Source organism: Aquila chrysaetos, chromosome 16 (assembly GCF_900496995.4).
Source record: "Aquila chrysaetos chrysaetos chromosome 16, bAquChr1.4, whole genome shotgun sequence".
Lineage (NCBI taxonomy): Eukaryota > Metazoa > Chordata > Aves > Accipitriformes > Accipitridae > Aquila > Aquila chrysaetos.
In genome coordinates, this window is record NC_044019.1 from 14370679 (window position 1) to 14857006 (window position 486328).

Consider the following 486328-nt stretch of genomic DNA (forward strand, 5'->3'; position numbering starts at 1 on the left):
GGCCCTGTGGAAAGCTTTGAGCCTCATGGCCTGAGGTCTCCTGGTATTGGTCTTTGAGTCTGAGTGGTGTGGTCAGGCTGTACAGGTGCAGGTCTGAAGAAGAGAGGCTTGTGGTCAGCCTCAGGGTGTGGTGGCTGTTTCTTCTGTTCCTCAGCAAGTTTGGGTTCCCTTATGCTCCGGTTCTTACCTGTAAGAGTCAGCCCTCTGTCTCTGAAGCAACTTGATTTAAGGACAGAGAAGGAAGAAAGATGCTTTTCCATGCACTAAAATTTTCGTAAAGGAAGATTATCTAAAAAGCTAAACCCAAACATGACCAGTGCAGAACAAAGGGTGGAGGAGATTTGGAGAAGTAAACAAATAAGAATTCCCCTCAAGTGGAATGGCAATGAGGAACTCCTTATGGAGGATTTAGCTAGATCAAAGGTTACAGTAAAGCATACAAGTTTAATAGATTAGCTTTCCCAAGAGTCATGCATATCAGTGCAGTGTGAATGTGTTTATCTTCTATGAATTTGCTTAACTCACTGAAAGAATATTAAAACTTAACACCCTTCAAGGTCTGGAAAAGCCCTTCTTTCTCAACCGAAATGGGAGTCCAGTTTTCAAGTTGCTTTGGACATGGTTTGTGTATGACTTCACTGGAGTATGATGAGGAAAATGCCATAAGGTCTCTGTCCAGATAAAAAGCCACCTCTCAAAGTGTGTGGTCATGACAGCCTCTTGGCCAGCTTTGGGGACTGCTGAAGTCAGGTGAAGGTTTCTGGTGTGCAGTAGCTATAGCACACCCTGGTCCTCTGGGATGGGACCAGCTCTCGTTGGAAGAAGAGGAGGTGGCGTAGCATTTCACAGAAGGTGCTTAGTGAGTGTCTTGGTCGTAAACTATACCAACAGGTCCTCTCCTTTAAATGGCATTTGGTCAAACTATGATCAGAGTTGCTTAAAGCAACATTAACATTAAAGATGTTATTGCAGGTATCTGTTGGGTTTGTTCTTGTGCCTTCGACTGGAGTTTGCCAACTGGTTTTTTGTAAGGTGAAGGCTAGGAAAATAAAGTGGCATTGTCTTCAATCTGAGGCTTTTATTGCCCTTTGTATCCTTCAGTTCCTTCAGGAACAGCTACCACTTGTAGGAAACTAATGCAGGGCTCTGGCTTAATACACAGAGGTCTCCAAGCAAAGCCCTGTTTCAGTGGGATTTGTGTTATATGTCCCTTGTAACAACTGGTACTTCCTAAGGGAGCTGCTATATCTCAGAATAACTCTGTGGATCAAGTTTTGGCCTCTCCCTCATCTTAAAGTTCATGCTTTTGATTGTCCTGCTTAGAAATAGGGTTGCCAAAAGAGAAGGAGGGGCAATGAACAAGAGCTGATAGAATATCCATTTCTTCTTATTAAAAATAGTTCTTATGAAAGTAGTTCTTGTCCCAACTCTTGTGGAGAAACTCTTTCCTTGGTGCTTGTTGCTGATCTATGTTCTTGTCTGTTTGATTTCCGCCCTGGAAAACAGGTGTAGAGATGCTATAAGTAGCAAGAAGTCTAATGCATGCAGTGAGTTCTTGCAGACTCTAAATTACAGTTTTCCTTCCTGTGCTGCAACCTCAGGTCCCTGACCTGCAACTGCAGCATATTTTCTGTGACTAACAGCTGTAATTCCCTAATTATCATGCTCTGTTCTCCTGCTGTGCTGTAGATTTTGTTACCAAGGAAGCAAACTAAGTTTCCTCATTCCTACCCTTCCCCTGTATACTTCCAACTGTCTTAAATCCACCATTTGATGCAGCCCATAAAGACAAATTACTATCTCTTGTTTCAAATATTCCAAGTCTCCAGAACATATTATATATCTACATGCTGGGGAGGAAGAGGGCAAAATGTCTTTCTGGCCCTTCTTTTAGTGAAGGCAGCTGGTCCAAAGCTATTGCTAGGTTAGAAAAAGTACCTTTATTAGCTGTAACCATCCTGTGCAGAGTGCTGCACTAAAAGTGGTCTCAGACAGTGGGCCCAAGTAAATGGTACTTCTGTAAAGTGACTGACGAAACTTGTGTAAAACCCTGGAAAATGAAGGTGTGCATTTAAACTCTGACAGCCCGCTGTATGTCTGTGGTGCAATTGGCATACAAGCTTCATTGTTTGAGGATGACTGACATGGTAATGGGGCCAATGGGTCATTTTCTTTTTGCCCTCTCTGTTTTTGAGGTTGGGGACAAACGATTGTGTGCCAGATAGCACAGGTTTATTCTCATTTCTAATCTAGATGATTACAGCAATATAGCCAGACTGGATTGTGACAGATAAGCAACTGATTAAAATATCACGGAAACATGTTAAGCAGCAGGAAAACCTTCTAGTTGCTACAAAAAGCACAACTAAATATTAACTAAGTGCCCCGAACTATACTTGTCTGCTGCATGCACCTTAGGCTTTATTGGATGATACCCGTCATCCTCCTGAAGGATGCTTATAGGTAAGTCTAATGCTCTAGACAATTGTCAGTTTGGACTTGATAAGTCTAACGTGGCTGTGTCCAAGATGCTTGCATAAAGCCCTCGTTGCACTTGGTAGGAGTCGGTGATAAACAGGAATGCTTTCCATGGGCCCAGCCTCCAGGATGATATTTCTGGAGCAAGATGTGAAATATTAATTACAAGTTTTGCAACATGAATGATGTCTCCTAGGTCACAGGATAAAAATTACTGACTCCAGGGGGATTTGCTGCTTCACTCTTCTGGCCATTAAGCTAAGATGGAGGAGGCTGCTCCTTCCTCTGGATCACTGGAGTTAAATCCACAACTGGGTCTAGAAAATATGACACCCAAGGGGGACAATAAAGGAAATTACCTGTTTGGCCTCAATCAAGAGGGGAAGAAAAGATGAAATACAGCTGCTAAAGAGAAGGAGTAAGTTTAGACAATACAACAGATCTCCCTAGAAGTAAGATTGCCCAACACTACTTTATCTACAGACTTCACAAGGAGCTTTATAGAGTGCATTTTATAGCTGGCAAGCATGGGTCAAGTATGGATGCCCATAAATCTATGGGGCCTCTTGTAGATGTATCTCTCTGCACTACAGAATAATGGTGAGAAGAACTAGATGACCTCTGAAGATGCTTTTGTTCAGTTTCTGTGACTCTGGTCTTGTGCATAAGTGTTTATGCTAAGGTGTACAAGACTTAACATTTATACTTGTCAGAATATATTAATGTAACATGGAAACTTGTTTTTAAGATGCACTAAACTCAAGGTTAGAGTTTAACTCAAGTTAAACTTTTGTACTTCATAGAAACTCAAGTTATGGTGGTGGTAGCTCAGCAGATGTTTTGACTTCATGGCACCATGACATCGTGTTATGCTATAATGTGCTGTGCTAGATTGGAACTGTAACAATGCCTAATCTGTGCTAGCATGTAAAGTCTGAATAAAATTTGAAGTTTTTTGGTGAGAACTGTAGAAAACCACTGGGTTTGCAAACTGTTTTGGATTAACTCAGTTTTACTTTGATCACTCTAAATCTTTGAATAAGAGGAGTGCCACTTGCATGAGCTCTGTGCAACGGAGGCATGTAATGAGCTTGGAAGAAAAATTCTTAGTCTCGGTGCCTATGGTATAATCTGTCTATGCCTCTGCCTTATAAGAAGATATGTTGAATAAGGGTGCCAAGAGCTCATGTCTTTGATAGATGCAACGGTTGTATTAATGTTTTACCTGTACAGAACTTACTGTTTGTGATGATTGTAACTGGTTTAGGTTTCTCTGGCTGCTTGCTGAGTGTACCTGTCCACATCTGTGAGGCTTCATGGGATGGTCAGCAGGTTGCAGTGGGTTTGCCTGAGTCTTAGGATGGGGAGAGTCACCAGTGTGTGTTGTTACTTGTCACACATTGTGTGACCCTTCACCAGCAAGGTGTGCAGGTCCCCCTCACCCCTACCAGCAACAGCATTCTTTCTCAGTGGTACAAAATCCCTTCTAAAACAGGAGTTGGATGTGTAATTTAAAACCTTTTTTCAGGCATAAGAGGATCCAAGTCTTTTCCCTTCAGCATGGCCTCAGAGAAACTACCTTGTCCCACTCTATTGCTAATTAATACTCATTAAAATGGTAACAGTGCCTCAGAGATGTGTAGTTGGAAGTAGTCTCATGCACTGAAGACCTGTACTCCTTATGTGGCAATTCTGAGCTGTTCAGTGTGTCCAGGTTTCATAAAGCCTGCAGGTAAAGCTGTTGTCTTCCCCTCCACTGAGCTCTCATGGACATGTACTGCCGGTGGCCTCAAGCAACTGAGCAACTTCTGGTGGATAGCTGTTAGTGAACAGAGTGGCTCTCGGATCCTGAAGGACTCCAGAGGGGAGGAAACTGCATTTGCCTGTCTCTGACTCAATGAATAAAAAAATAATTTTAAAAAACCCAAACCAAGGGGGTATTTACCTGCATAGGACAATGAGTGAGTAACCTGATGAATGATTCTAATAACATAACTAATGGAGTTGCTCATTTGGAAACTGCTTGTCTTAACATAAGCTTTATGGACTGGAATGGGTGTGATAGACTTGACTGGTATCTTACAGTAGCGCTTATGTTGCATAAGTGTTAACTGTCAAGTGCTATGGCTGGCACATGGGTACCTTCTCTTCAAACTTTAAGTATTGTAACAAATTCATTCTAGATAAGCAAAATGTAATGGTTTTGTGAATCTTTTTATAATGTGAGTCTCAAACAGGGATGCTGGAGGAAGAAATTGGCTGAGCACAGAGAGAGGGAAGCATCCAGATGTACTGCTCTTAACCTCAGGAGGTCTCTAGTGATGGAGTCCTGCAGTGCTGACTGGGAGGCAGCTCATGGGGTGGTTGGCTATGCACAGTGCGTGATTGCAAAAAGACAGACTGGGTCCTGGTCTCCTCAGCCCCAGCATGGCAGTGCTCAGGCCTGCACCCTAATGCAGAACATGCAGCAACTTAGTGCTCAACAGCTTTGGTTTTTTAAAGTGCAAGCTTCCACCACAGCAATCCTGGTGCTTTATCCAGGCTCAATAAAAATATGACTCTTGCTCCAGGCTTTGTTTGTTAACACTACCAGGAGGGGTTAAGATGTGAGAAAACCGGGTGTACAGAGCATCTGCCTGCTAGGCATGCATGTGCCCACAGGGAGCAGGAAGATGTTGTGTGACTAGACTCTGAATCAAAGCTACGCTTAGCAGCCAGCAGCACTGTCCTGCAGCATTCCTGCTAAGGCACACTCACAGCTGAAACACTTGAGCTGTGGCACTGGGTTGCATAGAGAAGCAAGCTGACTCTTTCATGGCTGAGCATCTGCTGTGCCACAGTGCAAACACAGACTGAGTTGCTTGGGGGCTACCTCCAACTTCCTTCTGTGGAGGTAATGTTAGCTGAGGGCATTGGTGTGTATCTTGTTCTCCTGAAAGCAGGGATAGGGCGTGTGATGATAACTAGCTTGCTTAGATGAAATGCTTTACTTGCGTAAGAGTACTCATACTTCGCAAATAAAATGAAGCTTTGACCAGAGAGTTGTGACTTCAGTCAGCCAAACTGAAGCCTGAACTGCAGAGGGATGGTTGCTGTACCATAATGCTAAGGTATAAAAGCTTCTGGGTTTTGTTGGTTTTGGTTATTTTCTTCAAACAAGTGAAGCAGAGCAGTTACTTTATGGTCATTGAAATTAACCATTGTTATTAAATAGTTGGAGGGGGAAATTACGAATGTCACTCTCCAGCTTCTACAGCATTACATTGCAGTGCTATCTAGCTGCATCTTTAGCACTGTGCATGGCTTACATACTGGTATACCAGCTACAGCATTGCCTCATCATTTGAAAGCATGCTGGTATGGCTGAGGGTCACAGGGATAAAGGCCTTGGGAAAGGTAAAAGACTGAGATGGTCAAAGACAAATGTTATGGCTATTACTTGGTTGTGTAGTTAAAGTTGAGGGGCAGAGGAAAGGACTATACAGCTGGATGGATGCTGCCTTCTCCTTGGCTCTACTACCAGGGGGTGATGTGCTTTGTTTTTGCTTCCTGTTAATCCCACTAGTGTAAGAAAGCAAGTAGCTGCGAAACCTGAACTGTAAAAGTATCCCCTAAAGTAAAGTGGGGTTTGATGGGCAAGTGGGGGGGGGGGGGGGGGGCTGCTGTTGGGACAGACTGAGAGTGTCTGTACAATGTGTGGGCATGTTGTTAAAGTCAAGTATCTGACGCAAGTAAAGGGTCCAATAATATAATAAACATCTAAAAAAAAATTACTGTGGTTGTGTTGCAAGACTTTATTGAACTTGAGTTATGGAACAGCATCTTTCTCGCACAGTACCGATGGAAGGGGACATGACAATGACAAGGGGGGACCATGTGGTAGAAGGGGGTGTGTGTGAGTTATGGCATGTGTGGGGCACAGGAGTGCTGTGTGTATGTTGGGTGAGCATGCAATGGGCATGTGTTGTGGCCATTTGGCACACGTTCAGGGGACTGGCTGTCATGGTTTCAGCCCAGCCGGTAACAAAGGACGACGCAGCCGCTCGCTCACTCCTCCCGCCCCCCTCCGGTGGGATAGGGAGGAGACGGAGGAGAGAAAAGGGAAAAAACCGAGAACCTCGAGGGTTGAGATAAGGGCAGTTTACTGGGACAACACAAAAAAAAAGGTTACAACAACAACGGTACTAATGAAAGAGTATACAGAAAAGAGTGATGCACAGTGCAACTGCTCACCACCCGGGACCCGACGCTCCGCCACTTCGCCCACCGACAGTCCAGAGCACCCCCCCCCCCCCCCAACACCCCCCCAGCCCGCTCCCCATTTATATACTGGGCATGATGTCACATGGTACGGAATAGCTCCTTGGCTAGTTCAGGTCAGCTGCCCCGGCTGTGCCCCCCCACCTCCCAGGTTCCTGTAGAAATTAACTCTATCCCAGCTGAACCCAGGACACTGGCATAGTGTGGTTTGTCATCAGTAGTGTGTATGTTGGCATGTGTAGTGTCATGTGTGGTATATGACATGCATTTGTGGTGTCATGTCTGCAAGGACATGTGTATGGTATGTCATGCATGTGCAGCATCACATGTGCAGTGCATCATGTGTGGCATAACAGATGGGGTGTTTCATGGCTGTGGGCACACATGGTGTCATGCATGTTGGGTCTGATGTGTGCAGCATCATACATGTGGGGTATAATGTGTATGGTATGTCAGAGCACTATGTGTGTGGCAAATGTGTGGTGTTACACGTGCAGTGTGTCCTGATGTGCAGCTCACTGTACATCACACGTGCAGCATCGTGGGTGTTGTGTAGCATGTGCTGTTTCATGTGTACAGCAAATGTGGAGCATAAGTGTGCGGTGCTTGAGTGTCTTGTGGTGCAAGTGTTTTGTCAGGTATGGCACACAAGTGTCATGTGTAGAGGTGGTGTGTGGCACACACTTGTGCTACCCCACTGTTTTGTACTCACCTGTGTATTGCACAACTAGCACACAGGTCCTGTCTCCACTGTGTGTCACTGGTGTGGTTTGTATCCCAGGAGTGTGCAGCGTACAGCTATTCTGTTTTTCACTTGTGCAATGCACTAGTGTTTTGTCTCCGGTGGTGCGTGTGTTTTGTGTCAAGTGTGGTGTGCATGAGTGGTTGGTGTCTCCTATCTGCAGTGTGAGTGGTTTGTGTGGTGCATGAAGATGTGCCTCTAAGTGCCACTGAGGTTTCCCCCTCACAGCTGCCCTCAGGCCTGCTCAGCATGGGTGTTGTCAGACCTGGCTGCAGCTGTCTGGGGATGAAGTGCCCTGTTGGGGTGCCAGCCAGTCTGGCTGCTGTGCAACAGGAGCCTGCCTGCAGCCCCGCTGATGTTTTTCAAGGCTGGAAGGGTTTTGTGTGTCCTCCCCTCACTGCACAGCCCCCTGCTTTGTCAAGGGAGGTGGTGGGGTAACACTCCCTCTGCACACCTCAGCAGGTTTCTGCTACAGAAAGACCACAGTCCTGAAGGTGCAGGCGCAGGCAAGGTGGACTGCTCCCATGCAGCAGGGGAGATGCTGAGGGTGCAGGAACATGTCCAGGTGTGGTGGGGCAGAAGTGTAGCTCCTGGGAACAAGCCTTCTGCTTTTTGTCCTCATGGCAGCACACCTGCAAAAACCTAAACCCAAAGCAAGGTTAATGGTTGGAGACATTCCTCAGAGCAGCGATGTGGTGTTGTAACTCTTTGTCTAAGGGTAGTGTCAGTCTGCTAGCCTGCTGGGGGAGAAGTTGTGAAACCATCTACACTAATCGGGAACCAAAACCTCACTGGGGGCTTTGGCTCTAGAGCTGCAAGGATGCTTTTGACTGTTTGTTTTTTACCCTGTGTTCTTATACAATAAGAGTTGACCCAAACACAGAGGAACATTGCTGGGAAACATTAAGTGCTTGTTTTCAGCCCACTCACCTTAGTGATTTATACCACCTCATCAACTGGACCACAACTTTTCTCCGTTTTCACTATTTTTACTTAGCTGAAAGTCACTATTTTAACTTAGCTGAAAGAAAACCATATATATGTCCTGTGATGCTGAATGTTAGAAGTATTTGGTTTTGATTTGCAAAGCAGCTCTTTCAATTTGTTACTAGTAATGCATATTTAAAATGCACAATAATAAATAAATAAATAAAGGAGTATTCATACCTCACTTACCCCATGGTAACAATTTCTTTCAAAGGTCTTCCAGTGTTTCACCATCCACCAGAAAAGGCTGATCTGGGCTGCTGGGCCTGTGCAGAGGGGATTTCTTCAGTGAAACTCCTTGCAGAGAGGCTGTGGGCTCAGCTGCTGCTTGAAACAAGCATCACACATTAGAAAAGCTGCAAAGCTTTGACCCAATGGCTGCTGCATCTTCTGCACCACGTTAAAGCACTGGCAAGAAAGTCAGGTATTTGATTCTTTTGTTTTTTAATAGGTGCATGTACATAAATGCTATACATATTACACACACAGCCACACATAAGTACATATATATTTATATGTATATATAAGGGTAGATAGACAGGTAAAGGTGGAGATATGCTTGACTAAAAAAGACAGTTGGAGTGGCCAATTAACAACCAAGCGCTTCATTATCCAATTCCACAATGGGCTGCAATCCTGTGCACCTCACAGTCCTAGCTAGTAAGCTGAAATGCAACTTTTTCTGTTTTAGTCCATGTGACAAACGGCATGAGTGCTCAAGCTAAGGGACAGCAGCAGGTAACCTGCCACCACGGGCCATTCAGAGATCTGTTTCCATCTCAGCAGCTAAAACTGTGGCCAGTGGCATTTCAAAGCCCCCATGTCACAATTTTTAAACAGGGAACAAAATGAGGCTGGGAGGGAAGAGACAGCAGGAGTGGGGAAAGCCGCATTTCCAAAATGCAGCTCCTAGTGACAGACATGAGGTTTCCAGCCCTTGCTCTAGGGCAAGGATTCCAGGTGCCAGGCTCCATTGCCTCCAGGGACATGAGAGATGGCTCATGTCTCTCAGCTGAAGCCTGGGTCAATGGCCCATCATTTCTTCCTGTGGTTTGTCCCATCCCAACTTCTTCCTTCCCCTGACCCAGCCTCGGGTACTCAGCTTCTGGTTGAGACACAAGCATTAGGTCACCTGCTGTGCATGTGTAGTTGGAAGTGTATTCAGCACCTACTGAAACAGTTACAGCCCTTTATATATGTAAAAATATATACATAATATTTTTATATATTGAAATAATAAAATATAATATACTGATACAGGTAGACATACCAAAAAATATATAAAAGATCTAAAAGATCTTTTCTATACACACATGTATTTTTTCCTGGCCTGTACAAAGACATCTAGCATAACCAACTGACCAGCCAAGACTGCCCAAACAATCCTGTCACTCACCAATGAGTGCAGCAACATGTCACCAAAAAAAACCAAGGCAACTGACAAACCAGATGCAAGTGGTGCAGAGTATGGTCCTGCATACACAGCAAATACATGCACACCACAGCTATGCTTGTTAGCCTGATTCTTAGAATTGAAAGCATAGGGGTAAGTTACTCTGTAACATGCGTTTTGTTTTTTTCATGAGAGGAAAGCATTCAAAATTTACAAGACAATTCTATAACTGTAACAGGAGCTTGTACTGTATGTGCTTCTTACAGTGCCGTGTTACTAGGCTCAATGCTATAGAGACCTCACTGTTATCTGCAGAAGACACTGTCTCACTGGGCATTTTCTGCACCAAACTTTGCATTCCTCCCTTTTTCTCCAACCATCCTTCCCCAACAAAGGCTCTTTTTTTCAGGGGAATTAAGGCACAAATCATCGTATCTGTTCCAAGGGCAGAGTGTCGGTTTTATTTACTTTGCGAGGAGCACTGGCATTCATGGGACGCCAACAGCTGGATCAGAGCATTTCCTTTAATTGAACAGGTTTGCAGTCTTTCTGTGCTAAAGCAATTCTCCACATCACACAAGCCTGCATACCAGAATAAAATGAAAATTTAAGAGCGCTGGCTAACAAGACCGAGAAGCTCATTGTTTAAACAAGAGGCCAATTGTCTGGGTACTCAAGTGCCCCATTCCTCCAACATTAAACCCACACGAGGGACAGCAGCCTAATCCACAGCTTGCCGCCAGGTGGTATAGAAATTAATCTTCTACTTACCCAGACTATTAGTTGCGGTATTCATAAAGGGTTGCAACCCAATGAGGCGAGTGACTGAAATTTTCTCCTTGTCATGGAGGGTTGTGGCAACGTGGCAATATGAAATATCAGCCTCTGGGAGTGTCCCCTGTGGTGAGGAAAGTGTGGATGATGCACACCACGGGGAGACTGGCCCCCAGGACCTTCTGGTTCAACACATGCAGCCCCAGGCTGACTAACTGCACAGCAAATATGTTGGAGGACAGGGGATGGACTGGGAAAGCCGAGGCTCACCAAGGTCCTGAGCATAGTCTACCATAACATGCAGGGCTGAGCAAGTTTGGTGTTTATGAGGAAAGGAACTAAATACTGATTTTTCTCACCTTTTAGCAACACCAAAACTCCCATTTCTCTGCTGCCATGACCCCTGGACACACAACACAGCGACCCTCACTAGGTCTCCCAAAAGCTCAGGGCCATGCTTCAGATCTGCTTGCCAGGACATTTAACTCATCTTCCTAATGGGGTATTAGAAGAACAGAGGAGAAAAAGAAATCCAGTCTTTTATTAGGCTGCTGCTCCATTAAAGGCCAAGGAGGAAAGGGAAGATACTCAGCAGCAAAAGCAGGCAATCAAAACAGGGACAACACAAGCTGGCCTACATAAACATTTGGAAAGGTAAAGCGTCACAAGTGTTTAGCACTATCACTTCCAGTTTTTATCTGCTCCCATTTCACTGCAGACCTAATTCTTCACAAAGCACTGTGAAAGCTTTTCACAACACCAAGATACACATAGTTTGATGCAGGTAATATTTACAAATATTACAAGTGTTTTCCCAGCAGTTTACAATCCCATCTGGCTACAGCTTTTCTTACTGCCCTCTCAATGACTTTCCTAGCCCCAAGAGCTCACGCTCATGCCACACAAAGATGGCAGCCTCTTAATTGCCTGCATGGTGACTGACCTACTTGCTCTGGAAATGGAAAAGCCAACGATCAGGGCCAAGTGCAAGTCAGTCCCTTGCCACGTGTTTGCGCATGACTCTGGCTTGATGCTTAGGTATGTCTCCAGGGCATCCCAGGTCATTCCCCATCCTGGAGAAACGCTCTGCAAAACACAACAGCTTTTTCCAAACAGTAATGCCACAGTCCCCCTTTGCTCCATATGTTCCTCCCGTCCATGTCCTCACATGGCAGCAATTTAACAGTTTAAGCACCATCTTCTTCCATGTCTGCTATCAAATTTCCAGCTACACCAAATTCTTATTTTTCCAGGGTTTAATTAGGCTAAAGGTCCATATTCTGCAAGATAATAGAAGAACTGAACAAATCTGAAAGGCTTTAATGCAGATTTTTATGGATCCCATGAATAGCAGCAGACCTAATGCAGAGCTTGGGCTTAGACGAATTTGAATCCAAATTATTTTTGTTCCTCGTTTGGCTTGCTTTATAAAACATACAGCCAATAATTCCACAGCCTCTGTCAAACTCCTTGCTATAAATAACAATTTACCATTGAAAAGAAATGTAAAGGGTCAGAGCTGTGCTCGGAGATTCACATATCACCCACAAAAGGAGCTTCCGAGCGAGTTGGACACAGACTGAAAAGTAAATTTCCCAAAATGGGAAACAATGGGAAGAACTGAACAAAAAAGGTGTTTAATTCCTTCTGGTCCCTTTCCTTACTTAATCCGTGTTAATCCCATCTGCAAGCACTGCCCCAGGCTGAGTCACTAGACAACCACACACACAGACCCAGCCTCCAGCCTAAACCTGAAGGGCAGGGCAAAGAGCAGAAGCAAGTCTGCAGTCCCACTGCTAACCTCCATCCTTAGCTTTCACTAGATCCAGCCTTTGGCAACTCATTCTTGAATCAAAACTAGCAAAGCAGCTATGGAGACCAGCTGGGGTCCTGGTAGTGGAAGCTGCAAGGCTGGCTCCACGTAGCAAGACGGTGTAACACTGGACATGATAAAGCAGCATTCTCCTTTTCCTTGTCCAGCTTTGACTAAAGCGCAAGGATCCATGAAACAACAGACTTGGCTTTCCTGAGCTGGAGTCTCCCTTAATACTACAGAAGTGTTTAGTTTAGTTTATGAAATCTAAAACTTAACCCTGCTCCAAAAAGTAGCAGGTTCCTGCAAGTGCCAGCTCTCAGCCTACCTATGCAGGACTATGTACCCACAATCAATGTGTGTTTGAAGGCCCTGTCTTGACAGCCATAAAGCTAGCTCCAATTCTACTCATAAATAAAGCCACAATCGGGACACCTAGTCACAATCATCATGGGTATTTCTGGCAAATGCTGAACAGAAATGTGTGTCTGCTAAAGCTGGCATTTATCCTGTAGCTGCAAACAGGAAGAGATCCACTGGTCTTTCCTCCTGGCTGAAAATGTGGGAAATGGTACTCAGCTCTGCTGTCCCATCTTGCTGTGATTAACATGAATAAAGCTTCTCTGTTTCTCAAATCAGACCTAAGCAAAGCTTGAAGTCTAGACTTAACCTTAGCAAAAGCAACACTAAGCATCAACGATTATTGCTTCATAAGGTGAAGAAGGTATTACATTAAAACAATACCAGTGTTCACTCTAAAAGAATTAATATTACCAAATATACAAGTACACCTACCTTTTGGCCCAAGGAGAGCTCTTGTCCTAAACCCCGATCTAAAGCAAATTCAAGAATTACCTTGGAAAAACTTTTCTCACTCTTACCAGATTAAAATGCAGAAAAAAGTAACCACCACCACCCTTATAGCTAGACACTTCCAACCCTCTCTTTAAGACTAATTTAAATTGTTACTATTCACTCACTTGAACTGTAGTTACAAATATCACAGTGTGTCCCAGACCATTGCTCAAAGTCTTAGTTTACAATAAGACTAGCACAGACTCCCAGTTTGGAACAGCCATCATCTTAAGCAGGTACCCATTCCCCCAGATGAACCACCTCCTAATTGCAGTCTCTAATATTTTGCATCACTATTTTAATAGACACTGACTACCTAAGGTAGGATGACAGTTTCTTTGAAATAACAGTCCCTAATACTGTTACCATTTGAGAGGGTACTGATATTTCTCTTATATAGACTACTGAAGACTGGGGCTATAACATCACTACAAGCTGTTTGCTCCTAGAAAAGTTTGTTACTCAGTATGAGAAAACCATTTAATTTGATACTAAACTTACTTGAAAGTATCTTTGTGTTTTACAAGCACTGAGAAGTTAAATAAGTTGTCTCTCTATGTATCAGAAATGTATGATTACTAACTGAAATTTTACAGCCAGGTCCACTGTCTGGTAAAAGAAAGTCACCTCTGCTACTTTCTCTTGAAACACATAACCGAGTTGCATTTCCCACCAGTGATTTTCTAATCTTTATATATAATGCCTACTTTCTAGGAGCACTTTAAAATATTTGTACACCTCCATCACAGTCCTAAATTAGCCATGTGCTACTCTGTGCAGATGGAAATTAGGGTGGAAGTGTGTGCAATCATTTACAGGAGTGATGATCTTTATGAAAACAAAAAAAAAATCAGCCACTCAGGCTTTGCACAGTCATTGCTATCAAATACAAGTGGGCAAAGGACTATTTACTTCATACATACAGCCTTTTTCACACTGTGGTTAACACACAGCCCCATGACTGCTGCAGGCACCACAACCTCAAGGAAATACTTTGAGCCAAATTCTGCCTGTTTAGAAATCCCCTTCGACAAGAGTGGAACTTTTGCGGCCATCTGTTCTGCACAAAACCAGCGTGATTTGCTGGGTACACCATCTCAATGCCCTGGAAGTCCCAGCCTGGCAAGCATCTCCCTTCTTGCACCCTGCTATCACCCATTGAGGGCCATTATGATCTTTTTGGTTTTGATGTTACACAGCTCTCACTTTCACACTGGCACTTCTGGCTCTATCTTCTAAACATGGTTCCAGTCTTGCAAATGTGAACTCCTGTCCACACACACTTGGTCCGCATGTGACGAGCTCAGCAAGAGCTCTTGACAGAGGACTACCCTGCTGCCACGCCAGCCAGAGCCTCCCCTTCTCCCTAAACCAATTTTGAAAATGCAACAGCATCTCCCAGGTAAGGTCTCCTCTGGCCAGGACAAATCAGAAAAATGTCTCAAATCAGCACCGTTACCTTTTTGTTCAAAGGGAACAAGGAACTCTACGTGGCCCACAACCAAACAGCTATCCAAAGACACAAGTTCATCTGCCACTGATCCATTTACAGACTCTGCAACACATTGTACAACAGGGACCAAGGGCATTAGGGGACCATGAGGTAAAGGCTCAGAACACTGAGGAGCAGGTCCATCTACTCCCCCACAGCTCAGCTCCTGATCCATAACATGGGGCTCTTCCCTTGGGATGGGTATTCATGCGGTACGCTTACAGGCTGCAAGACACTCAGCAACTTTGAGGATCAGGGACATACAATGTAAACATCTGCAGCTCTCCCTTTACAATCAGGGAAAAGAAGTGGCCAGCTGAGGGCAGGATTCATCCAGCCTAGTTGAGATGCCTATTTCAGGAAGAGCTGCATTGTTATTTCCGTCCACTGAGCATCAAAGAGGAGCAGCTCCAATGTGAGTATCTCAGTGGTTTAGGAGAGTCCATCTCCCCCCTCCCCAAACGGGAAGCGATGCTTCAGTGGGACCTTTTCTTTTTTTAGCTAAATACCTATTAACAATTACCAAAAGTTGACTATACCCAAGTACTAAGGCATTTGTGGAAGTGGACAGGTGAAATATTTACCATTGCTCATTCTTTGTGTGAGAAAGAGGAAGCTCTTTATGCCCAGTATCTAGCACTTCATTTCTACATTTGTCACATTCAGTGGGGATTGCTGGGGTAAAGCAGAAGTAGGAGTCTTGGTTTTCTCATAACACATATAAGTTTGGGTATACCAGAAAAGCAATCAAATTTGGAAGAGCCTGTTCAGTCCTGCAGGAAGGAGGGGTATAGGAAGCACATCATAACTGACCCATCTTTGACATTTCACCCAACAACATACACAATGCATTTTCATGGGAACGTTACAAAGTCAACCACTAAATGGAAATGTTTTGTCTTAAAGTGCAGAAGAGCTATGAAATTCTCTCTGGGGAATCTGTCTGCTCATAGCTGCTTTGGGCTGTTTAAGGCACACTCTTCTAGAAAAGAATAACATTCTTTTTCAGGGCAATACAAATTATAATGAGAGAAATAAACAAAAATGAAATGCAATTTTTTTTTTTTTTTTTTGGACTGGGGATTTCTTCTTCCAGTCATTCTCCATTGCAGAATATTCTTTATGTCCTTCATCAGTCTTGTACTTGGTTACAGATGGAAAATATTAGCTCTGGTTTACAAAACATGGCCCCGTTTCCTGTAACACGGCACAGGTTGGACAAATCTGTCATTTGAGTAGTGTGTCTATTCTGTGGCCAATTCTGTAATCTACAAGCAATGTAATCCTAAACAAGGAATCTCATGTTAGCAGCCAAGATTGGAAAATCCCTGGTTTAAGTGCAATTGCTGCCAACACTTGCTAAGGACAAACTAATTTTCAATCTGCAGTTTGGGGGCTGTCTCTTTTCCTTTTTAGCTCTTTTTTTTTAATAAATAAAACATACCTAACTTTCTAAGATGACACAAATGCACACTTGATTTTAAAAAGTGGAAAACAGATTTAGAAAAAAAGTTTAAGGTTATGAAAAATATCACACTGTCTATAAAAAAGATTATTCTATTTTTTAATACAATTTGAACAAATGTCATTTTGCAAATTTGAAGAGTTGTATTTCAGAACAAACAGCAACAAGATTGTTGTGTACAAATAAGAGGAGAAGAGCAAGGGAGAAAGACAAGGGGGGGCGTGTTATAGAAGACAGATAGGAAGATTGAGGATGATCTAGATACAGCTTTAAATGAGAACTTGACCTCAGTTTTCAAGATGGATCAGGGCGGTATAAATAATGGCAATGAGGATATGAGATGATGACAACTAAGACAGAAGCAAAACTCAAGAAATTTAATATATCCAGATTGGCAGACACAGAAGTGAAAGAAAGGCAGAAGAAGCTACAGTAAGTAGTTATGGTAAGTTTTCCAGGTCACAGATGCTTCCAGCTGATCAGAAAGAATACAGTACAAGAATATAGTGCTGATATTTAAAGACAGAGCTCAGAGAAATTACTCCAAAGAATTAGATTTACATATTTAATGCTTTTGAAGAAATCTTGAAAGGAAGGAGAGAGAAGGTTGATGAGACAAAGGGGAAAGCGAGTGTATAACATAGACCAACTTGCCAAGTATTGTGTGTACCCTATTAAATTACTTTTTTCTTCTAGAATACTTATCAAAGAAAGCTGATGTAAGAGATCGCTCATGTTTGGACATTAATAAACCATTTGACATGGTGACACAGGAGAAACATTACTCAAAAGAAGATTAAAGATTAGCAGAGAAACTATAAATTGCAGGAGAAGTTGAGCCAAGACAAAACGGAAATTAGTGTTTTTGAGAAGTGAAGTTATCAGGTTGGAGAAAAATTACTAGCAGAAATTGTCAAGAACAGCTATGGGACAGATCTTTAAGTATTTTCATTCACTATCTTGAGACAAAAATACAAAATCTTTCAATGAATTAAGTTGAAAAGCATTGCCAGCAGAAAGGAATTTGGGGGCTGCTGTATATAAGGAACTGCCTAAACTTAAGAAAAAAATGCAAGTGAGGGTGACCTTTCCATAACGTAAAACGCAATGTTAAATGCACGAGACTAATTGTAAGGGTTTATTTTTACAATCTGATAGCTCATTAAAAGCTGCAAAGGACTGAGAAGCAGTTGTGTGCCTGAGCTGGTCCTGCAATAACTATGAGCATCAACGTGATGCACCTACCAAAACAGTGAATACGATCTTACACTATATCACAAGAGGAGTCCTCGGCAGACACAAGGAAGTATTCATGCCGCTACGCAAGTGTCAACAGTATCTCCTTCAGTATATTGGGTATGGTTCAACTGAGTATTTAAGAAAGAGGAATTTCATCTGGAATATGTGCAGAGAAGGGTCCCAAAAAATCATCCTGAGCCAGACCTAGCCTCATTTGTTATCACATGTACCTTTTCCAGGGTTTGAATTCTTCTCTCTTTGCCCTTCTAAAAGCTCCTTCTGCAGTTTCCTACATGAAGAGCTTCTTTCTGTTTTAAGAAAGTTGGGATGAGAGGTTGTGGGGGGTTTGTTCTGTTTGTTTGGGGTTTTAAGTTAAATATTACTAATGTTCATTTTTCTTGCCTTTTCACTCCTCGCAGAAATTTGAGTCTGTACACATTACAGCATCTCACACTTTGCCAGCCTACTGATCTCAGGGGGTTGATGGCTCATCTTAGGAGGTGGACCATCAAATAGGAGGAGGAGGTTGCACTGTCAGAGCAATCAATGTCTGCAGTGGTTTCTCACTGAGACATGTGTGAGCAAGATTCAAGGCTCTAAGGGTGAGTTTGGTAAGGTTAGGACAGGGACTGCCCCATGTTTCCCATGACAGAGGGCTGTACAGGACAGGAACAGGAATCCCAATTTTCAATGTGTTACTGACATGGCATCCTCTGAGCATTTCAGTCAAGGTGCAATTGTCAATGTCTGCCCAGAAGGTCTGCCAGAAGGTCACCCTGGTCCTGCTCAGTTGGATAATGCAACACCCATAAAGCTCAGTTTGAATTCCCCAAGCTGCCTCAATTCATGACATTTTTATCTCTTAAATAAAAATAAGCCCAGTACACTTAATTACACTGAAGAAATCCCTTTTAGCAAAAATACACGGCAAGCGTTGGACTCAGCTGTGCTATCTCCCAGCACCTCTCTGCATCTATCGCCCTTCATCTCTGTTGTGGCACAGCCTCGTCCAGACCAGTTCCCTCTGGGAAACACCAGTCCTGAAAGCTGGTGTGTGGGAGATGGGTATGGGAGTCTTGGGAAAAATTTCCTGGCCTCCTAAAGAGCTTCTCTCATCCCATGGATCTTCTCTAGCAGAGTGCAGGAGCTAATAATATCCCTCTGCTTCTGTTATATAGCATTTCCTCCTCTTTATTTTAACTTTTACTGGTTGCATTACCAGCTGCTCCTTTGCCTCTGCCACATGACCAAGTGTCAAAAGAAGACATAAATCAGCTTATGATATTCATTGAATGGTGAAATTGGCACTTTCTCCCCTTCTGAAGGACTAGAATTTTAAATGCAGCTTCTAAATATACTTCAAGATTTGATAATTTTAGTTAACATTAAAAAGATTTTTTAGAGACAACACAAATCCAGCTTTCCTTGGAGAAAGCATGTACTATGATTTCCTCAAGAGAGTCACAGCCACCAGTCGGCACGAGCAGGACAAACCCACAGATCCCGACCGGGGATCCACTGGGGACCACAGCCCCGGCCACAACAGGCAAAACCCTTCCCCAGCACTGTTGCACTCATGAAGACAAGCTCTTTGGGGAGCTGGAGCTAAAGAATAGGATGGGCACAGGCATACTGGGACCAAAACCCCGAGACAAATCCTCCATGTATCTCACGTATCTCACCCTGACATCCCCACCCTTTTTTTTTTTTTTTTTTTTTTTTTTTAAGAGACAAAAACCAGCACAGCTCTCAGATATGGGAAGCAACCTCCTGTGTCCAGTGCATCCCTGTCTGACCACGAAGACTGGAGCCAAGAAGCCTCAAGAAGAGACAACAACCGTCAGGGAAACGAGGAACTTCCAAACAACTCTATTGTGATCTGCTGTATGTTTTTCTTTCAAGACTATTTCTAATAAAACACATAAAGTATCAATATAGGTATTTATTGCTTCCTAATACAAGTGCAGCAATTGCACATTAAATCTGAACAAAGTGTATGATTATAAGTGTATGATATACAACTTACCAAATTGACACACAGCTGTTCTCTTAATTTTTATACTAAAATGCTTTGGCTAGATAGTTTCCTGAAGTATTTTCTCAGCAACAGTGATTACATTTCAAACATTAGATTGAAATAATGAATGATTGACCAGGACCAGGGGTGGGCAATAGATCTAAACTACTTTTTTAATTCAACAACTAATTTTGAACAACTGAAATTTAAGCTGCTTGCGTTCATCTAGGAAATACTAACAGGAGTAACTATTTGCTCTCTACTAGCACTCCGTCTCTAGTTTCACATGAATGATAATCCAGGCTGCTTTTGCCTTAGAAGCTGGGGGTTATGTTTCCCACTGACCTTCTACAGAGGCTTCCAAAAATAGGGAACCAGGAGAATGATGGCACCAAGCACCCGTGAAGCGCAGGCGGCTCTTCCTGCTTTGCACCAGGGATACAAAGGATTTCAGCTTTCGTTTTCTTAAATAATGCTTTTTTGCCCTTTCTCTAACAAAGATGACCATGAAAACACAAAATAATGAAAGTAAAATGCCTTTTTTTTTTTTTTTTTTTTTTTTTTTTATAATATACTTCCACAAACACTCTGGAGTGAGATTTGGAGCTGTCAACTAAAAGATCCTTCCTTTTTGAGTATTCACTTTCTCAGGGTACATATAAAATTTTTTAAATGTAACAACTAAAATCTAATTACATTCAGGGAATATGCAAGTGTAAAAGTGAAGTGATGTGACTGATACACTACAGTCTTTTTTTCCCACCTTTGAAGAAATAGAGAGTGAACACCTACACAGCAAGGACAGGACAAAATGAACTAATATTTAATATAAAAACTTGTGTGGTATCCCCTCTTCTACAGTTCCTTTCAGCTAGAAGGTAAGTAGGAATACAGACAAGTTGTTCATTTTTAAGATTACTTTTAACCCCATACTACTTGTTTTTGGTTCTCAATCAAAAGACCAAATGGCACTGTACCTTCTTTTGTTTTGTTTTGTCTTTAAAAAACCAAGCAAACCCACAAAACTCCTTGTTACCATTCTTGAAAAGCAAAAGCCTTTCACAAGGAACACTATAATAAAATTAGCTTTCCAAGTGACACTTGCTTACAAAGTTATTCCATACTTAATTTTAGGAATGAAAAGATGTGTCAAAATCTTTGACAGTACATTTTCCATTTATGACACATTCTGCTTTACCACATTTGTTTTCACTCCTGCAATATGCTTTTTGCTAAGGCACAATGGACTTCTTCTCAGGAGGAAATATTAATTGTTTTAATTGTTTGGAATTTCATACCCCTTGCAGGTGTGACAGGCTCTGGTGAATATTCCTCCAAGTGGTGTACATTTCAGTGGTAAAACACCACTAATTATCTAGGCATAAATTACACTTTTCTCATACTCTTTAAAAAAAAAAAAAAAACCAAAAAACAACAACAAAAAGACCCCAACCAAACCAAAAAAATAATAGTCCTGCAGGGGTTTTATGTAGCAGTGCCATTTCTGACATTTTATACAGCAAGTTTCATATTTTTAGTTCCACAAAGAAAACTCCACAGGCGATTTTATTCAGATACCTGCTTCTTTAACACATTTTCAGATTATAGACCCATTCCACCCAACAAATAATGGATTTAAATAACAGCCATTAAAAGCTTGAAAATAAGATTCAAGGCACTAAGAACTACTTAGAATCATAGTTCAGCTACAGCACAGCAGTCTGTCAAAAACTCAGCGAATGCATATGTTACTCAAAACTCTCTTTCTTGGAGCCTCATTAAACTGCACTTATGTCTTACCCTACAGACTTGCATAATAAAGCTATAAACAATGTTGAAATCATCCCCATTGCAGGTTGGCTTGGCACAACAGATGAGCTACCTAAAAGAAACCTTGTCTGGAGATAGGGAGGCACATTCCCATACCAAATGGGGGGACATTTTTACCCTGCTGCCTATCACAAAACTCCTGGAGTTGAATTTACATTACAGTGTTGGATTTCCCCGCAGAGGCGCACACCAATCTACAGCTGATGAACTACTCATTTATTCCTCTGGGTAAGGAAAAACAATGTCCTGAATACTGAAGGTCTAAATGCCACCCAAGGATACTGGATCTTAGTAACATGTGGGAGCTTTACCGAGAACCCCACAGGAGCCGCAAACCCAACAAGAACAAAATATTTCTTTGCACTGACAAGCCAGAAAGAGGAAAGCTGACAAAAAAACTTCCTCTGGGGCTCACTTGAGCAATGTCTCCATTCCCCCTTTGCAAATGCAGATATCAGGATTTCCTTTGTATTAGATGGCATTGGGTATTTACTTTACTATTGCTATACTAGTCTCTTGGGTGCTCATGAGCAAAAAGAATCAGATGAACATGGTCTGCAGCACTTTTTATTTCCCCCCTCAAACTGTGAACACAGAAAATTGGAAAGATCTACTAGATCAAGCTGATTTTATATATAATATGATATATAACATAGCCAGTTTCCATCCTTCTCACCTACTCCAAAAAATGTTGGAACCTCTTTATTTTATAGAAGAATTGAAACGAAACAATTTGCAATTTTCTTCCTCAAATACACAAACATTTTGGGTAACTAAAGTCACACTATTGATCATTTTTATACAATTTTCCTTTAAAATCCCCCTAAAACTATTGCTACTTTTGAGGGTACAGGAAATACAGTTTTCCTATCGTTTATGGAAATTATTTCTCAGCTATCTCTATCAAACTTGTGTGTGCTACCAATGTACAAGTTTTCCCAATAAAAATGTATACGCTAAATATCAGCTGCCTCTGAATTGTACCATGAGATACTGATTAGACACAAGGCAAAATGTACCAGCCTGGGTATGCAATAGAGGCTGGCACTAGGAAAAAATGACAGCATTGCAAAGATGACAAGAAAGGCCTGACTCTTTGCTAATTCATTTACAAACACATGCATAGATCCATATTACAGATAAATTTGCATTTAAATCACTACATCCATTTCAAGATAATGTGAATATACTTTCTTACCTAGTGTTTATCACAATTTTACAGAAAACTTTGCTTTTCACCTGAGAGAAAAAAAAAAACAAAAACAAAGGCTATTTGGATTCAAATTATTTTCAAAATATTTTGGCAAAGCAATTTTCTGCATTTGGCTGAGACTTGTTGGATGTTGGGGTTGTACCAATTCCAATCTGTTATCCAGATGTGGAAAGTATTGGTACCAAGAAGTTGCATATAAACACCACTATGTGCAAAGGTATTTTAAGGTGATGAAAAAAGCATTGCTTCAAAATTGAAACTAACTGCAAATTTAATTAAATTAATTTTCTGTCTAAAATAAATCTGAACATACAATATTGGGGCATGCAAGAATGCAGCTTTGGAAGAACCTTAATCCAAGCAGACGATGAGAATCCCAGGGGATTTCTGCATGAAAGTAATTGGCAGCGTGCAAGGGATAACTTCATGTATACATTATCTCCACAAGTCAGTGAAGTACTTGGCCTTGATATCATGAAGACAACAGACCTTGATTCAAAAATAGTCTAACTGGCAGCATCTCACAAATAATGTAGTCTATATGTGTAGACAATGTCAAGAAATTATGAATTTTGTCATATTTTTATATAAGCAATCATCTGTAACTTTCTAAAAATAAAGCACCCAGACCACCCTGTTTCCCAAGAAGCTGCGAGGGACCTCCTGTCACACTCTTGCACAGCTCCTGTGACAGTGTTTGATGAGAGGATGCTCTTAAACTTAAAAAGAGCAAACAACAAGTTGCTGTCAATTTGTTAGTGTTACTAGTACTACCTAACAGGACTCAATGAAGGTCTTCTCTAAAAAAAGTTGCATAGTTTTAATTATGTATGTAAAGTTAACAGAAGTGCAGCTCCTATCTACCCACTAGGAATGATTCCACCAACCTAAGTCACCTTTTCAATCCCCCAAGATCACTGCAATAGGCTGAGTTTCCACCACCATCTTACGCTTTCACAGATTTTCACCACCTTATGTCTTCCCATTACAGTGTTATAAAAGCAGGTGCTGGTAGTGACATTATTTTTTTTAAAAAGTCACTCCTTTTGCATAAATAGGTGCAGCAACATAAGAAAACCCTGCAATGACAGTCTGGGTTCAGACGAGGTCTAAAGCATTCGTCAGTTTTTCTTCCAGGTCTCCTCAAACCCTTCACCCAACAGCCATGCTGGGCCAAACCCTGCCCTGTGCCACCAGTCATGTATCCAGTGCATTGGTCATGGGGCAGGGGGACCTCGCAAGCTGCAAACCATCACGAGCTGTCAACAGTCTCAGCAAATCTCACAGACATCTGTGGCTTATCAAGCCAGCAGCATTTTTCCTACATTAATCTCCGCTAGGCCTGCCCCAGCTTTCATTTCAAAAGACTTGGCATGGTATCTTCAAAAAAAAAAAAAAAAAAAAATTAAAAAAATTGCTCGATTTCTTCAGATGCAGCTGGTTGGGAGGACTGCCTTTGAAATCTGAGCACATGCTCATTGCAGGCAGCTTGCAGCACAGGGGACAGCACTAATGACTGCAAAAGGCTTTTACATGCTGCCCTTGGGTGAGCCCTCCCCGTCCTTTAGGGGAGTTTGGGGAGCGCTTTAAGTAGCTATTGTGTTGGGGGGCTCATCCAGATACAGTGCACTCACGTTGAACGCCCTCCTCCAGCCATCGATTCTCCCAGCGGCCATCAAAAACCAGCTGGGAGGGTTGCAGCACCCTCCCGCTGGTCACCAGCTATGTCAGTGCACACGTTCTCCAACGCTGGCATTGGGGATGGTGGCCAAAGTAAGGCAACAGCCCTCACTGCTCCTGTGATGAAAGCCCAGAAGACTGCTCTACCATGCTGCATGTGTCCACCTGCGAGCCCGTACCCCACCGGTCATCCCCCTTCCCACAGCCCTGCCCACGACATGGTCCCCATTCCCCTGGCTGTGCCCTGATGCTCGGGGACATCCCAGGCTCTGCAAACAGGCTCCTGAAGGCACATCTCCTCCTTGCTGCCCTGGAGATGCTCGTGTTATCATTACATGTCAGCTCATGTAACGTCACATTTTAGAAGGCAAAAAACCCCATCGCACCAATCTTGCTAGACACTGGAATTCATCTTCAGTCAACAGAGATTAATTACTAGAAGTCTTGTTAGGACCAGACAGCACCAACCTGACCACCTGCGTAGTAAAGCCCACAGACTTTTCTCATAGCTTCATGAAACAATTTTTGTTAGATCCAAAGGACAGCAACTAGGTCTTACTTTTTTCTTGCCATTTTTTCAATAATAACCTGAAGGATCTCTTAGGACCTCTTCATAAAAATCTTACAGCATAAGCAGTAATTAACATTCATTTTTAATTAATATTTGCACAGCCAAGAAACATTAACACAACCATATACACACAAGTCTAGCTGCCAGTATCTCAGTATACCTGGCACGTTTCAACGCCCCTATGGTGTGCAGGTGGGGCAGGTAGACTGCAGTCCTTATGGGTCTAAAAGCACAAGAGGAGGGATGGCTGTGCTCCACAGAGACAAAAAAAAAAAAAAAAAAGACTGTGTTTATAGTTACAGCCTGTCTTCAGCTCCAGCTGTCTCAAAGCAGAGTGACATAAAACACGTAAGTTGGTTGTATTTCACAAGAGGATATCCATATGCTTTCATACCACATTAAAAATGTCAAAATATCTTTCTGTCTAGAGCGTGCATGGCAGGAAAGGGTCAGAACAGCATTTTCAACGCTAAGCCTCTGGTGCCCATCACCAGGCCAACTCGTCTCTACCATGAGCATCTCAAACTGAGTTATCAACTCAGATATCCTTCCCTCTACAGCAAAGTGATGAATTTAAAAGCAGAAAGCTTAACAAAGACAGTGTGTGTGTACGTGTGTATACACACACACACACACACACACACGAGAGTACAACTTAAACTGAATCAAAATACATTTAAAAATGTAACCCAAACTTCAGATCAATCTTAACACACATCATCTTCTCTGGTGAAGAGAATGTTAAAAAATTAATTTCTAATTGCTCCAGAAATTCAACTAAGCAAGTACATCATTAGTATGTTCGAGTAAAGAACTGGTAGCTCACTTATCTCTTTATAACGGTCCACGTACGTTCAAGGAAAGATTTATTGCATTGTGGATTTAAAGTTACTCACATTGAAGCAGCTTGGAAACAGCTTGCAGTATCACCAAAAGTCCAATGGCTCCATTAAATGAACCGGACACCAAGATGCTTGGGTCTTCACACAGGCAGGAATAATTGTGACTAAAAATGGACTAACTTAAGATGTCTTTTTATATGAAACTTTTCAGCTGATTCATCCTAGTCCTGAAGTAGCTGAACATTTATAGATCACTTACTGCCTCAAGGCAGGGTTGTAGTGAGGAGAGGCTGGAGTCCCATCAGCTTTGACATAGGAATTTGTTACATTCAGAGACCAGGAATTTAATAAAAACGGGGTTTTATTAAGAGGACTGCCAGAAACAACCAACTGATATCTCAGGGGAACTCTGGTCTAGGCTTAACTCAGCAGCAGTCAGAAAAATATAACTGCACCAATTATCTAAGAATTAATCAGAAACAAAACAAATCTTCCCACCAGTCACATTTCTTTAAAAATTAGATTTTGATGTAACTAATGTGATGAGGACTCAGAAAGACAAGGAACTTCAGGCCTCTACACTGAGTTTACACAGTGTCCCATCTCCTCTGGGTAACATTTCCAAAGCAGAACAAAGCCTTGGGACACTGGGATGAGCGTCCCAGGGATCATGCACTTCTCCAAATTCCATAATGCAAACCCAAGTCTTCAAATCTGATGATAACTCTTCCATTTCATTTTCAGTCATAGGAAAAAAGAAAAAAAAAGTGTTTCTAAATTAAAGACTTCCTTCCCTCAGCTAAATAGGTAGTTCCCCCACTGATAAACCCCACCAGACAGTCTATTCTTTAGAGATAAATTTGAAACAATGACACCAAAATCAGTAGAGTTACATTAATGGAAACACTAAGCTCAACTATAATTAATTCTTCACTCTACTCTTAACATTTGTCTTTCTCTGAGCTACTGTAAATCTTTACGGAGATATGGAGACCCAGATCTTGATATCCAGACTACCAGCTGGTATAAACTGACATACCACTGAGGTCACCTTTACAATTCCAGGACCAAAACCATGAACCATCAATTGCTTCTTGCTGGTTTTATCTTTAAAGGAAGTTGTGAACATCAAAGAACATATAGTTTCCCATTTAATGCAAAGTGAAATGCAACTCCATAGGAAGACACTTGACTGCTCTTAACAGACAGATATTTTTCTTTTCTCTTATACGTTTCACCCATGCTACCTCATCTTGACCTATTTCTTTATCTCAAGCACTGTCATTCCTAGTCTTTTGGTCTACTAGAGACTAGACTGCCATTTTTTCCAATGTCCATACATGTCCAACCATAGCAATCCATCAGCTGTTTGCCATGAACTGGAGCCATTTCTATTTCTCGTTTAAAATAGTCTTATCAATGCAGAAAGGGGATGTTGCTTGGCTTGCCCTTCTTACAGTAAGATTTTGTGTATGTGTATATATATATATAATCTTATATATCCTATATATATAAAGTACATATTCGGATGACATGTTATTTAGATTTTATTTCATCAAGTCCTCATGTAACTTGAGGATTTCAAACTGAAATGGTATTTACTGTTAGGGTTTAAAAACCTTCCCACTTACTAGCAGCTTCTGTCTCTCAGTGCTCCGGCCACTGAGCACTGGCACAGCTATGACCTTGTCAGCTTTCCCTGGTGCTGGGTTTGCCTGCCACCAACTAAACCATAGAAAAAATAAACATGTTTAGTTTACATCTCGTCTGTTCTCAAGCTTGGTTTTAGGACATGTTTTAGTAGCTCTGCTTCTTGTTCATAATAGCTTTTCCATATAAATCAGTAGTGTTGTTAAGCTGTTAGGCTCATGCTTCCTCCAGGCTTTGAGTCAACTGATAACAGTTTTGGGCTTAATACAAGTGTCTGCTTTTGTAGCAGTAACTTAGAGCCCTCCTCACTATATCCAATAACGCTCTTCGACCCTAATGCACTCTCAGTACTCAGGAGTGTTTTATTGACATCATTGCTGTAAGCCTGATGTCACCAAACCACCACTCCCATACAAAAACAATAGTTTCACATTTTCTTTAGTTCTCTGAGGCCCCTTAAAGCCTCTTTGCTATTCTTATCAGTCTCAAGTCTATAATTCTTCTGTCTGCTTTTACTTTTTGTGTCTCCTATATGTCCCATCTATTTTTATGAAGGCTTTTAATTAATTAAAAACAGTAAAGAACAACAGTTTTATTATTAGTTGTTTCCCCCCCCCCCGCCAACGATCTCTTTCCCCACACTATATCTCAAGAGACTGGGTATGCCCAGCACCTCCAAGAACAGTATGGGTCAACTTCAAAGCAGGCTCCTATTGACATACTAATTCCCTATCACCTCAGAGATTTCACGTGCCAATTTCTTCAATAATTAGGCTCTGCTAGCAAAGAGGTGAAATTATTATTTTAATATTAGCCTTCCTTTTATCTTTGAAAAAGAGCATTTGTTTTGGCACTATCAAGACAAACCTTAATAAACTGACTGGCAAACAGTATGTTTAGCAATGAAAATGATACCCAGGCAGGGATTATAATGTAAGCAATAAGAAGGAATAGAGAGATTTAGGAAAGGATGTGATTTATAATGACTTTAAGGAGGATAAGCTTCTACATCTGTGATTGCTTGATTCTATAATATTTTAATTGATTATCAGAGCTAACAGGTTTATTTTTTCATGTGAATAAAAGCTCTTTTACTTTAGCTTTCGTTTGCATTTATTTTACAGCCTATATTAGCATGGATATTTTTTCATAAATTTTGGCTCCATCATGTTGTACTCATTCCATAGGCTTAGAAACCTAAATTAGCTTGGGCTGGGGGAGGGAGCGGGGAAAGCCTGTGGTTACACCTGTTACTCCACACAGTAGTGGAGGGGGTTTTCGGGATTTTAAACCAAAAACAGTATCACTCTGCACTGACTCACCTTCCTTTTCTTTACTCTCTGCTGACAGGTTCCCCAGCAATTACTGCTCTCCCTTTCAGGCTGGTTGTCAGCCCTGTTGACAAATTCACTGAAAAAAACAACACAAAACCAAACCAAAAACCACATTCTCCCTGCAATTCAGGGAGGCATCTGAAGCCATCCAACGTACATTTTTTGCACCCCGCTGAAGGTAATAGGTCCTAAGCTGGTAACTTACCCTCCACACCTTTTGCTGAAATGAGGTAGGGTTGGTTGTTATTTATTTCTCTATATGCTAATCATTCTCTCACCAACTCAAAATTCGGGGAAGACTTTAGGTGCTGGTAAAAATGAACAGAAATGCACAGTGCTACTCAGATTGGACTGCTCTCTTATAAGTGGCTTTTTACTCACATTTATGAAAAAGGTGGGATTTGGAAATATTTTCATGAAAATTCTATTATTTATAGAACATATTGTTTGTAATTATTTACAAACAGGCTGCAGAAATGAGGAGGGGAGTACACCCTGAGCTGTACCTTCTCCCCTTTGCAACTTGCATGGGGTGGCCAGAAGTGCCTATGTCAGAGCTGTACATTTACAATATAAACATATGCACCAGAGGGAGACATCTGTGCCTGCTTTTTATTCAGCACAGATCAGGCCCCCAGGAACATCTAAGGCAGGCAACTAACACATGCCATCTGAACTGCACCCAAAAAGTGCCTTTTTCCCTCCACTGACTACAAGCTAGCTTACATACATTTGGTAGGTATCTAGTGTTAGGCAAGATGAATGCCATGCTATATTCTCAAAGTCAATTAAAAAGCTTAGGAATTCACAATTTTTAGATCAAATAATTCAAATTAAGTTCAGAATTAAGGACTTTTTTCCCAGCTGCACATTTCCCCAAGCTCTGTCACTACCCCACAAGACGAAGCAATGATAAGGAGCAGCTACTAGATATGGCCAGAGGGCTGCTCAGCTCCAGCCTCTGCCTGGCAGATCAGCAACATGAATATTAGGCACCTATTTCTGAGGCTTACAAGAAAATTTTTAGCTTTTGTACACTCCCCCAACCTCATTCAGCGTTTGGGGACAGGGGCAATACATGAGTACAGTTACAGTTGGACTCAGTGATCTTAAAGGTCTTTTCCAACCTAAACGATTCTATGCTTCTACAAAGTTTTGGGGTTCCTGAAGGTACCAGTCAGGATAGGATAAAACAAGTCCTTGGGCAGCCCCTGGAAGGGGGCAGAAGCAGGAAAAAGCACAATGGCTTTAAGTAAAAATACTAGAAGAAACCATTTACATATTTTCTGCCAGCCAGCTAAAAAAAAAAAAAAAACAAAACAAACAACAAAAAAAACCACAAACCAAAAAAAACCTGTCAGCAATGGCTTTTAAATCTAAACAGCAATGACATTTTGAAGACCTGACGTTTAAGAGCTCTTACCTCCTTTTTAAAAAATGCAATTCTTCATAGCACTGCATTTGCATGAAAATCAGGTCATATTAAAGTTATTCCTGTGCATTTCCTAGTTGGCTTTTCCAACCAAGATTTTTATACATTTTTTTAATCACTGAAGGGTTTTCAGAAACTTTTCAGCATAGTTTCTCAACAGAAAGCCCTAGAAGTGAAGAACTTTAGGAAAAATCTACTTCACTTAAGTCAAGTAGCTATGTGAGAGTGGACTCATTGGGGAGGGGGGGGTGTGTTAAAAAAAAAAAAAAAAAATCAAGGCCTACACATAGATGCTAAACTTTTTCTAAGCAGTGAGCAACACAGATATCCTAAATGAATAAGTAAATAAGTAAAATATAGGTTCAGGTCAGGAGGGTTCTGATTTCCATGGTAAAAGCAAGAAAGCCTGCCATACCTAAGCCAACAAGTTATTTCAGTGACATTTGTACATGTAGACCAGCCTTTATATCTGTGAACATTTAACAAAATAATACACTCTTAAAATTCAAGATTAAATGACTGCTTACTTTTCTCTCCCTACAAATCTTACAACTCTTATTGTACAATTTCAAAGGAAAGCAAGTAACTTTACTTTTAAAGTCTGCAGTTGAATGTGATTTACATACGTGCAAAACATTTGCTTTTATTAGAACTGTTGGGGAAGAAAAAAAGAGATCAGCCTGTAACTAGCCACTGCAGTGGATTTTTTTTTTGAGGGTGTAAACATCAAATGAAAATGAAAGCCATCCCTTAAAATGTTATGCAGCTCAGAGTGAAACCTGTCCCTACGACGATGAGTAGGGATTTTGAATGTTTCACCTATATGAGACACTTGCAGAGTCCCTTGCTTCTGGCCCAACGAAGACCTGTATTTTTAGCGCCCTGCAGTGCCAGTTTTACCTTTCAACACTTGATGGAGCAGTTTCCCTGGATTTCCGCTTTGCCTGGGTCCCACTCCAGCCTACCTTCATGCTACCTCACTCCACCAGGAGCGTTTCCTACCAGCTTGCTCCCTGGGTGCTATTAACAAAACAAGCCCAGACTGAGAGCCTTGTGGAAAAGCATCCTACCGAGTGTAACCTTACACAAAAAGGAAGGTCAGGAGCTTAACATTCAATTCCTTGCATTCATATTGCTAATTTTTAAAAATGCTGAATTCCTCTGTTGTTTAAGTAGAGGCATTACAATATATTCTGACTTGGGGGAATAAAAGACATTAAGCAGGGATTTGGAGAACAAGCCTTAGGGCTCAGTTGTGGAACATCTTCCAGAAAAGAAATTGGATGACAGGCAGGCAGTGTCAGGTACAGCCAGTATCCTCTGGAGGAGACTGAAGTTTGCTCTTGCCCCAGTATAAGAACAGACTTCAGCACGGGTTTTCCTACACATATTAACACTGTCAAAAATCTGGTTCTCTCTTACAGCAGACTTCATAGGAAAACACGAAAAGAACCAGATTCACATACAGCTAGAGAAGTGGACCAAACTAATTGATTACATCTCAGCAATAGGAGGCCTCACATTTCTTATGAAATAAGATCTCAATTTTATTAAATATATACAGTTACAAGCTAACATAGAAATAAGGATACAGAATGTTGTTCTGAAGGCTTAAAAAAAATCCTCTGTAATCAATACAGTGGCAAATTACAACTTCAGCAGCAGCAGTTTGGTATCTGGCTTACTTCCTAATCCTTTAATCTTGTCTGCTACAACCAAGCCGATACTGCCAACACATGCCATGCCATAAAAGGTGGGTATTCTCACATACTTTCCTATGCTTTGCATGATTAGAGCTTAAATCTACTCATCACGAACTTCCTGAATGATAATGGGATTTGGGCAAACAGTCAAGATTTCATAGTGACACTTGTGAACTGTAGTCTTTGGCTGAGAAGCATCCCTTTAAGAATATTAAGAATCCAAGTTCCTTCTTCCCTTTTCCGTTTACAAATTTTAGCAGTCTTACTTTGTGAAAAGTGGTTCTTATTTCATAATTTTAATGTAAGGCTTTGTACAGCCCCAACAGTAACCACTAATAGAGCTGATGCCATGGGTGACCCATGGCTTGCAACCAAGCAGTCCAAGACCTGGGGAGACCCACATACAAGACTTCTGACTGCTTGCCTGGATCTATTTTAAAGTAAGCTGCTGTAAGTTTCTTGTAGTCTTGTGCTGCAAGGTATCTATTACATATTTTGGTTGAGAGAAAGACATCCTAGGAACAGGCTACTGTCAGTTCACACCTCAGGAGTTGAGCCAAAACTTCTTGTATTTCCACTGGAGCTGACATTCAAAAGGAAAACAAAGTCAGGGACAAAAAAACCCAAACCAAACCAAAAACAAACCAAAAAACCAAAACCACAAAAAACACACCACCAAAACCCAAAACCTCTGCTTTGATTTAATTTGATGCAATTCCAAAGGACAAACTAAAAGGTACAAAAGCAGCAGGAGAGGAGGAAGGGGAAAAGAGAAAGAGGCAGCCCTAACATGGATGCAGAGCTGCTGAACTTAAGAGTCTTTGAAAATAAAAGTCAGAGAGACTTCCTCCTATCAATGTTTTAGCCTGACATCGGGCCAAGTCCCCGACCAGCATAAATCACAGTAGCTTTGCTGAAGTTGCCTCTATTTATAACAGATGGGGACCTGGCACTGCAGTCATGCAGAAGTGAAGAGCTGGTTTGTACGTGTGCAGTTCCTACCAACTTTGCAGCCGAGAAGGGTACAGATGCAAACATCACACACTATCACAATGTCAAAAATCACTCCCTACTTCTTCCTAAACCACTGTAGTAAACTGTCCAGGCTAGTCTGAAGAAAACATATCACTTCTTCCTCTACCTATTTCTCCCACAGCCCTGGCACTGCAGGTTTGCAAGGACACCTTCTAAACAACTTCTCTGTCTGAATGAAGGTTAGAAATTACTCTTGCTCAGGAAGATAGATAGGTCTCCTTTTCCTCTGACACATGGTGTGACTAAGACAACTGGAGCATTTGTCCCCCATCACTCCAGGGCTTGGCTGGGCACAATATGATCTACCCCACTTTTATTAAACTGGAAAGCACCCTATAAACTTGCTTAGCTCATTTGCTTTGTTATTCAGCTTAAAAAAAAAGAACAAAACACCCAAACAAAAAACCGCCCTGTGTGGGCACAACAGACCAGTGAAGATTAAAGCAAACAAAAGCTAATTTTTTCCTCCACAACTCTCCATACCCCATCAGGACAGCAGCAAACTCAGATCCTTTAAAATCCTTGGCTTAAAGGGTTGTAGTGAAACTAAAACCTAAGAACGCAATCTGGGAGCGCACCCTCTCCCACCCTGCGGCAGGAGCGCAGCAATGCACAGGCTCCCCACAGACTATACATCCAACCATCCTAAAATTCCTGCTCTCACAACTCAAACTGAATTGTTCCCAGCTTTACATCCTAACTTTTTATGGTAGTTTTCCTGTGTTGTTAATGGATTTCCCTTTTCCAAGCAGAAACAGCTCACTATTGAGCAGACCTTATCTTAAAGTTGCTGCTGTCCCTCAGGAACGTAGTGGAAAATATGAAATCACAATGAAAGTTATATCTGGAAACTTCACATGTGATGAACTGAAACTTTGTTATGGGAAATATGCTGCTTCTGTTCAGCAACAACCTTGGCAGAGTAAATTTTTTTTCCCAGAAATCAAGTCCCGCATTGCTATGTGATAAAAGTAAATAATGACTCATTAAATGATCCTAAGAAGAAAAACCAAAGGCTTGCTCCTCTCAAAGGTATTTGCACTGGGAAATTTGATAATGTCACCAACCACAGCAGCAAACATTACTTGAAGATTTTCTCTCTTCGTTGAGCCAGCCAGCAGCATACTGAAACCACTGCTCTACGTGGTTGTTGTGAAGGTGACTGCACAAAGCTTTGTTTTTCCATCTTCAGACAAAGATCAATACAGAAAAAGTTACACATCAAAAAGGCTGTGTAAAGAATTAGACAGAAGCACTGCTGCAGCTGGTCTTCTCAGTGCCAGGCACACTGCGCTTAAGAGACCAACTCTCTCACTGGAAGGCTTATTTTAATTCTACTTGAGTTTGACTAAATACTACAAAAACAATTCCTTTAACACCCATTACCATAGTACTCACAGCCGTTGTACCAAACTAAAAACTCATGCAAGACTCTCAAAGACAAAAGGAAGATTCATTTAACAAAAATAGGAAAGCACAATACAGAAAGTGTGATATGGAAAGTCTATGTGAAATATCTAATACTACACAGCAAACACACCACGGAGCAGGGACTTGAAGCCAACTCCAAAGGCATATTTAAAATTAAATAAATTATTCTTCCCCTCCATTTCACAGCAGTTAAGGCATCAGCACTGGCACAGGTTAAGCAGGCAATTTGTTTACTCCTTCTGTTACCTCATCCATAGTAAGTTGTCTTGGTTGGGGGTTTGGTGGGATAGAGGGGAGGGTGGGTTGTCTTTCATTTGCAACCACCACTTTGACATGGTAAGGCCTCTGCAATAATATTTTCCTTAGCAACTTCTTTAGCACCTACATGAATGGTGCCCTGACCTTTGATAGATACTACAGTAGCAAAAAGTCATATATATTAGATTGAAAACTAGGTTAAGTTCTATTTAAGAACAAATTAAACCCTTTAATGCATTTCTACAGCTAGAATTTGTGTCATATTCAGACCTGGAACTTTAGTCAAGTCATTAAAATGCAAAAAAATCAGATGTAGCTGTCTACAGTAATGAGGGTATTCATATTTGCAGCTTGACTCTCAAGTCTATTGATATTTACATATTTTTTTAATAAACTTTCATCCAACTAAGTATATATAATTAAATCAGACACAATCTTTCTACAGTGATTTCTTCACACTGTAGGTTTATCGCCATATTCCTTTTTCTTTTAATGGTCTTATCTTTCTGCATGCACTCCTTGGGTATGCATTGGCATGGCAAGGTGCTCCCTGTCACTGCCTGCCGCTGCCAGGAGCGAGAGCCAGGAGCTCCCCACACAATCCTGGCCATGCCCAGCCACAAGCCCAGTTGCTATTTGAGCCCCAACCTGCTCGCCTGAAATAAGCCTTGAATGCACTTACTTTGAGGCAGTGCTCATCATCCTCTTGAGTCTTCATCTGACAATAAGATGAGGGTGTGTCTGTCTGAGGAGAAAAAAGTTCGATACCCACTGAAGAGGAGGATATATCCACCAAGAGAGGGATGGTGCTTCATGTGCAACACTGGCCTAGTGGTCATCTTGAAATCACGAGAGGCAGGTTGATCCTTTCTAACTGCTTGCCATGCATTGCTCTGGGCCTGGATAACATTTGCCAAATGCAAAACCTTTGCCTTTATCCAACTTTCACAAAAAGTGAGCTTTTTATATTTAGGACTGATAATCCTTCTTAAGAAGGATTTTTTACATTCATGTGCTTTAAGTTTCCAAAACTGTCTGGAAGCCTTCAGTTCCCATGCCCAAAAGTGATGTTGGACTGGGACTCTATTTTCTTTTCGGTACCAAACTGCTTGACTTATCTTCCCCCACAATGCATGACTGCCTTGCAGGCATTTGACATGTGTTTGTATACTGTGTTTATTGCAAGAGGCAGAGTGGTGGAGTTTTCCTTACTTTATAAATACGGACATGCTCCTTAAGCCTTCCCTGATAATTCTAGAGATACAGAGAGAGGAGGTTTTGTATCTACCTGTAAAGCCTTAGGTCTGCCATTTCTAAATGGTTCCAGCAAGGAAAAAGCTATTGAATTTTAACAGTTTCTGTTCAGCAAGCACCACGTTGTCACACAGAAACACGTTTTCACCTTCGGGACTCTAGCTCAACCAAGCGACTGCTTGTCATTCCTACAAGTGGCTGCAGTTTATTGCAACTTTTTCCTTAAGCCTGCTCTTCTTTACAGTCTCTAGATTGCAAAAATCCTTCTGATAATTAAACTCACTAAATTCTGAATGTTGCCAATGACATGATCTTACGTATAAACCAAGTTGCTGCTCTTTTATAGCTCCCTGGCTTTTTTACAAGCTGTCTTTGTCACCACTGCAACTTCTTACACATATAGGCTGGAATCAACTACTGTCAGTACTGTAGACAATAGTAACTGCTTCTTTACATGTAAAATGCTTTGTTGCTATCCTCTGTTTAGTGTGTAGACAGTCATTTACATAGTGGAAATGCTTTACCATTATCAGTGGGTTTGAAGCAGTTCATTTTGTGGCAGTTCCACAGCCTCAGTAAATATTTTTTAAAAAAATCTGCACAAGAAATATTTAGATATTTTAGTCCCCTTTAAGTTGGATAAAACCACCACCTTTTTCCTCATCAGTAACATGCACAGGGTTTAAATACAATATTGTGGGCACTGCTCAGCTCTGATTTTCTCTAAATTCTCTTTCATTTTCTCTTTTCTACTCCCCACCTTCTTCCCCATGATCCGCCTCCTGCTTTCTCACATCTGTCTGACAATACTCAGAATATTTTGGTAGGTAAAAAAAAAAACCAAGCAGTAAAATTTTAAGATGCACTGAAAGTCAGAGCAGCATTCTCTTGATGTACAAGAGTCTTGTCTCCAAAGTCAGTATTTCTTGTGAATAGCATACGCATGTCAAAATTAACAGCTTGTGCCCACATCCACATTCATGTCTCATTTCTAACTCAGCCCTTCCACCCAGGTTAGCACAAGCTGGAGAATGCTGTGCTTCCACCCCAGCACATGGAAAGTGATGCGAAGTACCTCCAGCTTGCTCTCTTCACTGCAGTCATTTCAGACCCAATGCCTAAAACAATCCATACTTGTTAGAGGACAACCTCTCCAGGGGAAAGGAACGGCTCTCGCTTGCAAGAACAGGCACGGCCACCCACACCTAGTAGATACCACGTACAGCATACCTTCCTAAAACAACACCCAGCAACATTAAAGCAGAGTCTCTGACCACAGAAATTACTTGAGTTCTGCTGAGGTGCATGAACTGGTACAATTACCAACCTGCTCCGGAGGACATCCTGCTGTACTAAGTTACATTTGAACCATTGTGGACTATTTAAGGAAAAAAGCTAAAAGGAACAACTCAAATTCTTATCAGGGGCTGCTTTGGCTAGAAATACCTAGTCAGGAAAGGTTAGCAGAAAGCATGGGGCTATCTCTGACAAAGACCCTACCAGAGGTGCTATTAAAGGTTAAGCAACTGATCCTTTCCATGAGTAATCCCTAACTTTCATCTGCACATGGCTGTTTCAGTGGATTTTTCCTGAGTAGCTCAGGCGTGCCCCTGCACTGCCCTTCTCCCGGCGAGCTGCTGTCCGCTGCGGCATAAGGGAAACCAGCTCAGCCCACAGCGGGGTGGAACTATTTTAAGTAATAGTGTCTGATACTAGAGGAGCATGAAATTCAGCCCTGTCATAGCTGAAATACCTAAACCCCCTAAAAAACCACTGTTGCAAAAACCCTCCCAGAGGCTTATAAACTGAACTCTGGAAATTGCTCTCAAGCTGTAAGCCAGTAAAAGCTAAGTTTTGTATCTTACAACTTACTCTTAAAAAAATTAAGCAAAATATATCTATCCACAGCAACAGCCACACAGAGTTTTATCTGTTGCTCGAGGATTGAGTTGTAGAGATGAGTTTTATGAGTTTTATTGCCTCAGTTACTGTGTATACAAAAGCAGCCGATGTACCAACATGTAATCAGCAGTACTGCTGGCTGATTCATACAAGGCAGCAGAATACACAGGGGAGAAAGTGTACTGTCACAGTAAATACCTGTAGACATATAGCCCTTCACTTTCTAATACAAAAACTAGGACCAAAGAATCCCATTGATTTGGTTTTAGTCAAGCCCTAAAACATACAGGATTCCATCTAGAGAAATTAAACTCAACTAAAACAATAGAGAAAGGAAGAATAAGATCCATAACTATTCTTGATATTATCTTCATGATCCCACATAAGCAATGAAAAAACCTCTACCAAGAAATGCTTAAAGCTGATGTCTACTGAGTTTCCCACTAATAATTTTCCCCTCTCCAGAAAAGCTACAGACAGTGCAATCATGGGCAGCCCCAGTTAGCCACATTCTGGTGTATTACTCTTTTTTTTTTTTTTCAAACCATTGCAGAACTGGAAAACCAAACTAAAATGTTAGTTGAAAAGATTACCAAGAAGAAAAAAGTGATTTGCTTAATCATGACAAACCCAGCACCCAAGTGCCCCAAAACAATAGGCTTCTAACTCCTTATCAATAGCATTTCCACAAAGCCAGGAAAGCAGGGTGTCTCCTGTCTGCCTGAAGGCAGAGACAGACAGCCAAAAAGGAGGTGACCAGGGCCCCAGCACCCCAAAGGACCCCTTTGCCCTGGGGTGAGGCCAGACGGGCAGGTCCTGCCCCCCCAGCACTTGGGCACCTCTGCCCTAAGCTCCTGTGTGCTTTGCCCATGTCGGAAGCCCTGGGCTATGAGCTTTTGGAATAGACCACCTCAAGGCCAAGGCAGGCACAAAATCAGGTTGTTTTTAAAAATTTTTTTTACACCTGGTCCTTTTCTCCAGCTTCTTGCATCATTCTTCCTGATTCAATACACAATTCTAGCTCCCTGTGTCATGGATTATTGGCACACTCAGCCCTTGCTTAATAGCGTAAGCAATCTTTACACTCTTTCATAGCCTACTAATTTCCTTAACAGACATACTAAAATATCTGATTAAATGCATTTCTTATTCACTGTAAATAAGTCATGTAACAATATAACCGAAGCTCTTTCCAGAACTGGTATTCAGCTGATGTTACTAATCATAATTTGCTGCACTTTTCTGTTGCAAGCAGAATGCTTGGTCAGTGTAATTTGATAGTTGTGGAGGAAAGGGCAGGACCTTCACTGGGGTAAGTTGTCAGAAATCCACTGAAAAACACAAAACCGTAGCGAGACACCAGCTGAGCGCTTGCCCTTAAACACAGCCCCAGCAATAAGATGAAAAAATCATTTCACTGAATTGTGTTTTTGCATGATACCATTCCCAGTCTTAAAAATAATAATAATACAAAAAAAGAAGAGGACCAGGCAAATTTTGGCACATCACGAAGAAGCAGAGACACTGCCATGGCTCAACAGATATTCAGCAAACAAGTTAAAAGTGCAATTCAGAATAGAAGGGAAAGCTAATCCTATCTATCAGTCCAGAGTAGCCTTTTACTCCCATTTACCCCCAGAGTTATCAGTTAGTGGAAGAACAGACCCAAAAATTATACAACCACTTCAGAAGTGAGGAACGCCACTTCCTAGGATGCTTATTCCTCTTCTGAAAAGCTTGGATGGCGTCTATCACTCTGAACAGAGTCAGGAGACCTGTTCATAAAGGCAGCGGCAGAAAACAAAAGCACTGTTACAACTCCAGGTTGCTGAAACGCTCATATACCAATACGAAGATGTGAAAATGTTGTTACACATACGTAACACTGCCTGTCTTATTCAAATCTAAAATATCTCAGTTTAAAACTTGTATTCCTCTTGGGGATGATACAGAAAGGCAGAAATGCAAGCAATAACCCATGGGAGAGGGGTTTTCTAAGTATTACTTATTGTCATGAGTTGGGGTATTTTGCTATTCCACTCATGAAAATAGCAGCACGTGTCACTATTACTGACTACAGCTGAGGTACAAATCAAAGCCAGGTTAAGGTAGTGACACACCATGATGAGATTTTAAAAACTTTTTGGCTTATTTGCCATTTTGTCCCATTTCTCTCTTGTAAGTGCTCGAAGCCTGAACCTGCGAACAGCTTGTTCCTCTAATGCCTGGCATTTAGTCTCCCCACCCCATTCAGGTGTCAAAGGCAAATGCAAATATGTTGCCAGTGGAAAAGCTGAGTGCACAGCTCCAAAGGCAAGTATTTAGCACAATAGTAAACGGTCATTTTGCTGTCCATGTGCTGTGTGTATTATTTTGGGACTTTAAAACTTCCATGTTTAATGGAGGAACAATGAATATGTACACTTCAAAAGATCATGAAGAAGAAAGCCCTTCTTCAAAGCATAAAACAAGCTTCAAAGTATACCTAAATATTGGTGGCACCTACCTATCCAGTAAGGGATCAGGGGACTATTTTGCCAGATGCTACACAGACACGCTTTCCTTATATTTCTTATGAATGAAGAAGCCCTGTTTAAAAAAAGCAAGAGCAGCTGTTAAGCTGAACACTGGGCTCTTTGAAAGGTATGTGACATCTTTAGAAGGAAAAAACTGTAACTATCCACAGAAATGTGTTGCTTATATAAATGATGAAATAGAGAAAAGAATTGAAGGATATTTTTTTTTTTTTTTTTTTTTTTTTTTCAAACTGCTTACACCATGAGTAACCCAAGTCCTCTTTGGTTACTTCCACTGAAACATCAGAGTGTAAAAATATTACCCACCTATTTGGTGTCTGTTGGAGTAAGTCACTTTGCCTGCGCTGCACTATAAATAATGATATTAGTGGCAGGGAGTCAACTGCTCGAATACTAGCAGATCCCCAGCACTTTACTTGTCTGGGCAAGCAAATGCTTCAACTCCACACGAGCAACTGTCGGCCAGTAAATCTTATACTTTTGGGTTGTGTTTGGTTTGGGGGATTTTGTTTGTTTTTTAAGTTTCTGCTTTTCAAGAATGCAGAGGGAAATACAATCTCCCATAAGAGGTAGGGGGTTTTTAACCATCTCCTTTTCCTTCTGAAGGCTACTCCCAGCTTTCTACTTGTGTTTTGTTTCATAACACACTTGCAACTGGATCACAGGTAGAAATAATTTATTATGCCAACTCTCTAATAAGAAGCCCTCTAGAGGCTTACCACTGTAAGCACAAACAGGTCAAGTCCTACGAAACCAGGAAATGTTCAAAAATCTGTTTTAGAAACTGCCTCTATTGCTCACCAGTTCTCTGATAATGGGAATAAGAAAAAGATTTTAAAGGTGTCCCGCACAGCCTAGCATTCAACTTGGCTGCACACTTAACTAAGAAACTACCTGAATTAAAACAAATAACGTTTTACTCATTTGCAAAGTTAACTTTACAGTGGTTTTGCCAAAAACCGCAATACAATCCTCCTCTCTACCTGGGAAGATCAGTGAGGGCTTTTAGGCCCCTTAGGGCATTGCTGTACTTCTGCTCTGAAACACATAAGACATCCAGAAACTGCAGAACACTTGGCAGCACTAACAGCATGCGCAGTTGTAAGTGACCCATTTTAATGGCACACTACAGCAACCCTTGGGTAAAGCTGGATTGTCATGAGCCAGAAGAGCACTCTGCAGCCAAGTGCATTTAACAGAGTTTCTCCGCTGGTCCTGCAAGGGTTTTTTTTCTAACCAAGCATGTAGTACAGGCCCCATAAAACCAGGACCTTTGCTACTTTTTGAGTTTGTATTTTATCTTACCTGCATCTGTGCCAAGCAGCTGTACGAGATAAGCTACACAGAGCCACCGCTTTAGTTATGGCTGGCATCTGTTAACTCGACCCACTTTTCCTGGGGAGATGTAACTCAGTACCATTTTCCCCCACAGCATTCACAAACCAGAATTTCGTTAACAGGGATGTAGTTCTTTACAAATGGATGATTTGCCAGGTCTAACAGAGGGACATAGTTTAAATGTCATTATACGCCCCTGACCAGGCGCTTCACCACCAGCCAGCACTGTTCATCTTCCCTACTCGTGCTTGCAAACATTGCCAATTTCAGAAGTTAAAAAAACAACAACCCTAAAACCCACACACCACAAACACCAAAACACATTTTCACTGTGTTGTGTGTTAACTGCTCCTCAAGTTGCTAAATCTGGCACAATAGCCTTTCTTTGAGATCTGTTTAGAAGGGCTAATACATGTAATTAAAGTTTCTCCATCTGAAGTTTAAGTAATTCTCTTCTATCCCAGTTGTCAAGAAAACCTAATAACTTCTCACTCTTGTTTTGTGTCTTCCTTTAAGGGGGGAAGTTGCCGTGAAGTGTCTTCAGCCCTGTCCTTATATTCCAGGTTTCACTGTAAAGCCTTGCTCCAGGACAAGGACTCGACTTCTCACAATCCACAGCTCCTTGTGCAGCACCACTGCTGCTTTCCACTTGCTCAGACCTTCAGAAATGCTTTGTTCTATACCGCTGGCTGGAAGTAGCACTTTATGGAGCATGTAATATGGAAGTACAGGAGGGATTTAAGGATCTAACAAATATGGCATTTGCTAGGAATCATTTCTGGGTTCATACCACGGGCTGTTTTCTGATTCGACCAAGCCAAGAGTGCACGATGTGTTACTTCAAGTGTTAGTTCTTGCAGAAAGCATCACCACAGCAACAAATATTATTATTTCACATAAACCACACAGAAATGCCAGATACTCTATTATTAGGGGCAGGTAGTCTTAGAACCAGTGTTAAATACAGCCTATAGGCTATGATCAGGATCGCTGCTAGAAACACAGAGGTTGCCCTTGCTTCTGCCATAGGACAGAAGGCAGAAAAGCAGCATGAGGAAATGGGGGAAGTCATCAAGTATTAGGTACTTTTACCACAGGAAATGATGCAAGCCCCTGCTGGCAATTAGAATAAAAACCACAGGCTACTTGTATTTAATTAGCAATACTTAGTAGGGATCTATAGGTATTTTATGCTGTAATTAAAATTGTAATTCCAAATGAAGCCCTTTGTCCTACTGAAATGCAGTGTTTCTAATACAACTTTTTAAATTTTATATTATTTATTTAGAGTAAGCTTTGATTTACCTAAACCATTTTGGATTAAAAGTTGCTAAACTCTGCACAGAACAGGAGGTGCCAGATTTGACTAGTCTAATTTATAGTCTTCCCTCTGTTGGGGAAGAGTGTTTTAGTCTTTCAGAAAGGAAAAAAAAAAAAAAAAAAAAAAGAAAGAAAGAAACAAACATTCATTTTCTCTCTCAAATTGAAGAAAGTGAATTTGGGAACAGATTAAAAAGTGATCTGAGTAAGACTGCCCAGTTTCAGTTTTCATATTGAACTCAAACTGCTGTTTTTGTTGTCTAAGCATCATTTATGAAAATTCGAGAACTCCTCTCAAAGACAGACAGACTTAAGGTGAAGTTACCACTATTGCACACATTTCCAGTAAGTTTCACAAGCGTACACTCATTTTTCCACTACCAAACATATTTTAGATATGTCGCTATCTGATGTCCTTAACAATGTATCAATAATTATAAACAAGTCTAATGGATTTTTTTTAATCAGAGATTGCTTTAGATAGCTAAAGGATCATGAAAAAAGTTTTGAAAGATAGGATAAGAAAATCAATGAGGTTCCTTTTGCCTACTACTAGTTAACATGGTAATCTGAAGTGTCTCCATGCCTGCAGGATAAATCGAAAATAAATCCATTGGTTTCAGCCTACAGCCATACATCTCGTGCATTTCAGAAGTGATTCCCCCTAGTTAAGAGGCATTAAACATTTTTGTGAAAAAAATAATAAATAAAAGTCAGGCTCAGCCCCATCTATCTAGCAAAGTGCAACACCAGTCCATGTCAACTTCTGGAAAAGTAACCAGATATTTTTCCTAGGGCAACGAGAGATCATATTTCATGGTCCATGACTTGTGAAAGTACTGATCTTTCCTTACAGCTGAAGGAGGCTGGCTAATATTGAATGCCTTGTTAAACACAGATGTTTCCTTCCTGACCCATGTGGACCCACAGCAGTCACCCAGCTCTACATCTGCTCCAAAGCTGCAGCTCCCTCACAAGGCTGATGTTGAGACGGGGTAAGGACAAGGTTTTCCCCATGACTGGTGCTGCTTCCCAAGAAGAGCAATCCAAGAACATTATTTCAGCTCCTCTTTTTTCCTCCCAAATATACCTCTCCCCACTACTCAGATGAGCTATGGCAGTTCAGACTGCAGTCAGGACCATAGCATCTTCCGTGGCTTGGTGTCACTGCAAGAAAATTTACTCTTCTCTGTTGCTACAGGACCAGGGAGATGTAACACTACAGATAAATAATAACGAATGAGACCATATAACACATTCCCCACTATCAATTTCCTCTGCATATTGCCATCATATGCTTTGGGCAGAGTCACTGGAAGAGTTGCAGCCCCATTTACGCAACGCAAAGTTGTAAGACATCTTGTTAGGGAGACCAGTGATAGCTGTGAACTCTCTAGTCACTCACAAATCATTTCCACCCTGCCACACTACCCGTAAGCCCCTGGCTGTGAGATTCTGCCGCCCATGAAACAGCGTGGGCATTAATTAGTTCTGCCCCATACCTGGTGAGCACTGATAGCACAGCCTGGCTTCCTGCAACTGGGACCACCAACTGCTTTTTATTCAGTGCTCATCAGGGGCCCACTGGGCTACGCTGTATCTTCATATCCATCATGCTCTGTCCTCCAGGGGAGGGTGCAACATGCCGCCCACACAGCCAAAACAACTCTGCCATGACCTGACCTCCACTATCCCACTTGGCAGGTGGCCCCATGTAATCCTCAAAGATATCAGGGCACGGTCTGCTGAAGAAGGCCACTCCTGTGCCCTGCAAGGCTGGTTGTGCCACAGCCGAGGCAGTCACCTCCGTCCCTGGGAACACGTGACAAATACGACCGAGTTCTTCCAGCAGCAAACATCTTCCCAAAACCCAAACCAAGAAGGTCAATCTGAGGACCTACACTGAAACTGATTCTTTTCTCTCAGAGCTGTCACTTGTACTGGAGCAAAACGAAAGCCAAGAAATATCCATACAATATCCAAATTTGCCATGATGTGGGTATATAAACGTTTTGGGTGTAAGCTCTATGCACAATGTAGAAGATAACACAGATGTAAAACCAGTGCTCTTGTTCATAGGAAAAAGTAAATTAAACAGGAGCAAAATCCTTGGCATTTAGCAAACATTTACAAAATAAACAAACAGTATTATAAGCTTCAGGTAAAATTAATTTATTTTTTTCATCCCTGAGTTTCTGAAAAATTTAGTTTGGCACAAAGTTTGTAACATAGCCCTGGAGACCATGTGTTAGGTGACATATGGAAGGATAGCCAACTCAGACCCAAGAGCATCTAACATAGCTCTAAGAGGTAAAAGTTTTTTAATTAAAAAAGTGTTATCTCCACAGACTAGCTGCAAGGGTAGTAAATCCTTTACCCAAGTCTAAGTTACTTAACTGGACATGCAGACACAAATAACAACAGACTTAAAAATATTCCACACCATTTTTTCCATTTTACTTTTTATACTTGAGTCAACTAAGTAAAGGTTGTCTCTTTCCACAAAGTATTTTTTAAATTTCTGCCATTTACCAGTGGAAGTTCCAGTAAAGAACTCAAGGTGTGGATGGCTTGCTTTTTTTATATACCCATCAGGCAGACCATGAACTATCACATATTCAAGTTCTTCCATGCATTCATGAGTTTGATATTTCCACTGTACAGCAAATATCTGGAATGCCAGCTCTCACATAGCTGGAGTCATATAAAGGGAGCAGTGATCAAATACGTGAATATAAAAAAAATGTTTGAAGAGTTTGAATTTTAGTCTTGAACACAATAGGAGCCTGACACATGTATGTGTGTACATCGTATAACTTTCTGTGCATTACTTTTCACATCTTTTAATCCTGCTGAACAAAATTCTGACAGGGACACGTATATATGTATTCCAGCAGGTAAAGGGATATGGTGCCAATATGCCTCTGTGTGCTTTTTGGCAAGTGAAGAGTGCACTAGTACTTCTGCATAAATAGTCAAGGAAAGAAGGTACAGATTTTTAAAATTAATAAACTGATTTTAACAGGTGGAAAATGTTAACATTACGTTATGACATCTGTTGACAGACTAACCATAAGTCCAAAGGGAACAGAGTTCAACAACATAGGCTTTCACTTATGCAGGAAGGTGTAAACAGTTACTTTCAACCTACCTGAACATTTCTAAATGAGTGTTGAGCTACTTCACACCCCATTTGGGCATAGGAACAGTAATAACTTAATTCTACAACATAAAAATAAACACTTACTATTTCAGCAATTACCGGGAATAGTATAGAAGAAAGAATTGCAGCTGATGTGAAGGTGTAGGAGATTATTACCGACTTTGGTTAAAAATATTGCAGGCAGGCAAGCCCAGCACCAATCCCAAGTCACCACTGTGTGGTAAAGGTGGGACAGCAAAGAGGTCTCGTGCCAGGTCCTGGCACAAGCTGCCAAGGACTCTGCTAAAGTTACCCTGTCCATAGACCACCCCCAGCACCCTTTGGGCAGCCACAGACCCTGGACAATGATCATCTGCCACAGAGCTTAAACTGGCATTTGTAGGGGAGAAAAACACTGGGGCTCTGCAGGCACCACAGCAGGTAAGAGGACCCGAGCTCCTGAGATTTCTTCTGGTGGCTGAAGTAAGAGAGGACTTGTTAACAAGGGATTAAGCATCACTGCTCAGGGAAAGTACTATGACATATGTGAGAAGTTTTAGGAGTATCCGGAAGGGCCAGCAGTGATTGTATTCACATAAAGCATTATTAGATGTTGCCCGATTTCAAGCTATGAGCAAACCAAGAGCTGCCACATAACTTCTGTGGTCACGCTGCCAGACCCAAGTGCAGGTAATAGCTAAACGTGACAGCATAAGCAGCATCCAGAAGAATAACCAAGAATAATTTCCAAGAAGCCAGTGAGTATATCACTTCTACAATTTCCGACATTTTTAACAAAAACAGAGATAAAGAACTCAATAACAAAGAAAAAACTATTACTTCTCAGTATTTGCTAACACACAGTATTACAATAGTCATCCATCCTTATTTAAACATGGAATAAGAGGGTACTTACATCTCAAATTAACATCACTGACTTGCAACATCAGCTTAATTTTACTTATACATGTGCATCTTATTCCCAAGAGTAAGCGAAGCTAGGCAAGTACAGAGGAAAAAAACCCACCCAAAACTTAAACCCCATACCCCAAATCTAGAGCACAGATAAAAGTCAAGAACATCAGTACAGCATTGCCTGATCCAAAAAGCATCAACTGACCTGAAATAATGAAAAAGCCAAAAGGCATTACATTATTCCCCCCCCCCCCCCCCAATTTGTTACTCAAGCCTATCAGGGATGGAGAGAGGGAAAGGAATAGCTTTACCAAGTACAGTGCACCTCTAGTTATTCCTCTAACTTGTGTGTTATAAAGAATTAGATTTGTTCCTCTATTGATGTTAATCCTTATAATATTGACTATCATGTATTAATTAAAAATTAAGAAAGGATATTAAATATTAGTTGTGTTAATTTTCCAACATTAAAATCTTTATTATCCTTAATTTAATTTAGCCAAAATAATAAAATCCAGAGAGCCTTACTTTGGCAGTACATCATACTTTGGAATAATTTAATTAATCTGGTCTTAGTAAAACTTGGAATTAAAGTACAGCTGTTGAGCCATAATGATTCTTGAATCCCTGGTATCATGCTGAAAATTTTTCCTTTCTCGCATTACTGCAAGATGGTCTGATATTTGGAAAAGTTTAGAAAAATAGCATTGCAGTAAATTAGTATTTGTCAAAAGTCTCATTGCTCTTTAAAGTATTGATAATCGGGACTGAAATATGCTGCCTTCCCTGGTCACACCTTTCAGTGATTGAAGCAGTCCCTGATTTGCATGCCTTTTCTTTTAGTGAAAGCCCAGATGGCAATTACTAGTGCAAAAATAAGCGTTGAAGGGGCATTTCAGTCAACAGTCTGAGGTTGTTTTTCCCTCCTATTCAACATACCCAATATCCACCTTTTTGTTGCTGTTTGCTTGTGGCTGATGAAGTTTGACCCCACCAATAACAATCCACACTGGAAGCTAAAAATCACCCAACACACATTCCACCACCACCCACCTTCGCTTTACACTTTAATTCTCTCTGCACAACCCCTGCATTACAACTGCAGGCAGAAATGCATTTCCTTTACAGCAGCTTTGAAACAGCCTTCACAGTTTATCTTTATGCTTAATTCCCTGCAGCTGTCGGGGATGGTGGCAGGCACCGGCCGCACGCGGGACCCCACTGCAGTGCCCCAGCGCCGCAGAAGCATTTTGTCATTTCTGCCTTTCTCCCCCTAATCCCCTTTGCTGGCCGCAATCCGACCAACGCCTCATGAAAAAACAGATGGCAGTAACCGATATGGTCCGTAATTGTGGCCAGTTAATAGCAGAGGATAAGAGTGAGATAAGGACCAAGCTCTGGTGGCCAGCTGCTGCCGAGTTAACCCTTCCCAGCATCACCTCAGCGGGGCTCAGCTGCTTGCAAAATCCCAAGGATGAATTATGGTTATTTCCAGTTCCCCCTCTCTGCTTTTTGCCATTTCATTCATTTCAGGGCTTTTGTGCCTATCAGGATAATGAATTTAAAGCCTGATTCCTCCCTTCCACCTTCCAGTCAAGGACCTCAACAGCCCTTGCCATTACTGAATTTCTCAGTGGAGCAGGTAACCCTCCCTCCATTTTAAAGAGGGGTCAAAGAGGAGGAGAGAAGCTAAGTGACTTCTCTAAAAGCTCAGGACCAGATTTATGCTGGTATATACCCAGCATAACCCAGTTTAAACAAAGGAGTTGTTCTGTGTCTCAATCAAATTCAGCCCTCTAAGTAAACATAAACAGAAATTCCTTATCCCAAGCTATGAATGCCAGACTGGAAAAAAAACAAACCAAACTGAAAAATAAACTTCAAAACAAAGCTAAGATACATGAAGCACAACATTTAATGCAAAAGCAAGCTCTATCTCAAATTAAGTGATTGAGATATTGCAGCTTTATTTTCTAGTCATGTATTCCCACTCAATTAAAAAAAAAAAACAAAAAAAAAACCAAACCAAAAACCACAAAAACCATACATCACTTCATGAGGTACTCATCATGCACTGCTCGTGTTGTCAGCTTCCCACTTCAGGAAAAATAACCCAACTATTGCTAAAATTTATTCCAAATCCCTTCATCTTGTCTATCTCCCATTCGAACTCATAGGTAGCAGCAAGAAGTCACGGTGGGATTGCGCTGTGTGCGTCAAATGCAGAGCAACGTAGAGAGCGCGCACTACTGTAAAAAGCATCAACTACAATTTTATCCACCATGTAACTACTCTAATATTCTACCAAACATTTTCATCCACCTTATGGAAAAACCTCTGAATCTATTTTAGAGACTTTGGCCTCTCCTGCCTAAAGACAATTCCTTGAGGGTTTCTCTCCATTGTGTCTGCTTGGGAGGCAGAAATGTGATTTGTGCTAATGTAGACCTCTGTATAACATTTGGGCATTCTGTGCAAAGAGAGTCAAACAGATTCAAAGTTTATCCTGCAAGACAAGTGGAACTGCAGAAATCTAAACCATTACATTTAGGGCAACACATAACACAAATACAGAAGCAGTTTTGCATTTCTTAAGAGGTGTTCAAAAAATGCAGCAGACTTGGGTGACTCAATTGTTTAGTTTGTCGATTAGTAAGGAATTGAAGGTGTGGTTGCATATACTATTTCCCCCTCAACCCTCTTCAAGCCACTCAGACTTCTGTAAAACACAGCTTTTTCCTACAGCTCAGACCAGAAGCGAGTTTGGCATCCAGCTGTTAATGACATTCTTTTCTATTTTTAATTTTACTTCTTTTTGGATAAAAGATATCTTTCAGGGAATTGAATTTTTCTTCTATTGATTAGTTAGATTTTTGTTAATAATTTTATTGAGAATCAGTTCCCAGATAGTAATTTTTAAACTTGCCACTTGCATCGTGGTGGGTCTCTGCAGCCACACAACAGAAGAAGTATCTCCTTAAAACTACTGAGCTAAATTCTGCAGTGCCCTAGAAGTATTTCTTGGGTAAAACATCCCGGTGACTATGGCTTGAACCACATGGAGCAAACGAAAATTTCGCCCAAGTACAGACTGGGGTGGGATTAAGCCAAGTATGAGCCACACCAGCAATGGGAGTGCAATTGTCACTTGATGCTGTATAGTGCAGGGATTGTAATGATTATACATTTTCTAATCCTGCTTCCTTCTGGCGAAACAATAGATTTACTATGACTTTATAGCCACCGTATGTCAATCAGTCGGGTTTCCATCACCAGAATTCCTCCCTCACCACTGACACGTTGCTTCCACTTGGCCATAAGCCGCACACTAAACCCTTTCGTGCCATGGAGTTTGATTCAGGCAGGAGGAACAGCCCAGCTCACGTGCCCCTCTTGCAAGTGCAGAAGGCTGTGGTTGAACATCTTGTTTTTTCATTTGCTATAGACATTTGTTCTTGCAGCTGACCATGTGCAGGAGAATTTGCTCATGTTCCAGAAAAGGACAGCTGCACCACAAATTACCTTAAACCTCCTTGCTCCAGGGATTATCTGGGTACAGTGAAGTGTGTGTATCCTAGGGCAGGGGTCTTTTCTTACTGCAAACAGAGTTATTAACCTCTTATTTACTAGAAGTATTTATAAACTCAGTAATGGAGACTGTTTTGATATCACCAGTCACTTCTTTCTAGTACTAATTTTTTTGGATGGTCCATCAGTCTACACTCACAGGCTGGTTTCCTTGACTACTGCTTTTATAGTTTTCCCTCATGAATTATGTCTGCTACTAGCTACCTGTACTCAGGGGACAACATACACCTCTTGGGGCTGTGGGCACACGAAACTGGGGACTCTAGCCCCTCTTTGTCACATTCCCCTTTTTGGATTCCGCTACAGTAACTTCTCACAGGTCTTCCACCACCCTTATTGAACAATCTCTGTAGTAATTATGCCAAGCATCAGTCTTGGCTCTCGGTGTACTTAATCCTGGCATTTACAAGAGGAACTACAGGAGCAGAAGGAGCATCATTAAAGCCAAAGGCAATCCAAATAAACATTTCCAACTCTAAACTTGTAAGCATCACTTCAGCAACACAACTACAGAAATAAATCTAAATGCAGGCAGTGAACACGGTCATCAGCTGACTGCTGTTCAGCATCAGGTGAGGAACCAGTCAAGGGACAGGCAAAGACAAAGCCATTGATACAGGTCCAATGAGACTACTAGCTTTTCACGAATCTAAGTAATAATGAAAACATAACTAGATGGACCTTCAAGACATAACAGCATTCTGGCTATTTAAAATTCATTCTTTTAGTCTTCTATTTTTCTCCTTTTATGCTTTCCATTAATGCAAACATTTTCAATATGAAGAGGCTTTTTACATGTGCTTCACATAAAAACGTTAACCTCCCTCTGGCTGAGATCAGTGTACTACCTCTTGACTCCTGCTCTAAAGCCAATACCTGCACTTTGACACTACAGCAAATTCTCTGCTACTGCAAATAGCCTCAGAGAAGCCCTATCCATTTCCAGCAGCAGAGGTCTTGGCTCACCCCCCTCAAAGTTCTTCTCCTCTCTATTTAAAGCATCACAATAGATGAGAGGTTGACATATTTAACACACACAAACACATTTGTTTTATGAAACATCTATGCAAGTAATGAAGCTAAAACAAGAATGAAAAAAATAGAAAGGGAGCTTAATGGGACCCCTCATAGAGAGTTCTCTGTTTTAACATCAATGATGCAAACATTTGTGCACCTAAAAATGTGTGTTCAGTCTAACTTCAGGTAGGACTCAAGTAGAAATTTCATGCATTCTTCAACTCTTCATTTGTAACTGGATGCCAGTTAAGAAGTTTGGAAACACATGTCAATCAAAAACCTGGACCATAAGAGACAACATGCAAGTGAAAAAATACTAAAAAACACTGTGACCAATAACTGTTTCCTCAAAATCATTTTTAAGAGTTACTTCTTTGTTAAGCCCAGCTGTCCTGCTGCTGCAGTGCTCCAGTAGACATGCCGTCCAGCATGTTTAATAGGCCTGATGGCAGTATACTCTTGCCACTAGCAGTTAAATGGCTACCTTGTGGCTTCAGCGCACAGCTTTGGACTAGGCAAGGTGCAGCACTACCTTTCACTGCAGTTCCCAGGTACTAAACCAATCTGTATCAGGCAGGGAACCTGCCCAAATGGCAGAAGGCACCATGAACGCAGAGGCCCTGACTCATGTGGCAGTGCTGGATTGATGGCAATTCTCAAAATTTTTTAGAGTTTACCCCTGAGTTGATCCAAAATGAAGTCTTTCAAAATTTCTACAAGCTGTAAAATTGAACATAAGTTCATATGAGGCATCCCTCTTAGTGTGCATATTAACAAGTCAGATTTTTTTAAGACAGCTAGGATCTCATGTGTAGATCCAACAAATACAGAATATATTTAGGGAGACATTTTTTACATGCAGAAAAACCACCAGCAATATCCTCAGCAAACTCAGCAATCAGATTCCAGCTGTCAAGGCAAAAATTAATAACAGCTTGCTTTTTTTTTTTTTAAAAAAAAAAAAAGACACTCAGCTTCTTACCAATGGAAAAAGCCCTCAAGTGATTTTCAACATTCTTAATCATAAGCTGCCCTGATAAAAGTACTATGACCCTCCACGTTCAATGGCATGATGTGGTTTGGCAATACGTTGGCTGTTACGTCTAGAGCCAAACACTTCCTAGATCCAGATAATCCTGTATTTAATTTTTAGGCCACCCTTCAGTTCACAATACTTGGTACCAACAACTTTGAGCTATTTACATATATCTCATAGTTTCAAGATCTTATCTAATAGAAGTAAGGATATCACTACATATATTAATTCATCAAAGCTTTTGCACGTACAAGCTGTAGCATCTTTCTAAGAAGTGTTTCCATTTGTTCCAAAACTTTCACTCTGATTCCAAGTAGCATTACCACTGTGATGCTTTTATCTGGGATGTATATTGTATTACAGTTCTAGAAGTAAGTCAAGGGTTAGATATTGCTGGGAAAACTATGCAACACAAATTCCTGAAGTGTACTGGCAGCCCACAGCCACATCAAGACCAGTCTAAAAATAAGTCAATTTGCTCTGGTCCAGAAAGCAAAGTACCAACACCAGCTCCTTGAAACAATCTTCCTTCCACTTTTACCAAACAAGCCAGAATCATTATCTGTCAAAGAAAGAAATCCTGGAAAGAAGAACAAACCACCACTCTTTGTTATAGTAGTAAGTTACGAGCTTCAAGGCATATTTGAAAATAAAATGTCAGTGATGCCTCTGAAATTAGATTCTCAACCTGTTTTCATTTCATCACAGTCCTCCCTCTCAGCATCTGAGGGCTGTCTGTAGGCTATATATGTCTCAGTCTTAAGAGATCACAAAAAACAATCTGGCAACCAAGGAGAAAATAGACCAGATATTTTTTGTTGTTGTTTTGTTTTTTTAAAGAGACAAAGAAATGAACACATTTGTACTAGTATTCTTCACATATTCATATGAGCTAGAGAAAAATCTCCAACTTTTCTCATCACTGCTTTCTGCTACAGCATTTAGAGAAGTCCAAGACACTGGGAGCTGCCAGCCCTGCTAGCATTTCTTTGTAACAGTTTCTTTTACTGGAAAGTATGGAACACCAGTATCTTCTGACCTGGTGCACACATACCCACCACCCTTGCCAAAACTGCCAACTCCTTTCTTCTACCAGCAGAGGAGGACACACCTACAGGGAAAAGAAGCTGTATCCTATTCTGGCTTTTACCTTTTTAAGACTTTTTCTCCTCAGTGAAGTTTCAGTGATCTAACATGGATCAGCCATTGTTTGTCCACCAAAAAAAGTCTAATCCTTACTGATTTAGTACAAACCAGCATCTGAGGATGGGGAGGAGAGTACCTGCAACCTGGCAATCCTTTCCTGGTGGGTCAGGAGATTAGGAAAAAAGAAAAGTAGTATCTTATGCTAGAATGGATACATTTGAACTGGAATCAATAGGGACACCCAAACAAAGTCTGCTTTGTACCATACGTTTTCAGCCTAAGTTTTTCCGAATACTACACTTCTAAAAAGACATGGTTCCACTAGTGCTAGAAATATTAATTGATCAGTCAACAGCTTTCCACAAGCCTGTGTGCTAGAAAAAACATGCATCTGAGGAAACAAGAGCATATAATCCTGTCAGCTGGAACACGTGAAAGCATACTCTCAGTTTTCCCTGTCCTCCTGCACAAGAAAGGGCCCCCCAAACAGCTGGCACAGACTCCCCTGTCCAGATATCTGTGTGTCCTTATGGGGTCCCAAAAGAAGGGAGAGGGCCAGAATGCCCTCCTGCAGGATGGGAAAAAGGCTGTATTTTGGCAGGGAACACAGCATTTCCTCCACCTGAGCCAGAAAGGGACACAAGAGCTCAGTGGCTGTGGGGAAATCACTGTGCCTGAATGAGACTGGAAACCTATAATGGGAAGGGTTTGGCTTCCTCAGAAAGTCTTGTGGGGTGGGGAAGAGGGAGGAGATGGAGATTAATTTTTTTTCCTTTCCTAGAGACTTTGGAGGTAAGAAGAAAACAGAGTTGTTCAACTGGGATGCCAAAGAGCCTGAAGTTCATCCTTCAGGTGCATTTATTTCATTAATAGGCAGTTTCATATTTAGGGAGAAGCAGCTATAGGACATATGACTTTTATTCCCAGGAAGGAGCCACACAGCATCAGGATGTTTATGACCTGCACAGGCAGCTCTGGTGGAAAGCAGTGGTAGAGGCTCTTCATGTGGGCTCACAGGGAGCAGAGCCCCCCCAGTGTCCCCCACACTCCAACTGGGGAAGCCAAAGGCAGAATTCACCCTTCTGCTTTCCCCATGGTTATAGCAACGGCATGATGCAGCAGAGCAGAGAAGGTGGCACTTATCACTTCCAGAAAAGCCATTTGAAGACAGCCTGAAGCATACCCTGAAGCCCATTTCGAAACATTCACCTTTTGAGACGCAGTCACACCACTGCTACGAACATCAGTCAGGACCCTCTTAACCACGGGCCCTTTGTGCAAAGCATGCGAGATGCTGCCAGGCTGTTCAATGACAACAGGGCATCCCAAACTTTCACAGCACATCCAGTACATTTCAACAAGACAGATCAACTGGGGCTTCTTTTACACAGCTCTCAAAGAGTTAAAAAAATCAAAGCTCACACTTCCATAGTGTTAATTATATTGTTTTATGTTAAAACAATAAAATATGCCCCACTTGCTTTTTATGTCCTTTCAGTCTTACTTAACGTCCATTAGTTAAGGAAAGAAGATAGCATTACTAAACTGAGCAATTGCAGTTTTTAGAAATATAAGGAACAAAACCATGCCAACTTGGATGCTTTTTCACCTACAGATATCAAAGAAAGTGTTGGAGTTTTCTAAAACATCCTTATTTTTTGTGTGGCAAATATAAAATGACAGTCAAGCATCAGGAAAGGTGCGCAGAGTAGATCATGGTTTTCCTGGCATCTTGTGTCAAGCTCCACATTGTCCAGCGACTGACCCACCACAAAGCATTTAAAACCACAAAAAATATTTCTATCTAAATAGCATCTCTCAGCTTATATCTCATTGCCATCATTAGGTCTCAAAGATCCATTTTTAAGTGTTTAGACCCTCTGAAGAGAAAAAAAAGAATAGGGCTGAAGGAGTTAAAGAGTTTATTGTGCTTTTACACATTTTAAGAGATCATCTTTCAACAATGGCAGTAAAATCAGCATGTAGCCTTAATTTTCTATGGTTGAACCTTGAACGTGAATCATTATATTACAATGTACTTATTGATTTCAACAGGAAGAGGATTAAGCCCAGAAAATCAGGTTAGGAACCTGAAACTGGACTGAGGAAAATGGAATTTTTCTGGTACTAAAACCCTCTTATGTTATGTAAAATACATTAGAATTTTAAATATGAGATTTGGCCATTTGGAAAATATTCCTAACATCTCGAAAATCAGCAGAGAAGTGACAAGGTCAGTGAACTGAAAATCTGATTAGTAACCAGTGCTTTGAATAAAAAACCCTACTACTACACATATTATACAGTAATATCTGATTTTACCCACTTTCACAAACAGACATATATAAAATTAAAGGTGGTTTAATGGAATATTCAACAGGTATAAAGACAAAACATCTGTGACCACTGAGTTTGTTGGCCACCAATACCACATTACCACATTTCCATTGTATACATATATAATATACACACACAGAGTATACAGAGTATATACACACTTCAAGTACGACCAGAACATCAAATAAGTGAAACCATTTTCAGTTACCTGTTTACTGGAAGTACCAGGCTAACTTAGCCACAGGTGCTGGCACTTGCTCCTGCTGCTCCCTTCCACCACTACTTAACTTGCTGGAGAGCAAGTAACACATTTCAGCTGCACAGCCATTAACCCTCCATGCATTATTATTATTTCCTAGAGCTGGTAGCAGCAACCCACCCCCAATAATTTACCCAGAACTCTTACTTGTAAAAATCCTAATTTTGGAAGTTTATGGTTTTGACAAGCAAATAATTTGGACAGAAGTTTTCTGTAATGGACATATTCCTCTTCAAGTTTGCTATGTGTGCTATTGAAGATCTCAGCTGAAACAGTTATTTGCTTGTACCTATAACTAAAAGATATATATGTCTGTGGAGTCATTTGCCTGGGAGTTTCTAGTACTTACAGGCTTTGGAACAGAAACATGGCAAGGACCAGCCTGAGCACAAAGATAGTCCCTTTAGCCTGTAAAAATTCACCTAGTTTGCCCAGATATAGTTGTTTCCCCACACCCCAGTTCAGGCAATCCCAGGTCTGCCACACTCCACCATCCTGTACCTCAGACATGCCAGCTGGACCATGAAGAAAACAAACCACCTGAGAGGAAGAAGAGGGAAAGAGGCAGGTTTGGGGCAGACAGAAGCAGAGAAAGCTGGCAGTGACAAGGCAGGCTGCTCTGATTACTGGGGGCTTTTTCATTACCATCTGTATTGCCACAGCTTTGAGACAACCCACAAAAGAGATTAAATAAAAAATTAAAATAGAAAATATACCCCTTTTTTATATGTGTATGTGATGCCCCAACGTGGCACTCTGCCTTGTCTGTGCTTTTCTAACCTCTGCTGACAATGGCAGTCCAGCCACCTGGGGACATGGCACATGGTTTATGCAAACCCACTGCTTGCAGCAAGACAACTGGGAAGTGGCTTGAATATTGGCACAGGCTGGCACCCTGGAAGTCCCCAGGCACCTTTTATTCAAATTATTTAGAAGAAATTTTGCCCAAATTCCACATCCAACAAACACTTCTTAAAATGCTCTGTATAAGGATTTTCTTACACAGCAAATAGCCATATCTTAATTTAAAGAGTATGCTGCAAACATCTTCAACTACTTTGAACTTCAGATGACATGTTAACAAAAACAGATTCTGTAAGCAATGAGCACATCGCATATTTCAGCAAGTAAGAGCACAACTCATTGAAATTTCCAACTTATTACAAATACTTAAATCAGAATTAGCTGTGTCAGAGGAGAGCAAAATTACTTCATTAAACTTTAGCAGGAGGCCAGGGATGCTGGTAACATATGGGTGCAAATCACTCCTGTGGCACTGTCTCATTATTACTTGAAGCAGTTTTGGGCAAACATAAAAGGCTGATAAAAATATTTTGGTCTGTGCAAGGTGGCTTGAACTAGAATATGGAAGTACTAGAAGTGACAAATCTTTCATCAAGCAAAAGAAACAAATGCGGCAAGGATGAGAAATTAATCCAAATTCACAGTCACAAGGCATCTCTCTCTCTCCATCCCATCCCCTGCCCCCTCTGCAGCAGCCCCAGCTACCTGCACACTGGTGCTGTTTGCTACCACCAGTGCTTCAATCTGCCCTCCATGGGTCACGGGCTCATCTTTGTCACGACCATGACTTGTAACCAGCTAACTGGCTCTCCACCAGTCCTCACACAATGGTAGAAACAATTCTATTCAATTCCACTCCAGTAGTGCTTCACTGAAGCTACAGATCAAGAGAAATGGATCTATGGGATACCTACTGCCTTAAAAAACAGTGGGGGATGGTGCAAGCCCAGAGAAAGCGATACTACCAGAGCACTCCAAGTCACAAGACAAAAGGAAGGCTTCTTGTTAAGCTGCAAATTGTCTCTCATAAAAAGACCAGATGGCACTAAGTTGGCACAGATGGCATGAAGTTGTTTAGGGTAAATTGCAGTCTAAGTTAAATCTGGACAAATACTTCAATTCTGTTTTTAATCATTCCATTGTTAATGGAGTTAATTGCATGGTCACTTGGGAATAAGCCCTTTGCACTGAATTCAAAGGTAAAAAATGGCCCTAGGGAAATAAGCAAGAACTTCCACTAGCCACTTCCACCAAGTAACTTTCTAAGTCTTCCCAAAGTTAAATTAATAATGTAACAAACAAAAATGCAAATTTTTTTTTTTTTTTTGGCTCTCCAAGTGTAACATGGCATGTTTCCAAAGGTCTAAGGCACCCTGTCTCTCTTGGGAGCTGACACAGGGTACTGCTGGAGGAACATCAGAGGCGGCAAGAGCTGTGAGCACCCCAGCACCTCCGTGCTAGCTCCAACATGGCCAGAATGGAGCAGGGAAATGGTTGTGGATCAGGAGCGTTGATACCCAACTTAGGACACGCGTTGGCAAAATGAAGCTTGGTGTAGAGAGCAGAATATTCAAGCTCCACAAAGGCATGGACAGGTTACGCCCAGGGCATCTTGTCTTTGAGCACAACTAGCATGCACTACCTACTGGTGGCATAGCTTCCACTCAAGGTAAAAGAAGGCAATAATGGAGTTTGCCACCAATTATTCAGTCATGCATGAAGTGGAGCATCTGAAAAATGTTGCTGCATTCTGGAAACACACTGCTCTTATTTGATATTGCTGTATAAGCACCAAACTATTTTGTTTTAAAAGCCATGGTAAATTTATGAATGAAACTGTGCAAGAGGGATTTAATAAGAGATCCATAGCAAGTGTTCAGTGGTCTGGACGTTGCCTGCCACCAGGGTAGCATGAAATCATTTGATAATTAGACCATGGCCACGCAGGATTAACATACCATAAAAATATAGGGCTGCATTATTTTTATTTATATAACAGATGGATGTTTAAAAAGGTCGTGCATTTTTAATGAATGCAACGTCACGCCAGTGTTGACAGAAGATTTAGGAGTGCTACAATACGGCCAAATCTAAACCCCAAAAACGCTAACTTCCCTTCCCCCCTTCTCCTCCAGTCATGGAGCCAAGAAACAAATGTGCAATAGTGCTGTGAATTTCATTCCAGAGATCAGCTTAAGTACTGTATTTATAGGGCAGTAGGTTATATTTTCTTTCATTTCATGCCTATTGTACAAAATTACAAGACTCCCATTACTAGAGCTACCTGAAGGCCCCATACTCCTTCTTTAGCCCCACAACACATGGATAAGATAGAAGAGCAACTACTACTAAAAAAATATGGTAAACTGCTAAAACTGTATTTTTTAAGCAGAACAGTATTTGCAAAATTTTCCTTTAAGTACGGGTTTGCAGAGTATTTCTTCTTAAAAAAAACCAAAAAAACAGGAGAGAGACCTGGTAATGAAATACCAGTTCCTGATACTGTAACATCACAGAAATTGCATCCTTGCATTAACTGTGATCTACAACTCTTTATTTTGGTGGGCAGCCCAAAGCTTCACAGCCAAGCTGTAACAGGTAACGAACTTTGTGGCCCTGTGCAGCCGCTATGTCTCCATCACTGCCTTCAGACAAGGCGAAACTGCAGCCCTGAGAGAGCATGGACACATCCACATCCGAAATAATTCACAGAGCCAGAAACCTTCATCAAAAATCCCACAGGCATTTGCTAGGGAAAACAGCAGCAGTCTTCAGCCCTTGCCTTTTTGGCTTGCTCTGACCCTCTCCTGGCATCACCAGCAAAACGCACAGGCAGTGGGGTCTGGAGACACGTGGCAAACCTATATTGATACTACACCAAGGGCTGCACTCAAGCCCATTGCTATCAACATAACCACAGAATACATCATTTTAACTCCATTATCAAGAGAGGGTTTTTTTTTTCCCCTCCCCTCTAATACTGAAACTCACAATAGGCCCTTTAGGTACTGATTCCCACTTTCCCCTGAAAAACAACTTCATGAGAATTGGGCTTGCCAGTCCAATTTGAAGAGATAAAATTCTAAAAGTTTTCCTCAAAAATCTCATCCCTCATGTCCTTTCTCCCCCTCTTCCAGAGGGGAAGAGAAAAGGATGAGGGACAGGATCGAAAATGCTGATATTCCAATAAAATACTTGAAAATAAGAAGGTTGCCAGAAAACTGCTTTTAACATTTTAGGGATTTTAACTAAAAGTGAAGGGGTTTTTCCACTTAAAGTTATACCAAGCAGATACAATAAGGATTTATTTGTTTTTTAAGCCAGCCCTTTTGTCAGGCCCCAGTTTTCTTCTAAAAAGTTTTCATCTGGAGAACTTGGAGTTCCAGGAAAATACATAAGCAGGAGTGCAATATGAACTCATCCTCCATTCTCCACAAGGTTGGTCCTGCCCCAGGTGGTACTACTGCAATCCTGTCAGACTGCCAGTGGAAAAATGCTTTTAAACAACCGCTATTTTAAACAATAACACTGGAAGAGGCCAAGGGGATTTCCAGGTGTGGAGCCTGAAAAAAGTAGAGGTGAGGGGAAACTATTTACCAAACTGAGCATAAACACTGCATCAGCAAAATCTGCTTCCAGTGCGCTCTAGCTGCGTGCATACAACATGGCCTTAAAGAGGGTTATGGTGAACCCGCATGTAACAATAAATGGTACCAACAGACAGGGCCTATTCCTCTCCCATAAACTGAAAACCACCGAACTGTGAAGCCATGTGTTTCCTCACAGCATCCAATTGGCCTGTGCAATTAATTGCAAGCAAATAATCATTGAAAGTTTTTTTTATGATTCATAAGAGATGGGGGACTTTGCTATTAGTGTTGGACAGCCTGTCGGTATATTTGCCTAAAAATGCCAGTTTTGCACGCAAAATTCTAAATCGCCTTTTTTATTCTGAAAACACTAATCTAAAACTTCCCCCTTCTTGCAGTTTCCTCAGGAGCAAGAGGTTGGAAACGGAATGCTGGGCTATACAAGCTACAATTCCAATACAAAATGATCTTCATGTGCTACTGACTGTGTTATCTAGTATCTAATCACTCCAGCAATATTTAACAAGAACACTTGGCTTTAGTGATTAGTTGTCATACAGCTAACTTTTGCCACTTGTGGAAATAGCTTTGCTTGGGCAGGGTGGGGTTCTTTGAGGAGGAAAAAAAAAAAAAAAAAGGAAATATAGCAGCTATCTTCTACAGATAGGAAGTAGAGGACCACATTATTAGTGACGCTCCTGTTTTACAATCAAAGGACACCACCCTGCATACAGCCAGGTTAGAGATCAGGCCTATTAGGCACCTTGATGCCCTCGTCTCAGAAGGTCCTTCTCTGCTTTTCCCCCTATTTAGTAAAATAAAACATCAATGTGGAGCTCAACATGGAATATGGTCCAGAAAAGACAGTTGGGGGATTAAGAACAGAGATCAAGAACAGGCATGCTCTCAACATTAGGCAATACTCCAGCTATTCCGCCTTTGATATTTCATGCTTAAGATCAGACTTCTGCATTATTAATCAAAAAGAAATTTTATTAAAGTGCTCTGCTATATTTTTTTTTCTTTCCAACCTTCTACTACACAAGGCACATATTGGACAAATCTCACATACTCAATTCATGAACTAATATCAGTCTTGAGAAAAACCAAACACCAAATCTGATGTTCCTTTCAAGTATATTAACTGAGGTCAGAATCTGCTCCTGGGCAATCGTATAAAAAAATCAAACAGTTGGGAAAGGCCTGTGTGTTTAAAAGCCTCTCTGCTGCCTTGAACTCAACTCCAGACACTCTAAAGAGCTAAAGCACAAAGATATTTCATAGGTGGGTATCATAACATTCTGAAGAACTGCATTACCTTAAAGATCTTGGAAGCCAAAAGCTTAGAAAGCAAGATCGCAAATCACCTGCAAGACTTGAGCCAACACTTACACAATAAAAGGTCTATAAAATAGAAGTACTTCAAAATTCACTCACCTTATAAATCTTTTCCCACTAATATAACACCTTGTCATGGCAATAAACGCATTGTATCTTCCCAAATTCAGTTGCGCTTTTCTATCTTGAAGAGTTGCCTGATGACAACGTCTTTCTTCAGCTCTAGAGATACAGGGATAGTTTAGCTGTCATACGAAATGAGTATACTTTAAGACATACAGGAAAAACTGTACAAGACACATTACATTCAGCTTCATGCAAATCAAATATTACCATTAATCACCTCATATGAGGAGGTCGGATAAGATGCAATATACACTATCAGACTAGCTGACTTTTGAGCCTGTTGACATATCTTTAACCATTAAGGGTGAATTTCATTCCAACTAATTTTAACAACCTAAAAACGAGGTGCCTAACCACATCTTGCTATCCAGGTTCTCTCTACAGTGAAAAGGAAAGATGATACATCTGGAGGATGATTCATCACATCTATCTTAGACACTTATTTTAGGATGGGATGAGTCACTCTCTGGATGCACCTCTCTTTCTTTGGTGATGGATGGAGCCTCGACACCCGAGTTAATTCGGATATCTGTTTTAAATGGCTAAAGTGAGTTGACATCATCAAAGCCTTGGTCAAAAGTCCATACAGAAAGCAGACCTGAGGGGATGGCTGTCTGTCAGGTGCTATTTCTAAAGAGGTTATATGTCTTCATCAAACTGAGAGGGGATTTTTCCAAAAAATCACCATCTGCATAGCAGCTGTTACTTCATTTTAATTATTCATGGCTAGCCAGTTGCACTGGGGAGAAAGATGATGGTGTGGGCAGAGATAAGAATGAGGACAACATTTTTTTAATTATTTTGGTCTGACTTCATGGACTGCATACTTGAGAGGCCATCTGAGGAGATGCAAGTTATTTAACTTGTGACTAATAGTTTGCATTAAGCTGCAGACCAACAGATGCCAATATTTCAGATTAATTTACCAAACCACCAGGCAGCACTATCGCTAATTAGAGGAAGAATTATTTGAGAGGCTGTTATCCCAAGACCAGATCATGTACTAATAACCAGACAGTGAGAGTTTTGATAGCGCAATTGATATTACTATATTTCTTTTTAAAGGCCTTTCTTAATGGCCAATACCCATCACACTGAGGGCTCCAGCTGCCAAATCATTTCTATTTTCCTGTGAATCGTGGCTGGCTAAGCTTGCTTGAGGTAACACAAGTAAAGTGTTTTTTTTAAAGGAGATAACAATGAGCAATCAGCACCATAACAAATTAGCAATGTTTCCGTACTCAAATTGCTAAATATTTTATTCAAAGATGGAAAACAATCCAGCATTGGGAAGATTTTTAAATCCTAGTTTTAACAAGATACAAGCCTATGATGTTTCTGTACCTACATTAAGAATCACTTTTGTGGAGAAACTCCACACGTGCAAACAAATGTAAGGAGAACGTGACCTTCGGGCGTGGAGTAAAGTTTCAGGACTTGTGAAGAGGCCTTGAAACAGGCCTCAGTTTCAAGAAGGTCAGGGTTTTACTCCCACAGCATTTTCATTCACATTAAACAAAAAAAGTTATTTACTGTGATGTTAGACATCAAGGAGAAAACTATTCCTGCCCACTTTTATCATATACCTATTCCCCCAACTCCCCGAATTACTCAGTCTCTCTACCTTCTGAAGAGAATTTTTCAAATCTGGTTTCTTTTATCCAGGATAAACAACTTTACAACACACTCAGCCCTGCAGAGCAGCAGTCACAAGATGTCTGCCAGAAGAGCACCAACAGCATTTGTTTAGATGAATCACCTAAGCACAATTTTTGAGTTTGATCTCAATTAATCAGCCTCTAGCAGTCCATTTCTACAGATAGCCTTGAAGGCAACAAAACCCCAAAAAACTAGAGGACATTAGTAGGTGTGTTTTCCCCTAGTGATCACCATAGTTTCAGATTTACAGAAGTGAGGCAGGTCTGCTTTCCACCCAAGAGCCACCTCTCCCAGCAGAGCCTGAAGAGCTCATTCAACATGGTTGTACGAGCACCAAGTGTTCCACCACCACCACCAGTATTTTTATTTATTTCTTTGCTGCTTTCACCACCCAGAAAACAGCTTTTACAGAGTAAAAGATTACCTTTACAAATCTCTCACAGCCACACTGAGATAGGCACAAGGGAAAGATTAAAGACCTCTACCAGAGCCTCTAAGGCCCCTCATTTTACAGCCCACAGACCCCATATCAACTGGCCATTCCTCTCTTCTAAAATAAGGAGCTAGTTCAGGGAAACAGCACTCACCACACACACTGTCTGTCTGTCTGTCTGTCCGTCCGTCCGTCCCCCCCCCCCCCCCCCCCCCCCGCCATGCTGCTTGTAGGCCCAGACACCCCACCCAGCACCAGCACCGCCACTTCTACCTTCATTGCCCCACAGAAACAGGCTTCAGCTGGTGCAAATTGGCTTTTTAGCTGGAGGGAGGGGAGGAGGCCTCTCCTTAACCCCTTCAGGCTTCCCCTCCGAGGGGCAGCAGGAGCACAGGTGTTTTCTCCTGCCCTATCCCTGTGCTTGTGTGGGAGCAAAGTCTCCCTGCTCCGGCCTTCGTGCTGGTTGCTGCTCCAGCAGTCACCCAGCTGAGGTGGCTCTCCAAAAGACTACCTAGAAGCTGCCAAATAGGCAGCTTTTTTGTTCTCTTGGGCTTCTAAAACCAGGTTTTTCTTTTCTTTTTTTTTTTTTCCTAGGAAGCACTCTTCTTCCACAAAATACTGCAAGAAATCTTCAGTGAAGGATCCAGTCATGGTTTTGTCTCTGAACCATGCACAGTGCGCTGCTGCAACAGGAGCAACCATAACAACAGAGCGTGTCATGGCAGCAATGCTTTTAGAAAGCTAGTTTCCCTCCAGTGACTAGTTTTATGTGCTGAATGCAGGATTTAACTTTTGCCACTATGAGAACTTACATAAAGGCTCTGGTATTCCATTAGCTCCAAGTGCACATATGCCTTTATGGGTAATAAAGACACAAACAAGGTTGCAATAGTAAAATGCATGGATTATAAAGAGCATAGCTTCAGTGCTGTACACCCTTTGTATTAGACCTATATAATCAAGCAAAAGACAACTTCCTAGTAATGAAGTAAAGCTGTATTGACTCAGATATTTTTACAGTCCAAGTGTCTCCCGCATGGGAGGGTCGGATGAAACCCACAGCTCATTGAGGTCCCTTTGGTTTCCAAAGATGTGGAAGTACAAATACGGCAAAATCTTTTTCCAGCTGAGCTGCTTTGTGCGAACACAGTGCAAGGTAAATACATTGTAAGGGCCCAGGTTTCTTTGACCTAACCACAGGCAGACAGGCTAAGCATCCGTGAAGGAATTTAACACAGAGGCAGAGATAAAAGTAGCTTCCCGTGTCAAGCCATAGGCAGTTTGGATCTTTCCCCTTGTTTCTCTCAGCATAAGCCTAATGTTTATAAAATCAGAAGTAGGGACTTAACACAATGTTTATTATTTTACTCCTGAAGTAGAAGCAGCAGCAGTGTTTAATTATGGTTACTGGATACACTACAGTCTGCTTTCTACTCTTACTGCCAGTACTAACTTTGCTCTTCAACCAAGAGCTGAAAGTTTGGATCTCGACTGGTTTTCAGAGTAACTGCCTCGTGTTGCTGGAAGCAATGAGTGCTTTGCCATTAGCTCAAGTGGCAAGAGGAGGGATCACACCGCAGCCGATGGAAACATGGCGGCTGGCCTAATTCCTGCTCTAATCCTGTCCCTCATGGTGGTAGCTGGCACTTCACAGCAAATGCATCTTGCTTGAGAGCAAAAGAAACAGCTCTTCTTATTAATTCCTACCCTCTAGGATAGCATCTGCCAGCTGGTACTCAGGGAGGGTTAACTTCACCTTTGCAAATGCCAAAGCTTGAATTTTAGGCTTCAAGGACTTACGTCTGCTTAATGTCTTGTAAACAGCTTTTTTTTTCTGCTCCTCAATCCATGGTTTTCCAAAGGATGCACTCCTCCCAGACTCTGTGCTTTCTCATGATTTAGAAGATGTCTTTGAACAAGGAACATGTCTTACTAAATGGGTAGGGACTGCACATATCACAGTTAGATCTTAACGACTTTTCTGGCCCTAAGTACTGAAGGGTAATCATCACTACACAACAACTGTATTATAACAAAATGTCTACACTTAATCAAAACACAGTCTACTCATTGCAGTCAATCCTGAGGGCCAGTTTAGGAAAAAGCTGTGAAAAGGAAATGTGCAGAAATTTACCCTTCTTTTTTCCTGTTTTTCCAGAACAAACAGCCTCTCTGACAGTGTCAGAAATTTGTTGTTATACTTTGATGAGCAACAGTTTTCCAATTTCTGTTTTGAATAAAATGACATAATTGAATTTTGCATTTCTAAGGATGAAAGTAAACTCTGATAGAATCAAAAAGATGCAGATTTTCAAAAACCCATATGCAGGTCTTCCTTGATTTAGTATTAGATCATTAGTACTAGTGATAGCAGCAAACACTAAAATTAACCATGTGCACTGCTGAAAAACAAATTAGTAAACACCGTGTTGAATCACAACAGTAAGCTGCTTTAACAATGACAGCAAAATTATTTGTAACAAAATTCCTGTTGTTTATTAGATATTGTAAGAATGAAATATACAGTATACAAAATTAATATAAAAAATGTTCACGACTGATTTTAACAACACATTTTTCTTTGGATTAACTGCAGACAAGCAGCTTTTTAAGAAGTTATGGTGAAATCTATTTTCTATTATAGGATCTCAAGCGTATCACTATCTGCTATCTACAATTTTAATCTACAAAATGAAAGCTACCGAATGTTTGCTGAATCTTGGTGGCATTTGTTGGAAAATAATAGAACAGCCACATTATCTTAGAGGAGAAAAAAAATTAATTCATTACAACAAAATGTTAACTGTTCAAGTTCATAAGCAAAACTGCTTTTGAAATTTCAAACCTTAAAATGGTACATTTTCAATATCAAACACTTGCCATAAGAAGTTACATTCTACTACACTGATGACAAAGATTTTCAACTTTGTTTTTCCTTTAGACAGATACATATACATTTTCTTTTGCCTAATGAATTTTCACATCTTTAAAATTAGTGTTAAACAAAGTTCATTCTCCTAAAGAAACAGCTGAAGTATGGTGCATTTCATAAGCTGAATGTTTTAATTTAAGGTGTATCTATATAAAGGAATGTAAAATGGTTTTCATTTGTTAAATCTGTGTATTTTCTGTTTATGTCATCTTGTTTAGCAGAAAGATGAACGAACTACTAATGACTAATCTAGATAGCCTAAAAACAGTCTATCTGTTCCATACATTACATGTTTGCCATAATGCTTATCACTACAATATAAAATACACTAGAAAAACTGAAATTATTACCAGGGAGTATTACATACAGTTATCAGTACTGACAGTTTCCCTGATTAAAAAAAAAAAAAAACAAAAACCACCTTTAATTGAATTTTTCATACATGCTCTACTTTGCAATAGGAATATGATTTAAAGTGAAAATTCTTCTCATGTTGTCCAAAAAATTTTTCTTAATAGACACTGAATATATTTGCACAATTGCAATGCATTCAAAATAGAGAACTGCTGCCAGATAAGCCAGTCAATGATTGAAAACAGGAATGGGTGCATGGCAAAGAGTGGTCCAGCCTTCCAGAACAAAATAGATGGTGTTCTTTCTCTTGAGGGGTCTCTAATGTAAATCACTTCACCTTTTAAGTTGGCACATATCACAAGAACTCTGAAAACAATCCCTGTGAATGAACATGAAGACAAATCACAATACAAACGATGCAAAGCCATTCTTCAGATATTTAGAAGAGTCCAAAAACATTTTTGTCCTTTTATCTTTTAGCATTAAACTGGTAAAATGCAGTGGATTGGGTACTGTATTTTTAATAGATAAACAATTCAAATTATCTTAAGCTGGGAACAGCTGGGCTTGCCATTTTCTTTCCTTTTATGCTCTTTTTAAGACCATTGGCAAGAACAATCTGTAGGCTCTTGGATTGAATAGCTGACCCAGGTTGAATTACTGGTGCAATACAATTGCACAGTTCGTCTCTGTAGTCTGAGCTCCCTGCAGCATTTGCAGAATCTTGCATATGTGTTGATGTTGTAGTTGTAAATGCTTGCAGACGGGCACTTTCCATCACATGAAACAATGTTCACCTGGTAACAAACATGAAGAATAATCAGCAAATTGAAGCAGCTAGGAAATAAAGTTAGGAGTTCCAAGGGGAATCATTACTAATGATACCAAAACTGTAATAAAGACTGTAACAGAAACAGTCAAATAAACCGGTAATTTTTTCAAGTTTTATAGTCAGGATTTGCATTTCTGTTCAATGAGACACTGAAACTAAATTTTCTGGCTGCTCAACAGTTTACTCTACAAAACGTACTCTCAGAGTCATTTTAGAGGTTACAGCTGTTTCACTATACTCTTTTATTACAGCTTTTCCAGGCGCTCTTACACATCTCACATGAAACGTCTGTCTACACCCTTGCTGCTGCTCACACTGCCTTACTGTCCAACAGAACATGGTTGGTGTCCTCCTACAGTAAATCCTTCGGCAGACACACAAATAGTGCCTCATTCTTCCTACACATTTCACAGTATGCTCACACTGCCATCTAAAAAAAACCCTTCAGGATCCAAGATTCCTTCCTTCATAAAGTTGGCATTTACTTTCCCTAGACAGACAGAAAATTAAACACATCTGCAGCCGTTTTAACTGTAGTATATCACAGGCAAGATTCTGTTATATCAATTTGCATATAATAATTGCATTATAGGTTGAACTGAGACCTTGGATTTGCACTAAATCAACATGCACCTAAATGCATACAAAAGCAGAAGTCCCATCCCCCTTTTTCTTATTATTTGAGGAGATGATTGCTGAGAATGCAGGGAAACATTAAAACAGCTCTATGAAACATAGAAACCTGACTCTGTGAGAGAGATGCAGGCAATAGCCTTGTGGAATTTGTGTTCCCTTTCTTCCTTCTTTTTCTTTCTTTTTTTTCTTTTTTTCCTCTTCTATTAAAAATAAATTGTGATAGTTATTTACTTACTGGTGTGTTACTCCTGCAGTCATTCTTGCGGATAGTCATCCTAACAGTCACCTTTTTACAGAATTTTCCATCTTCCTTACCTGCAAAATGGGCATTGATTGAAAAATATCAGCTCAAAATTCTAAACATTTCAGAGACAAGAGCATTCCTGAACATTTTATGGGGTCAAGAGACACAAGGAACAAAACACCCAATACATCACTGCACATACCAAACTTTGGCAAAATGATATTAGCTATACATTGTATCATTTTTAAAACTATTCTATTTCATGCATTAATCTGTGTCCTTGTAACTTCAATAATAATTATAAAAGGTTCATTCTTCACTCAGAAGTCTTTTATTTAAGAGTAAGTCCACTGTCTTTCAAAAAATTTTGTAAAATTGATCATCCACTCCTGCGAGAAGGCTTGTCAATAATGCATAAAATGCATTTTCTATGAAATAACTGTAACAAACTTTCATAGCAGCAATTGCATTCCAGTGGCATAAACAAAGTTTAAAATGAACACTTAACAGCAGAACCTGGTGAAGAAAATTTCTGTATGTTTTTATTAAATAAGAAAAAGAACACCAGTCAACAAATGAATTTTTTAATTTACATTTTCATTGGCATTATTTCCACAATTTTTCTCAAAGAAGTAGGTACGAAGTATATGGATGAATAAAGAAGATAAAATGAAATCATGAAATGAAATGAAGAGTTAATTCAAGAAGGGAATCCTGAACGTTTGAAGAAAAGCAAAGTAGTTCAGTAAAAAGTTCAGTTGTTAGAGATCAGAAGGCACAGTATCTTCTTACGATGATCCTCTCCGTGCTGAAGAAACCACATCACATTGCAGATCTGTAAGAGAAATTAATAGTCCATTCCATTATAATAGCTTCCACAGTTTCACAGCAGATTTTACACACCATGATACAGTCCCACATGACCCTCCACTTACAGAGCTGCATTTTCTTTCAGCCAAGAAATCCAAAGATGTTGACAAAAGGTGAATACTGTTAGCTCCAGAAAAGCAAGGGCAATGAAAGACTCACTGGTTTGAACAATACCTAGTACTGAACTGTGACAGAGGTTTATTATATCTTGATGTGCGATGTCCAGTTCCCTGCTCTAATCACTGTCAAACCAGGTTAATACTGCTTCTCAAAGAGAAGTACTTTTTGTGGTGGTTTTGTTTTGTTTGTTTTTTTTTTTTTTAAACATAAAAGTCTGCTACTGTTTCTAGACATAGCAGAGGTTTCTGAAATGTGAAAGAAAGGACAGCAGTGAATCTTCTTGGAAGCAAATAAAAATCTACAATCAGAAATGGCTGGCTACTGCTCGACTATCATTGAATTATATTTGCTTAGGGAAAAAGTAAACTAAGAAATGAAGAAAAAAATAAATTGTTTTTGAAAATAAAGAACTCACCATTATTTCATGTTTCTCATAGTCCTATTCATGACTTTTCTTCTTTTATATTATACATGGTGTGTAGGATGGAAAATTCAGTGCAGCTGTGGCTATGAATTCATCCAAGCTATAGTGAAAGTATATCATATCTCAAAGAAATAAATATATAATGTATTTCCATGCATGTACTTTAATGTCCAGTGGCTTTTAATGAGCTCTACAACAAAATATACTTTTCCACGAACAACCTTACAAAACATGTGAGCTTCTTATACATGTCATGTTATGATGAGATTCTTTTTCAGTCTGTATGGTTGAAAATCCTTGCTTACGTTTTGAGTTGACTCATAACACCTTTGTCTTAAAGTAGTGTCAATATGAAAGAGTAACATAGATTTCAGTGTAGTACTCCTAGTGTCACAAGTGTAATTTAAGAAAGGATGTATCACTCAGTGACGTACAAAATTACAGTCAACATAATTTCTCCTACAGAAATAGAGAGATGTTTTTACAAAATAAATGCCAAAACAATTGCATTCATACCATGTGACAATTCAAATAATTATCACGCTCTACTAAAAAGAGCAAAGATAATCTCAATTTTCATGGAATAAACATAGACTTGCTATTTTCAGTACACTGTCCTAACTATGGATGGGAAAGAAATGACCTGCTTCTACTGTGTATGCCACTGGAAGCAAAACTGTATGATACATCATCTGCAAAAATGTTGTTTTAAATTTTTTACAATGTTTAACAAGCAAAGCCATTAGTCTCTATGTTCTACAGCACTGTAAACATAATGGAATTAGCTTTCATTTTTAAACACAGCAATTTTACACATGCAGCAAGCTAAAGACTATGCAAGTGCATACTACCAACAGTACATTGTTGGCTAACAACAATGCACTGCCCACACAGTGCAAAATGAAAAACAAAACCAAAATGTGAGCCACTCTGAACCATGAGCAGTTATACTACACTGCAGCTTTTGGCATAATTGGGTAATGTGAGGCCTGATGCTCCTGTCAGGGAGTACATTGTTGGAAATCAACAATGATGCTGTTTGGGTTGGTCCTACTTATTTCCAGGAAAATGTACCTGTGTTACAGCTAGCATAGGCTGTAGGAGTGACTGGGCTAACAGGGAATGGGAGGAACACTGACACTGAAGAACCTGGTAAGAATATTGCATATTGAACACAGTACATGTTACAAAGGATCCCCTACCAGTATGAAACATTCTAGAGTTATTAGATTTTGGCATATTTGAGAAAAGAATTCAACCTTAAAATGTCTGTATATTACATGATCACAGAATGGCTGAGGTTGGAAGGGACCTCTGGAGGTCATCTAGTCCTACCTCCCTGCTCAAGCAGGGATCACTGTGCCAGCAGCTCAGGACCGTGTCCAGGTATTACTTGCATTGCTAAGCCTAATGTCAAAACCAGGAAGCATCTGATCTATGCTGGTATAACTAAAACAATCTGGTACCCCAAATTTAAGTTGTCCTTTGGGGCTACAAGCAAGCAATAGTATAATTTCCTCAGAGCAGAGTTTGTAAAAACTGTCTAGGTTTTGATGGAACTCCTGGCACTTAATTTTCAAATACCACTTAAAAGTGAAAGCAAAAATCACAATGGTTTCTAATGGTAAAGTACATCAAAAGAAAACAACCTGATAACCCTTCTCATAAAATGATTCACACAATTACAATTGACTAACAGTTCTCATGGCAGATTTGTTTGGAGTCAGAAGTAACTACACGATTCATAGAGGTACTATGTTGTCTATAAAAAAGTGTGAAATCAAAACTATTAATCTACTTGTAAATGCATGTCAGAAGTCACTGGATTTTTCAAGGGTTTAATTTTACTTTGTGATGCACCCCCCAGTTTAATAACTTTACTTTTGCCTTAATTATTTAAGACTGTGGTTATGATTTTTCTCTAAGTATAGTAGCAGGATCTTCTGTCTTGCTGAAAAGTAGCTTAATGGATTTTTAACGGTCTTAAATTGTTTGTTCAAAAGCTGGCTTATATGGCTGCTAAGGCATTGAAGGGTAATGTCAGATAATCAAAAACTAATCTCAAAGAGCCTATGGAGAATTGTCTGCAGAACTAGGACAAACGCAGGTCCATCAGAGTGAAAAAACATGAAGAGAGATTACCATTCCCTTACAGTGATCAGGAGCAGAAAAAAAGTGGGTAAATCTTACAGTTTCAATAACCTTTGTACAACAAAATGCAATACATCAGGAATAACACCAAAAGGTACCTCCCAGTTGGTGACACATATCCCACTGCAGTAACTGTGCATGTGGTACCGTATCTGGCAGTCATGATTGTTCAAGTCCCATCCCACACAGCAGGAAATACCTGCATTTTTCTCCAGCTCTCTCCCACACTTTATCTCCTACTATCTTTAGCTTTTAGGTCACTATTCCAGCCACTTATACAAATGAAGTGAGATTTTTGCACCTTTTAGAAGATAATCTGATACTTTCCAGTATAAAATCTCTTTTTCAATTGCCTTTAACATTGTCAACTTCAAGTATCTGACCTTAGATTCTTCAGGTTAGGTGTCTGTCTCAGGCTAATTTCTTCATAAAATCAGCCAAAATGTTCCAGCTATATACCAGTGTGTTAAGAAAAAATGTACTTTGGTCTTGATTTATATTAAGAATTAGCATATTTAGAACGTATTCTGCAGAGAATTATTTTATTTACTTTATTTAAATAAATTATTTATTTTTTCCAGAGAACCTTTATTAGCTCTCATAGATGTCAAAACATATCTTGGTAATCAAGTAAGGGGGATTTTTTAATTGTAAGTTCTTTTAAAAGGTATTGCCTGAAAGCTTCTGAACTATGTCTATTAATGGAACCTAAGACTATATTACAATCCATTAATTACTTACAGCATTAACTTACAAACTGCATAGATCAATCTTCATTTTTACCAAGTATGAAGATATGAATGCATGTTTTAAGGTGCCTTCCAAAACACAGAACCTTTTATTATACTAAATGCAGTAACTAATATTTTGAGGAGTTTTACATGAGAACTACAAAATACTCAAGGTAGCAATTTTAGTGACTTGGCCAGCCACAGTCACTATCAGTAGAGGAAGCCCTTCAATGTTAAACTACTTTCTTCTGATTTAACTCCACTAGTTTCACTGGTATTCACATGAGTAAAACTGGGAAAAGCACAGCCTTTGAGATCAGTGAATGAAGCTTTCATGCAGGAAAGAATCAACCTTATTTCTAAGGTAACAACAAATCAGTCAGGCTTGTGAGGCAGGAAGTGTCATTAATCACTTACACGTTTTGCAGCATCCTTCTAAGAATGGTACAACATAGCCTCCAACCTGACCAAGACAGAAATGAAGAAAAAAAAAAAACTTGAATTCTTCAAACATTTATTCCCATATATCTATACTATTAGAAATATCTTCCAGATAAAGCTCTGCAACATTATTCAGGCAAATGCAGCACTCTGGTGAGTGGATGAAGGTTTGGCTGTAAATGATCTAACTTGACTGTTATAACACAAGTGAATATTAAGTGGTTGTCACTGAATGCCACTATACATCACCAGCTATCAAAATGCCACATTTGGAGAGGAAATGTGGCATTAAGTCTGCTTCCATCCTCTGTTACTTAGAGTAAACCTCTGACTTCTTGTAGAGGCCATACTGACAATCACAAAAAACTGATTCTGAAATCAAAGCAGGAAGAAATCTCATTTATATGAGAAGCCACTCATTCCCCATAGTGGAGAGTCATGGCTGTCTTCAGTGCTGTAGCATGAAGCACTCTCCAGAGTACTGCGGGAAGAATAGCTGCAGCTTCTTAAAAAGCTCTCTCAGGATTACCTTGAAGTTCAATTTTTGATGTCCACCTCAGTATCTCAAGCCATGATGATCTATCTCTCTGCTTTAACTTTTTAGTTTGCCTAGAACAGCAAAAGGCCTTTCACCAGCTGTGAAACTGTGACTCACTCTGAAGAACCAATTCATTGTTATCTGCAAGGAAGAACTACAGCCACCTAATTCCTTTAGGACTGTTCCCTGCTTGTGTACCATCATTCATTAAGGAAAGTATCCTCCCATCCACATGTAAATGTAGAACTACAGAGAGCAATGTGAGATTGCTCCCAGCATACATTTCCTGGCACTTAGACTAACCTCATTTTGCAAATTCAAATAGAGCTTTTGCTTCTCCTGCAAAACTAGTCCGCAAAACCTTAGGTCTCACTGTGGAAAAGATTTTCCTGATATTCAGACAATCTTTCCACTTCTTCAATATTTTTGACCGCTGTGATGAATCAAATTGTTATATGCAGAAAATCAGTTAGAAAGGGTAAGTCCAACCCAGAAAAGCATCCAAGTTCAGACAGCTGTATGAGGACTAGTTTGATATTACAAGCCTCTATGAAAAAAAAAATTTTTTTTTGAGCAGAGGTCTCTCCACCTGTGTAACTGGGCAGTCTGGTGGCACACTCTATGTGTATAGTTAGAGATTTTCACCTTCAAATGTCTGGACAAAATGCAGGCATTGCAAGAATTTATAATTTCTCCCTTCTAGAGGTAAAAACGTCTTTTGTCAGTGTTAATCTTTTCATGCAAACATAAATCATAGCTGGAATGCAAACAATGTATTGAACACTGACCTTCACACATTCAGTTTCATTAAAGGGTGGGCAGCCAACTGAAGAGGAAACCAGAACTGGTCCTATTGCTGTGTTAGTGCATTCATATCTGATGCAGTTTGAAATCCAAACAGTACCAGGCTGTTAAAAATTGTAAGCCAGAATTCTTACTCAGCAACTCAGCAAAAACAGTATTATAAGTATTTATAATACAATTCCATTGAATGTGGTCTTGTCTGAATCAAAAGTAATCCTTATAGCAAAATATAATTTAGATGCATGTTAAAGTTTTGTTTAAGTACAGAACTTGAAAGTCCACTAAACATATAATGTTAAGCAGGTTCTAAAATAGTCAGGTTGACAATAATTCTCTGATATATCAAATCCCTTAATCTTTGTAGACAGCTACATGATTGACACTCCAAGAAATTAATGTTGTGTGCATGCAAAACTATTCCTAGTATTTGGCCAAATAAAGCTGTTCTTTGCACATTTTATATGACAATGTATGTACAGTAGCTTATTTTTTTTGTTTACTGCTCAGTATTTTGAGGGAGTAAGACATGTATAAACTCACCTTAAAATTGGAAACTGTGCCATTGCTGAAGGTATGGAGACAAGACAAGTTCTTACAGCTACCACAGCAAGTTGTTAAATCTTTTGGAGGCTGATAGACTTGGTTCTGCCAAAATAAAATAGATTATTCCTTGTATGAGACCATCTTGCAGCTCAACATTTTACTACAGTAACGGGCAGATTTTTTTCAGGTATCTGATTTTAGGGAAGGTTTTTAAATAACTTTCAAAACCACATAGCTTACATTTGTACACACTGTACATTCATGAAGCTTTTATAAAATACCTTAGACCTTAACTGAAGTAAATGGGGAGAAGTTCCAACTCTTGTGAGAATGAACTGGTCTTTCTACCATTTTCAAATGTAAGTCTGACAGCTTACTTCAAGAACCACTGAAATTTTGACTTTTTACACATTAGACATCAAGTAAGTACATAATTAGAAGAAGTAATCTATATAATATTCCCATGGTAATGTATCATACTTTGTAAAAAGACGAGGTATCATTTCCTTATTTTACAAAGCTGTTTTCACCACATTTAGAATTATTCTTCTATTTATAATTATTGTCTTCCCAATTCTTATTGAGCTAATGTCTGCCAGGAATTTGTACCAGTTTGCACATAATGCAGCTAAAGTTATACAGGGATGCAAGGTGGCAGTATGCTATATACATTAGTTTGTGTAAGATTTACGTGGGGGAGAAAACAGTGAAGGGAGTGAGACTTCTATAAACTTCTATCAGAAGTGCGGTAGCACGTCATTAGAGGGAGATCTCATAGTTACTCTTTTGATCTTGTTCCTATGACTAATCTACTCAACAAAACCCAGGGAAATGTAATTAAGACCACCAGTCACAATATACTGTCTCAAATTCTGAATTTCTTACAGCTTTGCACTTGACAGTACAGTCTATTGAAGATGTGTTTATTCGGTAGTATTTAGTGGAGGGATCAATCACATTTGTACAATAAGAAATATGGCAAATGCCATCTGCACTGTGTTCCACGACCGTTTGTCCAGGAAGCAGCACACCTCTCTCATTACTCAGGCAAACTTTGTCTCTCACTACAAGAAAACAAAAAAATAAACAGCATGCTCAGGACAATCAGCTTGGTATCAAAACTCTGTTAAAAAATGTTTCAAACAGTAAAAAGGAATGGAAAAAGCTACTCTACCTCTTTAAGAATTATGGGTCAGATTTTCAAATATAAACTGTTAATACTAGTCTAATGCTTCACTATAATTGCCAAATTATTTTAGATATAACCATGCATGGAATCTAAATAAATATATCATATTCTATTAGCTGCACCACCAAAATGACAGTGCAGGCTTCTTCAACTAATCTGTTTTACAAGTCTACTTCAGTATAAGAATATACCTGAGAAATTTTGGTTTCTCCCCACTGATTACTGAGGGTGCAGAGGATAATTAGCTCAGAAGTATACAACTTTGATGTAGAAATCTAGGCAAGAACAATCCCAACTCTATTGGCCAACTGGGTGCCCCACAGGAATTATTTTCTCCTGAGTTTTCCCAGATGCTATTGGGCATGCTCTAAGATGAGTTTGCATGGTGCTGAATGCTATCCTTGATCTTGCAAAGCACATAAGCATATCTACCAGCTCCTGAGTAGTTCCCATAATGGGTTAGTGGGACTTTTCTATATGTGGACATTGAGCGTGTGTTTCAGCTTCTTGCTGGAGTCCTTACTCCAGCTCAGCAATATGCAGCTGCTTAGTCAACACCATCCAACTTTCCCAAAACTCTGTCTGCTATTTCCCTGCACAGACCTCCTGCTGCAGGAACTAACAGAATACAGGGACAGGCCATAAACAAACCAAGTACTTAGGGAGGGGTCCTATTTCCTTGCCTTTTCTTACACTGTTTGTGAATTATGTCAGTCAATTCTTTCCTCCTCAGTACCACGTTAGAAGTGAACATCTGATTTATAATTCCTAATTTACCTTAGCACTTGAAAGGTATTTCTATGAATTAAATTCTTTTCTGACTTACCACATTTGTACTTAACACAGTTACAGATATTTTCTGTACTGTTCTGAAACTGTTCATCTATCTGAAGTTTCTGCCCCTAAGTGTATAAAAGGAGAAAAAAAAGAGAAGTGAAACGACAGTGTTTTCTTATTTGTATGATCTTTTTCTTCTAAACACCTTTCCTTCAGGATTTGAGTAGCGGTATCTCTTGCCCCTAGAAACCTATTTTGAATCCACTTTCATCACCCACAGGGACATTTAATTTAGTAATGATACCAAATGGGAATTTTTTTTACACCTGAAAAATGGGAATGATTGTTGGTGTCAGTACAGCAGCCATTTAGGACAGAAAAGACTAAGGCAGGCCAATCAGGAGACGCAATGGCTTGCCTTTGCACAGAAATCTCCGTGCAATGTGAAGTGTATTCTTTCATGGAATAACTTAATGGATATAAATAGTATTACAATAGTACAGATGTACTTTTTAATTTTGCCTTTTATTGTTTATACGTATGCATATTAAGATTCTTCTCACAGTTTTCTGCCAGTCCTGATTGCTTATAACCAAGTTTCTTCATCTATGAAATGAAAGTACTAACACCACCCTCACTTACAAAGCATTTTAATTTCCTCTATAAAAAATGAGCACTATTTCCAATTCCTTCCTAGGACTCCAAACTATAATTTTTATAAATTATTCCCATCACAGTATTATTTTCTGGATAAAATAATGACAAGCAAAATCAAAGCATACCCAGTACTGACTGAGAACCTAACCAAGCAATGCTAATAAGCATTTTTGTAATGCAGGACAAGTCACAATGAAATACAGTTTATAAGTTCTGCATAGTCAGCGGTCTGAGAGCATGATATATGTTAACATATTCACTATAACAAATAATACTGACAAAACACTGTTGCTTTAAAGCATTTAGTTCTACCAATTTAAAAACAAAATTTTATCCCTGGGTACATGAAAGCAGTTCCATTCTACAAATACTGCAGGGCAGGATATGGTCATAAAAAAATATAGAAATATCAATGCTATACAGACGTATTATTCTGCAAGATATTTAAACTTAGCTGGCTTCTTAAAAATGGATATATCTTCTTGTAAAGCAATTTAAAAAAAAGAGAATGACACGGCATTTCATATTTCACTAACAAAACTATTAGTAAGATACAGATAAATAGATTTATTAATAAATTAATAAAAGAATACTGACAAAGAAGATTAATTTCATACCAGCTTGCACTGAGGTTTGGGGACCGTTTCGCATGCACATTCTAAAACAAAATATGATAACAGAAAGAATAGTTATAGAAAGTTATACACCATTTGCTTAAAACAGAACATCGGAGAATAGAAATTGCAGTTTTACAAGTCACCACTGAAGAAGTTGTGCTGGTTTTTGCAATATACCCATCTGGGGAGTCCAGAATTATGTTTGATTTCTATTCCATCCTGAAAACTAATACCAGCTGCTATGACCACCTTCACTTATTAAAACAATTTACATTGTAATGTTTACTGCATTGTATCAACTGCAGTCCACCTGAACACATTAAAAGAACAGATTATCATTCCAGCCGCTAGCCTCCTTGCAGCGATGACAATCATTACAATCTATATAAAACAATGGAGAATTGTGTTTAAGGCATCACAAAGAGATGTATGATATACTACCGTCTTTGTAAACTGGCAAATTGCTGACCTCTGAACCTAACTTTTTTTTTTCCATAAATAATTTGCTAACTCTTAACAAAATTTTCAAGATGGTAAGTCACCCAGTTTGGACAGGCAAATTCTACAGTATGCTATCACCCTTGTGAAGCAAAAAAACCCCAAACAGGCAGATTAAGAATTTCAGTACCATGAGATGACTTTTCTATATCATTTGTTCATGAGCAGAGCACAATGGTATAACTGGCTTAAACTGGACTTAAACCCAAGAGGCCAAAGCTCTTGTCAGCATCTTATTGTCTAAGGCAACTAAAATGAAAATCAGTCATTTTACCACAGGTCTGAAAGGGGCAGCACTTCTCTGGGCTCCATACCTCCACCAAGGACATGCCTAGCATACATTTGAATTCAGGACAACGATGTATTTCACAAACTAAAATTAAGGAAAACAAAGTCCAATAAACAAAGGTTGTCATATTTTGATGAACAGAAATATGAATCAAGAGATAGTAAATTACTTATTCATAATAAATACCTTTAGAAAACATCTTACTTGAAAAGATTAATAATCAAAATTTAATTGTTGCCATCAGGTAATAGTAGCGTGAAGTACAACTACTCTAGGCAAATATTTAAAACAGTTTTAAATCTCCAGAATTTGGCGTCTGAAATTACTCATTTGTCTCCATGATACAGATATTCAGATAATGCTTTAGGCACATCTGAAGTTTTAAAAACAAAGATTATTTGTTTAGGACTACAGATGATAGCTTGCTTATATGTACAAGTGGAGCTGTATCTCTAATCCATCATTTTTGGCACTGAACATCCACACTACAGAATTTGACGTTTTCTATTACTTAAAATATCAAAACCAAGTCAAACTTACTACACTGGTAGGTAGGGCAACACCTCTCTGTAGTGTTGGTATCCACAATAAGAACTTCTCCTTCTTGACATTTGGGTATTTGATCAGAGCAAGCCCCGCATGCTGGAGAAAACAATTATTTAAATCTAAAACATAGGAAGAAATTTTACTACTGCCTAGGAAACATGCCCGTAAGTTTGTCACAGACACATATGAAAGAGAACAGAGATACTCTGCATTCATTCTATATAGTCCCTATACAAGAGGCTAATTTTCAGCGCAGATTGCCTATTCTTTGTCCCCTGATATAAAGAATGAATACATTGTTGATGAGTCAGATCACAAAACAGGATTTTCTCTCCCTTTCTGTTATGAAAAATTTTGCTAGATTTTCTCTCCTACCAAGTCACCCTGTTGTTTTCAGGAACGCTCCTCTGCTCTAATTATAGGATCTTTGATCCCAAACAGAGGGCATCTCCTGTGATCCCAGTGCTATTCTCCCACTTGAACACATATGAAAACCTCAATAGGTACTTTTTTATATGTACAGTGCAAAGACTCATTACATCAAAAAAGAGACAGAAGGATGCTATGTGGACAGCGAGAAGAGCCAAACACAGCACATCTCCATCACATGATCAAAGTGACGCCCTGATTACTGTAAATAACAGAAGTGTAATTCAAGTTTTCTATTAACACTTAATTTTTTGCACATGGAAGAGCTAATCAAGATGAATCGACCTTTGATTCACAGATATCTATGTGCAAAAGTAAATTCAATAGGACCTCATTATCACATTATTATCATAAAGAAAACAACCATATGGTAACATCAGAGCTCCTACGCTGATGCCAAAAGTGCAATTTTATTATTGAATTAAGTCATTAAAGACCAAGCCCCAAAATAACTGAACGAATTTACATAATAGTCTCATATGGGATATTTACCATTGACTAAGATGGGCCATAGCTGATACAACAGAACATAAGGAACAAGAGCATATATTACTTCGGACTTCTTTCAGATAAAATATTCATGCAGCTGGTCCCACAGACTGTACATGGACAGTCTCTCAAAAGCCGTCAACTCCCTCATCCATGGACTCCACCACCACTCCTCTACATGACCCAAGAATATTACTCAGTCGCACAAAGCTGTTTTGAGACTCTTGATGAGTTGTTGCCATTTCTCATGTTTTGTAAAATGAATGCCCATTTGTTTAACCACTTTCAAGCCTTACTATGTTGGGAGAGCTAAAGGAAGTACAAGGAGCCTTAATTGGCAAGATAATAGTAGGTATCATTGCAAAGGCAAAAACACTTATAGTCTCAACCAGCCAGATACTCTACCACATATATAGGAAATGCAGCAGGTACTCTCCACCCGAGCAGCAATTAGTGTTTGATCATCTTGACAGCTTGGCATCTGCTCCACTGGTTCACATTTTGCTGGGTCACATTCTGAAAAAAGTACAACAGATGTATTTCTTTATACAAAGTATAGCATTCCTCCTTTGTTATGCTATAACCCTAAGAAATGGCAGTGCAGAGCAGAGAAATACTACAAGACACTTTAGAAAAACTTTTACCTTGTATCGCAAGAAAGCAAAGACACATTCTTGCCTGATGTTAAACACAAAACTCCTTCATGATTATATCTGCTCAAATTGAGGCACAGACCAACCCTGAGCTTTTAGATGAAAGAATTCTGTAAATGGCCATGCTAACCATGATGTTTATACTAACTACCCTTTTGCTTCTAAGTTGATCTATTTAGTTTACTGAATGTCTTTTACAGGGTGAACTTTTTTACCTTTTCAAAAGAAACCTACCGCAAACATAGTTGGGACAACAGGATTCTTCACTGTAGTAAGTGACCAGCTTTTCCAAACCATTACACTCAGGGATTAGGGGTTCACAGAGGCTCTGATTACAAACTGTTACATAAAGGGAAAGAAAAAAAAACCCCTTCTAAACTATTTTACACATTTATAAGTTGAGTAGAGCAGTGGCAAGCAGTATTTACAGTTTGATACCCTGAATCTCCAAATAACAACATGCATATGAAAACCACAACAAACTAGCAAAAAAACCTGAGGCAATATTCAGAAGTGTCCAGCATTTGCAACACTCTCCATGGAGGCAAAGTTAAGCTAGAGCTGAGTGCTTGTGAGAATTTAAAAAAAAAAAAAAAAAAAAAAAAAAAAAAAAAAAAAAAAAATTCCTGTGGAAAACTCACTGCAACGTCATCCCAGGTGGTCAAAACATGAAAACTGCTTACAATTTCTTTTTGAAGATGGACTTTCTAAGGTAAATAAGGATTAAAGAAAAAAGCTTTTAGATCCTTTTTTTACTGCTCACTTTGTAAATTAGATGAACAATAATCTGATCTTTTTTCCTAGTAACTAGTTATATCATTTATTTGTATTTGGATATTAAAAATAAATCAGTAGCCTGTACAGCTGAGAGGAACACAATTCATATCCAAATAAACACACAGCTATTTCACAGTCCTTATAACTCTTGTCCCCTCCCCTCTATCTCTCCCCCCAAACCTACTGGATATTGAGCCAAATAGTACAAAGTTTCTACAGTTTTCTACATAATCTGTAAATTCAAACCAAAGTAATTTCCATTCACCTAAAAAATAGGATGTGTAACAGGAAAACAATCCACAGAGAAAGGATATCTGCATATTCCAGTGGGCAGTATTCATAATCATTAAGGAATACTTACTACAGATCTTCTGAGGACAACATGTCTGATCACCAGGAACAAGCAAGGCCACTTCTGCAAATCGCAGACAGTCTAAATCGTGGATATCTGAACAGTCATACTCCACTGGAATAATGGTCTCACTGTCAACACATTTTTGCATACAGCATCCGCTCAAAGAAGTTTTCCAGATCTCACCTACTGCATGAGGTGCTCCTGAGCTGTCTGTACAAGCTAGATCAGGACAACAGAAAATGGAAGTAAGTCCTTTTTACTTCAAATTTTGACCACCATTTTCTTCCACAGTGGGTATGGAACTATGAAGTGTAAAAATCCCAGAGTTTTAAAGGTATCACCTATCCCCATCACCCCACAAAAAAGGGAAAAAGGAGACAGTCTGAGACTGAGTTGGTATGGGAAAGCAAGCCACTCAATACTCTCCAGAGGATCAGGGCCTCCACTTTGTTTTGTGTCTCCACTGCAAGGCTAGTCACTTAAAATCCCAATCCAATCCTTTGTTTTTAAAGCAGTGATCTGAAAAGTTACTTTTGTATTTCACACACAGCAAAACTATTATTAATTTACAGTGCTTTATGTAATCTGATTTATAATAAACTGCATCTTTCAGGTTTGTGTTGTTAGTGTTAAGTATTGGTCCAAAATTTGGTGTGCTCAGGCAGAATTGTAATGTAAAAAAATATCAATGCTGGCAGGAAGAACATAAGACATATACATGTATTATTCAAAATGTGTAATTAACTATTGTTGCATGTCTTTCGAATGCCATTTAGTATCAATAGGTTCAAGCCCTTGGCAAGGGCTAGGTGAAAAGGAGGCCAAGACTAACATACTTAGAATACTAGGATGCATGAACATGAGCAAACCCTTCCGTTTTGAAGAGCATCCTCCAGCTGAGAGAAGGTGAGCAAAATTGTATGTCACAAGGACATTCCCTGCTTGCTCACCTGTACAGTTAATGTTTACTGAGTACCTAGAGTCCTCAAGTGAATGACACAAGCAGAACCCACACAACATCAGGCCAGAACTCAACTTACTACTGATGAAGTATCTGACCACCAACCTGCAGATTATAAAGAAGAAAATCACATCCAAACATACCACATTTTTCTTCAGGAATACAGACAGCAGTGTGAGCTCGGTGAAGGATGGTCCCTCCAGCACAGACACAGCCTTCTGTCAACACCGAGCAGGAGTCTGAGTCTAGAGAGGCAACCTCATTATTCTGACAACTATCTGCAACCTCACAGGCAGCTATACAAGCCTGATAGGAGAAGTTTTCAGAGCAGGGGAAGGCTAGGACAGAAATAAAAAAATCACTCATTCTGAAGTTGTAATCACATGAGGCAGTACCTAAGAGAAGACATTATTGTCTTCTTGTCAACCTCCTGTGATTGCCAATTTAGTAGGATCTACCAACCTATAACACCAACACAGACTAGTTACCTTCTACATGACAAAATCAAACAAAAGGAAGTTCCGAGCACTTCTACTTTTCTTCTTGTAACATCTTCATCAGGCTTTGGTTTGCATTTTGGCAGCAGAGATATCAAACCATGCAACAGTGCTGACATTAAGTAATTTAAACTTCAAAAGCATTTGCCAATACTACACGGATTAACAATACACTGTTCTGGATCATGCCGAATACTTTGCAGTGGCTAAAGAAAATACAGTGATTACTAAAAGGGCAAAGCTTTCTTAATTACAAAAATATATAAGTAAAGGCAAATTCAGCATCGTTTTACGTGGAGTAATAAAGAATGGGATGAACTCATTACTATATTTAATAGATTTCCACACTAATTACTCTCTTGTATGTGTGTGTGATTTTTAAGTCAACGAACACAGTTAAATTTAACATTCTTTATACTACTAATGTAAATTCATTGACATGTTACGGGTGCATGCAGAAATAGACCAAAAAAGCATCTCATTTTGATTTAACTTTTGCTGTTGAAAACTTAACATGATCTTTCATTGGTTCAAAATAGTGATTAAAGCTGCATAAATATGGCAAACAGAGAATGACTACAAATGCCAACAATGTGGTTCTGTGAACTACCAAAATATATGATCCTCATCATGTAATGATACCTAAATCATACAGCAACACCATATGGAATCATGGTAATGAGACAAAATCCAGTGCACAAAGGGACTGCCTGCTCAAAAATGAAGAAGGTTCCAGTTTAGACTTTAAAGATTAACTGGGAGAGGAGGTTGATTTTATTCAGCTCCTCACTACTAAAAATGGCGATAATGCCCTACAGGAAATATCTATTAGAGCTCTGTAAATAGAGGAACTCAGGCTTTTAAAAATCAGTCTACAGCATATCAACACTTAGTGACCACAAAATCCAGATGCAACTTCATGGTTCTTCTGTGCTGGGCACGCACCATCAGAGGTCACTGTGGTATAAAAATAAGAGTGATGTGTCCCTTCAAGACAGATGGAGTACCTAACTATATTTACAGATACACTTTGTAAGATCTCTTTTTAAACAGTTATTTGCTAGTAAAATCCATACAAACCAAAGAGTTTAAAAAAAAAAATTACTGTTTTTAAGGTTTAGACTCCATGGCTATTATTTGCAGGGCATTACGACATGCCTGCATGAAGCCTGTACACATGTACACACCTTAAATCACTTTAAAAAAGACATCACTTATGATTTCTATGTACAGTGAGTTCTCTTATTTTTGTAGATCACGCATCATCAATAAGTCTTTCCCTTTTCAAGCAGTGAAACCACAGATCTCCCTATGTTATCGCTGCATAGGGCTTTTCCTAGGCAATCGTTGACAGCATAAACAGATGCTGTAATCCAAATTTTCTATTTACGCTACTGACAACTACAGATCCCATTTGGCCTTACATTTTAGTATGTTTCTATGGGAGATGTCTTCTGCCAGGATACTCTAGCTCTCAGGCTTTACTCCTTACTTTCCGCCTAACCTCAAAGGAGTTTTCACTTCTCTAACCCCTTCTCCAAAGACACAGCTTTCTGGAGCAGCATCAAGCAGATATCGCCAATTCACAATACCACAGAACTTTCTGTGGCTTCCTCCCTTCCACAGCCAATTCTGTTGTGTTTTGGTTTTATCAGTGGAAATTGGCTAAGAGAAATGAACGCTACATTGCAAGTGAGAAGATTTGACTTCTACAGTCAAGTATGTTATAAGCCAGAGGCAGACTTCTGAGCAAGGTCCTTTAGCTTCTGTCTCCCATCTGTGAAATGGCTATAATGATCCTGATCCCTTTTGCACACTGCTTTGAATTGTATCATAAAAAAATGCTGAATTTATTATCTTAATAATGACTTCCAAAGTATGTGAGGACTCAAGGAGCATTGGTACTTTCAACTTACAGTAACACTTACATTAAGCAAATTTTGTATCTGTGAACACTAGAGGTACACATACATGCAGAATACTTACGGCAGTAATCAGAACTCCTCCATTCTATACAAATATTAAATTTGTTGCACATTGCCACATAGACAGCTAGCGAAATGCATGGATTTCGAATGTACTCAGCATCTTGAACCCATATATTACAGAATAGCTCAGGTGAAACCTAATAAAGAAAAAATAAAAAATAAAAAATATTGCACCTTCATAGAGACCCTGCTAGGTAGGAAACAGACTGACCTTTTTAAATATCAGCTACAAACAATGAAGCCAAAAGTTCTTGGTTCACAGTAAGCAAGAGGCCACCAGCCTTCACTAGTGTACAAAAAGACTCTACTAGTGTTTAAAAGTAAGGCTTCCTGAATGTTGAAAAAATATAAGAAATCCTTATATTCCTCGGTTTCATCTCTTCTAAGTGCCAAGGCAAGAGCTAATACAGTTTTTCCAACAGAAGGCATAATTACTGATTGGTCCTTGTTTTTCCTTACCTCTAGATTTTGTCTATTTTTGGCCTCCTCTTCATCAAACTCAACAATATACAAAAGGTGAAATGGTAAATGTACTCATATGAGCACAAATACATACGTTACTTGCACACTGTGAGGTTGTTACTTGCTGTAGGTTTGCTTTAAATGATCTGTTCTACCCTCTCATCTCTCTAAGCTGGAACTCCTTGTCTCTAGAGCCTCTGAGAATGCAGGCTCTCAGATCACCTACTGCCATTTGGAACTTGTTAAATTACTGAGCACTTACGGATTAATTAAATCCTAAAACTGTCTTGTTTTACTTTGCTCTACATCATATTGTTACACTTGAATTAGCTGGGACCTATTTATAAATTAGATGGTATTGTCAAAACTAACAGATATATTATGAATTCTGAAAGCGTTAGTTGCTTATTGCAACTCTCCTATCAAGCTGCCACACTCTTCAATTATTTTTACCTTGCAACTGTAGATACAAAAAGGTGTATATCTCATTCCACAGATGTGGCTACATATAGCTTCACATTAATGAAGTTATCAAGTATACAAAATTATATCAGAACTGCATTCTCTCTCAAAATGTAAGCTTCTGAAATAGTTAACATACATAAGGATGACAGCTGCTGAAGGTCTGGTTCAACACCAGTCTTAAGCACTCTGAGCAGTCCATGACTGAGCAATTAGCTTCCCGATGCCTGTCTTCTCCAACATACTTTAACGTGTCTGGCACTTGCCAGCTGTCTATAAAAGTCGACGGAGCATCACTTTTGCTTAAAAATGTCCTGTTGGGTAGCATCAGGTCATTTTCCACGCTTCTATCACAAAACCCTGTGTATTACCAGAAGAAAAAAGCAGGTAAACACCGCATGGTTCATTCTGAAGTATGTTTGAAGTGGCATATTCAAACAAGTGAATAGCTTTTAAAAAACTTATACGACATGACAGTATCACAACCCACAACAGATGTGGAAAGTCTCTGGCACATCAAAATACACAAAATTCAGACAAATTAAGCAAAGCAAAAGTAAAGATGCATCTATGAATTCAGATAGATGAAAGGAAATCTACTGCATATCAAAGAGCTGTTCACAGAGCCCAGCTATGGCACACAAGCTTCATCCCTCAGTTGCACGAGCACTAAAAATGTATTTTAAAAAAGGTTACAAAGCACCTCCATGTATAGCAACAAATGAAAACTGTGAATGTTATAAGAAGAGGGACCTCCCATAAAATGCCAAGATGCTTACCTGATACTGTACTTCAGAAATACTGTACTATTCTACTTATGCTTCTGAGCTGTCTTAAGCATCTATTGACTTAAGCTGCACCATGGAAGTGCAGCTTTTGGCACTTCCAGGTATGCTTATATTACAGGAAAAAAAAAAATCAAACTTTTCTGTATTCACTTCTCAGAAGGCAGCATCACATTTTGTTTCTGTTTAAGGTAGCTGGCAATTCTGAAACACTTTGGAGCAAAAGAAGCAATGTAACATATGGAGAGTGACTTGGGTCAACACAGAACATCCAAGTATTACAGTAGTCTCCTCTGGAAGGTCCTTTAAGAGCCAGCTGGTACAAAAAAGCAAAATGATGGATCAGTCCCCCATTCTTTTGTCCTAATCACAATTTCTGAGACTTTTGTATTAGACTTCTAGAAATGTTTTCTTCTGATGTCTCCACAAACTTGCATGGCAATTCCAAATCTTTATCTGTTCAAAAACCATTTGTAGATTTAACCCTTTTCTAGAGAACTGGTCCGTTTTACCGTTTTTCACCAATTCTTGACGACAAGAGCAAGCCATTGACAATCAGTGATACAGCAACAGGGATTCAGAGAAAAAAACAGCTTTTGAAACTGTAACAATTATTGGACCAAAAATGTTTCTGGTTGACGTTTTTGAGGTTGTGAGTCTATGCAACACAAATAGGAAGTACTTGATGGTTCCAAGAGACTTCAAAGGATTGCTATCATGTCTGGGCTATCTTTTTCCACTTCTTCTCTTACACAATGACAAGGAGATTTAACACAGCAAAACTAAGGCTTCACATTTGGCTTTGTGGGATCTGTTTGCAGCTGAAACTGACATGCTTGTACTCTTCTTCACCAGTTTTTCTATAGAGATGTCCATGTTCCCTTCCCACATTCCTCTCATCTCCCACACCAGCTCTTCACCTGTTGCCACGTTCGTGTGATCCTTCTACTGTAAAAGACACTGTTGTCTCTGACACAGATCCTTCCAAGGAATGCTCATGCTGCAAAACTGTAATGGTGCCTTCAGTTTTATCATCTCCATGAAGCTGAGAAATTAGGATCTACCAATACTGCAGTTCAGCTAAAAGACATCTGAGAAAGCTCAAATACAAGAAGCAGCAGGCTAACACAGGAAGCACAGGAGATCAGGGTAGACTAATTTACCCTGAAAAGATGCAGTACAGTCAGCTCATTTAAAGCAGGCTCTGGTAAGTCGCACCAGACAGCACTGTGCAGGCAGACTTATGCAGAGAATCCCAATCAGAGATGAATACCAGAAAAATACAGCACATTCTCTGAAGAAGTTGCACTTGGAACACCATCCACAGAAATGTGCTGTCCTCTAGTTAAAGTGCCTTGTAAACCAGGAACATAATGTTCCCCATTCTCCCTATCACAGTAGTCAAACAGGTAAAGGCAAAACAGACTTTCAGGATAACTTGAATCGGGCTTACTAAAAAATAGTCTTTACTTTCTTGTTTCTGTTTAATCTAATTACAGTAACAATTAGCCAAACAGAGCCAGAATGATGTTGAAAACAAAAGTTAGGGCAAATTACAGACAATAATCCAATTTCAAAATGGCAGTAAATTCTAACTCTCTTCCTTTGTGAGAAGCACATTACTGTCTGCAGGACTTGGAACTGGACTGAGCTATCACTGGTATTCGATACTGAGCTACAAGCATTTGCCCTTTCTGAAACTGGAAAGATATCCACTGTAATTATATGAACTCTGTAACCCTGGTTTCCAGCTCCAATTTACAACAGATAAATTTAGGGAATCAGGCGTCACAGTAGGGATTTGCATCAACAAATACACGCTTGCAAAAGCTACAGCACCAACAGCTTATTCAAGGCTATGTTTTTAGAAAGAAAGAAACTACGTGAAACTATTGAGAAGACCTAACAGAGTGCAACATTATGGTTATTTAACCCATTACTATTAAAAAATTCCCTCTGAACTATTTCCTCCAACAGATAAATTAAGATTAGTTCTCTCAAATTAACATTTCCTGTGAATTCTGACCTTTAGAAACTGAAAATAGCACATATTACTTCCTATCAGATGGATATCAAACACTAAATCTGTAAGTGACCTTATTTGACATTATGGATTTATGCCTGACTTACTTATTTGGGTTTGGTTACAGCAATCATGGCTGCGATTCAAACAAATTACAGTCAGAAGCAACACTACAGGTAAAAAGCAATTACATGGATAGGTATCAAATATAACTTCAACAATTAACAAAATAATAATTTAATTTTAATAGTACCTTAAACTTTGCAAAGATCTGCAATAACTCTTTCAGGACCAGATCTTGCAAAAGATAATTTATGTCATTAGGAAAACGTGCCTCCCTAGCAAAGCATCTGAATGCCTTTATTTCTTGCACTACTCTATACTTACCACATAGTCCCAAAGCTCTTGGTTCTCTGGTACTATTAAACTCAATAATCATCACACCTGTGCTGTGAAACCACTGAATTCTGATTTTTGTTGGGGTCTCAACTGCATACTTGAAGCCTGAATCCTCGACTTTGTATCCGTATTTTCTAACAGTAGGCCAAGCAAATCTTGAATTTACTGTTATCTAAAATACACACAGAAGAGGTTAAATGTCAGGTACCAAGTGCTGTAGGTAGAAGAACTAAGGCCAGATTCTTGACAGCTTAGGAATCTAACTCATAACTAATTTCAAAAGAAGTCAGGCTCACCTCTACAGTGATAATATAGATACTAAAAAGACTAACAGTTTACGTGCCTTGCTCTGTGACTTACCTCATTAACTGTCCTTGTATCACAGTTTGACTCTGAATTTACAAGCAGTTTACTAAATTACAAAGTTGGAACAATGAATTGTATTACCTATTGTGTCCTACTCTAATCTTCAGTATCCACATGAGGAGGCAGTTGATTACAGAACTAAGATGCTATCTAAAAGCCAAAGAAAAACTAACCCTCAAAATACTTACTTTTCTACTTAAACGATTGATAATAATTTGGTTTGATACATAGGTTAAATTCAACGTTGCCAGGCACAAAGAAGGTGAATCTGAATTACTCTGTGGAGAAAGCAAAAATACATCAACCATGGTCATGATATGCAAAATATTCATACATTATCTACTTATTGTTTTTAGGTACTGGGACATTAAGGATTTTTGCGGGGGGTATGTTTTTAAGAGAGGAAAACTGCTGCTGATTGTAGTTTCAAGTCTGGACTACAAAGTTCATCTGGATAGCATTCTTGCAAAATAAACAAACAAAATATTATGATCTCGTGTTCAGCAACTATGTTCTATCACCTGATCTTAAAATTACAACAGAAATAAAGGTTTTCAGGAAAAAAAAATACAGTGGACTAGCTGTTTGGACACCAAAAAATATGAACTACAGATCTGAAGGCAAGCAAGAACAAGACTGGGAACGATGACTCTGTATGATATATGAACAGTAGAGAAGTAATGGATCAGAAATACACCCATACTGCCCAAGCTATACAGTGCTGAACAAAACAGAAAGCACTGAATACAACAGAAAAACAAATCTGAAAGTCATAAACAGATCTCTTTTTTCATATCAATCATATCAAACTTCTGGAATTAACTTCCATAAGGTACTACTTGGGACCAAACTTTGTGATGGACATTTATATGGACATCAAAATTACCTAGCTTTCATAGAAGAGACTGGAGTTTAAAGAGTTTTGTAAAGGCTCATGAGAAATTAACTCTTCATGACATAAAGCCAATCTACACTACCCATTAGGCAGGATGCCCACTAGGGTTTCTCTCTTCCCTCTCTGAAACAACAAGTATTTGCTCCTGTCGAAGACTTGGAATGCACAGGGTGGTCTAATTTAGTCTGACAATCCTACAGTCTTTTACAGCTCTGAAGATTGGCATTTCCAGTGCAAATTTCTTGGAAGGAACTATGCATACACAGTCAGGTGATAAAGCGCTATACAATTTGTAAGTGTTGTAAAGTGTAAGTACAATTCATAGATATTGCACAGAAATGAATAATTAACCACAACTATGTCATACTACTATGCCCTTCCTTTTAAGATACATCTTATTAGCAGTACGGAACACAATTTGTTAGCTGACAAATGTTAGTTACCATTCTACAGTCAAGGACATGGATGGTTATAGTTTCATCTCGAGTTTGACTAACAACATAGGATGCTTCTTTGAATAAAGCCAAATGATTTCCATCATAGGTTACAATGCTCAGATCAGAGAAAATTGTGCAACGACCTAAGAAAAATAAAAAAAAAGTTTTTTCTAACTTATTTTAGAATTTCTGTAAATATTACAAAATATGAAGATAAAATAATAAATTTTGTAAGATTAACTAGCTTATTAGAGTTTCATATATGCACATATATTTTCAGCTACATTTGATATTGTTGCACCTCTGTAAATGGACAGCAGAGTCAAATCCTGCATATTTCAGTAGGACAATTTGCAGGCCTCTGCAATTAATTAATTTCTTACAGTTCTTGCCAGCAAAGGTTTGTAATTTTTACAACCCCCAAACTAGCAAAAACATGAATGACAGTGGATCATGCCAGATCTTTAGTTCCCTTCTAGTCTTGCTCCTAAAGTGGGAGCTCACGTGGAAGGTTTCCTTCTTCCCAGTCTTATCGTTAAAGCTTTTGTGTTTCAAAGGGCTTGGAGTTCTATTATTTCAAACTCTAGAGCATAAGCAGAAATTTGCATTGCTTGACTCTGCATCCTTTCTTTGCTATTATGGACTACATTGAATTTACATCAAGGTTTGGATTCTTCCTGCCCAATTCTAGGTAATTGATGGGAGTGACTACAGTACAGCTGTAGTCCCCAAACTGTTAACAGAGCTAGTTAACAGTCTAGGGAATCTTCTCATCCTGAAGTAGATATAAGCTGAACCAAAAAATCCACTGACTATATTGACTAGGTGTCCTCTGATTAGACAGAAGACAAGATGGGTCTAAGTCAGACCTAGACATGTCCGCTGCAGATACCTAAATTTGGGTAAAATTAATATCCTATATTAAAGGAGCATTTTGATTTCATTTCCCTGGATGTAGAACTAGAATTAGAAATTGCATTAGACAATGAGTAAGCCGTACAATATGCATCTTCTATTTCGACGCCATGGTATAGAAGTGTCAGTTCTTAGCCTTCTTACATATGTATTAAATTGTTACCTAAATTAACTTCAAAAGTACTGCATAATTAAAACTTACATGCACATTCCCACTTTGGGCAGCATTTGTCACCATTCATTTGAGTAGCAAATCCTAAAACTCCACAGCTGGGTTGAGTTGCATTGTATGGGCAGTTTTGCGACTTATTAACTTGGATCAGTTGTCCATCCAAGCAAACATGTTTTATGCACTCATTTTCTGTGATTGGCTAAGGCACATTTAATAAAAGACATAGGTTACCATTCTTACCAAGGTAGTATCACAATATTGCAGAGTATTTGCTCAAAAACGGGGCTTACATTCTTCAGGTACAGAATACTTATGAATCCCTATGACACTGATGGAAGCTACAAGTGAAAAGCACCTTTGAAAAGCCAACCATTCTGAGGACAGTTTAAAATTGCTGTCCTGTTGTAAAGTGGAGAACAGCATTATTGAATTTTTAACTTTAAAAGAAGTTGAGAAGGAAAAGTATAGAAAAGCACAAGAGGAATAATAACAGGGATCTCTGGAAAGATGTACTTTAAAGAGGGCAACATAACAAAAAACTGCCATTGAACAATATGAAGCACCATATTTTGCCAAAACCCCATTCTTCTAACAGTCACACTCAGGAAACTGAGGCCCAAAACAGTGTATTATAGCACTTATGAAAACCGTTATGCACAATGAAATCATCCAAAGTTAGATACAATTGAGAAAGTAATAGGGCTCCCTGTTTGATACAGATATTTCAAATCCTAAAGATCAAAGTATCGCTCACAATTTTTTTTTATCAGTGTGTAAAAGTAACTAAGACTTATTCAAAACCAAACAGATTAATATTTATAGTTACTCACTGTACAAGTTTGAAGAGCTGGTGTTTCTCTAGGCAGCATAAAAGCTGATGCTGTGACTCCTGAAATGGCTTCAGCTGTTGCCAGTCCATCAGAAAGCGTTGTAGTCAAGTCATAAAGTGGTTTGGTAGACAAATAGGCAAATGAAGAAACTGATGGAGCTGTTGTGTCATTTGGATGGTCAGATATCATTAGCAGTGAACTCACAGAAGGCATTTGCACCTCAGATGATATCTCAAGTTTTGAAGTTTGAGTAGTACTGACTGATGACGCAGCTATAGAAGAAAAAGGTTTTGGTTCAGAGGATGAGCGTAGAATGGACAGTACTGATACACTTACATTAGAAGGAACTGCAGTTGTGTTTGTGAAATAGGGAGAGTAAAACGTCTGAGGTGTTTCTGGGGTAACAGTAGCACCCTGAGTATGGACAGCTTGGACTTCTGTTGGTAATTCTGGCTCTTCAGATTTTACTGTATCAAAGGACATGGCTCCTTTTGCTCCTAAAGTAAGAGAAAAATAGGTGGGCTTCACAGAGCTTGTGATGGATTCTGTTACTGCTTCTGCTTTGTCTGAAGTTGCTGTTACAATACTAATGTTTTGCCCAGTACTGCTTATTGTTGAAGAGGCTGAAGCTGCAGCTGACAAACGGGGCAGAGCTGACAACATTGTACTTGCTGGAAACGTGGAACTGTAGGTGGTGGTTGAAAGTGTGACTTGCTTAGGCAACACTGCTGTTTCCTCCGTACCGCTTCTGCCCATTGATGTGGATGGCCCACTCCCCATCATGATGGGAATTTCTGTTGTTTCTGGTAACAAAACTGATGAAGAGGTTGACTTAGATTCTGGTGAAGCTGTAGCCATTTCAAGTGTTTGACTTGATTGAAGTGATTCAGTAAATGAGGCCTGCCATGTGAATTTTAGATCAGTACTTGCCTTTTGTGTGGAAAGTGAAGGAAATGCTTCTTTTTTAACTGTAGCTAAAGAAGAGGAAGCTGTAAGCACTTCTGGTGAGGAAGGGAGAATTCTGGTGCCAAAAATCAAGTCAGCTGTCGTTCTAGTTGAGATCGTAGACTGCAAAACAGAAGTTCTTGATACAAATGGCTGCATGACTGAATCAGTTAAATGCAACTCTTTTTCAGTTGGTAAAATAACTTTTGTAGGACCTGCTGAGGTAGGTAATATACTTGAACGAATGCCTTCAGGTAGTGAGGTGATTAAGGGATATGAAGAAGTCAATTCTACTGTAGCTTCAGTTGTCCTAAAGACACGTTGTGGCTGACCAGTGGACTTTGTTAGAGTTTCTGCAGGATACTGGTAAATTGGGGCACTGCTTTGGCTTGTCAACAAAGGCTCAGAAGTCTGATGACCAAGTTCCATAGCCTTCTGAGTAGAAAAGTGTGGTATAGCCATGGTCTTTGTGGTCTGTACTGAAAGTTTATCTGCTGAAGATGTCTGCCAAGAGAAGGGGCCTACTGAAGATGGAGGAAAGGATGGCTGAGCTGTAACTGCTTTAAGTTTTACTGTATCTGTTATACTTTGGACTGTAGATTTCAATGCTGTAGAAACTATTTTAGTTCCTACTGGATATTTTAGTGTGGTTGTTACTTCTGGTATCATTTGTGTTAAAGAAGGTGAAGAAACCAATCTACCTGCTAGATACTGAGAGGTGGAGAAAGTGTAAGAAGACTTTGTTACTGGAAGTACAACAGAAGGGGACAGCGTTGATTTTTCTTCGGCTGTCATTACTTTTTTGGTTGTTATGAGCTGATTGCTGAATTCAGAGGATGGGGAGAATGTGGCAAAAGTGATATTTAAAATGGCTTTGCCTGGCGATTTGTCGTGTGATACTGTTGTTGTACTTGATTGTTCTGTTATAGCGGATAAAGCAGAGAAAGTCAGGACTGGAGAGGTCTTTTCTGTTGGTAACATAGACTTTGCTATAGTTGTTCTTGGATATAAAGAGATTGTTTCATGGGACGCATGCACAGGACTGAGAGTTGTCAGTGATGCTTCTTTTCCATATGAGGGTAGTGAAGGAAGAGAAACGTTTAAAGAGATTAGAGAACTTGATGGTGAAGAAGGGAAAGCAGATGGCTTTCTAGTAGAGATGCTAGTAATTCTTTCCACTTGTGATTTATCAGGCTTTGTTGTCAACAGTGTGGTTTCAGTTGCACTAAGGAGAGTAAGTGGAGATCCAGTGACAGATACTCTTTGAGCCGACTCTCTTTCTGTAGCTATGAAAGGAACTGTGGTGGTTTCTTTTGATGAGATAGAGGTTTTCATTGCTGGTGTGGTAACACTACCTGAATATCCTGAAGTGCTTGTCTTCACCGTACTTGAAACTCGAGTTGACTTGTACTTGGTAGATGTTTTTCCAGAAAACAAAGTTGACTTTGCTGCTAATTCAAAAGGGGATGTTATTTTGGATGTTACCTCAACAGACAAAGGTGTCACTCTCATAGTCTCAGCCACAACAGGATATTTAGTATATAATGTAGTCAGGAACTCTGTTGTGTTTAGAACCATGTATGAGGGATATCCGGTAGTTGAAACAGTTTTAAATGTTTTTTTTAATTCACCTGAAGCTGGAGAAACAGAAGTAGGAACAGACAGTGAAGGTCTTTTTGTATAAAGGGTGATGGATTTTTCAGTTGTAGAACTAGGATGTAGTGAATATGGAGGGAAATAAGAACTTGACGTATGCTCCACACGAGGTGTTGTTTGGGGAGTTTCCTTTTTAAGAGTTGTAAATGATAACAAACTTGTTTCTGAAGATCTTTCTTGAGTTTGCAGAGTTGTTGTCTTCAGACCTAGAGTTGTAGTGAAAGGTACCTCTGCAGTACCAGTCAGGTGTTGAACCATTTCAATAGGAGGTTCTGTAATTGCCTTTCCTAATGAAATAGGTGGTGCGGATGTTGGTGAAAATGTAGTCTTCATGCTTTGTTTGGTTAAAACAATTGCTGCTTTTGTTGTTGCTGAAGACACTGGTTTTAACAAAGACAAAGTAGTGATCACAGGAGAAAATGATGCTAATGTAACATTAGGCACTGTGCTAAAAGACTGTCCTATACTTATTTTCGTCCCTTCTGAAGTTCCCGTTAGGTTTACTGGTGGTGTATATGAAGGCATGCCCAGAGGTGGTGATGTGGAAAACCGGGGCAGATACACAGTAGTTTTTTCTCTTATTGATTCAAATGAACTGGGTGTATATGTTGTAAGTTCTTCTGGTTTTACTTGTGCTTCTTTTGTGGGGAGTGTTCTTGTGGCTATTTCTGGTATTTCCATTATTTTAGTTTTGACTGGAAATGTTGTTGTTCTAAGTATAAGAGGTGTCCCATTAAAAATAAGTGTAGAAACTGGTTTGCCTTCTGATTCTGTGCTTGTAGTCACTGCATGTGTAGCAGTTACTGCCTGAGGTTCTGTAGTCCTCAATAATTTAGTGAAAGCGCTAATGATCGGTTGTATCTTTGTGGAAGTTTCTGAACTGACAGTAGACGGAAACAATGGAGAAATGTCAACAGGAGAAGACAAGCTTACATTAGATTTAGTTGTCCCAGACATTGCTGTAGTGCTTCTCCCAGATGTCATTTCTGTTGACTGTAAAGAAATATTTGATGATAAAGTTATGGCTGGAAGTGTCGTATTAAATGTAATAGCTGAAAATGCAGTTTTCCCTGTAGTTGCAGTGAGTTGCAATTTTGAAGCAAGTGTTGTTTCCGTGTCCTTTGCTTCAGGTACAGGAAATGAAGTTACTGCTTCACTGATCACTGCCCAACTTGTACTTGATGTTATGTGTGAAACTGCTGGTGTTTGAATACTGGGTGGCAAAGGTGGACTATCATCTGCAGGTTCAATGCCTGAAATCAGACACAAGTAAATAGTAGTCTGAAATTTATGAATAAACACAGTCATGAAGGCAGCAGGGCTAGAAGGAAGTTACGTTAACTCACATATAACTCTGATCTTTTAAATTCCCTTTAAACTTCGAAAATTCATAGACAAATTACAAAATAAATTAATTAAATCATTTGCTGCGCACCTAATGTTACTAAAATGTTTTATGAAGAAAGAGCATCCTTCTTAGTTTAAAATTTGTCTCAAATTTTTGAGGAGTGAAATTATTTTAACCAAGACTTATGTTCAGTGAGCTCAAGATTCATTTAACTAAGGTCATAGTTACACAAATTTAAGCACCGATATTTGAAAATTTGACTAGAGACCTAAGAAATTAATAAGGTAAGTATCATACATAATATATATAATTTTTCAAACATACAGTCTTCAAAATACACGCATCTTTGAGTGACTTCATCCAGCAACATATTGAGAGGACAGGCAGGCATGCATCCTTCCACTCTAAAAGAAAAACAGTAAGTATTAACTAGTTGAACAGTATCTTCTGTATTGAGCATTTAATTTTAGGAAAACACAATTTATTTATAAAGTATTTTTAAGCAGACAGTCTTGTTCTATCTAAATCTCATCACCTGAGTGTACTCCTTCAAAATGTCATTGCCACAGCTTCCATTCTCACTCAGATCTATGCTAAAACATGAACTCCGTGATACTCAGCCTTTGAAATGAACGGTCGCAAGTTCAACAGTGAATGCTATCACTTAAGCAATGCCAAACATTTTTGCACACCAAAATCCAAATGCCACTTTTACCAGACTTAGCACAAATTCCAATTGGAAGGAAAAGTCAAGGAAGGACAGATGTGGCTGTTGCAATGCCATAATGAAAAAGTAGAGGCACAACTATTTGAAACAAACTTGTAATCACCTCTCTTTATTAATACTCTATAATACCCCCCAGCTTAAAAGTTAATACTTACCTAACTACTGAAATGTTACTTTCATGTAGCTGCTGCAGCAGGTTTTACTCCATTTCTTTTCTCCTTCACTTACCTCCTTATACAAGAACACAGTCCCGCTATACTGAGCCTACCTCTGATCTCTCATATTCTTACTATGCTGCAAAAGTATTTTACCCAAATTACATACTTTTCCATAAAAATACAGATACTTACTTTGGTACTGCCTGACAGGTTTTTCCCAAAGGGTCCCTGCATGTCTTGAAACAAGGGCTTGTACAGGCATCGTAATGCCATTCACATGCAGAATGGGATAGAAATTTAAATTTGACATCTGAAAAACAATCAAGATATGTTATTCTCGTAATATTTCTAGAAACACACACAGATACATATCACTAAGAGGCATGCTTTGAGTTCACTCTAAATCACTTACTGTTTCTACCTGTATTCTCTACAAACAAAACTGGTAGTATTTTTTTAACTGCTAAGGTCTTTAAAACATAGACAAACAGTTTATTTTTATGCCAAGTATATTAAAGAGTGCTGGCTCCACAGCCTGTTTTACTCTTTGTAGTATAAAACGTGACATCAAATTAGCCACGTTTACTGCATATTACAATCACTTGAAAATAAAGCCAAGCAAGTTAGAGCTGCTGTTTTTAAGTTTTTACAACTGTATCAACAAGGAAACTATATGTTTGGTTATTCAAGGAAAATGCAAAATTAAGATTATGTTGATTCAGTACAATTATTGCTATTAGAATAAAAGTAAAAAGCACCAGTTCGATACACTGATACTCTTCATAACAATGTATCATATCAGTTGTTTACTTCATGTGTAAAATTTGCTGATAGAGCACAAACGTGCACGTAACTTGTACAATACAATTGTATTTTAAAAACCCAAACGAACACCATTCCAAATAAAGCAAGCAGAAATTATGCCAATTTAGGCTCTTTAAAGCAACAGATCTTAACAGTTGATCTTCTCAAAAGCAGTGTAAGATAGCCACTCCATGAGAAATTAATTCAAACCTCAAAACATTTTGAATCTGAAATTCTTACTGCTCCTACAATGAACAAAGCAACTCAGATGAGATGAGACATGTAGTCTTGCAACATTTAACTCAAAACATATACTTCACCAGACAAACTAGTACCAATAATGAAACGTTATGGCAAATTAGAAAAAAACAATAAATCAAACAAAACCCAAACCAAACAACAAGAACCACCCCCCCAAACCCAAACTGCCTTCAGAGTACACAGATAGTGATTATTGAAAGACTTCAAATTCACATAATTGAAACCCACAGTACAAATTCAGACAGAGGAAGAGTTAAAACTTCAAAGTGGGAATAAACAGAAATAAAGATCAGCTATACTTCCAGCGCTTATTAAATTATGCAGAAACTTTACAAAATTAAAGAAGAAATAGACTGAGTGTAAAATCTGAGAGAAACAAATTTGTGGCAATCATCATGTGGGTGACATGCACTTGCATGTTCAAATGCAGCATCATGCTTTCTTTTTCCCTACAACCTTGCCCCACCTGCATGCAGGATGGTTTCCCGCACAACGCTATGTTAGCCCAGTGGCTCTTCCAACGCTTGCATGACTTACACAATATATCTGGATTTCAGTACCTGAACTGCAACAGCCCACCCCAGCTCCTTCCTGTAGCAGTCAGGGCAGAGCAGTGACACTTCCCTTACATTTATGCCTACAGAAGACCACCATCATGACATATGGGTCCCCTCTAGATTGGTAAACCTGATCTTAGAGCTATGTTGTTCAGAGCCTACGAAGAGTAGCTGCTCTTAGACAATGTTTATATTAATGACCAGAAAGAAAATGCTTACTTAGAAAAAGTTTCTATTTTTGGTCTTTTGAACTCTTTTTGCTTTTAAGTTTTGCTGATCTTCACTTGACTGAGATACTAAGAGAGTAGCTCTTTTACATCTTCTTGGAGACATTGAGTTTTTCTCTGAAGATTCTAAGAAATTGTTCTTCCTGCAATTTAGGGACATCGGCACTTACAGGTAATTATCCCTCTGCCATTATTAACCATTCATGCCTTCTTTTTAATAGAAATAATTCTCTTAAATCAAAGCTATAAATCAAACTCATACAAAAGAGTGTGTATGTTGCCATCTAGTGTTATCCTTTTTACATGCCACTATATGCAAGGACACAACTTGTCACTGCTTTTGAAAACATGATTCTTAAGACAGTAACAAACGCATTTATGAAGTCACATTCCCATAAAAAGCTAAGTACACGTCACTGAATTCTTCCGTGACCCCTTCTAGTGAAAACAACTTAATTTGCTTAAATCTAACGGAGGAAAGGAATTATTTCCATACATTTTGCTAACTGACATATGGGGTTTTGTATGGACTGACAGGTCAGAGTGGTAAGGTTTAAGGGCAAAAGAAGATGATATAGGACAAAAAGACAGGACATACCGGAGACCTGTTGACACAGGCAATCACCAACAGTAGTAATAACCAGCCATAACAGTATATCCAAGCGGAATCTAGGAAACCGCATTCATCAAACTACCCTAGATTAAGTATGGAGACAGATCTGTAACTTTTAACTCTTGCCACAAACCTCAGCATTAATCACAGAAGTAGTTCCAAACACAATAAAGGCACAGGCTTTGTAGAACACATACTGTAACCTGACGAAGAATATTACTTTCTCAGTTTAGCAGAACAGTGATCATGAATTAACACTTCCAAACGCTGGGATTAACATACCATCTCCCATTCTCCAAACAAATTTAGACTTTTATGAAACAATTGCGATGTTTCCCTTGAGCTCTCCTACAGATTAAGTTCACAGAGGGTGCTCATGTTGCATGCATTGGTAGGAAATAGGGTGAATTTCTACATAAAGGCATAGATAGCATTTGTTGAGTGGTTCATAAACATCACTTACAGTCAAGAACAAAGTCGTGTCTCTGCAAATTTTGTCTCTACTTCTGCAGAAAGAAGTATGGACAACAGATTAACTCCTAAACCTGGTTGTAAAGAATATTTTCAAAGAAGAGCTGTAGAACCAATGGACAATTAGTTTTCCAGTCAAGGGATTTTAGAGAACTGAGTACGCCAGGCCAAGCTGTATTAGGTTTTTTAGTGAGTAAATTACATAAAAGAACAGACCAAATCACCACAGCAAGAGTTGAATATATTGCATGAATTGGTTTCCAGTATCTCAAAAGTTTTCAGTATGTCTCAGTAAACCCATTGGCTATAGTGAAACCTGTGCTTTATTATGAATTATGGGAAAATGCCTTTCCAGTATTAGGAGAACATCAGTTCAGTCATTCATCATATTTAAAGTTTTCACTATTGGCAGTATCACTTCCAGAAAGTCTAAGCAGCCCAAGGACCTAGCTGATGGACAGTGCAAGCCACTGTTAAAAAAAAAAAAAAACCACAACAAGACGCAGTTCCTGCTTAAAAAGCTCAGACTAAATAGAGATTAGACAGAAAATGAAGGGGAGGAGAAAGAGAGGCACAGAGCTGTGTTCTGAACTAACATGAATTCAAGACTAAGCCAAGAAAACAACAAATTTTCTCTATACCTCGCTAAAATAAGATTATTTTGCCTCTTTTTATTACATACATGATACTAACTATGACCCAATACCCACAATCATTAGGGTATAAGGAAAAGCAGTAACAAAGTGTTTTAAAACCATTCAAGCATCACTCTCCCTAAACTGAAGGAAATACTCCTTTCACTCTCTGTATTGATTTTAGACATTAACTTCCACACCAGACCACACTCAGCTTTATTGTTACTACAATACTGCTACTCCCATGACAGAAACTACCACAGCTCAGAAACTGTGGATTTCACCAGTGTCATGGCACGAATGCTTTATGCTAGCCAGGATGCTAATCAGCCACCTCCACCACATGCTTCCCATTTCTTTAATACTTAAATTCCCCCTCCAGCAACTAGTAATATGAGCTTACTGTACTCTGTGCAACAGTACAGTTCACTCACAACAAAAGAATGATACACAGTTTACAGACAATGAGTCAAGCTTCTTATATCAGGCATGTGTTCCTCAAAAGGATTTGTCATGGCATTTGAAAATAACCATGTGTCTCCTGGTGAAGTCTACCAGCATTTGTCTTCTGTTCGGTGACACAGCAAATCCTTCACAAAATGGTAAATTACGCCCTGAATGACCGTCGCTCCAGTTGACATGCCAACTGAGCCCACAGTTCTACCTAATAGGGGCTGAGGATATTGACATGTTACAGTACTGCAGAAAGCTTTTGTATGAATGCAGGTATACATGTTGCCAAAGACAATATATTAAAAGATATTCCCCAACTCCATTGTTTTCTCACTTGCTTGGACATCAGAGAAGTATTTTGTTCCCTGTACCTTATGATTTTTGTTCTTCGCGGTTTTCAAAAATAATTCTGTGATAATGAGAACAGTTGCTACCATTTAATGAAGAATTTTATCACTGACAGACTGTGGTGTTCTGTTGAGTCACAACAACCTTTCTTAGTACCTTGGTCACCTTTTTGTGTGTTGACAATTCCTACTGTTCACAAGTCCATCCTGCCTTTTTTTCCTATGCTAACTTTTACCTCATAGGGACAAAATTTGCCATTGTCAGAATCTGCATATTATGAATAATTTCATGCTATGCTCAAAAAATGACTATTTACTTTAAAAAAAACCCTAAAATTTGAAATGTTCTAATGTTAATAAAAGGTTGTGTTTAAAATAAAGGTTTTAAAAATAATGAAAAAAAAAATTAAGTATTTGGATTTTAATTCTCACCTGACACTTTCTTCTGTTATGCCACTTTTCCCAAAGATTTCAAAAAATCTAGTAGGAACAAAATTTTCTTTAAAATTAATTCTATTTATAATGGCAGCAAAACGCTGCTTAGTAATGTAGATTGCCTATCTCCTCAGTTACAAGTTTAGAAACATGAAATCCTATCTACCCACTTAACACACATTAACTACTAACAAACTCTGCCCATGACTTCTAAGTTTCTGCAATGAGAAAAGTAAGCAAATGTCACTGGAAAAATTGAACTTTGTGCCCAGCCAAAAAATCACTGAAAGCAAAGTATAACTATCTACCTGTTTTAGTTTACGATTACCATGTTAGAGGAATATAATCTTTTTAATGTAACTATTTAATCTCCTATTTTTTCAGTCAAAAAAGGGAAGTCAAATGTTTGAGTTTGTGATATAAATAGGAAATACATTATAATTCTAGAGTAACCTCAGTCTGATTCCAAGAGATACTGAGCAGATGTGTTCAGTGGCATACCCAGGATTTGCAGGTACAACAGCAGTTGCTCAGCATTATCCAGTCCCAGGCCCTATGTCATGATCTTTTGGAGTGACAAAGCATGTGAGCTCAAATTAAACTTAAGAGCAACTCACTAGAAGTAAAATACGACATTCTAGAAAATTAGTTCTACTGATGGAAATGGATAAGAGTAAGTTGAAGTTAAAATAGTCAACGATATCACTTAAGATGCAAGATGCTTTTGTAAAAACATGTTTTTCATTAAAATTAATTTCATTTTCAGTTTGTACTATGTTTCTGAATGTGCTTCAGTTAATTAACATACAAACATTAAAAGCAAACAAAAATGCCCTGTATCAAACTTAAACATCGATAGACACCTCTGTGCAGTGAGCATATACTTAGTGCATCTTGAGACCAATTTTAGCTGAAAATTCTCTCTAAGACAGTCCTTATATTAACAGCAAGTTAGCTGTTAAAGCACACAACTAACCTTATTAAGAACTTTGCTGCAGAATATATACAGGGCAAGTCACATTTTTATAATATATATATAATTAACTCACAGTAATCTTAAAAAAGTAAAACAGATTATGATAATTCTATGAAAGGTAAAAGGTAACTAGCTTGAGCACATTGTTTTAAAAAAGGGTAAGAAAACTACAGCTATATCCATAAAAAGATCATCAGTTCCCTACATGCACTAATTTCCCAACAATTTCAAATATGAATTGATCACTCTTACATGACACTTCTGTGCTTCTCCATCTGGTAAGACTAAGTGTATTCTTTCTTTTGACTGAATACATACCAATCCAAAGCCGGTAAAAATTCCTGCATAAAATGCAAAATGTATTTTCTTGTAAGTATAGTCTAGATATTCAAATTCAGATATCAACTCAAAACCTCAAATGTTTGTGGGAACAGGACAGCAGACAAATCTAAGTATAATGAAGATAACCCAATTTAAAAGCTGAAGTGACTTCTCATGGAAAATAATTCACTGTGTTAGCCCATCATATCTGCGCAATTTATAGTCTAAGTATTTCAATGTGACAATATTTATTGCTATGAAACTGGAAAAAGTGACTCGTCAGATGACTTTAAACAAACATGTATCTATTGCTGTGGTGATCGGGTCATTTAAAATTCCTCCTTTTGAATGTGCGTCACAAAGCATGAAGAAGTCTCATGAGGAACTTTCTGGCCAAGAGGATTTACTGGGTCTATTATTCTGCTCCCGATATTTATCCTCTGATTCCGCAGGAATATCTGTTCCCGGTTCAAGAGTTTCTGATCTAATATGCAAAGCATTTACAATAGTCAGCAGGAAACTCAATACACTTTTGCTTGTGCACTCTGGAGCTGGTGTAACTTTTCCATTAACTTAAACAAATGCTGCTGTATTTTTAGACCATGTAATTACCCTACATCAGCAGGCTGGCCCTTGTGAAAGTACACTGGAGAAAGATTCGAGCCCCATGTTCCTCTGCTTATAAAACTCTGAAACCCAAGCCCTCGGATGTGGTGATTAATGAAATGCCTCTTGATCATTTGATCTGATCCCACTTGCTGAGGTAAATTGTTTTAGTTTTCCATTGGCATAGATAGGATTTTTTGGTAGAATGACTGGAGGGTAAAAACTTCACACTTGAAAAGACAGACCCCTCTGTGTTAACGGATGACCACTGAGAATTGGAACATGTTTTAACCTTCTTCATTCCTCCCTCAGAGATAAAAGACTAAGGAGATTTTTTTGTTATGTCCAAAAAAAGTTCCTTGCTTGAAATGCTGTATGAACATCCTGGTAATAGCATTAGCTCTGTAATTCTGCTGTTCAAAAACCTCAACAGCTCTGTGATTACAAGCATTTGTCAAGAGGCAACAGGCATTTGGCAATGACAAAATCTGTCATTTTTTCTGAAGTTGGAGTGTGCCAGTCAACAGCTGCATTAGGCTGTCAGCATAATGCACCGCAAAACATCAGCAGATTCACAATGCCACCATTAACACTTTAATTCAATGTTTTGATAACAAGAAGCTCCACGAGGCATACAGTTGGCCTCTTCTGTCACAGAAGTCAGTGCCTGCTTCAGATTTGTCTGTGCTGAGATTCAATATGGTCACCATAAAACATGACCAGGCCATGCTTCATTTGTTACAATATTTCATTTTCTTTCTTTGCTTGTAGAACAAATCTTGGTTTCAGAGAATAAAGAACTGATTTTAAAAAATGGTATTGCGAAGAATACCTATTAAAATACTTCTGCTACCCCAATAAACAAATTACTAATGCAGTTAAAATTACAGCACAATAAAAAGCTTTAGAACATAAAAATAAACACTTGTAGTGATTTTGGAATTTTATATACCACACAACGGCCAGTGGTTTCAGCAAGTAGTAGTTGTCACTGAAGTTCATAAATAAAGTCATATGAATGTTTTTGATGTATCTGATGTGTCCAGACAAGCAGACACTAAAGCAAATGATGGTTTCATGAATAATCTGCTTTGCTTTACTTCATAGGCTAATATAGCTCCTGCACCTTTTTCTTGACCCGTAAGGCCATCTTCATTTCAGGCATGGTTCCTGAGTGTTTAAGAATATGTGAGAACAGCTATTCTTATTATTTCTTTTCCTTACTAATCTAAAAAAGAGTGAGCTTGACGGATTAGTGATGTTTTCAATGTGTGTTTTGTCATCAGTTTTTGTCGGAGCAACTTCTGGATCCAGCTCCTATGAAGGGTCCTAAGAGTATCTCCTACATTTCTGATCCTTATGTCTCAGTGGAATGCGACTACTATTAGAGAAGTGGGAATCTCTCAAGTAGTTAGAAACACTCTCACAGCAGTCTACGTTGTGTATGCAAGAGCTGTAGCTGTCCAAGAAACATTACAGAAACAGACATCTAGATCCCCAAGAAGAGGCATATATCTCCAGTTAGATGATGCCTGAAACACTAGGGGATAACATCCCAAAAGGCAGAGCCTCTGTGAGTGGGCACGTGGATAAATGTCAAGGTGTTTTTCAGGGGAAACTCGAGGTTTGAGAGGTGTAATCCAGAGGCAAGGTCCTTTGCACTGGATGGCATGACCTCTGAGGAGGCAAAAAAGCTCACAATGAGAAAGCACTGTACAGAAAACTCTCTTGGCAGCAATCAGACGGAAAGGAGGGGAAAATGTCATCCACAAACCTTAGCTTTTAGAGATGCACTCAGTCCTCTTCTATTCCCTTCATGAATCCATTATTCATCAGTATGATTTTTTTTCTCCTTAAGAATTTCTTCACCACCTACAAAGCAAGTATTGCCCAGAAACTACACACTGGGCTATGTATTTCCAAAACCAGTTGGCAAATATAGCAAAGTTGTGTGTTAGGCTATTTAGTGGCTTTTGACAAGAAAACAGAATCTCAAGCTCAATACAAAGCTCAGGGAAGATTTTGAGCCTGCATGCCGCAGACTACCCACAGCTCCCAGTGATGCTGGGGAGAAGTAAGCAATATCATCACCTCTGAAAATATTAATACCATTTAGCCTATATTTTCACAGGGAGCAAACTGCTGTTCATAAAATGCAACTTTAATTACCTACCTACAAGTTTAAAAAGGGTCGACAGTCTGAACTCCTCTGAATGATGGTACTTCAAAAGCTCCACTGAAGAGGCTGAAATGTGAATGAAGTATCCTGGTTTTGCAAATGACTCAAAGGAACTATATCCTGAAACCCACGTATTCTTGTGAATGACAAATGTAGATCTGTTGTGAAATGCTTCTCTTTTTTCCCATTTAGAAAGAACAAGAGTATTATTGGAGGCCAACTGAAGAAAATAGTTTGGTCTCTCAGCTGTTTCAAATGAAACCAAGTTGGAATCTGAAAAAAACACACAGAACTCATTTACTTGCTGAGGTATCCATATGCATTTATATGCATAATAAACTAAACTCATTCGGATGTACTGATATTAGTAGCACGAGCAATGAAGGCTGACTTTGGCCTTATCAGTGAAAATAGCCTGAATCTGGTAACAGAATATACTATATATGGATTTCAGAGTGCTAGATTCTGATAGATATTTAGTTTTCCAAATACCCTACAGATACAAGCAGATTAAGACACTTGCCCACACCAGGATAAAGGAATATAGCCCTGCAGTCAAGCAGAACTTGAGTTTACAGCCTTCACTAAGCCATTTATTTAATAAAAATTCAAACTTCTTCAACTAGCTTTACAAGTAACATTTGCCATCAGGAATTCATAGCTTAAGAGCTCAGCCTTTCATTAAAAATAAATTACAAAAACGTATTTTGCATTCAGCTTACAGCTTTATGTCTTAACTTCTAAGCAGTCAGCTCTCTAGCCCTTCCCCTAAGAATGTTAACAGCAAAGTTTGTTTTCTGGCAAATGTACCCACATGATACCTTACCCTGAAAACAGTACTGCTTATTTCAAGCAAGCCTCTGTACAACCACTTGCAGTGTGGCAGATCTTGAGCCTCTTACAGGCATCTGTTGCTCACAGAATTACTTCATTCTATTTTGCTGTAAACTCTGCTATTCTCTTGAAAATAGCCATTAAACTACTGTAAAATCAATTAACCCTCCAGGCCTGGGTAGTATTTCTTGAAAAAAAGAATGCATAGAAAACAAATGATGTCTATTAAACAGATATGCTATCACATTCTGGTATAACACTTCTGGAAAAACAACTTGTTTCCTGAGCATAAAAACTTCAATTAATCTGAAAAACATAGTGGTGCTTGCGAATATCCTTTTATTAATTGTCTGTGGCAAGCACCTATTTGATAAGTAACAACAGACATGTTGTTACTGCACACAAATAAGTGTGATTCATAATACCTGCCATATAGCCAATCAGTACATCAATGCCCAAAACTTTCCATTGTCCACGATTTGTCTGAAACTGATGAAACACATCCATTTCTCTGAGGTACCAAAGAACCAAGAACACAGATATATAATGAAAACATGGATATTAAAAATATCATAACGATTGTATAAAGTCCTCCTGTATAACTCCTCCACTGCCAAATGATGAAATGCCATTCATTCAAATTGGACTATAAGGCACAAATTCCATTTGCCGGGTTAAATTCTGAGCAAGAGATTTTTGTATGGGAATAGAACAGTAGGACTGACCTTCCCTTTCCAAACCTAAATTGAACGCAATGTACAAGTGTCTCAAAAGTATGACTAATAAAAGAAATCTGGCCCTGGATATTCTGTTACATGAGTTCTTGTGTCAGTTCTACAGACAGCAGTATTACTAATCAAATGCTTGTCATTTTTTCAACTGACCCATATCTCTTCTTTGATTACACAAAGACAGCCACCTTCAGGCTGTCCAAAGAGCTAATCAGGGGACTCTGGGCAGTAAAACTGTACTGAGACTCAAGCGGGCATTAAATGCTCTGTGGGCATTAAAATCATGTATGCAGACAACTCTAGCATTTAATCAATGTACAAAGTGCTGAATATATTCTTGTAAGCTTTCTCCACCTGTCTGAAGGTGTGCAAAACCTTTTTTGTCTGCTGAATAAGCAACACATTCCTTCAGTAGAAACTTAAGTTGGGACCTGAAGGAGACAAATTTGCAGTATACACCCTTACACAGCTCAGGTTAGTGCCAATGGGCAGACAATGAGTGATGGTGGCAAAGCAAGTGAATTAGGGAGTACTTTTATGGTATCATTTCTCTCCCATTCGTATTCAAGGGCAGAATTTGGTCTGCCTTATTTAAGCCTCTAAGATACAGTGACTTTACCATGTGCTTTGGGTTTATAAAGTCCTGAAGTCAGCATAAAGCTCACTGCATGTCCAGGAACAATATCTTCTTCTCTCACTGGGAAAACAACACCATCCACCAGTTTCACTGCCATTACAAATTCTCCATCCAAATAGCTAACCAGTTTGTATGGGCCCTTTCCCAGAACTGTTGAGAAAAAAGTCAGAATTACCTTTCATATCAAGAGCTCTGAATATTACGATACAGCACATAAAGAAAAAAACATCTCTCCACTCTGAAAATAGCGCTATGTGTCATGCACTAAACTGTAAGGACAACCAAAACAAAGCCAAACTCTTTTAGAAAATACATGTTCTGAAAACTGTCCAAAATATCTAGTTTCAAATTTCAAGATTCAAGATTAGCTTCTCCTTTTCCTCCCTCTCATTCACTTCAGTTTTGTAGTCACTTTATTGAAGTCAGCTGACTGCTCAGTTATTTGATTTAGAAGCAAACAGTGTTCTATGGACCACCCTGGGAGCCTCTAATTGTTTATTTGTATGGCTGAACTGATTATATGCTTCCTACTATTCGTCAAAACCTCTTTTATTAGTGTCCAAAGTATGAGGCATTTTGCAGGGAACAAAAGTTTGTTGTCATCAAGTATCGAAGAACTCCTTGAACAGTGTAGATACAAATGTAACCACTGGGAAGTGAGACAGGAAGAAATCAGCATAATGAGCAAAGGAATGGTCATATTTTATCTTTAAGTAAAAAAAAGCCAAAAGCATGTGAAGTTACCATTCGCAAATCTTAAATATCACATCTCCTCACTTAGTTTCAATTTCACTGTAGGAAAGTATTTTAAAGTTTATTTTAAAATGTTCTTTGAAATTATTTTTGTAAATTTCTCTGTTAAAACCAAGCATTTTAGACCACACATGAGCAATTCAACTCACTATCATTTTATCCACAAGCCAGGACATGGTAAGCATACATCTAAGGTAAAAGTGTCCCAGAACTTCTCAGCTGATTGCAGCTAATACCATTGACCCTTAAAATCTGTTCCAACAGGTTAAAAGTTTGCACTGCAATCTGCAGCCTGCCCTCGTATTCTGGTTCTCCCTAATCTTAAAATTTATTAAGATTTGAAATCCTAAGGAGGCTGCACTGCAACCAGAGTTTTAGATTCTAATGGTATAAATAGGTGGCCAGTTAGGACACAAGCCCACGCCTATCTAATCATGTACAGTGATACCTGGTTACCTTCAGTGCAGGGAGTTAAAAAACATTTAAAAAATTACTTAAAACATCTAGTGTTCTAGAAATGTTATTATATGTTTAAGTCTCATATATCAGCCCCATCCAAAACTTGAGAAACCACAGCTACCAGCTGAGAATTTCCCCTTACCAGAGACAAAAAGCTTCTGCTCCTGCCTCTAGTAGGACTGCAACTATTTCACTCTGGATTCATGACAAAGTTGCATAGAAAAAACCTCTCTCTGGTCTATGACAGTTTCTTAACCTTCTTGTCTCCGAAACTAAGTATTCTGGGGAACACTACTATACTTGAGGTAGAGAAGAAAATCTTCAGCTTAGAGATTATTTTCTTCCCCATTGGCAGCTCTGAAACATCCTATGTTGAATACCGATGAGCTGGAGTAGCAAACAGTAGAAAGATACGAAGTGAGAAGTATACGATAACCATGTTTATTACAAGCCGGTCACATGCACAACTCTCCACTATTTCAACTAATTTCTGTCAGTGAGAACTCGGTAACAAGTAAAACCAACACACTTTAAAAGTATATGTTATCATCCAAATTCACTCCACTACTACCACAGATGTTAGAGGCACTGCACTTTCAATTTGTTACAACCGCAATAAGATTATCCAGTATCAGACTGTGTTTCATTTATAAAACAACACAAACCAAAAAGGAAATGTAAAACTGCAATCACCTCTTGTATTCAACTGGTCTTGATTTAAATTAATTTAAAGGCTTAAGTAGTGATTTAGATTAAAATCCACTTCATTAACAATCTGACCCCACTCAAAATCTTTTCAGCAGTCAGCATATCAGAACATGTACATTTCTTGGCTGTATCGTTTGGGCCTGGCAGGTTGCACAAGTCTCCTCTAATTTAAACTTGGTCCCTCTCAGAGATCTTTCTGGGGGTGAGCTGCTGCAATATGGAGTCTAACAGAAGACCAAAATATCACGAATCATCTGGATAAACAGGCTTCTACATGAGCTTGATAAAAAGAGTTACAGAATAAACAGCAGGAGTCCTGACCATTCCTCTCATCAGGCTGGCTTGCAGGGCTTGTATGCATGCCATGTCTAACCATGCAGATGCTCGCAAGATAACTTTGAAATAGTCTGAATATGGATGCCAGTGTTAACACAGCAGTACAGCACCCAGTGCAGATTCAAGGTTTACTCTAGCACCTTGTACAAGTTTTGCACCTCTCTCTGAGAGCCATTCTAATGCAGCAGCAATGCTTGTCACTCAGGAACTTAAAGCTAGGTCAAACATACCTAAATGGAGAGTTATTCCCCATCTGGGCACAACAAGTTGAAATATCTTAATAGCTAGCTCCCTCTGGAGGCTGCACAGGAGATCATGATTGGTTTAACAGACACACTGGGTATCAGTTTTGAACTGCAGTATACTTTAAGCAAGTAGTGCCACTAGTACTATTGGATGGAATAGTCTTATTAACTACTTAACGATTTAACTGTTTAATCATGATCCATAAATGCAAAGAAAATGAGTTAAACACATATTCTTGGGAAAAAGCCAGGAATTGAAAAGATTATGAAATGAAAAGCCTTTGAAAAAAGCAAAATAAACTAGTAAAACAGAATCTTGACTATTTAAATAACATATCATTTGCAACTGTTTTCATTAACACAATTATTTTTATACAAAGTACTAAGATTTATATGAAGAAACCAAAGATTCTATTGACATTTTATCAGCTCCTTTAGGACTTACCTTTGTTGAAATATTCACAATCATAAGCTAAAAAATAAAAAGAAAAGAAATGCGGTTGCAAGTATTCTGTAGATAAACAGGTTTTCTATTACCCTTTACGATTAAGGGGTAAGCCAAATGCTTGGCCAAGTTAGATCATACACAAAACATTTATTAAAAAAAATTATTGCCAAATATTTACATTACTGCTTTAAGTAAAATACTAATTTAAACTACACTGACTTAAATAAAATACTGTTTTCTAGCAGGAAATACTAAGCTTACATACCTACAGCTGTCTCTTTGTGACCTCTAGTGGTTAAGACTAAGCTTTGCTGTGTTTCCATGGTCACTTCAAAGCACGTGTACCATTTCTATCAAAAATTTGGAGTAACCCTCTCACTCTATGGCAAATTTCCTGTGTGACTTTGAAAAAGCTGCATACTTTCTCTGTGCAACTGTGAAGTTAGAAAAATGCTTGTTTCCTTCCATTCTTTCTATCTTGCACTTTTTTACCACATCTTTGGGGAAATGACTGTCTCCTGTTAGGCATTTGCACTAGGTGCCACAGAAAAAGTCCTCAGATTTTTTTACAACTTCTAGGCACTGTTGAATAGGGATACTAAGGTAATGACAAAGTCCTGCTTAAAAACCTACTTGTTTTTCTTCAGAAGACCTTTATATTTCACACTTGCTCTGGGGGCAGCAGTAAGGCAGCTATATTTCCTAGACCCTGTTAAGAACTGAAGACTTCCTGAAGATGGAAATTAATTGAGCTGTTAACTTTGTAACTTTGGTTTGAGGGATGCATGCCATATGCTAATATAGACTTCCCATGACTTTTCCTTTCACATCATAGGGCAAGGAATTAAAAATAGAAGTGTACCACCCACAAATATGGAAAGAAGCATGTAATCCAGCTAGACCAAAATGAACACGGAGGGCAGTGAGACGCATCCACCCACCTTCCCACCAGTGTGGCTTAATGATTCAATTCATGGCCCCAGGCAATTTAATGTGATTGATTTTTCAGGTCTGGGTCTTATGAATGCAGAAAGCGGCGCAACATTAGTTAAGTAAACTTACGACACACTCTAGGGGACCTCCAGTCTACAGCAACTCCATGCTGGCAGCACTGATGGGCATATGCTGATACACTTGTACAGAAACACTCACAGTCACCTCCTTGGTTACAACCACATGTATCTGTCAAGCAGTTCGAGTAAAACCAGGTGACATCAATCTGGAAATATAAATACCACTTATCAAAATATTCATATAGACATTGGTAATAATCACCTCTATACAAAAAGCTGTGACTTTCAAAATCTAATATATAAGACTTTGAAGTAATAAAGATTTTAATTTAAATGTTTCCTGAGACACAAGAAAAACAGTTTATTAGAACACATAAAATCTTACACAGTACTCAGTGGCACAATTAAATCAATGACCCATTAAGAACATGCACACTAAGATGTTGATGTGAGCTTGTGTTTTGTATGGTCTTGTAATATTTAAACCATAATAAACTACAAAGAAACTTACAAAATAAGAGAAACTGTCTCTAAACTGATCACAAATCAATAAACATCAGAAGTGTTATGGAAGTGAGATATACATAAAATGCAGGAAATAATAAAGTAGATGGAAAATTCTTCATGTGAGAGTGGTTCATTCTCTTCATATTGTAAGACATTTTCACAGGTGAATTTGTGATTTTTCCCTTAAATTATTTTGAAGTCTTAAGTGACAACATTTCAAAGAAAACTGTCAATGCTGATTTGCTTATTGAATTGTTACACATTCTGCATGGATTTGCCCTTGAGTAATACTTACACACTTTTGAGGAATGTAGTTGCTACCTATGTTATACAGTGGATGTTACATTAATACGACTTCAACAGCAGCTTCCCCTTTCTTCCAAAATAATATATAAAGCAACCCTGCAAGATTCCTGGTTGTCTTTCATATGAAATCTCCTCTCTCCCTAGGAATCACTCTGACACTTACACTCTTTAAGCCATGAACACAGTCTCAATACCTGAACATCTTGGGATATGTAATTTTCCATATAAGACCTAGCTCTGTCAATCAGTCCCCCCTCATTTTCCAACTGAACCTGAGCCTGTTGACTGTCAGAACATGTTGTATGGCTCATTTATTTCCTTAGGTGGTTGCCTGAGTGAGGATATATATGCATTTTTTTCTAGGAATGAGTTCTTCACATTCGATACTGCCTGGAAGAAACTGTCAATTTATTTAAATATGCCTGAAAAATGTGCATGCTATGTAATACATTTGAGCAAAATAAAGCAAGTGGTTATGCTTATACAAATAGTGCTTGGGATACAAAAAAAGATAACACAAACTGGGTATAATTTTGTCTGCATTAATTACAAAGGGGACTAATAGGACTACCCATGTTACAGAATGCTAAATTGGTGCCAAAGTAGCTTACTATCTAGGTCAGCTAAGTGCAGATAGTCCTTGTAATAGGTCCAGTTAAACATTCACGTTTTAGAATCAGAATAGGTGTGGGTTAGACTTTCTTCGTGTTTGCTTTTGCTACAGTAGTCAAATTATTATGTTATGGATGACAAGATGAAGATTTAAAGTGATGCGAGTTGAAGCCAGTTGGCGGCGGGTCACAAGCGGTGTTCCCCAGGGCTCAGTATTGGGGCCATTTCTGTTTAATATCTTTATTAATGATCTGGACGAGGGGATCGAGTGCGCCCTCAGTAAGTTTGAGGATGACACTGAGTTGGGAGGGAGGGTTGATCTGCTCAAGGGTAGGAAGACTCCACAGAGGGATCTGGACAGGCTGGATCGATGGGCTGAGGCCAATCGTATGAGGTTCAACAAAGCCAAGTGCCAGGTCCTGCACTTGGGTCACAACAACCCCATGCAGCGCTACAGGCTTGGGGAAGAGTGGCTGGAAAGCTGCCCAGCGGAAAATGACCTAGGAGTGCTGGTTGACAGCTGGCTGAATATGAGCCAGCAGTGTGCCCAGGTGGCCAAGAAGGCCAACGGCATCCTGGCCTGTATCAGAAATAGTGTGGCCAGCAGGAGCAGGGAGGTGGTTGTTCCCCTGTACTCGGCACTGGTGAGGCCGCACCTCAAGTCCTGTGTTCAGTTTTGGGCCCCTCACTACAGACAAGACATTATGGTGCTGGAGCGTGTCCAGAGAAGGGCAACCGAGTTGGTGAGGGGCCTGGAGCACAAGTCTCATGAGGAGCGGCTGAGGGAACTGGGGTTGTTTAGCCTGGAGAAAAGGAGGCTGAGGGGAGACCTTATCGCTCTCTACAACTACCTGAAAGGAGGTTGTAGTGAGGTGGGTGCTGGTCTCTTCTGTCAGGTGGCTGGAGATAGGATGAGAGGAAATGGCCTCAAGTTGCGGCAGGGGAGATTTAGATTGGATATTAGGAAAAATTTCTTTACTGAGAGGGTTGTCAGGCATTGGAACAGGCTGCCCAGGGAAGTGGCTGAGTCACCATCCCTGGAGGTATTAAAAAAGCGCGTAGACACGGCACTTCAGGGCATGGTTTAGTGGGCATCGTTGATGGTTGGACTCGATGATCTTGAAGGTCTTTTCCAACCTAAATGATTCTATGATTCTATGAAGAGTAAAGTTTCTCTCCGGTGATATGTTCACTTTCACGTCTTTCTATACATGACCACAACTCACCACTGGATGGCAAGCTTCAAATGCTTCACTTAACAGTATTCCACATTCCTTCTTGGCAAATGGCTCTCTAAGGGGATTCAAACTGCATGGATTTCGAATGTCAGAGCTGTCAACACACTTAATCAGAAAGCAAAATCAAGGTGAGAAACTTGTTTCATAACCACTCTGTGTTTGAACTTGCAAAGCATAATTTTGCTTTGTTTTTTTTAAAAAAGAGATGTAAAACACAAAACAAATGCATCGTTTATGAAACTAAAGCCAGACTAAGATATGGAATTAAAAGGGCATGATAATCTGCAGAAAAGGAAAAGTACACAATCTGAAGAAATGTTTCATTTGTCTTGAGAGCAGCAGAAAAACACATACGTACATATAGGTCTAAACAGAGCTGCCATGCAGTCCCAATCTGCAGTCCTTACACCTGAATAGTGTAGCTTACATAATAACAAAATTCACTTCGACAACGTACATTAGAAGTGTCAGAAATCAGACCTTTTTACTCTAACTACTAGGAAGGAACATTTCTATGAACACCACTAGACACATGACATTAAAAAAGTTCAATTTTTAACTTTACAGCATATAGAAAGAATATTTTTTGCTTTTCATTGCTATGGTTTCAGTCAAATATCACCCAGCTATGAAAGATCAGCTAAACTGACGACAGTCTAAAGTGAACCCACAATTCTTCCATTATGTAAAAAAAGACTACTATTCAAACAACATCTACAAAACCACTTCTAGATTCAGAACATTGCAAAGCATTTTTCTTTACATTATAGAGCTGTGTAGAAAAAAGGTGATTCTTCTTAATAGATTATGGTATCTGTAAGAACCACTGATATTGCCATTTGCATTGCTGCCTGATTGATACTTCCAGGAATGAATTTCTGATTTCATTCTAGATAAATTATACGATGTAACAGCAAAAAATCTACTAGCAAACACATTCTTTTTACAATGTACCTCTACAGCTGTCCAGCTGTTTCCAAACTCTTGTGAGTTTGTTAATTCAAAATTATCTGGAGTCCTCAATTCATTTACTGTCTTCAAATCAAAATTTCCACATAATCCAGTCAATTTACCCTGGGGAAAAAAGATACATATATATATATATAAAACCATATTTCCACATGTTACAAAACACTACCAGCCATGACCGTTTTCAAAGCTTGCTTCTTAAGTTCCTGTCCGCAGTTGCTTAATTATAAATTTGTCAGGATTTGATCCTTTTCAGTGAAATTTCAGCCAAAACAGTTCAGCTCTTTGTGATAATAAAGCTATGGAAAATATTTCATTTTGCCAACATCAATATTATTCCCTTTCAACTAGAGTATCCCAAGCCTTTGAGAAAGGAGCTGATCTTTTGTTCAGAGAAGTGACCTGTTTGCTAGCTATGTGCTTTTTAATGCTTCAGCAAAATAACATCTGCTCCAGTCATATAAGGAAGAAGTACTGAAGGAGAGTCGCCTCAAAGATATTTGTTTCTGTTGCTACCGAAGTTAGACAGTAAATAGTGACTAGAAAAAAAAAAGTAAATGAGAATGAATATTTTAATTGACAAGGTAGTTGAATGCTTCTCTCCTTGACTGCCAATGAGTTTCTACATGATTTCTGACACATTGTCTATTCTCTGAATAATGGTAACATCTTACTTAATAAGACTTATATAAATACCTCAAAGAAATGGCAATAAGAGTGTTGACTTCCACTTACCTGCCACTGATGACCCATCTTACCTGCCACTGATGACCCATCTGTACATGAACTGTTGTTCTCTGATCCCAAAGAATGGTGATGTGCTCATCAGGAAAATGAACAACAGTGAAAAATCCAGCTTTCCATAACTGTATTTTTTGTAGTTCATCCATGTAACTAGATAAGCTCTGTTCAAAATAAAATAAGGCACCTTATAATGTAAGTAATGTCTTCACAAAATGTTCACTTGACAGGAAATGAAACACCTAAATAAAATGAACAAAACAGTTCTCAGACAGAAGTCCAAAAACTGACAGAAGGCCACACAGGGATAAATGCTTGAACAAAAGCAGTCTGGATTTTGATTGTGAACTGTGTTGTATTTCTATGATTTTCCTGTTTTAAAAGTTGATTTTATATCAAATTCACAAGGTGGGTAACAGCAACTGGGATTGAAGATTAAAATGTTAGTGGTTCATCTAGGTAGGAGGTAAAAAAATTAGTCTTAAGGTTCCTGGTGACGGTTTTCACTTGGTTATACACCATTGCATTCAGAAGGTCTTAGCCACATGCTTTTTTTGAATATGGATAGGTATAGAGATGTATAGAGCATCTTCTTGAAATAAGGAATTGTCTAAATATGTCCAGAGATTGCAGTCTTATTTACATAAAGCGTTCTTCTCTCCATCCAATAACAATCAGATTCCAAATTATTTGTAACATGGACTAAGATGTCTGGTTTGATTATACGCTACCTCATACAAAGAGACACAACTTCCTTTGTATAGTCAGTCTATAAATTGTAAATAGTACTATTTATACTAAAATTACTAAAAATACTAAATATTTACAGCAATAGAGTTTGCAGGTTGGCCAAAACAAAAATGACATTCAGGTTGTGGAGGATATACCAGGGACTGCAATTTATTTTTTACAACTGTTTAGGAATATTCCTTCTATACATTCCAGACCAGACTAAACTCAGTTCTAGTGGAATTAATAGCAAAACTCCCACTGACTTCAAAATATCTGGATTTTTCCTAAGACACTAAACAGGAATTAAGCGCAAACAAAAGAATTATGATCATTTCATCTAACATTTTTGTGCAATATAGACAAAATTTTGTTTAAGGTTTCCATTGAACAATACAGATGTGATCAGCATTCATGGTAAAGATATTTATGCCTCTACTACTTAGGTACACCCAGAGAAGTACATATGCTACCTTTTGATCAGTGTTAAAAACTGAAACTTACGGGATTTCCAGTTTCATCATCAAATATTAAAAAAGATTTTCCAACATTAACGAAAATGTTTTTTCTGCAAATTATTCCAGTATTAAAGCAGTTAATATTCTCTATAATAACAGAAAAACTGGTTGAAGAAGTACCCTGAAGAAAAAAAAGAAAAGAAATGGACACTTTAAAATATACTAATATGTATATTGTTATAGTTCAATTAGCAGAAAATTCAGTGTATAATTATTATGTTATGTATGATTCAAAGTCTAAGCAACATCAAAGCATAAAAAATAGTATGTAGGATTCAATAAAATGTACAGGTTGGAAATAAGTAGAAGAGTAGTTTTTAACAGGTAGTTTTTAAATCCAGTTTTACAGAGGCTTTACAGAAAAGTCTCACCTTAACGAGGTAAGCCTTACAAGTTCCAACAAAGTCAAATGTTAGTCCATCAAACGTTCTGTAATGCCGATCCCCATATGCAGTACACATTGATGGGCAAGGATGGAAGGTGCATTGAAATGATCCATGCTGGCAAATGCTGAAAAATGTATGACCAATAATGGTAATATCAACTGTAACCACAGACAATATTGCACTGAGAAGCAATAAACCAAAAGCCATGCAAGTATGACGACTATGGACAGAAGCATTTTGAAATGTTAAATAGAAGCAGCATATGTAAATTTATTCTCTGGGAAAAAAAAAAAAAAAAGAGTATATACTGAACTCTCACAGTCTGTGTTTCTTCCTGTTAGAATGTATAGGTTCCAGAACATATAGACACCAAAAGGGAATTTCTTTTGTTGAAACAAGAAAACAAAAACTGCCACCCAAAGTAATACAATTTATTCTCTAGTAACTCCCATCAATAATGTGCAACAAGGATAAAGCTTTCTTTTTCAGATTCTCACAGAACATTTGTTTCTATATGAGCTGAATCTCAGAATCAACAAGCAATGTGTCCTACTACTACCATCTTTATTCAGTCTCTGCTTGAACGATAATTGCACAGAAGCGCAAAGGAAAAATTTTGGTAGCACTACTTTGGTGCTTAGGTTCCTTGAAAGAACTGTGGTTTGGGTTGTTGGGCTTTTTTTTTTTTTTTTTTCAGATGCCTAGGTATTATCATCCCCAAAGCCTAGCCTAACAGTTTAGGGACTTCTGGAATAGTTCAAGTTCTGTCTATGGCCACCTTAAGCAGCAAAATGCTTTTGTCACACATACACTAAGTGACTGTTCAGACCTTTCCGAATTACCTTTGCTTTGTAACTGCCTAACAGTGAAGCTTTGTAGCACTGGATACTATGTCTCTTTTTGCACCACCCTGTTGCAATCTAAATAACATTTTCAGAAATGACATAAGATTTATAAATAATGGATAGAATTTCACTTCCTGTATCCACAAGTCATTTTTACAATTTTATTTTTTATGTTTCCAAATCACCTGGACACTTAAAAACCTTGCCCCAATAAAGACAGCAGAGCTGGTGCCCTGGTATAGCTTTACTACAGGTATATTTTATAAATATACGTTAAATGAAGTATGTGATATAATTTCAGCACATATCTATTAAAAATGCTGAATTTTGAATTTGTTAATTAAGTGAAATGCTTCATATTTTACAACTAAAGTATTAATCTGACTTGTGGAAATATTTGACAAATCACTCATGTTTAGCATCTCATGTACTGAAGCACCAAGCAGGATGAAGTTTTTTGTCAGTATAACTTCCTTTTCTGTTCATATTGCTATCATATATGACAGGGTCAGAACACCACTGTTTTCAAAAGAGCAGCAATAATCTAGAAAATCTAGGCAGTTCCAATTATTAGTGGTATCATGTTTTCTTCTGTTCCCTTAGCATGTAACTTGCACCAACCTTGCCTCATTTTCCAGATTTTCCAAGACTCCGCTTATCCCATCATTGATTTGACTCGTTGCTTGTGTTTTGTATAACTACATATATAAATATACTAAGCACACGGCTAAATTAAGTTAAGAGTAGGACATGTGAAAAGGGTTTGCTGTACCAAAGCACAAGTAGATGGTAGTAGGACTCGCCCAGCTAACACTAGTCACCTCAAAGTGGTACCTAAGGCAGGAACATAATCAAGTTTATGGAGAGAGAGACAAATAGAAGAAATTATATTTGGATTGAAAGAATAAGTGCTGCTTCTCATGCTCTCTGTGAGTCATTAGGTTTTAGATTTACTCTTGGCCTAATCAAATCCTCCTCCACATGCTGATCTGTTTAAGGGCTTGTGCAGAAACATTTCTTAACATGTGAAAAGTAGCGAGCTCCTTTGCATACTTTCCTTTTCAGGAGTTTTAACACATTTACAGTGAGAAGGAAGGGCTTAAGAGGTACACAATGTCTTCAAAGTCCTCTGTACCAGTCTTGCTTCATACTAAGTAAACTAACGTTTAGTTATCAGAATCCAGAGAGTCCTACTTGGAAAAGCAGACTACTAGTGTCTTCTGAACTTCAGCTAGCTTTTTAAAAAAAGTGTTTCCAATAAGTATTTGTTTAAGAACACAGAAGGCCCAATTTAGCAGCCCACAGAGACTAACCAGCATTTGATCAATGGTCTCAATGTATGACAGCAAACCAGCATAGCTAACTGCACCACCCACCTTAACCTGCACAACACAGCACCAAAATGCTGCACTGATACCTTCAGTTAGTGTAATAACCTTATGTGTTTAATCTCGCCAGCACATGATAACAATTTCAGGCAGTTGCACTGAAAACCAAACTTGGGAAGCCTAGAACCACAGTTCAGTCAGACCCCAGAGCTTGGGCTGAAAGCTCCTGGCACTCCACTGGTAGGTTTGCAAATTTAAGAAATTATTTTATTTGCCATTTTACTGTTCAATAGACAAATCAGATTAATAGTTATGCTGCTAATACTACATCAGATATGATTAAGATGATATTTAGTATCAATAAACACTATTTCTGTGCACTAAATAACACTAAAGCCATCATAACTGCTATGAGTGCCTAAGTGGGTTTGTTTGCACAGGCGTATTCTTATGCTTTGCATGAGCAAAAATGCACATTTCCCTTGACTTATTAAATACACCCCTGCATACACACACAGCATTCTCTAAGACTTTATACATTTAGTATCAAGCAGAGCTTGTTACAGACATCCAATCTTTCAGTGGACAACTGATTGCCAAAAAGCCATTATCACTTGATCTGTCTTTGCCTCTGGATGTGGAAGACTAGAAAAGTCACGACAACATTAAGAATTTGTACATGAACTAATGGGCCTGGCCTCAGAAAAAAGGAGAGAAGGCTAAATATCCAGTGTCTTTCTGCCTGCACTGCTGCTGCCTTTAGTGAAGTCTCATAAAGATTAAATGGGATATAATAGTTCTTTCTGATGCAAGCAATCCCACACCAGGTCCAATTGGAGAGGCCTTTGGAAATAAGGGGGTGAGTAACCCGGGTCGCTTTACCTGCCTGCCCAGTGGAGATGGCTTGTAAGTCGTTTCACCAGTCGACCAAAGGGCTACAAATATCTTCTAGAGCAGATACTGAGGACCTGACGAGAGGCAGAGGTAGGCAGTCAGCACAAGGCTGGAGGGGGCAACGACATCCAGACAAGGCAGTGATTAGTGCTGACTGGACAAGCCTTCACTGTACTAGGCTACACTGAGCTGCGCAGGCCAGGAGCAGCAGCTTACCAGATGACACCAGTTAAATGGTCCTGGTAAGCTAAAAGAAGGGGACAAAAGGAAGGAACTGCTCTGCTGAGAAGCTGGAGGCTACACCACTACCATAGTATCTTGATGCTTGACAGTACAGCTGATTTTTCTGAGGCTCTGGTAAGACAAATAGTGCTGCTTAGTGCCAGCTTGCAACATTCAACAGTGCTCAGAGAAGAAAACAGGCGGGGACCATCATGAAACAAGTTTGTTTCAGGATCATGCAGATATGGTGTATTTTCACATCTTAGCTCTTGTAAAGCTTACTGAAATGGTAGTGTACCATGTTCTACTGAGAGGGCTCAAGGAAACTTCGTGGAGTAACATAGCTATAGGGTATATGCTGCATTTACAACACTGGATAGTAACAGGAATAGGTTTCTGCATGTATTTGAGTGATCCTATCAACCCGCGTCTATTAGAACACTTCCTTTAAAAGGTGATTGATTCATTGGTTATCTTATCCACACACGCAATTAGCAACCAATTTATCTGTTACCGTGCTCAGTATGTGATGTTGCTCCATACTCGTCTTAATTTATCAATGTAGTGGGTGTATACTTATGGCCACAGGGCTATGTTTTGGGTCCCTAGACTGCTCAGATTCAATGTTAAATGTGAAAATGAAGAAGTAAAAAGCTTTAAGAAATGTCACTCAGGTGTAATATTTGAAGGATTTTACCTGCACTTTAGGAACACTGGCCAAGGAATATTAATTTAGATTGCCTTGATAATAAAAAAGTGATTTTTTTAAATCGAGCTTTTTTTAAAAAAAAAAAATCCTAAATAGGTGTTATTTTGTTAAGTAAAAGCTCTTTGAAACAACAAACCCTAAAAAAAATGCCATTTTAATAGCTCTTCAAACAAATGTAAATACAAAATTAGGGTAAATGATTTACCAAAAGCTGGTGTGAAATTTATGATTAAGAAACATGAAGTAATAATCAATCTATAAATAAACAACTAAAATGAAATAATCACCTAAATAGATCTCTGCTTACCATGTGTGACAGGAAGAAATGACTTTGTCACCTGGAAAGTATTCCTTTCCTTTCCACGAACATGGACATTCATCTGCGACCAAGCACACATCCCCATGTTTAACAAGACTATCAAAATGAGAACAAAAAATATACATTCAGCAGAAGTACACCTGGTATCTAGATACAAAAATATTTTCTTAAACTGTTAAATTATTATTACTGAAAAACAAATAATATTTTAAATCTTCTGAAGTTGAAAAAGCACAATTTTATTAATAATTATATATGAGTAATTGGTAATTTCCTTTCACAGGTACCTGAATATTTTATCTTTAGTAAGCGCTAGCACTTTGGGCACTAGCCCTTCAACCACTAACCCTGTGAAGACTTATTCATTAACATAAAAATTTTAAGGTCAGGGAAACTAAGATTTTCCAAACCTCCTCTAAATTTCACCAAATTTATTGTAAGTTAACCAATTAACATATATTTAACTAAAGCGAAGAGATCTTCCAAGAGATGTAGGAGCCATCACGCCCCTTTGCTCTAGTAATATGTGCTCTATCAAAAGCCAGTAGCTTGTTTATTCCAAGAATTTTTAAATGAGAATTTCTTCTTGTTCTCTTCTTCTCTTCACCTGATTTAAAGAGCTTTCATTTGCTGCACAGTTTTCCTATAGCTATAGTTACTGCTCTTGCTCTATGAATAATTTAATCAGTATCAAAAGAGCTATCCTAACAGTTTTCTGAAGAAAACAGATTTGGTGTTTCTGACGTTTAGCACTGTAATATGGGCAAGATACTGCACCACGGACAAGAGATCATAGGCGTGAAGCGCATCCATGACAAACAGGGTGATGACACTTTTTTTTTTCCCCTGTTATCCAATAGGAAAGATTTCAACATTGCATTTATCATGGAACATTTTATTTGCTCATATTAATAAACTCATAATTTGTGTGCTATGACTTAGCCTCTTCTTCAGCGTGTTATTTATCAGATGGAAATTTACAACTCTGTAGCTCTTCTTAATGGGAATGTGCAGACATCATAAAACCCCCTCCTCCATTAAACTGAAAACCTGTAATTTTCCCCCAGGGTATGCAAAGCATTCCTTGTAATCCATAGTTATTTCAAGTATTATGTCACTTGAAGACAATCACCTGTGAGACTGAAATTCCCACTGGTTTAAAGCTACTCAGAACTAAACAGGGCACGTTCAGAAACAAAGAGTGTCAGACTGACAAAGTAACACTAAATGCAGTTTTTTCCTCACATTATTACCCTGGCTGAAACAAGCGATAACAGCTTTCTCTCTTGTAAAGCCAAGCAAATGGATAAATTTCAATGACCTAAGAATTCACCACAAATACCCTACAGAGAGGCCTTGCACAGCTCCCCTTTGAAGTATCAGACATTTTTCTTGATGCCTATACTTACTGTCCAACCTACAATGAACTGCAAAGATACAACGATAGCTATCACACTTCACCGTACTGAACATTCAGTTTCATTACTATCTCGTTATTATCTATAGCTTTGTTTGTTCACAGACACACAAATATGCAAATAATCTTGGTAAAGGCATCATTAGAAGCAATGCATGTCCCGTGAGTCAACAAACACTGCTTTGCTTCTGCAAAGCCCACAAATCTGGACCAGAACACTAAAAAACAGCTCTCAGTCTCCACCAGAGCAGTTTTCAACAAGTTGTGTATTCCCTTCCCCTGGGCAACAGACTACTGCCAACTGATTTATGCAGCCACAAACCCTTTTGCCCCAGCACCACATCTGCTCTCTGAGGGTTTCACAAATCTTCCTACAAAGGTCTGTAATACAGTTTAAGGCAGGTAAAAAGAATGAAATAAGCAGCAGATAACGTTTCTAACAACAGAATTCCATCACCACCCATGACTTCCCTAAGCAGAAAAGAGGATAAACAAATTTTAAAAAAAACAGTAGATGTTGATAATGTTACTGTAGCACCTAATAGCTTCATTATAGCTCACTCACTGTCTAGGCAGGGAGAGTTACTATATTCCTGCTGAGTGTTTCCTTACTTGTTTGGGAAGCTTTTTACAGTCCACCTCTTCTCCCCCCGCAGTTTATTATAAAGAAATATTAAGTAATTTTGCAGAATGCTTAAAGGGGTTTTAGTATCCTTGCTGTATCCTTCTGTGTAACCACTGACGTCAACGCTTCAACTGAGATAGTCAGATGCGTGCACTTCTGCAGTTTCACCCTGTATTGGGAACCCCCCCTTTGTTCAGCTCTACCATCAGCATCTTACTGATGCTAAGCAGATTGGGCCCTAAAAAAGAAAATTAACAGAAACGGTAGTAGCAGCTTAAAGACCAAAGGTAGGTGAGAGTAAGAAAAACAAGAGCAAGAAGTAGAATGACAGGGATTCATGCAGATTCTCACATTCTGCAACCTTTTCCACAGAGGCCTCTGAAAATTTGGCTCATCCATTGCCTGTGCCTCCTCTGAAGTCCCCTTGAGCAAAAAGCAGCTCCTGCCTCCACACACCTTCTACTGATTGTTGTGGACAGCAGAGAGCAAAATCATCTCACAAATCACAAGTGTAATACTCATCACTACATAAAACCTGGGTACAGGTTTCGCTGCAACAGGAGAGTAAAGCAAGAGAGGGACTCTCTTGACATGTCTCATTCTACGTAGAAAAATACTATGGGAATTAATCAAAGCGACTGAAAGAATGAGGGTAAGAACACTTTCATTAGCACTTCTTTTTTCCCCATATGTTTTATTTTTCAGTTTAAGCTGTAGGGAAGGAACACAAGAAGAGGGCAGGGACTGAGGACTGTCAGAAAAAAAAGAGGGTTCAAAGCAGGGGCCTCTCCCACCCTACTCACAGTCCCATCAGGACTAGAAGGTGGGGTCATCTCAAAGTACCCATAGCTCTCACAGCTGCATAAGGAAGTGGTACACACTGTGTCGTCATCAAGTAGCATATATCCCAAGGCAAGACTGAGGGGAAGGAAGGCTGAGGTTTGTAGTTTGTCCCAGCCTATTTCACAAATAAGAAGTACCCGGACTGTCACTGTATTAGTGTGATGTTTGATACCTTTCTAAGTCATCTCAGCTGTACCTCGTATCTACCAATGTTACCCAAGGGCTACAACTCAATTTTTTCAACAATCAAGTATTTTTAATTAAGCACACTGGATTAAAACCTCTCTCTACATGCCCTCCAATAGTACCATTTTCTTCAAGAATAGTGTAGGTGTAATCCAGTGCTAAAAATCATCTAAGACAGGACTCCATGGGAAAGTGAGGTACCAAAAAAATTGCCATTTGTGAATGGCCAAGAGGACAATAGTAGCTGTCCCTGATCTATCATCACTGGTTCTTCTGAAAAGAATTGTACACTTCGGGGGGAGATGAACATTTGTTAATTGTGCTTCTGGGGAATGAATGTGTATTTGCAGACACATGTCAAAGTGTCATCCCGGTCTCTTTTTGTAATAAAAAGAATTTCAGAAAGTAACTCCAAATGTAACACAAGTTTTTCTTTCAAACCAAATGGCATACAGTTCAATGATTCTCTTCTTAAAAACACGTGGAAAAACAGAAGGTAATATAAAAAGGTGGTCAAGAATATGACTGATACTGGTGAAGTTTTACTGTGAATTAAATAAAAGTACAGAAAAAAAAAGAAAAGAAAATAAATTTGCTTGTAGCTAGTATAAACTACAAAGTAGGAGACCAAGAGCATTTTGGAAGTATTGCAAGAGGAAATGACAAGCACTGCAATATATCAAAAAGAGTAGTAAGTCTGCAGAGCAGAAGAGGATGGAAAAGAAGAACTGGATTGTCTTGTTATGGCACTGCAACGGAGGTACATTTACTCTTTGGAAATAAACTTTAATCCAATAGCTTTAACATGCTGTAATTCTATAGCCATCAGAAATAGAAATCAGCACATAAACCCCAGTGCGGATAAATATGCATTCCTGAAGCACCCAAATACAGGAAAGTTGATGCAGTCTTTGTAACAGAATTGCACAGTAGAGTGCATATCCATGATGGTATCCCCATGGGGGGTAATCCTTATTTAGCTGGAAAACATTAAGTCTTCCTGAGAGACCTCTCCAAAACTCTGCCTAAACCAGAAAAAGATTAAAAATACTTAGCATGATAGCAGCGGCAGAGCCATCCAGAAGAGGTGTGAACAAAACGCTACTTTTATTTTCATGCTAATATTAATACATTCTGAGCTTTACTTCTCAAACTAAGGAGCAGTAGGTCTTCTGAAAAAGGATACTAAAAACATACTAAAAGGACAGGACTTTGAATTCATCTAAGGAGACATATTTTAAGATGTGAAACAGTTGATGTAATTACTTCTATTAAAAGTTAGTTTTCTAAAAATATTTGATACTGAATAGCATTATTCCTCCATTATGAGATTTGTTTGCCCATAAACACATTTATAAGATGATGAAATCCATTGGGTTTTTTGTGCAAATAAGAAAGTGATTAATTTTCTTTTTTAAGCTCCTTACATGTTATTTGGTACAGTACACCACTTCAGAAATACAGTGATAATCTAGAAATTTTTGGAGGAAAAACCTGGCATGATATTCCTTTCTTAGCTACAAAACTTCATGACAATTACAGAATACTACAGCTTTCAGTTTACTATCCTTTCATAGCTCTATTTTATGAGAGCAGTAAGTGATGAAAAAAGAAACAGACCTAAAAATTCTTATTGCAGTAAATTGGCCCAAATATAGTACAGTCCAGGTCCAGCACAAAAGATAATCTGTGACATAGAATACTCTAACAGTTGTCTGCAGGGGTGGAGTCTTGTCCTACCACGCTAGAGAACACTGTGTCCAGCCTGGAAAGGCCATGTAACTCCACACCACTCATTCAAGAGAGAAACTGGGATGGATATTGAAACACTAGCATCAAAACCTGGTCCCACAAATGTCCGTGATGTCTTAATGATATAACCCAGTGTGCCAACATTGAAGCATTTGGAATCTGGGAAAAAAAAAAAAAAAAAAAAAATTGCATGTACTTTGGTACCAAGAAAATTAAAATCCTAGTTAACTTTCTCCATTCTGTGAAGTGTCAACCACAAGCCACATCTACAGAAGTTCATGGCTGTAAAATTGGCAAAATGGGACCTCAGCTTTTCGGGTTTCTCCCCCCCCCCCTTTAGTTTTGGTTTTGGGAGTTTTTTTGGGTGGGGGGCAGGGAAAGAGGAATTGATTTTGTTTTTCCTAAATGTATGTAAAAAAAAAAAATTCTCAGAGATCCTGCTTAAAAAGGTAGCTCACAGACTTATAGATAACTAAAGCATATAGTGGAGGGGAAAAAAGAAAACTTTGTTACAGCAATGTCATCTTGTATTCTTGAGGTTCAGACTCACAGACCATGAAAATACACATGCTTGGAGAAATGAAGCCCAGTATTTCAAAATAGCACGTAAGCGTTCCTTTCATGCTTCGAACTATGATCCCAAAATCTGTGTTCTTGGTCATTCTACAATGATGTTGACACTCTTGATAAATACCAAGTTGGGTAGTGGAGGCTGCTGAGCTGTGAGAAGATAAGTGACCTGGACCTACAGATAACCGCTACTAGCAGCCAGCTGAGAATTCATTTTTTATTCCCTTGCACTACTAACATTGGGGGGGGGGGGGGGGGGGGGGGGGGGAGGAAAGAGAATGATATCACTGAAACAAGGAGAAAATTACAGCTAGTTTTATAACCTTGATTAGGAAGAGAAGTTTGGTTATGATTTAAAGTTCAAAGTTAATCATGCCAAAGATTAACTAAAGTTTCAAAACACCCAGGAGTTAGCACAGACTCCTTCACTTAATTGTATAGCAGTTGGTTTAATTAACATAGCTTATAGAGGGGACAAAACCACAAAAGGGAAAAAAATGTGGAAGATCTAATAAGTAGGTAACACTGAGGTCCTAACAGAAGTAGTAGAAATAATTACTATTTGCATTTGGGGCAATATGTATTGCAAATTATTGACATAACCCTCAGAATTTGTATTTATTATTCATATTTAGGGGCTGGAGGGCCTCGGTTTTTACAGCAATTAATTAATTGGAATTAATGTATAATATACATGGAAATTATTAAATATTTCACTTAATAGAAATATGGATGGATAGATAACACTAATGTATATTATTAAACAATTCAATCAAGTCAGTCCAAATAAAAGCATATGTCTTCAAAAAGATGACAGTGCTTTTCTTGTGGTAGCTTTTCTCAGATGAGGTGGTTGACAATGAATGGATAAAAAGAACACACAGCAGGTGGACCCCAATGTTCAGTTTTCCCTTCTAGTAGAGACATTTAAAAAGATGCACTTAGTTATATATAAATACTTTTTAAAAGGTCACATATAAGGAAGAAAATTCCCTTTACAAAAACCCCATCTGTTAATACCTACTCATTTTTTCTTTTTTAGTGACGCATACTCAGTTTTACAAGTCTCAATCCATTCTTCACTGTAGTAGCATTTTTTGTTGGTTATTTCAGAGCATTAGCTGAGATCAGGAAGCAAGGAGCAGAAACTACCCGCCCAACTTCAGTCTGCAGCTTATAACCATAAAGATACATTTATCCTTTCTTTAAACCCCAAAGCGCTATTAGAACCTGCTATACTTAAAATGAATCCATCAAAAAAAACCAAAATTGATAAAAATAGGATTAGCACAGGTATCAGACATCACTGGTTGAATTCAGGCTGTGCAGCTTAGCTGGACTGAACTAGTATTGTTTAGTTCACGCACCTTGACAGCTCCTCTGCTCCCTGAGGCAGGGCCCTTCACGTTACTCAGTGTTACAAGTTCTGTAATTTCTAATATTTTTATATATCAAAAAAATTGACCTCTGGTTATTCTGAGGGGCCCTCTCTTAAGAGAAGGGAAATTTTAAGGGGGGGGGGGGGGGGGGGGTGGCTTTTAAAAAAAGGCATGGGATCGATTATATCCAGTAGAGCCTCTATGTTCTATATCGTGACCTATGACATAGGTAAATCTGTAATATTGACACATTCCAACTCTGAGATCAATTAATCAATATTTCAAAAGCATTGTAAGGTAATCCTTTAACAAATCCTGTGTTAAATTATCAGTCCTTTTTCATTTCTGTGTGCCTCCTAGGACAATGCACAGGGAACATTTGCAAATCCCTTCCAGGGATCCTTGGCATTGCAGTATGGAGTTCGGTTCATTCCTGCAGCCCCAAGGATTACATGAAGCCTTCACCACTACTACTGGTTAACATGAGAATAGCAGGGAGGCTGCTCTAAAATGTTGGTGAATCAGGCAAAAAAATTACATATGCAATATGATTGTGGCCTCTATGCTGCAGTGATATGGTTAAAAAATTCCAAGAACATACACCCGCACAAAACAGTACCAAGTAGCCACCAAAATTCCAGCTAACCCTCAACTGCCAGTTTGAAAATCTATATACATTGTGTATACAGTACAGCTTTTTTATACTGTACACTATATGAAGTATAGAACAGCCAAATCCAACTCATGGTGCGGTGAAGGGTAAAAATCAATGGGGGAAGTGAGAAAATACAAATAAGTTTCTTCAGGAAAGCGACTGTTGTTCTCAACAGGAACAATAAGAGCAGGTTATAAAGAACAATGAACAGAAGCTGGCTGTTTCAGAGATCATTATTGGTGTGACTAGAGACCATGGAAAACACAGAATAGGACAGGCACAAACCAGCATAAGTCCATTTGTGGTAAACATGTCACACAGTATGCAGAAATATAGGAAATACTACTTTTTTTTTTTCCTTGCTTTTTCTTTCTCTCTGTCTTTTCTCTTTGTTTCTTCTGCAGTCTGATTACAGTCTGTCTTCGTGTCAAATCACGCATTTGGTAGAGTAAAAGAGGAAAAAAAATTATTTGAATCATAGCAACCCAGAAGCAGAAAGTGTAATTCAAAGACTGAACTTGAAAAATTATGAACTGTGTTGTAAACAGAATATTACCTCTTTTTCTGGAATGCAGCATGGAAATATAGGAAATTTCCATTTAAACAGTGCCAGATGAAAAACTGGAAAACCACAAAATCTGAAAAATCGCTGAATATGTCAGCAAAGCAGGGTGGAACAATATTAGAATGTGTGTTCCACAAGAATTAAGCGTTCTACCTCAATCACTTCTAAAACAGAGGGAAAGTATATAATCATAATTTTTATACTTTAAGAACTGTAACCCATACAATGGGAATGATCTCCTGTAAATTTAAATATTTACAGCATAGTTACTTGCATCTGATTTATTCACTGCAGACTAAAAAGGAGGTCAAATGATTCACACTCAGACAACTGCTACTTTTCACTATGATTTACTTATTTTGTATTGACTTTCCATTTCATGCAAGTTCCACTAGAATGTACTCTAAGCACAACAAAGAAGGAATGCTACAAATAGTGAAGTATTTGAAAGAATATTTCACTCTCCAGACACTAGAAAAATAGACTGCAAAATAAAAACATTGCCCTCTTGAAATCTTAACACCACTTTCTGCAAATAGAGGTTCTTTCACTCTCTTTCTGTGTTAAGTATCTTTCATGGTATCACTGAAGAATAATCATCCCACTGAACAGATTGGTAAAATCCTTCCTCCTGAAACAAGGCAGCTTCCTATACAGGTTTCTCAGCTGTGATGTACTCACTTTTCTGCACCAAGTTTGTCTTTTATTGTTTACCTAAATCAACCAAAACTAATCAAGCATGTTAAACTGATTTTATTACTGCTTAAATCTGCTTAAGCTTACAGATAACGAATGAAGCTAAACTGATGCAAGATCTTGAACAGGAACAAAAGCATGAATAAAGGAATGAAACTAATGATTTCAGGTAAAGAACTAATGTTAAGATCAAAGAAGTTCCATGGCTGGTTTACCCTTTTAAAGTAGACAATGTCACCTCAGTTTTATATTTCATCAGTAAGAACTGATTGCCTTGAAAGGTGATTTTGAGGTTGCACACATTCACAGTGAATTTGAATCCTGCACTACTTGAACTGTCATGAACATAGGATAAGGTGCTGTTTGAAGGTAATGGTATTTGTTCCATCTTTGTCTTCCAACAATTTGGTTTTGTCTTACTGTGTTGCTCTGACTCGTGGTCAATCTGCAGTACAAATCATTGGAGTGTGAATTCAGTGACTGACTTAAAACATTAGGACTATTCAGATCCAACAGCTTCAATTCAAAAGCAACTATTATTAAAATAATCAATACATTAAGATTCATTGTCTAAATAAAAGAACCTGCATAATTAATACATAAAAGTCTCTTGTGTTTCCAAAAGCATACCTAAAAACCACACACCTTCAGGACCTCCTTATTTTTTCTTAAAGCAATCTCAAATAAAAACAAATGTATATGCAGTATAGGACCACAGAGGACAAATACTTAAAAGATATCAGACTTGACTAGCTTGCAAGTAACTCTATAATTCTCAATTTATTTTAAAATAAACATACATGATTCCTGGATTACACCTTGTATTCCAAACCATGCAGTTTGTGATCATGGAAACAAGATGCTGCCATGTTAAATTTCACGTAAAAGGACTGGCAGAACCTGCAAACTTGTTCCCTTGCCTTTTGAGGAAGTGTCCTTCAAACACTGCATAATTGCCTTTTGAGGAAGTGTCCTTCAAACACTGCATAAGCACTTCCCTGTCAGTCAGAACCTGGGACTATATATATTAAACACACAGAAACAAATAAGTACTTTGTCATTTCCACTTCATCAGTAGAGACTGATATTCCTGGTTCAAATCCTAGGCTTGTGACACCGTTTCCTAGTTCTAACTTAAGCACTGAGGATAAAGTCCTACAAAACAAACAAGACCTCCTCCCCCCCCCAAAAAAAACAAACAACAAAAAAGTTTGTGTCAGTACCTCTTCAAGCTGTATCAGCGTACAGCCATAGGAGAACAGAATTAAGTTTGCCAAAGTTACGATAAATACAGAACTTCTTAATTTTGTATTTTTGTCTCTAGGAAATTATAAAACTCTGCCTCTTGTAACTATACAAATGTATTATCAGAGCTTTGGGATCACCAATAGTTAACACTGAGCCTTCCAATGCTAAAAAACATTTTCATTGCTTAAATTCCAGTACTCACTTACACTAGGACACAGTAGAAAAGTTCACAATCCCAGTGGTCATGCACAGCAAAACAGATCATATAAACTTTCTATTCTCTTCTGAATTGCCTGCCATACAGTGCTGCTGAAGGTAGCCATTGGCTTTGAAGGGTATCAGCCAGGTCCAACAGGATGAGTTTTTGCAATTCTGAAAAAGTCTGCCTCCAGTTAATTTCAAAATCTGTCTTAGCACTGTAATTTTTTTCACCAATGTACCACATTGTGAGTTGGACTAATTATGGGTTCCATTTCATGTGAACAGTTAGACATGTCATGCTTCTGAATGTTAAGGTAAAAAACAGAAGTCTGAGTAGCAATCTTTTACCATGACACAAAAATCTACATATAAATGAGCGAGTCCACTGACTTCAACTGAGCTCTTTCAATCCAGTTCAACTGAGGATCTGGCTTTTACTCTTTGTTTTGAGGATACTCTCAAGGCATTAACGCTAATTTCAGAATGACAATACTCAAAAACTTCCAAGCTATGTGCTTAAGAGACTAAATCCTGTCAAAAGCAACATAATTTAAATACATAATCGCTATTTTTATATTCACAAATCTCTCAGCAATATGGTGCTTGGTTCCAAAACACAACAACAGCTCATCTACACATTTTCAGCATAAACAGCTGAGAACTAAGATATCCTTTTGAGGGAAAGAATACTGAAAATAATGCCTAGGAATGAAGAAACAAGCCTCCCTCAGTGAAATGTTCAAATTAGAGGCTAGATATCTGAAAAAAATTACCTGGGTAAACATGATTCTGCTGTAGTACAGGGATTGGATCAAATCATTTCAATGCCCTTTCTATATTCTTATTATTTTGTTTTTATTATTGTGAGATATTAGACCTTTGGCTCCACCTGTCTCTTGGTTTACCATTTCTTATGTCCTCAATGGCCCGTATCATTGTGTGGTAAGCCTTCACAAGTTGGATGCTCACCCTTGACACCTCATATTCTCCAAGTAGAAATGTGGTATGTCCTCAGCAGAATTAATTACCCAATGGCTATTGAAGGTAGTCATCTATGTTTATGCACCAAAAGATGCAAATCTGTCTGTACTCACCCCAGTGGACAGACGCAACCTGAAACACAAGGAAGGTGTGCTGAGAAAGTGAGGTTTAGCAGCTGATTCTCACAAGTTCTCTCTCTGATGAGTTCAGGATCAACTTGTGGATTACTGCAGTTAATATAAATCTGTCCAACTGGGCAGCTGTGTACTGGGGGAAAAAAGTGACAAACACATTAGTCTTCCCACCTGAAATTTTGTATTCCATAAAGGTATGCAATAGATTTAGATTGACAATATGTTAACACAAAAGCGTAACATCCAGTAACATCCAATTGCCTGTCTCTCCTGAGCATAGTTAGCTTCACAGAACCCCTATAAATCTCATACAAAATACTGAAATGAATATACTCGTTTAATAAAGGACATGACTTTCTAAATGGTCACTTAGGAATCAGCCCTCCAAAACAGAAATGCAAAGTACTACCAACAGAGAAACAGAAATCAACAAAAAGCATAATAAAAGTTCTGAGAGCTGGATGCAACTTTCCATGCTGGAGCCACTGACTATGAACAAAACAACTCTACTACATGATGGCTTTTAGGTTGCGCTGAGCATACTGTGTATGTGCAACAGAAATGCCCAAAGTGGTGGCAGTGTTTTAAAGTGGTTTTGGTTGGTTGCTGGGTTTTTTTTATTTATTTATTAGGGAGAGAGGTTCTGGATAATTGTCAAATCAGTACAACCACCGCCTTCAGGTGCACAGGGAACAGATTTCTGCTGAAGGCCAAAGAGTTGGCAATTCTAGAACTGAAACCTCAAATAAAAGTCCTTCTCACTGAAGTAAAAGGAGCATCATAACAGTATGGACCATAATACTTAATGACATGTAAAATATACTGTAATAACAAAAAAAAAGTAACAAGTGCTTTTTCTAAGTATGACACAAGAAATATTATTTTTTCATATTTCAGTTACTCAGGGTTTGTGGAGGAAAGAAAAAATATCTGGGAAAAATTAATGCCAGTGTTCAGTTCCTACAACCGTGTTTTAGGGGGCAAAGCTAACCTTTGCTCTACTGAAGTTCTGCTGTTTGTCATGCAGCTAAGCATGTTTACATTAGCAATCTAAAAAAAACTAGTATTTTAAAGCTCTGGGGAAAAATATGTTGCTCAGCTTTAATAGCATTCTGGACAGTTATGCTGCTGCTTTGCACCAGCCTTGCTTTCAGTCACACAAATGTGTAATTCCTGAATTACAGATCCCCTCCTGCAAATTACTCATTTGTAAATATTGCACAATCTTCTACTACAGATAAGGGGTTCCACAGAGATTGGAGGATACATATTCATTGAAATTGAAGTATCTTTTCTCTCTCTTCACTCACCTATTATGTTGTTATCACAATTCATTACTCCATCCCTGCAGTGGCTGCAATAAAAATACATCAAGATGTAAAGAGAGCCAGGAAGATCTGAAATATTAATGTTTTCTGTTCAACAATGAAGCATTCAGTACGAATCAATACAAAGTAACTGTATAAATATGTTTGCATTGAACATTAGAACTGTGGATACAGTCTGCATTGCATTAACACCTGAAGAATATTAATTATGTTTCAAACTCTTGCTTTCTGCAAAATGTTACTATAAGTTAAAATGCCTGGGCTAACATAAAATTACATACAGAAATACACCACTATACTGCTCCCAAAGACGTCAGTGCAGTAAGAACAAACCAAGCCCTGCACATAACAGAATCATCATTATGTAAAACAAAAATGCAATGAGCAATAGCAGCAAAATGAAACAAAACCCTAAACCCAAGTACGTACATGTTACAGCAAGCTCTGGGAATGTACTCTTATATGAACATTCTTAACACTACTATAAATGCTCCATTTTCCACACCATCAGCTTAGAACTCTGCTGAAAAGCAAGCTATTAGTTTATGTGAAAATCTTGACAATATCAACAGTTCTTAACTTATCCCATAGTTGAAGGTAAAACCCCAGTGTTGAATATAATACAATCACAAGCTATTGTGACTGCAACAGTTTTTTTGAACTGAAGTGGAATGACTTTTCCCCATACAAAACACAGTAACAGTAGACTGATAACTTCCTCTTTTCTCAACCACTCCTCTTTTCTCAACCACTCCTATCATGGATCATGAACAATCTACACATCTGAAAACATCTCCTAATATAATGAATTTCTATCTCATTGTCCTGGTTTCAGCTGGGATAGAGTTAATTGTCTTCCTAGCAGCTGGTACGGTGCTATGTTTTGAGTTCAGTATGAGAAGAAACTGATGTTTGCAGTTGTTGCTAAGTAATGTTTAGTCTAAAGTCAAGGATTTTTCAGCTTCTCAAGCCCAGCCAGCAAGAAAGCTGGAGGGGCACAAGAAGTTGGCACAGGACACAGCCAGGGCAGCTGACCCAAACTGGCCAACGGGGTATTCCATACCATGTGACATCACATCCAGTATATAAACTGGGGGGAGTGGGGGCAGGGGGGATTGCCGCTCAGGGACTAACTGGGCATCGATCGGCTGGTGGTGAGCAATTGTACCGTGCATCATTTGTACAGTCCAATCCTTTCATTATTACTGTTTTCATTTTATTAGTGTTATTATTATTATTATTATTATTATTATTAGTTTCTTCTTTTCTGTTCTGTTAAACCATTCTTATCTCAACCCAGGAGTTTTACTTCTTTTCCCGATTTTCTCCCCTATCCCACCGGGTGGGGGGAAGCGAGTGAGCAGCTGCATGGTGCTTAGTTGCCAACTGGGGTTAAACCACGACACTCATTTATAACAAAATGAGTGTTTCTACTATTTTACTGTTCTTGGGTCACAGGAGGAAACAGTGATGCAGTTGCTAATTTTTATCCTCACGCTGTCTCAAACTAATTTTGCTTCAGCAATATGATGGGAATCTGGAATAGCAACCTATTGTGACTATTATCAGAACCAACTGGAACTACAGTTCATAATCAGAACCTTTTTAGGTTGATTTTGAAAAAAAAATTTCAAACTACTCTATGCTAACCAAAATTCAAAATAAAAATTTTAAGTTAGTGTATCATAAAGCTTGTAGTATGTATACCCATTCACATAAGCAAAATATTAAACAAACAGGAACCAATAAAACATGTTTCCCCTGCATATCACAGTTCAGCAAAGAAACAAGCAAACTGCATAAATCTCAACCCTAACAAGATACTGTATGCAGGAAAGCACTGAGCAACATGATACTGTCTGCCCCTATCTAATTCCAGCCAAAATAGTCTAGTACTTTTATAAAATGGTAGCAGATCTGATAGCAACTCATTGTCAGGAAAAAATGTAGCAGCACTGGCTTCATTTCAGGTTCTGTGCTTCACTAGAGAACCTGAGCCCATGAACTCCAGCACTATTCTCCCATTTTTTTGCAACGGCTAAGACGTCCCCCGTACAGCCACTGCTAGTCTACAGATTCAGAATCAAATTCTGTATATGCTACAGCCATTCTACTGTGATGTTTGGAGTTGTGGATACACCCCAAAACACTGCAGGGCAAGTGTCCTAGTTCAAGGACTTCACAGTATAACTAACCCAACAGGCAAAGCAGTACCAAAGGGAACTGACAGGGAGGCAACTCAAGAGCTGACACAACAGCAATATCACAATGAAAATATTTTAAAGAACTGGTTGAAAACAACAGAACAGAAAGGCTATTCCATAGACAAACATGAGAAAAAATTCCAGTTTGAAAGTAGAAGTTCCAAAGAGGAAGTACTTGAGAAGAAAAAGGACAGAGAGAGCATAATAAAGATCATAATTGTTTCTAATAGAAAGAGTGACACAGCAAGCCGAAGTCATGACTAAACAGGAGATACAGATCTCTTATTTTATCTTAAGGACTAGTAGTTGTAAACCACTGGATATATATTAACATGTTCATGTTGAACATAAGCTGCCGGATCCTGAATAATTCCACTGAAATCAACAGAAAGATTATTTTCACCTGTAGTCATTTCTAAAAAAATGCATTTGTGGATGATCACATGATCAGTGTGCGTTCAGCCAAATATCTACCATAGCACTTAGCACGATTAGCTAAACTAGACCCTGGAGGAGGAGGATAAAAGGACACAAATCAAAGACTCTACCAGGAGAAGCCCCTTCCCATGACTGCCAGTGCTGTCTGACACATGTTCTGTGAACAAAAATATCCAGGAAGGCAGGCAACAGTGCACCCAAACTTTGCACAGCCCCATATGCAGAATGGGTTGCCTGGTACTCTCCAGGGAATCTACCCTAAGGTAAAGGTAAGCTAACTCGATGATTAAGATACAGATTTATAACAATCAGTATTTATGGACACTAGGCTGCTAACAAGAGTAAGAGTGAGAACGAGTGTCTGTTTTTACTAAGTGTCCCCACTGCAACAGGTGTCTGAGAATATTAATCTCTTATATGGCCTTTACAACAAACTAAAGTATTACTCTGATCTATCACAGACATGATTTGGTCTGTTCTGCTTTTAATTAAGTGTTGTGCTTTTAATTAACTGATAGAGGCAGTGAGAGGTCAAACATTACTTCAAGAAAAAGAATTCTGAAAGCTTGTTTTTTACAGAACTTGTTGTCCACATTATTTAACCTTTTCCAGATAAAACTAACTGTTGAAAAGGATGCATCTGGCAGCAGCCAGAATAGTTTAACAAGTTTTCTTCTTTAATGTCATGACTAGGCAAATGGAAGAACAAGACGACAAGAACAAAAGCTAAATGTAAGGAACAATAACAGAGATGCTTATTTACCTTTGGCTGCAGTTGACAGTTATTTGTGTTGTTTCTTAGTGATAAAGCCACATTGCTCTTTTACACTGATTCTATACTAGCAAAGACAGATTCTTAATAATTGTTCATAAATGGATTTACAATCTAGTATAGGGTAGGAGAATAGCAATGAAGGTCTAGCAGAATAGACTTGAATGGACAGTCAGGAAATGTCTGGGGGTTTTTGGAGCTCTCCACATTAGTATGGATCTACAGAATGATAGTGGCTTTTCTCTCTACCTTGCACTTCAATATATTGGATTATAAGCATAGCAGCCTGAAAACCTAAGTTCTAAAGAAACTCCAGACATGCATAGAAAACAGATGCAGGTTTGTTCTGTATGTGTCATTAGAAAACAACAACAAAAAATACCAACAGGCTAGCCAAAATGATTTGACAGAGCTCTTAAAAAACAGACACCATTCAGTCAGAGGAAGAAATAGTTTTGTATCTTACCATTTGCCCAAAGATGTCATAACATTTTCTCCAGGGGGATAGTCAATTCCTTGAAAATAACAAGGGCATTCATTTCTGGAGTAGAGGAAAAAAAACCCACGTAACTGTGATTAACTCAAATTGAAGGAAGAAAAAAATTCCCATTGACATAATTGCTGTTCTAAGTTCGATTGGTTGCTTTGTTGGTTTTGATGATGTTTTTTGGTTAGGTGGGTGGGGTTTTGGGGGTTTGTTTTTTTGGTTTTTTTTTTTTTTTAAATACAAGAAATTGATCTCAGTAACTACTGATACATTCTGTCATATAACTTGAGCACATTCCAAACGAAATCAGTAACAAAGGAGAACCTCTACATTACAATTGACACCTTTTGTATCTCTTATATGCCAAAAACCAGACAATATGTAACAACTAGCTTTGGTGTGATGTTGGATGAGCGTCAGTACTACAGAAGAGCCATTTTTGATCAACATACGGGTTCTGTATAATTCTAAGATCCCGCCAAGTTTACAGATGAATAATATCTACAAGGTTACATATTTATAGCTTTTCACTGACTTGAAATACAGTGGTCTAAAATACTGAGTGTGACTATTAGAACTGCACCTTTACCTACCTCTGTACACAACGTTCAGTCTTGGAATTCAAATACATTCCAGAGGGACAAGCACAGCCTTCAACACAATCACTGCTGCACGTCTCTGGCACAGACAGTGCTTGGCAGGTTCTGCCACAGGTAGATACACAAATACTGTACTCCTTTGTATCTTCACATGAAAGAGCTGTCCAAATGAAACAAAGCTCTCAAATTACAGTGCAAGAGACTCAAGTACCTCCCAACAGTTTTCTGATAAACATCTCTATTCTTTCATTCCCAATCACATTAAATTCCACTAAAATTGCTATCTTGGCACTATGCTGTGTAAACTACACAGATGTAAATCCGCAGTAATAACAAGTACAATGAAGTCTGCGCAGTTAATCCAGATTTACACTGGGGAAACCGAACAGTTGAAGCTTTTTTTCTTCTGACTCTGAAAACACCTGGCTCTTGTGCATGGGGCTTTGGGAAATGGACAGCATCTTGAAGAAAATGTTAAAAGCAATAAATAAAATGTGTGTACTTTGCAGATGTTGCACAATACCATCTTTTCTTTTATATATGTATCCTATAGAGCTCTAAATAAAAAAAGATCTGAAGTTCTTGAAATAATAAAGATTCACATATTTTAAACCTGACAAGTGTGACTTTTAAAATCTATTCTAATAAAACTATACTCCTAAAAAAGTAAAATAATATTAAATGGTTTGAACGATTCATTCAGTCATAGTGGACACAGCCATTCATGCCATAATGGCTGCAAGCAAGCTAGTCTTTTTAGATGTACACAGAGGTGTTCCAGCTTGAGGTACTTAAGCTGGACCAACTTTCCAAAATCCTCTTTATCATGCATTACAACATGGATAATTATATGATGTGATGAAAACTACCAGATGTTACATTCCTGAATGTTCCTTAGAAAAGATTTTCAGCCTTGTTTATGGAGCCAAACCTATTGAAACATCAAGGGTGTCAGTTTAGGGTTGTTTTATAGGGTTTACAATTCTATAATTAAAAAAAAAAAAAACAAACCCAAACATAAGGACACTACGTGTTTTATCAATATCTTCTGCATCACTGAAAGTTCATATAAACTAAAGAATTTAATATTATTGCACTCTATAAGGAATAATCCTCTGAAGACACTGGTACTAATTCTGTCTTGACAAAAAAAGAACCTTGCCCTGTACACAAATGATCGTGCTAGAATTAATCCTCTTCTCATTTAGAAGATTATATCAATTTATTTTTATCTTCTGATTGTCATTGTAAAGTCCTCAAACAGTAATTATTTAAGACTAGAAGTGAAAGGCAACTCACCACAGTCTGGGACACCCCCTCTGAAATCTATCACAACTCCAAATCTTCGGCAATGATGAGCATAATGGGCCAGAGCAGAGCAGAAACAACTCTGTCCACATTTGCACGTGTCTCTTCTGCACTGCTCAAAATAGGGAACGGGACTCAAATAGGGGTAGCACGGAGCAAAAAGTTCTTTTGTAAGGATGCTACAAGCTTCTGCTGCATAAGACGCTATACAAAAAACCAGATTAAACACTGTTTCAGTGGCAGAGTTTTAAAAAGACTTAGAATAAAAAGTGTCTTCTATACAATGCAACTGATGATGATTATGTACTATTGCCATATATATCCTTCTGTCTTTAACACCTACATAACTGTACGGAAGGACAGAAAAGTTAGCTGCTCATAGTTTTGAACTTGTTCTGGGAATGATTTTCAGGTATTTGGAAAACTTTACAATAGGCAGACAGTGCCTACATATAGTCTCCTATCTATAAACTGATTCATGGATGTGGGTTAGGCAGCAGATACTACACACCACTCAATGCCTTTCATAAACTGAAGAGAGATGTAATCCTGTGTGTTTAAGTCTTTCCCAGTAACTTACTTCAATAGGTCAGTATTTTAAAGAATAATGTGGTGTTACCCATTGTTTCAGTTGCATAAGGCTGCAACCACACCCAGAGCTGCTAGGTTGGGGTAGCACTATCGCACAGGAGAACAAGAGCAGTATCAAATAGGTACATAAGAAGCACCAAACAAAGCACTCATCTGAATATCTGAATTCTGAATGCATTAAATAATTGTGCAATAGTGGTCAAAAACATGTTATATTAGCACACCCAAAAAGAGATAAATTTTTATTTCCCACAAAATAAGAGAGATGCATAAACTAGGACTCCAAAGTTCCTTTTCCAGAGTTTCTGACTTCCTGTACAGGCCACTTTTGTCTACATTCATGTCCAAACCCACTATCAAGAATGCAGCTTCTTAGTGCTGCATATTGTGTAAATACTTAGAAGACAGGATGACATTGTAGCAAGAGACATAATGATTTCCTAGCACTGCTGAAATTACAGACAAAACCTTAATCAATATTTTACCTCTGTATCTTGCCTAAAAGCGTGTAGAGTCCAAGACAAGTGGTAGAAACTGTGAAATGGATATAACTGATGATCTACAAAGGTCATCATTATTAAAGGATGTCTTAGTGACCATCTGTGGTCCTCATGGCATCAGCCACTAGCCTCATTCCCCAACTGTAGACTTTCAGCTGAATGTAAAGGCTGGCAGTGCATAAGTATCTTTCTCCTACTCATTCTCCTCCATAGCAGACAACTAAATCAAATGTTTAATTTGTTCAGTATTTTCAAAAATGCATACTGCAATATTTTTGAGTCTCCATCTTAACTAACAGCATCACCAATATTAGACATACCACAAACCTTTAACGCATGTGTAGCTTTACACATTGTAATTGCATACCAGAAATAAAAAGGGAGTATTGCAAGTGCCTCTGCAAGTATGAGAAAATATTTAAACAATACTCTACATGATTTGTCAGGGGATCGAGCTCAACAAATGCTACCTGTAAGTATTCATTTTTTCAGTGGGTAGGACTGGTTATTACTTTACCTGATCAAACTAGGATAATCAGCACAGATGTAATAAGTAGAAATGCATTTGTCAATAACAATTGACCTTCACTGCCCACCTGCCTGCAGATGAATATCACAGGGATCCATTTGCGAACTATCATGCACAAGAATGCATGCCGATGAAGTTTTCCATGTGTTTCCAAACAGCTCTGGGGTGCTTTCAGTTACTCCAACTGGAGATCTTTTACAAAACAGAAGTCAGTCACAAAAGATACACTGAATTTACAGAATGGTCTCAGATTTACCACCCCCTTCACAAGAGCTGATTTAAGCTCCCCTTCCACTGTTCTATATTCTCAGGCACTCTCCCATAAAGCACTGCCAGCTTAAGTTTCAGGACTCCTCTTCTTTCCAGGCAAAGGCCCAGAAAAGAAAGAGAATATCTGCTCTAGAGCCATTAGATACTCCATAAGGAAGGACAGATGAAAACAGACGAAGTTCCATTTTCACAAAACAGAAGGAGGGAGCACCACTGTCATGAAAGCCTGCACCCTCATTCATCACTGAGGCGGCAGAAGTATATCTGATCCATTTTTATCTCTCCTCTACCTACAATTTCCTGTCTGCTCCTGGGTAGCTGACTTCCCAGGCTCTCTAGTCCCTGCAAGAAAGAAGGAAGAGAAATCCAAGAGTTCAGAGATATAACTCCAAAAGCAATTGGATAGATATCCATGAGGCCCAGGTAAGCAGAGGCGCAGCAGAAGCTGAAAGATAGAAAGACTTTGATCAAATTAACCAAGACACATTAATATTGTACAGGGAGAATGACTGAAACAGTGCATTAAAATATGGGATGTGACACTCCAGGGAAAATATTGTGTTAGGCATACAACCAGCAGTATTACTTCTGGTAAAGTAGCTGGGGTGGAGGTATTGCAAAGGACACCACCATCTATGGCAAGTCTCCCAAACCTGGTGTGGATCAGGTGTTTTGTGTACATGTCAAGACGCTTGCACGCTATGGTTGGTGTCATGTCTTGGCACAATTCGTAAGTTCCTGTAGTTTAAGGGCTTTATTCACAAACATCAACCACTGAAAAAGCCCAAACATCGTCATTAAAAATACACTACAAAACTTACTTGCTTCAAACAGAGAAATACTTCAAGTAGTTTTACATAAATAATATCTCTTGAGATCCTGTATCATGTTTTCCTAGTCTCATTATAAACAATATTCTGGTAATACTTTTTAATCTTTAAGATAAAAATTATTCAAAAATCCACTAGAATGTGTGTGTGTGTTTTTAAATGGGAACTATTATGGAGAGCTTTCTCATTTTTCTATTAGTTTCAATTTTAAAAATTCCAACTCTTTTGAGAGAAGATGTTCTCCTACTTTCCACCCCCCATCCCTCCCCCCCTTGGTGAAAGAAATATTCTGTCATACTCTAAATTCATGTTCTCCTTCTCCTACTTCCATTAGGCTATTCGATGCCCTGGAAGCCAATTTTCTTCAGTATCTGTAGGAAACATGCTGCAAAGCAGCTGGACAAACAGCAGTCTTGACTGTAGTGCTCAGGCAGCTCTAACCACCTTTCGCTGCATTACAACAAAGTGAAGCTCAGGCAACAGCCAATTCCTGTTGCTGGCCTGCAGACACTGAACAACAGAGGCTCTGTCAGAGAGAGCAGATCAGAACTTGCAGCAGAAAATAAGAGCTGGAGAGAGATAAAGAGGCCTGCAGGAAGGCAGAAAGTCCCTTATATAGGCCACTCCGTATTTTGGACAAAACTTTTCAGATAAACTAGCACTTATGAGTCATATGTATTTTACTGTATTTTTATATCAAAATATTTTAAGCAAAACCTGGCTTGATATCCTATAGTTGAAGTTACAGATTTTCTGTTAGCAAACTAAAACCTCCCACCTATTGCACTAACACAAAACTTCAAAATAAATTATTCTTGGTATCTATCCATTCAGCTTCAGTACACACTTCATCCACCACTCTAACTGTAGATATTCATATACTGGCAAATAAAAATCTTGCAGCTATTCATACAAAAAGTCATCCTCCATATTTCCATTGAAGGTTCCACAAAGGCCCACAGTATCATCTTTCCACCGTCCGTCAGCTTGAAGATAAAGCCTCAGTCCTTCTCTGTCATACAGTATCTGTAATCCAATATGTGTCTTTACTTGAAGAAATAGAGAGGAGAGTTTCCGTATTTCAAATAACTCTGGTGAGTGAAAACAGAGATTGTTGAAAAGCAAAGGAAACCTGCTTTTAATTTGCATTTTGTTTCTTGTCATTTCACTGCTTGTGTTGTATATTATTTTTATGTAAGTTACATTTTTTTTTTCCTATTAAGGCCCTATTTTCCCCTAATCATTGATTTCTCATGCAAGGTTACACCAATTTAGACTTTAAAGAAAACAAGAAACTTATGACAATCACCACACTTTTAAAAAATGCAGAGTTCACTGGAATATTCATAAAGGTTAACTAAAAGCAAATCAATTTAAAGATACAAACATTGCAGACGATTTATTTTAGACAACCTAATCCTAACACCAGCAATGTGCTTCCTGTATTAAAGCCTTTTTTGGGAAATTCCCAAAGAGCCAAGGCCCCACAGACATCAAATGTACTAATGATTTGCATATAAAACTCTCACTGAAGCTAACACTGAATCTCACAGAACACAGTCACGTATTTATATGTGGAATACTTGCTAATATCTTCCAGGGAGGGAGAGATTTAAAAACTCATCGAAGCAAAAAGAAGCAAAAAAAAATTTTTGCCAGGAAATCTGTAGCTTATCTGCAAGGGGAAAGAGGGCTCCTTCTATTTATATTTACTTGAGTTGCTTACAAAAAAGTGAAAAGAAATTATCCAGTCAAGAATCAGAGAAAAGAATTTCCCCTTAGAAAAGAACTAACCAACCTTGTAAATGTGAGGGACAGCATTTGGACTTTAGAGACAGAACATAATCTTAACATAGACACTAGCCCAATACAGTTACTGTATAACTCCTACCATCAGCAGCTAATTTGTGAAACATTTCATAAGAAATTAAAAATGTTGATATTAACAATATACCACTTCAGTATATTAGCAATATGGACAGTATCACAACATACACACATGCCATTAAAATACTGCTTTAGTGCTTGATACGAGTTAAATGCTTACATATTATTCCTTACCATCTGCATAAGGCAGGTTAATTTTGTATTGGTCATAGACCAAAACATCTCCTGATTGAGTCAGAGTCACTTGCCTCTTGGGGTCCTGCTTAAGAATAAGGCTGATTGATTGGATACATGATCCATCCTGGTTCTACAAGTAAGAGCAAAACAATTTAAAAAAAAAAAAAAAATTTAAGTAGGATGAATGTTAAATAAGAGTTTGAGTAAAGCTATAATTAGTGGGGAATCAAAAATTTTCAGTTGTCTTGCTTCTTAGCTAGCAGAGCGCCCTTGGAAAACATACATCTTTACAGCTAAGTAAGAAAACTTAGTTATTTTGAATGATTTCACATGTGTGTTTAAATATAACTCTAATCTGTTATGCAAATACAGCTCAAAAGTGGGATTTGGAAAGAGAAACTTAAACAATTCTTAAAATAGCCTAGTACAAAGACACCTGCAATTCATGAGACCCCGTGATTAAAGACCCACTGAGGCTGAGTGAATGCTCACAAACAAGGCTGCATTATCCACACAGCAGTGCACAGAAATCAGTATTTGTACTTTAAAGTGTTCTGATATACCCAGATTCTTTTAAAGCGTATTTAAAATATAAAATTCTTTTAAAGGCAAACAGTAATGAAAGATAGAAGCATCTTGTGAATCATTATTTAAAACAGCATTTAAGTTCATTGTTTCTGAGAGGAGTTGTGGTGTATGTTCATACGCTCCCTGGATGAATATTGATGAAAGAAAGGCAGCATTGTGTCAGCAATGTATCACGACATCCAACTGGCCTGACTTGCTTATTTTGTTACTACCAGTCCTTATTCTTATTTCGATTTTGGCTCTCTAACTCAAAACAATATATAGAAAAAACATGAAAAGGAATACTGCATTTCAGTCTGGATGAAACATAATCCAAAGAAATCCTAGATCAACCTCGTTTACCTCACTCTTCAGTGGAACTTAATTGTCAACATTACCAAAAGCAGCTAATTGACTGAAATCCTAAAAAAGTATTGAGACTCATGTGCTAGAGTTTCACCATATAAAGAAGCTACATGCCCTACACAAGAAAATTTCACAACAGCTTAAATATCAAGAATTGAATTCAAGTTAACTGCTTTCATCAAAATGGAAGTCAACTATAGTACAACACTTGCTCTGTGTTTGTTAGGCTGGATTTTTTTTCCATTCATGATTCTGGTATATCATTTTCAAGTTTCTAAGGAACTCATTAGGGCCTATGCTGATATATAGACAAAGTTGTTTTTAAACCTTCAGCCATTTTTTTAAACTTTAATTACTTTTAAAGGTGGATGATTCCAATGCAAGACATGAATGCCCACATGGCCCGTATTTTATAAACTTCAGCATGAAGAAACACCCAGACAGAAAAGCCTTTAAGACAGCCTAAGAGAAGTCTTAAAGCAAGTCCTGAAACTGGTTGGTACCTAAATGAAGTCCCAAACTACTTAATATTCCTGCACGTTTTATGTTACTGTAGTGATCTTCAACTATTCACCATACCACGCAGGTAGAAAGCAGCACAAGTCTGAGGCCTATTGCATATCGAACATTTTCAACATATCACAGTAACAAGTACACCTGTACTAAATAACATGGCAACTAGCCAGATAGATGATTAACACTAGTCAGTTCCTATCAAAGTTTCCAGCCCAGGACTTCCACCTTTCAGAAAAACTACAGGTACTTTGGCTTTCGAAGCCAATAAGGAAAGAATGTTCATTAATGCATGCTTATTAGTCACAGAAGATTACCAGATTTTTCTTTATAGAATGAATTTGATCACTGCTGAATTTTTTAAAAAGAACATTCTATCTCAGAGAATTAGGTACAGAGGTGAATCGAGAGATGAGTTGAACTTTACCATGTCAGCATCCTGTAATTCACTTTGATACATGCTGAAAGACTTCAGAATCATAGTCCACCTTCTACTTTCTCTTTGCTCTGAGAAGGAATTAAGTTTCTGCCACTCCTGCTATAATCAAATCTCTTTACTATAGCTTCTAAGGCATCAGCTTATTTACATTGGCTTAATGTGGCTGGATAAAGTTAAGAGACTGCCTATTCCCTGCCACCTACAGAGGAAAGAGGGAACACCCAACTGCTGTTTCTTCTGCTCAGCCTCCTTCACTGCATGACCTCATAACGGTTTAAAAGATACTCAGGAACAATGACAAAAATTGGGTCCAGCCACTTTTGGCACACTATTTGTTCATTTTACTCTTATCTTAATTATGCATCTTCAATGTCTCATAATGTCTTATATACCAAAACATACAAAAACATGTCTGAAATCACTTAGTCAAAGAGCAATCTAGGTCTCACTGGAGGAAATTTCTCATTGATTGGATCTGGCCCTGAGCTGCAGTCTAGAAACATCCAGCAGAGGTGCAGGAGGCTGCACTTTCAGTCCCACTGCCTAGAGTGAAGGCATAACTGATGATGAAATACTGAAATGTTAAGCATCTTCAGTGCTGAAAGAGGCACTGAACAAGATTTAGTAAAAAAGATCCCTACCTTTGGATAGTCGCACTAACAGCAAAATTATACTGTGAATAGCACCATTCACAGTGCAAACAGATTAGGATGTTCAGTTCAAAGATTTACACTTTTATCCAACTCTCACTGACTTTCACTGGGATTTGCCTAACACAGGGCAAATGTTGCCCTACTCATTGAAAACAATTACTAGAGCTGTAAGGATCTCTGAACGCTAGCACATGGCTTTGACAGATGCTGAACTAGCACAGAGCAGATCATCTGTCAGTCCTTCAAGTACCATGGACACACAAGTCCACACAGTGTGTGTACAAACTACATTGAGAATTTCTCCATGTCTAAATAATAGTGCAAGAGCAATCTTTCACCAACAGTTGAAATGATAAAATGAAACTTGAAAATAGCAAATTATAAAAGTAACTGTAGATATTTCATCAGGTCAACCAGCTCTTTTGGACTGACAGTGAAGACAGACATATACATTGTGAAGCCATGCTCCTGTAGCTTATCTTGCTGTCTTGCCTCTTTGCTAAGAAATTAGGTTTCTGAGCATATCATTCAGCAACAGTGGCTACAAATAGACAATTTTGTCAACCTTTTAAGAAGCTGAAAATAAAAGAAAATAAAAGAATATGCATAGTGGACCAGAGACAAGAGAACAACCCACCATAGTATATACATTACTACACAATATTGACAAAAGCTTTATTATTCCTTCATGCTGAAGGAGAAATTTTGCCTGACAATTATTCTCTGTTCCAATGAACTGTTTCTTTCACAGCACTATCCCTGCCAACTTTCAGCAGGTGTTTTCACAGGAATGGCCATTTCTCTCACTAAACACTTAAAAAAGATTTCTATGTTCAGAAGACCTTCTCATCATACAAACTACAAAGTCAGTGAGGTTGTCACTGAAACTCAGATAAGGTTAAGCTGTGCTGATCACTTGACTGATTCTCCTTCCAAAAAGTGCTTAAACAAAGTTTCACATCATTTTGAAATAACTTGTTGTCTGATGACTGTTTGTGTCACCAACTCTAAGGCTCTAGATGACTGGATTCTTTGTGATTCAGAGAGCTAAAAATCTCCCCAGGTATTTTCTTTCTACATTTTTTAATCTACTTGAATGAGATGGGACTGATAAGTTGGTTTTTTTAAAAAACAGCACATAAAATCTCAAACCACCAAGAAATATGAGCTACTGCACTACAAATCCTTTAGCTTCCCATTTCAATTCATTAATTTTTATAAACGGGAACAAGCTCATGGATGGTGCCTAGGGAACTGTAAAGCAGCACTTCTACCAAGTGCTACCAGCTAGCTGATAGTTAAGACAGTTGAATAGCTGCACTGAAGCCCCACATTCTTGCATTAACAGTACACAAACTGTTCTCATTGCCCTCTCACCACTTGTACATTGATAATTAAATTAGCAGCATGTAACCCTGCAACACACCACATAAACCTCTGATCACCCAGTTAATGTCCAGAATGCTTCACTCAAACCTCTGTAAAAGGCTGTCTCTATTAGGGACTGATCAGGTTAGCTTTGCTAAAGGCTAGGTGAAATATGAAGCCCAACGTGTAGTAAAAGCCAAGAGAATCTATTTTTTCACCTACAAACCGCTTGGACATAGAGACACATTAAGCAAAGTCCCTAAGTCAGGGTGAAGAAGATACCAGAATTAGTGCAAGGCTCTTTGCAGTCTCAAAAGCGCTGCAGAAAGCCAACTAATTCAACTATCACTTCCCCCAACAAAAGTATCGCCACAACAACTAAACCGAAAGGCACATTTCTGTCTTTTGCAGAGATAAGTGTTCTGTAACACAAAAGGGAATGAGACCCACAATACATATCCTGCACATTGCCATAGCAGATATTTGCTCCAGACCTCTGTTGTCCATTGACGGGCTTTTCAACAGGTCAGGCTGAAACGTATCTCACTGTGGGCTTCCACGAAGTCAATCATGCCTCAACTTTTATTTGATAAAAAAGCTGCCTACAGTGTTTTTTGGGGGATCCCCTTTGCTTATCTTCAACCATATAGTACAGGACACAGCTTCAATATACAACCACCTTCCTCAAGCTTCTTTGACTCTGCCAAGTTCTGAGAATATTATGCTGACTGAACAGACTTATGCCTATGTTGAATGCCTACATTTACCTTTTGTTTCTCAGCTATTCTACTTTTTTTTTTCTTCTAGGTGATGATACGAACCTACTCGATGACTCGGGATCCCAAGGTTAGCACAGAATGAAGCCAGCTAAACTCAATGAAATCAGAATAAGCTAAGTGAAATGTGCACTTGAAGTGGGGAATTGTAGCAACGATCAGATATACTGCATCTTGAAACAGTCTCAATCATCCTATCAACAGGAAATAACTGGCTGGATCACCAGATTCTTCCCAAGCCAAACAATGCACACAGAGGTAAAAGGCTAGAAGTTTTTTTAACATGCATGTTCTTGCCAAGATCTCATTTCACAGCCCCCACTGTAACTCTTCTACCTCAAGGAGCTAGAGGCTATTAAGAGCATAGCAAAGCAGTCTTATTCACAACACAAGAATCCACTTGTTCAACACTGGTAACTTCTACGCCTGTCACGTAACTTCACCTGATGTCCTGGTGCACTTCTCCTAGGAACCATAGAAGAGATAGTAGGACATTTCCTTGCAGATCATCCACTTGGAAAATATATTTGGTCTCTATCTAGTGAAGCTATTTTTCTTGCCTCTCACTTTTTATCACTGAGATGAGAAGGGGAGTCCATGTGCTCAGTCTCCCATCGCTTACCTGGATTGCAAATAAATCATTTCTATTGTAATAAATTTGTCAATGCTGCTTTAATATGACTTCCTTCTGCTTAAAGGTCTTTTCGGTCACATAGAGAAGTAGGTTTTAATGCAGAAGGACAGAAAGACTTTAGTGAAATATGTCTTTAGAAAGTGTGGCATAACAACTAATATGACCATTTTTATTCTCAGGGAAATCTCAAATGCACAAACAATATAAGCTGCAGAGAACAATGAATGCAATCATTAGTTTAAAAGGACTCAGAGAATCACACATTTATTTAGAACACAAAGGAAAACTAGTAGAATTAAGTGTAAGTAGTTACCTCCACAGAAGTAAAAAGTAATGGTGCTAAATCTGATTTTATGTGAAGTATTTAACTGCAACAATATCGAAGCTCATCATGCTAAGAACTAAAATTCTGGCCTAACATACTGTATATGGTCTAGAAATACAGCAAAGAGTCATATTTAAGTCTATATACACTTCAAGTATCTGTACAGCTACTCCTAGGTAAAAATTGTTACACAAGACCATTGGAGACACAACATAAATCTGACCAAGATATAAAGTTTAACATCTTGCTCCTACAGCAAGTCCAGCAGCTTAATAAGTAGGCATCCACAAGAGCATTGTGACCCTAATACAAATGTGGGCCAAATTCTGAGTTCTACATATGCACATAAGGGCAAAGTCAGTGAGAAAAGCCCAACTGCAGAAGACAGCTCAACTCAGTCAACTACACTTCTCACACCACCTATATATGTCTAAGGTCTATTCTAACTTGCCTTAACTTCCTCAAAATTACAAGACCTATCAAGACTGTAGTAAGAATGAAATGCTGTAGTACAAATCTTACCGGTGTTCTATACCTCACAGATACAACATTATAATACATGCTCAGAAATCCATGTACACAACAACAAAGGAAACAGAATGGGTCTTGGACATAAAGCAGATTAAATATTTAGTGACTTCTGCGTCCAGTATCATAAACTTTCAAATATAAAGTAGGAGCACTCTTAGTATCAGCTACATATATGCACATGCATGTTTGGTTGAAATAAATTATACAACTTAACAACACAGATGCATACATATCCCCATGTCCGAAAGAGCTGTCCCAAAAGCTATCCAAAGTTTTTCATATAGGTATAAGTAAAAGTGAATTTCAAGCTGCAAGAACAAAGCTGAAAGAGAAATCTATATTCAAGGCACAAAAAAGTCATTCTTCCTTCAAGCAGTAATAAACAGTAGGCTTCTTTTCTGCTGGCTGCAAATCCACAAAGATGGACTTAGAAAGCTCAAGAAAACAAGTCATCATCCAGGGTTTGTTGCGTGAACCACCACATGCTATTGAATGAACTCAGTGAACACTGAATCAGAACACTAGTATAATCTTTCCTATTTACCGCAAGCAAACATGACAATTTCTGTACAGACTTCCTCTGCACTGTTGCTGAACAACTATTTCATCATTAAGGAAAGTTGTTGCTACTGATTAATTTAAATATATTCAATTGCAGGTACCTTTCATTTTTTCTTTAATACTTCCCCTCCCCAATTAATAAACCCTTCAGGATATAAACATTACAAGAAAGTTCAAAGCCTTACCTGTCCACAAGGAGCATTTTGCAAGGATATGGTAAACACCCCAGATGTACGGCTTTTTGCTAGAATATATTGACAGGTAGCTTGGAAAGTGTATTTGCGCCCATCAAAGGTCATGAAATGAATGTCTCCTGAAACCGAGCATTCAGCTGACAAACAACAAATAACGTATTTAAGCATGTAGAAAAGTCAGTGTACTCTCAACAGTTATTACTGCTGTAGAGTTCATACACTCTGATACATGCTGTAATTTATAAAATTGTATTCATATTATAACCAGGTACTAGGAACGCTGTTAGGAACTGAACCTTACCCTTGCTTTTGTTATGGAGTATTGTTACGCTTTTGTTATGGCATCCTACCTGATGCCAGGTCAGGATACCCAAACAATTCCTCCCCCAAAAGGAGGCAATAATATGTGTGATCCTTACATTCTGGGTATTTGATTTGTGGCTCCGAAAACTGATTTGCAGAAACATTAAGCACTTCCACAGTTAACTGGTAACTCTGAGACCAGTGCTTGAATCTATTGGCAGCTTTAAGAACCTTGAGGCCATGGGTACCTTTAACATGCAAAATCCTTTTGGCCTTAATCTCTATAGTTGAGCTGCCTATCTGTGAAGTGAGAATAACACCCCTCATTCCACAGACATATTGTGAAAATTCTTAACTGATATTTGTACAATACCTAGATACTACATCACTAGCCAGCAATACTGAGGTGGGGGGGAGTAATCTTGCCATAAGTCTGTCAAGTGAAGACTGCAGAGAAACATTTAGTTGAATGACAAGAATGACCAGGTAGTGTCATCTACCAAAGACATTATGGTGATGTATAGGGAGACACATTACTGTGCTAAGCTGAAAGGCAGACGCCTGCTGTTCAGACCATTTTAATATTTAATCTACTGTGTGTGTAGATGCATTTATATTTTGATAGAAATAAAAATACAAAGTATATAATGAAATATCACATTAATATCTAACAGTAATATTTTACTCCAAGCAAAAATTCAGTTATTAAGTTAAGTATTCAAGACTTTCACATACCTGGACATGTAAAATTTGTACAAATCCACTTTCCTCCAGTGCAAGTGCTGAAATAAAAACAAAAATATTTCATACTTTTTTTTTTTGTGAAGTATATATGGCTGTCCCTTCTCTATGAAATGAGCACCAAGTGTCTCGAGTCTCACAAAAGGGTGCAACAGAGCTATGAGAGTCACTAGAATGCCTGGAAGCTGTAGCAAGAACTTGTCACAAGGATATGATCAGGTGAAATTTCATCCATGCATCCAGTAACATTCTTCTTTCTTTTTAGCTCCTTGATAACGGTTATAAAAAGTTAAGGATGACTAAAATTGAGAAGAATAAACACAAACAATTTGAATCTTATTACTTTAAAAAAATAGAACTGTTGTGAAGAAGTTGCACATCTGCAAGCTCACTGGTTTTCTTCAATTAAGTTGATCCAATAAAAGGCATTATCTCTTCCTACAAACTTTTCTTTTATAAAATTAACTTAGAAATTCCCAAAACAGCAGCTTAGTGTCATAATGACATTAGGCTCTGTGTCCAAGTGAGACAACACATAAAGTCAAAGTAATTCTCCTGTTAAGATTTTGAATTCTAGATTCCTTTTAGTTTGAGGCAGAGTTCAAGGTGAAAAGAATACTAAACATTACAGTATTCTCTGCAATATCTGTCATTTGCTCTTATTCCACATTAATAGCTCTATAGCTTCTTTTATCTTTCCCTTCGTTGCAAAACATATACAGAACAACAGTTTTTGTATATAGAAACAGTGAGGACTTATCAACTTTATTCAATTTTTAACTGAAATAGGCCTTAAAGAAGTTGTCTCATGACCACGGAAGGATTAAGTCTACAGCATAGAAAGAAAAATTACTAACCAGTTATTACATTCCTCATAAACTACTGAACCCATTTCAAATAAACTTCCATGGTAGTCACAAGGACAGTCCATAGGCTTGACACACAATTCATTTTCATAAATTAAGCCTAGAAGAAATAAAACAGCACCAAAAAAAAATTAAATATCTGTACAGATGGCTGATGGCGCACTAACAAGTATACCCAAGAACAACATAAATGGTCATGTATGATAATAAACCTCTAGACTATTTAGTAGTCATTTTTGCAGAATACATGTGCATTTGCATTACATTAAATAATTTATATTACATGGACCAAGTCCCGAAGTTGCTTGAGATACACTAACAATAGTATGAATAACAAGTATTTAATATTGGGTGAGAGGGGGAGGAAACCACCCCCACAAAAAAAACCAAAAGCACACACAAAAACACCAAACCATGCTGCTTTGAGTATCTTTGGCTTCTTTTTTGACACCTTTACAAATCTTTGCCTCTATGTTTTAAGGCACTGTTTGGTCCTTATTTTATTATGATGTTTTTTTGCCTTTTTTTTTTTTTAATTATTCCATTATTAGAGAGTCAGAAGCTAAAAGACTTTACTAGCCTATAAAAGATAAAATATATGACAAAGATGATTATCCTTATAAATCATCAGGGTATGTATAAAAGGCAGGACTTGAAGATCCACGGCATAACTTTCTCTGTCCTCTTTTACATAGAATTATGTACCCAAAGAGAAGCCAGTAACAAGGGGTAAACTGGACACCAAAGTATATTTTGGTAATAAGGGTAAAGTTTTGCTATAGGCCACATTGGTAAATACCTTACTTGCCAGAGCCATACAACAGTGTAAGAATCTCAGTATCAAAACCAGTTTCTGGCCACATGAATGAGTTTTAGCCATGTCACATTTCTGAGCTCTCCTAAGCACTTGACCTTGCAGACATTCTTCTTCAGAAAAAAAAAAAAAACAAAAAACAAAACAAAACCAAACCCAACAACAAAAAACCCAAACCCCATGACACCACACCACAAAACACTCCAACAGAACAACGCACCAAAATTACCCCCAAAGAACCCCAAGCAGTAACCACCAGAATCAGGAGGATGGCTGCCCTGTCAACAACAGAGCAAACCCCATTTTTAACTCAAATTGTGGAGCCCTATGGCTAGAACGTGGATCTGTGTTGAAACCTATTCCCACTTGTTAGAGGAAGGAAAAGGATCTTGTCAGTTATGAGGAAAACAGGGTCATTCATCCACACTCTGTTGGCACTGCATTTACAAAGAGCTCCTGTGAATGCCTTAATCTAGCCAGGCTATATAGTTATGTAAACTTGGGGGAGAACAATCTGAATGTTATATGGAATCAAATAATACGTATTTGAGAAGCAAAACTTGCCATCTGGACAGTAGCACCCATCAATGCAGGGAAGCTCACTGACAATGCATTGTGATTGTTGACGACATGAAACAGGGCAACAGCTGATGCATTCATTGTAGGTCAAGGGTTCAGCACAGGTAATCACTAAAAACCAGAAACAGGTAGAGAAATGAAAAGGTATTGTGCTACTGCCTCAGGGCTTAAATGGATCGCACATGTTTCTTTCAGGTATTTACTTTTTGGTATGTCAGTTGATTATCTGTTGTCTAGATCAATGAAACAATAACTTTCATAACACACACACACACACAGAGAATATACATACATTCGTATTCTGTCCATTAAAGGTGCATTGAGAAGGAATAATCTTAAGTTACACCAAAGAACACTCAGGGAAACTTTCTCACAGCAGAGCTACTTAGATACTCAGACCAGCAAAAGAACTGACAGAACATCCATTAAACATTTTTGGAAACACGGGGGAAATCTTCTGTCAGGAATGACAAAGCAGTTTTGGCCCTGTGTTCCAGACAGGCAGAAAAATTAGATGATCTCTTTCAAGCTTACCTTCTGTGACTTCCAAGATGAAGACTTATGCAAGTGTAATTCGAATTTATTTTTAACACTCATGACACACATTTTATGTATCAGAAAGCCATGAAGACTTTGACAATATTTGAAAAAGTAGCTCTATGAAAATACAAATGGTTAATCACCTTAAAGAATCTCTGATGTTTTAGTGAGAAGGTTCTTAAAAGATATCCTAATAAGCTTAGTGCTTTAAATACATTCAATACAAATCACACATATAAAGGAAGAAATTCCATTGCATTTATGTAGCCTTTGACTGAGCCCATAGTTATGCATTCACCAAGAAATATACGAGTTCAAAATCAGAGGAAGCACAAAAAAGTAAAAGTATGAAGAGCACTCTTTTCGAAACACAACTACTAAGCAGTATTTCCAAGTATGAAAACATCTGCATACCACACTGCTGAAAGTGCATTCGCCATCCATGAAGTGGCTTTCCTGCTTGGGCACATGCTCTGGCATATTCAGTTAATGCTCGACACCAAGTTGCATTATCAACTGCTGACCTTACACAAATAAAAATTGACATATTATTTTCTACCTATATTCAAACATGCAATCATAACCTCATGAATGCTCCTGCATTGCATACAACCATGTTCATTGAATCTACTTTAATAATGTTCTAAAGTACTGCATTGTTTGGCTAGGTTAAAAGTCTTCAATGGATAAGACATTCTGCCACACATGAAAATAGGTCATCAATGTATTTGAGACCTGATGCCAATTTCCTGAATAAATCCATCAAAGCCAGAGATACAGCAGTATAAACAGACTTGAATAAAGGTCTTGATTTTCACAAAAGGAATAACATCCTTCAGAAAACTCACAAGAAGAAAGTGTAAGATTTCTACTAGTGAGTCACCATGGTGGTACAAGAAATGGAAATAATCTTCTCCTCTCCTGTCTGTTAATTTAACTAGTCAAAACTGCTTGGATAAGGACCATAGCAGGTCATGAAATGATAGCATAAATTCAAATAGTTATCAAATCCTTCTTTTCATTGAACTAACATATGGCTTGCAGATGCCAAATTAATCTATGCACTATTACTTTTCATTAAGGTTAGAAATACTAATGACTTTGCACATTCAAAAATCAAACAGATGCCATATTCAAGGGAAGGTACACTAACAAATTATGAAAATATCTGGGCCTGATTTTGGTCATCCTTATACCAAAAAACCAAGAACAACTCCACAGAAATTTCTGGCAGTAAAACTAGAACAAGTGAGAAAAGCAAGATAATAACAGAACATTAGAAAAAAACTGATATGCAGAAAAGGACACACATTAGTTCTGTTAACATTTACAATTCATTCTCATGATAGAAGGACAAGGTTTTTTATAACAGCTTTGGAATTACCCAAAAACATTCACTTACATGCAAAGATCATTGGTGCAGCTTGCCATAAAAGGAAGGGGACTCACGTATTCATGACATTGTTCAAACGGGGGATGTAACAGGATATTACACAGAGTATATGCCCTCTGTAATGAATGAGATAGCTGTTGTGAAGAGACAGTTTTCAAAAATAGACCTAAGCAGAATAGAATACTATGGAAAATCAGAACAGACATCTCAGTCTGTGACTAGGAATCACTTGCCACTGATCAGCTAGAAGCAGCGCCTAGCAACATATTGCTCTCCATACCAGAGTATTCATAACATTGAATCTTTTATCCAAGGTCATACCCAATAGTAGTAAAACATACCCTTTCCCCAAGAAAGGCATAGACCATGTTGCAGCTAAGCCCAGACAATGTAAAATAGTCTTCATTTTAGTTAAATTACACAGTAAAAGGCAACAGAAATAAAACATACCTGGCATCAGCTTTAGTTTCAAAGCACTTCATTTCAGGGCTATATCTTGAAAATATTACTTAAAAGGAAAAACTACTTCAATGTGATGGACAAAAGTAACAATAACTTTTTTTTTTTTTTTAAAACGCTGGCAAATTAACTGTGCTCTCATTCCATTTTTGCCTGCCTGCTTCTTTCTATCCTTCCTAATGGAAGGAATGGGAACCAGCTCTAGAATGCACTCCTATTTTACAACTTTTCACTCATTCAGCCCCAGATTCAAACACTTCTATTGGCTGCTATGCAGACAAGATAACATTTGAAAAGATCAAAAAATTAAATTATAAACTCATACAGAAGAAAAGTAGGGGGAAAAAGAGGGGACAAGGGAAGCTCTGCCACAGCAACCATTTTAATCCACTTCTTAAAAGAAGAACTGAGAATATTTCCAGCCTCCTTCAAAGTGTTAAGTCAAATTCTCACTCTAATTAGAATCACCAACTACTGTAATAATCCTTTTGTGTTAATCCAAACCTGTAGAGATTCATGGGTTTGTGTCAAGCAGGGTGGTTCATTGAGAAGAGATTTATCCCAATTGGGTGTTCCTTGTGGAGGGTTTTCCTGCCAACTCTCTACGAATTCTGTTACATCATCTGTCAGTTTTCCTAAACAAGACACACACAATCACACAGTGATTTTGAAGAACAACAACATTTCTATAGGATTTCCCACAGAAACATCTCAATAATCAAAACATCACATTAAGAAGAGAGCACCAAACCCTTCCTACAACTAAATCAATCAGCTGTTAGTCTGAAGACAATCTGATCCTTTTACAAAAAAAAAAAACAAAACCAAAAACCAAACAAACTTTTAAAAGTGACTATAGTAGGAAGGCTTTAGAATGGCAGAAAGAAGCTTACTCGTAGGATTTAGGAAGGATGGGCTTTAGGGAGCAGGACTGTGCCTGCCACAGTCTTTGAATGGAAGAAAGGAAAGAAAAGCTAAAGTAAACTGTATATACATAGGTGTATGCTGCTACTTTATGTCAAACTTCCAGAGAGTCTAAAACCCAAGAAAGATAAGGCATTCCTGGGTCACTGCAACGGTACAAAATAATTGTATACATTAACCAAGTAAAGGTGTGACTTTTTCACATAAGTAGAAATGTCCACACTAGCTTTAAACTAGTTTAGAAAGATATTATCTATCATAGACAAGTGGTGACATGGATTACTACTTGGATTACCCATGAATGCATATCTTGCCATGCCTTTCTTACTACTGCTCCCTAAGCTAATTGGATAAAGCTAGTATGCAGCGTATTGACTTGTGCTACAATCACAGCTTTATGTGACTGAAATGTCCTGAGAAAGGTGAAAAGATATAGGAAAATGTCTGAGGGCAATGAGGACAATGAGCTACTGAACTTGGCATTTAGATTTATTGAGCAAACTATTCAATGGGGCCTAAGAGCTGATATTAGTGCAGGGCTGATGCATTCTAAAATTGAGTAGCACACTTAAACAACAGAGGAAACCTACTACATATTGTACTCTGAGCTCAGAAGTAGTACTCTACAGAAATACCCTAATTTTAAAGAAGGGGAGCAAAGAGTTAAACAGCCTAAAGCAATGATTTCCAGAAGTTTTTAATCACCTAACTTGAGATAACTTTCAAGAGGCCTTATTTTTTCCCCTGGTTCTTTTTATTTTAGAGGTCTTCACTGAGTATTTATTCAAAGCAAAGATTCTTGGAAGTATCTGAAGTTAGTATTCAAGGATCACTGGTCACTTCTGAAAGCATTAGCATAAATGAAGTGCCAGATCAAATGAGATTTGGCAATCCTAATTGATTTGATTTACTAATTAAAATTATCGATTTATTTCCAATAGCAGTATCTCAGGCTTCCACAGGCTCCTATATAAAATTGCTAAGAGGACAGCAAACATTTAAAAGTAGATTTTACCTTTCAAGTCCTAGGAAACTGAAGTGCAAATACCATTGCAGGTAATGGAGTAAGACAGCTTTTTGTCATGCTTTTTAAAGATCTTCCTCCCCAGAACCCCATCTATATTGAAACTGGCCCTCTTCACTAACAATATCATCTACCAGAAGTATTTCTGTATCATATTTTCCCTTTCAAAAGGTGTCCATCTTATATTCAATTAGTATTACCATTAAAAACTAAGCAAAGTAACATTCAGTTTACCTGAAAAAAAAAAAACCCTGTATTAACACAAGAGGAAGTATTTTAAATACTCACCATAACTAGTTTCAAGATCATCCTGCAGGACAGCATTATTGTTTCCACACAGTCCATGTGTTTTACCCAGGTACTCTGGTGCCATTTTGATATACACTGCAGACATACCATCCCAAGCCAGAGTAAAGGCGTACTGGTGCCTGACTAGAAAGTATCCAGCTAGCTTCTGGATGTGTAAGTTTCCAATAATATAAGGTAATTGTACTCTGAGAAATGAGACATAATGAAAAACAAATTTACATGAGAAAATGTCACTATTATAAATAAATTACTTGCTGATTTAATGACTTGCTCATACATCTGAAAATCCCTGATATAAATATTGAGTAATTCCACTAAAAAAAGATGAAATTACAAATAAAAGCAAAAAATCAAAGGATCAATGTCAATGGTTATGCTTCTTAATACTATGTACCACTCATTTAGGTATCACCTTCCTCAGACACTACTCTGTAGATGGGGAATAACTATTACAGCTGTGGTCTGGATAGCTTTTTTTAAGCTACCAACAAGTGAGTGATCTAGTTTACATCTCTGTTACCAAATTGGTATCATGAGATCAGTTCCAGTGTAACTACAGCATCAGAAACATGAGTGCAATTACCCAAATCCTTTATAGGTGACTTCACTGCTCATCTTAATCTCTTCATCTCCAGAAAAGAATAAACTAATGGACCTTTTGCAGGAGTAAGGAGAAGAATGGCAGTCAGGATCATTATTCACCTGCCAAATAAAATTACTAGCATCAAAGTCAAGATTTAAATCAAACTCTTTGTAATCCACATTACACAACTAATACTCCCAATCCCACAATCCTACCCTCGGCATGTGAACAAGTAGTTTGGTCCCACTCTTCCCCAAAAACCTGAGTACAATTAGCACTCTTTTTAGAGCAGTCTTTTCACAGCAGCCAGGTTTTCAAAGTACACACACCAGTTTCCTTCCAGCTATTTACATTTTGTGCTATAGTAACTGGTAGCTCATATTACATTACAATTAAATTTAGATTACATTCTAGAACCCCATACTATCATCACAAGTTACTTTTAATTTCTAAATATTAATGCATTACTAGCAATATCAACAACAGCTAAGATGAACATAGAAGTACAGTCCCCTACCTGTATGGAAAAACTCTGTTCATCTAATTCAGTATGTCTCACAAGGGCATATGTGGATTTCCCAGAAAAATAATAATAGAGTCCATCGAAAGTTTCAAAATTATATTGACCCCATGTTCTGCATATATGATCTCTTTCAGCACCTGTATTATACACTAACAGAAGAAGAGTCACTTGAGAAGTACCACTGGTTTTTGGATTCAATCTGTAGTTGAGATGTATGTATGCGGTATGCTATGAAATATCACCACAGAAAAGAGAGGGAAAAATAGTAGGGCATGAAGGAACTTTTAGGCAGACGGTAGTCATTCTTGTAGCTGTGGGAACCCAAGTACAATCCCAGAAACCCAGTTAGTTCTCTCTCTTTACACACCTGTCTGGCATCTTGGTCCAGTTGCATTGAATCGACTGCAGTTGCAGAGCTCTCTGTAGACACACTCACCTCCATTAAAACATGTCAACAGATCTGAGTGGAAAAAACAAAGCATGTTAAAAATAAATTATGACACTTTTCATTCTTAAGACACAGTTTTGTCACCAAATGTAACTTCATGAATGACAGGAGATGCTGGCTTAGCATTTAAACGTTCAGGAGAATCCCACAGGCCTCCACAAAGAGGAAACATACTGGAAAAACTTCACCTCAAGAATTACAACCAGATGAAGTAAATCTATTGCTCATTTAGAGAAGCCAATCAAAACGGCTGTGATATCTGTTAGTCTGACATGTTTTTAGTCCCCGAGCAATGAATAGAGGAAGTGAACAAGTATTACACAACAAAAAAGCATGGTGCCTAAACCCTTATATAAACAACTGCTACAAGTAACACTGTATGGGTAAACTCTACCAGGATGAGAGCATGCTACCCTAGAAACACAAATGTTGATATCCCAGCTGTAAATCTTTCAGCTCCCTGCCCTCTTTCCATCTTACAACTTCCAAGTCTACCAACCACAAACACTTTCCATAAAGACACAGACCACTGCTCTTGTTTCTAATTTTATTAGAGACAAACTTTTAAGAAAGTAAAAATCTAATGCTTAAGTATAGTAAGCCTACTGTAGAGAAAGCAAGCTCCCTAACTTGCAGTGATAGGTTTGGGGGAGGGAGGTGTTGGGGGTTTTTTTACTTTTTTTTCCCCCCCCTGGGAAAATCCCCATCAAAATCTGACAAAAGTTTTCACAGTCTAAAGAAAGATGCGCACAAGCAGAAACAAAGCTTCTTGCTACAAAATTTAGACTCTTTGATTAAATGCTTTTCTAACAATTGTGATATATTCACTTATTTTGCTAATACATGATCTTTTAAAAGTTTAAGTCTCTTTAGGAAAGCATTTGAATTTTAATAATTGAGTATTATGCAATCATAGTAAATTTTGTGTTTGGAGAACAGAAACTAGAGATTGTATTTGCTGCAGACAAGCAGACAAGTTGCTCAGAAGAAACTATTTCAGGAAGAGACAAACTGAAGACTCAGCCTTCTTTTTCTTTACCTTTATAAACACATCATTCTTGAAAAAAAAAAAATCATATATAAGATTATTTTAAGTGCTGTCCTGAAAACCAGAATTCACAAAAAAAGATCTTTTCTCCTATTTCAGTAAAACCCTTGCTTATGAAATATCTAGTCATCAGTAGCATATACAAAAGTCCTAACATACTGAGATTACCTTCAGGCTTTTGAGAAAGCTTTGCTAAAGAGGGTTTGAAGCTCTGCTGATGCAGGCAAAATAAAGCCAGGTCCACTTCTGACAATCTGAATAAACTCTACAATTGATTTAGTCTTGACAGAATCAAACTTCAGAGGAAAGCCTTCTAGGTTACAGACCACTTTTATGATTTCATGGGTCACACCATCTTCAGGTTTTGTTCTCACTATTGGCATTCCCTAAACATACATGAAAAACACCAACATCAAAAGTAGACTCTGAACTACTTTACAGAATGGTTGAAATGTTTTTTTATAAACTGACTGCAAGGAAACAAATACTTTCTAACAAGTCACAAGTTGATTATTGACATCTTACTGCCGTTACATGGATGCTGAACTCTTGATTCCAGCAATAGCAACAGAAAAATCAATCCATTTCAAAGGTCGTTTTCTCCCCTCTTCCAGAAGCTCATTTTATTGATGTCTTACCAATACCAGTTTCCTACCAACACTTTTTATAGCACATATTTAGTTTGTTTTGCCATCAATAGAAGCACCATTACAGAAGCCAGTGAGCCATACCCTCTTAGTGAAGAGCTTTAAATACACTAATACAAAAGCAAGCTACATGTGGAGTGTATCCTGTGAGTGTACCCCAGCCAAAAATTACTAAACGTGTTAACAGTCAGAAACAGTATTTTTAACAAGACACTACAAACACTCTCCAGCTTCCTTTTAAGCCCCTACTTTAACCTGAGTAAGACTTCAGAATGCCTCTTAAAAACCTCACCTGGTTTACAACTGTATCTACTACAGAATTGCTTTCAGGTGTACACACCAAGTAACTGTGCATCCAACATCTAATTCACATGCAAACTCTTGTCAGAATTCATGGATTGAATGCTGTTAAGACTTTGCCTCTTCTGAGGCTACCGCAAACATCATCACCAGCTGTTTTACCAAAGTGTGGTCAATGCAGAAGTTTAATGAGGAAAAAGGTCATATTTAAAGTTCATTCTGCTTTGTGAGATCCTAAGAACTTAGAATAAAGAGGCTGTGTGCTAACAACTGGCTATAATGCTAGAATGAGGAAGACTTCAAGAAACCTATGGTGTACCATAACTTAAAAAAAAAAAAAAGCTTAAACGTTCATTTACTTTAGGCCATGGGATTTTACAAAATATTATCTTCAGTTACAAGTTTACAGAACCCTTGCTTACTGAGTTCTGCCAAAATTTGTCAGTAAAGTTTATTCGTGTTTATATGGCTGTTTCCATTTGCAAAAACATTATAAATACTAATTACTTATATGGTGACTTTTAAAAATATCTGAATGATTAATTTTGATACCTTTGTTTTCAACACATACAAGCCCCCCCGCCCCCTGCCAAAAAAGAGGCCATGCTGAAAAGAACAGGGCAGGTAGACCAAGTAAAAGAGAACACCCCTTTGCCTAGCTAGCCCACGTACACAGCTCCTTTCTCTGCCTGGCCAGCATTAGTTCAATTTAAAAACTAATGCTAGCACCATGTAGAAAGGTCCCTACTTATTCTGACTAAACCATCTCATTTACATACTCACAGTAACCAATCTTGTCACTAATGCAAAAGCCTTATTCCTCTTGTCATGCAAGGCAGACGTTGATCTCTTTCATCTTGAGTGGTGCGAGACCTGTGTAATCAGAGCTTAGGACTCCGTTCTTTGCTTCTCTAAGATTATGCCCTATTGCCTGTCCAGTTACAATGACCTGCAATTACACTGCAAGTCATGTTCCTCTTCACTGTAGAGGAAGTTAGTCCCTTTTTGATTTTCCGGTTGAACGATTCCCCTTTAAGCATGGCTCAAGTAACCTGCTTCAAGCCACATTTATTCAGATTGTGCACACAGTCAGCTGATCTGGAGACCCTTGCTGTCACTGGGAAGGATCTCCCTTGCTCCCTTTTAGAGAGAAAGGGCATTAATCAAATCTGAATTGGAAGTCAAATGACTCAATGATGAGCATTTTCCTCTTTATGAAGTTCTCTTCTGTCTGTGTGTGTATGATTCTAACAAAACATGTGTGGTGAGTTGACCCTGGCTGGACACCAGGTGCCCACCAAAGCTGCTCTATCACTCCCCTCTTCAGCTGGACAAGGGAGAGAAAATGTAATAAAGGCTCATGGGTCAAGATGAGGACAGGGAGAGATCACTCACCAATTCCTGTCACAGGCAAAACAGACTCGACTTGGGGAAATTAACTTAATTAATCTGCCAATTAAATCAGAGTAGGGTAATGAGAAATAAAACCAAATCCTAAAACACCTTCCCCCACCCCTCCCTTCTTCCCAGGCTCACCTCCACTCCCAATTTTCTCCACCTCCTCCTCTGCAGCAGCACAGGGGAACAGGGAATAGGGGTTGTGGTCAGTTCATCACAGGTTGTCTCTGCCACTCCTTCCTCCTCAGGGGCAGGACTCCTCACACTCTTCCCCTGCTGCAACGTGGGGTCCCTCCCACAGGAGACAGTTCTCCACAAACTTCTCCAAAGCAAGTCCTTCCCATGAGCTGCAGTTCTTCACAAACTGCTCCAGTATGGGTCCCTTCCACAGGGTGCAGTCCTTCAGGCACAGACTGCTCCAGTGTGGGTCCCCCGCAGGGTCACAAGTCCTGCCACCAAACCTGCTCCAATGTGGGCTCCTCTCTCCATGGGTCCAGAGGTCCTGCCAGGAGCCTGCTCCAGCACAGGCTTCCCACAGGGTCACAGCCTCCTTCAGGGGCATCCACCTGCTCCAGCATGGGGTCCTCCATAGGCTGCAGGTGGATATCTGCTCCACCATGGACCTCCATGGGCTGCAGGGGGACAGCCTGCCTCACCATGGCCTTACCCACCATGGGCTGCAGGGGAATCTCTGCTCCGGCACCTGGAGGACCTCCTCCCCCTCCTCCTTCACTGAGCTTGGTATCTGCAGGGTTGTTTCTCTCACATATTCTCATTCCTCCCTCCAGCTGAAGTTGCTGTTGCACAGCAACTTTTTCCCCTTCTTAAATAAGTTATCACAGAGGTGCTACCACCATCTATCATGGGCTTGGCCTTGGCCAGTGGCGGGTCTGTCTCAGAGCCGGCTGGCATTCGCTCTATCAGACATAGGGGAAGCTTCTAGCAGCTTCTCACAGAAGCCACCCCTGTAGCTCCCCGCTACCAAAACCTTGCCACGCAAACCCAATACAACAGAATAAACCTAGCTCTTCTATTTGCTTATATCCCTTTTTACATCACTGTAGTTATCTTTTCTTACACTGCACAGAAGAGCTCTGTGTACAAAGATTAGTTATCCTTAACCAGGTAATGAGAGGAATAGTGTTGATTCAGATTACATTTAGTGATCTTACTGCTGCAAACAACGTGGCCTCCTTTAATCATCCAGTTCTGCTCAATTAACACAGAAATACTTCCTCAGGTATCTAGAGTAAACATCCTATAACAAAGGGTTCACTCTGATCTTTGTCATTAAAGGAATATAAGCTCCCTAAACAAGCTAACCCATATGATCCTATCACAAGTTTAGGTCTCTCCTAGGGACATGAGAAATATTGTAAAACCTGCAGAAAGGGAATAAACATCAAGATTAAGCAAAGGTTAAAATTAGGAAAGGTTATGGAAGAACATTGTGTCCTTCATTTACCTGAAAGAGACCTCTATTAAAAAGTCCTTAGCTCCTCTTTTTCCTTTGACATTCTGCCAGTTAAGTACATTGGGTTGGAATCTGAAATTGAAAACTGGTGATACTTTTCTAGCAGAAAGTAGTAGGCCTAAGTAACATGTTTCAACTCACATAAGTAATAATGTGATTTCTAACCAATGATGCCATTTCAACCGGCAAGCCACTCCGATAGTATGACCGTTGTTGCAAAGAAGCAACTTGTCTCAAATTCCTTCTTTATTGAACAGGGTGAAGACTTGGGATCATCTTATAACCCAGGTCTGAATTCTTCTCTGCTCCTCTCATTGCTTAAATACTCTAACCACCTGGTAACTACTGAATAGACTGCAACCCCACTCAGTATGTAGATAGGGTTATTTTAGTCCCTTGGGCACCTGGACCTCCAATTAGTTCATCCCCCTTCTTAATTCTTCAGTGCCAGGCAGCAAGAGCCTTCAGGCCAGAGCTGGCACCCTATAAGCAGTAGCAGAACCCCATGCCCATTATTTATCACAGCCTTTGAAAAAATGAGACTCTAATCTAGCCTGGGTGTATTTCATTGCAAGTGTTTCTGGAGATGTGTCCAAGCTTCACAGAGGTGATTACTGCTGTTGCTCTCTGAAAAGAAATGCTTTAATAGCATCATGTAGACCCGATAAGAGGAAGTTCCAAAATCCACTGTGAAATACAGTACAGTCCCACCCAACTCTGGCTGGCCTTTCAAATGTTCTTCACCTGGGCTCCAAGCACAAGTTCTGCCGATTTCATACGATAACTGTTGAAAGGCATCTTACATCTTCATCAAAATAAGCATTTATTTTGAAACATTATTATAGATGCAATATATTTTGTGCGTTTGTATCTATGATATTGTGCCCACTTAGTTTATTATGCTTTCTTACATTACTACTTCTCTAATGAGTACTTAAGATCTCTTGAACTTATTTCAGTTACAAATCAACTATCTGTCCAGGTTTGCTCATCCATGATTTGTTCTTCTGATCTTCTAACATTTATTAGGAGTAAAATTAGTATAGCTGAAAGTAATTTATATAATGTGAAGCCCCTCAGCATGAAATGAGATACAGTCACTAAAGAACAGCTCTACTCTTGGAGCACAAAGAGGTAACTGCAAAGAAAGCATGTATCTGCATCCCACACAAAAGTTAAGACACAACATCAGAGACATCTAAATTAAAGTTTTTTCACAAAGTAAAAGCAAGCCAATACATTCAAGAACATGTCTGACTTTGAAATATTTTATTTTTGTTTTAACCATCACGTCAATCCAGTTGCTCCAACTGAATTTTGACCTCATTGTAATACACCATTATCATCAACACACTATTAATTCTTGAAGATTTGTGACTGACATGGACCTTCCTACAGGTATTTTTCTGTACAACATTAAGCACTTCCTAGTGTTGGAATTCTGTTTTTTGCTACTGTTTTTTAAGACATGGCATGAAAAATTTGTTTAATGCAAATCACTCAAGTCAGGTTTCCTTTCAGGACATTTATTACTAGATTCACTTGGAAAGAAAAGTTGAAGTGTGAAAGATTAATTTAGAGATCTGAAAGCGATCAAGTTTTACTTAAGCTAGGCAGGTACAAGGTCCAGCCTGTTCCCTCAGTTCTTATGATTCTGCCTATTCACCAACTTTGGCCCAAACAGTTTCAGAGCTCCAGAGGCATTTGCAGAAACAGACAATGACTTTACAGTTTTCAGGATTCTTTAAAAGATGACACATTTTAAAGACGACACATTTTAAAAGCTTTATGCAAGTGTAGAAGAGAGGTCTGCCTGAAGGTTATCAAACTACTAAAAAAATCAATAATTTAAAAAAAAAAAAAAAAAAAAAAAAAACAGCAAACTTTATTCCAAAATGGAAAAGTGAAAAAACAAAGCAGTTTGGGATAAGAATTTGCGAGAAACATCAACTAAGACCTATAGCCATGCATAAAAGAGTAGAAGGTATGCTTAAAATTGAATATTTAAACTTTTGCTGTCGACATTCTTGAAATTTTATATTTTGTAACTATGCATAATTTCCATTGCATACTTTCTCTAGAAAGTTTTCAGGTGTTCTTTTGACTATGAGAGAACTAATACAACAACTATTTCTTGCATTGCCTTTTATCCTTCAACTTCATAGTCTTTGAAAGCATCTGCCTGTAACAGCACAAGTTTTCTGTGGCATACAGGCAGGCTTCAACAGTATGCCGTACAGCCTTAAAACGAGGACAAAGATCTCATTACACTAGGATGTAAAATTTTCCTTTTTGAGATTCTGAGGTGAATGAGTAGGATGTAATTTTAATCTTTCAATACTAAGAGCCTTCCAGTTAGCTGCAGATTTTCTGCTCTAGTCCATCTCTTCAAATCAGCACACATATTGTAAGGGACAAGTATCTTCTATAGTAATGGTGACTTTAAACATTGAAGACTCGTGCCTGCCACAGCAAGCATTTCAACACAACAAAATTTGAAGTGTTTAGCCTGTTAGGAATTTTCAGCAGTAGTTTGAAACTTACTTCCAGAAAGCATTTGTTTTTCCTGTCCCAGGTTCTTAATATGCTTTAGCTCTGGAGTTTTTTGTTTGGGTTTTTTGGTTGTTTGGTTTGGTTTTTTTAACTTTGCATGAAAAACAGATTGGTATGGAAGTAAGTTACAAGTTTAACAACTATGTAAACTACACCTTAACTGCTGTCAATTATTCTGATAAACATTTCAAAACTCAAATCCCATATCCCCTGGGTACAAGAAACTAACACAAAAGTTTATTTCCTGGCATTTACTTGTACTATACCAACTTTTTTGTTCTGTTGACATAAAAGACATTACCTTGCTTTCTAAACTACTTTCAGATGACTAACATAACACAAAGGTAAAGAGATCTATTGCACAATAAATCACACACCCGTCATACAAAGTTCCACACAAAACACGTTGGTTTATCTATATGTACACAGAGTTACAGGAAGCAAGAAAAAATGTTATTGCAACAAGAACTGACTAATAGGATGAAATCTAAGTCTGTTATAATCACAGTTTTCTAAGCATGTTATAGAAAAATTTTCATAGAGACATCACTAAACTGGAAAAAGAAGATGATAACCTACCTTGCTGGTTTAAAATAAATTTAAAAAAGAAAAAAAAAAAAAAAAAGCTGTACTATTTCATGTATCCCCAGATTGGTGCAAACTCCAGTCCATGGACAGAGCTATAGCAGCTTGCATCTCTCTTCAAATAAGAAGGGCCAAAACAAAATCATTGTTCTAAGCTTTTAGAGCATGTTACTGAAACTCTTGCACAAAGCAGATCAGGTTGTTCTTTTGTTTTGTTTTTAATACATATTTTGCACACAGGCAACGATGGATTCCACTTCCCACACAGAGTTTACTAGGATCTAAAGAGAAAACTTCCAAGTCTAGGTATTCAACTGTTTAAAGAGTTTAATAATCGGAGTTAGAAATAAGCCAGGAAGTTTATCCTATTACATCTGCAGAGGGCAATGAAACCTAATTCTTGCCATCATAACTACATCCTCCTTTAAAATCTTAGACATGTGATGAGTTAGCACGAGATACTTGCTACCCATTTCATTCTCCCTCCTTCTAGATTCGTTCTTCCCTTCCTTAAATATTAGGCCTATTTAAAAAGCAATAAACTTGCATATAAACCCTTTTCAAGAGTTGTTCCAGTAGCACAATGCATCTTAAAAGTCTTTTTTCTAGCTGGTTGCTCTGAAGCAGAACATGAAACCCACTACTCCCACTAAAGGGATTTTCACTTTGCAAAAAATAACCCAGGGAACTAAACAATTCTTATGACAAAAAATTTCTCAGCACAATTTGCACATCTTTTTGGAAGCTGCTTTATTCAGTTAAAAAAAAAAAATAGAGCTAAGGAAAGAACTACTTCTTGGTCAATAAGCTGGTGCAACCCTCAAAAGCAGAGAGAGTTTTACTGGTATAGACTGCTATATTCGTAGAGCAATTTTATCATACACTATATATATACATGATATTTTTCATATACTGAAGAGGTTCATAGGTAATAGTTTTTATTTGAGTAGTATTATGCTTCTCTAAACCCTTCTATTATTCCTCCACATTCAGATAACACACTTCTCAAAAGCTCCTGAAAACAATATGTATTAAAGAAATTAAAAGCTTTTGGAGATGACACAACCCTAATCACAATTTATAAGAGTCCAGTCCACACATCAGTCTTGCATTTTGTGCTATAAAGCCAGACGATGCAAACCCAGACTATTCACTATTAGGTAGGTCCCATGTCCAATGCCAGCAGGCTGACTGAAGAAAAACTAGAGATTTCATGTCACTAACTAAAATTACTCTGAATTACTTTGCCTCATGTTTCTCCTTCACAAGCATGACACAGCCTCTACAGAAGAGCTAACACAGAGGATCTCTACCCTTGAGCAAAGACATTTAAGCCTGTCCACTGCTGAAAATAAAATGAACCAAAAAAAGCCAAGATACAAATTCCTCAAGCAAATGCCCACCACTGCAAGCTGGTGGCTAAAGAGTACATCATCCTGCTAACCCAGAGATTACACACACAAAAAGCATCCATAGATTACCTCAGCAAAAGAGCAACAAACAAAAAACCTCCAAGTACAGAAGAGATACAGGACAGGTAATTTAATGGCATCTAGGCAGCAATCCACATCTTTAAGTACATCACTAGAAGAGCAGATTGCCTTGCTGAAAGCTCTTTGCTAGAAAAACTGCAGTTAGAGACAGTCTTTAAAATGCTCAAACCAGAACCTGGTGTAAACTTAAAGCTAGGTCAAACCCCATAATAAGTTGTCATACTCCTGTAGTCCTTTGAGACCAATCAAGGTAGAGCCCCCTTATCCTGAAGGCCTGTATTAGCTATTTTAGGAGTTTTTTTCTTCATAAAAATAATTAAATGATGCAGAACATAATGGACAATCGAACTTATTTCATGTAAAAACATAAATAACTTACTAGATGGTCCACATTTCATACTGTGAAGTCTCCTGTTCCAAGATAGGGATATTGCAGTAGATGAAGCATTATAAACCATCATTCCAGGCTCCTTTCAGAAAGAACAAAGAAATCAGCAGCTATAACCAAGATACTTGAAAAATCTCTTCATGGTCTATCAGTAAATTTACCATTTTTACTAAGCTCACTGCTTCATATTGGCTTACTAAAAAGTTATGAAACACCACCATTGTAAAGTAAAAAGTATAGTCCTTCTACTGAAGACTCCAGTAAAGGAGTAAAGTATATTATGCCTGAAGACAGCAGGCAGATTTTAAGCCAGTTAAGCCAAAATGCCTAAAAGTGCATATACAAACACTGTCCTCTGTGCTGTTCTCCATACTCCTTTTACTCTCAGTTACATGTCATGTGTGTTTAACATAATTCTCAGTATAAATACTCTGCTGTTTTGGAAATTCTTACCACTCAGTTGCAGTTATTTAAAATCATTTTAGAGTATATGCTTGCATAAATCACTGAACAACATCATAATAATTAACGAAATGTCTTATAAGGTCCTAAATTCACACTCTTTTCCAAGAACCTGATCCAAAACCCAACAAAAATCAACAGGTTTGTTGGTGTGGTGGTTTTTTTTGTTTTGTGGTGTTTTTTTGTTTATTTTAAAAAAAAAAAAATCAAACACCCAGGTTAGTTTTCAAAACATTTCCTACCATCTTCTCCTTAATCTTTTCCTGTTGTTCTAACATTTAAAAATATATGATGACTAAAGCTTTTACTCTCTTGTGTTTCCTTTCTCATAAGCACTTCTGCCTTCAACAGGCAGCAGCAAGGTATCTTGAGTTTTCTTGTATTAATTCTCAATATTGTGGTGAATGAAGCTTTCTTTTTCTCCAATAAATTGCCCTTCGGAATCCCAGTGTTTCTAGTCTATTAGACTTTGTAATCATTTTTATAAATTGTTATGTCATGATAATGTTGACTCCCCCCCTCATTCCTGCCATATTCGTCTACTAATCCAACTTCCATCTACCAGTGGTGCCACTCACAATCCCTCCATTCCTTTTCCAAATTCAAATTATTTACACAGTGGCACCTGTATCACTTCTGAACCAGAAATATACTGAGTCTTACCAGAGTACCATGACAAGAACTCAAATCAATACTTTGAGGGAACCAAAAAAAAAAAAACCAAAACCAAAAAAACCAAACCTACAGGTTAGTTGTTAACAGCTTAAAGGTCAGTCATGGTCACTAGTCATCCGACAGCTTCTAGATAAATTGGAAGGACAACATTCTTTCACACCATTTTACCCAAGGATGGTGTATAGTTTCGGTATGATGTGTGAACATGAGTTCCTTCCCATTTTCTTGCAAGTGCAAAGTTTTAGCTCTTTACTTAAAATTTATGACCTTGCCTACCCCACTTACAGAGAATTGAGACTAGGTGCAAACCCAGTTATTTATACAAAGAGGTGCTGTAAATAGGATTTTGGAAACTGCTCTTTAAGACGCAGCTTTGAATGCTCAGGTTCAAGGAAACTTGCAAAGACAATCCATCTTAAAGGGAGCATTTTAATGACTGAAAGAAATAGGACAGCACCTGAGCATGTATAGCTTGTTTAATATTCCCCACAATTTTTCTCTGAGAGGAAACAATATCCAAAATGATTTATGTATTACTCAAAATAATTTTCACACCAGCTCTTATAGGAAATATGCTTTAAGGAAATAATACTAACTTGTGGTTTTAGTGTGCACAAAACAACCAGTCCTGTAAAATGTACTGTCATACAGAAGGGAAAGCAGTGTCAGCATTGATCTATAAAGGTGCCTTAAAGCGTTCTTCAGAGCTTAAATACTTACATTTCCTTAAAAAAAAAAAAAAAAAAAAAAAAAAAACCAGCAATACATCAAATCACAAAAGCCAATTCAGCCTATATCATGTATCTGAGAAAACAGAAGAGCAGGCCTGCTTAGCTAAGTTACAGAAAACAGTTGATATTTTGTCATATGGTTATATATGAAGCATCTAATTACATTTACCTGGTTTACTTAATACAGTAACACAAATGTTACAAACATTTCATATTATTTCTTCACCTCACGAAGAGCAGCAGCTCTATCTTCTAAAATGTTCATATTTTAGTGGCACATTAATTATAAAATACAGTTTTCATTAAGGAAAATTCAGTGACAAATACAGTATCTGTTAAAAAACAGCATTAGCTACAATGTATGATGTCGACAGCGATACAAATCACCGAGCAAAATATTTCCAAAATAACATTATAAACAACACCAGCTATGTCTACATAATTTTACCTATGGCCTTGGTTAGATTTACTGCATTTAATTTTCATGGCCTAGTTTTATCATTCAAATTTCTCAGTCCTGTGCACAATTCTGCACAGTATTTTTAAAATAGCAGGTCTTTTCTGTGTTCTAAATACCCATTTAGACATTTGACTGACAACTGATCTCAGAAGCTATGTCATTAACTAAGTCTTCATGGACGTAAAATTCTGCAGACGGCTTAACCACCATTGCTTAGTGTTGCTTTATCTCTTCCTCTTGAAGAAGTTTATTAAAAGCAAGAACTTGTAAAAATGCATTATTCTTAGTTTTAGACAGTTCAAATGGCTAGAACAACTACTCTTCAGGTTATTACCTTTTTAAAACTAACACTGAATTTTTTTTCTTACTTTCTCCTAAGCATATTTCTTACTGAAGATTTCTGCTCAGTTGACTAGTATAGAAGGAAACAAAGTCTATTACTGTATCTTGAATTCTTGGGGGTGGGGAATGTCAATCCACAAGCATTTGCTCTTATTGGTGGTCGATTTTGTTACCTGTTTGCAGTTATGTGGCACATTTTTCTCTCTGCTAAGCTCTTCCCAGAAAAAGCAGGGAGAAATCAGAAAAAAAGGTGACTCCTCTGTAGAGCTGTGAACAAGGGCTACAAAGCAAACTTCCCTTTTCCCACCCTCGAACAAGGGAGTGGGAACCACACACCCTAATTACATTTCAGCAACACACCACGAATGATATAGTCGGGTTGCCAAGATAAACCACATCCAAAAACCAGTACTGAGTTGTCGTGATCTGATACTGCCAGCTCATTTACTTTTACCGAGAAAAGGCTCCCACAAAGCGATTATTGCTGGATGAGCCAGACCAGACCTCAGCTTTCCTTGGAACAAGGATGCTTCATCTGACACATAACTATTTCTGAATGAGCTAAAGCTCATCAGAAATACTGACAGTATTGTGGTAATGTACAGATATATGCAGGTAAGCTATGACAAACACGTTATTCTGATGACAACCAGAACACCCGTCCCTCAGACCGGCGCCGCCAACCACCCCTCAGAAGGGTCACGCCAGGCGGCGGCGCAGCGCGGGAACGCCAGGCGCCATCTTGGGCCACGACCGACGGCACCGTATCGCCTCATCAGCCCTGGTCGCACTGAGATTCGAGGCAACCGACCGCGGGAAGGGGCTGCTCTCCTCGCGGGGGGCTCCTCAGAGAAAAGCCGCAGGTTCCGGCAGCCTCGTCTCCCCAAAAAGGCGCCGCAACGCCCGGCCCCGTCGTGCCCGCCCGCCGCCCCTCACAGCGCCTGGCCCGCGCCCCCTACCTGGGTCGCCGCGGCGAGGCCACCCCCTCTCCGAAGTCCCGCGGCACTGCCTCGGCTGAGGGCAAGAGAACAAGTCAGGGTTTGCTCGGCCCGGGCAGCCCACCCCGCCTCAGGGCTGCTGCCCGCCCGGCCGCGCACCTCAGCGGCGATAAAGGAGCCCCGCTGTACCCCGGCTGGCTCTTACCTGGGGAGCGGTAGGTCATCGCCGGCAGGCAGCTGCGCCCGGGCGCCCCACGGAGACGGGACTGGAAGGCAAAGGCGGCAGGTTAGCGATGGTCAGGACTGCCCTGTCCTTCTTTCCTTCCTCCCTCCCTCCCGTCCCGTCCCCGCGCCCTGCCCGGCGGGAGGCTCACCCGGCAGCAGCCAGGCGCACAGCAGCGCCCCGAGGAGGAGCCGGGCCTCCATGCGGGCTGACGGGCGGCAGCGGCTTCCCGCGGAGCTGCGGGCCTCAGCGCCGGCCGCTACCTGCGCCCTAAGCTCATCCCGCCCTCCCGGGCGGGGCGGCCAAGGGGTTTATCAGCCGCCCGCCCGCCTTCCGCCCCCGGCCCTTCCCCGAGCACCCACCCCGGACACCACCCCTCGCTCTGCAGCGGGGCTGCCGGCCCCAGGCCGGCTGCTGTCCCCACAGCGGGACAGCTCCGGCCCCACTAACGCTTCTCCCTAAGTGCCGGTGCCGGGCGCCGACCTCGCCGGCTCCCCACGCTTATTTCCACTTTTCCGCCCTTCTGGGGTTTAGGAAACGATTAGCGTCACGGCTTCTCAGGAAGAACTCAAACCTCCGCGGTGGGGTGCGGTGTTAAGGCTGCGCCCCGCCTCTGACGCGAACGAACCCGGGGCTTTGCCTTTGCTCCTGGGAACGTCGCAGGGCTGAAAGCTGCCTGTTTGCGGAGAGCTGCCTGCTTGTGCTGAGAGGCAGCGAACGTGGTCGATGCTTAACACGGACCATTGGCCCCGACCCACTGAAAAAAAGTGTCAGAACTTGAGTAATGAGAGGCACGAGTAGGACATGAACTGAATGCAGCATGCAGCTAATGTGTATGGATTATTTCCATAGCTTCTGATAACTTTTTGTTACTATAAATTGACGCTCTTGAACTTGGAGCTCTCTGTGGACCCTTTTGCAGGTTCTTTTTTTTTCCTTGTGATTAAATTTTGCTGTCTGTTTTACCTTCTTTCCATTATTTTTCTCCCCTTTTCTCTTCCCTCTTCCTATTGCTTTTGCCTTTTTTCTGTTCTTTTCCCTTTCCCATCTGCTGCTGCCTCTCTCCCCATCATTCTTCAGGTTTGCATATCTTATAACAGAAGCTTTAGAAGCTGCTCATACCAGGTGAGAAACTGTCTCAGATGAAAAGGGGCCTTTTCTGACTGCTTCGGGAAGTCTGTTAACAGTAAGTCATTAAAAGGATCTCTTTTCTGCCTTTGTAATTTGTCCCTGTGGATTGTGTTTCTTGCTGCAACAAGTGTTTCATTTCTAATGAAATGATGGAAAACTAGTGATGTTTTCACTGAGAATTCTGTTCTCTCGTGTAAGTGTTGGATGGAGAATGTATATGAGAGAAAAGAAAATGAGACAGAAAAGATATTCTTTAACTTTAGCACAGCCTTTTCCCAATAACCCCAAACAGATTTTTAGAATTATGTGCTAGGCTCAGCCTGTAGCAGAGCCCAGCTGCTCTGAATGCACTATGCACTTGGCTTCGGTGCACTTGCTCTGATCCAGGTTACATTAATGGAAGTAGAGAAAGTAGATCAAAAGCAACAGGAATCAGTTTACACAACACACATTTTAATGTATTTCTTTGCCTACTAAATGGGCTGTCCACTTTATTCATTTTCCCTTAACGCCACCAATAGCAAACAATAACTGAAACTAGTTTAAAGCTAATTTAGATGCAATTTGATTTCTTGGTATGAAAGATTTCATTATCTAAAACTAACAAACAGTCATAATTGTACTGTCTTTTAATATGACATATTTGAAGTAATGGAAACTTCAGAACCATCTCATAAATTTACTGATTATCAATCTTCCAGTTTTGGAGCATGGGATAGCTTTGTGGGTTTGTTTGCTTTGTATTTGTGCACAATAGAGCACAGGAATTCACATAACAGAGCAGACTAACAGCCCACCAGGTTCATTATCCTTTCTGTGGTGTGTCCTGTACCTGATGATTGAGAGCAGTTTTCACATCACCAAATGAAGTTAATTCCACAATGTTTTACTACATGGAGGAGTTTCTGACTCCTGGAAAATTTATATACATGATAAAAAAAAAGTTACTTTCTTTCAAATGTACATAACTTTCAGCTTGTAAAAGATCTATTCCTGTAGTCTTCTAGAAGCGATTGATAGATATCAATGACTGTTACAGTCGATATGTAAATTTAAAGGAAACATACATAGTATTTTATGTGTCCTTTAAATTTCATGTACCTCCTCCCTTCTCTTTTCAAATATAAGACAATTTTGTTTTGCATATGCAGGGAAGAAATTCTATAGCTGTGTGTCTGATGCTTGGATAGAATAGCCTTTCAATATTGTGTGGTACTGGAACTTAGGTAGAAGACAAATGATTTGCATACTAGTAGTTGCACTTCTAAGAGAAAATTGTTTTCTGAAGACAGTTTTTGTATTTGTTTGTCCACAGCCTTAAAATGCATTCCTCTTTTATTCCTGACACCTCATAGGAGAAAGGGGTAGTATACATACCATTGAAATGTTCCGATACAGCAAAGCCATCTTCTGAAAGGGTTAAGAGCAATTTCTAAAGGAGCTGGTGTAGCTTACAAAGGTTATCACACAGAAATAATAAAACAGATTCCAGTTTGTATTTGGCACTATGGAATTTTTTTATCATCCCTTTATATGGATCCATACAAGTTTCCACTCTGTTGGAAGGAGTAGGTAAGCTACCTGTGCTTACGTAAACCCCGTTCTCTCTGGAATTATATGGGTAAAGCTGATTCTTCAGGGAGACTAAGGGACATAAGTTAGCAGGTCTCCTCCACTCGCTTCTAGCCTTGATTGCAGAAGTCTTTGTTGTTGTGTATTACATTAGGGAATGTGGGAGAAGAACCAGCCCAAGACAAAATTACCTAAAAGAGATTAGTCTGAAACAGGCTCCTTTTCAGGTACTCTGACCTTGATTCTTAGGCAGTTACTCACAGATATTCTGTAGTGGGAAAGGCTGGTGGAAATCAGACTTAGACAGCGATACATCAGATTCACCCTGCTTACCTAAAAATAAGAATTGAGATTGTTTGCAGTACAGCAACGTGTTGAAGCAAATGGTTCTTCTCCCCCCTCCCCCCCAGGTGTTAGCATGCTTTAAATTTCACATCTTCGTGCTTTTCTTAACTAGTAGGGCTAGTGACATACATACCTACAAATACAAAAGAGCAGTTTGGGTATGAGCTCCGTGCTGTATGAGAAGCACCAGTTGTAAGAATCAGCCCAGGGAAAAGTCCAGGTGACTCGCGGCGCGGGGGGGGGGGGGGGGGGGGGGGCTTCTCTTTTTCTTTTCCTTTTGCTTTGGCCCGAAACAACCAAAGCCGGGGGTCGCAGGGAGGTTATCGCTGCCCGGCGGCTCGCACCGCTTACGCGGCGAGGTAGGGCAGCGGCGGCGGCGGAGGCCGGGGGCCGCGGGCGCTGTGGGCGGCGGGCGCGCCTCCCACCGCCCCGGGGCGCGGCCTCGCCGGCGCAGCCGCTCCCCGCACCGCCCGCACCCGCGCAGCACCCGCGCACCATGGAGCGCCGGGTCGCCCGTGAGTTCCGGCACAAGGTAAGAGAGCGGGGCCGCGGGACCCGCCGGTGCCCGGGCTCGCTTCGCCACGGGCTGTGGGCAGAGCTGCTGCCCCGCGGCCCGGAGGGAGGCGAGGCGGCGGGCTGGAGCGCGGCTGCCTGTGTGCCAGAGCGAGCGGCGGGGAAGGGAGAAGCTCGGGGCGCTTCGCGCTGCCGCCCCAATGGCGCGGAAAAGAGGGTGGCAGCCAACTGTGAGAGGGCGATTGTAAAACTTAAAGCCCTTGAAAAGGCAGGGACAGAAGAGGAAGAACGTTCCCCCGTGCGTGAGCTTTTTCGGGGCTTGATACAATTAACTTTATTTTAATGTCACGTAAAAAATGTTGCACCCAGCCCAGTTCAGGGATGGCAAAAGTGCAGGTGCTGAAGTCCAGGCCCAGGCAGGTCACATTCGCAGTCCTGCGCGCTGCCAGCCGCTGCTCAGAAGACGTCGGTTCCGCCTTAACATTCACGAGTGCAATTGTGCATGTGCAGTCATGTGCAAATGCACTTGATACATGGAGAGGTTCAGTCTGCGTGGCACGTCATTTTGACATTTACCCAGTCAAATAAGTGCTCAATAGAGCTCAAAATCCTACGAGCAAAGTAAGCTCAAAAAGCTCTATTTAAGGACAGGAGGGGAAGGAATGATTTACACATCTAAGAGATGTTTTTCCATATCCATTTAAGACTCTCTCACACTAAAGTTTTCAGTACTGTTTTGAGGTGGTTTGTTTTTGGGTTTTTTTTTTTGTGGGGGAGGTGCATTGGGTTTTTTTAGTCAGCTAGGGAATGGAGTTTCTTCTAAGTAGTGCAATGTTCTGTTTTATAGAAGTATCACCTGGTAATAAAACCGTCAAAGAATTGTTGTAATGAAGTAGAAGAGCTGCAAAAAAACACCTATATGGCAAACTGAAGTTCAAAAACATTAAGGACCTGGGTACTCTGTAGTGATGACTACAGCCATCTAGCAAGTTATTTCTGCCTTGCTACCTATTACTGTGTAACTCAGCAGTGGGTTGTACAACATATCTATAAAGACTCTGGTTCCTAGGCACATAGTTACCATCTTGAACTTTAAACCTTTTCCCTTTCACTGCTGCTATAATTCATAAATCATTCTAGTCCCACCCCAATAACGTAAGACTTACTGTCAGTGTTTGTTGGTGCAATAAGTAAGATGCATATCTGAGTGAAAACTTCATCTGAGTAAGAGGATACTGGAACAGGTCTTTTCTTTAAATTATTTTGTATCATCCTGCTTCTAGTGGATTCTGTGGCAAGTTTAATGTCTTGGATACTTTTTCTGTATCAAAACAGTGAAAATGCTCAGCCACAGGATCTGAGTTTCCTCAATTATTTGCTGCTTCCATATTATTTTTTTCTTAGTAATTTTAATCAGTTCTCCCTATCAACCAAGCAGCAATGCAAAATATAAAATATATGCAAATATATTGGCCAGTTCTTCCATTTCCCTCAGTTTTTCAGAGGCTGTGTAGTTTAAATAGAACTTTATATTATTCTTTGAAAGCTGACAGAGTGGGCTAGTGCTACAGTAGTGCATTACTGTAATCTGAATATTTTCCACACCAAAAAACACCCCCCCCAACTTCTATTCTGCTGAATAAGCTTATATAGTCATGTTGCCAAATTTTATTTTTCTTTTGTATGTAGGTACAGTTTTTGTGATGACTCATTAATTTTTATGAAAAACAGTGCAATTTATATAGTGAGAAATAGAGCATAAGCAACTCTCTGTTTGTGTTCTAGGATTGTAAACTACACAGCTACTATGAAGATACCCTTAAATAATCACGGAAAGTTTGAGGTTGGAAGTGACCTCTGGAGGTCATCTGCTCCAACTCCCCTGCTCAAGCAGGGCCACCTCAAGCAGGTTGCCCAGGACCATGTCCAGATGGTTTTTTAATATTCTTGGTTTAAAAGCTGTGAAATCATCTATCCCATACCTCCACAGTTATTGTCTTGAGAAATAGAGAGATACTAAAATACTTTTCTGATCCAAATTACATTGTGTTACCACTGATTTTTTAATTTTTTTTTTCTTAACATGTGGGGGCATGTTTCTTAGGATTTGTGAAATTAGAGTGAGCTCTTAGAAGCTGTTGATAAGCTGAGGTAAAGTGTATGTCTAAAGTAAGACTCTGTCCTAAGGAGTTAATGAATTATGAAAATGGTAAGAGATGCAGGTGGCTACAATGAAGTGATAATTGATGGAATAGAAGGCAGCAGAAGAAGAATGACCTAATTAGAGAGATGGCCCAGGAAAATTAACCCAGCTGTAGCATTCTGAATATGTAAGAAGTTACTTGGGTGTTTGTTTTTGTTAGAGTACCAGCAAGTTGCTGGTACAGGAATCAAACAGGAGGACTGAATGTTTTGTGAGAAGAAATGGCAGAATTTAGATATGGCCCTCCAGTTCCTGAGAGGGAGTGGGACATGTGTCTGTCAGCTAGCATATCAGCAGAAAAATGTAATGTTGTTATTGGCTGCTCTGCCAATCAGGAGAAAAACTGATGATGGTTTTGCTCTTTGCTGTGTAGGGCTGATGTGCTTATTTAATGTTCTTCATGAGACGCTGCTCCTGCTGTATCTTAGCTAGCACTAGGGATTGAGTTCTGTATACCAGAACCAAAGCTGACTTATATGTTGTATTTTTCCTGATGGGGAAGGGAAAAATGGATGTTGGACTTAGTTTTACATGTATCACCTTGCCTTGAGTCTGTGTACACTATTGGTGAACCAGTTGGTTTTGATTGCAACCATTTATTTCCTTTTAAGGCATACTTTTTCTTCTGTGTTTTGAAATTCACTATGAATAAATTGGTTTACTCAGCAGTGTTGCTGTCAAGCAATCTTGTCCTGCATGTAGCTTTTTGGCCTTTAGGTGTTTTGAAAGTGTCTTTTTCCAGAGGAGACGTAATAGAAAACCACCTGTATGTGGAGTCTTGCTGGCTTAGAGAGCCAAAAGGGACAAAGGGAATATGAAACATGGTTTGTGTTATGTTCTAAACTAAATACATTGCAAGTCTAGAAAGAAAGGGCCTTTCTTTAAGTATGCAAATTGGTCCTCAGACTTCACGTCACAGTAATATTAGCCTCTAGGTCAGATGTAAATTGTTTTCCTAAACATTAAGCTTGTCCAAATGTAAAAGTAATGTGATGTGACCTCTCACTCCAAATAAGATCAGCAGGGGTCTTAGTGTCACTGAATATAAATTGAACTCATATAAGAATTCTTGGGCGGGGGGGGGGGGTTGCTTTATTTTACTGTAATTATCCAAGAGCAGGCATAGTAATATGACACTGGTTTAAGTAAATGTACTATTAGTGGGGGAGGAAAGAATAACTAGCAAGTTCTGTCAGTTAAGAGCTGGAGCAAAGAGAAACAGTAGTGTAGCAGTTTGCATAATGTTATAAGTGAGATCCTGAAATCAGTGGTTTGGATGACAGAACATAGATTATAATTATCTCGGTGTGGTGGTTTTATCTGTGACAGCATGTGCTATATTAATGAATGGCCAAAAAGGTTTCTGAAAACATTTATTCAACAATACAGTGATTATCAGGTAAGGCAAATACGATATTATTGTAATAATATTACTGCTGAAGGAAATGTAGCATAGAGAATACATCAGTATTTACCACCTTGCCCAATTGTTGTAATACTGATTTTAGAAAGTCTTTTTATAAGTCTCACATTGTGAGGTAATACTCTACTGCAAAAAAGTGTTTATCTTTAAAAAAAAAAAAAAAAAAAAGTCTTTCCTTATTGAAATCTTTGCTCTATGGCTTAAGAATTTGTGAATGTCTTGTATGTTCAACAGTTGTGGCTATTTAGTCAGAGATTTAGAACAATATTCTTGGGTTTTCAGGTTAATCTACTAATTGACAATGAAGCGGAAAAGGATTACCTTTATGATGTGCTGCGGATGTACCACCAGTAAGATCTAGCTTTATATATGTTTGTGTAGAATTTTACTAATGCTTTTAAATGTGAAGAGTGAATAATTAAGATTTTAAGTGGTCTTTCTACATGCTACTAGAAAAGCAGTTGAAGTGATAGCTTTTATTTTGTTTAATGAAGTCTTATAATTTTACAGTGTAGCTTGCAGACACAGAAGGAGCATATCTGTAATCACCCAGAAATTATGACTTGGCAGTTTTGTAAAAGAATTTGGTGGATTCGTATTGGGGGGGTGGGGAAAGCACTTGGATTATAAAACTGTTCTTAGGAAACAGGAAGAGAGCATTAATCAAATTCATTAATATTTCCAAGTAATGCTTACTTGCAACAGAGGCTTTCATTGAGTTTGCTTTTCAAAGATTTTTGCTAACTACTTAGATAAAAAATTCTTTGCAACTTTTTTATCTGAAGGCTGAAAAAATTTAGTCTGGGAATCTGTTGGTATGTTTAACAACTCTGTCTTATTATGACATAATGGGAAAAAAATGGTAAGGTGCTAGGCCTATTACCAATCCTTTTACTGAACTGATTTAAACCACCATTGCTTAGGACCTGTATCATTGCAAATGAGATCAGTATCTGATCCGTTGTTTTTCACAGAAGATGAGAATGTATTTTCCACTCATCATAGACAAGTGGCTCTGACAGACATTGTTTCCATTCATATTTTAATTAATAGCATCTCAGCTGAGTGAAACATAGACATTTCCATCTGATGTTTGCACTGAGCTATAGTTATGGGTGTATTCAGCTGCATATCTGATTCAGTTTCACTCATGTCTGTCTAATTGCTAATCCATTCATACAGCCTGTTGTTTGGAAAGCTGGTTGATTCAGTAGCTCTTAATTATTTAAAATCTTCTTGCAGTTACAAAATTAACAATGCATATAGTAACTTTTCTTCAATTTCCAAAATTGCAATGACTTGAGCAAAACTTCCAATATCTCTGTGAATGTATGTTGATGATGTATCACTCTTTTGGAATACAATATGAAGTATTCCAGGGCAAAAATATGTGCAATTGCTGTTGGAATTAACGTTGAATGTCCGCTTCACTGTGAATAGCATTTCTAAAAGTATTTGACCTCTAATCCCATGTAATATGCATTCCTGATCCATATTGTCAATGCATATGCCTCAGAAATATTGTATGCCAGGAAATGTAAATTTTAAGAGAGGGAACAGCAAATAATATAGCCTAAGTTTAACTGGAGGTTGTGTAGGAATAGCTCCACTGAACCTTAGAGAGCTGTTCTTCCACTCTTGCAGCTGGGCAACAAAGTACACTTTCTAGACCTCTAACTATCTCAGTGCTGACAATATCAAGGAGGCTACTTTGCCTAGCTCTCATAAGACAGATGTTCACAGTGGTTTAACTTCTGTAGATTTTGTTTATTGGTTGATGGCCCTTCAATTTTGATTGAAAAAAAATTTAAAATTTAAAATAAATCTTTGCTCTAGTTACTAAGCTTCATGATTTTTTTTCCTGGATCAAAACAATTTGTCAGTCCCCGAAGTTCAGAAGAGGAAGGAGCTTGTAACCTAGATTCACTTAGAAGGATTGCTAACTAGTAAGGAAACAAAAATCTAGTAGGCAGGTATATCTGATCTAGAAAGTTATTTCCAAACAGTTCCATAAATCTTTTGGGGACTCTGAAATTAAAGATGTCGTCTATAAAAGTAATGTGTGTGACCTTAAAGGCAATATTTAGGAGATTTCAGTTATTTTGAAGGAGGTAGTTGTTATTCTTCTTTGCTTATGGAAGGCTTGCTTTCTCAGAGGCTATTTGGCTTTGGTTAAACCAGTATCTGCATAAGTAACTTTTTTAGTAGGTTGTAGGGGCATGGAAACATTGAAGCCACATGTACAGCAAGTTATTAAATGGTGCTTTGCATTGGTGTGTTGATTACCTGTGCTTGTTTTCTCACTGTGTTTTTATAGATCTATGAATCTCCCAGTGCTTGTGGGGGACCTAAAACTTGTGATTAATGAACCCAGCAGATTGCCTCTATTTGATGCTATCCGCCCACTTATCCCATTAAAACATCAGGTGGAATATGATCAGCTTACACCCAAAAGATCACGGTAAGAGAATGCAGAGCAATGCAGCTAAGTTAAATACAAGCAGGAAATACTGACTGAGTTTTCAGACAAACTTCAAGTAAAATATCAGTCACCTGTGTAGAGCTGGGCATAATTTTTTTACTTTTGCTATGTTTGCTACAAGAACAGTTTTGAGCTACCTGAAATTGATTGCCAAGTAGCTTAATCTAATAAAAGCAGTGTAAGGGAGTCAAAAGCGATGCTTTCCAGGTGAAACAATCTTTTTCTCATTTTTCCTGCATTTAATAATAAAAAAATTCCTGTAGCTCTAACCTTTTAGAAGCAGACAGCTTCAATGGTTGCAGATGTCTTTTCTTGTGAAAAATACTTGATGGCTTTAGCTAACATACATCCGTCCAAACTTCAGTCAGCTTGCTTTTTTTCATGCCTAAATGTTATAAAAGAAAAATAATGTGTAACCTTCATATGAAACATTATTGCCACAAAGTGTTATGCAGCTGAATAGTCAAGTATGTTCTATTTTTGCAGAAAGCTGAAAGAGGTGAGATTGGATCGTTCGCATCCTGAAGGACTTGGAATAAGTGTGAGAGGTGGAGTGGAATTTAGCTGTGGCCTCTTCATCTCCCAGTTAGTTAAAGGAGGACAGGCAGACAATGTTGGACTTCAGGTAATAAAATTATGTTCATGGCTGCTCTCTGCAGAAAGCCTTTTGCTACAATGTTAGGGAAGCAGCCAGTAAGAATTGTTCTTTAATATTTAGAAATAGCTATTGCTAAGCTCTTTGTCACTTGTAATAAAATTCATAAAATATGTAAGTCAGTGCCATATTAAATACCATTATACCAATGGTGAATCAAGTTATTAAAATTATTCTTTCCTATTCACCAATTTTCATGATATGTAAACTTTTTTTTTTTTATTTGGGATATGATAACTTTTGAAGATAGAAGGGCTTTCTGGAGTGTTTATACTTCATGAGTAGCAACAGTTAAATGTAAGCGGGTGGAAAGAAAGATCTCTAACTAGACTGTGGAAAAGTGTTTTAAGTTGCCAAATTCTGATTAAATGTAGAACAGAGCATATAAATACTAAAAATGATAATTCCACCTTGCACAGATATAATTTGTGTAATGAAACGTTTATCTGAACTTCATGTATAAATGCTGGGGGTTTTGGTTTATGCAATGGAAGTGCACAAAAGAAAGAACCTATTTTTAACCATTTCCAGTATCCTTTGTACTGCATGGAATTGCACTTTCAGTGATTGAATTTTAGATACATGAACTGTAAAAAGGCTGGCAAAAATAATTATGTGTAGAAACACATTTTTCCTAAATTGGTACTTATGCAATTTGTATTAATGAAGTTTTGGGTGTTTGGTTTTTTTGAATGTGTCGTTTTTTGCTTGTATATACCTTGGTGAAGAGAGAAGTGAGCCATTGCTATGGCAAATGTCTGCATCTTTCTATGCTTTCGAAGCTGATAAGGTGTATTAAAGGTCTGTGTTTGAGTAGAAAGGCTGATATGCCTGGCTAATTTCAGCTTGTCAACTGAATAGTTGCTGGAAGTATTGATGTTTAAGGATTATATTTAATTCTAGTCCAAAATGTATTAGACTGGCATGATTCATTACAGTGTTTAATTAAACTAATGTGTTTTGTAGATATGCTTCAGTGTAACCCTGCGACTCTTTTAGATTAAAAAAAGAAAAAAGCTCTGTCAACAAGGCAGTCAAAGTTAGGTTTCCATGTTTGTATAATTCTTGCTGAGAGCTTTCTAAAATTTATTTAAATATTCCTGTCTGCATACATGCATGTGCCCTTTTGTTTGTGCATTCGTACCTATATATCCCATTCACTAATTCAGATTCACCATTGAATTAGTCCCAACTTCTGGCGGCCTGCTCTGGACAGGCAAATGACTGGCTCCCTGGATGCTGTTAGAAGCTCCTTCTTTCAACAAAACCACAAATTCAGGGAATATGCCCCCACAAATTCTGTATTTAGTTAGAATTGAGAGAGTGACATAGGACATCACACTGTGCTGGATGTGTTGGTAGCCTACTTCTAAGTATGGGATTTGCTAGTGGGTAACTCCAGAGAAGGACATCGATGCACCTTCCTAGAGTTTGCACTACAAAAGCTTGTGTACTTTGTGTGCTACGTTGCACAGTGAGAATGGGAAGTGTAGACAAGAGAGTTGTTCCTGGATTGTGATCAGCTCAGTAGAGAGATTCCAGCTGCATCCTTCCTCCACTGCTAGAAAACTGAGAAAAAGACAAAGACGGGTCACTTACGTGGTTTTTGAAAACATCTCCTGGAAAATACTGGAAGGCATTAATGATGCTGAGCAATAAAGGACTTAATAGCCACTGTCTTAAACTGTCATGCTAGTACGTTCATCTTAATGCTGTGTTGCAGCTCTGCTTCTCTGCTTGTTTCAGACTAATGTATTGACATGATAGATAAGGAGTTATGCTCGGTTGTTGGGCTACTGTAAGGATGTCAATTTTCAGTACGCAAAAAGGCCGTACTGGCTTTCTGTAACTGAGGCCATTGTACTACATGTTGGTGACAGAGAATGGGATTGTAAAGGATCTTTGGGCTGGCTTCTGCAAATTGTACTGCAACTCAGAATGTGGTTGGAATTGGGCAGACAAAGTAGGGACAATAAGGGGGAAATATGCTTGAGACTGACTATGACTTTATTCGAGTTAGATTGTATGTATTAATATGAATAGATGGTGCTTCACAGCTCACGTAACTGTCTGACTTGTTTTATGTGTTCTGTTAAAGCTCAGCCTAAAGTGCCCTCATAATAGGTGGCACCAGGCGCTTTCTGAACCCCACTGAATAACGAGAGCTGACAGGCAGTCCATTGTTCTAAATTGCTGTCTCACAGTAAAGCCAACTGCTTCTGAAATTTCACCCACCTGCTTTATTTGACTAAATCTCTACACATTTTCTATCCCAAAAATGCTGTCTGAGAAAGGTATAATGATCTTCTATTATACCATCAGTTTTACATCCTACTGCTTTTTAAAAAAATTCAAATTAATTTTGCATGATTTCTCCTTGAAGTAGTTTCCAAGTTACGCTACAATAATTGAATAATTCTGAAGGCTTACTGAGGCATTTGTAGTTTGACCTTTTTTTAACTACAGTTTCTCTAGAAGACAAGTGTTTTGTCCTTTCATGAAGAAATGTACTTCATCTTCCCACCCTCCCCACCTCCCCACCCCTCCCATCCCCCACTTTCTGATACTTATGTCTGTGGGGATTCTGCTGAATACAAAGAGTTGGAGATTGGTATGAGTGATGAACGTGGAAGAAGTATACAAAATGAGAAATTTGAAACAGTGATGATGTTATGTAAAAATGCTTCAATTTCCTGGAAGCACTAAATATTATATTTCTTATGTTAAAAGTTACAAATAATAGGCATTTTACTTGGGGAAAAGTTAGGTTTGCAGCTTTTCTTTTGACAGTCCATCATCTCCCTGTTTGATAGGGAAAGAGGAAACAGTGATATATAATAACAAAATAATTGTTACTGTTCTACTCTGCTCAATCCTGCAGACTTTTATCTCTACTGCTTCTGATTCAGACGGTTGGTATACAGTGATACCAGTACAAAAGTAACAAAATATATGAAAATAACTATTAATTACTTCAGTGTATGGACACTCTTTTGCAAGAAAAGCTGTTCAAGTGTCCTAAAGAGGAAGCAGTTTGTTACATGCCTGTGTCTCCTGTATTTTAGCCTAGACAGGTATTTCTAAAGCACCTTCAGTCATACATTGTCAGTTAGTAACAGAAAAGTCATTCAGATGAGTGAAGAGTATTAGACTGTATTTTTGTTTCATTTCTGAAGCTCAGCAAAGAGGAGTATTAAGAATATCTGTAAGGGAAAAGCTCATTCCATATGGGAGGAAAAATTAAAATATGATCTTGGCTGCATTTGTAATTTTGTAATTGTTTGCCTCTTAGGGAGATGATGTAATGCTAACAGATGTGACTTGCTTAATGAATGATGACATCCTCAGAACAACACTAGTTCTGCTGATACAGAAGCTATATGGACACTCACAAATGGCACTGCCATTTGCAGTCCTAAAACTGGGATGTTTCTGTGTGTTACGGCATTGCAGTTAGTAACAGTAGGTTAGGTTACCCCTTTAAAAAGCTGAGTTTGTGCAAACCCAGGCTCCAGGGTCTGTTATAGCCTGCATGATGCGGAAGATGTGAGTAAAGGAGGGATCTTGAACTAAACTAAAAACAAACAAAAAACCCTAACCACCAAAAAATATATAAGATCAACAGCAGAGTCTAGGTAGATCAAATGAGGTCAACATTGCATACTTGAGGCTGAATAGTTATACACAAACTTCTGGTATTTTTGCAAGTAAGTAATCCAGAGAGAGGCCAGAGATGGGAATAGAGGAAGCTTTTTGAGCATTTTACTGTAGAGGAACTCAACCTTCCTTTGAAAAGCAGAGGTGACTCACTTTTCTTACCATTCCTTAGAATAACCAGCAGAATCCTAAATAGGCTGAGAGTCTTTATCCTTGTAGAGGATATTGAGTCTTTATGCACAGTGACACAAGTCTGACTTCTCTGAGCCATTTTGCTTCTTGGCAGTACAGTCACATTGCCAGTGCTAATCCCAGTCCTAAAAAGTGCATTATTTACAATGGATTTCCTGAAGCGTTGAGGGCAATGAACAGCTCTAGACCAAATTCATGGGTTTGGGGTGGGGAGCTAGCTTAGAATTTAGCAGGGGAAAGAGGAGTGCAATGGCATGGCTGCCACGCCTGTGGGATGGGTGGGTGGGTGGATGGATGTGGTTTTGAACATTTGGAACAAGTTGGTTAAGTGAGTGTTCTTTCATAGCGAGAGCTATCAGGGGTGCAACACTAAACTGTAGACACGATGTGCTTTTCCTTATTTTTTTCTGCATTTTCAGCACAGGTTGTATGTTCAAAAGCCTTCAGTACTGACCTATTTCCACTCTTCTTAAAGATTATGTTAAAAATCTGACTGGCTTAAATGAAAACAGTCAGGACTGCTGCAAATTGCAGACAGGCCATTGCCCTGGGTGAGATTTTTGGATGTCCAGCAGGTGGAGCAGCAGTCCCACTGGTTAGGAACTGGGGACCACAATCATGTTCTGCCTCTGCAAGTGTATTCTCTCCTGCAGGACAGTCACATATTGCATTTTCTTTGCTTTTGTAGTTTTTTGATGCTGTGTCCTCAGATAAAAATCTCTAAGTTGAGTGGAGAGGAAACTGCACTACATGAGCTATGCTGGTACAGTGGACGTGGTGTTAATGTTTTGTGTGCTATTGCAGAGTATATGGCACTTCCCAGAAGAAGTAGAAAGGTTTGTGAAAGAGGTGAAGACGATAAGTGGGTGGTTTCTTGTTTTGTTGTTTTTTGGTTTTGTGGGGTTTTTTTAGCTGAACAGGTCACAGTAGGAAGATTCAATAATACTTATTACATATGAAAAAAGGCAGAAGGTGATGGCATGCCCACTGCCCTGTCACCCAAGGGTCACAGTGTGTGTTAATGTGACAGTCTTTAAGACATAGGCCATACTGAGGAATTCCTACTTGCAGTTCCCCTCCCTCCTCTCACATAAATGTGGTGATGCAAATTTAGGCTTTTGGTGCTGAGCTGTGCAGTGCCAGAGGAGGAGTCTCCAGCTGTGCCCATTTTTTCCCTAAAACTGTCAGTAAAGTACAAGGAAGCTAGTCCTCAGTGAGCTAGACTGAATTCTTCACTTTTTTTCAGGCACATCAAACTTGTGTGGTGGAGAAAACAGTGGATATACTGTATGATTTAGTCTGTATGGCCATAGTGGATCACTTGCTCAGTCTGACAAAGACTGGAGGTGTTACCTTCTGTCCTTCCAGTGACAGTAAAGTTGGAAAGTTTCTATGGGGGAGAGTAGAAGTATCTGGCTCAAAAGAAAAACAAAAAAATACTGTTATATTAAAAAAAAAAAATTGGGTCACAGAGTTATCTAAGGTGTCAATTGCTTGCACAGTCTTAACAAATGCATTAAAGATTACAATGTTTATTGTAATACTGTTGTGAATATTACAACAAAGTCTTGAATTCTGTAAGCAGATAGTGGTTTTTCCACAATGGCTTGCTTTTTTTCTTTTTTTTTTTTTTTTGCACCACCTTAGTGGTTAGGGCTGAATGACGCTTTTTATCCCTTCCTGTTCCTGGTGAGTCTCCTGTGCCTCCTGCATTCTGGAAGAAATAATTCTGATCTTTTGCAGCAGCACTTGAAAGTCTTGTTCACAACTGATCTTGGCACCAGGGGCTGGTGCACAGGCAGTCCCAAAGCAAGTGGATGAAAGGGAAGTTCCCCCCAGATCAGAACTAGTATAACCAGAGTCTTTCTATTAACTAACTTTCACCAAATGTGTTATGATGAACCTGCCTCTTCCCCTAAACTTTTTAGTCAATAAAGATGTTCACTAAGATTGTAAAAATCATGCTCTTAATTTGTAGTATAAGGACCTTTTCCAAACCTAAAGTGAAAGCACAGAGCCTCTCAACAAAGTTAATTGTAGATAGTTTTTTTTTTAATGAGTGTGACAATGCATTCCACCCAAATTTTGTTGTTTAGAACTAGTTGCTTTAGCTCTGCTGAAACTTGAAATCAGCTTGGTGCAGATACCAGCATGGAAAATTTAAGCCTAAACTGAAATTTGACAGCTTGAAACTTGAGTCTTTAAGTGGAACATGTTAGGCAATCATTAACTAGGGACAATGCTGCTGTGAAAGTGGACATATTTGCGAGGAGGCATGCAAAGTGTCAGTGATTAAGAACAAAATCCTGGGCTGTTGATGTTAATCAGAAAAGTCCTGTCAACTATCAGGGTGGCATTTTGATACATTTTACATAATAAATATTCAGAGTAGTTCATAAGAAATGCTACTGGAGAGCAGTAAAGTCAAAGTGTTCTTGTGGAGATCAAAGTACAGAGCTGTAAGAGGGTATTGTTGACGGTTTGTTGTAAGAGCCATTTCCTGGTAATCATTTGTGTATCCTACTGTGCGGAGGACTGATTTGAATTGCCTAATGGAAGAGAGTTATGCACTAGTTTTCACACAGCCATGTCATGTCGTTCACGTTAGGTAAAAGTCTTTACTTATGATGCTCTAGCCAGGGCCTTGCATTTTTCAGTGTTATCTTGAACAGCTAATAAGGTACAACCTTGAAGTGGGCAATGTTTCCATCACTGATTCCTTCTCAGTCTACATAGCTAGGGGGATCATTAGGCAGAGTTCATAGAAACTTGGAAATTTCTAGTCTATTTGTCATATCAAAACAAATTTGGATTTATATTAGAGGAAGGGAAGCCTTTTGAAATAAAAGCTTTCCAGTGATGTACTGTCATTTTATCACCAAATAAACATTAGTTCTATTAGTTCTTTTGTGTATTCTGATAAATAAGATTTGAAATTTTATTGAAGCAGCTGAAAGCTTATGGCACCCTGTCTGTTCTACACTAGTAAAATGAACACTGCTGGGTAATATTCTTGGGGTGCTGCCATTTGATTGCTGCTGAATGTTAGTATGGTCCTCAGTATGGCCTTTGGTCTATGCCAGCGAGCATTGTTGACCAGTTCCTACACAGTTCAGGTGATAGCACGTGCCGGGGTGATTCCTAGAGAGCAGGTTATATAGAGCCACCCTACTTTGGAGGAATTGTCTTCAGTGCTAGAGAATGGTCTTTATACTTAATTTATATATAAGGGCATGTGTAGTTTCTGTGTAAGGCTGGCCTGGTTTTGGATCAGACAATGAGTCCTGGAGATCAATTGAATTCACCAAGTAGATTTGTTTTTACAGTCTTTTGCTTCCAGATATGTTACTTCTTTTTGGTGCAGTATATGAATATAAAGACGCTGGAGGATAGTTCAGTTGGTTTTGTATTTCTGCTCTCATTCCTTCACAAGAGTTTTGTGATATGTTTTTCTGTGATTTGTTCAGAACAATATTGAACTGTTTTGAGGCAGGTGGTACACACTGGCAATGAAGGTTATCTTTTACACTAGTATACACTTAGTTAGCTAGTATTTTTTTTTCTCTGGAATATCTGTTGGTTTTTTTCTATTAGTAAAACCCTACATCTTTTCCTGCACAACAGATGAAACCTCTGTGGAAAATTCCAGTTGCTTTTCAGTCCATTGTATACCCAATTTGTGAGACAAAAGGCACATAGATTTGGAAGATAATCAAAGAGGGCCTGTATCTGTACAGAAACCCGGAGCCAATCCTTTAGGGTGGAGGACAGAGCACAAATTACTGCTCCCTTCAGTCAAGTTATCTTTATCTAAATTTGCCTCAGGGATAACACTAGTTTTGTCTCTGCTATTCAGAGTGCATGTTCTTGGTCTGTTCTGTAGCTGACTATGCTTCCTGTCACCCCTGGAGCCCAAATATATATATATATTGCATACACATGGAAGCCTGAATAAGCTTGGGAATAAGTGATTGGCTTAACTTCTATCTGGTGGGAGCTTCCTTCTGTGTTTCTGTCCTGTCTCAAGTTTTCTCACTTTTTTAATGTCATACAAAAGAGGGAATGCCACAGCCTAGGGGCCACAGCAGGGCGGTGATACCATCTTCTCAACCATAGTATATGATGGGTTGCTGCTGTGAAACACTTGAAAATGTCACACATGATTAGCATGCAATTTTGTAACTAATGTAGATGATCCAAGAAGGCTTAAGCTACTGCACCCCAGAACAAGCATTCATTATGCTAGTATATGACTATTGTAATTAATTAGAGTAATTGCACCTTTAATGGAGGTAAATGCCATTAAAATAATTCATGATCAGACAAGGTAATAAGACAAAGTTTAGTTTCCTATTCATCAAAATAGTTAAGGGATCTTGGAGAACATATGGTAGAAGCAAACTTAAACTGCTGAAGTGTAGAGGAAGAAAATCACTCCAAAATTATTTGAATTGAAATACAGACACTTGTGTTAAGGTAATATGTGGAGTACAAGTCTGATGTGTAGAGACTAGATATTATTTATAAAATTGTTATTTCGCCATTAATCTGCCCTTTTGGTGTTAAATGTTAAGTTCAAACAATTACAGGTAAATCTGATCTGGACATTACCTGAAATTCAAAAAGTATTTAGGACATTATGAAACCCTTGCATCAAAATGATTGCCAGATTGCATCATCGATTAAGAACCTTTTAACCTTAATTCATGATTTATTTTTTCTTCTCCCTTTCATTTTTGAGGTTGGAGATGAGATAGTTCGTATCAATGGATATTCCATTTCATCATGCACACATGAAGAAGTCATAAACCTCATTCGCACAAAGAAAATAGTGTCCATAAAAGTAAGACGTAAGTAACATTAAAAAAAATCACCTGCATCACTAGAGATTGCTGGTGATCTGTAGAAAGTGCTACTTAACAGAGTATTTTTCTTTTTCAGATATTGGCATGATACCTGTCAAAAGGTAATGGTATTTAATTTGAAAACAAATTAGATTATTAATTTTCACGTAGCCAATATCCAAAGAACCTCTGTGTTTATCTGTTTATTTGAAAATGTGTGAATGGGCATCTCCGCAGCTGATTAAAATGTCATGTGCTTTGTGATAAACAGGGAGATGTCTTGTTTGATGAATCTGACTTCTTATGCCAGTTGCCTACTTAAATGAACCAATTTCTATTTCCTCATTATTTGTGGATATTACCTGGAAATTTCATTATCAATGCACCTACCTTAACAGAGAGCTCCACTGCTTCTCTATGTACATAACATTTGAGGATTGCTTCAGAGCTTAGAAAAATTTTAAATTATTGTCCTCTTCCAATTTTTGTTGAAAAGTTGAAACTTTAAGTGCAATGTTTGAGAAATGTTAATGATGGGAGGTGTCTCTCTGCATAGACATTTACGTAAGCTGTTCAAGTTGTTATGATTATTTTCACAGTCTTTCTTAGAGTTTCCTGAAATTGTTTCACTTGAGGAGGTTTTCTCAATTTTATGTTTGACAAGCTTTACTAGCCTAAATAATTGTATACTTGTTTGATGTTCCATTTAAATTGCTGGAAAATAAACCAGTTGTTGTGAATGGTATCCAAAGGAACTTGTGGATGCAAAATAGGAGGCCACATTCCAAAGCAGCTTCTTGAATACATTCACAATTATTTTTGTCCCCATTATTTTAAATTACTTTTTCTTTCCAGTTCAGCAAATGAACCCCTTAAGTGGCAATATGTGGACCAGTTTGTGTCAGACTCTGGGGTAAGAGATCAATATTTTATTAAGATATCTTCTGGGAAATCTGTAATGGTTCTGAAACACTTTCTCCTCTGACTTTATCACAGAAGTTATTGTATGTATTTCTGTGATGCAATATCTTGTTACAAGTGTTCTGGGAGAAACATCTGTGATATGAAATGATTCTAAAATCATTAGGTAAGGAAAGGGCAGGATACAAATGAAATATCTTTTACTCATTATTTGGTACTTTATTTTGCTTGAGCTTATTACCTTGCCAGCCTATAGTTCTATTGTATAAATCTTTAACGGATTATTTGTCCTATCTTAGCTATATTAGTGAAGGAATGACAGGTATGAATGCAAGTGGCTTCTATGGGTTGCAGCAGTGGAAAGAGAGACCACAATTACAGTTCTTTTGCTTTCAGGAAGAAAGACTTCGTTAAATAGCGAGTACTTTCATGTATTTTTCCAGCTCTTTTGTCACGAAACATCTAAGTGATTATTTTGCCATATCACTTTCCTCTAATTTTCCTTCACCCTTTTCTGAAGACAGTTTGACTATTTAAACAATCTTCTCCAAATAGAAAGATAAGTTCAGTCTTTCACCTCAGCCATGCAGCTCTGCTGAAATGACTGTACTTCACATTCGTCTCCAGCAGGACCTCAGAGGAATCTTATCTTGATGTTGGCAGGGTTTGATCCTGGCTTTATGAAGTTTTGTAGTAGTCTTGATAGAGTTCAACACAAAGTAACATCTGCAGCATTTTTTAATCCCCCTACAGGAAGGAAAGGGCAGTGTTGCTGGGCTTGCTTCTTCTGGAGGGAGAGACAATAAAGAGAAAAAAGTCTTCATTAGCTTGATTGGTACAAAAGGCATGGGTTGCAGGTGGGTACATGTTTCTTACTTAATGTCACTGGTTTGTTAAGTGAGACATCCAAGGCAGTTATTTCCATCATTCACTAATATGATATCAGGAAAATGGAGATCCACGCTGGTTCAGGAAAGCAAACTGGAACAGGAGGATATCTATGGCACACATTGTGTATTATTAGACAAATCATAAATGCCTGTGTCACAAGTTCTGACTTTAAAAGGTTTTTTTGGTTTTAAAATAAGAGCAGGCTGAAAGCGACATAATACAAGCTGTTGTGGAATTGGATCTTTTAAATGCTTTTACATTTTAAAATACTTTTAAATGCTGCTCTGTGATGTAGCAAGTTTCAGCACTGTCCAGTGTCAGGTTCACTCCCTGAACTTAGACTGCTTTCTGTGGCCCTTTTCAAAACTGAGAAGCCATCACACAGATATATCCAGTTCCTAAAAGTAATGTTGAACTTGCAAGATTTTTAGAAATATGAACAGATGCTTTGCAGACTCCTGTCCTAGCTGAAAAGTTAGTTATGGAGGTTTTGGGGTAGAAGGGATATTGTAGGATTTCTTATATATTTAGGAATATATAGTTGAAGTTATCAAGATTGAACTGCACAGAATATTTTTGAAAGCATAAGTTTTCTTTCATATTATTTGGAAGACCTAAAGTTTTTTTAAAAATTATTTACAGACCTGGAGGGGTGGTTCAACATCACCTGCTGGATATATTATCTACAAAAATAATTTCTGTGTTTGGGCCCAGCTTAGACTGCAGCTTAAAGTTTCCAGGCTAGATGTTGGCCCCTGGTTGAAACATCCTACTTGCTTCTGATAAGTAATCCTGAAAAATAACATTGCATTATATATACAGTATACTGCAGTTCAGTGAGTAAATGTGCAAGCAATTAGTAATTCTTCATTGTGTTCGATGCTTGCTTTTGATTGTCATTAGTGTCCCAGTCCCTTAGACAGTGTAGGTCAGTATACTGTTATTTTCAACATCTAAGGAAAAATCCAGGAGCTTGAATATTTTTATTTTAGCTTTTTCTTAAGTCATAGTTTTGTGCTGCAAGGGATAGAAAAGTGGGATGATAAGCCGTTGTGCGTGTACTGGCAAATTTTGGTGTTTGTTTCAGAATAGGCTAATACCACAAAAATATTCTTTAATCGGACAGAAATGATGAGAAAACAACTAAGACTTCTCACTGTATTACACTGTAATATTCTATAAATATTATCCTTTAAGTGTTTGTTTTTTATATTACACCAGTATTTCCAGTGGTCCAACACAAAAACCAGGCATTTTTATCAGCAATGTTAAGCCGGGTTCTCTTTCAGCAGAGGTGGGCTTAGAGGTAAGTATGCCACCGTCCAAGGTAGGTACCACAAGGAAATGTTGTTTGGTATTTACTACTTTGAGGATTCTGGATCACTGTGAAGTCACTAGGTGTGGGGGGTTTGTTTGTTTGTTTGTTTGTTTTTTCCTGTGGGAAAGAAATACCTTGTGGTTGCGTTTCAAAATGAAACAAGTTTCCTAAATTTTAAGAACATGAGAGTGCCCTCCTGGGTCAGACCAATAGTCCATCGAGCTCAGTATTTAGTCTCAAACAGTGGCAATAGGGAATGCTAATACAGGAGGATGTGCAAGCCTGGCCAGTTTCCAGTCTGTTCCCCTTGTACTCTGTCAGTAGCTATGATTATTGTATTAAGAATGTTAGAGAGTATACCTATTTATGTTTTAATTTAATATATGTACTCATTTAGCATCTGTACTAAAATTTGAATTAATTCCTTTAGGTCGGTGATCAGATTGTTGAGGTAAATGGAGTGGACTTTTCTAATGTGGATCATAAAGAGGTAAGATCAAGTCTTCCTAATTCGCTGAATTTGTAGTTGTCAGCTTATTAAGCATCTGTCTGATCTTCCTGGCTGCAAAAAATATGTTTTGTTACTGAGCTACTTAACCAAAGAGGTTGTGTATTGAACATGGGAATGTGGAGATTTGAATACCTACCACCCTGTTTAGTTCAGGCAGGTCTTCTGGAAATCCAGCTTTGACAACCAGCATCTTTCATCCTATATATACAGGACTTTTACCACTTGATTCAGACTGATCTTTGTTTTGTTTTAATTTGCAGGCTGTCAGAGTGCTCAAAAGTAGTCGTACTTTGACTATCTCTGTGGTAGCAGGCGCTGTAAGTAGTAGTATATTTATAAAAGCAGAACATTTGTGAAAATTACTATGTGGGCAAATAAATGGTAAAAATAAATGGATAAGAAGTAGAGCTGTGTTTCTTTATAATGTCTATACCACTAAATTCTGTCAAACCAGGGCAGCGTTGAGTAGCTTTTGATTATTTTATTGATAACTATCCGCAGTATTCTCAAATAAAACAGTTTCATGACTGTGGGCCAGTGCAAACCCATTCCCTTGACAAAGAGTAGAAATTAACTTTTATTGTAATTGTTTCTCATGTTTGAGAGCTTCTGTTCTAATACATAGCTGCTTCTCCTGAAACATGAAAGGTGAATTGGAGTAAATTAATTTTTCCATCCTGAATATCTGATGTCTTAGTCTTATTCCAAATTAATTCCTTGTGTAACTGTTCATCTGATCTCTTCAGTGTATCAACACATTGAAAATTGTTCAATTTTCCATTTCCACTGTTCAGTTTTCCCCATTTCCACAGAACTATATGCCTTTGGGGCCTAATCTAAAACCAGCTGAAATTAATTAAGTCTTCCCACTGACTTCAGTGTGACTTTCAATAAATGTTTTAATGTTTTTACTTCTTCAGTCCTTCTTACAGTAGAACTTATAGTTCTATACAAGAGGATACTCAAGTTCCATTGACTAATCAAAGATGGTATTTTCTGATTGCCTTGCAATTGAATTAAATAGGGAAAACAATATTTATTAAATGATTTAAGCTGCCTCCTAAGGGCTTATGTATACTGTGTAGCTATAGTAAGGAATTAATGGTTTAATTAAACTACTCTTACAGTAACAAAAGATGCAGTTGTCCAAAGGCTTTGTAGAAATTGTTTAAACAAATGTTCCAGACTAGATGATTAAGGTCCAGGAACTCAACATCCTAAGGGCTTAGTTTCGACTCCCAGATATGTTACCAACTGTTAGAAAAGATGGGATCTACTCCAGCATGTACCACTGGGTTGCATCCTTAAAATGGTGAATTGTTGCTATGGAACTCTTCTGTTCCACCTTGCTTCACCTTGCATGTCTCTCCTTTCCTCAGTACACATCTTTGTACTGAAGAAGAGATTGCAAAGGGAAACAGCTTCTCTACTCCTGTTTTTCCGTCAGCTTAGACCGTGGTGCAAAGGCATTCTTCACTGCCTGTTTTTGTTCGAGCCGTCTGCTTTTGAGCCTTAGAGACATGAAAAATCTGGCCTTCCTAATTAACAAGGGATTGTAATTTCAGTAATGAAAATTAGATAAATGTTATCAAACTGTTCCACACATAGCACCGTGGAAATACCTTTCTTGAATAGAAAATAGTGCTGGTGTCTTAACTGTAAAGCAAATGAAACACGTCAACTATATAACCTTTTGGCAATGTAGTTTCCCTATATTTGAGTTCCGTGAGTGATGGTACATTTCCACAGCAGCCAGGCACAAGAGCATTAAAACACAGTAACTGTGTAGTTGCCTTCCATGTTGGCATTCATTCAATGTGCTGTTCTCTAGCATTGCATTGCTCAGATTTCAAGGAAGTATAATGTGGAGTTTTTTTCTGGGTGACACACTGAGCATGTCTCTGGCATGACCCCTACGCTGTTGTTGCTGACTTCAGTAGTTGCATGCCTCTTCTGAGTTGTTTAATATCATAACTTTGATACTGAAACTGGGGTAGCTCTTTGGAATGAAGTGGTCAGATCGTTCAGGGTCTTTCAGAAAGCATTCCTCAGAAAAAGTAATGTGAGGAAATGGCAGATGTTCTAGTACGTAATTGGTTTTGAATTATTTCCTAGAAGAACTACATTCATGAGACTTTTTCACAACTGATTTGGGTGGCGGTTCTGATTGCAGGGAAAGGAGCTGTTCATGACTGAAGAAGAAAGGCAGAGAGAAGCACGTCTCCGTGAGCAAGAACGCCAGGAGTTAATGCATCAAAAGCGACTTGCGCTGGAGACTAACAAAATCATCAAAGAGCAGCAAGAGAAAGAGAGATTGTAAGGACTCTGTATAGGATAGCCTGAAAAATTTAGCTTGGATTTGGAAAGGGTATGGAAGACAGGAGCAACTGTGAGAAGACTCCCAATTTAGATGAACTTAATTTTGCTGTTGCAGAGTCTCTGTTCATAAATCCTTATCCTGTGGTGCTCTTGATGTCTGGGTTTTCAAAGCTGATATCATTCAAACACGTCTTGAGTAGAAGGGTCACCTTGTTCCCTGACTGTCATACCCCTATGATTCAGTGTGATATTAGTTATTTTCCCAATGCCATTCCCTCATCCTTTATTTTTAGCAGGACAGTTAAAATTTTATACTCTTACAATAACACACTATGGAACTGTGTCAGAAGGAGATAGTGACTTACAGAGTTAAATAGATGATATGCCCTTATCCAGATGGTCATGAATGTCCTCAGGGTTCCTACGACAGTATATTGAACCCTTGGTATCTTAAAGACAACTTCTAAAAAGGAGCATTTTTCCCCAATGCATATGTATTTACTGTCTATATCTTTTACTAACTATATGCTGACACACTTTGTGCAAGTTCTTACTCAGAAAGTACTATTTTTATCATGGTGTCCTAATTCCTCTTATTATAGAAGAAAACTGGAGATTTCCCAGAAGGCTGCAGAGGAAGAAGAGAGATATCGCAGAGAAATAGAGCAGTAAGTAAAAAGCTTACATAGGCAATATGCTGCCTGAAAAAGGGTCCTTATGTATTAGATCTGGCTGAAAACATTCTGCATGTTCTTTTCTAATAAAATTGTGTAATATTTCAATTTAGCGAAATGTAGGGTCCAGTGCATATGAGTAAGTACACCACAGTTACAGAATAGGAAATGATCTGAAAATCAGCACCTTGAAAACATGAGGATTATGATGATAATAAATTCAATGTGAAACTGAATTTGAGTGCTTATTTTAAAAATATATTATAAATGTATAGAGAAACTTAAGATTAAGGAAGTTCTGTGTCTCAGAACTCGTTTACTCTGTTGTCACTGAACCACTACATCTAATTTTAACAGAAAAAAAGAAATTAATACTGCAAGGAAATGGATCAGGGAAGAAACAGAAGAATGACTAAAGAGCTGGAAAACATGCATATACTCAGGGGCTTGATGACTTATCCACTTAGCTTATATTTAAAAAAAAACAAAACAAAACACAGGTAGTTTGTTCATTATCTGTAAGAGTGTACACAGCGTGGAATTTAATAGCCTTTTCAGTCTATCAGACAGTTCTGAAAACAAAAGCTGTGTAGATTTAGACTAAAATATGGACTATGTGATGCTAATCATCTTGAGTAGAAATTTCAGTCATCATAAATTTTAAGTAGGCTTTTGCTTTTCTAAGGAGAGAATTAATTAAATTAAAACTGTGGCACCTAAAGCAGGAAGTTCTTATAACCTATTTTATTCAGGAAATCTGATTTTTATTATCACAGTCTATTCTGGTTTTAAAAATCTGTGATTATAGGAACTAGACACATTCAAAGATTGTATTATAATAAAGTCAGTACTATAAATGTAACTTAAGCATTGTTTTACATTTGGAACTTTAAAATTAACCAGTATAACATGTTGTTGTTATCACAGTAATTAATTTCCCTTCTAAATGTTGTTGGGAAATTGCATGAAAGTTAGTGTGAAATTGCACAATATCTGTTTTTATGCATCCTTTTAAAGCTAAGATTGACCCAAAGTATTCAGCTTTGCACCTTTGACATCTTAAACAGTTTTTAATTCATATTCATTCACTTAAGTCCCTTTACATGTACCTGTATTAGCTAAAATTCTCTGACAGAAAAAGAGTAGGGATTTCTGAATCTGTGAGGTGCAAAAAGGAATATATTCCCCAGCTGTCACAAGAGAAGAATCTTCTGACAGTCCTGCCGTGGGCCCTACTGCAGCACGTGGATGAATTCTTACACGTTCTCTTTTTCTAATTCCTGGGGAATAGGTAACATCCTGTTCTTTATTGTGGTCTACTGTAGAAATTGCTGCAATAGCCATGGAAAGCTGCTGTAAAAGCAGACCATCACAGGTGAAGAATGATTCCGTTCTCCAAATGCAGATTGCTTGTCTGTTATAATGAACGTTTGGTATCTGCAATATCCTTCTGAACTAAGTGCATCTTTACTCACTCAGGGAGGACTTTCATGATCAGGCTGCCTTGAGGTCTGCTCATTGTAAGATCTAGCAAGTCTTTATACTTCGTTGTGTAATTTCCAAGTGCTGCTCAGGCACTTATTAAGCTTTTCCATATTACAATCCAAACTGTTAAGTCTGACTCAATCTCGTTGGTGTAGAGGAGGGAGGATGGTAGTATAGCAACTTCAATTTAATCTGAAGCTTAGGTTTAATAAGCAAATGCAGGCAGGCAGTTTCACTAGAATGTAATGCTTTCCTGTATTAACAGTTTGTCAGGATAACCCTTTGCTCCATTTTTAAAATCCTTTCTGCAGGAATTCCTTGTATAGATTCACTGTGCCCTTTATTAGTATCTTGCATACATTTTAGGAAGAAATTTCAAATGTGCCTAAATGGCAGAGGTCCTTAACTCTGTGTACTTCAAGTTACATTGTAACCCCCTTTTTTTTTTTTTTTTTTATTAAAAGGAAATGTAAAAACAAATCTAAACGTTCTGTCCAATGTTCCCTGCTATTGACTATGCCTCCAAATCTAAATACTGACGTCAGCTGCTGATTTAATAGTGCTTTGACCACATGTGGATATTTTTTAAATATACCTTAGCTAATTTAGAGATGCAAAAGATAATCCAAGTATGAATAGCATCATACATATCTAAGATCTGGTAAGTTTTTGAACCATATATCAATTAACCAGTTCAAGACAGGCTACAGCCAAGAATAGATCTTGGATCACTTAAAGGCACCATATATGAAGCTACAAGCCATTAGGTTATATGGTAGTTCTCTTGTGACATACTTGGGATTTGCTGAATTTTCCTTCAAAATGTGGTTTTTTGATCATGGTGTCTTTCTAGGTGCCTTCTAGGTAATTTACTTGTTTTATGAGCTTCTTTGTCCTGAAGCATGACAATTTTTTCTTTTTTTTTTTTTTTTTGCCTAGAACACTGAATTTTATGTGGTTTGTGTCTCAAGAGTATCTAGTTCTTTTGGGGAAGAGTCACTTTCTAGTGTAGCCTAGAATTATGTGTTTAGGAAGCTATCATCCAAATGGAGATAAGATACAGAAATAAGACACGTACTCTTGAGGTATAATTTACCATTGTTACATCTGATTTAGGCATGTGGTAAATATTCTGTCACTTAGTATTTTAGTTAAAACTGACTGTTTTTCTAATAGATATTTCCCAGTTCTAAAAATGAAGAATTATTAGGTGAGAGATGGCTTTTGGCTTCAGTTAAGGTAACAGTCAGTATTGCAGTGTATCACTCTGGGGCTAATATTTGTGAAGGTGTTTATATAACTGACCTTAGAAGTCTCAATATTAAATAATAATATTGTACTCAATTACATTGTATTTTACAAATTATCTTAGTAGCTTAGTAAATGAAACAGATTGATGAAAGGAATTTGTTTTGGGGAAAAGGGCAGTTTATTGTGCTTTATATTAAAGAGAAAAAAAACCCCAAACATACAGAACACTAAATAATTGTAATGAGTTTATATTGATGATGCTGTTTTTATAGTCAGAATTCCTAGCTGCATTTTTTTCCTATAGGATAACAGCAGAGGAAGAGAAATTTAAAAAGGAGTGGGAAGAAGACTGGGGTCCTAAAGAACCTCCCAAATCTCTAAAAACTGTGACTGCAGAAGTGCACCCTGCCCCTCATTCCAAACATAGAAGTAAGTAATTGATTTCAATCTGCTTCCTAGGGAAAGTATTTGTTTCAGACACATCACTGAGCTGTATGGAATATATCACCAGTGTGTGTCCAAGCCAAGCTAGCTATGACTTGGTTATTTTCAGAAGGCTGAAAGCATATGATTGATTAATTTAATAGCTCTTATTTAACAGGTACCTAGCAAAATCTACATCCACTCAAACAGTCATGTTTTTTAACAAGAAGCAGCAGCAGCAGGAAAAAAAAATAAAGCTCACTAAGAAATCATTTGAAGTATCAGCCTCTTTAGTTTGGGATTTTGGTGCCTTGCTTTCCATGTTGTTTCTGTGCGCTGTTTTGCCTGTCAACCTTTTCACAGAGGAGTTCTTGCGTCACTAGACCTGTGCTAATTTCCACTATATGCCCAAACGGAACCAGTGCTGCGTTTTTTATATGCTATGCAATTATGTTTTTATGTCCATGTGGATCAGCTGATATTCAAATGCTAAGTTATATACATATGAGTGCTTTCATCTCAGGTTTTATGGGCTTCCTGCTACTTTTGGGTTTTGTTACTTTTCAAAATGAAGGTATGATGAAGGGGAGACAAGCATTTGGTTTTGTTCCTTCATTTGGAATTAGCTTTGAGCTTTCTGCATTAATCATATAAGCAAATAATTTAACATCATTTTTATATTTGAGAAGAGATCTTGGGAGGTGGAGTGTTTGAAAGTAGAAAACGAGTACTAGATTTGCAGTCTCATTTAGAGTGAATGAATGCACTTTGTACTATTCCTATTGTTACCTTTTTTCTTCTCCCTTACTCTAAATCATTGTATTACAGAGGGTGGAGGTTATGGTTTTGAGTATTTTTTGTCTGCTTGCTCTTAACTAAAAAAGGTAGTTATGGAATCCCTGCTTTTGGCTTGGAGGAAATGAATTCAATGGTTAGTTTTCAGAAAAATCTAAAGATCTTCTCCCTCATCTCTTCGGTCCTCTCTTACTTTGGCAGTCTTTGAGGGCTGTAGGAATGCCTTGAAGCTCCCTTGCTTCTCTTACATGAGGAGTTAACAACTTAATTGAGTAAACAACTTAATATATTAAATGTCATTAAAAAATGCAACAGAAATCGTTGTTGCAAATAACAGTGAGACACTAAACAAAAAAGAAAAATCAAAGATTGTTAAGAATCAGTGACTTAAGTGTTTTTCCTAGATCTTTTGACAAATCTGTTTCTTGCCAGCATGCCTTTCACATCTAATTTATTTCTTCTCAGGCTAAAGTATTTACCACATCATTTTTCTGTGTATCACTTTCTTCAGTTCATGCTCTTTTGACAACTATCTTGAAAATGAAATGATGATGGTATAATGATATTTACAACCAATGCAAAAATAATCTTGCATGCTAAGAGCTTGGATAGCAAACATGTAAGCATGTACTAATTAAAAGCATGCAATCAGAACTTCTGAATCAATTCCTAGTGACCTAATAGTGAGAAAGCTAGGCACATTTCTAAGAATTTGCAAAATTCGGGCATCTGTCCCTGAGTTGCTGTGTGTAGTAGCAGATCTGTTAATATCTTGAATAGATCATCTGTCAGAGTAGAAGAAAAATCCTGCTTTTTCAAGTGTGGTTTACTTGTAGATTTTGAAACACCTTGTCCTTACTTTTTGTTTTTTCTATTCCTCTCCTACTATCATTTTTCTTACTGAATCTATCTGTTTTTCCGCTCCTGTCCTCCTTTTTCTTGTCTTTTTCCTCTTTTCATCCATTGCAGCAAATCTTTCACAAACAGTCTGTAGTCTGCACACGCTGAAGTTGATCTGATATCACTGGGCAGGCTGCTTCACAATTAGTCAAGAGACTGAGGAGGTACTGTTTTACAATGCAACTTTTCCATGAAGAATTGCCCTGAAGTGTAAGTTTGACTTAGTTGTCCAAAGGAATTTAAGACCCTTGGAGCTTAATTGGCAGTTAAGAAGCTAAATTGGAAGATACAGATAGTATGTGAAGAGTGTACTAAAGTGGTATTAGACAAAGGAAAAAGTGGAAAGTGCTTGTTGCATAACTTAAGGGAGACCTGGGTCAGTTCCTAACCTGATTACGTTATTTTTTTGTGTGACTTTGGGGAAGTCATGTAACTTTTCATGGATGAGAAACTGAGATCGGGAAATGTTTCTTCTGCAACTCTCTTTTATCCATTTAGTTTTCTGATTCTTCAGGACAGTGTTTTCTCTGTATAGCATTTGCCCCAGTGACAGCACAGTAGAAGGCTGATATTTCTTTTTGAAGCCAGATATCCCAGAACTGCTGATGGTTTAATTACAGGAAAAGCCACCTACCTCTGCAGGCTTCCCTTCATAGCAGAGCAGACTAATTGGCCATGTGCAGATACTAAGTGCTTTTCAGGGTTGGAGGAGGTTGGAAATGGATTTGATTTAAGCAGGACCTCTTTTTTTTTTTTTTTTTTTTTTTTTTTAATTATGTGGAAGAATATCCTGTTGCTAACTTTTTATTTCATGGAAACTTCTAGTCACACATTGCTGATCTCTTTTTCATTTCATGGGAACCTCCAGTGAGACTTGTCATTTCTGTCTCCTCACTCCTTTCCTCCTTTGTTTCTCTAGTAGATTTAAAGGGAGTTGCACATGACCAACTTGAAACAGATGACATGGATGAAGTGATCATGAAGCAGGACAAACAGGTTTGCAGCTCAGCCTTAGCTTCCTTTCCTGATTCAGATTCTTCCTGTGTTTCACTTCCTCCTGACAGTCAGTCCTGACACTGAACTGATCATTCGATTTTGCTAGGGCAATATGTGTGGTCCCTTGGTAAATGATGAAAGGTATGACACTGTTGCTGTCATTGCTTTCTAAAGATACCTTGATACAAATAGAAAATCTATCAATCCTACAGAAAGGTGGCTTAAATTGAGAGCTGTGTGTGTTATCGGTGTTTCTTATATAAAATTATGGTAACGGATTCTTTTGCATGTTTTTACTTAGCAATGTGTTTTGTAATACTCTATGTACTTGGCTTAAAATATTCTATCCTAGGAAATGGAGCTTTTCTTGTCTCCTCAAACGCCACTGTGTTCTGCCACAAGCTCGAATGAGTTTGAATACCTGTTTCATTTTAAGAAGGCTTGTTAAAACTAGTGTAAAGTAGGACTGTGACCATAGATATCTTAGCGATGCATATGGCTGTATGGTTCTGTATGAAGATTACTTGTTGCATTTGCTTTGTTTAACATAAAATGTGTATCACTAAAATGACTAAATGTACTAGCACAATTGATCAAGAAGTCATCTAAGAACTTGTCATATAATATCAGACCTTTGGTCTTGTGCTTTCAAATAAATTTTAATCAGTTATATGTTTCACCATGGACTGATCTGAATCTGAACCAGTCCTTGACTTTTCTTCCAAAAAAACCCCAACGTTTCCTTTACCTTTTTGTAGCTTTTGGATGGTTTTATCGGTATGAAGGAAAATTTCCCACAATCCGCAAGGTACAAAGTTTGATATGTAAATTTGTTTGCTGTGCATCTGAATTTTAATTCCTCTTTTTTCTTCTTCTTCTCTGTTATTACTAGACATTCTTTATAGTCAAATGCTTTTTCTTTTAACGTGTGCACAAATTCAGATGTGTTTGGGATGCATCCGCCTAGGAATTTGTCCTTTTGAATACTTTGGACTTTTCAAGTTCTGCCAGTTGCAGTGGGAATTATATGTCAGTACTTTGCAGAAAGTGTTCAGTACAGGTGGGCAGTACATGTCTTTATGTTCTCCAAAAGTCCTCAGAAAAATGTATAGAAAAAGGTAGAGACAAAAATTCAATGGGAATCAAGTATGCAGTTCCCAGTTATACCTTTGCAAATATCCCAGTAAGAGGGGTGCTGAAGGCAAAAGGCTTTTAGGCATGTACATCACACAGAAAGAGAAAGAAAAAAAGAAAAGAAAAAAAAACCCCAAAAAACAAAAAACCTAAAAAAAAGAAAATCTTTAAGCTTGATAGAATACTTTTATATCTGTAGAGTTGCTGCTAAAGTATTGCAATTTCAAATTATTAGAGTTTAATAATTTATTCCTGCTGTTGCTTTATTCTCTATTTCTTTCAATGTATATTAGCCATATTATAGGGGTTTTGTGGTTGTGTTGTGTGTTGGTGATGGGGTTTTTTTTGTGATGGCTGATGGTCATGAACTGGGGTAGAAATGTCAAGAAGAGTTCATATGTCTATCTTCTGAGAGCTCAAGGTTTCTGAGGAGGTCAGGATTGTGTCTGACAGATTAAGTATTTGTGTCACCGTTTAGGACTATTACTTTAACCTTCTGTGTGGACAGGAAATGCCTGTTCACCTTAATAGAGAATAGGAAATGATGGTACACTCCGATACCATTTTGTACGGCTAGCAACTCTAAATCAACATGGATCTGTAACTTGTGTGAAAGCCAGTACAGTTAGGATATCTATCTGAAAACTATAAATACATGTTATGAAAACTCAATCTCTTCACACAAATAGGTGATCTTCTGTATTGCTGCTGTCAAAGGTAGTTTATAGAGTGTCCAAATACCTTTTCATACAGTAATGAAGATCTTACCCAGTTCTTGTTGAACTCAACTGCACAGTGTGGACTAGAAGCTTGAAAAGATGTATTTTTAATCTTTGGCTTTCAGAAATGTTTTTAGATCTGGAAGTGATGAATTTTCATCCTACTCCAAATTGCTAATTGATATTTTGTTTTGTTTTAAAAACAAAATTTCATTCTGTACTAAAAATGTCTATAATAGGAAGTAAACTGAATCCATGGGGAAAATGGATGGAAAGGGTGACTCATCCTGCTGTATCTGAATGCAGTGAATGCAGCTAAGATTGTCTGATATATGTTCATGTTCTGGAACACTTTGGCTTGTGTGTGTACTGCTTAGTGTGCCTTTGAATTCAGTAATTTTTAAAATGTTGATACCTAGGAGGCTGACCTGCTAGATGTTACATTTAGTACACAGTACTAAATGTATCTTCTAATTTATTAGAGGATAAGATAATATCAGCAATTGTTGTTAAGGTACAAACTAACTAGCCCTGAATAAAACATGCCAACAGAATTATGTTTATGTTAAAACATTAGTGTGAAAAGCTAGATTTTTTTTTTACTTAAACTTTTTTAAAATTTTTGTCTCCAACTACTATTGATTTTTTTATTATTATTATTTTTTATTTTTTTCCCCAACAACAACTCCACTTAACCATGAAGCAATAGAAAACATCCCACTGAATTCAGTAGTACAAAGTTCCAATTAACTACGTGCCTGGGAGAATTATCTTTTGTAGTTTCTAGGGAAAATGTCTGTTTTCCAAGGGTTTATTATCAACATTACACATAAAAGGTGGAAGGAAGACAAATAATGCTATTTAAGGTGAAGCATGTTCATGCTTTGAATTCCCCAAACCACCATGAAGAGTCAGTAGCTGATGATAATGAGCAGAGCAAAATCAAACCCAAAGCATAGCCTTTCTGGGCACTGGCAGTAATTGACAATAAGTGGCCAGCTGCTCCTCCTTTTTACTTTTTCATAAATAAAAGGAGAACATGGGCTTTCCAATACCAGTACAAACAGGAGAGGGTGGCAGAAATGTGACATCATTAAAGTAGAAATAAGGAGCAGGATGTACTTCGAAAACAACAGGAACAGAGGCTCCAAAAAGCCTATGTAGTTTTCACCTTTGGTTGCACCCTACATCTAAAATTTTAGAGTTGCTTTGTGCTGTATTAGTTCACTCATGTGAGCAGATTTTATCTGGTGCTCATAAAAGCTACTTTGCCTTCGTGATGGACTGTTCTTTCCTGGGAGCAATTCAGCTTCTGCACTGATCTAAGTCTTTCCTTTGTAATTGCTGATTTCAGTGGTATTAAGGCAGGCAATGCTGGTTTTAGGGCATATGCATGAAGATGTTTTATGCATAGAATATTCACATCTACCTGTACATGAGCATCTGTCACCTGAAAGCAGTCAGTCTTGTATTTAGATAAAAATGCCAGAACGGAGTGATGGCAAATCAAGACCTAACCAAAATTGTTTGACTATTCAAAGTTTTGTACTGGGCCTGTGTGCCCTAATGTTGTAACTTTGCAGAGGAGCAAAAAAGTTGAGCTGTCTGATCCTGTCCAACTTAATGTCCACAAGCACTCCAAATAAGGTTGACTTTCCTGCAAATTGCTGGGGAAATGGACTTCAGATTTTCTTTTAAAAGACCATCCACATACTTGCACAGACTAATTATATTTTCAAGGCAGGCACTCATGTACCAAGCTTGAAGTTTGCCATGTCTTTAGCTGATGTAAAAATCTGCTTAACTAAAAAAAAAAAAAAAAGAAAAATGAAACCACCAAAACTTCCCAGAAAGGGAAAGAGCGAAAGAAGTCAAAAAGTGACAGTCTGTGTGAACAGAGGAAGAATAAAAAGGAAATGGAGTTTGAGCAAAAACTTGCCAAAGAGAAAGAAGGAATGTTGGAGAAAGAAAAACAACTGAAAATAAATCGTCTTGTACAAGAGGTATGTTGTGTTCTCCTATGAAGTGCAAAATTATGTTGAAAGAAAATGAGCTGAATCTTTAGTGCAATTATCTTAGCAGGACACTTGTTTAATTATTTCAAAGATAATGAAGTTTTAAAAAATTGCTGTTTCACTGCAGAACTCTGTTCCCATGTTTGCTTGTTTCTACAGTCAGTTTTTGCCCAAATGAAGATACCTCTGCAGTTAATGAGTGTCCATATGTAGTGATGAATTTAATGAAAGACAGCAGAATAGGAAATCATTCTCAAAAGCGTTATTAGTTTTAAAACTAATTTAAATGGCATTTCATACTTTTGAAACATTTTGTATTGCAACTGTACCTATAACCTTTTTTCATGCACTGATGTTATGGTTAAGGTATCTGAGACAGAACGAGAAGACCTGGAAGAATCAGAAAAGGTGCAGCACTGGGTGGAAAGACTTTGTCAGACACGGTTAGAACAGATTTCCTCTGTGGAGAATGAGTCTCCTGAGGTAAAATTCTGGCTTCTCCATATATTGCATGAGCTCTAAATAATTCAGTAGTTGTGTCCTAAAAGCAACAGGTTTTTACCAGAGAAAAGTCTGTTTTGACCTTTCCCTCTCAGCCTTCATTCTAAGAGAGGAAAAAATTGTAATTGATAAATTACAATCTATATAATTTGCTGTTCCTATATTTTATTGAGTTTTTTTTTTTATTTTTAATGAACTGGTTTTATTTTGTCCTTTTTAAGTATATTATAACCACAAAATTAACAGTTTTATTGGCTTGTGAGCTGTTTGGCCTAGGTGGGATATGCTACCAATAATAAAACTGAAACTAGAATACCCAGCCATATTTTTTTAGTATCTGATGAAAATAAGAACATCATTGACAATGAGCTCTTGGATGCTTCCTTGTATTGCATGGAATAAAGCTACAGGTTAAGAAAATGATAAAGATAAGAAAGTCCCAAATAACAGGGTTTGGTTTTGTTTTTTAAATAGTCCCCTTAAAGGGAGTTGCAGATAGTGATTGTGCCTTAGAGCCTGATGGTTCTAGATGTGGAGTGAGGCTTTCCCACCATCCTGCTGCTCTGGCTCCCTTCCAAGCACAGCTGCTTTCAAGAGGAACGCTGCAATCTGTTGAACTCCCCTGGGATCCCCGAGAAATTGCAACCACAAAGGGGACCCTTGGGGAACACTCTTGCATGAATTTCCTTCAGGTCAATGTGAAGCTGCTCTGAAAAAAGCAGCTGGTCTTCTGTTCTTCCTGATCTCAGACTCAGATCCGTGTGGCTCTTCACATCCACGTGGCTCTTTTAGTGCAGGTCTCTAGGACAGTGGAATGATTATGCTGAGTTTTCTCTCGCTGCCCGATTTTGGCTGCCTCTGTTCTGGTAGGTCTTTGTCCCACTTACTTTGTAAAGTAAAAGGGAACATTACAGATTAAAATCACTGTTGTATTTCCAGAGCTCTACCCTGATTTAAGACAAGCACTCTGTTGTATTTGCTCCATCAATTCTTCTATTACATTATATTACATATAAATATTCTATTACAATTCTTCTACAAAACTACCTAAGCAGTTAAACTCACATAAAACAAAACCAAAATGCTTCTGAGAGATAAACGCAGCTGAACAATATTCAGGTACTACAGGCTTGAACTGCTGCTTGGGTATAAGAGCAGTCAAGATCTCTTGACCTCTGCCAATGAAATACCTGTTTTTTAGTACCAAGGGGTGAGTATGGCAGATAAGGAGATCCCAAAGAATGTCAACAGAGATACCTACTTGAGGGAAGTATTGTCATATTAGACTGAGATGCATGTGTCTGTAGGACAACTCATCTCAAATATTTCCTCAGCTGAGTCTACAAAATAGCAAAATGAAAGAGTATCAACTGGATTTTCTTAAATACTTCAGTTTGTTCACTGATAAAAGAAAAGTTAGCCACTCTAACAGCATATGTAGACTCCTTCTTTGCACACACAACCTTATTTTTTGGGTGAGCTGCTCATTATGTTCAAACTCTGGAGTTTGTTAGCCCCACCATGCATCTGGTGTTGATTAACAGAAATTAGAAGGTCCAGAACCTCCTGAGGATCTGAATTTCATAGCACCCTAAACTTTTTGTTTTGATAGCTGCTTAAGCTTACTTTTCTCACGTGTATTAATGTCTCGTTATGTTTACCCCAGACTTTAGCCCCTTTCCCTTTTTAAATGGCATGGAATTTCAGGGCCCTTCTTCAATTACTTTCATTTTATATAATCACCTTTGCAAGGAGCAATTCTTGCTTTCTCTTCATAAGAGCTAGAGAAGCAAGAGTTGTGTTATCTGTGATTTGTCCTATGATTTTGCCTTCTGAAGACTCCATGCAGTTGGGGTTTTCTGGTTGTCTTTTGAGGGGTTTTCTTGTGTGTCACCCCCCCTGCCCCAACAGCCAAGGCTAGTATCACAGCACTCCAATTTTCTTTCCAGTTTAGAAGTGAAGTGCTTTTAAAAAGGCTTTCAGAGAAAAAGTTTATGTATATTCTGTGTGGGAGAATCCAGGAGCTTCCTGTGCAGGAGCAGTTAGGCTGAGTGATGTTCCTAGGATTTGCCACTAATTTCTTCAGAGCTGTTGCAGGCAGATGAACTGTTAAGGCAGATTTCTTTTCTGTTGCACATAGTTGGCAAGTGGACGTCCTTCCGCTTCTCCTTCGGCCACATCAATGCGGCGTTTTGCTGGTGGCCTGCAGCTTCATACCACAGATCTTGATGATATAAACTTAGATGAAGTTGACAAGCCTAAACAACGTGTCGCACCACCTCCGCTACCACCCCCCTCTGTTACTCCAGCATCATCAGCTCATCCGCTTCCTACATCAAATGTTGCCCTTGCAAGAGGTCCAGCCCTGGCAGTAACACCAGCTTCCCAGGTGACCTCATGATCTGTTCAGATGCATGCGCCTTTACCGTTCCCCTGCCTGGCTTTCCTCCCCTACTCCATCACCCACTTTATCCACTGGATCTACCTACCTGCCATATGCAATGTTAAAAGAAGGAATGGTTTCAATGCTTCATAGCAGTGAATGCAGTCCAGAGATAGATTGTTGTTGGGTTTTTTTGTTTTGTTGGTTTTTTTTAATTTAAGTCCAGAGGGTTTTGCTCTCTCCTCCCTATGTACATTGTAATCCTACCACATGCAGGTATCTTGGGCAGAACGTGTCAGCTAAAAAGACAATTTGGACTTGAGTGTTTAAAGATTAAAAAAAAAGCAATGGCAGGCAGCAGATTTAACTCACAGTTGACAAAAATATCTCTGTAGTGAAAATGACTTGTGAAAGTGTTTTAAATGTCATCAAATTGATTTGTTAGGTGAGAAGTGTGGACAGAGAAAATTAGCTTAAAATCAGAAGCTCAAACTTTTAAAATATCAACACTGTATAAATTACCAGTAAAATACTTTTAAATGAACAAGAGCTGATAATCAGGTTTCACTTTTTCTGCACACACAGGAATTAGGGATTTCTTTGAGAAAATGTTCTGACTTTCTCCTTATTACAATCTCAGTCCAAAAGAAGATCAAATATAAGAAATCTTGTGCCAGATCTCACTTTAGGAGAGAAATGGCGGCTGTTGCATCATAATTCCCTTTGCTAAGCACTGTAGTGGGATTCATGTACTCATTTTTGTGGCAAAAGATTCTTATTTGTTTCGAACAGCAGAAGAGGATCCCATACGGTCACTTCTTTCCTGCACGGTTTTCTGCATGGATTGACTGACTCCATTGTTGGATTTAATTTTTTAATTTTTTTTTTTTTTTTTGCATGTTTGCTTGGAAATACTAGGCTTTGCATTTGCATGATTCTGGTTGGATGGGGAAGGATACGCAAATTAATCACTTCTCAGGGGAAACTTGCAGATTATTTCTATGTGAATAATTGCCCTAATGTGAACTACGAATCTCTTCTTATAAACTTAAGTAGACCTCTGATAGTGCTCGATCTATGTCCTTTATTATGTTTGAAGTGCCAAGAATATGCTAGATCCACTGAAATGGAGATGTCAGATGTTCTTATGGATAACAGGTTTCCCAAGTTATTTGTGAAATAAAAATGATGTGAAATGACACAAGTGTACAAAGTGCTAGCATTCAGAGGAGAAATACATTCTCCTAATGCTAATAGAAAATATTCAGATAAAAGAAGTAATATAGGAACTGCCATACTGGATCTGACCTCAAACCCATATATTACAAAATATGTTTCCGGCAGTTTTTCACTGCTAGATATGTTAGAAAAAAAACGTTAATAATTAAAGAAAAATACATCAGGTAACAACAACAGAAGAAGACCTAGCCTTCAAAAATGGTAAGTCATTTTTCACTGAATATAATTAGTGTATATGAGGAAAGAACTAAGCTCTTAGTAAAGTATTAATACTGAGCCAAAGCTGCTTTGTTTGTAAGTAGATAACTCAGTATTTCTGATGTGGTTTCAGAAATGGAAGAAAAATCAGAAGCTGGACAATTTATCCTTGCTGCTTTTTAAAAAGTGGGTTTTTAACACCACAGATAAGCAGAAGCAATGCGTTTATTTGATGTCAGTGATTAAATATCATGTGTTTATGCCTGCTAAAGCAAAAAATAAGACAACTGTTGTTGTCCCATAAGTGTACTTTTCTAAAATTAATCAAACCAGTAAATCTCCTCTATGTTGCTAAGTTGGTTTTTTTTTTTTTCCCCCAGATCATTTAATTTTAAATTCAGCTTGAACAAATACCAGCCAAAAAGGAATGAAATACTGTCAAATACATTCTTGACAACTAACTATTAAAATATCTGGTATAAATTGATCTGTTTCTCAAACCTATTATTAGCTATATACTTCATATGAACCCAGTACTAAGTCTGTTACTGTTTAGGTTGTAAGAAACACCTCCCACGGCGGCAAAGTATCTTCTGTGTCAAGCAATCCGCTGGTATGTCATATACTGTTAATAATGACTGTAGTTTTATGAACTTCCCATGTAATGCTAATGTCAAGGAAATGCCAAGGGTTTGACTCTGCATGGCTAATTTATTTAAAATTCAGCACTTGCATTCATGCGCCTGGATCCATTGCTCTGTAACAAGATAACCTAATACCAGGTAGTGGAAGTGACTCCTATATGGTCTGAGGACTTCGTATTTCAACGCTTCAGCAACATACAGTCCATGTTTGCCTGTTCTGGATATCTGTATGTCATGGAGCATATACTTTGTTCTTCTGCCGAGACAGACAAAAGGAACTAGGACCAAACTATATTTTAAACATAATGGGTGCGAAGAAGGAAGCTTCTCGGAAGAACCAACATTTGTTTGATAACTCTTTGCACTGATTTTGATTCAAGATGGCTGGATGTCAGGTTTGCCCATTCTGAGGCACTCTAGAAAAGTCTGTCTCTAAACAGTGCAACTGCGGAAGAAATCATCCGGTTCTCATGCAACTTTAACAAGTTGATATCTGTGAACCTGCCGATTCTTCTCATATTAGAAAGCTTAATGATACGATACATTTTGCAGTGTGGAACAACATTAGTTGAGGGATATCCACAGGGACTTTAAAAGATCTGGTTCCAAAACCTTTTTCTTAAATTATTTAAAAAAGGAGAAAAAAAAAAAGACAAACAAAACCCACCATCAACAACAAAAAAAACCACTCCAAAAACTCCCCTTTAAAAAAAAAAAAAAAAACAACATGGCTTAACCAATTTGCTGGAAGCAATTCAAATAATTTAAGAGGATACAGCTTGTACTATATGAATGATATCTGGAATACATCACATTTCCTATGAGAAACATTGACAAGAGTATGCTGAGAGTTGCTGGGGTTAAGTCAGAAACTAAACCCACAGGGCTCAGTTTTGAACTTGAATAAAACTATGCTTGACGTCAGTGGGAGTTTTGACTGAGTAAGAAGTGTACAACTGGGTTAGTACGTGCTGGATGATTAGGTCTTAGATGCCTCTGGGTATCTGTACTTTGTACAGTCAAGGATAGGTAATTAGCGTAACTAACCCTTGCTCTTAAGCCAAGGTAAGTTAGCTTGAAATTCTTTATGGAAAGCTGATTGCTGCAGTCCTGGTGAATTTCATCTTAAAAGATCTATTTAGCTGTAGATTAGTTAAAATCTCATTTCAGGTTCACTATGTTCTTATACTCAACTTCAGCATTTTTTTTTTTTTTTTCCCTGTAGTTTCTCATTCAGTTCATTGCCTTTACAGGATAAGTGCCAAAAGCAGGGATGAGATTTTTCCATAATCTTGGTGGTGAAGTCAAAGTTTAGGGGAAAAAGCTACTATCTGGATGCAAGAGAAATTATGTTTTGGCTTGTTGACTTCTAAAGTCTTAGTTAAAATAATTCTGTAAGCCTTTTGTTGTATTAGTGTCATTAAATTGATTACCATAAACTATTAGAATTGAGGCATCTTGATGAAATGATGGATTTGCACAAATTACATTGTGAATTGTAATTTTCTTAAATTAACCCCATAGCAGCTTGCTCCAAGTCCACCTACCCAACGACCTCCAGGGGTACCAATAGTCTCTAAACCTGTCATGCTGCATCCTGACCCAAACTTTATGGTCAGGCCAACAATCAAATCAGAGGCCCTGGTAAGCCTTTTAATGTTCTTTTTCCGAGTGCTATAGTACTGTGGGATTTGTTCTTGACTTGTACTCAAAGAATCAGTTCTTGTCTCATTTTCTGCTAACTAAAATTCATGTAGATTGTCAAGTGATCACTAATGGTAAGTACAAAAGGGTATTTTTCCTTCTCCTCCCCCCCCCCCCCCCCCATTATCTAGCAGTCATTTTAGTGACAATTTTTATACAGGAGTGGATAATTCCAGAGCAGTGTAGAGCCTTAGACTCTGTAGATGCTATTTTTCATTTATTCACATGCTGGTTTTTATTTTTATAAATTCTGAATTCATTTGTCAGAAATTAAATAGTAAAAATTAATTACACTGTATTTTTCCTTTGTAAATAGTCATGGCCATACTTGAAATGTAGATATATATCTCATCATTTCATTTCCAGAGGAAAAAAACATGTGTTGTTGTATCTTAGACTCTGATACACTGGTCATGCAGTGTTCCTGCCAAGTTGACTCACAATCAGATTCTTTTTCTTATTTCTATTCCATTTCTGTTTCAAATGTAAGTGAAGAAAAAACTCTTAGGTTAAGTATTTTAGGACCAACCATGTAGCATCTTCAGGAATTGTGGTATATAAGGGAAAGTGAGCCAAAGCATACTGGAAAAAAAGAGAAATACTGCTCTGACAGGTGATAACTCCCAAGTGACAGCCCTGAAAATTCATCCAACATAGGTGGCGGGCCAATTAGTAGTATTTATTCTTGAGGGTCATCATGATTTATGGTGTTAGAATTAGAGTTGTGTGTCTGTTATATGCATGTGTGTGGACATGTGTGTATATATACATTTATATAAGCAAGACAGTGTATTGCAACACGTGAGCTAAGTGATGGAAAAAAACATCACATTTGCATTTCATTTATTTAAGTATAAGCTTATGCTGTATCTGACAGTAAATGATGTGTGCAATATTCCTAGCTGTCTTTCATTAAAGTGCGATGGATTTTTTTTTTGTCATTTTCTGCTTTAATAATTTAGATACTCTTGTTCCTTTTTTTACCCTGTTACAGTTTGAACAAATTTAAGTGGTACTTAGGAACCAGTTTTCCCACAGACATAGTCATCTTGAAACTTCTATATTATAAATGGATTGAAATGATAAATGAAAGCAGTTTTTATAAGTTGCTTAAGAGAAGGCTACATGAGCTAAAAATAAATTCAAATACCTCCAATGTAGATATTTCCTTCAGTTGTATGCATTGGAGCTTTCATTTTGATTGTGTTCAGTAATTCAGTATCTCTAAGCAATATGAAATTCCTTAGGGGAGGAGTACACAGAGTAAAATCATAATCTGCAGTTAATATAATCTAGCTCTTGAAAATAAATGCCTGGTGTGCAAATATAAACTAGTCTGCAAAACTGATAATATCCTTACGTGTGATCAGACCGTCTTGGTACAAATTCAAAATGTTCGTTGTTTGGTTTTGTTTTTTTTTTTTCCTTTTGTAGCTGCTTACAATTAGTTTGAGAAATTGGCAATAAGATCCACCTCCATAGGGAAATCTCTATGATTTGTTATGCATGCATGCACATTTTCCAAATCACAAGTCTGCTAAAATGTTTCAGATGTCAATCATCTTCATTCCCAAACTGCCTTATGTTAGTTGGAAGATCACACTTTCAGTGGGAGCAATATTCTGATAGGACTTTGAGAGAAACATCGGTCTTTAAATTGGTTTTGTAGACCTGTTACCTCTTACTTCCATTTATGACTGATGCAGTAAAGACCTGCAATGAAGTCACAGTAGTATGTGGAGTAACACTTCTATGGGTACCAAAGTGAAGCGGGAGTCTACTTCTGTTAGTTAAAAAATGAAAAGGCCAGTGTATGATGAAACAGACAAGAAGGTACTTTGCCTGTCTCCAGAAATGTGTAAGAATTATAATTTGATTTCATGCGGAAGGAATGCTTTTTGTTTGTTTGCAGAGGGGTCCTTATTTAAGTCAATGGTTCAGGTACAAGACCGGTTCAGCTTCTCTTAGCGAAGGGGGTTATCACCAAAGGAAAAGTGTCTTTTGCTACCCTATTTCTTGTCTTGGTAGATTTCACACACTTTACAGAACTCTAGTCTTTATGTCTTAATATGACATAACACACATAATTTCTTCTACCTTGTTTTTATCTGAATTTAGCTGTCCAGAGTACCAAACTCTAGAAACTGATCTTGATGGATTAACTTGATTCAAACAGTTAATCAAGTGAGCCTATACTCAAGCAATTCACTAGTAAAGCAGCTGAACAGCATGAAAATAAGAATAAATTAAACATGCAAGAATGGGTAAAATATTCCTGTTACCTGGAAGGTAGTTGGGCCAGATAGGAACAGTGAAGTGTCTGTTGTGACTTAAGTCTTCATATTAACTGAATTCAGGTCAGAATTCCCAGGTCTTTGAACAGTTCATGAAAATGAAATTGTTCTGACTTATAAATAGGAAAATGTTGGGTGAGGATTAAACTTTGAGTGTGGCCTTGAATGCTGAGGATTGCTCTGGGTCAAAATCAGTGTGAATTGTTTGTATCTGCTGTACTAGAGTGAATTGGAATACACTGATGGCAAAGCTAATTAAATTTTGGCTCAGAGAACAGGAGAGGATTGTTATGATTTCATGGTGGGGTTTTCAGAGAAGTAAAACCAACATGGACATTAGCCTCTGCTATCCCAACTATCACAAACATCCTGTTGTGTGAGTTAGAAAACTTTGATGCACTTGCTGCTACTAAAGATTTTTCCTCCCTCGCTGCTTTGTGGTTGGATGCAGCATTTCTGAAAGTAAGAATGAATGTTTAAGCTTTCCTCTAATTTGCAAGATTTGAAGCCTGATTCTGCAGGACTGCAGTCAAGGGACCTGAGACAGGTGCTTAGATACTGTGTGGCAAGATGTGCTGTGATTGGAAATTTCAGTTATTATTGGTCACAGCTATACCAAAACCGTCTGTGTTGAAAAGGAAATTTTTTTCTAAGTGGCTAGAGAGGGCCTGAAGAGTTTTCTGGAAAATCTTGCCAGACTTGCCCAAAAGTCCTTCAAGACAAAAAACTCTGTCATTGTATTAATTAAATGCAGACAACAAATCTCTCATCAACTCAGGAAAAGATATGTTTTTCCAAGTAATGGTATGACTATAGGACACTGATAGAATCAGTAGTGAAACTGATATATAGTAATTTGTTTTAAAGCAAATTGAGTTTGGAAATGTAAATACCATAGTTTAGTCTGTAGAAGTTGTTCTTGTTTTAGAAGACTCAAATACATTACTTGATTTGATGCAGGGTTTTGAATAGAGGCTGGAGAGTTGTAAGGGGTGTTTTATATAAGGTTGGGGTTTTGGGGGTTTTTTTAGCCCATTTTATTTTTGGAAATTTTTGTAACATAGTAAGAGGTTCTGTGTTTTAAGTGATTCCAAACTACAGTGTACCATTTTGTTAATGCACTGGAAGCAAAAGAAAAACAGAATCAATATGGGAGTAAAATCACTGAAGCCCAACACAATAAAATAAAATCCAACAGTTATTAATCAATATTGTGAAATTACTTGTAGATATCGAAATTGAAGCAAGACCACTCAGAAATAAGTCAATATAAATTCAGAAGGAATTTTTCTTTAAGTAGAATGAACCTGTACTAGTAATTGATATTTAAGTAATTGCTTCTTTCAGGATGAGCCCAAATACACATATCTTTTCTTTCAGCTTATCAACTTCACAAGGAACTTAATAATGAAATTCACCTTTCAGTATAGGAAATGCATGGTAGGAGAGCAAATCTTAAATGTGTAATATATATTTATCATGACTTTTCAATATTTTGCAAATTACTTGTCTAGCACTTTGTCCATGTGGGTTTTTTCAGTTATTTTTTTCAAAACCATGGAGAAGAGACCCCAGCGCTGTTCTGTAGAAATTAGAGGTAAAAGGAGTCATGGAAAATATGTTTAAGAAATCTTGTGGTATGGAAATGTGCATTATTTATGTAGTTTCTCTAGAAGTCTTTCCTCTTTGTATTCAGTACTATTTCACTGTGTGTGTTCTCTCATTTTGAAATGGTATAGGGAACAAGCACTAACAAGTGTGCAAGTGTGATTTGGTCCCTAGACGTGCAAGAAAAGCAGTGAGTTTATTTATGAGTAGGTGATAGTTATTAACAGCAAAAAGTTAATATCTGGTTTGGCAATTTTCTTTCTTTTGCAGCCACAAGAGATGTTTAAAAGGATGGTGGTTTACAATTCATCATTTAGATCTAACAAAAACCAAGTAAAATAACATTTTTGTGTTTTGTGTGGTACTTCTTGTTTTGGCTGGTCATAGATTTAAAACTTTCCTTTCTAATCCTGTTGCTCAGTTTCTAAGACAGAGGTGCAAGACAGCCCTAGTGCATGAAAACTGCTAGTCTTTGTAAACTTTCAGTGTGTGCCTGTGGCTCCTGCTAGTTTAGACAGATGAAGACTGAGAGAACAGTAAATCCTTCAGGTTGAACCATCTGTAACTACTTATATGCTTAGTGCAGTCTTTAAGATAGTTGAACACTGATAACTGATCTGATACTGGGAATTTTTTTTTTTTCTATTCCTAAGATTTCCTTGTTTCTTTTAGTCTCCAGTTGCAATGCTTTCAGTAATAAAATATTTTCTTAGTTTAACAAATAGAGCTATTATCATAACATAGTTATTGGTAGGAAATCAGAGGAACTGGTGGTGGAAAGCACTTATTCATATAACCTTTCTGTATTCTGTAGGATATTTCTGTTGTGTTACTACTTTTATTGCTTCCCTCTGTCAGTGATGAAGTTTTCATCTCTTCCTCTGTGGTTGACTGGTGGTTCAATAGATGGTCCCTTGAAGAAGTTAACTTCCTGCTTAACTTCTCTGCTGCTGTTAAATGTGTCAGTTTCTGTGCAAAACACCATTAATGCAAGCTAAGTCAGATGCATTGCCATGTTATATGAAAATGTTGGCGCACAGTTGTGAGCTCACAGTGTGAGCTTTTGAGTGGTAAACCATTAAGATCAATAATTAATTTTTTTCTTCTTTTGGTCAGTTTCAATCTAGATCTAGAATGGAAAACTGGATTTGACTAAGATAAATCAAACTTTGAGACTGGTCAGTTGCCACTGTATGTTAGTATGTTCTGTATATATAATAGTTATTTTCTTAGCAAATGTATTTTTTGGAAAAAATTGTTAAATCTAGTCATAGGTTTCTCTTTCAGTTCTTTGTTTATTTCAGTCAAATCTCAGTTGCTATTGACTATTGATGCTAGAAACTTCAGTGAGCAGTACCATTGGCTTAGGTGCTTGTGTTTGGGTTTGTGGTTTTTTTCTTTAAGTAGTAGCTTTACCTTTCATCTAGAAGTCCAGACAGTTGTTTCAGTGCAATTAAACATTTTAATGTTCCACGTTCAACTTACGTTCAGTCCTATGAATATCACTGTAAGTCAAGAAAGGATTAGAATGGTCTTCACTCTTTCACCTGAGATGTCCTGAGTAGTGAGAGGGTGGGCTTAGCACTGTGGTTTCCACTCGGTGTTGCTTGGTCTATTAGTCCCTGCTTGGATATGGAGTGTGCTCTCTGTTCTCTGAATTTGTGATGCCCATTTCTGGGAAGATTTATTTACAGTTCAGTGGATGTCTTCATTGTATCATAGCTCTATTTGTACTTTATTGGATCCAGATCATGTCACTTCTTTGCTTCCAGGTTTTTTGTTGTGGGGTTTAGTGGGTTTTTTTTTCCTGTTTAAAAATTATTTTCCCAGGAAAACTTTCTTCAAGGGCAACATCTGTTTTTCATGAGGGCGACCTGGGACAAAGAGAGTTCAATGACTTCCTTTAGATTACATAATGAATTAGTGGCTTGGCTGAGATTGGAGTCCTTTCCTCTAAGTTGCTTGCTCCAAGACCATAGATGTCTACTTCAGCCATGATTCCAAAGGTCAATACAAATTCAGCTATTCAAACTATTAGTTGTTTAGGTAGCTGTCATTGTAAAATGTTTCTCTTACAGTTTTAGTAAAACTATTTATAGTATTAATACACTTTGTAAATGAATGAATGATTGGGTTTTTCCCCGGGATGAAATTCTACCCTCACTGAAGTCTGTGATCAAATTCCCATTTATTGAGTTCCTCAAAGGTAGCGGTTAACAAATGTAATGCAACCCATACTAATTTAAATGCTAAATAAGGTCTGTCATGTTCCTATTCCCCAAAGATGCTTTTAATACATATTTCCCTACCAAAAAAACCTGCTTGTGGCAGTAAGCAAAAGTTCTGCAGTTGTGCCCTGATGATTTAGCTCTCTGGAGCCTGGGGAGACAAAGTCATGCTTCAACCCTTGCAAGTGTTTCTTCTGTCTCAGAAGAAAGACAGAACGAGGACATGATTTGCTTAAGTTGGTCTTCTGACCTCAGGGGAAGGGTAAAGGGAGAGGCAGCCTGCAGGAAAGCCAGGGTTCACGCTGTGCAATTCAGTACGCCTGTGTGTAATGACTGCCAGTCAATGCAAGAGTCATCAGCACCACTATTGCGTGGTCTGTATAAGTGTGGTTAGACAAATGGGCAGCACTGTTGTACATTTGAGGGTCTGCTAATGCAGAGCTGTGTAGTACTGCTCACTGACTTTGTCAGAAGTAGTGGTGGTAAGGATGAGATCTGACCCCAGAGGATCATTCATAGTCATGTCAAAATTAGGCAACTGAGAGAGATGATAAAAATGATAACAGCAGGAGCCATTAGTGTTTTCTAATTAGCTGCAACTTTGTCATTTAACAGCCAGCCCTTAAAGATACCAGAGGAACCTTAAGCTGTGCATTTGATTTACAAGTGGAAAAAGGCTTAGCTGAGTCTGAGAGTAGAATAGACTTTGTCATCAGATGGATCCAGTAGAAAAGAGGGCAATAATGCATATATAAAACTTGATCCCACACTGAACTACTGGTCTGCATCAGATTTTGGCTTGCCTGCTGTATCAGCAAAGGGTTATGTGGTTCTGTGTTGTTCTCATATCCCCAGGTTATTGCAGCTTGAAGTCACAAGAGCGATGCAGCATGTAGATACCTCAGTAAAGATTTCTGTTAAGTCCCCATAGTCCTTATGTTAACATGCAGAATAAGTGCAGAGTTTTTATAAATCTCCAGCATCGCCCACACAGTCTCACCTGGTAACTACTAATCCTCCACAAGAAAACACCACCCAAACACCGTTGATTCCTGATTGCTGACTCAGGAACTCTCGTCTTTGCAGAAAACGTAACTCCTGCTTTTTCCCTGCAGTGTTGGTCTGACAAGGGTAAGACACTGGGTTTTGAAAGTTTAAGAAGGTATGAGTCCTCTCAAAGCTTGAATCTTGCTTTACCTAATTGCAATATTATCTTCCCCATTTCAGACACTTCCTGCCAAAACTTTTAAGTCCTCCACAGAACCATATGAAAACAAAATTGGTTGTTGTCCTGTGTTTGCTTGTGGTATGGAGCCAACTCCCTGAAAGTCTGTGGAAAGGAGGGGAGAATGGGGCTGGAAGAGGGTCCTACAACCCAGACAGTATGGAGTAGTGTTGCTGACAGGTGAATTGGAGCCTGTCACTTCTGCCTGTGTTAGGTAGTGCCCAACATGGTGATAGTCCCAAGAAACGTTGTTCAGAAGAGTGTGGCAGAACATACCTGCCTGTGATGCTTTCAAGATTTGTTTCTGCTCTGTCAGGTGTAGAGAGGAACTGCGGAGCTGACAGAATGGTAAACTGTTCCTCAGAACTGCTCCATAGTATGACCAGCTCAAACTGCTGATCTGTCATAAGATTTTGAAATGTCTTTTGACTGTCAGGATGGACTCTTGCTGCCTTTCTGTGCTTTTCTCCATTTACTGTCTTCTTTCGTAGCTTACAGAGTTACATGTTCTCTCACTAATAAATAAAATGGAATTTGTGTATTAAGTGTGTGCATGAGTCTAATGTTTTTACAATTAAGTATTGTTTTATTCTCAGGGCTTCCAGAAATATTTGGAAGATTTTGATCCATATTCAATGGTAAGGAGAAAATTCAAATATGTCTCACTGTTTAATATGAAATACACTAGAAAAAACGCATCCTTGATTTTGAGGGCTGGAAGGGTGTAAGGTTCTTGCTTGTTGGTTTGCTGGGGCTTGTGTATTTGTCTTTTCTAGTCATGTTAAAAAGGAGCTTTTCTTAGAGGAAAAGATTATCTGGTGTTCTGATCTTCTGCTAACACTATTTTGGAGGAGGGAAAGGTCCCTTTTCTCCCATAAACTACATAGATCAGCCTAATTGTTTTGTGTTTCCAAGGTGGAAATGACTAATCACTATATCTTTTCATAGTTTACCCCAGAGCAGATTATGGGAAAAGATGTACGGCTATTACGAATTAAAAAGGTAAATACTATATTATTTGATTGATATTTAAAGGGTTCATGTAAGCATTTCATGTACAGTCCCATTTCCTGGGAAGAAGGAAAGATTAAGTTCCTGTTGATGGCAAAAATTAACAGCCTTTTCTGAACTAAACCTCTTTTTTAATAGGAAGGATCGTTAGACCTCGCAGTTGAGGGAGGAATTGATTCTCCAGTTGGAAAGGTAGTCGTGTCTGCCATCTATGAGGGTGGTGCTGCAGACAAACATGGTGAGTAACAATGAGGAATTTGAATGCTGCTGCAGAGTGGCTCCTTATGCTGGCTGAGAGTTATTGGCTGACTTCATAGCTATGCCTAGTACTGAGAGGCACACTTGGATTGTCCAAGGCAGCCAAGTTCTGTCTCAGTTCTAAGGGCAGCTCAGAGAGAGGCTCATGGTTTGAAGGGTGCTGCTTAAATTAATAATTATGTAAACTTTATAAATAGTGTTTAAGAAGAAATGGTCATTGCTGCTGTATTTCTATCATTACAGCATTTTCAATTATGTGGCCTGAAAATGTAGAGCTGTTCTATTAATAAAGACTCCCCTTTTTCCGGTCTGATATAAAAAAAAAACCAAACCCAACAACAGCTGATTCTCTGGTGTATTATGTCAATTAAGGAAAGCAGCATATGGTCTCCATTATTTCACAATTTCCAAGCAAAGACATTTGTAGTACTTCCATGTGCAAAGCAATCACCTGACCATGGCTACACTACACTGCTTAGTTTTCTTCTTAATGCTACTTTCAATAGTAATTTGTTTTGTATAATGCCTGGCTTTACTCCCAAAATCCCACTAAAGGCCAGAGCCTTCTGGCTAACAGCTTAAGTCTCTGGAAGGCATAAGAACGTGCATACCAACACATCCAGGCTTTGTTCCTGGTGGCCAGTATCTCCATCCTTTCCTTGAGAACTCTGGCAATGACCAGGTAGACAGACAGGACAGTATCTCCTTATGTTGTCTTTGCTGACCTTGTCCCAACCTGCACCTAAGTTCAAGTCTCTCTTACTATGAAAACATCTCAGCCACTTGATCTCTCAAGTACTCTGCTTCTCTTTGACTCTTCACTGTAGTGAGGGTCTTTTATAGCTAAGGCTGTCCCCTTACTATCTGTGCTTTCCCCTCTTCAGGTACAGTCCCAGTTAGTTGATTGTGCTTCATTCCAGATTAGCAAGTCAAAATCAGTTCTAAGGACTAAACATTACACAGGCTTTTGCAAAGGAATGACAGTTCTGCAAACCCTTGACAAATGCCACTTATACTTTCAGGTCTTTAAGTAATGCTGCCATTTTCATAGTAGTAACAGCCTACAATCAACCCCAGTTTGTAGACTGTATAGATGGATTACCCAGACAGGCAAATTGCTACTGCGGAAAATCTTACTGAACTAGTTTCTTACTGGTCATGATCAATAAGAGATCAGTGTGGCTTTTCCATGCCTAAAAAATCCTTTTGCTTTTGCCTGTAGCAAAATTCCTTGTTTATGTCAATTTTTAGTGTAAGCCTTCACATCTAGTGAAGACACTTTTCATTATACTCATTACTGCATAAATACAGGACAGAAAAGACCCACAGAATTTTTTTTGCTTACGTGTATGTATACCATATTGGTCTTTTCACCAGGAGGCATAGTGAAAGGGGATGAAATACTAGCTGTAAATGGCAAGATATTAATTGACAGCAGGCTGGCAGAAGCACAGGCAACACTAGCAAGAGCTTGGAACATGGGTGGGGTAAGTAACCTGGAATACTTCTTCATTCTACCTGTAATGCTCATATGAGGTATACTTTTCTTTCATGACGTTGTCACATCAACACAATTAAGGTTGCAAACGTCAAAAGTGACAGGTATGCCACATACTACCAAAGTGAGCTGAAATCTGCAGAAGATATTGGCATATAGCATCTCTGAAAATCATGCATGTAATTTACTGTGAAAGTTCATGGCATTTAGTCACATGTCAAGATTGGTATTTAAACACATTACATTCTGAGTGTTTATAGTACATTTATCTGTAGAATCTCTCTTTGATATTGAAAATTACTTGCAAGCTGATTGGAATTTTATGATAATAGATTATCTTATCTTTGATTTCTTAATGTACAAGTAACACTGCACTACAGCTACAGTTTTCTCAGCAAGAACTGTATTAATTGCTAACATGACCGAATACAGGATGATTCTTAGAATAATGATTTTTGAAAGCTCGTTGCAAGACCAGTAGATTTTTCTTTAATTTCAGGATACAAATCAAAAAGCTCAATCTTGAAATGGTCTTCCTATAGAAGTCTTTAATAGAGATCTTTCTGCTGCTCTCTGTGGTTTTCCAGGAATAGATTGCCTTCCTGATCCTGTATCTGATATTCCATGGTGGTCCACTAACCATCTCTAAAAGCAGTATTTAGCAGCACATGTTTGCCTGTGCATTTCTTTTTCAGGATTGGATTGACTTAGTCATTGCGGCATCACCTCCAAAGGAATACAATGATGAAACGTAAGTGCATAAGCTTTCTTTCTCTGGGAATTAAAAGGCTAGTAACAATAGTCTATACAGTTTGCTTTTTTCATCAGACATATTTCAAGTATTTACTTCTTGTGAACTACATAACCGGCGTCACATGGTTGCTAATTTGATAGTTATAAGTAGCTATCACGCATTACAGCAGTGGTTCCCAGACTCTTCAAAATGGTGATTCTCAGAATTGGTTGTACATGACTATACACTCATACTTTTGGTTTAAAGTTTGAGGATTTTGGGGATGGTTTTTTTTAGAAATTACTTACTTCAGTCTGGATGATTTGCTATGGTCCCATGGATCATAATCTGAGGAAACAAATGCCTATAAGCATTCTTCATCACAGCTAGACATTTAATTCTGTTTTGTTTGGGTTTTTTTAATTAGATCACAGTTACTATCCTTGTCTAAGCCAACGTAAATATAAAATTTTCAAAAGAGCTAAGTGATTTGGGTGTCTTGGCAATTTGTGATGTTCACAGAGTCCTTTTTTAAAAGATAATCAGCATAGGTATGAAACAGAAGAATCCATGGCTTAGTGTGATACAGGTATCAAGTCAATACAACTTGCTTTACTTTGGACAAACAGTTTCAAAAGCAAGACCAATGTTTTCTAGCTTGACTGAATGAAAAGATTTGAAGATATTCTTACTACCATGTAAAATGGCAGAGGAAAGTTTTGTAGTCACTGTTAACCCGGACTCTTGTTCTATGTAGAATAGTAGAGTATTAGTTGCTGTAAATCAGTATAGTTTTACTGGCTAACACCAACTGAAGATTGCTGTAAAATTTTGTTTAATACCTGTGCATAAACTAACAAGCAAGGAAATAACTGTCGCTGTTGCTTTTGTTTTCATATCCTGTATATTTAGCCCTACTATTCCCTCATCAGCAGTCAGTCCCAACACACACAGAAAGGTTTTTGAAGGCAGTGCACCTGTGTACAGACAAGGGTATCTCCTGCAGCTGTAGCCACTGCAGTGTTCCCTCATGGTGAATAGCCAGACCTGAGTTAACATGACTGTCCATTGTGAGGCTGCGTTATTTTTTCAGCATGTGCCTGCCTGTGCATTGCATGCCACGCTTGCTTTTGTTCCTGGCATGCTGGAGTGTTCTTTGGGCTTTTGCCATGCCTGTCCTATTAAAATACAAGTATTTAGTTTCTACTTCATAACGTCCCTTAGATGTCCCCTGCAGAATTGGTTTATCATCTGCCAGACTATAAAATAAATAGGCCCTGCCTAAAGAAGTAGGATTAATCTAATTTTTTTTTCCTTATCTGTGGACCACTGCTGTGGGTTTGTGAATTCATAAGTATATAAGTAACTACAAATTACTTCCTTGTTAAGGCTTGTCCAAAGAACAAGTTTCCATTTGTATTATATGATAGTGTGCCTGTAAACAAGTATTCAAGACTGTTTGGTTTTCACTGAAGTTTGCCTGTGTTAATTTGTCACTATACGATGGGTTTGTCCCAAAATTATCCTTGTGTCACAAACTCAATTTACTGTGTATGGTTTCTCTATCCTGTAATTACTGTAAGAACAGTCATAGATCTCTAGAAGAACTAAGGTAAAATTTCTTGTTGCATGTGGGTATTTGTGGTCTTCTCAATTACTACTTACAGTACAAATCAAAATGACACCACTGAGATCCAGTTATGTAAAATTGTGCTTACCAGAAAGACTAAAAATTGCACTACAGCTAACAGCATCTGTTTCACTATCTCTTTTTCATTTCTTGTGCAGGACATTCTTCTAAAGAAGGCTATACTGGAGAAATGAAGTCTTTCCCCTGCAGGAACCTGCTGCTCTATAAATTAATAGGGAATCAATAACCACATGAAATGCATCTTTATCTGAAAGAAATATGAGCAATCAGACCTGTAAATTGAACTAGAGACTTCAGATTCTTCAGGTAATTAGAGTAATTTGAAATCATTCTATACATATACAGCAAGAAATTTTTGCAAAATCATTGAGAAGGACTGCCAGTGAGCATGGTTTGGTCTGTGAGAACTCAATCTATTTTTTGCTATTTTGGGGGGCCAAATTTTGAAAATTATCTTCCAATTTTCCTGGAAATAGACACCAAAATGACAAACGAAGATAGAACACAGATGTCTGATCCCACATGCAACACTTGTGATTACATGTTCACAGGCCGGTTTGGGTGTGAAAAGGATTGTATTTTTACTCCATACATAGTGATTTTTCCTGGGGAAATGGGAATGTATATAGGTAACTTCTGTTCTCACTCATATTCTTGTAGCTCTCTTAATGTCCACTTCTGTTGCTCAGTTGTGAGTTGTTTTGAGTATAAAAACCCTGCTGGTGGAAGAACCAGTAACGCCAGGAGTGCTAGCGTAAGGAATAATTTTGGTGATGCTTATGCAGTATAAAGAATCTTCTCTACCAGCAAAGTAAATAGCTAGCAATTAGTCCAGATAAAATCATTAGGTGTAGTCATAGTTATACCACTGAGTATTTGTATTGGTGGCAAAAATTACTCCCTCATATAGTCATGGGTGGAAAATATGGGTGTGATTCACAGTTTGCAGTTATGTACTTTGTTGTCAGTGAGGCTATATACGTGACTAAACTGTACAGGAAGTCACTGAGTGTAACATTTTGCTCTTGGTGACTCTATCTTCTGTTTGAGTAAATTCCTCAAGACTATAAAATCTATACTAACCTGGCTTTAAATAAGTATGATTACAGTCACAGACTTAGTAATTTCTTTATATTATCAAGATACCTCCTTAGAAATGTCTTTGTCTTCCTTCCTTCCTTGTATCTGTCAGTTTGTGTTCTGTTTTTCATATTGTGTTTAGATTTTTCTTACCTGGACTAATGAAAGCCAGTTTATAGTTTTTTGGTTTATCAAATTCCCACTGAAGTCTCGCCTCTTCACAGTTTGGAAACCTTCCTTTCTGTAACACAGAAAAATAACTATTACGTTCCTGAGAGCTCTGTACTTATACAGAGATGATTAATTACGTTGACCTTCTTCATTTGCAGTATTGTTGCAGTATGCCAATTAATGCATCTGGCAGGGTACACATGTTAGAATGTTTAAAATTTTAATTCTTACAACTAATCCAGAAATAAAATTGCATTTGCCAAATGGAATAAGTCTTGTTTCCTCTTTGCCTCTGGGTTTGTACATCATAGTAATAGTTAATCTGCTCAAGTACACAGATTTCTGAGTTGATCTTTAATAACAGACCCATTTGCAACAATGCCATCGTTGTGGAATTCAAAAGAAAATTCACTCTGCATAGTAGGGGATTGTCACTAAGCTGACTTGCAGTAATCTTTTACTGAGTTTTTATGAGCAAATCTGGTAATTTGATAGTTGGCAAGCTACTGAGTGCAGCTGCTCCAGTTTATTTAGTTTGCTAGGTCTTTGGGTGCATCAACCCAGAGCTGTAGACTTCCTAACCAACAGGCTAATCTAAATGCATCAAGATTATCACCAGAGGGAAAATTGCAGCAGGATGTACTCCTCCTGCTGCTCTGGTTCCCAGTTGCCTACATATCGCAACCATCTGGACTGTATGACAACGCAGATAGATGAGTGATGATATCAAATGTTGTCTTAACGGATGCTCTGATGCTATGTACCAGCAAATAGAGTGCCACAATAATGCACCAGTAATGAACTTCAGTCTGCAACCAGTGCTTGATTTGCCAATCACTGTCTCAGCACACTAGGAAACGTAACACAGAAAACTTAAATACTAGAAATATTTTTACTGCTGTTATTTTTTCAAAGACAAAAGGAGCACAGAAGACTGAGCTGGGAAAGCTGTGGGAGTACCAACAGTTGAGTTGTAGCCATGCTTCTTAGTCACAAAACTATCTTTCTTCTCCCCATCTACCCTGTTAACTTGATTTGCTTTGATACAGTGTGAAATGCATGAGAGGCAGTTGAAGAAATAGTTACTGCTTGTTACTTGATGTATATAAGATAATGTTTCTTTGTGTGTTTAACCTGTGTTAGGACAGCAGAGTTCCTTTAGGCAATGTAAGTAGGTGGTGTGAGAAAGAAGGAGGCTGACATTTCTGAAATCTTAAAATGATCTGAAGCCATTAGTTAGGTAGTGTTTTACTTTATTTCTAGCTTTTAGTGCCCTGGGACTGGATCACATCTTTCACTTGCCAGCTAGCTTAAGGAGTTGGAGAATGCTACAAGAACATAGAGTTTTCAAGCAACTTCCCTTTCAGTTACTTTGATGTGTGTGAGCAGAGTGTCCTGGATGTAAATCATTTAAACAGGTGCACCTGTTTGAGTTGCTACTGCATTGTTTTCTGGTTGCTGTAGTAGTCACTACATGTGCCCATGCCTCACCCCTGTTCAATCAAGCCAGCTGTGAAAAGATAACAGTAAGGGTAAATGGGACTTTCTCTTTTTTTCAGCCAATGCTTAGTTTCCTTTGGGAGTATGGAAACTCTGACCTGATGCACAAAGCAGGAAGAAGTCCAAGTACTTCACTGAGAGCATCATGAATGCTTCAAACCGCTTTTAACATAAGATGGTTTTTTGTTTTTCATTCACTGTAATCTCAGAGGGAATATGTCTAGTTTCTCAGAGCTGTTTGTTTGGTTAAGACTGCTAAAACCCACTATCTCTCTCTATGGGATAATAACCCAGAGGAAGAGTTTCTCAGAACTGTTAACAGTCATTCTTATTCTCTCAGGAATTTCTTGGCTGCGTTAGTCACAGCGTTGTCTTCAGCATACCCTCACAGTTGCTGAACTGGAGCATGAATTACATTAGAGACTTGTGACTTTCACATCTGCTCTGTGAGCCTGTGCGTGCTTGTGTGCAGGCAAAAAATGTGAAACCTTATATATCAGAACCATGACATGCATTACAGGATAGGAAATATTGTTTATTAATCATATGGATATTAGCATAGGGAAGTCTTTGATCTATTTATTACTGCCATTCCACTACTTTAAGAATTCCTAATTTAGCCATTGTTTATCACATGACCATGGCATCTTTTAAAACTTGTAAGAGTGTTTCAAAGAAGTTATGATTTTTTAAAAAATGCTCTATTCATAAAAAAATTTATATACATAAAGGACAGGTGTATATGTGTACACAACCCAATGAGATTTTTTTAAATCAATTTGAGTAGCACACATGTACAGATAATCTCAGTACTTCACAAATACGAGAGATAACCTCTGACTGTAAATAAGTTGTTAGAAAATGTTCTTACCTTAAAAACAGGACTGAAAACCATGGTTTCACATCAAAGGACATATATCTGGTTGTAAGGAGCCTGGTACACAATAGCTGATACATGTTTTCTGTATGTTTTAGCTATATGTTGAATTTGATAAAGCAGGGTCAGACTCAGGGTAGCTGCTGTGGAATTCTTAGCCACCTCTCACCAAAGAAATGTCCCCCTGGGATCTGTGCTGATGTGAACAAACTTTACACCATCTAAGGACCAGGTCCAGTGTAGAAAAGCCAGCGTTTTACGTGTAAGGAGCTGACCCATAGGATTATAAATCAGATGAGTCTAAAATCCCTTATTATCAATTTATGATAAGCTAATAGGTGTTTGATCCTGATACTAAGTTTGTCCTCCAGTGTTTTTCTGACCATCTGCCCATTCATTCTATCTTTTGCTGTTGTTCTTGTTCTCAGGGGTTTTCTGTTTTTTCTGACCTTCAGAAATTTCTGGAGCAGAATCCAGACTTCCCTTCTTGCAGACTTGAAATCTTAGGAGGCTCCAGGTGGGCTGCTCACAAGTCATGCAAACTATTTTCATGGAGATTGACTAGGATGCTTTCTTTCCTTCTTCCCAAGGAAGGTAGCAAAAAGTTCGCCTCTGCTGGAATACTGGGGCCTCTGTGGGAATACTTTTTCCTCTATTAGTAGGTCTGCATTTGCTGCTTTATTGGAGGAAACAGATAGTAGTACAGCACTTTGGTGGGGCTCAGGGTCTATCTATATTTACAACAAGGAAACTTGGGCTATATTTGATCTCCACTGAAAGCATCTAAGATGAAAGAGGAAGTGGAGACAGACGTAGGAAAAGCAGTAAGATTTCTGTTCTCTAGAAAGGAACTTTTTGAAATGTGAAGCACGTTCAGCTTTGGGAGGATCATGGATTACGGGTAAGAAACAAAAGCACTGTGATGCTGGATGTGTATGATAATGTCCAATGAAGGTGCTAAACTATTAGTGTAACAACCACTGGAAGGAATTTTTAAGGAATTAATTTCGAACAAGTACACTGCAGACTGGCAGCTTTTGGATACTTAAGTCTGAATGGCTGGTATTCAACTGGGACTGTTTGTCTACATGGAAAAAATGTGGAGTCTGATGCATGGCAGATAGCTGCTTCATCCAGTATCACAAAACCTGCTGCGTGATTAGCAATGGATTTCCCTTACACATCTGTAAGGTAATTTTGCTTGATAGACACTTCCCACTTATAAGGTAACTATCGACTAGAACAAGCAAGGCTCTGATCCAGCAAAGCACTTAAGTACATGCTTAAATTTATGCTTATGAGCCAATCCCATTGACATAGGTTGAGTTCATTAATACTACTCAGGTTTAAGGGCTTTGCTGGATTGGGGCCTGAAGTCAAAATCTGAAGGCAAAGGATGCCTAAGCCCTGGAGAAGCTTATTAGAGAAAGTTATTATTGTTAATACTGAGGCTCTAGTATCCATACTGAATTTCAGTTCCTCTTCATTTTCTCAAATAATCTTTAAAGGTTATTCCTCCCGCCAACCCCCCCGCCCATTTTCTTGGCTTGTCCTCCTCTTATCTTTTCTCACCATTTCTGTTCCAGACATCAGTAGAACCCATTAGTTCAATAGCTATAACAGAGGGGTTTTATTTGGTGCTTAAAAGAAAGTTTGGCAGGGAAAGACTGAGACCCTCCCAACATAAACTGAGTTAGATAGAAATCAGACAGCTTTTTTGAGGACAAGGACTTTTCTAAACAACAGGGAAGTGAGAGGGGAAGTTGCTAACAGTTATTCTTTATGTAAAGCTACCCCCACCCCCAAAAAAATTTTAAAATTACTTTTCTCTGAGTTTTTGTTCTCTTCCCTCTGCCTTTCCACTAAGCAGTTCTGGATGCTTTAGCAAGAAGGGGGACTGAGACTCCATGTTCATGCTGGCAACAGCTTGAGACATTTGAGTGTTAATGCCGCTTAACAGAGAGAGTGTAAATAACACTAGATAGAAAACATTTGGTTAGAAACACTGGGCACAAAATTAAGCTTTGATTAAAATCTTGTGATAAGTATTTCCTTGACGGGGTGAAATAGCTTTTCAGGGTTATCCTTTGAAACTGAGTAGATTATAATTTTTCAAGTAACAATGTGGTTTTTGTTACCCTTCCTCCCCTTCCCAGGATAAAACCTGGAATTTTCAGAGGAGAGAGACCCAGGAACACTTTTTGATCAGCAGCAATTCCAAAGAGGGGAAGAAAGAGAAGGGGAGATGCACGTTTACATTTTGATTATTCACAAAGAATTGTCATGAAGCAGATCTTTGAATGTGAAGTATCGACTTGGTAGGACAGAAGAAATAGCATACTGTTTCTTAGTGAAAATCAGGCAGCACCACCTTAGTGCAAAGGATTGACATGCATAGCAGGAATCAAAAACTGAAGAGTTCTTCAAGCCGGGCAAGAGAATTCCAGTTCAGAGCAATCACTTAGAACAGGCATCAAGCCATTCATACAGAGATTGTAGCTGTTTAAGAGAATAGAAGGAACTGAGATGATTGAGGTGTGTCCATTGTGCCCCTGACTCTAGGTTGCTTTTTCTTCACAAAGGGGAAGCCAACTTCCCCATCACATAACTCATACATTTAGGTATGGGTGATTTTCTATTTTCAAACAAATCAGCATTCTTATAAAGAAGTCAGTGTATGTGGAATGCTGTGGTCTACAAATCATGCAAATGATCAAGACATAAAGACCAGATTGAGAGAAGGACAACAGGAATAAGTCTATTCTCCAGCTAACATATAAATTTCTCACCGGTGATTTCAGCCTTAACAGGTGGGTACAGCGTAGTTTATAATGTTGCTTTTCTTCTTGGAGTAGAGAATTTGATTGCAACAATTTGTGTTAACACTCATAGGACAGATTAAAATGGAGCGGGTGGGCATATTTTGTGGCTGGATTGTTCACAGGGAAAAGTTATTTGAGTGTATTAAGTTGCCTGGCTTACTTGTAATGATTTGTCCTAGATTGTACTGCTGCAGGAAAGCTGCTTGTTTGCTTTTTTTAAAACTATGTCAATATTCACATTTCTATACCTCTAGCCAGACAAACAGATGCAGAGACATTTTTTTCTGTTGTGTTATTGAAGTAGTTCATGAATTACCTACCTTCTCAATGATAAAATTACCTGGTATTGCCTTTTCTAATGGTATATTTAAACCCATGTGTACATGAACAGATGTGTTTAAAATACCATAGTAAATAGATGGAGAAAAGTGGCTAGATTTATAAATGACGCAAAGGGACAAAATGCTTACTCTTCTTGCTTACCACAATGCAAGTGACTTTTATATGAGGCATGTCACTATTTTCCGAGAAAACAGATTACACCTGAGGATTAAATTTCAACCATTCTTTCTTTATTATCGATATAGTCTCTTAATCATGGGGCAATGACCAGTATAGTGAGCTGTGTTCCCAATAGTGGAAGAGACCATCTGCCATAAGTGAGGACATTCAGGATTTACTGCTGCCAGGTAACAGTGTCACAGACTGCAGTTACTTCCATGCAAAGCTTCCACACCTATGAATGCAGGTACAGCTCTTTGTTGTACACAAACAATACTGTACTACTCCAAGAGATTGAGTTTCAGGTTAAAATCATGATGGAAAAAATGAAAAACAATTTTAAAAAAAAGTTCCCACTGCCTAGAAGTTCAATTAGTAAGTAGAAAGTTAGTAAATTAATTTTCTGTATATTTTGTATGGGTATTGATTGTTTTCATTCCCTTGAGCCTCTGAAAATCCCAAATGTAGTCTGCATGTGGGTTGAACTCAAGAGGAAAGTCTCCTGAAATAGGCCATTGACAATTAGTTAGTTATATGATAAATCACAACAGGGAATACACAGTCTTGGCTATACAGGATCAAGGTTTTTGTGCATACTCATGATCTTTTTTCTTTTTCTTTTTTTTTTTTTTTTTTTTTACTGAATCCACAATATGATTTTTTTGTTGTTGTTGTTTTTTAAGAGCTAGAATAAATGGAGTCTATTAAAAATAGATAGAAGAAAAATTTGTAGTGCAAAACCTCATTAAACTGCAACACCCTTTTTGTTAATTTTTTGTATAATTTAGTCAAACAGCAGCACAAGAAAAATACATTCCAAATCCAAGTCTGAATTGACAGCTTTAAGTTTCTCTCTAACAGTTGTGTCGGTTTTACTCACGGGATAAATTGAGGATAGCCTGGAACAATTCCCAGGTGGTGAATAAACAAATCAACTAACTACAATTTTCTAGTGTGCCTGAACAGAAAACCGTATTCTATTCTGAGGAGGAAAGGTGGTAGCTTCATTTTGTTTCTAATAATCTTTAACAAACAATTTAAATCTTAGTTTTCAGTCTAATTTCTGTTTCTTGGAAGAGTTCCTAGAAAGGCCGGTGACTTTCAGCCCTGTTATCTTTTAGAAATTAATGCTGGTTATGTGTTTATTTGTTAGTGCGTGTGATTCCTGTAGTATAAACAGGCAAGATAATCTTTTGTATACAAGAGTCCATATACAAGGCAAGCATCATAAAGGCGCTTAACTAAAATAACATTTGCTGAAGAATACCACGCTGGAGCCAGCACGCGAGTTGTTTATTGGCATGAGTTAGTCTACAGCACTCAACTTATTCTCCTGAGGAAATCCTGACACTTGTACTACAAGTACTACACAGGGAGTATTCAAAATACTAACCACTTAAATGCTGGAAAAATAAACTAAGGTACAATGTCACCAGTGAGATCATGCGGAGATTGTAAGAGTACATCTACGTACAAGGATAGTCAGGAGTGAATAGAAAGTTGGTTTAGGCCTGATTTTTCAAAAATTCCTGCTGCTTTGGTTGCCTCAGCATTTCTCAGCTCAATCTAAAATATTTTCAAGTGTTGAGCACCAACCAAGCTAACTGAAGCTGGGATAATAAATAACCTTCCAAAATACTTACAGGATGAGTCAGAGCCATAGGTGGAGTAAATAAGTGGGCAGGTAAGAGGAAAAGCAAACCTTTTACTGAAAAGCTGGCTCTTCTTTTGGAATGAGAAGTGGGTGCCCAGAGGAGAGAGGACTGATGAGTGCAACAGTAACCTCTCTGCCTAGTGAGAGCAAGATGCGGAGTACTGTCGCTCAAGGAAAGCACTGCACCGGGAGAATATTGTCCTCGTTGTTGTGACAGATCCTGGTGATGCAGGAGGGCAGTGGAACATCAGGTGTATCCTTAGGTCAGGCTAGTAAGGGAAATAGCCTGCAGCTTCTCAGCTGATTCACCATGCGTTTTGCTGGGTATCACCAAATGCCTGAGTGTTTGTTTAAAGCCTCAAAGGAGAGTGAGTGAAGAGAAGAGCGAGCTTTTTCCTCAGGTTTCAAATGGCACGTGGTATTGCCAAGCCAGCGCTGCTCTGGCTGTATTGAACTAGGAAGCTAGTGTTCAGCAGAGGAGCTAGTTGAAAGCAAGTGTAACTGCCTGAATGTTACGCTGTATGTTGGAAAATGTGCTTCGTAAAATGACTTCACGATAGAGGGCATGTATGTAGCTGAAGCCGCGAGATACCTAAAGAGTATTCAAGGACTGCAATGACATAGTGTGGCTTCCTCAATCATAGGTAAAGGAGAATGGCATTCCATGAAGATGAAGTGGAGAAAACAAGTGCCGATAACCATTCTTGCCATGTAAAATACGGGAAACAAACTGAACATTTGCATCAGTAATATATATGCTGCTATTTTTGGTGATGTAACAAGTGGATGCAGAAGAGTTCCCATTCATTAGTTCCAATTGAACTCTGTGGCACACACTTAAAAATAAGCTGTTCTAATCTAAAACACCTATCTGACTATTTGCCTAAAGATGATTGTATTTTGTTTCCACTCTAAGATAGATCTGCTTACTCATAAGCTCTTTCTTCATTTTTAATGAGGGACAGCAATTAAAAATTAATAAGGTTTATTTAGAGAAAACCAGCCATTTCTGTGAACTTCTGCACTATTATGCTTATTGCACTGTTTTTAGTAGTAGTACCTTAGACAATTTTTACAAAGATATTTCATTTACTTTGACAAATGGTATCTTCTATGAAATTATAGAATGGAGTTCTTTTGTTCCACAAGAATCAAATAACAGTTTTCTCTGGAGGTGATTTTCTCCAATTTTTTCCTCTCAACCTCTCCCAGTGTGATTTTGAAAGGGATTAGTAGTTTCCTCCCATTCATGTAAATTGCTTTTCCTCTCTACCTCCAAGAGCAAAATTTAATAGGAAGCACAAGTCATAAATCAGTATATTTTGTTTAGCAAATTCTTAATCACAGTAAGGATTTGCTTTATTAGGTTTTTTTTCTGATTAAGATTTCCTCTTAATACATGGTCCCATTAATGACTTGAAAATACACAGGAAAGTGAAATTTTCCTGCTTGATGCGTAAACTTATATGCTAACTAATTTTGAATATGGGCTGTGGCTGTTCAGAACTTTCAAAAGTGTATTTTTCTTTTGTATCTGCATTTCTAGATGTAAACACAAGCAAAAACCTGCAGAGTGATCCATAGTAGCAAAACATGATTTTTAGAAATAGATCACTTCCCCTGCATAGCACTATTGAGAATGAGAGGTCAGCGCAAAGCAGCTGAATAAGAGGAGCAAGAAACAAATGACGAAGGTGGAAAAGAAAAATGAAAACTTCCACATGAATGGATACTCTTACCTTTTAAAGAACAAGTATCACGTTTTAATTTCTGAAGTGTCAGTTCTTAACTGTAAATACCAAAACCTGTCTGCATCCTGTCGACAAACTCAAATTCTAAGGCAAGCACAAAAAGTGATTTTTTTTCTTGGATTAAAAATATTGCCCTTGGCTGTCGGGAATTTGATTTCAAGTAATCAAGATGCTTCCCAAATATTTCCAGTTACCTAATGAATGTGCTGACGGCTGCCAGGATCTAACGTGATTTCTCATTGCTAATAGATATGTTGAAATGATAAAGTAGAAAACTGACTTCTTGTGATATGGAAATAGAAAAGAGTGAGGGAAATGAGGGGAACGAAATCTAATGGGACTTTTGTGAAAAATTAGGTTGCATTTGCAACATGCAGATAAACATAGCTGTCTACCTGTTGGTTTCATATTGGTTTTTGCCTTTTCTGTACTTTGAGAAGTAATTCTGTTCTCACAAAGCTTCACAAAAATGCAAATTTGAGGAAAAAACCTATTCCTCTGTGACCTGCTCTAAAGCCCACTGGACACAGGACTGGCAAAGATATTCTGGGTAAGTAGATTCAGTCCTTCAGCACCACAGGCAATCACGTCTAAGCTTTTCAGAAAAGGATCAAACTCCATCTTAGAATTCTTTTGTAAAGTCACAGAACAGCTCTTTCACCATTTGTGAGTGAAAAAGAGATTGTCATTTGATGCTTTAGTGAGCAAAACCAGTATTAGTCCAAATTCAGCACTCTTAATTTCATTGTTATAGCAGGGACAAAAGTGTGGTATTGTTATTGGAAGTGTGAGCTCTGTAAAGAGTTTGTGTGTGTGCATGTGTGTGTTTCTTGCTAAGAATGCTCAGCTTACCAATTTCAGTTTACCAAATGTTTTGATTTCTGTCAGTGTGGGTTTTTTCAGTATTTGATTAAGCAGTTAATTGTAATCCAAGACTCTTCCCCATTTTAATCCATCGCCTTTCTGTTCAGGTTGCCAACACATTTCTGACTCAACTTTAGCTCTGTGATGGGTGCACATCTGTTGCAGGACCTGGACTAGGACCATTAAGTTTAAATGACCATGTTAACTATGTCATCTTGGCTGCATTTGCAAACTATTGAAAAGACAAATTTCAAATTCCAAACTATGGACTCTCCTGATGTTTTGTTGTTTGAGAAATAAGTTTTTTAAAATATTGTGATTGACACCTTGTAGTAAAGGAAGATGGTCTCAAGGTTCAGATACTGTGCAGAGGCTGGGGATGTGAGCTCAGCTCCCGGATTCCTTTGGAGGCTTTGGCAAACTTCAATTTCTGTGTTTAGTTCTCCGGCTACAGTGAAGGTGATGATGATTCCTCCCCCAGATCTTACCCCATGATTTCAGTCTGTAGAGTGTAAACTGTCAAGAGTTCCTCACTGCTATTTGTCTGTAACACAGAACCCTTGTGTTACTTGGGGCCTCAGGAAATACTAAAATATAAATTATTTTAAAATTATCTGCATGTAAACTGCACATACTGTTTATTAAATAACTATTAGGATAACAGAGATGAGCTTAACCAGAAGCTCAGATGAATGCTGGGTTCTGTCCAAAACTTAAAATAATTATAGTCTTTCCAGTGTGGGTGTAACTTTAATATCTGAAAATACATATACACAGGATTTGGCTTGGGGTTTTTCTTTTAATTTTCATTCTTAAACACACCGCTGTAGCCCAAGAAGACCCTATATAGGAAATAATATGTTGCATGCAGAGAATTACTTTTTCTTTCCTCCTGTCCGACAACAAGATCAATAAAAGCAGCATGACAAAAGTAATTTTCAGGTCTATTAGTGGAGCTGTCTGTCCTAGAAATTGAATGCTCTCTGTTATGTTGAGCATCCATAGCTTGATCATTAAAGGAAAAACAAGGAGATTTTTCATTTATGGGGTCATTTCCCTTAGAGGCATTTAGCCAACTTGTAGCTTTTGCATTTTGAAGAGTTAAGCCTGGATGTGTAGGCATTATGTGTTTGCACTTCTGTTTGTAGGATGTGGCAAGCTGTATTAAATACTCAGCTAAGCAGTGGATAAGCGTGACTGGGGATGAAAGGAGCTCTGAAGTAAAGGATTTGGTTACATAACTTAATGTTGAGTATTTCATGGCTACATACCAGAGATACTAGAATCTCAGGTTTTGACTCAACCTGTGCTTGGAAGTGTAAGCCAGGTGCAGATTTCTGATGCACATCACATTTTACTTTCCAGTGTTATCCCCCAGCGTGGAGGTATTTGATTAGAGTATTTGTTTGGCTTTGGCTCAGCTGAGCCTAACTTCTACTCAAGACAAAAAGGTTTGAAAAGTTTGATTCATAGATTATTTTGATATACATAAAATTGCTTAGGGAGTGATGCAGAACCCACTCAAATTAATGGTCTGATTCCCACAGACTGCAACGGTCTCGGGGCGGGGGGGGAAGTTAGGCTTGAACTCATTTTAGGGATAAAAAAAGGTAAAGCACGAATGTAATAGGTGTTTAGGATATGATGTTGAAGTCTCTTTTGAGGACAGGGTACATCTGTTTGCACGATTTAATCTAGTAGTATCTTCATCATGGTGGAGAAAAAAAGCACAAAGCTGACAAGGTTAAAAATATATTCTTGTATTATAGTAAATATATATTCTTATATATTATATAAAAATGTATATTCTTATAATAAATATATATTCTTATATATTATATAAAAATATATATTCTTGTAGTCTATGGTTTTCTGTCATGACTAATGCAGTGTTTGGGGTTTTTTTTTTTCCTTTTTCTTTTTTTTTTTTTTGTAATGTTCTGTCTCATTAACGATGCGTGAAATGCTTAATTACCGTGCCCCAGGAAACCTGGAACGCTGGTTGATGTTGCTGTAAGGTAGCCGAGGGCTGTCACGGTGTTTTCGCGTGGGTCTCGGGCCGGCGCAGGAGCGGGAGGACACCTTCCTGCCGTCCCGGGCTCCGACCTCCTCCGGCCGCTCCCCGGGCCCCCCCCGAGGCCGTTTTAGCCCCCCCAGCCCGGCGCGGGGGGCGCGGGCGGGCGGGGCCGCGGGGGCGGGGCCGAGGCCGGTGGGGCGGGGCCGCTCGGCGGCCGCCGCCGTCGCCGGCCGGCAGGTGCGGGCAGAGCCGCCGCCGCGCAGCCCGCGCCGGCCCCGCCTGGATGTGCGCGGAGGCGGCGCCCGGCTGCGCGCAGGGTCCCGCCATGGCCCTGGCTTTCTGCGGCGACGAGGGCAACTCCACCGCCTACAACGTGGACCACGGCGTGCTCAACAACGGCTGCTTCGTGGACGCGCTCAACGTGGTGCCGCACGTCTTCCTGCTCTTCATCACCTTCCCCATCCTCTTCATCGGTGAGTGCCTGCGGGGCTCCCTTGCCTTCTGCCCCCCCCTTGTCTCCTGCACCCCCCCGGTCTTGCCTTGTCGCGTCCCGTCCCGTCCCCCCCCCCCCCCGCCTCGCTTTGTCTTGCCGCGGGTTTCCCTCCCCCGCTTTGCCGTGTCGCGTGTGTCGCGTTCCCCCGCCGCTCGCCCGGCCTTGCCGTGCCGCGTACCCTCCTCGGCCTGGCCTTGCCCTCTGTGCTGCGCTCCCGTCCCTGCGGGGAGGCCGGCGGCTGCCGGGGCTGCCGGGACGCGGTGTCAGGGAGCTCCGGGACGCCCCGGCGGCCGCCCCTCCGAGGTTGCCCGGCCGCTCTCCGGCGCCTCTCGGCTCGTGGCAGCGGTGCCCATCTCCCTCCGTCGGGGGCTTCCCCGGGGGGGCGGCCTGCGGGGCTCCCTCCCTGCAGGTGAATCCAACCCCCTTGCGCCGGGGACGGAGGGAGGGAGGGATGCTGGAGGAGACGGCAGGATTTGCCTGCAGGTTTGGACTGGCAGCGCGGGAAGCAAAAAATAAACGTGCTGTTAAAAAACAGAAAACCTGGTAAGTCAGTCTTACGTTATCAAATAACGGTGCTTGCAACTACTGAAGAGTTAGGGCAGCCGGGCAGCCGCCCTCATTGCTGGTAACGACTGGGAGGGCTGCCTGGGTGCTGTAACTCTTGCCATGTCTGCAGCGGGTATTATTTGATAACATAAAACTGGGGTTACCAGTAGGTGGCCCGGTGGCTTAATACATGCGGTTGTCACTGTTTGAGTACCATTCTCCTCAGCCTGGTCTGTCCTCTAGATAGCCATGGCAAGAGCTGCGTGATTTAACACTCACGTCTGTTGAGCATAAAAGGTCCGGTGCTGAAATAACAGTACAACTGTTAAAACGGGGGTCGGCTGAAGAACTGCTTATGGTCATCTGTCTTTATTTGGCTTTTCTCAGTATTGCTAATTTTTATCTAGATCAAGAGCATGAGTTACTTTTAAAAAAAAAAAGTAAGATAAGGTGTAAATTCTTAAATTAAATGCATTGAAGTGAAGAAAAAATAGTGTATGTGTTATAGTGTTTGTGCCTATTTGTCAAAATGTTCATTTGTTGTTCATTTAAACTGCTAATATATTCAAAAAATGTTTAATGCATGTAATTACTCGATAGTAAGGTGCTAAAAGTATAGGAATTTAAGGCTGTGTCCTGTCTGCGTTACTGATTTTATTCTGTATGAAGTAAAGCAATGAGAACACAGCTCTGAAAATATTCAAATATGTGCATGTTTAACAACACAGTTGTGTCAACTTTAGTACACTAGTTTGTTACATATATGCTTTTCTGTATGCAGGAGCTTTGTATGTCACTCTTGTTGTTAAGAAAGCTCTTTATAATTTTCTTTTCCTGTTTAGGATGGGGAAGTCAGAGTTCCAAAGTACATATACACCATAGCACATGGCTTCATTTTCCTGGCCACAATTTACGCTGGATACTGACTTTTATCCTCTTGTTTGTGCTTGTGTGTGAAATTGCAGAGGGCATAGTGTCTGATGGGTAAGTGTGTATGTCTACCTTCTCCCAATAGCACTGAGCATTTTAAAGGTTTCAGGGTAGGTATTTTCTCCCTGTCTAAATTCTCATCTAGACCGTATTCCTTGTGGTTCTAAACATGTAATCTGTGTTCCTGGTGATTAACCTACCGACCTTGTATCAGAAATTCCACAGGCCTTGCCAAGTCATGTACACACGCACAACTGACCTTAATCATTTTTAGTTCAGCTTAATGACACTATCTTTCCAAAGAGTAATCACAGATAAATCCTAACAATTCAAGCAGATGGTGACATTTTCGTGATATGTTTTATGTCCAAGGACCCAGTCCCACACTCCTTACTCAGGCAGAACTCCCATGTGCACAGTAGGTCATACAATTTCCCCACAAACTAAGTTCTGCTCATCTTAATAAAAGGAGTGGATCTACTGGGCCTTCTCTCACACCCCATAGAGTTTCTTCTGATATTTGTGCAGTACGTCTGATCTGTTATCTTGAGCAGAGCAGCTCACATTATATAAGCATGATCTATCATCTATTATTCAATTTAGGATGTCTTTAAACAGTAATCTGTGGGGAAAAATTATTCCAAGTGAAACAAGTGATACAGGAGAGTGATTTATTATGAAAAAAAGCTAATGTTGTGTAACAATGACTATGGTCATCTTCCCCTAAAGAAAGGTCTGATTTTCATAAGTATTATGAATTTGCAACCCAAGGATTGTAAATTTGAAGCTCCTTGTTAAATAGAACAAAACCTCCGTGTTTAGCCATCTATATAACCGTCCACCAACTAGTGTGAAAGGCACTGCAGTATTCTGCTGTAGAAGCTGATATCATCATTATTATAACTCTTAAACGTATATAAATAGGATGTTTCTCAGTGCCAGGTTTTTCTAAAAAGGATTTTTTCTCGTGCTTATTCAGAGTTATCAGGGTGTGGGATGCTCAGAGCAAAATCTCCTGCTTTGAGTTTTCTGTTTTATTTTGCTCTTTAGCAATTCCTCTCATTATATTTATTTGCTATTTAACTTGACTCAGAATGCTGCTGTTAAGTAATAAGTGTCACCTGATGAGAATCAAAGCTCTTAGCTATACTGGGGGAGTGCCAACCCACAGCCGTGCCTCCCAAGCACTCGGCAGGCTAGCGAGCACTCCAGTGAGTAAAAGCAGATTTTGAGACTCCGCAGCTTTCTAAGACACAAAAGGGATCATGTTGGTAAGTCCTTTTGACAGCAATTGGGTGCCAAAGGCTTTGGCACCTCAGCAGTAGATGCAGCGCATTGGAGATACAGTTATATAGGGGAATTCCAGCAACTTCTGTCTCTGAAATAAATTTTAAAAAAACCTCCCACTCCTGCAGTGTTACCTACTGAAGCTTAGACTGTCTGAAGAAATCTGTTCCTATTGCTTTTTCTTCCTTGCTGAGAATTCAGCCCTGATGTACAAAAACCCCTGGCATTACCAGGAATTCAGAGGCTGGAGGATCTTTTCTGGTTTTGCTGTATACATGTACAACTCATTGTCAACAAGATGAGTTAAGTGTTTATGACACAGGCTGTCAGCATGGCTCCAGCCAGCTCTGCAGAGTTCAGCACTACGTCCATGTGAGGGAGTGCTTTCCTTTCCCAGTACAGATGCAGGATGTGGTCCTCCTGAGCTCCTACGGATCTGTTAGTCATCTGGGACGTTCTGCTCTGAGATGTCCTGTGATGGTCTCCAGCTCCCTGACAGCACTGCCCCTTTTGTCTCTCCAACGTACACAAAGGGATGCTAATTTATTTTCCATGAGGTTCAGAGGACAAGGAGTGAATTTCCCCAAGTGTTTGTGTCCTGAAGATTTCCTCTTGATGCCTCTTCTCCTGGAGTTGGTTGGGAGACAGAGGAAATTGTACCTCTTAACTCCATTACTTTTGTGAAAGAAAGAAAAGGGGAGGAGGAGAAGATGGCAAGTAGGAGGAAAGAGGCGGGGATGATTCTATCTACCTCTGCACAAACCAACAACGTTGCCCAACAATTCACGTATTCCCAAAGGGCTGTAGTTGGCAGGACCCCCTCCGCTGCTATGTCAAGTGAAGCATCAGGAGTTTTTCTTTATAGGACAAAGCTTAAGGGTATATGATTCTGTTATAGGTTTTGTTTGTTGGCTTGCAGTCACTGACAGCAGAACTCGCTGTAAGTAATTCCCATGCTGTGGTGCTGTTCCTTCTCCCAAACTGGAAAAAGAAAAATAAACGTTTCTGCCAAATGTTTCTGTAGGAAATCTTAAACTGTGCTGTCAGTTGGTCTTACCTACATAGTTTGATGGACAGCTCCCAAACTAGTTTAGCTTAAATTAACTTTTCTCGTTTTGGAGCTGAGCTGCTTATCCTAATTTAAACAACATTCCAACTAATTTCAGTAGGAAATAGGAGTACACACATTTCATTTTCAGCACAGGGGAGGAATCTGAAATCAAACTGTGTGATTTAGGAGCATAAATCCAATTGAAAATCGGAGAGCTTTACATCCATAACTCATTCTAGAAAATCGTACGTCAGGGCTGGGTACAGGATACAATCCATAAATTAAAAGGGAAACATTTAAATAGCTAAGAGGGTTTGATTTTAATAGATGTTCACTTTTTTCTTTTTAAGGGTTTCAGAATCGCGCCACTTACACCTGTACATGCCAGCTGGGATGGCATTCTTGGCGGCCATCACATCGGTCGTCTATTACCATAATATCGAAACATCCAATTTCCCAAAGTTGTTAATCGGTACGTCTCACAACTTAGAAGACTCAGAAGTGCAACCGTGGTGCTGGGTGTCTGTTCGTTCCATGACAGGTGATCGCGGTCTCAGTGCTGGCCTGTGTGGATAAAGCTACACCTGTGTTCTGGTCTGCTGGCTGCCGTTACCAGACTCAGTTCTGAGTTTTCCTGAAACAGTTCATTGTTTTCAATGCTTTTAACTTCTAATAGTATTCTGTATGGTGTTCTTGGGGATCCAATGGGCCGAAGGCTTCTCTAGGAAAAACTGGATTTGTGGGAAAAGTAGCACATCAAATTCGTAACTCTAAAAGCTATCCAAATCCCCCTTCTTGTCAGCATGTTGCATTTAAGCATGATATAAAATTGAAGCCATCTTCGTGTGTGTGGTCTGCTGAAATATGCAGGGAGTCAAGGGAAATTAATGACATCACTGACTTTCAGTATGACCCTGGATATATTACTTTGCCTGCTTTTCTTGCTTCCTGTTCCTCAGTCTCCCTTTGTAAACTGCTTTTGAATGGAAAATGCTATGTATAAGAACTACCAAGTATACTCTGTTTTCTGCGAGATGGTAAATAAATTGTAGCTAGCTATGGGAAATCTATTACTGCTGACAATCATGCAGTTGGTGATGTGTTCTCCACTGTGGATGTCTACATGTTTAGTTATCCTGTTAGCTGTTATTTCTTTGGTGGTCCTGGCTCATCAAATTTTGTTTGCGCTGGTTTTCTGTATTAGTAGATCCTGCTAAGGCGTGTCTTGTGTCATTGTAGCTCTGTGTATCAAAGTTCCGTTCTAGTTTTTTTCAGGTGGTAAAATGTCAGTAACAACTGGATTTGAGAAAGCTTTTAAATATTGAATATTATTTTGAACTGCATGTTGTGTTAAGCGAACATCCTCTTCTGCAGAAGGAGCCTGTAACTCCTGTAAAAAAACAACAACAACAACAAAAGAAAAAAACCTGACCTCATTCCTCTTTAAAAACTTCAGATTCCTGTTCAGGCTTGGTAACCTTTATGTCTTCTCATCTGGGACTGCTTTTCTTCTTGTACCCTTCTTTTAAGTAGGATCTTTTTTGTCTTTTATAACCAGGTGCAGTCATTTAGTTACTTTTTTAATAAGTCCACACAGTCTGTTTAACACCATCTCACAGTACTAGATGTTGTGTCTTAGGAAAGCATTGCTAGCCGGTTACAATCACCTGTGGAAAGCAAGCAGTGATTTTCTTGGGGGTTTTTTTTGTTGTGATTTTAGATGTATAATGCAGTGTTTAATTATTCAGTGTTGCTACCACGTTCCTGCTGTTAAGTCATTGAGAAGGGTAGCACAAATTTACAGCTGGTAATTGATTACCCATTTTTGCATAATCCCTTCTCTATAGAGATTTCTCTTCTGATAATTTTGTTCAGTATTTAAAGTGTTGATGCTGGATAAGCTCTGGACAATACTTGAATAGTAAACAGTTATACCAATGAATACCAACACTTAAGTAAGTGTTATTGATACTGAAGGTAATAATTATGAATTTTCATTTTGCAAGAATTTCCAAGGAATAGGCTCCTTTTAGGAAATCTAATCTTAATAGCTAACTCTCAGGCAAAAAAGAAAATCAGACTACCACAGTCTTTCCCACTTAGTTGGTCTGATTTGAATTTTAATCCAAAGTCTTCACAAGGTGATGGCCTTTGATTTTTATTTTATTTTTGGCTCTGTTTTTCTTTTCATTGTCCTGTGTTTGCGAGAGAACCCAAGACAGACATTTCTGGAAGTCTCCATTCTTTATTCTTGACTGCACAAATTTATTGTTATCTAACTGTGAGGATCGTCATCTTTCAGAGTTAGTTGCAACTACTCTGTATTGACATCTGGGACTAGGTGGTGATAACTTTATGCACATTAGCCCAGTATGAGATAGTTAAGTTTTACCTATACTCAGCTATCAACCCACTAGAGTGCAGTGTGGCCATGAAGCAGCTTTCTTTTAGAGCCTAATACAAATGAGGTAAATGGAAACCGTGAGGAAAACTTAAGTTGGTGATAAACTTTTGCTGAGTATGTGAGAAAGGAAACCGAAAGAGGGTTCTTTGTTAGTAAAACATTGTAGAGGAGATGTACTATTACACATGCGCCCACAAACAGAGTAAAGTAAATGACCTGATGTGGCATCTTCTGCTGCTTCTGAGCGTCAGTGAAGTTCCACCTAAGTGCAGGGCATCGTCCGCCTCAGCTGCGGGATCGGTGCCTACACTTGCAAAGAGTTGGTAGCCGTATAAAGCAAAGGCTAACATAACCTTATCCAAAATTTACTAAATCCAGTGGGGGAACTCTCATTGATGCAGGGCAGAAGACCCTTAAAGGTCTGTTCATTAATTCTGAATTTTCCAATTCTGTGAACCTTTGAGACGTTTTCTTTTTTTAAAATCTTTTTCACTCTGTACCTTAAGGAAACCAAGTCCATTTGCAGTTCTTCATAAACAAGCAAGAGGCAGACGCCATAACAGACCCGGGGATTAGCACATTCCCTTGGGGTATGCAAGACAAGGACGCAAAGTTCCTGTACTGATCCTGCATTTCAGCTTTATGCTCAGGCTGTTGGCTGTTTTGAAGTAGTTGTTCTTACTATCTCTTATCAAAAAAAGTTGACAAGGTTTCGAATATTTATTCTCTGAGGCTAATGATTGAGTCCAGGGTCCCAGTTGAGTGTCCAAACTATTGGAACACTTTGAACTGGTCTGGATCATTTTCTCTGTATGGTTTTGCCCTGTAATTATATTTCAACAAACATAGCTTTGCCAGTATAGTGCTGTTTACCAGGGGACTCTGGTAATAATGCTAATTTTGGTGCTTTTTGCATAGTGTTGCAGAATGGGTGCATATCAGCTGTACAGTTTAGCAGGACACATTTTAGAATAGTTTTCTTACTGAATTGGAAAATCTGCTAGCTTTCTCGACGTTCAAAGTATGTAACTGAATGGTAGCATCTGATTGCACTATTTTTTAAGTTAGTTTATTTGTTTTATAGATAAATAAATCTCAGAAATTAAACAGTAGGAGAAAATTATGAAATAACAATAGGACTTTGAGTTTTTAATCTGAAAGGTATAGTAGTATGGGAACACATGAATTTTTTGATTTAAGAAAATTGTCTTTTCTTTTTTTTTTAACCAATCATAATTACAGGACTGCCTTACCACTTTCGACAGTAATCTAGTTTTCTAATTTAAATTTCTTGTGCCTTGACATTGTAGTTAATTCCCTTGGAATTAGTTGATTGTTTAAAATGGCACTTCCTATTATCATATAAATACAATGCTTATTGCTTAGTACATAAAATTTCTCTCCAAACAGACACAGGTTAATTAATAAATCCCATCCAGTTAAGTGCATGGTTTTTCATATGTTGGGCTTAATCCAATAAAGGTGTAGAATAGTTTGAGTTCCACATTGCTTAGTTTTCAGTGGTCCAGCGCCAGGCGAGAATCTACACTCTGATGTTGTGGGTTGTGGTAGCTTACGTGGCCCAAGAAAAAGCGAGGTCCTTTAGGCTGCAGGCATCTAGAATAGATTTAAAGCAATCAAGTAAATGAAAGCGTGCCTCTCTGGTCTGATTACTAGGCAGTTCAGGCCAGTGGATGTTCTTGGGGATAATTCTAGAAAGTCTCAGCCAATATGCACTCACCAGCCAGATGATAAAAACACAGCTTAAAAGGAAGAGCCATAACTATATTTTCCAAGGACCCTTATCTTGAGGGGCCTGTGAACATCTGCCAGATTAGATTATATACACTTGTATTCAAAGGTAAGAAGCTAAATAAGTTCAAATGCTTCTAGAAGGTATGACAGTGGGAGGTCAGTTATCACCTGAGAATGTTGCCTTTGGCACATTTCTAATAGTTCTTACATAAAAGATAAATGAATGTTTTAATAAAATAATAATAATTAAAAAGGTCATATAGACCCTTATTTAAATTCTAAATAGGAGAATGGCTCTGCTAGTTCTTATTTCTAATTCTAAGAGCTCTACATAGATACCAGTTGGGTTGGTTGGTTTTTTAGGTGTCCTCTGCTGGTGCAGATTTTCAGTGTGCAATGTTTGTGTAAGTCCTCTTTACTCTGAGAAAGATGCATTCGCAGCCTGTTGTAAGGAGAATGAGACAAAACACAAGGATTGACATATAAAGGTGGTTAGGAGTAGAACAATGTGGAAAGTATTCTTGGATGAAGTGAGATTTTTAGAGCCAGATACATTGCAAATAGGAAGGAATAGTGCCTTAAAGGTAGGAAACAGTCTGAAGCAGGATGAGGAGATTAGATTTGATGCAGTATAAATTGGGAAGAAGGTAAGAAGCCTCACATAGGAAGGCTATAGTTTTATAAGAGGGATTCTGTAAGTATGTGGCTTAAATCCTCTCTGCAACTGCATCAGCCACTAAAATACAGTGCTGAAATACCTGACCTCTTAGTGCTTTCTTCTTACAGACTGGCCTATTAATTTTAGAGGAAGATAGACTCTCTTGGCTAATGTCCTAATGCCCAGTACTCCTGCACTGTTCCACTTGCTGTTCTCATTTAAATGAGAGTTTTGAAATTGACTTCCATAGAAGCAGGACTGGCAGCCCCAAATCCCATACAGACTCTCTGTGTTGAATTTATTTTCGCTTGGAAAGGGTAGCCCCACAGTACATCCCCACAGGGTGCCTCAGGGTAGCTGGAACACCACAGATTGTTTGGAATTTTGTGCAAGTTCCTGATGATTATCCATATTTGTAAGTTAGACTTAGAGTTGCTAATGTCTTGGTTGAAGACTTTCTCTGGTGTTGCAGCAAGACACTCAGAAAGCATATCCTTGTTTTTCTTGGCAGTTAGAGCACATTCCAGCTGTTGTACCATGGCAGATACAGCAGCAATGAAAAATTCATGTAAAAGAACATACCCTAGAAGGTATTTCCTTAAGAATGGGCAACAGGAGCTGGCTTATGGTGTGGTGAATGGCATGGAGTGTGTTTCCAAATCACCAGAGCTTACTGCAGGGATTATTTATCTATAACTGACAGTAGCATGAGCACTTTTAGACAAGAAGTTCAGTATAGAACTCTCAAAAGTTTAAGTTGTGCTCTATGAATGCCAGAACACCCTTCCCTGATGTGCCCGTGTCTCTGCATTATAAATTACATACACGGAATTTGCATTGAACAACAGAGCAGCAGCAGTTTGGAGAAAATATTTTAATATCTGTTCCTGCATATGTCCCAGAAATCTGCAGGGGGAAGGAGATGATTTTTCCTTCAAGCCAAATTTGTAGCAGTCTTGTAGCATTAACCAAATTTGAAGAGCGTCATTCACAGCCACCTTCACTTGTGCGGCAACTCCCTCCCTTGAACTCATTGTGCGGATGCATGTTTATAACAGATGGAAATTTCCTTCAGCAGCCTTCAGTTTGTGAAACTTTCCAAATACCACTAAATCTAATAGGAAAGGAATTTGGAGCTAACATTATCTTAATATTTTCATGTTTATGGAGTTGAATTAGGCTTCTGTTTTGACATGAGAAAGGCCACTCTGGTTTTACATATTCTTGTTGCATTCTTTCTGAATGAATATTTAATACTGCTATTGCATATTTTTGCAACTGTGGAGCTGATTAACTTTTTTTTTTTTTCCCTATAGCATTGCTGTTCTACTGGACTTTAGCTTTCATAACTAAAACCATCAAATTTGTAAAGTTCTGTGATAATGGGGTTGGATTTTCTCAGCTTCGATTTTGCCTCACAGGACTCCTGGTTGTTCTCTATGGAATGCTACTAGCTGTAGAAATCAATGTCATCAGGGTGAGGGTAAGTTAGTATCATAAAAGTCTCCTTCTGTGGTTTTTGTTGTTTTGGATTTTGTTTTTTTTTTATTCCCCTTTCTGGGTACTTAGTATGAAATGCATTTTGAAAGGAGAGAAAAATCCAGTTAGAAATTGAAATATATTTGAGAATCGAAGTTAATCAAATTTTGTTAGGTGAGATGAATCCATAATTTCAAAAAATGCCAGACTCCATTGTAGTTAAATAAAGATGAATTTTATCTCTTCAAGGTTGTTTTAAAAATGTCTATTATGATTCACAGTTTCTGATGCAAGGAAAGACTGGGTGAAAGGAGTTGTCTGCTCTGTCAGAGAATATCTTAAACACACAAATAATATCTCTCATTTTTCAGGAGGCAATCACAATAAGTGATTTATTGGGGCAGCTGAGGTTGCTATCTAGCCTCCCAGCTATATATATATTTTTTTTTTTTTCCCCTCTGCGGTGTCTGCAGTCATAATCCAAACTGAGAGATGGTTTTGAAGACTGCTGGATAGATAAATGCCAAAGTTCTTCCCTTCACCTGTCCCACACTTAACTGTGTGCACAAATTAAACTTAGTCTCAGGAGGGAAAGAAACTTTTCCACATAAATTTTCTTGCTGTTTCCTTCACATTAGTATGTGAACTCTTTCCAGTAACACTTTCAGCAATGAGAGTTGTGTCTACCATGTATTTGTTCTTTTGTGGTTTTCTTGGGGGATTTTGTGTGTTTGTATGTTTATTTGATAACTTAGGACAAAAAATATGTCTAAAAGCAGCCTTTTCAGTAACATCTTTGAAAGAAAGAGGAATAAAAACCTCAATGCAGGACATTCAGAATTTATATCATAAATGAAAAACACTGGATTGGCTTGTGGGAAAAGTAAAATTCAAATGTGACATCAGAGACACTTGCTCATGAACCTCCTCGTAATAGAACTGTGTAATTAAATGAGATTTAATCACTGTGGAATTATAGGTCACAAAGAAGAATAACAAATGGTCACTGCCTATTGTAATCTTTTTTATGTTGTATTTATTTGGGTTGAATTATTAAAAGATGTCATTGGTGCATAGAATGAACTAGCCAGCAGTATGGATTTCTTTACTGCCTATTGTGTCAGTGGGAGAGTTTGGAGAGCCAGGCTTGTTGCTGCAGCTGCTGAAGGAGGGGACTGGGGTGCATGGACAGTTGGCCACTGCTGAGGAGGAAGAGGGGTTGGGGTTGGGGGGGTTAGAAAAAGAACATAAAACTGAGGGGTGAGGCCTCTATGTTAGCAGAAACAGCAGACCTTGCCCTCACCTTTTTTCTCCTGCATTCCCCCATCTTCTTCCAGAAGACAGAAGATTGTCTTGTTTGATTTTCAGTCCCAGCTGTACCTTCTGCCTTCCTTCTGCCATTCCCATTGTTCCTCTAGATGGCCTTTCCCAACCCCATCACCATTTTTTCTAGGATCTGTGAATTATTTCTCCAACTATGGTTGGAGAAAAGATAGTAGTGAAGCATATCCAGAAATCCTACTAAGTTTAATAGGATTTAGGTATTCATGAGTAGAGATTGAATGAAATACGTGATTGAGTACTTCTCAGAAAGGAAAAGTGTATTTTTAAGAGGCTTGGCTTTTCATTCCTCAAAATAAGCGATGTCTGAAAGTTTTGTCTTGACAAGAAGAAATCATCAGCAGTCTGCCCTCTCTCTTTTGATACTTAAGCCAATGAAAGCATTTGTTGGTGCCATATGCACTCTCTAGTTTGGTGGTTTCCCAGACCCATTCAGGACAGCACAGGTAACTCCATGTTGGGAGCTAACTAAATGCGAGGCAGTATGGTGTGGAAGATGAATCGCTGTGATAGCCTCAGGGCTGTGCCTAAGCTAGTGCATCCCATGTTGCACTGTCTGGAACTCAGAGAGAGAGGCTGGGACTGTACTATTTGAAATATAAGGTAAGTATTTTTTTTTCTACAAGTATGCAAATTTGTACCCCGTAAATGAAGTAACAGTGAATGTTTAGGATGATTTATTTCTAGACTGGATGCCTGATTTTACTCAGTACCTGAGGAAACTGGATTGCTGTATTGGTCGAATTTGAATACCTAAGTTCCTTGAGTACTTTTAAGAAACCAAGACTGATTCATTGATTATCTGCGACATCCTTTATCTTTTATCTATTCTTTGTGGACTTTTATTTTGCATGCATTTAGTGTGATTCTTTTGGTATTTGTCTGAATTTCAGAGGTATGTTTTCTTCAAAACTCCTAAAGAAGTTAAACCTCCTGAGGATCTCCAGGACCTTGGCGTTCGATTCTTACAGCCGTTTGTGAATCTGTTATCCAAAGGAACATACTGGTGGATGAATACGTTCATCAAGACTGCCCACAAAAAACCAATAGACTTGAAAACCATAGGCAAGCTTCCCATTGCGATGAGAGCTCTGACCAATTACATTCGCCTCAATGAGGCCTTTGAAGCACAGAAGGTATGCAAAGCATGGAATTACGTCCGTCTGCTTGCTCAGTGCTTGTGTTTTTCATTACTTTTTATTGTGTAAGCATGATATAAAATTACATAAACAGACATGATGCAAATGAAGTATCCATTAGCATAGCTTTCCATATACAGAGAGATCACATACTCAGTTTTACCTCATACAAATAATGAAATTTCTCTACCAAAACATGCATGTCAAACACATTACTGGTTAAATGCGTGTAAAGCCAAATGGCCTCTGTTTTGATGTGGGAAGTAATTACAAACTGTATTCACTGAACACCGTTATCATTCTTCCTAATAAGACCCTGGAATCGTTCAATTACAGAGTCAATATTAATGAGGCCTCACAGGACTATTTTTTCCATGTTATTTCAGTTACAGTTTGTCTGTAGGAGAATTCAGGGCTGAAACTACCTCAACTCAAATTGACTCCCTGGTGGGAGCTGAGTGTAATCAGGATTTTAAGAGAAGTCTTTTGCATCCTGTCTAAAAAGAGTGGAGGTTTCCAGTCTCTATGTTCACAGGAAAAAAAAAAACCAACAACAAAACCAACTGTCAGTTCCCTCCCTCTTTTTTCTTTCTCCCCCAGCAAACCACAAACACCACACTTACTTGATCCCTATTAAGGGTAGGGAAGAAATCATGGTTCTTTTTGTGAAGTGGAGGAGAGTACAAATTAATGCTTTGTTCTGACTCTATAAGAACAAATGAAACAATAATTGTAGTTCCTGTGCTTTTCTAGCTCAAAGATTGCAACTGGTTGTCAATTAATTAAAGCAGGGATAAAAATACCAATAATATATCAGACCTGAGGTTAATGTATAACATAATCCTCACTATTTTTTTTTTTATTCTGAACAGAACAGAAGGTCATCATCTCCACAAGGATCCAGATCAATTTGGCGTGCTCTCTGCTGTGCTTTTGGAAGACCCTTGCTTCTCAGTAGCACATTCCGTATTCTGGCTGACTTGCTTGGATTTGCTGGTCCGCTCTGCATCTCTGGGATTGTTCACAATGTTGGAAAAGGAAATAACACCATCCGCCCACAGGTACTGTCAAAATTTCATAAAAATAGAGGAGTCAAAAAAGTAATGCTATGACTATGTATTATTTGGCCTCAGTAAAGAAAGTGACTCTGCCATGTATTTGTGAATGCTAGAAATGACAGTATGTATGTACTGCCTATTACCTACTTTTATACCTTGATGGGGAGCAAAACACATTACCCACGCATCTAGTCAGGCTTGCATTCTGGAAAATAACCTCATTCAAGACAATGGTGAAGCATATCCAGAATCCCACTAGTATCATAAGGATTTTAGGTACAGTCTTGATTAAAGATTGATTCAAGTATGTGACCAAGTGCTTTTTGGAAAGGAAAAAGTGTGGTTTTAATAGGCTTGGCTTTTCGTTTCCAAAAATGAGTGATGTCTAAGAGGATTAAAGCAGGCTTTTGTCATCACAATAAAATGCCAAGTAATTTAACTGTGACAAAGAATTTCCACTAGGGTCTTTGGGGAGATTGGTTTTGAAAGATCAACTGAAACATATTTTTAAGGGATGCTACTTAAATGAATGTTCCCCAAGAAGAAACAGATGTACTTCTTGATTAACTAAAGAGGAAAAAAAAAAAAAAAAAAAAAAAGACAGACTCAGGAAACATCTTTTCATTATAAGGTGAGGTCACTCAGGCTGGATTTCTATGAGAAAGATCAGTTTATTTCTGCAGCTCACTTATTGTTTGATATAGACTTTATTTCCAAAGTCTGTTGACGCTAACAGAAATATACCCATTCATTCAAGTACACTTTGGATTAGGTCCACTGTAAATATTTAAATACATCATATGCATTGCAGAGAATTTAACAAAGGCCTCAGGCTAAAATTAATTGTTTATCCATTTTGCAATCCTTATCCCAATATTTGGAAACTTTAATGTAGCAAGTAGATTCAATGGAAACCAGTTAAAGCAGGAAATGAAAAAATTAAGACTATAGGGCTATGTTGCAGCAAAGTACTGTGGGAGCTTTTGAGCTCTGCTTCTTGATAATTTGTTTGGAACACTGTTTCAGCTGAATTTATAACAAATCACAATTTACAGATTATCCTGTTTAATTTTCCTATTAAAGTGTCAGCTAGTGCTTCTCTGTGGAAAAAGGTCAGGTCTGGTCCAGATAAACCCTACACGGCCTCATCCAGCATTGACATCCTCACCATACGTAGCAAAGTGGTAGCCTCATCGTTGTGGTCATTTATACTGTTTGGGGATTACCTAACAGCAAGATTCACTGATGGTGACAGTCCATGGGTGACACTTACGGGTGTATATTTACCTTTGCTAAAAGGTCTCCAAGAGGCTTTTCCTTCTGTTTTGACCTGATTTTTGCACATTCTTTTTCTGTTAAGAGGCTAATTACCTTTACATTTGAAAATTGCTTTTGCTGGATTAGGTGAAATATCTTTCTAAAATGTATGAAGGCTTTCTATTCAAACCATCTGTAAACAGATGGAGGTGTTCAGGAAAACTCCCACATGTATACACATACCTAGCCAACTGGGTCTACTTTGGAAAAAAACCACCAGCTCTACTACTAGGAATGTTACATCCTTACTTGTAATGAGTCAAGAAAGGAGAACCTGAGAGCTGCATAGGTGTGAGAAACAAGCCTCCTAAAACACTGTCTTATGAAGGTAAAGATAAGTTGGGGGGAGACATTGTTTGTGCCTGTTGTGCTGATGAGTTTGAGGGCGTTGGAAAGAATTGCCGTATGGTGGGACAGAATTGGATAAGCAAAGTAAACTGTGAGTACAGCGGAGAGTGTCTTTTACCCATCCCTTAAAGTGACATTTCTTCATTTTAAATAGATTAGATTGAGGAGATGTTGTAATGGCTCAACTGTATCTTTCAAACAGAAATTCTGTTTGTGAAACTGAAAGCGAAGAGATGGATCCTAAAATACAATATTTGCTCTATTCTTCAGGCCCTTTGTGACAAAGATAAACTACCATGGAGCTGGAACTCTGCGATCACGTGGGAGTCATGGGCAGTATTAACTGCTTTAGTTAGTGCCGCAGTTAGAGCACAACAGCATCTTAAATTCTGTCACACTCTTGTGTGTATATATATATATAAGTTTATTTATAACTCCAATATCAATATTTATGGCCATCCCTGAACATTCTTATGACATTAATTTCTCTGAGTGTTAGAGCCTACTGGCACTTCTAAAAAGTGGTATTATCCTGAAATCATCAGGAAGGGGGGGACGCTGAATGTCCCCAAAGCCATTTCTGAAAATAAAACATCTAATTAGTTCATCAACTTCTCAAACAAGGTTATTTGTCTTATATGCAAAAAGTTCAGTAGATGTTCAGTTACTTCTTTGTGTTTCCTGCAGGCTGACAAGTGTACTTAAACAACTATTGTAGTTTAAACACATAGATGCTCAGTGACTTTGTAAACCGTAATGGCCTGATAATGCATCTGAGACTTGGCAAATATCTTGGTGCTTTCACCGTCTGTGTGTGACGTTTATGTATATATGTTTAAGTCCTCATTTTCTCTCAAGTGAGTACTAGAAGACACAACAAGAATATTCATCTCCCTTTTCCTCCTTGTTTATCTATTATACAGTGTTTTGATGTGAATCAACACTGCACCAAAATCTCATTGCTAGAAAAGTGTGATTTGTCAAAACATGATTGCGTAAAAAATGGTATTCTTTTAAATACAGTAAAAAGTGGTATTAGCTGCAGTAATTAGCAGTACTAGCCAGGTGTATCTGTAGGACAGCATTGAAATTGTGCTGCTTCTGTTACTGCCTTTGATATAATACAGCACAACCTGTAACCTTCATGGTTCATGATTGTGATAATGCTCTAGCCTTTCTCTTTGCTGTCACGTTAGTAGCTTTCACAATCACGATCTCCCAGTGTCACAGACTTGTATGTTCTAGCTTTGCCTTCATAAGAAGCTTTTTTTAGTTTTTAATGTATTACAGAGATGCCACTTTTTCCTGGTTGTCACCCTGTATTGAAATAAAAAGAAATCCCAGTGAAGAACTGCTAAAATAATAGCTGACCTGAGGAAGGGCAACTCAAAGGAAAGATTCACACTGTTGCAAGTTAACAAGATATGTCTGAAATGAAAACGTCACAAATGTACATGATCCCGTTTTTCCCCAAATGTGCTTTTTCTTTCTTTTTTTTTTTTTTTTAAACCACCACGTTTTGCAGTTATATACTGTTTTGCATTCTGTTTTGTATTTGAGTATATAAACAGTGCACAGGAAACAACAGGTGGCTCTTAAACTTGTACAGTTGAGCAGCAGGGGCAGTTCTTCCACCTTCCATGTGCCTAATGCTTATATTTAAGAGTCAGAAAGATAAATTGGATGCATCTAATTGGCCATGGTCTTGGCCAATTTGTGAATTTCTCTTTTCTTTTCCACTGTCAAGGCCTTACAGGTAGCATGGGAGGAGACTTGGTTGTACTTGTAATTTTCCAGACCTGTGGTACATTTTTTTAAAGCTTCCAGGCTAAATGTAGAGCCTTGAGTCTTCCTTCTTATTCTACAGAGTTACAGCAAGAATAAATTTACAACCACAGTTACATCTTGCAAGGGTCGAAGACAAGTTAACTTGATTTGAAAAGCTGAACTTGCAAGATGATAAATAATCTGGAAGAGAGGCTCACTTTTACTGTACCATAGACTTTTTGTCGTATATAATGCTGCTGTAGCCTATTTGAATTACTGTGGAATAAGTAATAATTTAGGGCTTAAAATCCCTTTAAGTTACAAATAACTAAAACAGTAGTTAACTGTCTATCTGAATATAATTGCTGATGTGTACCATAATTGTTCAGAGTTTTGCACTTGATACAGGTTTAAAGAAACAAGTATGCCCAGTGAAGGCTAATTCCTTATTTAGTTCAGTGGCCCTACAGACTGCAGACATGTTTATGTGCATCAAATCTGGTTGAAGTCAAAGTACCTGGCTGAATTGGAAAATATTATCATCTAAAAATTTACCTTTGAGAGCAAGAAATAAATTATTGAATAAAATAGGTTTTATTCCCTGTTTTCAAAGCATAAAACTCAGCACTGTTCAGTGTCAGTGAGGGAAATTTTCCATGTTCTTGTAAGTTCTTGCACTGTATACATACATAGAAGTAGTATATGACTATCAAGATGCCTCCTTATGGAAATAAGGAACATTTGCATGAACAAAGATTTACAGGATTGGAATCACAATTACTTGCTTTTCTTTGTGTCCAGCCTTGGTCTGAATCTGAGTAGCTTGTAACAAATGCCACATAAGTGGGAAAAGGGGGTAAACCTAAGAAATCCACACGTCTGTCTGTGTTACATAGTAGACAAAAGTCCTTTGACGGCTGCTTAGTTTGGCCAATGTAAGAGTTCCACAGTTCATTCGGAAGTGATCAGATATGGAGAATGACTCTTTGGTGTTGATGAAAGACCCTCCAGGCACCTCAACAGATGGTTAAACAGTTCTGTGGTCAGATCAGACTAGTTTCCTCTCACGAGAAGGAATATTGCTTTGTGAGGTGGGAGGCACTGTGTCAGGAAACTTGTATTGGATGTGTTCTTGTATGCGCTCTTCTCATGGAGTAAAACAAAGGATCCTTTCAAAAACTGTTTTGCTCATCGTCTTGTTTACTTGTTTGTAAAGGTAAGCATACATTTCTCTGCTTTTAAGCTTATAAATTACCCTACTGATGTCAAAGGGATAGATAGTGTGCCTACTACAGCAATGGCAGGAGCAATTATGAATGTCAAAAGATGGAGTAAAAAGAGATGGAAAAAATACCGCAAGACTTTGGTTCCTCAAGAAGGTGAAGTGACCTATTGGGTCACCACTGCTGAAAGGACTTGATCTTCCTCCTTTCACATTCCTTGTCATCCCTGCTCCTGTTCTCTCCTTTGCTCTAGCTCTGGCACCGACTGGACACTTTTGTGGTCTGATTTGGCCCATTAAATGAGAAGTAGCAGATTTTTTTTGCTGGGCTGATTTTCTTTTGTCAGTGATTTGAATTGGCTCAGGAAGAGATCCAATTAGCTCCCAAACGAATGCATAGGAAGTGACAGAAACACGCAGGTTGGAGCAACCCAGGTGCAATTAGAGGTAGGGAGAAGTTTGTTCATCTTTCAGCCGGCTCAGCCTCATCTTAAAAAAGCACTGCTTTAAAAACTGAGTTTAGCCTCTGTATTAACTTGTCATGTGGGGTTTCTATAAACAGTTAACTGCAAGGTGCATATCAGATCTAATAAAATGTACAGACAGTGAGAGTTTGTGAAATACAGTTTAAGTATTATAGCAGTCTTGAAAACACCAACAGCAAAGAAACTATGTAGGCAAGAAGAAATGTGCTGAGCAAGGAATACAGCCAGAGTGTAAATGACAAGAAGCCCTCTGAGAGGGAAATGAAAGAGATCTCTTCCTAATTTTGCCTTCAATGGCAGCATTAGCCAGCAGTCAAAGTTTTGAAGGAGCCGAGGGGAGAAAGAGGAAGGCAGAGACATTTTAGTTTCAGAAGGCTTCCCAAAATGAGCCAGCCTCTTGGCTAGTTGTGGCACCAAAGGTGTCTGCTTGTTAAATATAATCCAGAATAAATGCACTGCTTTCCTAGTAAGCTATCGACATGCTTCAGAATGCACTTTGGTGATCTCATGAACTTGCTAGGAGGTAATGACCATAAATAAAAATGCTGAACAAGATGCTGCAGACCAAAATAATGCGCGTAGTTCCAGGAGTTGGAAGGATGTGGTTTTGGCAAATTTGTGAAGGTCATTTTAGTGTTCAGTAACATGAGGTGCTAAAATAAGGAGACTAAATTCGCTGAAAAGATGTTAACTAGTCCTTTCCAACGATGGGCAGTGCACATCTTTTAGCAAATGACCATATGGAGTTACTTAGTGTCCTAGAGTTTTGGAAGGATATCAGAAATCCTATAAATGTCATTCTGCATTTAAATAAAGCTTACTGAGTTGGCACATTATATGACTCTTTCTTTGAATTAATAAACTGTGAGGTTTCAGATAAGGTTGGGCGCATTTTCAAAGTCATAAACTGTGGTTATCTCTGTTTATTAATTATGCAAAACTAGTAATTAAATTACCATTGCACCTGATTTCTAACTTTCTTTTTTTTTTATAGACTAAAATTCTGGGTGTTTTCTTTATTTCGTCTCAAGAGTTCCTGTCCAATGCTTATGTTTTGGCTGTACTCTTATTTTTTGCTCTTCTATTGCAAAGGACATTTCTCCAAGCATCATATTATGTTGCTATTGAAACAGGGATCAACTTGAGAGGTGCAATACAGGTAGCCAATATATTATTAATTAACCTATTTTCATACAGTCATGTGTATTTCTAAATACAAATTTTAATTATAGTCGTTAAATTCTGAAACGGGTCTCTCCTGAAATGTATTGAATATAACCATTGCCATTAAAGATTGTGTTAACTTAGACCTGCATTCTCCTTGCTCTGCATCTTATTTAATGATTTTATATAAACATTTATTTGTAATATCTAATGCTGTATTTCTTCTTCCCTTTGAGCATAAATTTGCTCTCAGTAAAACTGAATGTAACTTTTGAAACAATTTAGGTTGTGAGCTACACCTTTCCTATCTCAAAGGCGCGTTTTTGTAGCTTCCCATGCAAATAATACAGCTTTAAAATGTCTTGTAAGTATACTTTGGACAAAAGGATAGGTTGTATTCCCAGTGCATGGAGTAGTGTCTTATTCCATGGGTCAAGCCACAAAAATCTGCCAGGCATTGTGGAGTCTGTAATTACTGAACATAAGTAAGACTGGTAAAATGGAGTCCATAATCATTGTATAACTGTGAACAGGAGATCAAAGTTTTATGTAGTATACAAAGCTCTGTGCCTGGAAATGAGAGAATTAGGTGTAAGATTACAAGGCGATATTGCCAAGTGCACTGGCTGAAACCTACCCTCTGCCAGCTTGAAAGCCAGCCTTATAAGTTACACTATTTATCCACGGAACTACATAGATCCTGTGAGAGTCTGTGAGATAGATGGATGCTTTTAATAGCAGCATAATTGTTTAATCCTCTTTTGATCTTACACTTGGAGGCACTTGTCAGCTGCCAGACTTCTGGATTCCGCCCATTGTTTTTCCCTTATTAGAGTGAAGTAGAAAATTCCTAAAGAAATAAAAATTTCACCTAAATTCAAAATATATATAAAAAATTGCATGTATTATGTCAAGCAGAAGAGCTGCAACTAACTGAAAAATACACGGACCACAGCAAGTGTAAAAGGGGAATTGTTGGAAAATAGTGCTACATTAATTTTGTTTAAGAAAAGCTTTGTGTTCTCTGCACTGGATATTACACAGAAGCCCAGATAACGCTGGCAGCCGGACCATTCAAATAGGACAATTTCTAGCCATCACTCTAAGCAGCAGAATAAGTATTAATGGCAGTCTCTGTGCCATTTTTTTATACAATTTTTTTCCTATAATTTTTCAATTTTATTTAAACCTTCTATCTCTTTTCCTCCCCTGTGTAAACCTGCACCTGTTCAACGTGCCCTATATGACTTTATGCTTCATGATGGACAGCTGGCACTTGATCCGAAGGCACTTATTGAATCAGGGTGCCTCCTGTCAGCCAAGTCTCATGACGGCAAAGCAGCACTGTGTAGCCTTTTATCAAACCAACTGGTAAAAGTACACTTTCATTATTGTGTATTAAGATACTATTATACACAATGCCTGATTCTGCACTGCGGAAACTACTTAATTCAGTACAGAATCGGACCTGTTACATTAGTTGTCTATGAATTAAACTTTGTAATGGGATTGAGCTCTCTAGACAAAATATAGCAACATTCTCAGCCAGGAATATGGTCCTGAAGTTGGATGGGACCCGAATCAATTGTCAGAGAAAAATAACACGGATTATAATATAGTGACTATTATATATTGAGTGTACTAATATTTTATTAGCACTAGTTACAGCAAGGGCAGTACATGGAGAAGCTGGAGGTATAAATCATAGTTGTTAGTATGGTTCTTGGACCTTTGGGGCAGTAAAGGTTTCATTCTGTTACTGATCCACAGGGATGCAAAAAGGGAGTACTTAGACAACCATTATGTACCTAATTGCACTGTGCTTTTTGTGGGTGAACAGTAAGACTGTAGCTTAAAATTTTTCATCATAACAAAAAAGGCCAAACTTTAAGCTCTTCATTCAAGTTATTGGGAATGTTGGTTTCCCTCAGAATGCATGTGTTTTAGATGGAGCTAGAAATCTTATTTTATTTCTGTATGCTAACACCTTTTGATCTCTCTTCCAGACAAAAATATACAATAAAATTATGCAGCTTTCAACCTCTAACATGTCTATGGGGGAGATGACTGCAGGCCAGATCTGTAACCTGGTTGCCATAGACACAAATCAGTTGATGTGGTTCTTTTTCCTTTGCCCTAACCTTTGGGCTATGCCAGTACAGGTAAGGAGCTCGAACGTGCTTTTCGTATTAATGCGCATCAGTCTGTAGTGAGTGATTGCGTATGAATTTTATGAAAGTAGAGATATTAAAGAAGTTAAAGAATAACTTGAAGTAAGATTCAAGCTGTTAATATCTAGAAACATTGTATGGAATATATTTCACATCTGTGACGGGACTGTAGGTATTTAGGAGTGTATTAGGATCTTGACTGTTGCCAAACATGCTTTGCGTTTGTAACAAGAATGTATAGGGTGCAGCAGGTCGTGTTATTCCAGTGCATTCATTTGTTACATCAGGGGAGTTAACTGGCATGTATTGCAATCATTTGTCTTCTGAATCCCTGCAGAAGCAAGAGAAGTAACAGTTTGTTAAAAAATATGATCGCTTAGAGATCGTCCTTTGGACATCCCTTAAGACTACTGCTGCCTCGTGGATGACACATTCTTGTGTACGAAATTCCACAGATTCATTTGTTATATGAAATGGTTTTGCTAATTTATTCTCTCTGGTGCCTTTGGTCTCCTGTCTCTAAATACCACCCTCATCCCTTCGGCCTCCTTTCCCACATGCATGACATGGGGCAGATCACTGTTCTGAGTCATGCTCAATCGCCTGGTGACTCCGGGTTCCATGTCCTGTAGCCTCGTAGCATGTGTAATGTCCAACAAAATACAACTGTGTCTTATCAAGTCTTTAAGATGAGGAAAGCAGAGTCCCATCTCAGAGGGTACTTTCACAATTGATTTAAATTAATCTAAGCCTGTTCCCTTACTGAAACAGGGGTTCGTAGGCTACGTTCAACATGGAAACATGGCATTTTTATCTCCTTCATTGTTCCAGCTCTATAGATTATGCATTGTGTCACATGAGCTTGCGGAGCTACGGAAAAACTAATCTGATGAAAATTAGTCTTTTTTCAGTGAGGTAGCATTCCTCTGAGTCTGTGAAGTGATCTATCTCACTGGGTGGCCATGCGATTAAGTTTAAGCTAGTAAAAGGATAGAGCAGACACAGAGTAGTAGGAGGTCAGAGCGATCTCAGTACAACCTTAGCTCATTTTTCAAAGTTTACCCTTACTGAAACAGTGGAAAAGTGCAAATTAGTTTGGAAGAGCCAGTACTTAAATAAAACCATAGAAACCTCCTGCACTTCCATTTAGGAATTTTCTGAGAAAACTGACAGTGAAGCACATAGTTTCATCTGATATTAATACATTACCCTGCAAGTCTTTCTGCTTTTTTCCAGCTATGCAGTGTATTTTTGTCAAGAGTGCTTCAGTGCTGAAAGTAAACACAAACAAAAGAGGCAGCAGAGTTTGAATTCACTCAGTATTTTCTAAAAGTATCATTTAGTTTCAAAAACATGATGAAAACTCCATTGTGTTCATGTCACAAAGGTGGTCTGGTTCCAGCACTGTGCAGAGGCTGATTGGGCTGGTGTGGAAATCAGAAAGCTGCAAGTAATCTACCCAGCAGCTTTGCATTTTGTGTTGCCTGCTCTTGCCCAAAAAGGAAATAATTTTCATGAGACAGTATATGGACTGCAGCTGGCAGATGATATTTCCAGTCAGTTTCTAACATGGCTTTAGGAGTGTTGCTTAGGAGTTCCTGTGTCCATCAACATCTGATACTAATGATTTTCTTCTGTAAGATGTTGAGCATATCAGAATACTATATTGAAAAGTTGGGGATAGGGAAGAAAAGCCAGCCACTCAGGTGATTATATAAATTATATGAGTGTCCTTCAAAGGTGCTAGACTGCTGGCCGTCAGGACATCTGGATTCTTTTCTGACAATAAAGATACATGTTAGAACTGAGTGGGTTTTATAGTTGTTCCTGTCAAAAACAAGAGGTCAAGCTGCTACAGATAAAATGAGCAAGTCCTCCTTTGTGATGGTCTTAAAATCATCTAATTGCATGGTAAGCCAGATTAATTTCCTAACCCGGAAAAAAAAAAAACCAGCAACCTGGTTTAACTATTTTCCCTGTATTTGTTTTTTTCCTCACTGAGGAAAATACTGGGGAGGGGCAATGCAGGTCGTCTTCATTGTCAGTGATAGTGAGTTCTTGAATGCATCTTGTGTAGTCTCAATCCTTGGGGGGGATTTGTTCTCTGGAAAACCAGTTAGTGTCCTCCAAATACTCTGGGAGTCTTCACACTTTTGCTATGTGTTTGAAATCTAGTATGTTACCATATGTCTTCTAGTATCTCTGTGGTCATGAGGGGTAGATTGCTTCCGAGACTGCAGTTGAACCTGGAGGAAGAAATCATCTGTCTGAATCTCTCGTAAAACTCCTGCTGACTCCAGTGAGAGTTGTAAAGCCTCAAATCAGGATAGTGAGCACATTAAGGTGTAAACAGTCAGCAGCTTACTAACTGATGACTACTTTCTGCTTTCGTGCCTAGGGTTTGGATTTACTCCACATGTGTGAGCTGTATATAACTATGCCTGTTAAAATATTAAGGTTTAAAGTGCTTGTAGTCATATTTATACAGGTTATAGTGTGGCTGCATTCATACAGTATAAATGTATTTGTCTCTTTCTTGTGCAGGAGTAACTGCATTGGGGTATAGACTAGTTTTCCTGATACTGGAGAGACTTATATGCCAGCTAAAAACATTTTACTTTCTAGAATTAAAAAAGGGTGGTGGATATAGCAATTATCAGCAGGAATTTTTCAGGAAGAAACTTGACTTCTTTTTTAGCATCAGGATGGTTTCCCTGAAATTATGGGGCGGAAAAAAGGGAACTACATTATTATAAAGTGGGGAAAAAAAACAATTATCAAGGAACATGTGCTAATATTGATTTCTAATTGCAAAAGAGAAGACAACTGTAATGAAGAGAAACTGATAGGAAATACAATATTAAATATGGTTACAGGTTGGTTCTTTGTTAGTAGCAATTTGGATATCAGAGTATTTTTTGTCCATTTACTAGAAGTACCCTGCGGTAAGAAGTCAGTGATTGTACGCTGCTAAAATGATATTGCTGAAAGAGCTATGAGGCCTTAAGAAGAGTCCATCTCTTTAATGATAACTTCTAGGGTCCAATTATCCTCTAGGCTTAGTCTCCATTGTAAGTCTGTTGGTAAAACAGGCTATGTGAGAGGTACCAATTTCATGTATGCTTTTTGTAAGACCACTCTGGCAGCTCAGGGTAGGGACAGCTTTAGTGCAACTGAGAATTAAGCCAATTTAATTGCATATTCTGTAACAACATTTTGCTGTTATGTGCCAGAAGTCACGGACTCATAAAGATTTTCTGACAGTCATCTGAAAATATGATTATATTTGCATTAAAACTCAGACCCTGTGATGTTCCTTAGATCAGGATGATCAGTGTCAAAGCATGCTCCTGTTTTGTGGATGGTGCACGCATTGTAAGGCACAAATCAACGAGTCACGGTGGTCACAAAGGTTTCTCCAAAACATGTTTCTGCAACATTCATTCAATACCTTGTTTTATGAGGCAGTGAAAGCAATTACTGGATGCTGGAGAGATGGCTGATAAAAAAATTGAACAAACTTGATTATTATTTAAAACAGGTTTTTAATTGTTTTGTAGCTCTTAACCTAACAATTGGCATTTCAGCATCTGCTGCAGATTTTGTAATTATCCTCGACTTAGAAGACCTAGCCATTCATAACAAGTTAGGTTTTCTATACAGTCCAGTTAATTTGAGCCTCATCTTTGCTCTGACTGGAATCAATAGGAGCTTTATCATTGCCTTAAGTTACTGTTTGAAGGCCATTGAAACCCATGAAAAGAGGCCTGGGCATGTCCATCAATTGAAAGATGCCCTCAGTAGGCTTGGCTCAAACCCTGGGAGCAAAATGAGGCCCTATAAAGGCTTTCCCCACTGCCTCCATTTTATAAACACCCTTGTTTGTTTTCATTGTTATTATTAAAAAATCCTGTATTCTCATATCTCTGGTTCATTGGCAGGGATAGTTTAGAGTTGTAATGAAAGGACATTTGTCTCTTTCAAAACTGGCCACAAAGCAGTTTCTGGCAGAAAGTGTTTGCTATCTTCAGTAAATAATCAAGACAAACTAAAAAGAGCTATTGGTGAGTGTCTTGCTTGTGATATGTATCTCTGACAGGTAAAAGCTTTGGGATTTTGATGAAACGGAAGCAAAGTGTTTCGTTGCACAGTTTTTTAAAAATATGCTTGTTACCTTGTCAGAAATATTAATGTCTGACAAGAACATTCTTCTGACAAGAAGTCTTCCCATCTGCCAGATACTGTCCTTCAGCAGTTCAGATATTATCTATGTACTGTTTATTCTTGACTGTGTAGTGTACGGTATAATAAATATAGAATTACTTGCAATAATGCTTACAGATTTCAGCACTTTTCAGCTACGAGTATTCACGTACTTAAATTAAGAATACATATTTTTTTTGTCCCATACATGATGAATGTATTTTAAAAGTTTGCCCTTATTATCACGATATAAAGAAGATGAAAATGGGATAATTTCTAATCTATTGAAAACATAAAATTTTTATTGCAAAGACAGACCCTTTCAATATCTAGGATGGCGGGGGAAGAAGGTGTGAGCTAGCAATTCCTTCAGGATCCAATAGCTAGAATAGCTTTCCCCTCATCTGTGTGAGAAGCTGACGCTCTGTTTCTTGAACCAACCAGTCCCATAACATCCTTGAAAAACAACCAGTAGTGGGGGAAAGCAGGGGGCGAGTGTTCCGCATTGACTTAGTAGTTTTGAACATCTCTTAACTGTGCACTGTTTAATGCTTTCTTGTATTTTGAGTGCCTAGATTGTCTGCCCATGAAGAAGCAGTTGGGAATGAATGTCTTAATCTGTAAAGACCAAGACCATTTCAAGTTTTGGAGGGGAGCTCTGCCAGGGCTGTCTGACAGAGGAGAGGCTTTGCATGTTTTCTTTGGCTTCGTACACTCATGGATTTCCTGGCTTCAGATGGAAGCAGATTGCTCACTTACTCATCACTAATAGATCTTTAATTTACAATTTAAACTTTGCTCTTAGTAGATGTGTGGTGTATATACAATAGGACTTTACTTTCATGTTACTGCATGTTTCTTAAGTAAATACTGTGACTCATTTTAAGAGTCACGTTTTAGTTTAGTTCATCTGCAGAGAGGCATCAAAGGATTGTTAAGAAAAAAAAATGTATTTTCTCTCTCTGTGTGCCTTAAATTCATGGAAATGTCAAGATGGAAATGTGCAAAGTAAGGACTCCATTTTTGTTCATGGAAACACCCAATTCCCATAAATATGTGTGGGGATGGATGGGTTTATGACTACTGAGCTTTAAAATTATGTAATATAGTGTTTCTGTAAGGGTTATGAGAGTATGCAAATATAGCAAGAGTAGTAGCTAATGCTTTAAGGAAACTTCTAATTTTTTTTTTTTTAATTAAGGGAAATTATGTATGAAATTAACTTTCTATCACTATGTCTTCTGATTAATTTCTCAGCTTATACTGATAAATATAGAGAGTGTCTGGGCTCCAGATTGGTTAGGAGTCAGTCATTAGAATAGTGGTAACTAACATTGATAGCTTGTATATCTTGTTTGCATTTATTGAGCTGCTTACAGTATCCCTTTCCATCCAGACTGTGGCTCTCTAGATTCTTATTTATCCAAAGACAAACTTTTTTTTCTTAAGCTGTTTTTGCAACCTTTTTTTAATAGTCGTCGCCAGTCTGGTACTATGCATCCTTAAAACAATTCCTTGCAAGGTTATGTTACAGTTTATTTGAAGTGGACATTCTTAGTGATATGATTTATTATGTCCCTTTTTCATGTACTGGTCAGCAATAATGTCATGTTAACATTTACAAGATCAGTTGTATCTTTAATACTATTTCATACTAGCTTCTATAGTAAGCAAAGAAGCATTCCTTCTTTGTGCAAGTCCGTTGTGTTGTGGACTAGTAAGTTCTGTTCAAACTCAGAGATGTAATTTCTTCCCTGGTGTAAAAATGATTAAATGTCAAAGAAGGAAAAAAAAAGAATCCTAAGTCAAAGAAAATGCATGCTACATCTTCTGGCCAATGGGGAAAAATATTTAATAGTGACTGCAAAGGGAATATCTCAGTGTGTTACTTTGGAAGTATTTTAAATTACCTTTTAAATTTTATTTAAAGTTTTTTTTAATAAATGTATGTATTTTTAAGTAAAGTTATTTTAAATAGCTGTGAGAGTTACATTATAAAAGATATGCAAATCTGTACAACCGTCTTCTACTGTTCATAATGGGGAGTCCATGAAATGGAAATACACAGAATCCACAAGCTGGGGAGGAACACTAGCTGGGTGTATTTGGTCCTCTGACAGAATATCCTGACTGATCAAACGCCACTGTGCCAGGGAGGCAGAATATATGATGTCTGGGGCTAGGGTTAGCTGCAGTGGCTGTTGGTTTTGAACATGCTGTCCAGTTACCCTGTGACTAGTCTTTGTGGTGCATATACAAAGTGAAGCCATCCCAAGCCTTCCCCTCACTTTCTTTTCTTCCAACAGATAATTGTAGGAGTTCTTCTGCTCTACTACCTTCTTGGAATCAGTGCCTTAATTGGAGCAGCAGTAATCATCATCCTTGCACCTGTTCAGTACTTTGTGGCAACAAAACTCTCACAGGCGCAGAGAAGCACACTGGTAAGTGTCTCCAAACTTGTACATGATATAAATATCATCTCTGGTAATTATGCATTGGTCTGTGTTTGGAATTACAAAGCTAACCATGGACATTGACGAGGAACTGTGGAGCTTAGAGGTCTGCTAAGTCATGAGCTGTTCCTTGATCCCTCGCTTGGCTTATCTATAATTTAAATCGCCTGCATCACTGCCAAGAAAGTTACCTTGGTTCGTAGGAATTACCATGCCCAGCTGCTCTGAACCTTATCCCCACATTCAGCCACTGTTGCACTGCCAAGAAAGCCGTATGAACCTGTAATGGAGCCAGACAGCTTGCTGAAATCTCTTCCACCACAAATCATGGGTAGTAATGAGAGTTATTTGTGCACATTCCTGTGTGATAAGTAATGCCTTCACATCAACAGTATATACCCTTCTAGAAATGTTGACAGTATTCATCCCTGTAGCACCCAAGCAGACAGTCAGCATCACCTAGAAATTCCTGCAGATGGGAGCAGCACATTTTGTGCTAGAAATAGCTCCACTGCACAACGTAGTGCAGTACAAAGATCCTTGAGCTAGCCTGAAAACTGGAAGCAGCATAACTTCTAGTTATGCTTTACTGGGAATATAACTTTAGCAGTGTATTACTGTGCCTGAGCCAGCTGGCCCTGCTCAGAGTGAACGTTCCTTACAGTATGACAGCTTCTCACTAATGTGGCCTTGCTGCTTTGAAGCCTGGCATCGATGGTTCCGCATCAAGTTGATGGGGCAGAGCGGTGTGCCAAGTCGTAGCTTGTCTTTGTGTTCTTACCTTCTCTGTACATTGTCAGTGTGCCTGTTGAAAATCCAGCCACTGTGCTGGGCAGTAGAAGTCATGAGAGGCTGCCTTGGAAGTGATCAGAAAGCTGACAGAGGAGTAAAATTTTCGGTACAAGCTATATGATTTAGGAGTGCCAACCAACTGCCTGTTCACTTGAGCTCTAGGGAAGCTCGCCTTCATGAAAAACAGTAACAAAACATCTGAATGGACAGAACTAGTGAAGTATACCTGACTGATTACAAGGGGCTGTGTACAATTTTTGTGTGAGCCTTATGTTTAGGAGACAGGTACTTTAATTATACTTTTTAAGTAAATATGTATGTAAATGTTGCAGGAGTACTCCAATGAGAGACTGAAGAAGACAAATGAGATGCTTCGAGGCATTAAGCTCCTTAAACTCTATGCTTGGGAACACATCTTTCACAGCAGTGTAGAGGAAACCAGACAAAAAGAAATGACTAGCCTCAAGTCTTTTGCCCTTTATACTTCCATATCCAGTAAGTCTCTTCCTTCGTTCTAATCCGCTGTTCAGATGAAGTGCTACTGCATTATTAGCTACTAATGAGTTTACCATTTATCTGTTGAGATTTTTTCAGTTGCTTTAGGCTGTGGTCCATACTCCTCACTTTCCATTTAGTCAGACTTTCCATTTAATTCAGTAGAATTTTGCCTGTATGCGAAATACGCCTAAAAGAGAAAGTCAAGATTAATACTTCATAGCATTAGCTTTTCTGGAGAAGAACTTTTAAGGGACAAGTGTTTCCCAGGCTTCCTTCAGCCAGCACTATTCCCCTCTATAACATAGCATTCAGGAAGAAGCCTTTGTTGATATTTATTTTTCTTTTCCGCCTGCATTTTGCACGATACAGTGTATCATAATATATCACAGGAATTGACTTTGCATTGAAGCTCCAACAGATGGTACTTATACATTCTTACTTAAAATTTGGATTTCTTATAAAAACAAGTGATTCTTAGGAGCATTTCTATATCCTAAAAAGGTAAAATATGAGAATCCTGGCAATTTCATCAGTCCATATCCAGATTCGTTTGTCTCATGTTAACTTTCAAGCTGCTTTAAGGCATTTATCATCCTTTTAAAGAGACCTAGAGCCAACTGAACTCTGTATTTGAGGAGATCATATGCAACACCTGTATAATTGCTACTGTAATACTTTAGAAATAATTAATAAAGTCATACTGTAAAATGCTCTTCATATGATCTGTAAGATATTAATGAAATGGAAACTTCTAGTGAGAAGTGTTCAAATACCATGAGCTACCTGTACAAATGCCTTCTAGACTAACAAGGAAGGCTACTCCTTAGGAAAATAACTTCCAGTCTGGTTAGTACTATTTAATTTCATTCACCCAAGAGATGTGCCGCTGACATTCTTCCCTGCCAAATGATCACAAAGGTAATACGCTCCTGAGGGACAAATCCTGATCCCACTGAATTTACCTGGCATTAAGTCGAGGTTTTCATTGCCTTCTGAGACCAGAATTTCTCTCTGGGGATCCTGACCTCTCTGTGCTTGGAGGGTAGTTTCCATTTTGACATAAACCAGAATTTAGCTGGAGTAGATTGTGTGACCGGAAACTCCATCCTCCCCCCAGATCACCACAGACAGGCTCCCTTTGTTTGCGCTACTTCAGGTGGCATTAAAATCTATAGTCAGAGCCACAGGTTCAGCTGCAGGACTGAAGGAGCTGTGGAGGCTTATTTGATTTTAAGTCCTCACAGTATCATTTGTAACAGATACAAAAAGGTGTTTTCATCTCAAGAGTACTGACTATTCTGTAAAGAAATAGTGACATAAATATGAAACTGTATTATTAAAAACAATTCTAAATAGGTACTGATGGTTCTTGAAACGTGTACATTTGCATTCTTGTTTGTATTATGCGTGATATTTATGTCTATGTAAGACACAGTAGATCAGTTTCTCAGCTGGGGTAAACCAGTGCAGCTTTTTTATGTTTTTTTTTAAGAGTTCCTTATACCCTCTGTCTTTAGAAGAAATTACACTGATCTTTACAAACTTGTACTTTAGCAGACTACATAGGGAACATAAATATAGGAGAATTTGCTGGTTTCCTTACCACAAGTGTAAATAGAATGACAGGCATGATCAGCACAAATCGTGTTTGCTACTATTACAGTGAATGTATAATTTTGGTTTTTTTAAGAAAGGAGGAAAAAAAAAAAAAGCATGAAAAAAGTAGGAGATGACCAAGATTTTATGTATTATTGATAAGAGGAAGACAGACGATTCCTAGAACAATAAGAAAGCAGAAATGAGGTGTGTGGGTTTTTTTTTTTTTTTTTTTTACATACAGTGCTGAAAGGACTCTGGAATACTTTTCTAAGTATACTTAGCTATTAACATGAATGAAAGAATGTGGGTGGAGCTACTTCTATTCATGAAGAATAGATTTGCATTGAATTACAGAAAATATACCTATGACTTTCAGGGCAGTGTTGGCTAGACCACAAGAAAATTCCATTTCAAGACCACATGGAAATTGGATCTCATCTGCCTCGCCTCCTGTGCCTGGATCCACTTTGTACATATATGGAATTGTTCATGTATACCAAAAGAGCTATTATAGACATTAGCTCTTCCTATGATTTTAATGAATGTACCCACCAGAATCAAAGTTGGGCTGCAAAGTTGGTAGTGACACCTTTTGAGTTTCAGTAGTGAATTCTTTAACTGTAGCAAAGCATATTCCTATGTAACTTTTTTCATACTGATTAGTAAGATTATCCTATGTTCAGTTTTACAGGATTTAGTATACACTATATATTTAGGAAAGATGGAGAAAGAAAGGAATGGTTTTCCTGTTTCTATGAATTTTTGCCTAATCTGTCAGAAGCAAAGTGACTCCAGGCTTTCTCACAGGAAAATAACAGTAGTTACTATCCTAAAATATTCAGAAATTACTGAAAACATTTTTCCCAGTTTTCAGTCTGCCTTTTTCCAGTAACAAAGTACTTTTGACTGAATCTAATTAAACCAGAAGTCTTAGCTGCAAACTAAATTTATGTTAGAAAACATTTTATTATTCTGAACACTTACATAATTGAAAAAAATAAAAAAAAATTAAAAAAAAAAACCCTCCCAAACTCCAGTGGCTCAGTAAGCCCTTATTTGTTGGCTTGCAAGAAGATGTTTGAAGTGAAGTCCTTAGATGTACTTGTGATCTCACAGAATAACAAAATTCAGAGCGACTTGTTGGGAGCCACCAAGTGACCCCAGCTGTCTTAACGGCAGCGGGCTTTGTCAACCCTACAGTATATTTAATCTGTCCAGCTTTGTGTTTGACAGGTATGATCTATGATCTTGTACTGTAGGCAGCAGAAGAGCAGAGTCCATCTCTCAGAAGTTTATCAGCTTTGCTAGATTCCCTCATCAGATTCATTCATAAAAGCAAACTCATGTACTGCAGCAGTCTCAAAGGCAAATTGCAAATGCAAGGATTTAATAGAATTAAGTAGTCCATAGCTGCAGGCAGCAAGCTTCACTTCTTTTTCAAAATTTCAATGCCACAGCTACCTCAAGTTTATACAAAGTGTGAAAACTGGGCAGGAAGTAGAACCATTAGGAGAAATGAGAGTCTGAACTGAAGCTGCTCTGTATTCCAACAAAGAAAAGAACATTTTCCTCAGAATTTTTTTTTTCCTAAGGTGAAGAGTAAACTGTGAATTTCTAGGCTTTAATACATACTCATCTTTCAAAGGCTAAGCTTTTATTTTGGAAATATATATACAAATATACCTACATTTTGAAACTCTCTTTTGTCAAGGAATTAGAGCTACATGAAATTACATAGCTATTTTATTTATGCTTGAGTACAGAGTTTACAAGTGTGTTAAAGGATTCATTAAAGATCTTCTAAATGTAGAAAAACGGAATGACTGACAGTATGTTAAGTTCTTCAGGGGCTTTATGCCCAGAAAAGGATGGCCAAACAGTCAACCAGAAGTATTTGTGGGTCAAATGATGACACTCCACTTCAGATGAAGCAACTGGGGAGTGCTTTTACTGTCTGAACATTGGCTGTACCTGGTGGGAAGAAAGATCAGGCGTAGTTTAAATAAAAAAGAAGTGGCTAGCCTCTTTCTTTTCTGTTACACATGTACTGACCTTTTAATTCTATTTTAGCTATAGATTCTATATTCTTTCTCTGTATTGTTTACTTCATGAAATAAAATTGAGCAAAGGTCAAAATGAAAAGGCGGTGATTAAATAATATCCTCAGGTTGCGATAGAGAAGACAGATGTGTGGGGTAAGGTTGTAGCTCTGATTCTGACTCAAGCTTCCAGATGGATAACTGGTTTTTATTGCATTCTTAACCTGTATTCCTGCATGATCTAAAAGACATCCCTATGCAGAAATGGTATTTGCTTTCTTCTCCCTGTCCATCTGTTTAATAACCTCTGAATGCTATAGTATATGAGTTGCTATAGTGAGGGGATCGGAGGCACCAAGACAGACACTGTTCGAGGTCAGGGGGGAAACGGGTTCATCGTTTGCGTTTCAATAACGCCAGGCCCAGCTGAAATCAAAGCTCTCCCACATTGAGGTACCGTTAGAACCTCTGTCGAGCTCCCGAGGACATTCACGAAGTAGCCAAGCCTGACAAAGCGGGAGTAATTAGGAGTAAATCCTCCATACGAATAAACTAAGTCAAGGATACAGTGCAGGGTTGCCAATCTTTCCTTACCCTTCCAACCTGATCCCGAAACCTGAGGGGGACCGCAAAGCCCTGTGCTTCGGTGGTGGTCACAACCCGAGGCGTGTGCCGGTGGCGTAGCCGGGGCTCCTGCCGCTGGCCTGCGGGCTGGGGCAGGGCCCGGCCTGGGCTGCGGGCTGGGGCAGGGCCCGGCCTGGGCTGCAGCCCGCCGGGGGGCAGGCCCAGCCCCGCCACCTGCGCAGCCTCTGCCGGCTCTCCTTTCCTCTCCCTGTCAGGTACGCGAGTCGCCCGCCAGACCTCGCACCGGCTCGGCCTTTCTGCCCGTCGTGAGACGGAGACCTGCGGTGCCCCTCGCCTGAGCTGCGTGTGAGCTGGTGGCGGCTCAAAACCAGTAGATCTAGTCATCTTCTTCTAGGGTGCACTCCCGGGTTCTGTCTGTTCTGGTGACGTGAAGTGAAGCGTAGGCATTTTAAAACAATGTACTGATGTGTGTAGATACTTGAGCGTTTTTCCGATCTTAAACATAGAAAATACCGTTGTAAACCAGCGCTAGTAGTATTTTAACATTTAGCATGTCTGAATGGAAATTGTTTCTAAATGTTCCTACGTGTTTTCCTCCACAGTCTTTATGAATGCAGCAATACCAATTGCAGCTGTACTTATAGTAAGTATGGACTTCTCTAAGTGGTGTTAATTACAACTGCGTCCTCAAGTATAAGTGATGTGGAAATGAGGAAGGAGGAGGACAGGATGCAAACCTGCTACACATTTGCAATTCCTCTGGGAGAGAATGAAAATGCGCACTTGTTGTCTGTGACCAGAAGCAGCCCGGAGTATGCAGCACTCCCGCAAACTGTTGAAAGAGTATAAATTAAGATTCTGTAAATGAAATGCTTATGAAATACGAAGTCTTTGTGCATTTCCTTCTTTATGACAAAATGCTGATGATGATGTCTGTCTCTTTGTAGACATTTGTGGTCCATGCTCATCTGACAACAAAGGCTGATTTCTCCCCATCCGTGGCATTTGCCTCCATCTCCCTGTTTCATATTCTTGTGTCTCCGTTGTTCCTGCTCTCCAGTGTGGTTAGATCCACTGTCAAAGCATTAGTAAGGTAAGAACTGTAAAATTAATGTCTTTGCTACCACCTCTCTGACTTTTGAGAATGTATCTATTGCTCATTTTACAATTTTAAGTTTAGAGATAGTGTGGTGATTGTTTATCTATTGTTGTAAATTGCTTCCCAGCTTTTTACTTTGCATGGTTCCCTTGGTTGTAGCATGTTGGCCAAGTTCTTTCCTGATACAATTATCACAACCAATATTTAGTTGTCCACAGCTGGTACTTCATTGTGTAGAATGGGTTGAGCTATATTGGTACTGCTTGCAACGAATATGTGGTAACTGGAAAGGAAACGAAAACTTACTGAAGATTTGGTTTTGTAAATCATCCAAGTGTTTCCCTCCATCAAGCATGTAGAAGGAAAAAAGGTAATCACAGAAGCACATGTGTTTCAGCGTGTATCTCTTGGGCTGTACTCAGCCTCCACCCCTCTGCCTGAGAGGTTGCCTGTTGGTGGAGAGATAGACTTAGTCAAATAAAGAAACTAAAAAAAAAAAACCAAACCCTTACACTCAATACTTAACAGTGATTTTTAAGTTAATGACTAAATATCTACTCCAGACTTGATGAGTTTTTACTTTCTTATGAACATGTTAGTCTGAGTGTTCAAAAACTGAAATAACAACCAGTAGAACTGCTGTTTCACTGGGAGTTTTACTTGGAGTATCAACAGATTTGTGTAAAAACCTCTTAATGCTTTTCATATGCAGTGTAACTCTACCTGACTGACGTGGGGAAGAGGGACTTTGGGTGGCTTAGTTTATTAGGAGCTCTTTGTGACCTCCGGTATAGCTGCCTTAAGAGCTTGTTTAAACTATGGGACAGACACTGGACACCAGCCCTTGCTTAATTGCCTTTGTGTCTCTTTGGAGGTGGAAAGGAGACTACAGCAGGAGGCTGAGATTGCCCTCGCTGTTTTGAAATTCCCTGACAGTGCAAAGTCACAGCTGTGTCCTCCCTCCTAACAAGTGTGAAATTTGAGAGTGTCAGCAGCTGGCATGAAATGTTTTGCAGCCACTGTGGCAGTCCCTAGAGTCATGACGAATTGTTATGCTAAGATTGCAGCCAGTGAAGTGTCTGGGGGCCCACACTAGCACTGGTAATGGGCATTTATTTTGGCTTGTCTAAGGATTTCTTTGTAAATGAATTATGTACCTGTTAATGCTGCAGGAACAATTCTAAAGCAATTATTATCAACCAAGTATTAATTGTTGCTAGGTGGGAGTTCTTCATGAGTTATTCTGTAGTTATCTTCTTGTTAGCAGGCTAATGCCCTGCCGTTTGTGCTGCAGACAGGAATCCCCCGGTTCAAACTCTAACAAAGTTGACATGATCCTTGTCTCCCTGGCTGGCTGCATCACAGTAACCCGGGTAGTGTTCCACAGTGCGTTGCTCCACAGTGCTGCTCGTGCTACTCTAGGTGTGTCTTCTGAGTACCCCATCCTTCAGTGCAATATTTTGGGAGCATGTACCAGGTATTTTCAACACATGCAAACACATGCTTCCTTAAATAGTTTGGTAAATGTGAAAAAGCAGGCAGTTATTAGAAAGCTGTGTTTCTGCCAATTGAGCGCAACTAATGTTTACTTGCTGTAACTGTGTCCTGCTGTTACACCTTCCTTCTAATAAGTAGCTGATCAGTAAGATCAGGTAGAGGTAACCTAATTTATCAAGTTGTACTTCAGCTTTCTTTAGGCTGAGATACTCTAATTGGTTTTAGCAAGTGTACAAGACAGCTTCTCCTGTAGTGACAGAAAGGAGCGAAGTGAAGCAGAAGATGGTCCAGCATTGAAACCAGCACATAAAGGATACTAAGAGGGTGTTACTGGCTTTTCATCTCAGGCACTTCACAACCCCTGCTCTGTTAATATTGGCTACAGTCTCTGATACCAGATGCTATTAAGGACAATAATCTCCACAAATAAACTTGTCAGTATCTTTAATCATTACACATGTGCCCAACTGCAAAGCATCATCGTGGTTTGCCATTGACACTATCAGAACAACTGTGTGATTGATTTCAGTGGTAAAACAGATTTAAAGCTTCTGTTCCACATAGGGCCCCTGCAAACTTTCCAAGTTAAGGGGCTAGGGTGTTTGCTTCTGAGAGGGAGAACTGTTGAAAGTCTTTAGGAAGGTGAGAAATTCTGTTATGTTATCTCTTTGAAAAGTTTGGTGGGTTTTTTTTTAATATGTAGAGTGTTTGTGCCATTGAAAATGAAAACTGAGCAGTCAGTTGAGGTATTTCTTAAATGCGAAGTTTTCAAGGACAAAAGGTAGTGTACAATTTTCCATCAGCAAAGGTCATGTAGCTAGAGTGGCATTATGTATCTTACTGGGTTTAATATGAAACAGGTTTTTCAGTTAGCTGTGCAAATAACCATGTTTTGATCAATACATCTATTCTGTGGCTTAAAAATAAGCTCCCCTGTGGACATATTGGAATACAATGTCAGCAAGAGCTCTGTAGAGAACTTAGGGTTTATTTTATTTTTTAAGACTGTAGAATGGTGTGGCATCCTGAAATGAGAGTTGCTGCCTCTAACAAAAGATTTTCTCACAGCTGTACTGTTTCCTCACTAATTGCCACAGGAGTGGCAATTCCAGAATTAAGCAGAGCATTGGGCAGAGTTCTTGCAGAGGACACTTAAAGTACAGCCACTGATACGCAACCAGAGAGCAAAATCAAACTATTGAATGGTCTTGTTTGGGTATGCATGGTCCAAGAATAAGTTTGCTGTCTTCTTTTCCTCCCCCTCTAGACCCTGGAGCAGATACACAGGGGACTTCTCTGTCTGCTTTTTATACCTTCAGAGCAATTATTAAAATGTCAGTGTAATTTTCCTATAGAGAATGTAGGTGCAGCTGCATACCAACACCATATAAGCAACATCTAAACCATCATTTGTTCCATTTAAAGACATTTTAAATGTTCTTTTAAACATCTGGTTCACTGAACAAAAAAGGTAAGATCATTCCTAGCCCTGTTTTCCAGAGCTTTGTGCAAATAGATATAAATATCTCTAGCAATGGGACTTCTGATTTTTTCCTTTGAGATAATCGACCTTCCCCTTAAGGAATTTTGGTCCAACATTGATCCTGAATTAGTTATTACTCCTCTTGTCCCATCCCAAATAGTTATTCTCCCCCTTTTCAATTGCTTAGATTGTAGTACCTGCTCTAACTAAATTCACCCCACTGTATATCTTTTAGTCCTCAGCTGCCATTACCAAGTGGGCAGGTTGACAGAAAAACTGTAGAACCAGTTCTCTCCTAGGGAGTCCCCAGCTTCGATCTCTACTTGCAGGACAAGTGCTAACTGTACAGGGCATCTGCCTTAGACACTGCTGTAATGCCTTGGTCCAAGCACCGTTCTGGCACCAGTGGGGTATCTCATGAGGTTTTTAGAGGAAACTGTCTCCTTCTGAAGATGAAATCCCTGACAGTGGAATGCAAAATAGATGGTAGGGGTTTTATTTTTTGAGATTTGCTTAGTAACAGATAGCCATGTATCACTATGCTACAGTGGCATCATTTGCTTGTTTCTTCCCAGTCAGCCTAAGGCTAAATACTGAAATAATTTTTTTAGTCCTTGTCCATAAATCTATTTTTAGGAACTTAAGGCCTTCTGCCACTTTAGCATTTTGGAGTTTGGTAGTTAACTTACTTCCAGCTAATTGAGCCCTGTTGATGTTGAGTTCATGATTCAATCCGCTTCCTTTACAAATTTCATTTGCTGTCCCTGTAAGTAGATTAGGCATACATTTTATAAAGTCAGGTAGAGAGATAAAATTGATGTTATGATCTGTTAAGTGTCGTAATAAAGGCACATTATCTCTTAGCTAATTAAATCTTAAGCAGCTTGTGAAGATTTTATGCCTTCTCCTTTGTTGCTGGTTGTCAGGATTCCTTTTATATCATCTGTTGAACACTGTTCCATTAAGGTATATTCCTTTATCACACCTCATATGCTTCATATTTCATCATAGCTGGTTGAATTTAGCTCACGGTGTATGGATTTCATCAGACTGCTAGTGTTCATAAGACTGTTCAGTAGAACTGACTGCAACACTTCAGTAACATAAATTACATTAAGTCTACGTCAGCATGTGGCTTTAAAACAAGCTGCTGTTTTAGCTGGTCTGCATCCCACAAAATGCCTGAAAAAATCTTTTATATAATCTCTCTGGTGGTATCAGAAAAGACAAGACTTGAGAAGCATCTGCACAAGCCATTAAAATATCATCGCTGTTAATAGACAACAGGGCGGGTTTTGTCAACTTCCTTGTAGTAACTTCTCATTGCACATATTCATATGCCTGTAACAAAATGAAGACAAACAAACCATGCAGCAGACAGTGGTTGAAGTACTAAAAGGGATGCTATCTAATAAACATTGCAGTGAACAAAAGTTTTGCGTTCCGGGTTGACGCGTGATTCTGTTTTTTCCCTTTCAGTGTCCAGAAACTTAGTGAATTCCTGTCAAGTGAAGAAATTGGAGAAGAGCATGATAAATCTTCAGAGCTAAGAAGTGCAGATAATCACAGCAAATACCAAGCAGTGGTGAGTAATGCTGTTTAATTGCAGGTAAAGTGGCTGGAGTAGTTTGTACCCAGAATAAATTTTTTCCTTTTCCATTTCTTACTGATTATTTCTTGCAATTGGAAAAGCTCTTTTTAATAACCTCTCCTGTAGAGGTCATAATGTGGTTGCTTGTGTTTAGGACATTTTGATGGTACTGCCACCAATTACTGCTTATTTCTGCCTTTCTGATTTTGCACAGCCACTCAAAGTTGTTAACCGCAAGAGGCCTGCCAGGGAAGACTGGAACAATTACAGCTCTCACATGAGAAGACCCATTAACATCACAGAAGCAGATGATTTTTGTGTAAAGGTGATATGAAGGTCACTCTAATAACACTTACTATAGTTCACTAATAGTCACTTTTTGTATTCTGATGGCAGTTTCAAATTCAAGAACCAGCATTTGATATGAACTGTCAGACATTTGTGCTCATGTCAGAGATTAACCTCCGCCTTTCTTTTCTATGTCTTCCATTTTAAGAATTGACTACTGATGTTTATGTTATGATTAGCTATGTATATTCCTCTAGATTTCACTCTGCAATTTTCTATTTGAACTGTTTAAGTCATTAGCCCTGTTCTCATGGCAAAAATTTCCTACTTAGAACATAGAACAGCCCAGATTGGAAGGAACCTCAAAAGATCATCTGGTCTGACCTTTTATGATGCCAGACTCTTTCTTCCATTTCCAATGCCTGTACAGAAAAATGGTATGAAGAAAATTGATAAGAATTTGTTTTAGACATTCCTAAAATAATCTTGTTATGGGTCTTCCCTTCCTCTTTTGGAATTCCTAGTAGCCTTTCAAGATGAAGTTAAAAACTAACCCCCAAAGACCTAACTTTTTTGAACAAAAAATGAAAATTACCCATGCCACTTTGAAGACTGATGCTCTTGATTTGCTGTAGAAATGGCCAGAAGTAATAAAAATCCTGATGGTTGTTATAGTGGTGATGCAGTTTATTTAGGAAGTCTGCTATTACAAATGCATTTCCTGCACAAGAGAATGAATAATTTGGTTTCATGGGATTAAATAGGACAACTGGTAGTGCTTTCAGTTTGGGTTTTTTTTTTTTTTTTAGAGGCCGTCATCTGACTTGCTGCTTTGGTGCAGGATCCTTCTTGAATAGACTTCCAAGAAAATAAGAGGAATATTTGAGAAAGGGTTTTGGGGAGGTGGTGTTGAATCAAGAGACAGCCGGAGTGACAACAAAGGAGTTTGTCACAAAGGAGAGGCCAGAGCTGTAACCTCTGTAAGGACAGTATTTATAAGGTCTCGGAATAGAAAGCCAGTACCAGCTATAATCTTTGGCTCCATCTGCTGACATCGTTGTCACTGGCGGCACGTGGGTCAGGGAGCTTCTGCAGTTTCTGTCTATCTGCAGCTCATTGCCCATGAAGGGACATTTTTTTTTGAGAGAGGATCCTTTGGCTGCTTTCGGTAATCTAGAGGGAGGAATACTGCACTTTCTTTTGCTCATTTTTTCAGTTTTTTTCCCAAGATAAGAGTATCACTTTTTTTCTCCAGGGTAGGATAGAAGTGTCCCATTCCACTCAGATCAAAAAGTGTTGTACCTTGCATTGCTGAAAGGCTTTGAAGGCTTCAGTGGCTCTGAAAAAGGGAGAGAAGAGGGTCCTGTATAAATACACGCCTTTTAAAATTGTCTCCTGTTTCCTATTTTTCACAGTATCCATGGAAATCTCCTCCATTTAAAGTCCTGAACAGGCTTTGTATCTTGTTTTTAGTCTTTTTCAGTGAAAAGATTTCTGTATCTAGCAAAGCCTAGGTTATCTGAGAATCATATCAGAAATACAAAGGAAAATACTGTAATAGGCAGCAACATCTAATTTCTGTGGAAAGTTCTGCAAATCTGCTTGGAATTTGGACTGTGTAATTGCTCTATATGCTGCAGTGTGTCTAGAATGACATTCAGTGCTCTGCAGAGAGCAAACCGTGACCCTGTATATAATTTAATGGTGTCATAATCACTTCACTTATTTCATGTGCACACCTTACAGATAACAAAACAAAAGAAACCCTAAACAGCAAATGTTTTTTTCCGCACGAGTTTTCCATAATTTTCTAACTGCTGTGCTTGTTTGTGTTCAGAGATTCTTGCACATCAGAATACAGGCCTTTACAAAAATCACTCACTTGAAGATCAGTTTCCTGCATTGAGCAAAGGCTAACTCTGTTCCTATGCTCAGTGTAATGAAAATAGAAGTGTCCCTGATGTTGAAAAAAGAAGTCAGCTCTAAAGCTGGTTTTCTGTTTCTTGTTTCTCTCCATCTTGGCATAGATCACAAATGGATTTTTCACTTGGACACCTGAAGGTCCTCCAGCATTGTCCAACATTGATATCCGAATCCCTCAAGGTACAAAATGACATTAGACATATCAGAATAAAATGTTTTTCCATGAGTGTTTGGTAGATCAGAAGTTTATGTATGCCTTCTTTTCTCACAGGTCAGCTAACGATGATTGTAGGACAGGTTGGCTGCGGTAAGTCATCCCTCTTGCTAGCCATACTTGGTGAGATGCAGAAGATCTCTGGGAACATATTTTGGAGCAGGTAGTGCTATTTAAAAATTCAAGCTTGAGTTGAGTAGTAATGCAGAAAAAAGCCAAAATCTATCCTGGGAACCTTTTTGTGGAGTCAGGGGTTTTGTAGGTGTACATTCAAGATAAAAACCTTACCCTAATGGTAGGGGAGCACATCAGAAAGAGCCCCAGCCAGGGTCAAACAAACTATCTATTCTGTTAATAGGAATAGATAACCATACTTGGGCATTCTGCACTCCAGCAACATAACCTGAGTGAAATCGTAACTAATTTGGGATCAGAATTAATTAGCTGAAGTGTTGTGCTGCTACAGAATGGCATTTGCACTTTCAGGCGTGAGCTTGTGTCTTTGAATGGAACTATAAAGAGGTACCAGCTCACCAGCAGTGGTCCTTGGCTGTGCTTTTAGATGTGTGCTCCATCCCAGCACTGCTCTAGTGCCTGAGAAATTGAAGAGATTTTTATAAGGGGCAGTGACCTCAGGGTGCTCCCCCAGTGCATCCTGCCTGGTTTGACAAGAGGGAGATAATCATGTCCTTCCCCCGTTTCCCAAGAGGACACAGCAGCTGCGCTCTGACAGCCAGATACAGGCTATACTTGTGTCTGACTTTTGTACTGGCCATGAAGGGAGGAAAAGAATGCTATCGAACTCCAACAGCTGTATTGTTCAGACTTGGTCTCTTGACCCTCAAACTAAATGAGAGATGGTATAATATATTGCAAGTCCTGTATGTGATTTCCAGTAAATTACTGCCATTTCTAGTACACTGGCTGATCAATGTGTGTGAACCTTTTTGGCCTGTTTATTTTACAGTACTAGACTTCCTAGCCGTACAGTCTACACATTGCCTATTCGGATACAATTATTTGTAGGTAAAGCTTGTCAAATTGCAGAAGAACCTAGAGAAACAATTAATTTTATTTCCAACTGATTGGGAATGAAGGAACAACAGTGCAACTGTAAGTAAAATCCACACACTCCAATGGACAGAGGGTCATTGTTACTCAGTGGGTTCTGCACTGATTTTGTGAAACAAATCTCACAAATTCCTTGAGTGTTTGTAGAGAGATTATTTATATCCAGTCTTCATGCGTAAGGCAGTTGCACTACTCACTTGCACATGCTTTAATAGTAATAGTACAAGGAAGGACGATTCCCTATTTTGCAGGTGGGGAAAATGAAACATAAGAAGGTGACCCTCTCAGCTAGTGAGGGAGACAAGAGCAGATGCCAAAGTTCCAGAATGTGGTGATCTATCCAGTAAAACATACTCTGATTTTCTGCTTAGGAAAATATGGTGAGGAACAATACAGAATCCCTGCAGCCTTATTAGGTGAACTAATTTCATTTCAGCAAGGCTGTAATTTTTTACAGATGACATAACATGATTAAGAAGTGTAATTTGAATGTCTGATGCTAAACTAAAACAGATGACACGATGGTTCTGATGAGACTGTGTTTTTAAATAGCACTTGTTTAGAAGTACGTTCTTCACAACAGTGTAAAGGTCAGAACTGGTTTTCATGTCTTCTATATGTGCCAGAGCATCACAAGGTAAAATTCACTTGTTATCACATTTGTTTTGCTATCTGTCAGATATGTATAAAGGGGCTTGTGGCTGAAACAATCTTAGCACTGTAAGTGCTGGCTGCACTGGGACAGATTATGTTCTGTCTCATCTTTCAGAGCTGCTATCATGTGCACTTGTCTATTCAGAGTGATGGATGCAGTCAGTGTAGGCTGCACACCTGTGTTGTAAAGCTATCAGATGAAAGCTTCCTTAATTTGATAAGAAAATAGTAATGCTTGACCAGGTACATGCAACATTATCCCAGGTTCAAGGAGAGTAGTCTTACCAAGTAATCATGAGAGCTTGTAGCCTTAGCTCAGGCAATAAAATGTCACCAAAATCATTAAGATCCTTGTTACATACAGCTCTTTCTTTGGGATGAGATGAATGCTTGGCTTCAGTCATTCATGTTACAGAATAGTCAATTATTTCATTCCAGATTTCCTTCCTCTTCCCTTCCTCCAAGGTCATAGCTATGAAGATGAAGGATACATCCTGCTGACATGTCACTCAGTGCTCAAGAAATCTGGATTCTATTCCTGGCCCTTCCCTTGGACTAATGGATAACCTTGCACAAGTCATTTCCCTCTGTGCCTCCATGGTCTATTGATAAAACAGGATTAGCTGCATATCGTCTTTATTTGCTTCCTATAACAATTATTTGTTTCAAAGCCTTAAAAAGAAATGTAATTTATTCCTGGGCTAGGAATCGGCTAATCAGAAGTGAGCACTGGCTCATTTGTGATTTTTTGTTGTTTGTAAAACAGTGTGTGCCTGGAAGATCCAGCTCAGATTACTGCCCCTTGTCCAAAGCAGGCTGAGAGCATCTTAGCATAAATATTTTATAATATGGTTAGAGATTAACAAAAATAGAGAAATAATTATTTACATTCTGAACAGATGGTAAATAGTATTGATTTGACTGGTTATTGAGTAAATAATTACAGTATATGCCATGCTAATTTCTTCTGGGCAGTATCTCACTTGAAAGTAGTCCCAGTTCAAGTCCAGGGAGCAGCTAATAGTGTAAGTCTTTTTGGAGTAAATAATATCAGAAAATTGACATAATGAGAAATAGTTTGCTCAAACAAGATTGTCATTTGTTTCTAAACAAGACATTTATACTCCCATGTGAATCTAGAGTCCTTATAATGTGAAGGAAGTGCTAGATTTGTTAAAACTGTTAACAGTAGATTTTCTTTTACTCAATGTGGAGTTGGCCGTTTTCATCAAATGACAATATTTTTCAAGTTATTTTGATGCCTAAAAAGTACATTGATTTTTATGAACGTGTTTACTGGAGTTTTTGGAAACATCCAGGTACTTTATTTTATTTAAATTGGAAATAGACATCTGAAGACTTGAAAATCTCAGTAGGCACATATTTGCATCTTTAGACTTCCATATGCCTTGAAAAATTAGTTCTAGACCTCATTATCAAACATATATTACTTTGACATTTCAACGCTGGTAGAAGATGAATGCATCCTTAATTGCCAGGAATATCCAGGGAAAGGAAGGATAAAACAAAGTCAAAGTGGGAAAAAGTGGCTTGAAACAGCTGAGCTAAAACTGCAAATGGAGAATTAATTTTTTACAGCTACAGAATAGAAACACAGGTCAGGGAATTGATCTGACAATACTTGCATATGAAAATTGTGCCACCTGTGGCTGTATAGCAAAAGAACACGGTTAGCAGAGGAAGTCGTGACGTTGCTGTGCACTGCTGTATCTCGTGTTCCTCTCTGAGAATCGTTTGTGCCCTGGGAGCATGGTGCTTTGCCCTGGTTTCTGAGCAGAAATGGGAGCAAAGTTGCATGCCTGCAGTAAGCACAGGTAAATTGTGCTAGCCATGAGGGACCCTGGCTGATCTTTGCTTCTTCAGCTCCATTGATGGATTATATGAGCTGCACAGCTTTCTGCCTGTCTTGCAGGCTGGTGTAGCAGAAGAGCACCATAGAGAGGGAGTCACTGTCACGCATGAATACTACATGTCACAAGTTACCAGGGTGTTCCCTGGTAGAATGGATGCCTGGCTGCCTTTGGGGTGGTCCGTGAAGCAGGAACTGGTATTTGTTGTTCAGGGACCTCGTGTTGTGCATGGAAAGGCTGAAAAAAATATTCCCTATTTCAGCCCCTTGATATTTTCTGTAAAGAATGTGTTGCTACTTAATGATATGCAACAGATTCAAGAGTGTTTAGAGAAGGTGTCACTAAGACCAGTGGAGTGCGAGGTAACTGTGGAAAAGCTTTGTTCAGTGCACTGAGCTTTGGCATAAAGATACTAGTGGCTGGCTGGCGCTCTCAAATTCTACAGTGAATTGAGTTTAGATGTGGTCTCTGCTCATAATGCATTAACTTTTTGGAAGTGTCTCAAACCAACCTTTTAAACTGCAGGTATAGTTTTCTTTCCTGGGTATTTATAAGCAAATGGTGTTAGCATAAAGTTAATGAGACTGTTCTCTTTAAAGCATGAAAAACTTTGTTCCTCCTTGATTTTATTTATACCACTTGACACACAGATTTTTCATTCTTTTCAATGGAACTGACTTTAGCATCGGTAATAAGTATGGCCAGTCATCCTGCCAAAACAACTCTGTGAACATCTTGATACGCGTTCAAAAATAGCGAAAACAAAACCTGTCCGTCCCTCAGACCTGCCCACGCTTACTTATACAGGCACATCCCCCCAAGGATAGGGCTAATACAGAATGCAGCATGTTGCAAGTCAACTGAAGGTGGGATTTGGGGTTCAGACTAACCCTTTATATGCTGCAAAGGTGCAGTTACTGCCATGGAAAAATACAGTATCACAAATTATCAGTTTGTTTTCCCTGTAAATGTCCGTTTTTTAATGGAACTGCATTCTTGTCACACTAGGGCTTCTCAGTTCTGTTAGCACCTCCAGGACAGAGTGGAGGTGATTTTATTTGTTGAGTCAAATTAAATGTTTGTAAGGATAAAAAAAAAAAGGTCACCAATTTTTTTTTTTTTTGACTGCTAAAATCAAGTCAGTTTGTGTAGAAGGAACAGATGCTGCGCTGCAGGTCTGTGATAAATACTGTTTGCAGTCTGTGCACTAAGTGGAATTTAATAGTTTTTCTTTCTGGGGCAGATTGCCTGTGCTTACTTAAGTAAACAGTCTTTGCTTTCTATTTGTGATGCAGCTGTACTTCTGACAGTGAGACGGGGGAAGATGTCAGGTATGGTACTGTATTGGTCTTCCTACTAAATCAATTGCAATAGAAGGAACCAAAGGTTTCTAAAATCTGTGCTTAACATTTTCAGAGTCAGAATTCAAAAAATCGGTGAAACTTTCACCGTCTTAACTAGCTTAGGTGGTTTCAAAAATTGTATCCTATGGGACTTATGAAAATAAGAGTTGGATTTCCTTTATGAAAACATTGCTGTTTGGTGATTTTGAAAATCGTATCCTGAATTTCCTGTATGTATGCAAAAATTCTTCTCTCAAAGTCTGAACCAGAATTTTCCCTAGTGCTACACTTTAAAAAATAGTATCAAGTATTGCTTTAAAGGTTTCATTTATTAAAGCAAGTTCTTCCCATTACCCTTCTCTTCATTTTTTACATCCTGTCATAGGTTTATTTTCTCACCTAGCATTCTTCAGGCACACACAAACTGAGAAGTGTGGGGAGTAGTAGATTAGTCCATCTCTTGGCAAGGGATCCATGCGTGGAAATTATTTTTACCTGATTAACATAGCTCAGCTTGGATTTTGGGAATATCTACCAAAGCCGCTGAGAGCAAAGCTTTCTGGCATGCTTGTCTTTTTGGCGTAGCATACAAACCTCCAGAATGGTAAACCTTGTAAAAGTGACCATTGTGACAATCTTATCCCTGCTGAAGTCAGTGAGAACTTTGTCACTGAAATTGGCAGAGGAAAAATGTCATATGATGTCCCTTTTCTTGACTTAGGCTAAACTGTATGTCTTCTACTGACCAGAATATTTTCTTGGTTCTGTGACACACCAACTATTCTACTGCCTTTTCTTTAGAGTTATCAGTCTCTTCTCTCCCATTTACCTTATTTCTCAGACTTGTTACCTGGTTGTCAGGCTGAGTCCTGCAAAACTTCTGCTCCCATCTGTGTAGTACAAGAGGGAGTTTCATGTATCTAAAGACTAAGCCTCATGGTAAAGGATACTCAGAAACCTCTCAGTTCTTTCTGTATAAGAGAGACTGCAATTTGTGGGCCAAGTTAAATTGAAACCATTTGAACCCATTAAGATACAAGAGAAATATGATCAGAATTAGACATTCACATGTTTGAAACTGTTATGGGGATGGACAGCAAATAGTGAGATAACATGCACAGCAGTATGGCGAGCATATTAAAAAGTAGGAAAGAATATAAGACTGTATGAAACAATTACCTACATTATTGTAGGTTCTGGGAATCCTAGTTAGGTCGGTTAAGTGCTGTAGGAATATGTCTAGTGGTTTTGTTGCACTCGCATCCTATAGAACATTTTTGGTGTTCTCAGAACAGAGAGTGTTTTGAGCCAAAGTCTTGTGAGATCTTGAGCATTTGCTCATAGGTGTTGAATACTTCCTACAAGATTGTTTAGTGCTTCTCAAAACTGAAGCTTTAACCATACCTTTTTTAGGTCAATATCATGTAGTACAGAATTTTAACATACTTAAGAGAGTTTTATTTCTGTTATGTAGTCATTTTGTTGTATTTTTAATGATGGCATAGTGATGGTACTTTAAGGTATTATTTGCATTGTCTACAATCATTAAATTGTAAAAAAAACCAAACCACCTTGTGTTTGTTTTCTGCAGCCCAGAGAAAGAATCTCCTGTTGACATGGAATTCAGGTATGACACTTTAAAAGCTAATGGGAACCTCCAGAGGTCCCTTCCAACCTCAGCCATTCTCTGACTCTGTGAACATTCTTCAGAAGTGTCTGCACTTAACAAGCTGTTCCTCCTTAGAAGGCAAATAGGTTGTCTCTGTATGCAGCTACTGCAAGGTTTAGAAGTAAAAACAAGCAAGTGACCCTTGCCCTTAATAACGGCAAAAAAGTACGCTCCTGAATACTCAGGACTGGCAATATCAGAATGTTCTATTACCTACTATCAGGCTGAAAATAATGGAAGCATATTTTTTTTTTTTGTTCATGCAGTAATAGTGTAGGACAGGACAGTATGCGTTTCTCTCGTATCTGGAGAATGTTTGATTTTGAGTTGTTGACTGATATTAGAAATTCATGAATTGTGCAAAATAATCAAGATACAACTGTAGTCAGCAATCCAAAATACACAGGAAAGCCTTTGCAATGTATTATTTCCCTACCATTGTAATCATAACTCCATTGCATTTTAAGTGCATCTATTTTCTTTTAAAAATTGGCAACATTTCAGACTTGGTAGGTTGAAGACACTGAGATTCATATATGAATGTCCCTTAACTAGTCTTATTTTCAGGGATCTTGAACATGTACTGAGCTTACTGGACTTAAAATGAAATGTGAACATAGAGTTAGATTAATAACTTTAAACAAACAATCTTGACAATGTTGTTTCTCATTCTAAATTAATGAACAAGCTTGATCCTATATTAGCCAAAGTGCATAGTCTCCAGGGAGCTCAGGGAAGGTTTTACCTATTTATTGAAAGGTCAAATTTTGCTGTTTCCCTCTTTGTGATAATTAAGGGGCTATGATTAGTCTATGTTGTGTTATCAGAGGAAAAAAATTACACTCCATTGATGAAAATGCATGTTTGTTTATGCAGTCTGGGGGTAGGAGGCAATTACTTCCACCTGCAGAATAAATTCTTCATAAGTCTTTGTCTGCTAAGCCATTTGTTTGCTTTCAGTCTTTTAAGTGTGAAACCTTAGGTAGGTTCAAGGCAGGCTTTCAGAGAAAGTGTTGCACACTCCGCCTCAGAATATTTTGTTCTCTGGATTTTTGGCCACGTTTCTCAGAGTTTCAGAAAAAGTTTTGTTTGATTGCCTCTTTACTGTAAGAAGCACTGTAGACACACAATAGATTTCTCATATGATCAAGCATTTGCAAGCTTTTTGCTTATGTCAAAATACGATCTGCCCTGATATGTCATCCTAATGTCAATTGGTAATTAAGGTTAATTTGGAGGGCTTTACTAAATTCTAAGTCTGTAATGAATTTTGGCAAGTTTATTGCTTGTTCCCAAATTCCTTGCAGTAATTAATTCTCACCAATGGGCTCAAAACAGAACGTAAGTAAGCCAAATGTGAATGATGTTCTCAGGCATTGTGCTGGTACTCAGCATGGAGTGCATCTTACTGGCAGTGCCCGTATCTTCACTGAACAAAAGAACACTTTTTACAAAAGTTGTAAGAACAGTTTCCTCAAAACTTTGCTACTATTTTTCAAAAACAAATTAGAAGTAACTTTTCAATCACGTGGTGGAGAATTAAGAGTAGCAAAAGCATTGTTTCAAGCAATGAAAAGGAAGGGAATACATGTTCATCTTGGAACGCTCAGAGCAATTTTTTCTCAATCATTGGGATGAAAATTTCATATTAATTGAACTGAATGCTCTTTGAATTAGATTTTGGGACTGTGGGCTGGACTGCCTGGGGAATTTTTTCTGGGTTTTTTTTTTTTTCCTGTGTCATTTTCCAATAAAGAGAATTCATAAAACATAATTAAATTCTAATGAGCCATCAGACATTTGAACTTGGAAGCATGTTAGCAGGGTAATGTAACTGTGTGTTCTTTCAGGTCATCAAAGAAAATTGGATCCTTTAATGACTTCTAAGCAACCTTAGTGAAAGCCTGAAAAAATGAGCAGGGCAAGCGACCTTAACTCCTGATAAAAAAAGATAAAGTGCCTGGTGTAATTTGGCAGCTCATGGTTTGAATTGCATTCAGGTTCAACTAGAAAGAGGCTGCTGTAATGGCTGTCTAGCAGACAAAGGCTACATTGGGGTGAGAGGTCCTATCTTTTCATTGGATTAGCTGATATAGCTGGAAAGAAAACAGATACACTTTTAGGCGTATGATACCTCTTTTGGCCCTTTTCTGGAGGAACGGTGATATGCCAATGAGTTTTCCAACAGTATCAGTTGCTCTAAAAAAAAAAAAAGTTGCCTTTCTCCCAGCTGTGCCTTACTGATGCCCTTAGTGCACAACAGCCAAAAAAGCACTACTAATTCACTAGTAGGCAGATAATTTTATTTTTAAATAGTAATAATAATAATCCCTACGAAATAAAATATGCATGGTGAGAGCCTGTTGATCATACCTGGTAAGTTGTCCCTTCTTTACAAGAAAATGGTTTCCAAAAACACCTACTGCACTGGTAAACTGGGAGCTCTGTTGCTTTTTTTTTTTTCCCCCAGGAAAAGAGGCTCAGTAGCATATGCATCACAGAAGCCTTGGTTGCTGAATGCCACAGTGGAAGAGAATATCACATTTGAAAGCCCTTTTAACAAACAGAGGTAACAGGTTTCTGCACTGTTACATGCTTTACTCCCCTTTTTGCTAAATAATGGAGTTGCATAGGCCTCAGTTCACGTATGGGTCCCCATCTTCCTCTAGTAACAAACGTACTGCCCTGCCTGAACATGACAAAAGACCTTGAGTTCTGCGCAGTCCCCCTTTGACCATGTTTTTCCTGAGGGACACAAGGGACAGTGTTTAGTCTCACTTGAACTTAAGTGTAGAAGTGTTTTCACTTCCAAGACCATGTTTGTTTAGCATGCAGTATTCTCTTCTTACACCTAATTGACTAGTTTAACTGTCTTAGAAGGACATTAGCTGTTTGGAAGTGAGAATGTTTATTACAATTTCAGTGTTTAGTACATTGTGAAGGATTAATGGGCTGCCTTTTTATTCAGTATAAAGGCCCACCCAAACATTCTAAAATATTTAAAAGTTAATTGCTGCTATTCTATCCCCCCTGCCTTTAAAAGAAGTGGTTGGCTACGTGTTCTTCTGTCATCCTTGGATATTGAAACAAGAAACAAAGGCCCTGGGCATGAAAAAAGTTAAATGCTGAACAATAACAATATACCATGGAAGAAGTTGTGCTTGTTTTGCCTGGTTTTAACTATTAAATATTTTTAATTGGGAAGGTGACCTAAGATGCTTTTTTTTAGCTGAAATATTTACCTGCCTGTGATTGAAAGAGATCCCATTAGAACAATTAGCAGCTAACAAATATGTTTTCCACTGTGTGATTTTTCCAGCTGGTTAACTTTTGTTCCTCTGCAAGTAGGAAATGTGCTTCTTTAGCAGTATCTGTGTGGATTTTGCATTACCTTTTTTATTTCTGCAGGTACAAAGCAGTAATTGATGCTTGTTCCCTCCAGCCTGATATTGACATTCTCCCTCACGGAGACCAAACCCAGATTGGAGAGAGGGTCAGTAAACAGCTACAGACTTCTATTTTTGTTTTAAATAGGGGGGGGGGGGGTATTATTTTGTTGTGTTCTTAAAATCTTAGTGGTTATTTGGCAACAAAGGTCATCTTTTAGTTAAGTGTACATTTGGGTCATTAGTCTGAAAGCGCGTTGCTCAGTAAACATGGAAACATGGTCGTTTATGTGAGATGCAATGATATAAATGTGCTGCTATCAGACTGTTTGACTAATTCTGCAGCCGCTGTCTCAAATATCCTGACTTCACTGCATTTTTTGGTTTCTTTAGGAGTAACATAAAAATAAATAATTCGTAGACTTTTGAAGCTCCTTCATTTAAAGAAGGGCAGGTGTTTAATCAACGGCAAACTAAGCTTTATCACATCAGGGAAGATTAGGGAGTAACAAGAAAGGAAATAGAAGTCACAAATTCGTAAACAATTTACTCTGGCATATACTGGCACTGTCACAAAAAAACAACCAAACAAAAAAACCCAACCCCCAAAAAACCCAACAAACCACCCCATGCAAGGATACATTTAAGGATACATTTCCATGTCTGATCTCCACGCTGGCTACCATGTTAATTTTAAATGGATTAGTTCCTAACGCAATTCATTGTGTAGCCAAACAAATGGTTTTTTGACAGAAGGAGTGAAGTGGAGGGGAGGGAGAAGGTGAGGTAGCGTCTTTTGGCAGCAGTACTGGCTTATGAGAGCTTAAGGTGTTTGTGAAACTGCAGGTGGATCACAGGAAGGATAAGTAACTTGGAGCAGGGAGGTAGCAGAGGACTAAGGGCTGAAAACAAGCACAATAGCAGCCAGGTAATGTTCATCTCAGCATGGTCTGACCTCCCAGCTAGCAATTACTGATTACAGTATATGATGGAGCTGATATAGTATGACAGCATATGATTATAAAAATAAATACAAAACAGGACACAGACAGACTCATAAGGCTAACTTTTGAGTAGGAGTCTAGTTTAGACTGCCTGCAGAATATCTATGCCACCTACATCATTATGTCACCACAAACCATTAAACATTTCCCATCCCTCCAGTGTGTATGGAGTACAGCTCCAGACAGAGTGCTCTGGCTTTTCTAACAATTTGTGTACTGTGTTCCCAGCTGAATTGCAGGCCCACACTTCTGAAAAATGTCTCTGAGTTTCTTTGTCCAGAAAGGCTTCTGTGGATAATCCAATCAGAACATGAATATTCAGTTGATGTTTTTATAACTGTCTGATTGTTTTTCTCCTGCTTATCTCCAGGGTATTAATCTGTCTGGAGGGCAGCGCCAACGTATCAGTGTGGCAAGAGCACTTTACCAGCAGACAAACGTTGTGTTCCTGGTGAGTAGGTGCCATTATGTTTATGCTCCAAACAGAAGCAGGAGATGCAAGTATTTAGAGCATTTCATGTGTAACACACACGGAACGTTGTGCTTCACTGAGCTAAGCTAAATGTGCACTGTTTATTTTATAGTCATTGTTAGCTAGCCTGCAGGTAAGAAGCATTTGTAAATGCTGCAGACAGACAGATAGGTAATACGACACAAATTGAAATGCTGATGCTTTGCCTCCCAGTCTATTGAAATTTTTTTTTGACCCTTGTGTTTATCTTTGGTACTTAAAATTTAATAGTCTCACCTGTATTCATGAAATTCCTAAGCTGCCTCAGGCCTAAAATTAATGTTGTCCTGTGTCTGGGGTGTTTCCTTTCTGCAATAAACACGGCTGTCTTCCCACCCTGAACTGTTTGTTTTATATCCTGTCCCAGCTTTAACAGAAGTGCTGTGGAAAAAGGAGTGAGAGCAGGCTCTAAAAACTTGGTATGTGGGAAAATGAATGCATCCTACACACTTACTAGTAGTGAGCTTGCTGGCTTTCCAATTTAGGACTTCCTTCTTAAGATCAGTTTTTAAGGAGCTTTGAACCCAGCTGTTATGACAGTGAGGCGTGAGTCACATGGGATTAGAAAAGCTGTGCACGTTAGAGGTCATCCCTAAAAGTCTGGGGGGTAACTTAGACCTTTCCCTGTAATTAGGCTGATCAATATGTGCTTGCTTCATGTGTAGGGCATTTCCAGGCAATGACCAGAAAGCAAGACAGCAGAGAGCAGTTGGGCCAGATGCTGCAAATCAGCAGATCCAGTATTGGGCTGATGTCAGTCAGAAAGCAGAATTAATTCAAATTCAACCCTATTTCACAGCAAACATCTGGAGAAAAAAAAAAAAAATTGATTTTTAAGCAATCCTTATTTTACTGTAATGTAATAGTATGAAATAATACTAAGTAAATCCTACAGCCAGTATCACTAGTGCAAGCAGAAATAATAGATTTGTAATACCATATAAATAGGATTAGGTAAACAAGTCTCCCAAAAGATGGTACAGATTAGTTTATGCCTAAATTAATTGCATATAATTCATTGATTCAGTAAGATAATCTGGGTCCTAAATCAAGCATCTGAGCAGAGTCATCAAAATGATCAACATTTCTCCTTTTGTGATTCTTTGTTAATGGAGTTTTGATTTACGAATCAAAAAAAAAAATCAGAAGGCAATTATGTACAAGGGAAATAAAATGTGCTCTTTGTCACTGTCCCTGAAGCAGTTATGCAATATATGCCATAGACATACATTGCTGCATTGTGTAGAGTCTGACAGAAACAATGTACTGCAGTTACGAAGGCTATGAAACACATCTGTTGAGAGGAGCAGTTCCCAGAAAGCCTCACGAAATCATAGCGTTTACAAAGCTGATGTTACCCTATGTCTGAGTACTCACTGCAAAAAGACAGTTCAAGGTTTGTTGTTATGTAATTTAAGAAAGCCATTCCTCAGAACAATTTTGGATCTTCTGATGGCCTCTTTTGATTGTCTATATTGATTTAATTAGTTTTACCGGTATTAAAATCTGTCAGTTTCCTTAAATCCTGTAAGTGCTGGCTTCAAAAGCTGACTTCTTTTCCTCATGACAGGATGATCCATTTTCTGCGCTGGATATTCACCTAAGTGACCATCTCATGCAAGAAGGGATCCTGAAAATGCTACGGGAAGACAAGCGGACCATTGTGCTAGTAACTCACAAGCTGCAATACTTACCCCATGCTGACTGGGTAAGAAAGCTCTTCCCATTTTTTCTGAGGAGGCAAGAATGTGGCATGGATATGTCTTGCTACAAACAAGGCTTTCGCTGCATCTTTCCACCAAGTGGTGGTTTAGTGAGAAGAGACGTAACAAAGATCTTTTGAAAATTAGCCAGTGAGTTTGAGGTGCCATAATTTTGGGATTCCTATCTTAGAACATCTAAATAGGTTGGATTTTCACAGAGCTGATACTTAATATTCTCATGAAAGCAGGCTACATTTAAAATATATTTATCATCCAAAACCATTAGTTATATTGGAAAATTTTGCTCATTTTTTAATCTCAAAACAGTGAAATGTTTGAGTAATGTATTTGCCTCCGCTGGGATGTTACTAGGAATTTGTCTGTGCTGTCACAGGAAAAGGTGTGTTTATGGATATTGAGGTGCATGGAAATACCAGGGAAAAAAATGGTATTTCCTTGTGGTTAGTGCTAGTGCATAATATATCAAGAACATCTTTACCCTTTGTATGTTGGCAAAATTTTAAGAAATGTGTAGTATTCAATTGTTTTGTTAGGTTTCTTTGTTATATCTTGTAGTTTACAGAAAAAAATGAAGGTATGCTTTCTATAACAGTTTGCAAATGCAAATGTCAAAGATTAAGCAAATCAAGCAGGATAAGGAGGTTTGTTTTTTTGGATCTTTGGTTTTAGTTCATTGGTTCACACTGGCCTTGCACTTAGTTCTCCTACAGTTATGCAGCTACAACATCACAGGTCTTCTTGCCCAGAGGGACTGATGACTGCAGTTAAGCCTCCTATCAGGATTTCTCTGTCATTTGCAGCTTGCAAACACTATAGCAGCAGTTACTCTGTCTCAAGAAATAATTGTATTTCAGCTGCTTTCTGTTCTTCATACTGGCTTGCTATAAAGTTGCAGATAGACATCAGTCTTGTTCTGATCATGTTGGTGGTGGGCAACATTTATCCTGTATGGTGTCTGCCATGACCTTGTCCCTCAGTTGTACACCTTTAAGAATTACTACTGTTCTCAACACAGTCCTGGTTTTCCCATTAGTGTCTCTTAGGATACAGGAATTTTTTGCCTTCTTCCCCTCCCTACGAGGTCCATCTTAACTTCCACTTTTTCAATTGTTATATATTTGCATTTTTTTTAATATGCACAGCTATGGCCTTTTTATCAGTATAATCTTTTTAATTTTCTTTATGAATGTCAGACCCATTTGTAGGTGTTTGTGTTTTATGAGATACTCTGAGAATTATTTTATTTTTTATTATCTTCTAATTTGGCTTCAGTATTGTTTTATGAAATATACTGTTCCAAACAGCCTGTAGGACAGGAAGGACTTGCATTAATTAAGTTTATAATTAAAAAATATTAATTAAGAAGTAGTTCTCTTTTTTTCCCTAAGCAGAGGTGTCATTAAGCCTTAGCAGGTCTTACCCAATGGAGTGCAGCAGGAATATTTATCTTCTCTTATTAAGGAATTGTAAATAAAAATATAATTTGAAGTATCTGCGATGGTCCTCCTAAATCTTCATAGCAAAACCCTCAGAAGAATTTAAGGTCCAGCCTAATTACAGGTTTCCTGAATAAATTGACCACAAAAAGACTCGTTTGCTTTATTTTTTCCTTTCCTCTGGTGTAAATTCTTTGCAATAAGTGGAATAGATTATTTCCCCACCCCCTGCCCATGGAAATTTCCGAGTTTCCAGGGAGAGAGAAAAATACTGCATTAACTATTTTCTAATGATGTCACATGGGTTTACAATCCACACGCCTCATTTTCCAATTCTGCTTGTCAGTTCTAAAGTGAAGGTAGTTACACTGTGTATATAATGTAGTTACACTGATATAAACCTGGAAACCACACCCTTCAGACTTTGTCTTGCATATGTAATTTTTTTTTCAAACTGTCTACTATTTATGCTTTTAAAAGCTTTAGGGATTCCAATTTTCCTTATCAGGTCCATGACATCAAACAGATGGTGGAGCCAGCGTGCTCATATCTAATTGCCTCAATGAGGGCAAAACACGCTGTGCACAGTATGTTGCTAAAAGCCTTTTCCTTTTAGGAGGTGAGAACTCTAATATCTGATCTTGCTAATGACTTTTATTTAGGAAGAGTAATGCACTCTCCTGTCTGCTGACGGGATCACTGTTCTTTCTTACTTAAAAGCAGCCTTCCTTTCTGAAAGCATGAAGTGCAGGAAGTTTCTGGTTTTGCAGCATCTTGAGTGAAGGGGGTAGAGTCAAGAGATAACTTCACTGTCTTTTTAGAAGACAGATTTGTTGCAGAAATAGTCTTTATTTAAGAAAAGAGAAAATTCTGTCCAGACACAGCAATGTAGCTTTAAAATGAATAGACACGTGGCTATTTATCTCACCACTTGTCTTTCTAACTTTTTAGATAATTGCAATGAAAGATGGTAACATCCAGAGAGAAGGAACACTCAAGGACATTCAGAAATCAGAGACTGAGCTCTTTGAACACTGGAAGACATTAATGAATCGACAAGACCAAGAGCTGGAGAAGGTTTTTGATGGGCAGGGCAACCGACATTTGCAAAACATGTGACTTTTTTTCTTAGGTTGAAAGCATTAGCAAGGATTGACATGCTGTGTCTGATTTCTAACTTAGTAGGAATGTAGTATTACTATTACCGTTATTATTTATCTATTAAGAGAAATTCCTTCATCTCGACATCTCATACTTTCTTGATACTGTTGCCTCTGATCCATTCTTGATAAGAAGCCCTATCAAAATATTCTTGTCTAAGGAATAATAAATAGGGCCATTTTAGGAAAGGCATTGGTAATGTTGCAATACTGACCACTGCTTCTCTAAATATGCCTGAATTTACTCATTGCATTCGGTAGAAGTTTTTCAGATGTGCCGACATCAAGCTCTCTAAATCATTAACACATTTTGTCTTTAATACTATAACACAGGAAGAATGATATATTAATCTTAGTTCTTATTAATTCAGTGATATCTGTCCAAGTTAAGGTTCCAAGAGGGTTGGGATTGACAACCTGAAATTAATGTCAGATATTTAATTTATATCTTCATGTTTTACACAGAGGTAGCAAATCAATCACTTATGACTGCCTGCTCTAAGGTTCTCACTTTTATTTTTCACTGATGTTCTGATTGGAAACAAATTTTGTTATAGCTAGTAATTTTATTTTAGTCATTCTCTGGCTGAAAACACATGAACTGTCCCTTTTTTAGGAGACTATTATTGAAAGAAAAACTGTTTTGGAAAGAACGAACCTCCGGAGGACTATGTATTCCCGTGAAGCTCTGCTGAAAGATGACGAAGAGGATGAAGGTAAAAGGGCACCCTTTGAGCCCAGTACCACTACATTACTGTTTCACAGTTGCATTATATTAGAAAGAATTAACATAATTGAAACTGGCAAGAGAATAATAATTTTTCAGGTGGGTTGTGGTTCATAAAAGTGCTATTTCCATTGATTTTACCTCTGGACTACAGTGATCTCAAGCATTTGGAAATCATAGCTTCCTCCAAACTTTTGAGGTTTTTTTCTTCTACTTGAACATGTTTTGATAATGAAAGAGGAATAATATTGAATAATTTATACTGGGTGAGCTTCAAACCTGTCAATAGCTAAGCACACTTGTTTAAAGTTTTACATAGGAAAAAAATTACAATTCATTTTTATCAAGCTAGTACTTTTTTTTTTTTTTTTTGCAAAAACGTTGCTGAAGGCATTGATTGCCTAGTGCTAAGGTTTTTTGCATCTTTTTAGCATGCATTACTACTAACTTTAGTAGGTTAATATGTGCATGTGTGAACAGTTAATTTCACCTTAAAGCCACTTTTTATCTTGTATGATAAGACCTGTTCTGTAGCTGCCACTTGCCAGTCCCTACAAAAGGTGTGTATGAGTAAGTCAGGGTGGCTGTACTTTTTTCTTGCACATTGCAGAAGAAGTAACAGAAAGTGATGATGAAGACAACCTGTCTTCGGTGCTGCATCAGAGAGCAAAGATGCCCTGGAGAGCCTGTGGCAAGTACCTCAGCGCAGCAGGAATCCTCCTTCTGCCGCTGCTGGTTCTGTCCCAACTGCTGAAGCACACGGTAATGGTGGCCATCGACTACTGCCTGGCACGCTGGACCTCAGAGGCCATTTCTGTGAAGACAGAGCTAGAGCTGAAAAACTGCTCAGACTGTGAGGTATGCAACACCCCGTTCACCTTCCTTTTGTGATTTAACCAGTGGTGATCTGCCACTGTCAACCTCTGCTCCAAGATTTGCATATGATGTGCTATATTTCTAGTAGTAGAGCCTTTCCAGAGTATTTTGAAGGTTAATGCATTTTCAGGTACACAGTGCAATGAAACTGACAGTTAAGTTTTGTGCAGTTGTTCTCCTTTTCCTAGATTTGTTGTATTTTCATCGTCTGGCTGATATGCCTGAACCTTGGTCTCTAAAGTAATTTTGATATTGTAGTTCTTTTTTTCTTTTTCCTGTACTGTTGCATTCCCACTGCAAGTAGGGTTTTCAGGTTTTGTAACGTACAGGAAACATGAATTTATTTTTTTTTATGATGAGCACACTTTTTTGGTTGGTTTTTGTGTGAATTCCGCATGGAACTGACCACAGCGTTACCTAGCAGGTTACTCTGTACGTATAAAGCAGTAGTGGAGGGATTTTGTTAGAAGTGGGATTGTTTTCTTTATTGGGATTTAGTGCCTGAAAATAATCCACATTAATGTTCAGGAGGTGCATGTATGATTTCACTGGAGTCATACTTTCATCTCTAAAATATGCTTCATTGATGCTGGGTTTTATATGAAATTAGTATTTCAAAATAAAAACTATTATATTCTGTTCCTATTCAAAAAATAGACCAAAACAACAAAGCTATAATAAATGCTTTGAAGATGTTTATTTTCCTTCAGATTAAATTATCAAATATATCTTTAAAGGGTTTTTTGTAGTATTCTATGACTTTAAATTTCTGATTAATCTCTTATTTTCATGCAAACGGTCCTCTGTCCAAAGGATAATAAACTATGGTTTAAGATGGTTGAAAATCATTGGCAGTTTAATTTAGGGAGGAAAAAGGATTTACTCCTTAGATTTTTTTCAGTCCTGCATTTGTGTTTTTACAATAAATTTTAAACATACTTTACAGTGAATAATTTTGTTACTCTTTTTTTGTTTCTTAGAATTTCAACCATTCTCCATATTCAAAAGTGTTCAGCATTCTCTGCTGTCTTGGGATTGTATTATGTCTGGTCACATCAATAGCGGTGGAGTGGACTGGCTTGAAAGTCACCAAAAAGCTACATTCTTCTTTACTAAATAAAATTATTTTGGCTCCAATGAGGTATTCCTCTGATTGTAATACAAATTGTATTGTAGTCATTTTGTGTTCCTTGCTTCAAGGCAGTCTTCTAAGCACAGTTTTTTATTAAGAGGTTACTGTGAATCACATTTTTTTTTAATGTGTCGTTGAAAATCACCAGGTATCAAACTACTGAGAAATTTTTGAAAATGGTACCCAGGCTGCTCGAGTTCCTAGACACTAGTCAAGTGTTTCTCCTGCCTGACTGCAACTTTAGAGATTTACTTCCTTGCATGTTTAATTTCTCTTTGCTGTTTTTAATTAGAGAGAAAACGCAATTATTGATCAATATGTTGTACAGTTAATTCATAGTGTGCATCATAATCTTAATCACTGGAAATACTTACTGTCAGGCAGCAATTGTGAGAGCCTATGAAAGATAATGAGCTTAGACAAGTGTCATCACAGGCATCATCAGAGTACACTGGGATGCACAGAACTGGTAAAGGCCTTTGTCCTGCTTAAGTTTTCTTTCTGATGCATGAAAGGAAAGTTGTAGTTTGATTCAAACCTGCAGCTGTTACTGCACTTTAGGAAAAATACCTTCTTATCTTTATGCTAACTGTATTTGACCTAGAAATTATGGAGAAATAATATACATGGAAAACCTCAGATTTTTTTTAAAAAGTCTTTTTTTTCAGGATAGAATTAGACTTCAGATTCAACATGAGTTATGGAACAATTAACAATTACAGAGCAATAATGAAGTTTGCATTTTGCATATGCAAATACAAAGGAAAGGTCTTTTAATAAGTTATTCCAACATCTGTTCCTAGTTATGCATTTCTATTCCCAGAAAAATGCAAGACTTGCGATTTAACTTTGTTTGCATTTTTCATGAATTGAAGAGGCCTCAAATTGCAAATCTGAAAGGATTTTTTTTAAATGTAATCATGTGATTTGTGTATCTTAGGCAGTAGAGGGAGCTGAGGACATGCTTGCTGTTGCGTTACATTCAAGATGGCCATTTTAATGGAAAGCCATGGTTATGGGGAAAAATAAGAAACCTTACTGTGTTTGTCAATTTATTTGCTTGTGTCTGTGATACAGTACCTAGCTTAAGGAAGACAGGAAAAAAAAATTAAAACTATTCTAGTATCAGTATTGTAATCTTTCCCATTCCTTGTCTCATTTTAGGTTTTTTGAAACAACACCTCTGGGAAGTATATTGAACAGATTTTCAGCTGATTGCAATACCATTGACCAGGTACTGAATAAATATATTCAAGCTGCTAAATTATCCTATCTTCCCCAGTCTGAAAGACTGGATTTTCATTTATTGCACACTCATTTAGATGAAGTTTACTGATGATCTATAATTTTGACTACTATATCAATTTGCATCATGATTTTCTAGGTTCAGAATTAATTCCTCATCTTAAAAGGACATAGAAAAACCATTTATTTAAGATGCCCTGTATAGAAAAGGGAAGCAAAATTAGATCAACAGTGATATCCCCAAATTAAGACGATCTACTTTTTTTAGAAGTGGTAAACACATTAACTTGACACATATGAGCAAATGAAATGAGAAAAAGGCAAATGCTGTTGCCCAAAATAGAAATGACTGAAATTCAGATTATCACCATTTAGCCCAGACTGCACTGCCAGTTCATAGGACTGATGCAGACACTGAAATAATCTATTGCATCCCATCTGTAATCCTCTGACATGAGGATTGTGGTCCACAATGGCAGACGTGAAGCAGCCCCACAGAAGTCCCTTCAGACTTTCCCAAAACCCGGGAGTCAATTCAAAAGAAGGCCTGTATGTTTAGTGCTTCAAATCCTTATTTTTTTTTCCTCCCTTTTGTAAGTGGGAGAAAGAAAAATGAAACAATGCTGTTTTAAACTTGGTAAGTTATGGAAGATTCTGTGTGCTTATTCTTCTTTATCTATGCAGCACATTCCAGCTACCCTGGAGTGCTTGAGTCGCTCCACTTTGCTGTGTGTATCTGCTCTTGCTGTCATCTCGTACGTCACACCAATGTTTCTCATTGCCCTGGTTCCCCTCGCAATCATGTGTTACTTCATCCAGAAGTACTTCCGAGTTGCCTCACGGTAAGAGCATAAACCTGTATCATTCTGGCAACAGAAACATCTTCTGCAATGCACAATTGTATTGCAGAATTGCAGTTCTGGGGAACTTTATGTTTAAATTCGGTCCTGTCAAAGCCATGGCCCTGTCTGAAAGGGAGCCAAATCTACTACAGTGAAAATGTGCCATTTTACAAGTGCTTTTGTCTGCAGCTCTTCAAGCAGAACTTCTGGGAGGCATGAGTAGGGTCTTTGTCCCTGATCAAAGTTTCTTAGAGTTCACAGGATGCACAAAACCAACTGGATTCTGTCCCCCCCAAAGGCTGCATGCTGGGCATGTCCAAGAAATTGTGGTGACAGAACAGGGAAACTGATGTCTGCCTGTCCAGGTAGAAGTGGAAATCTGTAAAGCCAGGAAGAGGCTGGAGAATGCAGTGTAACCATGGTACTACTGCCCATTAAGGATCCAACGTGCACAAGCATCCTCTCTTGTTCTGGGTGCCTTTTGGTTTTTAACAAGTTGCAAAATTTTAGCCATATCTGTGATTTTTCTCCTTCTAAGGTCATCCAGCTTCCCTCCCAGTGGCACTCAAGAAGCGTTTGCACCAATGCTGCATTTATCCCTTCATGTATGCATGAATCAAGAGGGAGTCTGCAACCAATTTACTTCCTGCTTGAAGGAACTGAAGCTAAATAGAATTTCACCCCACATGTGCTTCCACTGGTTTGATGACTAAACATGATATTGAGAAGCACAGCATAACAATGAGTACAGGCTCACATTTACTCTACTGAGTGTATGAGCTATACTGTTCGCTGAGTGAGAAGTTGTGCTGTCATCTGCGGATGGAGAGGGGGGAGAGAGGAGGTTGCATATCGCCTTCTGCTTAACTTGAACTCTTATTTGCAGTGTCTGAAGCCAGAATGGTGTTTAAATGAATAAACAATTTATTATAAGAAATAGGAGTATAGGAGAAACAAAGGAAGGCAGTGAAGGGAAAAGACCCATTTGAACTCCAGCACTGTTAGTATTCAAATCTTAAAAGAAAAACCCTCCTGGGTTCTTCGTTCCCTGCTCAGAGACATGCAGCACTGCCTTGCAATCTATCTGAACCTTACATATATAATTATTGTGATTATATTCCCCTTCACTCCCTGGGCCTGTTTCAAGAGAATAACTGCACAACAAAACTGGCATTTTACAGAATTCTTTTCCTAACCCTTTCCAGGGACCTGCAGCAGCTGGATGACAGCACTCAGCTACCATTACTCTCCCATTTTTCAGAGACTGTCGAAGGTCTTACCACCATCCGAGCCTTCAGGTATAGTTTTTTAAGAAACATACATTACCTCGCTTTTGAATATCTATCTCTGATTCTGTTCTGCAATTGTGCAGTTGTAAGTAATGGTTATTTGGATCACCTGGAAAATCCAGAGTCCCCAAAACACTTGTAAGGGGGAACTCCAAAACATTGAAGAACTTTAAGCATTTTGCATGTGAAGGAGTTACTGTAGAAAAACAAGCTAATGTGTGTCAGCTGCCCCGCGGTAACTTTTCATACACTTGCACACAGCGTGAAAAAAAACTTGGGGGCAAATGTGATTTAAGAAGCTAAATTAGCTTGCAATTACTGCAGCATGCGGTGTGGCAGACTATGCGCTTGGACAGTTTCCATGGAACAACTAATATGCACTAACTTGTTATGCCAGAGTAATTTGTGTATGAGTTGATGTCCTGGTAAGATAAACTGTGCATGCTAGTGACTTCAGAGGATACAATAGCACCCTAAATTATTTTCAGATTGCTAGCTGAAAATGTGGTTGTTCATACTGACCTTGAAAATACAAAAGCTGGAGGCGAAGTCTTTGATTGCCTGTTTTGATTCATTTTTCTGTCCACATTAGCTCACAGGAGCAGCCCAGGAATACCTGATAACATGCCTGGGTTGTGCATCTGTGTCGTGGTTTAACCCCAGCCAGCAACTAAGCACCACACAGCCGCTCACTCACTGCCCCCCCACCCAGTGGGATGGGGGAGAAAATCGGTAAAAGAAGTAAAACTCGTGGGTTGGGATAAGAATGGTTTAATAGAACAGAAAAGAAGAAACTAATAATGATAATGATAACACTAATAAAATGACAACAGGAATAATAAAAGGATTGGAATGTACAAATGATGCGCAGTGCAATTGCTCACCACCCGCCGATCGACAGACACCCAGTTAGTCCCCGAGCGGCGATCCCCTGCCCCCACTCCCCCCAGTTTATATACTGGATGTGATGTCCCATGGTATGGAATACCCCGTTGGCCAGTTTGGGTCAGCTGTCCTGGCTGTGTCCTGTGCCAACTTCTTGTCCCCCTCCAGCTTTCTCACTGGCTGGGCTTGAGAAGCTGAAAAATCCTTGACTTTAGACTAAACACTACTTAGCAACAACTGCAAACATCAGCTTTATCAACATTCTTCTCATACTGAACTCAAAACATAGCACCGTACCAGCTACTAGGAAGACAGTTAACTCTATCCAGCTGAAACCGGGACAATCTGTGTTACAAAAACGGCAGTCACACTGATACTAGTAGAGGTGCCAATAAAGCTACTGCTGAGCTTACCAGCTGCTTTCCCTACACTAGTGCTATTCTTGTCTTTTCCCAGTTGACTCAAATGCAGTCAACTGTCTTCCACACCCATCTCATCTAGATGTCTACACATTTTGTTGGTTAATTATTACTGTTACCATTCTATCTTTGAAACAGTAGTGCTTATTCCTCCTAACCTATAATTTTAATTTTATAATAGAGGTAATGCACAAACTTAACTTTTCTTAAACTATTCTAAATAGGATATAGATAGCTTAATGAAAGAACAACCAATTTAAGAGTTTGTTTCTTTTTGACTGAAGATATCTTCCTGAGGGGTGGTAGAACAGCATAGTATTTTCCATTATTAATTACTATTATTGGATATTTAATTCATTAAGTGCCAAGAGTGTTCTTTAGTTTGTAGCTATGTCGATGTTCAGTTTTAAAGAAATTCAATTTCTCTTTTAATTGTTGCTTTTCTCATTTATCCATATATTCTTCTGCTTCATCAACAGGAACTTTAGAGTATTATGGCTGTATGTTTTCAGGTGTTGATGCAATAAATAATATTCAATGCTATTTAGCTAATATTTTCAACCTTTTGGAGCATTCCCTCTTGATTCTTCCTGTCACCTTGAAATGAATTCCTCTGTTAAAAGAATTGTTTGGTGCCTCCTTTTTCTTAAATCCTGCAGTAACTGATGTGTTTCTGACCCAAACAGCCATGTGCATTCAGTAAGTTCTGTATTCCATCTGCCTGCCAGCGTCCCGCATCAGCTGGTAACCTAGCTATTTTTAGGACTGTGTAGCTTTTCAGCTGCCTAACATGTTAGCAGCAGTGGAGTTCAGACTTGCTAGCTTGAGCATCCCTAAAAATAACACTAATTCAGGAATCCAGTCATTAAGTTAGGAGGTGCCAGTTATTCGTGGAGTGTCCTTACCCTTGGTAACGCTCTGTCCTGCACTTACTCAGAATGCATAAGGAAAGAAATGTAAAAAAAAAAAAAAAAAAAAAAAAAAAAAAATTCCAGGGGGAGATCAGAAAGACAGCTACTGCTGCAGCTATAAATACACCTTCAGCAGATGCCCTGGCCTGATTTATACTTTGCTATCTGGCACCTCAGATAGTGTTGGTGCTAAACAATCGATAAAATGTAAATGTGAAGGCTTCTGCAATGACTGATCTGTATTCTGAGAGGCCTGGTAATCTGGGGCCACTTTCTGATATTTCTGCAGTACTCCACCAACAGTGGTAACTTTGTCTGAATCCCTGTTCCACGTGCATATGCATGACTGACTCATGATGCGTACCTCATCTTCTGAGGCTTATCTGCATCACGTAATACCTCATGGTATAGAGATATGAAAGTTAAATGTGACTGAATTGGTTCCAGAAGCAGTACAGCCATCTCTGTATGGTAGGGCACTGAGGGCAATTCATCCTGAGAAAGGCAGGGCTAACTAGCTCTCACTGTGTGACACTAATGCTCGCTTTTGGGAACAGCCGCTCCAGGCTAGGCAAACACGCTTGGAGCCAGCCCAGGCCGTTCTCCATTGCACACAGCAGACATGTCTCTTATGTCTTGGCACGTTGGCTAAGTTGTGAACCGCTAAATTATTTCCACAAAGTGGCACTTATTTCTTATCCTCAGAAGCATAAATGATTTATGTAAAGTCGTAACTTTATTATACTGTAATTGGAAGAAGGATTAAGATACTCTGCAGTGAACAAATTTGAAAGCTTCTCTAAGCTATGTACTTCACACTTAAACAAAACATTGTCATATCTTTCTCTCATATCAGTATAAGGAGAGCTGAGTTTATAAACAAGTAGTGCTTGTTGCACAATAATAGCTAAGGATATAAATAGGGCAAAGTTTTATAGGGGGAGATTAGCAAGTTTGTTGAACTTGCTAATGTAATAAAGGTGGGGAAAAAGGCAAGCTTTGGGTGCTTAAACTAGATCTTCAGGCCTTCAAGCTTCTATTACTACCCTGGAAAAAGCTTTTGTGCCAGAATTCTCCTTTATTATTAGACATAATTATTGATACACTTTATTATTAACACATCACATTAATTTACACCTATGCAAATAAATATGCCCACCTAAAAGGCATGACTGACTGACTTGCAAGCTTGCCAAGACCCCAGTCTAAATAGGTGTAACAGGGAATCATCTTCCATATCTGCTGATTTCAAGGCAGAATTCATTGATGCAGCTATTCTGATGGGTGGGTGCAGATTCACTATCATAAACTGTAAACAGACCTATTTGCCATTAATCTTATTTTGTGTTCTGTGGCTAATTCATGGGGGAGGGAGGGGACATGACACATTTCTTTCCAGTCTGTAACTTTTTGTTGCACCATGTGCTTCAACTTCTGTTTTCCAAAGCACTCCATTTGTTTAGTGATAAGGACAAACATGGTTGTCTAACACTGGAGCTACCATGACTGGCTGTACTTTGAATTTATACTTCATAAATGGTTACAATTTCTAGGCGCTGCAGTAACATAAATTTTAAAACTTCAGCTTATATGATTGAGAAGAGGAACTGTGTTCTGATGCATTAATACTTCTTTTCACAAGTACATGTATGTGTTCTCTCATACATTTTTAATGTTTTTAGTTTCAGATTTGTCTTTCTTAGCTACCGTGTAATAAAATACATTTAGAAAATGCCCAGTGTGATCCAGAAGTCGCATATAGTGTTTCATCAATGCAATAACATCCATTTACTCCTGAAGATGTTTTACAAATACAGTTTGCATGTGTCTAATACAAGTCTACAGAAGATGTCACTCTGAATTATTGATAGGCTGATTTAGATGCTGTGTCAAGCTGTCCATGACCATATACCCCCAGAAATTAAATTTTATTTTTCATTTTTTCCAAGACCCCAAGGCCTGACTGACCCCTTTTTTTTTTTTTTTTAAGGTATGAAGCCAAATTTCGACAAAAACTTCTTGAATACACAGACTCCAACAACATTGCTTCCCTTTTCCTTACAGCTGCCAATCGCTGGCTGGAAGTCCGCATGGCAAGTACATTATTTTTGTGTATGCACAGTGAATTTATTCTACTTCATTCCAAGCAATCTGATGAGGCATCCAACAGTTATCCAGCCTCATCTGGGTTTCGAAGCTATACCTTTACCCTTTATATCTCTATCTCTCTAATGAACATGTGCCCAACCCATCCTGGAAACTGAATGGAGTATGAATTTTCCCCATAGCCTGCAGCTGTTTCTCCAAGACAAGAATAGTTTTTATAGGTCACATTGACTCTTCTGTGTGCGAAGAGTGATCAGAGCTGGTTAAGCTGTGCCGCCAGCCAGAATGCCTTTATGGGACTGTGTTAGTCAGCGTTAGCAGGCCTTTGCTTTGTGGCTCCCCAGGAATGTTTCAACATCTTGAAAGCTCTCTGTATAAGTAGAAGGACACAGACAGGTTTATGCTTATTTTGGGTCATCTGAAGAATGCCAAAGATACTCAGGTGCCTGTTTCCTTAGAGTGCTCAGTAAAGTGGCCTGGCATGAGAAATTATTTATTAAAAATAATTCCTTGAGAAGCAAATCAAGGAATTTTATGTTGTGGATGGTGATATTTGTATCAGACTGTTAGATACAGGTGTAGTACTGCTGTTATGGTAACATGGGGTCCTTTTATATGTGCTAAGTGTACCTCATATTTCATGTCACACTCTATACCTCCATTTTGGACTCCATTTTAGTTGGTACCTTTTGCTACTGAAATTTAGATATTGAGTACGACTTAAATAAAATGTTATTACCCTTTTATATGTTCAGTCCTAGACCACCTGAAGTCCCTAATTCTGATCAATGCCTGTATCACTAAACAGTACAAACATAGACAAGTGACAATTTTCCTCCTATGTGGTTCATTTTCTAGTCTGTTACATAATTTTAACAAAGACTTGTCTGTGGGAAGTCAAATCACTAATGATTTAAATTAAAGCAGCAAAAGCCCATCATGGGTGGACACAATCCAACTAACAGATACACACTGTGCAAGAACAGCTTGTTTGAACAAATGTGGATGGTAGCCATTCAGCAGCAATAGCAGTGCCTCCCAGCAGTTCATCATCAGCCACGGAGAGGATCTGCTCGCAGATGGGATCACATGAGCATTTCCCTCCTGCCCCAGGTAACATCAGCTGCACAGTTTCAGCCACCTCCATTACATGCTTAAAATATCTGTATTGACTTCTCCAGAAGAAGATTAGTAGTGTTGGTACAACTCCTTCTGTGTACAACAGCCTTTCCAAACGGCACAGCCACACTAAAGGCAATGAGAATGGGTTCCTAGGCAGGGTGTGTATGGAGTTACATGGTGTTTTCTGCCTGTATTTCAAACTGTGCAATGGGTTTGTTATTTGGTATGCAAAGTTATGAGAACGTTTTAATCATTCGTAGACTTACAGTGATGGAGCTTATTCATATTCCTTCAGGAGTACATTGGAGCATGTGTGGTACTCATAGCAGCTGTCACTTCTATTACCAGTTGCCTGTATAGTAAACTCTCTTCAGGACTTGTAGGCTTGGGACTAACCTATGCTCTTATGGTAAGAATCTCAGGACCCTTTCTGTCTCTCCCAAACATATTTTTGTAATTCTTCAGGGCACAAAGGTGAACAGGAAGATCGAAGGTGTCTGTACATCTATAGTGGGTACTGTAATGTCACTGAAACCATGTGTTAACTTCAGTTCACGTTCAGTGGTTGACATATTTGAGTGTATGCTTTCTTCAGTTGTTAAATAAAATATTTATTGTAGTATTAGTTCAAATATGTCAACAAAACATGGCCAAGGTGCATCATATCTTTTTATATTGTTTTCCATTGTGAAGAATTTTTTTTCAGTGCATCAATTGTAATTATGCCCTGGTACATCATTCTAGACTGTCAAACCTTAAGTTACCAATATGATGTCTTTTCACCTGTCTTTACTGTTCCCCTCCCTCTTTCCTGTTGGTGTAGATCAGATTTCCATAGTACCAAAATATCTGTGCACTGCAGCTAGGAAATTTAACCTTTAGTTATTGTTATCACCCTGTTGATGGGTACTGTACAGTTCATTCACAACTTCAGCTTATGAAGGCTGAACAAGCGGTACTGTGGAGGAATATAAACTGCATGCTGGTCAAATGATGCAAACTACTAAAAATCTGGAATTTAGCAGTGTATTTGCTTTACATCAGGTGTCTAACTATCTGAATTGGATGGTTCGTAACCTGGCTGACATGGAGATCCAGCTGGGTGCAGTGAAAAGAATCAATGGCCTTCTCAAAACAGAAGCTGAAAATTACGAAGGGCTCCTTTGTAAGTGCAGTTTTGTGCAGCATGCAGAAAGAGCTTGCTGAAATTTTAATGATTTTTGCAGTGTATTACCATGAAAAGATGTAGTAAATCACTTAATGAGCTGATGAATTTATTATGAGAGATTGGTTGCTTGGTTTTTTTCCCCTGTGCTCTTGGTACAGCTTCCTCACAGATTCCCCAGAACTGGCCAGACAGAGGGGAGATCCAAATCCAGAACCTCAGTGTCCGATATGACAGCAACTTAAAGCCAGTGCTAAAGCATGTCAATGCCCACATCTCTCCAGGACAAAAGGTAAAGAACTGCAGTGATTCTGAGAAGCTTTTTAGACTAGCACATCATAGAAATCAGAGTTGAAAAAATACACAGTATGTTTTGATGACTGAATTACAGAATTTTTGCTTTAAAAGAACATAGTACACTGTAAAGGAGTCTATGGGTTTCTTAGTTGGGTGTGTTTAGGTATATGTTATAGTGAGAAGTTAGAACTACACACCACTTCTCAGTATCCCAGTGCCCTGCTGTCAGCATACAGTGCCAAAAGAAGTGACAGTGACCCTTTACTGTTAGACCTACTTTCCATCATTCCCATGTGGCTCCCTTGCCTTTATTCCCATTTCTCTTCTGCTTCATCGCGTCTCTTTTTTTCTCTGTTGGTTTTCTCCTCTTTAGTTCTGTTTGCCTGTGTCCTTCCTGCTACACAAGGCCACCTCAGGATCTGAAGTTTTGCCTGCAGCACTGGCTAGCCCTCCTTCTGTTCCTCTGTGTCACTCTCCTATTTTTCCTGTATATAGGACTGGCCTTGGTTTATCCCTAAATGCTCAGACCCCTAAAGACAAAGAGCAAACTTAGGGACTCTGTTATGGCCAGTTCAAGTTTGACTGAACTGTCAGGAGGACATGAGGATCACGTGGATTGGAAAAGCTCTGTCCACTCATCTTAAGTTCAAATATGGACATTATCCACTTCTGCTCACCTGATGTTCATCTACTTTCTGTGACACAGATTGGAATCTGCGGCCGAACAGGCAGTGGAAAATCCTCCTTCTCTCTTGCATTTTTCAGAATGGTTGACACTTTTGAAGGTAAGATTACACTTTTTCGTATCGGTTAAGCTTAGCTCCTGAAGGTGCTTTGGTAGTCCTTCCTGAACAGCAGCAGCTTTGAAGTGTGATTTTTGAATCTGCAGGACATACTCTCTGGCCTCGTTTAAATACGATATCATCTGTTACCTAACAGCTGTGCCATTGATAAGCTGGATCAATAAAAATCCTACTTGACAGAAGGAAAACTCCTTTTGTGCTGTTAAATCACAACAGTAGGAGCAAACTATAAAAGGGGAAGGAAGGTGTTCAAGTACAACGATGGATCCACGCACAAGGCACAGATAGGACCCACGGGCCCAGAAAACTCAGCAACTGGGGATTACCTTTTGGCCTGCTGCCCTGTTTGTTTTTCTTGCCATGTTTCCTGCTATGTGTGCCACGTCCACATACCTCATGAGTGTCTTCCTGTGCATCTCAAAAAATTTTAGCCTCCGTTTTCCAGCCACATTGCCCACAGGACCTTTATGCAGAGCCAGACAGTTGTACTTGGAGATAAAATTTCACAGTGCTCAATAATAATTTGGCTTTCTGAAATGCTTGTTCCCCCTGGTAACTAGTCCCTGGTTGAAGTAACCTCTTGCCTTGCTGTTTGATAGATGTTTAGAATGGTCAAGCAGATAAGTAGACTGTCTAATCATTCATAAAATACTACAGGTACACTTCGTATTCTTCCCAGCTGAGACTTAGTCTCAAGACAATTGTGCTTGTTGCTTAACCAAAACTTGTTTCATTAATGAATAAGGGGATATGCCATTCAAGGCCTGTTCCTGCTGTACTGTATTGTAAGCTGAAAGTAAGCCATGTCTTTGCCGGCAGCTGTGAGGCATGATAAACAGTCTAGCAGACTATCCATTTTCTTTTGAATAGGAAGGATTATCATTGATGGTATAGATATTGCTAAGCTCCCCTTACAGACGTTGAGATCCAGGCTGTCAATCATTCTCCAAGATCCTATTTTATTCAGCGGAACAATCCGGTAAGCATTAGGCACCAACAATAAAAACCATATAATGACTTATAAGCCGTTATGTATTGTAATTATACCATATAATGACTTTTACAGAATTGCTGATAGCAAACTGTTCAATTGCAGTATCCTCAGTTGGAGTAGGGAGGATCACTGCCTTCTGTCCTTTTTACCCACCCTTGCCAGACTGCACCTTCCCAGTGCCTGAGCCTCGTCAATACACTGTGGGCAGAAGGCATCCCATACCTGGGAAGTAGGGAAAGTCACTACTTCTCCAGGATCGAGTAATCAGTTTAGCTCACTGATCAAATACCTATAACCACCAGCACTTCTTGAAACCTTTCTCCTACATCTGTTTTCATCTGTCTGCTTTAAAAAATGAGATGGAAAAAATGCAGACTAAAACATTTATGTAGAAAAAGAGGAAGCAATAGACAATATGAGAAGTACTGGGGGAAGTCTGGGGTATTTTATCCTGGAGCCTCTATCCGTGTTGCTCTTCTAGTCTTTGCGAAGTTCTTTGATCTGAGAATAAACACCTTGTTTCTTCCCCTGCCCCCACTCTTTCTCTGAGAGGATGATGCAACAGAAACAGTGGCAGAAAGTACCACAGTTTCAAACATATGTCCTTCCTTATGTCTGTGGCATTTACTTTAGAAAGGAACAGTACAATCCTCAGTGCAGAGTTACATCACCTGCAGTTACAGTTTCTACATAAAAGTCAAAGCTCACTGAAAATAATACAGGCTTCTGTGGTTTGCTGACTCCACACTAATACAGATCCCAAGATTATCTCCTGAACTTGCCTGAATAGAGCATGATTGAATCGTGTCAGAAGATGAGGTGACTGTATACCTTTGTTTTATTAATTAACCTATTAAAAAATTTATTTAGGCCAGCATCAGTCATTGACAGCACATACAGTAGGAGTAAAAAGTAAAAATAAAGTGTTATGCACCATTGAATCTTTTATTTCTGATTATCATTCTGTATATTAATATGATAATGAGATTCACATTTGTTGCTATCATTTGTGGGCTACAGCAAGCTAAAATAACATTCATCTGTTCATAAATCCAAGATTTGTTCGGTTGTAGTGAAGACTTGCATTTCATAATTCAGTATGAAGCTTGATTGTTCTGTTTAGCATTTCTATAGCAAAGAGACATTGGATTTAAAAGGAGGGATGGTAGAATTTTGGCCTTTGTTAAAAATGAATGTTAATTTAAACTGATTATATTCACAGCTTTTTTTCTTCAGAGCTTTTTCTAGTAAAACATGAGAATTTCTTTATTCAGAACAAAATAAATTCTAAAACCACAAAGGTATCTGCAAAACAGAAAGCTTTTCCTGTTCTGTGCAACTGAGAGAGTCAAATTTTGTTCTTAATCACATTGGTATAAATGTTGACTACGTCTGCAAAATTCAGTGCATCTATACCAATGATAGATCACAATCAAGCCCAGATCTTTAGCATACGATTCTGATTATTTGCATGTTCATTTCTAAGCACACTAAAAGAAGAAATACGTTGCAGAAGTTTATATTGACTGATATTCTTGAATTACACATAACTGTAGGTTTAACTTGGACCCTGAGAAGAAGTGCACTGACAGCATGCTGTGGGAAGCATTGGAAATAGCACAGCTCAAGCATGTGGTGAAAGCGCTCCCTGGGGGCCTAGGTAATAAGACTTCCTTCTTGAGAAGATTGCTTCCAGTGTTCACAACATTCCTGTTTCACACTTACTATTTATTAAAAAGGTAGTTGCTGAAGAAAAAGCTTTTTAGGTTTATGGAAGGTGACAAAAAGTGCTTGCCTGCAGGCAAAGGTCCTATATCCATATAACTCCCTTACCAACTGCACCTGTGGGGCAGAATCCTTTTCTATTCAAATCAATGGTAAAATTATTATTTTATCTCAGTATGTCTTCGTTATGAAGCATTGAGGTTTACGGGTCTTGTGAATTCAAATAAGGTATCAAGTCAGGTGTTATCTAGAATATGTTCTTTTGTATTTTCCAATACTTGTGTCCAGGGAGGAAGATTTGAGAAGCTTAAAGGTGTGAAGCATTTGGCCATGAAAAAAAAACAAAACCAAAAACAAACCTTAAAAATGGTAACTTATACAGTCTTAGGGTAAAGAAATGGCTGATGCCACTTTGACGGGGGGATGCAGTGTCCTAGACTGCACGTGTTCCAGAGCAACTTGGTCTTAAACTTTCTTAGCTACTTTGATGTCTAATAGATATGAAGAATATCACAGAATCATAGAATCATTTAGGTTGGAAAAGACCTTCAAGATCATTGAGTCCAACCATTAACCAAGCCCACTAAACCAAGTCCTGAAGTACCCTGTCCACTCATGAGACAGAAGTACTTGTTGTTTTGAACAGTGGAAATAAACAGGAAAAATAGGGTCACCAGCAGCTGTAGACCTAGGAAATGTTACTTTGAAAGTCTTTATGCTCTAAGTAAGACATAATTTTCCAAACATATGCTTTACTCTGATCTGACCCTCTCATACACACACACAGGCAGACACCATAAATACTGTTTTTGCTATATCATTTCCAGATGCTATAGTCACAGAAGGGGGTGAAAACTTTAGCCAGGGCCAAAGACAGCTGTTCTGCCTAGCAAGGGCTTTTGTGCGGAAGACGAGCATCTTCATCATGGATGAAGCCACAGCATCTATTGACATGGCAACAGTGAGTTTGGAGTGTTTCTGATTTCTGGTTTTCCTTGAGGGGGACACAACCACTAATATGCAAAGAAAAATGTGGAAAGCAATTCTATCTGCTCTCTAATATGCTCACACCATATTTAATGCAGATGTGTTCACAAGTCCAGGTAGTTGTGAGTCATTGCTGCCTAATCTAAAGAGCTTTTAAATTGTTTTACTAGGGGTTTAATAGTTATTCCAGCATTGCTTGCAGTAGGAAAATGAAGCATGTTATTTTAATGGGCAGTTTGATTTCCTAAAGTAAGTAAAGCTTTGGAAGGTCAGCTGGGATGATCAGTGAAGGGTAAATTGGCAAGCAGATTTCCACAGCACAATGGACAGCACAAGTCAGGAGCTTTAGAAGGCTTGAAAGTAGAGTCAAGGAAATAAACAGAGACATAGAAAAGACATACCAGGTTATTGCATGAATTGCCTGAAATTGCTAGACAGAGGTTAGACCACACGATAATAGGGTACTGACTGGATTTTAGCCAAATAGAACAGTATATTCTTAGGATTTTTTTTCCTCTGTTATGTTGTTATGAGAATTGTTTCAGTCTTCGTGGTTATTCTATGAGTAAAGAATATAATTGCAGGGTTTGTTATAACAGCTATAATTTTTAGTTAGGTAAAATGTTAATGTGTTGGGTGTCAGTAAGGTTGGGAATTAGACTGTACGCAGCCCAGTTAAAAGACATTTTGAATTTTGATGCACTGAGGTTATAGTTCCTCCCTGAAGATATATATCTAAAGAACAGATAATAACAAATAAAGGTATCTGTGCTAGTGACATTTCTGGGCAGAGTTTGGTACACAACAACATGTTTCCTAAATAGCAAAGGATGAGTACTTGTTGAGTGAGAACTATGTACGTTAAGACTATCTTAAATATCATCTCCGCTGTTAACTGTGCCAGGTACAGCACACTCCCTTGCTTATCCCTGCCACCCCTTGGTGTTAGATGTCCCCATTGTGCTGGGACATTCCTGGGCTTGCAGCAGGGTGAAGAATGCATCGCAGGGGTGCCAGCATGCAGGCAGCCTGGCAGGACCCTGAATTGATCTTTGATTTCCTCACTGTAAAACTGAGGTCAGGATAGCAGGGGTTTGGGGGCCAGAGCACAGCTCTTGTGTGCACTGAAGCCCAGAGGCAGTGGGGGTGGCAGGATCGAGCAGGGCTATCTAACTGGAGACCAGGCTCTGACTTAGTTCTGACATGTAGTTGATTTTTTATTTCTGTAATGAAGGATCAATAGAAGCATGTAATAATCAGTGGTTACTTAAGCCTTCTTAGTGTCTGTCTGTCTATCATGTAACTTCTGTTGTTTGAAAAGCAACAAATGTTTTTCTTTTCACAGGAGAACATACTCCAGAAGGTAGTCATGACTGCATTTGCTGACCGTACTGTAGTTACAATAGCAGTAAGTACAGTCCCTGCTGCCGTTCTAATGCAAACAAGAATCAGAAATGCCACATTAGTCAATTCTTGTCAATGTTAATAAATGTGTTAATTTGGCCATTAATCTTTTTTTTAAAGTGGTGTTTAAGTGCAAACTTTCTTTTCCATTTTAAACTACTTTCTTATTTAAATACATAACAACAGTTTCTTAAATGTGTTGCGTGATGCTAAGTCTGCCTGTAAAGACATGTAATCTAAGTATGCAGTCTATTTTCTGTTATCCATTTTAGGCTAATTTAAAATATAATATGACTTTGACTACTGTGAAATCTAACAATATGTTTCATCAAGCTACAATAATTTAACTAAGGACAAGTAAAATTGTGTAATAGTTCTGCCACTGGATAAAGCAATTATGTTTCAGAATTTGAACAAATAAATGAGAATCTTACTAACTTTTAAAAACAAACATTCCTTCCTTGTTGACAGTGATGGAATTTAAGTTTGCGTATTCTTGAAGTGATTATACAAAGATCTCAAGTATCTGTAAGAAAATTGTTTATGAAAGAGATTTGACCTGAATCAAAGCAGTTGGCTCAACAGATATGTCAGAAGCAGTACATACCTTTCAGTCCTCTATTTTCTAAAAATACATATAATTCAGGGAGGTGAAATAAAGTCATTATGCTTCTTAAAATTTATAAATTAAATACAACTCAAGACATCTATGCTCAGGAATCGTACAGCATCTTTTTATTTTCACCTAGCAAATGTGTAATAGAAAAACCTGATTTATCTTATGGTATCCATTCAGTGTGTCATTATAAAAAAAGCAAAGGAATTGTAAACATGAAATTTCCTGATTTCTCTGAATGAAAATTGAGTTGCACTGCATTTTGCATTTATGTATCTTTTTCAGTTTGTTTGGGGATAGGCTGAGAAAGTTTATTAGTCTTTCATTCTTTTAGTGAGTTTTAAATTGCACAGTTCAAACAAACAGCATTTTAGAATAAACTTACTTTGACTGTTTTTACTTCCAAATGTAAATGTGGTTTACAGCAGGTGGGTTTGCATTCAAAATGCTCTGTAGTAGAAACAATGTGGGGGCTTGGGGGGCTTTTGGGTAGTGGTTTGGTTTTTTGTTTGGTGTTTTGTTGTTTGGTTTTGATTTGGTTTTGGGTAGGGGTGGTTGGTTAGGTTTTGGTTTTTTTCAGAGAAAGCCATATATTCCTAATTTGTGCTTAGGAAGATAGGAATAGTACAGTACTGTGTCTATATTATCTATGTTACTTTACCAGCATGGCAGCACTGATTGTGTTATACTGAAAGAGATTAGACAACAAGGGCAGCAAGTACAACTGGAGTGTGATATTTCAGTCCCCTTCCCCTGCCTGGGGACTGGATAAATGTCACAGAAGGACTGTAGCAGAGATGAGATTTGTAGATACCATCAGTGATTATTTTATGGAACATCTGGCTAGCAAGCCACAGAAGGAAATACAAGAGTTGTTTTGGTTCTGAGAGTGCCCCGGATCTGATTAGGAACCTTATGGGTGAAGAGCGATTGTGTAACAGGGACCACAGTATGCTGAGATTAAATATCCCTGCAGGAGTAATGCAGACCCAAAAAATCCAATGCAGTTACACTCAACTTTAAAAAGTGGAATTCTGCAAAAATGAGGAGGCTTGCTAAAAACAAAACCCAAAAATAAATGAGGGGAAAAACAAAGCTGAAAGAGGAAACAAAGAAAATTGAATCTGACAGGGATCAATGGAAATTACTGAAGGATTTTATTCAGAAATCCCAGAGCCAATGCATGCTATTTATTTGGAAAGGCTTGAGGAAGGATGAAAGAAGCTGGTATGACTAAACAAATAGAAAAGGCTATTAGAAACAAGAAGGCATTCTTGTAAAAGCTGAACTCAAAGCCAAATAAAGAAAACAGAAATGATCATAAGTTCTGGCATGTTACATGTGAAAATGCAGTAAGGCAGGCAAAAAAAAAAAAAAAAAAAAAAAAAAGAGAGCAGCTTCTGGAAGCCATCAAAACTGAATTCATGAATCCATGAACCCCTGAAACACACTGGGAGCAAAAGTCTGTCAGTCATAGGGCCATTTGATGATCGATACATGGAAGGAATGCTCAGAAAAGATAACGGCATTGCAGAAAAGCTAAATTAATTCTTTTCAGTATTCACTGTGGAAAGAACTGGGGAGGTTTCTTCCTAATAAAATAATCATATGTTAGGGCTTACTAGGAAAAGGGTAGACAGCAAAAAAGAAAACATCATACCACTATATAAGTCCATAGTTCACCCATACTTTGAATATTGTATGTAGTTCTAGTCTCCTCATCCCCATAATGACACACTGCAACTGAAAAATTTTGAGAAGCACAAGGATGATCGGAGGCATGGAACTGCTCTTTATGGGGAGCAGCTGTGTAGACTAGGCCTCTTCTGCCTGGAAAAAACATGTCATAAGGACACGTGAGAGAGGTCTGCAAAATCATGAGGCAAGGGGGAAGAGGCATCAGATGAAGCTCTGAGCAGCGAGGCCCAGAGCATACAAAAAGGGATACTTGTTTATGCAGTGGGGGGCAGGCCTGCAAAAATCTTTTCCAGAGGATGTGGATGCAAAATGTTTATGAAAGCTCAAGAGAAGACGTGGTCAAGGTCTCAGAAGAGAGATCTCTTCAGTTTTACAAATAGACAAACCACACCAAGCTCAGGAACCCCCCTGATGTAGACGTGGTCTAGGACTGGGAGAGCAGTCGCATGCAGTACCATGCTCGCCTGCCCTGTTCCCACTCTTCCTGGCTACCTTCTTGTGGCAACGCATGGTGGCAGGACTGCGGGCTAGGGACATCGTAGTCTGAACTCACATGACTCTTCATACTCAAGTACCTATGTGCAATTTAGATACTTGAATATCCATGTGGTTCTTGGTCTGTATATTTATCTGCAGTATTTGCACAGTAAATTAGGATGAAAAGTAGAATAAGTAGCCTTAATCAACCTTCAACTTGTCAGGAAAATTAATTTCTGGAAGTCTGTCTTATCTTGGAATATATTTGAAAAGTACACTGAACTGGCATTTTGGTTATTTGTTTTTCAGCACCGCGTGCACACAATCCTCAATGCAGATTTGGTTATTGTAATGAAGAGAGGAGTTATTTTGGAATATGACAAGCCTGAAGTTCTGCTAGAACAAGAAGATAGTGTCTTTGCTTCTTTTGTACAAGCAGATAAGTAATAAAAATAAATGAAGCATTTAAAAGTACCATTGTATTATTTTCTAAAAATGTAAAATACCTGTAAATAAATATTATTTCATAATAAATTGAGGTTTTCCTTTTTTAATAAAATGAGCCATTTTTCTCCATCTGAAGCATTAATGAATTATCCATCTATTTTCCTTTTTTGTATACTACTACTCTTCTTTTTATTTGCTACCAAAGAATCATGAAATATAGTTGGAAAAAACTACATGGGTGAAATATGACAGGATACATCAACAACAACAAACACAGCCAGCATGGAGTTTTTATGTAACTCTTAAACCTCTCCTGTTGTTTTATTAACATGTTACTTTTTATGTGTCATAGCCCTACTGTAGATAATGCTCATGACTAAACAAATGCGGAAGGAAAAATTATATACCAAAGGTATTTCTCAAAAGCTTGTATCTCTTTTAAGCATATGACTCTGTAAAGCTTTAATATCTAAATATAAAATCTATGAAACTTTTTTTTAATATTGTGGTTTATTGATAGTGCCTGTGTCTCTTGACGTACTCTTGAAATTAATCACAAGCTGATCCCTTTAGCCTTTCTTAGGCTGCCTCACCTCTACCCCCATTGAATCATATTATACTGATCCTAAATGGGATTGAGCCAGACTCCCTCCCACACTCTGAGGAAGCTAAGAGAAGGCAGGTTGTGATAAAGCATCAGTGCTTAATGCACACTGTTTCCAGACCAATACAGATGTACCAATTCATCTGGAAATTATTGCTCCAAATCTGGTAAATAAATAGTATTAAACCTTTCACTGTAGCTCAGAGCCATGAGAGCTTGACCCATTGTCTCCTAGTTTCACATATTTCGCCCACTGTCATGCTGTTTCTAGATTCACTGTGATCTTTACCAATACATTATGTATACTTATTGAGGTAACTTGTAACCACTGAAATTATCCTAATTTGGCTGGACAACTGCTTATCCCTGCCATATCAGTTCATTGTGACAATTGTTCCAGGACTTATTAATTGTTAAGGGGTTAAAATGTCAATGACTCAATGGAAGGCTGCAATGAATTTTTCACTGTTATTCTTTTTATAGCAACTTTGGCTTTACATTCATTTTTGTACTCTTCCCCTTTCTGAAGAATTCCTAGCACTTGGGAAAACTCCTTTCTCTTTTTTAATCTCTTTTGGCCTGCTCAATTAATTTGGAAACTGTTTTTTAAAGACTATTTTCTAGAAAAAGACATCTCGGTGTTCTCATAGGACTCGGGATGTTTTTAATGTATTACTTCTTTTCTAGCACTGCAGCAGAGAGTAAGGAAAACTGAAGAACTGTTGTTCCTGTTTAAGTAGTGTTACCAGTTCCACAGCGGAGTATTTGCAGCATCTGCCTGCTATTACTTGTGCAATACCTAAGGGTGTTAAACTGGAGCCAGAGAACATAAAACCAACAGGAGAGTGTAGTATGAACAATGGTCAAAGTGGGGAGGTAGAATACAGTTGCGCAGATGAAATGCATGAGCTCTCTCATTGCCTACTACAGATGAAGGGAGAAAACAGGCAGTTGGGAGATACCACCTCCTCCTCCTCCAGGGAATCATTTTCCTGGAGAGCTTCAAAGAAAAAATGGCTGCAGAACTATTGATGTGTCTTCACCATGGGATACCAGGCATCTACTAGGGCTGAGAGAGATGAAATGGAAGACAGATGAGTATCCTTCCAGGGTAGCAGAAGGGCACAGAGAGCGCAGAGCAGTTTTCTACTCTAGCTACTGTGTGTGCCGTCTCCTAGCTGCCCAGCCCTGGTCTAAGGCAGCATCTCATCCTGTAAAGGCAAAAGACAAAGAGCAGTGATGTTTTCATATGCTTTTAATAAAGTGCCTGGGCTTTGACACTGCAATATGGACTAGCTCCTTTTCCACAAGGTTCTGACAACCTTACCTGGAAAGGAATGCAAGGGAGTGAAGGACACAGCATACCACTAAGATGACTGTATTACATCTTGCAGTATTAAGAACTCCAAGTACAAGTGTCATACATTTCCATTGTAAATGGGGCTTATATTTCACAAAGCAGCATTGCAGGAGAGTAGGGTGAGTTGGTTCATATCCAGCAATTATAGATCTTTTTAATGGTACCACACTGCTGGATAAATATGTGTGAACTGGGAGGCCTCTTAGCTGCCATGTGGACAGAATACACTTCACATTTCCTCAGCCCATTTATCTAGTCTTGTTTATATGGGGCTAAGTCCCAGGGATTTTCTGCCCCCTAACTCCAAAGGGGGTAGAGTCTCAACAGTGACCAGAAGCAGTATCCAAGAAAATTATTTTATGGTGGGAGGCTCACTGCCGTTATCCAAGTCATTAAACCTGTTGCCTGAAGATAGGCAGTCCAGAACTCACTACTGAATCAGGCTCACAAATTATTTTGCATGGCAATGAAGCATTGCTGAGCAAAGTGCTGTACTCAAATGGGTGCGAGACAGCCCCAGAGCACCATGTGGAGCTGCTGAGGGGAACTGCCATGTCCAGACTTTCATTTCTCCTCTGGGATGGGACTCAGCTCAGTCCCAAAGGTGTTAGTGGGATAGGCTACCCATGGAGATGCAACCAGGGTTTGTTTTATTTTGTTTGCTTTCTATAAATGCCCCCATTATACAAAAAGCTTTATAGCATTTATGCCCTTGTCTTAGTGTGGCCATTTCATCCTGTCCTACTTATTTCTAAAGGAGTGCTGTTTCCTTGGGAGGCCAGGAAGCACAGCATGCCTGCAACATTAGCCCTCTTCCCAGCTCTGCTCATGCATATTGCTTATGCAATGCCCTGTGGCTTTGCATAACCAACTCCCATCTCTTTTGTTCTGTCTACCCAGTTGTACAGCAAGGTGATTTGTGAGGCTTAATTCATGTTAGGCTAACATTGTGCAGCCTTTGAAAGAAAGGTCTGCTTCTAAAGACAGAGTAATACCATGGTGCCAACTACATTTTAATTTAACAGTTACAGTAATATCTTCTTTGATAGCCATTAAAATTAGGATAAATTGGGGCGGGGGGGGAAGTTTTGAAATGTAAAGCCTCTTGCGGGTGGAAAAAACTTACTCCTCATGATTCAATACTGCAGACTGGGATTGTTTGTTCCTGTGAGCCCAATTTGTTCAGCAGCTTTTAACACAACTATGTTGGCTCACTCAGGAGATCTGTCACTTGTTTCTTTTAAGTATCTGTCACTTGATCCACAAAGACAGGACTTCTTTTTATTCTGCTCTAGAAATTCTTCAGCAGAAGCCACTTGCTTTGCTGTCCCATCTCAGCCAATATGTGCTCAGAGGTGAAGGAAAAGAAGTGGCAAATGACAGTCCCAGTAAAGAACAGAAGTGCAAACAAGGAAATACCCTTCTAGCTTCAACACCCCTTGCTGAAGTAGGCTCCATGTGTCATTCCTAGCACCAGACTATGAAGCAATTTACCTTTCCCTTTAAAACACTCCTCCCTGACACAGGTTTTTTTTTCATTCTACGTTCATGTAGTTACCGCCCTCTGGAGAAAAAGGTACAGAATAAGACAACTATTAGAAAAGAGTAAGGAAAAATGGCACAAAAGACATGACTGCCTCTTGAATACCTACTTCCATCTCTGTACAAGAGTGTGAAATGTTACCAGTGAGTACTGCATGGTGTTATAGGGCCTCTTTATGCTCACTTCAAAATGCTGGAAGTAACTGTGAGCTGCCACCAGCTGGAGAACCACACCTTTGACAAGTAAAAGTCTTCAAATTACTTCCTCCATGTGGGTTTTTAAAAAATGTTTAGAGAGAAAAGTATAAAAAATAAAATATTTTTTAAGTTAAATTGTATATATAAATCATGTATTTAACAAAGTAAAAGTGTAGGTGCAGGTGACATTTTCACAGCAAGCACACAAAAAATGTCCAGCAAAGTGATACAGAGAAAGGGGAAATACCTTTGGCTAAGCTCAGTGGCCTGGCAGCCAGGTGCCAGGGCACCTTGTTGTTATTTTAGTTTTATTTATCAAAGCAGCAAGAAAGACTACCCAGAACAAGAGAAAGCATGGAGTATTGGGAAACTGACCCCTCCAAAAGGAATGGATGTGTCCAAGCACATGCAACTATTCATACATAAAAAATAGAAATAGTCTACCGTAATAATAATCATTTAATTACAAGACTTATAATGACTGCTCAGAGTGATTACTTAAAAACAGTATTCTGAAATCCCTAGGTGGGCCACTGTAAGTAGCTGTAGGTGGTGAAAGTTAATTTCAACCCCAACCAGCTGGCTCCCAGCTAGCAACTGGGCAATTGCCTTGCCCAGGGAATCAATGCCAATAACGGCTTGCAGTGTGTACCAAAGCACTTAGAGCCAAAACTGAAGGGAAAGTCCATGGACACATACAATTAGAAAAATATAATCATAAATCCACTAGCACTAAAGAAAAAACTCTTATCCAGAATATCCTAGGATGCTTTAGCAACTCTACAATGTTGGTGTCTAAACTGAAATAGAAACAAAATATTTAGATCGGAGTAAGTAAACACATGAATGAGAATATTTGCTGTTTCAACAGTGGAGCAGTCACACTAGAGTATTTTTAAATAATGCATCTTTTCACAAAGATACATCCTCATACGAATGCACATGTATGTATTTATACACACAGAGACATACTGCCACACACAAGTTCTAGCTTCCTGTCTCCTTTTGTTGCCTCTTCTGGTATTTTTGATGTCTCTCTGGAAGTTCATGTCACTGTGGGTTAACCATGTGCAGCCAGATCATTCTCTTGCAACTCTTACGGCTATTTGGACAGCATTTTCCTGAACAGTCACAGCTCACATCATTTCATGAGCTCCTTCTTTCAGAAAAATCCTTCCTTAGTCAAGGCTAAATAAGCACATTTTGTAAGCGGGATCGAGCCCCTTTAGTTCCAGGTCTCTGTTTAACCATTACATCCTTGGACTGGGCCTCTTCAGGCAAATTTCCTACCACTGTCTGCCCGATTCATTAGATAAATGCTTTCCTCCTACTTACAGAAAGACATGCAAGTGAATTTCAGATTTTTTTTTTTTTTACATTAAAGATTTCCTTTAAAAAAAAATCCCCGGTACCATTTTGTTTTCTATTTCATGGAATAATCGCCCAACCTGAAACCACACCATCCCGTGAAGTAGTGGCTGTTAATGGAAGCCAGGCACTGGCAGCAACTCCATCCTCGAACAACTATTTACAGAAATGGGTTCCGGGGAAAGGGGATTGCTGGCACCACCGCGGCCCGAAAATCGACCTCCCCCTTCCACGGGGAACCCCCCCCCCCCCCCCACCAAAAAGAAAACCCAAACAAACAAACAAAACTCCAAAACTGAGGTAAAAAGGTAAAGAAACGGCCCCAGCGCTCACCGGGGAGCAAGCCGGGACTCGGCTCCCCCCTTCCCTTCCCACAGGGCGACGCTGAGGAGCGGCGCCCAACGGCTTTTAACCGCTTTCCGTTGCGCCCGTCGCCCAACGACCGTTAGGCGGAGGCGCGCGCGACTCCTCCGCACAGGCGCGCGCGGGATCGCCTCAGAGCCCTCGTCCCTCCGCTTCGGGCTCGCCGAGGGGCCGGTAACGGCTCGGGGACCGCAACACCGCGGCCGGGAGCGGCCGAGCCCGGCCCCACACGGGAACCGGCGTGTGGGACCGGGCTCGGCCGCTCCCGGCCTCCGCTGCCGCCGCCTGGTGGCCGTCGCCGACGCCGGCAGCTCTCCGCCGCCGCGCTGCCGGCACCGGCTACGGTGGGGGCTGCGGCGGCGCCGTGCACCCGCTCGGCCCCCGCGGCGCGGTCGTCCTTCCCCCCCGCCTCCCGCCCCCGGCGGAGCGGCGGCTGCATGGGGCGGCGCTGAGCGTCGGAACGGCGGTGGCGGCGGGGAGCCATGCTGTCGAGGAAGGGGATCATCCCCGAGGAGTACGTGCTGACCCGGCTGGCGGAGGATGTGCCGGATCATGCCCGGTATCGCGCGCGGGAGCGGCGGGCGCGTTTCGTGGGCAAGAATGGTGCCTGCAACGTGGCCCATAAAAACATACGGGAGCAGGGGCGCTTCCTCCAGGACGTCTTCACCACCCTGGTGGACCTCAAGTGGCCTCACACGCTGCTCATCTTCACCATGTCCTTCCTCTGCAGCTGGCTGCTCTTTGGCATGGTCTGGTGGCTCATCGCCTTCGCCCACGGAGACCTGGACCACAGCACGCGGCTGCAGCGCGACCCTGGAGAGGGGGTGGCGGAGGCCCCGGGTGGCTTTGTGCCCTGCGTGACCAGCATCCACTCCTTCACCTCCGCCTTCCTTTTCTCCATCGAGGTGCAGGTGACGATCGGCTTTGGGGGACGCATGGTGACAGAGGAGTGCCCAGCTGCCATCCTGGTGCTGATTGTGCAGAACATCGTGGGGCTGGTGATCAACGCCATCATGCTGGGCTGCATCTTCATGAAGACCTCGCAGGCCCACCGCCGGGCTGAGACCCTCATTTTCAGCAAGCACGCAGTCATCGCCCTGCGGGAGGGCAAGCTCTGCTTCATGCTACGGGTGGGTGACCTCCGGAAGAGCATGATCATCAGCGCCACCATCCGCATGCAGGTGGTGAAGAAGACCGCCAGCCTGGAGGGGGAGGTGGTGCCCCTCAACCAGATTGACATCCAGATGGAGAACCCTGTGGGGGGCAACAGCATCTTCCTTGTCTCCCCACTCATCATCTACCATGTGATAGACAAGAACAGTCCCCTTTACGACATCTCCCCCCTGAACCTTCACCACCACGAGGACCTGGAGATCATCGTCATCTTGGAAGGGGTGGTGGAGACCACCGGCATCACCACTCAAGCCAGAACCTCCTACCTGGCAGATGAAATCCTCTGGGGCCAAAGGTTTGTGCCCATTGTGGCAGAGGAAGATGGGCAATACTCTGTGGACTACTCTAAATTTGGCAACACGGTGAAAGTGCCCACCCCTTCGTGCACTGCTAGGCAGCTGGAGGAGGACAAGAGCATTATGGACACCATGCCGTTGTCCCCTAAAGGCACAATAAGGAAGAGGTCTGTCAAGCTAAAGCCCAAGTTTACCATAAGCGATGAGCCTTCCTGATGCCTTTTGACTGGGAAACTCTGTTAGGGCTTTGTGTCTGAAAGATCTCATAAACTCAAAACACTGAGGTGGCCTCTTACTTTTTTTTAAATTCAGGTTGGTAGCACAAGGTATGTTCTGGTATTATTTATTGTGGGATAAATCTAAAGCTAATTATATTTTTTTAAAGGTGTGAGAGATTTCAAGCAGCACTGGGAGTAGGAAAATCATGGTCTGCAGCTTTAAATTTCAATTCAGGCTGTCCTATTTAATTGCACGATCATTTTGCATTGATTCATCTGCAGGTAATGACATATTTTCTCAAAAAATAAATGTATATTTAGCCTCGGAGATTGCAGTACTTAGGGTCTTGCAGTGTCCTCAGGTCAGTAGTTCTTAACTGTTTTTTCCTAACTTGAACAATCAATACAGCAAAATAAAATATTAATAATTAATAAAGTAGGCTGGATTTAAATGGTAACAAAAGGGTCAGGCAATGTTATGTATGACACAAGACCAGATCTGGAAGTGTCTATGTATTGTACTCTATGTCTCAAAGAAATTAACTGCCAGATTTGCTTCATCCATATTGTATTGTATGGAGCCACTCCTACCACATGCAATATGAAATGTATTTGAATATTTACTTTCGTTTATTTTAAAACCCTTTACACTTCCAAAATAAAACATTTAGGAATACCTTTTTGGAGTGTACATTTCTGATAGTAAGCAATGCTTTACCTTTAAAAAGAGTAGCAGATAGTATACAACTGAAATAAATTAATTATAAATAGGAAAAATTCTGTATTCTAATTTCTAAATGAAGAGAAGCAACATCCCCCTCACACACACAGAGCCACATGGCAATAGGATACCCAGTAAAAAAATTAATCTCTCTCTTAGGTCAGAGTGAATTCTGTTAGATAATCTAGAAATATAAATAGAATTAGATATTTTAAATGAGAGGGCAATGCTGAATGCTGAAATTGTATCTGCATGCAGTAGGCAAAACCATTCACTCCTTTCCCTTCTGTAAAAGAAGCTGAGGTTTTTGTGCTTAGGGCAAGGAGGGAAGTGGAAGGCAGTGTGGTCACTTCTGGGATGCTGTGTCACAAAACATGCTCCTGCTGAGGAAACGATTCTCTTTTCTATTTACATCCTGACCTCCCTACACTGCTGAGGCCCGCCTTGGTTTTTAGCTGAATTCAAGAGCTGGCATTTACCAGCAAACATGAAGGAGCCATGTTCACCCCCTCAGTTCCACAGAGACAATAGGAGCAATTCCTTAGCACACTCCTGCAAATCCTCTATCTGGGGATATTACTAACAGCAGGAATTTTATTTCTATGCAGAGTTATTAGGAGATAGCAGCCGTATTAACTACAGCGTGCTGTGAACAGGGCAAACTGCAGCTCGAGTAAAAAAAAGATAATGTTGTCGAAATAAAACCTAAATAAGCATTACAGAACTGATCCAACACCTGGTTACACAAGCTGTGCAGAGAGGCACCAAGTTACTTTCAACTTCATTATTCAAGCAACTTTTAGTATCAAATCTTGTGTGTTATGTACTTCACGACAGACACCTAAAATGGTTTGTGTTGGCAATAATATGGCACATTTTTGATGCCTTGTCAGTGTAACAATATGACAAACTCATTCAAAAGTGTGACGAAACTTCCATATTGACTGCGGAGTATTTTCAGGCATCTATATTAAAATGAAGTAATGTTTGGGTAAAATCAAAGGTTGTTTTAAAATGATAAAATAGGAGTTATATTTTCAATATTTGTGTATTTCAGTTTTATGAAGACCTGTATCAGCATTATCAGACTGCCAGTTAAGAGAATAAATGCCTGTTCAGTTTCCAAATTCCCAATACACCAATACTATTCTGTGAACAGCTCTGAAAATGTGATATATGTTTCACAATGAAAAGACAGTCAAACTAGCATTAACAAGTAGTCACCAAAGAAAATTTGGAAAGGCATATTTTACATTTGTAATCATAAAAAATCCTATTTTTTTTAAATAGGGAATGATTAAATGCCTTTGGTGATTAAATTTCTTCTGTAAGATGGAGTCTAATTGTCACATTATTTTTCAGCTTTCCCTTTTACTGCCTCTGTTCTGTCTCCCATCACCCATCAGAGGGGCACTTACAGGACAGCTATTTGCATTTCCTAGACACCTTTGTTCCTTTGGAAGTTCATTGTTCTTTATCACTTGTCACAATACCACTGCTCTATTCTTACAAGAGTCATAGACGAAATACCAGAGTTAGCTGTCCGGTGACTTGAAATCGTTGGCTTCCCCGTAGTCTCCTTAGTGCCTTATTTCAATGGTTCTCGCATAAAACCTCTTCAGCTCTGGTAGCATTTTAAAGCTTTTTTTAAGATTTGACCTAAATGTGAAGCAGTTTCAGCAGCACTACCATGCAACTGTTTTCAGGAACTGATGCAAGCCTCTTTTTCCCTCAGGGAAATCTGTGCTACAGAGAGGTAGAAAATTCTCTTTGTTCACTGTGAGATGGGAGGGGAAAGATGGGAGGAAACAGCTTGTGTTTGCTGGGCTGCTTTCAGGACTACCTTTTATGTCACTTCTTTGACAAGAGTCTGCCTAATTTTCTGAAGTCTTGCAATAAATAGGCATCATAATACTATGAGGAAGGCAGGGTTTGTACTATTAAAATCACCATAGTGAATTATTTTGGTCAAAGTGTTGGTGATTTTGAATCTCAGGATTGTAATTTTAAATCCTTCTGTTCTTTCACCATTTAAAATATTCAGAAGCATTTCAGGGGCAGAGCAAAGAAGAATAAGTGTATTTATTTTGTACTAGGAATATTACTTCTTTGTGAGGATCCTTTCATTTTGTCATTTACAAAGTATGTGGGAACACAAATATCTGAAATTGTTCTTGAAGTTGTACTTCTGTGAACTGCCCCCATTCTCTGTAGGAAGGTTCTGAAGAAGGCGTCAGTGCTATCATTTGACGTAGAAAAGTCCTCATTCTTAGCAATAAGCAAACACTGCGTTTTCCATAGTTGAAGTCCAAAGTGAGTGGGCTTTTGAACTTTCTCTCGGCCTACATCTCCTTTTTGGTAGGTGGTGTTGCAGCTGGGATCCTGCTGAGCAGCTGGGGGGAGTGCGCAGTGGCTCCCACTGCCACTACCTCTGCACATGTCCTCTGCACAGAAACCAGTGTGAGGGAAGCTGGAGGCTACATGCTCAGAGCTTGCCCTGAGAGGGGAGGACATGGACCCAAGAAGTGGGAAGCTGTAGGTTTTGTAGTGACCCGCTGCTGAGTTTAGGGTGTGGCAGAACCAACTGTGTCCATGGGAATCGCCTTTCATGCGCTTCAGATTCTGAAGACTGTTATCAGTTTATATTCATAGTTCACACTGTTTGGTGCAGTCGAACTGGAGTTTGTTAAGCTGTTTGGATGGACAGGAGGATCACAGAGCTTATTAATCAGAAACAGAGGTTGGAGAACACTTATGTCATATATGCCATAGTTTTAAAATACTTGTGGTGACTGCTGGTGAGACCGTAGCTACTGGGCGTATCAGTTTCATGTTGTGTTTCCGAATGAAATCAAGTGACATACGTATACAAAATTAGAGTATAACAAGGTCTGTCTTCGTCTCTTTATCCCCCAAGGCACATGGTAAGTATAGTATTATAGCAGTGTACTTCAGTAGGACAATGTCCCCATAAAATAGATAAAAACCAGAAGTGAACTCAAGAGGCTGCATATTAAGGCAGAAGAGGGTCAGGGAAACAAAATAAATACATTTAAAATCCGCAAGTGACACAGTGGAAAGACAATGTCAAGCAGTAATAAACTATTTTCTTTTTAAGCCCTTCACACCAGCAAACGTGTGACGATGCAGAGATGAAAGATCAGAGACCTAAAAAGCAGATATGAGAGGCTGGTATAAAAGTCTTTAACAAGGCCAAGGTTTACATGCTAGCATAGATTAGCAATGGGGTCAATGTCAAAATTCAGTCTGCCCTGTAAAGTGAGACTGCAGACTGGGCATGATCAGCATTGCTCAATCTAGTGGGTAAATATTGCTGCGTGTTGAGCGAAGTACAAGTCACAACAGAGCCCTGTTGGAAGCAGTGTTAAGAGGGCTTTGTGGCAACTGATTCTTGTGGTTAGTTATTTATTAATAGTTAATAATATCAATTTGATGAATAAGTAATAGTTCTTTGAAAGCTGAATTTTTTCCTTCATGTTTTCCTTATTCGTCCACTCTTTCTTTATACATTGGTCACCCCTAAAGGTAGTTATTTTAGGTCTCGTAGCACAGATTGTTTTGATTTGGGATAAAGCACAAGAGTGGTTCGGGAAATAAAATACAAAAATAAAATAGATATTAAAAAACCAAAACTCTCTGTGAAATTGCGAAGCTTGCAACTTTCACAGTGATTCTTTGTACAAAGCATGGAAATATCTATTCCTAGGACCTGGATATTAATAAACTACCATAGATTATTCCCTGTTGTTCATTTTGCAGGTCCCTGTGGAAGGGAAAGTAATTTAGGTCTTCAGGTTAGGGTTGAGGGAGAAGAGAAGGAGGTTCGAAATCACTGCATTTTAGGCTCCCTGGTTACACTTTTCTCCCTCCCCATGCTCAAAGTCATACTGGTGTTGCCACTAAAAATGGGCAGGGTCAATGCTCCTTGCAGTGCATGTTCCCGTGTGGCCCTGCATTCATCCAGGGCCAGCTGCCCCATTTCAAGGTGGACATCTCAAACCCAACAGCCCTGACCCAAGGTTCCTGGAAGGCAGCAGAAAAATTCCCACCCATTTCAGTGGATTTTTGGATCAAAGAAGGTAATCTGCCAACCTGCTGAAAGCATGTGCTGCAGCAGAAAGAGGGATTTAATCGGCGCTGCAGACCCTACTCAAGCAAAGCTGCTGTTTGAGGTGAGAAGACCCTACTGTGAAGGAGGCCTTGGGTACGCTGGACCAGGGCATGCGGTGGGATGTGTGCTCAACGTGGCTGGTGACTCTCTAACTGCCTGTAACAAATGACTCAGTGTACTATTTTTGATTCAGCAACATGAGAAAGATACGTGATACAAACCTCCACACCCCCCCAAGGAGAACTATTTAAAGAGCAGAAGACATTCTTGAGAGGCTGCAGATACTGCTGCCTCCATCCTGCTCTTGGCACTACTGGGTGCCTACAGAGGATGGTATGCTGCATGTGTTTCTGGCTTACGCCCCTATTTTAATACATAGTGTGACTTTAAAGAATCATCACAGGGGAATGACTCAGTTTAAAAGTAATTTAAAAAAAATCAAAACCTGCAGCCCCTCTTCACCACTTGCCCCTGTCAACCTTTGTGCCTGACTGACTGAGTTTAAATGCAGATGGCAAGTCTATGAGAGGTTTCCTAACCAGCTCCCTTACTGCAAAGCTGAGCAGCCTTAAATAATCAATCCCATCTGAACTGGAGGAGGGGCAGATGTCTTGTGATGGTGGCCCCACAGAGGAACATGCGTCCTCTTTCCTCCCCTCACAGGAGCTGGGGCCTGCCCTGGCAGGAGGCATCAAGCATCCCATCCAGTTCCTCTGCCCCTGCTGCCATGAGGGTGGTGAGGCTCTGAGCTGGGAGTAGGGCTGCCACATGCTACAGCAGGTGGTGGGAGCCACCGTTTTCCTTCCCTGACTGTTCCTTGTTTATTTGCTATTTTAAGTGGCAAATACCTCTTACTGTTTTGCATTTATTTTTTCTCTGCCCAAGAAAGGATAGCCACAGTGTATAAATAGCATTGTTGTTGTTATAGTCTTAATAATGTTATTCCTGAGCAGAGCTAAGGCACAGAGATTGACAGCAAGCATCCATGCCAGCAGCAGAAGCCCTTGACTTCACTGAGCTTCAAATAAGGCCCCCATGTTCAATCCTGGGCCTTTAAATCCAAGAGAGCTTGCTAGGGAGTTCATTAGCACCAGGATTTCCCACTTACGATTGGGCACTATTAGGTTAATGGGGTGGGAAGCTGACTCACATAGTCCCTGACAGTGCTTTTGCTACAACAGTGATGCTGTTCCCAGTGTTCTATGTTAAAAGTCTCCTTCTGGTTCAGTATCTCCTGGGAACTTCTACCTGTGCCTTGTGAATAAAAATCTTGTTTTATTTCCTTTTTTCTAACATGAGAGAATATGGCCCTGTGCATATTGTATAATCCTATATACTGAAGTATTTGAGTGATTTGAATGTTTATGTTGTGTTCTGAGATCAGCTTGCCCTGTTTGTCAAGTACCTGAAAAGAGGTTGTAGCAAGGTGGGTGCTGGTCTCTTTTCCCAAGTAACAAGCATTAGGACAAGAGGAAATGGCCTCAAGTTGCGCCAGGGGAGGTTTAGATTGGATATTAGGAAAAATTTCTTCACCAAAAGGGTTATCAAGCATTGGAACAGGCTGCCCAGGGAAGTGGTTGAGTCATCATCCTTGGAGGTATTTAAAAGACATGTAGATGTGGTGCTTAGGGATATGTTTAGTGGTGGACTTGGCAGTGTTGGGTTTACAGTTGGACTCGATGATCTTAAAGATCTTTTCCAACCTAAATGACTATGATTCTAAGTTCTTGCAATCTCCTGGTGAGTGCATACAAGTAATGGGAACAATATCTTCCACACCCTGCCTTTGCCCCAGATGCATTTTTCCAGTGTTGTTAGCTCTACTTTAGCTTTAAAACTTGAGAAAAAAAGTTAGCAAGATAATGCTTCTTCCATGGGATGGGTGGAGAAGAGCAGTGAGATGACCAGGAAGGTTGGAGTGTTCTTCTTGCAAAATGTATGGATTTTGTTGGAGCAGAGTGCCCAGAGAGCAGCTTGCTTACGTAAAATGACGGCAAATTTTGACCCTGAGGGTAAAGAAGCTACCCTATGCAGCTGTCCCCAGTGAGGTTTTAGAAGATGACTAGCACTCTGTGGGTGTGCTGATCACTGAATACATGATGGTGGCTTGACTTTAAAGAACTAATGCCTGGCTTCACCAGCCATGGAGAAAGCTCGTGCTTGCTGAGAATTTATGTAGAATTACAGGCAGTAAACAGATATTTTTCCAAAGGCAGTGTCTATGTTTAGAAATGTCTCTGTAGGAAGTAGCCATTATTTTCTCACGTTTTTTCTTCTACCAGGTGTTGTCTGGACATCCATAGCTGAAATCTTTACACTTAGAATCAAACTGCTTTACTAAATGGATGCATTTGATAGTCATATTTGATCATTCAGTTTGAAAGGTTGTTCCTTCATGTTTCCTTTTCTTAATTGTGGCATAGTTGTTATTCCTTTATTTGATTTTTTTTTCTACTTATTATGTTCATTACCGTACATAGCCTGAAAAGTATGTCACTTCTGTTGTGTTCTTGAACAGCATCTGTTTGAGGAAAAAAAATAAACAAAAAGTTCCACAGCATGCCATAGCCCTGTGACCTGCAGTCAGAACACTTCAGTTACAGTACTACCATTCAAGATATTTCAATGGTATCACAAGTGTTTCTGCTGTTATGTGCAGATCTGTCTTCACTGGAGAGAGTCTGTTTCCTTTGTTAAGTGGAGCTCAATCAAGCTTTAAAATGTAGGTTTCCTCAAAAGTTTCATCTTCAGTAGAAACCTCACATCCGATCCTACATTCTTCACTCTGTTTTGCTAGTTACACAGGAGAGGTGAAACCAGATGCATCCTCATAGTCTTTATTTTCGACTTCTTCCTCAGTTGGGAATAGTCCCTTAAACCAGGTAACTAAACTCACCCTGTTTCTGTTCCTTCCAGATACACAGCATTGACGTGTCACATCCACGTTAGCCTTTGGATGCGCAGTAATGCACTTTATCTTCCAAGTGGTAACTGCTTCTCGCCTAGATGGATGAGAATGTTTGATTTTATTTTTTCAGAGAGAAGAGAATAAAGATCTTGGCACCAAAGCCACTCCATAAATGTGTCATGTTGGCTGAGTGGTTTGTGTTCTACTATTAAAACTGTAGTTTTCACTTTTCAGTAACGTCCCGTAACATTAAATAACTACCTGAAGAGACTAGTATGAGTATAAGACTCCCTGCCTTCTTATTCCCCTTGTTTGGGCTTGGCCTTGAGCAGGCTCAATGTGAAACTGTTGTGTGTTCAAAAACCTTCTCTGTATCTCTGTTAACCTCTGGCTGGATCGCCAGAGATCCCTTACTGCCTTCTTCAGGTGACTTCCATATCAAAGAAAGGTCCTCGTTTAACAACTACTAGCATTAATTTGGGGACAACTTCTTTGGTGGTGGTGGACAGTATACATCCCGCCCATTTCTTCCCCTTCTACACACACATTGCTGATCCCAAACCTAGGGTCCTGTAGGAGATGGAGGGGTGTGCACCTGCTGCATAAGCCATCCTGTTGCTTCTCATACCTTCCAGTAATGTTTGCCTGGTGAGGCGAGAATCATGCTCAGGAATGACATTATCAGAATGGCCTTAATAATTTTGTTCTGGTTTAAAACTAATACTTTAAAGGTTTTGTGTGGCTCTGATTTGCAGTTAGAGACAGTTTATTAGCAGCCCTGTTAGGTTCTTCTACAAAGTAGGAAGACATACAATTATTTACAATAGTAATAATCTTATACTGACCTATCGTAAAGGGAGTTAATGTATCCATAGAAATATCCACAATCTTGTATTAAAAAGTATTGCCAGATTTATACCAGTCCACAACATTTTTAGTAGTATGTCCTCATTACTCAATATTCAGTCATCACTGGTTTTCACATTGACTCTCAGGGAAACTACTCCAAAGTGTGCAAAATTCAACAGATTTCTTCTTACTGATTTAAAAAAATTCTGGATGCAGTTCAGAGACTGCCTGACTGAAATGGTGTGCCGGCACTCATATTTCATTCATTTTTCTGAAACAGCTTAAATAAAAAAAATTACTGATCAGCGTTAGTTGAGAGGTTTGATTTGATCCTTAGTGAGTTATAGAGGGCGAGTGCTGTTAGTTAATTTTTAAAGTTTACGGTGTAGCTATAGCTCATTCAGTGCATAACTGTGGGATGGAAAATTTGATAATCTCCACATTATTCTGACATATAGAAATACTTCCTTAAAGTTATAATCTCCTTTAGGTAAGATTCCAATACCTCTAATAACTTTGTGGGGTGTCTTATTCCATTATCCAGCCACACTAGAAGAAGCTTGAGTATTTGCAAACTAGTATTCAAATTTAAACTAACTTCCAAGACATAACAAACAATAATAAAACAATACAGTTTACCTGCAAGCTTGAGTTGAAAGGCTTGTTCTACACAATGTTGAGTTGCTGGATGAAAAACCTCACATCTTAATATTTTAATATTGTCAGATGTCTTTGGAGACAACAGTTGTTTGCTCATATAGAAACATAATCCATTTTCTCCAATATTAGTTTTTATGACTTGGTTGGCTTTAGGCAACTCTGTCTAGTGTTCCTGGCTCTGATACATACATACATACAACGCTTGATGTTGTTGGGTACAAAATTTGATATGGAAAGTTCAAGACAGACAGTCTTATTGACTGTGGTTTGTGTTAAGAATTTCTCTTATCTTGGAGACAAAAGGAGACTTTGCTAAAGCAAGAGAGAAAGTCTTCCATTAAAAAGCTGCTGCAGTAAAATTCTCTTGGAACACTAAGGCAAGAGTGATTTATTACAGAATAAAGAATTGCAACAGAAAAAAATTATATGCCTGTTGTTCTTTGAGTGCTCTGTACCTGAACTCAGCTAGACACTGCACTTCCATGCGTACATACACAGTGTGTCATACCGCATATGTTAAAAGAGAGACATTTTGCTCTTTGTTAACGGGTGTGGGTTTTTTTCTGGCAGCAGGAATAAGACCAAAGTATGAGTCCTATCAACATGATAGCAATTAAGCACTTGTCTTGAGCAGGCTGGTTTTGGCCCATTCACCATCACTTCTACCAACTAAAATATTCTGTTACTTTGCTACAAAATAAGAAAAGATCTGTAGTTTGAGGACAAACTAGTTAAGAAGTAACCCCCAGACAAGCGTTTGATGCTAACACTCCTCAAGTATGAAATCTAAAATCTATATTGCTTTCTTACCACTAGAATTTTATAGCAGGGTAAATAAGAAATTACATCTTGTGGTTGAGAGAGGAGAGGGAAAGTGAAATTGCTCCTGCCAGATCTGATATCTCTGGGAAAGCAAACTGGTGGTGAAATGGCTGGGTTAAAGATAACAGAACCTAAATTTTTTGCCTTTTTTTTTTTTTTTTTTTTTTTACCAGCCACTTTACTTTTAGCAGATTTCATAGTGGAGAATATAACATTCTTCACTCATTTTGAAATAAAACAATTCAAGGAAAGCAAAAATCCAAGTTAAAGTCAACCTTCGTTTATATCAGTTTGTTGGAACTTTTGTAGAGACTCTCACTAGTAAAAATAACATGCCAAGTGAATATATGTACTGGTGCGCTCCATGGACTAATTCAATAGAAAGCTACAGCCAGGGTCTCCTGGGGCTGAATCATGCTTGCACAGTGACTTGTAAGTTACACCTTCCTGTCCCAAATGACTCTGTACACCTGAAATAAAATTATTTTCCCCCTTCAAGTTACATCAAGTAGTGCTCTGTACTGCCCTTAAAGTGAAAGGACCCATAGATGTATTATACATACCTGGAAGCCTTAGAAATATCTCTTTTGTGATGGGTTTCTCCAGGCTTTGTACATTACTTTGAAAGCAATTTTTTTTTGGCAAACATGAAAGCTGTAGATGTTAGCTGAAGCACAGATTGTAAGTAGGTGCAGTTGCCTGAGTGGCCCAGTAGCTCTTGTCTGATGTTATCCTTGATTATATCCTCCAGTAACTGCTGGATTTGAATCTCTTCAGGGCAGAAATCACTGACTCTACACACACGCAGACACAGAGAGATGATATAGTATTTGCTAATGCTAGATAAGCAGATAAAGATGTGAAAAAGATGAAAGAAACTTGATTATTTAGCTCTTTATAGCCTATATTCGGTTATTTATACAGGAAGCAAGAGGGATCCGGTCTCAGTAAGGAATATGGTAAGTATGAGAAATAATATTCTTTTGACAGCTTAAACACAATGAACCCCTAGTCCTCTGGATATGAAAATGTACTTATAATTTAGCACTTGTCCGACTACAGGGCTTCTGTAACAAATGTAACATGTAATTACATATTTTATAATATTTTCCCTGGCTTATGAAGTTCTCAGCTTCTTTTTCCTAGTCCTTCTCACAGTCACCAAAACAGCTACACCAGCACAATTTAAAAGGTGATGAATTATGGAGTACGAGTGGTTTCCCTGCTGCAGGAGGAACAATCTATTTACTTTCTTGTAAAGTATCAGTGTCATCCTATGAAAAAATACTTCCTCAGGAAAATACTTCACAAACTCCAAGAGTTATTCTTTCCCTTTTTTCTTTTTTTTTTATGTAAGAGTTTCTTGAAACCTTTTAAGAGATAGAGACCGTCAAGTCTGCTCAATGGATTAGGCTCCCTGGTTTCCAGTAGGGTAGGCAGGAATACAGATGCGTGGACAGTTTGAAATTCTTAGGCTAGCTCTGTTTCTCAAGCTGAATCTAGACCTCAAGCTAGATTTAGATCTATATCTGGAACATTTTTCTTTCTTTTGCATGCATTGGTTTGCAAGTGCAGTGCTATGTAGGTGTCTCACATTGGGACAAACAATCAGATCTGAGTGGGATTTTTTTTAATTTTTTTTTTCATTTTTTCATACTTTATTAAGACAGTTCACGACAAAGCCTGTGAAATCTTATCAGGAGCAGTCCTTTGTTGCTCCTTAGATTCAGCCCTCTCAAAACTCTCTATTTCTGGCATGTCTATGGATATAAAGCTGGATGTCCAGGACCCAGCTGCTCTCATCTCACTCCAGAGCAGACTCTGAGCGAGTCTGACTTATGGCAGAGCTAACACAGGTTTAAAGGCAGTGTGTCCTCTCCAGATGTTTTCAAGTGGAACAAAGAGGAAAGCGTAAACATGCTGCCCAAAGAACACAGGATAAAAGAGTCAACTTGTAAACTGAGAGAATAGAATTTCCTTGTAGCACTCTTTGAATGTTTAATGATGTCAGCAGTGAACTGCACTGCGTGGTTGTGTAAATGGAATTTGATTTTCTTTGCATTACATTTTTGTCTCCATCAGCAAAAGACCCTTTGTTTTTAACTTCAGCATCTGTGAAGGATCCTTCTGAGAGCAACTCATCGTCTTTATACCTAAAGAGTTTAATTCCTTCAGGAAAGAAGGAATGGGCTCTGCAAGTTAAAGTGAATGACTCCACAGCAGTTGGCATGTCCATTAAACATTGCACTGCATCCAATCCTGGTAGGGATAAAAAGCAAATCATCGCATTTCTTTAAATTTTATCAAGATATGATACAGCACTGCAAGGTACTGATTGGGGGTTTCCCCCTCCCCAAGATACTGAGCATCATGGCCCCCAGAGAAACCCGTGCTGGAAGCCCATAACATAGGCAAAAAGACAAGGGTTGGGGAAGGATGGGCTTCACAGTTGCACCCTATGCAGCTGTGAAATTCCTCTGAAGAAAAACCAAAGATGTGTTTGAAGGGTATTTGTTTGCCCAGTTAGAGAGATTCGGTGACAATGACCAACAGAGTTTGAGAGATTAAGCTGCCTTCTGTGAAGAGAATATGCCTTCTCTGGGGAAATGGTTTCCAGACATCGTAAGATCTAGCGAAATGCTTTGCATCCTCATAGTTCCTGGGGGCCTGTGAGGGAAATGACCAGCTGTTGGAGAACTGAGAGTAGTGGTTAAGACAGCTATCTGGAGAAAATATATAGTATTACTAAGAGCAATTCTGTGTGAGCCCACAGGAATAACTGTATATTCATGTGAGGGTGTCTGGGTTAGAAGAAATGGCTGCCACAGCACTGGAGACAAAGAACACCCATCCTCGTAACAGTGAGATGAAAATCTGGGAGTCCTAAGGTGGACACTTGCTTTGAAAAATTATCTGTTTTAACACCAACCATAGCCCTACCAACTGTAACTCCAGACAGCTAGTGTCTTCCAGAAATTAAACCATACCCTCACTGCATGGCAAAGCAGTTTGCTTACCTATGACAGTCAGTGGCATTGTCCACTCAAGAAGATGCCACTTAAGAGCATCATAAATGGTTTCGATGGGAAGCTCTGCCCTGTCGTGCTCTCATAAACTTGGAGAAACATGAACAGCGTGTGGAGCCATGAAAGCACCGTTCTCTTCTATGTGCACCTGAAACTGAAAAGCTTTCAGATCCACCTGGTCCTTTAGCAGAATTGCTTTCTCTTGTCTTGCAACGTTACATTGTGCGTCGCACATCACTCCAGAAGAAAATTTGTACCTTTGTCTCTTGTAGATACTTCAGATAAAAAGTTTAGTATTAATGGTTTGGGATGAAAGCCCACAATCTGGTGATTCAAAACAGCTTCTTCCAAATGCTTCATTTCTGTGCTTCCTTTGAACGCTAGTATTTTTTGAGGAACTGTAAGGAAAAAAGGGATACGTTTGCTTCTAGATGCACGTTAAATTAAAAAGAACAAGAAAAAGAAATGAACGCTAATTGTTCTCTCTCTCCTGCATGAACTCCATACAGTCAGCAGTATGCATGCTATCAGGAGGGGCTTGGGATGGTACGTGGCTTGCTTCTCCCTTGCCTCTGTCCAGGCAGGCGATGCTGTGCCAGAAAGATCTTCTCTGCTACCCTGCAGATGTGGCAGGAGGCTGCCCTCTGCGTCGCAGGGCGGCTTTGCCCCTTCCTTGCCCGCTGTGGGCAGGTGATGTCCTCCCTCTCCAGCTGTGGGAGTGCTGGGAAGCCAGTGGTGGGAGCTGCCCCGGGAGCTTGCCCCAGGCGTTGGACAGACTGCAGCCAGCTTCTGGGCAGCGCTGAGGAGCCGTGCCCCAAGGAGAACAGCTGTGTGAGAAGCGAGCTGCATTTACATGGTGCAAATGGCTGCCTAAAATAAGCTTGAGTTAGCTTTTATTTTTTCAACTCATAAACGTGAGTTAGTTCCTCACTTTACAAAGGCTTAGATACTATACTGTGGTGGTGCATAAAAATATTTTGTTGCTTTATTGCTTAAAACGTGATTAAATTCCCTTGACTGAAGAGCTGCAATTATTTAAATAATGTTTAGTCCACCACTGTTGCCAGATTTGTGACTGCAGAGTCAGCTACAGCTAGCCAGCCTCCAAAGTTTCTTCTGTGTGAATTTGTTTGCAAAAGGGTGATTTGGATGCAGCAGTTTGTCACTGTTTCTTTTTAATAATGAAGAAACCATATTGCCAGGCAGTTGGGAGTTACCTCTTTGAAGTTCTACTGATGACACATGTGCATATTAGCCACTTTCTGAGTCAAACCGCGTCTTTTCAGTTAGTCCTTTGTGGCGGTATGTGAATGCACCGCATCTAATTCCAGCACCATATTTTGCCTATTTCATAACTACTGTTACTTTTTTTTTTTTTTTTTAAATAAATTTTTAAAAATGCTGTGTGCATACTTGGTGCAACACTGGTGCAACCCTGGCTTTGTCCTGAGGAGCCCGAGAGACATCTGAAACATTTAGGACATGTCTAGACTGAAAGAGGAGCTCCGACAAAGCAGATATGAAGTGGCAGAGACCAAACGGATACGATGCGGACCGGTGATCCCCGGCCCTCAGCGAGGCTGGTGCCGTGTGGGCAGTCAGACAGTCATGGGATCCAAGCCGAACCCCGCAGCGCAGGTCTGCCGTGCCACCCAACAGCACAGATGGGTTAGCAGTGTCCAGCCTGCCTGCACCCACCACAGTACCAAAAGAAAACATTGCTTTTAAGCAAATAGAAACAAAAGCATGGGAGTGTTGCTTTTGGGAACAGTGGCTAAAGATCGCAATAGCGGTGAGAAGTATTCCAGTGCCGGCTGCTCATCCCTCCTATTAGCCTTAGAATAAAATCATTTGCAAAAACAGTTTTCAGTGTAGAAATTGTAATACAATCAAAATAGAAATTTAGACACTTGAAACCACTTATGTGGTTTATGGTGCTTAATGTACAGGAAAGCAATCAGTCCAAACAAAAGACAGGCAGCTGTTAATCCAGAGACTGAGCCAACTAAAATGCAACTTGGGACCTGTAAATAATAGATAAATTAATAAAGACTATTCTGATGATACTGTAATTACCTGTAGATTGAGCTAAATCTACGCATCAGGACAGATGACAGGCTGGTTATTTTTCTTGTCTGAGTATTGCAAACACAGTAGAAAGTTAAAATACAGATACTTATTTAGACTATGAATAGCTTATGTGATTTATTAAGTAAGTTCTTGATAATTTTTTAATACTCGGTGAACGCAAATAAGTGAACATTTACAGCATTTAATTTTCCTCTTTCCTTGCTAAAAAATAAAATGCATAGAAAGAGGGTATTTATACTAAGAATTATAAAACTATTGTAGTTGAAAATGAGCTGTGGCTTTATGTGTAGTAAGCAGCATAACACTGAACACAGATAATTAAACCAGAGATACAGGGAAACTCCAATCAAAAATTTAAGGCATGCCTTGATGACAACACCCTATTCCTTTATCCCAGTTCTCATATTTAACATCATGATTTTTATCAGTTTGCTTGGCTATTCATTGGTGATCGTCCTTCTCTGGGAGCTTCAGAGACTGAATGAACGAGCATCCCTAAGATGGCTCTGATGATATATGCAATTTTTACCTTCAGAATTCCTGGGAAAAAAGCTAATATAAAACAACTTAGCAACTACCTCCAAAGAAGCTGTTCCTTGAGCAGCATCAGGCGTGACAATGAGTTGGCATCTGTATAATCCTGTTTCCTCCAGCTGTATTTTTCGCAGAAATAGTGCAGCGTTGCCTTTATTTCACTAAAGTGTATGATCCTACTCTAGGCGGACTATGGTTTCCAGCTGTAAATGTGAACAGTACCTTTTCCTGGTCAGTATCTTGGGTTTTTTAAATACCAAATGATTCTCGTATTGTTGTTGATCTAGTTGTGGTGTACTGTATTCAGAGATCGAGCATGGTGCAGAGGTGTCTGTATTCAGAAAGAGCATCATTAGCTTAGTGCTCATTTGCACTTTCAGGGTCTCTTCCAAAAGGAAACAGCATAATATAAGAAATGCATTCTTGAAAAAAAAAAAAAAAAAAAAAAGCCCCTTTGAAACATGGCAGCTGTTTTTTTTTGGCTCTTGAGGGACCATTCAGTTTTCGGCATCCTATTTTATTATGCCACCACTCTGCTTCTTAATTAGCTCAGTAATCCTTGTCTTAGACTCCCTCTAGTGCAGAAATGGTATGCAACTGTATGTGCTTATCATGTGAAAAATCCTGTGTTACAATTGATATCTTTGCATCACTTCTCCATGCACTGGCAAGGTCTGCATAGCCTGTCGAATAGGCGTGGGCTCAGCAACTTCACTCGTTGCTACTGAAGTATCCAGCGTCTTCCTGTGACTGTGGAAATTTCCATACATACAAGTTTGCATAGGACTCGACTCAATGGCTGATTAATTCATCCTCTCCTCCTGGCTGGGCTTGGAATTCGCACAGTGGCGTAGCTTGGCTTGAAGCACAGTGGAGGTGGATGGCTGCCTGAACCCCTGTCCTGCTTTCTCCACTGTCACTGGTGATAGGGAGCACAAAAATTGAAGTCCTCTTCTCAATGTAGTATTAACAGCAATGATAAGATAGTGGGAGAGGGTGTGAAATGAAGCATTAGAGGGGAAACTATGTATTGTATGCACCATCACCTTCTGTAACACAGAAGCGCGTCTATAGGCAGTTTCTTAGAAGATACTAGCTGTGAGCTATTACGAGTTAAGGAAATGCATGTTAGAGTAAATACAAATTGTTTGCAACAGAGACTGAGCAGCAGTCGCTGTGCAGTCATTCAGACTAACAGCTGCTTGAATTGATGGAAAAGGTGTAAAGAATGGAGAGGTCAACTTTGTAGTGCTGCTCTATCCCTGCATTTGTCACTGAAAAATATAGCAGGCTTAGAAACTCGTATCTCTGAAAAAAATTACTTTCCTTCCTTGATATTGTACTTTACTACTCAAGCAAGTATGCAGGCTGTTATTTAGCATAGTATTGGAGAGTATAATTATAAAAAGTGTACGACTGGATACAACGTGATTCTGGCAAGGATAGCTTTTAAAGCATTAGAAAACATTAGGGTAACTGTAGGTGGGTTTGATACCTGCTATCTGTGGATGAGTAAATAATAGGACTTAAGCTAGTTCCTCATTTCCCCTTATGTTTAAAAAAAAAAAAGTTCGCCTTTAGAAACCGAACTAAACTACAGTGAGTGTTGCCATTTTCAGATGGGACTCTCATTTCACTACCTTGGTGCAACTACCTCTTAATTTCAGTAAGTAACAGATATTATTTGAGGATGTAAACAAGAAAGTACTTCTGGGGCCAACCTTAGGGACAGCTCCTGGCATCCGCCACCTACTTATGCATAAATTACAGGACAATCCATAGCTCAGAGCTTTACTTCTTTGCAAAATGCCACCATACATCAATTTTTTCTTAATCAAGATAGACTTTTCCATTTTGGAAATGTAACGTGGCTGTGGATCTCCCCAAGAGACACATTGCCACAGCCATTATGACATCCTGAAATGGCTGACATCTGGCTTTGAAGGCAAAATCTGTAAGCAAAGAGAAAGCAACCTACAGAAAAATCTGTTACTAAACCTGTGGGTGCTTCACTTTCTCTGGGATGTCTGCTTTGAATTTGAACAGTCAGAAAAGCGTGTGGTGTTGTCAAGAGTTTGTAATGCTGTTGCAGCAGCATTTTAATTAGTTGGTTTTGTATTTTTATGAATATAGAAAATTAAGCATTCAAGTAATTAGTGAATAGCTATTGCAGTGAGGCAGCTGGTGCCAGGAAAGAACAAAAGATACTTGCTATAAATTCCTTTTCCCATCTTTCCAGGAAGCAAAAAGTGAAGGGCAAACAGGAAGGGCCTCTAAGCAGAAATATGAAGTTGTGCATATAGACAAGATCTAAACCCGCCTCTTTCCCACCCGCTTAAAATAAAACACTAGACGTCTGTCACTGCACTGAGTTTCAGTTTAATCCAGTTAAAAACTAATCTATACAAAGTCCAGAGTGGGGCTTTTTTTTTTTCCCTACATATATTGCACTGGAGGATATGAATTTGTACAACATTGACCAAATCTGACCCCTTCATCCTCCTACCAAAACCCCAGCCAAGTACAAAACCAAATCTCTGCATCTTTGTCTTGGAACTGGTGTCTGTATGAAGTTACATTCAGTTTTCTTGTCATCATCTCCTAAATGAAAAGCAGAGTACAGGTGAAAGCACTGGTGCCCGTGATATTCCAGTCCTTTATTTATCCGTGATTATAGCTTTCTACTTCCTCACTTAGCTATAAGCTTAGTTTAATAATTTTTTTTTCAACTTTAAAAAGCTCCTGAGAAATCAGTACCATGGCAGAAACATGCTTTTAGTGGCTAATACTTTTAGTCTCTTTTATGGAAGAGAGAACCCAATTAAAAGAAGACATCAGCATCGAAAACAACACACACATTAAAAAGCAACAAATCTGCTAAACATTTCATGTGTAAGCATGACTTCAGCACATTGCATAACCTCTAAGGCAGATGTTCCTCACAGTGAGATAACTCTTACTTAAACCACACTTCAGAATTGATCCACAAAAATAAGTTTGGCGACTTTATTACACTCAGATGGAGACCTCTTTTAGCCTGGGCCTGAAGAACTTCAGGCCTTCCTCTACAGAGGAGAATGAGATAGACAGTATTGGGTGAATACAGTCTGTTGATAAACCAGACCTGACAGGTCATCTTTTGAAAGAACATCCACTAAGTCCTCATTATCTTTGTGGACATGTGACACAGGTACCCATGCATATGAGATTTCTGAATTGGGTGGAAAAGCATGAAGTTCTAATTTGTGCTCTCATTTAAAAAACATTTAGGCAACAAACTTAAGATGGGTTCAGTAGGAATTCGATAACTTAAGCATTATGAGGACCGAGGCTCTGACTTCCACATAATTTAGGGCAAATAATTGTCAGTTTGACTAAACCTTGATTATTGTTAGAGATAAACCCAATCACCAATTCTAAGGTTTAAAAAACTGCCTGTCTCCACTTCTAAAAAAAGAACAGAAAATCTGTTGTATATTGCTAAACTGCAAGCCTACTAATTAAATTAACACTGATAAGAACAACATTTAGGTATCAGATAGCAATTGAAGGAAAGATGTGCACCATTTTATGCTGAACGCACCTCAGTGCCTAGTTGAAATGCAAAATGAGGAACTTTTGCTAATGCTAACTCACGATGAAATGACAAGTGAAATCTCTGGCTTCTCACAAGCGGCTTCCTCAGTCACCGACACTCACTACACTGCAGCGAGCAGAAGCTGAGCTCAGCACCCATGTTACAACAGTTCTTTACAAAACTCTGGATGTTTCAAAGTAAACGGAATAAGGGGATATAATGCCCATCTCCAACAGCAGGGAGAGTCAGGATCTTATCATCAAATTGGAAGCAGTTGCACTGAAGCTGAAGCTTGAGCATTACATTACAAAGCATGTCATTACATATAATGACATTTGTTAGGAGGCAGACGTAGCCTGAAGGAATGATTTGTATGGTAGAAATGCCTTCACACCAAAGGTTTCAGTCCTTGATTCTCTACAAACATCTGGGGCTGTATCATTTGTCCTCTGTAAACCTTCATGTGGGATGGGGAGAACACAAAAAAAAATTCCCCTCACCTTTTCCATGACACTTAAATAATTCCCTCTTTGTTTCCCTCCTTGCTCTGTTATCCATTATCAGGCTACAACCCCAAAGCCAGGGCTGTGCACTGAGAAACGCTATTAGTCTGGATGTAGCTCTAACTATGCCTGGGCCTCTCAGCAAACGGATGAAGTTGTTGAAAGGTATTTTAGTCTCCTGACAAAGACATAATCAAACTGACGTTAGAATTGCATGGAAATGACAAACAGTGGAGACAATGGTTTGGGAAACTAAATTAAAATGTTAATGACTTGCATAGAGAACAAAAAAAAAAAAGTAAAAGAAGTCCAATTGTTTGAGTGGTATAAATGAAGGAAATGTGACATGACAGCTAACAAGATGAAACAGATAGGGAAACCTAATCTGTTCTGGCAGTGAGTTCTATTATATTGTGTGGAGAACAAGAATATGCTCAGGCCTGATGAAAGAAGCCTTAAACATGGAAGGAATGTGCCTAGCTTCTATCAATCAAAGTTCTTTAGAGTGAGAAACTTCCCAAATGTCAATACAAAATGTTAGTAATTGCCTTCTGTTTCTTTGCTCAAAACCCAAATGATCTCCCTTAATGATACTGTCAGCAGTTAGCCACAGAACAGGAAGGAAATGCAAAGGATGCTTGCCAAGGTGTGTGTGTGTGTGTATCAGTTCAAAGCCAGCGTTATACAATCAGAACAATCCATGTTTAAAAAAAAAACAAAACACCACAAAACCCTAAGCAAACAAAAAAACCCAAACAGGGTTTACACTTTAGGATACTTTCAGTCTGAAATGAATAACAAGCAAGGACAATTACACAACTTTTCAACATTATAGTAAAACCCACAGGAAAATCAACTTATTCTTGTAAAATCTTGGTTTACAATATTAGGGACCTATCCCGGTTCAATACCAAAATAATACAATCAATAGCACCCCTGTTTCAGGACACTTCATAAACTTACACCATCTGCTGAAAGACTAATAAGAGTTAATAGTGAGACTCTTTAAGTCAAAGATTCATGTCTGAGAAGAGCTTTCTGAAGCACATGGTGCATTTTGAAAAATCTGGTATTATCATAGGAGGTAGGATAATCTGCACAGAAAAAGACAATGAGTCTTGTTCTGTTTTGCACAATATTTCCATCAACATAAAAAGCTTACTTAATAACATGCAAAATTTTGAGATCAGCTGGCACCTGATGAAGGAAACAGGGACAAAAGTACTGTCCCAAGAGCCAGTTGAATATTCAACTGCTATACAGAATTTATCTCAACAAGGAGGACGGTTCAGATCAATACACCAGAAGTACAGTATTCCTTTTCAAGGCTTACAGTGAAATTCTTAGGCTTCTGTAAACATTAAAAATATTCACTGCTCCACGTAATTCTTTGCTGTGTTTAGATTTTAGAAAGTGCAAATTTTCTGTGATTAAGGATTAGAAGTTTGATTTTTATTTGGTCTCAAAGAAGAAAGGGTTTGGTAGTGCTGGAAATGGTAGGCCTTTATCTAATGGTCTTCATTTCCCCATTTTTGCTTCTCAGCATTTCTGGAAAGAGTTTCTACATAAAACTAGACCTAACGACATTCAGGCCAGTTCCCTGCTTCCTCTCCGAGAAGATTCCAATTCATGCCTAAACACAGAATGGCAGACATCTCCTCCCTTTTTGTAAGAGAAGAGTTCAACAGCTCAGTCCCCTGGCCATAAAAATCTTTAGTATTAATAAGTTTCCTCAATCCCCTCCTCCATTATAGCCTCTAAATGTTCCCCTTGTTCTGTTTCTTGCTGATGCGTTGGAGACAAAATTAGTTTAATTTATGATTCAGATCTGATTGATACTTCATCTCTAACATTCCCAATGATTTTACAATCCGGGGAAGAAAGTATAGAGTTCATGTTTCACTATGATTTCCTGCCCCCCACCCCCCAAATAATAAAGATGCTATAAAGTTGAGGCACAAGTGGTTAAGGGTGAACTTGATCAGTTCTAGCAGCTGGTTCTTGGACATGTCCTGGTGGTAAAGGCTGATCACCTCCCGCAGGATGTTTTGGTGCATCTCCAACTTTGTGTTCCCCGGCTGTAAAAGAAGAATAAAACCATTTGTAACTTCTCAATTAAATTGGCCCCAAACCTGAAAAGTATCTAAAGGAAAGTTTCTAGTGTAGGGACAATCAAACAAAACCTTCTGTTTTTTGGTTTGTAAGTGGAATCAAGAATTTTGTATGTGACTAACAATGAAATTGGATTGGGATTACCCAACAGACTGCATTATTATAATATTCAGTGTTTCCTCTTAGATTACTAGTTGTTTCTGTTTTCTGTGAAATATTTTTACTTCCATAACACATTGGTTCTTTGGAGATTGTTCTTTTTGAAATATATTACGTGTTTATGAAACCTTTACTCCCAATATGGGAAGCTTGGGGAAAAAAAAAAAATCTTGCTCCTGTATTTTACTCCTCACTGTGTCAACAATAATTACAACATTGTCTCTTTGCCTATCTTTGAATAATACTGTTTCATAGTTTGCTGAAGATTTCAGAACTTGCAGCTGCATTTTTGTGATTTTTTTTTTTCCTTAAATTGCCCTTAGTAGCTCCAGTAGCCTACAGATTAGAAATATTGTCTACTTGAACCTCCTTAACTCACTGAATGAGTAGCGACTAGTTTCGGCTAATATAATGAATTCTTATGACACCTGATTAAATGACTTTGCAGAAAGTTTTTACATAAAATATGTGTTAAGAACAGTATCTGCTACAATATTGACAGTACCAAAAGATGTATCATTAGTCCAACTCCCAGGGCATCTGCTATTACACAGGATGTTTTTACTGAAGGTGAGGGGAAGTGACGCACTCAGAACTAAGGATTATAAAATGAAATTACCCAAAGGCAGTTTTGAAGCAAATGAAAGACAAAATTAAATTGGTACTGAAATTTCATTATTTCTCTTCACAGAACTGAGTGGCTTAGGAATAGAATTTCAGGGTACTCAACAAAGTAAGCTGTAATCACTGAATATAGCATTTAAGGTTTGAAATCCCACTGTTGGCCTTGCAGGAACAGTTTAGAGCTTCCAGTATTCAAAAGGCTGCCCGGATATAGTCTGAAGCCTTATGTTTGAGATGAATGTCAAGAAGTTCTGGAGCTCTACTGATAATGTTAGCATATGAACATGGAAGCCAATAAAGCCATATTAGTTTCAACCTTTCTAGACAGGGAGAAAAAGCTAAGTTAGGATATATTAGAGCACAAAAAAACCATGGACAATGTGTTATGGATAAGAAGTGGTAATGTATACCTGACCATTTTGTTGCCACCAATGAGCAAATGCAATGATTTATTATGACAATATCTTCTTCTGAGGGTGTTGAAGCAGTTGGTCATTCATACTGTCTAGAACTAACGTGTCATGTCATTTTGTGCCCAACTGCAGTAAATTGGCCGCTGAAGAGACTTGTTGAAAGCATTTAAATGCTTTCATCTGTTCTGCAGTCTGAGACTGGTAATGCAGCCATAGAACATCAGACAGACCTGGTAATTTGTATGTCCCTAGCCTTCTCTGGATGCTCAGGAATCCTAGATATACTAGATCTCAATATTTTTGGATTGATAGGTACAACACAATCCTTCTCTGTCCATTTGATGCCTTCAGTTAGAGCTCTGTTTTTTTACTATGGACTTAAAAGCACTGAGATTTCAGGAATACTTTAGAAGAGTTCCATACCTCCCTCTTTTAAAGACAGTTTAGTGAACATCTCTACAGAGATCATTAAAACCACATTATATTAACAATTTCAACAGAAAATGCAGTTTTAATTACTTTTACATTGGAGATCTTATTTTAAAGTTTGTGTATCTACACAGAAAGACACATACGGGGTTGAAATTTCAGTTCTCCAGCTGGTCCGGCAGGAGGATTTCCTTGCTGTAGTTTCTTTTGTTCCATCTGTTTTACAACCTGGTGAAAAATAAAACACGACAGTTGAAAAACTTAAATCTGTCAGCTTTCTCTGATGTGACATAAATGAATACACTTAAAACAAATCTTGCAGTCATTATGTAAAATCTTTGTTAATAGGTATACTACTGAGTTGAGATGCTCGCATTGTTTGCTATAATCCTGAATACTAGATTATGTTTTGCTGTGGTACCATTAGTTTAGAATTCAGCTGGGAGTCATATGAGAAATCAAGGTAAAGAATGCTCCAGAGTTGAGGATTGTCATGAGCTGTTATACATATAAGGATACAGAAAAGGCAAAAAAAAATTCTGTTCTCAAAAGGGTACCTGCTGAAGCTCTTGTTTCTGAGCCTGAAGCTGGTCATGCTGCCTCTGTAGCTCTTCCTTCTGCTTCTGAAGATCTTCTGCCTTCTTTCTAAGTTCATCTTCCTGCTGAGAAATATGACTTTCAAATTCCTTCAGCTCCTCCTCAGTGAAGAGCTGCTGTTGATCTAGTGTCTGCAAGAAAATACATACAAATGTGATTACTTAGCCAGGAATGCATATATATTTTTATTATCTTCCCACTGAAATTATTATTAGCTGAATTGTACAGTTCACTAAACAACACTCAATTTTCATCAAAATATCAGACATGACACTGTAAAAGGTTAGTACACTCACTGTAAGAAACAGCAAAATAGCCGTTTCTCAGCTATTTTCTCAGCAAAATTCTACTACAGATGTAGAGGGAGGAGAAAAAATTCCTCTTGCTTCCAGCTGAGCTCTTATCTTCCCTTTAAAGTGATTCATAAACAAAATGTCCATTTTCTGTTTGAAAAGCATGTGGGAAAAGCTCTTCTAGAATCCACCGGGTGGCGCAAGACCTTTTCTGTTTGCGTGTGTCCCATAAAGATTACATCTGCATTACATTAGTCTGCTACATTTTGTACTTTACATTTAGTTAAGGCGCTTAACCACACACATACCAAAACGGCACTGAAAAAAAGCAAAGGTCAGAGACATGCCATTTGGTTTCCTGGTTGGAGTGATGGTAACAGTACCATATGTTGCACTTGGAACACATTTTCATTACCTCCCAGCTATCTGGCTCCAAAAATTCTTTTTTCTCTGTAGCTCGCAGGAACTCTTCCAAAGTCACTAGCCGGTCCTTGTTGATATCAACCTATTTGAAGCAAAAAATTAAACTCAACCTAAAGGACAGGTTTTGGTGGAGCTAATGTTTAATTTCATCATGCAAATATCTTCAAATATAACCATTTTATTTTTAAACTGTCCCATTCTCAAGGGAGTGCCTGCAACATCTGAAAACTTCTCTCACAAGCTTACAAAGTTTAACAAAAATGAAAATAAAAAGTAAATCCTCACATTTTACTTCAAAATTCATTGGCTTTATTGGAAACATTATTTGTGGTCACAGCCCCAACACTAGTAGTGGCATGCATGAGAAAATGTTCATTTTGAAAGCGGCATTTTGAGAAAAATGTTTTGTAGCTTTCTGGTAATAATTTTGTAACTGTGAGTCAGAGTAATCTCCGCTGTTGGATGGGGAGGTTTTGAAACATCAAAAAAACCCCAAGTAAATTGTGTCAGAATTCTTTAAGGGGAAGGGAGGAAATGCTTCCCTTTATGACTAATAGAAGACCAGTCTTGCTCCGTTCCTCAAGCTTAAGGAATATAGCTGAATACAGAAAAGATACGAGTGAAAAACACGGTAGTTCAAAACATCCTCTTCCCTTTCCTCTGTCTCCTGAACTGAAAACCTATCAGAACCAGTAAAGCTATTCACTGTCATAGGGGATACCTTGAGCTCTGAGCCCTCCTCTGAAGAGACAAAGGTGAGGTATGTGAAGTAAAACATTGCTCTACTCCTCTTCTCACACCTAAATCTTACGCATTTGCCAAGTGCAAAACCACATTTAGTGTCTTCCCTGTTTGACACAAAACTCACAGGAAATTTCTATTGAATCTCAGTATCTGCAAAAGATGGAGGCAACAGCACAATTCCTTCTCTGAACTTAAATAAAAACTAGTCAGCAGGCATTTACATCAGAACATGGGGACAGGGCTTGAGAATCGTAACTTTATGTGAATCCCAGCACAAAGAGCATTCAGTGTGACAGCTGTAGTTGGACAGTCCTTTCTGCTGTACTTGGGCAACACTTCATGTCAGGAGGACTGTATTTCTTGAACACAGAAGGAAATCAGCAACTCTACTGAACATCAGTCCCCACCTCATTCATTACGTGTTCTCTCATTCTTAGCCTTTCTTCTTCCATTTCAACCATGTCATCCTCTTCATTTTTGGGATCATAAACTTTTTCTAGCTGAAATTCAAAATTAGCAAATGTTAGTTTAGAGAAAGGGCTGCTTTCAAATGACAGCATATTTGGAACAGTAGCGCAAGATGTTGCTAAAAACATGAGTTCACGATTTTTTCAATAGAGTGAGCATGTGTGTGTGTAGTTCTCCTCTTTTAGCATAGTATTTAAGCAACAAGTGAGCCTTTCATTGCTAGGAATGAAGTTTTCAGTTAATTCATGTGGTCTGTTATAATTCAGTGCTGTGGACGTTACAGTAAAATTGACCTCGGCAGACACAGTCTGATCCTACACTTGATTCAAAGCAGGCAGAGTTTCCACGTGGTTTCTGGAACAGGAGAGAGTAGTTTTTTTACCAGAGCATGCAGCTAACCCTGTAAGCATTCAGGATATCACAAGACAAACTGAGTGCTTAATTTAATGGTCCACTGCCCTTCTTGCACAATGTGTTTCTGGTGAGTTCATGCTTATTTGCTTTTACTTAGTTTTCTTAGTCATTTAGCTTTGCTTGCTTAGCCATAGGTAATCTTAAGGCCCCAGATTATTTGTTTTTAAACTACAAAACTGCAAAATGATGGGACATATCTGTCAAAAAAGACTGCCATATATCTTCATTGTATTAGAGGGGATTATGGCAAAGTATTGTTAGAAGTCTGTATTTGCAAATTTAATGTCTTCAAAAATTTACAGTAGTTTGAATTTATAAGCTTCTATATGTACTGTATAGTGCATGTGCTCCCCGACTCATGAAACCTAGAAAAAATTGTAAGACTAGATATTGACAGCCATAGGACTGGATCTTTGAGTGGAAAGTTTAGGGTTTTTTTCTGCTATACCAAAACAGAACCTACTGCAAAAATGAAGACCAAGGCCTTTTGTTTATTCATTGATTCTGCAATTCCCGTTCCTGTAGAACTTCCAAACATTGCTGTCATTACCCCTCTGGGAGGCAAAGAAGTACTAATATTTGCATTTTCACAGCCAACAAACCAAAGCTTAAAGAAACTAAGAGCCTGTCTACTTTATCAGATGTACATGTCCTCCAAACTAGCTAGATAGAAAATACATGAAATTTCTGTAGCCGCTTCCACAATGTGCTGTCTTTGAACCAATTCACACGAGCGTGACCCTTTTTCTCTCAAGTCTTATGACTTGTTGATTAGCACTGAATGAGCACAGCTACCCAGCTTTAGAACCTCTACCAGGCTGCAGCTATCTAGAGCAGGAGTGCAGCTCTCTGCAGTGCAACTGACACAGGTATAGCTATCCTGCAGATTAATTATAAAATCTCAAGCAAGACTGTGGCAGAGAAATGCACGAGCACTAGATCTCTGGTGTCTGAGTCGTATGCTTCAACTGCTTTATCTTCCCTGCTGATACGTTTTTATACTTTTGTAGAAGCATTAAGGATACACAAAACTTGGCATGAATACTCTAATTTTTAGTCCAAAGCCCCCATATATCTTTGAAAAAATACAGACATCCTTGTAACCATTTAGTGAAACCAGTTAAGTTTCTGAACTTTTTTTTTTTTACCTCTTTAGTAAATAGGGCTTCCAATTCTTGCTCATCTAGGAAACCATCATTATTGACATCTACAAAAATAAGTGTTGAAAATACAAGTTGAGTATGTACAGAAAGTAATACATGTAATAGTTCTCTGTGAGTTAAGTAAGTATCAGCATCCACATCTTATGTGGATTAAAAACATCATTTAACAAGAAGCTGGTTACATGAGTTGTTTTTTCTGTTTAGGTTTTTATCAGGCATTGGCTGAACTGTATTGCCATTTTTGGCTGGTTGGTTAGACAAATCTGGAACAATCTCCCTACTTCTTAGCAAACTGCAAAAGGTCACAAAAGGATTGCACAGAGTGCAATTGCCAAAAAATATTGCTGAGAACAAGTTGTCCCAATTTAACAACTAGATTTGCAAATAGATTCAGGAGCAATAAAAATCTGTAGAAAAACTTTGTTAACCAACAGTATGACTCTCCAAAAAACCTAAGGAATTATGTGAAAATCTATATAAATATGCAGCGCTTGAGAAGAGATCACTGTAAAATGACTTTTCATGACAAATGAAAAGAGAATGCTTGATAACTAACAATCCATCTTTTATCCTACATTCTACTCTGAATATTGTTAGACTACTTCTGAAATTGAAAGAGAACGTCTACTTCAAATGAGCGTTATTATGCAATCTTTTTGTTTAATTGCTTCAAAGTTTTTTATATACTAAGCTCTAAGGCAAAGGGTTATTTTGGCTATTTCTGTTTGGTAAGATTTGCATAAAAAAGCTACCAAAATTTTCAAGATCTCTTTCTAGAGAGAATAAATAAGGTTAATAACTAGAATCCATTTTTATATATTTTGTAAACCAAGATAAAAGTTCAGACTCAAGCTAGAACACTTCAGTTAACTTATCATCTTCAGGATTAGTCAAATTCTGTGTACTGTTCAACCCTTCACAGCCCAGTGCCAGGCAGGATCTGCTTAAGGGTACTTTATTATGAAGCATTTAACAACGTCAAAATATAAGGTTATATGTTTATATAATCCCTTTTAAAGCAAAATGCCCATTGAGATGCATCCTCATCTCTGCTCCTATTTTATTGTTTCTAGCTGCACACTGCTCAGAAATATAGAGGCAGGATTGGGGGGCAATTTGGTTTTTGTTTTATTAAGGAAATCTTGCAACTTCTGAAGAGGCTTGGCACTTCCATGACCATTCCAAAGATAAGGGGTGTCTGCCACTTATCTGCAGAGATGATGAGAAAGCAGGTTTTCCCACGTACACCTCTGAGGATTTATTCCTAGTACGCAGTGTGTAAGCAAAGTTATAGATGTGGACAGCCCTCTAAGTACCCATACTTCCCTGAGGAATCACTACTAGTTATTTGCTGTATGATTTTACAAGTAGTTAAACAAAACTCTGTTTTCAACTTTTAAACCCCATTTAAAACTTTGCAGTAAACTTACAAACAATAACATAAATATTTTGTCCTCTAACTCTTCAGATTCATCCAAATTACTTGAGGTATAAGTCTTCATCCTAGCATAAGACAAACTTGCCCTCAGCAGAAGGTAAGAGAAAGTCACTTCACTTGTTCATTAAATTAAACTAAACCTCTTACCGTGTAATTTGAAAAATGTTTTGGGGTCAAATTCATTCGGATCTAGTCCATCTGCTTCTTCCCACACCTCTTTCAGTTGATCTTTGCTTCCCTATAGATTGGTTACAAAGAAAAACTATTCAAAATATGATTACATGTAAATTTTCTGCATTACCTTTGCATTACGGTTTCTCTGAAAGGCTTTATTTTCTCATTAGTCATGTTGCAAATGGAATCAATGGAATTTTCTTTAATTCCCTTTTGTTCAGGTCTAATACTTTCATTAGACAGAAAGGCCCAGGCAAAGAGGGGGTGTCAAGAAAATGCATATTCTGTGGAAAGGAACACCTGTAATCATCAGTCATTGCCACACAGACTCATCTAGAAATAACAGCTAAAGGAAGTTAAATTAGTTTGCCTTTTCTAGAGCAAATGGTACTGTGATGCAGTTCCTTGCAGGCCAGGCATACCATGAAGGCATCCCTACAGTTCTGAATACCATTCTGGCTTCTTCCTCATGAGTTTTATCTTCTTTGTAAATAGTAATTCTGCCAGCAAATATCATACTTGTACAGAAAAAATGGGGGTATATATAGTGGGTTTTGTAATGCTCTCTGCATTGTTCCCACACTCTGCTCCCATGTCAATGAGAAGAGGCAAATGCTGAGAATAAGAAGATACACCCTTCTCTTTATTAGCTTTTTCTCTCTGGAAAGGAAAGCTTCCACCCAATCATGTAAGAAGAGACTGTGGCCTTACAGGATGGTGAACTTTAGGGTGATCACCATGTTTTTTCTTCATCTCCTCAAATTTGGATTCTTCTCGTTGCCTCTTTTCTTCATCCAGTGTTTTTAAATACTCTCTCCTCTCATGTTCTTTCATCATCTCATATTTCTTAAACTCCTCATGGCGGGTCTTATCATAGTTTTCCAGGTCACTTGTAGCCTAAAAATATAGATATATGTAGATATATGATTATGCCACACAATTATGTTAACACATATGACATTAAAAACACTGTATTGTTCAGATCTGTGGCCAAGGCTGGCCATATTGACATTCTCCTTTTAAACATGAGGTAGACTAGTTGGGGGTTTCCTTTCACATGACAGTGATGCAAAAACATCTCTCCTCACTTTGTTATTTTCACAGAAATTAATTTGCAAGGGTTCAACTGCTAGACAATTTTTGCAACTACACAGTACTGTAAGAAGTCATCAAGGTGTCCTTTCTCATCAATTAATAATAAATTAACTCAAGTTAAGTAAGTCCCATACAAATTAAGTGCAGCTTCAAATAGTACCATTAACCTGCTTGGTTATTTCAGAATAAGAACTTTTGTAGATTATCCTACCTTTTAATCAAAAAAGTGCCTTCATTAATAATGGGAGTTAGTCTGCAGTAGCTTAATACAGATTAAATCAAAAAACACAATTATATTGAGAGAAAGGGTGTGAGGGGAGAATTTCTGACAAGCACCTGTATAGAGTTTAAAGATGTATCATTTTCAGACAGCTCAAGGTATTAAAGGATGTTTTGGTAGTGCTTTTCAAAGTAACATGTTTATACCTGATATAGCCTCTCCATTATTTACCTTTCAGTTTTCAGATTCACTGTACCTTTCAAAAAACAATTCCAAAGCAATGATCCCCTAAAATGCCCATTACACTCTGTCAATATCTCAGCTGAGAACTGAGAAATGAGAAGACAAAAAAACCCCAAACACGTACTAAGAGAAAGAACTGCCCCATTGAGGATATGCTTCTCCTAGCCAACCAGAATTTTCCCAGAAGTGATGCTCAGAAATGGCAAGAAACTTTATAATATCTCTATAAAAAATAATTTTACAGAAAACTGAGATAAAATTTTCCAAGGGTAAAAAAAAAATCCACAAAAATTACAGAAAGCTTGAAATATACCTTATCTTTCAATTTATTTTGAAAATATAAAAACTGTCAAATTCTCATGTCAGACATGCAGTGCTCTCTAAAGCATATCTGAGATTAAAGTCTTTTTCTCCTTGGGAAGCGTATTTTTTCCAACAGTTGAAAAAAGCCATGCCACGCTTAGCTTAACTGCATCCCCTTAATAAACAAGCACTGAACAACCCCCCCAAGCACTGAACAACCCCCCACACCTGTGATTGATACTGAATCTGCTAAATAGACACTGAATGCCCTGCCCAGCATATGCAATTTCTAACATTGATATCTTAAATTCTACTCTGCTGTAGTTTTGCAGCTTGATGTATATACAATAGATGCCAAAATTCAAATGGCTAGTTTAGGGATAATTATTTATGTCATTCTGTGAGACACCTAAATCATTTAGAAATAGAAATCAGAAAATACACTTGGGAAAAATGTACCCCTATCAAAACCGTATTTAATTTAAAGGCTCCCGGAAAGGCATATTTTATTCCTGAAGTTGTTTGTACTGGCACATGAATGCAAGTCCTGTTAAGATGCCACCCCAAAATTTATGGGCTCTTTAGCATAATACACACTGACAACAGTTTTCAAGTGTGCAATGGAGACAACTGACTTTTCTCTGAAAATGAAAGCTGCATGTTGTCTATAAAAAAGTGGTATATATAAAAGGATTTGCCTTTACCAGTGAAAAATGCATAAAAATTAATATCAAAAAACCCCACAGTAGTTTATATCTAGCACTCACTGCTTTGATCAACATATCTAAGTCTTTAGGTTCGAACGTGTCAGGATTCTGATGGTTCAGGTGCTCAAACTGTTTAAGGAGAGCCTGATGGTCTATGCCAGTGTCTGAAAGAACAAGGTACAAAGGTAAAACATTAAAATAAGTTTGAAGTCAAGCAAGATCAGGAAGTTAAAACTTTCATATGGGAGCTCCCTGAGGACTGGATAATTTTTTCACTGTTGGAGGAAACTATAGCAACACTTCTAAAGTTGCTTCTCCTGAAGATCGCCAAACTTGATAGCAATTTGCACTAGTTTCCTTCTGATGTGTCAGTGTTGCATTGCACACAATAATTTAACATGCGCAAATTAAGGCTTGTGTTTCAGCAAGGAAAAGTACAATCAATTTGAGCTTCACAAACTAAGAAAAACATTTTATTCTCTTTTATATAAATGAGATAGTTGAAGTTATGTACAGTATCAAAGCTAACAATTTGCATATTTTTCCTGAACTGGGAGAAGTCTGACTCTTCTACTGCCCTCAACATTTTGCAAATTACTTATATCTGGCCAAAGATGTATGTGCAATATGGTGTAAAATCATATCAAATCAGATAAGCAGATATTAATATTTCATTTGTGCAAAACGAGAAGTGTAAGACAGTGGAGAGTCAGGTCCTGTGTCTAAAAGCTGCAAACATTTCTCTCTTCCTTATGACAGGAACGATACCCAACAATATCAATACACAATGCACTAACAACAAAACATATTTCTACAGAGGGCTTTTCTAGCTGTTACCATGGTTTCTGACTGCTAATAATAATGCCATCTTAAGCAGCATACACTTTGATATGTATAACAGTTTCGACAACCTTTTACTAGATGGCTTAGCAAAGAATATTTTAGTTGTTTAAAAAAATTGGAAAACACAATTTTGAACATGTTATTCTTTGGCAAAATATCTGTCTTTGTTACACTCAATGCTGTGTTTGTATTATCACAAAACAGCAAACACTGGCTGGGGCAGATTTCAACCATCATTCCTCCCTGGTGAGATCATAATTTCTGTTGAAATATATGTGCCTTAGACTATTTTTGAAACATTTTTAGAAGTGTAATAATAGTCTTTAAAAAAAAAAAACAAACAACAAAAACCAATACCAACCAACCAACCAAAACAGCCCCCAAACTCATTTTCCTCCATTTCTTATATTTATGGGAAAAGACTCATTCTATTTGACAGTATTTACTTGCCACATTATTGTATTATCTGAGACCCAACCCCTAACATTCTTCTGTTCTGTACTGATCAGTCTAGTAAGATCTTGGTGAAAATGTTTAAAAACACATCTGGATCAGGGCTGAATATATGTAGAATATAATCTCAAATCTTTTTCTTTTTCTTTTTTTTTTTTTAAAACCTGATCCATCTGAGAGGGAAGAAAACAGGGGGTTTTGTGTCTTTTTTTTTTTTCTTTTTTTAGATCAGATAGAAGACATTAAGTGGTGTTATAGGGAAAAGATTAACAGAACAAATAAAAGGAAATAAAACAGCTCTGCCTGCTGTTACTATAGAATGCTCTTTTGTACATGTTCCAAGACGTTGCCTAGGTGTACAGATGCAGCTGTATTTTATAGATAATCTGGCCATACTTGTTGTATGTGATGTGAAGTACTCACTGGCAGGGCTGATAATAAACTTTACAAAATGTTTTCCCACTCCTGATGTTTTCATGTCTTAGTAATCATCTGAATATTTTGAACTGGAATAATCTGTTCTTGTTCTTTCCTAAATGGAAGATCTCACATTTATACTGTAAAAGATCAGATCTGTTGGGGGGAATTATTTTTCTAAAGCACGCTCTGTTAGTTACTCTTGATTTATGGAAGTAGAGAGGGCTAGAAGTAATCAGTCCATTAAATTACTAAAAAATTACAAAAGACACAAAATTACTATGTACACAATCAGGTATCATTAGCTGCTGTCAACTAGCTCACTGTGAGTGTCACCATGATGTCACTGGACTGCTTGCCTGCAATAGGAGCATGAGACAGGGCTCTTGGCAGCTAAAGAGCCGCCTGAGGAAGATGAACATGGGGTCTGGCAGGTATGTGAAGCAACGCACTGACTCCTGCGGAGGGGCTACCGCTGCTCTGCACTGCTGAGCTACCAGTGGACCGTGCTCTCTGGACGAGAACTTTCATTAAAAGAAAGCAAAGGTCATAAAGGTGATCTGACACCCTCAGCTGACTCTATATAATTATTCATTAACTATACTATGATAGTACCTAAAGACTTCATTGGAAAGGTACTACACTGTAAATATCTTTTTTCCCAAATTAATCTGATGCTTTCCTGACCGCAGTAACATCCCCAAACACATATTTGCACATGCATACTTCTTCAGTCTACTTGCCACCTCTAAATTCGCCTTAGCCTAGAAGACAGTTCCTTATTCTTGGAGTATTTTAAATTGATACATTACCTATTCAATTCAGTAGGATCCGTCCTCATAACTTGCAAAGATTTTTAATAATAGAATAATCTGCATAGGCACATTAAGCCCTTTTTATTAGAGCTTCTGTGTGAAAAACAGCATTTCAGAAACAAGGTAATGGAGTCCATTATTAGGATCTTTGTTTATGAGCAACTAATTCTCTTCAAAAAGAAACCACTAATAAGAAATTTACAGAATTAGTTCTAAATGTAAAAAATCTTCAGTAATAAGAAATAAAAAGGGATAGCACCATTTCCCACACAAACATACAGCAATCAGAATCATTAGAAACCTGTATACTTTATTCATTAGAAGAAATTGCCTGAGTTTGTACGATTTCATTAGCAATTAAGAAAATGCTACGGAGAATTTTTTTCACTCCAAATGTTCTTCTTTACTCAGGAGCTTAAAACTGCCCCAAAAATAAGAAAAATAATCTTCTAAATTGAAATGTTCAATATTTGTTATAAATCTGTACAATAACTCTAACTCGTGGAAAGGGGGCTTAAAAAGAAAAAATGGAAAACTTCTGTGTTGACTGTAAAAAAAAAAAAACATTTTCTACCCTGTAAAGACATGAAATGCTATGTCATGTTGTATTCTTAAACATAGTTCTACTATGTTACTAGTTCTCAGTGAGTAATCTATAAATTGATGCACTACAAAAATAAAAAGAGGTTGAAAAAGGATTAGGAGTATCTGAAAAATCCACTGCCAGAATCAAGTTTAGTTATTTATAAAACACAGATGGCTCTTCTCCCCACTTTCCTATAAAGATGGATCTTTACTGGCCCTACGCCAGCTCAGAAAGGACACTCACTTTCAGCTTACAGTCATTATTGTTGACAACAAAGCATAACTGATAACTTTGGACACCTCTCCAACACAACCCCATCTGTTAACTCACCTAGTTAAATTTTGCATTCTTACCTTGAACAGAATCCATTTTAGCTTTAATTAACATTCTTAATCTTGCCACCTCTTGTCTTTTTAGTTCATCCAGCCGTGTTCTCACATGGTGGCTTACTAAATCAAGCTCTCTGCTTAGTTTTCCACTCTGTCAAAAAACAAGTTATGTATAAAAAAATAGAAGAAAGTAGCCTTTACGATTCCCATTAGACATGAGCTGCAAGACAGCAGACTAGTGGCAGTCTTTGGATATGCTGTAGCCCACACTGTAAGAATCTCAAAATTTTTTCAAAGAGCAGGTTCAAATTTTTTTAAGCCTATGGTTATAGAAACCGAAGGAATCCTAAAAGCTTTCTGAAAAGAGAATTTCTAAGTATCTTGCTCCTCCAAAGAGCAAAAGCATGACCTTTAAGCAGCAATACCTAATAATGTGTAAGTGACAAATTTCTTGATCAATTGTTCTCAAATTAGTTCAAAACAACTGTGAGATGTACACAAAGTGCTGTGTTCTTCATCCACTTGATGATAGCTGTAAGACTTGAGAAAGAGAAGGTACAAGCACAGCAACAGCGAACAATATGTATTGCATGAATATTTATCAGGATCTGGAAATGGATAGTAACCTTCAAGGGTTACACTAGATGTAGCACAGAAGAAAAAGGAGCCAAAAGCTGCCAATGGCAACAAGAGCAATTAAAGGAAATGCAAAAGGCAGGATCTCCTCTTTAAGTCTGTCACTTTAGACTGTTTCCTACCTGTCCCTTGCTGAATTTCTAGCTCATAAAGGGGAATGCAGAACAGCCACCACCTAGAGCCAGGAACTAAAGTAGAAAAGACAAGAATGTGGTAAGGTTCTGGAGAGAGTGCTATATGGATTGGCACAAAAGAAAGGACAGCAGCAGAGAAAGCCAAAGGTCTATTTTATTCCTATATACATTGACTTTACCTCTAGTACAACTCCTTAATTTCCCCAGACTCTAAAATTTGTCTTGTAATCCTCTTCCATGTCATCATATTCATTTGTGATGCACTATCTTAATCTCAGAAGGCAGATATACCTTTGTGTTCAAAACAGCGTTCCAAGATACTCAGCAGGTAACAGCGAGTGAGAGCTACGCTTGCAGCTGTTTTGATGTACATGAAGGTTCACCTCCCTGTATGAAGTCTGCAACTGGCTTTTTAGTAGATAGGCAGAAGGCAGAAACTATGCATTCAAGTATACGTTGTTGGGGGTTTTTTGTATGCTATGGGATACTCTTTAATTAGAAGTTCTGCTGTCCCTTGACTACAAAGATCTAGTAAGAGTTAAATTCCTAAGTAAATAAAAATGGGAGGAAATTTAAGCTCACAAAAATTGAGAGGAGTAGGAAAAAAGAAAAGGAAGAAAGAATACAACATACATGGCTCGTGATTATGGATTAAATTAACCTTCATTTAAGTCTTTTTTTGTACATACCTTTATTTCCTCTATGTCAGCAGTCTGGAGTTTCTCCCTGAAATGCTTATCTGTTTCCAAGACATCTATTACTTGCCTGAGATATTCATCATAATAAAGTCCTGTATCCTTCAAAAAAAGAACATGAAATTGAGACAAAATATACTACCAAACATTTCATTTTGTTTAAATACGATTAAACTGAAACTCAAATCTCAGCAACACAGGCATTATATTCTCTTACATATCTTTGTTTTTTTCTGATTTGCATCATTGCCCTAAAACAACTTAATCTTATGATTCATTTGTTTCAACAACAGACAAGGAAGAGGAGAAAAGTGTTCAGGAATCCATGTAATACACAAGCATGTGTCATGTTAATACAGTTGTTTTTTCTTGTTTTGTTTTTTTTTTTTTCCAAAAGTGCAATTCATTCATTACTGTTCTATTTGAAACACTGAACTGGAATCACTGAGTGGAATTTCCTAAGCCATGACTCAATCATTTGAAAGAAGTCTCTGTGGAACAGTAAGCACTTCTTCCTACTGTAAGCTGGGGAATTCCTTCCATATGCCACCTCACCTTTAGCCCCTCATGGAAAAAAAATAAAAAAGAACAAATTTAAAAAGAACTTCACCATAGTAGATGTATGACAATACTGGCTAATATTAGTTTCCTTCCTGCAAGTAACTCCAGTAAAGAACATCTAAATTTCAGGAAGGTAGTTTGCTATAGCCAGATTACTAACAATTATGAAAAAATATTTAATTAGATAAATTTCATTACACTTACTGGACTTTCTACCTTCTCTCCTTCTATGTGGCCTTCTCCTTTAACTTTTGTCTTATCTATGTCTATAGGTACAGCTTCCAAGGCCATTAGGAGACATGTCATCAGCAAAATACACTGTTGGGGCAGGACAGATAGCCGCTTCATCTGAAATGAGACCAAGTCAAAAAAAATAACGTAAATGATGTTATCATACTGTACTGATTAGAATTTTTTTACGTTCCTACATAGATACCTGTAATAACCCACTTCCCACATGTTCTACTGCTCTCAAGGAACACTAAAACTCAAAGAATTAAATACAGCTTTAATTTTTAAAGGCCATTATTACACAAGCAGATTTCCTCAGATTACCTTACAACTGTGTGGCAAACCTAAGTTGTACTGTAAACGGTAAGAGGTTTTTAAGATGTTGAGAGGTATTATCAGTGGCTCCGCAGAACAGGTGGGAACATCCAATGTTCATACACTTGTTTAGGATGACCAAGTGTTGCATAACTAATACTGACATTCCCACTCTGATCATGTTTTTCCTGAAGTTATTGGCAAACTCCTAAAGATAATCATGGACACTGAATCAGATCTTAGAGTAGTAATGCCAGTTGCCTTTATGTTTCAGCAATGGAGTAGTTTGCCTAACTTGGAGTCAAGATCCCCTCCAAAATTTATTTGCAGGAAAAATATTTTACAATCCATGTTATATCTGTATGTCAAGTTGACAGAGATTCCTGAAAAAAGCGTTCACACTACCTGAAATTGTTGCTCAGGCTGGGCTTTAGGTCTAGGGAGCCAGTCTCCCTTAGACTTTCTTTGGTACCTTACATGGGACTAACTCACACATAGTTTGTGAGCACTGAGCACTTTGAGAGTTCTTGACCTCTCTCTTCTCTCCCTCTATCAAATTTGGTTGAAAATACCTCAGTTCATTCAGAAACTGGTAAGATGGAATACTTAAACAGTGCGAGTACAGGAAATCCAGCTAAAAAAGTAATGACGGTAATCCAGCACCTGACAGTGAAGTCAGGCTCTTGAGACAATTCAGCCTATGACAGTCCACAGTCTCTGGGTATTCTATAAAAAGCTTGAGCAAACTCCAATGTTATGCAAGTAATATAAATCATTTCCTGGAAAGTGAAAGTTGCCAGTCAAATAATGTCTAAAATTAGCTTAAATATGTCAAAGAAAAAGATGTAATATTTAAAAAATGTGCAGTCAAACAAATCAAAAGTATACCTGCTACAAGGAGAATTTCAGTACAAGTGCTTTAACTAGCCATGCAAGTAATTCTATCAAAAGTACTTATGTCCACCAGCAGGAAATCTCTTTTTTTGGGGGGGGGTGGGAGGGACAAACTTTAATTACGGTCAGTGCCAGTTTTCCTGACTACATGGCTCTGATACTCAACAGTGAAGCATTACTTTTGCTTGGATTAAGCCGCCCTTTTACTAAGGCCATAAATGTAGATAACATTAAGCATTTAATATTAAGCATTGTTGACACCCTTTATTCGTATAACTATTACATTAAAGAAAGCACTCTTATTAAGAAAAAAAATGAGAAATGCGTACAAGATGTGCTGAGATATCCTTTCTTTTGTTGGGGATGAGGCAATAGCTGGAGATAAAATCGTATCTACCTATACATCTTCTGTTTTGTGTGTCAAAGGCTCAAGAATGACAAGAATTCTGTGAAACTGTTTTTAATTAATCACATCTTCAGCAAAAAAGAGTCTAAATGGATTCTGCTCAGTTATAGCAAACACCTGTTACTTTCATGTAAAAAATGACTAACATCTGATCATTACCAGACAGGATAGCAAGAGTTATTTTTGTTGTCATATTGAGCATATTAGATTCAACGTCAGCACTACTATCAGATCCACAACAGCAAGTCTGATTAGCTTTGCCTCAGTCATTCCTTTAAAGCAAGCAAACATGCAAACAAAAAAAACCCGTCAGATCCAGACTGATTTTGTGGAACTAGTAAGTTAATTTCTACACTTCCACACAAGCTGTTAGCTTGCAGTGACTTTATAGAGCTGATAAATGAAGGTGTTAGTTATTCACTATCACTTTTACAGATGCCAAAGGTCTAATACTTCAGATGTTTTTAATTACAGAATATTGTTGTAAAAATGCTGTGCCTAGGTTTGCAATTTCAACAGGATTTAATCACAGGAAATGATAATAACTAACAAATAGTAGGTTTTCAAGTCTCTCAATCTTGACGTAGATGCCAAGACTGAATATTTTTGAGTACTAACTGGATGACTTCTGTAAACCAAATCACCAAGTTAATGGACTTGCCCAGAAGTCTCCCTTCCCATCCTCATACTGGATCTTCAGGCCAGGCTAGGTTACTAGGGCAGATTAACAATGCTGCTGGGAAGTCCTGAATTTGAGCTATCAGCTGAGTCTGTTAGTGGCACAGTTCATTTTATGAATCAGTGGCATGGATAACATTAAGTTTATATATGTTATGCAGGCCATCAGTTCTTTTAGGTGGCAGACAACCATCATCTTAACTGTCACTGAATTTTTTGTCTTGCATGGACAAGATCACCTAATTTTGTCCTCCTTTTTCTAAAAGTAGATTGCCATATCTGCTGTTAGAGTCAGTCTCTGAACACTGTTGCTTGTTATTTTATCCTTACTAAGGCATTTTGATATACCTGTCAACATACGAACACATCTAGATCACCACATAGGCTTGAATACAACAAATGGAAAGTGGAAATAGCTTAACCTATGCACCAGGTTGGATAGAAACAGAAAATAGTGTTTCTGTAACAGACTACCTATAACATGACAAGTATGGCAAGTAGGTCCACACATAACACATTATGTGAACCATCTCTGCTCTGAACCTGTCATCCATTTAGCTCATTCAATGAACCCCCTAAGTTCTTGTATTGGAAGAGATGTAAACAATTTATTCTTATTTACCATTTCCATATTATAGCTCTCCAACAGTGATCATACACCAGTCCTCACTCTTCTAGCCTAAAGAGTGCTAGCCTACCTAATGATTCCTTTTACAGAAGCTTTTCCAGACCTTTGATCATGCTTGTTAGTCTTCTCTGAATCTTTTCCAGTCCTTTAATAACCAATTTGAAACAGAAGAACCCTGGGTGGCCTAGGCTATGCTACAAATTTTATCAGAGCATTGTTTCTTAACAAGAAAGGTTTATAAATTCTACAGGTAGGACTAAGAATATTTGCAAGGTGATGGTTCACTCCAAAGCAGACTGAGATACAGTTGTGAGGAAGTCATTGCGCTTGCCTTTTCAGATGAAAGAAACAGGAAAGACAGTAAAAGTAAGGCAAACACTTAATTCAGTATCTGTCAACTAAGTGTATTTAAAAAATGAATAGGAGAGAACTGAACCTCAAAATCTACTTTGAAAGATTCTGGATGAACAGCCTGGGCAATAACTTCTCTAAACACAGAGCATTACTACAAAAAAAATTTACAGGTAAAACAAAAATCCACCTTGCTGAAATTCTCACAGAGTATGAATGGGACAGTCTAGTAAACTGGTAAGTGAAAGGCCACAAGTGTGCAGGAAGTCTAGGCAATGGATATGAAACAAAACTAAAAACCCCAAAGTATATGAGTATAATAACTATACTGTCAGTATTTTTAGAAATATTTTTTCAAAAGGTTAGGTATGTTTGAAGTATTTATTTAAAGAAACTGTAGCTTCTGATAATGCTAAAAATTGGGACCCTGATAGATGGATAAATATTTTTTCCAAGCAAAATATTTTCATATATACACAATTATAGTAATAAAAGTAATTTAATATTACCATAAGCCACTCTACTCATGTAAGGTGTGTAAACAGTGTTTTTGAAAATCACATGTGGCTATTATTTGAGCATGGTCATTTCATGTAAGACCAACAGGTCAGGTAGCGAGACGAACCATGGCAGAGAAGCCATGTGCTAGCCATAGTTACGGCATTGATTCATTCTTTGCCCATGGCACGTACTAAAGGCAACACTTTCAACAATGACACCTGGTCTTTGATCCATTTTAAAGACATAAATAATCTTTTTTAAAGCTGATGACCTACATCTTCTAGTAACGTGAATAATTGTGGAGATGGGGATTGTCAGTTTAGGCCAAAGTGGTGTACACCGTTAAACTTTTAAGACTTTTTCCCTTGCTACTGAGGAAAACTGATACATAAAATGTCCACGCTGAACTGAAACAACTGAGATATAAGCAACCATGTTGGTCTGCCAAACCTCATATCAGGGAGCAGTAATCTCCAGTGGATTTGGGATGGGCAACTGCAGCTATATCATCTTAAACTACCCCTGCAGTAGTCAGCAGAGCTTATCTATCAAAAGCCCTCATCAAACTAAGTGCCGTTGGATCTGCTGACTTTCTGTGGGATTTGTGCTCATGGGCAATTTGGGTTCCCTTGGAAATACCATTCTTTGTAATTACATGCTGTCATTAATAATGGGAAAGACTGGATGATACCACAACATGTTCTTCACATCTATTTGACATAATAAGCTGCTCTGAAAATAAGGCTATCTACTGCCCATCAGGCAGTTTTGTTTCAGGTTGTGCATAGGGTGTTTTTATTGTAGCCCTTTTGATAAAACAGGCCAAAAAATCCAGAAGTACCAGGAAGAATTAAAAGCAGAGAAGACCAAAATGGATAAGCAAAAGATAGCTCTATAATTACAGCTGACTTTGCTGACTACTATGCTTAACACAGGATTTCCCATAGTATTTTGAGGAACTCAACTGTTTACACAATCTGTGCTTTAACAAGCAAATTGGAAATACATTTATTAGAATAAAAAATAATTACCTAGTAAAGACAGAGTTATTGTATTTAGGTATCTATTAGTCCAGGACTATAATTCATCAAAATTCCCTTAATAAAAGCAGGTGACTAAGACATGCGTCAACCTTTAGAGTGTGACAGTCACAGCTGAGTCACTGAGCACATTCTACTCTGACGCGTATCAGAAGAGACAAACCAGGCCCATTGCAAATTCTAATATTAATCACGTGCAAGAAAAAAACTCAGCGTGATTCTCAAATTCAGGAACTAGAGGGAAGAGTGACAAGAGGCAGGATGAGAGGAAAACTGGCGTTCCAGCTTTTGTTCCACTAAACACTTTACTATTAAGAGTTCATTCCACTCTCAGCCTGCTGCCAGCTACCTTCAAGAGTTCCTGACTTTTGAGAAACCCATTCCTGGATGACCATCCCTTCCCAGGCATTTTAGGGTGAATCTACGTGTCTGACCCAGGAATGTGGTTTCTTCTGTAAGGACTCAGAGCCACCAAGATCAACAATCACAGTGCTGCAGAAGAGGAGCAATGTCAAGTTGATAATTGTCATCAGGGGTACATAATGCACAGCATGCATCCTCGTGCCTGGCCATGGGTGTGTGATTTTAGCAAAGACATGTAGCCCACCTAGATGAAAAGGTAGCACGACTCTAATCTCCTTGTATCGGAAATCAATCTCATCTTTCCTAAAGGGATAAACAAACATTTCTACTTGTAATATATCAAGAGAACTAATCGTAAAAGTAGTGCTCTAGAACTGACAAATACTGTAGTTTATAAACAAAGCTAATAACCTAAGCTTTCAGGGAAAACGAAAAATAAAAACCTCTCTGAGTATAAAGTATTTTAAAAAAAACAGAGCAAGAGCCAAGAGAATGAGATAGTCAGCAGAAAATAGAGCCACCAATGTACTTGCATGAACAGAAAAATACAATTGGAAAAGAAAAGAAGCAGGCTGTCTGCCAGCAACCTTGATCTTGATCCCACTAAAGTTAATCACAAATTCCTATCAACTTCAGTGGAACAGGATCGGACATTTGAATTATAAAGAGCTATGGGCTTTGAAAGATAAGTACAAAATGCAGCTTCTAGAGTTTGGTCTAGCAACATTAACACAAGCAGCTAAACATACCATTAGCACACCTGTTTTACAGAACTGCCAGGTGTTTATAATATAAACCTGAAAATTTACTTTTCATTAACTTAACACCTATTGCCCAGAAAACAGCATTATTCTGGTACTAATGTCTCCATCACCTTCCTAGCAAAGCACAAATATTTTTAAGGGAGTAACACCCAATGTCAAATTTTCTAAAACTGAGATAGGCAAAAACATATAGTGATATCAGTGTGTAGCGTCTGCACGTGTAGAAGGTCAGCAGATGATTATGAAGTAAGATAGCACGACATTGTAAATGTCATATTGCATGTTTGCACTTGCCAAATCCATGCATACCTTGATGGGCAACGTAAACATAAGTCCAGATTTATAGAATACACAAATAAGCCTGCTTCTTCATAAAATTTCACATATGCCTGCTGTATCTAATATGGAAGTAATTAAACCTGTGTGAGATACAGTGCAGACATGCAGGATGACAGCAATATTCTCTAGTCATGACTATACTGTGACTTCCTATTTTAATGCTGTACATTGGAGAAGTGAACAATCTTCATATGCAGTGAATTAAAAAAAAACCAGGAAAGAGATAAAAGAGATCTACTGATTTTCATCTTCCTAAGAATATTCTAACCTCAGTACTAAAATGAGAATATTAGAAATATTATGTAAAGTACTCCTTCAGCAGTTTGAGATATCCATCTAGCATCTGTGGTCTGTGTTCAGCTCTCTGAAACAGTGATATACCTGTCCATATATCACAGTTTAAACAGAGAATGTTTAATGCCATGGGTTTTTCCATTTCTTTAAGAATTATTTGCAAAGATATAAATTGATTATCTCATAAAATCTTAAAAAAAATACATTAAATGTTTGATATTAGGCAGAAACAGATAATTCTTCTGCCATATTTTCTGTTTGGAAACACCTGAAGTATCAGTGTTAGTTGCTCCCTGTTCTTTCAGGAGGACTTGCAGCACAGACACCGTAAGCTATCATACCTTAACCAACAATGAAAGTCAATTAATCTATAGTTAATGCATCCTCTTCACAACTTTAGTCCAGTGAGTTAATCTGGTATTAGCATGGCTAAAATGTGGCAACAATTTTGAGAAGGAAGTGCAAAAACACGTTTCAGCTCAAGATGCTAAGCTAAACCTTTGGCTGTGGTGAAGACGACTTTTCACTAGGTCACCAATCCTCTAGATATAGATTTCTTATTGAAGACATAAGCAGGAAACAATGTAAAAAGGGAAATGGCTACAGTCTGCAATAGTTTTCCCTTTACAAGTTATCTTTCAAAATACAGAAACACCTGCATACTTTTCTTCCCAAATGAGAATTCATCCTTTTAAAAGTTAATATCTAAGCATCGTTTTTCCCTCTCCTCTTTCAGCAAATGTCCCATCCACACAAGCAGCAACAGTTTTCCTTTCATTATCCTTCAAGTATTTTTTCTCTTCTGTCAAAGTCATCCATTAACCCCATAATTCAGATGTTGCTTCTTTTTTTCTAGCCAAAATCCAACAGGTTTCAACCTGGACATGCTGTCCTAATCTTTTGTTAGAATACATCTCATGTAATTCTCCGCACCAGGAGACATTCCTTATTTTTTCAAGAAGCATTTTAATACTGTACGTAAACATAGTTTTATATAAAACAGTATTCTTTAAGTACATAAAGGCAGTAGAATCCTTTCTTCTCATCCTGTTTAATTCTTTTCTTTTGACTTGTATTAGCTACATTTTTCTCACTGCACTTTTATCTGCTTCGTTCTCTTTACAAAAGTTGGCTGATAGAACAGCTTCTTTTTTCAGCTTCTCAGAAAAGACAGCATGCCTCAACTGTGTAGTACAACATTTGCTGACAGAACCTTTTTTAAAAATAAATATACTTCATCTGTTTTATTGAGTCACCCAAATGCTGGGGGATACTATATAGTAACACAAACTATGAATGCTCAAGTGGGAAAGAAGGAAGTACTATTTACAATGCAACTGTATGTCCAGAAATAAAGATGGCATACAAGCAAAACATATGGCCTGCTGCTACACATGCTTAGCTCTGTCATAAGTAAAGTTTGAAAAGAAAACTGTTTTTTCTTGTTGCAATGTTAATGGTTCATTATTTACAAACCTCTGTGCACACACACAAATACACATACATACTTATAATACTACCTGCCTCCAAGGAACTTCCCTATCATTTCAGAAAAATAAGTATCAGTGTCTACAATGCTATCTTACTAACTGAAGAATGCTGAAATATTAGTCTCGTTTTTAAAAGGAACTTGCATGATTTTATCAATTCTTTTCAATAGAGTTGGCTAAAAAGAAAAGATTTATGAAGCCAATACTCAAGCAAACGCTTGTATTGAATTCAATGCATACTTGATATAACTCCTATCAACCTCAAAAACAAATTAAAAAAAAATAATTGCCACTACAAATATAGCTTCCTGTACTGTAAGTTCAGTTCCCATACAGAACAAAATATAACAGCACACCTGGAATCTCACAAATTCATTTTGTATAACTGTGAATAGCAATTTTGTCAGTGCTAGCGTAAAAAGCAACCTCATTTCAAATATGCTACTACATGCAACGAAAGTATTTGCTCAAACCCTAATCTCAAATCAAATAGTATTTCAATTATTCTACTAATATGGATTTTGCTCTAGTCAACAACAAATGATGATGCTAAAGTAAACCTTGAATGCCCCAGGACTTCAAGGTACTTTTTTCCCCTTTGAAAGAAAACACAAAATAGCTAACAAGAATAAATCTAGATCTAATGATATGGAGCCAGATTTTAAAATATGTAGGCACTTAATGATAGCTGCCTAATGAGATTTATTCCCATAATTTGCTAATTACCATTGATTTCTACTTGCTTAGGAATCCAAATATGCATAAATATGCCACTCTTGTTTTACAAATATAAAGCATGAGAAATGTTATCAAGAAAAGGTTCTATATATTTCCTGAATTACCTATGATGAAGAATAATATTTACAACTGAGTATGATTAAAACGGTTCTAATAAAATGCAGTTTCTTTCATTCTTCCAACTGTCAAATCATGCATAGTAAGCAAGAGCAAAAACTGTTGAAATTAACATGAATTTTGCCTCCGAATTTCATTCCATTTGGCTTAAGTACCTGGCCATGTTTTTAGCTACCTACAAGCATATCCCTTACCAGAACGCTTGTGTCTACTATGTATCTATCAGGAACTTCAGAGAGATCTCTTCTGCTTACTGAGCAATCAAACAGACAAGAGCACAATACCTCACTAGATAAACGCCTTTGTTGCACAGGAGTTCAAATCAAGGCAACACTGCTATCGGCTTTTAACTTAACAGTAAAGGATTTTATCTTTCTTTTGTAAAGCGCATTTGTTTAGTCAGTATATCACTAGAAGTATAGGTCAATATTTCCACACCTCTGACATTTGAGTCAATATAATATTTTACATTTTTTATTGTCTCAGAGAACTACTGCTCTCCCCTTTCATGACTACAATTTCAGTTATATACATATCAGTTGGGGGCAGCTTTTGACAGAAAACCTTTAACTTGGCTTATATGAACCGAAAGTTTATGTTCAGCAGTACTACCATTACTACACAGCCAAGTTATGGAAACTTCTCCTTAGTCTTAATAAAAAATAATTATTTTTGTTGTTGTTGCTTAGTTTTTATTTGCCTCATGGGATTTTCTGAACATAATTTCAGATGCCAAATAATGGTATCTCAAGCTGTATTACAGCATCAAGTCACAAGCAAATTTACATCAGATGCCTACATTAGATGCCTTCGCATACAATAGCTAGTGGAAGTTTTAAGCAGACCCAATGGGCAATATTAATTTATAATTTTGCTTTCCCCCTTTTTGTTTAGTTAATTATCTTGGTTAGAAGTGAATGAGATTCACATTGTTCTACTACAACACAATTTGTTTAATGATAGACATGTTATTACTTTTTTTAATATGACTATCTTTCTTATTCTAAAATAAAATATTGCCACCATCCATAAGATTACAGTAGTGAGTAAAAAGGAAAATACTTAATCACAGTTAGGAGGTACTGTATGTAATCAGGTTAATAATTTGCAGCCCATGGTGGATGTTGCACTGTGACTGTACGAGATCATTGTGTAGCAAATAACAGTAAAAGATGTAAGTGGATCTAAAGTGCTCACAGAAATGCGGGCTTCTCTCATAAACCTTTTGTGAGTCTTAAGCAGAGGCCCATAATGGTTACAACACCACCTGGTTTCAAACAATTTTTCGAACAATTTTTCAAACAATTTTTCAGTGGCTCTTCATCTCCTATCCAGTCTTCAGAGCAGGAATCTTTCCTGTGCTGCTCTGTTTAGTTGAGAGGGACAGTCACTTCAGAATTCGGGGTAGAACTGCACCAGTACTGAGGCAACTACAGGACTTTTCTTTAGAGTGGGAGAAAACAAGATGACAAAAAAAAAAAAAAACCAAAGCAAACCTCCACGTTGAACTTGATACCATGGTGTACTGGTGCTTCATTGTTGTTACTGTGATGGTCTAATTTTGAAAACGCTGGATGTTATTTCTCCACAGCAAATACCTGCAACTCAACAGAGGCTTCTTCTCCTACAGGCTTACTAAAAAGTGTTGCCAAACGTGAACTCTTTTGGAAACCATAGCCATGTTCATTTCAGGAAAAAAAGTTACCTCTCTACAACCATGTTTCGACCTTTTCCTCTTTTGGAATGTTTTCTGAGTACAGCGGCTAGCCTGATACTACAGTACTTTACCTACCTCCTCCAGTGGTACTACAGTAAACATAATGCTGAAAAGCCGTACCCTTTCTAGTGAAATCAGTCTAATCTCCCGGGCAAAGCAGCCTAAGTTTTTCCCGCGGGTTGTGCAATTACCAGCCAGTCGAGGTTTTGCTGCTGCTGCTGCTGCTGCTGCCAGGTATGCATTAATTTCTCCTGGTGCTTTAGAGCTAACTGCTTACGCGTCCATCAGCGGGGCTGCTGAAGCGTTACTTCCTGAAAAGCCACCGGCTCCGGCGGACGGCACCCGTGCGTGAAGGCCGGAGGGAGGGAGGGAAACCCGGGCAGCCTCCCTCCTGACGGGCGGCAGGACGCTCTCGGTCAAACTTCACTTCTCCCCTCTCCGGCCACCGCCCCCCCCCCCCCCCCGCGAGAAAGTCCCTCGCCTCGGCGGGCTGCTCTCTCTTGCCCGCACCGTTTCCCCCCCATTACCGTTATTTCGTGTTTTCAAATCTGACAGCAGGGAGGGCGGTTAAACCCCTACCAGGGAGAGCGCGGACCCCCTCCCCGGCCGCCCCCCCGCCGGCCAACGGTTCTCCCTGACAGGAGCTGCCCTGCCGCGAGGCCTCCGCTCCGCTCCGCGCCCGCGGGGCGCCTCCCGCCGGCCCCCTCCGCCACCGGGGGGGACACCGCCGCCCCGGGGGCGGCCTGGGGCGGGCCATGCTACCTTTCGGTCCCCCTGCGGTGGGAGAGGAGCCGCTGCTTCTTAAGGGCGAGGTGTCTCCTGGGCGCGGGGATGAAGGGGGCGTCCCCCGGGCGTCCTCCTGAGGATCTGCGGGGCTCGGCACCGCGGCGAGGCGCGGTAGGGTAGGGTAAGGTAAGGTAAGGTAGGGTAGGGTGCGGTGCGGTGCGGTGCGGTGCGGTGCGGCGCGGCGCGGCGCGGCGCGACAGCCCCACAGCACTCCGGCGGCCCCGGCTCCCGTTGCCATGGGGACAGGTCCCGCCCCCCGGAGCGTGGGGATTGGCCGGGCCTGACCCCCGCTCGGGCGTCGCGGAGGGCTCTGATTGGGCAGCGGCCGGACGCCGAGGCGAGATTACGCGAGAGGCCGGGCCGCCGCCACGGCCGCCTGCGCCGAGAAGGTACGTGGCGGTCGCCGCGGGGGCGGGCCCCGGCCGCGCGCCTCTGGCGTCACGGGGGAGGTGGGGACGCAGGCACGTACCTGGGCGGCGCGGGGGGGCCGGGCTGTGGCGCTGGGCAGCCCCGAGGGGCCCGTTAGTCCGGGGGGGAATGGGGAAGCCCCGGCCCGCCGTTCCTGCGGGGAGACGCGCCGGGCCCGGGCCGGGGCGCGGTGCCGTCTTCTCCACACCCCCCGGCTGCCCGTGCGAACGGCTGGCCGCCCCGGGTGGGCCGCCCCTTGCTGCGTGGCGGGAGGAAAAGGTGTTCCCGCTGGCTCGGGCCGCGGCCGGCAGCCGCGGGCCCCCCCAGGGACGGGAGCTCCTTCCTGTCCCGCGTCCGCTGCGCGAACGCCGTCGCCTCCCTTGGTACCGCTCGTGAAAACTGGCTCCTTCGGGCAGATGGCCGCCTGCGCAAACCTTCTCTTGGTTGTGGGAAAGCCTGGCCGTTACGTGTCCCGTCCCGAACTGACAGATGGGAATTTGAAAATGTATTTTCAGGCATCCTTTTCCAGGACTGCTCCTTGTTCTTTTTGCTGTTTTTTTACCGGTTTGAGCCTTACTGTGTTCGGACTTGGTTTTCCCTTCCTCTTAGAAACAGAGGAGAAAAAGAGGGGTGGGGGGAAATCTTGACCTCTATGCAGATTAAACAATTTAGGAAACTATTTTCGGCCTGCACGTTTGTTTATGCTTGGGGTTTGATGTGTGGATTTCCATTCCCACCCTGTTTCAAAGTGTCGTACCTGTTTTTTTGGTCTAACATCTTCTGTGTGTTTAGGTATTTAGTCAGCACTAAAAGTGCTCAGAAATTATTCAGAAAAGTTATTTTTAGCAGCTAGGTAAATACCAGCTGTAACAGCAAATACGCTATAGTTCCTATAAAAATAACTGTTTCTGGAATAAGCATAGATTCTAGTTGTAACCTCTTAACAATACTGTGAGCCTATACTCGTGTTTAAACAAAGATGTATTGACATGTGCAAAAGTGAAAAACTTTTATCACTGTGCATTGTATTTCTGTTATTCTGATTTACAAGACAAGTATCTACATGTTAAGGGTTTTTTTTTTAAGGAACTGTTGCAATAGTTTATACAAACGAGAGGAAAAAATAAATTATTGAGGGATTTGTGCAGTCTAGGCAAGATACTCAAAACTGTTATGGGGTTTTGAATGCTTAATTATAATGAGAATTGGAGTCCAAAGCAGTGGTTGAAATTGTAGCTCCTGGGTTATGCATGTGAAAGAAAAATGGGAATGTAAACTGTCTGTAATGACATCTGTGGTAATAGAAAGCTATTAAAGTAATAGGGCTGACACTAGTTGGAGCTTTCCCTGTCTCTCAAGGAGGTACTGTTCAATACTACAAAATCATTTTCCTACACTATTTTTCACTTTAGAAACAGAGTTTTGTGGTCAGTTAGCATTCCTTACTAGTTTGTAGACTCATTTGGGGGACCTGGAAGCACTGTAATTTATTAAGCATAAATTTGTACACACGTGTCACTTACCACAAACAACTTGCAGCAAAAAACTGAATAACTGTTCTGACGGGAACAGTTGAAACAAATGTACAATGATACTTAAAATTCAGTTGAAAGCGTGCCACAAATATGTGCAAAAAGAACCTGTAAACTTGCAGCTCCACATTTTATCTGGGTAAACCACAACGTTGCACAAGGAGAGCCAGTTGGGACCGGACCTTTTGACATATAACCGGCTCCACAAGCATGACTTGCTGTAGGCAGGGAGATCGTGCTCTGCCTGCGTGGCAGCATCCTCACCTACGTGTCGTCAGGAGCCAGTTACATGATAAGGCTGGAAGGAAAACCTCTAGTGCGCTGGGTAGTGTTTGGCCATAACTGACTTACTTGGCCTTTTGGGAACACGATCATCCTCGCTTTTTGCAGCTTAGTTTAAGGTTATAGCCTACAACACGCTGCTCTGCCATACTGTTTTGTCTTCTGTATTTGAACAGGTGTTTGCAAGGCTGCAGGGTAGATCAGTTTCCTGCTGGAAATATTAAAATATATGCACTTTTTTTTTTCCTGCCTTTACTAGCATCAGTGAAGGGGAGCATGGGGGAGAGTTGGAAATGCTTTAAACAACTGTTAGTGCCAAAAGAAAAAAAGATGTGTGGAGCTGTGCCCTTGATGCCATTGGTAATATGGGACATCCGATGTTGTTTTCCCCAGTAAGGCATGATGTCAAGCTCTTCAGTGGCTGATTTGGAATATACGATGGTAAAAACATCCATGGCCAGTTTATGCAAACATTCTGTAAACCAACAGGGCAGGGTGCCCAGGCAGTAGTGCAATAGCTGTACTGACACTGGTCAATACATGAGAAACCTGGTGTATCTGAATGCAAGAAAATTCATCTTGGTGTATACCATTAGATTAAAATACATTCACTTTAATGCAGTGACAAGGTTTGTTCTGTTATCATTTCCTGCTTTATTTCTAAGTTGGTTTCTAAATTTCTAAAGCAGTTTTTTCTTCTGTTACAAGTTACAAGGTGGTGTTAGGCTTATTGAGATTGACAGATTCATTCTCCTTTTTCTGGCTCTTGCCATTTCTTTTTTTCTTTTACTTAATTCTTTTGGGTTTGTTTGTTGGTTTTTTGGGTCTCTTTAGCTCAGATCTCCCCTGGCTTTAGCCACACAGCTTCTAAAGCTGTTTGATTGCTACTTTAGATGGTTTAGAAGATGCTTTTTGGATTCTTAAATGTCACACCAGTTTCAACATGCAGGAAGCTGCAGGGTTTGAAAGCTGCTAAAGATTTTAACATTGCAACGGAAGCAGTTACCTTAATCTGAAACTGAGAAACACTGTTCTTAATGCTGGACATAGCATGGCAGAGTGAAAGAAAGGACTGTCTTTGGCTACTGTTTTGTTACCATGTTCCAGTACGTTAGAAAAAATGGGTAGGATTTCAAGAGGCCTACTATGTATCAGAGTGTCCTTGATACTTTTTGCTGGTTTTGTTGTTGGTTTTTTTTTTTTTATTTTGTGGAAGGTTATTGATATAAAAACTCTCATCAGCAGAACAAAGAGTTAGGTAGTCAAATGTCTCCGAATCAGTAGTCCTAAACTTTGGCTCCTTAATCTCCCTATTCTGTCTCTCTGCTCTGGGAAACACAGTGACAGGTGCTACTTTTGCCATTGGCAGCAGCAAACGTTATTTTCTCAGAGTAAAAGTGGGTAGCAAGGCTAACTTACTAGCATTAGTATTTTAACCACAGAGTAAGCTGATAACTTCAAGGCTGGTGGTAAAGTACTCCCCCGCCCCGAGTTCTGTCTATTGGAAGAAGCAGTAGTGCCAGAAGCCATATTGTAACTTGTTTCATTTGAATTAGGAAAAAAACACAGAAATGAGAACAGAGTTTATTCTCCATGCCTCTATGGCTATGGCAATGCTGGTATTGAAAAACTCATGCTTAACTAGCACAACGTGTGGTTTCCTGTGGCGTGTACAAGTACCTGCTGGCCACAGAGCTGAGGCTGCTGAAGTCATTCACTGTGTTTCCCAACAGCAGTGAGTTCAGAGACATAACCACAGACCTGAAATTGAAATAAAATAGTGATTGTAAAGAGTGTCATGGTTAAGTGCCTAATTTATCTGGTGTGGGAGGGCTGTTGACTTCATATGAAAGTGGCAGGCAAGAAGGCAGTTAATTCAGTGATGGGACTCTGCTGTGGCTTATGTCTCCTTGAGGAGGCATTGGTTTCAGAGGAGTTATATGAGTTTCTACTTAGCTTAGTGTATGGCCCATAAGTTTTCTTTTTCTGGCAGACCTCTGCCTGGTATCTTTCCCCAGTTTGAACAAGTACAGCTCATGTCCTCCCTGAATAATACTACCCCCCCCCTTTTTTTTTTTTTTTTTTGGAAACTATTTATCCAACTGTAGTTATTGGTTCCATGAGCTTATCAGTTATGGCCATATCCTGGCTTTCAGGAGACTGTTCTGTACCAGAATTACCCATTTTGTGGGTGTTGTCTCCTGTTGTAACAGGGTTAGCTTTTCTCTCAACAAAATTACTTCCTTACATTTAAGCCCTGGTATGAGTATCCTGGCTAAAAAGGGAGTAGAGGAATTATGCTGTAATTTTAGCAATTTTTTTTTTTATTGTGTAGTCTGTCTTTTACGCAGGGAAGAGTTTGCCAGATCTTCTGTTGTTAATTCATACATAGGCAGTCTTACTTTAGTAGCAGATATATGGAACTGATTTATTATTCCTTGTACAACTGAGATGAGTTTACTGAGGCAAGATACATCTTTCTGTTACAGAATTGCAGTAGCATTGTATATTACTTTCGGCTAGTACAAGCCTTTCTAGGAAATGAAATGTAGAACAAAAGGCTTTGTATAGAACTAATCCAAATGTTGCAATTCAGAGCTGAAAATTGCAGTCACTTTTAAGAACCCCTTCCAGGCTGGGAGGAGGGAATATTTCTAACCTGTGGTTTTGTAAGCCAAATGTATGAATTCATTAATAAGTTGCTGTGAATTAAACCACAACATGCTCTTACAGTGTTGCAGCTATTCTATGCTAAACTTGCAATACCTCACCCCTTAGTAGAAAACACAAGCAGCAAGATTTTATAGTTTTAAAAACAAATAACCAACAGCTGAAAGATGATAATATCTTTTTTTTTTTTTCCTTCTCTCAGGTCCCAAGCTGTTGTAAGGCCTGCTGCTTGGAGTGGAGATTTCTATCATTGCTTTGACTATTTCAAGATTGTTTTCACCCTCTCTCAGTCACAAGCTGATAAGTACTGTAGCCTAGTTAGTTATGCTACTTATTTTTCTCTCTCCAAAGACTATGTGGCTATTTCGTGTCAGACTGGAACCTGCTTTTACTGAAGGGTGGAGAACCTCTGGGTAGGGTGGATCCCTGGCTTTCTGGGGCTGGGCCAGTGCCCCCTTCCATGATCTGGGCCACATCTGGCAGCCTGACCACAGCCATGGGGTGGGATGTGTGCCTGTTGGTGACTGGGAGTGCCTGTGGTTTGGTCCCTTGGTGGATCTGCTTCTGGTCATGTCATGTGAGTAATTGGAACGAAAAACTAGATGGATTGTTCTGGTTCGTTATTAGAGATTTCTCATTCCTGTTTTGGTGTTAGTCATCTACTCAATGACATATAACGAGAACCTATTTATTGCAGCTCTTGAGAATTCCATTACACTAGTTAATTTGGAGAGGTAGAGAAAAAAATCCGTTGTCTTCTAATGTTGACCAAAACCCAAATTCTAGAATAAAGATGAGTTATCAGTGTAACTGCAACTATATTGCAGTAGTAGAAACTCCAGGTCTCTTTTCTGTTAGGTACTGAACAGCTCAGACACAGAACGAGAGAGCTCTTTGTCTATGAAAGTTTGTAAGTCTAAAGTGATCCTCTATTATCTCTCATCTTCTGCCTGTACTTTCTTGGGTATGTACCTCTCTGGCTTTCTGCTGCATATTTCAGAGTGATGTATTAATTTTCAGACTGATTTTCTAATTTTAAAATTATAAAAAATATTTTTTTTCTGTATATTGTAAGTGAAAGGAAAAGTAAAATATACTGTGAACTTAGAAAGGGTTGGAAAGGATGAGGAGAAATAAATATTTTCATAATAGAAAATTTGATTTACTGAATTTTAATAAGATTGCTACCCTAGAACAAAAGTAATAAATCGTAGTCTGATCAAAGAGGGTTTGATAAAGGGTTTTATAAAAATGTTTGATAAAGGTAAACATGCTTAATCAGATTCAGTTTTTAAATTCAGCAACTCTTAAACAGAAATTTATCAGCCAAATAACTTCATTTGGAAACAGGAATATTTAGGCCTTGGTGCAGCAAAGTATTTAATCATATATTTAGGTCTATGCCTACTTCCTTTTGAGTATTTGTTTACATTTCTGTAAGATTTTATAAAATACATTTTTCTAAACGAGCAAGCTAGTGACTCAGGACTTTAGAGATTGGAGAAGGGAAGCTTCCCTGAAAATTTCAGGTCTACACTGACTGAAAAAGAAAATAGACAGTTTTTATTCTGTAGAGGAAGATTAGTTACGTGCACATTTACCAAAACCTGGTAAAGATGCAGGGTGCTTTAGAAACAAAGAAGGAGATGTGGTCGGAGAAGCAGGTGTGATCTTGCCTCCAAAATGCTTATAGTTAGAACTGAGGCAAGACCCATAGCATGTTCAGAAGGAAAGAACAGAGTAAATTGAGGAAGAAAACATAGTTTAAAAAAAAAACAAACCAGGTTTCACTGTGTTGAAGGTGTAGAAAAATATGAATGCTAGTACAGGACATGAAGATAATTTCAGACTTGAAGCAACATGGAAAAGTCGCAAAGGGAAGACAGAAGAGGAATGATATCTTGCTTAAGAAGGAGATAAGACATCTAAGTTGGTACAAGCTATTTTGGTACTCTCAACGGAAGAGGGGATGGCTTGGAAATGAGTTAATAACGAACAGCAAGAAAAACGAGAAGTAAAAGGTAGGGTACTGTGGTTGCAGCAAGAAGTGTATCACTTACAGCATTTTCTTGGCTTCTCGTTTCCACTAATGGAAATATTAAAAGATGTAGAAAAAAAGACTTGTGGTAAAGGATATGCAGTGTATGTATATCACACAAATATCATGCAGAATAAGAAGTACCATAAATGTCTCATTAAAGGAAAATGTGGCACTTTATTCCTGATGCAGTTTTTATTTGATTTCTTGTCTAAATCAATATTTTATTACATATTTTTTCAAGTCATCTGCAGTTTATGTAATGCCACTGTCATTGTAAAGCAGATGAGCAGCTTCTGAATGTTAGGCAAAGGCTAAGTACCAGATATTTACAAGATTGTTGTAGTAATTTTAAAAAATGCTTGTCTTTTAAAATTACATCTACTTCTGTCCTGCCACAATTCTATGCATGTGTTTATCACTCAGTTATTGCAGGGAAAAAAGGGGGAGTCAACATGGGGGTTTTATTCTTGTGGGGTTTAGTTTTTTTGGTTTATTTGTTATTTTTCTTCTATAAACCTTGGACTAATGGGGGGAAGTCAGCAATGATGTTTCCCAGAAATTTGTACCAGGCCTCTGTGCTTCAGTGTTATCATAAATGATCCCAAAGGGGGTACAAAATGATGTGAGAAAGTTTGTTGATGACAGGGAATTACTTAGAGTAATAAAATTGAAAATTTACCTTTTACTTTGGATCTGCAGAGTACTCAGTAGCTGGGTGATAAAGCAGCAAATGTCCTAGTAATGTAAACTTATTTGCCTTGAAGACGACAGTCTTGATTTTGGTTTGTTTTTTTTTCTTTTTTTTTCATCCAAAATGGGAAACTCTGGACTAGCTCTCTTGTTGCTCAGATTGTGGATGTGTAATAAGAAAGTTCTGTGAAAACATCAGTGCAATGCTCAGTGGTGGTCAAAATAGCAAGTATTAGGAATAATGGAATTGCTGGGAAAATGATAGCATAGAATGCAAAGGATTGTTACATTACTGCTTAAATCCATTGTGCACCTGTATCGTAAATACGACATGCGGGTCTGTTCCTGTAATGTAATGAGTGGCATGCTGGAGGTGAGTAGAAATGGTCGCTATTTCTCATAACACAAGAAAAAGGCAATCAGATCAGGTGGCAGATTCAAAGGTACATGCTGAATATTGCTACCTGTCTTTCCTTGGTATTGCATGTTGCAATTTCTTAGCTGTCTTCTGCTCTGTGAAGTTGTCCCACCTTTTGGGCTGGATGGCAAATCAGAGTTAAAGTATAAGCTTTTTAACTGCTTTGTGGAGAAAGATGAGGTAGGATCTGATGTATCTTTGAGAGATTAAAGTTCAGAGCATGCTTTTCACTTACCTACACGTGAAAAGTTTAGGCACTGTGGATAAAAAGTGCTGTTACTTTGTGTTGTGATGAGTTGTACGAACCGAAAGTCTTCATTTTCCTTTAGGTTTTTAAATTATGGTGCTTAGTTCCTGGTAAGGATTTATCTTTAATTGCAGACAAAATAATAATTGGTGCCATTAGCAGAACTTGGCGTTGAAAATACAAAATGCATAGCCAAAGAATGAGATTAGTTGTTCTAGCAAGAAAAATCTCAAAGGATGGGGGGAAGCACACGTGAGTGCAAGGGGATGCAGCTGTACAACGAAGTGAGTGTGAGCGAGTACACACGAGCATGGGCGCGAGACAGAGCAGGAGTTGGTGCGTATGAGCAGACGGGCATGCGGGAGGCGTGTGAGTGAATGTAAAGATGCATCAGTGTGTATCCATACTGGTGAGCATGCAAGTGAGCGTGAGCGTGCACAAGCCTGAGCAAGCATGCAGGTGAATGTGTGTATTGAGTGTTTTTCAGGAAATACGCAAGTGGAGGATTTAAACCAGAATTCATGGCCTTTCATTTTTGTGCTCCACAGAGATGTTTGAGGAGAGGTGGCTCTCACTCCCCGGTCCCCTGCCTGTCTGGAGTCTATTTGTTTTTCCCTGCTACTCTTCCGTGGGGAATGTGTTGAAGACCGAATCTTGCAGTGAAAGGGTAGCAAGAGCATTTCTGGTCTGGAAGCCATTTCCCCAACCTTTCTAGACTCTCTACAGCGTAAAGCACCCTTTTGTCCACTGTTTCATCTGGTTATGCTGAAATGAAATATGCATGTTTGTGGACATCTGTAGAATAGTGCTGGCACTATTTACAGTTTCGGGAGTTGAAAATAAAACGCATGCACACACACAAAAATCTATGTGCTCCTTGGAGCAATGAGTTATAGACTGAACATGTATTTATTTCCTCACACTGGAAAAAGGAACAGTATTTAGCAAGAAGTATTGTTGGTGTCCTTGTTGGACCCCAACATTATCTTGTTCCTGAAAACCTTGCTGAGGAAATTTGAATATTACAAGAATGAGAGGATATGGTTGCAAGTTCTGCTCCATCCTGCATTGTTTTGGACCCTGGCCATCAGGAAACATTTTGTCTACTTCAGAGATGAAACACTTTCTCTTCAGTAGTAGTAGTATTATGAGCAAGATGTGTAAATAATATGTGGCGAGGGGCGACTTTATTACAGAAAAGGAAATCATCTCAACTTTTCTTTTCTTTGATGAACTTCTAAAAAGAGGTTTCTCCAAAAGATGTCCTGGGGGGAATTTGCATGTTTTGTATTGATCTATATAAACTCTAGTTGTAAACACAAAAGTAGCTTAAAAGTTGTTTCGCTCTGCTCCTGTCACCCTTTGTACTTTATCAACCATTGATCTTTATTCTTTGTCAATTCATACATGTTTAATACTGAATTGCAAATAGTTTTCCTCACCTCCAAAAGTATTCATAAAAATAAGGCTGGGTGAGAATATTTGAAAGAGCATTGTTTGTAATTTTCTTGCCTCTGCTGAGCTGACTGTCTAGAAAATGGAAATACGGGCTCCTACCTCCTGCAGAGGAATGGAAATAAATCGTAATGCAAGCTCTTTCAAAAGAAATTGCATATCCTGGAGTAGGAAAACTCATAGATCAGTATAACATTTTGTTGCATAGCTTGAGCTTTTTCAAAAGATGGATTCTATATAGACATTTGCTTTGGTATCTAACTGGTAATTTTACTGAATGTATCTAATTTGGATGAAAAGTTATGTGGTTGACCTGAATGACTCATGTCACAGGGGTAAGTGGGGGAAGGACAGTTTGAAGCAAAGTGTGCAAAAAACCTTGTGGAGAAAGAAAATCAAGATTGCTACATACTCCTGCAACTACCACTCACTTTTAAGAATATTTTTTGCAGAAGCAGGAATTAAATAGTGGTATGAATATAAAAGTAATACCTTTAAAATCATTTTGGAAGATGAACATGAAATCAATTGTGCAACTAAATGGCCATCACACTATAATTACTTAGACACTGTTTCTTCTTGCAGGCAATTTTGATATGAAATATTTTATGGTTGTTAGTGTTCATACTTATTCTGTGAAACAGGTAAATATTAAGCTAGGGGTTTCATAGATTGTGAAGCAAAGAAGTTACTCCATGTTGTGGAGCAACTGCCACACTGGAAATAAAAAACAGAAGCTTTGATTCCAAATCTGTTGATACAACTTAGAAGTGGAAAAACTGCCTTGTGAACCAACACCTAAGAGCTTCCTACAATTGGTTAGCTACATGCTGCCTGCTTTTCTGGTGGTGGCACTGGATTAAAGGTAGCCAATAGTGCCTTTCTTTATGGTACCTGCCGCAGCTGCTGAAAGTGTTTACGGTTGTGAAAGGTAGTGGAGGTGGAAATGTCTGAGAGAAAGACTGACCTATAAAATAGATCAGCACAACAACAATTCTTCTTCTGAACCGTATTTTCTTTGCTTATGTTGTCATATCTTCTGGTGTCACTCCCACATCCTTATATACCCTCCACCAATAAAAATGTAACGTACAAAGTAAAAGCTTTCATCAGTCTCTCTGAAAGCACTCTGCAGTTGTTCCTTTTTTCACAAAACCACAGTTATCTAACGTCCATTTTGCAGGCTGGTGAACTGAAGTCAAGACAGACTGGTCTGCCTCAACAAACTATCTGTTGTAAAAGCGTTACCAAACTCTTTCTGTGAGCCTCAGGCTGCAGATGTATAATTTCATCAAAGAAATGGTGCAGGTTCAGTTACCTAATTACAAGGGGACTGGAAAGCCTGTCTTGCAGCAAACCCTTTTCATCTGTCCTTGTCTGGCATGTCTGAGCCTCTCCCCAAAACTTCTTGTGCAAAGGGACATGTGGAGCCCCTGCAAATCCTCCTGAAAAGTCATTCTTCCCCAACCTACCCAACAAATCACACAGTCTTTGTGTTGAGTGGAATTGCTATACTCACAGAGATGGAAACAAATATTGCTTCCCATGCCATTTTTAAATTAATACTATTTTCTGAGGTTTCAAGGAACTTTACCAACTGAAGTGACTGCACAAAACTCTTTTTAGATACTCAAATGCAATCTTAAAGCTTTATCATCTGGTCAAGGTAAAACTCCCTTCACATTAATGACTGCAGACGTAGAGTCCCTCACAGGACTCAAAATTTGGGCAAGAATTGATCTCTTGCATCAAAATACTCTGACTTCTGTACCACTAAGGATTAGTAGTAGACTGCAATCAAGTTATTTAATCGTTTAAGGGTTTTCAAAGCCAGTAAAAATATCAGCATCAGATTTTTTTAAATCCTCATTTACAACAACAGCCCAAAACATTCATTCCCGGTGCTTAATGATCACAGAGGGACATGGGAGTTTAAGCATGGGTTTAAAATAAAAAAAAAAGCTTTCAATAGAAGCTCTACCTCTGTCATTGCATCTGTCTGCCTTTTGCCATTAGGCAAGCAGTGTATATATCTTTGAAGTCCTTTATTTGCAAAGGTGCTAGTCATGCTCTATTAGTACTTTCTAATCTCCATGTGTGCACTTAGTTGAGAGCATAATACATTTGTGTTTTACTGATGAACTAATGGTTTCTAATGAGTTGCAGGGTCTTCAGTGTTGTAGAAGTCTGTTTTGACCCTTAATGACTTGGGCTAGGTCACTAAAATGCTAGGTGGTGAAATAACCTAGCATGCTTGTGTGAGCTTCCTTAACCTATATGCTTACTTAAGAAGGGGAAAAAAGGAAAAAAAATACAGCAGTGGAAAAATGTTATTGGTGATTACACTCCAAAAGGTTAGTGAATTTTCTGAATTGCGATATCTGAAAGGAGATTAAAAATTTTTGAGTATTTTTGCAGTAATTTAGGGTTAAAAGGGACTTTCTGGAAACAATCTAATAGTTATGGAAGAGCCTGTGGGAAGCTGAATACCTGAGTTCTGGTCTTAACCATGTCCTACCATGTGGCCTGGTTTTCAGAGACTGAATATACTCTAGGGTTTGCTGCAGATCCCCTTTATTGAGGGGTCACATGGAATCTTAACGAATTACATTATGATACACAGTCATGGAAACAGATACTTTAAGCTTTTTGCTCTGGTTCGTTCATTTGTTCTTTCTTTGTCTGAATGCAACATAATAATAGCTTTTGAGACTGCACATAACAGATTGCAAACTTCTGGGGAATGTTTTAGTTATCTGTGAGATCAACCCTGTCAATTTTGGTGCAAATAGAAAATGAGTAAAGCTTAATTTCCACTAAAATCAGATTAAAGAAGGATTCTTTAAATGCTTTCAGTGTAAGCCCTCTACAGCTGTCAGGCTATCTGTCCTTTTCCTTAGTAAACTGTGTGGTGACTGCAAAGCTCATGAAACTGTGATGTGAGAAAAACTAAGCACGTAGAAGTGTTATAATTGAGAACAGGATTTTTAGCCTGGCTATTCCGAACTGTAGGATTTGTGATAGCAATAATTGTAGAAAAAAAGAAAAAAAAAAAATCTGTTTCAAATCCATGGCTTACACCTTTAGTGAAAGCTGTATGCATACTTGAAGGTATTCAGGGAATTCTCTAAAAGGCTGGGAATGTTTCTTGTATTTTCAGGGTTGAAAAAAGTCCACTTCTGTCTGTCTTTAGAACAAGCTATTAAAGTCTCTCTCTACCAAAGAGAGAGATCAGAGATGATCAGTACTGCATGTTCTCTGCTGCTTTAGGAAAAGGTAGTAGCCAGGAACTACATTTATAATACTTCACTGCATGGTAGGGCCATTTTATAAGACCAGCATTTTAATCTTTATTCAGGTTTTAAATCTCATAAAGACTACCTGGTTTTAGAAAAATTCTAGCTTTTCAACTTAAACCTTACGGATTTTCAAAGTTTTTTAATATTAGATAGGAGATGGGCATTTTACTTCATAATCTAATGACCAGGTTAGAGTTGGACTTGTTTTTAATAATGTGAGACTAAGAAGGACAGGATGACCTTGCTAACAGAGTATGAACAAATAGCTGGAGGACCTAGCTTTTCATTAGTTTGGTATTTTAATACATAGTCTCTCACAGGTCAAAGATTCAGCCAGATACCTCTGGGGGATACCAAAACATTGCAGGTGGATTCATTCATCGGTTTTTGTGGGATGAAGCAAAGATAATTTTGTTATTTTTAGGCTATGCTTTCAGTGAAACCAGAGCAAAACTTCCATGGATTTAAATACAAAGTCATGCTTTTCAATACAAGATCATACTTAATGCTACTGTGATGTGATTCCTGATTTGGATGATGAATTTCTGCTCTTCCAAAAGACTATGCAGTAGTATATTTCTCAAGCAAAGGAGCATTACTATTTAAAACTTAGTATTACATTTATATCTGGAAAACAAGTAATTTTCTTAACATTGATACTGTGTTTGCAAATGCTTCAATACTGCCTGAGCTCTGCTCTTAATTAGGATGAGCGCTGTATTTCTCCATGGCCTGATGTCACTGCTTCATTGCAGAAGGATGACTGTGGATCCCGAGAAGGTTTGCTGACAGGTGATTTCTCTGACACCTTGGAAGATGAGAAGTGACGTTCCCAATGTGTTCTGCACACCCACGCTTGGATGCATAAGCTTGATCCTGACAGGGTTCCTGATGTATGTGGTAGAATTATTCTGAAGGGTGAGGAGTATCTACAAAGACAGGGTTCGTAATGAGGCCAGAACTGTGCGGTATGCTGATTAGCTGTCCTCCTTGAAGTTTCTCAGTGAGCAGTGCGTACATGAGCATACACTATTTTTTTTTCTCCCACGCACACAAGTGCTGCATCAAGTTAAGTGACTTGTGACACGTATTAATGCTGTTGGCTTCTTTCTGCTGGGGGCTGACCACTGCAATCCTATTTGAAAAGTTTTCCACCAGACTCGTACATCATTTTCATTAAAACAATATCCAGTTTTGTCCCTCAAGCATGAATGTCTTTCTGCTTGTGAATGTAAACGGCAAAGGCAAGCAGTAAATCCCTTTGAATAATGTGCCAGTATCTACTGTTACATAACTGTCATTCCTAAGCAGAAGATGCTTATTTACCAATTAAAGCATCTTGGCAAGGATTTCAGGCATTTTAAATTAATTCTGCTGCTTCCAGAACATCCATTAGATAAAATCTGATGAATTTGAATCATTGACCCTTAACCTGAAAACCAGTTTTACAGATGTCCTCCAGGAAACACATTGTGCGCTTAACTTCCCCTATGAAAACTACAAAAAATTGTATACCAAAATACAAGGATTAAGGGCTAGAGCCATGACAGAGTTAGACTTGGACAGGGATATGAGAACTATCTCACTGAAGGTACTTGATAGGATGATTTTTTTCAGCAATATACACTGTGTGACTGCAAATAAATGCATGACATAAGGAATTGTTCAAATTTTTTTTTAATACTAGAATATTTCCATTGACTTGCAATGCTTAAAGAACCGGGAGGTTGTGTTACTGATTAACATAGGGTTACTACATGAAGCTTTATGCAATTAGCTTGTACCAGAAAGGAAATGCCAGATTTTGTTAGTGAGGGCTTGAATCTTTCTTGGAGCTGCAGGAATTTGGGCAGCTGGGAGAAGACCCTGTAGCCTCTTTCTTAGCAGCCTGCCAAAGAGATCACTGTGGAAGTCTCTTGCTCTAGAATTCCTACTGGTAGTGCTGGTTTGGTTTGTTTGTTTTATTTTAATTCTTCAATACAGGATAATTCAAGTGAGTAGTCAATATGAAGTTTTATTATCTTCTACCTTTGGATGTCTGATTAAGCATGACTTGCTGTGATTGGGATTTTAAATACCAGAAGTCTTCCCAATTACCTCAATTACCTTTACCCGAGGAATGATTGCTATTTCCAGGTATGCATCCTGTTGCCCACAGTTTCTCCCTCAGGTTTTTCTGGCATCATTCTTACATTAATAGCCCTTACCAAAGCATACTGTAGACTAACAACTATCCCACGGTACCTCCTGAGTATTTTGCAGCACTGACACAGTTTCTGCATGTGTTTTCTAACTCTTCTACTCCATTTTAAGAATGTTCAGAAGCTTCATTTCATTTAAAGCCTTCAAATGATAGAAATTGTGCATATCACTTAGAGCGCATCCTATCCAAAAAACATTTCTTATAATTTCTTCTCTGGTTATATAAACCATCTGTAAAAGGAAGTTATATGAAAAAATAGATTAAAAGTTATTACAAAGTATTTACAGTAAAACAAGTAGTAAAATATGTTAAATTGTTTCTGTTCTTCAGTTCCCTGTTCTAGTAGCTCTTCTGGGCATAATTTATTTGGAAAAAAAAAAAAAAGGGGGGGGGTAAATATGAAAAATCACTGAAGAATTTCAAATATATGCCCTGTCATGCCATTTTGTAGAGAATGTTGCCTAAACTGTGTGGAACATACCTAAGTTTCTGTGCCAAGATCTGTAGTAGTAGTGTGCCTAAATTTCCATTTACTGAAACAGGACCTGGGTCCTAAGAAATTAACTCAAGAACATTTTACTTGCACTTGAAACTATTGGCAGTATTTTTAGATTGCAGAGCAGAATTTTCTTCTTATGTTTGAGCCTTAAATTTGTAACTCCTGTATATAGTCAGCTGAAATTACTTTATAGATTTTTGAGAGCCATATGCAGACCTTACGTGAAAAACACATGCAAGCTGTTGCATAACAGTGAAACAATAAAAACATAACCAGGGCCTATTTTTCTCTTTCATTCATTACTATATCCCCTTTCTCCCTGAAAGAAATCCACAATGAAATATTAATAGCAACATACTGTTGAATAAACATCTGCAGATGTAAGCAATAGCCATTTAAGCTTGAATAAACACTCAGAACAAGAAAAGTGAGTATTAATAATTAAGTTCAAAATTACCGAGAAAAGGCATTTTGAGACTAATCTGGTAAATTACACTTAATTTTCAGAAGGTATATTTTTGAGGAAGTAGTAAAATCTTTTGCTTTCTTTAGGAGTAAAAAAGAACCTGTCTCCCTCTGCTGGTTTTCAGAGAAAAAAAAAGTTTATAGAGACTAAAAAATCATAGCTGAAATTTTGATACAAATTACCAGATGTTCCAGAATTAGGGCTTAAAACTTGTTGCCTTTAAATACGTAAGAGTCACCCTGAGGACGTTAGAACTACCTGTCTTGATTAGCTGAGGATTGGTAGATTTTTGTAGTATTTACTCTGTTTAAGCTAATACTTTCTCAGTATATTTTACATGATTTCTTTATATGTACATCTTTAAGAAAGTATAACAAGATAAATTTAAACTGTTTAGCCTTTAATTCAAACATCACTGAATCTTGTAGCTATCCTGAAGAGCAGTGTAATATTGGAGTTGTAAATGTAGATGCATGATTTTCCTTTCTTGCATAGTCTGAGTTAGTGTACTTTATAATTCAAATTAAGCCTTTTTCTTTAAAATATGAGTTTCTAAACTGCTCCATAAATACAAGTCACAGGCCATAAGGCTTTTGAAGGCCACACGCACAAGAAGAGCTACAGCACTGAGCATAGCTCGCCAGTTATGACAACTGCATGAGGTTTCTTTGAATTGTTGCTGGGACTATGATGTTGAGGCTGGCTGGTCCGGGGTGGGTGCTCGCACCTGGCCAAAATGCAGCATTGCCCACCCTGCCGAGCTGGGAGCCCCCACAGTGCTGTTCCCCCAGACCACTTCACGAGGCGGTGAGGCACCCGCACGCGGTCTGTGCCAGCGAGAGCGTATCAGCAGGACGGGGGTGAACTTTGTGTTGCTGTCCCCACCCCAATGAACAAATGTTTGGGAATTTCCGTGGAACAGACGTGCTGCACGAAGTCAGTACCGTGTTCTGGTACACGTCATGGTATCTGCAAAGAGGTTTTTGTCCTTACGATATGTTCCATCTTCCTATTGTCAGAGGAAACACATTTGTCCTTTAATAATCCCTGTGCTTCTACTAACAATTTCTCATTCACAAAAAGGACACTCTAACAATAGACATCAAGTTCATTCCTTCCAATTAGTTAAAGGCAAGTAGCAATTCCAGTAGTTAAATTAAGGCATTAATCTGTCAAATTTGGAGGGCTTACATAAATGCATTTTAGGGTGAGAAGAAAATTCAGGCAATTTTGTTTTTAAAGTGGGGTTTTTTGTTGTTTTTTGGGGTTTTTTTTGGTTTTTTTACTTCCCACATCTTATCTTCACCAAAACACATTTGTTATGCTTTGTTACATGTAGCCGTCCTTTTGATCTGGGTATACGCCAAGCTTCCTTGTATCCTAAGTGTTGTTTTAAAAGGCATCGGCCAACTGCAGTTTCTCATATTTCCAGTTAATACCAGTGTCAGGATAGTTAGTTACACAAGTTGATTTGATTTTTGCATATATTGTGTTGGAATTCTTTTGTGAAGTTTGAGTATTGGGGTACTGAGCCTAGCACTTAACTTTCTCCAAGTATTTGACCAAATTCTCTCATGTTTATTCTGTCTGTAGTGTGCAATTTAAATTTTAATAAAAATGTTGCTTAATAAAATTGTATGGTTTTCTACTGCTTGTCTATCTGCAACGTACTTTTTTTTTTTTTTTTTAACAAGACATTGCTTTACGAAGTGTATCCTGAAAACTCTCAGGGCAACTGTGGTATTTGGTCAATGTATCACAGACAACATATGTAGTAGCAAGCTAGTGAGACTGCTGAGACACACACCTTGTGCATTGTATTTACATGGACATATTAGTAACTTCCTGTATAAGAAATACTTTAAAACTGACGTAATGTTTTCATGTGGGAATGTGTAACTTGTAATTATCCATTCATAAGCAAGTCTGCAGGCTATGTCATTGTTCCCTTCATTGACTCAGCTGTCTAGGGGTTAGCGTCATTTTACCTAGAAGCTGAGCTTCCAATGCCAAGTGGTTATCTATCTCTCTTGAAGCAGAACTATTTTGGCTGCCCAGCTATGGAGAATGCTACGTGGCATCTGATATACAAATGCTATTTCTAAAACTGGCTAGTACTGCTTCTAGAGTGCACCCAGTAATTGGTATATATGTAATGTGAATGTAGCTGAGGAACAATGAAAGCAGAGGCAAAAGTACTGACGTTGCTTTTCAGTGTAAGGGGTGAAAGCAAAGGAGGGAATAGCATATTCAGTCTGTATTCAGTGCAATAAAAGGAAATCAGTACCTATTTAACATGAAGTACCTTTAGAATATTTTGCAAAAATGAGATACAGCTAAAAAGGATGGGCTTAAGTTATTTGAATGCAGAATAGCAGGAAGATTTTCTGACAAGGAAGTAATTTCTAAGGAAAGGCACAGGAGCTTCTTACAGGTATCATGGTACTGGTAGGCAGGCTTGATAATAGTCTAAAATTTTGTACTAATCTGTAGAATGAACCAAATCGTCTTTCCTATCTCAAGTTTTATGATTCATATTTGATGTGGTCATACTGTCATGTATTATGTAACATAATGGAGCTTGGTCAGTCAGATACTCATGATCTTGTTGAAATTGTTGGATGTGGTAGCTGCCTTTTATTTAGGCTAAGCAGATCAGTGTTCCTTTGGTTAGTGAGGGATGAAACAGACAAATGGTTGTCCCAGGACTAAACCCTGGGCCATTGAGTCGGAGGTGTAATCCAGAGCAGTTTAACGTGACCCGTGTGCGAGGGGGAAGGCAACACAAACACCATGGGAACTGGTTTGCACCAGGAGGTGCTGGTCCATTAGGATCCCAGTAAGGCACTCCGCCTCTGTAAAGTATCATTTAAACTGCTGTTTATTAGAGGCAGCACTATGAAGATGCTGGGAACCCTCAGTTGTACAGCATCGAACAGGCACAGCTGCTCTGCAGACCCCATCCGTAGAAAAGGGTTTCCCATGTCAGTCATTTTAGGACTTTCTTACAAGAAAACCATTCTGTCCATGATTTCTGCTGCCAGACAGGAAGGGCGTTCACATGGGAACCTCTTGCTGCACTTTTAGATAAAGGCAAGGATGCACAGGTGGTGCAATCGCTGGTACCAAGTGGGAGCTGCCTGCGGACTCCTGTTACGGGGAGCTGGGAAGTTTATCCTGCGGCCAGGGGATACCCACAGCACAACACGGGTCTGAAGGCCAGGCTGTACGGGCAGCACAGCACAGGCCTCTGTCTAATTGTTATGTGGGTCACTAACTCCTCCATGTACAGTGGTCTCCTGGCCAGGATCTCTACAGGAGCCCAGTGGAAGAGGTGGTCAGGAGACATGACTGCGACTGCCAGGAGAAAAAAAAAAAAATCTAAAATGCAATCCGAAAAGAAGGTATATTTAGACAGACAGTCTGGAAAGAAACCTGGACCTTGAGAGCAAAGTAGAGGTCTTCCACTGATGCTCTGTTCTGTGTTCAAAATTGGAGCAGAATTGGCTTATTGATTGTCAATACTGGAATGGTGTTAGAAAGGATTGATTTCTCCTCTTAATAACTGACAACCTGAAAAATTCTTAATGGCTTAGATCACAAGGGTAGCAAGAACTCTGGTAATTTTTTTAATCTGTGTAATTAGAGTCACGCCTATGATGCTTCTGCAGGGACACGCTTTGTGTCAGCCTTCCAAGTCTCCATTTTGCTCTTGTTGAAGTCACCTGCAAGGGCTTTCATTGACCTTAATGGTGGTAGGTCAAGATTTATCCGATAGAAAATGCTCAGATGCTAAAATGGTGGGGGTTTATAGATAATCACACAGAAAATGTCACTTCCAGCCATGTATTTATGACTTGCCTTTTATTAATTCATTTATATTGTAGCTTCTAAACTGACACTTTTTCATGTGTCTTCTGTGCTTCATTAATCGTTTTGTATTTTTTTGAACTTTGGTGTGCTAAAAGTGCTGAATAAAATACCGATAGGCATAAACTGAATTATTTGATTATTTTAAGTAGTAGCCCCGGAATGGACAGAACACAAAGTTACTCTCTCTGGAATTCTTTTTCATCTACATTAAAAATCACGTTGTTACTTTTAAATGCCCATTACAACTTTTAATTAGATCTTACGAAAGGCCCACTGTCTCAACTTTGTATAAAATCCCAGATGCGGTACTTTTGAGCTTACTCAAAGCATTATATTCTTTTGAAGCTATCGTGAAGGTCAAACCAAAACATCGTCTTTTTGAAACGTGTTGGTATGTCAGGAAGGCTGGAGTTGACAGCAGGGAACTGCCGGGGCTGGCGAAGTAGTTTCTGAAGTTAAACTCGGCAAAATGCTGTTCAGTGGAACACGTTGTTCCAAGCCGCTGGCAAGTGACGGAAGTATTTCTTCCTACAGCTGAAGCCCGTGTGCTGCGGAGCTCCCTCGTTTCGCCGGCGTCACCCCTCACCCTCTTCCTCCGGCCTGTTTTCTGTTCCCGGCGGGCACGGGCAGTACCCTCCCGCCGCGGCCAGCGGCAGAGGAAGTTCATTCCAGCCTCCCAGACGGACATTTTTGGTGCGTTGTGCAAGTTTCCAGGCATGCCGAGCATTCTTGGGAAGATCGGGCGATAAGGGGAGGAAATGACGGAGGGTCACCTCAGAGCCACCCAGCCCCCCGCTGTCGCGGCCGAAGGGGCCCGGCCGCCACAGCGGCGACGGTTCACCGCCGGCCGGCCGCGCGGCCCTTAGCGGCCCGTTTCCCCTGCGGGCGCGGAGACCCGCTGCCGGCCGGGCCGGGCCCGAGCGGAGGCGGCGCTGGCCGCGGGGAGGCGGCGGGGGACGACGACACACACAGGTGAGGTGCCGGCCGGCCGGGCGGGCGCCCCGGGCAGGGTCCGGTGGAAGCGGCCGGCGCCGCGCCCCGCCCCGCCCCCCGCCCATCTCCTCAGGGCCGCGGCCCGCCCCCCTCCCCCGCGCCAGCGCTGCGGGCCGGGGCCGGAAGTGAGCGCACGGCGGCGGCGGTTAAGCGGCGGCAGGGGGCTGCCTCCAGCCTGGTGCGCGCGTTCCCGGCGGCGGCGGTTAAGCGGCGGCAGGCAGGAGGGAAGAAGGGAAATGGCCGTTGCCGCGAGGCGGTGGCGCTGCGAGGTAGGCGCGGGGAGCCCCGCCGCTGGATGTCGGGACGAGGCTGGGGCTCTGTTCCCTCCCCCCGGTCCTGTCCCTCCCCGCCGGTGTCCGCTTGCCACCGCCGCCCGCCCCCCCCCGCCCCCCCGCCCCGCTTCGTCCGCTCCTCCTCAGGGGTCGCCGCGACGCGACCCTCGGCCTCCGGGCGCTCCCCGCCTCGGCCTCGGCGCGGCTCCGGGCCCGGGGGGCGGCCGGTCTTCCCCGCACTGCCGGGGCGGCACCTGCGAGCGGTGGGGCCCGGGGCTCGGGCCGCGGTGGCGGGTGGGCGGCGGGGCCGCGGTCAGCGCTGCCCGCGCGGCTCGTCCCCGCCTCTCCGTGTCGGTGCGGGCCCCCGCGAGCCGGGCGGCGGCGGCGAAGGCGCTGCCTGCTCAAAGTACTTGGTCGGCTAACTGCGTCGTCCGAAGCGCTGGAGCGGTGCCGCTTCTGACACGGAGCGGCAGTTCGGAGGCGTCTTGCCTGCGCTTCCCAGCGCTCCGCGTCCCGGGGCTGGTTTCTGTAGCTGAGGGTGAAGCGTTAGGGGTGGCAGGTAGCTGTCACCGGGCGCTGGGCGGGAGGCGCTTGGGAAGGCTCTCGGGAGCCGGAGTGCTCACCCTGGGGGGGGGACGGACCTTGGGTGTCGCTGCAGAGACCCGCCAGGTTTACGTTTCCCTTTTATTCATCTTCCTGATGGCTTTCTGAGTGGGTTAGCCAGCCTCGGGTTCCAGAGAAGTTGGCTGTTCACAAAGCTGATCCTTAAACAGCTCTGCTGTTTCCTCCGGGAGTTTTGCAGATATTAGTAGTACAGGGAAGCGTGTAACCAGCTTACTGTTCACAACTCGATCGAATTTATTATTCTATATCAATGCAATTAAAAAAGGTCTACCTGCATCTTTGTTAGCACAAGTAGCCTGCCACTAACAGCTATGCCGTTGTTGGGGAAAAAGTATGGTAGTAAGGTGCACTCAAAAAAAAAAAAAAAAAAAATGCTTGGAAGAAAAGAAAGGTTCTGATGTTCTTCCTTGCCATTGTATTACTTACTGCAAATGTAGTCCTAGAGCATAGTGCAGTTAAGCTGACGGGGTAGGGGAGAGATGCAGAGGTTTTAAATAACAACCTTGCACGTTTAATGTAAATCTCTTTCTGAAGGGAACTGAAAACTCAAGAAAAATGTGTGATGTTTGTAAAAGATGTTGTGCAATACCTACTTAGAATGTAAACTGTGTTCGGGAGTAGTAGTGATGGGTGATTTATGAAGAATCTAAAGGGGAAGCAGAAGTGGAGCAGGGGGGATGAAATCTGATTGATGAAAGTATTTTGTTAGTTGGTTTTTGTTAGCTTTGAAGGCAGTTGTGTCCATCATTCCCCCAACACTGAGAGCGGGCCTGGAAAAAACCTTCTTTATGTGTCTGGGAGGAAGAGAAGTTGCTTAAATGGGGCTCATTTACCACATTTGTGGGAGGGCAAAAAAGGGACTGTAATGCCCACCTAGTTAATTTATTTTTTATTTTTTTTTAAACTGAAAGCAAGTTGAAGCAAAACTAGTAGGAATAAATGGACACTGAAAGAAAGTTGCGTAAAAGATAAAGGCAGTGGGAGAAAGCACAGGGAGAAGTAACAAATACTTGAAATTAAATGGCCTTCCATTGGGGGAAAAAAAAACCCCACAAACCAAACAAATAATAAACTATTTAGAGTCCCGTCTTCTTAAATGTTGTGCTGTATTTGAACAGTCCTTAACATAAAGATGCTTGTTTATAAAAAAATACATAAGAGATCTCAAGAAAGATTTAAAACTTTGATTGATTTAATAAAATAGATTTGTCCTACTTAATTACAACGTAATAGTAATCCTAACTTGGATACTTCAGGTTCCTCTTTCCTTTTGGAGCATTATTGTCATCATTAAGAATTCAAACATGAAGGTTCATCAGTACAGATAATCAGTGTATATAAATTGATGATTTAGTTATTTTTATCTCTTTTGAGTAGTGCTCTGTGTAGCAACAAGGAAAATTGAATGCCTTAAATAGAAAATGATGCATTTCAAAATGTCATGTAAAAAAATCTTCTCTGAATTTTTGTTCCTCTGTTTCTTACTTCTCAGACTAAGTTAACTTGACACTGCTGATATTTCTTATCCAGTGCTGCTATTGTAGTGCTGTCTAGCTGAAGAAACTTGAATTAAAACGTTGCTTAAAAAATAAAAATGCTGAGGTGATGTTTTGGGGTATTTTTTGTTGTGTTAGGCTTTGATATGGGACCAAAACCAGGCTGGTATGGGGCTATCTAGAAAAATGAATACTAGATTTGAATTTGGTTAGAGTAGAATTGCATGTTGTTTGTCTTCAAACTCTTGAACAATCTTAAGGCTATCTTATGGAGGCTTTAAAAATTGCAATACATTAACATTGATAGGTAGGACAGTATAAGCATAATGCTAACATGACTAGAATTCATAAAATATGGTATGTGTTTGAAGGTCAGCCTTAATGACATTCGGATAATGATCTTGCATTTTTTTTTGTTTTACAAGTATAGCCTTTTAGTGTCTGCAGTTAGTGCAGAAATTTCTGTGGTATTTATTTATTTTTAGAATAGTACAACAAACTTAAAAATGAGAGAGTATAGCACAAATATAATTGTTTGCTTTGTGGAAGTGTAACTGTAAACATATTCCTCTGTTTTTAAAGTAGGAAATGTGGATGTGTAATTACTATCCAGAACCAGAGTTCAGTTTTTATCAGCAGTGGTCAATAACATCAGTCATCTAATACAGCATTCATCCAGCCCCTTTGTACACGAGAAGGTTGCTGTGATGTCATTTTTTGCAGAAGAATGCAGAAGTTGTTTCCAGACTGGACAAGTGAGTGAAGGAGGAAATGTTTCAAAGCATGCCAGTAACAATAAAGCTTGCTTAATCTATAAAAGATTTAGAATATAATGTTTTCCTCAAAGCTCACATTAAAAAAAGTTATGAGAAATATTACTTTGATCTGTACCTTAGTAGAAATGCAACCTGAAGTTATTTACTTAGAGTAAGTTTAGTTTGTTCCAAGTGGTGGTCACTTCAGAGTGCTTTCATTGAAGAAATTGAAGTAGAGGGAGAAGGTATGCCTGCATGTTTCATGTAACTTGTAATTTTCGGGTGTGTGGCATTAAAGTTATAAACAAAACATCACTTACAAAAACCCAATGATAATTGGAAACTTGCAGTATGTAGGGTATGAGGGCCTCATGGTATTTGTGTATGTCAGTAGTTTGAATCTAGAGGTTGGTTACTGCATGACGACCTAGATGAAATAATTTGGTCCATATAGAGTTTGTAGCTTGTAGGTTTCAATATTGTAGTTGATACTAGTAGTTATAGCAGACACATGAAGAACAGGTTATCAATAACTGATACAGTTTTCTGCTTAAGACTGTAGTCACAGCAGAAAAGCAGAGGGTAGTGACAGTGCTGAGTTATAACGTGAGTGCTGAAAGTTTACGTGAGTTCAGCATGCAGCTGGACAAATTCCTGGAGGAAAAAAAATCCATCAGGGGTCTTTAATATTAGAGAAGTTACCTCAGGATTCAGGAAGTACTTGAGTGGCAAATTAGTGGAGACTAGAAGAGTATTTTGCGGAAGTGTCATTACATGCTTGCTTTGGTTTAGTTTTTTTCCATTTGCGTTTCTGAAACCACCCTTAGAGACAAGTTAAGGATGAGATGAATCTTTGGTCTGACTGAGCATAGCCATCCTGTTCAGTTTTCTACCAGTGTAGTGTTTTCAATGATTACTTTTGTTTTTTTAATCAATACATCTAATAAGCACTTATATTTTCTAATATACAAAGCAAAAAGGTACATGTGAACAGTGCATTTGTTCTGTCAATTAATCAACAATACTGCTTAATACTTTCATAAACACTAGGTTTGTGACTAAGAAGTATCTGCTGGTTATAACTGAAACTGTGCAAGTTTCCTGCCTGAGGGGAAACTCATCTGCTGAAGTAAGTGGTAGAAATAATTTGGCTAATGCAGCAGAATTGCATTTGGTTAGACTGGTAGGTTGATACTAATAAAGTGATATAGAGTTAAATCTGGGACAGAGCTGTGGTGACATGGTTTTCTCTACCTACCCTACTAATGTTTTTGTTTATGTTTTGTTGAAGGTGTACACTGTGCACTGCTGCCCAGGGAATAGAATAGGGTCTTTGTGGGGGAGGGTTGTTTTCATCTCCCTGTGTTAATAGCCACTGTACATTTGCATCATGAACTTCCTGCATTCTGCTGTGTTTTGAATGCTTTGTGACATTAGGAGGATATTTGCAGAGCTTACTTCAGGAATATACCTTAAGAAAATTTGGGTTTTTACCATGGTCCTATGTCTATGCTGTAGAATGTTGTAAAACATATAGGGAAGGTGTTTGGGCATCTCTATTCGGGTAATCAAAGCAGATAGCACAAATGTTTCTTTTCTGTCCTCCCCATGGTCTAGACACTTTTTATATTTTTGGTTGAATTGGATATGTAGTTTAAAATGTTGTCTACCTCCTGCTTAGTACTACTGGTATTGGGATTAGTGGAAGTACTAGTATAGACAGATGCTCCAGGTAATTTGTCATGCTCTACTGTGATCAGGCCTGCACTGTATGAATAACTAAAACTTTGTCTGCAATCTTGCTGCCTTGATAAAACCCTGAGCACCTTTATTACCTTCTCATAGCTGACCCTGCTTTGAGCAGGTAATGGAACTAGAGGCCCCCTGAGGCCCCTTCCAGTCTTAAGTGTTCCATGAAAGTGATACTCCAGAGTAAAACTATTTTGCAAATCATGGGTTACTGCACAAATTATTCAGCTGGGGAATCAAAATATTTGGGGCAATGGTATTACTTAAAGAAAAAAAACCCCAAAACCTAAAACAGTAGCTAATGTTGATTCTGCATGGAATATTTTGTATTGCATGAGTGTTTTCAAGTACCCTTTGAAAAGAGGATTGGTGGAAAAGAGTGTGAATCATAAGGGTGACATGGAGAAAAGCACAACTTTAGAGGTGGCTAAAAAGCTAAAGAACCAGTAAAAAGTTTTTAAAAGCAAAATTCTAAAACGGAAGGAGTGGATATGAAAGCATTATTCTGTAAGGAGAAACATTGCAACAAAACTAAAATTCTTAGCCTTTGTCAAACAATGCTGGTAATAGGCTTGGCTGTAAGGCATGGAAAAAAAAATCTTGGCCAAGTGCATCAGAATGAAACAGCCCAGGATGCCATCAGTTTCATTATTGCTTTTTTCTGCTATCTGCGTCCAGAAAATACTGGGCAGCAACAGAATTGTAGGTATGCTGTTAGAGAGCTGACAACAAAAATAGGGAGAAATACAGAGATGCAAGAGTTGGTGAATAGTGCTACAGCTGATGAAACCGATGTCAAGTTTCCTGTTGATTTGTGTCTTCAGCTGATTGGCTTTAAGGACTTCTTGGCGTGATTCAGGCATTTATAAAGATTATCCTGGTAATAAATCTGTGGTGTCCAACAATATGAGCTCATGCTACTGTTTTCTTCTAGCTGTGACACCCAGTGTTCTTGGCAGTGTTGGGTTGCTTGTTTTTCTGAAACTTAGATGAAATTTAATTATCTTTAAGACCCCTATCTCTTCAACAGACTTAAACAAAATGGTGATCGAGTTCAAAATCTAAGGGGAGGAGTGTAACAGCACAAATATGCTGAAGAAGCTTGCAAACATACTGTACCAAATCTGCATGTATCCACATTTACTGGTGGAGTGGCTTGCAGCGGCTAATGGTGCAAACCACTGGTTCAAGAAGGGGAAGAGTACTTTGTTACAATGGAAAACATATGATTTGTAGGCTGTAGCTGCCTACACTAAGCTTTGGCTGGAACATCATGACAGATGCTTCCACCCTTTGTCTCTCTTGGAACATTGATCAAAAAGTCAAGATTCTACAGTTACAAAGTATGCCATATCTAGTAACAGTCTTCTGCACAGTGTCCTGGATGAAAATTAAGTAGAAGAGTTCTATCATAAGTGTTTTTATAAGCGCTGGAACAGCCAAGGCTGGATTTTTCAAGGGATTTGTTGCCAATGTTGAAAGACCTTGAAGCATTCCTGAAGGCTTCCTGTTCTAGTACTGGAAACACCCTATTCTTACCTAGCTCTCAAGAGCAGAGGTTTTGTGATGAGATTGTACTGTTTAGTTGTAAATGAAATTTCAAAATCAAAGTTAAGAGATGCAGTTGCTGGTCTCTGTACAGCTGCTTAGGTATTTGTGAGCCGAATGATTTGAGCAAAATAGAAATGACTGCTGGTTCAGAGTTTGTGCCCAATTCAGAATTGTACCTGGATTTAAGCTAGTGCAATTATCTTTGAAGATTCTGTAGACATGACCTGAAATGAAATGGATTTAATCTTTTGGTTAACTGTGTTAATCTCATCTGTAAGGGGATACTTTCTATTTTTGCTAAAATGACTGGATTACAGAAGCTACTAAGTTTTTAGTGGAAAGATAGCATGGTAGGGCTATATACCTGGACCACTAACTTTTCAGGACTACGTATGTACACATTATTAAAAAAGCTTTCAGTTTAAACTTAACAGTATTTTAAAAAATAACAGACCTAGTGACATGACTTCTAGAAGTATCTGTTCAGTTGTTTCTTGGTTTGTAGCAATCTGAATGCATCTGGCAGATAGGGCTTTTGAACATCAAAGTTCTTCTGTTTTTTCTTGCTAAGGAGTTTTCCTGCTGTGGCAAATGTCTTGCTATGAATTCCTTTCCAGATGATTAGTACTTTCCATAGTATATTACTGCTGTCTTATTTTGCTAAGTTTTCCCTGGTATCCCATAAAACTGCTACCGTCCCTGGTGTGCAGGCAAGATTTGTTAATTCTTAAGTATAGCTATCATTGTTAGGCAAATGCCTCAAATCTTTTTTTTTAATTAATGGCAAAATAACCACAGAGTTATTGTGAAAGTTACACTTGTTTTGAGGAAGGTCTGGCTACTCTATGTCAGGGCATTACTTTATAAAGAATGCAGGAAATGGTCTGACTTGTTATCATTGCTTTTATATTTAGTGTTTGGACTCTAGGGAATTTATGTGCACTGATTTGTGATAACTATAAAGTATTTCTTAAGAATGAGTTACCAAATAATATGTTCTGTGATTCTTTACCACTAGAACAAATTATAAATAGAATGTTAAAAGCCTTGGGTTTTTTTGAAAAGAAAATTGTTGTGCAACTCATCTTAAGTAGAGAAGAATGTTAACATGTACATGAGCAGATGGTGAGATTACCTCTGCTTAAGGTAACAGGATTTATCTCTAATGAAGTCATCCCTTGCTCATTAAGATGGGAAACTAATTTAGATTTTTGGAGTCTTTGTCCTGGTAGAGATGAAATATCCTGTACTGATTCTCCTGAAGTTTCTTACCAAAAACCTATGAATTCCTCATCAGAAGAAAATTTCTTCATGGCTCAATTTTATGTATTTGCTAGATTAGTGCCTATGTAAATATATTTTATTTTTAATGTAAGCCTCTAAATGAAAATCTTGTTTGAAATTGATTTCCATTCCATGTAGAGGCTTTGATCTGAAGGAGATGGTCAGACATCTTGCTATTTCTTGGTTCTTGATATTAATAAAGTTATGTTGCTGCATTTTTTTAAAGAGTATTTGACGCCTTTGAAATAATGAATAATGAGCAATACTCAAATAAAATTGCATAGCAATACACAGGTACTTGACTGAGCAAATGAACTTTGGACTCTAAACACGTTTATTCAAAATTGCCACCAAGGAAGTGTTGCACTTAGGGAAGCTCTGCTAGACTGGAGCCAGAGAAGGAGGTCTGCAGACTCATGTCTGATCACATCTGGTTGAATAGTTAAAGAAAATATTGCTTGAAGTTAACTAAGTCTTGCTGCAAGAGACAGATTACCTTTCATCAAGGCTGTAGATAAATCGGGTGGTTGAGATTTCTTAGACCTGCTTTTAAACAAAGCAGGCTGTATTGCTGAGTTACTGCTATAAGACAGTGTAAATACGGTGACTTTGTATAAGGCATGAATGTGTCCATTTAATTTCAGATTTAGGGGAGAAATAAGTGGTGTAGGAGATTGTTTTATCACTTTCAAATTTCTGTTATAATCCCTTCAGTAGCTTCTAGTTTTCCTTTTTTTAATTAAAAAAAAAAAAAAAAAGAAGCAGCATTTGACCCATTCTTTGTTTGGAGAGTTGCGCTCTTGAAGGCTAACAGACAGTTGAAAACTGATTATTACTGTTACTTAAAATAGTGTGCAGCAGTTGAGATGAAAACAATTCCGACTCTCTAAGGATTACTTCTAGGTCTTCTGATGACTTCCAGTTGTTGCAAACTTCTCATGAATTCCTATGGTATGGTCAGTAATGGTTCAGGTATCTGGTTTTCCTGTTTCTGGGATTCGAATTGAAACATATTATTCTGAGTGTTTGAGAGGAGTTCCCTGCTGATAGATAGTCCAAATGGAATTTGCCCTTTCTTTGTAAATGTTGGAGAAGTTCAACTTCTGCTAGTTCTTTGCCTTTGAACTTAGATGGCTACAAAGTCAGAAGTTCAAAGTGAAGCTAATCTTATGTTAAAATGTTAACTGATGGGGTGTAGTTAGCATTTAAAAGAAGGTCTGTCTTTATTTTAGTCATGCTTATGCCTAGGGAGCTTTTCTTCTGATGTTTTCTCAAGTGCATTTACTGCTTAAAACTGGCAGGCAGGATGAAGTTTTGCTAAAACTATTGCAATTTTATCAGATTTTTAAAATCGGTTTTTAACTTCAAACTGTTTGAAAACTGCAATCTGCTTACAAAATTTGACAAATTTATACACTGATTTGGTTTTAGAAGTTTCCCAAGGACAGGACTTAAATACAGTGATCAAATTAAATGTGTGTATGTATGCTGATGAGACTGTCTTGCAAAAATAAAAATAAAATTCAACTTTTCAGATAGCTGCTAGTAATAATACTCTTCTGTCTTGAATACTAGAAGTCACTGGATTTGTCAGTGCAAGTGTGCATTCATATACTGACAAAAATGTAGCACTGTAATGTGAAATTGTAAAATAAACAAGCAATTATTGAGTGATTGGGATTCTCTAGATGGTACGAATGCATGTGCTGCAGTAGCTTTGCACCATGTTTCAGAGTGCTAAGGAATGTTTGTTTATCTGCAGTCGTGACTTTGTGGAACAGTGACTTCTTGTGAGTAGGAGACTGCTTGGCAAGTATGGAGATCAAAGCTGTCAATTTCAGCAGAAAAATAAGGCTTCCTACTTTTTTAAGGAGCCAGAGTTGTTATATGTAGTTACTTTGAAGACCATATAATCTTGATATTTTTTGCCTTAAGAAAAATCACTTGCTGCTGTAGTTATCAGAATGCCAGAATGCGTTGATAATCTTCAAAGTTGTAGCCCAAACAGTTCTGAATAGTATCAGAAAGTATGATCCTATTTTAGTTTTTTTGAATAAAATTAACGAAAAAAATCCTGCTGCTATTTAGAAGCCTTAGGCAACAGCAAGACTCTGAAAACTGCACTTATCTCATGCTGATGCTTCTTGGAAAAGCCACGTAGGAATTATTGAGAGGACTTCATAATTCAAGGTGTTCTTGCATCTGAAAATTTGACATAGCAATTTTAACCAGTCATAACTTAAGAGATGAAAGCCTGCTTGGATATCTCTGCAGTCTAAACAGTCGGTGTAAAGTATATTAGTCGTCTTTTTGGGATGTTATCTGTGGCTAGTAGGCTTAGACTATCTACAAAATATTCAGTACATCTTTAGGAGAAGGTTTAGAATGACTGTCCTGCTAACAGGAGGGTAGTAAATAACTGAATGGCACTGATGGCCACAGCTGTGCTGCAAATGGCACCAGGGACCTGCACTATCTACAACGGAACCCAGCAAAAAAGCTTGGTGGTTTTTTTAATCCATTCCCTGATTGGGGTCAACACTCAGCTGTGCAAATAGGCAGTAGATAGGACAGGACTTCTTAAAGCAAAAGTTGTGGGTTTAATGAATGTCAAACTCTGCAGCTTAATGTATTCTATGGAAAAGGATCTGGTGTCTGCTTTTTTCTGTAGGCTTCATCCATGTTATCTCATGGAATGGATACATACTAGTAATCTCCAAAGCTCCTCGTTAAGACTTTATTCCCCAGGACTTCAGTTGTGTGGTTTTCAGGGTTTTATAGCTTTGTGTTAGTCTGTCACTGTTTCAGTCTTTCTGAAGATTCCCGCTTTCACTTAAATTTTTGTCTTGGTACCTGTAACATCAGTTCTAGTTTAATCTTGGTTTGTGAAGGGTTTCACCTGAATTTGTTTTCAGACTTAGCTGAAATGTATAGAACCTCTTATAGAGATGTATGTCCTTCACAATATAAGCCACTGAAATGAAGTAGATGAAACAAAAGTTTGGCAAGAGCCTTAAAGAATTTAAAGAATCTGTTAGAAATCTGTTAAGAATCTTGTTGTCCATGTGGTGAGTCCACAGAAGTAGAGTCAGATTTTTTTTTTTTAAAGCACATATCTCTGGTCTGATTCAAGGAGGGAAAAAAACCAAACCTAAACAAAAAAACCCCCACCCCCTTCTAATGGGTGTGAATAGTATGGGAACATAAAGACAGACTTTTGAGTTATCTACATTATTTGCTGCAGAGAACTCTTCTAATTTGTTGCATGACTTAAACCCATGATGATTTACATCTGAAGGGCTCATCTAGTTCAGTGAAACTGTTTTAATGGGGATTGCTGTTTATGTAACCCACCTAGCAGAAACTCATTATTCATGATTTTTATCTTGCTACTTGATATGCATACTAGCTGTTACTGGAAGACATCTTATCTCCTGGACTCCACTTTAACCTGGCTGTGTGTAAAAGCTGTAGAATAAATTAGAAACAATATTGAAGAATAACATAGTTCTTGTGGTAATCAAGATTGTTTTATTAAAGAGGCATAGATATTGTAGTGAATACAGGAAGTTGTATAATAGTACTGAGCACAAGATTGGAATTGGAGAAATGTAAGATGTCATTTTCTTGGTGGTAGCCTTAAGCAAAAGTGACCTTTTGGAGTTTCTTCCCTTACCTGGCAGTGAATGACCCTTCCCTTAAGGGGCTGTTAAAGGGATTACTTAATGAGCAGCTGTACTTAAATCACTTATTTTTCTTGTCCAAGAAATAGCATTTCATAAGCATTATTTCTCTTGTTAAGAGGGTAAAGTACAATGATATTTTCCAAAGGAAAACCATCATAATCATGGTACAGCACTTTGATAAGTCTATCGTTTTTGTAATACATTGAAGTAAACTGGAAGTCCTCTTGATAATGTGCTTTATCAATGCTAGATATTTGTATAGTCTTTAGCAGGGTTTCTACTTCTAAGACTGAACATGGCTAAGTGTGCAGAATTGCTAAAGTCTGAAAACAGTTAGGTACCTGAATGTAGCTTTCCTGTGTCTTAGGTTTAGTGGTGCAAAGAGAAACCAAGTACTTACTCTACCTACTCATAAGTACTAGTAAGAAAAATAAATGGGTCTCACATAATTCAAAGGCTGTGAATAATTGTGTGGCTTCTTTTTTTAAGTTTGACCCCACAAAAAAATTGGTCTCTTTAAAATTTTATTTGCTGGGTTTCTGAAGGACATGTGCAACCTTGTCAGTTGGTGATGTATGACTTAGTAGTTCTCTACATGTGATTTCTTTTATGCATTTCTGATGTTTCATTTCCTTTTCAGATCTGCTAAATCTATTCTGAAGCCAAGGATAGACGACCAGTACAAGGGAAGTGTTGCTTCTTTAAATGGACATCTGCTCTTGCGGTATGGCCCAGATATCCAGTAGCAATGGATTTAAACAGCGCTCATCACCTTCTTTGGCAGCTGCAAGGTCAAAAGATGTGGACAAAGAGGAGGCATTGCAGATGGAAGCTGAGGCATTAGCTAAGATGCAGAAAGAAAGAGGTGTAGCTGGTAATAAACAAACTTTTCATTCTTTTAGCAGCACCAGACAAAAAGCACAGAGTCATAACAAACAGGACCATGATCTCATGGTGTTTCCAGAGTCTGATGCCAAGAGCATGGAAGATAAACTAAGTACCATTGACATAGAGAAGCTTACTCATGCTGAACTAGAGAAGCTGCTGCTGGATGACAGTTTTGAATCTAGTAAAGTACCTACGTTACCAGCAAGTCCTATTTTGAGCCCATCTGTGTCTTCGCAATTTTATCTTGGGCCTATGGGTCAGAGAAGACAGTGGATGCCTGGGATACCAGCACCTGTGACGTGCACTTTACCTCCTATTTACCCCTCAGCTTCTTACACAAAACAGACTGGTGTATTTCAGAATGGATTCCATCCAAGTATGTCCTCCTATCACTCTAGAGAACCTATTTATCTTGGTCTTCCAAGACAGTCGCAATACATTTCATACCCATTGGCAGCTACTGCACCTTTCCATCCAGCAGGAAGCCTACCTATATATCCTCCCGTAATTACACCGGAAATGGCAAAAGTATTTGACAAAATTGCAAGCACCTCAGAATTTCTGAAAAATGGGAAGTCAAGCACAGACTTAGAAATGAGTGCTATAAAGTCTGCAGTTTCTGACCTACCAGCCTCAGAAAGCTGCAGGGATGTTAGTAAATTTGATTGGTTAGATTTGGATCCCCTAAGTAAACCAAAAGTGGATAATGTGGAGGCTTTAACTAAGGCAGACGATGGAGAGAGGGCTTCAAGTATGACTGCTGAAGATCCATGGGACGCTGTGCTGTTAGAAGAAAAGCTGTTAGTAACTTGTCATCTGGAAAGAAAAGTTAATGGGAAATCTTCTGGAGCAACAGTTACAAGGAGCCAGTCCTTAAACATGCGAACAACTCAACTTGCAAAGTTACAGGGCCAAACGTCACAGGTATGTAAATCAGTATTTTTAAATTGCAGTATGATAGCAAAGATTAATCACAGTATTTAAAGACACTTTATGGTCTGGATTTGCTTGCTAAATATCGCTTGGCTTGAGCAGTGTCCAAGTAGTGTGACGTTACTGGTGTGTGTATGTATTAGTGATATTCACAAAATGGAGCATTACTACTGAACTAAATCCCAGAATAACTCTGGCCTTGTCTAATCTTTCCACATTTACTGAGGAAACTGCTGTTTTTCAACACACTACAAAAAGAAATGGAAATAATCTTCAGAACAGTTAAGTATTTAAATCATATTGATAAATATATAAATTAATAAGCGATCCACATGATACTGCAAAATAAAAAGATGAGTTAGACACTGAAAGCTTTATCTTGAGCAGCCTTTATCTCAGATTTTGAAAAAAAATAATTTTTTTGCCTTATATTTGAACATGCCAGCTTTTAAAAAAAAAAAAAAAAAAAAAAGGTAGAATAGAAAGGTGACATAGTCAAAACTCTTTTCTGCTCTCCCAGTATCACTTGTGGTATTTCACAGGACCGCTATAATTCTCTTTCATTGGTAGAAAGCTTTCCTTCTGTGCAGGAATGCTAGAAATCATAACCGAACTTTTTGGTTATACTGTCCTGGAAGGTGGGATGCCTGTTGGGTCAGAAACCCTGTACTTCTGTTCTGGAAGAAGGAAAACTGTGTTTGTGTGATGTTACTTTTATCAGGCAGGGCAAAAGAGTGATTTCTGCTCCAGGATCAGGATCACTTTCGTGACAAACATGTCATCAGAGGCTTTAGTTATGACACTCATCTCCACTCATCTCTTTGGACATGGAGCACATGCAGTTTATATCAAAACTGCTACAGTATTGATCATCTGCTGTAGTTTAATCTCATCTGGTTAGTTATGCCCCCACAAGTGCATCCTACCCTTTTCCAAATCCAGTAAATGACTGTAGGTTATTTAACTTTTCCTATCTTTTAAAATTCTTTCTGTGAGAATTCCATCATAAAACAAGACATTACATTTTAAAACATTAGTCACCTCACTAGAAAGTGAATATGAATACTTCTGTATTTTTATTTTTTGGTAGAGAGAGTACAAAGACCGAAGAAGTCTTCAGTGGAAAAGTCAACACCCTGGCAAGGGTGATAATGGCAGGAAAAATCCTGTTTATAGAAACTGGTTAGAGTGGGAGGAGTAAAAGACTTGTTTGCCTTGGAGACTTTGGATTGCAGCTGCTTTGTATCTTAGGTATTGCCTTTCTAGGTGTTTTTGACAGGCTAGGTACATGTCATAAAACCAAACTGTTATCAGTCAAGGATATTTTCCACATTGCTTCTTAATTCTTCCTGCCTCCCCAAACTGGGGGAGGTTTTTTTTCCTCAGGAAAAGGAGTATTTACAGGACTTTGGCTTAAAGGGCTGTCTAAATTTCCATTGAAGTGAAATTTTTGGCCCCTCATTGGAAGGATTTCCTGGGTTTTTTTCTGGGCTAGTTGTCAGTATTCTGGCAAAAGCTTAACAGAAGGCCAGTGGAGAAGGACAAAAAAACCCCAAAACCCTAAACCCCCAAACCACCTTTACCTCTGTGTTTAAGGGATCACATTTTTAACATTACATGTGTGAAGATCTTAGGTCTAGCTTTGGTGTTTGTTTGTTTTGGTTTTTTTTCCACTCACTGTTGAGCTGTGATATGTGAGCTCAATTATTTCCTAGTATTTGGAGAGGCGTGTAAATTTGAGCTCTACAGCAGTTTGCCTCTTCAGTTTGTCATGTTATCTAGTGATGTATTTGTCAGTTTTCCAGTGATTTCTGGTTGATTGTCATGTAACTGTTGACTGGAATAGCTAGACTATATTGGATCAGTGCTTCTGAGGTGTTACCTGTCAAAAGTAATATTTGACTGTTGCTGAGTGAAATCTGGTTTTATAAATTCCAGGGTTTTTTTCAAGAATGTAGAATTTAAAAGGGTTGTTCCTGTTCAACGGGTCCAATCCCATGCTATTTGCAGATCACGTGTTAACTGATTCATAAAATGCTCAAGCTCTGCCTTCATGTGTGGTCTTTTCCTCCTGCTAGTTTTGATTTAAAGGCTGTTCCAGATACTCACTGTCCTCATCAGTCTTAGGAAATCTTTTTCTTAACAGAATGGAGCAGCAGGTATTTAAGATAAAGAACCATTTTGATATTTACCTCAACATGTTATAAGAGACAGTGATTTTGTCAGCTTTCATTGCAAGCTCAGTGTGATAGCTTCTCTTTCCTGTCACTTTTTTTTGAAGATGACTTATGAGAATTTTAGTTCTCTGTGTGAGAGCACATGTACAGTGGCTTGAATAAACCCTCATTACAGGTAGGGGCATCCTGCTTGATACATCTATTGCATTTGCTTTATTCATGATGGCATCACAACAGCACATATCAATCCTCTAGTCAATTAATATAGCTGATTTTCTTAAGCCACCATCTTTTTCAAACAAGTTCTTAGTTTATAGCAGACTCCTGGAGAGAATGCCCACCTGAAGGTTTGACATTTACTTTCCACTTGTGTTCTTCCAGTTTGTGGTTAACTAGTTTTGACATAATACTCCAGTTCTAGTCTGTATTATAAAGTTAGCTAATGATACAAGACTAAATTATCAGCAGGGTTGTTTCTGCTGCTTGTGCTGAGTTATTAAAGATGATAATAAATAGATTTAAAGATGAGTCTCTCAAATGGATGTCCTTTCAGCATAACCTGTGGCTTTTGGTTTATCTTTTGCCCATTGTGTGGTGCTACTTTATTTTCCAGTTCAAATAATTTTCCATCTGGTATAGTAGGAAGCTGAGTTATGTAGCCTCTATTTTTGGCAGTTCTCTTGTATTTTATCCCATTTACCTCCAGGTATTTATTTCCTTCAAAGTATATTCTGAAGTCTTGCACCCTAACTAGCCTGGATCACTTTTTTCCCTTGAATAACTCATAGTCTCACTGCCCCTTTAAACAAAGCTATTAATAAAAATTTCTAGTCATATATTTTGATTCTATCATATTATATTTAATCCCTTGAATCAATAGATTGCTTTGAGTTTTGCTTCATATTTGAAGTATCTATGTATTCAGTATTCCTCTTTAAATACTTCAGTGTTTGTCACTCTCCTTTCTGAAAAGAGAGGCAAAATCATCATTTTGTCCTATTTTAGGTGTTGTCTTCTCTACCTTTCCTCTCTACAGAGCTGAAGAGTCTTGTGCCTTTATATACTTCTCGGATTTAATTTAACTTGACTTTTGGTAATTTACTGGGTTTTGGGTTTGCTTTTTATTGTTAAGAGTAATTGTGTTTGCAAACCAATTCTGTTTTTGCAGGCTGTGCTGATTTGAACTATTTATCTAGTTTGGCCTGAAGTCCTTTCTTACAAGTTATTTCCTGTTTGACTGATAGCTTTTGCACCTCTTAGATTTGCTCATCTGGAAGTTAAAGAAATTCAAATCCTACTTGTTGCTCAAAACCCTAATCATCTGAATCCAGTGGATTTTAGATAGATTTATTAGTTTATCAAAGTTTGTCCTCCTGAAATGATCTTCCAAAAAGTGATTAAAAATTAGTATTGAAATTCAACTAAAAAAGCAAGAAGGTATTTAATGTTCTTAATTTTCCACCAGGAGGTAATTTGCAGCAATATGTATTTGTAATAACATTAGGTTTCTCTCCTTAGCCGAATGTGACCCTGAGGTCAACTATGGGTAACCAAATAAACTTTTTTTTCTTTGCTCATTACATTAGAATTTATTGTTTATCCTGGCTAAGCTTGTGTGTGTACAAATGCCTTGTAGTTTCCTAAACTTCTTTGGATTTAAGGGCATAATAGCCTGCAAATTTTGCTGTAAATAATTCAAAAGTGTCACATAGTGGCATAAAGTTGCAACGTTGCATCACTGGTGTGACTTCATTTTAAGTAATCCCCTGGTGTAGTGCTTTTATACTCTGGTTAGAGTTGCAGAGTGCTTTGAGTACTTACTTGTAGTATTACTTAACTTATTTAAAAAGAGTTCCTACATAAAGAAAATTTAACATTTGTATAGCTAGCTTCTTGATTTGAAATGATTGAGTTTTGTGTTGTGTGCTGCTCAGCAGTTAGCTGAATCTTTATCAGGTGTTTACCTTTCACTTGGTCTGTTAACTTCCTGTTTCCTTGTATGATTGTATGATATTTTTTTTTGTTATTGTGTAATTGCTTAAAGAATACATGTACTAGATACAATTTCACAGGTTTGCCAGCAGGTCTTGTGCAGTTGCGCAGAAGTATTTTTATGTGATAGAACTTGTCTGAGATGTTGGAATAGAAGAACCTTTTTAAGTTTAAGGTATTATACATGCTCCAGATTTTCTTTCCAGGCTTTGTGGCTTTACAGCTTCCTGCTCTAATAGCTTCCCATGGTATGGCTAATCCCCAGTTATATAGAATTTATCCTTTTGAACTGACCAGGGTTCATCAAACCAATATTTTAGCTGAAATAACTAGGTTTAAATGCAATTAAAGTGGCAATTATGGGTTGCACATATTACCCTTCTAAGTTTATGCTATACTGTTTAGACAAGTTAATTTGAGAAAAAAAAAAATGCTAAAAGGAAAAGACCTGACAGTCCCTATCTCTACGTGTTACAGATTTGACCCCTTTTCTGAGACAGTCTAATTTGACTATATTGTCTGGTATGATCTAATGAAATCAGATGCTCAGCTAACTTTGTCAGCTAATAATAGATAACCCACATACTAGTTAAGTGATTAATCACTATTTCAAAGATGAATAAATTGTGATGATTTTCAGAAAAAGTATAGTGCAGTCTGCTTTTTTTTTCTGGACTCCTGGGTGGATTAAAGGTTTCTATAAGCATTATAAAAGCTCTGGATGTAAAACGTAACTGGTCAGAAGGCTTCATCTCTGTGTGCAATGACCCTGCGTTGGACATGAGCAAACTCTTCAAGGTCAATTTATTCTAGGGAGTATCTGGTTGGAGTTTCACGAGTGCTTCAGGCTAGTGGTGGCTGTTAGACTACAGACGATTGAGTTCTACCTCAAGCCCACTGGCTGTTTCAGCAGCTCTCTGCTTTTTGCTTTCACTAGCATTTGTATGGCTGTATTGTGAATTGGATCAGAAACAGATACAGATTAATAACTGCTGCGGTTTTTTGTTTGTTTGGGTTTTTTTAAGTTTATTAGATTTTGTTGTTTGAAACTGCAGTTATCTTAGCAATTCTTTTTTAGATTGGGTATTTTAGAGGTGGTGGTGGGTGCATATGGCATAAGGGATTAAAACAGCCGTAATTTGATACCACGAGATTAGTTCTGAGTTTAGTGTTCTGAATGCTACTTCCTTCCGGTGTACAATTTATCTTTTCCTGCTTTGTAGGAAAAGGTAAACATGGGCGGAACTGATGTGTAATGGTTGATTCTGGGACTATACTGAAGGCTGAATTGCAGAAGTGGCGGAAAAAACATTTGTCTGTCGTCTTCCTCTGGTTCAGCAAAATCTAGGCAAATTCTAATGCAACAGGTCACTGCAAGCATAACAGTTCCTGAGCTCTCAACTTAATCTTAACTGATAATGATGCTGTCAAATAAATTTTCTGTAAAGGAGTCACTGGTCCAGTGAATCTTTACTTTTCAACTTAGTAATGATACACATTTTTCTCCTTATAGAAGTAGACATAAAGCTAATGGTAAACCTCAGACTCCTGAAAATCTATCATCTACACATGGCTTTGCCGGCTTTAGGAATATGTTTGCAGCTATTTAAATACTGTATTATCTTTGAGTTGCAGAAAGACAATGGGACCACTGGCATGCTGACAGAAAACGTGCTTCTCCAAGAAATTGAAGGGCAGAATCAAGAACTGTCAGCTTTTTCTCAAGCAGTTACGAAGTAAGAAATTACTGAACACAAATTAGCTTTTGGAAAAAAAAAAGCTAAATAACTCTTTTTCAGTTAGATTGACAGGGCCAGTCCTATGTTTTTTGCTTGATGGGGTGAATTTCAGTATGTGTCCTTTTCCCTTTCCTTATCCAGTTTTTCCTGGTTTTGTGTTGTTTGTTCAAAAATGCAACAGAGTTGTTCAGGTGTTCAATCAGGGTTTGGATTATCATAGCTCTTCTTTATTCTTTTGGTCCTGTGACTTTCCTGTCACTTTTTTCCTTGTTTTTATAATACTTTTTTATCCTCAAACTATTTTTCTGTATTTCCATATATCTGTATCTCCTTATTCTACCTGTTTTTTAACACAATTTCTTTTGAAAGACTTTGAAGTCTTTTTTTCTTAGGTGATGCACCTCACTAAATCCTGTCACTCGATGCTCTCATTAAATGCTCTCATTTTTATTGCTTCCACAACTGGAATTCTGTAACAAATAAAACCTTCAAACTTGTTCCTGCTTTGATCAGGTGGTGAGGTTTCTTAAAGGTCATACCAAAGAAGATGGGACTTGATAGCCTAGAATACTCCTCCTGGTTTTTTTGCTTACTGCCACAATTTAATGAGTTTGGGTTTTCTTGCTTTATTCCTAGAGAAGACAGACTCGGAGTCTTGCCTTTTTTCCTCTCAAGATCAAAATCCAAGACATAATGGGGGAAATAGAGATCTTTGAATCTGAAGGATAACAGCCACTTTTTAAAACAGGAATGTTTATGAAATGAAAAGCCAACTCCATAAAACCAATGGGTAGTCATATACCTGTGAAACTTACTGATGAACAACATTAAGACAAAGCTCACATAAAAAAGACTTGTTGCAACAGTTTCTAGTTAAATCTAATTTGTTGCCCTTTCTTTCAAGACCCAGTCCTTAAAATGCTGATGGATTTTTGACTGGGCAACTTTTGCTACAGGGATTCCTTTCTTTTTTTTCCGCATTCATGCTATCATCAAGAATCAAGGTGATGAAATAGATGACTGTTATAGATGAGTTCTGTTCTTGATCTCCTACAATACTGCTTTAATGTTGGCAGAAGGTTAAGGTTAAATTATTTTATCCATGTTAAATAGCAGAAAATAAAAAGCAGCTATCAAAGTACTGTCTATTCATTACTAGGTGAATTTTTTATACTGTTTGTGTCCTAAATAAAAGCCTTTTGCTTAATTTAGGCCTCTTAACTTCCACAACTTGGAATAACTACCTTCTGCATAGTATCGAAGTTCAGATTAGACTGACTGCTGAAAATTGAAACTCATAAAGAGTTTTGTGGCCTTTTGTACATAAAAGAAATTACTCTTTCTTTTTTTTTTTAAACTAATTTTTAGCAAATGCTATGGATTAGCTTTTTAAAAACTGTCTTGGAGCTTAGTTTCTATAGAAGCTGGATATGTCCTGTAAGCATTGACCTATTAAATATTTTAATCTGTATGGAAAACCTGCCTAATTATAAGCTAGGTTTTTTTCCTAACTACTACTTGTATAATTACTATGGGCACTGATCTGTTGAGAGTAGAAAAAATTAAATGGTGTTTTGTACATACAATTTAGGTAAAGAGTACAATTTAGGTAGTCTTTACTGTTCTGGCTTGCGGTTATTACCATGTTATTTTGCTGTAGTCTTAGACTTATCCATTGCAATGTTTCATAAACCTTCTCTACTTTCAGATTGAGGACCAAGTTTCCTTATGCTAATCAGCAAACAAATCCAGGCTTTGTGCTGAGTCCAATCATGCTGCAAAGAAATATAAGCGGGGAGAGTGCCAGTATCAAGGTTTCTATAGAAATCGAAGAGTTCCAGCAACCAGTAACTTTTACGTGTGATGGTATGTTCCTGCTTTTTAAATTGGAGTTTGCTTGTAAGACTTAGAGTGGTGGTTTAAGACTGTACACTCAGTCTAGGCTAGTGGCTTTCAGTTTTTGTAATCCCTGGGTCTCAGGTGCATGGGTTGCTTGTGGGGAATGTGGAAGAAGTAAATGAAGAAAGAACCTAATTCTAGGTCAGTGCCTCCATCAGAAAATATTTAGAAGCTGACAAAGTGTAACTTCTGTTAAAAAGGAAAGCCAAGCAAACCAGAACCACTATTCTATCCACAGCTGGGAATGTTAAAATAGTTTTTCAAGAGTTTGACCTACTTTATGATAATTGAGGGGACAACGACACCAGGACTGAGATTCTTAACTTTTAATTTAATTTTTTATTTCAACGCTCTAACACGTGTCTAAATAAATTCTTGCAGGCTATCTGAAAATTCAGACAAATTACTGTTGGGAAATAAGAACGAACACTGAAATTATCTATTACTTGACTTCAACATATGCTTATGCACACAAACACTAAAATAATACTGTTGTGATGTGCCACAACTAGCTGGTCCAGTTTTGTGGGTAACCAGGAGTATTAGTTGGAGTGGAACTTCTAGGTTTGCCTTGTTACTGTACATACATTCATATTATCTGTGCAGTCAAGACTGCACAGCCTGTTTGTATTAAAGGCTGTAACTCTGGATGCTATCAACTGCTGGCAGTTCTTGGTGATAAAGTAGTTGATAATAAATTACCTCAGGAGCAACTTACTTTTTAGCCTCTATACTGCTGTAGTCTCTTAGCCCTTGTGAGCATTCCCATTCCCAGACGGTGTCACCTGGTAGTGGGTCTGTGCTGTGGTGTTTTGTTTATTATTTGGTTCTCTATCTGTAGCACTAGATGCTTTGGAGTTGGTTGTTCTCAGAAGAGATGAAGTTGCTCTATTACTCACTTAAGCTGCTCTAATGGAAAACAAGTTCTCAATGCATAAGTGTTTTCATTCTGTATTAATTTGCTGGGCCTTCGAGTTATTCTGCTGTGATTTAATACTCTTTTGTTAAGAAATGAGGTGGACTGTAAGTGTAGCCTAGGAAGGGTTTCTGCTCTTCATTCTTAAGATTACACTTTCCTAATATTACAGGCTTAATCCTTTCCTACAAAAGGCTTTGGTAGCGTAGCTAAGATGTTATGGCATCGGCCCTTTATTTCTAGAAGTTTTGTGAATACCTTGGAATGTGTTTTGTATTCTAGCCCCACGTCTTACTCTTTGTGCTTTCTGCTCTCTTCCTTTTTCTGATGCTGAAATTAATCACACTTAAACTGCTTGTCTTCTGTAGCTAGTGTAAGATAGGTATCTGTAGCTCATATGTGGCTAGTAATAGGCATATTTAAAGTTACTCTCTTCCTTTAATTCCTTCTGTTCTTGGTCAAGTTGTTGCATACCTTAGCATCCTAATGCTAGAACTACTTTAGTGTGGCTTTCAGTCCTGCTCAGAAGGAGCTGCAGTCTTCCAGTATTCTGACAACTCAATGTGTAGAAAGGACCCAGGAGGGAAACAGATGAACTTCAGAGCTTATTTGGGTATACCTATTCATTTTGCATTTGTTTATTAGACTTTACGTGGAAGTACAAGTCTACCTGAGCAATCATTGCATGTCAGCAAGAAATGAATGTCTTTCAAAAAGATGGAGGGCAGGAAAAAGGTGGTAACATCTTTGCATTACTCCACTAGGCTTTGTAGGACTGGCAGACCTTTGTCAATGCAGCCTGTGACTATAGCCCATAAACTGTTACTGCATCTTTTTTCTCTATCAACCACCATATTCTCTGCTGAAGGTAGTATAGCAGTTTCACTCTAGAGCAATAATAAGTTAAATAGTCTTAATAATGAGTTAAATCATGTTTCTGAATTCATACTACTTATTATTCCTTGTTCTTGAATTCCACATACTCATTCTTCAGATGCTATCAAATACCTCTATGCTTGTAATAATTAAGTCATCGGAGATGAAGCACTTGTGGTATCTTGTGGAAAAGATTATTGTGGTGTTACCTCTCTATATCCACCATGGTAATAACATTTCTTTCTTTACAAAAAAGAAAATTCCAGAAAACTAGGAAGGCCCCTGGAGGGGGGGGTGGGGGTGGGGAAACAACACTCTGAAGGTACTGATTAAAAACAATGCGTTTATACAGTGTTTTTTTACAGAATTTTGAGGCACTTAGTGACATTGGTTGCAAATGATTTAAAGAAGAAGATCAGAAACTAGGTAGAGAGAGATAGAGAGCATTTTGTACTTAAAATGTTTGCGGTGTTAAAACATATCTATGGATTTTTCGTCAGTGACAGCTGGTAGCTGTGGGCAAATGAATTTTGGGTTTGACTAGGATTCTTTCGTTTGTTCTGTAGTTGCTGGATGGCAGAGAAAGACTTTTCAAAAAAGCATTTGGAACCTGATGTGAAAGTACTAGTAGTTACGAGTTGCTTTTTGCAAAGGCTTGGTGATGCTTACTAAGATCTGATCTGTACAATGTGGAAACTGCCCTAGACAAATGGAAACAAAAAAGCAAAAAGAACTTTCAGTAGGATTTGCCTCTGCTACAGCTGATACTTCCTCAAAAGCAGAACAGATAGAGAAGTTCCATCTCCAACTCTTCAGATAATGATTTTTAAAGTCTAAGCAGCTCTGGGATCACTTACCTATTTGAATTCCTTACTAAATAAGGCAAATCTATAATGAAAAAAAAAGCTATCCTCATATATAAACTCCTGAAAACAGACTGCAGACTGGTTTTTGTACTGATGGTCAAGTAACTACACTGTATCCTAATTTAAAAAGGATTTATTGTTTTCTTAAACTACAGGCAGGTTTTATAAGGTGTCTTTGTGAGAAAAAAGTGAAGATCTCAAACTATGAGATTTCGGAGATTATAGAAGCATAAGAGTCTTCCCTAAAGTATAAAAATAAATTTCATTAAATAACTACAATTTGTGGGTAAACAATGGTTAATAATACTTGCTATAGATTTATATTTAACTTTAGATATAATTTCTTTAAACAGTGAGTTCCCCTGTTGAGCTTATAATAATGCAGGCACTTTGCTGGGTGCATGATGACTTGAATGAAGTGGACATTGGCAGCTATATCCTGAAAGTTTGTGGCCAAGAGGAAGTTTTACAGAAGTAAGCAAACTCTTTTTCATTTATATTTAACTTCGTGATTTTTCATTGCACAGTTACTGGAAAGTAGATCTTTAACGATTAAATGTGTGAAAGCAGAAATCTTAAACATAGAAGAGTCACACTTTGCACAAAGATCAGAAGTCTTTAGAGTTGCTCTGGGATACAGCGAAGTAGGTTCCCAACACCTTCCTAGAAATCTGTTCTAATCTGCCATCTGTTGTGTTGAACACAGTTTTTGGGGGTTTTTTTTTTAGATGCAGATTTCTAGAGTATTTCTGTAGATGGATGTTGTAGTTCTCAGCTGCTCTTCAAATACCAGCAACCAGGAAAAAAAAATCTACCAATGTTTTCTAATACTCTGAAATAATCTGTGGGGAATTTTTTTGGTTGGTTTTGTTTTTGTTTTTCCAGAACTAGCGGTTTACAAATTCCCATTAGTTTTCTAGGTTACAATATTTGGTTTCAATGTTAGTCTCAGTAGTTAAGAGCTTTAGCAAAAGTATGGGTATCTGTAATAGTATACTAAGACTGCAGAAGTAAAAATCAGATCAAGAAGTGTGGTGTGGATGTTGATTCACCATTTCCTTATTTTGAGCCAGCAGGTTGCCTTAAATATTCCCTGTGAGTTTTTTAAAAACGCTGCATATTTTTAGTGTAACTATAGCTTTCTTTTGTTTAACAGTAAGCACTGCGTAGGAAGTCATGAATATATTCAGAACTGTCGGAAGTGGGATACAGAAATCAAACTGCAGCTCTTGACCCGTAGTGTAATATGCAGAGATCTGGCACGAACAGTAAGTACCTCCTAAACTGCAGCATCAATGTAAGTCTTCAAGAGTTTGGGAGTTTGCATCAGAGTTGATGGATCTGAGATGTAACCTTTTTGTGTTACAAACAAATTAGTATGTCTGCTTGGTGTTGGGAATTGTATCCTTGTATACTAAGAGGAAGTGAAATAAATACTCAACATTTGCAAGTCAAATAATTTAAGTATGGATAATATCTCTTATTAGACTAAGTACTATAGCTGGGAAAAGTATGCAAGCAAGCATTTGGACTAAACTTGAAGCCTGAAAGAGAAGCAACAAATTTCAGAGTTAAATAAAATTTGGGAACAGTTTTTCAGTTTAATTAGATACGTATCAGACCATCAAAGAGGAAGGGAGGAATGTTTGATATCTGCATAGTTAGGCAATTGATTGCTGTTTCTTCTCTCTTTCCCCTGTCCCTATGTGTACCTGTTTCATAGGCTATTAATTAGTTATTTCTTTTCCCCTTTGAAGAGATTGCCTTATATCTTTACCTTTCTACTCCACAGGTATTAGTAATGAAAATTCTAAAACAGTATTACAAATTATAGAAAGGTGAGAACTGTACTTAATATCTAATATTTTATTGCAGGAACATGATGACAGAACACCCATACATCTAACCAAACACCTCTACAAAGTAGAAAAGCCTTTCAGAGAACCTATTATAAGGTAATATTATGTGGTTATTTTAGTAATCAAGTCCACTGCTGAATTTCTGACCAAGGTTATATTATGCTCCTACACTTGTGTTCATAACTACTATTTCTTGCAGGTCCTCTATTGAAGAGCTTCTTGATGTGTATCATAAGCAAGTTAACATAGCTCTTAAAAATGAGGTAAGGTCATCGTAAATTATTGCTGAACCAAAAGTTAGCATGAGAAGGTTTACTAATGGGATAGTTGGGATAGACCTGCAGGTATTCTTGGGGAAACTGAGATCTGAACAAGCTGTCAAAGGGAAATTTGGAATCATGGATTTTTAGGTAGCTTTTCCTCTTTTCTTGCTAGCTTTTTTTCCTAGCTTTTCTTGTGAACTAATTACTACCTAATCATCACAATTGAAAATGTATTGTCCAAGTCCTGGGGTGCAAAATAACCTTTTCCTCAAAAATGCTGGAGGAGATGAATTTAGGGGAATAGGAAAAGGTCTGAATCCTGACTATGTCAGTTGTTGTCAGCCATGAATGATATATTGGTAACAGATAGGAATCTACACAAAAGTGAGCAGTAATAGTTGTGTACAGTGGCAGTTATAACTGAAGCATGTTTGGAGCACACAAGTTCTATAAAAAGTGTAATAATGTCTTATTCTGCACTATTGGATTAATTAAAAATACATTGTCAAAACCATTGTCTATTTCAGTGTATGATAGGTAGCTTAAAACGGCTTGTGGGTGAAGTAGTTTGGAGTGATTTCCCAAATGCAAAAGCTAGCTGAAGATAACCTGCTTTACTCATTTCTAAAAGGAGAAGCTTTGTTTAACTCCTTATAGTAATGTAACTTGGAGACTTAAATTCTTAAACATTAGATAACTATGTTTCTTAAACAGTTTCTATAAGAACAGTCTTGAAATGAATGACTTAATTACAATACTTTTCATTTCCACTATGTTCATTTGCCTCTCCAGGAATGCAGGTCTTAACAAGCTGATGTCCGCTACTTACGTATTCCCTTAATGTTATTTAATTCCCTTGATGGCGATTCACCATGTTCTCAAGGGTAGTTTTGAACCCAATCTTTTTGTAGAAGTGAGATGTTGCTGCTCCTTAATATGATGGTGGTTTTATTGCTTTGCTCTTGTGGCTGCTTCAGCTTGCTTGTTTAACTGTGATTTCACAGGCTGAGGTGAGGAGTGCAAAACATCTCAATTCAGACTTATGTTCTACTCTTTCTACAGTCTTTTTGAGGATTGGAGATGTACCTTGTAGGTGATGATTATTAGGTCCAAATATCAGCAGCTGTTGTATTTGAAATGCTTTACTTCCTGAAGTGAATTCCTGTATGTATTTAGAAGCTGAAGCTTGCTAATCAAAGTGAAACAGGGTAAAGAAATCCATAAATAACTTTGTACATAGCCTTTGATTTCACATTGTTGGACACTTTAAAATTATCTGTTGTCTTTTTATTGAGATTAATTTGAGAGCCTGTGAGGAAAACAGCAGTGGAAATTTTGCTTTTCATGTGTCAAAACAGCTGTTATCTTCGAAGTGGTAGCTTTGAAAGTATGGCTTAAATATTTACAATGTCTTCTGACTTCTGTGGTTATTTTCTTACCAGAACGAAGTTAATTGTTGCCAGGTAACTCTCAATCCAACAACTTTTCGATTCAAATGGCTTCTTTGCTATCCATTTTTGGGAAGGTCATGAGAATATGTCTGGGGGGATGGGGAGGCTGGGGGCTGGGAATCAGTGTACATCTTACTGAGAGGCTATTACACTAATGCCTCTTATTTAGTTCTAAGTGCTCATAAATGATTGTGAAAGAAACCTATACATTAAGCCTTTAAACAGTTATTTTGAAGCAAGTATTTTCATATTCTACATGTGTTCTTTGAAAATGGATCAAGACTTTGCTTATATTAAAAAACAGAACCCAAGAAGTCTAGGATAATTTAGATTTAAACTAAGTGGCCTTTCTTCTATTTGAAGAGAAGAAGGAAGGGAATATTAGGAGCATCTTGAGTTTGTCTTAAGCAGTGTACCAGCATCTTCATTCTCTGATAAGAACCTGATTTATTCCTTTCAAAAAAGATTCCTGTTAAGTGTGCAACCCCCCCTTCCTTTCCTTCTCCAAGATGACAGTTTGCAATTTTTTCATCTGGAAGAACCATTTAAATTAAATGATATGTAAGGCAAAAGTTGTAACAAACTTTTTTCAAAAGTGTATTAAGGTGAAGTAAAAAAAATAAAATTCCATTATGGAAGTGACAGTATAGTGTAAGTATAATTTGAGCCTATATGTTTGTTTTAAGAGGGCTGAAATTGAAACACAGCTTCTTTAGCATTCCTTCCTCAGACTAATTGAATATCCTTTTTTTAAAACTACAATTTCTTTTTATGCCATGAGGGAATTTGAGCTTAATATCTCATTAGAAAATACTTGTCTGCCAACAGCTTAATAGAAAAGTGGTTGGAAACCTGCTAATGTTTTCTGTGACCCCATTCTAGAATCTGTACTACTATGTTTTTGGCATTGATAACTGAGCTATAAGGAAGTTCTTAATACTGAGGTTTTTGTTTAATCAAATTGTTACACCACAGTTTAATGTAATTGAGATATGCATCTCATAATGAAATTTTCTTGGCAATTCATTCAAAAAAAAAAAAAGAAAATTAAAGCAATACTGAGTTTCACAATTGTGATCAGATCAATCTGTTCTCTCATACATTCCTTATTAGAACCAGCATAAAGCAGTAGATCACGTAATTAAGACTGTCAGAAAAATCTGTTCTACATTCGATTGTGTAGAGACTCCCGCAATAACGGAATCGGTAAAGAAGCTAAGGAGGGCTGTTAACCTTCCAAGGACTAAAAATGCTGAGGTAAACTTTCACGCTATAAATTGCATTCTGAGGTATGCTTTTTAACACTAGATAAATACTATTTCATAATCTTTAGTAGCTGCAAGTACCAGCAACAGTTCTGTCAGGGTTATGTTTGTAGTTTTGGTGTTGTGTTGTGTTTTGTTTTGTTTTGCTTTTTTTACCTGGTATCTTCCATTTATTTTAACATCTCTTTGCTGTTAGTGCATTAATCGCTTGCTTTTGGAATCCTTTCCTGTTCCAAATAGTGACTTTTTTAAAACTAGTTTTAAAATACTCTTTTCTGGTTCTGTAACTACAGACCTGTGTCACAGCAGGCGCTACTAAGTCTGACCAAGGGAAACTGACAGCTAGCTCATGCCCTCTAAAATCAACAGAGTTATGCTTAAAGGAGGAATTCATGTTGTGAATTTTCTGTGCAGTATTTATGTGAATAGCAATAGCATCTTAAAACTCTTAACAGTTCATGCTTCTGCATTCTTGATCATATGGACAAAAATAAAATCTCTCAAATAACACAGATTTTGATGATAAAACTACCTTATGATAAAGAGTTCACTTGAGCAGAATTGGTCTCAAGTCACATTGTCAAAAACAGTCATTAAATGAAGAAGTGTGCAAATAAAAAAGCTAAGTAGTCTTGTAATGCTATTTCTGTTGTCCTGCTGCCTTATTGGTGGTGATTCATGTGCAGTTCTATTCACTTCCAGCTTCATCAGTTAAGTGATATATTTTTAATACTGAGCAGAAGTTGCAAAATGCACAGACCAAATACAGTTGTCACAAGAACAAAAACTCTTGTAGGGAAGTGCAGAAGACTTCTTAAGAAAACTTAGTGAAATACAGCGTATCAAATATTTCTTCAACATTTGCTTTTTTAATAGGAGAAAGCTGTAGAAATAACTACATTACCCTGTAAAAATAACTTCCAAAAATAACGCTATCCCAGTAGAATTTGAAAAAGGTACTTCTTTATCAGTAAAACCCTGCAATTCTCTTGTGATGAACATTGGCTTAAACAGTAATGTGTATGAAGGCGTACAGGATTGCGTTCAGAAACAAAATTGCTGTAAAAATTGGAGCCACCTGCATCTAAACCTTATGTAAGATATTGTTTGATTTTTTTTTTTTTTTTTAAAGTAATTGTTTTGTGGTTGGAAGAAGTGGCCAAAAAGTAAAAGAAAACAGTAGATTGTCAAGTAGAAAATTACATGTGTAGTGCTGTTTCAATAGTTTGGCATCCTGTTATCCAAAAGTACTTGGACTACTTGACAAGTATGGTGGAAACATATGGCAGTTTTTCTGAGAGGGGAAAATGATGTGATTTTTATTTTTTTCCCCTTAAGTTTCTGCATGTTTTTTATAAGAATGTGAATTTTTTTTGGCAGTTAAAACTTAATGTTGACAAGCTGCTCAATTCATACACTAAAAGTGTAAGGACAGCTTTCATTTTTCTGCAGTGGTTGTGGCAAACTTCTTAGACTTTCTATGAAGCATTAGGAATTCACTGAGTTTTGTTTTTAAATCACAAACTTGGTTTTCATTAAAAGTTTTAGTTTTATCAGAAGTTGAGTTTGGCATGAAACCCTCCCTTATTAGAGGGGAGTAAATTCCCATGATTTCTTTGTCACCTGTTGGCTTCAACAGTGTTCTTGTTGAGACTAGACATTGCTGTAATACTGCATCATGTTTAGACTTCCATTTTAGCAGACTAAGAAGCAAACACAGCAGATAGTACAAAGTAACAGTACTTGCTGTTCAGTTTTCTCAGTTTAACATTTTTTTATTCAGTAAATTTATAGTAACTCTGCCTACAAAAGGTGTCTTAACAAATGCCTCAGACAAAACAGCTGTTCAGACTTAAATTACTGGGTAGAGAGCTAACAGCTTCTGTTTTCATCTATAACAGCCCTGACCAAGTTTTATCTCTACTCAGAGAAGTTAGAGTATCCTGAGCAATATTCCAATGTACTGTGTCTTTTAAGAGTTCATAAAGGGTGTCAGAATAGTTGTGACTTGACAAAACGTGAGCTGTTGAACCTGGTGAATAGTTGCTGCATGATATGGAAATTGTGATGCTGTCGGTTAACTCTTGAGGAGCTTTGAGTAGAGAGATGTTACATAAACCCAAATATGGGCCTAATCCAGATGTTTTGTGATTTCTGTACAACATACTTAAGAGCAACAGAAAATTAATATGGGTTTCTCGGTATTGAATTCGCTCTAACTTTTCTGTGTAGGTATCCTTAAAATGTGGCGATGACACTAGCAAGAGCTCATCTGGTGAGTAAAGTTTTTCAATTTTATTTAAAAACTGCTTTCAGGTGGCTGTTTTAGGAAGATATGCATTAAAGATTAATTATAATTTAGGTTCACTGCAGCCTGAAAACCCTCTGAAAGTGAGTATAGACCAGTTAACGAAAGCAGTTGAGGCCCTTCTGCGACTCCATATGAATTCATGTAGCAGTTCTGCAGCAATTTCTCCGAAAGATAGTAAGAGTACCAAGGAAGCATGGACTGCCACAGAACATCTCCAGTTCACAATATTTGCTGCTCATGGAATTTCTTCTGGTTGGGTATCAAAGTGAGTAATTTATTATTTGTAAAATTCATCCTTTTATAGATGGGGTTTTTCTTGTTTAATTTACTTTCTTTTCCTTGTCCAGTTATGAAAAATACTACTTGATTTGTTCTCTGACCCATAATGGAAAAGATCTGTTTAAACCTGTTCAGTCCAAGAAGGTTGGCACATACAAGAACTTCTTCTACTTGATTAAATGGGATGAACTGTAAGTGACTTTAGCATGTTAAAACTAAGATATTTTGATTTAGCCAGTACCTACCTAGCTAGCTGCTGAATACAGTCATTCAAGCAACGCTTGGTTCCGATTCCATTTGAAGTGTTGAAAGAACAATGTGTGCGACTTCCTGACCAAAATCAGAAATATTTTTCCAATTGGTATTTCACTACTGATTTTGAAAGTGAAAATGGAAATGCTGGACAAGTGCTCTGTGCTAATGTGTTTGTAGTATACAGTTATAAGGAGTTGGGAAGGTCATAGCATTCCTTGTAATGGGAACAGCTTGTGCTGCTTAAAGAAGGATGAATAAAGCTTGCTTATAAGCAGTGCTCAAATTATGTAAATAGGGAGGAAAAGCAACTGACTTTTACTAACTTTCATGTTGAATTGTTTTTTGCTCCAAGTACATTGTAACAACTTTGTATCTGAATTTAAAATCTAATTTAGGATTATTTCTATAAAGAGAGCAGGTGCATAAGTGCTTAAGAGTATCTGTAGCATGTGAGAATGTGTGGTTTGAGCTACTAAACTTCAGTTTCTCTTTATGGGGTGGAGCAAGAGGGTAGAAAGGAAGAAGGAAGGCCATGCAGAGAAGAAATAGGGAGAAGATGGCAGGTGATACCTGATAACTGAGAGGGGAAGATATTTTTCATTATCTATGCACAGCTTACTTTTTCCCACTTAATAGTAATCAGGCAGCCTGTCATAACTGGAGCATCAAGTGAGTTCCATGTTGCCCTATATGTATTTCTGTGACTGTTTTTAAAGGTCAGAGGTAGACCCTGAGGAACACCCTGAAAGTCTACAGTGACAAATTATTTCAGACCAGGAATGAGAGTTTCAGGTTCTAGAATACCTGCCTTCAGAGAGTACTCCAACTACCTTTTTTCCTGATGTAAGGGATTAATTGTCAGATTTCCTGCTGGCAAGTACTAGTGTATTACAGTGAAAGATGTGTTAGATTGCTTATAAGCTGCTTAATATAGTTCTAGTGTTTTATAGTCTTAACTGGCTTAGTAATACGCTGTGATAACTCTTAGAATGATATTTTGATGTGTTACAGAAAAATCAAACTTAAAGAACATTTTAAGCAATAAAAACAGTGTAAACAAAAATCTGAGTTTGAATTGCTCAGTGAGGTATGTACTCCTCAGCTGCTTTCTTTATGGGTGTTGGTTTTATACCAATTGAATTTAGCTTTCAGTAGTTCTTAATAGATTCTCTCATTTGGATGGGAAACTATTGTCAGGTGACTCTTTAAATCTGAGAGATTAGGAGGCAGCTAAAATGGAATTGTGTGTGTCCTCCTAGTGAGTAGAGTGGGAAGACTGGTTATGCTGGACAGTGCAGTTCTGTGTAAGGAATGTGATTTAATAGACAAAGATTAAAAAGGGTTGTTCCAAATCTGGCTACAGTGCAGAAGTATAATTTAGCAGTTTTTGCAAACTATTGGTACAGGAGATAAAGTGGAGTGAAATATGATTGCATGGAAATTTAACACTTGTTCTTCAATGTTCATTAACTTCTTGAAAGCAAGAAGCATCAACAGATAATATGGATAAGCCTGTAACTTACTAACAACTGTCTTTCCTCTGACTTATTTTTAACACTTTTATTTTACAGAATAATTTTCCCCATCCAAATTTCACAGCTGCCTTTGGAATCAGTCTTATGTCTGACTTTATTTGGAATCCTAAATCAAAGTAGTGGGAGTTCTCCTGACTCAAATAAGCAGAGAAAGGGCCCAGAAATATTGGGTCAGGTTTCTCTACCTCTTTTTGATTTTAGGCGGTAAGTATCCAAAATATGGGTAATATTATTAATGTGATTTACTCCATATAAAGCTTACTCCATTCCCATAACTAGAGAAGCTGCTTCTCTGCCACTGAATGTGGTAGGCCATGATAAAGGTAAGAATCATAAACTGTATTGTTACAGAAATAATACCTTCAATTAAATAGGGTACAAAACACGATTCTGTGTTGTAGTATTTCCATCTAACTGGCTGAAAAAACTTAGCTGCTGGAGGAAGTTGAATATTGTTTGGATGAAAGTGGTTTTATTTGCAGGGATTATTCATAGTAATGTGGGCCAGAAGAGGTCATGTTAGTACCAACTGTTTGTAAGTATGGAGCAGTTGAGTATGTAAGTATAACTCAAGATGTTCTTCGAGGAACCCACTGACATTCAGGTGTTGCCCTATAGGTCATATGCAGTTGAAGTATCTGCAGGTGTGACTGTTTACTGAATTGATAGCCTTCCTTCTACTGAAGGAGTATGGTCTTGATAGGTGGCATTTCATGAGTTCTAATACCTGATTAGAAGATCTAAAAGTGCATTTATATTGGCTAGAGGCAGTTCAGTCAGTATTCGCATATATTTTAGCAGATGAAGTGTAAACAGCCAGTTCTCAGCCAATTCATGAGCCATGGTGGTAGAGAATGCAACTTGCAAAAGAAGTGTTTGCAGCAAGCCTTGGATTTAGCAGGAATAGTGTCTAGTGCAATACAAAACAGAACAGAATCCTGACAGCAGGTAAACAATGTGTTATACTTCTATCATGTCACTGGGAAAGAAGCACTTTGCCTTAAAACTGTCTTAAGATAGGAAAGAATAGCTCTTATCTTCACCCGGTCCTGTTTGTAGAGCAAAATATGGTGATGGCTGAAATTTTAAAAATAAAAGACCTTAATTTTAAGGTCTGCAGTATTTCTAAGTACTGTTATTCTTTAGAGGCATCTTTGCATTGGCTGCAAAACACTCAGTGCTGCATGTTTATAAGTTTACGTATGCAGGAGCCAAGCTGGAGAGTTTTGGTTATATTGATTTTTTTTTTTTTTCCTTTTAAAATTTCCTAAATCTGATAATAGGGTGGTAATATACAAGCCAGCAAGAGAATCAAAATACTGTTTTAAAATTTAGTTATATTTTAAAATACAGGTTTATTTTCATAGGAAAAATAAGCCATTTCTTCCATCAGCCTGTTTCTGAGTAACAGAGATCCCAGGATATTCTGCAATTACTCATTTTGATTCAGAACTGGATTTATTGAAAAAATTAAAATAAAAGGATAGTTAACAACTGTGTTCAAACTAGAAATATGCCATATTTCTAGTTTGAACTGGCCTTCCTTCAGGTACAGCTGCTGGATCCTGCTATACCTTTTTCACCAAGAGTGAAAAGCTTACTGTAGCTTTCCTCAGTTAAGTGTTCCTGGATTTGTTTGAGTTACCTTGTCCTTGAAACTTTCATTATGAAGTGTATTCCAAAATGCTTATCACTTTGGTAGCTATTCAATGAAACATTAACCAATAGATTTGAACCACGGATGCCAGAATTAGGCATGATGTTGCAGACTTGATCACACCATTGCAAAATAGCTTCAGGGTTTATGCTTAAGATTTCCTATTTATGTGTGCTTCTGACTTCTAGGTCTTACTGGAAGCTTAAATTATCTATAATTGTCAACCAAGGCTGCAGAAAGACAACTAAGTCTTTCCTGGACAGTTACTTCTATGTATTGCTTATGTCTGTTCCATGTGGTTTGCATCCTCTGGTTCTAGATACTCTACTTGCTCTGCTTCCTCTTCTGTATTGGTGACAATTACAACAGCTTGAGGGTGCGTAAGACTTTAGGCTTTCCTGCATTGCAACAATGGCCTGCAGCTGTTTTCAGTCTCCACTGAAACTTGGATTTCTTTTCATAAATTATGCTTATTTCGGCCTTCTGTGTAAATGTTTCATTTCGGTCTCCTATGTAAATATCACATTTCACTTGAAAGTTCTTTTGATTGAAAACATGGCTTTCATTTTGATTTGAATTGCAAATTTATCTTGTCTTCATGCTGCATGGTGTTCTTATAGTAGTTAGTTTGGGGAGAAAACTGTATTATCTGTTTATGCAGAGCACTACAGTAGAATGTGTTATGCCAGAGTTTACTGAACAGCCTATATATGGCAACTGTAGAGATGCAGGTGGTCTAATCCGCTTGCAGTCTACATAAATTAAATCCAGACCTAGGTAATTAAAGTTACTAGCCAAATATTGCAGTTACAGTTGAGAATAGCATCAGTAGCAGGCAGGAGCTAAAACTTTTAGCTAACTAAAACATAGGAAGAATTAAAGGTCATATGTGTGCTCTGGAAGAATCCATAGTCAAGTTAAAATCCATTCAGATGACGTGTATGGAGTGGCTTAAAATATCTTTATTTGTGGATGAGACAGAAGGCTGTGGCAAGTATATTAAACCGGAGGATTATTAAAAAGAACAAGCTGTTACGCTTTAATGGCATGATTTAGTAATTTTTATTGGCATCGTAAGCTCCCAGTTAATCAATATTTACATATAAAGAACTGTTCTTTCTTTGAAACACATATAAACCCGAAAACATCTTTCAAAATATACTTAAGGCTTGGCCTTCAAGCAGTCTTTTGAGACTCTATTTTGATTTTTAAAGACTGGTAGAAGTTTTATATACCTAACATTCAGCACTTAACTGATTTATGAAGTATCCTCAGTTGTGCCTTACTACAATTGGAAATGGTATTAATATTGGGAATAAACTTGCAAATATAAATGTCATCTGATATGGGTTTGTAGAATCTAGGAATGTGGAAAGTCCAGGCAAATGGCGATGTCTGTAATATTCATATGCCTGTATGTTTTTTCTGAGAAGTTAAGAAGGTGTGTATGTTCAGTTTATTCCTCAGAGGCAAAGGTATTCCTTTTCTCCCTGAAGAAATAGGGAGCGTTTAATTTAGGTGTGTCAGCACTGAACTTTTTCCTTTGCCTTTTCCAGCCACAAGTTGTCTGGAGCATTTTAAAAGACTTAAAGTATAGAAGACATCCAGTGAAAAGAAATAAATTTATTTGCCACTTGATGATCATAATTCCCTTTTTTAAGCTCTGAACTGTATTAGCTAATATGGTTTGATTTCCTGTGTTCTTTTCTGAACATCACTGTTGAAATACTCATCATAAGATAAATTCTTCTCTGCAGTAGAAACACATAATCAGCTTGAACTGTCCTCCTATACCACATTAATACTTTGGAATTGTTTCCTTGTAGTGACCGTTGATCTTCTCCAAATAGTATTTTAATAACTAATATCTTGTTGAAGTAAACAGACTGTGACACTAATACCTGTACATGCTTTTTTTTTTTAGACTGTTGACTTGTGGGACAAAGCTCTTGCAACTCTGGACCTCATCACATCCACATCATACGTCAGGGACGGCCAGTAAGAAAGGAAATATGGAAAGAATAGTATTGCAGGTTATATATAATTCTGACTTGATCTGACTATGTTTTGAGTGAACATTGTGACTCGTAACTCCTATGTGAGTGGTAACAGAGCAGTTGATGTTTTGGGAAGAATGTAAATATTACTAAGTCATATTTGAAAGCCAGTATAGAATAGTGATTACAAAACATTAAGGGCAAAGAATGGAAAGCTGCTGTAAGTGTATACAAGTCAGTTATGGAATTACTATCTGGAAGTAAGAGAAATTGGAGATGCCTTGGTAGTACATGCTATTGGTACTGGAGGGAACATCTTTGAAAACTGGTCTATAGAAATATATGCTGAGATGGGAGTTGTCTAGACCCAAATAATAGCAATTCCAGTTTCTTTACAGAATATAAGCACCTCTCATTCTAAATTCTGAGTCCAAATTTCTCTCTGAAGAGAAGGCACCTTGTTAGGTATGGCTTAGCAGTCCCAAAACATGGTCGGAGTTGGTGGTTGGGTTGAAACCACTGGTGCAGATTTTAATAGTTCTGTGATTAGTCTCCACTCTAAGGATCCTCACTTCACTTCTGAGGAGTACTCCAACTACTGCACTGTGCAACAACACAGTTGTCATACGTTTAAGGACCATAGTTACGTAGAAGAGTTGAGATTGAAAAAAATATTCAGGAAAAGAGTTACACATGGAAACATGTTACACACGTAGAACTAAAGAGTTCAGATGCTTAAACATCTGAGGTTGCTGGAAGGGTGAGCTTTCTTTACTGTTATTAAGGACTTTCATAATCTCTTTTTTTTTTTTTTTTTCCTCCAGATTGACTTTCCATCCCATGCTTTTGATATTGAATATAAAATTCCTCAAGCTGCAAAGACTACTGTGCATCATTCCATAGAAACATTAGAAAAACCATTGAGAGAACATCTCCTTGCCATTCTGTCCAAGGATAACACTATTGGGTATGTTCATCTCTTTCTAGGTATGGTTTCTTTGTATGTGACAATTTGTGGCTAGGGTACGGAATGCTTATTTATTCTTGAATTTGTTTAATATGGTTCTAGTATATTTTGAAGACCTGTAGAGACTTAAACAAGAGATTGAATTAAACCTGCGAAATAATGGTGTTGACTTAATGAATTTACTTGTGCTTTCCAATGCTGGTGTCTTAATATTCTCCTGTTACAAGACTGCTACCCTTCTGGCTGCCTGTTATATATGCCTATTCCTACTTGGCAGTTTTTTGGTTACAGGGAGCAGTGGCAATTTCAACAGTGGCTGTTCATATGCCATGAAAGCTTTTCTGGCAGGCTTTCCCATTTGTATGCACCAAACTAACATTAACATTTTGGTTTATTTCAGATTATACTAAAAACTTATTTTTGTCCTGCCCAAATTGTAACTTTGAACAATTGTTTCCATAATGTTTGAGGCTTTATTTTGCTTCGTTTTGACTTTTGTGGAGGAAATAGCCATTTTACTTTCATTGCATTTTGTGTGTTAAATTATCTGTACATACACAATGACCAGTAGCATTGGGGTTATTCAGGTGATGGTCTGTATGCGTGTTATAAACTGAAATGCTTTTGTCTGCAGGTTATCAAAAGAAGATAAAGAATTTTTGTGGGAGAAGAGACATTATTGTCATAGTCATACTAGTAGCCTACCAAAAATATTGGTTAGTGCCCCTCACTGGGACTGGGCAAGTCTTCCAGAAATATATTCGTTACTTCAACAGTGGCCTCCTTTATCACCCTTAGCTGCACTGGAACTACTTGATTCAAAGTAAGAAAAACAATGTAAATAAGTTTTCTGTGTGTATTGTGCATTAAAATACTCTTCTTCAGTAGAAGATTCTGAATGGCATTCTTATGGAAAATATTGCTGAATTTCTTTTAGCAATAGCTAAATTTTCTTAAAATTTTGAATAACATATGCTTACTTTATTAATGTAGGCTTAACCAAGTCATGTAGTGAAAGAATAGCAATAGTGGTTAGGATTCTGAAATCTGATTTGTGACAGGACAGCAAGCTATACAGCCAAGCTATTAAGACTGAAGTTTTGAGAGGTTAGTATGCTTGTCCTAAACATGCACACGTGTTTGCATCTTAGCTAATGAAGGTCCTCAAACTTGTAGGTCCTTTATTGAGCTGTTAAAAACTTTATATTGGTTCTTTTGTATTTAGCTGATTTCAAAAAAGAAAAAAAAATCCTACATGACATGAGCAGAATAAACAATGTGGATTTGTGGTGACTTCTAGGTTTGCTGATCAGGAAGTACGAAATACAGCTGTGAATTGGATAGAGACATTAAGCGATGATGAGTTAACAGATTTCCTCCCTCAATTTGTCCAGGTAAAACTTTCTCCTACACTGGAGCTTGAAATTTTTTGCTCTTGAAAACCCAAAGGAAATGCTGATTACTAGTAGCAGCAATGCAATTGCATGCCTCTATACTTAATAGCCTTAACGCATCGTAGGGAAAACAATTTGAGTAAATAATCACTTTGTGATTGTCCTATGGATTTGCGGTGATTCTGTCTGTACATTAGTCATAAAATCTCAGTCTTCATCTAGAATTAAATCTAGATCTGGTTTATTTCATTTTCTTCGTATTTAGGCATTGAAGTATGAAACCTACCTTGACAGTGCTCTTGTCAGATTTCTTTTGGCTCGGGCACTGGGAAGCATTCGGATAGCACACTATCTATATTGGTAAGATGTTACTTTGTTCCATTGTTCACGTAATGTGTTTACTATAAGATTAATATTTCCAGAAAAAAATGTTTGTTCTTAATATCATAGTTTGAAACAGTGAACATTGTGAATGGGGAGTATACAAAATGTAGATCCTGTTTTTTTTCATGAAAAACAGACAGTGGCTCTATGAGGCACAAACTTCTTGCCTTTTTATCCTGTATATCAGTAACTTCAGATATATATAGTACTGATTCACTAAGATATTTTAATGTCTTGGTATTGCATTGTTTGCAGTATTTTCCTTAGGAAAATTTTACTTTAAATCCTTTATTTCAGGCTTCTTAAGGATACACTGTATGATCCAAAGTTTGGTGTAAGGTATGAGCAAATCCTTGGAGCTTTTCTTTCAGTCTGTGGAAAAAGGCTGAGGGAAGAGCTGGAGAAGCAGACCAGACTAGTGCAGCTTTTTGGAATGGTAGCAGAAAGAGTAAAGCAAACAAGTGGATCTGCTCGGCAGGTGTGTATATATTTTTAATATTTTTAAGGAAGATGAGACTGAGTAAACCCCCAAAACAATCCACTCAATTGCCTTTTTAGTCTAAGTTCAGCAAAATGTTATGTATAATATATAGGAAGATTTAGGAATCCATTGCTCTGCATTTTAACAAGTTAATGGCTTAATGAAGTTGATGTTTTTGTCAAATTTGTTGTCTGAAACGTAAGATTGTATGAGGTGATAGGGTAAGAAAGTAGGATGGTTTCTGTGTACAATAAACTGGAATTGGATTTAAACCTACTACTGCTGAAGAATGATCCCATTATGCAAAAGAATGGGATATGTTTATAGGCTCTATATTCATAATAATATGAACTTCCAGTTTGATGGAGTGGGATGTTATCATGTGTTTCAGTAAAAAAAAAAAAAAAAAACCCACACAAAAAAACCCCAAAACTCAAACTTGTGTGATATTAGTGTTGTACTGCTAGGCTTATGTATTTTAAATAGCTAAAACAGCAGTTACAATTTCTAGTGTTCCTTTGACACTGAGGAATTAAAACATTGGCTTCAGGATAACTTTGTCCAGAAGTTTTCTGTAGATGCTCTAGTTAAAAAAACAAAACAAAAAAAAAACCCCAACAAAAACATTTCAGCTGACATGTTCCTTTGTCTGCAGGCTGCCTTGCAAAATGGTATGGAACGTGTGCAGTTATTTTTCTTGAAGAACAAATGCCGTTTGCCTCTCAATCCCAGTCTTGTGGCAAAAGAGTTGAACATTAAGGTACTGCACATTTGGAGTTTCAAAACCTTTTTGGAAAAACTACATTTAGGCAAAGCTTTTACAAATAGAAAAAAAAAAATCAATTGAGGTGCTTGAAAGCTCTTTATGCTGGGGGGAGGGTTTTAATTAAAAATTCTGATTGAACAAGGCAGTGAAATTAGCCGAGTAAAGATAAAATTTATACAAATACTTGTGTAAAATTAATGAAGGTACCTGTATTAAAAAAAAAAAAAAAATCTGTAATAAGTTATTATATCTTCAGACCCTGTCTTTCTTGAGACCAACAATCCTGGTTATAGTAAAGCAGGAAGAAGTCCTGTTTGCAGTAGTAATCAAAAGAGAAAATTGAACACGGCTATAAAGTTCAAACAATGGGTAGATACTGTGAAACAGGTGAAACTACCTGTGACTGGTTGTGTCCAAGAGATGCTGTGAATCCAGGGAGGCAGACAGTACCTTTATTTTATTCTGATGGTCCAGCAAATAATAATGTAGGAGAAGCCAGTAAATTATTTTTCCAGAACTCTGCAAGGTTTGACAATATCTGCTCAAGCACAATCTTGATTATATCATCATGCATGACTGAGAACCTAAAGGTCTATGAACACTGGATTTAATCCCGTGTGGCGAGACAGTTCATCTTGCTTTCCTTATTTACTGTAACTATTAAACCATGGATATATACTTGAAAGCAGATAAATGAGAAAATACTGTAACACATGCAAATACCTGGTTTTTTTATATCTTCTAGCTTTGAAAAAAAAAAAAAAAAGGCTGCTGATAAAATATTTATCCATGTTTTATTTGCTCTTCCTTTCAAAACATATAAAACATCATCACTGTGCAGCACTGTTGGCTTTTGTACAAGAATTCAACAAATAACAGCCAAAGGGCTCTTTATTCAAAGGAAGCACGTATTAGCCACAATTGCAATGTTAAAAGTCTGAATAGACACATTGTGTGTCAAACCTGCTTGTTGTCAGAATGTCTTGTTTTCTGGGCTAGCAGGAATACTCCTTTTTGAGTATTAACACTAAATCTACTTGTAGGCATGTTCTTTCTTCAGCTCCAATGCAGTACCACTGAAAGTTGCACTGATAAATGCAGACCCTTTGGGAGAAGAAATTAATGTGATGTTTAAGGTAGGCCTTACATGTGTATTGGAGAAAAAAAGTTGAATTATAATCACTGTTTCATTGGTATCAGTTAACTTTAGCATAGACCAATAAGTTTAGTTATTTTGTGAGTTTGCTCCTGTGTATCTAGAAACCAAGGTCTGAACAGGTTGTAAAATGTGAAAGTAAGTCTACCACATGTGAAAACTTAAATGTAGCCTATTTCTCTTTTTAAGTGTGTAGCTATGAGGAAGTAAGTAGCATAATGTATAGCTAAATCATAGAAGAAATGTAAAGCAATTTCCAGAAATGCTTCCTAGAAATGTAAAGCAACTAAAATCTCTGAAGTTTAGTTTTGCTGAAAGCATATTATGTCTCTAGTTAATTTTTTGTTTTTCCATTTAAGGTTGGAGAAGATCTAAGACAAGATATGTTGGCTTTACAAATGATTAAGATTATGGATAAGATTTGGCTGCAGGAGGGACTGGATCTACGAATGGTTATCTTCAAGTGTCTCTCAACTGGAAAAGATCGAGGTGCAAAACCAGATGCTGCCTATAATTTTGCTCCCCCACTTCAGTTTCTTGTCACGCTGACAGTGAAAAATTTCTATGCAGAGGCAGGCCCAAGAAACAGTGCAAGGCCAAAAGCCATCCATGCAAGCAACTTCAGTACTCAAGAGTATAGCAAGTTAAATTGTTCTGAATTTCCTGATGGCTGAGTTGCATTTAAATGTGTTTCTTCTCTTGAGTCCCAAGATTCTCGTGCGTTCTGTTGTCAATGAACAGTGGTGCAAACAAGTAAATACAATGATAAAAGCTAAGGTTTCTCTTGATGCCCTTACTGCAACACAAGAAAATAATGGTGCCATAGCAATCCTGATTCTGAAAGTTTAGTTACAGTGGAAGAAAGTATTTAAGTCTAAACTGAATTTCTAAAGTATTTGGAATCTACTGTAGTTGAGTCAGGGAGTATCATTCATGTACTGAAATGTGCAAAAAGAAGAAATAACACTCCCCCCCACACACTGTCCCCCAGGATTAGTGTCATATGCTGGTAAAAGTTTCTTGGCGATACGAGGCTGTCTTTTAGGTTGGAAACTAGGTCACAGAACTCTTAAGTCTGAGTGTAAAATACTGCCCTGCACCTTGAACATGCTTTTTGCTAGTTTTCACTAATTCTCTAGAGCTAGCCAATAGGAACCACAAGATCTTTAAGAGGATAAACAGTAACTTAAATATTTCTTCAGTCAGATGCTAGAACAGTGTGATGAAAACTCTTAAGTACATGGAAATGTTGGGAATTTAGGTTGGCAAAACTAAGCAAAATGCTTCTATTTATGTAAGACTTGCTTTTTAGAGAAACAGGTGGCTTTTCTTTTTACTTTGAACAGTGACTTGATCGCATAGCATGTTACATTTATTTTGTTGTTCCTGCTAATATTAGTATTCCTAAAGTATTTGAAGGATTAAAGTGGAAAAGAAAAAATGGATGTAAATTACAAATTTGCCTTTGCTCTTGCCAAGATAAAAGTAAAATTCTGTTAATCAAATGTTTTCCTTTAATGATTTAACTCTACAAGTATTTTTAGGAAACGGTATCTCCAAAATGAGGCCACATGTAAAGCCCATTGCCTTATTTCTGGGGCAACAGTCTGGTCTATTTTAATACTCGACAGCAGTTAAAGTTACTAGATTACTTAAGTGTCAGTGTATGAGAAATGTCAGCATCAAAATGTTTTGCAGTTATTGCTTATAGACCAATACTAGTTTATGTAGTAGAAAGTAATTATTCAAAGTATAATTTATATGTGCATTCTAGCAACTGTAAGTAATTGCAGTAAAGTAAGCATAGCTTGGATTGCTACGTGCGTTTCATGGTATGCTTTGTAATATAGTCTGTGCAAATGCTTAGTAGACTAATACCACTATTTTTACACCTAACTGGGTTTTGAAAGAAGCTAGTCTAAGATTATAAAATCCACTGTTGTCAAGAAAGTTTCTACTAAATAATGAAAATGCAGTTTAACTTAAGGAGATGGTTAAATACACTTTTTTATATTTTATATAAAGGCATGGTAGAGCTTGTTCCTGCTTCAGATACACTTAGAAAAATTCAAGTGGAATATGGAGTGACAGGTTCTTTTAAAGACAAGCCTCTGGCAGAATGGTTGCGAAAGTATAATCCTACAGAGGAGGAATATGAAAAGGTAACTTTTTTTAGTGGTGGTGTTTTTGAAGATTTTTAAAAGGTATAAGTACCATCTTATGAAAGAATACAGTTCTTACTCCAGATCTTCCATTGGAATTTTTGTTTTGTATCTTTAGGAAACTTAATTTTTTCCTATACTTGAAAAAGAACAAATAAAAATCCTTTATATAACTAAAAAGGAGCCAGATGGATTCTCAGGATTCACATCAGGAGTTTTTATTGGATATAGAAAAAATGTACTTCAGATTTAAAATGGGGAAGAATGGTGCTGCTCTTAGTTGTGGTTTAGGAGCAGTGGCCTCTTCTCATACAAACACATGGGATTCAAAAAATAAAATGTTTTCTTTTGGCTACAACACTGTTACAACACAATGGAAAAATTAGTCTTGTACCCTTTTCTCTGTTAACATACTTATTTTTTTTGTGATTTGTCTTCAACTCCTCTTTTCTTTTTATTTAAAAAACAAAACCATTTTTGCTGGAAAATGTGGTATCTAAAGATTTTTGCAAAGCAATCTGAAGAACACCATTTTGGAAGAAAGCAAATTTTAGGGCCTGTCTTGTCTGGCTTGGATTTTACACTTGTCAAGATTGACTGTTGAATGCATGAATGCTGTTTTCCCACTGATATCTGATCTCAATTCACTTTTTTTCTCTCCCTCCCAGGCTTCAGAAAACTTCATTTACTCTTGTGCAGGATGCTGTGTAGCTACTTACGTATTGGGAATTTGTGACCGCCACAATGATAACATAATGCTCCGAAACACAGGGCATATGTTTCACATTGACTTCGGAAAATTTTTGGGTCATGCGCAAATGTTTGGTAGCTTTAAAAGGTATTTTCTGTAGCTAAGCAATGTAGAGAATGAAGTGCTTTTTAGTATATTTTTATAAGGATTATAATTCTAAGCATTAACTTTTAAATTCCTATTATCTGCTGTTCTCATTATGAAGCCAATATCTTCCAATTTAACCACAGAGTTTCTAGAATGCATTCAAACTTACCCTTATAAAATAAATTTTGAGAAAGCTCCAGCTTCCTATTTCCATATTCTGATCTCTGGAACTGTTTTAAGTCAAAGCACATAGGCATAGCTTTCAAATAAAATTACTGTTCTAGCTACTAGTAGATTGAAGTAAGGAATTTGGTCTCCTAAACATAATTTAACTTCAGTGCTTCCAAACTGCATTCATTCCTTAAGAACTTGTGCTATACACACTTGGCAAATCTCAATGAGAATTTCTTTACAATAGTTAATGAGTGCCAAGTATTTTGGTACAGGAAAAGATTAATATAACTTTTTATTGATACTTGGGAGCCTTACATCTAACACAAATCTTAGTGTCATACTTTTCCAGGAATATTGGATAAAACTGTAGTGTAGTTTCACCTTTTTAGCTATGTTCACGTGATTATGTATTGCATGCTTAAGTTAACTTTACCAATGAATGAGAAATTGAGTGCCAGAACCTTTACGTCATCGGAATACCTGAGTGTGAAACAAATGAGAACAGACTCTGGCTCATAAAAACAGTTGTGAATGTCAATGTTACAGAAAAGCGTGAACAGCAAGTTTGTATTTACTACTCCTCTGTGTAGGGGAAGATAGTCTATGTCCAGGATAGAGGAGTTAATGTTTTAGTCAGGTAGTAATAGTCATTACATTTATTTTAGTGTGTTATGGCTTCCAGAAATGAGGGATGGAAAGCATTGTAGGGTAACCTGGCTGTAGGTCCTGTACCATGTGAATGTGTTGGGAATCTGAGATAGCACTAAGCAGCTGAACCCAACCCAAAAAATTAAATCAGCATTAAGGGATTATTTAATATCATTACCTTGGGGTGGGGATGCAGGGGAGGAGTAAGCACGTGACAAAGTGAATAGACCTTATAATTAACTTTATTAATTCTGTGCTTTTTGAACAGGGATCGAGCTCCTTTTGTGCTAACATCAGATATGGCTTATGTCATTAATGGTGGTGAAAAACCCACTATTCGCTTTCAGTTGTTTGTGGATCTCTGTTGTCAAGCTTACAATTTGATAAGAAAACATGCAAGCCTCTTCCTTAACCTACTTTCATTGGTAATAATTTTATTAAATTCAGTTGAAACTTGACAGATCTGTCACACTAAGTTGTATTCAAAGGCTATGCTTTTTATGCTGCAGAAACTCTTAATGGGTACTTTTAAAAGCCAGAAACATCAGATGTACTTTTTAGGAAGGTTGTCTTTGGAATTTTTTTAAGCTGTTTTACTACCTACCTGTTTCCTGAAAATTTAAAACTAAGATGATACCATAAATTACACTGCAAATTGTTTTTAACTGCTTATAATTCAGCAGAAATGGTGAATAACTGCTCATTATAAGTAATTGTTGGCTATCACTGTTAGTGTTTAGCAATGTAGTGCAGCCTCAAGTGAATTTGAGGGTCTAAGTTTTAATTATTTCAATGTAAAATCATACTAGGTTTATTGCATTAAAACTGTAAATTTTAATTTCTTGCAGATGCTTTCTTCTGGGTTACCAGAACTAAGTGGGGTTCAGGACTTGAAGTATGTCCAGGATGCTCTCCAGCCCCAAACAACAGATGCAGAAGCTACCATTTTCTTTACGAGGTACTAGATAAGTGAAAACTAAAATACCTCCCAGCATCATCCTTTTAATGGGAGCTTTCTCCTATGAAAAAATGTACTAAGGCTGTTCACAAACATGTCTGTAGAAGTTGAATAGTTACACTGTACAATCACAAAATATCAGTTAACCAGTGAACTACATAAATAAGATCAGTTTCGTGTAAGATTAATGCTTGTGCCAAAATACTTTGCCTTTAATAGTGACCTTGTGCAGAAAATTTGTTTGAAATACTGAAAGTAGATAATTCTGTCTGGCTGTTTGAGACTTGCATTTTGAATACATTCTAAATTGCTTAATAGCAGTGTATATGTTGGGAACCTTGTGATACATTCTAAAGAAGCTCTCTCTTTCAAGAAGTGCTTTTGCACAGTGGGGAGGGAGGGATGATGTTCCAGTGTAGCAAGTGGCGGTGTGTAATGTAGTGTAACTGAGTCGTTGCTATGAGTTACAAAATGTGTTATTGCACTTCATTTTAAATATATGGGAGAAACTGCAGTAGTATGCATGCAATTTAGAATCATAGAATAGTTTGGGTTGGAAGGGGCCTTTAAAGGTCATCTAGTCCAATCCCCCCTGCAATGAGCAGGAACATCTTCAACTCAATCAGGTTGCTCAGAGCCCCGTCCAACCTGACCTTGAATGTTTCCAGGGATGGGGCATCTACAACCTCTCTGGGCAACCTGTTCCAGTGTTTTACCACCCTCATTGTAAAAAAATTTCTTCCTTGTATCTAGTCTAAATTTACCCTCTCTTAGTTTAAAACCATTACCCCTGTGCTATTGCTACAGGTCCTGCTAAGTCTGTCCCCATCTTTCTTAGAAGCTGCCTTTAAGTACTGGAAGGCCACAATAAGGTCTCCCTGGACCCTCCTTTTCTCCAGGCTGAACAACTTCAACTCTTTCAGCCTTTCCTCATAGGAGAGGTGTTCCATCCCTCTGAGCATTTTTGTGGCCTTCCTCTGGACCTGCTCCAACAGGTCCATGTCCTTCCTGTGCTGAGGGCTCCAGAGCTGGATGCAGTACTCCAGGGGTTTTTTTTACCAACTTTGGAAAGCCTTCACTTCTTGGATAACAACCTATGCCAAAGTTTGGATACTGAATCTTCTATTAAATGCTGATATGATGCTATTTATATAGCCCATTGATCACATTTAGTTTAAAAACTGCTTCTCTGTCAGTAAGAAATTGTTTTTTATTTTTCTTAGACTTAAGTCTGATTCATTGGCAGAACCACTTCTGTCTTTTTGACATTATTTTTTCTTTTCTAGGTTGATTGAATCTAGTCTGGGAAGTGTTGCCACAAAGTTTAATTTCTTCATTCACAATTTGGCTCAGCTGCGTTTCTCAGGTCTACCTTCTAATGATGAACCCATCCTCTCATTTTCTGCTAAAACATATTCTCTTAAACAAGATGGCCGAATCAAACAAGTGTCTGTGTTTACATATCAGAAGAGATATAACCCAGATAAACATTATGTAAGTATGTGGAATCTGTTTCCACTCAGTGAAGATACTGTGCGTTTTCTTCCAACAAGATACATTCTCCTTCTTGCCCTAAGTTCAGTACTTAATCACAGAGAATTAGTCCAGGGAAACTTGCCTTGTTTAGCCTTAAGTAGCTAGCTTTGAGATAGACAATTAGGTTCCTTTTATTGACAGAGATTTAGTATATATGGCTATAGATACTTACTTGTTCAGTTAGGTACTAATGTCAGATTTAGGATGAGCTGAAGAGTTCTCTGAAGTTTGACTGCACTGACTATAGTGGGAGCCTAGAAACCTATGGCAATGTTGACACTCAAGACTGAGCCCCACTGTGAATGACTTGAAAGTAAACCCAAAATTGAAATCTAGATCTTCCTGGGAATGGGCCAGCTTGCTTACATCCTGGAGAAGAGAGTTGTATTGGCTCTGGCTGGGATGGAGTTATCTTTCTTCACAGCAGCCCACACAGTGCTGTGTTTTGGATGTTCAACTAAAACTATGTTGATAACATACCACTGGTTTGGCAGCTGCTGAACAGTGCTTGTGCAGTGTCAAGACTTTCATTTTTTCTTCTTCTTTGCCCCTGCCCCCGCCCCCCCCCGTGCAGTGAGTAGGCTGTGGGTGGGCAAGGAGTTGGGAAGGGACACAGCAGGGACAGCTGACTCAAACGGGCCAAAGAGATACTCTATAGCATATAATGTCATGCTCAGCAATAAAAACTGGGGGTAGAGCCAAGAAAGCAGGGGATGGGAGGGTGTTGTCTTCCAAAGTGGCTGTTGCTTGGGGACTGGCTGGGCATGGGTCTGCTTGTGGGAGGTGGTGAGAGATTGTCTTTGTGTCACCTCCCCTCCCAAGGACTGCCTTTATCTCAACCCATGGGTCATCTTGCTTTTGCTCTTATTCTCTTCCCTGTCCTGTTGATGACGGGTGGGAGTGAGAAAGCAGCTGTGTGGGTGCTTAGCTGCTGGCCAGGGTAAACCAGCCACAGGAGTGCTAGAGTACAGATTGGTATTTTTAGCATCCAATAATAGCCTTCAAAATGAAGACGCTTCTTGAGAAGGAGTAGTGTTGGTAGAGTTGATTTTAAAAAATGGGAATTTGAGTCATGTTTATGGGCTTATGTAGCTGCCTTCTGTAAAATAGCTCCTTCCTGAATAGGACTTAAGTCAAACACTCTCTGTTTTTGTTCTGACCTTCCATTAAAGTTGTATTTGCTCCTCCTAAGTAAAAGCATAATTTCCTGTATTAAAGTTGTGGTTTAACCCCAGCTGGCTGGCAACTAATCACCACACAGCCGCTCACTCACTGCTCCCCCCTACCCCTGGTGGGATGGGGAGGAGAATCAAAAAAAAGTGAAACTCGTGGGTTAAGATAAGAACTGTTTAATAATTGAAATAAAAAAAAAATAGTAATTGTAATGAAAAGGAAGATAAAAAGAAAGTGAAATATAACTCAAGAAAGACAACTGCACAATCCAGTTGCTCACCACCTGCTGACTGACACTCAGACAGTCCCCGAGCAGCAATCTGCCCCTCCCAGCCAACTCCCCCCAGTTTATATACTGGACCTGATGTTGTACGGAATACCCCTTTGGCTGGTTTGGGTCAGCTGCCCTGGCTGTGTCTCCTCCCAACATCTTGTGCCCCTCCAGCCTTCTTGCTGGCTGGACATGAGAAGCTGAAAAATTCTTGACTTAGTATAAACACTACTTAGCAACAACTGGAAACATCAGTGTTGTGTTATCAACATTATTCTCATACTAAATCCAAAACATAACACTGTACCAGCTACTATGAAGAAAATCTATCCCAGCCAAAACCAGGACATGCACCTACACTGCTAGCCAGTCTTGCTAGAGACAGCAAGTGTTAAAATTTGCCCTCAAGATTTTGATAGACCTGGGTTACACTTTAAGACTAGTGTTAATATTTGTATTCCTATGCAGATGTGCAACCATCTGCATTTTAGGTTGTTTGGTTTTCTTTTTATTTCTCTACTGCTGTTTGGCCTAGAATAGTCAGGTCAAGTTACATTTTCCTCAAATTGTTTAAAAAGTTAGCTATATTGATATATGCAAATGTACATCTCTTTCCAAGTTGTATTTGCTGTAAATGTGTTAATCTGGTAAGACACCAGCTAGGGAAGGTCGAACAAAGCTGAATAATGCTAGAATTGAAGAATAGCTTTGTACTGAATCACTATATTATAAATGTATTTGAGTACTCCTGGTCTAAGCCGAAACAGCCTCTTATCTTCCAGGAAACTGTTAAGATGATGTAGTCTCCTTCTGTCTAGATTTTTAAACCTCTTCCCAGTTGCACATTTTTTAAATACACATTTAACTCGTCTGCCCATAAAATGAGTCCACTGAATTGAATTTTCTGTGCAGTTTCTCAACCTTCATTTCCCTTTCATAATAATGTGACAAATTGCATCCTGGGACTGAACGCCCAGTATTTTTAAACATTCCTTTCGTGTAATGCAGTACACTTGCATCTGCCTACCAAATTATCACTTTAAAAGTGGAATGCTTTAGAATCTTGAGAGAATTAGATTGATAAAAAAATTAGGCATTAGTTTCCTCCATAGTTGACACCTGGAAAGTTTTGTGGTAGTTCTGGCCGCACAGATACATTTCTAGATGTAATCCTGCAATGATGTGTTAAAATTTTGTACACTGCTATATGGTAGGAATTTACAATGAGGCTTAAAAGGAAGAATGCGGACAGGTTAGTCTTTGCTACCTTTATCCCCCTGTCAGATTGGATCTATGTTATGGGAAGAGCACGTGATGTTACTTTGCGTTACAGTAGGACTACTTAGAATTCTAACTCTACTATAAAGTGCAAACACTGTTACTGGGATATGTATGCAGGAGAAGGATTACCATAGTAGAAAGAGTTAATTGTTAAGAAAATTATACTGTTAAGTCAGATCTATAATATTGTTACTACTTTTATCTTTGGTTTTTTGTGTTTTGGGCAGATCTATGTAGTGAGAGTTTTGAGAGAAGGGCAAGCTGAGCCAACGTTTGTCTTCCGAACATTTGATGAGTTTCAGGAGCTCCACAACAAACTTGGCATTCTCTTTCCTCTTTGGAAGTTACCAGGGTATGTTCTTAACTCACTCATCACTATTATAACAGAAGCAACAAAACTGCTCCCAGCTGGGTGGAGGAAGAAATAGCTTGAAATGGAGACAAAACTGCTGAGGGGCAAACTAGACCTCAAAGTTGGCAATTAAGGGAGAAAACTGTTGTCTGTAAGTTTTAAAGGGTGGAGCCAGAGGAGAAACTCAGTGTCTTTAGTCTGTGTGTCGTGTCACTTAGAACAATTACCTATAAATGTTTCCCTGCCTTTCTTTAATGTTGTTACCTATTAGCATGCTGTGTTTCCACTCATGATTGACATGAAAAGATGGATGTCAGCACTGCAGGATGGAAATGACAATGAAATCTAACTGTATGTACCCCAGAGAAATTAACTGAAAACTCTTATCTTGTTCTTCCCTTGTAGCTTTCCTAATAAGATGGTTCTGGGAAGAACACATATAAAAGATGTAGCAGCTAAAAGAAAAGTGGAGCTCAACAGCTATATACAGAGTCTGATGAACAGTTCTTCAGAGGTGGCAGAAGTGAGTTCAAATATCTTAAGCAAATCCAATGCAAGTTTTCGTACTTTGGTGCTTGTTAACACTTAAACTAATATGCAACATTTCTTCCAAATTTAGTGTGATCTTGTTTATACTTTTTTCCATCCATTACTTCGTGATGAAAAAGTGGAAGGAATAGATGGAATAGCCAGACCTACAGGTAGGTAATGTTTTGGGGTGGTGTTTATAAATCAGATGACTATAGTATGACACCTTCACAATGTGATTTTTTTTTTTTTTTTAATTTTTAATTAACTGTAGTTTTTTGTCATTGAAAACATTGCATCACTGTCTTTCCAAATGTGCCTGCATACAGTTTCAAGGAAATAAAAACATACCAAAAATTGCAACAATATATGTGATCACTTGGGCTTGCTTATAGCTTAACTAAATTATTCAAGTTTTTACTCTAAACCTCCAAGTTGGTTCTTACAAGAGAATGCAAAAACCTTTAAAGCCTATGGCCTTGCCTTCTTATTAGGGAACTAGAAATTAAGTCAGAAACTGAACTTGGTCTAAGGCTTGTATTTTTTCCCCCATATATAAGTCAGTATAGTACTGATGTAAATGTACAAATATTACAGAGGAAATAATTGTATATTTTTTTCAGATGCAAGTCCATCAAGTCCTACTTCGGGCAAAGTGGGAGGAGAAGTAAAGCTATCCATATCCTATAGAAATAGCACTCTATTTATCATGGTGATGCACATTAAAGACCTGGTAAGTAGAGATACTGAGCTCCCTGCCAAAAACTGTTCCCATTTTGTCAATTACCTTCTTGACTTAGACTGATGCAGGAATGGTGGAACTCTCTCTTCCTCCAAATTTTCTAACTGACAACTTAACTGCTGCATTTAGTTAGCTTGATTGCAAAGTCTAGATACTTGAAAATAAAAATTCAAATAGGTATGTACTAACTAGTTTTCTAACTTCTCTTGGTTTTGGATTGTAGGTTACAGAAGATGGTGCAGATCCAAATCCCTATGTAAAAACATACTTACTTCCAGATACGCACAAAACATCCAAACGCAAAACCAAAATCTCCCGGAAGACAAGAAATCCAACTTTCAATGAAATGGCAAGTTAAAATTTATGTGGTAACTCCCTATGGTTTGCTATTGTCTCTTATTCTAAGCAGTAATCAAAATATTGTCTAAAAAATCTGTGAAGATATATAAATGGAAAAGGAACTTGTTTGAAAAACTTTGTGCCCTGTTTAAAAAAAAACAAAACCAAACCAAACCCACCAAGACCCCAACAAACCCAAAACAAACAAAAAAAGAAAACCAAAACAACCACAACCCAAAAACCCCAAAGCAACTGAGTAGGTACATGTACTATTACAAATAAGCAGAAATTTCTCAGTCTGACTCTGAGGAATGATGGAGAGAAGGAAAGGAATCTTTAGTTTTAAGATCCCCCTGCCCTGGATTCACTTATTCATAATGTGGAGAAGAATGAATTCAGAAGTCTTGGCATGTAAATGGTACTTCCATCTAAAAACACTGGTCCTTTTAAACACTCAACATTGGGAGCACAAATTAAAATATGGCGGTACTTCAGCCCATTCTCTGAGAAACAGACATAGTGAGTGGTCATAATGTGCAGTTAAGACATCTGTCAGTGGCTAGGCAGTCAGAAGAAAGGGCAATCTGTAGCTTCCTTTGGATAACAAAGAAATTCTTGACTTCTTACCTTCTAGCTTGTGTACAGTGGATATAGCATGGAGACTCTGAAACAGAGAGAACTTCAGTTAAGCGTGCTCAGTGCAGAATCATTACGTGAGAACTTTTTCTTGGGTGGAATTACACTCTCACTAAAGGACTTCAACTTGAGCAAGGAGACTGTTAACTGGTATCGACTAACTGCTGTACCCTATCTGTGAACTCATTTCTACAACTGAGTAAGACCAGAATAATTGTATTCTCTTGTGCTTTGTGGATCTTCCTACTTGAAGATAACTTGTACATCTTAAGAGACTCTGGATTTCAACAGATATGTTGGACCAATGTTCATGTAGCCTAATTTGGAGGATTTCTAGAAAACCTGGTTTATGCTTATGCGAAGTTATCAAAGCATCATTGTAAATGTTTGAGTTGTGGGTAAAGGAAGGGGTTTTTAATCCATGAAAGTGAGATGAACAGTTTGACCATGCTGGTTGGTTAAACCATAGCTTAATCATTAGGCCTGTGGATATAGTCCATTTTTGCTTTTAATTTTTGTTACCTGTGTTGTCAGCCATGGCATGATGCTGGAGAACATCAAAGAAATGACGTGTCTTAGGATTACATTCCCACTTCTAACTAGACATCCCAGAAGCAGTGATGGCTAAAACTTTGGTGGCTTCACACACACCTGTAGAAATGGAGGTTGAAGGGCTGGAAAAATTTCTTAGCGTTGCATTTAATCCCAGATTCATGCTTCTCTAAGACTTACTGGAGTGCGTGCCAATAACAAAGTTGTACATAATGGTGCCTTATAATTCAAATGCTTCTCTTTTACCTCATTTCTGGTATTTAAATATGTATACATATTAACTTTCAGCTCCTTAAAAAGGGGAAACGTTCTCATATTTGATACCTTGCAGGTCCTACTGGAAGTCTTTTCCTGAGATGTGTTATTTTCAAATAACATCACTTACACTGATCTTCATAGTTAGTGCAACTTAGATAAATTTTTTTTCTACCCATGATCTCTAAAAATTGAATGAAGACTGGCTGAATGTGGTGCCATAGGAAACGTGCCCAGCTTCTCAGTGTTTTGAAATGTCTTAATTTCTAGAACTTTTAAATGCTGCAGTGATTAAATGTGGAACAGATTCAAACACTAAATCTGAAGTGGCATTTGCACCTGTACCTCCAGGTAAAGGATGGCCTCTAGTTAAAAAGCACAAGTGGTGGATGAATTGCAGGCCAGAAATGAGTTGCATTAACAGAGCTTTGAGAGAGGAACTTGGTCACTTTTTTTTTTTTTAACAGTTCACAGCAACACTGTTTCTCACTCCCAATAAGAGTTAATTCCACTAAAAATACTTTGTTCCAAGGAACATTGGATTTGAACTATATTGTGACAGTGGAGTACAAATGTCACTTACTATCTCCTGTTAATATCACTGGTTACTTAATTAGGTGCTTCTGCACTACAGCTGTAGCCTTTTTATTCACCTTACTCGGTGTTTAAGATGATTATGTTCTGTCTAAACAAAGCTATAAAGTTGCACACTTCAGTGCTAAGTCTTGGAGCAAGACAGACTATCACCACTGACTATGACTAGAGCAAAATTTTAAAGTGAAATATGCAACTATGAACAGAGACACAATATGGGGAAAGTCTTCTATATGCCCAACACTAAAAACTTATTTCATAATCTGATTTTCCTTCCCCTGCTACTGACCAATCTCCCTTCAGTACAGAAGAGAGAAGTGAACTTGAATCTCTTGGTGCCTAAAATTTTCACGGTCCAATTTTGTAGGAATTATTACAATTAAAAAGCTAAGAACATCCTGAATGTTAGAAACTGGGTTGATACTAATGGGCGCTAACAAATCCCAGTTTTATTAGGCATCTTCTGCATATTTTTCATATAAATATAGCCTGTAAATAATAAACTATATAACTAACTAGATAGATTTCCTGCTCACTTGATGCTTTTGAGACTTACTCCATTCCATCATTAGAATCACAAGTCACTTAAACACAGGAAAGTAGACTACTGTTTTTGTGAAACGTTCCATTGTGAAATAAAATGAAAGCAATATATACTGCCTTTTTTGCAGTTTGCTATTAAAGCACAGTGTCTTACAGCACAAAATACAAATAAACTAAAATCATTTAAAAAATGATTTGCAGTTTTAACAGTTGTCTGGACTCTGAAAAAAAAATTCATAGTACTGTATTATTGTTAGCACTTGTCCTGACTTCTGATTTAATCTTCTTCATAGCTTAACTCATTTTGTGCCTTTCCCTTCCTTTTCGAAATAGTCACTGGCTGAAGCTTTTTGTGGTCATGGATTTTGTCTATGGGATCTGGCCTTGGCCTCTCCTCACACATAGAGGAACAGCACCAAGTTTGCACCTCTTTGCACTATTCTCAATTAAAAAAAAAAAAAAATAAAAATTGTTGCAATAAGACTTTAATGTACTACATTAAAAAAAAAAAAAAAAAAGGATGTTAAAGAGGGCAATGCTCAGTTAGTGTGGAATTTACCAGTACACTAAGTAGCTTGAAAATGTAGTTTTAACAGCTTTTTATATCATGTTTAATGAAAAGAAAAGTATCTTTTATGCAACGTATGACCTGCAGCCAGAAATAAATTGTCTATACAAACCTTGTTTTGGTATTTCAGAGTAGCAGCTTGCGCTAAGACCTCTTCCTTTTCTCTATTAACCTAGAACTTTGCACTGAAATTTTTATTACTGCCTTTTTACGATCTACAGCTACCTGTCTCTGGAAGCATGTGCGATCTTTGATAACAGTTATTTTCTCGATTTTTACAGCTAGGGTTGTGTAGAACTCCCCATCAGCTGCCTTAACGCCAGGGCTCTCCTGAGCCCCCGCCGCCCCCCCTCCCTTCTGCTCCCCGCTCGGACACTGTGACCAAGATAGCGTTAGAGGTGATGAAATTCAGAGAGAGCAAATCGTTTGCCTCCCTTTGTCTATATATCTGTAAGAACCAAATACTTTAATTAAACGAGCTCGTGACTAAAGATGTACAATATTGCCCTCCGTCGTGCCCGCACCGAACGGGTTCTGTGTGACTCTGTAACTGTCCTGTGAGTACATTAAACGCTATTCTGGGGGAACAACAACAAAAAAAGTGTGCTGCTCTTCACTGTCCGCCGGGGGCGGCTGAGGCGGCGGCGGCGGGAGGGGGGGGGGGCGGGGCTCGCTGCCCGCCGCCGGTAACCGCCCTGACGGCGGGGCGCGCGCCGCCCCCCCGGCCCGCCAACCGCTCGCCAACGGCCCGCAGCGCTCGCTGATTGGCTGTCGGGCGGGGCGGGGCTGGGAGCGGGGACGCCCTTTCCTGCGGAAGTGGGGCGGGAAGGGCCGTCGCCTCGCCTGGCTCACTCTTTTCTGTGGCCGCCATCATGGGTCGCATGCACGCTCCCGGGTAAGTGGCCGCTGCGGGGGCCGGGGCTGGCTTATGGGGCCGTCTTGGGGCTGTTGTGGGTGCTAAAAGGGCGCCGCGGACGGGTGTGGGGGTAGGAAGGCTACTGCGGGAGCAATGCGGCGTGTGGTGCGTGGGGGGGGGGGGGAAGGCCGGCGGCTCTGGAGATATGGCGGCGGGTGTGGGAAAAGGCTCGGGCCGGTGCTGAGGTGCGGGTTCCTTTGGCCGGCCGCGGGAAGGGGCACGCTTGTGGCGCCCGGGCTCCTGTTCCCGGCGCTGTCCTGGCGCGGCCTGTACTGGTGGCGGCCCCGTCTCCAGGCGAGGAGGGAGGCCGCAGGCCTCGGCCGTGCAGGCTGGATACGGCCCCGTAGGAAACGCTGGTAGTAGGCCGCCTTGTAGCGGGGTCAGGGCTTGTAACTCGTCCGGCTCCGCTTAGCATGTGATCTGCTTCTTCTTCGCAGAAAGGGCTTGTCCCAGTCAGCCTTGCCCTACAGACGCAGCGTGCCGACGGTAAGTCGCTTCCTCGCCCCGCGCGTGCTTCGGCGGGCCCAGGCGGCTGCCTTGTGGCCTTCAGTGCAGGGTCCGGTTCCCGCAGTGCAGCTTAGCAGCGACCAGGAAAAGAAACAAAACCGAAGAGAGCTGTGATGTTTTGCGTCATCATTCGTAAATTTCGGCCTGATAAAATGCTGCTACCTTAGCCTGTGGTCTTTAGGATACCGAGAAACCAAGTATTGTTTCCTGGCCAGATGATTTGTTAAACAAAAAAGTCTCTTTTGCTCTTTGCACCTCCCTTTATTTAAGTGCTATTTCAGTTACTTTTATTCTGTATGCTCATAATTCCTAGAGGTTAAATTACTCTCTTCACACTCGAGTTTGGCCTTTGCTATTCTGGAGTAAACCGACTGTTTTCTAAACTATTTACAACAGTAATTTGCTGGTCAGAGCACTAACATAAGTAAATTCAGCGTGACCTTAGTTCATTCAGGGTACTTCCACTTGAAAGGCTTACCTGTCAGCTAAACGAGCAGCTGCTTAATCGGTCTTGCTTTGCAAGACTGTGTTTTGGAGGATCTATTTGTTGGCAGAAAGACCAGTTTGTGCTGCATGTGGAAAAGCATGTACTGAAAAACAGTTAAATGGAAACACGAGATTATTTCCTATTTTGTGCTTTAAAGTGATACAATTTAAAGTAAGATAACGTGAAGCTGCTTGAAGTACTGCTGATGGGTTAGGCAGTTTAATAATGATTAGGACGCTTAAATGTTATACTTGTTTTAAAAAACCCTGTGGGTTTTTTGCTTAGTTTTATTTGTATTCTGGTTTGGATTGTAGTCTATAGAGCACTTCCAAATATATTTTTAGCTCTGCTTTTCTGTTTCATACTGTGACAGTATTGAAAAGAAAAAAGGAGCTTCTGTAGCTTGTTGAAAGAGCAAGGATTACCTAGCTTGTTGGTGTTGTCTTCCCCTTAATAATCATGGAAGCAACGGCTCTGATTTTCACTAAGCTCTGTAGGTGCTTTACTAAGAGATGGCTAAATTATTCTCAATTTTGCTTTTCTGTCAAAGGCCCAGTTAAAGAGTCCCTTCCCAATGGCAGTGATTTTTTTCCTCTGTAAATTTGTATTCATGCTTCTGGTGTGGTAGTTAGAAGTAAACTGATGATAAAGCAGCTGGTAAAAAGGTTTCTATATCATTAGAAATACAATTTCAGTTCTTGATTGTTTTTTCAAGTATTACAAAGCATCTATTTCAACCATTTATAAAAAGCTTTCATATAGCTAGTCTATGACTCTGTATTAAGCAGTGTTCATCAGTGTGGTTTGTTTTTGTTTGTTTTTTTTTTCTAATTTTCTTTAGTGGCTGAAACTTACTTCTGATGATGTAAAGGAACAGATCTACAAGCTGGCAAAAAAAGGCCTGACTCCCTCGCAGATTGGTAAGGTTTACAAATCACTCCTAAATGGAGACGAAACACATTTTTTTGACTGTAATAATGTAATTGTTCCTTCAACCTATATTAGATAGCATGTGAAAAAAATACAGGTTTTCTGATGTACCTATGTATTCACTGTGTGGATACCACTAAAAAAGTAACATGTCTGATTCTTGAAAGAAGCATATTTGGTGAAATAGTTGAGTATTTTTTTTATTTTCTTTTTCCAAGCAGAAAATGTAAAGCATCTGTTTAATGTTATACCCTGTCCTTAGGAATGGCCACTAACAGATGTTATAGGGAAGTTTAGTCTAATATTGTAGCACTGAATGAGTTACCTGCCTAAATGTGATGGGTGGGTTAGTTGTCCGTTAAGCACTATCTGATAAAGTGTTGCAGCTTTGCTAAGTTGTATTTTGCTCACTGATTTTCTACTATTTGTTCACAGTTTCCAGCAGAAAGGTTTTTAATTTAGAGAAGACCTTTTTTGGATATCTTGTAACTGTAATGTTGGTTTCACAAGATTTGTTTGTATAAGGTTTTTCTTTTCATTGTGAGATGTAAATGTTTGTTTCAGGTGTGATCCTGAGGGATTCCCATGGTGTTGCCCAGGTTCGCTTTGTTACTGGCAACAAAATTTTGAGAATCCTTAAATCGAAGGGACTGGCCCCAGACCTTCCAGAGGATCTTTATCACTTGATTAAGAAAGCTGTTGCTGTTCGCAAACATCTTGAGAGAAACAGAAAGGTGAGTGCTAATTTAAGCAGATAACTCTCTATGTTTGTTTTTTCAAATAATACAGTAGTTTATTTACAACTTGACAGAGCAAAAGAGTCTTAGTGTACTTCTTGTTAGCCACCCCCTTTGAGTAAACTTAGGGGTTTGAGGAGGCATTTTGATAAAGGAGAATGGTCTTTGTCCATGAAAAGGATCTTAAAAGCATTGCTTAAACCATGTATTTCTGGTCCTGTTCTGATTTTACTGGATTCATCAGGCTTTGGTAATGGGAATGCAGAGTTTGTAGAAGTAGCTGTAGATTTTTTTACTTCATTAAAGCTCGTCTGGATTGTACATCATTGAGAAGTCAAAGTAGTGCTTGGTTGTAATGTCACTTTCTTTTTAAGGATAAAGATGCCAAGTTCCGCCTGATTCTGATTGAAAGCAGAATCCATAGGCTGGCTCGCTACTACAAAACTAAGAGAGTGCTGCCACCCAATTGGAAGTAGTAAGTCTTCTTCTACATTGCTATTTTCACTGAAGTCTTGTAGGTTTTGTAAACAATATACTGGGGCTGTTATTGAAAGGGTGAAGAGTGCATTATGATCAGGCATATAGATAAACCATGCAGCAAAGAACAGGTGTCTTCATAAATATTAACTGATAAATTATTGAAACATTGCTGGGTAAAATGACTGTCATAACACTTAGAAAAAACTCAACGAATGAAGTCACTACCTTCTAGGTAACTTTTATAACACCTTATTCAAACTGCAGTCTATGTTCTCAGGTACTTTTATAGTTCATGTTATTTTCAAAATTTATTGAGAAATGGCTTAGTAGCTGTGGCAAAAATGAAAGTAATTTGTAGTTTTCTCTAGGAAAATTTAGCCAACATAGGAGAATTCCCATAGATGTTAGGGTTAGCTTCTCTTTTTCTGAAAAGACTCAGGTGCAGCTGGACAGGTTTTCCAGTGTACAGTTTTGTGCTGTTATCCTGGTATTTGTATTTTAAAAGGAAGAGTGAAATCTTTATGCCATAAAAATTTTAAACAGGTAGTGATTAAGCTCAGGACTGGTAGTTAAAGCTTTGAACTGAAGCAGTATTTTTGACTAGTTTGAAAAACTGCCTTTGCATTTAATATTTCTCTCTTTCTCTTTCTTCTCTCTTTTTAGTGAATCATCGACAGCTTCTGCCCTGGTCGCATAAGAGCTGGCTTTGACTTACCAAAAGAATAAATTTTCATTAACTAAGTTTGTGTTGTCTCTAAATGGTTGGTGTCTTAGAAACTTCTGCTTGTTTCAGGAAGCTGCATGTAAATGGGAAGTTTTCAGTGTGGAGCAGACATGTGGCCATGGTTTCCATATTGCTGTCCTACAGTATCAAATCTGGGTAGTGGTTGTTGCTGTTCTGTACCAGCTGTACAGTTTGTGTCGGTGCTTAAAACTGTTTTTTTTAATCTGGTAGCCTCTAGTTAAGCGACCTAGTCATTCACAGCAAATCTATTTTATTCATGTGGGGCTGTGCCTCTGTGTGTCCTGCAGGAAGAACTGGGGAAGAAAACAATGACAGGAGGAAGAATTGGAAATTTAGAAAATACAGAAGGGAATGGGGCGGGGCGGGGGGGTGGAACGACAAAACTGGAGAGGTTGTTTAGTTCCTTGCAGGTAACATGGATCTTTTCCTTGTGTAGAAAGCTTAAGCAGACCTCAACCAGTTCCTGACAGTAACTGTTGCTGTCATTTGTAAGTAATTTTAAGAATCTTTGAGATTTTGGTAAATACAGATAAGAATTTAGCTCTCCTCAGGTGTTACATTTTTACTGAGGTAGAAGTGTGGAGAACAGACTGATAGCTTTTTCCTTTTTTAGGAGAAAATTATAAATGGAGTTATTCTGAGCTGTTGTGACTTGCTTCTAAGCCTTGGTGCATTATGTAACTTTTGCCATATTAAAAAGCTAAGTAAATTTAAATAAGCCCTAATGTTTTTGTAAAGTGTAGTAGCTACTTTCTAGATCATAGTCAGTGCAACCTGGTAACTTCTGGGTTTAGTTTTGCAGAAGGACAGGATTTCTCTGCACTGATTATGAAGCTAAATATAGACTTGTGATTAAGAGTTTTAAAAGAAAAGCACTGCATTCCAGTTGAACTCTGAAGTGCTCTTGTCTGGTCCATCTTAAAAGTTAAATTACCAGCCTCCATATGCTGTCAAAATACTTGGTTTTGTTTCTGAAAGCTGCTGGTGATTACTTGCCAGGCTGTCACATTGATAATTAAGTGTTCTGGGATGTAGATGCAATAAACCACTTTCATGATACCAAAAAAAAAAAAAAAAAAAAAGTTGCTGTGAGTCTTTGAGGTTGGAGGTACTGCCAACTGAAAAAGCACATGGGACACTTCAGTACTCATTCTTCTGAAACAGCTATATGTAAATAATGAAAGTACCAGCAGATGGCACTTTGAAACATTAGGTTTTTAAAAGTTACATATTGCAAATAGTGCCACCTAGAGATCAAGTATCAGGGCTGACCGTGCAAGCTATTGAATAGATGACAGATGTGCCAACTGATAGATGGTTTTCAGCACAGCTGTGTTGAAGTTTACACAATTCTTGTGTATTTCCTGCTTCTGGGGTGTTTTGGTCCGAACACATTCTGTACTGTGTCTTCTCTGGCACTAGTTGGCTAGAAGGGCTGAAAGCAAGCTGTGCTGTACCCCCGGGGCATTTCGCCCATCCAGAGGTGCTGAAAGATGCTGACCTTGCCAGAAGAAGGAGGAAGGGCAGGGATTGTTACAGTGATGGGAATGGAGGAGATGGGGAGTACCATGTAAATAATTGCATTGTGGTGTACCATCAGGAATGAAAATTAGCCAGGGACAGATCCTGGGCTTGCACTAAGATTAGATCCAGGTGTTGAAGGTACTCCTGAGGATAGAGAGGTACACCATATTTACTGCCTGTAGAATTTGGCAATCTCTTGCTGAAGAATGGTAATGGTATTGTGATGGTACTGTTAACGCACATATATTTTTCTACTAACGCTGCTCAAAATCATATAGGCTAGCTTAAGCTGTCTGTTCTCATTAGGATTGTCAGTCCCTTACCCCTTTGATTACCAAAGAGGTACGCCATCAGTCCAACTCATTTGTCCCAGGGCACGCAGGTTGTCTGCTCAGCATCTGGTATGCCGCAGGGCAACGGGTGCCTGGCCAGGTGTGGGAACAGTGGAGCCACGGCACTGGCAGAGGTAAATCCTCCCTGGCAAGTGGACCCCTACAAAGCAGGATACTGAGTAACACATACGGAGGACGTGGTGCTACAGCGTGTCTGAAGAGAGGAGTGTGGGACCAGGAGGAGTGTGGTCCTGTGGAAGCATCAGGTACATTTACCATTTGGGGCTGTGGTGGAGGACTGTGTCTGGGAGAGGGTGAAATTCTCTCAGGTAGTCTCCTAAGTCTGCTACTGTGTTAGCCGAGCACCAGGAGTGCCCCAGGCAGCTCGGGACTTGTGATCCAGCTGCCCAGGTACAGTACAGGTTGTGGCTGTCCGGGAGAGTTGGTGGAGTCTTTCCTGCTGCTCTGGGTAAAGGTGCTATAACTTCCCTTGGCTGGAGAGATGTGATAATGGGAATAAATTCAGATCTGCGAATAGTTGCCCCAAATTAGTTCTTTTTAAGAACCAGCACAAACTGTCTCTGCCCCATGGTTGTCTTCAGGCACCACCCTGCTTTCCCTCTCATCAGCAATCTGGGGTGTTCTGCAGGCTTTGGGCCCCACTGCCCTCTTGCTTTCTCCCATCGCAACGTCTTGTCCCTATGGTTTCTGTTGCTTTGCCTTAACCGTCAGAAGCTATGTTCCCATTTCTGCCTCATTCCCAGCAGCCTTTTATGAATTTCCAGTGCTGCCTTTTCCTTCTGCAGTATTTTTTGCTCTCCCCAGCAAGTACAAATCTGAGCAATTCCCGCCCCCCCCATCCCATTGTGAGCTTTTTCCTGCGTTGTGCCAGGGCACACATCAGAAAGGAGCTCAGTGTCCCCCACTTCCAGCTCTTGGCCCCTCTGGTGCAGCGAAGCCTGCCCTTCCCTCTGCAGAGCGGTGCAGCCACAGGGCCTCTGCCTCCACAGCGAGCTGCGGTACGTGGGTGTCCCTTGGCAGCCACGTGGGCACGCTGTGCTTTGCTGCTCCATGCCAGGCTTGTTCGCGTGGCAAGTCTGGTTCACGGAAGCCTCCCGCTAGACTTCAGCGCTTGCCAGCTCTGCAGCTCTTCCAGGGCTGTGGGGTGCGTGGCAGAGGCTGCTTCCCTTTGGCTCATAAACAGCTGGTTTGGAAGGCTGGCTGCTGAGGCACCCTTTCCTCTTGCAGAGCCCCTGGTAGCCGTGGTTGTCTGCCATTCCCCGGGAAGGTCCGTTGTAGGGTTTTAGGAAGAACGCTGATTCTTGCAGTCACTGCTGGGTCGCTGAGGGTGGTAAGGAAAGAACTGGTTTCCTTCGGGTCTGAAGCATTGAGTTCTCCATTGGATGTGGCACAGGGAGATAGGACAAGGGCATTCTTTGGGTTACAGGTGGCTTTTTTCCATGCAGATTCCCAGTCCTTTATAATCCATGGGGTTTTTTGGGAGCATGAAGGCCATCCCTCTTGCCTTCCTTCAGCCTAGGCCTGCACCCTCTCCCTGTCCCCCCCAGGTTTCTGCGCTCTAAGTGTTGGCCCTGACACTTTTGGCTGTGTGTCTGAGTTTCTGTTAAAGAAATTTCCCCCTTTGTTTGCAAATCAGTCAAGCCAGTTTTCTTTCGTTCCTTTAGCTTACCCTGATTTGAGTCAGCTAGGGCACCATTCAAATGTGTGAACACGACATGTTTTCTTTACTTCTGCAGTGCATCCTGGAATGGTAAGTCCAGAAAGGGGAGTATTTATTCCTATGGTTAAATCAGTAGGTGATTGGTGCCATGCACGGTTTCTACCTTCATTTTTGGGAAGAGTTTGAGAGGTGACTGTTGAGTATGGGAAAGATTAACCCTGACGGGTATTTAAGGGAAAGCTTTGATTCAGTCATGTCCAGAGGACATTTTGAGCACTAGGTATCTGTTCGTTCTGAAGGATTTTGCGGTGTGCAGCTGGGTCACTCGTGGAGGTAGATAAACCATCTTTTACCTCTGTGAATTTTTCTAATCAATGGTTCCTGTTTACAAGTACTTCTGTGAAAAATAAGAAAGTTCTAGTAATTTATTTCGAGTAAGGAAACACCAGTTATTCTTCTGGTAAGTCATTACCACCGCTAGAAACCTTTTCTCTAGCTGAAAAGGGCAAAAAAAAAGTCAACCAAGCCAAAGTAGTAACAATCAGAAAAGGCAAGAAATTATTTGGATTTATAAATGTGTAGCTGCAAGTATATGCTTTCCTGCTTTTTCTGGAAAACAGCTTCTAAAGTGTGTTTTCAATTGCCTTTTCTGCCAGTAAGCTTTTTACAGTTTTCAACTCAAAATCATTGCAAGCCAGTTAATCCCAAGTAGCAAAATGTAAATGAAACGTGCTCTGATTTTTCGGAGCGAAGGTTTGTGTGTCACTTTCTTCCACTGTTTCCAGTGTCACTTACAGACCGTGAAAAACAGTGTCGTTAAAAAGCAGTGCACGTGTTTCTCAGGACTCAAGGGCCGGTTTCTTTCCCCGTTCCCATTTAAGTAAAGAGCGGTAGGGCCCGCTGAATTCACCAAAGGCAGGCTTGGTCCTCCCATAGCTCTGAGATAGCTGGTGTTTCTGGCTTAGGCCAATGCAGCTTCACTTTCGTGCAGTTGTTTTGTTTCCTTTTCAATGCTGGGATCAAACTAGTGAAAAAATGTGCGCTGTTGCTGGGAAGTCCCTTCAATAACTGCATCATTTGCATGACAATATGTCGTGGTGTCCTGGTAACCTCCCTCTGCCAGCACATACCTTGGCAACAGGACATGCTTCAGCAATGTTCCCTGCACAAATGGGATGTCTGTGAATGTCCTTTTCTTGCTTCCCAAGGATTTCTGGACATACTTGCAGTTGGATAAATGAAGGCTTCCTTCTTTCCTCTCCACCCTCTTCTGCTTTGGGGATAAATTTTACTCTGGTTAGAAATCTATAACCCTCGTAATGAACAGTGTTGCTGACTAGTGTGAGTTCTTTCCTGTCGCCACAGGATTTATTAAAGACATTAACCAGCACAGACGCAGTAACTGGAGCTGAATCAATATAAAAGGTTAATGGCATAGCAATATGTATTGGATATGACGATAAACGGTAGCGTCCTACAGGGCTTGGTCACTACAGAAGAAGTACTACTGGCAGTTCATTTCTGGAGGCTTGCTCGGTGTTTAGGACAAAAGGAGGTGAAGTACAGCCTGTTACATCGACCCCTGAGCTTGAGACACTGTGTGGCAAGTAATTATGTTGGCTGTGCCCGAGGCAAGAGGTGTACCACATTAAAAGATCACCTGAGTTTTCTAGCGAGTGCTGGTTTTACAGGCTAATATTTTATTCCCTTTGAGGCTACTCGCTCAAGACCCCCTTTCAGGTCAGAATTTTCCTTCTTCAGAGCCAGGAAGGGACTTTCAAGTTTAGTGCAGCTGTCAGGGATCAATCTCTTTTACAGCTCCTTCAAGTTCTTTATGATGCAGATGAATGATTTCCGTAGATCCTGAGCCCTGTGTTACGCCAGAGCAGGACGAGGGTGGCTGGTGTTTTGAACTGTAGAATCTGTTGACTGGCTGGGTGAAATAACCAGTGACAGCCATTAAAAATTAAGCAGGTTAAATGAACCTGGGAAGGATCCAAATCTCAGAGGATCAGTTCTGATGGCAAAGGCATTTGAGATTTGCAAGAAGGGGGGTGGAAACATCTCTCAGTATAATATATGTTAGTGGACACTGGGGCACACCAAAAGCTATTGTGAAATACAGGCTGTAAAAGAACTCGTTTCTTTGTGAGTTTTTTTTCTGGTGGTTTTTGTTTGGTTGGTTTGGTTTTTTGTTTTTATGGAAAAACCATCACATCTTCCTTTTCCTTAAAATAAGGTCCATTCCATCTTGCTCAGCTCTGCTGGTCTTGGCAAAACTAGGACTATAAATTGATAAATTTTCAGAAACTGCTGATACAGCAATACCTATCTTTTGTATTGGGTATTCCATTTACAGCTCGAACTCATGCTACAGATAACTCTTTAGACTTCACTTCAGTAGTTATTCCTGATAAGTTTCTTCAGCAGCAGAATCAGGTCTGGCTTCTCTTTTGTTTTGGTATTCTGCAATTAAGCCACACTGTATCTGGAAAGCAATACAAGAATAATACTTAAAAATAGTATTTAGCTGGTTTCAACCAAGCTAGGATCTCAAAAACATATATGATTAACAAATAAAGCCCTTACTAACAAATAACATTCCTGTGATGTGCAGGGAGGTGACTCAGTGTTTCAGTGGCCCCGAATTCCAAGTAGTACTATACTTGTGAGTGTTGTGTAATGACCTAGGAATAGACAGCTCCTGGAGAAAGTGTTTTGCTTTCTGGAATTCACCAAGTGTGAGTGTTGCAACTTCGATGCTGCAGGAACACCATTTCACTGATGTCTAGTTCTTAGTACTTCTGACCCATAAATCTCAGTGGTTTATGTGAGAATAGACTATCCCCCACCCTGTCCGGGCAGACAGAGGCATAAAACAGTGAAATAGCTTGCCTGGGGCTGTAGGAGAGCTAGGCATGGAGCTCTGATGTCCTAAATCCCAGCCCTGTGTCCTATCTGTGAGCCTGTAATACAGTGACACTTTAAACAGAGGTGGATATTTATACGTAAATGGCACATGTGGGGAGTGGTGTAGAGCTGAGCACGGAGGTGATTCCCAGAGCCATTTGGGGACAGAGACCGTGGCACTTACTGCTGGCACAGGATACCATAGTGTGACTCTTGGTGGACGACAGTGGGGAGTTGCAATAATCCCTTCTTGCACTGATGTATGTGCAAGGTAGAGGGTGGAGGGAACAATTCCCCAGTCTCTTTCTGTCCAGAGTGGGGATTGGGCTGGGCCTCGACAGAGCGCCAGGGAAATGGAGCCAGACTTTGTCTCGGAGCTTTGTCCACCTGACCGTGCTCTTGTGGGGCACACAACGCCATACTCCTACCAGCTCAGAGCAGATCGTGGTGTCGTCTCCTCCTGTTCCCTTGTCTTTCTGTGTATGGCAACTTTGGATATAGCAAAGGGGGATATACAAAGCAGGCAAAAGTTCGGAGCTTGGCCACGTTGTACAGTTGAGACACCGTCACTTCTCAGTTTTGAAACTTCCCGACTTACAAGTTCTGTGGTAAAATACTGCACAATAATCCCCTTGATCTAGCTGCCTAATATATAGGATTCCCCTTAAAGCATAGGTAAAGCCTATGTTTCAGTGATGTCTGGAAATTGTCTTCCCTTCTTGGCAAACATCAGTACCTTCTGCAGCTGTGTAATAAAATTCTGAGGGTCACAAATTGGTCTAGTAAAAAATGCTATTTCAGATAATGGTTCCTGTCAGCCTTGCTTCTGGTCTGATCTACGGATCAGACTAATAGGGTCGAATCTGAGTAGTTTAATGAAACAATGTTATTTAAGCAAAGCAATCATGTTCTGCTGCAGTGTTGTTTGGTATTAAACAGCAATTAGATTTGTCTCCCCAACAAAACTGAAAAGCTCATCTGAAAGCAACTGTAATCGGAAATGTCATACTGCAGATACCCATGATAGATATGGTTTAACAAAACACAGGCTTTGGCTTCAGTTCATCACAATGATGGATAATCCCATGGCATACTGCAGTTTAGTACTGTTTATGTAGCTTGCGGTTTAGGTTGAGAGTATTCCTTTCATAGTTGCGTACACGCTCGTGTTTTTCTTCATCACTCTCGTGTGCCACGTGATCAACAACCATGTTAAACTGGAGTATTTTGCCTGTGTCACTTACTCCGTAGTGAAGGTCAAGTGAAATGGCACTTGGGATGATGAACCCGAGGTTTATCCGACGGTACTTGCTATAACAGCACATATACTGAACTCCAGTCTGAGCTTTTTGCAATGGCTCACTGTGGAAGCCCAGGAAACTAAGCAGCGGTTTCAGAAAGCTGCGGCAGTGGTGGCGAGAGTCATGCAAGAGTCAACGCTGACAATAAAGCAGATGTGCTGAAGTACTGATTGGGGAGTGTTTGCACAGACGTTAGAGGTATATGGCTGGGTTTGGTTCAGCTGCCTGCATGGGAACTTTCACAAGAGATACTTTGTGGATTGCACAAAGCTCCACCTCCTGAACTCATGCAAATTTGCAAGATTTTTGCTTAAAAAAAGACTAGAACATACTGCATGTGTGTCAGCCAGTCTTAAAATGCAGAACTTTTATTAGTCAGAATACCCTGGGTTATAAGCCTTCCTCCATGCACCCTGACTTATAATCCTTAAACGTTTGCGTTAAAAAGATGTTAGCAGTGAAAGAAAGCAAGACCTGTTAGCATCAGACTGCAGAGTAGGTACAAGCACCTGATGTGTGTAAAAGAGCTGGCTCTCAGCATATTTTTAGTCTTAATATTTCTTATCTGAGCTGGGAGATAGTAGGAAATTCCCTCTTGCTGTTCATTTTTTGATGGTAAGATATGGTCACTGTGAAGAAGTGTTAGGTGTACTGTTGTCCTGGAGGTCTGCAGCATTAGTACCACTCCACATTTTTAAGTCCACAAAGAAAGTGCCAGGCTGTGGGTTAGATTGTGCTGGGTATTTCAAGCAGTGGTGCTTTTTTCTGCTCCCTAGTTCCTGCGTACTCCTGCACTTATTAAAGTGCAGAGACTCATCAGGGAGTATGTTAAAGTGCCTGGAGTCCTGATGTGCATTATTTGGAGCTTTCTCTGATCTGAGTGCTGTCTCTTCCATCACTTCCCTTCCAAGCCAACTTATCCTGGTGATCTGCTAAAGACACCTCATTCCCAGGCTAAAACTCTTTGTCAGAAGTAGTGGTGCCTGGCTCCATATTACCTCTCCCCAGAGGGCACAAAAGGTGACCCATCTGATTACTGCACTTCCCCCGTCTGGTGGGCACACACTGGCCCCCGCATCGTTCATACATGCCGTGTCCTGTTTAAATGCAGTTTCACTTGCTGGAGTCCATGCAAGATACAAGTTAAGAGCCAGCTTAAACAGAAACCTTCCACCCATTCAAGGTGCAGGCATTCACTTCTCATTGCCAGGAAGTTTGCTCTGCTTTCAAAGAAGAAACTGCTTTCCATCCTGATGCAGGACACAATGAATTGCAGGCACCTCTACGGAGGAGGAAGGGGAAACAGATTTTCCACCTGTTTTTTTTCCTCAGTTTCCCAAGCAGGGGAATGGACTGCCTTCCAGCTGTCTGCACCCAGGCTGGGTCCTGGTGATGGGAACCCTCCCCAGTTCCATGGCTTGACAAGAGCCAAACCTCATACATGTTAATGCAGGCTTCAACTTGCTCTGGGGCTGAAGATCCCATGAAGAAGAATGTCTCCGTATCCGTGCACTGTGGATATGTTCCCTGTCCATCAGGTGCAGGGCTGTTTTCTGTTAACTGCTCCTCTTCCCCGCTCCCGCCGCTGACATCTTTGACACCCTCATTTGCTACGGCCCTGTGAGTAGGATGCAAAGTTCTCTCATTAGCTATGTGTAGGATTGTGATGGGTTGACCCTGGCTGGTTGCCAGGTGCCCACCAAAGCCGTTCTATCACTCCCCCTCCTTAACTGGACAGGGGAGAAAAAATATAACAAAGAGCTTGTGGGTCGAGATAAGGACAGGAGAGATCACTCACCAATTACCGTCACGGGCAAAACAGACTCAGCTTGGGGAAAATTAACTCACTTTATTACAAATCAACCAGAGTAGGGTAATGAGAAATAAAACTAAATCTCAGAACACTTTCCCTCCACCCCTCCCTTCTTCCTGGGCACAACTTCACTCCCAGATTCTCTACCAACCCCGCCAGCGGCACAGGGGGACGGGGAATGGGGTTTACGGTCAGTTCATCACACGTTGCTTTCTGCTGCTTCATCCTCCTCAGGGGAAGGTCTCATCACACTCTTCCCCTCCTCCAGCGTGGGGTCCCTCCCACGGGAGACAGTCCTCCACAAACTTCTCCAACGTGGGCCCTTCCCACGGGCTGCAGTTCTTCACGAACTGCTCCAGCGTGGGTCCCTTCCACGGGGTGCAGTCCTTCAGGCACAGACTGCTCCAGCGTGGGTCCCCCGCGGGGTCACAAGTCCTGCCAGCACACCTGCTCCAGTGTGGGCTCCTCTCTCCATGGGTCCAGAGGTCCTGCCAGGAGCCTGCTCCAGCGCGGGCTTCCCACGGGGTCACAGCCTCCTTCGGGCATCCACCTGCTCCGGCTTGGGGTCCTCCCCGGGCTGCAGGGGGATATCTGCTCCACCGTGGACCTCCATGGACTACAGCGGGACAGCCTGCCTCACCATGGTCTTCCCCAGGGGCTGCAGGGGAACCTCTGCTCCAGTGCCTGGAGCATCTCCTCCCCCTCCTTCTTCACTGACCTTGGTGTCTGCAGAGTTGTTTCTCTTACATGTTCTCACTCCTCTCTCTGGCTGCCGTTTTCCATCTGTCCCAACGTTTTTTCCCTTCTTAAAAATGTTATCACAGAGGCGTTACCACTATCACTGATTGGCTCGGCCTTGGCCGGCGGCGGGTCCGTCTTAGAGCCGGCTGGTATTGGCTCTGTCGGACACAGGGGAAGCTTCCAGCAGCTTCTTACAGAAGCCACCCCTGTAACCTCCCCCGCTACCAAAACCTTGCCACACAAAGCCAATACAAGGATGCAGTTTACTATTTGAGCAATGTTGGCGTATCGGCCTGCTACTGCTGGAAGTGCAATCCGGTCTATAGTCACTATTGCAGCTCAGGGTGCAGACACTAGGTCTGACGTGAGGAGGGAGGCAGCGAAGGAGCGGGAGGCAGAAGAGGATCCCTTTCGGCGCGCAGCTCCGCTCGGTGCTCTTTACCGTCATGCCGGCTGCAGGGCCGAGCTTTGCCTGACAGCTGGCTCGAGGCAGCGCAGAAGTGAGCGGGCGCGCAGGTCGCGCAGCTCGCTCCGCGCTGGAGGAGGCTTCGCGCGTCAGCAAGCTTTCAGTCCGTGCTCGGTTGGTGCGATCAACCCAACAAACCTGGGAACCTGTGCGTTGAGAGGAGTTCTTGTGGTCCCGGTAGCAGGAGGTTGCTGCCGCCAATGCCTTTTCTTCCCCTGCCTGCTCTGTGCCCCACGCAGGTCTGTGACAAAAAGGGGAAGAGGCGAGAGAAAGGAGCTGTGGCCCAGAGACGTGGCCCCAGCGTGCCCTGTGTGGCATGCAGGCCACAGCCCGAGCAGCCCTGTGAGGGGCAAGTCAAAATTAGGATAATTAGTTTTATATGTAGCAGTACCATAGTTCCTCTCAGAGGGACCCCAAAGCAGTTTGAGGTTTTCGTAGTAGAGTGGTTTTTCCCCTTTTATGACCGTTCAAATGTTTTCTCCCTCAGTCTTGAACTACTCTCAGTGCTTTTGTTGTGTTGGAGGTAGCTCTGCCTCTTTATCCTTCAGGGTAATTGAGCAGTCGTTGGTTTTGCTTTTATTTTTTCCCTCCTCTTTGTCTTTCAAATGTCTACCAAGCCATTGTCATCTTAAAAATTAATTTTTAAAAACCATAGTTCTTTTATAGTTCAAACTTGCTACAAAAGCAAGATCCAAATTGCACTGTATATTCTATGGAGAATTATGAGTGTGGCTTACAGGGCTGCCGCTGCTGTTCTTAATAAAATAACTAGTAACAAAGACATCTTTCTTCAAAGTAGCTTCCTTCATTTACCATTTACCCTTTTTTTTTCTTCTTTGCCAATGTTAATAATTCAGTATGTGAAAGTGAAGCCTTAAAAGGGAAATAAACACTTTGTGTCCTGGCCAATAAGATGGACGTTTTCTGAGTTTAAATTCCCTTGATAAATGCAGTCCGTGGTTTGCGGTGTAGCCTCAACAACTCTGGAGCATTAAGTGCAGCTAGATCATGCTGCCTTAGGAAACCCACGAGAGGACAGTGCTGGGTGCCACGTGCCAGGCCTTTGAGCAGTTTGTTTTAACTTTTTAGATTCATTTATCCAATCCCCTGGAAAAGCCTTTTACTACTACACTGTATATTATATTGCCTGCTTTTCCTGTTAAGTAAAGAGTACTTGGGGAAGGCAACGGGAGCAGTAGGTTTTGCACAACAGTAATTACTTTGGGTTTCCGTGCCACAGACCTTTTGACCTAACCGCCACTCAGGCCAAATCTGTCATCTTTAATCCCTCGTGCCCATCCATCCCCGGGAGGCTGCAGAGATGTCCTGTTCTTTGGCCGGAGCCAAAGACCTTCTGGATACCTACATGTAAACAAGGTCTAAAAGGTAAAATTCATATGGTGCTTCATCTTAAACTATGCATTGAACTCGTTCAGGGATTACTTTCACGCTTTGAGGAAAAGTCATGCTTTTGTTGGGAGGCTGGGATGGCCAGCGATTAAAACAAAGGGCTGAGATTAGGTCTTGTTTCTGTTCTGCCTCTGCCCCTGCCTTGCAGGTTTGCCCGGAGCTGGTTGTTAATTGCGGAGCCTTTGAAAACAACTTTACATTTTGGCTACGAGTTTTTGTTTTCTCAAGGCCAGCTCTGCCAAAATAGCCTCATTTAATCATTGTTTATTTTTTGGACTGAATGATCCATACAGGTGTGGGTAGCCAGTGGCTTAATTTCTGACTGTTGAAATCAGGCTGTTTGGTTAGCCGCGATTCTTGATTTCTTCATAAATTCCGGGTGTAGAAGCACAGGCACAAAATTGCAGAGTATTAATTAAAAGTCTTGTGGCCCTATTATTTAGTTTGTCCTTGGATTGGCCCACTTCTAATTACTACCCGGTTACTATTGCTATTATTCTTGTTTAATGAGATAATCCAAATAATCTCATTTCAGTTTCACAGATCATTAGATCCAACACACTTATTAATAAGGCATTTGTGAGCTCTTTATGTCCACTCAGCTGTTTTCAGTCCTTCTCTTATCCTCTACAACGGAGGGAAGAGATGTGCTGAGTATTTTGTAGTTGGATACATTTCTTCAAACTATTAGCTCTTGTCACTATATATTGTTTAAACAGCTGCTTCTTTTTGTTAATTGCGGTAGTAAAAATGCTGTACACCTTGGGCAGAGCTGTTGACTGTGCTAGCGAAGAGTGGCTCTCACAAAAAGGGAACTGCTGCAGTCTCTCTCCTGCCAAAAAGGGTCACCTTTCCCACGCAGGCAGTAATGCGCAGCAGATGCCGGGCGACTTGGCTCCACTGACAGTAGGATGAGAGCGAGCAGGGATGTTCTCGTGCCGACTTCCCAATGACAGCCAAAGGCAAGGAAGCACTGGGGGGACCACCTAGGTCATTGCTTCCCCATCTTTTTAGCCAGCGTATTTACCCATGCAGCCAATTATGTGTTCTTCACAGGTCTCCCCAGAGCGTGCCGGTCACAGACGCGTGCCCCATGCCTCATTGGCTCTTTTTAAGTTCCTCGCTGGTGAGATGAGCCCCTGACGCAGGGAGTGTGGATCAGGTACATCTGGCTGGATGGCAGGGAGCATAGGTGTGCCCTTGGTTGAAGTATTTGCAGCGTCCTGTTACCCCACACATTTCCCGTCGATACCAATACCTACGTGTGTTCTCTGTCACTGTGGCTCAGATTCTGCTTTTGCTTAGAGCTAGTAGAGGGGTGCTTGGATAGCCGTATGTTTGCTGGGACTGTGTTATTTAAAGCAGTGAAAGTTCTCCAAAGAATTGAAATAAACAGGTGTGTGTGGCTGTGCTTTTGTGCCAACAATGAAAAAAGCTCCAGTTTTAATGCACAGGTATGGAAGTAAACGCAAAGAGTAATAAATGCTTCGCTGCTTTCAGTAAGAGTGAACCTATAACTCTGGAGGATGTGCGCTCTTCTAGTCATGTCGGTTGGCTGCTAAGCGTGACAGTCCCGGCGCTGAAACTGTTGCACTTTGTCACTGTGGTTCGAAAACAGGCGTACATTGCTGGCTCTGAACAGCGATCAAATGGTGAGATGACAAAAGGAAAAGGGTGAGAAAAATCAGCGCTGTTCCATTATTAGACAAACTGGCATGGGCTGTCCGAGCAGCAGAGGTTGCCATCTCTTCTGCGTGACTCTTCTGCCTGCTGCGTCACCCACACGTGTCTGTGATACAAATGGAAAGAGAGCTGCTAGAAACGACTGTGGGCTGGAGGCTTTGCCCTGGCAAACCATGTGTGGCACGCAGGCAACGACCCATCGTTCTTTTAAAGCTGAAACTTGCTATAAAGGCAAGATCCAAAGCACGCTGTACTGAACAGCTGATGAATTGTCAGCGTCCAGTGAAGCTGTTCTTCACGGTGGGGGAAAAATTCCATCTGCTCCAGTCATGATCTCTGTGGGCCTGTCTTCACCCCTACAGCACTTTGAAGTTCAGCTCAAAGCCTGGCCTCTAATGTAGCCTGCGTTCCCATGCAAAAGTCTTTAGCCTGATTAAGTGTTAGCGCTTTGTAAGGAAATGTGCCTCGAGGCTTGCTTAATGCTGCAGTGGGGACAACACAGGCTGTGGATTTCTCATTTGATACCAGCCCTGCTTAAGCAGGATTTAGCAGTCTCCTCCTCAGGCCCTTCCTACCCTTCCACTCCCTTTTCTGTTGTGTCGGCAAGGTTACCGGTGCAGCAGGGTGGAAAGCTGGAGTGAGAGTCAATATAGTTTGAGAAGAAAAAAAAAAAATCATAAAACAGGCTGGAGGTTTATTTGGATGATTTTGTAAAAAAATTTTAAAGTCTTTTCTCTGATCTGGTTTACCGTGCCACTGCAGAAACAGCTATGTCAGAGAGTGGACCAAAGGTAGGAGCAAATCCCTGCCCAAACCCCAACAGGGATTGCGTGAGATTTGTTTTCACGTTTGACGGCAGGACCAGCAACAACAGTGAGCTAATGCCATCTGCATGTACGTTACAGTGCTGTCACCCCAGTTTTATGCCAGTGCAGCTGGCTGGCGGGTGGCACTCAGAGTCACTCGGAGCAGCTCTCCGGCACAACAATCACGTACGCCAGTGCTGCTAAAACCTCCAGGCGAACCGCCCTACTGCATGGTGCAGCCTGAGCAGGGTTTCTAACCTCCTTACGCACTCACTTGAAGAGCGGGGAATGAGCTTAAGGCTGGATAATCCAAGCTAACACTGCAGTGAAAACAAGTCCCTTACCTCAAATATCACTAAAGACTCTTCTGCCCTCCCAAACCTCTGACTTCACTGTCCTTTAGCAGCAGCTGATATTCTCCTGGCACAGACTACAGCAGGGAAAATTAATTGCTCTGTAATGATAAGCCTGCTCTCAGAAACTGGCCTTCTGTTCTGCGTAAATGGACGGCAATCTGTAGCCTATCAGCAGAGCCTTTCCTTTGGGGAAACAGCCTTGCAGTTCTCAAATTCCCCTTTACGCTACTGACTATTGGCATCTCTTCCTACCTCAAAAGCTGCTACACTGCTGCACAATTTTTTTCTCTTTAATTAATTTCTTTCGGCTCCGTCAGGATACAGGGTAATTAAACGCTTCAGTATCTTGTCATAAAAATGCCACTTTTCAGAGGAATTGTCTTAATGAGCCTGTTTTTCAGTATAGCAGAGGCTCATCTATTAGTCCAGTGTATATTTTTAGAGCATGGCATTAGTCAGAAAAGCCCATTAGATCGTTATACAAGTGGCTGAATCAGCAAACTGTATCTGCTGCTATCCTGTCAAAGCAATAACGTTAACATTATCAAAGTGATTAAAAGCCATTCATTCATTTTGCATCTGAGTTGACAAGTTCATTCCTGTAGAGGCATACAGTATGAAGCTGTAAGAAAGGAAATGTAAAAGCTCATCATATCGCTCAACTTAAAGAGCTACCAGTGTGTGACAGATGCAATCAAAACATGACAATTGAGTGAAATATCGGACGCCTGTCTTCTGTCATATGGCGGGTTGTCACTGGCAAAGCAAAATCAGTCTTAGCCTGGTACCCTTTTTTAGGGATGTACATCTTTATGCGGTGAGTTTGAAAAGCGGTGTGTGCTTGAACGGGGCAGAGTTTCCAGGAGAGACGTTGTCCTTCAACTCTGGGTCACCCTCCTGGAGCTTCAGAGCACCGATAGTGCTGCTGGTCTTCCCTCGGCAGGGGTTACCGGGTGTCTTTGGCCAGGGGGTTCCCGACTCTTCGGTCCTCCGCCGTAGCTGTTGAGGGCTGCGCACTTTAGTCGCAGTTCTTGGCTTGGCAGTGGGGTGTTGTTTGTTCAATTTTATACATATACAGAGCAGAAGTTACAGAAAGGATAAACAAGCGTTGACGTCGCTGTCATGACCTTTCTGAAAAAGCTGAGGGGACAGAAAGATTCAATTAATTCCTAGGGGCTGCCCTGGGGGAAACTGCTCAATTTACTTGCTTGCGAAAGACGCAGTATATGCAAATCCTTTCTGTGGACAGGGCATGGTTGTAAAATGCATGAAAGTTGGAAGCGCAGTCCGTGTGTCTGAGACTCGAGTGACAAAATACCTGTTGGCTAGAGCGGGAGGTCTGCATGTAGAGGGCTTTGTTTTCCACTAATGAACGTAAAGCAGCTTTGAGTTCTGCAAGTCAAATTGGGCATCAAGGAAGGAAAAGGCAGAGGATGGGAAGGGCAAGCTGTTACTTGGCAAAAATCCAACACCTGCTTCTAGTCGTGATCCCACCTATTCAGTTCTGATCAGTACATGAACGTGTTGAATTGGATTAAAAAAAAAACCCCAAAACAATAATGACCCAGTGAGTTATCACACTGGAGTACATGCATTTAGCTGACTTTTTTTCCCCATTGCGGATTGTCTTAATTCTGCTGTCAGTGTGGCCCTTTATTATTAATTAATTTTAGTGCCTAAAGGCTGTTGTGGTGAAGTGTCACTAACACTGTCTGTCTGGTTTAAATGAATGTCTTGTGATTACACCTATATGAATGCGTCAGACTTTTATGCTGTGTGTGCTCGTACATGCCTGTTCAAGGAATATTTGCCCTTTTAATGGTTGTGCATGCTATGCACAATTTATTCTTTTCCTACCATGATGAAGAAAAACAACATTTTTTTTTTGGCATTTTTAATGTGCAATGAAAAAAAGTAGCAAACCTGCTGGTTGATGTTTATCCAGGGAAGAATTGCTCCGGTAGGGCATCAGTGGTATTCTCGGAGCCCATGAAGATAAAAATCCATAGAAACTGGGGGCAATTCAGACACTTTAGATATCTAATGATGGACTGCAGCCTGGGAATCTCTTTCCCATTTGTAGGCATGTGCTTTCTAGTCACTCGGCCAGAGATCCCTCCTGCTCGTTGAATTTGTGCCCTCATCTGCACTCTTCAAATCAAGAAAATTAATGCTTGAAGCTGGTTACTTATCTTCACTAGCTTGCTAATATGAATCATGCCTGGGAAATAATGATTTTTACTGATTTTGAGGAAAAAAATGAGGAAGCGGCTGACTTACAAATAAACGGTGAATTCAAATCATCAGATAACTGTGAGGGTTAAAAGATAGAAATGATGTTTCATTTTGAGGAGCAAGATTTGAATTTCTGAAAGGCATTTGAAAATGCACAGAATGGTTGTTAGGTTTGGTCTGATAAATGTATCTCAGTAGAGCAGGTTGGAAAAGAGAGCTGCAATAGCAGTGCTTTCTGTGCAAAATCTTGGCATTGATATAGGCATGAGGATGATATAGGCATGAGGATGAACATGTGAATATTTTATATCTGAGAAGGCAAATCTAACGATCTGTTGTTGGTTTTTCTCTCTTTTATCTATCAAAAATCTGAGCATCCATTTTTATTGGTGATTTGCTTTGTATATACCCTTTGCCAACTGGATTGTGTTACAGCTAAGTTGTGGTATGTAGAGCACAGGAGATCAATATTTCACTTTAAGTGTCTGCCACAAGAGAGCAGTGTTGGTGTAATAAGCTAGGAGAGTGTGCCTCTGGTAGCTTAATTCTTCCATCAAAACGTACACTGAAGTACTGCAAGAGAAATTCAAATACAGTACAACAAATCTTCTGGGAGCTCAGCAGGATAAAGGGATAAAAATAATGAATGGTGCCTAATTTCAGGTATTGAGTTTCAAGTGTCTTAGAGACATAATTGATAGGACTGTGGAATCTTTGCAAAATTTCAAGAAGTTTATATAAATTTCATCACGCTACTGGTAATCTAAAGATGTTTGTTCCCATATTGGCCGGTGTAACTCCATTGAAATCGGTGCTGTTCCACCGGTATCCCCGAGAGCACAATCTGGCAATGCGTGTGTATTTGTGTATGGTACAGCCAGTTCTTCAGAACTGCAGGAAAGAGCTTCCACCGGCTGCACTGAAAGGTGAGGCTGCTCCAGGCTTTTCAGAGCTGGCCCTAAGCTCTGGGGAGTCGCAGACTGGGAGCTCCCTGCGGGTAAGCGGTGTGCTGGATCGCACTCATTAACACCAGTTTGCTTCATTTTTAAACATGTAACTCAATCTGCTGAACTACATACATGCTTTTGGAGAAGCTCAAACTACTGTTCGCTGCAGATGCCCAAATCCCAATTATACGAAACAATTAGGACTGTGCCAGTAGATTCACTGCTCTCTACCCTTTCCTGGCTGGAGACCAGAGCTACAGTGGTACTTGAAACATATTACTGCCAATTTCTCCTCCAAAAAACCACAAAAAACCCAAACCTTTTATTTGAGGAAATTTATATGGATTGGTTTGGAAGTAATTAACCGTAATTCGTGTGCAGTTTCTTAATGAAAATCTGTCTCAATATTACAAAAAATAACTGCATTCAGATCTTGATCAAAATTACTCATTTTCACTAAAAATGCATTGAAAATCTCTTTCTACCAACAAAACTCAATACTAAATTTTTTAAAGCATATGCCTGATAGTTCCTGACTTGAAAGACTGGACTTTTGATTTTAAAACTGCCACTTCATTTGGTGCTGTCAATGATCTGCTTCCATGTGATAGAAAACTTGCTATCTAAAAATGACAAGGCAAGTATGTGTCAAAATGAGATCCGACAGAAGCCAGGCTTAGGTCTAAGAAAGCAGGACGGATTGCTTTGAAGACACGATGTGTTTAAAGGAGGAAAGGATGTAAATGGGGAGAAGTTGCTAGAAAGAAGAAAAAAGATGAAAAATGACCCAGTCATGGAGCACCGTTTTATGCTTGAAGTAAGTGGAAGAGATATAGTAGACTGCATTATCTCTTGGTACAATAAAATGCTGAACTTAGCAGAAACAGATCAGCAGATAATTTGATCCATTTGGAGGAGACCAGCAAAAGCAGTTGGGTGAGAGAAGAGAAAATTATGGGAGAGCATGGCTGTTCTATGTCAGGGTATAGTGGACTAGACAGGTCGCTGGCCTATCTCCAAATATCTGCTACTGGATGCTTAGGAAGGGGTAGCAGAAATGCTGTGGGACAAGTTTATGATTACTTTTCTCCTGCTTTACCTGTTAGTTTTCAGAAGACAAACAGGGAGAAGGGGTCACAGTATGCAATATCTTGTAGGTAAGAATGAGAGCTGGAATAAAGTGTATCTGAACTGATTAGCCAAATTAGAGCATGTGCTAGAGTAGCCAAAACCGAGCTTCGTTTTGACTAAAAATAGTTGTCTTATCTAAATATGTCATGTATCTACTATGCCTTCCACTTCCGAAATGCTATCGCAGCTGCAGTGTCCTGCATCCTAAATTTAGAACCATTCATCCTACTGAATTTTCCAGTGCAGTAGATGGATGCAGCAGCTTTTTTAGAAACTAAAAAATAGAAAAGGTTAAGAATAACATAATGCAGAGCTGCCATACTGAAATACCTGTGCTTAATCTTTGGTAGCTATTACTGTCTTTAGTTCAGTTCTTACTTCAAGTAATGATTATACAAAATGTGTAGGGATTTTACAGTGTCTGAATTATCAGTGAGGTTCTGCTTTTTTCTAGCATACTGACAAGTGTCCTTGACACCCCTTTTGTAAAACAGTGTATTTGACTATAGTCTGAGTGTCACACAGGACATGAACTGTACTGGCTGCTTATTGCTGCAAGTCAAATTTGAATGTGAAATTCGTGCCTAATATTTTGTGCAGCAAGATGAGACCAAGGATTACCAGAGCTTTATAGATCTACGGCTTTTCATGAGCCCTCACAAGTAGAGATTGTTTGGGGATTGGTTGTTTTTTTTTTTTTTCACAGGTACATGCAGAAACAAGGTCACAAAATCTTTTTTCTTCTGCTCATGTACAGTTGTCAGCACAACAGCCCCTACAAAATCTAATAGCCAACATATTTTCATACTTCAGGACTTCCCAGAATACCTTTGACTAAGTCCAGGTTTAAATTAAAAGTGAATGCTACTTTATTAGTTTCTGTTATTAAATGGTCATCAACTCCTCCTTTGTATTCCACCTAATCAAAATGTCTTTAAGAGGTTAAAAAAACCTATTGACAGAATAGGTGGGTAAGCCTTTATGCTTAGATTAAGCCTTTATGTTTAGATTAGTTAGAAGGTTGCTCATCGGCTGATAAACTGAACAGACTTCTTGATACAGCCTGAATTGCTGTTAGATCTAATAAAACGACTATGAAATGTTGAGTTTGTCCTAATGTTTTGCCAGTTCTTTCCTCATTATCACCTTAAAAATTTGGTAGGGTTATGTATGAGTGCAAAGTATGAGTTTATAGAAGAAAGTTGCTCTTTCGTATCTGCCCAAGGATGAAAAATCTTGAGGGACTTGTAGCTTAAGACTAAAGCTACTGATTTCCCATAATTTTTACAGCTGTTTCCCTTTTGGAAACTCTATAGACTCTATCGATAGTGAGAATCAAGTTCTTAAGCTGGATTCCTAAGGTGACTTAGAACATAAATATCCTATGAATGGTACGGGGCGGGGGGAAGGTATTTTCTGACAGTTTGAACATCAAAATGCAGCTCCTCATGGTGGCCAAGCCAAAGCAGTCTTTAGACTCAGCTATGTGGAGTGAACAGTGCTCAAAGTGGATTTCATGCTCACACATCCTCCTTTGTGTTGGTGAAAAGAGAGGTTCCTGCCCAACGCGGGGCGGCGGGACTCGGATGCCATTCCCAAAGTGGGCTGGCTGTGAGACTGCCACGCTCTCCGTGCTGCCTGCTCTCAGGGAGAGACAATTTTGTTGTCATCTGCAATTTCAATGCTTTTCAGAGAGCTGCAAATCCCTTGTAGAAAAGTCGTTGTCATAAAAGTCAGTTTTACAGGGAACGGTCATAAAAGCTCGCAGGCGGGTTGCTATTTTAGTCAGCTGGGATTGTGTGGGGCTCCTGCAAAAGCTGGTTAGTTTGTGGAATCTTTTTAAAATTCAGACTTTGATATATATTTTCTAAATATTTCTTCTGATTTTTTTCAGTTAGGATAAGAAATAAAGGGAGGGCTGGACTGAGCATCTTCCCTAGGAAGTAATGAATTTTGCATCTTAAGACAAGTTGTTCTCATCAAAACTGGACTTAATGATGATTTGCTTTCTGAGGGACCAGATGGGTTTGACGCTTATATGAACTTTGTTATTATCTTCTAAATCTCCAGGTGTAACATCTGACCCTTCTCCTAGGCATCTCTTTGCTGCCAAACCTGAAATCCCAGTTGTTAGCTACCTCACTCAGGTTGTTTTCAGTTCTAATTCCTTAGCTTTCGGGTGAGCCAGTAAAACCTAGGTCCATTTTGCTGTTTTCTGTTGAGAAGGGCACGCTGCCATTTTCCAACAATTTGGCATTCTCAGCGAGTTCTGTTTTGTAATCATCCAGGCTAACACTCTGGAAAACAGATTTGGCCATTTCTTTCTTAAAAAGCAACTCCATTTCTTACCACAATTGCCTCAGGCAGTTCTGTGGCAGTTTCGCAGTTATGGCAATCATTAGGAATGTTCATTATTTCGTTCTTTATCATACGTGCATTTAGTCAGACATTAAATACACATCGTGCTCCGAAACTCTGCAGCTCTCTTTGTGCATTGTGTGACCCCATACCTGGACCTTTAATCAGGCTGTGGGAGTGCTCTTGTATCGCACTTCCTGAGATGAATAATAGGGCTCTGTAAGAGAAAGTGACTCAGGATCAAAGATTAATAATCACCCCGTCGTTGTTGCTTTTGCCATTTGTCCATTT

General features: G+C 38.9%; 7 protein-coding genes and 2 long non-coding RNA genes across 33 annotated transcripts; 6 read left to right on the plus strand and 3 right to left on the minus strand.

Annotated features, from left to right (window-relative positions):
* Nucleotides 1-6858: 6858 nt before the first annotated feature.
* Nucleotides 6859-62528, minus strand: LOC115351707. Of its 3 annotated transcripts, XR_003926871.1 has the most exons (6): nucleotides 62351-62528; nucleotides 62117-62239; nucleotides 10994-11128; nucleotides 10632-10758; nucleotides 8648-8791; nucleotides 6859-8122 (listed from the first exon to the last, which is right to left on the minus strand). It is a non-coding gene; the product is annotated as an uncharacterized LOC115351707 (long non-coding RNA). The 3 variants fall into 3 exon arrangements; XR_003926872.1 differs by lacking the exons at nucleotides 10632-10758; nucleotides 10994-11128 and having other exon boundaries at nucleotides 8657-8791; XR_003926870.1 differs by lacking the exons at nucleotides 10632-10758; nucleotides 10994-11128.
* Nucleotides 8685-19433, plus strand: LOC115351709. 3 transcript variants are annotated; one of them, XR_003926877.1, is made up of 2 exons: nucleotides 8685-8891; nucleotides 17918-19433. It is a non-coding gene; the product is annotated as an uncharacterized LOC115351709 (long non-coding RNA). The 3 variants fall into 3 exon arrangements; XR_005934121.1 differs by lacking the exon at nucleotides 8685-8891 and adding an exon at nucleotides 14883-17615; XR_003926876.1 differs by lacking the exon at nucleotides 8685-8891 and adding an exon at nucleotides 14883-16704.
* A 4643-nt stretch (nucleotides 62529-67171) lies between the features above and the next one.
* On the minus strand, nucleotides 67172-178129 carry OTOG (otogelin). Of its 4 annotated transcripts, XM_030038771.1 has the most exons (57): nucleotides 178003-178129; nucleotides 177834-177894; nucleotides 177650-177704; nucleotides 174012-174102; nucleotides 164054-164146; nucleotides 163681-163835; nucleotides 163164-163282; nucleotides 162560-162765; nucleotides 160828-160958; nucleotides 159874-159980; nucleotides 158886-158995; nucleotides 157917-158042; nucleotides 156530-156638; nucleotides 155667-155713; nucleotides 154620-154765; nucleotides 147699-147831; nucleotides 146551-146728; nucleotides 144605-144729; nucleotides 142909-143121; nucleotides 141604-141769; nucleotides 140990-141064; nucleotides 137092-137135; nucleotides 135761-135914; nucleotides 124518-124625; nucleotides 120198-120336; nucleotides 119813-119947; nucleotides 118597-118743; nucleotides 117824-117943; nucleotides 116858-116974; nucleotides 114256-114412; nucleotides 113191-113217; nucleotides 110227-110394; nucleotides 108037-108315; nucleotides 99350-99467; nucleotides 98597-98676; nucleotides 94324-98177; nucleotides 93524-93692; nucleotides 92413-92549; nucleotides 91263-91352; nucleotides 90697-90880; nucleotides 87641-87861; nucleotides 86576-86714; nucleotides 84236-84430; nucleotides 83138-83350; nucleotides 82234-82338; nucleotides 81752-81862; nucleotides 80423-80524; nucleotides 79868-79966; nucleotides 79096-79136; nucleotides 77871-77946; nucleotides 76741-76919; nucleotides 75853-75957; nucleotides 75297-75416; nucleotides 73947-73992; nucleotides 71722-71796; nucleotides 69225-69304; nucleotides 67172-68318 (listed from the first exon to the last, which is right to left on the minus strand). In XM_030038771.1, the coding sequence occupies exons 1-57, from the start codon at nucleotides 178052-178054 to the stop codon at nucleotides 68118-68120; spliced, it is 10833 nt and encodes a 3610-aa protein (XP_029894631.1). In that variant the 5' UTR covers nucleotides 178055-178129; the 3' UTR covers nucleotides 67172-68117. The 4 variants fall into 4 exon arrangements, 3 of the variants coding, with proteins under 3 accessions (XP_029894631.1, XP_029894632.1, XP_029894634.1); XM_030038772.1 differs by lacking the exon at nucleotides 71722-71796; XR_003926878.1 differs by lacking the exons at nucleotides 67172-68318; nucleotides 69225-69304; nucleotides 71722-71796; ... (1 more) ...; nucleotides 75297-75416; nucleotides 75853-75957 and having other exon boundaries at nucleotides 76810-76919; nucleotides 79908-79966.
* Nucleotides 178130-181168: 3039 nt separating this feature from the next.
* On the plus strand, nucleotides 181169-233915 carry USH1C (USH1 protein network component harmonin). Of its 8 annotated transcripts, none has more exons than XM_030038779.1 (28): nucleotides 181169-181431; nucleotides 185321-185388; nucleotides 187356-187499; nucleotides 188007-188145; nucleotides 196766-196874; nucleotides 196966-196990; nucleotides 197724-197781; nucleotides 198543-198646; nucleotides 199902-199986; nucleotides 200429-200488; nucleotides 200770-200826; nucleotides 202683-202825; nucleotides 203431-203496; nucleotides 206543-206667; nucleotides 210111-210160; nucleotides 213056-213208; nucleotides 213587-213703; nucleotides 215862-216110; nucleotides 218098-218154; nucleotides 219710-219829; nucleotides 224062-224124; nucleotides 227841-227882; nucleotides 228193-228246; nucleotides 228394-228493; nucleotides 229891-230000; nucleotides 230707-230762; nucleotides 231657-231777; nucleotides 232533-233915. In XM_030038779.1, exons 1-27 carry the CDS (start codon nucleotides 181396-181398, stop codon nucleotides 231754-231756), a joined length of 2490 nt encoding a protein of 829 aa, XP_029894639.1. In that variant the 5' UTR covers nucleotides 181169-181395; the 3' UTR covers nucleotides 231757-231777; nucleotides 232533-233915. The 8 variants fall into 8 exon arrangements, with proteins under 8 accessions (XP_029894639.1, XP_029894644.1, XP_029894635.1 ...); XM_030038775.1 differs by lacking the exon at nucleotides 181169-181431 and adding an exon at nucleotides 184830-185014; XM_030038778.1 differs by lacking the exon at nucleotides 181169-181431 and adding an exon at nucleotides 184830-185014 and having other exon boundaries at nucleotides 219713-219829.
* An 11934-nt stretch (nucleotides 233916-245849) lies between these two features.
* On the plus strand, nucleotides 245850-327001 carry ABCC8 (ATP binding cassette subfamily C member 8). Of its 5 annotated transcripts, none has more exons than XM_030038905.2 (39): nucleotides 245854-246105; nucleotides 247514-247655; nucleotides 250290-250480; nucleotides 256073-256239; nucleotides 258470-258712; nucleotides 259588-259776; nucleotides 265907-266071; nucleotides 268083-268238; nucleotides 274757-274891; nucleotides 276028-276190; nucleotides 281019-281059; nucleotides 281364-281509; nucleotides 285975-286080; nucleotides 286301-286411; nucleotides 288402-288477; nucleotides 288569-288674; nucleotides 293403-293438; nucleotides 295042-295077; nucleotides 297590-297688; nucleotides 298528-298612; nucleotides 299880-299960; nucleotides 301591-301728; nucleotides 304132-304257; nucleotides 304957-305056; nucleotides 305678-305925; nucleotides 306924-307084; nucleotides 308240-308309; nucleotides 309005-309162; nucleotides 310368-310460; nucleotides 314657-314759; nucleotides 316190-316303; nucleotides 316939-317059; nucleotides 317221-317351; nucleotides 318063-318141; nucleotides 319030-319138; nucleotides 320710-320813; nucleotides 321706-321839; nucleotides 323211-323273; nucleotides 326370-327001. In XM_030038905.2, exons 1-39 carry the CDS (start codon nucleotides 245916-245918, stop codon nucleotides 326505-326507), a joined length of 4854 nt encoding a protein of 1617 aa, XP_029894765.1. In that variant the 5' UTR covers nucleotides 245854-245915; the 3' UTR covers nucleotides 326508-327001. The 5 variants fall into 5 exon arrangements, 4 of the variants coding, with proteins under 4 accessions (XP_029894768.1, XP_029894767.1, XP_029894765.1 ...); XM_030038906.2 differs by having other exon boundaries at nucleotides 250290-250411; XM_030038907.2 differs by lacking the exons at nucleotides 316190-316303; nucleotides 316939-317059 and adding an exon at nucleotides 316360-316408 and having other exon boundaries at nucleotides 245853-246105.
* A 5252-nt stretch (nucleotides 327002-332253) lies between these two features.
* KCNJ11 (potassium inwardly rectifying channel subfamily J member 11) lies at nucleotides 332254-335681 on the plus strand. 2 transcript variants are annotated; one of them, XM_030039755.1, is made up of 2 exons: nucleotides 332254-332501; nucleotides 332673-335681. In XM_030039755.1, the coding sequence occupies exons 1-2, from the start codon at nucleotides 332425-332427 to the stop codon at nucleotides 333625-333627; spliced, it is 1032 nt and encodes a 343-aa protein (XP_029895615.1). In that variant the 5' UTR covers nucleotides 332254-332424; the 3' UTR covers nucleotides 333628-335681. The 2 variants fall into 2 exon arrangements, with proteins under 2 accessions (XP_029895615.1, XP_029895614.1); XM_030039754.1 differs by having other exon boundaries at nucleotides 332254-335681.
* Nucleotides 335682-351735: 16054 nt separating this feature from the next.
* NUCB2 (nucleobindin 2) lies at nucleotides 351736-382827 on the minus strand. 3 transcript variants are annotated; one of them, XM_030039079.2, is made up of 13 exons: nucleotides 382569-382827; nucleotides 371145-371288; nucleotides 370374-370481; nucleotides 368939-369065; nucleotides 365532-365635; nucleotides 363615-363800; nucleotides 362877-362967; nucleotides 361277-361335; nucleotides 359654-359746; nucleotides 358495-358584; nucleotides 357747-357917; nucleotides 357336-357417; nucleotides 351736-355530 (listed from the first exon to the last, which is right to left on the minus strand). In XM_030039079.2, exons 2-13 carry the CDS (start codon nucleotides 371286-371288, stop codon nucleotides 355418-355420), a joined length of 1368 nt encoding a protein of 455 aa, XP_029894939.1. In that variant the 5' UTR covers nucleotides 382569-382827; the 3' UTR covers nucleotides 351736-355417. The 3 variants fall into 3 exon arrangements, with proteins under 3 accessions (XP_029894939.1, XP_040985187.1, XP_040985186.1); XM_041129253.1 differs by lacking the exon at nucleotides 382569-382827 and adding an exon at nucleotides 382334-382352; XM_041129252.1 differs by lacking the exon at nucleotides 382569-382827 and adding an exon at nucleotides 381998-382017.
* An 82-nt stretch (nucleotides 382828-382909) lies between these two features.
* On the plus strand, nucleotides 382910-459501 carry PIK3C2A (phosphatidylinositol-4-phosphate 3-kinase catalytic subunit type 2 alpha). 4 transcript variants are annotated; one of them, XM_030039076.2, is made up of 34 exons: nucleotides 403819-403937; nucleotides 406643-406815; nucleotides 415726-416897; nucleotides 422705-422811; nucleotides 424523-424680; nucleotides 427725-427845; nucleotides 428528-428639; nucleotides 429247-429326; nucleotides 429430-429493; nucleotides 432058-432201; nucleotides 434442-434484; nucleotides 434572-434785; nucleotides 434868-434990; nucleotides 436626-436793; nucleotides 440171-440279; nucleotides 441068-441210; nucleotides 441845-442033; nucleotides 442511-442604; nucleotides 442870-442964; nucleotides 443286-443466; nucleotides 444125-444229; nucleotides 445279-445371; nucleotides 445751-445880; nucleotides 447417-447553; nucleotides 448222-448391; nucleotides 449482-449638; nucleotides 450062-450171; nucleotides 451458-451665; nucleotides 454660-454784; nucleotides 455190-455307; nucleotides 455404-455485; nucleotides 455936-456045; nucleotides 456278-456403; nucleotides 457028-459501. In XM_030039076.2, the coding sequence occupies exons 3-34, from the start codon at nucleotides 415791-415793 to the stop codon at nucleotides 457208-457210; spliced, it is 5106 nt and encodes a 1701-aa protein (XP_029894936.1). In that variant the 5' UTR covers nucleotides 403819-403937; nucleotides 406643-406815; nucleotides 415726-415790; the 3' UTR covers nucleotides 457211-459501. The 4 variants fall into 4 exon arrangements, with proteins under 4 accessions (XP_040985185.1, XP_029894932.1, XP_029894938.1 ...); XM_041129251.1 differs by lacking the exons at nucleotides 403819-403937; nucleotides 406643-406815 and adding an exon at nucleotides 382910-382981; XM_030039072.2 differs by lacking the exon at nucleotides 406643-406815 and having other exon boundaries at nucleotides 403809-403937.
* Nucleotides 459502-460305: 804 nt separating this feature from the next.
* RPS13 (ribosomal protein S13) lies at nucleotides 460306-464339 on the plus strand. Its single transcript, XM_030039080.2, has 6 exons — nucleotides 460306-460436; nucleotides 460895-460943; nucleotides 462293-462371; nucleotides 462946-463115; nucleotides 463493-463593; nucleotides 464262-464339. The coding sequence occupies exons 1-6, from the start codon at nucleotides 460414-460416 to the stop codon at nucleotides 464293-464295; spliced, it is 456 nt and encodes a 151-aa protein (XP_029894940.1). The 5' UTR covers nucleotides 460306-460413; the 3' UTR covers nucleotides 464296-464339.
* The last annotated feature ends 21989 nt before the right edge of the window (nucleotides 464340-486328 follow it).

What these genes read in the sequence shown, in the direction of transcription:
- OTOG (XM_030038771.1), bottom strand. Translation starts at nt 178,054, where the DNA reads ATGGAGGCCCGGCTCCTCCTCGGGGCGCTGCTGTGCGCCTGGCTGCTG. An exon ending in AAAATGCTCCTTGTGGACAG is followed by an intron (nt 147,832 to 154,619) that starts GTAAGGCTTTGA and finishes TCTTACTTGTAG; the next exon opens with AACCAGGATGGATCATGTAT. An exon ending in TTGAAGCTTGCCATCCAGTG is followed by an intron (nt 114,413 to 116,857) that starts GTGAGTTGTGGT and finishes TTATATTTCCAG; the next exon opens with ATTGATGTCACCTGGTTTTA.
- USH1C (XM_030038775.1), top strand. Translation starts at nt 184,946, where the DNA reads ATGTGCTATATTAATGAATGGCCAAAAAGGTTTCTGAAAACATTTATT. An exon ending in TGGAGAATGAGTCTCCTGAG is followed by an intron (nt 213,704 to 215,861) that starts GTAAAATTCTGG and finishes TGTTGCACATAG; the next exon opens with TTGGCAAGTGGACGTCCTTC. An exon ending in GAGCTTGGAACATGGGTGGG is followed by an intron (nt 230,001 to 230,706) that starts GTAAGTAACCTG and finishes TTTCTTTTTCAG; the next exon opens with GATTGGATTGACTTAGTCAT.
- ABCC8 (XM_030038905.2), top strand. Translation starts at nt 245,916, where the DNA reads ATGTGCGCGGAGGCGGCGCCCGGCTGCGCGCAGGGTCCCGCCATGGCC. An exon ending in TGATATCCGAATCCCTCAAG is followed by an intron (nt 288,478 to 288,568) that starts GTACAAAATGAC and finishes CTTTTCTCACAG; the next exon opens with GTCAGCTAACGATGATTGTA. An exon ending in ATTATTTTGGCTCCAATGAG is followed by an intron (nt 307,085 to 308,239) that starts GTATTCCTCTGA and finishes GTCTCATTTTAG; the next exon opens with GTTTTTTGAAACAACACCTC.
- KCNJ11 (XM_030039754.1), top strand. Translation starts at nt 332,425, where the DNA reads ATGCTGTCGAGGAAGGGGATCATCCCCGAGGAGTACGTGCTGACCCGG.
- NUCB2 (XM_030039079.2), bottom strand. Translation starts at nt 371,288, where the DNA reads ATGAAGCGGCTATCTGTCCTGCCCCAACAGTGTATTTTGCTGATGACA. An exon ending in ACCCTAAAGTTCACCATCCT is followed by an intron (nt 362,968 to 363,614) that starts GTAAGGCCACAG and finishes ACCAATCTATAG; the next exon opens with GGAAGCAAAGATCAACTGAA. An exon ending in AAGCCCTATTTACTAAAGAG is followed by an intron (nt 359,747 to 361,276) that starts GTAAAAAAAAAA and finishes TTTGAATTTCAG; the next exon opens with CTAGAAAAAGTTTATGATCC.
- PIK3C2A (XM_041129251.1), top strand. Translation starts at nt 415,791, where the DNA reads ATGGACATCTGCTCTTGCGGTATGGCCCAGATATCCAGTAGCAATGGA. An exon ending in ACATAGCTCTTAAAAATGAG is followed by an intron (nt 429,494 to 432,057) that starts GTAAGGTCATCG and finishes ATTCCTTATTAG; the next exon opens with AACCAGCATAAAGCAGTAGA. An exon ending in AAATTAATGTGATGTTTAAG is followed by an intron (nt 445,372 to 445,750) that starts GTAGGCCTTACA and finishes TTTCCATTTAAG; the next exon opens with GTTGGAGAAGATCTAAGACA.
- RPS13 (XM_030039080.2), top strand. Translation starts at nt 460,414, where the DNA reads ATGGGTCGCATGCACGCTCCCGG. An exon ending in GGTCGCATGCACGCTCCCGG is followed by an intron (nt 460,437 to 460,894) that starts GTAAGTGGCCGC and finishes TCTTCTTCGCAG; the next exon opens with AAAGGGCTTGTCCCAGTCAG. An exon ending in ATCTTGAGAGAAACAGAAAG is followed by an intron (nt 463,116 to 463,492) that starts GTGAGTGCTAAT and finishes TTTCTTTTTAAG; the next exon opens with GATAAAGATGCCAAGTTCCG.